The sequence below is a fragment of the Saccopteryx bilineata genome, chromosome 2 (assembly GCF_036850765.1).
Source record: "Saccopteryx bilineata isolate mSacBil1 chromosome 2, mSacBil1_pri_phased_curated, whole genome shotgun sequence".
Classification (NCBI taxonomy): domain Eukaryota; kingdom Metazoa; phylum Chordata; class Mammalia; order Chiroptera; family Emballonuridae; genus Saccopteryx; species Saccopteryx bilineata.
In genome coordinates, this window is record NC_089491.1 from 365,018,220 (window position 1) to 365,594,935 (window position 576,716).

Sequence of the window (576,716 nt, forward strand, 5' to 3'; positions counted from 1 at the left end):
CCTCCAGCTGCGTTTCTGTTTCTTGCATGTGAAAGGGCTCTGGCAAACAGAGTTTCTGCTTCCCAGACTTACCCAGCCAGATCGGAGGGAACATTGGCCGGTACAGACCAAGAAGTCTTAAGGAAGGATCCCTCTGGGATCAGGAAATATCTTAATGGAGAAGGAAACTACAAATGCCAAAAGAAAAACCACAACGGAGGCAAAGCTGCCAAAAGATAATTTAGTGAAGAAGACAAACTTAAGAAATTCACCTAGAGCTCAGAGGATAAAAATAAAAACAACAAAACCAAGAATGAGGTGGAGAACCCATCTGGGAGGTCCAGGATAGACATACAGGCCAACAGTCCTTTGTTCAAAACCCTTGGATGTGCTTCAGGATTCAGCGTTTGGGGGATTTTAGCGAGAGGCTGGGGTGCACACACTGACGTTACACACACTCTCCCGCAAGGCTGAGGTTGGCACTCTGTAATCAAACGTATTACACCGATGCAGTAAAACATTGAAGAAAATAAATAAGGATGATAAACAGTCTTACATCATGTCAGGTCAGGTTTGGCTGCCTAATAAGTGTTGCCAGCTTTGCAGAAAATTTTTGGTTTTTAGAGATTTTAGAGTTTTGGAATTGTGACTAAAGGGACATCTATTATAAAAGGAATCCCAGACGGAAAGCACAGACTGAGGAAATAAGAGTGATAATCAAAGAGGGAAAATATTCAAGAGTTTAAGATAGTAAAACTTTTAAGAAGAAAACATAGTGTCGTGTAAAATTAATTTAAACAAGACCAAATTGCAGCAGCCGGGTCACATTTTTAATTTGAAAGATAAAAGAGAAACTATAAGAATATAGAAAGTTCAGCCTGATCAGGCGGTGGTGCAGTGGATAGAGCGTCGGACTGGGATGCCAAGGACCCAGGTTCGAGACCCCGAGGTTGCCAGCTTAGTGCGGGCTCATCTGGTTTGACCAAAAGCTCACCAGCTTGGACCCAACCAAGGTTGCTGGCTCGAGCAAGGGGTAACTTGGTCTGCTGAAGGCCCGCGGTCAAGGCACATATGAGAAAGCAATCAATGAACAACTAAGGTGTCGCAATGCGCAACGAAAAACTAATAATTGATGCTTCTCATCTCTCCATTCCTGTCTGTCTGTCCCTGTCTATCCCTCTCTCTGACTCTCTCGCTGTCTCTGTAAAAAAAAAAAAAAAAAGAGTATAGAAAGTTCTAATAAATGATTTATTGCATTGATTTAATGTCTCTATACCAAAGTTTTTACCCTACACCCAGTAAATACCATTTTCTTCAGACATACAAGTTACATTTATAATATTGACCATATACTAGGCCACAAAGAAAAGCTCAATTATTTCTAAAAAATAACTTGACCAGGGTCGCCCACCTGGCAGTTAATGAAGGTGGGGATTCAATTCAGAGATCCATCTCTGTACTTTCTCAATATCTTATTCTTCTCCAAGGATAACAAGTGGATAGTGACTCACCGCCAAGTACTGATCACAGAGGTATGTACTGTAATTTGGTGAGGAAAATGACACTTTGGCAGAATGCCTAGAACAGTGTTACTATTCAATTAATGTTAGCTGAACGAATGAATGAATGAGCTAATAAAAAAATGAAACAGGCCCAGGTCAGTTGGCTCAGTGGTAGAGCGTCAGCCTGGCGTGCAGGAGTCCCAGGTTCGATTCCCGGCTAGGGCACAAAGGAGAAGCGCCCATCTGCTTCTCCACCACTCCCCCTCTCCTTCCTCTCTGTCTCTCTCTTCCCTTCCCGCAGCCAAGGCTCCATTGGAGCAAAGATGGCCCGGACGCTGAGGATGGCTCTGTGGCCTCTGCCTCAGGCGCTAGAATGGCTCTGGATGCAACAGAGCGAAGCCCCAGAGGGGCAGAACATCGCCCCCTGGTGGGCATGCCGGGTGGATCCCGGTTGGGCACATGCGGGAGTCTGTCTGACTGCCTCCCTGTTTCCAGCTTCGGAAAGATGAAAAAATTAAAATTAAAAAAAGGCTTACCAAGGAATTTTGTATTTTATACAGAATATACTCAAAACACCACTATTTTCTAGACTATGTCTGAGATGTGTTTGGAGAAGGCAGCTGTTTTTTATAAAGCAGGTGATGGAGCCAAGCTGCCATTAGGTACCATTAGAGGAAGCGTTAAGGCAAGGATGTTCATGTGTCTGAATTGCAGTAAAACTTCCCCAGGGTGACAGGGATCAACAGGAGATGAGGCCTCAAGTGCTATAATTGGTCTTCACTTATTTCCCCTCAAAACATTTTAAGCTTCCCTCACGGTGACCCACCCCAGAGTAATGCATGTTTAATTCAGCTTCTAACGCAGGGAAATCAATAGCATTGCACCACACACAGTTTATTACACATGATCTGAAGTTTAACGCACAAATAAATAAGTAATATACACAAACCATGGCACTTAAGAGTACAGTTTGGGGCTCATCTTTTCCCACAACTCAAAACACTTCTTAATATCTTCTTAAATAGTTCACATTAAAAATAATAAAATAATTTAAAGGTTTTTTTTTTAAATCGAGGTTGGAATCACTTGTAGTGTTTTTCTTTAAAATAATAATTATGATGGCTTTTATTTTAACAATACTTTGCAAGTTGTTTTCACATACCTTACCCTATTTTGAACTTCCTCCTCAAATCCTTGGGCATTAAATAGGAGCGGTAAACCCATTTAGCAGATGAAGAAGAAACAGCAGATGAGGAAAGAACTATAGAAACTGAAAGCCCTACCATTCCGTCGAGGGTACTTTTAGTCTCCAGAGGGACTTGGTTCTATTTGGAGAGAGTGGGGGTATAGAAATGAAAGCAGTCTGACCCTAAATTTTGTCTACCACTGGAATTCAGACATGTCTAGACTTGGTAAATTAGACTCACCAGAAGTCTTTGTTTTCTTTTAGTTTGTTTTGTAGTTTGTCTTCGAGAGAGAGAGAGAGACAAAGGAAGGAATAGAGAGAGATAGAAACATCAATATGTTGTTCCACTTAGTTGTGCCTTCATTGATTGCTTCTCATACGTGCCCTGGACTGGGCTTGAACCAGCGACCTCAGGGTTGAGCCAGCAACCTCAGTGCTGCGGGACAACATTCTATCCACTGTGCCAATGGCCAGGCTGTTTTATAGTTTTTCAAGAAATTTGAGTTAACCATAACCCTTATTCATGGTACATCATCATCATCACCAGCATCAGGGAACTGCTATTATTTTATTCAATCATAAGCTTTCTTTTTATACACCACCTGCTCCATTTATACAAAGTTCAAAACAGGAGGCAAAGCTATTTTTTAGTTACGAAGGTTGGGGGGACCGGTGGTACTCTTGAGGTTCTGGTCATGCTTTAGTCTTCTGTGTGTTTTATAGAATTATTCGCTTTGCAAAAATTCATTTTATTATATACTAATAATTAGCATAGTTTCCTGCATGACTGTTTCACTTTAATAAAAATTTACTTGAAAAAAATCTTGTTGAGATTTGTAATGGAATTACATAAATTTATAGGTTAATTGGGGAGAGAACTTACATTTTAGAATTGCTAAGTCATTTTATCCATATACATGTTGCTAAATTTTTTTTTTTTCCTGTATTTTTCTGAAGCCGGAAACGGGGAGAGACAGACAGACTCCCGCATGCGCCCGACCGGGATCCACCCGGCACGCCCACCAGGGGGCGATGCTCTGTTGCGACCAGAGCCACTCCAGCGCCTGGAGCAGAGGCCGAGGAGCCATCCCCAGCGCCCGGGCCATCTTTGCTCCAATGGAGCCTCGGCTGCAGCTGCGGGAGGGGAAGAGAGAGACAGAGAGGAAGGAGAGGGGGAGGGGTGGAGAAGCAGATGGGCGCTTCTCCTGTGTGCCCTGGCTGGGAATTGAACCCGGGACTTCTGCACACCAGGCCGACGCTCTACCACTGAGCCAACCGGCCAGGGCCGTTGCTAAAATTTTGTTAGGAAAGATGTTTGTCATGAGAAATGTAGGTCTGTAGTTTTGTTTTGTTTTTTTCTTTTCTTTTTTCTTTTTTGCAATGTCTGGATTTAGTATCAGGGTAATACTGGCATCTTGGAATGGGTTGGGGAGTATTCACTTCTTTTCTGGAAAAGTTTGTAAAGAGTTGGTATTACATCTTTCTTACACATGAGAGAATTCACCAGTGAAGATACTTGGGCTTGTGGTTTTCTCTGTGGGATAATTTTGAAGTTCAGTTTCTATTTCTTTAATAGACAGAGCTGTTTTGGTTATCTGCTTATTCTTGAGTGAGCTTTAGTAGTTTGTAACTTCCAGGAAATTCATCCATTTCACCTAAGTTGTCAAATTTGTTGGCATAAATTTGTTCAAAGAATTTCCTTGTTATCTGGTTAATGTCTGTCATCCCTGATATAGCTAATTTCTGTCTTCCCTTATTTGCTGATCAGGGTGGCTAAAAGTTTTTCGATTTTACTGCACTTCTCAAAGAACTGGCTTTAGTTTCATCGAATTTTTTGGGTTTAATTTGCTCTACTTTTCTTTTAGAATCATAAGATGCAGGCCAAGAACAATAATATAAAACAAAGAGATCAATGGGCTAGAACACTCTAGAAACAGACCTATCCATATTGGGACAACTAATTTTCTATAAAAGTACAAGGATAACTCAGTAGAAAAATAGTCTTTTCAACAAATGGTGCTATAACAATTGGATATCCATATACAAAAAAAAGATAAATTTTGATCCATATACAAAAATTAATGCAAATGTATCAGACTTAAATGTAAAACCCAAAACACTAAAATTTCTAGAAGAAAACATAAGAGATAATATTTGTGACCTTGTATTAGTTAGATTTTTTTAATTTATAAAAAAACTTACTAAAAATGAAAACAATTGTGTGAATTGTGGTCCTGAATCAAATGATATTGAATAATATGTGCACGACGCAACTCTGTTAAGAAAAATCTCACACATTTTCCAAATGCTTCATGGTTGCTCTTCGTATAATAAAGAAATGTGCTAAGATATAAGCTGACTAGATATGTCAATTACTCTCTCATTAGAAGATTCATGCTTTTTTTATTTAGGAGGATGAAGGATTTAAGTTGTTTAAATAATTAAATATATGATAATTATTCTGTTTAATCAAAATATAGTGTATTTTAGCTGGCCTGTGGTGGCACAGTGGATAGATCATCGACCTAGAATGCTGAGTTTGCTGGTTTGAAACCCTGGGTTTGCCGGGCCAAGGCACATATGATAAGCAACCAATGAACAGCTAGTGAAGTAACTATGAGTTGATACTTCTCGTTACCGACCCCTCCTCTCTCTGTAAAATAATAATAATAAAAAAGATACCTTGACCAGATGTAGAATTATAGAGTCAAAATTCCTTTCTTTCAACACTTTGAAAACATCTCTCTAGTGTCGTCTTGCATCCAGTTGAAGGTTGTGACATCAACCTTATTCTTGCCCCATTAGAGAGTATCTGCCTTTCTCTCTGAAGAGTTCCCTGAAAACAAGGTCTTTGCTTTGTTCATGGCTTCATTGTCAATGCTTACATCAGTGCCCAGCCTAGTCCTCCGGTCAGCATTTGCTGGATGAATGAATGTTACACCATTCTGCCTCCAGGATTAGAGCTATTGGAAGCTGTGCGCTCACCCTGATAAGCAGGGTAGACAGATGTGGTGTGATTTGACAGGAAAGTCACACAGAAGCTCCAACTAGTCTTTCTGTTTATAATGACTAACTGATAGCATGGTTCCATGGTTCAAGTTCAGGGTAATGTCATGTTCAAGGAGCAAAGGACAGTAGCCAGAAGTTAATTGTATAGGAATTCTCTTCCTCTCCGTCCCCGTTCCTCAGGAACTTGCCATTCCAGCAACTCTGTTCCTTAAGGTCTTTTTCTGTTTGTTCTCTGTATCTGCATCTAGAAAGATGCTCTGACCGAAGTGGCCTAGAGCTGGGGACATGGGCGAGAGAGGGAGAGATTAATCTGAGAGTTAGGGAATCTGAGAAAGAACTTCTGTAAAAAGTCCTGAAATTTTGCCCTAGCATTAGGTGTCTCCTGAGCATTTCCTTCTAGCTGTAACAAACCTCCTTCTCAGTCTGTTCCACATCTATTTGCCTTTCAAGATTCAGCTCAGACATTACCTCCATGGGGTCTAAGATTACAATTAGGAGTTAACCTACATGTTATATGTGTCCCTACTTGCTTGGTAATAAAAACGTTCCATTTCATCCAGGTGGTAACATGTAATGTTTGAAAAGGATCACAGGAAAGGCACAATCTAACTCCCCAACCAGTACTGATCATTCCTCTATGATTCTGCATAATAGAAGCAAACCCTGAACCCTTGTGACTGGGCTCAGGGTCAGAAGTTTATAAAAGTTGCCCAGCTGATGTTTGCGTGCAGGCAGGGTTGAACACTGCTCTCCTAGTATCCCTGCCTAGTGGATGTCCAAGAGGCAGCAGAGTGCAATGGAATATAGCACAAAGTGTGATGGCTTTGAATTTTTAGGTTCAAATAAAAACTCAGAGACCTTCCAGGTATGTGACTGTGGACAAGTTAATTACCTTCTCTGTGCTTCAGTTTCCTTATCTATAAAATGGAGATTTGAAAATATACCATCAGATCTAACTGTAGAATTTACCTGGACATCCAGACTTCCATTAAGTAAACTTTAAAATGAATACTCTGGTTTCTCTTCAGATCGTATAAATCTTTTGCCTTTTAAAATGCACGGGAACAGGCCCTGGCCGGTTGGCTCAGTGGTAGAGCGTCGGCCTGGTGTACAGGAGTCCCGGGTTCGATTCCTGGCCAGGACACACAGGAGAGGCGCCCATCTGCTTCTCCACCCCTCCCCCTCTCCTTCCTCTCTCTCTCTCTCTCTCTATCTCTCTCTCTCTCTCTCTCTCTCTCTCTCTCTTCTCCTCCCGCATCTAAGGCTTCACTGGAGCAAAGTTTGCCTGGGCACTGAGGATGGCTCTGTGGCCTCTGCCTCAGGTGTTAGAATGGCTCTGATTGCAGCAGAGCGACACCCCAGGATGGGCAGAGCATCGCCTCCTGGTGGGCATGCCGGGTGGATCCCGGTCAGTCGCATGCGGGAGTCTGTCTGACTGCCTCCCCGTTTCCAGTTTCGGAAAAATACAAAAAAAAAAAATAATAAAATTAAATAAAATAAATAAATAAAATAAAATGCACGGGAACTTGCTTTTACAATTTACAGGTGTATACTAATGCATGTATTGTTTCTGTGGTGAAGATTAACATAATTTGAAAGCAAACATTTTTTAAAATAAATAAAATGGAGATAATAAAAATACCACCTAGTTAAGAAGGTTGTGAGTATTACACGAGAGAGCCAGTGTAAAACACTTCTTATAATTCCTGGTACATTGCTTGTACTCAACGTGGTAGCTAGCTTCCAAGGTGACCACAGTGATTCTCACCACCTAGTATTCATGCCTATGTGTAGTCTCTTCCTGCACTGAGTATTATGGACATAAAAGGCTGTGCATTCTGAGGCTAGGTCATAGAAGACACCGCAGTCCCCTCCTTGTGCTCTTTTTTTTTTTTTTTTTTTTTTTTACAGAGACAGAGAGAGAGTCAGAGAGAGGGATAGATAGGGACAGACAGAACAGACAGGAATGGGGAGATGAGAAGCATCAATCATTAGTTTTTCGTTGCGTATTGCGACACCTTAGTTGTTCATTGATTAATTCCTCATATGTTCCTTGACCGCGGGCCTTCAGCAGACCGAGTAACCCCTTGCTCGAGCCAGTGACCTTGGGTCCAAGCTGGTGAGCTTTTGCTCAAACCAGATGAGCCCGTGCTCAAACTGGCAACCTCGAGGTCTTGAACCTGGGTCCTCGGCATCTCAGTCTGATGCTCTATCCACTGCTCCACCACCTGGTCAGGCTCCTTGTGCTCTTCCTTGGATCACTTACTCTGGTGGAAGCCAGCTACCATGTTGTGAGATTACCTGCATACTCTATGGAGACGTCCCCTGCCCGCCACCATGTGCATGAGCCATCTTGAAGCAATCCTCCATTCCCAAATAAGCCCTCAGGTGATGGCAGTCCTACCAGCTGGGATCTTGACTCCAACTCATGAGAGACCGCAAGCCAGAGCCACTCTTCTAAGTGGCTCCTGAATTCCTGACCCACAAAAACTCTGTACAATAACGCATATTTGTTGTTTTGGGCTGTTAAAATTTGGAGAAATGTGTTATACAGCAAGCAATGACCACAAATGCTCAACAGAGCTATTGTCATTATTATGAAGCACTTCCTAATTTTGAGCTGAAGTCCACGTTCTCATAATTTTCACCCTCCATTCCAGTTTTGTCTTTTCGAGCCACATAGAAAAAATATCATTTCTCTTCCTCATGGTCAAAATGGTTGGCGACATTTTTCATGCCAACTATTTAATTTAATCAGACGTTAGCTGGGGAACAGTCACTGTGCCAGGTACTAAGGTCACAGAGATAAGTAGGATAGAGACTCTGCTCAGCCAATGCCACTCCATGTGACAGGTGCTATAATAAAGAGACCTAACTCCCAGCTGCAAGAGGAGAAGGTCCCCATGGAGGTATGGCTGGCTGTACTTAAAGAGGTAGGGAAGGCTTCTCGGAAGAGGTGGCAGGAGCTGAGTCCCAAGGGATGAAGAGGAGCTTAGAGGCAGACAGCAGGGAAAGGCCTTCCAAGCAGAAGTAACAAGCAGCAGCCCCCTCCCATGCCTCCACCTACACCCTTTATTCTCCAAGCCACTCATCTCTTCCTTCTGTCCAACTTGACACAGTTGGAGTCTCTCTACTGCCCCACCTCCACCCCCACACTTGGTAACTCCATTCAGGTCACACCCTTTCCTCTCACAAGATGGGGCAGACAGCCAAACCTCACCCAGGGTGGTCTGACTGGCCTAGAGTCAGCCATCACCTTTCTTTTTCTGGAAGCTTCACTGGGCCCAAGCCTGCCTGAGGTTTCTTTGGAACCCACATCCTTTGGCTGACTCACACTGAGCCTACAGGCGTCTGGACAGCGAGGTCATTTGTCACACGTGCTCCTGTTAAACCACATCTCCTTCAGCTTTATACTTCTGCTGTTGTTTTGTTTTTACAGATTTTCATGGGTGTTTTGAAGTTCAATAATTTGATCTACACAAACTGCTAATCTCAGCTCCTGGTGGGCAGGAGCTATGTGGAAGCAAACTGTGCCACCAAAACCCCACTTTAGAACACGCCCTGGACACAGAGACTCTCTGTCATTCTAAGACCATTGTGGTGAGGAGTGATTCAGACTCCCTGCAGCTCCAACCAGCCTGCAAAGATCTCGGAGGCTGTCTTGGATTCGAAGACGCCTTCTAGGCAGGGACGGCCACCAGGGAAGTGTGGGCTGTGATGCTCTGCGGGAGCTGAGCACAGACCGAAGGAAATTGGAAGGGGATGTTTGTCTGGTTCCCTCATGGCTCCCACCTTCCTTGGCTGGGGAGAATCGGGCCATTGTCTAGGTAAAACGCTTGGCTTGTTTATCTTCTTAGGCCTAGCTTGGTACAAGGTTTCACTTAGTTTTTCTTCTACCCCCCAAAAAAATGACCACGGGAAGGTACTGACCTGCCTTTGGCAAGTGTCCAGTTCATGCTCTCCCTCTCCCTTTCTCTACCTCTTTCCTCTGTCACTGGCTTCTAACAGAAAATAAAAAGAGCAAGCTTCTCCTTTGGCTTCATCAAAGGTAGCATTTAGTCATTCATTCATTCATTTATTCGTTGAGCACCTACAATGTGCCAGGCATTGGTCTAGGACCTAGACTCTAGGTGCTGGTGATCCTTATGGGAAAGACACGGTCCCTGACATCAAGAGATCACAGTTTGGGGAGGAAGCTCAGCAGTGTTAGAGGCAGCACAAGGGCAGATGGGAACACAGGGAAGAGGCATTTGACCCAGCTTGGGAAAGAATTAGAAAAGTTTTCCAGGAGAGGAAACATATGGGCTGATCTTCAGAGTACAGTAAAAGTTAGCCATGGAGAATAATAGTAATTATTTTTAGTAATAATAATTATTAAATGTAATCATAACTTTTATTAAGCGTCTTCTATGTGCCAAACATCGTGTTAAAATCTTTACATCCATATTATTTAATTTGACTCTTAACAACACCACTAAGAGATATAGCTGCTGTAATTATTTCAACTTCACAAATGAGAAAAAAAGTGAAATATACAAAGATCAATTTGCTCACGGTTTTACTGGGAAGAAATGGCAGGAGGGAGATTTAGACTCAGATTTCTCAGACTCTAGAGTCCATCCTTTTGCCCAGGGCTGCTGGGGATGGTTGTGTATGTTGTACATGGCACAGCTTTCCTGTATGTTCCTGCCCTTAAGGATGCATTATACATAGGAAGGATATCCAGGCAGAAGACGCCTCTACAGAAATATGAGAAAGCAACTTATATTTGGGGAACTGGCTCTGCAATGCAGCTGTGTCGGGGCAAAGGAACTCCTTGAAGATGGGCAGGTCCTTTGCAGCTGCTGTGATTTCTTATGGAACTGGCTGCTGGTATCTTGGAACAGCTCCTGGAGCCGTGTACTTGCTGTAGAGACCCAATTCTTCTTCCTCACAGAGTTGTGGTGATCTTGGCAGGATGTGACGTGGGTGTGCACAGTTCCCTTTTCAGCTGTTGGCCACGCAAACCTTAACATGCATAGGTTGCAAGTGGACCCAGTTCTCAAACTGCTCAGTGTTCATAAGAAGACAGTCAACCAGCTTCTTATGCTTGGGCACCAGATATAACCTGACAAACAACTCAGTTTGATAGCCAAGACCCCCCTAACTCCTTTGTAGAAGCAATTCCAGTAGCAACGAGCAGTCCAAGGAACCGGGCATGTTTAGGGTGAATATCTATAGAATGCCAGGCACTCTGAAACCATGGTTCTGCCAACGCTCACGATTTATGAGGCAGGCATTGTTTTCACCTTCCAATTTGCTGATGAAGAAACAGGGGTTCAGAAATGTTGAGTAATTTACCTGAGGTTAGATGTGTAATAAGTAGTCATGATTCTCACAAAAACTCTCTGGTGTCATAGCTTATATGCTTCTGTCTTAATGTCAGCCCTCAAAAGGAATTAAGAGAAGGTCAGGAAATACTCTGAAAAGTTCCTAAAGCACCCTGAGAATATTTATTTGGTCTCTCTCTGTTTTTGTTTTTTTTTCACAGAATTTTCTAGAACCGGGTCCTCACTCTCAAAACTCAGGATCCCTCTCTGGTAGAGAGGCTATTTTTAAAAGATCTTATTTATTGATTTATAGAGAGAGGAAGAGGGAAAGAGGGGAGAGGGAAGCATCAACTCATAGCAGTCTCTTCTCCTATGTGCCTTGACTGGGCAAGCCCAGTTCTGAACTGGCAACCTCAGCTTTCCAGGCCGACGCTTTATGCTCCCCACAGGTCAGGTGAGAGGCTGTTTTTAGATATACATAATTCTGAGAAAGAGATTCCAGAAACTGCAGGCAAGCATTATAGAACAGCGCCCGTCATTTTGAAGAGCCACTTTGAAGTCAGGTTAAACCAGGGTGGTGTTGCCACATCTGATATCTTCTGACCTCTTGAGGGTCTTGTTATATGTGTCACAGAGAGCTGGGCGAGCTGTAATATAGGTGTCTTATGATAGCCATTTTCAAGTTTTTCTGAGACTTCAACACATTTTATATGTTAAAAAAGAAAAGATACAAAGGGAGTCCAATGAGGATGTTGGAGCAAGCTTTGGGAATGGGGTGGTGTCCTTTTTCATCAAGTGGTGCTGCTAGTTGGTCCCAACTTCTACTCCACGACGAGGGGGCCTGCAGCTGCCGCTGGGTCCCCTGTACCTCCCCACCTCTCAAGCCATGAAGGCTTCTATTGGATTCAAAACATGGAGAACTACCATTGTCCCCAGACACAGCTGGCCCAGCTGCACTCACATCACTCCTTTTAGCCTTCATATGGTTTAGGCAGAAGGGAAACAGATCCAGCAGATAAGCAGCAGGAAGGTCAGGTGCGCTAAAACTTCACAGACGCAGGAAGTGTCCATGCTGTGCTAGTTATGATGACAGTTTACCTAGCAACAATCACAAGGCAGTTCTTTACCACTGGATTTGGACGCCGTCCGCTCAGGTGGGGATGGTTCTCTCCAACCTGGAGCCTGGGCAGGCTCTTTCATTAGGTGCAGAAGGCTCCCAATTAGGAAGGACCTCATGTCAGTCAAACAATATCACCTTCTAGAATGATGTATTATAGACTTGTATACTGGAAACCAAAGTGAAATTGAATTATGTGCATATATTATGGTGACTTGTAAATGTGTTTCTGGGGCTTACTAATATTAACAAAAGGACTAAAATATAACATAAATTGTAATTCAAACATTATAGTAAGCCTGAATTAATTCACCCATGCTATAAAGGATATTTGTCAATGTTTGTGACTATTTAGCATCTAAGCCTTCCCTCTATTTGGGGGAACTTCCCACTGTGTGAGCCAAAGCAAGCCTTACCTCCCATTAGGAAGTAGAAAGATCTAGAGATTAACCTCTTAGGACAAGGGCAAATGTCCTTAGGACAAAGGCAAATGACTTAGGCTGGCCAATCAGATGCTCTTGCCTGGGACTTTAAATTGTGAATAAACGAGGCAAAAATGATTGAAAAGTTAGGACACATCTGCTTTGGAAGGAGCTGGCTGAGAAACCCTGACTGGGTTGTTCCTGCTTATAGATAATTATCTTGTGTTCTGCTCCTTTGGGCTCCTGTTTCTATCTTCATTTTGTTTGTTCTTCAAATTCCTGGTAGCTTTATAATCTCTTTTCTGTTTACAACAACCAGAGTTGTTTTCTGCTGCAACCAAGAATTGACTGTACACACATGTTTGGAATGCAGTTTCAAGTCCATTTCCAAGTGTTGTAGGAATACCTAGATGACTACAGTCTGAAGTACACTGCACACGGTAAATGAGAATACAGGCTCTGCAGTGAGACAGGCTTAAGTTCAAATCTTGGCTGCCACTCGCAAGCTGGGTCATCTCCCGCATGTTCCTTACCTTCTCAGGACATCATTTCCTCGTATCTAAAACGAGAATGCTACTCACCAGGTTGTTATGTGAATTAAATGAAATAATCGTTATAAATGAGTCAGCACAATGCCTGGTATAGAAAAGTACATGTTAAATGTTGGCTATGATGATGATGATAATGATTTTTTTTTTGGGGGGGGGGAGGCAGCGATGATGATGATGATTCTTAACTTCAAGGAACCTATAGTCTTTTTTGTTGTTGTTGTTGTTTGTATTTTTCCGAAGCTGGAAACGGTGAGGCAGTCAGACAGACTCCTGCATGCGCCCGACCGGGATCCACCCGGCATGCCCACCAGGGGGCGATGCTCTGCCCATCTGGGGCGTTGCTCTGTTGCGACCAGAGGCACTCTAGCACCTGGGGCAGAGGCCATGGAGCCATTCCCAGCGCCCGAGCCATCTTTTGCTCCAATGGAGCCTTGGCTGCAGGAGGGAAAGAGAGAGACAGAGAGGAAGGAGAGGGGGAGGGGTGGAGAAGCAGATGGGTGCTTTTCCTGTGTGCCCTGGCCGGGAATGGAACCCGGGACTTCCACACGCCAGGCTGACGCTCTACCACTGAGCCAACTGGCCAGGGCCAAGGAACCTATAGTTTTATGAGTTTGGCTCATAGTTATTAGTTCTCCTCAAACTTCCAAAGTAGAGATACAGGGACAGGGAATGTCATAACAGAAGGTAATTAACTACATGGGGTTTAGAAAACAGATAACCAAAACATAAATATTTTTTGCCAGTCATTTAGCCAATAAGATCCACAGGTATTTCTTCAGCTATTTATTGAGCCCGTATTGTGTGCCATGGCCTTCATTAAGGATGGCGTCAATGGATCTAATGGGAAAGAAAAAAAACTGTATCTAGAAAAAGACAAACACTCTTTAAGGGAGAAAGGCTAACTTTCAGCTTGGAAGTAAATTCCTCTGAAAACTATATTTTTTTCTTTCTTTCAAAAGTGCTTCTGAATATTAACTATTTTACTTTCCCAGAGACTTTAAGGCCAAGAAGTAGATATCCTGTAAGTGTGGTTATTGTGAATTATTTCCCAGATTTTGGGCTTCCATGAAAAATTACTTTTCTAAACTTGCAAAGATGAAAAACAGATCGAACACTGATACTTGAGCCTGCTAAGAAGCAGACAGCCTACCCTGTTCAGATACAGGCGCAACCCTTGGGGCTCATCCTCTGTGCCAGGCACTGGGCTAGGCACAGGGAGACCAACAGTGAAGCAGATAGGATGGCCCCTGCTCTTTTGGTACTTAGTCCATATAAATTACATAAATAGTCATGCAATGACAAACTGTAACATGTATTCTGTAGGGAAAATGTAGGGATCAATGAGGTCATATAATAGGAGGCACTGACTAAGTCCAGGGAGTGTAGTAAGGTTGTTGTAAGATCCCACTTGAGCTGCGATCTCAATAATGAGTAGTGGTTGACTATGTGAAGAAGAAAGGAGGGAGCAGATTAGGCAGTGAGAAAAACATAGACAAAGGCCCTGTGGTGGGAGGGACCAAGGCCTAAATACCTGTATCCTCAGGTGTGTGAGAAACATGTAACACCTGTAATCTATCTTCAGTACAAACCAGCTGATTGAACAAATAATGTTAATAAAAACTGATCTGGCCTGACCTGTGGTGGTGCAGTGGATAAAGCGTCGACCTGGAAAGCTGAGGTCGCTGCTTCAAAACCCTGGGCTTGCCTGGTCAAGGCACATATGGGAGTTGATGCTTCCTGCTCCTCCCTCCCCCTTCTCTCTCTCTCTCTCTCTCTCTCTCTCTCTCTCCCTCTCCTCTCTAAAAAATTAATAAAAGAAAAAATTTAAAAATAAAAATAAAAAAACAGATCTGAATCCTGCCCACTACACCAGATGTAATGCCAGTGGCTGAGGCCAGGCAGGTCCACATTGGATTCAGACAGATGGTAGAGAAACTGCAGAACAGAAAGCATTGGGCCATTCCTGTTTAACAGAATCTCACAATGGTAGTCGAGTAAACAGTCAGAGGAAAACTGCTTCTCCAGTAAACAAAGAACAAATGAACCCACACAGTGGTGGGCAGGATAGAGGAGTGGTCATTGTTCTCCAGCATAGGGTTCCCTGTGGCTGTTCTTTTGGGGGCTTTGAGCTGTGTGTTCTTCACAGCCCTGCGAGCAGAAACTAAAAGCTCTGTGAAAGAGACTGCCCGAGGTCAGAAGCTCCCTGATGAGCTGCAGACTGAGCGCCAACAGTGGCAGAAACCGCAACAGTTGCTGGGGAAGGAGACTGACCAGGTTTTCAAGCTGCAATTTTTCCTAGAAGCAGAATGTTGTCACTGGCAGTTGTTAGAGAAACAACTGCAAGTTCAAGAGCTTGAGTTTCAGCTTCAGGCTGAGAGCCAGCAGCCGCAGGAGCCGCATTGAAGAAGGAGCTGCATTCATGCTGGCGGAGTGGTTCTGAGTCAGCAATTGTATTGTAGTAGTTTCTGATTCCCCTGAGGAGGTTTGGGATGAAACTGCCGCCTGCAGACTCAGAGCCCAGCTGGTGGTCACCCAGAAGTTAAAAACCCAGCAGCCAAGAGTCCCTCAGGGGCAGCCACAGCCCCCTCCATAGGGAGTGAAGCACTCTGTGGTCTGGCCCTGCACCGAGGCAGAGCTGATGGAGTTGGGGGTGAAATTCAGGCAGAAACCCATCAAGCCCCTGGCAGCTTGGCTGCGGTGGTTGTGGAACATAGGGGTGAATGGCATCATGCTCTCTGGAATAGAGATGGAGAAATTGGCCGCCATTACCATGCACTCCTCCTTGAGGCAGTGTCTTCAGGATTTCCATGGCAACCCAGGAAACCATACCCTATTAGAGTGGGTGATGGCTGCTATTTGTACAGCCTGGCAGAATGCTAGAGGCTTGCTGAGGGCAGTGAGTCAGTGGCAGCCATATACAGAGCTATAACGAGTCCTCTGGGAACTAGATATGAAGAATCCTGCTTTCAACCTGAGGTCCCATGGGCCAGATGAGTAAATATTTACAGCAGGGGTGAGAAACCTTATTCTCTGTAGCACCTTGTCAGCCCTTTTTGGGTCATGAGTGACTATCTTGGGCCCCTCTGTGGGGCAGCCCATCAGTGCAGTTACAGAGATGGTAGCAGATTTGGGTGAAGTGGAGGCAGCATGAAGTCATAAAGCTGTGGGGGCTGCTGCCTGTACTGCTCCCCTAACAAGAGAAATGGGCCTGTAAAGTTTACCCAAACACAGATGTGGGCAGATTTGATTGCGGCCGAGACAAATAGGGAGAAATTAGATGGCAAGTCTAAGAAAGTCCTTTTGGAGTGTTGGCAGCAGCTTAAACCAGAACAGAGGTTCCAGCTGCTGAGACAAATGGCCCCAGCAGCTACCAATAAAACAGTCGATGTGCAGGTAGCACGATTACAAGATTTGATGAGGGAGAGGAGGATCCCCAAGACCAGTTACTCCAGTTTAAATAGGGGGAAGGCCGAGGGACCCATTCAACAGGGACAGGCGGGGAAGGGGAGCAGAAGCTCCATGTGAAAGTGGCAATCCATTGATCCCCTTCTAATGTGCAGTTGGTGTTGGCATTAGAAGGTACTAGGTGCTTCTTTTTTTTCAGCAGCAGCAGCAAAGAGAACTGTCGAGGCAGCACAGGCCTTGAATATGTTTGACTCCACCAGGACCTGTGAGCTTGCTGAGGGGTTTGGATGGGGCTTGTGGCAATGGACAGAGCGCTTATGGAAAGGCGCTGAGGTCTGTTATCAAAGAGCTGCAAGGCTAGTTGCCTGTAATAGATTTTTACCTTGGGTAATTTGCAGACAGCTGGGCTGTCTATCATGGACTGATCATTGAGTGGTGCAATGGACTCTTGGACTGCGACCAGAGGGGGGCACCAGCTCCCTTGCTGGATGGACATGCCGCTTGAGAATAGTACTACAAGAGACCTTGATAGGGGGCCATGGCACCTGTGGAGGCCCTCTTGGACCGGGAAGCTGCTCCCATCCAGTTGCAGAGACACACCAAGACGCTTTCTTCAATGGACATGGCGCTGTACTATACAGGCCCTCCCACTTACTATGTGGTAGGGGGTTAGGTGGGCCTTCCATTAACTCTTTGGGCAGAGTGCTCAGGGAGACATTGTGAAAGGCATGTTTGCAATTATTGTAATTATTGTATAACTTGTGCTGTTGCCGTAGTGTCTGTTTATGTAATGTACCTTACTACACACACGGGAACCATTGTGGAAGATACCTGTCACGTAGATTGTGAAGCAAGCAACCCTAAAGGGGTGGAATATTAGGAAAACAGCTGTGGTAGGCTTGCTCGCTTGTATTTTTCCAGATTAGTGTGTGAGCACATGGCAGTGCGACAGTGTGTATGGTCTGTGTAAGGCTATGGGTGCCTGCCCTCAGCACAGATTGTGGATTGCCTGCCCACCACTGTGAGGGTCTGTTTTTGCTGTTTGTTTGCCGTTTTGCTTGCCTGTTTGCTCATCTGCCATTGCAAGAGTCTATTAAATGGGAATGGCTCAATGCTTTCAGAAAACTGGCTCTGCAGTTTTTCTACTATCTGCCCAAATCCAATGTGGACCTGCCTGGCCTCAACCACCAGCGTTACCGGTGTGGGAGGAGATATTTATATTGTTCAAAGGGAGTTAAAAGTAGGTTGAGAAACTGAATAAAGATAAGGGAGCAATTTATAAGGGGCTGGATTTTTTTGTGGGGAAAAAATAAAGGAACAGGCACGATTCCTTCCTTTTCTTCTTCCCTCAACCTCACTACTTTTCATATTTTCTAAACTCGATGGAAACTTCCTCTTTAGACTTCGGTCTTTGGAGCAACAAGATTAGGGAAAAAGAAGATGATTTAGAGCAGGGGTCTCAAACTCGCGGCCCACGGGCTGCATGCAGCCCGCCGAACAATTTTGTGTGGCCCGCAGACTAATCCACGAAGTTCAAAATATTTTGGATAAAATTAAGTAAGCCTAGGGGATTAGTCTGCGGGCCACACAAAATTGTTCGGCAGGCTGCATGCGGCCCGCAGGCCGCGAGTTTGAGACCCCTGATTTAGAGGGAAACCAAGGAGGCTCTTAAATATGTATAATAGAAAGTTGCTTAGAACAAAAGGGAGAAAAATTCATCAGAAGCCAAATGGCATGCTTTCTGGCAGAACCCAGACTTACAATCAGGTGTTAGAAAGTGTTACTGAGAGATTAGAAAGTCTACCTAAGCACCAACAGATTCTAGAACTGACTTTCAAAGAAGGAGGAGCTCCTTAGTGGTTCAATTGTAGCACTCCAGTCCCTGGGAACTACTAGTGTCACATGGAAGAAACCTACTCAAGACACAAACTTATGTCCAGAGGAAGAGGGGGAGGTCTGCGAAGGGAGGCAAAGAAGACGTCCTGAATCTTCTTCTCCCTTAGCTTTTATTGATCAGAAGCCAAACAGAGGTAACAGGATTTCAAGGGAGGGAGGCCAGGTGCTAAGGTGAAAGAATGACTAAAGGCCATTTTGCTGACATGGAGAAAGGGCTAATTTGGGTCAGTACATTCTTTTTTTTTTTTTGCTAATTAATAAGCACAAAGGAAGGGGCAATCTAGAAGCTCTAGGCTAATTTTCTAAAGCCCGTTCACACACATTCCTTTGTGTCTGCACAAAGGTTACTCTCTCACACAGTTTCTTGGTGTTTGCACCCAAGAGACATTCTCTCAGGGCTTCTAACTGAAGTTCCCCAATCCAAGTCACAGAGGGTTCAAGGTTAGATGGGTGATTCCCTATAATGCATTTTATCTGTTTTTAATCATCGCAAGATTTCCACGGAACGTGCACCTCTGTTTGCCCCATCTGCCAGAGGGCACACTGTTGGCAAGTGCTCACACTGGGATTTGGACCCTCCTGGCCCCAGACTGAATCCAAGCTAGAATAGACATGCCTGAGCTGCATGAAGGCTTTATTAAATGCTGGTGTTTGTGCAATGGAAACACACAGCACAATCAGTTAATTATTTCCCTTCGTCCGAGCATTAAATACTTTCTCCTTCACTTTTGCTGGGCTTCTACTTGGAGAGAGAACCTTTGCCCCTTAAAAAACAATCTGCTTGTTTCCAACTGGAAAGCTTCTACTCATGGCCAAGGTGAGCCAAGTGAAAAGTTGGTTCTGTTTTCTTCAGAGAGTGACAGTTCACTTAATTCCTGCAATAAACTGCCTTCCAGGGAGAAAGGACTGTTTAAAGGTCTGTGTCAATTACATGGTAATTATGAAATTCATGATATGACTAATCCAGTGGCTGATCCTATGATTATCTGCCATAACTCAATCTATCGTGTCACAAGCTCTGCTTCCCATTGAAGAGAAGTCAGTCTGTGTCTGCGACTACGCTACATACAGATGACTGCCCTCCTTTCTGAGCTCTCAGTGCGTATTTATCGTACGGTTTGGTTTCTGAATTTAACTCAGTGTCCTGGAAGTTATATGAGCTATTTTTCATAAAGGGCTTAAGGTTTGGGAATTCTGGTGTTTTGCTTTACGTAATTCGAAGTGCCATAAAGACCTTTGACCTTGAGAACTTCCCTTCAGTGATTTGCATATCCTTGCCTGTACTTGGATTATGCAGGATTAGACTACAGTCCATCATGACAAATCTGTGACTTCCCAAAGCATTCTTTACCTTTAGACATTTTATCATTTTTTTTCTCTTAAGAATACTTTGTAGCCTGACCTGTGGTGACGCAGTGGATAAAGCGTTGACCTGAAAATGCTGAGGTCGCCAGTTCTAAACCCTAGGCTTGCCTAGTCAAGGCACATATGGGAGTTGATGCTTCCAGCTCCTGCCCCCTGTCTCTCTCTTTCTCTCTCTGTCTCTCTCTCTCCCTCCTCTCTAAAATGAATAAATAAAATAAAAATAAAAATAAAAATAAAGAATACTTTGTAAATGGTAACTAAAACCCATTTGAACAAGCACCTATAAACATGCCAGTTTTTAAAACCAGGGAGCAAAAAATTATTGTACAAACCCTGAGATCACTGACATTGTTTTTGGAGAGAAGTCTAATGACTTCTGAAACCTCTTGCCACCTCTCAGCCTCTTTCAGAGAAACACGTCTGTGATTCCTGTGTATCAGGGGCCCTGGTTTGAGTCCTGTGGCCATAGTTCCATGGCCAAAGCTGGTTGGACCAAGAATTGGTACCTGATTCAAAAGTTGTCCTCTGTTAGTAAGACAGCAGCCAACGCAACATCCTGATACAAACGCCTGGCAGAAAGAGAGTGCCTTCTGCAGGATGGTATTGGGCTGACTCAGTTGGACTGCAAAAGATAGTGAGATAATCGATCAGAAAAAAGAGGGAGTAGAGACAGTCATGCTACAGGTTGGAGTCTAGAGTTTCATGCAAAAAGCACCTGTTGCTGAGAGGCCAGCAAGATGAGCAGGTACCTGTGTTGTATCCCAAATGCCAGTTGGTTTTCTTCCTTAATTTTCTATTTTTTTCACTTACTTCTCCTCATAACCATATAGTATGCCCCCACTGGCTAAGGAAACATGGCTAGAACTGTTTCTTGCCACCTGTGGTAGTCTAAATAAGCCCTTCCCCCCGATATGTCCATATCCGAATACCCAGAGCCTGTGGATGTTACTTTATAGTGCAAAAAATTATTTGAAGATGTGATTAAAGATATTGAGATAGAGAGACTATCCCAGGTTATCCAGTGGGTCCACTCTAATCCCAAGAGTCCTCATGAGAAGGAAGCAGGAGAGTCAGAGTAGGAGGAGTTGTGACCATGAAAACAAGCAGGTGAAATGGTTTGAGGCAGGGGCCAGGAGGCAGGAAATGCAGGTGGCCTGGAACACTGAACCAGGCAAGGAAATGGATCCTACCCTGAAGCCTCTGGAAGAAGCCAGCCCTGCGGACACTTGGCTAAATCCTAGTGGAACTGACTTCAGACTTCTGACCTCCAGAGCTATAAGATATAGTAAGATAGCTCTTTTCTGGAGGAAGATGGAGACAATGAGCAACTTAAACACTTGACGCTTCTGCCTGTGAGTTTAGGGTCATGGGAAGTTCCCTGATCTTATCTGAGGAGATCATTTCATTTTGCCAGAAGGATATAAAGGGAGGGGGGGGGGGTATGGGAAATTGGGTATTAAATAAAAATAACAAGGATGTTGTCAATGAGGCCACAGTCAGAGAACATGCCATAAGAGTAGTATTTGTAGAGAGAAAGAACTTGACATTATGATTTAAAAAAACAACACAAAGATAGATGAGAGACCTGGTAAAAAACTGAAACCTTACTTCACCCAGGCCTGTAGCCATCACAGTCATTTTTCATTAATTCAAAATCTGTCTGGAGATAGAGCTCCATGCTCTTGTTAATTACTTTTTTCAAGGCATTCTCATTGTTGTAATTGAGCACACTCCTGGGTGCCATCCTACAAGTGAGTACATTAATGATCTTATACAACATACTGAGCCAACTACATACTTACACACATTAACTGGCTTTCCGCACACCTTTCAACTCTCATTATAATTTGTAGAAAACACTCTGCCAGGTAGGCTCACCTGTTTTCCTCCATAAACACCCAAGTGAGAATTCTCTTCTGTAAAACTTCAAGTTGTCTAATCAGTTCATTGTTAGCTCCTCACAAAAGGCTTTCTACTGCCAAAGAAAATTAAGCCTGAAAAATAAGTTTCCCTTCATGTTGTGTCTTTTAGAATACAAGGCAAAGACTAGGTTTTTGTACATGCTGTTCTTTATCCCTTAGTAGCCTAAATGTACTTAATAAAAGAAACATTTTGACATCGTAATTAAGATTATTCTGATAATTACTGTATCGATCATTTTGATAATTACTGTGTTCTTAGTTGCAGATAAAAGAATCCACTGTAGCTACTTTTAACAAAACAGGATTAGAGTGGGGTATTCTGTAGCTTAGAGGTTTTCCAGCAATGCCAGGCAAACAGGCTAGGATCCCACACAGCCAGAACAATCCCAGGAGAATTGCCCAACCATGAACAGTACTGTTCTCATGGAAATGCCATTGCTGCTGCTCACTACTCAACACCCATGATGCTCGAAACTGGACTCTGGAACTTCTATCAAAGCTTCCCCACCATCATGCTTGCAATAAGATAGACCCACCCATGTGCAGCTGCGACTTCATTTGAATCACTTTCACCTTTCTGGGATACATGTGCATCTACTTGGCAGATTCCCAGTCATATGCAGAGCTCTAACTATAAAAGAGTCCAGGCACTGTGGGTCTTAAGAAAGGGTTGGGCCTGACAAGGAAGTGGTGCAGTAGATATAGCATTAGCCTGGGATGCTGAGGTTCCAGATTTGAAACCCCGAGGTCGCCAGCTTGAGTGAAGGCTCGCCAGCTTGAGTGTGGGCTCACTAGCTTGAGCTTAGGGTTGCTGGCTTGAGTGTGGGATCATAGACATGACCCCATGGTCGCTGGCTTGAGCCCAAAGGTTATTGGCTTGAATTCCAAGGTTGCTGGTTTGAATCCCAAGGTTGCTGGCTTGAGCCCAAAGGTCACGGGCTTGAGTCCAAGGGTGCTGGCTTGAACAAGGGGTCACCAGCTCGGCTGGAGCCCCCTGGTCAAGGAACATATGAAAAAGCAATCAATGAACAACTAAGGTACCACAACATGAGTTGATGCTTCTCATCTCTCTCCCTGCCTGTCTGTCTGTCCCTGTCTCTCTCTCTCTCTTGCTAAAAAAATAAAATAAAATAAAATAAATAAAAGGTTTGGAGTAGATTTTGTGTGGGCTAATCTGTGGAATTTGTCACAATGACCATATCTAGTTCAGGTAATTTGTATGACAGAATGGTGGCTATCATAAAGGTCACAGCGTGAATAACAGCTAGCATTTTTTGGAAGGTTTTCTATGTGTTCAGCACTGTGCTAAATACTTCATATGCATAATCTCATTTAATACTCAAAGCACACCTATAAGGTAGGTAGTATTTGTATCCTTGCATTATAAGTGAAGACATTGAAGCACAGAACATTAATGAACTTGCCCCAAATTTCATGGTAAGTACAGTCAGAATTCAAATTCAGGTCTGTCTAAAACAAAAGTCTATGCTTTTCAACTAGAGTATTGATAATACAACTTTATTATTTTTTATTATCTTTTTAGTCTATCTGTGAGGGCCAGCTTGACCAGCTCATCTCTGTTCCCAAGTTTCTGAAAGGCTTTAGCAAACACTGGGATTCTGATACTTGCACAACTGAAAAAAAATTTAGATATTCTAAATGTGAAATGCAAAGGAAGAAGTACATCCATCTCACCTGTCCTGGATTGTTATCTTTGTGACAGATCTAAAGTGACCAGCCAATGATAGGAGATGAACCAAATGAGAGAAGTCAGCTGAAAGAATTTATCTTTGAAGAGGATGGAAAAAGCACTAAATTTCTGTCTCTTTGCTCGCTTTGGCAGCACATCTCCTAAATTTCTGTAGCTGGTACAGTCTATAGAAGTTGCTTTACCTAAAGTGGGGTGGGAATGGAAGGACCCTTAAAAATATTCATCTTAACTCTAAGCAAAACTTAAATGATTTTTTTCTCTTTCTTTTGTTGTTGTTGTTGCTGTGAGAGAGGAAGAGAGAGAGACAGGAAGGGGAAAAGATGAGAAGTATCTTGTCGTAGTTGCACCACTTTAGTTCATTGATTGCTTCTCATATGTGCCTTACTCAAACCAGTGACTCCGGGCTTCAAGCCAGCGACCTTTGGGCTCAAACCAGCGATCATGGAATCATTTCAATGATCCCACATTCAAGCCAGGAACCCCGTGCTCAAGCTGGTGAGCCTGTGCTCAAGCTGGTGAACCTGCACTCAAGCCAGATGAGCTCATGTTCAAGCTGGCGACCTTGGGGTTTGGAACCCGGGACCTCAGGTCAATGCTCTATCCACTGTGCCACCACTGGTCAGGCTCTTTTTTATTATTATTATTTTTAATTTTTTATCGAATTTATTGGGTGATATTGGCTAATAAAATGATATAGGTTTCAGGCGTACAATTCTATACTACATCATCTGTATTATGTGTTCACCACCTAAAGTTACTAAGTCTCTTTCCATCACCATTTATTGCCCTTTACCTTTTCCTCTTTCTTAATTTCTAATGCCAGAGCCAGCCAGACAAAACAGGGCTTGTCCTGTTGCACAACACAATGATCCTGCTACATTGTGAGCCTTGGGGCTGAGGAGCGAGTGCAATTAACATTCCAAGGTGCGAACCATTCCCCCACCATATGAGCCTTGCGGCATCTATGGTGACTCCAAAGGCTGGGCTGACTGCCGCTTTCTTCACGGAAAGTGTAAACATTAAAGATTTATAGAAAAGTTCTTAAAATTTCTAAATCCAGATATCACATAGAGTATGAAACACATTGAATTATAGGACGGGAGCATGTGGTTCAGTGTCTTCCACCTTTTAATTTAATTTAATTTTTTAGTTTATTTATTTTTAGAGAGAAGAGAGAGAGGAGAGAGAGAGACAGGGGGGAGGAGCTGGAAGCATCAACTCCCATATGTGCCTTGACCAGGCAAGCCCAGGGTTTCGAACCGGCAACCTCAGCATTTCCAGGTCGACGCTTTATCCACTGCGCCACCACAGGTCAGGCTCCACCTTTTGTTTAAAGTTAAAAAAAAAAAAACTGAGACAAACCTACTCCACTGTAGTCAAGCTTTAATCTCATTCTAAACTTGTGGCATCCTGTTGAATTGAGGCCCAGAGGGAGCAGGACACAGAACATCCCCAGACCTCCTGGTACTTGGTATAGACAGGGTTCCTGCCTGAAATCAGCTTCCTTAAAGCTATTTTCTCTTTTGCATACAGAGCGGTATTTTCCAAAATGAAGTATGAAAATGACTCGTGTGTGTGTGTGCGTGTGCGTGCACATGCACACGCGCGCACATATAAATGGAGTTTAAATGATACGTGAACAAATTTATTTTTTATTTTCATACTTGTTAGTTAAAAGTATAGTAAGAAAAAGATATAATCTCAAATGTGCCATTCATGAACATTTTTACTTATAACAAGGCTAAGAGTTAAAAGAGAGAGAGGATTCACTGCAAGGAACTATAATCACCAAGTAGTGGTTAAATAAATAAATCAAATGGTACTCTAGTTAGCAAAAACAAAAATTATTCAGGTGGTTCTCGAGTGATGGAAGTGTGGGAAAGGGTCAAAGGGAACAGCCCTGGATCTAGGTGCCTACTCCATTGTTGTCAAGCTAGGGAGATCTTGAACTAGTCGCCGCTCCTCATCACCCGTCTTTGCAGGAACTTCAGGCTGTAAAACTAGTGTGTTCTTATTCCAGGAGCCCAGGGCTCCCCAAGGTATCTCAGGTGCTAGCTGAGGAGGAAGGGTGAGGCCAGCTGTCCAGACTCCTGCATCCGAAGCCTCAGCCAAAGCAGATTGCCTTGGTTTACATGTCAAGCTTCTAACAGGAGTTGCTTTCAAAACAGATTTTACTGATTATTTTTAAAGTCTGAAAATGTTCCCCTCAGCCTAAAAGGATAATAATATTTTTATATTTTGCTTTTTATAAACCACAACTAACCAAAAAGCTATTGGTATATAAACAAACTCAATAAGAGTGAGGTTTGTTTCAGGAATTCGGGCCAAATAATAACAGATAACATGCTTTGATCATGTACTATATACCAGGCATGTGCTATACAGCTAGTGCTCGACTTACAACCACAATTGGTTCTGACAGACCAGTGGTAACACGATTCGGTCGTAAGTTGAGTAGGCTATATGTATAGTACTGTGAAATGATGTTATAAAAATCTTTAAGTCATATTTTATTATAATTTTATTTCATTATTGTTATATATCATAATTTTCTTTGTTCATTTTATGCCATTTGTATCATCTCTACATCATTTTGTTTCTTTCTTTCCTTCTTGGCAGGCTGAGGTGCAAACAAAGACAATTTCCTCTTGGTAGACATCTTGGGAGGGGTTTGATGAAAAATAGCCAAGATACAAAACACAAATTGCTGTACCCAATCTGGGATAACAGTTGAAATGGTGCACACGGAGATGGTAGTGCTGCCGGAAGCTGGTTCGCACTGTCCTATGCCCAGCTGGGCAACGCTTGCGCTGCCAGACGCGGAGCAGTCGTGGCTAGCGATTGTGGTCATAAAGTCGAATGGTCGTAAGTTGCATTGGACGTAAGTCGATCAATACCTGTATATCCAAATGAACCTTCAAAATACAAAAATGAGAGCAAAGGAAGTCACCACTATGAGGTAAGTTTTATAATAAACTCTATTAATGGATAAGAACACTGAGGCTCAGAGAGCTTATGCACTTGGGCTTAGGTCACCAGGTTTTTTCATGGGCAGGATACAAACCTAGGCAGTCTGATTCCAAACCCTTAACGCATATTGCTGCTGCCTCCTGGGAAGGATAGTCAGGTGCCCTAGTCCCAGGTCCCAGTATTCCGAGGTTGGAGATCTCTGGCAATACAACAACACACGCAGTCTCACTCACTTTGATTTCATACACAGCTGCTCTGCACATTTCCAGTGACCTTGCATTTGTGACCCAATTTCCAAAGACTCTACCCATTCATCTAGTTGTTTGGTAGTTGTGCCCCACGCACGCTGTTTTTAGTCAAACCAGGTTGACTTCCGTTTTGTGTTAGTCTGTGCTCTGAGGGTTCATCTGTGTGTGAGCTCATTGGCTCCTTGCAATGAAGTTACTTGTGCTCTGAAAACTCTCTGGGTTCTCAGGCTAGGTTCCTTGGTCATATTCTGGGGACCCACTTTCTGACCCACAGTGACATCCCTGCTCCTGATGTCACTTTGTTTCCTTTTTCCCAGACATGTCACTCACTGGAACATGATTTTCTTTTCTCTCTCCACTCCACTCTCATTCTACTGCTTCTGGGGTGGGGGAGGGGAGCAGAGAATCTCTGAGATTTCCAAAGTGTTTCTTTTCTACTAGTAATGATGAAAGGGACATATCAAACTTTACAATAAATTCATGGATTCCTTATAACACTCCTATGAAGTACTATCATTATTCCTATTTTACAGACGAGGAAACAGAGGCAGAGAGGGGTTAGGAAACTTGTTAAAAGATCCCTTGACTATTAGGTGACAGATCTTATATTCAAAACCAGAATTGTCTAGCTCCACTGTCCAGCCCCTTACCCACAGTGTGTTGATGCTTCCCATGAAAAGTGGATAAACAAAAAGTAACAATCTTCAAGAGGTCCGAAGTTGAAAGTTGTCTTATTTCAGTTTGTGCTGCTGGGCTGTGGATTCCTGCTTCATTGGAGTGCCTTCCACTTATTCCCCAGGGAAGGGGTTGTATAGACTATCATTAGAGAGGATACCTGTACTGGTACTCTGCCCATATCCTCCCAGATCTTCTGATAATTGGTCATTTCTCCACAGTTTCAAGTGTGCTTTTGTTTATAATGGCCTGCACCTGTGACTCTTCCCTGGGGACCTGCCCTGGGGTTGCTGGAGCCACTCTTCCCTCCAGGGCAAAGTTCTAGAAGCGCTAGTAGTTTTCATTTTCCTGAGGAGTGGCCATTAGTGAAAGCCGGCTGGTGGGGGGTGTGATTTCCTGTCTTTGGTTGAAACAGATGTGGGAGTGACTTGCATCCAGGGTCCCCTTAGCGTATGGCTGAAAAGGCAGCCTTTTTGGTTTCTTTTTTTTTTTTTTTTTTTTTTTTTGTATCTTTCTGAAGCTGGAAACGGGAAGGCAGTCAGACAGACTCCCACATGCGCCCGACCGGGATCCACCCGGCACGCCCACCAGGGGGCGATGCTCTGCCCATCCGGGAGGTCGCTCTGTCGTGACCAGAGCCACTCTAGCACCTGGGGCAGAGGCCAAGGAGCCATCCCCAGCGCCCGGGGCATCTTTGCTCCAAGGGAGCCTTGGCTGCAGGAGAGGAAGAGAGAGACAGAGAGGAAGGAGGGGGGAGGGGTGGAGAAGCAGATGGGCGCTTCTCCTGTGTGCCCTGGTCGGGAATCGAACCCGGGACTTCCGCACGCCAGGCCGACGCTCTACCACTGAGCCAACCGGCCAGGGCCACCTTTTTGGTTTCTTTTCCTTCCCACTCTCCCCACGCCTCTGCTGATTGCTCCGGGGAGCCCTTCCTTCATAAACCACGGTGGCGCACAATTCCTCACCTTTGCTTCTGGGAAACCAAACCTAGAAAAAGAGTTTAAAAAAAGAATCACGCCCTGGCTGGTTGGCTCAGCGGTAGAGCGTCGGCCTGGCGTGCAGGAGTCCCGGGTTCGATTCCCGGCCAGGGCACACAGGAGAAGCGCCCATCTGCTTCTCCACCCCTCCCCCTCTCCTTCCTCTCTGTCTCTCTCTTCCCTTCCGCAGCCGAGGCTCCATTGGAACAAGGATGGCCCGGGCGCTGGGGATGGGTCTGTGGCCTCTGCCTCAGGCACTAGACTGGCTCTGGTCACAACAGAGCGAGGCCCCGGATGGGCAGAACATCGCCCCCTGGTGGGCGAGCCGGGTGGATCCCGGTCGGGTGCATGCGGGAGTCTGTCTGACTGTGTCCCCGTTTCCAGCTTCGGAAAAACGAAAGAAAAAAAAAAACTAAAAAAAGAAACACACCTTGCAGTTTAAAAAGAATCGTTAGCCCTGTTTTCAATGTAATATTAGAGAGTCAGGGCTGTTCTTTCTTATCATCCTGAAGGATTTAATGCTCAATTTAGCATTTTATTTAATTCTCATTTATCTTTTTAAGAGTTAATGGTGTGCAGTCTTTATGTTGCTCTTTCATTTCTTTGAAGGGTTTCTGCAGTTCTTCCTCTCTCTAGGGGCTAATTGATACTGATTGTCTTCAACAGGAGTTAAGAATTTGTGTTGCACCAAACCCCCTGCCTTTCAGGAAGCAGCTTCTCATGTTGTCCTTTGCCCCCAATACATGTACTTATTATGCACATGCATGTGCATATACATGCCCATGTGCACACATAAACATCAACACACATGCACACATTATATGTGCACACACAGAGATCATGTACAGGTATGCATATACATATAGACACACATATTTACACACATAGATGCACCACAGTTAGGATATAGTCTTCTGCCTGACTGCCTGCTTGCCTAAATAGTTCTCTGAGAAATTTCTCAGTGCTTCTTTTTACTTGTATAGCTTCCCAGCAGACTATGAAGGACTCTGATGGCTGTCAACAGTGTCAAGTCTAATTCTGGACCAAATGACATAATCTTGAATATAATGAGGAAACTAGAAGACACTGAAAAAAAATGAAGGCAAGTTGTAAAATTTCTTTAGGCAGGTTTGAAACACAACTGGCCTGTTAATCATCCTAAAAGTTTTTCTAAAGTCGAAAGGGACATACAAAATTACTTTTAATTAAATGTTTAGGATAGCTTATATAATTAATGTTAGGTCACACTCATACTTATAATACAGTATATTCTGGCCCTGGCCAGTTGGCTTGGTGGTAATTGTCGGCCCGGCGTGTGGATATCCCAGGTTCAATTCCAGCTCAGGGCACACAGGAGAAGCGCCCATCTGCTTCTCCACTCCTCCCTCTCTCATTTCTCTCTTTCTCTCTCTTCTCCTCTTGCAGCCAAGGCTCCATTGGAGCGAATTGGCCCTGGGAGCTGAAGATGGCTCCATGACCTCCACCTCAGGTGCTAAGAAGAGCTCGTTTGCTCCCGAGCAATGAGCAATGGAGCCATGTCCCAGATGGGCAGAGCATCACCCTTAGGGGGCTTGCTGAGTGGATCCTAGTCAGGGCACATGTGGGAGTCTGTCTCTGCCTCCCCGCCTCTCGCTGAATAATAATAATAATAATAATAATTCAGTATATTCTGAACAGAGCTATACAGGGGGGCAAAAGTAGGTTTACAGTTATTTGTATGGAAAATACTACAATGATTAATAAATAACAATATATACAAGAATAAACTGTTTTGCACAGTCACAACTGTGAACCTATTTTTACCCCACCCTATGTTAGGTTGTCTGTACATTTTTAAGTCCTTTGAAGTCCCCTGCATGTGTATTCATTTTTATGGAGCATAATTTTACATTTTATAAGATGCAGAAGTTTATAGTTGCTATCTCTGTTTTTCTGACACATTGCTGATCATGTCAAAAATTTATTGGCTTTTGTAGTCCTGAGTTAAGAATATTACTTCCAATTATTATACTATTTAAATGATAAAATATTATCTTACCTTATGACATTTTTTAAAAAGATATTATTTATTGATTTTTAGACAGAGGAGAGAGAGAGAAAGGGGTGGGGAAGGAGTAGGAAGTACCAACTAGTAGTAGCTTCTCATATGTGCCTTTACTGGGCAAGCTCAGGGTTTCAAATGGAAAACTCAGCATTCCAGTGTGGTGCTTTATCTACTGCATCACCACAGGTCAGGCACCTTATGACATTTTGGCACAATACCTAAATGCATTTTAAGATTAGAGTGTTTTGGTTCAAATCTTTGTTCTCACTTTCTACTATGAACCTGTCTGTCTTTAAATGTTATTCTCCTAAAAGGAACCCTCATTCACTGCTGGTAGGAATGCAAATTAATACAACCATTATGGAAGAGAGTATGGTGGTTCCTCAAAAAACTAAGGCTAGAACTACCATATGACCCAGCAATCCCTCTACTGAGTATCTACCCCCAAAACTCGAAAACACTGGTATGTAAAGACACATGCACCCCCATGTTCATTGCAGCATTATTCACAGTGGCCAAGACATGGAAACAACCAAGGTGTAACTCAATAGGGAATTGGATAAAGAAGATTTGGTATATGTACAATGGAATACTACTCAACCATAAGAAATGATGACATATTGACATTTTCAACAACATGAATGGACCTTGAGAACATTATACTGAGTGAAGTAAATCAGAAAAAGCTAAGCACTGTATGATTTCACACATAGGTGGGATATAAAACTAAGACTCATGGACATAGATAAAAGTGAAGTGGTTACCAGGGGAAGAGGGACATAGCAGAGGGGGATGGGGATGAGCGTGGGGAGAAGGGTGTAAAGAAAGACAAATATAAGGTGATAGAAAATGATTTGACTTTGGGTGATAGGTATACAACATAATCAACAGTTCAAATGCTATAGGAATGTTTACCTGAAATGTATGTACTCTTATTGACCAATGTTACCCTGTTAAACTTAATTTTCTAAATAAAATTTTAAAAGAAATAAATATTACTCTCCTGACCTATGAAATAGAGATAACAATGATTAGCACAGGGTTGCTGCCATGTCCATGTTGCCTGTAGACTACTCAGCACAGTGCTTGGCAGCACTGAGCGGGGTGATGTTATTGATGATATTGATAGTGATGAGAATTTCTCGCTGCCTATTTCTCCTTTCTTTTTTAACTTCTCCATATGACTCACACCTTTCCTCCTCTCACTCTGAGCACTTATTTCATTACTCACTTTTTTAGTAAGGTATTATTTATTGATTTTTAGTTATTTTTATTTATTTATTCATTTTAGAGAAGAGAGAGTGAGAGAGAGGGAGAGAGAAGGGGGTGAGGAGCAGAAAGCTTCAACTCCCATATGTACCTTGACCAGGCAAGCCCAGGGTTTTGAACCGGCAACCTCAGCATTCCAGGTCGAGGCTTTATCCACTGCGCCACCACAGGTCAGGCCTATTTATTGATTTTTAGACAGATTTTTAGATCATTATCACTCATAGTCACTCTTTATATCATGATGGGGTATTTGATAATAATTTATTTAATAAGTTAATGATACAATGTTTCAGGCCCTATAGATTTAGACTGTCTATATAAATAAGACAGGCAAGTAAAATGAAGGGAGTAAAATAAACATTGAGTTTGATGTTCCTCAGAAGTTTACCTTGCCTGACCAGGAGGTAGCTCAGTGGAGAGACAGCATTGGTCTGGGATGCTGAGGACCCAGGTTTGAAACCCTGAGGTCTCCGGTTTTAGTGCAGGTTCACCAGCTTGAACGCAGGGTTGCTGGTTTGAGCATGGGATCATAGACATGACCCCATGGTCCCTTGCTTGAGCCCAAAGGTCACTGACTTGAGCAAGGGGTCACTGGCTTGGCTGGAGCCCCTGATAAAAGCACATGTGAGAAATCAATCAATGAACAACTAAGGTGCCACAAAAATGAGACCCTTTCTCATTTCTCTCCCTTCTTGTCTGTTTGTCCCTGCCTATCTCCCCCTTCTTTCTCTCACTAAAAAAAAAAATTACCTCAATTCAATTATTGGACCCCTCTTATGTGCCTAGTTCTGTGATGGAGAAACCTATTGTCCCGAATTTAAGAAGCTACCACTACTTTAAAATAGTCTCGTTTATTCACTTAGTATAATAGTTTCCACATCCATTATGTTATCACAAAAGGTAAGGTTTTCTTTCTTTTTTTAGCTGAGTAGTATTCCATTGTGTAAATGTACCACAGCTTTTCTATCCACTCAGCTGCTGATGGGCACCTGTGCTGTTTCCAGATCTTGACTATTATAAACAACACTGCAATGAACATAGGGGTTCATATATTCTTTTGAGTTAGTGTTTCAGGCTTCTTTGGATATATTTCCAAAAGTGGGATAGCTGGGTCATAAGGTAGTTTCATTTATAAATTTATGAGGCAACTCCATACTGCTTTCTACAGTGGCTGCACCAGTCTGCATTCCCACCAAAAAAGTGCACGAGGATTTCCTTTTCACCATATTCTCACCAACACTTGTTTGTTGTTTTATTGATGAGCGCCATTCTGGCAGGTGTGAGGTGATATTTCACTGTGGTTTTAATTTGCATTTCTCTGATGACCAGTGAAGTTTAACATTTTTTTCATATGTCTATTGGCCATCTGTATGTCCTCTTTGGAGAAGTGTCTATTCTGGTCCTTTGCCCATTTTTTATTTGAGTTGTCTTCTTGGTGTTGAGTAGTATAAATTCTTTATATATTTAGGGTTTCTTATCAGATGTATTTTTAGCAAATATGGTCTCCCATTCATTGGATTCCCTTTTCATTTTGTTAATGGTTTCTTTTTCTGCATAGAAATAAGCCAGTCAGAGAAAGACAGGACATATGTAGTGCTGTGTTAGGGTAATATTGTAACACCAGTTCTTTTTGTAGCACTTCCTAGAGTCTTTGATAAGGTGATAATATGCAATGTAATTCCCTAACAGGGGGTGGAACTGTGTTTGCTGAAGTTATTTTACCCTTTTCTGAGGAGCATCTTTTGAAGGAGAATCCCGTGGACTGTCCCCCCGGAAATGCTAACCTGCTTTCCCCTGGGACCTGCATGCTGCTAGGGACTCAGTTTACTTAGTCTGTTATGTGACACTAGCATTTTCCACAAGGGTGACTTCCTACTATAAAGATGATTTTTAAAAACCTAAAAGTTCTCATTGAAGAAAAAAATTTTTTTGCTAACTTTGAGAAATGGATGTTAACTAAACTTACTGTGGTCATCCTTTCACAAGATATATGTGTTAAGCCATTATACAGTATACATTAAACTTATACAGAGCTGTATGTCAGTTATATCTCAATAAAACTGGGGTGAGGGGGATAGCATTAAAATTTTTGTTGGTAGAATTCCAGATGAATTAAGCATTAAAGAGAGAAACGTCCATTGAACACCTAAAACCTGTATAATTATGTTAATCAGTGTTACCCCAGTAAATTCAAACAAAGAGAGGGGGAGAGACGTCCATGTGGTGAATGTTGTAGAAGGAGATGAATCTTCTTGGAGGGTGCTACTTCTCTCCTACCCCATGAGGACCAATAAGTAATAATAAGGAGGCCTCTTCTCCCCCACAAGGCACTGTGCTAAGCACTTGACACAGTTGTCTTAATTCTTACAGCTCTGCTACATGGTAGATGTCATTACTCCCATTTTGTAATTTAAAAAATCAGAGGGTTAGAGAAAGTTAAGTAACTCACTTGAGGTGACCAGCAGTTATCTGGCAGGTCTGGATTCGGTCCAGATCTCTTGCACCAAAGCCCATGGCCTTAAATAATAAAATAGGGAAAAATACAAGTATGTATAAGTGGACATCTAGATATTTCTTTACCCCTGTGTGGCTCTAGCTGCCTGGATTTAAAGAAGGCCAGGTCCCTCACGGTGTATGGACCAAAGTGACTGTGTTAATTTCTCATATCTTGGGGTGTGTCACTTAATGATAATAGCTGATAGATCCAAGCACTATTAAGATCTTTATAAGCATTACCTTGGTTGAATCTCAAAGTCCAAAGCTCTGAGGCAGGTACTCTAATGACTCCATTTTGCAGATAAATGTAGGCTGAGAGTGGCTGATTCGCTTGTTCATGGCCACACAGCTAGTATTCAACAGAACTGGCTTCATACCCTGGTCTAATGTGAGTTCAAACCTCATACGTAATCCACTTTTTATACTACCCCCCAAAGTACTAAGTAAGACAAAATGAATAGTCCACATCTTAAATATGTCCCTTAAAAACCATGTCTCCGAATTAACACTGGAAGAGTATAGAAATATTAGTCCGTTACATATATAGTGAACACACACATATATATGGTGAACATTTTCTTTCTTCCTTTTTCTTTTCTTTTTTCTTTCTTGCCTATGCAGCACCTAAATGTAATACCTATTTAGTGGGAATTCCACCCTTTTGGAGCCCTTGATGACATTGCCACTGCCTTCAGAAGCTAAAAGATGCCAGACATTCCCTGTCCTGCCGCTTGACTCGGCCAATGGGATGCCTGCTGGCAATGATAATTATGGACGGAGTGATGACGCAAAGACACAGACACCCTCAGAGAGCACTCAGCAGTGGCTGGGGAGCGGACTGGCCGGTGGCTGTGTTGTGAGTAATGTTCCTGTGTCACGTCTTGGCTGGGTTTCCTGCTGACTCACCTTTACTGGTTCCTGCCTGTTTCCTGGGGCCAGTCCCTCAGCTTCCCCACCTACACTGTGACCCACCGATATCCTTCCAACACACCCCCTATCTGTCTAGGTAAACTGGTGGTGGCTTCCGAGGTGTGCAACCAAGAACCTGACATGCACAAAATTATTCATGCATTTGGAATTTTATAGTTGAAGCCAAAGATATACCTTTGTCTTGGACTTCTAGAGTTGATAGAAAATGTATTCCTTTCTGAGATCCAAGGCCAAAGTCATAGGTGTGGCTTTGTACTTGAGTAACAACCGTCTTTTATACATCAGGGTCATGAACAGTGAGATTTATTTTTTCAGCCAGGCCTCCAGGGCTTTGACCAGAATGGCTCCATGCGTGCTCTATTTTTTTTTTTAATTTATTCATTTTGAAGAGAGAGAGAGAAACATTGATTTGTTGTTCCACTTATTTACACATTCATTGATTGATTCTTGTATATGCCCTGACCAGGGATTGAACCCACAACCTTGTGTATTGGGATGATGCTCTGACCAACTTAAAACTGGCCAGGGAGCATGCTCTATTTTCTACCCTCCTAGACAAGGCCTATACTCTAGCCAACCTGGCCTCCTGGCTGCTCTGCCGCCATGTTTTGCATTTTCCAACCCAAATATTCACTAGCCCTCTACAGGTCATCTTCTAACACAGAGAGATAAATGGAAAGTTTGATATCATATATCTTGACTTGTCCATTTGTGAGCACTTCTTACAGTCATGATTTCCCACAGCTCCCAGCTCTGCGGAGGACCACAGCTCTGTCCTCAGCAGTCCGCTAACTCCAACTCCAGGCCTGAGTTAGTCCTCTTGACAGGAGAAGAGCCGAGTCCTCTTTTCACAGGCCTCACTGGGGAATGGGAGAGGGGGCAGCTCTCCTCCTTCACCACAGCCACCCCAGACTAGGCTGATGGAAACAATTTGCCTTAATGGCACATTGGGACAATTGCAAAGAGAATTAAAATTTAGTAGAGGAAAAGTTAAAGCTCTTGGGGAATTTGATTATCCCAGAGTCACTAAGGAAGGTAGCACAGGGTTAGGCCTTCACTGGGTTGGGGTGGAGAGTCCTCCTGAGGTTTGGCCCCATGTACCCCACTCTCTCAAACATCTACCATAAGATGCTTGGGGAAACCACTTCACTTCACTTCACTGGGAACCATCCCCATTCTCCCTCCAAACAATTCCTCAGTCAGACTGGGGAAGACGCAGGACTCCCAGCCATGCTTAGCCACATCTGGAGGCCCTGGCAGAGCTGGGAGGAGTTGGGGAGGGGCTCTGGCTCCCCAAGGCCTGGGGCTGAGGATGGGTGTGGGTCATCTGTGTCAGATTATCTTCTCGCTATTCCCTTCAGTGGGAGCTGCAGCAGACGTGACTATGTCAGTAATTTTGGAGCTTGCTGGATTGGATGCAATGGAGCTTGCTAGATTGGATGCAATATCTCCCAACGTAGTCATTAATTAGAGAGGAAACTTCACTAATGGGTGCTTCGCCTTTCCCTTGAAGTCCCTAGGTTCCATTATAATGCACAGTAGGGGTTAGTCTCTTTCTTATTTTGCCTATGAGAACAAAGAGTTACTTTTTAAAAATAATTTTTGTTGAGATATAATTAATGAATGACACAAGTTGTCCATTGAGAGCATACAATTCAATGGTTTTTAGTGTATTCAGAATTATGCAACCATGGCCACAATCAATTTTAGAACATTTCATCACCTGAAAATGAAACCCCACACCTACTGGCCACTCCTCATTTCTCCCAAACCCCCCAAACTTAGACAACCACTAATCTATGGGTTTGTCTTCTACAGACATTTTATGTAAACAGAATCACACAATATGTGGTATTTTATGTCTGGCTTCCTTCACTTAATATAGTGTTTTCAGCCTGACCAGGCAGCGGCGCAGTGGATAGAGTGTAGGATTGGGATGTGGAGGATCCAGGTTTGAAACTCCGAGGTCATGGCTTGAATGCAGGCTCACCAGCTTGAGCACGGGGTTGCTAGCTTGAATATGGGATCACAGACATGACCCCATGGTTGCTGGCTTGAGCCCAAGGTCACTGGCTTGAGCAAGGGGTTACTTGCTTTGTTGTAGGTCCCTGGTCAAGGCACATATGAGAAAGCAATCAATGAACAACTAAGGAGCCACAATGAAAAACTGATGCTTCTCATCTCTCTCTTCCTGTCTATCTGTCCCTATCTGTCCAACTCTCTGACTCTCTGTTTCTGTAAAAAAAAAATTAAATAAAAAAAAATATATAGTGTTTTCAAGGTTCATCCATGCTATAGTATGTGTCAGTACTTCATCCCTTTTTATAACTGAATAATATCCCAATGTATGAATATACCATATTTTGTCTATCCTTTTATCATTTTATTTGGACTGTTTTGACTTTTTGGCCATTATGAATAATGCTGCTATAAATATTCACATACAAATCTTCTGTGCACATATTTTTTCATTTCTCTTGGGTATGTACCTAGGAGTGGAATTGCTGGATCATGTGATAAGTCTATGTTTTTGTTTTTTTGTTTGTTTCTTTTTGTTTTTTTAAGTGAGAGGAGGGAACATAGAGACATAGGCTCCCACATGCGCCCTGACTGGGACCCACCCAGCAACCCCTGTCTGGGGCCAATGCTTGAATCAATCAAGTTATCCTCAGCACCCAGGGTCGATGCTAAACCAACTGTTCCACTGGCTGAGAAAGGAAAAAAGGGAGAAACAGGGGATGGGGGTGGGGGGCAGAGAAGCAGATGGTCACTTCTCATGTGTGCCCTGACAAGGGATCAAACCTGGGATGTCTGCATGTCAGGCTGATGCTCTATCCACTGAGATAACTGGCCAGGGCCAAAGCTCTATGTTTAATCTTTCGAATAATTGTCAAAATGCTTTCTCAAGTGGCTTCACTATTTTACATTCCCACCAGCCGTGTATAAAGGTTTCAGCTTCTCTACATCCTTGCCAATGTTTTTATCTGTCTTTTGTGTGACAACCATCCTAATAGGCATGAAGTGATTCCTCATGTGGTTTTGGTTTACATTTCTCTGATGGCTCAAAAGGTGGTGAGCATCTTTTCTGGTGTTTATTGGCCATTTGTGTATCTTTGGGAAAATGTCTGTTTAGATCCTTTGCCCTTTTTTAATTGGGTTGTTTGTGCTGTTGTTGTTGAGTTGTAAGAGTTCTTTATATAGTCTGGATACAAATCTCTCATCAGATATATGATGTGCAAATATTTTCTCCCATTCTGTGAGTTGTCTTTTCACATTATTGATGGTATCTTTTGAAACATAAACAATTGAAAATTTTTTGATAAAGTCCAATTTTTCTATTTTTGTTCTTAATTGCTTTGATTTGGTGTCATATCTAAGAAATCATTGCCTAGTCCAAGGTCATGGAGACTTACTCCTTTGTTTCATTTTAGGAGTTCTAGAGTTTTAGCTCTTACCGTTAGGTCTTTGATCCATGTTTAGTTAATGTTTGTATTTGTGTGAATTAGGGTCCAGATTCACTCATTTACATGTGGATACCCAGTTGTCCCAGCACCATTTGTTAAAAAGACTATTCTTTACCCATTGAATTATCTTGGCATTCTTGTCAACAACAATCAATTGACTATAAGTAAGTGTGAAGGTTTACTATGGACTCTCAATTCTATTTCATTGCTTTATATGTTTGTCTTTATGCCAGTACCAGTAGTTACCTTTTAATCATGGTTGCTTTCTTTTCTAACCCTAGCAGAGCTTGTTAACAGTTTACTCTTAGAAAGGGGATATGGCCAGAGACAGGAGAGGCAGCCAATTCTTTATTATGTCTGTTCTTGTGCTGCTCTCACTTCTCCCAGAGGGGGATCCACAGCATAGAGGTGTTGTCAGTGATGCTTCATTCATTCTTCCATTTGTAATGTAGTGTATAGTTTATGTGTACCTAATTAAGTAGATCTATAGATTATATTATCTAGATTCAAATAAACTATATGCTGAACTTTTCTGTGAAGGCCAGAAGCTCTCAGGAATACTCTAAATATTATATTAAAACACACACACACAGAGTAAAGATATTTGACAATGATTGAGAGAGTGACTACCTTCTTTCCTACAGGAACATACTATGGAGAGAGCATTGTGAAAACAGATCTTTAAATATTTCACAATTATGTGGTTTGTTGCTAAATAATTTAAGTGTGCACTTATAAAAATTCTAATAGCTTCACACTTTTAAAACTGGAAATAAAATTTTCTAACCCATTTAAGGTTAGAAGAAAACGTCTCAGTGACTTTTGAACCCATTTGCTGGTTTAAAACAACAAATTAGGCCCTGGCCGGTTGGCTCAGTGGTAGAGCATCAGCCTGGTGTGCAGAAGTCCCGGGTTCGATTCCCGGCCAGGGCACACAGGAGAAGCGCCCATTTGCTTCTCCACCCATCTCCCTCTCCTTCCTCTCTGTCTCTCTCTTCCCCTCCCGCAGCCAAGGCTCCATTGGAGCAAAGATGGCCCGGGCACTGGGGATGGCTCCTTGGCCTCTGCCCCAGGCGCTAGAGTGGCTCTGGTCGCAACAGAGCGACGCCCCAGAGGGGCAGAGCATTGCCCCCTGGTGGGCAGAGCGTCGCCCCTGGTGGGCGTGCCAGGTGGATCCCTGTCGGGTACATGCGGGAGTCTGTCTGACTGTCTCTCCCCGTTTCCAGCTTCAGAAAAATACAATAAAATAAAATAAAAAATAAATAAAACAACAAATTATTGTCCTCAGGAAAAATGGGATATGCAATAACTGCTTTACAAAAGCAACAGCACCCTTGCAGAGTTAGTGAATACGGCTCAAAAACTAATTTTATTGCATAATAAGCTCAGCCAGTGACAAGTTCATCCATTTTTGTAAATATACATATATCTTTTAGAGGGTACTTTTCAGGCATGGTTGCCATTAAAGTAATAAAAAACTGAACTGTGGAACCAGAACTTTGCAAAACAATAAGTCAAGGTGCTGGAAAATAATAAAACAAGTCCAATCAAAAGGCTCTTAGTAAAAATGTTATTATTATAAACAACATTACTAATATTTCATGTTTTATTATATATTAAATACCACTAATAATATTATTATTAGACATTTTAGTGAGAACAAAAGCAATATATTATTAAATAAAATACAGGATATTTTAGAATATGGGTAGAATGTTTAAGCAAATAGACTTATGTACTGGGCATAGGGACTTAATTTTTTTTCTGATAGAAATTTGCCTTCAACGAGAGATTGGGTACCACTGGCCTAAACTATTACATTATAAAGCAGGATTACACAATACATTGCCAATAAGGAGTTAGGGTGAGTAGCATTTCTCAAATTAATCTGACCATTGAAACATTTGGAGGAGTGAGTGTTTCAAGAAAACTTCTTTGGACAATGCTGTATGACGGTTAAAAGCATGAACCTGCAGTCAGACAGAGTTGGACTTACCAGCCTCATCACATATAAGCTGGGTATTACTACATCTTTTTTAACTTCTGTTTCCTTACCTATATAAAAGAACTAGTAATATCCACCTCATATGCTCTTATGAACTTTAAAAATGATATTGTATATAAATGCATAGCATAGTGCCTGACAGTTCATAACCAGTTCGTGAAAGGAAGCTTCTAGTATTCTGTCACCTATGATAGTTATTTAGAGACCTGCTTTACCTTTCATAACTACACTTCTTCAGAGCAAGGATTAAAACTTTTTACTACAAGTCCCATCTGATACTTAGCTGCAATAGATATTCATGAGTGAAAAACAGAATGAATGACAGAAGGAGAATTCTCTGAAGCCAAAGAGTGGGAGACTAAGTTTATTACCAAAGACAGAAGGAAAAACATTAATTACTCAGCTGTTTGTAACTCGCTTTTTAATGACTAGACCAGAACACTCACAGAGGATGAGTCCTCATAGCAGCTTTTGTTACCAAGGCAGTTGATAACAATTAGCCAGTAATTAATTGTTTCCAGCTGCTCCTCTTTGATTAATCACTCCAAACAAATTTATCATGGTTCTCCTGTGGTTTGGTATTGCTCGGAGCTAGAAGCCTAGCCCACCTGAGCTGAAGGCAAGATGAGGCCGAGTGTTTAAAAGGTCAGGGAGGCAAGGACTGGAGTGGCCAGGGAGAGTTCAGCCATGGGAGGATAAGCTAGGCTTCTTCCCACCCTAGCTTTGAGACGTACTTGACAAACAAAACTATAATATATTTAAAGTGTACAACATGATGATTTGATTTCTATATATATTGTGAAATGACTACCGCAACCAAGTTCATCGTTAATGAACAAATCTATCAGCTTGGTTACTTTTCTCCAGTGAGAATGCTTAAGATCCACTCTCTTAGCAAGTTTCAAGTATAGAATGCAATATTATTAACTACAGTCATCAGGCTGTACATTAGCTCCTCACAACTCATTCATCTTATAACTGAAAGTTTGTTCCCTTTGATCAACATCTCCCTACTTCTCCCTCCCCCAAGCCTCCGGCAACTACCATTCTACTCTGTGCTTCCATGAGTTCAACTTTCTTTTTTTTAGATTTCACATATAAGTGATACATACTGTATTTGTGTCTTTCTGGCTAAGGTAGGCGTTAAAGGATTAGCAAAAGACAAATTATTTCAGGCCCAGATGAAAAGAGTAAAGGCATTGATAGAGTCTTATTATTTTAATTTATGCCCCTCCCTCCATGTTCCCATTGCAGGGTTTTGTTAGAATAGTCCTCACAATACTACTACTACTCCTAATGACATCATTATTTAACAGTAACCAACCCAAAGAAGTGCTAGGCCTCACGTGCCCAGTTTTGGCACAGTACCGCATTCAGAGAAAGAACATGGCGACCCAAAATGAAGGTAACTCCTGTATATAATACATTATTCAATTTACAACCCACAGGAACACTTGGGAAAGTCACCTCCCGTTCCACCCCTTCAGGTCTCCATTCAGCAGGGCTTACACACACACACACACACACACACACACACACACACACCTCGTAGTTCTTACTTGCCACTGGTATCAGGTAGGGCTGCATTCAGTGGCATAGTGGCATATAACTGAAACATGTATGCATATGCTTAACAAAATGGAGGTTTCATTTTCCTTTTGTAATTGGAACTCCAGAGATAGGCAGTTCAGGGCTCCTATCACAGCTTGAGGAAGTGTCAAAGGACCCAGCCTTTCTCTAGTTTCCATCTTTTGTAGAATGTCTGCTTTACCTCGGAGCTTTGAATCTGTCTTGTCAGCGAGAAGAAGAATGAAAAGCAAATGACAAAAGCTTTGTGCATGCCAGCTGAGTTTTTTCCTTTTAAAATCAAGAATATAATAGTTTTTTGGAAACCTGACCCAGTAGAGTTCTGTTTATATCTCCTTGGCAGAATTGGATCAATTGGCCATCTTTAGCGGAAAGAGAGTCTGGGACAGATTTGTGTTTGTTTATGGGGTTTTTGTTTGTTTGTTTTTTTTTTTCTGAAGCTGGTAACGGAGGCAGTCAGACAGACTCCCGCATGCACCTGACCAGGATCCACCCGGCACGCCCACCAGGGGGCGATGCTCTGCCCATCTGGGGCATCGCTCTGTGGCGACCAGAGCCACTCTAGCGCCTGGGGCAGAGGCCAAGGAGCCATCCCCAGCGCCCAGGCAATCTTTTTGCTCCAATGGAGCCTCGGCTGCGGGAGGAGAAGAGAGAGACAAAGAGGAAGGGGGGGGTGGAGAAGCAGATGGGCGCCTCTCCTGTGTGCCCTGGCCAGGAATCGAACCCGGGACTTCTGCACGCCAGGCCGACGCTCTACCACTGAGCCAACCGGCCAGGGCCTTTGTTTATGTTTTTAAAGTAGGCACATTTTCCCCTCAGAAGAAACCTGGAGGAGAAAAGAAAGAATGAAGGCTAGACAGCTGGCAGTGTGTGTTCTATTTCTCCCCACCAAAGTGCTCCCGGAACTTCCTCTAACATGTGTAAACCATTTCTTCTTGCCTCTCTTTTCACTGCTATTCCTCTTTTTTTTTTTCTTTCAAGGTCACACTGGATCTTTTCTCTTTCAGCTTTGAGGGTGTTCCTCTCCTCATCTGAGAAACATCTACTGTATTAAGGTGATCAACCTTTTTACAATGAAAAGGACAAAAATAAATTGAAGAAAACAATATCGTAAATAAAAGAAACATTTTATTCATTGCAATAATACACGATAATATGATAAATGCATAATGAAGACATTTGTAATATCTTATATTGTAATTATGCTTACATGCCTATTAATTTTTAATAATAATTGTAAGAAAAAAGTACCCATTTAGATACAAATATGTCACATCACATGCAATGGACTGACTCTGCATCGATTGAATATAGACATTTACAGATTAGTCTTCCAACATCAAAAAGGAGGACATGTAGGAGGACACTTTTCGAGGGAGGATGGAACTTACAAAAAAAGGACTGTCCTCCCTAAAGGAGGATGATTGGTCACCTTAACTCTATGCCAAGCACTGTGCCAAGCCCTTCATAAGTATTGTTTTATTTAACTCATGACAGCCTATAAAGCAGGTACTTTTATTATCGTCCCACTTATAGATGTGGAAAGTGAGGCGTAGAGGGGTGAGTTAACTTGCCAAGGTCACGCCATTAAGTAATTTGAACCCAGATATCGTGGGTGGAAACTGACTCTGAGATGGAGATTTGTAGACAGGAAGTTCATTGTGAAGTCCTTTCAGGATTAACACCTGTCAGGGAGCAAGTAAGCAGGATTGGCTAGAGGGAGAAGTTAAACTAAGACATAGTTACAAGAAAGGCTTCAGCCAATCACACAAAGAGCTTTGGAGCCGAGAAGGCCCTTCAGCATCAATCCCACCTGAGGCAAAGGGGCCAGGCCTTTATACCCTTGCAGAAGTAGGGGTCCCCAAGACTGGGAGTGGGCTCTCTCTGACCCTGGGTGCGGTGGTTCTCTTTACCTGATGGCAAATTCTGGAGAGGGTCACTCATACTGTCAGCTGTTCACATTCCCAGCAGCAGGGGTGGGGTGGGAAATGAGGGGTTCAGTCCTGAAGTGGACACTATGGCACCTTATACTGCTTAGATCCACACTCTTCATATAATAAGTTCTGGGAACAGTTCCTACAAGATTCTGGTTGGTCTCTTCCCTTAGGGAAATTTACAAGTGTAAGGTCAGTAGGGTGAGTTATAGCCCTTGTCACTGTCATTGGTCTTAAGACTCTAACTAATCTTCCCCCTCTTCTACCCTTTCTAGATTCCCTGACCCTGAGTTAGCATTTCTGCTGGTCTCAGTGACTTTCATGGTAGGATAACCCAAACCCACATACCTTAGAAGGTTTGAGCTCCTAGTCACCATGTTATTTTTTTTTAGATGTGGCTGATGAACTTGTTTTTCTACCATTATAATCAAACAAAGGAGAACCAAGAGATACCCCACAAATCATCAAACACATTCTTCTCTGCCCCTCATTGTATAATAGCAGCTATAATAATAGCTGTATAAAAAGTGTATAATAGATCACTTCTCAATGACCAGTGTCAGTTATTCCTGCAGAGATGATAATGTCTTTCCTTGCCTGCTGATGTCTTTCCTTATCTGCTGGTGTCTTAGTACAAGGAGCCCAAAGTGCTATAACTTAAAGTGAATGGGACTGTTGCTGTGTCCCCTGATGGAAATGTTCTCCCTTTGGGAACCAGGATTTATAGACCTGCAGAGCCCAGAGTTATGGGGATGGGAGACACAAATTCTCCAAGTGGATCACTGGAGACAGTGTTAAGCAGGGTCACACCTTCCATCCCTCATCTCCAGGATCCATGAAGTCTACCTAGTAGGGACATAGCACTACATAATCATCAGTGATTAGGGTACATTCTGTGTCCTGGAGAATGGTGTGCTTTCTTCTCAAGGCATCATCTTTTAAGCTGGTCACCTGTTGTGTCTTCAATAGGTCATTCCATCACCATCTTGGGCCAGGAGTGTCTGGCTACCATGGTATGTTTTAGGACCAACAGATACAATGGCCATGTACCCAATGCTGCACACACCTCTTTTGCTGTGAGGGGGTTTCCTTGGTCCAATGTTGTTGTATAGGATCCTGTGTCAGTAGATCAAATATCCTGTTGGCCCTTAGACAGTGGTGCTGGCTAAAAACAAACAAACAGCTCCCCCAAATAAACAACAACAAAATACAAAGCTGTGGGCATGAAAAGCAAACCCATATCTTGAATGTGTGTCTATTCAGATAAAGATGAATTATTCTTCCTTCTAGGGTAAAAGAAGACAACTTGCCATGACTGGCTGGATTGTTTCTTGAGGGATAATGGTGCTCTATCAGGGACTCCCTTTTGTTCTCTGTTGCTACTAGGTTGGGTACTTGGTGGCATCAGTAGCTAGACCAGCTGTAGTGAGTGGAAGCCCATGCTGTTGGGCCTACGTGTAGTTTGCATCACTGTGACAGTGGCTACACTGACCATGCACTCCAATCTCTGATGCTTTCCCAGGGGAATCGGATTTTTAAAAATTTAGAATCTTCAGACCTGACCTGTGGTGGCGCAGTGGATAAAGTGTTGACCTGGAACGCTGAGGTCGCCAGTTCGAAACCCTGCACTTGCCTGGTCAAGTCACATATGGGAGGTGATGCTTCCTGCTCCTCCCCCTTTCTCTCTCTCCTCTCTAAAATTAAAAATAAATAAATTAATAATAAAAAAGTTTTAGAATCTTCACCATGTTGGCAGGGGCCAATCTCAGAATCTTCCATTTGACCTTCCCCACTATGACAGCTCTCAACTCACAGGCCAAGGACACCTGCCAACTACCAAGTATGTCTCTATTCATTACATTCAGGGAGGAACAGAAAATTCATTATTATATATACTTGCTGGGAACCCAGTCTTCTTTAGTCATCAGGTTCTGGGTCTGAAAATTGGCTGCGGTCCAAAAACCTGTCAAGGGATTATGACTTTTTATTGGGGCATTTTTCTTCAGCCTCTTTCTCGTCTGTCCTTGAGTTTTAAAATGTATACACACTGTACCCTGGTTGGCTGCCCATCTCGGTTTCCTCTAGGTACACAGTGTTCTAGTAACTCTATGTGGGTCACATCCCCTTGGTTGCTGCTTAATTCTTGCCACTCAGAACAATGCCGCTTAAACTTGCTTCTGCTGGCTAAGCACTGGCACCTGTGTACCTAGGTCTATAACAACATCTTCTACCACCAGCCCCTGCCTATGGAGGAAAGCCACCACTGAGCTTCTGATTGATGCTAAGGTCCCTTTCACTAATACATTCCTTATTCCTTGTGATATATGGCAGGATGTAGTCAGCTGGTGGGATGTACATAGTAAATCCACTCTCGCATGCCCCCTTCTCTGAGTCTTTTGTTCCCCTCTTCCTTTGTCTGCCATGATGACTCTGGCCTTATTATTTTGCCTAGGGTGGGCCATTCCATTGCATTCTCCAGGTTCCCTAGAGCCATCTTAGCAACCTGTTAGCGTTGTATCCTGGGGGCATTGCCAGGATGCAAATATTGTTGTACAGGGACATGTTCATACCAATAAACGGCTTTGTCTATCTAGCATTATGCTTTCTTCCTCTGCCTTCCCTCCCCAATTCAGTACTCTGGGACCCAACCCCGTACATACATACACATGCTCCCAGCTTCTGCAGGTATATTTATGTTAGCTCGGTGTAATGCTGGTGGTTGAGGCCAGGCAGTTTCACATTGCATTTGGGAAGTTGGTAGAGGAACTGCAGAGCTGGAAAGCATCGGGCCATCGCCCATTTATTGGAGGCTCGCGGAGATGGGTGAGCGAATAAACAAAGGAAAACCGCTCGTTGCAGTGGAGGGCAAGGAAAACTGGCCCCCATGGTGGCGGCTGAGGGAATCAGGGAACTGTACCTCGCAGTGGTGGGAGAGCCATCTGGGAGAATCGCCCCCGAGGGAAAGCACCCATAGCTTTTCCTAGAGACACACACCTGGCTTTCTGCTAGGTCAGGGGTCCCCAAACTTTTTACACAGGGGGCCAGTTCACTGTCCCTCAGACCGTTGGAGGGCCGGACTATAAAAAAAAACTATGAACAAATTCCTATGCACACTGCACATATCTTATTTTAAAGTAAAAAAACGGGAACAAATACAATATTTAAAATAAAGAACAAGTAAATTTAAATCAACAAACTGACCAATATTTCAATGGGAACTATGCTCCTCTCACTGACCACTAATGAAAGAGGTACCCTTCCAGAAGTGCTGCAGGGGTGGATAAATGGCCTCCGGGGGCCGCATGTGGCCCGCAGGCCGTAGTTTAGGGACCCCTGTGCTAGGTGCTCGTGCACTAATTGTGCAAAGTGCTTGCAGCCGGGAAACAAGCAGCAAGCCTAACAGCTGTTTTCCCCACACTAGGTCCTTTAGTTTCTTCAGGATATAGTGTCTTTTTTCCTCTGGCAGGTCCAGCATTCCCTCAGTGGAATCAATCTTTGTGACTTGACTTTAGTTATTGGTCTGGTAGACAGGAGGAAAGCTGCAGGTGGAGGCAAAGGAGGGTATGAATTGCCTTGCAAAGTAGATACTTCATTTCTAAGCAAGGTGGATGGGGCATTTGAACAAACCCAGAATGTTCTGGGTGATGTAAGGTTTTAAGGTTTTTAAGTGCATCAACCCAGAGCCCTATCCAAAGTGTCAGGATCCCCCTCCTCCAATGACGACCCTGACTTTGGCACAAGCAGACTTGCCAGAGCTGAGAAGTCACCTTTTTGGAGTTCCACTACTCTTATTAAGTCCTAGGCCTGACCCTCAGTTTTTTTCTGTCCCCATTTATATATGCTAAGAAGGTTCTCTAGCTTTCATCCTTAGCCTTTAATTGGTGACTCATCACCCTTAACTTTCCATTGTCTTTCCTCAAAGCATGGATTTACTCTATCAATACCTACCCAATCCCACAGTTCTAAAATTGCTATTTTTCCCCATATTTAAAAAATGCCTGATAGATTGCACCTACCAGTGCATTCCTTTTTCTTTTTTGTGTGTGTGACAGAGACAGAGAGAGGGACAGATAGGGACAGACAGACAGGAAGAGAGATGAAAAGCATCAATTCTTTGTTGCGGCACCTTAGTTGTTCATTGGTTGCTTTTTTATATGTGGGGAGCTCCAGTAGAGCGAGTGACCCCTTGCTCAAGCCAGCGACCTTGGGCTCAAACTGGTGAGCCTTGCTCAAACCAGGTGAGCCTGCACTCGAGCTGGTGACCTCGGGGTTTCGAACCTGGGTCCTCCATGTCCTGGTTCGACGCTCTATCCACTGCGCCACTGCCTGGTGAGACTACCACTGCATTCTTGTACCAGTATTCCATCCCATCTGTTAGAAAAACAGTTGTGTTAGGCTTGCTTACTTATACTTTGTCTGATTAGTGTGTGAACACAAGGCAGCAACACGTGTGTATAGTCTGTGTAAGGCTACAGGTGCTTGCCCTCAGCGCAAATGTCAGATTGCCTGCTGGCTACTATGAGGGGCCATTTTTGCTGTTCGTTCGCTTGCTGCCGTAAGAAGCAGTTTTCCCTTGCCTGTTTGCTCTTCCACCTTTGCGAGTCTATTAAATGGGAATGGCTCAACCCTTTCTGCCTCTGCAGTTTCTCTACCATCTGCCCAAATCCAGTGTGGACCTGCCTGGCCTTGGCCACCGGGATTACATCTGGTGTAGTGGGAAGGATTAAAATCAGACTGGTATGAAGCCACCAACACCCTTGAAGGGTGGGGTGGAGGGGTGGTCATTGTTCTCTAGCATATGGTTCCCTGTGGCTGTCCTTTTGATGGCTGTGGGCTGTGTGTTTTTTACAGCCCTGTAAGCAGACACTGAAAGCTCTGTGCAAGAAACTGCCCGGATTTGAGACCTCCAGGGTGAGCTGCAGACTGAGTGCCAATAGCAGCAGGGACTGCAACAGTTGCAGGCTGACCACCCTTGAGAGCTGCAGTGTGAAATGTAGGCTGAATACCAGTGGTGCCTGGAACTGGAATGGTTGCTGAAGAAGGAATGACAGGTTCACAAGCTGCAATCTGTCCTAGAACCAGAACGTTGGCAGCAACAGTTGTTGTAGAAACACTGTGGTTTAAGAGCATGAGCTTTAGGCCTGACCGGGTGGTGGTGCAGTGAATAGAGCATCAGACTAGGATGTGGAAGACCCAGGTTCAAAACCCTGAGGTTTCCAGCTTGAGCACAGACTCACCAGCTTGATTGCAGAGTTGTTGGCTTAAGCATGGGATCATAGACATGACCTCATAGTCGCTGGCTTAAGCCCAAAGGTCACTGGCTTAAGCCCAAAGGTGGCTGGTTTGAGCAAGAGGTCACTTGCTCTGCTGTAGCCTCTGGTCAAAGCACATATAAGAAAGCAGTCAGCCGGACCAGGCAGTGGCACAGTGGATAGAGCGTCGGACTGGGATGCGGAAAGACCCAGGTTCGAGACCCTGAGGTCGCCAGCTTGAGTGCGGGTTCATCTGGTTTGAGCAAAAGCTCACCAGGGTGGACCCAAGATCGCTGGCTTGAGCAAGGGATTACTCGGTCTGCTGAAGGCCCATGGTCAAGGCACATATGAGAAAGCAACCAATGAACAACTAAGGCGTTGCAACAAAACACTGATGATTGATACTTCTCATCTCCCTCTGTTCCTGTCTGTCTGTCCCTATCTATCCCTCTCTCTGACTCTCTCTGTCTCTGTAAAAAAAAAAAAAAAAAAAAAAAGAGAAAAAAAAGAAAGCAGTCAATGAACAACTAAGGAGCTGCAATGAAGAATTGATGCTTCTCATCTCTCTCCCTTCCTGCCTGTCTGTCCCTCTCTGTCTCTTTCACTGTCTATGTCACACACACACACACACACACACACACACACACACACAAAAGAGCATGAGCTTTTGCTTCAGACCAGAAGCTAGCAGTCACAGGCGCCAAAGTGGGCACTGAAGACAGAGCAGTATCCCTGCCAGTGGAGTGGCTCTGAGTCAGCAGGAGCAAGTGTTTCTAACTCCTCTTCTGACGAGGAGGTTTGGGCTGAAACTGCCATTTGCAGACTCAGAGCCTGGCCAGTGGTCGCCCAGAAGGTAAAAAACAAACAAAACTAAAAACCCCAGCAGCCAAAAGTCCCTCAGGGGCAGACACAAACCCCTCCACAGGTGGTGGAGCACTTTGTGGTCTGGCCTGACACCCAGGCAGAGCTGATGGAGTTGGGGGTGAAATTCAGGCAGAAACCCACCGAGCCCTGGCAGCCTGGTTGCTGCAGTTGTAGGACATAGGGGGCAGATGGCATCATGCTCTCCGGAACAGAGAAAGAGAAATTGGCCAACATTACCATGCACTCCTTAAGGCAGTGTCTTCAGAACTGTATGGCAACCCAGGAAACCATGCCTGATTAGAGTGGGTGATAGCTGTCATTCATACAGTCTGGCAGAATGCTGGAGACTTGCTGGGGGCAGTGAGTCAGTGGCAGACATATACAGAGCTACAGCAAGTCCTCCAGAAACTGGGTATGAGGAATATTGCTTTTAACCTGAGGAACCGTGGGCCAGATGAGGAAGTGCTTACAGCAAGGATGAGGGACCTTATTCTCTGTAGTGCCCCGTCAGCCCTTTTTGGCTCACTATCTTGAGCCCCTATGTGAGGCAACACATCAATGTGGTTACACAAATGGTGGCAGATTTGGGGAAGCTGGAGACAGCATGGAATTGTAAAGTTGTGCAGGCTGCTGCCTGTGCTGACACCCCCCCCCCCCCCCAACTAACAAGAGAAACGGGCCTGGGCCTGTAAAGATTACCCAAACACAGATGTCGGTAGATTTGATTGTAGCTGGGCCAGATAAAGAGAAATTAGATGGTAGGTCTAATAGAGCACTGTTAGAGCTTTGGTGGCCCATTAAGACACAACAGAGGTTCCAGCCCCTGAAAAAGTGGGGGAAGCAGGTGGTCTATTAGCTGCCAAGAAAATGGTTGGTGTTCAGGTTGAACATTTGCAAGATTACTTGTTGGAGACAGCTGTGGGAGAGGAGGATCCCCAAAAGCCGTTATCTTAGTTTGAATAGGGGGAAAGCCAAGGGACCCATCTAACAGGGATGGGCAGGGGGCCGGAGGCCCCATGTGAAATTGGCGATCCACTGGTCCCCTTCTAATGTACAGCAGGTGTTGGCATTAGAAGATAATACTGTAGGTGCTTTTTGCAGCAGTAGGAGCAGCAGCAGCAGCAGCCAGAGGTGGATTAAGGTCGGTTGAGGCCCCGGCACAGAAGAAAATATTGGGCCCCTTAAAAAAAAGAGAGGGATAGGGAAATTAAGAATAGATGTTAGCCATATTTTAAAATAAATACAAAATATTATGTACTATTAATGTTAAAATTGCACATAAGAAACTAAACTTGTTGTCATTAGAAAAAAGTGTAAAGTTGGGGTTTTGTGGGGCCCTTCAAAAATCGGGGCCCAGGGCATGTGCCTGGTGTGACCACTGTTAAATCTGGCTCTGGCAGCAGCAGCTAAGAGAACTATCAAGTTGACACAGGCCCTGAATGTGTTTTACCCCACCAAGCCCTGTAAGTGTGCTGAGGGGGTTTGGATGGGGCTTATGACCGTGGACAGAGCACTTATGAAAAGGTGCTGAGGTCTGTTATCAAAAAGGTGTGTGGGATGATTTGCACAGACAGCTGGGCTGTCTATCATGGACTAATCATTGAGTGGTGCAATGGACTCTTGGACTGCGACCAGAGGGGGGACACAAGTTCCCTTGCTGGATGGACATGCGCTTATGGACAGTACTACAAGAGGCCTTAATAGGGGTGCTGCGGCACCTGTGGAGGCCCTCCTGCACTGGGAAGCTCTCCCATCCAGTTCAGAGACACACCAAGGACACTCTGCAGTTTCAATGAACACAGCCCTGGACTATACACCCCCTCCCACTTACTGTTGGGTAGTGGGCTAGAGATGGGCCTCCAGTTAACTCCCTGGGCAGAGTGCTCAGGAAGACACCATGAAGGGCACCTTTGCAATTATTGTATAACTTGTTCTGTTGCTATAGGCTCTATTTTTTTTATGGAATGTACCTCATTCCCTGCATAGGAATCATTGCGGAAGATAATGATCATGTAGATTGTGAGGCAAGCAACCCTAAAGTGGTGGAAAGTTGGGAAAACAGCTGTGGTAGGCTTGCTCGCTTGTACATTGCCTGATTAGTGCATGAGCATGTGGCAGCACCATGTGTGTATAGTCTATGCGAGACTCCAGTGCTTGCCCTCAGCGTGGATGGCGGATTGTGGATTGCCTGCCTGCTACTGTGAGGGGCCATTTTTGCTGTTCGTTCAATTGTAGCTGTGAGAGCAGTTTTCTCTTGCCTGTTTGCTCATCTGACATTGCGGGACTCTATTAAATAGGAATGGCCCAGTGCTTTCTGGTTCCACAGTTTCTCTACCATTTGTCCAAATCCAATGTGGACTTGCCTGGCCTCGGCCACCAGCAATCCCCTATCCACCCATCCATCACTGCTGCTGAAAGTTCTAACAGTTGTACCACTCCAGCATGCCAGGGCCTCTCAGGGCTTCACCTGGGGGCCTTGCTGCCATGCCAGCTGGCCAGCAGGTGACTCAGCTCTATAGGATCAGATCACACTCTTGGTCTAATTGATTTAATTCAGATTCTCTGCAAAACCAACTCTGAGATGAATATTTGTAAGCAGGACAATTTATTAGGTAACACTCTGGGGATCAACGCTGTGTGGGAGTGAAAGGAATAGGACTGAGCAGAAAGAAAAACTGAACTACATGTAGTCACAGCAAAGGCCTCAGCTGTCCCCTAGGAGCTGATCCTTTAAGGAAAAGCCCTTCAGGGTGGTTTCACCTTGAGGCTTACATCTACCAGCCATTTGTGCATGCTCTCCTGGCTCAAGGTAGCTCTCTTGCTGAGGCTGATTTTGGAAAGAGACTCATTTGAGAGCTTTTGGCCACTGCCATTCCCAGAGAAAATGGGCACTTCAGTCCTGGGGAGTTGAGTGCTCCTTGCAATGATGAAGGCATGAAGAGTGGGTAGAATGGAGGAAATGCTACCAGAAGAAGGTGAAGAAAAAACTGACAGAGATTGTTGTGTGGCCAAAAAAACAGAGGTTGGATGAACGAGATCTTTTTCAAACTACTTCAAACACTAGTAGTTTCCCTGAATATTCCTGTGTTGGACAGTGTAGAATGGGGGATGTTAGGATACAAATCTGTTCTACTCTGCACTTGATCTTAGCCAAAAGGCCAAGAAGCAATAATTCTATTCTACTCTGAAGCCTGTATCTTTCCATTAGACTAGAGGTGGTCAAACTGGTGCTCCATAGGCTAAATTCAGATAGCAAATACATCTTGTTTGATTGCACAGTGTTTCAAAAAATGTGAATTAGCTGCCACTATGTAAAAATTGGAAGAGTTTATATATAAATTCAGATCTCCAGTTTCTCTTCAGTAAGATCTAGTAACATTGTGTCAATATCCTTGCATGGCAGTAACTGACTGGAGTTGAGTGACAGCTGTCCCATCAAATAGGGGGATGTGCTCCTTGGTTCACTAGGGTCTATACATTTCCTTCTTTGGCATTTTTGGTTGAAATTGCTGCTATACTCTGCACTGCCTATCACAGTGCATGATACAGATAATAGGTGTTTGAATACTGAATATTGGTTTAGCACAATTGAATGAATTTAATTGGAGAGGAAGTTGGAATGAAGTCTTGACCTCCAAGTATAATGAGAGGGTTGACACTCAGGAGAGGCAAGAGGACAACAAATGCAGATTAGGATGAATTAATGACGTGTTGGCTACAGCCTGAATAAAGCAAGAAGAGTAGAGGGCGGAGGCCTGAAGTTAGGATGTCTTACATTAGAGTTAGGAATGGGGAATCAGTGAAGAAATCAGAAAAGAAGGAGAAGCATAGAGGGACCTTGACCATGGAATACCATTGGAGTCAAAGGAGTCAAGGGTTTAGGTAGCTGCATCCAGTCTAGTGAAGATGAAGGGAACAGACAGACAAAAAGCCATGGCAACAGGAAAGTAACTAGAGACTTTCAGAGGACGTGTGAGAAAATGAAAGAACAACTGAGGGTCTGGAGTTTAGCAGTGACCAAGAGGCACTGGGGTGCTCTCTGGAGTATGAAAAAACTTTTTCAGAGGTCCTAGTTGGGAAAGACATAGATGAACATTCACTTAATAATCACCCTTTTCTTCAGCATTGTCATCATTTCTGACATCATCTAAAAGAAATTAGTATTCATGTTTCATTTTTAAAGAACGAACTAAAGAACAATTCAGACCCTGTACTCTTGCTCTAGTGGAATGAAATATTAATATGCATTTTGGACAATTGCCAGCCATCAGAGATTGGACATTTCTCTCATGGACACATCTATGTATTCATGGGCTATTGGATTTGTGGCTTTTCTGTGATAAAATTTAAATTCTTGTTTTGCTCTGCCTTTTCGCTCAGTACTCTTCTCTGTGGCCTAACTGGCTACTAATTAGTGTGTGCTCAGAATGTGTGAACTCACTTTAACATTGGCGTAAGTAAAGAGTATAGAGGAAGATAAACTTAAAAATAACTCATTCCAAAGTTCACGTTGGATACAAATAGATCATCCATTGTCTTGAATGTAATCCTGAAAAACCATCCTGACCAATTCCACATGGAATCATTTCAATTCCGATATTAGGGGCAGAGGGAACACCTTTGTTTCAGGAGAGCCACAGTCTGTTTCTCTTGTCTTTGGTGTCAAACCACCTGGGTTTACATCCTTACTCTGCCGCGTACCAACTCTGTGACTTCTAGCAAATCACGGAAGCGCCCGTAACCTAGCCTTATCAGTTAGATGAAGTTGATACCTATTGGAAAGGCTCATTGATTTAAAAGAGATGATGAATGTGTCAACTTAATGCATGTCAAAGCCCTGAAAGGCTTTTTGAAGGTGGTGAAACTTGAATCTTTCTATTATCAACCTTGTAAAAGTTTTATTAGCTTGGGTGCCTATCAGTCCAACAGAGGAAGTCTGCACTGGGATTCCGGAGTCAGAGTTTTTTGACTACCATTGGGGATTTAAGAGACCGTTTAAATAAATAAATTAATTAATTAAAACATAATCACTGATTCTCTCTTGGCTTTGCTTCTTTCTTACTGTTCCTCTTAGTAGCTACGAAGGACCTGGAAACCTGAGGCTGTGTGTCTTATCTTTTGGGAGCTTAACACAGAGAGAAGCTCGGCACAGGCCTGCACACTGCACCAGCGACAGAGGTCTGCACACTGGGAGAAATGCTAGCCCCAGGGCGCCCTAACTTCCAACTCAGGGAGCAATCCAAACCCGGAGTCCGGCGGGGGAGGGGGAGTCTGCTGTGGCCTTGGGGATGGAAGCGGATGCCCCCGGGTCAGCTCACACTTTCGCCCGCTTAACTCGGAGTCCGAGTCTAGGTGAGTCTGGCGGCGATCAGGGACTCGCGCCTCCGGGCCGGGTGGAGTTAGATGACGTCACCTCTAGGAGGACTCGCTTTTTTCATTAATGAAACCGGCCGGCCGGCGCGGACGCATGCGCGGCAGGTCCCCTTCCCTCTCGCTTCCCCCTCCCCTTTCCCAGCCGCGCTCTTAATCTCTCTCTCTCGCTGCTTCTCCCTCTCCCCCGGCCGTGGAAAGGATCCCACTTCCGGTGGGGTGTCATGGCGGCGTCTGGGGCAGTGATGGCTGTGGGGAGACGGCGCTAGTGGGGAGAGCGATCCAGAGGCCCCCTCCCCTCCCCGGGCCCCCCTCCCCCGCCCCCCGCCCCCCAGCCTCCGCGCCAACGCCCCCTTCCCCCGTCCCCCTCCCGGCTCCGCGCAGGCCCCCCCTCCCCGCCCCCGTGGGAACGTTTGAAGCCCGCACTCCTCAGACCCTCTCCTCGCCTCTGCCCTCACCTCAGCCCGCGTTCCCCGCCCTCCACCCGGCCCGGGGCGCCGGCCGACCCGTGCCTCCGCCGCCCCCCGGCCGCGGGGAGGACATGGCCGCGCACAGGCCGGTGGAATGGGTCCAGGCCGTGGTCAGCCGCTTCGACGAGCAGGTAACGGGCCCCGCGGCGGGAGGTGGGAGCGGAGTGGGGGTGGGGACGGAGTGGGTGCGGGGAGGAAGGAGCGGCGCCTCCCCCGCGGCCGCCTCGGGCTCCGGAGGTGAGGAAGGGGGTGAGTGGGGGTGGCCGAGGGGGAAGTGCGGGCCCGGAGGGGAGCGCCGGCAGCTCGGGAGCCGGGGAGCCGGGGAGCCGGGCCTTCCCCCCGCCCACCCCCTCGGACCCTCCGTCCCTGTGATCCCGGCCCATCCGCCGGCTGAGAAGGATGAGTGACCCGGGGGCGCTCTCTGGGGCTCTCCATCTGGCTTTAATCATGCCCCCCTTACTTTGTTTTTTTTTTTTTTTTTTTTTTTTTGAACGGAGGTGGGTAACATTGGAGGTTTCCTCTCCCCTCAGTGGAACTCGGACTGAGGGCGAGTAGGGAGAGGCACCTCCAGGCCGGTCGGGTGCACCCTCAATGGGAGAGGATAACGCCCCTCCCCCCGTTCCTGCAGCTTCCTCTCCGGGAGAGGGAAGGGGAGAAGCGAGCCGGGAAAGCACAGGTTTTCTTACTTTCTGCTCCATCCTCTCAGCTTGCCCCTGGAGCGCCAAGTGCACATACACCGCACTATTTTATTATTATTATTATTATTTTTTGATGCCCACCCGGGTACCCCCCCCATATCCTCATGAGACAACGCTGGCTTTTACATTACTGTTTGAAGTGGAAACCTGGGTTCTTGATCCCTCCTACTTCTGAAATACTTGTCCCGTTTTTCCTTCCTTGATAATTGCAGTTTCTCCCTTTATTATTATTACTTTTTTTTTTTTTTTTTTTGGCCAACGGTCTGAGAATGTGAAAAAAAATTTTTTTTCTTTTTCTTTAGTGAGTTTCTTGGGGAGTAAGGAGAAGAAGGGTGAAAGGGAGGTGGGAAACTGCTGCGGAGTCACTGACAACAGAGCAAACAGTTGGGATATGGTCCTAGAGCCCAAAATTCTGCTGGTGCTTTGGTATTGTCTTTAACTCTCACCTCTTGGTTGACAAGAGAACTTTCATTGAGAATATGTGGGATGGAAAAAAAAAGGTTTCTTAGCTCTGGGAGGTGCCTTTTTATTCCCTGAGCTTCACACAGTAAATCCTAGGGCTGGTTAGAATGAATGCACACGTAGCCTAGTCAATGGGAATTAGTTTAACTTTGTGTTGGTGCAGGTAAAGTTGGGGATGGTTTGGGATGCTTTTTCTTTTTCGCTACAGTTCTACCACTGGCTTTTGTGATGAGGGAACGGTTTAAGATTGAGTCCATCTATTTTGTTTACTGGACATAATTATAAAACATTATGGGAGCTGAATGGAGGGTGAAGTGGCCCCCACTTTTATTTGATCCATAAACATTTCCTTACAGGACTCATAGTGTTTCTGACCTTACCTGAAAGATATTTGGGAATAGGCAGAGGAATTCAGAAGAAATTTAAGAAGAAGCTACATAGATAAAATAGAATTACAAAGCTGTCAGTGACTTGAAAGAATTGTTTCAACCATCCTTCTGCTTCGAGACGGAAAAGCATCTGTACTGCTAATCTATCTGAGGAAGTAGAATGTTACTGCATATATTGGATTATATTATTGACAGAGCATTCGATTTAAAATGATAGAAAAGACTTTCTCTGCAGTTTTAAAAAAGGCACAAAGAAGAACCCCAAAGCTGAACCTTGTAGACAGCATAATCTGGATGCAGCAATTTGAAGGATTCACACCACAGTTCCCAATTTTATTTTAGAGGTTTTCTTTTCTTTTTTCCCCGTTTTTTTAAATTAAAAATTTTCCCAATTTGTAAACTTTATTTCTTGTTACCTGTTGATCTTTAGGCTTATATGCCACATACAAAAAATGCAGTTTTCTAAATTTCCAGAGAGGAATGATTTTGATTATATTCTCAGTAATAGAAGAAAATGTTTTCTTCTTTTTTGTCACAAGTGTTAAAAGACCTTAGGGTTTGTTGTTTGCTTTGTTATTAATATTGTGGATCAAACTCACTACCATCTGTTAAAAATTAAGGACATGACAGTTTTAAACAAGCATTTTTTATATATTCCTTATATTGTAATTAAGAGAAAAATACATAGGACAACTTTATTCCTCATACTTTTCTCTTACAAGGGTAAAGCCCACTAACTGAGATGCAAAAGCATAAGGGTTTCAGCGTTTAACATAAAGTACATTATATACACTAATTTATTATAGAAGTAATGTTTAATTCAAATTGGAGTTTAGCCCTGGCCGGTTGGCTCAGTGGTAGAGCATCGGCCTGGCATGCAGAAGTTCCGGGTTTGATTCCAGGCCAGGGCACACAGGAGAAGCGCCCATCTGCTTCTCCACCCATCCCCCCCTCCTTCCTCTCTGTCTCTCTCTTCTCCTCCTGCAGCCAAGGCTCCATTGGAGCAAAGTTTGCCTGGGCGCTGAGGATGGCTCTGTGGCCTTTGCCTCAGGCGCTAGAATGGCTCTGATTGCGGCAGAGTGACACCCCAAGATGGGCGGAGCATTTTCCCCCGGTGGGCATGCCGACACCCCAAGATGGGCGGAGCATTTTCCCCTGGTGGGCATGCCGGGTGGATCCCTGTGGGGCGCATGCGGGAATCTGCCTCCCCGTTTCCAACTTCAACTTCAGAAAAGTACAATAAATAAATAAATAAATTGGAGTTTACCTTGAGGTGAAAAAGCAAGAAAACTGAGGCACAGAGACTTGCCAAGGTCACATAGTATAGATAATAACAAGAGCCCCAATATGACAAGTATTGAATGTGGGATAGTCAGGGATATATTTTTCTGATAAATATCCCATACGATTAAAAAGAAATAATCATTAAGTATTGATAAGAGAGAAGTATTTGTATTTTTACTGAGAGGAGGAAAAGCCTCTACATGTAGTGAGAGATAGTTTGTATAAGAGTCTTAAATGTTTCAAGTATTTCTAAAAGTTTTACATTTTGGATACATGGTATATTCTTTGTTTCCCTGGGTCCTAAAAGTTTTACATTTTGGATACATGGTATATTCTTTGTTTCCCTGGGTCCAGGGAGAGTCAGCTGCTTTCTTTTATTACAACCAAGACACTGAGTATATATTGAGCATGTGCATGTCTAAAGATGGGAACTCTGTTTATGATTGAATTGATGTTTTGGTTGGACTTGGAATATTTGTGGCGATTAAAGAAGAAATGTCACTAACCACTGTATTTTATCCTGATGGGTATTGCTCAGCAACTTGGTGCAGTAGGTCCAGTTAAAAGGAGTTGGTAGTGTTCCGTCTTGACATTTTGAGCTCAAGTCCTTGTTTCTAGATGTGTAAAATAAAATTCTCGTAACCTGCTGGGATTGTACCTGAACTTAATATTTATGACCGAAGTTGAACTAGTCTTAACCAATTTTAAAAGTAATTACCTCGTTGATTAGGGAAATGGCAGTTGTAAAGGTGGACAGGCAGAAAGCTGAATATATCAGTTCTATACTTAACCTGCCTTTATGATGCTCAACAGTAAGTTTCTGAGTTGAAATTGGCAAATTTTAGGTCTGTATTTTTAAATTGTGTTCATTAGCTGGGTTCCTTAACAAATTAGAAACATCATAGATGCCTCACCTAGTTATGCTCTCCAGTCTCTGTGGAGCTTTGATTCTGAAAGAGAGTAAAGGAAAACTGTGGTTTATGAAGAGATTTTTTTTTTCTTTTTAAGAAATTGGGCCCTGGCCGGTTGGCTCAGTGGTAGAGCATCAGCCTGGCGTGCGGAAGTCCCGGGTTCGATTCCCGGCCAGGGCACACAGGAGAAGCGCCCATCTGCTTCTCCACCCCTCCCCTCTCCTTCCTCTCTGTCTCTCTCTTCCCCTCCTGCAGCCAAGCCGAGGCTCCATTGGAGCAAAGGATGGCCCGGGCGCTGGGGATGGCTCCATGGCCTCTGCCCCAGGCGCTAGAGTGGCTCTGGTCGCAACAGAGCGACGCCCCATGGGCAGAGCATCGCCCCTGGTGGGTATGCTGTGTGGATCCTGATCGGGCGCATGCGGAAGTCTGTCTGCCTCCCCGTTTCCAGCTTCAGAAAAATACAAAAAAAACAAAGAAAAAAAAAAGAAATTGAAAAAAGGCTCCCCCAAATGATGTATTCATTTCAGCACTTATATATACTGCTCACAAAAATTAGAGGATATTTCAAAAAACGAATATAAAGTGATAAAGTATCCCCTAATTTTTGTGAGCAGTGTATTTTCCATATCTCTAAAAAGATTATATAAAAGCCCCCATTTTAGAGAATATACTCTGATTTTTGATTTGTTACATAGCATATTAATTTTTATAAATTCAAGACAAATTAGAATGTTCTTTGAATATGTGGTATAAAATTCACTGTGTAAAATGATTGACAAATGTCTTTGAAGTTACAAGCCACATGTTAATTGGCCAAATAGATAGATTTGTTAAACTTTGAGGCTGTTTTGGATTTTAAAAAGTCTGCTAGCCAGCCCTGGCCCATTGGCTCAGTGGATAAAGCGTAGGCTGCGGATGTCCTGCGTTCGATCCCTGGTTAGGGCACATATGAGAAGCCACCATCTACTTCTCTTCCCCTCTCACTCTTCTCTTTCTCTTGCCCTTCCCCTCTTGCCTCTGTTGCTTTGAGCTTTGGCCCTGGGTGCTGAGGATAGCTTGGTTCATTTGAGCATTGGGCCCAGATGAGGATTGCCAGGTTGGGGCCCATGCGGGAAGTTTATCTCCCCTACTCTCACTTAAAGAAAAAAAGTCTGTTAGCTTTGTTTTTTGTTTTGTTTTGTTTTATATTAGGATTTTATTTTATTTTATGGGATGAGAGAAGTGAGAAGTATCAACTTATAGATGTTTCACTTTAGTTGTCAATAGATTGTTTGTTGTGTGTGCCGTGACCAGCCAAGGCCAGGGTTTCAAATCCATGACCTCAGCGTTCCACGTTGACACTATATCCACTGTGCCACCACAGGCCAGGCCTGCTAGCCTTGTTCTTAAAGCCTGGTCTGCCATTTTGAACATGACTACTCTTGGCAAAGGGTATTCTATGGTGATTGAGAAAAAGTGCTTATTCTTTATTCTGGAAGTCATCTTACAAAAAAAATTCTTCCTACTAGTTCTCAATTAGTTCTCCATGCTCCCACCTACCCCCCACCTTATCTAGCATCTCATTTAGTCTCTGTGTGATCTCCTTTCTCTTCACCTTAATGCTTACTAAGATTTTTTTTTTGTCTTAAACATTTGGTTGGTCCTGTAGCTTTCTCTCAGTGGCTCAATCTTTTTCTTTTATTGCCAGATACCTGTTGCCTCTACTGTTTACCCACCCATTTCCTTTATAATGCTGAAAACTAGCTTCTGCCTCTGCTTTCCTTCTGGATTGCTGTTTTCTTGAAAGTGATTCCTTCTGGCAAAACAGTGGCTTTTTTGCTCAGTTGTAATGCCACTGTGGTGTTCCATTACCCCTGGAACCCCGTTTCCTTTAATTCCCAAGACAATGCTTTCTTGTATGTATGCTTGCAGATCTTCATTTATTGATGTTCTCATTGACTCTCGGTCAGATGTGCTTTCTTCATCATACTGTGTTGCCTATTATTGAACTGGGGCTCCTAAGCCATGGCCTGAGTTTTACTCTGCTTTTTCCCGGCCTCTGTCCTTCTGCTCGCCATTAGCTCTCTATGGATCCTAGATTTCCTCATCTGTCAGAAAAGAATTGTCTAGCAAATCATTAAGGTTCTCTTGCTAGTTTAAATATTCAACGATTTTAATATTTTAATAGGATCTTCATGAGCCACATCAGTCTGTTGGAAGCTGACCCCACTTAATTTACCAAACTATTTCTCATTATGCCTCAGCATGCACCTGTGTTCCAGGCAGGTTGGCTCAGTCTCTTCTGCTTTTTTCTGCTTCTCATCCTTCATTTATGCTAGCCCTTGAATGCTTTCATCCCTCCTTTGTGCTTTTCTAATTCCTGTCCATCCTTCAATGTGCAGTGCAAGCTTCATTTTTCCCATGAAGTCTTCCTGGGCTAAACTCACTGCAGTCTCACTTCTTGGTGTGCTTGTCACCTGGGGTTCTGCAGAACCACCTGTTAGGGTTTCTTTCTTCAGGAGGGTTCATTGAACACAGCTTAGCATTGTTTTCTTGTCTCTTATCTTTTTTATCAAATAGAGTGTAAACTTTCTGAAAAGCAAGAAGCCTCTGTTAGAATTCTCTTATAGTCACCCTAGTGCCCAGCACACTTATGAGTGTACAGTGTGTCATTGGTGGAATGTTTTTCACAGAATTCTTGGTTGAAAGGTAGACTGGCTAAAATAAGTGGCAGTTCTCCTGACCTGTGGTGGTGCAATGGATAGAACATCAACCTGGAATGCTGAAGTTGCTGGTTCGAGACCCTGGGCTCGCCCAGTCAGGGCACAGAGCAGAAGCAACTGCTATGAGTTGATGCTTCCTGCTCCTTGCTCCCCGCACCTCCGGTTTCTCTCTCTCTCTCTTTTCTCTAAAAATAAATAAAATCTTTAAAGTAAGTGGCAGTTTAGGTTTTGTTATATTTATTAAATAACCAAATTATAATTTATTTTTTATAATAGCTTAAGTGTTATAAGTGGTATTTTAACTAGGGATAGGTTTTTTATTTTTTTAAAGGCAGTCTAAGGAGGAACTTGTACATAATTTGTATGTCCTCCCTTAGAGCTAACATTCTTTTTGAATCAAGTTTCAGATCTGATTAACAATTGTGATCTTGGATTTGTCACTTATTTTTAGTGATAAATAAGTTTCTACGTAACAATTTCTTTTTATAATGGTCTGATAAGATAATGAAAATAAAATACTTTGAAAAGTTTTAAATTATTCAAATGTAAGATTTATACATTTTTTTACTATTTTGTTTTCACTAAATAAGGGAGATTGACTAGTCTCTAGAGAGTCCTGTAATATGTACTTTAGCTGATATATACCTTACTTTAGCATTCACTGACAAATATTTAGGTAACATCATGCATGGTAACAAATCCTTATGTAACATATCATGGATGTCCGTAATCTGTCTGTTTTCTTGCTTTATCATCTAGTTGTGGCATACATATCATAATATAAGTCTTCAAGTTTGGGAAGTGTAATAGAAAAAGCCATAAAGATGTGTGAATTAGTCCAGCAGCATTGTTACAGTAGATTTTTAAATATTCCTACACTTCTTTTTACTTGACTTAAAAAAAAGTTTTTTAAATTGATTTTAGTGAGAGAGGAAGGGAGGGAGAGAGATGGGAACATCAATCTGTTCCTGTATGTGCCCTGACCTGGGATCAAATTGGCAACCTCTGTGCTTTGGGACGATGCTCCATCCAGCTGAGCTATCCAGCCAGGACTTTAATTGACTTTTTGACCAATAGGAAATTAAATTCTAAAATCTGCTAAAGTGTTTAGTATGGAGAATTTTGTTCGTAAAGGAAAGGTTAGTGATATAATAGGTAATCATGCATTATTTTTACATCTTTTTCTTTAAATTACTCAGACTGCTATGGGGCATTTTTGTTTTAGCCTCTCAAATCTTTCAAATTTGTTATGGGATTCTATATACACTATATTGTTGTATTATAACAACATGCTTTGTGAGCAGTATATTAATTAAAAATGTGTTTTACACATGTTCTTCATTGGGGGTTTTGTGTGTGTCTGTATAAGACAAGGGACAGGAGGTATACAGGACGGCTCATTTTTAAAAGAAAGTTTAAGGAGAGTGTTGTATAGAAGTGAAAGGGGAGGTTTGTGGTCAGCTTAAACTGCTAAAAGGCTTAGAATCAATATTGAAGTAGAATATGGGCATCTTAAGCTCTTTCTTTGCTGAGGATTGACTTGTTTTTATAAAAGTATTGGCTATTTTATCTGTCATCTTTTAGAGTAACCTGTTTTTTTTGGGGGGGGGTGAGAGAGATAAGACAGAGTGACCTTGAAGAATAGAAAAATTAAGGCATTTTACATTATGGTGACTGTATCAAGTTTAAGGTTTCAGAAATTTTATCATACTGTGTGGTAGAGTGGTAGAACCTTTAGTAAACAAAGCACTCAGGTTGTGCTGAAGAAAAATTTTAACATCATTGTAAATAACTGGACTTGATAGTGCCCGCATTAAAGTTTCTTTAGGTGAATGCATATTTGACCACTTCAAGTGGTGTGTGCCTGTGATAAAGTTATATTCCTTTGTTCTCTGAGTGTGGGTTTTGAGCCATTGACTATATTATCAAAAGAGCTTCTGTTGAGACAAGAAAGCCCCAAGCTAATATGGAATCTCATCCAATTATAATGATAAATTGGAATTATCCTCTAAAATCTGACATATTTTTACTATAAATGGTATTAATTACTTTGCAGTAGTAGTAACTTGAGGTGCAAACTTCCAGATTGCATACTTCCTTTGAACCACAGCCTGGCACTCTTTCGGTTTGGCTTAGGGTTTGTCACTACAGCCTGCAAGCTATTGCCTGCCCCTCTTCATATTTTATAGCTTCAAGTATCTTACCCTATTGAATTTCAGGAAACATACTTTCGTGATGAAATTCTTCTCCCCTCTACTTCACATCCCCCAAGAAGGGTGTTGTATTTAGTGCAAGAGACATTTTAGCGCATAGTGGGACTTTTAGAAACTCTTTTAAAGGACATTTATTTAATTTATTAATCGTAGTTTTGTAGCCAGATAATGACCATGTAGGTAATTATGGCTCATCACAATGTTAAGTGACCCTTTTCTGTTTAATTGCTAACAGCTTTCCTTGGGTAATCTTCATAGTAATTTGGACATGAGAAAACAACTCTTACCACCCCCGGTTTGTGATGGCAACATACTACATAGTAAGAGAAAGAGCTTTTGACTGTGCATTGTTCCCTGTGGCCTTGGGCAAGCCAGTTCACCTCTCTGAACTTCAGTTTTCTATGCATTCATTGGTAAAGTGGGGATAATTCCTCCCTTACTCACATCATGGGCTTGATTAGTATCATAGGTATGAATCTTTTATATGAAAGGAAGCTGTAAAGTTAGTAATAAAAGTTTATTACCATGATTAGCCTGTGCAGTATTTTTTCAGTCAGTTATTATTATTTCTATTATTTCTATTATTATTTCTGTATGAGAAAAAATAAAACTAGAGAGGCAAAATAACTGTTTCATAGTCATATGACATGTAATTAATTGAGTTTAAACTAAAATATAGGTATCTTAATCATTAGAGCAGTAACTTTTCAATAAATAACAGCTTGACAAAAAAATTAAAATTTCTGAACAATTAGCATAAATAGGTAAAGTAAGGGATGTATTTTTGATTCTTAAAGATAAGATACTACATTTTACCTTTTATGTTCATATGAGAGTATCTAGAAATCTTTTGATTGGTCACATGAGTTAGAAATAGACATAAATTTTGAACATTATATCTTTGATTTCAGTATTTATCATTCTTTTCACCTTATCAAAGCTTCTTGGGTTGTTAGAGGAAGTTGTAACATTGTTCACCTTTTATTTAGTTTTATAACATTGCACTATACTTACTGCAGATTTTAGGTGAGGAGAGCTGAATTCTGAAGGTGAGAGAATAAAATTTGTGAGAACATAAATAGGAATTTACAATTATAAGTGTGGAATTATATATTTATTTTATTATTTCATCTTGGCATTTTACAGTCCAGTTTTGTAAAGTTGATTTTCATACGTTAAGACATTCCACTTAGGATTTGATTAAATTTGAGGCAGTCTTTCAGATTTTGGTAGTATTTGTCGGCCTCGTCCTGTTTGGTTCCTCATTGTTTGTTTTTCTTTGACTCTCAAATCATTCATCTTGTCTTTTGGCATATCTTTCTAACTCTCCTGTCTTTACCAGTGCCTTTTAATTCTATCCCAGCTCAGGGCTGGGAAAATGTTTTGCCTTTATGCTCCAGAGGTCTTCTTCCTTTTGGACTGAGAGGGGAAAAAAAGAAGCATTTGTATTTCCTGTTATGTTTCCGTTTTTGGCTTCTAATAACTGAATTTTCAGTTGGGAATAACAGAGAGATTTTGTTTTGGTCAACCATTGGCAACAAAGATCAATGAAGACCTGTGCTCTGGTTTCTGCCCTGACAAGAACTACCTTTGCAATGTTATAGAAATCCCTTACATTTTGAGCTATTTCATTATCTATAAAACAGGAGAAAAATGATCTGACAGTCTAAAACTTTTATAATTCTAAAATGGATTGATTTTTGTTTCATGTTTTAGATCAAGTCCTCTGACTGAAAAAATTTATTATAGTCACTGATTAATCAGTGATCCTTAGTTAAATGGGATCTGAGATTATTTAAATCCACTTTTGCCATAGTCCTGGCTGATGATTATCCAATCTCTACTTAGACATTTATTTTAAAATACAGTGGTAATTCATATTTAGGGTCGAAATATGGAAATGCAGCAGAGTCACAAAAAAATAAGTAAAAGCCATTTATAATACCATGACTCAGAGAGCCACAGTTAAATTTTGGTGTATATAATTAAATGTGCTCATTCTGAAATCAGACTGCCTAGGTTTGAATTCTTGGGTTCAGGCTATGCCACTGCCTACTAGCCCTTGGTTAAGACACTGCTTCTTCAAGCTGCAGTTTCTATATTTGTAAAATAGGGTCAATAATAGTATCTACACAGAGATGATTTAAATTAGGGAATATATGTAAAGTGTGTGGCACAGTTTCTGTGGCACAGAAGGAACTCAAAAATGTTAACTACTGTTACTAAGGTCAGGTTGTTGGAACTGAGTGAGAGACTTTTTTTTTTAATTAAGCGAGAGGCGGAAAGGCGGAGAGACAGACTCCCGCATGCTCCCTGACCAGGATCCATCCTGCAAGCCCCATAGTGGGTGCGCTCTGCCCATCTGGGGCTGTTGCTCCATTACTTGGCAATTGAGCTATTTTAGTGCCTGAGGCAAGGCTGTGGTGCTGTCCTCAGTGCCTGCGGCCAAGGGCCAACTTGCTGGAATGAGCCATAGCTGAGGGAGGAGAAGAGAGAGAGAGAAAGAGAGGAAAAGAGAAGGGGTAGGAGTAGAGAAGCAGATGGTTGCTTCTCCTGTGTGTCCTGACTGGGAATCGAACCCAGGACTTCCCTACACCAGGCTGATGTTCTGCTGTTGAGCCAACTTGCCAAGGCCCACATTAAAAAAAAAAGAAAAAGATTTTTATTGCTTTTAGAGTGAAGGGAGAGAGAGAGAAAGAGAGAGAGAAAGGCGGGGGTGGTGAATAGGGGGAGGTACCTTCACTGGGCTTGGAGCCAGTGACCTTAGCATTCCAGGTTGACACTGTGCCACCACAGGTCAGGCAAGACATTATTTTATAATCTCTTTTAGCGTAACAGTGTAATATGAACATTTGCCCATTTAATTAATTTTCTTTACATTAAAAAAGTTTAAGGGATTATATATAATTTTTATTTTTCCTTAATATTTTAAAAATAAATTTTGATTTTTTGTACTGAACATTCTGTTTTGCCCTCAGGGTGACCAGGGATACATCTCAAGATTACTCAGTCTATTGGTAGAATTGTAGTTGTTAGAAACTCTTCTCTTAAATAGAGCCTGATTTGTCTTATTAACACTTAAGTGTCTGCTATTTATGGTGGATGCCAAGTATTGTGGAAAATATTGGGGAAATAAAGACAAGACATGGTTCTTGATCTCAAGGAACCTAAAGTCTAGTAAGAGAAACAGACAATAAGAAAATTATGGCCTAGCCTGTGGTGGCACAGTGGATAAGTGTCAACCTGGAATACTGAGGTCGCTAGTTTGAAACCCAGGGCTTGCCTGGTCAAGGCACATATGGAAGTTGATGCTTCCTGCTCCCCCTCTTCTCTCACTCTCATTCCTTTTCTTTCTCTCCCCTTGCCTCTCTCCTCTCTAAAATGAATAAATAAAATCTTTTTTAAAAAGATAATATTATGGTAATTATATACATATGTATAGCAGTAGGTAAGTAAGATGTACACAGTATGGGTATGTAAGAGGAGCATTTAATTTAGACTGGGCATTTAGAATGAGCTTGTCAGAAAATGTGAAGCCTGGATTGAGCTGTGAATCTTGTAAGATCTTGTCTGCCGTACTAAAATGTTTAAACTCTTTTGAAGGCTTTGGGCAAATACAATTTCACTTAATGGCCCATCCTTTAGTGCAGCGGTTCTCAACTTGTGGGTTGTGACCCCAGCGGGGGTCGAACAACCAAAACACAGGGGTCGCCTAAAGGCCACAGGTTGAGAACCGCTGCTTTAGTGGAAGAGACTGAAGGATATGATAAAGGGAAATGATGGTATGAAGTACCATAGGAGGTAGAGGAAGATAGGGATCTAGATTCAGGTGGTGGAATTAGAGACTGAGATGGTAGAGAGGGAAAGAATGGGTTTGATTAATAGTAGTTGTTGGGTTGAATGAGAGAGACTAAGCAGTTTAAGGAACACATCTGGATTTGGAGATTATATATTTGGTATGGTCATAGTCACTAGAATTGAGGATATCAAGGAAGGTTGAGGACCAGAGGTGGATGGGTGCTCCACCTTGGCAGTGAAGTCATCGAGATTAGGTTTGCCAGATTTAGCAAATAGAAATATAGGATGTCCAGTTAAATGTGAATTTTAGATAAACAATGAGTAAATATTTAGTATAGGTATTTCCCCAATATTACATGGGATATACTTATACAAAAAATTACTCATGTTTATTGAGTTCAAATTTAATTGGGAGTTCTGTATTTTATCAGGCAACATTAACCTAGATCAGTGGTCAGCAAACTCATTAGTCAACAGAGCCAAATACCAACAGTACAACGATTGAAATTTCTTTTGAGAGCCAAATTTCTTAAACTTAAACTATATAGATAGGTACATTGTTATTAACTTCATTAGGGTACTCCTAAGCTGGCCTTGGCTAAAATCCTTAAATCTGATTGAACCGCATATGGCTCGGAGCCGCGGTTTGCCGACCACTGACCTAGATGATACCTAGTGGCGGTGGATGTGAGGTAGAGGAGAAACTGAGCCTGGAACTAAAATTTTTTGATGATGGGGGAAATATCTAGAAAGTTGGTAGGTAACTGTGACAGTGTTGGTTAGTGAGTAGCACATGAGTCATGAGCCTTAAGGAAGAGTGGGAAGAGTAGGAAAATGGGATTTGGCCTCCTTGAGTCTTCTATTCATTGTTTCTAATTCTGTCCTCTGTAACTCTTCAGAATAAGTTTGTCCTTTTACTTGAAGACAAATCTTAAGTACTTCCTAGGGGTTTTTTTATTTCCAGAAAAATACACATTCAACTATTTCTTATAGGACATAATTTCAAGACATCTTGCCATTCTGGTGGTTTCCCTCTTGGTGCACTCGTGGTGAATACTCAGGCGTACCATTTTTCAGTCCTTCTCTCAGTATTTTTATATAGGGTGGTGTTATGTAAGACTTGAAAAATGGCTTCAAAATGTGAGCTACAGTGCACTATATTTTTGGTGTTCATCTGATTTACTAGTACAGTATACCTATCAGACTGTTAATTGGCATATGTGTACATATCTGTTTTTAGAAGTTTTATTGTAAAAAGTTTCAAACATATACAAAAGCAAGAGATGATTGTAAGTGAATCCCCATGTACCCATTACCCGTACTACTCAGTTTTATTTCATCCATACTCCCACTCATTTCTTTTCCAGCACCCCTCCATTATTGTGAAGCAGTCCCAGTTACTATCTCATTTCAGCATGACTTTTTTTGCTGCTCATTTTCATTTTTTAATATTAAAATTTTTTTCAATTACATTTTGCATTTAGTATTATTCTATATTAGTTTCAGATGTACAGCAAAATGGTTAGAAAATCATGTACTTTACAGAGAGGTCCCCCACTGCTTCAAGTACCCACCTGACCCCATACATAGTTATCACAATATTATTGACTATATTCCTTGTACTGTAATCTACATCTCTGTGACCGTTTGGTAACTCCCAATTTGTACTGCTTAATCCATTCACCTTTTTCACACAGCCTCCAAATCCCCTCCCCTCTGACAACTGTCAGTCTGTTCTCTGTATCTGTGAGTCTGTTTCTATTTTGTTTATTGTGTTTATTAGACTCCACATATAAGTGAAATCAATGTTATTTGTCTTTCTCTGTTAACTTATTTCACTTGGCATAATACCCTCTAGGTCCATCCACAGCATGACTTATTAACTTACGTTGACTTTTAGAGCTATGTTACATGAAAACAGTACTCAATTTGGAATCAGAAGACTTGAGTTTGAGTCCTCATTTTCTGAAGGAAAAAGAAGAATGAGTTCACCTGGGCAAGTCAGGCTGTCTGAGCCTTAACTAGTATTTTGAAGAGAGTATGTATGTGTTGTGGAGGGGGTAATGACCATAAGCTACCTGCTTTTTTTCTACAAGGCCCTGTGTGAACCAGAGACATGAAGTAATATATGTGAAAATACTTTGCAAACTCAACTTAAAGCGAAAGCATTTTACACCAGTTATATAGTTCATCATTGTTAGTAGATGATCCTTCTGTAAGTGCTTAAAAGTTATCTGCATCATAATGTCTTAAAATTATTTGGATGTTGACATTAAATTAAGTACATAGTCCTGAAATCACCTTTTCCCTTTATCCACCCTTGTGTTTTGACAATTGGGGCAATATTTTGTAATTTCCTATGTGGCACGTTTCTCTTTTTCATGATTTCTCAAAGTTTACTACAGCATTTCTCTTTATCACTTGTCTAAATTTTCATCTATACCCTTGGATTAATTCATGTAGACTTGAACTCAGATAAAGCAGGTGAGATCTTTAAGCTTTAAAAGTTCTGATGGCTCTCAGAAGTGTTCTTCAAATTTGAAGATCATTTTGTTTTCTGCTATAACAGTTAGAAGTAAAATTGAATCAAGTAGTTCTGTGTTTAATCTCCTGTTGGTATTATACATGTACTCGAGTGGTTCATGTCTTTCCTCCTCCTCTTGATCTTAATATAGTTTTAAAAGTCTTTAAATATTTATTTTAACATATTATCTTTAAAGTTTTTAGTTATTCTGAACTTTTAATTATTTTTATACTATACCATCAATTTGTCCATTGTATATAGTGGAGAGAGAGAAAGAGAGAGAGAGAATATAGGAGAGAGAGAAAAAGCTTTAACTTGTGGTTGTGGCATCTTAGTTGTTCATTGATTACTTTCTCATTTGTGCCTTGACTGGGGGTGTCCAGCCAAGCCAGTGACTCCTTGCTCAAGCCACCAACCTTGGGCTCAAGCCAGTGACCTTTGGGCTCAAGCCAGCGGCCATGGGGTCATGTCTATGATCCCACACTCAAGCCGTCGACCCTACGCTCAAGCTGGATGAGCCCCCACTCAAGCCAGTGATCTCGGGGTTTCGAACTTGGGTCCTCAGTGTCCCAGGCCAATGCTCTATTCACTGCACCATCACCTTGTCAGGCTGTAGGTTCTTTCTTTTTTTCTTTTTTTGTGACAGAGACAGAGAGAGGATCAGATAGGCACAGACAGGAAGGGAGAGAGATAATTCTTTCTTGCTGTACCTTAGTTGTTCATTGATTGCTTTCTCATATGTGCCTTGATGGAGGGTGGGGGGCAGGGGCTCCTGCAGAGTGAGTGACCCCTTGCTCAAGCCAGGGACCTTGGGATTCAAGCCAGCAACCTTTGGGCTCAAGCCAACGACCATGGGGTCATGTCTGTGATCCCATGCTCAAGCCTGCGACCCTGTGCTCAAGCTGGTGAGTTCGTGCTCAAGCCAGATGAGTCTGCACTCAAGCTGGCAACCTCAGGGTTTCGAACCTGGGTCCTCCATGTCCCTGGTCAGGCTGTATGTTCATTCTTAAAAGTCCTTATAAATACTGCACTCTGGGGGTAAGGAAGAACAATTGGTACAGGCATATTAATTTCTTTAGATATGCCAGCTTTACCAGATCACTTAAAACTTTTGTTGAAAGTACAGATTTTCTAGCCCTTCTGAACATCTAGGAATTTTAGAGGTATAGATAATAAGTTGTAGTTTTAAAAATCTTCCCAGGTTATTTTGATGTAAAACTGGGTTTGTGAATCATTGTTGTATGACGTGCAGGGAGACTTTAGTTTCTGGGTAGTATTTAGTAGGTTATAGCACAGTCGCCTATACTACTGTGACAAATAGAAAAAACACTAGGTGAAGTTTTAAAACCATATTTTAAAATGGAGGGCTGTAGAAATAATGATGAATTGATGAATTTAAATTCCAGAGATAGAAGAGCCCTTTAGGTGAAAAGCAGATTGCTGGCATTTGTTGATTCTGGGCACAGACTAAAGAAAAAGGAAGAACCAGAGGTGAACCCAAGTCTTATTAATACTGCAGTATAGCTCTTACACAGCTCAATTTCTGGATGGATTGAAATGATCAGCCTCTCTCATCCCTTTTGCCTAATAGAGTACATAGGGAACTCTCACTGGGAAGACATTCTGGAGTTTTTGAGGTTCTTTCATATATAGTGTCAAGCATACAATGAACAACTTCCAAAAATTTGAAAGGGTAGGAAACTGTGACCCATAATCAAAAAGAAACATAAACTATAAAAGTAGACCCACAGGTAATTGAAACGAACAGACAAGGACTTTAATATGCTAAAGGATATATAGGAAATGATGGACAAAATGAATGAAAGATTGGAAAATTTCTATACAGAATTGAAATAAAAAACACAATCTTGGCTGCTTAAGGTCTTTCATTTCTATATTAATTTGAAAACTTTGGTGTAGGACTTTAGGATCTTATTCCACTGTTTGCACTATTCTTCATTGTTCTTAAAAAAGTGGGAAACCAGGTCAATTGAATGTATACTATTTAAGTTCCATGAAGCAAGGATTATGTCTGTCTTGTTTACTGCTTTACCCTAAGGGCTTTAGTACAATGCCTGCAATGCAGAAAACAACCCCCAACGGCAAAGAATTATCCAGTCCAAAATGTCAGTAGTGCTGAGGTTGAAAATCTTGATTTAATAGCACAGAGCCCATGTGATCATGAAACAGTTTCAACTTCCAATTCAGTGGACTGTGATGAAATCATTCTTTCCTTGGGAACCAAGACCTCAAAACCAGCAGATAACATACGAACCAGAAGCAAAAATTATGCTAATGGGTTTTTAAGGGTAATGAGAGAAACCACTTCTACCTATGCTGCTTGATTCGCAGACACATGTATTCTCGCTATGGAAAAAACAAATAATGTATATTGGTTGTTAATTCAAAGCGTATACTTGAAGATTTGGTCCAGATAGCACTGTAACTGAGTCTTCAGCAGGCCATTCTATTCTGTTAGACCAGCTGCTTCCAGATGTTGAGTATGTAGTAAGACCAGTGAATTCCAAGGTTCATAGTCCATTCCTACACTTCTTTTGCTGTAAAATGAGTTGTTTTATTTTGCTTGTAGGGGGACTATAGCTTAAATATTTAATTTTACCTTTCTTCTGCTCTTAAATTGTTGTCTACTAATGGACTGGAGAACATTTCCACATCTCCAGTTTGATTTACATATTAGTTTTCAGATAAATTGAAGACTTATGTACGCTGCTCACAAAAATTAGAGGATATTTCAAAATGAATATGAAGAGATAAATAATCCCCTAATTTTTGTGAGCAGTGTATTATATAAAGTATGTATTTTATAATACTGATTTTATTTTTTTTCTCATTGACTATATATAATGCAATCATTTTGGCATAAGTAGGAAGTAGTTAAAAGTAGACTAATCATGGCTCTGGCTGGATGGTTCAGCTGGTTGGAGTATCATCCGGATATGCAAGGGTTGCACGTTCAGTCCCAGGTCAGGGAAAATACAGGAACAGATCAATGTTTCTGTCTGCCTCTCTCTCTCCCTTTCTCTTTCTAGAATCAATAAATAAGTTAAAAAAAAAAAGGAAACTACAGTGGGTCATCTCAATATTTACCTGGAAGGTGAATTTCTGTTGGCTGTATCCTCTTTGTGATAATTTCGAGTTTAATTTGATCTGTGTCTTTTTTTAATGAATGGAATTCTTTCATTCAGCCTCCTAGTAGCAAGTGGCCATTAGTACATCACTAAATAGCTCAGGCTTATGACTTGAACTAAGTTAGGTTGTAAACTTAGCACTGTGGCAGGTGCTTGAACTGTGTTATGTGAAAATTCTCTTTCTTCCTTTGATGAATTTAGGATTGTTTTCTATGTCATGCTACAACTAACACGTAGAATCTTTGCCATTCAAAACCTGTTTTCTCAGCCTCAGGAAGGAGGTGAAGCCTTGTTTGGAATCTTCACTGACTGTACTAACTTCTGCACTTTTTAATTTGCGAATTGTGCTAGAATATTTTTTACTATGATCTTAAAATTTAAATCCCCAAGGTGAACATCATAGACATTTAGCTGTGCCTATTTGGACTCTACTATTTGGATATCTATTTTCATTTTTTACATCAATTGCATTATTTTTTCACATAACTAGGAAAGGATGATTCAGAAATTTGATTGACAGCTTTTTAAAGAATTTTGTTAGGAAAATAATTTTCACAATTGAAGATAATTCATATATTAGCTAAAATGATGACCTGGGGGCAAATTGTTTTTGTAGATAAACACTACCTTAGAGTTCTGGGGTTGCCAGTGTCACTTATGTACTTTTACTTTTTTTTTTTTTTTTTTTGTATTTTTCTGAAGCTGGAAACGGGGGGGAGACAGTCAGACAGACTCCCTCATGCTCCGGACCGGGATCCACCTGGCACGCCCACCAGGGGGCGATGCTCTGCCCCTCTGGGGCGTAGCTCTGTTGCAACCAGAGCCACTCTAGCGCCTGAGGCAGAGTCCAAGGAGCCATCCCCAGCGCCCAGGCCATCTTTGCTCCAATGGAGCCTCGGCTGCAGGAGGGGAAGAGAGAGACAGAGAGGAAGGAGAGGGGGAGGGGTGGAGAAGCAGATGGGCGCTTCTCCTATGTGCCCTGGCCGGGAATCGAACCCGGGACCCCTGCACGCCAGGCCGACGCTCTACCACTGAGCCAACCAGCCAGGGCCTGTACTTTTAATTTTTTAAATAATTTAAAACTTATAGAAAAGTTGTAACAATAGTATAAAAGCCCCTTATAGTCTTTACCAAGATTTACTATTTATATTTTACTACATGTGTTTTATGTTTTATTATTTGTTCTCTCTCTCACTCTCTCCTTCTTCCTCTCTCCCTCTATTTCCCTTTCTCCTTCCCTGTCTCCCTCTCACCTTCTCTTCTTCTCTCCAGTGTGTGTTTGTACATGGAGGAGGTTTCTGACACTAAGTTGTAGGCATTAAATTCCTTTACTCCTAAATACTTCAGTGTGTCTTAAGAATAAGGAAGGACATCTCTTACTTAACTATAGTACAATTATTGAAGTCAGGACGTCTAATATTGATAACAATATTCTCTTTAATACATGGTCTATATTCAAAGTTCATCATAGCATTGCCCAAATAATTCATATACTTTAAAAATCTTTTTTTTTTTTTTTTTGCCAATTTACTGTTTTATTTCAATAGTGATTTTTGAAGTGGCACTTTTTTTTCTTTTTTAACCTTTGGGTTTCATATGTGGGAATTAATATTCAACAGTGTAAACTGTACATAAATTACATAGCATGTTTCTTATGCTTAGGCATGTGCAGAGGCATGTTAAGGTCGGTTGAGGCCCCAGGCGCAGAAGAAAATATTGGGTCCCTTAAAAAAAAGAGAGAAGGAAAATAAAAATACATGTTAACTATATTTTTGAATAAATAAATATTATGTACTTCTAATGTTAAAATTGCACATATGAAACTAAACTTGGTGTCATTAGAAAAAAGTGTAAAGTTAGGGTTTTGTGGGGCCCAAGGTGGGCACCCCGTGTACCTGCAATTAAATCTGCCTCCGGGCATTTGTAGCTTAAGTCTTAGTGTGCTAGGCTCCAGCACTTCAGAATACTTTGGCCAGTCATTTTGGAACATGATTTTACTTAAAACATTTTTTAGAAAAAGGTTTTTTTAATTCAGACAATATGGCTGTATTATGTAATAGAATGCAAACTTGACATTTATTTTTAAGGTAAAACATAAGATTTCAAAGAAGTTATTTATCTGTCAATAATTGAGAGTCAGGATCAGGCCAGATTTCCTTAAGGTAGGGGAAGTGTCTCCTAGGTGAGGGTGAAGTGAATGAAGGTGGGGAGAATTGATTGATATCCTTTTGATATAGAGGCTTGCTTATTGTATAAGTAATTTATACAATAAATGTACATCAAGTGTCAGAATTTTTGTTGCTCTTTTTACTTGATAGTTTTTTTTTGTTTGTTTGTTTTTTTACAGAGACAGAGAGTGAGCCAGAGAGAGGGATAGACAGGGACAGACAGACAGGAACAGAGAGAGATGAGAAGCATCAATCATTAGTTTTTCATTGCGCGTTGCAACACCTTAGTTGTTCATTGATTGCTTTCTCATACGTGCCTTGACCGCGGGCCTTCAGCAGACTGAGGAACCCCTTGCTGGAGCCAGCAACCTTGGGTTCAAGCTGGTGGGCTTTTGCTTAAACCAGATGAGCCCGCACTCAAGCTGGCGACCACAGGGTCTCGAACCTGGGTCCTCTGCATCCCAATCCGATGCTCTATACACTGCGCCACCGCCTGGTCAGGCGGTACTTGATTGTTTTTAAAATTGCATTTTCTATGTGTTTTGTATAGAAATGTATTTTGTTTTTGTATCCAGCAACTCGTCACTAAGTGACTTATCTCTAGAATCTTTGGATTTTCTGTATTGATCTATTACCTGTAAATAGTTGCAGTTTTATTTCATAATTTTCAATCTTTGTAGCTTTTTTCTTTTACTCTGTGAACCACTGAGGTTTTTCAGTGTTGAATAGGAGTAAAGGTGTTGGCCATCTGTTTTTTAACTTAAAAAGGAAGATTAAATACAATGTTGATAAGTTTTTTAAGAAAATATTATATTAAGGGAGCTTCCTTGATAATTTTCTTGGTAATTTTAAAAATTCTTAAGTGGATATTGAGTATTATTAAATGTTTATTCAGCCTTCTTTGAGGTATAATTTTTTCTTTTTTAGTCTGTTTATACTTATTATTTTCTGATTTCTAGTAAATTAACCTTGCATTCTAGAGGCTGTTCTTGGTTGAAATGTATAATTAAAAAAAAATATTGCTGGATTAAATTTGCTGACACTTTTGTTTAGGATGTTTGTACCTATGTTTAGTAAGGTCTATTTGTAATTTTCCTCTCATATATATAGCCTTTGTCTAGTTTTCATATCAAGGTTATTTTAGCTCTGGCTGGATAGCTCAGTTGGTCAGAGTGTAGTCTGGATATTCAAAGATTGCTGGTTTGATCCCGGGTCAGGACACATACAGAAACAGAATGATGTTTCTCTCTCTAAAAATCAGTAAATAGAGGTGGTGGGGGCTTGAGCGTGGGTTTGCCGACTTGAGAATGGGGTCATGTCAGGGTCTCTGGCTTAAGCACAAGGTTGCTGGCTTGAGGAAGGGGTCACTGGTTCAGCTGCCCTTGTCAAGGCACATATGAGAAAGCAATCAATGAGCAACTAAGGTGCTGCAACTATGAGTTGATGCTTCTTATCTCTCTCCTTTCCTGTCTGTCCTTCTCTCATGCTCTCTCTCGCTTTAAAAAAAATCACTAAATAGTAAAAAAATAATAATAAAGGTTATCTTTTTATGTTTTCTGCATGTTTATGTAGTATTGGAATTATATGTTGATTCAAAGTTTGGCAGAACTCTCCAGTAAAACCACCTGGGTTCAGTACTGTCTTGGAGGGGAAATTTTAATGCACTGAATTTGTTTCTTAAATTATTGTGAGACTATTCTTATTCTTTTTCTTAAATCAGTTTTTAAAAAAGTTTATTTTATTTTTTATTAAGTGAGAGAAGGGGAGACAGAAAGACAGACTCCCGTATGCACCCCGACCGGATCCACATGGCAAACCCCCTACTGGGCCATGCTGCCCACCTGGGGTGTTGCTACGTTGCTTGGCAACCAAGTCATTTTTAGCGCCTGAGGCAGAGACCATGGAACCATCCTCAGCACCAGGGCCAACTAGCTTGAACCAATCAAGCCATGGTTGCAGGAGAGAGAGAGAGAGAAAGAGAGAGAGAGAGAGAGAGAGAAAGAGAGAGAGGAGGGGAGGGGAGGGGAGGGGAGGGGAGGAGGGGAGGGATAGAGAAGCAGATGGTCGCTTCTCCTGTGTGTTCTGACCAGGAATTGAACCCTGGACATCCACATGCCAGGCTGATGCTCTACCACTGAACCAAACAGCCTGGCCTATTTTATTGATTTTAGAGAGGGGGGGAGACAGGAAGAGAGAGAGACAGGAACGTTCTGTTCCTGTATATGCCCTGACTGGGAATTGAACTGACATCCTCTCTGCTTCAGGATAATGCTCTATCCAACTGAGCTATCTGGCCAGGGCTTAAATCAGTTTTGATAAATTGTATTTATTTTTAAGACTGTCCATTGCAACTCAAATTATTCGTGATACTTTTTAATGACTTGCTTAATTTTAATCTCTCTAGGAACTGAAGTTATATTCTATTTTTCACTCTTATTGTTTATTTATTCCTTTATTTTTGATTGATTTTCTGTTTGTGTATTTGATCTATATTTTCAAAGACACAGTTTTTACTTTTATTTACTTGTCTGTTTTCTATTTTGTCAATTTTGCTCTTATTTTTTTTTCCTTGGGTTATTCTGTCATCTTTTTTGAGTTTTTAATTTTATTTTTAATTGTGGTAAAATATATATCACACAGATTTTACTATCTTTTTTTTTTTTTTTTCTGAAGCTGGAAACGGGGAGGCAGTCAGACCTACTCCCGCATGCGCCCTACCGGGATCTACCCAGCACGCCCACCAGGGGGCGATGCTCTGCCCATCCGGGGCATCGCTCTGTCGCGACCAGAGCCACTTTAGCAACCAGAGCCACTCTAGTGCCTGGGGCAGAGGCCAAGGAGCCATCCTCAGCGCCCAGGCCATCTTTTGCTCCAGTGGAGCCTCGGCTGCGGGAGGGGAAGAGAGAGACAGAGAGGAAGGAGAGGGGGAGGGGTGGAGAAGCAGATGGGCGCTTCTCCTGTGTGCCCTGGCCAGGAATCGAACCTGGGACTTCCGCACGCCAGGCCGATGCTCTACCACTGAGCCAACCGGCCAGGGCCAGATTTTACTATCTTAATAACCATTTTTAAGTATAAAGCTCAATATATACTTCAGTATATAGTTCAGTATGTAAGTACATTCACATTGTCGTGCAACTAATCTGGAACTTTCTCATTTTACAACACTGAAACTGTGACCATGAAATAACTATATACTCCTCATTCCTCCTTCCTCCAGTCCATGGCAGCCAGCGTTCTACTTTGTGTGTGTCTGAATTTGACTACTCTAAGAACCTCATATAAGTGGAATCATATAGTATTTGTCTTTTTGAGGAACAACCTTACTGTTTCCCATAGCAGCTGCATCATTTTGCATTGCCATGAATAGTGCACTAGAGTTCCAATTTCTCTACATTCTCCCCAACACTTATTTTATTATTTTGCCAGTAGCCATCCTGTTGATTGTGAGTTGGTTTTTCTGACTTTTGAAGTTGGATTTTAGCTTATTAATTTTGAATGTTTATTTTTGGATTTAAGTATTCAAAGCTATAAATTTATTAAATGCTACTTTAGTTGTATCTCACAGGTTTGATGATTGGCTTTTCATTATTTCTTGATTCTAGATATTTCTGTTTTCTATTATGATTTGTCCTTTCATCCAGAGTGTTTTTTAATTTTGTTTTCCTAGTTTTTTGGTTATTAATTTCTATCTTTATACTATGACCAATGAGTATGGTTTATAAGATCCTAGTGCAGGGTTCCCCAAACTTTTTACACAGGGGCCGGTTCACTGTCCCTCAGATCATTGGAGGGCCGGACTATAAAAAAAACTATGAACAAATCCCTATGCACACTGCACATATTTTAAAGTAAAAAAACAAAATGGGAACAAATACAATATTTAAAATAAAGAACAAGTAAATTTAAATCAACAAACTGACCAGTATTTCAGTGGGAACTATGGGCCTGCTTTTGGCTAATGAGATGGTCAATGTCCGGTTCTATATTTTTCACTGCTAGCCGTAACAAGTGATATGACGTGCTTCCGGAGCCCTGACGGGTGTGTCCTGGGTCACCAGAAGTAGTACTGTACGTGAGCGACGACACGCTTTGCGTGCACATCCGCATCCTGTGCTCCTCTCACTGACCACCAATGAAAGAGGTGCCCCTTCTGGAAGTTTGGGGGTGGCCAGATAAATGGCCTCAGGGGGCCGCATGTGGCCTATGGGCCATAGTTTGGGGCCTCTGTCCTAGTGCATTCAAATTTGGAGTTAGCTTTATTGACTTGATCATTGCATTAGTTATTACTATGTAATAAATTTCCCCAAATGTAGCAATTTTGAACAACAAACATTATCTTAAAATTTCTGAATGTTGAGAATCCAGTAGTTGCTTAGCTATGTATTTCTGACTTGGACTCTTTTTTTTTTTTTTTAAGTGAAAGGAGGGGATAGGGGATCTAAAGAGTTTTGGTTTTTTTTTAAGTGAAAGGAGGGGATCTAGAGAGACAGACATCCACATGTGCACCAACTGGGATCCACCCGGCAACCCCTGTCTGGGGCCGATGTTCAAATCAACAAAACTATCCTCAGCGCCCGGGGCTGACGCTCGAACCAATTGAACTTCTGACTAAGACGGGAAGAGAGAAAAGGGGGAGAGGGAGGTGAAGAGAAGCAGCTGGCCACTTCTCATGTGTGCCCAGACCTGAGATTGAACCGTGGATGTCTGCATGCTGGGCTGATGCTCTATCCACTGAGACAACCAGCCAGGGCTGGCTCAGAATCTTTCATGATTGCAGTCAAGCTCTTGATTGGGGCTGCAGTAATTTGAAAGCTTGAGTGGGGCTTGAGGATTCACTTTTTCTATTTTTTTTTTTTTGGTAGTTTTATTTAGACAATTAATTTTAATGGGGTGACATTGGTCGACTAGAGCACATAGATTTAGAGAAAACATCTCCAGATCATTTTGACATTTGATTATGTTGTATACCCATCACCCAAAGTCAAATCGTCCTCCGTCACCCTTCATTTGGTTTTGAGGATTCACTTCTAAGCTAATCATTTGCGCAGTTCTTAGGAGGCCTCAGTTATTTGCTAGCTGTTTGCAAAAGTTCTTTCTGTTCCTTTCCACATGGTCCTCTCCACAGTGCTGCTCGTGACATGTCAGCTGGTATCTCCCCGAGTTAGTGATCTGAGAAACAGAAGCCACAGTCCTTTATGGCTCTTGGAAGTCACATGCCTTCACTTCTGCCATATTATATTGGTCATACTGAACAACCCTGGTACACAAGGTGAGAAAGGTTAATACAAGGACATGGATAATAAAACTCAGGGATCATTGGGGACCACCTTGGAATCTGATTACCACACACATACAGTCCCATTTTTATAAATATTCCATGAGTTCTTAAAAATAATGTGTAGTCCCTAGTTCTTGGGTATGAGTTTTACCAATGTCATTTTGATCAAGTTTATTAAGCAGGTCAACTCTTCTAAAATCCGATTTTATACACACACACACACACACACACACACACACACACACTGTTGGGTAAACAAATGTTTTTTTAAGTTTGCTCGCTTGTATTGGGGCAGCGCCCTGTGTGTATAGTCTATAGAAGGCCGTGGATGCTTGCCATCAGGGCGGCAGATTGCTAATTGCGAATTGCCTTCCTGCTTGGGAGGGGCGATTGTTTGCTGGAGAAGGATTTTTTCCCCAGCCTGTTTTGCTGGAGAGTGCAGAAAGAAAGAGAGAGAGAGAGAGATAGTGTGTGTGTGTGTGTCTGGAGGGTGAGTCTAGAGAATGAGTCCAGGTTGTGGAACTGGAGACCTAGTCGGGACTTGGGATCCTGATTTCCAGCTGGCCTGTTTGGCTGGGGAATGCTGAGACTGGTGGGGTCCTGAGATGGGAGAAAGGGAGGCGGTCTTCCCTGCTTGTTTGCTTGTCCGCCATTACAAGACTCTAATAAAAGGAAAGCCCACCATTTTCTGGCTCCACTGTTCCCAGATCCAATGGGAACCTGCATCTCATGGCCATGGAAACAACCACTGCCCCCCCCCACATATATATATACATATATATACATATATATATATATATATAAAACATTTTACGTGTGTGTGTGTGTGTGTGTGTGTATATATGTAAAGTTTTTGTTGTTTGCTAGATTTTATTACTGAGAGATCTATACTAAAACATCTTTCTTCTGATAGGTTGTGGTACCGTGGGTAGGATGTTGATCTGGGACCCTGAGGACCCAGGTTCAAAACCCCAAGGTCACCTTGAGCATGGGCTCATCTGGCTTCAGCATAGACTCTCTAGCTTGAGCACAGGGTCACCAGCTTGAGTGTGGGATCCCACGATTGCTGGCTTGAGCTCTAAGGTCGCTGGCTTGAAACCCAAGGTCTCTGGCCTGAGCAAGGGGTCATTGGCTCAGCTAGAGCCCCTCGGTCAAGGCACATATGAGAAAGCAATCAATGAAAAACTAAAATGATGCAACCATAAGTTGATGCTTCTCATCTCTTTCCCTTCCTGTCTCTCACTAAAAACAAAACAAAACAAAAAACACATTTCACTATGTTAGTGGATTTGTAACCTTTTGGCTTCAGTTTTAGGATGTGTTTGTGTGTTTTTAGACACATAGAGGTTTATTTATTTATTTATTTTTATTAAGTGAGAGGCAAGGAGGCAGAGAAACAGACTCCCACTTGCACCCATACTGGAATCCACCTGGCAAGCTCCCTTATCAGGTGATGATGCTCTCTCCATCTGGGGCCACTGCTTCCTTGCTCTGCCTGAGAGGAGACCATGGAGCCATCCTTAATGACCTGGGCCAACCTGCTGGAACATTTGAGTTATGGCTGCAGGAGGGGAAGAGAGAGAGAGAAGGGGGAGGGGGAAGGGTGGAGAAGCAGATGATCGCTTCGTGTGGACTGGGAATGGAACCTGGGACTTCCATGTGCCCGGCCATCGCTCTACCCCTGAGCCAATCGACCAGGCCCAGACACACACAGGTTTAAAATGACATGCTCCAGGTGATTTGATATTCTTGTGTCTTTATGTATTGATCCTTTTTATTCCTAGTGATTTTTGCCTAAGTTGGTTCCACTTTTCTTTTGTTATATATTTGCTTGGTAGATCTTTTCCCATTCTTTGACTATCAATCTTTCTCTGCCCATATATTAGTCTCTCTAATAAACAGCACACATATAACCAGTTTGAATTATTTTTTCCTCTGTGGAGAAAGTTTAGCCCATTATATTCATTGTGATTGCTGATATATTTGGATTTACCTACATTTTATTATGTGCCTTTTATTTGTCCAGCTTAACTTTTTTTACTTGAATCTCAGACTTTCTTTCTAGGTTCATTTTTCTTCTGCTTGAAGCATATTCTTTAGAGTTTCCTTTAACGAGGGTCTGTTGTGGTTATTGTTCTTATTTTCCTTTCTTGGAAAGTATCTTTACTTCCCCTTATTTTTGAATGATAGTTTTGCTAGATATATAGAGTTCTAGGGAGTGTTTATCTCTCAATATGTTAAAGATATCATTTAACTATCTTTTTGAGCTCTTTCATTGCTGTTGAGAATTTAGTTGTCAGTAATTATCATTACCTTATGGTGATATTTTCTCTCTGGCTGTTTTTTCTTTGTTGCTCTGAAGTTTCACTGAATTGTTTGCAGGTATAATGGGTTTCTTTTTATTTATTCTGCTTTGGATTTTTGGAGCTGAGGATTGTCATTGTCTAACAGTTCTAGGAAAAAAAAATTTTTTTTTTTGTAATTGACCTTGTCTTTTTAAAAATTTTATTTTTGATAGCAGTTTTAGGTTTATAATAACAAAACTAAGAGGAAGATAAGAAGAGATTTCCCATATACTTCCTTCTCCCCACATGCATTGTTATTAACAACATGCATCAGAATGATGTTAATAACATGAAGTTACATCAATACATCATACTCCATTATAATCAACCCCAAAGTCTGTAGTTTACCTAGGGTTTACTCTTAGTGTTTACTTTCTACGGGTTTGGATAAACATAATGACATATATTCATTATTATAATATCAGAGTATTTTTATGGTCCTAAAAATCTGCTTTGCCTGTTTATTACCCAACCACCAGCCCTGGCAACCACTGATTTTTTTACTGTCTTTGTAATTTTTTTTTTTTTTTTTTTTGCATTTTTCTGAAGCTGGAAACAGGGAGAGACAGTCAGACTGACTCCCGCATGCGCCCGACCGGGATCCACCCGGCATGCCCACCATGGGGCGATGCCCCGCCCATCCTGGGCGCGGCCATGCTGCGACCAGAGCCACTCTAGCGCCTGAGGCAGAGGCCACAGAGCCATCCCCAGCTCCCGGGCCATCCCCGCTCCAATGGAGCCTCAGCTGCGGGAGGGGAAGAGAGAGACAGAGAAGAAGGCGCGGCGGAGGGGTGGAGAAGCAAATGGGCGCTTCTCCTGTGTGCTCTGGCCGGGAATCGAACCCGGGTCCTCCGCACGCACTGTCTTTGTAATTTTATATAATATATTATTAAAATGTCATATAGTTGGAATCATACAATAGCTCATTTCTTTTTAGTGCTGATTAATGTTCCATTGTCTGGTGGTACTACAGTATTATTTATCCATTCACATGCTAAAGGACATTTTGTTTGTTTCCCTGTTTTGGCAGTTTTGAATAAAGCTGCTATAAACATCCGTATGCAGGTTTTTGTGTGGACATAAGTTTTCAACTCCTTTGGGTAAATACCAAAGAGCACAATTGCTGGATCAAATGGTATGCCATTACCTTTTTCAATATTGCCTCTTCCCTGTTATCTCTGTTAATCTCCTGGGACTGTAGTTAAGATGTATATAATATTATTTGACGCTTAGTCAAGTAGTGTACGGTGAATAAGTTTATTTGTACAACTTTTTGTACCTCCTAAAGTTGATAATTGCTTTTTTTTTTTTCATTTGCTTTGTTTTTTATGTAGCCGTTGTTAGTTCTTAATACCATTGACATTTTCTCCCTGTGTTTTTCACACATGGTCAAACCTGTTAGTCTATTCATTGAAACTGTTTTCCCTAAGGACTTCTTCCCATTCTCCTGTTTAGGTTAGCTGCTTGCTGGGCTAGGCGTGCAGCTGTCAGCCTGGGTCGCTTCATCATCATTTTGGAAATGCCCATTGCTTCTGTCCTGTGTAGATTTCTCTGTTTAGTGGATCCAGTTTGGAGCACATCCTCCACAGATTGCTGAGTAAAAAGATGTTGAAGAGATACATTTTGAGACCTTGTATGTTTGAGAATATCTTCATTCTACATTTTTTCTTATTTAGTGATTTGTGTAGGTATTAATTTAAGTTCTAGAATGAAAATAAATTTTTCTCAAGATCTTGAATGCATTTCACTCTTTCAGTCTGTCAATGAGATAATTGCTAAATCTAATGCTATTCTGGTTCCTATAATGTTCCTATAATGTTGTTAATGTTCTTTTCATTTTCAGAAGTCACTAGGTATTTATTTTTTTCCTTGCTATTCTTCAGTATAACATACTTGGATATCTAAAGGATCTTTTTCAGTTTGGAGACTCATGTTCCTCTGGCCTGGAAAATTTCTTTTTTTCTTTTTTGGTTGCACAATTTTAATTGTTATTTTATTATTTTAAAATTAAAGTTAATTTCTTACTGACTTTATTGAGGTGACATTGGTTAATAAAATTACATAGGTTTCAGGTGTACAGTTCTAAAATACATCATCTATATATTGTATGTGTTCACCATACAAAGTCAAGTCACCTTCTGTCACCATTTATCTCCCTTTTACCCTTCTCCACTCCCTCCACCCTTTCCCTCTGGAATTATCACCATGCTGTTGTTTGTGTCTGTGAAGTGTTCTTTTTTATTACTAAATCCCTTCACCTTTTTCACCCAGCCCCCCACCCCTCCCACCCCCACCCCCTTTAACAGCTGTCAGTCTGTTTTCTGTATCTATGAGCCTCTGGGAAATTTCTTATATTAATTATTTGGTAATTTATTTGTTCCTTGTGAATTTCTTTTTTCCCCTTTACTTTTTTACATGTTAGAATTGATTGATCACTTGATTAAGATGGTGAGACAAGCTTCTCCACTGTGAAGTTATTCTTTCTGCCTTGTGTATATACACCCCCCCCCCCACCTTGTATTCTGTGTGTGGGTTCTTAGATAGTAAGTATTGAATATCTCATTCTCATCAGGCTTTCAGTTTAAGTATTTCTATGAGTACAGACTAAGGGTTTTCTGTTATTCAATGAATGATTATCTGTTTTGTCATTATTTGTTTCCATGTTCAAATTTTTCTAGATTTGGCCAGTGAGAGCCCTTTAGTCTGGCTTCTTTGTCCTTTTGACATGTCTGTCATTCTTTGAGCATTTCCTTTCTTCCTGTAACAACAAAATATTCCAGGCTTCTTAGAACTTTCCTTGTGTCAGGTCTGGAATTAGCTATTTTTCTAAAGAGCCCTGATTTCTTTTAATGGAGAATAGTATTGAGAAACCAAGATCTGGGGGTAGGTGTACCCATTACTACTGAGCTGTCGTTGTTTCTAAGGGAAGTATGTATTCATATTCATCTGTTTGTGTGTACAAATTTATACTAGTATTTAATTTTTTATCTCTCTATATTGAAAGCTATGTTTATACCATCTCTAATTTTAGTTCAAAACCAGAGAGGTCTTTGTAAATTTCCCCCTTCTTTATTTGTAGCTTCTGTCTTTGATAGTAAGAAACCTGGCTCTTACTGTTCTTGTATATTTATTTATTTGATCAGTTCCCCTTTACATAATCAATCTGTTATTTCATTTCCCTATAACCACCTACCCCTAAGCACAAATGCCCTACTCAGGCTGCTTGGATTCCAACACGCCTAGCTATCCCTTAATCACCCCCAAACCCTGGTGGAATATCTTCTTTCTTTTCTCGGGCTTATATACCCTATTCTGTGCTGTTTCCCTGTGTGAACATCCTCTTCACCCTGCTCACACTCTGTGCTAGAACATCCTCCTTCCCACCATGCTGAAGCCCAGTACAGTCTAACACCCCTTGCAGGGCCCTACTCTTTTTTGTCCTACTTATGCTTTGACACCCAAACTGTGGCCTGTCCTCCTGATGGACACCTTCCTTTGGACTCTGACATCCTAATTGGTCTGCTCTCCCATGTAGATAAACTTTCTCACCCGGCGTGGATTCTGACATCCTGTGCCTGACTTTCCTCTATGGGAGTTTCTCATCCCATTCATATTTTGACATTCTTTGCTGGGCTGCCCTCCACACGTGGGGACCCTCTTCACGTGTCATGCTCCATTTCATCCACATGAATTCCTTACTCATCCTGCTCATATCCTACATCCCATCTCTTTGCCGAACACACACAGATATCTACCTTGCTCTGTCCTTCCTAATGGTTTTTGTATTGAATTATTACACTGAAGGGAAGGGAGAAGAGGAAGGGAAAAGGATGAGCCAGCATTTTTTTATGGGAACAGTGTTCGACAGAAACAAACCTTTCACTGCTTTGGTAGTAGATATCTGGGTTACCTGGCAAGGGCATGTGGGAATCTGCTTTTAGAGCTTCATTAGTGGTTGGGAGTACTGGTATAAATAGGTTCTTTATTTGTGAGTCATGGGCTTCTATGTATGGAAAAATTGGGGTAGTCTATAAGTTCAGAATAAAATAAAGGGAAGAAACTAAGGCAGGAACTATGATGAAATTTATTTCTTGGCAAGACTGGCTTGACTCTGTGCTAATCTCCTTGCCCCCAAATATCTTTAGAGCATTCTTATTTAAAAAACAACAACAACAACAACAACAAAAACCTAGTTAATTATTTAATTGTTTTATGAGCTCAGTATTAAATTTCAGAATATTATCACACTGTTTCCCTAACGTTAGTCATTTATGTCCTGTATTATTTACTTAGCTTTAACTTTAGATTGACCTGCCTTTTTCACTTAGCCTTGTCAAAGGAACATCTTTGTAATCATAGGTTTGATATGCTAATTTTATTTTTAAAATCACATGTTAAAATGAATGTATAACTTAAAAAGTTTAAAGTCCATTAGATGCCACTAAAGTCATATTGCATACCAATGGTGCAGAGTCCACCTTGGGAAATGTGTTAATATAACCAGTATAAATATTTGATCCATTTCCTGATTTATGTTATTTGGTATCTATAGTTGATGAGCCTTTTTTCTCTAATATGATTTTTTTTCTAGGTACTTTTTTCCTCTACTATGATTTTGTAGCGTTTTGTCTCAGTTAGATTAAAGTTTATATTAAGTGAATTTTAATGTCATCCCCACGCCCTCCATGTCTGAGGGGCCTTTTAGATACTGGTTAAAATGTACACAGAATCAAAGATTTTAGCCTGTGACCTTTGAAGAATTTTCTGAGTGCAACTAGAAACAAATTATCCATTGTTCACTGTACTTTGCTTAATGTTATGCCTTTCTTTTGCTAAATCATCTTATTTGTTGAAATCTTGTATCTGAAGTAGCTAACAGGTTGTTAATAGAGATCCTAATTAAAAGGTGATTATTTTTCTTTATGTAGTTTAGAGCCTTTACATTTTTGCCACAATATCCAAAGATTTATGTATGGTAGCATGAGATGTTTAAAAAAGAGCTTACTTTACTTTTTACCCAGTTGGTAAAGGAATGCATGCCAACTGAAACTAAGAGGAACTCATAAAAGTAAAGAAAAAGGGAAAAAAAACCCTCATTCTTTTCTAATACAATTACTCTATCATTTAAAAATTATTTTGTTTAAATTTTTTTATTTGATTAAAAAAAAATCTATTCCAGGCATGGTCATTTCCTTATAATTATTCCTAATAGTACTTAGCTTTATTTTTTTAAAAAATGTTGAGTACAAAAATGGACCAATTTTATTTTGTACTTTCAAAATTATTACTGAAATGAGCGTATTTTCATATATATATTTACAGGCCACTCATCTTCTGTGGATTGCTTTATATTTAACTGTTTTTCATTGAATAGTCTGATTAATATATAATACAACCTTATGTATTACTTATGTAAACTTTTAGCTGTTTGTTTTTGCATGTCCTTTTACATTCTGTTTGTTACTTGTCTTTTTCTTTTTTTCTTTTTTCTTTTTTTACAGAACTTAGACATTTTTATGTAGGAAGATACGTCTGTTTTTTTTTCTTTAAAGCTTCTGGATTTTGTCTTGCTTAGGAAAATTGCCTTACCTCAATATTATAAAATTATTTTTTAGTATTTTTTCTAATAATTTTATGGCTTTTTTTCATATAGATTCTCCTTCCCCTCTCTCTCTTTCTCTCTCTCTCTCTCTCTCTCTCTCACACACACACACACACACACACACACACACTTTAAAATTTGATAGAAGGTTTTTATTTTCCCAGATGGATGGAGAGTTGATCTGGTAATGTTTTATTTTTAATTTTTATTTTTTTAAGTGAGAGGAGGGGAAATGGACAGACTCACGCATGAGCCCCTACTGGGATCCAACTGGCAACCCCTGCCTGGGATCGATGTTCAAATCAACTGAGCTATCCTTAGCACCTGAGACAAACGCTCTGATCAACCAAGCTATCCTTAGTGCCTGGGGCTCATGCTCGAACCAGTCAAGCCACTGATTGGGGTGGGGGGGGAGAGACAGAAGGGGACGAGGGTAGGGAAGAGAAGCAGATGGTTGCTTCTCATGTGTTCCCTGACTGGGGATTGAACCTGGGATCTCTGCACCCCAGGCCGACTCTATTCACTGAGCCACCAGCCAGTGCTTGGTAATGTTTTGTTGACAGATCAATTAATTCTTTTACCACTAATTTAAAATGTTACCTTTATCATTAAATTTCTATGTACATACTAATATCTGCTTTCCTCTTAGTTTATGCTTAAAATATACTGGTTTTGTTATGAGAGCTCAATAGACTATTTCAGTACAGTACCTGATAATGCAAATCTCCTCTTGTTCTTGTTTTTTTTTAAATTTTTTTTATTTTTTACAGAGACAGTGAGTCAGAGAGAGGGATAGACAAGGACAGACAGACAGGAATGGAGAGAGATGAGAAGCATCAATCATTAGTTTTTCATTGCATGTTGCAACACCTTAGTTGTTCATTGATTGCTTTCTCATATGTGCCTTGACCATGGGCCTTCAGCAGACCGAGTAACCCCTTGCTTGAGCCAGTGACCTTGGGTCCAAGCTGGTGAGCTTTGCTCAAACCAGATGAGTCTGCACTCAAGCTGGCGACCTCGGGGTCTCGAACCTGGGTCCTTCCGCATCCCAGTTCGACGCTCTATCCACTGCGCCACCTCCTGGTCAGGCTCTTGTTCTTGTTTTTAAAAAATTTCTTGGGCATTCTCACATGTTTATTTCCTGTGAACTTCAGAATCAACTTGCCATTTTAAATACCACCTCCATCTTCCAAATCTATTATAATGTCTTCTCAGTATTTCTCCTCTACTCTTTTTTTTTGTTGTTGCATTTTTCCGAAGTTAGAAGTGGAGAGGCAGTCAGACAGACTCCTGCATGTGCCCTACTGGGATCCACCCGACATGCCCACCAGGGGGCGATGCTTTGCCCATCTGGGGATCTGGCTCTGCAGCCAGAGCCATTCTAGCATCTGAGGTGGAGGCCATGGAGCCGTCCTCAGAGTGCAGGTCAACTTTGCTCCAATAGAACCTTGGCTGCGGGAGGGGAAGAGAGAGATAGAGAAGAAGAGGGGGAAGGGTGGAGAAGCAGATGGGCGCTCCTCCTGTGTGTCCTGACTCCCAGTCCCTGGGAATTGAACCCAGGACTTCCACATGCCAGGCCGACGCTCTTCTCTACTCTTATTAGTCTAATTTAAGCTACTGTTTTCTCTTGCCAAAACTATCTTCTGATATACAGCAGCAGGAGGCTCTTTTTAAAAAATATAAATCAGTTCATGTTACTTTTTTGTTTGCATCCTTTCAATATTTTCTTTATTTCTTTTCGTTATCTACTGCTGTATAACAAACTACTCCAAAGTGTTTTAACTTAAAATAGCTTGTTTTGCTCACAATTTTGCAAGTCAGAATTTCATGACAAGTTCAACTGAGTAGTTCCATGCTGTTGGGTGGCATGGCTGGGGCTAGCGCATTCCTTCCAGTATGACTTCTTTTTTTTCTTTTTTGTATTTTTCTGAAGCTGGAAACGGGGAGAGACAGCCAGACAGACTCTCGCATGCGCCCGACCGGGATCCACCCGGCACGCCCACCAGGGGTGATGCTCTGCCCACCAGGGGGCGATGCTCTGCCCCTCCGGGACGTCGCTCTGCCATGACCAGAGCCACTCTAGCGCCTGGGGCAGAGGCCAAGGAGCCATCCCCAGCGCCCGGGCCATCTTTGCTCCAATGGAGCCTTGGCTGCGGGAGGGGAAGAGAGAGACAGAGGAAGGAGGGGGGGTGTGGAGAAGCAAATGGGCGCTTCTCCTATGTGTCCTGGCTGGGAATCGGACCTGGGTCCCCCGCACGCCAGGCCGACGCTCTACTGCTGAGCCAACCGGCCAGGGCCCAGTATGACTTCTTTTATCACATATTTGGTACCTTACTGCTTCTTGCTGTCCTCTCTACATCACATCTCTTTCTTCAGAATTTTCCCCTGTGAACTGGACTCTGGTTTCTACAGCCTGGTCAAAGGGTAATCACACTTTTTACATGGTAGCTGACTTCCGAGAGGAGGTAAAGAAAAACTGTCAGACCAATTAAGGGCTGTTCCTAGAACTGGCACAGTGTCCCTCCTGCCATATTTTATTGGTCAGAGCAGTCACTAGACCTGCCTAGATGCAAATGGAAACATAGACTCCACTTCTTGATGTGAGAATGGTAGGGTCTTATACAGGGGAGCATGTGGGATGAGAGATACTGTGACCATATTTGGAAAATATAACCTGCCACATCAGCAAATTCAAAATATATTCAAAGCTTTTAAAATAAGGCTTTCTATGGCCAGACCCACCCGTTTTTCTCACTCACCTTATCTCCTGTTTTCTTCTTTTATTCCCTTTGGTTTAGCCATAGTGGACTCTTTGCTAGTGACATATTTGAATATGTCACACTTACTCCAACATCAGATCTATTTTACCTGCTGCTTCTGCCATGAGTGCTTGCTCTTCTTCAGATCTTTGCATGGGTCTTCCCATTCTCTTGCTGACTTTAGGTCTCTGCTCAAATGTTACATCTTTAGAAAGCTTTCCCTGACCACTTTATATCTGATAAAATCTTGGTCACTTACTACCCCCTCTACATAGATTTTTGTGCTATTATGGGAGCCTAAATACTTGCCTGGCTTCTGAACAAGTCAAGAAATAAAAGAGTAAAGATGGATGCCAAAACACGAATGAAATAAATAAATAAAATTTTTACTGATCTGTATGATTATAGAGACCCAAATGAGATTGTTACCTACATCTCAGAGTTAAGGAGACTTGTCCATCCAGCCCCAGGCAGTGTTGGTCACTGTCCTCTGCAGTGCTGGGTCCCTAGGTCCCTGCTCAGCTCTTAGCATGTTGACATAGAGGCAAATTCTTTTAGTCTGTAGCAAGTCTGTTCCCAAGTAAAGAAGGGTAGTGCTGAGTTGTGCACGCCCAGTTATTTGTCTTTTTTTTTTTTTTTTTTCATCAGACTGACTAAAAGGGGATGAAATGAGGGAAACAAAAGAGGTGAGAAACAGCATGGATCGTGGTACTCTTTAGTAAAAGAAGAAACATGGTAGGAAGATTACAAGTAAGTTTTAGGAACACTGAGTTTGAAGTGCCTTCAAGATACCCATGTTGAGATATCAAATAGGTATTTGGATAGAAGATACAAATTTGGTAGTTGTATTAGTTTTCCATTGCCTGTAACAAATACTGTAAACACAATGGCTTAAAAAACCCCACAAAGTTATCTCACGACTTTTGTGGGTTAGGGATCTAGGTGTTGCTTAGGTGGGTTCTATGTTCAGGCTTTTACCAGGTTGAACTTGAGGTGTTGGTTGAGGCTAAGAGTTTATCTGAAGCTTGGGGTCCTCTTTCTCACTGGCTGGTAGAATTTAGGTTCTTACAGTTGTAGAACTAAGGCCCTCAGCTTGTGGAGGCCACTGGCTGTTTCTTGCCATGTGGGCTTCCCCACAGTAATGTAGTTTGCTTCTTCAAGGCCAACAGAAAGCATTTTTTTTAAATTTATTGAATTTAGAAAGAGAGGAAGGGAGACAGGCAGACACATCAATTTGTTGTTCCACTTATTTATGCATTCATTGATTGATTCTTGTATGTACCATGACTGGAGATCGAACCTGCAACCTTGGAGTATCAGGACACACTCCAACCAACTGAGCTATCCCATCAGAGAGCATTTTTGCTGCTTCAAATCTCTATGGCTCAGCTGGTTAGAATAGGTTCATTCAAGGTGATCTTTTGATCAACTCCAAGTCAACTGGTTAGGGACCTTAATTGCATCTGTAAAGTCCCTTTTGCCATTATAATAGGGAATATGTATATATATATTTGTGTGTGTGTATGTGTGTGAAGAGATTTATTATAAAGAATTGGCTCATGCAGTGGTGGGATTCTGCTGGTTCACACCAGTTCAGCAGAACTGATACCTAATTTTTTGTTGAGTTTGGCGAACTGGTTGTTAAAATGACACTTGTAATCAGGGTTCTCTAAGGTGAGCACCTGGGCAGCCGCCCAATGTGGAAATCACAATTTTACATTCCTCACTCTTTTTTAATGTTCATCTGCACAACAGCATATTTTAAGTGCTCGTAGTAATGTTCATTCTGTCCATAGGTGAAAAAAATTTCAAGTGAGGACTCCAATCAAGAAGCAATATGGAAATACCTTTTTTTTTTAATAAATTTTTATTAATGGTAATGGGATGACATTAATAAATCAGGGTACATATATTCAAAGAAAACATGTCTAGGTTATTTTGTCATTAAATTATGTTGCATACCCCTCGCTCAAAGTCAGATTGTCCTCCGCCACCCTCTATCTAGTTCTCTGTGCTCCTCCCCCTCCCCCTAACTCTCTCCATCCCTCCCTCCCATGTCCTCCCTCCCCCCACCCCTGGTAACCACCACACCCTTGTCCATGTCTCTTAGTCTCGTTTTTATGTTCCACTAATGTATGGAATCATGTAGTTCTTGTTTTTTTCTGATTTACTTATTTCACTCCGTATAATGTTATCAAGATCCCACCATTTTGCTGTAAATGATCTGATGTCATCATTTCTTATGGCTGAGTAGTATTCCATAGTGTATATGTGCCACATCTTCTTTATCCAGTCTTCTATTGAAGAGCTTTTTGGTTGTTTCCATGTCTTGGCCACTGTGAACAGTGCTGCAATGAACATGGGGCTACATGTGTCTTTACGTATCAATGTTTCTGAGGTTTTGGGGTATATACCTAGTAGAGGGATTGCTGGGTCATAAGGTAGTTCTATTTGCAGTTTTTTGAGGAACCACCATACTTTCCTCCATAATGGTTGTACTACTTTACAGTCCCACCAACAGTGGATGAGAGTTCCCTTTTCTCCGCAGCCTCTCCAACATTTGCTATTACCCGTCTTGTTGATAATAGCTAATCTAACAGGGGTGAGGTGGTATCTCATTGTAGTTTTGATTTGCATTTCTCTAATAACTAATGAAGCTGAGCATCTTTTCATATATCTGTTGGCCATTTGTATCTCTTCCTGGGAGAAGTGTCTGTTCATGTCCTCTTCCCATTTTTTTATTGGATTGTTTGTTTGTTTGTTGTTGAGTTTTATGAGTTCTTTGTAAATTTTGGATATTAGGCTCTTATCTGAGCTGTTGTTTGAAAATATCATTTCCCATTTAGTTGGCTGTCTGTTTATTTTTATATCAGTTTCTCTTGCTGAGCAAAAACTTTTTATTCTGATGTAGTCCCATTCATTTATCTTTGCCTTCACTTCTCTTGCCATTGGAGTCAAGTTCATAAAATGTTCTTTAAAACCCAGGTCCATGATTTTAGTACCTATGTCTTCTTCTATGTACTTTATTGTTTCAGGTCTTATATTTAGGTCTTTGATCCATTTTGAATTAATTTTAGTACACGGGGACAGGCTGTAGTCGAGTTTCATTCTTTTGCATGTGGCTTTCCAGTTTTCCCAACACCATTTGTTGAAGAGGCTTTCTTTTCTCCATTGTGTGTTGTTGGCCCCTTTATCAAAGATTATTTGACCATATATATGTGGTTTTATTTCTGGGCTTTCTATTCTGTTCCATTGGTCTGAGTGTCTATTTTTCTGCCAATACCATGCTGTTTTGATTATCGTGGCCCTATAATATAGTTTAAAGTCAGGTATTGTAATGCCCCCAGCTTCATTCTTTTTCCTTAGGATTGTTTTGGCTATTCGGGGTTTTTTATAGTTCCATATAAATCTGATGATTTTTTGTTCCATTTCTTTAAAAAATCTCATAGGAATTTTTATGGGAATTGCATTAAATTTATATATTGCTTTGGGTAATATGGCCATTTTAATTATATTTATTCTTCCTATCCAAGAACAAGGAATATTTTTCCATCTCATTGTGTCTTTTTCTATTTCTCTTAGCAATGCCTTGTAGTTTTCGTTATATAGGTCCTTTACATTCTTTGTTATGTTTATTCCTAGGTATTTTATTTTTTTTGTTGCAATCGTGAAGGGGATTATTTTTTTGAGTTCGTTTTCTAATATTTCATTGTTGGCATATAGAAAGGCTATGGACTTTTGTATGTTAATTTTGTATCCTGCGACCTTACTGTATTGGTTTATTGTTTCTAATAATCTTTTTGGAGTCCTTCGGGTTTTCGATGTATAGGATCATATCATCAGCAGTGATACCTTTACTTCTTCTTTTCCGATATGGATGCCTTTTATTTCTTTGTCTTGTCTGATTGCTCTGGCCAGAACTTCTAGCACCACGTTAACTAAGAGTGGAGAGAGTGGACAACCCTGTCTTGTTCCTGATTTAAGGTAGAAAGTCCTCAGTTTTATGCTGTTTAATATGATGTTGGCTGATGGTTTATCATATATGGCCTTTATCATGTTGAGATATTTTCCTTCTATACCCATTTTGTTGAGAGTCTTAAACATAAGACTGTTGTATTTTATCAAAAGCCTTTTCTGCATCTATTGATAAGATCATGTGGTTTTTGTTCTTTGTTTTGTTGATATGGTGTATTACGTTAACCGTTTTACGTATGTTGAACCATCCTTGAGATTCTGGGATGAATCCCACTTGATCATGATGTATTATTTTTTTAATATGTTGTTGTATTCGGTTTGCCAGTATTTTATTTAGTATTTTAGCATCTGTATTCATTAGAGATATTGGTCTGTAGTTTTCTTTCTTTGTGCCATCCTTGCCAGGTTTTGGTATGAGGGTTATGTTGGCCTCATAAAATGTGTTTGGAAGTATTGCTTCTTCTTCAATTTTTTGGAAGACTTTGAGTAGAATAGGAACCAAGTCTTCTTTGAATGTTTGATAGAATTCACTAGTATAACCGTCTGGGCCTGGACTTTTATTTTGGGGGAGGTTTTTAATAGCTTTTTCTATTTCCTCCCTGCTGATTGATCTGTTTAGGCTTTCTGCTTCTTCTTGACTCAGTCTAGGAAGGTTGTATTGTTCTAGGAATTTATCCATTTCTTCTAGATTGTTGTATTTGGTGGCATATAATTTTTCATAGTATTCTACAATAATTCTTTGTATATCTATGATGTCTGTGGTGATCTCTCTTCTGTCATTTTGGATTTTATTTATTTGAGTCCTGTGCCTTTTTTCCTTGGTGAGTCTTGCCAAGCGTTTGTCAGTTTTGTTGATCTTTTCAAAGAACCAGCTCCTTGTTTTATTGATTTTTTTCTATAGTTTTTCTGTTCTCTATTTCATTTATTTCTGCTCTAATTTTTATTATCTCCTTTCTTCGGCTGGTTTTGGGTTGTCTTTGTTCTTCTTTTTCTAGTTCCTTAAGGTGTGAAGTTAAGTGGTTTACTTCGGCTCTCTCTTGTTTGTTCATATAGGCCTGAAGTGATATGAACTTCCCTCTTATCACTGCTTTTGCTGCATCCCAGAGATTCTGATATGTCGTATTTTCATTTTCATTTGTCTGTATATATCTTTTGATCTCTGCGCTTATTTCTTCTTTGACCCATTCATTTTTTAGAAGTATGTTGTTTAGTTTCTACATTTTTGTGGTTATTCCCCCCTCTTTTTTGCAGTTGAATTCTAGTTTCAAGGCTTTATGATCAGAAAATATGCTTGGTACAATTTCAATTTTTCTAAATTTGCTGATATTGTCTTTGTGGCCCAACATATGGTCAATTCTTGAGAATGTTCCATGTACACTAGAGAAAAATGTATACTCTGTCGCTTTGGGATGAAGTGTCCTGTAGATGTCTATCATATCCAGGTGTTCTAGTATTTCGTTTAAGGCCACTATATCTTTATTGATTCTCTGTTTGGATGACCGATCTAGAGCCGTCAGCGGTGTATTGAGGTCTCCAAGTATGATTGTATTTTTGTTAGTTTTTGTTTTAAGGTCAATAAGTAGCTGTCTTATATATTTTGGTGCTCCTTGGTTTGGTGCATATATATTAAGGATTGTTATGTCTTCTTGATTCAACTTCCCCTTAATCATTATGAAATGACCATTTTTGTCTCTGAGTACTTTTTCTGTCTTGTAGTCAGCATTATTAGATATGAGTATTGCTACACCTGCTTTTTTTGGGGTGTTGTTTGCTTGGAGTATTGTTTTCCAGCCTTTCACTTTGAATTTGTTTTTATCCTTGTTGCTTAGATGTGTTTCTTGTAGGCAGCATATAGTTGGATTTTCTTTTTTAATCCATTCTGCTACTCTGTGTCTTTTTATTGGTAAGTTTAATCCATTTACATTTAGTGTAATTATTGACACTTGTGGGTTCCCTACTGCCATTTTATAAATTGCTTTCTGTTAGTTTTGTATCTTGTTTGATTCTTCTCTTTTGTTTTTCTATCATTTGTTTTTGTTTGTTTGTGTTCCATACTTCTTTCCTCTGTTGCTACCTTTTTTAAGTCAAGTGTTTTTGTGGTGGTTTTTTCAAGGGTGGTTACCATTAAGTAATGAAAAGGGTACCTACCATATTCATTGTAGTACCCTATCTTATGAGTATTTCTGCACATCATCGTCCTTTGCTACTGTTAATCTCCATCCTCTCCCCCCTTTTTTTCCTTTGTTGTCACAGTTTAAGTTTGGTTTTATTGTGTTCTTGGTGGAGCTGTTACTTGTGGTTTTGTTTTCTTTTGTTCTTTGAATCTGGTTGGAAAACCCCCTTTAGTATTTCCTGGAGTGGGGGCTTTCTGCTGATAAATTCTCTCATCTTTTCTGTATTTGTGAATGCTTTTATATCTCCTTCATACTTGAAGGATAGCTTTGATGGGTATAGTATTCTTGGCTGAAAGTTCCTCTCTTTCAGGGCTTTAAATATTGGGGTCCACTCTCTTCTAGCTTGTAGAGATTCTGCTGAGAAATCTGATGATAATCTAATAGGCCTTCCTTTATATGTTGTACTCTTCTTTTCCCTAGCTGCCTTGAGAATTTATTCTTTGTCATTGGTTTGTGTCATCTTTATTATGATGTGCCTTGGAGTGGGTTTGTTGGGGTTAAGAAAACTCGGTGTTCTGTTTGCTTCTTGAATTTGAGGCTTTAGTTCTTTCCAGAGGCTTGGGAAGTTCTCATCTATTATTTGTTTGAGTATATTCTCCATTCCATTTTCTTTCTCTTCTCCCTCTGATATACCTATTTTTCTTATGTTATTCTTTCTGATGGAGTCAGACAATTCCTGTAGGGCATTCTCATTTTTTATTAATTTTGAGTCTCTTTCTTCTTCTCTCTGTTGTGCCTCAAGTTGTTTGTCTTCTATTTCACTAATCCTATCTTCTATCTGGGCTGTTCTGTTAGCTAAGCTTGTTACTTCGTTTTTCAGCTCGTGAATTGAGTTTTTCATTTCTGTTTGATTTGTTTTTATAGTTTCAATTTCCTTGGTAATATATTCTTTGTGTTCATTGAGTTGTTTTCTGATCTCCCTAAATTGCCTTTCTGTGTTTTCTTGTATATCTCTGAGTATTTTTAAGATTTCTATTTTAAATTCTCTGTCATTTAGCTCCAAGGCTTCCAATATGTTAAGTCTTTTCTCCATAGATTTTTCCACATCTATTTGTGTTACCTCTCTTTCTTTTGTATCCATAATATTCGATTTCTTCTTTCTTATTGGCATCTGAGGGTGGTCTTGTTGATAGCACTAATTAGAATTACTAAAGAGTAAAAAGTAAAAAAAAAAAAAAAAAAAAAAAAAAAGGTAAAACACCCCACAAAAAAAACCAGTAATAATTTATTATTTCCCCCTTTTTTCTTTCTTCTCTTTCCCTCCTCTCCCCTCCTCAGGGAAATATCGTGATGACCTGTGAATTATATTATGCTAAATGGAACAAAAACTGCCTATAATGGAGGGCCTGATTTGGGGTGAAGAGTTCAAGGGGCAAAAAAAGGGAGTAGGGACCTACTAAATGCAAAAAAAAAAAAAAAAAAAAGAAAGAAAATCTTAGACAGGCATAAGATGATTTGCTTGTAAGTGATGGTCGACTAAGAGATATAATGAGAGGGATAAGAGGGAACCAGAAAAAAGGAGAAATAAAAAGAATAATAAAGAAGAAAAAAATAAAAATAATAAGTAAGAATCTGTTGTATTAAGTGGAGCGAAGACTAAATACAATGGAGACCTTGGGTTGGGAGGAATGCTAGTGAGTTAAAAAGCAACGTAAAAAGTACCCAAAATTCCACAAAAATAAACAAACAAACAAACAAAAAACAAAAGCGAAAAAGAAAAATAAAACCAAAAAAACCCCTTGAGTCCCAAATTAACTAATTTGTTCGTGATTGAGGATTAAATGGGAGGAAAAGTAAAACGAGAAAAGAAAAAATGAATAGAAAGGAAAAAATAAGAAAAAGAGAAAAACGGAGGAAAAAAAAAAAAGGAAGAGAAAAAAACAAAATAAAGCAAAGCAAAAAAAAAAAAAACAAAAGAGGAGAGAGTGAGAGTTAAGTGTTTTGGAGTATAACCTTAAAGGAGGGTGAGGATGAAGACAAGAAATAAAATGTAACACTCATGGATAGTGTAGTTCAAGAAAAGGGAAGCATAAGATGGGCAGAGAATAAAAGGACCGAGGTGGAGGAAATAGAAATAATAATAATAAAGGCAATAAGATAGAAGAAACAAACAACAACAACCAAAAAATTAGTGGAACAAGTTGTAAAGTCTATGGATTTTTCTTGATTTTGAGAGGTTAACTTCTTCCTTTTTCTTTTCTCTCCCTCTTCCTGGTCAGTGACTCTGTACCCCAGGCTCTGCCCCTGTGTCACACTTAGGTAGGGATTTGCAGTTGATGGGATTCTATGGCAATGTCATATAATTGGCTTTAGTCTTGCTGGTAGTCAAGGCTTGTTGGCGTTTTCAGGGTCCAACGATGAGAGAGTTTGCTTTCCTGGAGTCTCTCTCCTAGTCCCCCCTTCCTGAATTAGCAGCCTGGTGATCCAGCTATAAGGCTGCTACTGCTTCTGCCTGGGGAGTAAGAGGCTCAAAGAGCTAGGAAATCCCCACTCTATCCCCACTCAGTGCAAGGCTTTGGGAAAGGCTCTGGCAGTCAGAGCCTCCAGTGTAATCAGGCAGGGGTGGGAGTCAATTGTTGTCAAGGTGACTGTTCAGCACCTAGCATTCAGTTGGACCACTCAACCCAGGCTTTCCACACTTTGTAGCCTGTTTTGGCTGGGAAGAAGAGGCACTAGTCTCTGCTTGCGACTAGTGTAGTATAGATCTTATTATCTGCCAAGTCCCTCTTGTTAGCGTTTATCCCTGAATATGGAGGCTCTATCAATCAGAAGTTGCCCCCGCCCCTTTAGCGAGAGGCACTAAAAAATATCACGCCTCTTGTCTTGGATCGCTGAACTGAGAGAGATCTTATCAATTAGAGCCCTGTGGGTGCGCAGATTTCATGGGTTAAGCTAATTTCAGTGATTGGGTCTGCAGCTGTGCTCCCGAAGGTATTTCAGGCTGCCTGCGCGCCCCTCCCCCAACGCTAGATTGTTAGCTTGAATGGCTGGGTGAGGTGCCCCGCCCACGGAGAGAATCTCCCAAGTAGGGAAGACCGCCCTGGCGCCTCTCCCGCTCGGCCCGCCGCTGGCGGCTGGGGCGCACCGGGCGCAGGATAATGGGGCACCCTGGGAGTACGGGCCAGTAGGGCGCTCTGGGCGCGTGGGATGCCCAGGGCACCGGTGGCTGGGGACTCTCACTGGCAGTGCGCGGGCTGCTGGGAACGTTAGCAGTGCTGCTCTGCAACCGGACCGGGCGCGCGCCGCTCCCAAGTGTGGGCCGACTCACCACAGGCGCACTCCCTCCGCGGCTTGAATGAACGTCCCTGCGGTAGTTAGCTTCCTCCACACCCTAGTCTCTCAGATTCAAGTGATAACAGTCCTTTCGCTTTCAGTTTGTGTGGAACTCCGGAATGCTCCGAGGATAAATTTTTCTGTTTCTAGTTGATAAATTTGTTGTGATTTGGGGGAGATCTGTCGGACGTGCTGCTCACGGCGCCATTTCCGTGATGTCACTCTCCTGGAAATATCTTAAATAACAGTTGTATTGTTTTTTTGTCAGGTATTATTTAATATTTTTTCATTAAGATTTTAGAACTCGCCCTGGCCGGTTGGCTCAGCGGTAGAGCGTCGGCCTAGCGTGCGGAGGACCCGGGTTCGATTCCCGGCCAGGGCACACAGGAGAAGCGCCCATTTGCTTCTCCACCCCTCTGCCGCGCTTTCCTCTCTGTCTCTCTCTTCCCCTCCTGCAGCCAAGGCTCCATTGGAGCAAAGATGGCCCGGGCACTGGGGATGGCTCCTTGGCCGCTGCCCCAGGTGCTAGAGTGGCTCTGGTCGCAACATGGCGACGCCCAGGATGGGCAGAGCATCGCCCCCTGGTGGGCAGAGCGTCGCCTCATGGTGGGCGTGCCGGGTGGATCCCGGTCCGGCGCATGCGGGAGTCTGTCTGACTGTCTCTCCCTGTTTCCAGCTTCGGAAAAATAAAAAAAAAAAAAAAAAAAAAAGATTTTAGAACTCTTATAAGCTAGTTTTGTATACCTCTTTTATTCCTGTTTAAGTATTAAATGCATGAAGTAATAAACTACCCTTCGGTATATCGTTTTTTTATACTTAAAACCGTCATTAGGGCATAGAACTGGTTGTTAAGTTATTTGAATCCCACCACTGGGCTCATTTTGTTATAGAGGCTGAGAAATCCCATGATCTGCCATCTGCAGTTTGAGACGTGGGAAAGCTGTTGTTGTAATTCAGACTGAGTGCAAAGGCCTGAGAACCTGGGGAGCTGATAGTGTAGATTCTAGTCTGGGTCTGAAGATCTGAGAACCAGAATTGCCCAGGGCAGGAGAAGATCAGTGTCACAGATCAAACAGTCAGGTGGACCAAACTAATTCATTCTTCTTTCCTCTGCCTCTGCTCTGTTCAGGCCTTCAGTGGATTGGGTGATGCCCACCCACGTTGGGTGGGGATGGGGGTGCAAACTGCTTTACTGAGTGCATCTATTCAAATGCTAATTTAATTCTGGAACACCCTCAGAGACACATCTGGAAATAATGTTTAGCCAAATACCCATGTACCTTGTGATCCAATCTAGTTGACACATAAAATTAACCATCACAAAGGGATTTGGGGAGAAGAGTCACAGCTACATTACAGCCACTGCCATCTTCTCTTGATCTTTCAGATTTTTTCCCTTTGTAAACTTTATAGTTAACATTATCTAATTCTGTAGCTTCTATTCTGCCCCTCCTCCAAAGTCTAAAAATGCTTTTCCTCTTTTATTTAGTATTTCTTTACTATCAGATTAGTCACCTATTATTAACTGACTAAGCAAACTTGGGTATGCTGCTCAGCCTCTTACTGCCTTTAGTTGCACCATTTAGAAACAGAAAGCTGGACTGAGTTTTGTTTTTTCACAGAGGAACCTTACCAGTGTTCTTGGTTAGCATTAGAAGGGTCTAATATTTAAACAGTAAGTATGTTCATGGTACTTTTAACACAGTATGCTACTCTTGAACAGAGCAGACATCAATGTCTTGGTAATGTAGCTTAACTCATTCACAGATGAAGGTAAATGTGGTCCCCTTAAAGGGTATTTTTTAAATGAGATTTATCTTTGTTCCTGGTTTGTTGTACCTGAGAGTGGTTATCTTACCTGATTCAGTCTTACTCTGTTTATTCTGATTTTTGAAAAATGTGCAGGCCCTGGCTGGTTGGCTCAGCAGTAGAGCATATTGGCCTGGCATGTGGAAGTCCTAGGTTTGATTCCCTGTTAGGGTACACAGGAGTAGTAATCATCTGCTTCTCTACCTCACTCCTCCTCCCGCAGCCATGGGTCAAATGGTTCGAGCAAAGTTGGCCCTTGTCACTGAGGATGGCTCCATGTCCTCCCCTCAGGCACCAGAATAGCTCTGTTACAGAGCAATGGAGTGGTGGCCTTAGATGGGCAGAGCATCGCCCTGGTAAAGGGCTTGCTGGGTGGATCCCGGTCAGGGTGCATGCAGGAGTCTGTCTCTCTGCCTCCCTGCCTCTCACTTAATAAAAAAGAAAGAAAGAAAGAAAGAAAGAAAGAAAGAAAGAAAGAAAAATGTGCCATTATTGACTGGAGGTATGGGGCATAGATTTTTTTTTTGTTTTTGTTAATGCCTCAGTTCAATGTATAAGGAAAAGGATTGTGTGCATTTTATTGCAGACATTCTCTGAAATAATTTTTAGCTGCAAGGAATTAGCCTATTTCTGTGAGTCATTCTTTCTTATATAGAACTGGGTAGGGATTTAATTTTGTAGATAGAGATTTATGACTTCCAGAAAGAGAGCTGCAAAAATTGAAATTTCCAAAGGGTTTTAGATTTGCTATAAAAGCTATTATATATAAAAAATTGGAACTTGAGATAGTAATATAGTTAACTGTGGTTGATGAAATTTTTCTAAAATCTTATGATTTTCATTGTGGAATGGAGTTCTTTTTATTCATTTTCAAATATAAGCTAACTTTTTGTTTGTTTGTTTGTTTGTTTTTAGCTTCCAATAAAAACAGGACAGCAAAACACACATACCAAAGTCAGTACCGAACACAACAAGGAATGTCTTATCAATATTTCCAAATACAAGTTTTCTTTGGTTATTAGCGGCCTCACTACAATCTTAAAGAATGTTAACAATATGGTAAGTAACTGGGTTACTACTCTGTTGGGGAGTTTACTTTGACTTGTTTTTTATTTAAAAAATTTGGAGTAGGATATTTTGAAGTACGGAAAGGCATTTGCTATAAACATTCATCTTACGTCACGGATCAGGACAGGTAACCTTTATACTCTCATTTTTGTTTTTGATTTTTTTTCCCCTTATATACTTCTCTTATTTGTGACTTTATTTCCTTCCCATTATTTTCCTGGAATTATGATTTCATATTGATTTTGTGTCATACATGAATTGACTATAGTAATCTGTTATAATTCCTTATCTTCTTATTTGAACATTTACATACCAAATTATCCCAGTCCTAAGTAGATGATAAATAAAATATGACCTTGTCCTAAAATTTGAGATTGCTTTTGTGAAAATACTGTTTTATATCTTTCTTCCTGTAGCTTGTGACAGACTCTATAGTAGTTAGAGAACTTGTTGCTGAAGTGTCCTCAAATAGCAATTTGACAGTTACTCTACTGTCAAAAGCTTACAATTGCTTCTTTCCCCCCATTTTATAAAATCTGTTTACATTTCCTAAACTCCAAGGTACTCCTACTGTTCTCTCTTTGTACCTTTGGACATATTTCTCCTTTCTCTTTCTGGTAATTCCTTCCTTTCTGTGAATCCCTATCTAAAATTTCCTTCATATTCATTTTAAATCAACTAATCTGGATATTTCTTGACAAAACTCAAAAAGCTCTGATTATCTTTAGTATTTATAATCACAATTGGTATTGAACTATGAAACTGACTTGTTGTAGATTGTGAAAATTAATCCTATTTTTATAGTCACATCATCTTTGGTGTGTTTTCTTTTTAAAAAACTGATTAGACAATACCCAAAACTTACAAAATTGATAAATTGGAGGTGTGAACAATCATTTGCCTTACAAAGAAATTTTCTTTTTATGGAAGAAAAGATTTTCTGAAAAAAGCAGGGCTTTTTATAAATATGTAAAGTGATTTACAGAAATACATTCAAGATTTTCTGGAGCTCTTCTGTTACACAGTGTGTGGGGCACAGTGGTAGGATTTTACTTAAATAATAAGTGGCTATGTTCCCAGTTACATCGAAAATATTTTAATATTTTGACCCTTTTTAAAACAAGAACAGTATTATGATACTGACATTCATTTAGTTCTTATTGAGTAAATTGAATTGTGGAAACCATAGTCTCTTGTTGGTAAACAGTGTAGTATTCAATTTAAGAATGATGAATACTTAAAATTCACTGTAGCTGGTATTATAGTGATTTTTGCTGTAAAAATTTAGACTTTGATTATTTTGTGGCACCAAGATATAGTTAAATGCTCCATTCAAGATTCTTGGGAAAGATCTAGATGTGTATATATATCCTACATATTTTTAAAGTACAAATCTAAGTATCTTTTACTGTTATAAGGCTAATGGCAGACTTTAATGAATGCCAGCAATTTTATTTGCTTGATAATTTATTTTGTGAGCATTAGTATAAAGTCAGAAATAGTAGAATTAAAAATCATATAATCTGGAAGACAATTTTTTTGATCCTTAGTCTCTCATTTTTCAGATGTGTTCTGTTTGGTAGAAGAGAGTAGTAACCAACTTTTAGTGTTCTGAATATCTTTTCTTCTTAGAGAATATTTGGAGAAGCTGCTGAAAAAAATTTATATCTCTCTCAGTTGATTATATTGGATACACTGGAAAAATGTCTTGCTGGGGTAAGTAAATCTATTCTTAAGTGGGCAGGTCTTGTGAATTTAATTTGATCTGATGTACCAAAGTATAGGTATACTTTGAGTTAATCCAGGATCAGAACAGTTGCATGGACTTTCTGTCTAAGACATGCGTATGAAATTTAAAACAGAGTAGATTGGGTGGCATGAACGAGTTTTCAAGAGAAAATTATTTTCTCATCTTTTGTAATTAGTTTAATTATACATTGAGCCACAAATATCTCAGGTTTGTTTTTTTTTTCTTTTCATTTTTCTGAAGCTGGAAACAGGGAGAGACAGTCAGACAGACACCCGCATGCGCCCGACCGGGATCCACCCTGCACGCCCACTAGGGGCGATGCTCTGCCCATCCTGGGCGTCGCCATGTTCCGACCAGAGCCACTCTAGCGCCTGAGGCAGAGGCCACAGAGCCATGCCCAGCGCCCGGGCCACCTTTGCTCCAATGGAGCCTTGGCCGCGGGAGGGGAAGAGAGAGACAGAGAGGAAAGCCCGGTGGAGGGGTGGAGAAGCAAATGGGCGCTTCTCCTGTGTGCCCTGGCCGGGAATCGAACCCGGGTCCTCTGCACGCTAGGCCGACGCTCTACCGCTGAGCCAACCGGCCAGGGCCTCAGGTTTTTTTAAGAAAAGATTTTATGAAAAAAGGCCACTATTTGATTTTATTAATTTCTTTAGCTATTGTTAGACCTGTAGCATTGCTTAACTTTGAAAGGATGTGATGCAAAAGATCAAGAGGAGTCTTGTTTCCCATTGTGAATATAATTTTAACATTTCACTTTTCAAGCTATATAAAAGCGATCTTAAAAATTAAAACTCTATTACTGATATATCCTACCTGAAGAACTCTTGTTATTTGTAAATATGAACATATAAAATAGACATATAGAGGATTAGTTGAGTACAAAATAGTTCTTCCTCAGGTGTCTTTATTTATTTTTTTCTCTTTTTTTTTTTTTTTTTTTCATTTTTCTGAAGCTGGAAATAGGGAGAGACAGTCAGACAGACTCCCGCATGCGCCCGACCGGGATCCACCCGGCACGCCCACCAGGGGCGAGGCTCTGCCCACCAGGGGGCGGTGCTCTGCCCATCCTGGGCGTCACCATGTTGCGACCAGAGCCACTCCAGCGCCTGGGGCAGAGGCCACAGAGCCATCCCCAGCGCCCGGGCCATCTTTGCTCCAATGGAGCCTCGGCTGCGGGAGGGGAAGAGAGAGACAGAGAGGGAAAGCGCGGCAGAGGAGTGGAGAAGCAAATGGGCGCTTCTCCTGTGTGCCCTGGCCGGGAATCGAACCCGGGTCCTCCGCACGCTAGGCCGACGCTCTACCGCTGACCTCAGGTGTCTTTAAATAGTTATCTTAGTGTATTTCAATCATGAGTTAACTGGAATTTTTTTCAAGAATATTTCTATTGTATAAAGCAAAGTGTTTCTATATTTCAATAGTGTGAATTCTTCCTGGGACATGGTAGAAGTTTATATAAATAAATAAATTTATAAATACCTCCCATTTTAAAGATTTGTCTATCAGTATATATTGGAGTCAAGTTATTCCTTATATTCTGTCTTCCTTTGGCACATTACTTGCTTTTATTAAGAATTACTTCTTTTTTCCATATATGTTACAATTGTCCTCTATAGTCAACCTAGATGGAAGGGACTTTGCTAAGGGAGGGCTGATTGTGTGGTGAGAAGAGAGGGAATGATCAGAAGTGTTTGGGAGGGGATATAGTAAGGAGTTGGGAAAAATAATTACATTCACACAACACTGTATCCTTAGGGAAGAGAAGTATTTAAGATTATAGGTCACAAAATGTAAGCATAATGTTTTAAAATTCTTTTATTGACCCTTGGCTATATTCCAGAATTGTGAGATAGTGTTTTTAAGTTTTTTACTTAAATTGAGAGTGAGCTAGTTCTGTTTTAGCTTGGTGCTTTCTATTAATTTGTGATGTGCTATTGTTCCTTTGTAAAATTGAATAAAAGAGCAAAGAGGTTGTTAAATAGGATGGTGGCATTGTGAAGGTAGATAATTTTTTAACTTCTGAATCAACTCTTTGTAGTAGACATATTGCTTTGATTATATGTACCTGTATATCAGCTACTTCCATGTTTGAATGCGGGGAGGATGGTTTATGGCCTCTCTTAGTTCTACAGCTTTGCTCTGTTAACATTTATAATTGAGAGGTAATAATAAATGCTTTGGAGATATTATTGGCCTCTGTTAATTTAATACTCTTTCAAAATAGCCTAATTAAAATTCTAATAAGTGGGCATAGTGTAACTTGTATTACACATAAAATGTCACCTTGCTCTGCTCTATGATTGAAAATATGTATGTTTTTAAAAATTAAACTGACAATTTTATGATTTAAGAAATGATACAGTTCAAATTATTGAACAATTGTGTTTTATTCATAAAATCAGTGATTTTATGATTGTCTTGATTTTTGCTTTTAACTCAAAGTAAGTTGAGGGAATTTGAGATGAACTGAGCCTACAAGTACATGCTTATCATATAAGTAATTGAAATAGCTAATGAAAGGGAACAAATATTTATTATCTTATTAAAAGTAAAATTTTACAGAGTTTTGAGGAATCTTAAATATTTGTTTCTGTATATATGACCATTATTCAAAAGAATAAACATTTATACAATTTTTATTTGTTTATAGTTGGAGTCATTTTCAACATCTGTATTGTTTGGTTAGCCTATAAATGAGGAATAGGTCTTGTGACTCAAATTTTGTACTTTTTGGTATCATCTATTTATTTACTGTCCATATATTTCAGTGCACGTATTTGAATCTGAAATCACATGGGTTGTAATTACAGTATGGAGCATAGCACACAATTATGAAAATTTTGTTCTGTTATTATGCTTGGCATCATCAAAATTATCTTTGGTACATAGATACTAAAACTGTTAGGTGAAATATTGATTGGAACAGTATAGCTGCAAGATAGTTTATCCATTGATTGTTTTGTTAATTGTAAAGTAGAGATTTATATTCTAAAGTAGAGATACATTTTACAAAGTAGAGATTTCCATGTTAACACTGAAGTTACAAACAGTGTCATTTACAGTGAGGTTAACTGGCATTAAGTACTCCTGATATGATGTAATATGAATTACCTGAAGTGTTTAATACCTGAATGTAATCAGACCTAGGTTTAGGCTTCCCACCTTACAGAAAATACAGTAGCTAGAATATAACAAGTTAAGTTACACCACTAAAATAAGTCAATAATATGGAATATTTACTAAGGCAACTGGACCATTTAGAGAAACTGTCAATGTTATGGAAAATAAAGATGATATATATGAGGAGGGAAATAGTTTTAAAATAAAGAGACTAAAGGAACATAGCAATCCTGCTGTATGTAAGCTGTGAACCTTTTTTGAAGTTATGAAAGACATTTTGGGGGCAGTTGGGGAAATGTACAGAATGGGTGTTAGCTGATACAAGGGAATTGTTTATTTTTCCTTGGCGTGAAGATTGATTGAAGTTATATTGCAGAATGTCCTTATTTTAAGAGGTGCTGAAGTATGTATGGTTGAAACATTATACTTGTAACTTACTTTGAAATGGTTCAGACAAAACAAAAATTATTTCTAATAAATACTATTTATCTGTTTTGGTCAGACTGCTCAAATGCAGGTGTGATTGTCCATCCAGGAAATTATTTGTCTGTTGGAAACAGATGACACAATGCCTTCACTAAAGAATATGAGTAATGATTATTTAGAACTCGCAACAAACTGTGGATTCCCAGGAGGGGGGGGAGAGAAGGGCTTATGTAGGGATTTGATGAACAAGGACAGGCAGGAGTGGGTGTGGGGGCTGGGCTTTTATTGTGGTGAAGAAGCAAAAGGTGGAACCATTCTCTTTATTAGACTAACTGTAGATAGAGCAGACATGATGAAATATGAACTATTGAATCTAGGTGATTAGTGTATATATGGTTGTTCATTAATCTATTTCAACTCTTAGGTGTATTTGAAAATTTTTATCATAGAAATATTTATATGTAAATTTAAAAAAGTTTTAGGATTATGTGATTATTTCTATTTTAGCAACCAAAGGACACAATGAGATTAGATGAAACAATGCTGGTCAAACAGTTGCTGCCAGAAATCTGCCATTTTCTTCACACCTGTCGTGAAGGAAACCAACATGCAGCTGAACTTCGGAATTCTGCCTCTGGGGTTTTATTTTCTCTCAGCTGTAACAACTTCAATGCAGTCTTTAGTCGCATTTCTACAAGGTCAGTGTATAAATTTACATAGGACTGTTGTAAGTAATATATATTTTTGAAGTTTTTCTTTAATCTATATAAAAATTAAAGGTGACAGAAATGAGTTTGACCTGGGCTTTTGTAGAAATTTTATGCATTGATTTCTTTGAAATTGTGGTAGTGGTTTGTACAATTAAATATAAGTACTGTTATAAAATCGGAACTCTCAATTTTAGGAAATATCACCCATAAATAAGCTTTTTTTTTTTTTCCTAAATACTAGGTATAAATTTTTGACTTTTTAACATATTATTCCTTTAAATGAAATTAGCCTATCAGAGAAAATAATTGATAAGAGTAGTCAGAATTCTCAAGGGTTGTACAGCTCTGCTCCTTATCATAAGATCCTGAATTACCAAAAAAAACCTCAAAACAAAAATCCCCCGAAAAACAAAAAAATACCAGAAATATGGAAACAAAAGGAAGTGAATAATTGACAAATAGAAATCTGCAAAAAGTGGACTGTGTTTTAAGTATATGAACTGTAAAAATTCTCATTTGTTGGGCATTTTTATAGTATATACTGTGCTGTTTTATCTTCTTAGTATCTTTGAAATGTATGTGATACTTCCCCCGTTTTACAGGTAAACAAACTAGCACCCAAAGAAGTAATCAAGGTGATTTGCCAAAGTGGAGGACCCAAAATTTCTAAGACAGACTGGTTTCACTGTCTATTAGTTTTACTATACCAGGTTTGCTGCTTCCCTATACTTCTGTTTTAACCACAATTTGATGACATTTCTTCTGTATATGTACTGCTGAAGCAAGCACAATGACATTTCTTTTGTAATACATGCTGCTTTGCTTTAAAATTGTACAATAAATATAATTTAAGCTTTTACTGATAATTAAAAATCATCATGTGATCATCAGTTGTGGTATGCTACAGATGGAGAAATTGGTATAGATGGTGCTTAATGAATAGACTTATAACTGACAGCAGCCAGAAACTCTGGCACTTCCTTTCATGCATATAACTTGCCTTTCTCACGTAAGTAGAATCAAATGGGTCCTTAATTATGACCCAGTAGGAAATATAACATGAATCACTTCTTAGTGATTCAGTGAATCAAAGAATAATACTAGAGAAAACAATTCTCTTTGCTTATTGGAACCTACATCTTTTGACTTGTTTATATTGTGTGAACAGTGGACCTGTATTAGTCAGATTTGTTTATTCTTCTGTTGTTTTCCAATAGGTGTAAATGAGAACATGCATCATCATTTGAGAATTTGTGCTGTGGTATTTGGAGGAATTCGCTAACTTCAAAAACCTGCCATCTCTTAAATAAAAAGCGACATTTCAATAATCATGATGCTAGACATTACTATTCTTTAACCACTCATGCCTGGTGCAAGGAAAATTAAAATTTTATTTAATGGTACAATATGATTAATAATGTTTGGTAATGTTTATACAATATACAGAGTCTTCATGAAATCTTTTGAGTGATGACATTTTATATTGGAGGAATAATACACTGATTAAAGCAGGAAGGTAACCAACACCTAGGGAATAGGAGGCACAAAAGTTACAAAAAACAGCCCTGGGTTGGTGGGTAGCTCAGTTGGTTGGAGTGTCATCTGGATAAGCCAAGATTGTGGGTTTGATTCCTGGTCAGGGAACATAATAGAATCAAACAGTAGCTTGCCTGGTGGTGGTGCAATGGATAAAGCATCGACCTGAACACTGAGGTAACCAGTTGGAAGCCCTGAGGTCACTGCCTTGAGTCGGAGAATGGTCCACATGATCCCAAAGCTCACTTGCTTGAGCCCAAAAGTTGCTTGCATGAAAAGCTCAAGGTTGTTGGCTTAAGCAAGGAGACGTTGGCTCACCCTAATCAAGGCACATGCAAGAAGCAATCAACGTACAACTAAAGTGAAAGCAACTCCAAGCTGATGCTTCTCATCTCTCCTCTCTCTCTCTCTCAAAAAAAAAAAAAGAATCAACTAGTAGATACATAAATAAGTGGAACAACAAATCGATGTTTCTCTTTCTCCTCCCTTCCCTCTCCCCCTCTCTCCTTTCCTCTCTTTCTACAAAACAAAACAAAACCCCTTCTTTGTTTAGATGACTAAACCAGCCTTACTATTTGAAATAATCTTACACTGAAGGTAGAAGATGATCAAAAATCAAAAGAATACCATGTTTTTTAGTCTATCCAAATATGAGTTATTTATAAAACAGCAAATATGTAGATTTTAAAAACAATATAACACACAAAAAATAGATTTTTTTACACTAATGTAAAAAAAAGAAATTAAAGTTTTCTTCCTTTTTTCAGTAACAACTACAGACATCAGCTTTTCAAAAGATGGCATTTGCTAATCTTTTGAATAGTGCTTTCTAATGAGTATGCCTCATTAGAGGCATAGAATTGAATCACTGATTTTCAGAAACTATAGAGAGAGATATGGTACAAAAGTACAAATACTACATGAATTTATTCACAATATTAACTCAGATTATAACCATTTTAGTTTAAAATTGACATCACATTAAACCTTCAGTTGCTAAAAATGAAATCAATCATATTCTCAAATTCTTACACTTGCTTTGGCCTACAGGTGTATAGCTAACATTAAAATTAAGCACACTAAAGCTTAACAGGATAAGAAAAGTTTAGCAGTTTCTCACACTGGGAATAGAAAGTTCCTCAACACTTAAACAAATATGCTAAAAATTCCACAGCTGATGCAAAGAGCCTAGAAATATGAGATGTGACTCCTTAGGAAACACAACTTAATAAATCTGAAAAGCTGGTTCTTATGGTTGTGAAAAATGGAAAGTTTAACTCCTCTTATAATCAGTTATTTCCATAAGGAAAGGGGTATTTTGTGAAGTTTAAATGTCATTTCTGAAGCAGAGAAACCAAAGAGTGGTTTGAACAAAAGAAGTGAAGTAGAAAACCTGTCAATAAAACATCTAGAAAGACCAGGTAAACTGAACAACAGAAAGATATTTAAAATGTATAGTAATAAAGTGAAACAAACAGCACTCACCAATTCATGCATCCGGGTCCAGAATTGAAGAGGAAGGTGAAAACCAGAGATGGTTTTGAAGGCAACACAGGAATGGTGGGAATGGTTAGATATTTTTCTTCTCTTAAGCCAGGTGTTTAGGCTAACATCACATGGGACTGTATACAAGGTCTTGTACACTCATAATGCAGGGAGTACTGGGGCCTTGTATAAAACATGACTAGAAAGAGCTATGTACTCCCTCCAAAAAGAGAGAGTCAGAACAAGAAATAAAGGAATCAAGTGGAGTGAAGGAGGGAGGAAAAGGAGAGAGAAAAGTAGGGAAGGAGAGAATAGGGAAAGGAGAGAGGGAGGGAAGGAAAAGAAATAACTACCAGCACAAGAATTTTGTCTGCTTTGCCTAAGCTTAGGGTAGGGAAAATGTTGCCCAGGGCTATTACCTTATATTAGATTTTGTGGTCCACATTTATACTATCCATACAATCTGGGGCTCAGAAATTAAAAAATATGTCCAGAATTGGGCACCTGGCAAATGCAAATGCAGATCTATCACTAGGACACTCCTACAGCCCCAAACTATAAGAGATTCCCAAAGAAAATACAAACTGAACTAGAGATGAATTTGCAATCAGTTTACAAAAGAAGTAACTTCCAGTCAAGATGGCGGCCATAGGTAAACAGTACTCGAATCCCCCCACAACCACATCAAAATTGAAACTAAGCTACAGAACAACCATCATTTAGAACTGCCTGAAATCTGGCTGAATGGAAGTCCTACAACTAGGGATTTAAAGAAGTCACATGGAGACCGGTCAGAGGGGCAGAAACACTCCATACCCAGAGATGGTGGTTTGGTTTAAAGTCGGCAGGGATATCTTGATTTCTTGGCTGCAGAGGTTCCCCTAAGGAACAAGGGGTCCCTGCCCCACACCAGGCCTCCTAGAAGGGTTCCAGAGCCAGGAAGACAAGTCCTCATAACTTCTGGCTATAAAAACCATTGGTATTATGTCTGAGTGAGATGGAGAACTTCAGGAGTTCCAGGTGTTCCTCTTAAAGGGCCCACACACAGACTTAGTTGGACTTACTGTCTCTGCTTCAGCACTGGGGCAGCAGCTCAAAAGGAACCAGGGATATAAGGGGAGGGATTGATTGGCATCAGGGCAAGTGCTGGGGGGGGCAGTTTTCTGCTAGTTAAAAGTGCTGGCAGAGGCTCTTGTTCCTTTTCTGAGCCCTTCCCTCACAGAGCCAGCAGGTGAGCACCTTTTCTGAGTCTCCATTAACCTGGCTCACACCGTTTGCATCACGCAGTTGATTCCCTGAGATCCTGCCCCACCCAACTTATGGGCCCACCCAAGTCCTTTCTAGTGGCTTCTCCATACTAACGGCTTCTCTTGTCTCATTCTTTGGACTTCCCTAAAATCTCTCAAACAAGCAGCATTGGATCTCTTGCATACCCTGTATTTCTTCCTAAGTGACTCCTGGCCTGGCACTAGTGGCAGCTGGCCTTAGTTCACAGCTTGGCCTCTTCTGGGCACCCCCATGCCCAGAACAAGTAGCAGCCATCTGCAGATCACTCTGTAGCTCATGCTGGGTGGCCTCAAGTGGGGTATTAGGGGTGGCTGGCCTTGCACCACTGGGAAGTCTCAGAGTCAGTGCACCTGTGGTCAGCTTCAGACCATGCGCGATTACAACCCTACCACCTCCACAAGTGACACACCCAAGAGGCTGACAGTAAGCATCAGAGCCTCACTGAAGCAAGTCCTACTTTATAGGGTTGATTCTTCCTGCACAGCAGCTCCTCTGCAGTAGTTGCAGCTAGTCCTCGCAGCTGATTAGCCTTGGGGTCCGTATCTCGCTGTGACTCCAACACCAGTCAAGGCTCAGTTACAACAGGACAGTGCACATAGCCCACACAGTGACGCATCTGGAGCGCCCTGCTCAGATGACTGGGGAAACCGTGCCATGTGCCCTACAGGACACCTATTGTACAAGGCCATTCTGCCAAGCTTGGGAGACATAGCAGCTCTACTTAATACACAGAAACAAATATAAGATAGCAGAGACCAAGAAACGTCCTCAATGAAAGAACAGGAGAAATTTTTAGAAAAAGTTCTGAACAAAATGGAGGCAAGCAAATGATCAGATACAGAGTTCACAACATTGGTTATAAGGATGGATGCTCAAGGAACTTAGGACATAGAAATCATGAAAGGGAACCAGTCAAAAATGAAGGACACACTAACTGAAATGAACAATTTATAGGGAATCAGCAGTAAATGATGAAGTAAAGCAGAGAATGAAAACCGATTTGGGATATAAGGGAGCAAAAAACATCCAATCAGAACAGCAAAAAGAAAAATTATCCAAAAGGAGGAATGTGTAAAGCCTCCAGGAGGACCACTTCAAGTGTACCAGCATTCACATCATGGGGGGTGCCAAGTAGAAGAGAGAGAGCAGAAATTGAAAACCTGTTTGAAATAAATGACAGAAAACCACCCTAACCTCATGAAGGAAATAGACTATACAAATCCAGGAAGCGCACAGTCCCAAACAAAATGAACCCAAAGAGGCCCACACCAAGATACATCATAATCCAAAAGGTTAAAGATAAAATCTTAAAAGCAGCAAGAGAAAAGAGGTTAGATACCCACATGGGAGCTCCCATACAACTGTCAGCTCATTTCTGAACAGAAACTGCAGGCCAGAAGGGAGGGGCAAGAAATATTCAAAGTGATAAAAAGCAAGGACCTATAACAGATTATTCAACCAGAAAAGCTGTCATTTGGAATTAGAGTATACATAAAGAGCTTCCCAGACAAAAGCTGAAAGAGTTCATCACCATGAAATGTTAAAAGGTCTTTAAGAAGATAAAGAAGAAGAAAAGGTAAATGGGAACAATAAAATGGCAATGAATACATAGTCTATCAATAGTTGAATCTAAAAAACAAACTAAATGAACTAGCAAATCAGAAACAGACTCCTGGATGTGACGCTTGGGTTCAGGGCTCCTTTAAATCCAGAGCCCCTTTAAAACTCAAATTCCCCTCATCCAACCTCCCCCACCCCTTCTGCCACTTCCCTCACAAAGCCTTTGGTTCTGAGAAATGTCCTTGGGACAAGGCTATCAGGAGGGCCCTGAGGGTTGGAAAAGGGAGACAGTCTGTGACCAAGGCTACAACCCAGGATGTGCTAGTCTGGGCATGTCCAGGTGCAGTAAACGCCATGCCAGCAAATGCCTGCAGCAAACCCTATATCAAACACCCCCTTCCTGCAGCTTGGGCTAATGCCACTAGGGTCTCAGTCCCTCTGTTTTGCAGATGCATAAATAAACTTACAGAACTCATCAGGCCTGTAAGTGCCTCCTTCTGCCAGCCTAACAATAGATAGAACATTTTGATAGTGGCCAGATGGGAGCGGGGTTGTGGGAATGGGTGAAAAAGGTGAAGGGGTTAAGAAGTACAAATTGGTTATTACAGAATATACTCAATAATAGTCTAATAAGTATGTATGGTGCCAGGTGGGTACCTACAAATATATGAGATCATTTAACAACCTTTTTTTTCTTAGTCAAACTTAAAACTAATACATAAGTTCTAAATTTTTTAATTGAATTTATTAGGGTGACTTTGGTTAATTATACAGGTTTCGGGTGCACAATTCTATAAGACATCATCTGTATATTGTATTGTGTTTCACTATCCCAAGTTAAGTTTGAAATGATTAGAGGCATATAAGAAGAAATTAAAAATGATTAAAAAGAATGAGAAACCATAAAAATCCCAGCAAATTTCTAAACAACTTAAATAGAATTATTTATTTATTTATTTATTTTTATTTTTTTTGTATTTTTCTGAAGCTGGAAATGGGGAGAGACAGTCAGACAGACTCCCGCATGCGCCCGACCGGGATCCACCCGGCACACCCACCAGGGGCGATGCTCTGCCCCTCCGGGGCGTCGCTCTGCTGCGACCAGAGCCACTCTAGCGCCTGGGGCAGAGGTCAAGGAGCCATCCCCAGCGCCCGGGCCATCTTTGCTCCAATGGAGCCTTGGCTGCGGGAGGGGAAGAGAGAGACAGAGAGGAAGGAGGGGAGGCGGGGGGGGGGGGGCGGAGAAGCAAATGGGTGCTTCTCCTATGTGCCCTGGCCGGGAATCAAACCCGGGTCCCCCGCACGCCAGGCCGACGCTCTACCGCTGAGCCAACCGGCCAGGGCTAAATAGAATTTTTAAAGTCATTGAGCCTTATGCCCCTGTTGGTATGTAAAATTAGATATTCCACAGAGCCCTCCTATGAAAAACAATTAGATTGAGTACAGTTGTTCAGTAATTCTGTGGAGAAAGTAGCTAATCCTCTATATCAGAGAATATGCCACAGCACGTGGTATGCTTTGGCAGAATAATAGTTATCTTAAGATCTGCATCCATATTACCTTCAAGAAAAGCAGAGGACTGGAGTATCAAAAGCTAATGTTAATCCTAAAAGAGAAACATCTATACACAGGTAGTCAAACACAACAAATTTTCATAATGTTGATTCATTATTGTATATGAGATATAAAATCAATCTTTAGAAAGAACTGCTATTCTAGATACTTGCATAATTTATATCACCTAATGCTGTGACAGCAATGTCATAAGATATTTCCATCTAAATTAAACCATCATAATGGTATTTTATTTAGGTGAGTGGTCATTTAGGTGAATGGTATTTTAGGTGAATGATTTTTTATTTTATTTTTTATTCTGAAACTGGAAACGGGGAGAGACAGTCAGACAGACTCCCGCATACGCCTGACTGGGACCCACCCGGCATGCCCACCAGGGGCGATGCTCTGCCCACCAGGGGGCGATGCTCTGCCCCTCCGGGGTGTCGCTCTGTTGCGACCAGAGCCACTCTAGCGCCTGGGGCAGAGGCCAAGGAGCCATCCCCAGCGCCCGGGCCATCTTTGCTCCAATGGAGCCTTGGCTGCGGTAGGGGAAGAGAGAGACAGAGAGGAAGGAGAGGGGGAGGGGTGGAGAAGCAGATGGGCGCTTCTCCTGTGTGCCCTGGCCAGGATTCGAACCCGGGACTTCTGCACGCCAGGCCGACACTCTACCACTGAGCCAACCGGCCAGGGCCTTAGGTGAATGATATTTTAGCTTCTGTTTCTGGCACAAGCTAAATGAAATAGCTCATGTAATTGTCTGAAATATGTATCTCATAGATCCCATGCCTGAGGAGCTGTCTGTCCCTTGAAAGCTAAAGGAACTGGTTTATTCCGGAGACAGAGACACTTAACTTCTGTTCTGGAACCAGTGAACTAGATTCAGGAAATACACAAAAGTTGTCTATTTTTACATGTGCGAATGTTGCAAAATCTTGTAAGACAAAGGCCTTTGGTGACAAGAAAGCTTGAGTTTTCAAAGATGACATAGCAGATGGCACAAAATTTCATCATGCTTCACAGAGCATCATGCAATTTAAAACTTAGGAATTATTTATTTCTCGAATTTTTCATTTAATATTTTTTGGACTGTGATTGATCTTGGGTAACTAAACTGCAGAAAGTAAAATACTGGTAAGAGGGACTACTGTACCATTCATGTTTCTGAAGTCTAGTTTATGCGAATAGATGTTAATAAAATTTATCTTTATTTTACTTATAATTTGAAATTTGAATTTTAAAAACTTTAGAACAAAATTAAAGATACACATAGCAAAGAAAAGAGTATTTTAAATGCTCATGTATCTCACTGTGCTTCAGCAGTCATCAGCTGTAATGATTTTTCAAAAAAAATTATATATATTTAAAGTATACAATGTGATTTGATATACATATACCTAATGAAGTTTATTATATCATGTCTTTTTCTATCATATCCTCTAAATTATCTTTCTTTAGATTTTCACAAGAAATATTTTTTCTTTTCTTTTTATATGTGTATTTTCTCTTCTAAACTCATCATTGGGGTGAGAAGAATCTGTAGAATTTAGAATTTTTGACTGTCCTTAGACTTAAATTGATAAATTATTTTTGGTTTTTACTTTTCAGGTTACAGGAATTGACTGTTTGTTCAGAAGACAACGTTGATGTTCATGATATAGAACTGTTACAGTATATCAATGTGGATTGTGCAAAATTAAAACGACTCCTGAAGGGTAAGTTTAAATGTATGCTATATTTGAATGATCACTGTGGGTAAAGGTCAATATTTTGAACGTGTTTTTGAGATGAGCTGGAACATCAAACTGGTTTTTTTTTTTTTTTTTGTATTTTTCTGAAGCTGGAAACGGGGAGAGACAGTCAGACAGACTCCCGCATGCGCCCGACCCGGATCCACCCGGCACGCCCACCAGAGGGCGATGCTCTGCCCACCAGGGGGCGATGCTCTGCCCCTCCGGGGCGTCGCTCTGCCGCCACCAGAGCCACTCTAGCGCCTGGGGCAGAGGCCAAGGAGCCATCCCCTGCGCCGGGGCCATCTTTGCTCCAATGGAGCCTTGGCTGCGGTAGGGGAAGAGAGAGACAGAGAGGAAGGAGGGGGTGGGAGTGGAGAAGCAAATGGGCGCTTCTCCTATGTGCCCTGAGAGGAAGGAGGGGGTGGGAGTGGAGAAGCAAATGGGCGCTTCTCCTATGTGCCCTGACTGGAATCGAACCCGGGTCTCCTGCACGCCAGGTCGACGCTCTACCGCTGAGCCAACCGGCCAGGGCCTCAAACTGGTTTTATAATGCAAATATCCCTGTGAAATGGATGATAATACTTCCGGTTTAATAATTTTTGAACCTTTGAAAGCCATAGAGTAGAGAAAATTATAGCTTATATCTTGGCAATGGAAAGTTCCACTTTAACTACAATTTTTACTTTTAATAAAGAAAATAAATGGGTGTTGCTATTTAATGTATTTAGAATTTCATCTCTTAAGGATAGATAGCTATAGGTTTTGGAAATTACTGTTTAGCTTTTAGTGCTAACAGCAGATAGTTTAGCAGAATAACAGTTTTATTTCAGAAGATGAAGGAACCAGAAGATTGTGATCTTATGATGAGAGGAGTTGAATCAGAAATCTCATTTCTTTCTTTTAAAAAAAATTTACTGACTTTATTGGGGTGACATTGATTAATAAAATTATACAAGTTTCAGGTGTACAACTCCATAACACATCACCTGTACACTGTAGTGGGTGTTTATCCCCCACAATTCAAGTCCCCCTCCATCACCATCTATCTCCCATTGCCCTCCTTCACCTCCTCCTATTCCCTTTTCCCTGTTATCCCCACCCTGCTGTCAAGTTTCTATGAGTCCTTTATCCTTTGTTTAATTCCTTCACCTTTTTCAGCCAGCCCCAGATCCCCATCCCCTCTGACAACCATCAGCGAGGAATCTCATTTCTATCACTTCTGTTTTCAGCTGTTATTTACTTACTGACTTTGCAGTATTACAAAGTCTCTTATGCTTTTAGTGCCTAGTTATGCTTCCTTGTAGGACATGTCAATAGTAGTCCCACATGGGGATATTATAATTCCTCATTTGTGATGATAAATCTTTGGGCAATGCTTTTTATGATTATGTTGATTGAAATAAACTGTCAGAAAGAATTGAATCTTTGTGGTAAGTGAGGAAATGTTGATATAAATCAAATATCAATGAGCAATATTAATAATTTGAGTATAAATACCTAAATTCATTTCACACAAAAAATTTATTCTTAGTTTTATGTAATATTGGATCCTGGCTAACTCAAAAGTGAAATGTTATGAATCACCCTTTTTATTTTATTTTGTATATTGATTAAGGAATTGTCAATAATGTTTTTAATGTTTGACCTAAAAGGAGATTTAGTTATATTAATTTTGAAAACCTCAACAGTTCTTTGATGTAATTTTCAAAATATGTTGTTCAGTTTTCTTAACATTTGCTTTAAACTCAATCACTAGTTCATCAGAGATCTAAAGAGACTATGTCCATATAAATGAATATTGTAAGACTGTGTCCATCTATATTACCCTGGTTCAGAATTTATGATTTTAGGTCATTACCATTATAAAATCAAGCAACAGTTAAATCACTTTTCAGTAACTTTAATAAAGGAAAAAATGAATTTTAACTATCTCATCAAGATTTGGACAGTTGCTTAGCAATTATTTTAGATTATAATGCATCACTCAATTAATAGTTGAACTTTCCAGATTTTAGTATCTATCATTAAACATGAGAAGTTTAGGAAGTGAATGATAAAATTTAGAGATTTCTGTTTAAAATTTAAGAAATGTAAGTGGGATTTTATGATTTTTCTTAACTTCTTAGAAAAAACTTGAATATAAATCTAGGCCAGGCTGCCCATGAATAGGTATTTGTTTAAAACCTCTCTTTTCTTAGAAATGTGTAATCCATAATAATTAATTGAGATAGTTCTTCATGTCCAAGTAAGAGAAACTAAATGTGTGGATAAATGACTCTGTTTTTATTGTGGTAAGGTATTTCCATCAAATATAGCTTTCTCATGAATATAAATTTAGAGTGTATGCTGATAAATGTGTCAAGTATAAAGCCAATATTAAATTGACTAGCAAAAGATGGCTCTAGGTGACAATGGTAAAAGGAATGGAAATTTTCTGTAAAATGAATAGTAAAAAAAATAATGTGTTTTAAGTTCTGTTCAACAGCATGTTGAGAAACTATGGAAGAAACCATGCCAAGTGCTGGGTTTACAAGGATTAATATCAATAATATAGTGAATCTGTCCCCATAGAGCTCATGGCCTGGTTGATGAGGCAAAGATTTAATTATCAGATTATTTACAAAGCAATGCGGCAAACTCAAATAGGGTGAGCATAAAGTGAAGGAAGAAATATATATATTTGTTTGTGGAACAAAGAAAGGGAGATACAAGAGTATAGATCAGATTATATTAATAAAAATATAGTAATATTTGTTGCATTTTCAGTATGGTCCACATATCATGCTCTGTAGTTTACACACCTTTTCTCTTCCATCTTCACAGTAACCCTATGAAGCAGGTAGTAGTATTATCATCCCCTATACAGATGAGGAAATTGAGGTTAGGAGATATTTTTCAGGTCATAGAGTTAGTGAGTAGCAGGGTAAAAATTCAGTTCACATCTGTCCATCTCTAGAGCCAGAGTGCTTAACTCCTACACTGTTGTGTTTATGGCTTATGAGGCTTTAATTTAGTGGCTATTAGAAGTAATGAAAAGGCTTTAAGGTGGGATTAATATTTTATTTTAGATAGGCCATTTTGCTTGAAATTTGCAGGATGGCTTGGTAGAAGGTTATATGAAATTCTGGGACTTAGTTGTGTAGTAATGTGAGTGAAAAATAATGAAGATAGTGGAAGTCTGCATAGAACTTGGGAGTAGGGGGACCAATTTGATTTGATATTTAAGAAGTAGAATATATAGCATTTAATAAATACACCACATAACATCTGGTGATTAATTTAGATATCTACTATTATAGATAGAGCCATCAAATAAATTTATGAAGAATTTTTAATTCTATGAAAAAGGTTAGGATACTATGTGAAATGAAAAGAATAGGTTTGATAGCTTATATGATCTGTTATGGTAAATATATTTGTTGTTTAGGTGCATACGAAAATGGATGTAAGAAAATTCACCAAACTATTAACTGTGATTGTCTCCGAGTAGTAGAATCATGGATGATGTCTTAAATTTCCCTTAGACTATCTTATACTTTTTGATTTTTATACAATGACCACGTGTTTTATATTTCTTTCAAAAAGCAAGTTATTAAAAACAAAGGAAGAAAAAACACATCAACCTTTGAAGTGCAAGCCATATTTACTTTTTTTTTTATTAATTAAAGCTTCAGGAATATCTGAACATACACATTTACACTCAGGTTAATAACATTAATAGTTTATCCCAACTTGTGGTGGTGCAGTAGCTAAAATGTTGACCTGGAATGCTGACTGAGATCACTGGTTCGAAACCCTGAACTTGCCTGGTCAAGGCACATACTGGCAGCAACTACTATAAGTTGATGCTTCCCACTTCTCCCTCCTCTTTCTCTTTCTTTCTCTCCATCTCTCTCTCACCTCTCCTCTCTCTAAAGCCCAATAAATAAAATCTAAAAAAATAGTTTAACTTCAATACAAATTAATGTTAAAGAACTCTTACATTTCAAACATGGTCATATATACATGATGTTCGGAATTCTTTTTTATTTTCTAGATACAGATCTTGATAGTGAATCTGTTGATGGCAGGTGTGTAGCTAGCTTGTCCCAGAACTCATGAAGATAATTGTGTGTGTCGGACAGATATAGTAGGAGATAAGTGGACGGCTGCAAGACAAGATCTCCATGCTCCTCCATAACTGTATTTAGGTTTTTTGGTTATTTCTAAGGCAGATTGCAAGCTCCTCCATTATTTCACAGCAGCTGGCTATGTCAGAAGTCCCTCCATCTGAGATTGGATGATGATGATGAATGATAATTCCCTACTGCTGGTAGAGGTCCACAAGGTTTGGGACTCTATATTTTGACAGTTCCTTTCTGGTGCAGAAAATGATATGTATACCAGAGCTCTTTAGTTCTTCTGTATCTTTTTGAATATTTCTCCTATTATATTTAAATTTACAACTTAGAAGAGCACATAAACCAAGAAACTGAAAACAATTCACTTGTGACAGAGGTAGCCATGATATCTGACTAGAGTCTTTTCATAGGCTCTTCCTCTGATGAAGCAAACTCACTTGTTTGCAGTGAACTAGGCTGCCCCATATCTTGACTGTTCATGCTTACTTTTTATGGAGTTTTGTTTTTAGTGGATATAGCCAGTGAGTTTTTGGTTTAGATTGTTTTTGTCTTAAAATCGCTTACAAATAATCCTGGAACAAAAGTGTTTTCTTTGTTGTTTTTTTAACTAGTAGCTCTGAATTGTATTTATTTTAAATAATTAATCTAGAGTTAATTTTAAATCTTTTTCCCCCCTCAGAAACAGCATTTAAATTTAAAGCCCTAAAGAAGGTTGCACAGTTAGCAGTTATAAATAGCCTGGAAAAAGTAAGTTATAACATCTTTGGTACTAAAATTTTGTTAATTTTTAGCTATAAATGTTGCTTTCTTTATGATTTTGATAATTTTACATTAATTTTTTAGGAAGATGCATTGTAATATGCTTATAAAGGAAATTTGAAGTTTGTGATATAATTGGAGCTGTGTGACATTTTATTTACTATGCTAAGAAAATATCCCTGCTTTTATATAAAAATGTATGTTTTATCATTTGCAGGCATTTTGGAACTGGGTTGAAAATTATCCAGATGAATTTACAAAGCTATACCAAATTCCACAGACTGATATGGCTGGTAAGGAAAAGATTGTTTTGTTTGTTTTTGTCTTTTAAACTCTTACTTATGAGGTAAAAACTTAACACTTTTCTTTTTCCTTTTTTTATTTTTAATTTATTAAAAAAAATTTTTTAAGTGATAAGCAGGGAGGCAGATACAGACTCCCACATGCACCCCAACCAGGATCTACCCAGCAAGCCCACTAGGGCGCAGTGCTCTGCCCATCTGGGGCCATTGCTCTGTTACTAGGCAACTGAGTTATTTTTAATGCCCTAGAGCCAACTTGCTCCACCTGAGCCATAGCTGCCATAGAGAAAGAGAGATAGACAGAGAAGGGAGAAGGGGGAAGAGTGGAGAAACTGATGGCTGCTTCTCCTGTATGCCCTGACCGGGAATCAAACCTGGGCCATCCAGACACTGGGCCGACACACTACTGTTGAGCCAACTGGCAAGGGCAGCTTATCACTTTCCAGGGTTTTTTTGTTGTTGTTATTAAGGAACTTTTTCATGTTGTCAACTGATATCAGGTAGGAAATATTATCTTCTTCTTATATTTCTGCGTTAGCCTCAACACTTTCTTTTCCTTGAGCAAATAGATAAAGACATTTGAAATGAAGCGCTACTCTTCAGTTAGAGTTGTGGATGGGATGTTTGATGGCTCTTTATTGTAAAGAAGTACTTTATTGTGCTCTGAGGCTTTATTTTGTATTTAGGGAGGTGTATGTAAAGTAGTACTGTAGTTTTACCTAGAATTCTCCAAACACAACAGCAAGGCAGAGAATACAGATTCCTGAAGCAGTCCATCTTCGCATAAGAGCCTGTTCATCGAGACTAAACAAAGTTTGGCCATTCTAAAATGAGGCTTTTCTAGGATGGATCAAGACAGCTCTTCTAATACATATTGCTTGTCTGCTTTCCTGAATGAATTTGTTTAATTGTTTTAGTGAACTTCCAAGTTTATATTCTAAAAATGTAGCCTTTGGATTTTTGGAAAATGCCAGCCTTTAATTTAATGCAAGAGATTTTCTTCTCACCTAATAATATAATTTAATATTTGTATTTTTCACATAGAGTGTGCAGAAAAACTGTTTGACTTGGTGGATGGTTTTGCTGAAAGCACCAAACGTAAAGCAGCAGTTTGGCCACTACAAATCATTCTTCTTATCTTGTGTCCAGAAATAATCCAGGATATTTCCAAGGATGTAGTTGATGAAAACAACATGAATAAGGTGAGGAAGGCAAAATTATTTCATATGACCAGATGTGAAGCAGTTTATTTCACTCAAAGTGTATATTACTTCAGGCTTAGCATTCTGTAAGCATGATATTTCAGGGGACCATTTCTAATTATAATCATGTTAGGTCTCTATGTTTGCTGTCCTTATCAGAGACATACTTGTACCTAAATTTATTTGGAGGTAAAATAAATGATACCATTTATTAGTTAAAGATTTAAAACAATCCTTAGTTTATTTATTTAACTACAAAAGACTAACTGATACTCTGTCAGTGTTAAGCATAGTTTCTCTTACAGTCACTTGCGAGGGTTGCCCTACTAGCACTCATCACTTTTGTGGTGTATTTGCATCTACTTAGGTATGTGTTCACTCAGTGCTAATGAAATTGTCTAGTAACTCCTCTTAGGTATTTTAGAATAGTTTTCAAAACATTTATTTTGGTAGGACAGCAGAATACCACATATGCCACTTATAATACAAGTGGCACTATAACAACTAGTAATTCTAATGGTCACTATAATTTTTAAAGGTTAAGACCTGGATATTAATCTTACTGTTTTATTTGAATTTCTGTGTGCCATTTGTTTTGCTAATACATTTTTTTTTTCTTTTGCCGATTTGGGAGGAATACTCTTAGCTGACTAAACATGAAATGGGCTCCTGAATGACTTGCCATAGATGATGTTCAGACTCAGCTGAATGAGTCAATACTTTATAGAAATCTTGGATAGAGAATTTATGCATTGATGAGTAAATAAATGAACTCTACTCCTTGAGAGTCTGTGTTGCTGTGGTACTCCAGTTAGGTCTGCATCTCACCTTTTCTGTTGTGAGGACACCATTGTTCCTGGTAGATTGTTTTGGAGCCCTTCAAAATAGTAATTTTTGTTATTCATTGGGAAAATAAATGTAGGCAAAAAGCTAATATAAATTTAGTAATATTTCAGTGAATTTATATTTTAATAATTCTTAATAATTACAACTATATTTTTCCAGATGTTCATTGATGATTTGTATATCTTCTGTGAATTTCTCATTTTTACTTAGTTTCTCTTTGTAAACTTTGTGGGTTTTTGTTTTGTTGCTATTTAGATATTTCAAATATGTATGTATTCAACTTAGTCTTGCTTTTTTTTTTTTTTTTTTTTTTTTTGGTCTCCTAGCTTTTTTTGTCGACTTCTCCATGAGGTTTATATTTATTCATTTTATTGAGGTACAATTTATGTGCAATACAATTTACCCTTTTAAATTGTACAGTAAGGGGTTTTTAATACATTCACAAAGTTGTGCAGCCATCACCATATCTAATTACAGAACATTTTCATCGCCCCACAAAGAAAGCGCGTACCCATGAGCAGTTACTCTTTGTTCCCAGCTCACCCCAGCCTCTGGCAGCACAGATCTACTCTTTGTCTCTGGATTTGCCTCTTCTGGACATTTTGTATAAATGGAATTACATAATATGTGACTTTTGTGTCTGGAACTTCCCAAGATATTTTGAAATAGACTTTTACAATTTTCTCTAGTCCATTTTTAGGTTATAAAATTTAGATTTTTAAATCTTTCTGGATTTTAAACAGTATTATTTATTTTTTATGTATTCTCTCTTCTAGTCACATTTCTTATGAATGAGCCAGTGTTAATGGTTGATATGTACCCTTCCATTCAAAACTACTTGTTTATACAAACATTAATATGAAAATAAATATACATATATAGGGTGGTGGTTGATTTTTTTCCTCTTATTTTCTATTCTCCATTTATCTTTGCTCTGAATCTTTATTATCTTCTAGCTCTAGGTTTTGTTTGCTGTTTTTCTAGTTTTTTAAGGTATACAGTTAACTTACTGATTAGAGAGCTTTCTTTTTTTAATGTGAGAGTTTCCAAGTATAAATTCTTAGCACTGCTTTCACTATATCTCATAAGTTTTATAGTAGTTGTATTTTCATGTTAATTTATCAAGCTATTTCCTAATTTCCTTTGTGATTTTTTTCTTTAAATAATGGTGTTTAATTTTCACTTATCTGTGAATTTTCTAGTTTTCCTTCTGCCGTTAGGGTTTCTAGTTTCATTTCATTGTGGTCAGAAAAAATATTTTGTATTATTTTAATCTTTTAAAATATGTTAAGATTTGTTTTGTTGCCTAACATCTGGTCTGTTCTGGACATTGTTCCTTGTGTACTTGAGAAGAATGTATATTTTGCTGCTGTTTGGTGAGTTTAGCTTTTGACATGTTGTGCTTGCGAATACACGTAAGTGGAGATACGAACTTTTCTTTTAGGGGAAAAGCCAAAGGAAGAAATGTGTTAGTACAAGGAAGGTTTGAGATCACAAGAAAAGATACCTTTTGTGAGGAATAGAATTTATAGCAATAGATCAGCCTTAGGTATATTCTTAGAAGGCTGAAGGTTGAATATATTGTGGAGTTTTAAATAAAAATGAACAGTTTGGCATAGACCATAACCAAGACAGTATAATAATTAGAAATTAAAGATAAAAAAGGGAATATGATTAGCCAAATTCTGGGTTGAGAAGTCAACTACCTTGTTTGGAAAAGATTGTTTCTTATGTTTCTTTAATAATTCAACAAAGAACATGAAGAAAAGATTCTGCTTTTTGTTTTTTGGATTTGAGAAATATTTAAATGACAGCTACTTAAATTGAGAAATTAAAACCCACAGATATTATATATTTTTAGAGTTCTTAGAGGCTGATAATTTGCTACTCAATTAGATAAGTCTGAAATGGAGAAACTTCCTGTATTATTTTTTCCTCTATTTGAATTCTCCAGAAGCTGTTTCTGGACAGTCTGCGGAAAGCCCTCGCTGGCCACGGTGGGAGCAGGCAGCTGACCGAGAGTGCTGCGATCGCCTGTGTGAAACTGTGTAAAGCGAGCACCTACATCAACTGGGAAGACAACTCCGTTATCTTCCTACTCGTGCAGTCCATGGTGGTTGATCTTAAGGTAACATGCTTAGTATTTCTTTACTGTAAGCGTTAAGAAAATTAAATGAGAAATAAACTTCAAGTATAAGTATTAAACTAAATCATTGTCGAAGATCATAGCTAACACTCAAGTTGTGAGTCTTCTTTGATAATTGTTCACAGGACCTGTAGTGATGTAGAATAAGAAGAAAACAACTAACCAGTTTTCTTAAATTAGCCTAAGTATTCAGACTTGGTTTTAAAATAATATATAAATTAGGACCTAAAAGGAATTCTATATGGTTATAGTAAGAATTTTATCAGACCGATGAACCACAATATTTATTAGTGTTTCGTGCTTCTTTGACTACTGACTGTTCCTGCCATCTGTGTGGATGAGGTGTTGTTATTTTAAATACTAATAAAAGAAACACCGCATGACTGTTTAAGGTTTTTGTTTTCTTTTGGGATTTTCATAGAACCTGCTTTTTAATCCAAGTAAACCATTCTCAAGAGGCAGTCAGCCTGCTGATGTGGATCTCATGATCGACTGCCTTGTTTCTTGCTTTCGGATAAGCCCTCACAACAACCAACACTTTAAGGTAAGTATTGCCTTTCATTCAGTTATATTTATTGATGTTATTGATCCTTTATCAATGTGAAAAGACTAGAAAAATGAATAGATTACACTGGTACTGGTATTGCTTAATATTACATACCATTGTTAATTTCAAGACCTTACAAATTCTATTTTAAAAAAAATCTTTGTTTTTCCTTTTGTCCTTGTTTGTGTTACTGAATATTCTTCTCACAGAAATAAACTATTTTTTCCTTTCCTCTGTAGATCTGCCTAGCTCAGAATTCCCCCTCTACATTTCACTATGTGCTAGTAAACTCCCTCCATCGAATCATCACCAATGTAAGTCCAAAAGGTATTGCTAAATCACTTAAACTTTTTTCTTTTTTTCTCTATTTCTTTTTAAGAAAGATGTTCTTCATTTGCAGAAGGTTCTGAATTTAGATGTATGATATAGGAAGATTTCTCTCAAGTGGTTTTTATATCTAGTAACTTAAATACAATTGTATTTTTATATTCAATCTTGACCTGAGTGCCCTTATTGGAGAAGGAGGAGTTAATAGGGTACTTCAGTAAGATAAAGCCTAAAACATTTTACGTATTTGGATCCAAAGTCCTTGAGAACAGTGCCACTGAAAATGTAATTTAACATTTTCATCCCAAAGCATATCACATATTGTTTTAATATTCTTAGCTTTTCCAAGTAAGGTGACAAGTAAGTCACCTTACTATTTAAGTTAAAAGTAGTAGTTATTTATGTTGTAGGTCAGGATGGCACATTAAAAAAATGGTGAGACCGCCTGGCCTGTAGTGGCACAGTGGATAGCATCAACCTGGAATGCTGAGGTCGCTGGTTCAAAACCCTGGGCTTGCCGGGTCAAGGCACATATGGGAGTTGATGCTTCCTGCTCCTCCCCCACTTTTCTCTCTCTCGCCTCTAAAATGAATAAATAAAATCTTTTAAAAAATGATGAGACCATATTTGATTGTACTTTTTAATCTTCCTTAAATAAGTGAAATATTAACACTTAAAAAGAAGTGTTTACATGTTACAAAACCATATCAGACAAAATAAGCAAATTCATTGAAAGGCACTTGTGAAACCTTCTACTCTTATATGAATATATTCAATAGAAAGAGTGAAACATTAGATTTGGACCGTAGACTTACACATACAGATCAATAGAACAGAACAGAGAAACCAGAAATAAACCCATGTTGTTATGGTCAATTAATGACAGAGGAGGCAAGTATATATAATGGAGTAAAGACAGTCTCTTTAATAAATGGTGTTGGGAAAATTGGACAGGTACATGCAAAAAAATGAAACTAGACCACCAAATCCAACTAAAAAGCTTTAACACAGCAAAATACACCATTAACAAAATAAAAAGACAGCCCACTCTATGGGAGAACATATTCACTGATATGTCTGATACGAGATTAATAACCAAAATTTATAAAGAATTCATAAAACTTAACACTAGGCAGGTAAACAATCCAATTCAAAAATGGGAAAATGCCTGACCGGGTGGTGGTGTAGTGGATAAAACGTCAGATGGGGATGCTGAGGTCCCAGGTTCAAAACCCCAAGGTTGCTGGCTTGAGTGTGGGCTCATCCGGCTTGGGGTTGCTGGCTTGAGTGTGGGATCATATACATGACCCCAAGGCCACTGGCTTGAGCCCAAGGTCACTGGCTTAAGCAAGGGGTCACTGGCTCAGCTGCAGCTCTGTGGTCAAGGTACATATGAGAAAGCAATCAATGAACAACTAAGGTACTGCTTCTCATCTGTTTCTTCCTGTCTGTCTGACCCTGTCTGTCTCTCCTTTCCTCCCTCCATTTCTACTTCTCTCTCTCTCTCTCTCTCTCTCTCTCTCTCTTTCACTCTCACTTAAAAAAAAAAAATGGGCAGGCCTGACCATGGTGGCGCAGTGGATAAAGCATCGACCTGGAACGCTGAGGTCGCTGGTTCAAAACCTGGTTTGCCTGGTCTAGGCACGTGTGGGAGTTGATGTTTTCTGATCCTCCTTCTTTTTCTCTCTCTCCCCTCTCTAAAATAAATAAATAAATAGATAGATAGATAGATAGATAGATAAATTATTAAAAAGGCAAAGGACCTGAATAGACACTTCTCCAAAAAAGACATACAGATGGCCAACAGGCATATGAAAAAATGCTCAAAGTCACTAATCATTAGAGAAATGTAAATTAAAACCACAGTGAGATATCTTTTGCCAGAATGGCTATCATTAACAAATCAACAAAAAAGTGCTGGTGAGGGCTTAGAGAAAAGGGAACTCATCTGCTCTTTTGGTGGGAATGCAGACTCATGCTGCCATGGTAGAAAACAGTATGGTGGTTCCTCATAAACTTAAAAATGGGACTGCTGTATGACCCAGCTATTCCACTTCTAGGAATATATCCTAAGAATCCTAAAACACTAATTGAGAAAAAGATATGCACCCCCATGTTCATTGCAATGTTGTTTGCAATAATCAAGATCCAGAAACAGCCCAAGAGTCCATCAGTGGACAAGTGGATAGAAAGGCTGTGGTACATTTACACAATGGAGTACTACGTGGCCATAAGAAAGAAGGAAATCTTAATTAACCTTTTGCAATAGTATGGATGGACCTGGGGATTATTATGCCAAATAAAATAAGCCAGGCAGAGAAATACACATACCATATGATCTCACTTATATGTGGAATCTAATGAACACAATAGACTGAGGAACAAAATAGAAACAGAGGCAGGGTGAGAGGGAACAGATGGACACCTATCAGTGGGAAGGGGGAAGAGGGGACGGGATCAAAGAAGGTGAAGGGATTGACCAGAATCATATACATGTAACATATATACAGACAGCAGGGTAGCAATAGCTAGAGGGAGAGGGTTGTGGAGGTAGGGGAGGGGCAGAAAAGGGAGGAAAGAGACTTTGCATGAGGCACTGGGGCAGCACGATGAGGGATGTAGAGGCTGTTATGTTGAGTGGGATACTTGACACCATGTTAATACAATAAATTTTAAAAAAGAAAGGCAAGAACCCAGAGAGGAAAGCTTTGGTCATCTTTGTCCTACAGACATTTTCCCAACCCCAGGGAATTTGTACAAGGATATCTTGTCCTTATGGGGTAGACTGACAGTAGACAAAATCCAGCCTTTCATATAGAGAGACTAACAGACATAGTGTCTCAACATAAACCTGAGAAACCAAAATCAATGAAAAAATACCTTCCACATGTCTAGAGAAAAGAAGAATCATTCTAGAATTATACATCCAGAGAAAAATACCTTTCTGGTGAGTAAAATGTAAAAAAAATTAGACTAAAAATAGAAGGGGCTTGACAAACACCAGACCCTTGCCCAGAGAAATTCTCCAGGATGCACTTCAAACAAAAGAAAGTAACAGCATCTTCTGTTATAAAAAAGAACACTATGTCCAAAAAAAAAAAAATCCTGTTCTTCTGATTATGAAGTCATGTTTTGAAGGTTCTCAAGTGTTATTTACCATAGCTCCACTTTTATCTATTTATATTATAGATATAATCACATGTTTGTAAATTGGCTAACTTACCCATTTTCCTCCTTTCAAAAGGACTTTAGTCATTGATAACTTAGGTGTATTTGTCCTCTTTATTATCATCAGATTACATTTTAACAGCGAGTTAAAAATACATCTTCATCTTTATTTGCCTTGGATTGTGTTGGGTTAAAGGAAAGTCTGCCCAAATTTTCTTTTATCCATTTCTGCAGGGGTAAAATAACTATTAATAAAGCTACTTAGTGACACATTTAATTTTTTCATGGGGTACTAGTAGCATTTTGGACAGGACAATCCTTTTCAGGGCTGCTTTGTGCGAAGCAAGATGTTTAGCATCACTGGTCCGTATTTCATTAAAATGCTATTTCTGCCACTTCCCTCTTCCCACACCCAGACATTATGAACAAGAAATTGCCTGAAGGAATACTACTTCCCTCAGTTGAGTACCAGTGAGTTAAATTACAGGTAGGAGTAACATTAAATACAATTTGTCCCAAAAGGGATAGTTCAATGAATCTAATTGCAGATAAGTTATGTTTGTATTAAAAACTTGAAATTTTTTTACTTTTACCAATGTAATGAGACAGTACAGTGTACCCTCAGGGTTTGCTTTCAAGGCCATTAGGAAAAAAAAGATCATTTCCCCCTCAATTTTATGTGTAGTTCAGAAACAAAGTATTACTCCCCCTCACCCTTTGGCTTATAATACTAAAAACGTTTCATTTATTAGAGTGGATAATTTTACATACATGCTTAAAACTTGTATTTAATAAATCCAAGTGTATACTTTTTGGATATTTTATGGCTAGTTACTTTAATTGTAAAATATTTTTGTCTACAATTGAATATATAGAGCACTTTCAAGCATGGACTTGGCACTGCTGTAAGTGGCTGAGCTGCTCTTTGTGGGTTAAAGCATGCCTGGAGCGGTACTTCATGCATGCCTCGGTGTGTACGGTGAAGTGGTCGTGCATCCTCCTGTACTCTTAACGGGTACTGCATGTGTGAAGGTGGAGTGTGTCTGTATCAGAAGTCACATCAATAGGACATTTATTTTTATAAATAAAGACCTATCTTGACTCATTTTAAAAATATTAAGCATCAGTAACCTTTCAATGACTAGCTTGAAAAGGAGTATAAATTTGATGTATAGAGTATCTTTTAAAGTTATACCTTTGATAATGATACATTATAATTATAGATTGCCTGATAAATTGTTTCTTTTTGTTTTTTTTAACTCTCTGATTTGAGGCTAATAGATACTGAATCTGAAGTACACTGACCAAAAAGGACTGTTTGTAATGCAAATAGGTAAATTTGTGGAATTGATTATTATAGAATCTCACTGGAGACAGTGATGAAAATATTTTCTCTTGAAATCACTTGAAAATTTTCTTAGACATTAGACTCCTATTCTTAAATTCATTTATAGTGTGAGATTTCCTTTTAAATGGTTTTTGGTTCAATACACCTCATAAATTTTTTTCTTCCATGGTTTTTTAGCCAATTCATAGATTAAAAAAAAAGACTACTACATTCTTAAATAAAAGTTTTACTGGTGTGTTTTGAGAGTTTATTTAGGAGTAGTAATGGTGTTTGCAGTTTTGTTTTTGCTTTTGTGAAACATACTCATACTTGTTCATAAGTACAGTGTTTAGATCTAAAAGATTACACTGTTTATTCTGAAGAAATCTGAAAGTCTGTTCACTATTTGAAATTTATTATAATGTAAGCTTTCATCAGTTTCTAAAACGGTACTCATAGTACTGTCACCTTTCTTATTATGGCATGTCATAAGAGATGAATTGTAGTTACAAGATCTGTGTTAAGTTCTTACTCTTCATAAGCTTCTTTTAGGCTAAATTAGATATATTATTATAATTGGGAAATTAAGGAAATAATATATATCTATATGAACCAAATATCTTAGTCATCAATGGAACATGCTAAAGCTGGTGTAGTATTTAGTATTCTGTTTTTTTCCTTTTGGCAATTTATTGTAGTTTATTATGGATAATCCAGATATTGAGAACGAAGTGGGCTCTTTCTACTGAGAGGTTTGGTTGAAGAAATTATTTTCAAGGCATTTGAGAATTTATATAGATTATCTCTTGAAGAACTGCCACATAGTTTGGTCAGATTTTAAAAGTATTGTCATTTGTTTGGTTATAAACAGTGTTTTCAAGGAAAAAAAAGGAATGGCTACTTTAACTGACTAGTTTTAGAAAGTACACATTTAGTAACTGCTTCAAACAAAAAAATTTGCCAACTACATGATTTCTAGTTTTTAGTGCCTGTTTGAAAGTGTATCTAACATTTACTTTAAAATGAATTAATTTATAAATTATGAAATGTAGCAGTTATGAAAATCACCAAATCTTGTTAAAATTGTTTTATGGCATCACAATACAATTTCAATAGCTATCAAAATGGCTCTAATTTGAATGAATATATGTACCCCTATATTCACTGAAAAATTATTTACCATAGCCAAGATCTGGAAACCCAAGTGCCCATCAGTAGATGAGTAGATAAAAAAAGCTGTGGTATACTTATACAGTTGAATATGACTTGGCCATAAAATAAAAGGAAATCTTGCCTTAAAATTTTTTTAAAATGTTTACTTTATTAATTTTTAGAGAGAGGAAGGGAGAGGAAGAAAGAGAAGGACAGGAACATCAATCTGTTCCTGTATGTGCCCTGACTGTGAACTGGCAATCTCTGTACTTCAGGACAGTGCTCTAACAAACTGAGCTATTGGCCACGGCGAAATCTTACCTTTCATTGCAGCATAGATAGACCTGAAGAATATTATGCTAAGTGAACTAAGCCAGTCAGAGAAAGACAAATATTCTGTGATCTCGCTTTTATGTGGAATCTAATAAATGAGATAACTTAAAAAACTAAATAGAAGCAGAAGCATAGATACATAGAAGAGACTGACAGCTATCAGAGGGTAGGGGTATTGTGGGGCTGTGTGAAAAAATGATGAAGGGATTAAGCAAAAAAGAAAAATATGTGTATGTTCGAGTGTGCATGCATGCATGCAAGCGTGCGCGCGCACCCCCCACCCCAGTATGGTGATACCCAGAGGGAAAAGGGGGTGGGGGGAGGTGGAAGAGTGCAAAGGGGGATAAATGGGAGCAAGAAAATTTATTTTGAGTGATGGGCACACAATGTATTATGCAGATGATGTTTTGTTGAGGTGTACACTTGAAACCTGTATGGTTGTTAACCAGTGTCACCCCAATAAACGGTTGTTAACCAATGTCACCCCAATAAACTCAATAGAAAAAGACAATTTCAGCAGGATGTTATATGGGATGCACATCTCTTTATAATCAGTTTCTGACAAGATATTTTGGGGTCAGTAGAATGAGAAGGACCCTTATCTAAATGTATTTTATGATTGTTGAGCCTTTTTTATTTTAAATTGATTAATGCAAACTATATTATTAGTAAATATATGGAAATTATACTATATTGATGACCAAACTGATCAAAGTTTAAAGAACCCATTATAGAACAAACTAAAACTTGATCATTTGTTAAGAATTAGCTTAAATAAAGTAAGAGTTGAGGGAAAAGCAAAAAAAAACGTATTATCTCCAAAAATGTTTTTGTTTCCTTACCATTGTAGATTCCCTCCCTTCCTCAGTGTAGTTCAGTATTCAAATTGAGTATTCTAGGTTGGTTGTATAATATCCTATTGACTAAATGCAGTTTGTAATTTAGAGTTTTAGGTTAAAGTGATTATAAATTGATGCCATTGAAAACATTCTGAGAATTATGGATGAAGAAATTAAATGTTGAGAATTTAACTACCTTAGTTTTGAATAAGAAGGAGCCTGTGAATAGTATGTGAAGGTATTAAACCCCCCTTCTTTACTAGTTCAGTTCTTTCAGGTGTTTTCAATAGCAGGAGTATTACAAATTGCACGCCTATGTTTTAAGTCATCGTATTCCTTACATACTCTCCATATGTGAAATTTCATCCGGTCATTTATGTGGTAACTGATAGACTTTATAGTTTTAGTGATTTTCACAATTGTCGCTTTTTGTAATATAGTAATTAATTAATTTTAACATAAAAGTTAAAGATATACTTTCAGATAAATTAAGCATTGCAAACTAGAATCAAAACTAAACTGGCTAAATCAAAATTAAAAATACTACATAAAAAGTTGTTTTTTAAAATATTTAGCTATAATTGGTTTGTCTTTGTGGTGATCATTAATTAGTCTTTTCGTGTATTGTGCCTTCACTGCATATTAGTTTAAGATTATAGGTTTACTAATGCCTTTATCTCATTTACTGATTTTATGTTGTAATTATCATTGTTTGTAAGCATATAAGTAATTGTTTTCTACATATTTCTTCAACGTGTGTTGAACCACTAATCTTTTTAAAAGTTTTGATAATCACATTCTTACCTGGGAAAATATGTACTATATATGCATATGCTTCTGAAATGTATAAAACATTAAACTTACAAAAGAAGATTGGCTACAAATTAGCTCTGTAAAGACTTTTTCAAATTCATTAACTTATCAGTGAGAAGAGACAATTTGTATGCCATGAAGCAGATAATTTGTCTCATGTTTGTTATTATATTTTTAAATAGATGTATGGTTCAAATTAAAGATATTATTTGAAGACATTGGAAATCATGGTGTGTGTTTGCATGATCTTAGAAAGTTTCTTACAAAAGGATAAAACATAGACTGCAGTAATAACCAGAGCATATAACTCATGTAAATTTGTACTTTTTCTTTCGTTTGGTCTCTGTTTTTGTCCAGTCTGCATTGGATTGGTGGCCTAAGATTGATGCCGTATATTGTCACTCAGTGGAACTTCGAAATATGTTTGGTGAAACACTTCATAAAGCAGTGCAGGGCTGCGGAGCACATCCAGCAATGCGAATGGCGCCAGTAAGATTAATCATGAATTTTGAATCACATCTTCTTCCTATTGCATTTTCAATATCTTTGTCCCATTCCTTTATTCAATGTCTTTATCCCTGTTTTAATTATTGTAGAAAATCTACTGTTCTGTAAGTATTGTGACATGTTGTATACTGCAGTGTTGCTACAATACTAGTTTGTGATGTTGGTTTTTTACTATTTCAGTGAGTTGGACTTGTTTTTCTTACAGAAATTTTCTCACAAATGCTGTTAAAATCTTAATGTCAATTTTTTTCCTTTAATTTTTTTCTTATGAATCACAATAATTTGATTAGCTCTTCATCTTTTGGGGATAAGTAGGGGAAGCTGACTTCTGGGTTAGAGTGAATGTTCCTATTAATGCACATTTTACCATTGGATGCTGAGTATCACACATAGGAATATAGAAATAAAATTTTAAGTTTGTACTTGGAATAAAAATAATTCAGCGAATGTGCTTTGAGCATTTAAAAACTGATAGGCACTTTGATACTGAAGTTTGACTGTATTTAAACTTAATAAAAACAGACTTTTCAAATTAGGTATACTAACAAATTAGTACTTAAAAAATTTTTTTTAATGTATTGATTTTAGGAAGAGAGAGAACATTGATTTATTGTTCTCTTATTTATGCATTTATTAGTTGCCTCTCGTATATGCCCTGACCAGGGATTGAACCCGCAGCCTTGGTGTATTGGGATGACTCTCTAACCAACTGAGCTACCTGGCCAGGGAAAATTAGTACTCTTAATATGGAATTTTAAAACTCATGGGGAATCTTTTTAAACAGACATAGGTTTGTAGAAGTCATATATTGCTATTAATGTATAGCAAGAGAATTATACATGGCAACTCTTGACATTGATTGGTGGTGCTTTGTCTTCTGCTTCTTATTTTCTATTCTTATTGGCTGCTGTCGCTCACATGATCAGATGCCAACCAGTCACTGTTTTGCATGGCAGTGGGCTTCTGTGGCTGTAAGTATGATCCATTGTAACTACCTCAGAAAAGTCCTTGGTTTCTTTGACTTTTCTGTGCTTAGTTACCATCATAGTCACAACATGTCATTTCAAATGAAAATGTAGCATGTTTTGACCTGTTGATTTTATCGGGTAAACTAGCCACTTTACACTTAGAAGATAATTTAAACAGCTTCTTCCTTGGCATGTCTCTCTTTTTTCCAAGTTTCTTTAGTCAATAAATTATTTTGGTTTTGTATAGTTTTAGTTCACTCTTATCCAGTTGTCAGTAGTTGTTGAGGAGGATTGTTTATCTTAGATGTTCAAATAGAGAAGTTTGCTATGCCATATGTTTGGGGATTACTACAGCCAAAAGAACATGACAATGATGCTTTATTAAATAAAATTCAAAGTTATTTTTAGTTGACTTTTTGTAAATGCCAAGTATTTAATTTTTTAAGAAATTAAAATTTTAATCCAAGTATATGCTAAACATCAGTAATGGCTATATTATTTAACTAGATATCATTTAAAAAATTTTTAGAAAGTGATTTGCAATTTATTGTTTAAAAATTATTTACTGACCTATTTAATCATTTCAGATATCTTCTGCAAAATTATAACTTTATTTGACTTTTTAAAAAACTTTATTTGATTTTTTGTTTTAAGTTTTCTACCTTTTCTGGTAGAAAATTAATGGCCTCCAATAATAGAAATTGGTGGAAAGTTAATACTTGTAATTTAACTTCAATATCGAGTTTACCAGCTGTTCATAAATTACCTATTTTGTGCATAAGGACTGAAAGAAAATGAAACTAAATTATTCTTTTGAACAAAGACAAAATTTGATTCGTAGTCTGAAAATATTCCTTATATTTAGAAGTTATGTTATTTTTTAACCCTAGTTATTAACTGATTCTAGGAGCTACACACACACTATACTATTGATAATTATTTCTTATCCCTAACTAGATCTCCTTTGGTCCAAGGATGCCTGTAATATAAATTTAGTTTTTACTTCTAATTATTATCTAAAATTATCAGTATACATTTGATTATCAAAATCATTCTTAAGCTGTTTATATACATAGTTATGCATTTATATATGTATGAAATTTTGTATGTATATATATTTGTACATAATTGCTAAAGGACAACTTTCTGGCTATTACCAGGGAAAAGAATTAGGAAATTTGATACAAAATCATTTTTTAGAATAAGAATATTTTAGAATTTGGGTGATTCTTAAGGCAAATCTTACCTCTCTTAAACCTGGTCTGGTAAGTGAACAGTCAAACAACAGACATGGAAGTACTGAGCTCCCACTGGCTGCCAGGCTCAGTGTGAATGCCAGGGAAGCATGATGAACTAAACAGACAAAGCACTTGCCCTCATGGTGATGCCAGTCTTATAGCTTTTGTTTGAAAACTTGCGAATAAATAGATCACTACAAGGTGTCATAAAGTCTGGAAACACAGGTGAATATACATAATAAATGGTTTAGAGATAATATGATACATCAGGATGTCTCAGCCTTAGCACTATTGACATTTTTTGAATGGATAACTCTTTGTTTTAGGGGACTGTCCTGTATGAGGTGGGTGGTATTAGCACCCTACCGCCTGTCACCTCTCCAATCATGAAAACCAAAAGTATCTCCAGATATTTTCAGATATTCTCTGGGGGACAAAATAGCACCCAGTTGAAAACCACTGTATTACATGGTCTGTTCAGGGGTTGTCTTCACTTACGTGCCTCAGATGATATGTGGCTTTGATAAACTGGAGCCTTTAGCTTGCTGCAGAAGTGGCAGTCAAGGAGAAAGTCTGTAGAAAGATAAACTAATGCCTGTGTTTCTAGGCTTTACAACCACCCTATATTTTGGAGGTAGATATATTTCCTATTGGAAAGAGCTATTTGAAAACTTTTCTTTAGCCAAGGTAGACTTATATTCCTATCAATCCCAGCCATCACTGATCCCCTCTTTTTCTGCTGTTCCATAGAACTGGTTCCTGTACTCCTGAGGGTTCTTTGTATTTTTATATCATTTTAACATTGGAAGGGCTTTTATTATTTCACTTTTCTTTGAAAGTGTACATGTGTGTGTATGTTTTGGTTTTATAGCTATGGAAACTGAGGCACAAATATTGTTAAATGAATGGATAAATAGTAACATGTTTAGTGAATAGTCAACATTCACTCCAGTGTCCATCTGGTTCTTCAGCTGTCTTTCCTCACTGCTGTGTTAGCTTGATGAAAACAGGAGTTTTATTTGGCTTGTTCATCACTGGGTTAATTGGCCCCTAGACAGTATCTGGCACATAGTAGGCATTTAGTACATACATACTTGTTGAGTGAGTAAATGAATTGACCTGCTTTCAAAATCTTTCTCCATCTGGTTTTCTTCTCTTCTGGAAATAATTCAACCTAACTTTTTTTTTCCAATTAAAATGATATATTAAGATTTGATTTTATTATTTCAGATGTGGTGTAATAATTGGTGAAATCTGTTAACCTGCTATATCTCACACTATATTTCTTATAGACAGTCTAAAGTAGCATTATTATCTTAGTTTGAACTTTTAATCATTTAAACTCTTTAGCCTTTTTTGTATGAATATTGAGCCATAGCTTCCCCATTTTGTGCTTTTGTAATATTTGCCTTAGCACAAATCATTTACTGTTTTAAAACTAAGATAGCCTGTTAATATTAGATGTATGGGTTTTCACAATATGTATAATTTCTGCACATTTTATATACTTCTTAAAGTAATACTGACTCAGCAGATGCTCCTTACATGCCTGTAATTTAGTTATGGTCTTAAATAACTTAAATGGTTTGAGTCCTTAATAGACACCTATGTACTCTGATTCATGAATTTTCTTTTCTGGGCATGACAACCTCTTTTCTTTGACCAAAGCTCATGTGTTTGGATTCCTACTGATATCTGCATTATGGAAGATCAATTTAAAAAAATAATGAATGGGTTATTTTTTTTATATTTCTAGTTAAGAAATATATTTCTTCTTTAGCAAGTTGACTAAGAAGTCATTAACTAAGAAAAATTTGAATTGAAAAACATTTGAATTTTTCAAGTCTTATATATCATATTTGGCACTTATACTGGAACAAAATTTATATGCTGATACCTGCGATTAAGAGATGACATAATTAAACTATTATTTACTTTTGAGAAAGGATTAAGAGATAATTTTTATATCTGTTCATTGTTTTCGGATCTGCATTCCTGTGCAGTGGCCACATCAAGGAAGAGTACTTACACTTAGTTACATCTTAGTAATAAATTTGTTTGAAGAAAGTTTCACCTTGATCTAAGATGTTACCTCAACTTAGAATGAATTAAAAAACAGTTTCACAGGAACAAACAAAAATAGAATTTAATAAGCACATTTGGTAAGATGTTTGCAGTCAGATTATAAATACAAAAAGTAAACTGCATTTGTAAGTTTTGTTATTCTGTGTAGTGACGTTCTTGAGTATTAATATGTACTTTTCTTCCCCTCTGAAGACCAAAAACCTTCAGTATACTTGGGCATAATAACAAATATATTTCTCATACTTAAACACTGAGAATAGTGGCTGTGTGTTATATAGATATTCATCTCTACTTTTTACCTTTGAAAGACAGCCTGTTTACTTGGAGATTTTTATTACAGGTGCATAGATGCTGGATATTCCATCTATTTGTGTGCTCTCATAAAGGCATACATGTCAAAACATATTTTTGTGTCCTTTTAAAGGAGAAGAGGAAATGTTTGATAAAAATAGAGAGAAAGGTGGTATTGGATCCAGAAGAGAATTGTTGGAGTTTTGGTTGACTAACTAACATCTATAATTACTGTACCAGTACAGGATCCATCATAGTATCTCTATAATTGAAACACATTTTCCATGAATTAACCTTTCTCAAAAAGTTCTTTCTCTGTTTTCTCATTGTTCTTCAGGCAAAATATATATATTCTATAACTTGAGAGAGATGGAATGCTATTGAAGGAAAAAGCAAATTTACATTAAACTATTAAATACAGAGGTTGCCTATATAGCATATTTCATCAATTCTCAGATACACTTATTTTTAGTTTTTAACATCTCTGAAATTGAGAGTGCATCTTATCTTTCTGGTCTCTGCCATTGACAGATGTTTTTATTCCTTGTACATTCAATAATGATGCATTTACAGTTTATAATGTCATAGATTCTGTGAAATATTTGTGTCTATGTAAGATAAATGTTTGTTAAATGCATTACTCAATGTATTTTGAGAGCTGTAGACTAAATATTTTGTCCCTAATGTTTTAACATTTTGGGAATTGTTTTTTATATAGGAGTCAATCTGATATTAGAGCTTTTAGTATTTTAATGTATTTTCTCTTAAATATTATTAAATAGATTACATAAGAATAATTACAGTATTGCAAAACTGATTTTTATTTATTTTTTTAAGCGAGTAACATTAACTTTATATTTATTATAGATTGTTTCTACTAATACCACCCATTTGGTGGTATAAAATACTTGTATATTTTCAAAGCTTTTTTTTAATAACTTAAAAAGTTGGATGGCTATTATCTTGAACAATGTCTGATTATTACAAGATTATATGATGTTTTTGTTTTTAGAGTCTTACATTTAAAGAAAAAGTAACAAGCCTTAAATTTAAAGAAAAACCTACAGACCTGGAAACAAGAAGCTATAAATATCTTCTCTTGTCCATGGTGAAACTCATTCACGCAGATCCAAAGCTCTTGCTTTGTGTAAGTATTTTTATGAACCCCTTGAAATTCCTGCACTAACTTAGTTTGTTTTAACTGAAATGCCCAGACCTTGGATATAATTGTTAGCTAAAGATCACATACTAATCCTTTCTGATCATGCTCAAAGACATTCCTAAAAAAACTAACAGAGAATACTGATATAATTAGATCAGATTTTTATTTTACTTTATTTTCCTTATCATTAAATAATATACTTTGGTTTGCTCTTCTGTCCTCACCTTTTAACAGATTATATATTATTCAGGCATTATCCTAGGATGGGGGTGAAGTTAATGAAACAAACTAAATATGTACGAGTGCTTTTTCCATTTATATGGTTGGTTTTTAAAAACTCAACTGCTATTGCCAAACCATTTAGCTTTTCTATTCTCTTTTCTTCCTGTCATCAGCCTTGTGTTATTACTGGCTTTGCCTACAAATTCTGTATTGGAAGGAAAAGATGGAAATGGCTGTGGTTATTGTCAGCTTGGCTTTTAATGGATTCCAGAAGATAGCATTAGATTCCAGAAGGCACAGTACACAAAAGAAGTAGGAACTAACAGATGTGAATGAGTGATAGTTATCTGAAGTGATTAAAAGCATGGGCTCTGGAGACAGACTAGCTGTGTGATTTGGGTGAATAATCTCTCTGTGCTTTAGTTTCCTCTTGTGAAGTGTTGTGATAATAGTTTCTACCTTAGATCAAGAAGATTGAGATTGAATGTGTTATGTTTTTAGAAACAATGTATAATGCATAATAAGGACAAGTATGTCTTAGCTAGTGTTACTATTAATAAAATAGCTAACATTAACATTAATATTATTAATGCCCCATATGTAAAGATAATATATTGTGAAGTTCATAGGATAACATGTTTAAGTTTTGTGGTGTCTCTCCAGTCTCTGGAGAGCAGTGTCCAGAAAGCTAATTCTTACTGCTTTGTTCAGCAATAGGCCTTGTAAGTGCTAAGGGACTTTCAATTTTGGTGGCATATTTTTCACATTACTATTATAGGAGTTTATAACTTGATATCCATAGTTGCAAGAGTTTTCTGAACCCCCTGAATTTTAAAAGAACAAATGTATTTGTATTTTTTCTGGAGAAAAGAGAAGAAAAGGAGACAGAATTCCTCAAAGTATTAGTGATTCCAAAAGAAGGCCTGTGATGTTTTTTGAACTCTTTGAAAAGCCCATCCCAATTTGGGGATCTAATAGAATAAATTGTTAGAACTTAGGCATGGAAAAATGTCATGAAAACTCTCAATGAGACTCTATGAAAGTAACAAAATACCGTTTTCCTTATTTTTTTGTTATGTAGCACAAGTTATTTCATCATTCGTGTCGCATACAATATACTAGCACCACTTTGTTTGCATAGCTATAATTCAGGATCAGAGAAGACACCAAAGTCATTGGTGCCTTATGTGTTAAATATTTTATTGCTGAAAGAACAAGAATTTAAACAACACTTGCAGTTTTCCAAGTTCAACATTTAGCAAACACAAAAGGGCCATTTAAAACTGAAATTATTTTCTTTGCTGCCATCTAGTGGTTAGACAACTTTTCTTAGAATAACCAAAGGTAAGTTAAAATAGATTCATTGATTATTTCATATTTTATATATAAAATTTCTAAATCTTAGTAAATAATAGAAGTGTATGAATAACTGGTAAATGTTCTTAATCATGTTATTTTTAAAGTAATGCAATTTTATTATCTTTCATCTCTACCATGTCTTCCTACCTCCTTCTTATCTTTCTGCACTAAACTTATGTTGATCTCCTTTAAAAGCAAATCTTATAATGCCCCTGCCCAGCTTAAAACCTTCTACTTTAAATTGATCTTGGGATAAAGACTGAACTTCAGATAGACCTACGAGGTCATGCAGAACCTGACTCCTGCCTACCACCTCTAGCAGTGTATTTATCTTTAGTCATGATGGCCTGTTTTTCCATCCATCTTACTTACCCCATTCCTCTATACCTGCCCTTATGCTGCTGTTCCCTCTGCCTACTGTATGTTTCCCTCTCCTCTTGACCTCGTAATTCCTGCTAGTTCTGAGCTGTTATACTGCCCTCAGGAAGCCTCTCTGACTGCCGTATTTTCCTGATACAAGTGCTTATAGCAAATGTGTATCTTCATAGTTCTTATCTCACTTGTAATCTAATACTTCTTGGTCTGATTGGTAGGAAACACATCTTCTTTTTTACTTGTGTCTTTGGTATCAGGTATTAATGATTGAATATAAGTAAGTGTTATTGGGTTATTACTAATTGAATATGACATTAGAAAATAGGCTAACAGTATTTGAATTATGGATATACTAGGGTGAGGGCTTGCCTTAATTATTATGTTGGGAAAGAATCTGTAATTAGCAAAATAAAAATATGTTGCACTGGTCTCACTTAAATGAACCATATATTCTTTTTTTTTTTTTTTTTTTTTACAGAGACAGAGGGATAGACAGACAGGAACGGAGAGATGAGAATCATCAGTCATTAGTTTTTCGTTGCAACACCTTAGTTGTTCATTGATTGCTTTCTCATATGTGTCTTGGCCACGGGCCTTCAGCAGACCGAGTAATCCCTTGCTTGAGCCAGTGACCTTGGGTCCAAGCTGGTGAGCTTTTGCTCAAACTAGATGAGCCCGCGCTCAAGCTGGCGACCTCAGAGTCTTGAACCTGGGTCCTTGGCATCCCAGTCTGATGCTCTTTCCACTGCACCACCACCTGGTCAGGCGAACCCATTATATTCTTGAAGTATAAATAGATGCTTCCAAGTTTCAGGAAGCTTTTTAATCTCGTTAAGTAGATAGTCATTTGTATTTATATACACTGTGAGTTTACTTTTCCTAGTGCACAGTGTTCCACAATGAAAAGGACTGAGGTGTGGCTATCTGAAGGTATGGATTCTAGCCCTGTGTTGATCTGGGTAGGTCCTATGTGCTGGACAAGGAGCTGCACGAGATAATTATGCAGTCTTATCCAGCATGCATATCCTTTGCCTTTGATCACACTCATTTATAAGATCAAAACCATTAAGTTCCAAACCAGAGGTATATTATGTAGTCATTGTAATGTGCTAAAAAAACTATTGATACGATTTCTTATGAAAAGTTAATACTTAATTCATTTTCTTTTAGTTAAGATATTTTTCCTGGACATTATTTACATTAATGACCAAGTACAGATGTAGACTAAGAATCCTTAACAAAAGCAGTTTCGATTTATTAAAAAATTCCACAATTATTTTTGAGATATTCACATACTATAAATTCACCATTTAAAAGTGTACAGTTTGCCCTAATGGGTAATGTAGTGGGTAGAGCGTTGTTCTGGAGTGCCAGTGTCACTGTTGTGATCTCAAGAGTGCCAGCCAGACCCCAAGGTCACCAGTTTGAGCCACAGTCAGGGCACATATGAGAAGCAATCAGTGGGTATATAACTAAGTGGAACAAAGAGTTGTTGCTTCCCCCCTCCTTCCTTCCCTCTCTCCTTCCCTCTCTCCTTCCCTCTCTCCTTCCCTCCCTCTCTCCCTCTCCTTCTCTCTTTCTCTCTCTCTCTCAAAAAAAGTATACAGTTCACTGTATTTAGTATATACAAGGTTGTGCAGCCATTACTGCTATCTAGTTCTAGAACATACTCATCATCCCCAGAAGAAACCTAGTACCCATTAGCTGTCATTCTACATTCCCTACTCCTTTTAGCTTGTCCGATTATTATTTTAATTGAAATTTGCTTTTTACCTTTCAGAATCCAAGAAAACAGGGGCCTGAAACCCAAGGGAGTACAGCGGAATTAATTACAGGGCTTGTCCAACTGGTCCCTCAGTCACACATGCCGGAGATCGCTCAGGAAGCAATGGAGGTAAGGGAGACATGGTTTCTGGGCTCTTGAGGGAAGACTGGAACTGTGTACATTCTTGACGTTTCTTTGACATGTGGTTTCTGTGGGTGATAAATGTGATTTCTGCACAGCTGTAATGACAGAGATGTCATTGCTGGAAATGGTATGTTTTTGTCTACCCACTGTTTTATCAACTCCATGGAGAAAGAAGGGGTTTATTTGCTTTATATCACACATAGAAAAACATTGTACACATTTTTATGCTTAATGAAAAACTCAAAGTTTTCTAATTGTAGTTGACATTTTTGAATTTTAAATCCAGATACAATTCATGTACCATAAAGTTTACTTTTTTTTTTTGTATTTTTCTGAAGTTGGAAATGGGAGGCAGTTAGACAGACTTCCACATGCACCCGACCGGGATCCACCCGGCACGCCCACCAGGGGGTGATGCTCTGCCCATCTGGGGTGTTGCTCTGCCGCAATCAGAGCCATTCTAGTGCCTGAGGCAGAGGCCACAGAGCCATCCTCAGCGCCCGGGCCAACTTTGCTCCAGTGGAGCCTTGGCTGTGGGAGGGGAAGAGAGAGACAGAGAGGAAGGAGAGGGGGAGGGGTGGAGAAGCAGATGGACGCTTCTCCTGTGTGCCCTGGCCGGGAATCGAACCTGGGACTTCTGCACGCCAGGCCGACGCCATAAAGTTTACTATTTTAAAGTGTAAAAGCTCAGTGCTTTTTAGTATATTCATAATGTTGTACAACCATCTCCTGTATCTAATCTCCATTCTCTGTTCACCCCAGCTGTGCCAACCCCTAATCTGTCTTCTGTCTTTATAGATTTGCTCATTCTAGATATTTCATATAAGCAGGATCATAATGTGGCCTTTTGTGTCTGGCTCGTTTTATTTAACATAATGTTTTCAAGGTTCATCTGTATTTTATTATGAATCACTACTTCATTCTTCATTACCAAATTTTTCATTGTATGGATGTAATGCATTTTCTTGTCATCTACTCATCAGTTGATGGATATTTGGACTGTTTCTACTTTTTGGCTATTATGAATAATGCTGCTGTGAAAATTTGTGTGAAAGTTGTGTGGACATTTCTCTTAAGTCTATAGCTAGGAGTGTAATTGCTGGGTCCATATGGTAACTCTGTTTAACTTTTTCAGGAACTTCCAAACTCTTTTCCAAAGGAACTGCATCCTTTTATATTCCCACTAGCAATGTATAAGGCTTCCAGTAGCTTTTTCAGTACTTGTCATTGTTTGTCTTTTTGATTATAGCCATCCTAGTGGGTGTGAATACAGTCAGCTTTTAAAAAATTATTTTACATTGATTACTTGATTTACTTTTAAGAGGAGTTATCAATTCTTATTATTTGTTCCAAACAGTGTTTCATTGGAATTTTAATAAAAGGCTTCAAAGCCGAGTCAAGAATTGCCATATACGCTAAGGACTGAGAGGAATGTGCAGGGCTCAGCAGTGTCTCTGGGGGAAGTAGAATGCAGTTAGGGTAGGGCTGGTTTGAAGGAAGAGGCTAGTTTACTCTTTATACCTTTTGGAGCTGTAATTTATTTCATAATAGTGTTTTTTGTATGTTCTATATTTCAAATTAATTATTTCCTTTTTATTTTCTGTGAGCCAAATTCCAGTTTCAGTTCTGTCAATTGAAATATTTTAGAATGAAATATTTCATCCTAAATATGAAATGCAAAGTCTATTTTGCTCTCCTCTCTCTTGTTTTTGAAAAATAATTTATGTTTTCTGTGTTTGAAAAGAATTTGTGGCAAGGTAACTTTTACTTTATCTTTTGGCCTAGAACTAAAATATTGTTGTATGTATTAATTTTGCAAGCTCTTCTTACTTGGGGATTGATTTTATGTTTCACAGAGTTCTTTGATACTTATTGAAATTGTTTGTATCTGAAAGCAGCTTTTAGTTGTATATGTTGGTGTTCTGAATTCATCACTTAGCTTCATACATGTATGCCATTCTAAGTAAGAGTGATATGAATAGAATGATTTAGTTATATCCACATACATATGCGTGAAGTTAAATACATATATTTTCCCTTAGAGATTTGGGTTCTGAGTTTTTCTGTTTTTCCTTACACTGTATATATTGAGGCTACAATTAAATAGCTCGATTTGTTGTCATTTGTAAAATAAATAGTCTAGTGTCATGTTTACCAAATATTTTTTGAGTAAATCTTCTCTCTCTTTTTAAAAAATCAGGCTCTGCTGGTTCTTCATCAGTTAGATAGCATTGATTTGTGGAACCCTGATGCTCCTGTGGAAACATTTTGGGAAATTAGGTATATGGACTTTTATATTTTAATTCAATTTAAAATTTTATATTTTGCCTTTAAGTATTAACTTGGTTTTATTGTAAAACTTTATTCACTTATACCTCCAGAGGTTTTATGGTTTTGTTTTTTATTTGACTTAAAATTATCAGATTGTTTCTTGTTTTAACTGTGGAAACAATGTCAACAGTAATGTAGAAAATAAATTTTTAAATGTTATTACCCAACCATTAACACTGTTATTTGGTATATTCTCTTTTATTTCAGATTTCTATGTAGTTACAACGGTATTGCAAATTGACTTTGTGCAGTTATAAGTTTAGAGTTTTAAAATCTTGTAGCATTAATAGTTTCTGGGTGTTTTTTATTGTTTGTTTGTTTGTTTTTTGTATTTTTCTGAAGCTGTAAACGGGGAGAGACAGACTCCCGCATGCGCCCCACCGGGATCCACCCGGCTCACCCACCAGGGGGCGACGCTCTGCCCACCATGAGGCGATGCTCTGCCCATCCGGGGCGTCGCTCTTTTGCTACCAGAGCCACTCTAGCGCCTGGGGCAGAGGCCAAGGAGCCATCCCCAGCGCCGGGCCATCTTTGCTCCAATGGAGCCTTGCTGCGGGCGGGGAAGAGAGAGACAGAGAGGAAGGAGAGGGGGAGGGGTGGAGAAGCAGATGGGCACTTCTCCTGTGTGCCCTGACCGGGAATCGAACCCGGGACCTCTGCATGCCAGGCCGACGCTCTACCACTGAGCCAACTGGCCAGGGCAATAGTTTCTGGTTTTTAAAATTGTATGATCTTTCATACATTTTTAATACCAGTGTTTTTGATGACTGAATTAATAATGAACATCTGCTTAGAAGGCAAAAACGTACAGAATTTTATAATTTATTTCCTGGGCCCTATATTCCTTTTTAATGAGCACAAAGGCAATATACATTGAAGACAATTTATGCTCAGGTTTTGTCATTCTCTTATTGCATAACTGGGTGCGCTAAGCCACTCGGCGGCTGAGATAAGTCCTCTACTCTAGAGCTGTGTTCTTCAGTAGTAACGTAATGTAAACCACATGTATGCTTTAAAATATTCTAGTTGTCACATTAAATAGTAAAAAAGAAGCAGGTATAATTAATTTTAATATATTTTTAACTCAGTATAACTCTAGAATATCATTTCAACATGTAGTCAATATAAAAGATATTAATGAGATGTTTTACATTCTTTTTTTAATGGTCTTCAAAATTTAGTGTGTGTTTCACACTTACAGCACAGCTCAGTTTGGACAAGCCACATTTCCAATGTTCAGTAACCACCTGTGGTAGCTGGCTGGTAGCTACTGCGTTGGACAGCACAGCTTCAGATTAGGGATTAGTGAATTTTTTCTGTAAAGGGCCAGGTATTAAATGTTTTAGGTTTTGTAGGCTAGATAGTCTCTGTCATAACTATTCAGTTCTACTATTGAAGCATGGAAGCAGCCACAGACTATACATGTAAATGAATAGGTTTATTTGCAAGAGCAGTTGATGGACTGGTTTTGGCCTGTAGGTGGTTGTTTGAAGACCCCCGCTCTAGAGCACTGGGTTTACGTAGTCTGCTGTACACGTGGTCTGTCTTTTTTTTGAGTCCTCCACAAGGATTAGATACATGAATGAAGTAATTAGGAGTTTGGGAAATAGGGGGCTTACAAGTACTTGATTGGTTTTTTGTTTGTTTGGTTTTTTACATATTCTATAGATGTATTTCCTTTGATTGTCATGCTATTAGCATTTTGATAACCATTCTCTAAAACAAATCATACAAGGCAAAATAACCTTCTCTAAACTCAGATTATTTATTGACAATGCTGGTAATAATGAACTTTATGTTATTGCAGCTCACAAATGCTTTTTTACATCTGCAAGAAATTAACTAGCCATCAAATGCTTAGTAGCACAGAAATTCTCAAGTGGTTGCGGGAAATTTTGATCTGCAGGAATAAATTTCTTCTTAAAAATAAGGTAAGCAAAATGACATTTTTAAAAAGGGAAGAATATTTGGAATTGTCATGGGAAGAGATTATCAGCTCCTCCCTCTTACAGAATCTTCAAGGGAAATATGGGCAGAGGCCAATGACTAGCAAATCAACATTTAAAAAATTATTCTGAGGCTTTGGTATTAGAGTCGTGATCCTGATTGATTCTAATTGAGTTAAGCAGGTCTCTATGGGCCAGGCCTAGGAGGAGTGGGGGGGCTATAACCAAAGTAGACTGAGGAGCATATTCTTACTCTGCTCGCAAGTTCATACCTAAGATTTGGATCTTATGGCTGTACTAGATCAGGGGATGTTATCTATGAAGAAGCTGAAGGTGGCCTGACCTGTGGTGGCACAGTGGATAAAGTGCCGACCTGGAACACTGAGGTCACTGGTTCAAAACCCTGGGCTTGCCTGGTCAAGGCACGTATGGGAGTTGATGTTTTCTGCTCCTCCCCCTTCTCTCCCCCCCCCCGCAAAAATAAATAAATAAATAAATAAATAAATAAATAAATACATGAAATTTAAAAAGAAGCTGAAAGGGACAGGTATTTATTTATATTCCTGCCATCAAGGTTTCACCTTGAAAGTATCAGTAGCCTTCTTCCTTTGGGTCGAGTGAAAAGTTTGATTCTGAACTTTTGAAGCGTAATAACAAGGTTTTAGCCCTGGCCGGTTGGCTCAGTGGTAGAGCGTCAGCCTGGCATGCAGGAGTCCCGGGTTTGATTCCCGGCCAGGGCACACAGGAGAAGCGCCCATCAACTTCTCCACCCTTCCCCCTCTCCTTCCTATCTGTCTCTCTCTTCCCCTCCCGCAGCCAAGGCTCCACTGGAGCAAAGTTTGCCCGGGCACTGAGTATGGCTCTGTGGCCTCTGTCTCAGGCGCTAGAATGGCTCTGATTGCGGCAGAGCAACGCCCCAGATGGGCAGAGCATCGCCCCCTGGTGGGCATGCTGGGTGGATCCCGGTCGGGCACGTGCGGGAGTCTGTCTGACTGCCTCCCCGTTTCCAGCTTCGGAAAAATACAAAAACAAAAAACAAAAAACAAGGTTTTAGGGGATAGGGAAGAGCCTTGAATTTCTTTTAATATGTTTCTATAATTAGTCAATTAAATATTCTCTTATGGGTAAATATGGGAGTTGATGCTTCCAGCTCCTCCCCCCCTTCTCTCTCTCTGTCTCTCTCTCTAAAATGAATAAATAAAATTTAAAAAAAAATTAAATATTCTCTTATAGGATAGTTTTATAAGTACTTGATTCAGTGAATTTTTATTTATTTCTAGAGTCATAGCTATGAGCAATCTTAAATGTAACAAATTCATATGCTTTTCAGTTGGCCATGCAGCTTGTTAAATTTTTTTTGACTCATGGTGAATTGGGTTTATTCACATCTGGCTTATCTTACTGTGTTAATATAGTGGAATTTGGCATTATTCTAGGATGAGGAAGAACATTAGACTTCAAAGTTTTATGCCTTTGCCTGTGGTAAAATTCTCCACAGTACAGCATTAGCAGTCCAACCCAGTAATAAATCTGTACTACTTTGGTCAATCAAGTCACTCTTGTGACATACTTGGCATAAATATCAGTGTCAGTTACTGGTCCAGAGGAATTTAATCTCAGAAGAGTCAAGTACCAATTATCCTGACATGGCCGAGATAAAATCTTGTGGAAGAAAATCTTGATAAGTCATTTTTAATTGACTGAGAAGTACGTGTTGATGTTTTACTTGTGTCCATGTTATATTGAGAAATGTTAATTTACGTTTCTAGAATTTATTGTTTCTGATGATTTGAAGGGTGTAAAACAGAGGTGTTTCAGAGATATTGACCAGATGTTATTTGTGCTATGGGGTTTCTAGTGAATGCTCTTCAAAGGGAGAGCTGGGCGTTGTGAGGAGAAGTTTTCCAGGGTAGTCTCAAATAGGAAGATAACTTGTATTAAGTATTTATTTCTTTTGGTTAACAGTGCTTCAGAAAGGCTTATTTATTTCTTTCTAGCAGGCAGATAGAAGCTCCTGTCACTTTCTGTTCCTTTATGGGGGATGTGACATTCCTTCAAGTGGCAATACCAGTCAGATGTCCATAGACCACGAAGAGCTACTGCGCACTTGCACTCCTGGAGCCTCTCTCCGGAAGGGAAAAGGAAGCTCATCCATGGTAAGCAGCTGCTTTTCTAGTTTTCCTGTATTGTCGTCGGTGCTCTGTATTTTCTTCCAAATGAACTCTGGTAAATTTCAACTAGGTAGTGTAGCATGGTAGAGAACTGCTTAGAGTCTAGCTCTAGCACAGCTCTCTGTGGAAACTGATACAGGTTCCTAACATATCTGACTCAATTCCTCAAATTTTAAAATAGAGATAACGATAATTCTTGCCCCAGAATTGTTGTAAGGATTAAATGGAATCATTTGCAAAATTTGTAAACAGTAGTTGATCAAGTATTTGAGGCTTATGAGCTATAACTGACAGATGTAATTATTATTAAAGCCCACCTCATAAAAGAGACCATTTAAATCTCAGAAGTTTAAAAGTTGTACCAACTTTGAAAAGTACAGCTTAACCTGACTGATGGTAGTGCAATAGATAGAGTGTCAACTTGGGATGCTGAGATCCCATTTCCGAAACTCTGAGGACGCTGGCTTGAGCACAACTCATCCAGCCTGAGCATAGGCCTGCCAGCTTGAGCGCAGGGGTGCTGACTTGAGCACAACTCATCCAGCCTGAGCATAGCTTGCCAGCTTGAGCGCAGGGGCGCTGGCTTGAGCACAACTCATCCAGCCTGAGCATAGGCCTGCCAGCTTGAGCGTAGGGGCGCTGGCTTGAGCACAGGGTCGTCAATATGATATCCGGGTCACTGGCTTAAGCAAGGGGTCATTGCTTGGCTTGAGCCTCCCAGCAAGGCACATGTGAGAAACAATCCGAACAACTAGTAAGTGACCCAACTATGAGTTGATGATTCTCATTCCTCTCCTTTCCTCTCTCTCTCACTAAAAAAAAAAAAAAAAAAAAAAAAAAAAAAAATAGGCCAACTTTACCGGGAGAAAGAAAGCATTTTTCTTCATGTTACAGATAAACGTTTCTATGATTTGGTTGTGTGATTCATTTTAAAAACAAATCATAGTATATGCAGAACATTAAAATCAAAAAGAGTTTCTTTTTCAGACTAAAGCTTTTTTAATCCCTAATTTTCAATACAACTATAACAACTATACAGTATAGTGTTTACAGTTGTCTACCTGCAGAATTAGCATTTGTTTTCTAAATGAGGATTTTTCTATTTCATGCTTTGGGAATATGTAATCCAGAATCACGTATCTTCTACTACAGCAATATTTAATTCTTGTTTATACTCTCATTTCAGTCAGTATTTCTTCCCTCCAGTAGGTTGATAGAATTTCCTGTTACTTCCTCTTCCTTTGTCATTTCTCTTTGGGAAGTGCTTTACATTTTTATGTTGTGGGTGGTTTATTTGTGTTCATGTTAGATTTAATCTACATTTCTGGAATCTAGAATAGGATAATACTCAGTTTGAAATTGGACAGATAAACCCTGGCCGGTTGGCTCGGTGGTAGAGTGTTGGCCTGGCATGTGGGAGTCCTGGGTTTGATTCCTGGCCAGGGCACACAGGAGAAGCGCCCATCTGCTTCTCCACCTCTCCCCCTCTCCTTCCTCCTCTCCTTCCTCTCTGTCTGTCTCTTCCCCTGCCGCAGCTGAGGCTCCGCTGGAACAAAGTTGGCCCGGGCGCTGGGGACGGCTCCATGGCCTCTGCCTCAGGCGCTAGAAAGGCTCTGGTTGCAACAGAGCAATGCCCCAGATGGGCAGAGCATCGCCCCCTGGTGGGCATGTCGGGTGGATCCCGGTTGGGCACATGCGGGAGTCTGACTGCCTCCCCGTTTCCAACTTCAGAAAAATACAAAAAGGAAAGAAAAAAAAAAGAATTTGGACAGACAGTAGCATTATGTTGATCGAAATAAATAATCTCATTTCTTATTCACACAAGATATTTGGAGGTTTGAAAATTCTTATCATGTTTAAAGGGGAATGCTTATTGCATTTTTGGGTTTTATAAGTAAAATGACCTACTTGAAAATACATGCCTGTCACCTCTGACTCCCAGGATAGTGCAGCAGGGTGCAGTGGAACCCCACCGATATGCCGACAAGCACAGACCAAACTGGAAGTGGCCCTGTACATGTTTCTGTGGAGCCCTGACACTGAAGCTGTTCTGGTCGCCATGTCCTGTTTCCGCCACCTCTGTGAGGAAGCCGATATCCGGTGTGGGGTGGACGAAGTATCGGTGCATAACTTCCTGCCCAACTATAACACGTTCATGGAATTTGCCTCTGTCAGCAATATGATGTCAACAGGTAAATATGTATGTTTCTTTTCACTGCCTTGAATCACATGATACCTGATTGTGCTAGGAATGCAAGGATGCATTTCAGATGACTACTTTGCAAGTTTACAGGGCTAACTCAGAAGCTTAGCCAGATTTTTTTTCTGCACAGGTAAGGTGAAAATAAATAGCATTTGTAATAAATTGTTAACATTCACTGAATTTTAAAGATGATCTACATTTGTGTAAAAACTGGCAGTGTAAATTGCTGGCAGTTAAAGATAATATCATTTACTTGGCCTGAATTGTATGTAGGGTGGCGAAAAGTAGGCTTACAGTTGTGAGTACATGAAACTCAGTTTATTCTTATATTCTTATGTGTTATTGTGTTATTTTCCATAACTGTAAATCTACTTTTGACCTACCCCATATAATGGAGTTTTAAATACAGTGGCATGTGTTTTCAGTAAATACACGTGGGAATAACTATTTTATGCTATAGATTTCTGTGGTGTCCAAGTGAAATACTTTTCTGGTAAGAGAGATAAAAGGCAGTGTTTAGCTTTCTCATTTGAAGCATTTATTCCACTCCTCCTACTCTGCCTTTTGGATTGGGCCTGCCAGTTTCTCCATCAGCAAGCAGGACTCTAAGTGCAGTAGGTTGACTTCCTGTTGTCTTTGTTTAGGAAGAGCAGCACTTCAGAAAAGAGTGATGGCACTACTGAGGCGCATTGAGCATCCCACTGCAGGAAACACTGAGGTATGCCCTTAGCAACAGAGCATCCCTCCCAGGCCCCGCCCTCAATTTTAGAAGTCTCATGTTATGTGTATTTGACTAGGAATAGCTTTTGAAGCAAATATGCATAAAATATGTGCATATTACAAGTAGGATATTATATTTATGATATGCACCAAGTTTGAGACCTGTCAATTACTGATTGATTTTTAGCTCTAGGTTTAAAGTTGCTTTCAAGTGGTAATTGCCTTCATTTTAGGCTTGGGAAGATACACATGCAAAATGGGAACAAGCAACAAAACTAATCCTCAACTATCCAAAAGCCAAAATGGAAGATGGCCAGGTAAGTTTGAACAGTTGATTTTTGTCTACTAATTGATCTGCTAAACATACCTTTACTTCAGTAATCTTTTGTGGGTTACTCTTAGTATAATAAGCATACAGTTGCCTTAAGACTGCTGTTTAGCCTGACCAGGCGGTGGTGCAGTGGATAGAGCGTCAGACTGGGATACAGAGGATCCAGGTTCAAGACCCCGAGGTCGCCAGCTTGAGCACGGGCTCATCTGGTTTGAGCAAAAGCCCACCAGCTTGAACCCAAGGTCGCTGGCTCCAACAAGGGGTCACTCAGTCTGCTGAAGGCCCGCGGTCAAGGCACATATGAGAAAGCAATCAATAAACAACTAAGGTGTTGCAACACACAATGAAAAACTAATGATTGATGCTTCTCATCTCTCCATTCCTGTCTGTCTGTTCCTGTCTATCCCTCTCTCTGACTCACTCTCTGTCTCTGTAAAAAATAAATTAAAAATAAAAAAGACTATTGTTTAGTTGTGCTTCATCTAAATCTACACTGTCTAGTATAGTAGCCACTAGCTACATTGGCTACTTAAATTTAAATTGAAACTTAACTTACATTAATTAAAATTAAATACAATTAAAATTCAGTTTCTTGGTCACACAGTAGCCACATTTCAACCACTCAATAGCCACATGTGACAATTGGCTACTGTGTTGGAAAGCACAGATATAAAATGTTTCATCGCAGAAATGTTGAGCTTCAATGAGCTAGAGATGATTTATGGTAGAGACCATTCTTTTATCCTCTTTCTTCTCTTTCTCCATCAGAGTATTTCAAAGAATTTTCATGAAAGGTGCAACAGAGGTAGAGAGAAGTAAATTAAAATTGAAGCAATACATTTTACTAAGATATTCTAATTAAGAGATCTGGTCAGCAGATGATTTGAACCTATAGGTTAAATGAAATTTTTAAAACTTAGACATTTAAGCCTGACCAGTGGTGGCATAGTGGATAGAGCGTCAACCTGAGACACTAAGGTCCCAGGTTTGAAACCTGAGGTCACTGGCCTGAGTGCAGGCTCATCTGGCTTGAGCGCAGGCTCAACAGCTTGAGCACTGGGTCTGCGGCTTGAGCATGGGATCATAAACATGACCCCATAGCTGCTGTCTTAAGTCCAAAGATCATTGGCTTGAAGCCCGTGGTTGCTGGCTTAAGCAAGAGGTTACTGGTTCAACTGGAGCCTGCCTTCCCATCCACCCATCAAAGCACATATGAGAAAGCAATCAATGAACAACTAAAGTAATGCAACTAAGAATTGATGCTTCTCATGTCTCTCCCTTCTTCTCTTTTTTTCTCTCTAGCAAAAAAACCCCCAACCAAACAAAAAAACCTTGGACATTTAATTCATCAGCTGTTAATCTGTTACTCTGGAAATAAACAATTAATTGATATTTGTGCATATTTGATTTGTAATAAGCATATTGCTTTCATCATTAGGTGTTTTAGAAACCTGGTTAGTCTCCTATTGCTTTTTCTTATCATGCTTAATTAGAGTAACAACAAAAAAAGGTATGTTTTTGTAAAGCGAATTATGTACCTAATATCATTACTTGGAGATGGAATGTGGCTTCAGAGTGAAAGCTTTTTTTTTTCTCTTTGGTAAGTCTATTGACATCTAAGTCACATACCATGCAATTCATCCATTTAAAATGTACAATTAAAAAAATGTAAAAACCTAGTATAGTCACAGAGTGTGCAACCATCACTAATTTAAAAATGCATAACCTTTTGCTGTCATTCCCTAATTTCCATCACACCCCCTCACACACCACCCACCTTCTCCCAGCCAGGCCTGGGCAACCACTAATCTACTCTCTGTCTCTGTAGATTTGCCTCTTCTGGACATTTCATATAAATGGAATTATATGTAGTATGTGGTCTCTTGTGTTTGGTTTCTTTCACATGGCATAATGTTTACAAGGTTCATTCATGTGAATCAAGCTTTTTAAAAGAAATTTTGATATTGTAAGTTGATAATACTAGTCTAATGACAAAAATATATCAGTGACTCTTTAAAAATGTATATGGTAATCATAAGTTTGGACTTTTTTACTTTAGTTTTTCCACCTTTCATATAGTGTTTTTATTTTAAGCATAACAAGCCCCAGCCAGTGGCTCAGCAGTCAAGCGTCAGCCTGGCATTTGGATGTCCCAGGTTTAATTCCTGGTCAGTGCACACAGGAGAAGCAATCACCTGCTTCTTAAATTTTTTTTTTTGTATTTTTCCAAAGTTAGAAGTGAGGAGGCAGTCAGACCGACTCCCGCATGTGCCCGAGTGGGATCCACCCGGCATGCCCACCAGGGGCCGGTGCTCTGCCCATCTGGGGTGTTGTTCCATTGTGGCCGGAGCCATTCTAACGCCTGAGGCAGAGGCCATGGAGCCGTCCACAGCACCCAGGCCATCTTTGCTCCAATGAGGCCTTGGCTGTGGGAGGGGAAGAGAGAGATAGTAAGGAAGGAGAGGGAGAAGGGTGGAGAAGCAGATGGGCGCTTCTCCTATGTGCCCTGACTGGGAATCGAACCCAGGACTTCCACACGTCAGGCCAACGCTCTATCACTGAGCCAGCTAGAGAGGGCCAGTCTTTTGCTTCTTGACCCCATCCTCCTCTCCCTTCTCTTTCTCTCTCTCTCTCTCTTTATCTCTCTCTTCTCCTCCCACAGCCATGGCTCATCTGGAGCAAGTTGGCCCTGGGCAATGAGGATGGCTGCATGACCTCACCTCAGGTGCTAAAAATAGCTTGGTTGCTGAGCAGCAGAGCAGTAGCCCCAGATGGGCAGAGCATTGCCCCATAGGCAGCTTGCTGGGTAGATCCTGGTTGGGGAGCATGCAGGAGTCTCTTTGCTTCCTCGCTTCTCACTTAAGAAAAAAAATTTAAGTGTAACAAAATCATCTATTAATCCAAATGACAATTCAGAATATTAGGTGGTGAACATACCTGTCCAAGCAGCACCCAAATCAAGAAATGAATCATTACCATTATACCAGGAACATTCATTGTGCCTCCTTCCAGTTATTAACAATGCAAGAGAAACCATAATCCTGACTATTAAATACGATAGTTTGTTTTTAAACTTTACATAATTTTATATAAATGGCGTGATACAGATATACACTATTTGGCTTCTTTCACGCAACATTGTGTTTGTGAGTTTCATTCACACTATTCTATGTATTCATTGTTATTGCTATGTAATATTTCATTTGACAGACAGTCAATAACTTAATTTTTCTTTTGACTCATTTTTGGCATCAGATAGCTATGCAAAAAATATGTTATTTTGAATAGTGCTATTATGAACAGTGGTGGGATTCAAATAATTTAACATCTGGTTCTCTGTCCTAATGACCGTTGTAAGTATAAAAAAAGATATGCTAAAAGGTAGTTTATTATCTCATGCATTTAATACTTAAATAAGAACAATAAAAGATACACAAAACTAGATTATGTTATAAGAAAGAGTTTTAAAATATTAATGAAAAAAGTATTAAATAATGCCTGACCAAAAAACAATAAAACTGTTATTTAAGGTATTTCTTTTTTATTTTTAATAATTTTACTTTTTTAATGGGGTGACATCAATAAATCAGGATACATATATTCAAAGATAACAAGACCAGGGTATCTTGTCGTTCAATTATGAACGATGCATACCCGTCACCCAAAGTCAGATTGTCCTCTGTCACCTTCTATCTTGTTTTCTTTGTGCCCCTCCCCCTCCCCCTTTCCCTCTCTCATTCCCCCCTCCCCCCCGTAACCACCACACTCTTATCAATGTCTCTTAGTTTCACTATTATGTCCCACCTACGTATGGAATAATACAGTTCCTGTTTTTTTCTGATTTACTTATTTCGCTTCGTATCATGTTATCAAGATCCCACCATTTTGCTGTAAATGTTCCAATGTCATCATTTCTTATGGCTGAGTAGTATTCCATAGTGTATATGTGCCACATCTTCTTTATCCAGTCATCTATTGATGGGCTTTTTGGTTGTTTCCATGTCCTGGCCACTGTGAACAATGCTGCAATAAACATGGGGCTGCATGTGTCTTTACGTATCAATGTTTCTGAGTTTTTGGGATATATACCCAGTAGAGGGATTGCTGGGTCATAAGGTAGTTCTATTTTCAGTTTTTTGAGGAACCACCATACTTTCTTCCATAATGGTTGTACTACTTTACATTCCCACCAACAGTGTATGAGGGTTCCTTTTTCTCCACAGCCTCTCCAACATTTGCTATTATATTTAAGGTATTTCTAATGACAGCTTGTCACTCCCTAGTTGTTTGGCACTTATTCTCTTTACATTATATGTTTGTTTACTGAAGTAACAAATGTGAGGGAATTAAAATGTAGTATTTCATCAAAGGTATAATGAGTTTTATGAAATGGATAAATAAATATTACAAGCATAGTTCCATCAAATTTTTTTCACCTATGGATGGAATGAACATTACTATAGGCGCTTAGAATACGCTGTTGCGCAGATGAACGTTAAAAAAGAATAAGGAGTGTAAACTTGTAATTTCCACATTGGGCGGCTGCCCAGGCACCCACCTTAGAGGGAAGCCTGATTACAAGTGCCATTTTAACTGGTTTGCCAAACTCAAAGGATTAGGTATCGGTTCTGCCGAATCGGTGCAAACTGGCTGAATCCACCACTGGTTATAAACATTCTTGAATGTGTCTTTCACTGACCATCTGGATGTATTTCTGTAAGATATATACTAAGCAGTAGAATTACTAGATCTGGGGTATGCAGATGCATATATGGGGGGAATGTGAATCATTACAGCCACTTAAACAAACTGTTCATTGGCTTCACAATGACTTTAAAATTAACTGTTATTCCTATGTAAGTAATAAAATATCATCCAGCCATTAAATGCTTTCTTTTTAAAGAATATATGCCAGATGCGGCAATTGACCCACTGACCAGAGGGCTGTTCGTGGTTTCCGACACCTGCATGGAAGCAGTTTTCTATTGTGTTTGTTTAAATTATAGCCTTTTGAAGACCAAAAGTAGAAAATAAAATATTGCACATACTTTTCCTAATGCAATTAGGTAAAATATTTTGAAGCACTTAAATATTTAATAAAATTAGATGTATCAGACCTGGGCAGAGGTAACCTGAAAATAATATACGATAAAATAAATATCATATAAACTGAATTAATAACTGAATTTGCTACATCAACATTAGCAAAAGAGAGTGGAACAACATTATCAAAATAGTGTAAGACAAAGGAGACCTAAAATTGTACCAATGGAACAAAACCAAAATTAAAGAAACTTGTGGTAATCATTTGAGCCCCAATAGGAAATATATAAATATACAGCAGAATTCACACTAAAGAAAAAACATAAACCTGATTCTTTATGCACTACAGAAGTCATAGACACAAAAGATCCACCCAGTTGGAAGAACAATGGCATATCAAAATTCTTTATATTTCAGCTTAAATTTAACTTCACGTAGCTTATTTAACTTCCTTTATATATAGTTACAGTTCAACAATATTTAACTGTGATTTTAAAACAGAGTAAGCACCACTGTGTTCCCTGAGTCGAGAAGAGAATAATAATTATTATTCCTTTGTTTCTGTTGAAGGAGATCTAATCAGTAGTGCTAACAAGTGCTGAAAAAAGCAAGACTGAGGCCCTGGCCGGTTGGCTCAGTGGTAGAGCGTTGGCCTGGCATGCAAGGGGTCCCAGGTTCGATTCCCGGCCAGGGCACACAGGAGAAGCGCCCATCTGCTTCTCCACCGCTCCCCCTCTCCTTCCTCTCTGTCTCTCTCTTCCCCTCCCGCAGCGAGGCTCCATTGGAGCAAAGATGGCTCAGGCACTGGGGATGGCTCCTTGGCCTCTGCCCCAGGCGCTAGAGTGGCTCTGGTCGCAACAGAGCGATGCCCCCAGAGGGGCAGAGCATCGCCCCCTGGTGGGCAGAGCGTCGCCCCCTGGTGGGCGTGCCGGGTGGATCCTGGTCGGGCGCATGCGGGAGTCTGTCTGACTGTCTCTCCCCGTTTCCAGCTTCGGAAAAATACAAAAAAAAAAAAGCAAGACTGAGTGATAAGATATGACCTCTGTGAGAGAAAAGTCTTTAAACCTAATATGAAAACCACAATTACTAAAAAAATAAAAAAAATAGGTTGGTCATGGTACATTAAACTGATAAGAACAGATACTACACTTGATCTTAGCCAAAAGGTCGAGAAGTGATGGTCATGGTACATTAAATACTATGAATCTACCACACCTAGTCAATAAAAGTACACAAAATGAACTTTGACTAATGCAGAAAAAAATTTTAATTCCTTTTGACCTGTTGTTTCCTAAATTTTTGTGGGAACCTTCAGTGAATCTTACTAAATTCTGTCTGTACATAAACCAACATACTAAGGAACAGAAAAATTTCTCTGCTTCTTTTATTAAGCCTTCAGAAAGATTAATTACATCATCATCTTGGACAATATCCCACAACAAAGTGTTTTCTTTCTTGCAAACGTTATCCAAATTGATGTCTGTCACAGCATTACTGTTGAATTGATGTTTATGAACTGCAGACTGTAGACTAAGATGTTCATGGTAAATAGATATAAATTGGGAAGATGTTAGCTCTGCATGTGAATTAATCTGAACTAGTTCCTCTTCACACCCAGATTCTTCACCATCAAAATCAGCCATATTTTTGTTTTCCTAATTTTGCACTGACCTGGGAGCTACTGCGACTGACATCATTTGCACTTAACATATGATTATATTTGCCTATCATGGTGGTTGTGGAGGGGGTGATGCAGTGCACCAATAAACTGGTAACAATTTAGCTTAAAAATAATCTATTCCCAGGCATCTCCCCAGAAAATCCCCAGTGCATGTAATACAAGACGAGCAGCAGTCATTTCTCCTGAAATACGTTCTGGGACTTCAGAGTGTGAACAGACATCAAGCATTTGTATTAGATTATCTACCAATAGCATTGACTTAGTGTTAAAAACCAGGTCCTTTCCTGTTCCCTTGCTTGTGCCACTTCTAAGTATCCCCTAAGTAACTGCTGGACTTTCTAACTTTCTGTTTTGAAAATCTTTATCACAGCTGCTTTTAGGAGGATTTTGACTGTGATCATCACCTTCAGTTTCTTTTTTAAGATCTCAATATCTGCAGTGTCTTTTGACTATACCTCACTGCCAGGGCTCCCAGGTGACTGGCTTGCATGGTTGGGATTCACCTCATTGCTAGATCCATCACTGTGTCCTCTGCTGCTACCAGAACCACTCTTTCCATCTCCTCACTGTTGTCAGTTTCTTCAGACCTTTCCTGCATGGATTCCTGTGTCTGAAAGTTGCTCTTGTGTATGTTGGTCCTATTAATAAGTTGTTCATCCATTTCCATGTAACTGCCTCCACTTTGATGGATTTCACATATTACTGCTTTCAGAACTAGTTACAGATAACCAAGGTGATGGAGCTGTTCTTCCAAGCTCTTCTTTCTCTTTCTTATTGCAGTGGGAAGGTTAGCATTTGATAAAAGACATGAAAGAACTCTAGATAGCTGAGCTTTAACTGCTAGTTCAACATACCATAATGCTTTAATCAATACCAATGCCAAGTACTCTGTCTGTTCACTTTGAACACTTGGCTCAGGAGCTAAGACGAATTAAGGAGGGATCTAAGTGGTTCTGTATTCAAGTTGTTGATGAGTGAAGGAAATAAGTCAGATATGTACCAAGTACAGTGTTTCAACTGTGCTACAGCCCAAATGCAGTCAGTATGCTGAGTACTCAGTTTGTCCTTCCACTGCCCAAAAATACAAAATCACCTGGCACTCTGATAATCTGAATATATAAATTTGGTCCAAATGTATGTTCTACTACATTGTTGCTACTAAGCCAGTCTGCAAGTTCTTTTGCTTTGGACGTTTCTGTGTCTGATACCAATGATTCATTAATGCACAGATCATGAAAGTGTGAAGTTGATTTGTTATATGACTTAGTTCAACTAACCTCATAGTCAAAGTAGGTAACATAAAGCACTTAAGTGCAAGCTCTAAGCTTTCTTTATTAAAGCATAATGCTATACCCAGTGACTTTTTCTCTGTGTTCCAGACTAAGTCAGCCATATTGCAAGCCACACTGTTGTCTTAACTCCTGACCAAAGAGCTTGCATATCTGATCACAAAGGTCCTAAAAGGGGTAATGTGCTGCACAAAAACAGGGATATATCACCGTATTCTAACAATAGATACAATTATTTTAAAAACATGTACTAGAAGAAATGACAGGCCCTGGCCGGTTGGTTGAGCGACCATCTGCTTCTCCACCCCTTTCCTTCCCCTTCTCTCTCTCTCTCTCTCTCTCTCTCTCTTTCTCTCTCTTCTTCTCCCGCAGCCATGGCTCAGTTCAAGCAAAGTTGGCCCCAGGCACAAAGGATGGCTCTATGGCCTCACCTCAGGCACTAAAATAGCTTGGATCAATGGACCCAGATGGGCAGAGGAGGCCCCCCTAGGGGGCTTGCTGGGTAGATCCTAGTCGGGCGCATTCGGTAGGAGTCTGTGTCTCTGCCTACCTGCCTTTCACTTAAAAAAAAAAACAGCAAAGTTTTAGGAGTTCCATATTCAAAGCAATTCTTCATAAAAGGAGGGCCATTTTTCTCACAAAACATACATAAGAAAACAATACAGTGGCCCTGGCCGGTTGGCTCAGTGGTAGAGCGTCGGCCTGGCATGCAGAGGTCCTGGGTTCAATTCCCGGCCAAGGCACACAGGAGAGGTGCCCATCTGCTTGCCGAGGCTCCATTGGAGCAAAAGATGGCCTGGGTGCTGGGGATGGCTCTGTGGCCTCTGCCCCAGGCGCTAGAATGGCTCTGGTCACGACAGAGCGACGCCCCTGGTGGGCGTGCCAGGTGGATCCCGGTCAGGCGCATACGGGAGTCTGTCTGACTGCCTCCCCGTTTCCAGCTTCAGAAAAATACAAAAAAAAAAAAAAGCAAGCAATACAGTGATGCTTCTACATCATTCATATCACAGAATGCCCCAAATATATTCCTTTCTTGGGTTAATATATTCACTGTGGTAGAATGAGTATTATGCTTATAAGCAGCATTAAGGGAAATTGAATTTGAAAAAAGTTTTGCCACACATAGTAAGAGTTTTTCCTTCTCGTTTCTGCATATGTATGACATTTAGATCAGGCAGCTTCATCTCGCTGTGGCCTATTCTGCTGTGTGTTGATTCCAGATGTATTTTGTTCTTTGTATAGGTTTTTTTATTTTTGAATTTTTTTAAAAAAATTATTTTATTTTATTCATTTTTAGAGAGGAGAGAGAGGGGGAGAAAGAGAGACAGAGAGGGAGAGAGAAGAGAGAGAGAAGGGGGAGGAGCTGGAAGCATCAACTCCCATTTGTGCCTTGACCAGGCAAGCCCAGGGTTTGGAACCGGCGACCTCAGCATTTCCAGGTCGACACTTTATCCACTGCGCCACCACAGGTCAGGCCTCTTTGTATAGATTTTATTGGCTGACACCAATACTCAATTTGTAGAGCAAACCATAGCTATAATGAAGAACTTACTAGTAATCATAAACTCCATAAACTAACAGGACTAGAACTTTGAATACTTCTCCTCAGATTATAGATTCTCATAGAGTGTGATTTTTTTTTTCTATTGATTTTTGTCTTCCTGTACTTTCTCCATTACATTCTCTGTGTTAAGTGGTTCTTCCCCTTGATTACTCTCATCTTCCCACATGGACTCTGTATTAATAGTACAATGTTTACAAAGCTGGCCACAGAGCACTTGAACCTGGGCAGTCACTAAGTTGGTAAGGACATACACTTCTTGGTTTTAAGTCTCCAAATGCTTATATTCCTTGAAGCTTGAAGCATCATAGACATTGGTTCTGTGTCTAGGAATTGATATAAGCAAATACACTGCTCACAAAAATTAGGGGATCAGAGAATATGTAGATATACTCCATTACTTTCAGCCTTTTGTATAGTTCATGTTCATCAATGGAATAAAAGTTGGTTTTGCATCTCATTTGCATAATCAAACAACTTTCTTTGACTTGTTTGCTTTTCTGATGTTCTTGTTTAACAAAAAAATAAAATGCTTCTTTTTTTTCATTGCTTCATATTCATTTTGAAATATCCCCTAATTTTTGCGAGCAGTATATTTCGAGACTTTGTTTCTTTCTGAGCTGCAGTCCATCACCACCTTCTTTGTGTGTGTGTATGTGTGTGACAGAGAGAGAGGGACTATAGGGACAGACAGACAGGGAGGGGGGGAGATGAGAAGCATCAGTTCTTTGTTGTGGCACCTTAGTTGTTCATTGATTGCTTTCTCATGTGCCTTGATCAGGGGGCTACAGCAGACCTTGTAACCCCTTGCTCAAGCCAGTGACCTTTGTGCTCAAGCCAGCGACCATGGGGTTATGTCTGTGATTTCACACTTAAGCTGGTAAGCCCACACTCAAGCCGGATGAGCCCACACTCAAGCTGACGACCTCGGAGTTTTGAACCTGGGTCCTCTGTGTTCCAGTCCGACGCTTTATCCACTTTGCTACAGCCTGGTCAGGCTTACTTTCTTTATCTGATACTGTACCTGTGCTTATTGCTACCCCCAATTCTGTAAGGCTCATCCTCCTTCAAAAGTAAGAGACCCCTTGATGTGACTAGAAATGGCAGAGTGAAAACTTGGATTTTTAAAATGTAAGATACGTGTTTTTGTCATGGAAGAATTGTTGGATAAAAATAATTTGTCAGGTTTCTCAATCAATTTAGGATGAATTTATGCTTCCCATAAAAATTTTGTGTTTAGGCTGCAGAGAGCCTTCACAAGACCATTGTCAAGAGGCGAATGTCTCATGTGAGTGGAGGAGGATCCATAGACTTGTCTGACACAGACTCCCTACAGGAATGGATCAACATGACCGGCTTTCTTTGTGCCCTTGGAGGTGTGTGCCTGCAGCAGAGAAGCAATTCTGGCCTGGCAACCTATAGCCCACCCATGGGCCCAGTCAGTGAACGCAAGGGTTCCATGATTTCAGTGATGTCCTCAGAAGGAAATGCAGATACACCCGTCAGCAAATTTATGGACCGACTGCTGTCCTTAATGGTGTGTAACCATGAGAAAGTGGGACTTCAGATACGGACCAATGTGAAGGATCTGGTTGGTCTAGAATTGAGTCCTGCTCTTTACCCAATGCTGTTTAACAAATTGAAGAATACCATCAGCAAATTCTTTGACTCACAAGGACAGGTAAAGTGTGCTCTGCCTAATTTTTACACCTTTCCCTACGAAGAGATTGACTTGTTTAAAATGTTTTAGAATATTTAATAAGATATAGGTATGAACATTCACAAGTTTTAAAAGAAATACAGTAAGCAAAAATTTACAGAAAAATGAATGATCTTATGTGGGATCAGTCTGCTTTTTAGGAACTCTAGTGTATGGTGTGGGGGTTATAAGTAAGTGTATTGGGTATGGGTATGAGTGTCTCTGAGCCTGGTTGGATGGATGCCTATGGGGGCATTTCTGCATGTGTGTGACATTTAGATCAGGCAGCTTCATCTCACTGTGGTCTGTCTGCTGTGCATTGATTCCAGATGTATTTTGTTCTTCGTATAGGTTTTATTGACTGACACCAATACTCAATTTGTAGAGCAAACCATAGCTATCATGAAGAACTTACTGGATAATCACACTGAAGGCAGCTCTGAACACTTGGGGCAAGCTAGCATCGAAACGATGATGTTAAATTTGGTCAGGTAAGCATTCTACTGAAACGTAGCAGCAACACATTGGTATTAATTAGTAGTTATTAGTGAAGCAATTTGCCATCCTTTTCTTTAGTGCTCCCAAATTAGGGTGTGATAATAAGGTAACCAGAAGTTATATATGTTCTCTTTATAAGTAAAATAAAAATCTTTCAGCTTTATTTTTAGTAATTTTTCTAAGAAATTAAAGCATTTAGAAAACCTTCTCTTTTGTTTATGTCATGATTTTTTTTAATGTTTCCGTGTCCAAATAGATATGTTCGTGTGCTTGGGAATATGGTCCATGCAATTCAAATAAAAACAAAACTGTGTCAGTTAGTCGAGGTAATGATGGCAAGGAGAGATGACCTGTCATTTTGTCAAGAGATGAAATTTAGGTGAGTTCTTAAAAGAGCAAAGTAGGGTCTTTTAAATCTTAAAATGTTAAATCAAGTGCAGGATACAGTAGATACCTAGTTATTATGGGAAGCAGAGGGGGGAATGGATAGAAAAGGAGCTTTTTAAGTGCTTGTTTTTCTCTTCATGTCTTTTCACAGTTCCCAAAGCTTTGCGCCCTTGACAGCATTTAAAAAAAAATAATATTATACTATCTTTGAGCTAAGAATTTGGTTCTGTTTCCAGATTGCTGCTAGCTAAGGGCTAACAAGGAGGGACAGTATCCAGGTTGCCTGTGTTTGATCCTTTCTGTTAGATTTGTGATAGCAATATCTCTTTTATAAAATTGTCCTGTTGCCTGGGTGATTTTGACACATTGTGTGCACTATTAAAATGGTATATTTATGACTTTAAAAATTGTTATTTTCCTTTTCTCTGCCATTCTGTAGGAATAAGATGGTAGAATACTTGACAGACTGGGTGATGGGAACATCAAACCAAGCAGCAGATGATGATGTGAAATGTCTTACAAGGTAAAAAAGAGAATGGCCTGTAAGCACTAGCAGCGTTGCTCTTGGCATTAGTCTTGCTTCAGTGTAGCTGTTGAACATATATTTTACGTGTATGGAAATTGTTCTTTTGGATATCAAACTTTTGCATTTTAATTATATACTATTTTTTTAACTGAAAGACTGACAGTAAAAGTATGTGAGAGTGCTGTTTGGAAAGTTAGTGTTGTCTGTTTAAGAAGGATACTATACAGTTATTGGAAAGTAAAATATATGAAACTCTAGATTATATTTATTTTGTGAATAGATACAAATGTATTATTGAGGAATTTAATTATTTTGAGTCACTTTAAAAAGTAACTTTGCTCTAATGATAATAAATACCTATTATCATTGATATGACACCTATTATTGTGTCATATCAGAAAATAATTAAACACTATGAACTACAAAATAACCATTTACATGTATTTTTTTGGCCAGGTTTGGTTTTGTAGTGCAGTCTTTTGATTTAAGGTGATCATTTGGCCAAGATTACTCTATAGAAAGTTATTATCACCCTCTCCTCAACTTGAAATGTTTTTTATTCTGGGTCTGCATATTAACGCAAATTATTTAGGTTTTTATTAACACTTTGTTTAATGAAGTTGGTAGTTCCTAAAGTTTGTGTCTGTTAGGAAGAAGTTTATCTGAGGGATGGTGGAGTGGAAGAACCTAAAAGACTTATGGTCTTTAAATACTTTTTCTTCAGAGACTTGGACCAGGCGAGCATGGAAGCTGTAGTTTCACTCCTGGCTGGTCTCCCGCTGCAGCCTGAGGAAGGAGATGGTGTGGAATTAATGGAAGCCAAATCACAGTTATTTCTTAAGTAAATTTCAGTTACCAAAAGCACAAAGCAAAAAACCAACTCCCACACAGCAAAACAAAGAAAGTGTAATCAAAGTGCTAAATGATTCTATTTAGAACATGGACATCATTGCTTTGGTATTATGGCTATCGGCTGTTATCTCATAAAGTATCACATGTGCATGAAGCCAATATTCCCTGTGACAGGAGTGGGATAGGAAAATAGCTGTTTTGTGGTTTTCAAAGAAAACTATCTAATCAGTGAATTTTTATCGGCACTATAACCCAGATTGCCTTATTAACGCAATATAGCTCAGATTGCCTATTTGGACCACTAATTTTATAGGTTAAAGATGAAAAATGATGCGTTTATGTTGCATCTGTGTGGTGTTTGTGTGATGAACTATGTATTGGGCTTTGCCGGGATGAAATCATATTCAGCAGAGCACACTGCATGATGAACCACACTGGCTGATTACCCCAGGACTGGAGAGAAGCAGATACCCAAGGCCCACTCATTTGTAATACTCATGTGATTTCAGAATGTCTGGTTAGTTTTCTGGTTTATGTGGCTTTCGCTATATAAAAGTCAGTCTTTTTATTTCTCAGGTACTTCACTTTGTTTATGAACCTTTTGAACGACTGTAGTGAAGTTGAAGATGAAAACGCACAAACAGGTGGCAGGAAACGGGGCATGTCTCGGAGGCTGGCATCACTGAGGCACTGTACGGTCCTTGCAATGTCCAACCTACTCAATGCCAATGTGGACAGTGGCCTCATGCACTCCATAGGTGAGATAAAATGAGAACTTCATATAGAAATTTAAAACTTAGAGAATTGGCATGTAAGACCAGTAAATCTTTTCAACAAGGTCATGTTAGTAAATTTGCACCTATCTGTCCATATCAGGTTTAGGTTATCACAAAGATCTCCAGACAAGAGCTACATTTATGGAAGTTCTGACAAAAATCCTCCAACAAGGCACAGAATTTGACACACTTGCAGAAACGGTGTTGGCAGATCGGTTTGAGAGACTGGTGGAGCTGGTCACCATGATGGGTGACCAGGGAGAGCTCCCTATAGCTATGGCTCTGGCCAATGTGGTTCCTTGTTCTCAGTGGGTAAGTTGATTGAAAGTGGGAAACAAAAAGTGCCTGCCACGTAGCTGATGGGTCAAAATTCATGTGTTCAGTGAATGTTTATTGAATGAGTTACTAAAACTTCAGAGACTGAAGAAATTTCAGGTATTATTTGAGTGGTTTTCAGTGGTGGGGAAGTGGTTGGAGCTTCTGGTCGTCACTAGTATCATACCTTAAGTGTAAAATTCAAACTTCTTATATGTCCCTCTGAAAACTTTCATTTAAACACTGATGAAAAGAAACTTAAAACCATTGATCTGGGCCTGACCTGTGGTGGCGCAGTGGATAAAGCGTCGACCTGGAAATGCTGAGGTCACCGGTTCAAACCCTGGACTTGCCTGGTTAAGACACATATGGGAGTTGATGCTTCTAGCTCCTCCCTCCTTCTCTCTCTCTGTCTCTCCTCTCTCTCCTCTCTAAAAATGAATAAATTGGCCCTGGCCAGTTGGCTCAGTGGTAGAGCGTCGGCCTGGTGTGCAGAAGTCCCGGGTTTGATTCCCGGCCAGGGCACACAGGAGAAGCGCTCATCTGCTTCTCCACCCCTCCCCCTCTCCTTCCTCTCTGTCTCTCTCTTCCCCTCCCGCAGCGAGGCTCCATTGGAGCAAAGATGGCCCGGGCTCTGGGGATGGCTCCTTGGCCTCTGCCCCAGGCGCTAGAGTGGCTCTGGTCGCAACAGAGCGACGCCCCAGAGGGGCAGAGCATCGCCCCCTGGTGGGCAGAGCGTTGTCTCCTGGTGGGCGTGCCGGGTGGATCCTGGTCGGGTGTGCCGGGTGGATCCTGGTTGGGTGCATGCGGGAGTCTGTCTGACTGTCTCTCCCCGTTTCCAGCTTTGGAAAAATACAAAAAAAAATAAAAAAAATTTAAAAATAAATAAATAAAAATGAATAAATTTAAAAAAATTAAAAAAAAAAAACCCAAACCATTGATCTGGTCTAGTTTTTTCATATACTAAATTAGTGTTAAATATCATATTTAGCTGTTGGTAATGCTAGAACTAGAATTCAATGTGCCTATTTATTATCTCCAATTTATAACTTTTTTTAACGATGCATTATATAGTTTTTAAAAAATTTTAAGTACTATTTGCGTTTGAAATTCTGATGTTGCGTGTTTTAAACACTGGAGACATACTATGGCTATTTGGCCTCTTAATATAAAATTCCATAAAATCATATCTTTATTTATTTATTTATTTATTTATTCAGTGACAGTTGGGGAGGTAGAGACAGACTCCTCCTACATGCACTCCTACTGGAATCCACACAGCAAGCCCACTAGAGGCTGATGCTCTGCCCATCTGGGACGTTTCTCCATTGCTCAGCAACCGAGCTCTTGGCACCAAGGCGGAGGCCATGGAGCCATCCTTGGCACCCAGGGCCAACTTGCTCCAGTAGAGCCATGGCTGCAGGAGGGGAAGAGGAGGGTGAGGTGGAGATGCAAATGGGCGCTTCTGTGTGCCCTGACTGGGAATTGAACCCAGAACATCCACACACCAGGCCGATGTTCTACCACTGAACCAACTGGCTAGGACCCAAATCATATTATTATTAATAATATATGCTAAAAATTTAGGAAGTCATATCCCTTTCTATGTTAAAAGGCTATTTCATTTTATTGTACCAAAATGATCTCAATTTAAATTATAACTAATAAAGTAATCTATCATTACCTGTAGATTTATTTCCACTTAAAAGCTGTAGGATCTTACTCCTCATACTTAAAAGTAAAACTCAAAAGTTTGGTCTAAAGTCCCTACTCAGTCTGGGTCCTACCTCATCTCTGACATCATCTTATGCCATTTTCCTTGTTTGCCAAACTTAAACCACACTGTCCATGAAACACATTAGGGTTATTTCCACCCTTCAACTCTCTTCCAGCTGCTGCTGCCTGGAATGCTTCCTCCCTGCCCTCTTACATGGCTGACTTCTGGTTATTCAAGTTTCAGTTCTGATGTCAAAACCACACCCACAGTCATTCTGTCACATTACCTTGTTATATTTTCTTTGCAGCATTTATTCACTTTGTGAAATTAATGTGCTTACTCAATTACTTATTCTAATTCCACCAGAATGTGAGCTCCATGAGAACAGAGACTTTGTCTCCTCTTCTCTCTCTCTTCCCAGAATGTATGGTTCACCAGTGATTCCTGTCACATCATTTTTCTTGAGTGTACCCCCAAAATACTTTACTATGTAAAATTATGAGGGTTCTCATTTAGGTACTAGATAGGAATTAGCCCTCTACCCTCACTTTGTACATAAATCTTGCTAATTTCTTGGATCTGAGTGCACCAGGTCTTTTTCCTGACTTCCTGCAAGTCCTGTAGTCTTTTCATTGTTGTTGTTTTTCTGCCTTGCCCATGTTCAGATCTTACTGGGTTTCCCTGGCCATGTGAGGAGAGAGTAGAGTTCTTGTTACCAAAGTCTTACTCTTACTCACTTGTTTTCTGAGAAAATGACCTGTGCATATCAAACTAAACTTTTTGCCGTCACCTTCTATTTCTACTCTTTCATTTTTGTCATACATTTTAAGCTGAATCTGGGGGTTTTTTCTGTCGTTAAAGCTTAGTCATCACGCCTGACCTGTAGTGGCGCAGTGGATAAAGCGTCAACCTGGAAACGCTGAGCTTGCCGGTTCAAAACCCTGGGCTTGCCTGGTCAAGGCACATATGGGAGTCGATGCTTCCTGCTCCTCCCCCCTTCTCTCTCTCTCTCTCTCTGTCTGTCTCCTCTAAAATAAATAAAAAATAAAAATAATTTAAAAATTTAAAGCTTAGTCATCTCTTAGCTTTCATAATTAATCCTTAGAATTAATAGCTACTCTAAGTATGTGGGAGTAGTCATCTATTATAGACATATGTACACAAATAGTTCCCCAAGGAAAAATTATCAGTCACCATTTACCTCGATTCAGCATGTGGTTGTCAGTGTTAGATTTGCCTTTCAGTTTCCTGCTTACGAAAAAACTGGGATTGTTCACGCTAATACAATTTGTTTTGTTCTCAGGATGAATTAGCTCGAGTTCTAGTGACTCTGTTTGATTCTCGGCATTTACTGTACCAGCTGCTCTGGAACATGTTTTCTAAGGAAGTAGAATTGGCAGACTCAATGCAGACTCTTTTCCGAGGCAACAGCTTAGCTAGTAAAATAATGACCTTCTGTTTCAAGGTTTGTATCCGTTTATCTGTTTATGTGCGGAGGTATGCCAAACAGTGATTGTGTATAGCATGTACAGAGCAGAATGTCTTTAATGCAAGATACTGAGTCAGGCATAATAAAGTCCTGCTTGTGTATTTCTTTAGGTATACGGTGCTACCTACCTACAAAAACTCCTGGATCCTTTATTACGAATTGTGATCACATCCTCTGACTGGCAACATGTTAGCTTTGAAGTGGACCCTACCAGGTTTGTCATCCTTTCATCTACAACTGCTCTCTGTTTTTCACTACCACTACAATGGTAGGGTCTTGGTATAGGCACTCTATAATAGTAGACCTTTGCTTCACAATTTCTCCCCTGACTTTTTTTTTCCTTTTCCAATTGAGAAAAGGGAAGATAGACTCCCACATGCACTCCAACCGGGATCCACCTGGCAACCTCCATCTGGGGCCATGCTGACAACCTAGCCATTTTTAGCACCTGAGGCAGAGGCTCCATGGAGCCATCCTCAGTGCCCCAGGCCAATGCACTTGAACCAGTCGAGCTATGGCTGCAGGGGTGGGGTGGGTGCAGAGAGAGAGGAAAGGGGAGGGGGAAGGTAGAAAAACAGCCACTATTCCTGTGTGCCCTAACTGGGAATTCAACCCAGAAAATCCACACACTGGACCGATGCTCTGCCAATGGGCCAGGGCCTTCTCCTTGACTCTTAAAATTAGTCTTTAATTATGAAAGTTACCTGCAAATACATTTTTCTAAAAAGCAATTGCAGGTATTATTAAAGGTGTCTGAATACTACTTGTAGAACTTTAGCACTGTTGCTACTTTAGCCTGTTCTTCTGTTCTTTTTCAGTGCATTTGCATGTAGATGTAGTTATGGAAATTATTATAATGTGAGTGTATAATATAAATGGTAACATATTGTATAAGTGGTTTTGCAACTTAATATTATTTATTTATTTTGAGTGTGTGTGTGTGAGAGAGAGAGAAGACAGGAAGGGAGATGAGAAGCATCAACTTATAGTTGTGTCACATTAGTTCATTGATTGCTTTCTCATATGTGCCTTGACCAGGCGTGTCCTGCTGAGCCAGTGACCCTTTGCTCAAGCCAGTAACTTTGGGCTCAAGCCAGCAACTTTGGCTTCAAGCCAGTGACTTTTAGGCTCAAGCCAGCAACCATCGGGTCATGTCTATGATCCCACGCTCAAGCCAGCAACTCTGTGCTCAAGCCAGATGAGCCTGCACTCAAGCCAGGGGCCTCGGGGTTTTGAACCTGGGTCCTCAGCATCCCACATTGATGCTCTATCCACTGCGCCATGACCTGGTCAGGCTTAATCTTTTTAACTTAATCATGTTGTACATCTTTCTCTCTGTGTGTGTATCTTTCTTTTTAACTCTTGCATATTATTTCATAGTTTGGCTACATGATAATTTATTTTAGCAATACTATATTGATCCCATTGACTTTGGCGGTAACTCCCTAATTACTGTCCCAGATTTTTTTTTTTTTTTTCATTTTCAGGTTATTTGCTGTAGGAATTGTCCTGAAACACAAATCTTCTTGTCTCTTTTTTTCTTAGAAACCACCAGTTGTTCCTCATTGACTTCACTATGAAGTTTAGAGTTGTCTGCCTATAATCCACCATCACTTCTTCTTGTCATTCTTTCCTATGTTCTCTGTACGTTAGCTCCAGTGAAATATGTCTGTTTTATATTTTTGAAGTGGCTCAACACATGGGGTTTGTTGGGGTTGGAGATGCCTAATAAATAATTGTCCTCTTCTCTGGCCAAGTTCAAAACTGAATGAGTAGAGGGAGGAAGGATAGGGGAAGCACTCACAACTCAGCATCCCTTTATTATAAAAATGTTTGGAGAATGCAGCTTTGGATCATATGGACAAATAGGCTTTCTAAAACTTCACCTTGAATTAAACTCATCTACCCCATCCCTTATACAGGTGGATAACTTCAAACTTCCCTCAGAGTGGCTGGCAAGCTTTTTACCACACAAGGGGATAGCAGAGCAGAATACATCTTTTCTGTAGGCAAACATATTTAGTTAGAATGAAGAGGATGATACTGAGCTGGGCATACTTAATTATCTTCTCTTTTCCTCTTTCCTCATATAATGAGTGACTTAGGGAAAGGAAAAGAGGCTGAAGGATAATGCAGAGTATAATTTTAAAACCACCCTCTCTGTGAAGCTTTCTCTCTGTCACCTGGTGTCACTGTGTTCACACACTACACATGAACAAATAATCTTTGTTCTGTGTTCTATATCATCATTGTAACAATTGTGTTGATGTATTAGAAATTTATTTCCCATCTGGACTGTTGGCTCTTTTACATTTTGTACATATTCCTATGAATATTTATAGTATCTGGCTTATAGTAGACATTTCATAAATATTTGTTGATTGAGTGATTTTAAACAATTATGTTATGCTTGCTTTTTCTAAGCCACATCTGTCTGTCTTTCAGTTAGGACCTTAACGTTATTGTTTTAGAGGGATACCTGTAACAGGCTGCAATGTACCTACTACTAAGTTGACTCATTGAGAAAAGTTCCCACAAAGTAGACAAGAACTGTCAAGGTTTCTAGAAATCTCTTCTGGCCTTGTTAAGTAAATTGCTATGTTGTTGTTCATCTGTTCTTTAAGATCATAAAATTCCTGTGCCCTCAGTAGCTCAGATTTGAATTATTATTATAGCTTCTTAACTGATCTCCTTGCACACAGTCCCCATATTCAGGCCAGTCTCTTTAGTTCTCCACATATTTCAAATTCGTTTTCTGCCTTGGGCTTCCCAGCAGCCAGCAGCCAGCAGCCATGCAAATTAATCATATCTGTCTTTGGTTTGCTCTTTTGCCTTTATCCTTGAATTATTGTACTCACTACGTAATGTGTGCATGCTTTTCACCTCTTTGAGAAGATCAGAGGCCAATTATTGTTGAATTCTCTGCGCCTGGCACTAAGATGGCAAATAGTAGATGTGTGTAAATGTTTATTAGATTGAATTAAGTACCCACTCTGCCTAATTTCTCTTTCTGAGATGCCTTTACTTTTTGCCTGTGCAACTTCTGTCCCTCCTTTAGAACTCACCTATCTCATGAAATCTTTCCTGCCTGTATCCACATTAATTTGTCAGCTCTTACTGCATCCATATGCTGTACCACACAGCTGCAAGGACTCCAGAGTGATGACTTGAATGTCCCAAGCATTTATGTAATGTGTAAATTAGTATATAAATAAAAGTTACTAGTTAAGAGATTGAAATCAAGTATTTACTCAATACTTGCTTGGTAAGATGCTAGTTTTTGAAGGGATAAATATGAATCCTTCCTTCAAGGAGATTACAGTTTAGGGGAGGTAAGACATTTAACAAATAGTTAAGTAGTGAGTTTCATAGGGAATGTGTTGTAAGAGTTCAGATTATGTCATTTGGGGAGCCCTGGGTAAAGCTACATGGATTTGATAGCTATTGGATGAAATTTAAACCCCATAAAGTAGGCAGGATTATTATTCTTGTTTTATTGATAAAAAAATTTGAGGCACAGAGAAGTTAAGTATCTTGACTAAGGTCATAGTGATCAGTAGTGTTAGAGCTGAAATTTAAACCTTATAAGTTTGTCCTCCAAATTTCTTATTTTCTTAGTGAGAGAGAGAGGGACAGAGATAGACAGGAAGGGAGAGAGATGAGAAGTGTCAGCTCATAATTGTGTCACCTTAGTTGTTCATTGATTGCTTTCTGAAATGTGCCTTGACCTGGGGGCTCCAGCTGAGCCAATGACCCCCTGCTCAAGCCAGTGACCTTTGGGCTCAGCCAGTGACCATGGAGTTATGTCAGTGATCCCACACTCAAGTTGGCGACCCTGCAATCAAGCTGGTGAGCCCACACTCAAGCCAGCGACCTCGGGGTTTCAAACCTGGTTCCTCAGCATCCCAGGCGGATGCTCTATCCACTGCTTCACTGCCTGGTCAGGCTTCCTCCAAATTTCTGCCTTTAATCATAATCATTATTTTATGTGAAATGCTACTTATAAAAAAATGCTAAAACTTTAGAGGTCACATTGAATTAGCAGCCCTGATTGAATGTGGAAAGTAATGGAGTACAGCAGGCCAAGGTGACATCAGAGGTCACCAGCGTGATGTGCTTGAGACAGTGGTGGTGCCATTGGCCACATGGGGAGCTCAGGGTAAGACAGAAGAGTAGGAGGAAAAATCAATTAATTTTGGACAAACTGAATTTTAGGTACTGGTGGGAGGGACACTAGAAGTTAGAAATATCACACTGGATATAAAAGACAGTTCAAAATAAGGGAACCATGAATGGCCACAAAATGTGTGAAAGCATGTTTAACTTTACCAGAAGTCATGGAAATAAAAGATAAAGATCTCATGAGCCCCTTTATATTTAAAATTATATACTGAATTTGTAAGACTATAAATAATAAGAATTTTATACACAATTTTCAATATATATACTTTTTTTAGTTGTTCAGATCAGGTTGCCAGCAAAGTCCAAACATTGCATTTGGCTGAATATCTCTTAAAGAGGGTTTTTGTTTGCTTTTCATTTATTTCCCCCCCCCCCCTTTTTTTGTAGGTTAGAACAGTCAGAGAGCCTTGAGGAAAACCAGCGGAACCTCCTTCAGATGACTGAAAAGTTCTTCCATGCCATTATCAGTTCCTCCTCAGAATTCCCCCCTCAGCTTCGAAGTGTGTGCCACTGTTTATACCAGGTATGCTTACGGGTAGAGATTACCATTATCAATCCAAGGCTAAATTAACAAGAAGGCTTTACGAAAGAGGATTTTAGCTTCTGTTAGTGGATAATTAGTAATACTGAGCCAGTTTAAATGAATAACACATTAAAAATTGTTGTTGGAATTGGCTTTGAAAAATATTTAAATATTGCTTAGGAGACAATGTGAAGTATTTTAAGGAGGTACTTTAAAATAATAACATTTTCTTGCATTGAGAGCAGGATTAAAATGCACCGAATCTATTGGGTATAATGAATGTGGTTGAAATGAGATATATTATGCAATTTTTTTGTTATCTTTTGCCTAAATTACTCATAGGGTCTATAACATATGAGACAGATCTGTTCCCTGCTTTTTGTATTTTGAAGCTTGAATTATTTTGATTTTTTTCATTAAGATATAATGTATTTGTGTTAGGTTTCCCAGGAAAGACTAACCTGTTTATTTTATGTGAAATGCTACTTATAAAATATATTGCACTGTCATTCAGATCAAATTATTAGACTCTAATACTGGCACTGCAAATAATACCTCTGAGTTCAGCTATCCACGGTCATCTCCTACTTGTTGAGGAAATTGTTCTTTTATGACTTCCACTGTGTTTTTGAATTGCATATGCAGTTTCAGGAATGATTTATTCATTCCAAGGGAGATGAATGCAAATCCACTTAGCCTGTTTACACTGTGATTCTGGAAGAAAAATTAGTAGATCTAGAATTTGGGGCTCTAGGAGAAGGAATTTATGTATTTACCAAAACCCATGCCTTTGTATCTCTTTCTTTGCAGAGTCATCCTCAGCCATTTGTTTTTTAGCACAGGGCTTCAGCTGCCTGGAGACATTAGCAGGATTGGTGAAATTACCATTTAAAAAAAGCTGTTTTAGGCTTTATTTATGTCAAACAAATAGAGTTTAAGTCAAAATAGAAAAAAGAGACAAGAAGGTCATTATGCAATGATAAAGGGGTCAGTATACCAAGAAGATGTGTAGTAATTATATATTTATGTGCCCAACATTGGAACACCTAAATACATGAAGCAAACTAACAGATCTAAATGGAGAAATAAACAGTAATACAATAACAATTGGATACTTTAATACCCCACTCTCAACCATGGATGAATCTCATTTATAGACTCAGTAAGGAAACAGCAGATTTCAACAATACTATATGTATACCAGATAGACTTAACAGACATATACAAAACATTCTATCCAACAACAGCACAATACATATTCTTCTTAAACACATGTGAGATGTTTTCTAAGATATTTTATGCCACTAAACAAGTCTTAGCAAATATAAGAAGATTGAAATCGTACTGAGCAAGTATCTCTATTTTTTTTTTTAATGTGAGGAGGGGAGACAGATTCCCGCATGTGCCCTGACCAGGATGCACCTGGCAAGCCCCCTACCAGGTAGGGATGCTCTGCCCTAATATGGCTGTTGCTTGGCAACCAAGCTATTTTTAGCACCTGAGGTGGATGCTCCATGGAGCCATTCTCATCACCCTGGGACAACTTGCTTGAACCAATTGAGCCATGGCTGCATAGGAGGAGGAGGGGAGAGAGAGAGAGAGAGAGAGAGAGAGAGAGAGAGAGAAGAGAAGAGAGCAGGGTGGGGTAGAGAAACAGATAATTACTTTTCCTGTGTGCCCTGACCGGGAATCAAACTGGAGATATCTACACACCAGGCCAACGCTCTACCACTGAGCAAACTGGCCAGGGCCGCAGGTATCTTTTTAGGCCACAATGGCATGAATCTATAAATCAATCATAAGATGAAAACTGGAAAATTTGTGAACACATGGAAATTAATCAACACTCTCTTGAACAACCAGTAGATTAAAGAAGAAATTAAAGGGTAAATGAAAAGGTTTATTGAGATAAATGCAAACAGAAACACAGTATACCAAAACTTGTGGGATTCAGCAAAAGCAATTCTAAGAAGGAAATGCATGGCGATAAGCACCTCCATTAAAAAGCAAAGAAGGCCGTGGCCGGTTGGCTCAGTAGTATAGCATTAGCCTGGCGTGCGGCAGTCCCAGGTTCGATTCCCGGCCAGGGCACACAGGAGAAGTGCCCATCTGCTTCTCCACCCCTCCCCCTCTCCTTCCTCTCTGTCTCTCTCTTCCTCTCCCGCAGCGAGGCTCCATTGGAGAGAAGATGGCCCGGGCGCTGGGGATGGCTCCTTGGCCTCTGCCCCAGGCGCTAGAGTGGCTCTGGTCGCAACAGAGCGATGCCCCGGAGGGGCAGAGCATCGCCCCTGGTGGACGTGCCGGGTGGATCCTGGTCTCCCGGTCAGGCGCATGCGGGAGTCTGTCTGACTGTCTCTCCCCGTTTCCAGCTTCAGAAAAATACAAAAAAAAAAGCAAAGAAGATCCCAAATGAACAACTCTATACCTTAAGAAATTAGAAAAAGAACAAACTGACCCCAAAGTTAACAGAATAAAGGAAATAATAAGTATTAGAGCAGCAGTAAATGAAATAAAGGACAGAAAAACAATAAATAAGATTAAGCAAACTAAGAGTTAATGTTCTTTGTTAAAGATAAACAACATTGACAAACTCTTAGCTAGACTAAGGAAAAAAGAGAAAGGACCCAATCAACAAAAGTATAAAGGAAAAAGGAGACATAACAGATACCATAGAAATTCAAAGGATCATAAACTAACAATTTAGTAAGACTGAATCCGAGAACACTTCTATCCCAATAACCTTTCTAAAACAGAGATGCCTTGCTAACCATCTGTTGAAAACTTGTGCTGTTTCTCTCTTGTCTTCCAGATAAATCCACACTTTTTTGTATAGCATACATGACCTGGTCCTGGTAGGTTCTTTAAATAAATTAATTTAGACTGTCTAGTATGTTGTATTGAGAATTGTTAGACTGTGAGGAAGTTTATGAGAAAGGGTGCTGCTATCAACTGAATGTTTATGTCCCTCCAGAATTCATATGTTGAAATCTAACCTCCAATGTGAGAGCATTTGGAAATGTGGCCTTTGGAAGATGCTTATGTCATTAGGGTGGAACTGCATGAATGAGATTAGTGCTATTATAAAAGAGACCCCAGAGAGCCCCCTTGCCCCTTCTACCATACAAGGACACAGAGGAAAGATGGGTCTTTCTAAACCGGGGTTCTTACCAAATGTCGAATCTGCATGTACTTTCATCTTGGACTTCCCTGCTTCTAGAACTGTGAGAAATAAGTGTTTGTTGTTTAAGTTTAAAAAATAAATTAAAAAAAGACAATCAGAAGGAAATAGAAAATATGAATAGACCAATTGCTAGTGAGGAGATTGAATCAGTAATTAAAAGGCTCCCAATAAATAAATGTCCAGGACCAGGTGGCTTCACTGGTGAGTTTTACCAAACACTTAGAGAAAGAACCATTCCTTCTTGTCTTGGCCAGGTAGCTCAAATGGATGGAGCTTTGTCCCAATGTATTGAGGTTGCGAGTTCAGTCCCCACATACAAGAATCAACCAATGAATGCATCAGTAGGTTGAACAACAAATTAATGTTTCTCTTTTTCCTTGTCTCCCTTCCTCTCTCTCTAAATTCAATAAATTTAAGAAGCAGTCATTCTCAAACTCTTCCAAAAAATTGAAGAAAAGGCAATGCTCTCAAACCCATTTTAAAAGGCCAGCATTATTCTGAAAAAAAACCAAAACAAACAAACAAAAAAAACCACCCCAGAAACTAACACCAGTAGAAAAGAAAACTACAGGCCAATATTCCTGATGAATATACATGCAAACATTCTCAATACAATACTAACAAACAGAATTCAGCAGTACATTAAAAAGAAGGTGGGTGTGACCCTGAGATGCAAAGATAGTTTAACATATGCAAATCAATGATACATCACATTAATAAGAGAAGAACTATATGGTTATCTCAGTAGCTACAGAAAAAGCATTTGACAAAATTCAGCATTCAGTCATAATAAAAAAATAACCTCTTAAAAATTAGGCATAGAAGGAGCATATCTCAGCATAATAAAGTTCATTTAGGACAAGCCAAAAGCTAACATCATGCTTAGTGATGAAAGGATGAAAGCTTTCCTTCTCAGATCAGGAACAAGAAAAGGTGCCCACTCACCGCTCCTATGCAGCACAGTACTAGAAGTTCTTGCTAGAGCAGTCAGGTAAGAAGAAGAAATAAACGGCATCAAAAAAAGGAGTAAAATTGTTTCTATTTACAGATGACATCATTCTATAGATAGAAAATACTAAAGATACAACAAAAAAATTGTTCAGTCTAATCAATGAATTCAATAAAGTTGCCTGATGCACAATTAATACAGTATTCAAAAATCAGTAGTGTTGTTTCTGTATATTAAAAATGAATTTTTCTGAAAAAGAAATTTATTTCATTTACAATACCATCAAAAATAATAAAATACTTAGGAATAAATTTAACAAAGGAAGCAGAAGATCTCCATACTGGGAACTATAAGACATTAATGAAAGAAATCAAAGAAGATACAAATAAATGGTACAGGTATTCATTGTTCATGATTGGGAGAATTAATATTGTTAAACTATCAATACTACCAAAAGCTATCTGTAGATTTACTGCAATCCCTATCAAGATTCCAAGGGCATTTTTTATGGAAGTAGGAAAAACACTCCTAAAATTTATACGGAACCACAGAAGACTCCACATAGCCAAGGAAAACTTGAGAAATATAAACAAAGCTGGAGGCATCATACTTCCTGATTTTAAGCTATACAATAAAGCTGTAGTCATCAAAACAGTATGGTATTGGCATAAAAATAGACAAATAGACCAATGAAAAAGAATCAGGAGCCACGAAATAAGCTGAAGTCTATCTGGTCAATTAATATGTGAGAAGGGTAAGAATACTCAATGGAGAAAAGACAGTCTTTTCAATCAATGGTGCTGGATATTTACATGTTAAAGAATGAAACTGGACCCATAGCTTTACCACTCACAGAAATGAACTCAAAATGGATTAAAGACTTAAATATATTACCTGAAACCATGAAACTCATTGAAGAAAACATAGGAATTAAGTTTCTTAACATAGATCTTGGTAATGATTTTTTGGCTATGACATCTAAAACACAAGCAACAACATAAAAAATAAACAAGTGTGATTACATCAAACTGAAAAGCTTCTGCACAGCAAAAGAAACCATCAACAAAATGAAAAGACAATCTAGGGAATGGGAAAAAATATTTGCAAACTATTTATCTGATAAGGTGTTAATATCCAAAATGTATAAAGATCTCGTGTAACTCTTTAACCAAACAAATAACCTAACTAAAAACTGAGCAAGGCCTGACCTGTGGTGGCGCAGTGGATAAAGCATCGACCTGGAAATGCTGAGGTCGCCGGTTCAAAACCCTGGGCTTGCCTGGTCAAGGTACATATGGGAGTTGATGCTTCCAGCTCCTTCCCCCTTCTCTCTCTCTGTCTCTCTCTCCTTGCTATCTCTCTCTGTCTCTCTATCTCCTCTCTAAAAAAATGAATAAATTAAAAAAATGGGCAAACAACCTGAATAGACATTTCCCCAAGAAGATGTATGAAAGGCTAACAGGTACATGAAAAAGTGCTCAACATAGCTAGTCATTTGGGAAATACAAATTAAAATCACAGTGAGATATTACCTCATGCCTTGTTAAAAGTGGCTGTAATAAAAAAACTAAGATAAGAAACACTGGTGTGGATATGACAAAAAGGAAACTTTTGCCTTGTTGGTGGGATTGTAAATTGGTATAGCCATTATGGAAAACAGTGTTGGAGGATCCTAAAAAATTACAAATACAATTACCATATGATACAGCAATTCCACTCTGGGAATATATCCAAAGGAAACAAAAACACTAAATTGAAAAGCTATCTGCTCCCCTGTGTTTATAGCAGCATTACTTTTAATAGCCAAGAGGTGGAAACAACCTAATATTTATCAGTAGATGAATGGATGAAGAAATTGTGGCATATACAGTGGAATGTTATTTAACCATAAAAAAACAAGGAAATCCTACCATTTGTGACAATATTGGATGGACCTTGAAGGCATTATGCTAAGTAAAGTAAGCCAGATAGAATAAGACAAATACTGTATGATCTCACTTACATGTGGAATCTAAAAAACAAACTGATAAGATCAGACTTGTGGTTACCAGAGGCGATGGGGTGAGGGAATTAGAGAAAAGTGGTCAAAAGGTACAAATGTTTAGTTATAAATGTGTAAATAAGCACTAGGGATATAATGTACAACATGATGACTGAGGTTAACACTGCTATGTTATATATAAGAGAATTATTAAGAAGAGTTCTCATCCCACACAGAAACGGTTTTTTTTCTCTTTATATTGTATCTATATGAGATGGATGTTAGCTGAACATAAATCAAACCATTATGCTGTATGCCTTAAACTTATACAGTGATATATATCAATTATTTCTCAATACTGGCATGAGGGAGGTATAATATGTTTGTGGCAGATTTTCCCAGGATAGACTGAACTGTTTATTTTATGTAGACTGCTACTTATAAAACATATTGCATCATTCAGATCAAATTATTAGTCTTTCTCACACTAGTACTGTAAGTAATGCTTCTCATTCACATGTCCATAGTCATTTCTACTTGATGAAGAAATTAGGTCTGTTTTTTTATGTCTTCCACTGTGTTTTTGAATTGCATATTCAGTTTCAGGAATAATTTATTCATTCCAAAGGAGATTAATGCAAATCCAGTTAGCCTGTTTATATTATAATTCTGGAAGAAACATTAGTGGGTCTGGAGTTTGTGACAGGGGTGGGTACAGGAGAAAGAAATTATGAATTTATAAAAATCCATGCCTTTGTGTCTGTTTCTTTGCGGAATCATCCCCAACCACTTGTGTTGTTTTTTTTTTAGCACAGGGCTTCAGTTGCTTAGAGACATTAGCAAGATCAGTGAAATTACCATTTTAAAAAGCTGTTTCAGGCTGCTCTGTGTGAATTTTCTCCCATTCCTATTTATAAAGATGTATCTGTGGTATCTATAAAAAACTTTTCGCCATCATACATAGATGGTAAAGTATAATTAGCATTAAAACTCTTAATTTATCAGGACTTTTTTTGCCTTTTCAAAATAGCTCAAGGAAGCTCAGGAGAATCCTACATAATTTTTTCTGATTGTCAGATCTCAGAATAGAGGTTGTTAGTTCTAACGTGAAGCTTCCAACAGTGAATAATATCCAAAGTTTGGGCATTACTCAGGTTTCTCTTTAATTCAGTAGTTCTTCTGTTTAAAAAACAGACAAGAAATGAGCACATGTTAAAAACAGTCTGGGTCAGCTTCTTGGTTAACCTAGTGGTAACTCTTTTCAGAGAGCAGATGGATTTCTAAAGAGGCAGGGACTTTGACTTTCTCTGGTTAAAAGTGAGTGGGTACTGACTACCTGATTTCTTGGTCTAGTAGATTTCAGTAGAAATCTTTCATGTAAAGAAAAAAAAATTGTTTTTTTGTATCATCAGCAAACTTGGAATCCAGTTTAAGACCATGCTCTGATAAGGGGAAAGGAACAGGGCTTGACACTTAGTAAGTACTCAGGAAACATTTAATGAAGGAGTAAATTCCCCTATTCCTCCTGTCCAAGTAAACAGATTCTTAAGAAAATAGTGAAAATAATTCAGAAAATAGAGCCAGGTGGTACATTGGTGGCTTGTTAAACACTTTGTGTTGTGCTTTTTAAAGCAGTCCATAATAAAATATCCTGTATTATAATAGACCTAACTTAATATATTAAAATTTTACATAAATATTTTTTATAATACTCTTCAAATGTTGTGTTAGTTGTTTTGAAGCATTGGGTAAACTTATTAGAATGTAGAGTGCTATGGAGCAAAGGTATACTGTGTTATTTATAAATTATTTTTTAATAAGTGACTGATAACAGGCAATATATATTTACTAGTTAAAAGTAAAAATAGGAAAAAAAACCTTGATCTTAAAATATTCTTTCATTGAATCTTCTTCCAATTGTAGTTTTCTCTTTAGTTTGCTCTTTTATTTTTATTCATCTTCCCCCTTCTGGCTTTTTCCTACCATTTGACTTTGGCAGTAACATAATGGTACCTTTGTACTTTTATGTTCTGTTGGGAGGAATAGTAGTCAGTTGTTTTTTGTGTTTTTTTTCTTCCTGTTGTAAACATGGCTCCTACTTTGGGACCTATTGGGAAAATTTTGAAAGCTAAGTGAGAATTGCTGCTAGCTAATAAAATTCTCTGAGCTTTAGCTCGCTTTATTTGAGTTAATATTTTTGACTATTTAGTCTTTTCAAAAATCACGCTTTAACCTGATCTCTTGTTTTATATGCTTTCTTGCTTCGTGAACTGGGTTAGGGTTATATAAGAAGAGCCAGACAACTGTGAACAGTGGAGATTTATAATTAAGGCATTTTTTTGTGCATTTATTTTCACTTTTCTTCCTGGTAGTTTTGGAATAATAAGAAAATAATTCCCAGAACAGATATTCTTAAATTACTCTGAGAGAATTCTGAAAAAGAGATAAATATTATGAACCTAAACAAATACTATCTTTTCCCAGAAAATCTGCATCTCCAAACAGAAGTAGTTTATACAATTTTTTTTTTTTTGTATTTTTCTGAAGTTGAAAATGGGGAGGCAGTCAGACAGACTCCCTCATGCGCCCGACCGGGATCCACCTGGCATGCCCACCAGGGGGCAATGCTCTGCCCATCTGGGGCATTGCTCCGCTGCAACCAGAGCCATTCTAGCACCTGAGGCAGAGGCCACAGAGCCATCCTCAGCGCCTGGGCCAACTTTGCTCCAATGGAGCCTTGGCTGCGGGAGGGGAAGAGAGAGACAGAGAGGAAGGAGAGGGGGAGGGGTAGAGAAGCAGATGAGCGCTTCTCTTGTGTGCCCTGGCCGAGAATTGAACCCGGGACTCCTGCACGCCAGGCTGATGCTCTACCACTGAGCCAACCAGCCAGGCCTAGTTTATACAAATTTTTAAGGCAATAAATGATAGTTACATACCATAATTGAAAAAAGTATATAAAACGGCATTTTTGTGATATGTTTAATTACTATGCTTTTGTAGATAAAGTTTGTACCAAAGCTCCATAAGAAAAGGACTGTGTCTTGTTTTACTGTTGTCTCCCATTGCCTGGAGTAGTATCTAGCATGTAGATGCACAGTGACTACTTGGGTGGGTGAATGGACAGAGACATGAAACAAATGTCAAACTAACTTTAAGCCCAAGTTATGGTGTTGGATGCACAGAATTCTTAGAATAAAATGCCATGTATGGTGGATTAAATGATTCTAATTTGGTTTTTAAGATATTTTAAAAGTAATTTTGTGCCTAGTCTAGTCCAATGAGGAATCTTTTAGTTTTAAAATAACTCTGACCTAAAGAAACTCTGAGCAATAAACCAATGTCTCTGTGGGTTATGGGTTGTTTTTGTTTTGTTGTTTTTGGTGTTTTTAAAGACATTCTGATAAATGGTGAAATGTAAAAAATTTTAAGTCAGATAGAGAGAGGGATAGATAGGGACAGACAGGAATGGAGAGAGATGAGAAACATTAATCATTAGTTTTTTGTTGCAACACCTTAGTTGTTCATTGATTGCTCTCATATGTGCCTTGACCGTGGGACTACAGCAGACCGAGTAACCCCTTGCTCAAGCCAGTGACCTTGGGTCCAAGCTGGTGACCTTGGGGTCTCAAACCTGGGTCCTCTGCATCCCAGTCCGAAGCTGTATCCACTGCGCCACCGCCTGGTCAGGCTACAATTTTATTCTATAATTTTCTCTGCAGTTTCTTCACTTTAATATTAATTAATGCTTATTTCTAGTTGAGCCGATAACATTCTTCTCCCAAATGTTGCAGAGCTTTTAACCTCTTCTGATTAAAACTATTTCAGGAAGTAGCCTGGGAAAAGAAAATTAAAAATTTTTAAGAGTAATTTGTCTTAGAGAGAGAGAGAAAGAGAGAGATGTGCATTGGCCAGATGTTAGAACATCATCCCGAAGCGCAGAAGTTGCCAGTTTGATCCCTGGTTAGGGCACATACAAGAACAGATCAATGTCCCCCCCTCTCTCGTTCTTTCTCCCCCTCCCTCTCTCACTAAAATCAATAAAAATTAGAAGAGAGAGGCAGAAAGAGATTTTTAATTCAAAATCTCAAGTCAATTTTTCTATTGTATTTAGTCATTTAATGTTTAATTTTTTTTTTTTTCTTTTTCTGAAGCTGGAAACGGGGAGAGACAGTCAGACAGACTCCCACATGCGCTGGACCGGGATCCACCTGGCACGCCCACCAGGGGGCGATGCTCTGTCCACCAGGGGGCGACGCTCTGCCCCTCCAGGGGTGTTGCTCTGTCGCGACCAGAGCCACTCTAGCGCCTGGGGCAGAGGCCAAGGAGCCATCCCCAGCGCCCGGGCCATCTTTTGCTCCAATGGAGCCTCGCTGCGGGAGGGGAAGAGAGAGTCAGAGAGGAAGGAGAGGGGGAGGGATGGAGAAGCAGATGGGCGCTTCTCCTGTTTGCCCTGGCTGGGAATTGAACCCGGGACTTCTGCACGCCAGGCCGACGCTCTACCACGGAGCCAACCGGCCAGGGCCTAATGTTTAATTTTTAATCAGTAGACTTAAATTAAATGTCAGCTATTGAAAAAAGAACTTTAAGTCAATTGAAGGATACACAGAGAAGTATTTATGTATCAAGAAAAAATCATATAGACACATAGAAGTGTTTTTATAGTGTGATCTATTTTTATTCAACATTATATATAAAATTTATCCAAAGCTAGGAATTAACTGAAATGTAAATATTAAATATCCTCAAATACACTTGGGGAGAGCTTTTCTGTGATTTATAGCCAGAAATAGTAGATATGATTGTCTCAACATTTCTTGCTGTTTATTTAGTGCTTTGGCTTAAAAAAATGTATAAAAAATTGAAATCCAGAAATAAAATTCATCCCTCTAAATTCAATTGATTTCTAATTTTTTTTGTTGATTCCATTTGTGTTACATTTGATGGTGTAATTTTATGTACAAGCCAACATTGTTTTTGTTGCTGTATGTAGTTGGTGCTGTGACTTGTTTGTGCTCATCTCTGTTCTGTAGGCAACTTGCCACTCCCTACTGAATAAAGCTACAGTAAAAGAAAAAAAGGAAAACAAAAAATCAGTAAGTTTGGAGAACTTTTTATTAGCTGTTTTCTTTCAAAGCAAAACAAAATCTTTTGCTGTTTGTTAAGAACATCTTCACTTCAGCCTATTTGACCTTCACTGTAAAATCATTCTACTAATTCTGGCACAAAATAGCTTTCATTTCAATTAACCCTGGAATTAAGTTACATTGAAACATTCTCTGTGTTCCTTTGGTTTGATTTATCCCAAAAGCGTTTTGGGGGCATTTGTTGCATTGAATATCCCTGGTCTAATTTTACTGTTGTTAAAAGAATGCAAAAGAAACTTAATTTCAAGGCCTTAGGAAATGCTGACTCTCTTCATTCTTGCTTCTTATTTGCAAGTATTGTGAGTGGTTTCTTTTTCTGGAGATGAAAGTTTTTCTTAATTGAAAGAAGTATATGGAGGGAAAATACCACTTTCTAAATTTACCTAAAAGTTGCTGAATTTTATTTTTTAATTTCTATTTTTATAATCTAGACCATCCTAAACCAGAATTTAGATAATTGTACTTAGACTATAAAAATCATAATGGTGAAACCAGTTTCACCTTAGAGAAAAATCATTATTAAAGTATTGGGACTGAGAACTTCATTACTTTTAACATAAAGGAAAACTCAATGAGTCCATATTTGTAGAGAAATACCCCATTTTGCAAACATAATATGAATACTGTCTGTTTCCATGAACTTACCCTAATTAAAAAGGAAGAAAATTAGAGTAGTCAAGATTATTTTCTTTCCATGAATAGAATTGGTCCAAAATATAACATGAGTTCATTTTAAATTTGCCATTATCTGTCAGTATAACTTATTCTTACCCAGCAAGATAAGATGTGTATCTTTGTACATACAGTCTAAATGATTTTAGAGAAAGAGGTAAAGAAAACCTTTAGGAGTCATTTAAGTAGTTTGCTTTAAAAGGTATAATATAAAATTTAGTATACATCTGGTTTCATCTTTCATTCCTTGTCCAAGCTGTACATATAAATTTCTGTTTTAAGCTCTGAACTAAATTAAAATTTGGAGACACATGCTTTTGTGTCCATTTAAGATTTACTTTTTGAGTTTGTTAAGTAAATTTGATTAGCCATGAGCAAATGAATTGGATTGGATGGCCATCTTGCTTAATACAAACATTTCTTTCTAATGCTTCATTTTCAGCCTTTTAATTCTCAGCATTCATAGGTTTAACATAATTTACACCATCACTGTTGAAATTAACTTACTGTTTCTAACACTCTTGTTCAGTGTTTTACTAATGTCATTGTGTAATGTATCACAAATTAAACTTCAGGCTTTCTGTGTTTCTTTACAGCATGGTTTCTAGCCTTCCTAACATTGCTTTATTAAGATTTTGTCTAAAATTGTTCTTGAAATGTTTTTTTTCCTACTAGTGTTATTTTCAGATTTTTTTTTTTAAGTTTCCGAGTGACATTAAGTTTTGGAATATATTTCTCAACGCTGGTGATATGAGGTCCTCATGAAAAGAGGGGTTATAATTTGAGATAGTTTAGAATATGTTCCAAAGAATAAAAGTAGTATAGTCATTATAATTTTAAATGTTGATTTATAGAGTTATTGGCTTAACAGAACCTAATGCTCTTTGAAAAGCAAGCTAACTTTCTTATGGGGGGTGTGTATCATGGATGGGAATGTATAAAATATATGGAGAAGGTTGAAGGTTCTGGCTTCTGATATATAACTTTGTAGTCATATTATAGATAATTCTGTTTATTATACTCAAATATGTAACAAATATAATTAGATTTCCTTTGAGAAGTTAATTGTCTACCTAATCCAGGTAATTAACTATACATATATTGGAGTAGTGATCCTCTTGCTAATGTATAGTTTATGACAGCATTTATTTGTTACATGTAGTTCAGTTTTTACTAAGGAGAATAAAGCCAACATTTGACTGGTAACTGATTTCAGCATACAGACTGGCCAGTCTTTGACCTTTATACAGAATGCCTTGGATCCAAATTAGATTTTTACAGATTTAAAAAAACAACAACTAAGTATATGTATAATATGAGGTAAAATTAAATAGGTGTTAATTGGTGGTGAAAGAAAAAGTAGTATTTATTGATATTGATTCTATTTTATCAGGTTTTTGTTTTAAAATATACTGATACTATCATCAGTGAGATACATAATTGAATGATACATGAAACAATGTATGTTCCTGATGTGTGGATTCTTTGAGTTTTGATGTAAATTATTTTTGAAGATGTGGAAGATATAGTACTTTTTATAAGTTTTACAATATTCTCCCTTTGGGAAATAATTTGCTCAAATTTTCATTAAATTCGGAGACTGAGTAGTGTAAAGTGTAAGTCAGGTATAATTGTGAGTCATACTTTAAAACTTTTTGTTGTAGAGAAAACCAGTAAATAGCTACTTTCAAAATGTATTTTTAAAGAACTTTCCATATATGTATAAATTATTAATTTTTATAAGACATTTTCACAGCAGATTAGTATTTTATAAATTAACTGGGTCTTTGGAAACCAAACAGTACCTTTTAGATTTAAAAAACCATTTTAGGATTTTAATGGATTAAACTTTACTATATGCTAAGTTTTAAAAAAGTAACCTATTTGTAGTTAAATATAAAGTAGTTTATAATCTTCTTCCTTCTTGCTAACTCATTCCTGAAGGCTTTAAACCAGGTTTGTTTATATGTTTCTTGTTTTAAAATTAAATTTTGTGAGTTCTAAAAGAGCCACTCAGCAATAGTGGTCTATGAACATTCTGAAACTTTGTGAAGAATTTTGTCTGTGTGTATATATATATTCATTTTTCTGTTCCTACTCCACCAAAGGTTAAACACTGTGCTAGAGTATAAAAGCACTTGAATCTTCTTTTTAATTCTATTTCTAAAATTTTATGTCAGCTAAAAATAACTCTAGTACAATATTTAGGTTTTAAAGCCATTCTACTAAGGCTGCTATATTTAGGTGCTTTCTCCAGTTTCCCCTTATTTAAGAATAAAGTTGTTCTTCATGCAGCGGCACTCCAAGTACTGTAACACAGAGAAAGCTTTCAGAGAGTTATGTATCATAAGTGAAGGTGAGAATGTATTAGGTATATGTAACTCACCTCTGTTATCACCTCTCACAAAGGTTTTCTTTTGCTTAAAAAATCATTTTCTTAAGTCTTATTTATATTAATTCCTTATCAGATATGGTAGAAAATTTTGAGATTTTAGTGAATAAGAACACATTTAAAATGTATACCACTAAAGAAAATAGAATGAAATAAAATCAGCCTTATTCTTTCCAGAGTTAATCTGGACTCAGAGAGCCCTGTCAATTCATAAGGAGACATTACTTCATTGAGACATTGTGAAGAACATTAGTTACCATTTCTCATTTTTCCCCAGTATCCTTTGAAATGCAGGTTTATCCCTGCAATCCCAGAATACTGAGTGGAGTACTGTGGCTTTGCCATCATAGTTAACACTGCTTTAAGCAGCAGTTAGCCAAACTAAGCAAGAAAAATTGTAGAAATTAAAATGTTACCTAAGTGATCTTTTAAAATAAATGTATTTGTAAAAAAAATAGGGAAATTTCATAATAATTTTCATGTTAACTTCAAGCAGGAGGTAGTAGGAAGGGATGGGAGCTGAGCCAGTTTCATAACACTTTCCCCAATCTAATCTATTACTTTTACCTTCAAAGTAGAATGTTTTATAAAGAGAAAATAAATTCATTTTAAATATTAGGCTCACATTGTTTTTCAGTGTGGGCAACCATTTCTTGAATCCTTAACTTTTTCAATGTGTATATTTGACAGAATTATAAATTGCGGTACACATAGGGGTTCTCTTTTCTGCTGGAGGGATTTCATTTTCTTTTAGGACCCAAGAATTCTCACTCTTCCTTGGTTTAAATAATAGGTAGGTCCTTATATTATAGAGCATTCTGGTGAAGAAAGGGAACGGGCAATAATGTTACTTGTAAGTAAGTTTTTTCTTTTGATAGGAATCTAAGAAAACTAAGTTTTGTTTTGTACATGGGAAGCATTTTACTCAAGAAATTTAATTGTACCAGGTATACAATGAAATGTAAGTATTTTTACTATTAGGTATTAGATGTTTAAGGGCTGTGCTGTTGAAAACTTAGCTATGTCTTATGAGTTGACTATACTCTCATGTCTCTTAATCTTAGTGAAAAATGATTATCTTTGTGTGAAAATTTGGTCTGCTTTTGTTACTCATCAAACCAGTATAAACAATAATAAAAATTAAAATCTTTTTTTAGGTCTCTTCTACAGAACTCATTCATGAGATTTTTCTTTTTTCTTAGATATCTTTCTGGTGCTTTAAAATGATGGAAGGCAAGAACTAAGGATGAACTCTATTTACTGATGTTTTGGGAGTCAGGAAAAAATAGAAATGCATTGTTCACAAGGATTGGTCTAGTCAGAGCTTTTGTACCAAATTTGACCTTCAAGTTCTTTCTTCCCCCTTCCTTGTTTTAATTCAAACCACATATTCAATTCTCAACTCCTTGTTTTTAGGTGGTTAGCCAGCGTTTCCCTCAGAACAGCATCGGTGCCGTAGGAAGTGCCATGTTCCTCCGATTTATCAACCCTGCCATTGTCTCACCGTATGAAGCAGGGATTTTAGATAAAAAGCCACCACCTAGAATCGAAAGGGGCTTGAAGTTAATGTCAAAGGTGAAGAATTATTTTGATAATCTGTTTTAAGTTTATCTTTGAACTAAAATTTCGGAGTTTTATATTCACTGTACTTCTTCTTGAGTTTATTTTTGAAACACCCTGTAGTTTTCAGTTACATGCTTTTGTTTTATTTTTGTCTATATTATAAGAGAAGTTATTAGACTGATGCCTGGGTCTTTTTATCATGAGCAAATATTTTAGAAAATGTCTTCTTAAGATAGTTTTTTATGTAATTGTATTGGAAATTTTGAAATGGAGACCAAAATATGTACTGAATGGTTTTTTGTTTAAAAAGACATTTAAAAATTTTAATACCTATTTTATATGTGTAAATATTTGTGTGAATATATAATGCTAATATTTATATTAATGAAAGAATAGAAACAACTCCTAGTATTTATAGACTAGAATGAGGAATAACTGATTTTAACCACCAGTAGAAATTATATCAGTGAGAAAATTTATGTTTTTAACGAACATACAAATGTGCAGACTTCATTCAATAAATAATCTGATTCTTTATAACTTTGTTTTATTGTGTAGATACTTCAGAGTATTGCCAATCATGTTCTCTTCACAAAGGAAGAGCACATGCGGCCTTTTAATGATTTTGTGAAGAGCAACTTTGATGCGGCACGAAGGTAAGCAGCTGGCCACGCAGCTGATGCTCTGTTTGATTCAGATACGTTCAGTTTCACTAAAGTCCATGTGCTGGGTGTACTTGAAGCTCCCCTCTCTAGGTCAAGAGCGTAATTACTCTTATTTTGTTATAAAAGATAGTGATGACATAAATCCATATTCTTTATTATTTGATAGTGATTTCCTATTTCAAAACCCAGAGGGACCAGCCCTGGCCGATTGGCTCAGTGGTAGAGCGTCGGCCTGGCGTGCAGGAGTCCCAGGTTAGATTCCTGGCCAGGGCACACAGGAGAAGCGCCCATCTGCTTCTCTACCCCTCCCCCTCTCCTTCTTCTCTGTCTCTCTCTTCCCCTCCCGCAGCCAGGGCTCCATTGGAGCAAAGTTGGCCCTGGGCACTGAGGATGGCTCTGTGGCCTCTGCCTCAGGTGCTAGAATGGCTCTGGTTGCAACAGAGTGATGCCTCAGATGGGCAGAGCATCGCCCCTTGGTGGGCGTGCCAGGTGGATCCCGGTCGGGCGCATGCAGGAGTCTGTCTGACTGCCTCCCCATTTCCAACTTCAGAAAAATACAAAAAAATAAAAAATAAAATTTTTTTTAAAAAGTAGAGAAAAAAAGAAAAAAAAAAAACCCAGAGGGATTTTTGATGTATTACTAAAAGGATTTAAGGTTGCTACAGTATAGAGCAGAGGAAGAATGAAAGGATTCTTTTCAGTAAAAACTACAACCAAAATGGTACAGATAATATGTAACTGTAAGATCCCATTTTTTTATGTTAGAATATTTTTGACACTTCAACTTGGGAGTGTATCTGAACTAAAATGTTACTTTTTAAATCAAGAAATGCAGATGTATACAATTTTGTTTTCCTGAGTAACTGGACAACTGTTGAACTTTTATGGTTTTAGAAAATTTGAGGTCTTTTTAGGTTTCCATAACTAAAGAGTTGCTTTCCACTTATCTCTCTGAGTTGTTGGTTTATCTGTAAACTAGGGATTATACTATATTTGCCTGTCTGAGTTGATTTTAGAGAAATAAATGAGATATATTATGATATGAGATATATTATAAATGTAAGTTAATGTCCAGAATTCTATCTTTCCTACAATGTGAATCTAACTGATCTGATTTATAATCTAAACTAGATTGTATACTCTCTTCCAGTTTTTTATTATAATTTATATCAATTTCTTTCTAATTGGAGTTTAAAAGGTATATTGTTCAGCTGCAACCCAAATTGTAGAAAAAGTGAATGTCAGTATAGGATTCGTACCTAGCAGATTGGCTATTCATGGAAAGTTAAAAGAGGCAAGGCTCTGATCCTGGCTCTGACCTAACAGGTGATTTGATTTGGGAGAGGTCTTTTGTCTTGTCTGGACCTTCATTTCCTTTTCTGTAAGTTACTGACTTCTCTCCAAAGTCTCGTCCATCTAAATTTTGTTTTTGTCTGACTTCACAGCCTACTCTGAAACCTCAACCAGCTATCAGAAATGGAAAACCCAATTTTTCTTTGTCCCTTCTTTTCTTGTTTAATGAGTCACATGTGTGAATAAGCCCTCCATATTTGTCATCTGTTATTTCACAAAATCACTTTATATAAATTTAATTCAGACATAGATCTGAGTGTATCTCGTTTTGAAAATTCTAATGATTTTGTATTTTTGAAGGTTTTTCCTTGATATCGCATCTGATTGCCCTACAAGTGATGCCGTAAATCACAGTCTCTCCTTCATCAGTGACGGCAATGTGCTGGCTTTACATCGTCTGCTCTGGAACAATCAAGAGAAAATTGGCCAGTATCTTTCCAGCAACAGGTAGGATTTCCTAGTCAGGGGCATACTGAAAATTTTCAGTTTAAATTGATGTTAATAAAACTGTTGGTCACAAATAATGCTTTTTACTTTGTATCACTTTAGAATAAGAATTCTGGTTTGAAAAAGAAATGTAGAAATGTAGACTCTTTCTAAAAATAGGTAGGCAAAAAGGTTAAGTCATAAATGCTCAACAAGCCTACCTAAGTGCTGCAGAGGTTTCCATGTTAAGCCAGAAAATGACAAATTAGCCCTTTGGGTTTTGGTTTTCAAACTATACAAAATGTGCAACAGGACAGAAGTTTAAGTTTACTAGAAGATCAAATGAGTATTGGCATCTGAATCTGAAGAGCAGCTAGTTCTTAGTAGTTTAATAATGAAAACATTACCAGTGTTTAAATTTTATAATAATCCCATTTGTGATACACTTAAGTATATGCAAATAAAGCTTTATATAGAAAAGACTCAAAACTGAAAATTATTTATTTGGGAATTATTTCATTAGCTGTTTAATCTTTTATAGCCTGAATTACTTGCTGTTCTTTCTAGTTATATATGTTTATAAAGAGCCCCAATTCCTGTGTATGAAGAGTTCTTTTACAAAGGTAAAATGAGTCCAGATTGTTTTTAAGTGCCAATAAAAGTGGTTTGCTTGCTCATGGGACAGGTAGAAGACCATGAAACTAAGGCTAACTAGTAATTAATTATGAGATGGGAGTTTAAAAGAGACCATTTTAACCCTTGTGAACTGTCAATGGACTGAAGTAGGCATGGGCATGACAGACGTGTGCTCTCATATAGAAAAATGAAGATACTGAATCTCTGTGACATGAAGTAACTGTGGAGCTTTTAATGTAAACATTTGTTTCTCTTATGTAATTCTCATACATATTTATGTAGTTTGATGCTAGAGTGTAAAATATTTTTAAAAACATACATTTTAAACATACAAAAAAGTATAAAATATAAAAGAGCTCCATGTCTACCACCTACCTTTAACATTTATTTTGCTATATTACTTCAGATTTTTATGTCATTTAATTTCTTTGGGGGAAAAAGATATTCTCTTTATATAATTGACAAGATAAGGAAATTATAGGTGTCTATATCATAGGTATATAATATAGTTTTGTGTGTTCTCAAATTTCATAGAAATGATATATTGAATATAGACTCTTCACACAATATCCTGTGAGATTTCTCATTTATTTAACTTATGTTAGTATTTCATTGAATGACTATTTCACAGTTTATTTTTGCATTTCCTAATTGATGAGTACTTAGGTTCGTTTTCTGCTTTTCACTGTTTCAAATAATGGTGTAATAAATATTTCTATACTTGGCTCCTTGTGCATTACCCAGATGTGTAATTGCTGCATTGGGGGGTGTACACAGCCTCAACTTGACTGGATGCCACTGCCTTGTTTTTCAGAGTGTGTGCGGTAACTTACACTTTGACCAGCACTGCTGAAAGTATCTCTCTATATGCATTCTCACCAAAGTTTGGCAATAGCAATCTTCATATTTTTTGCCAATTTGATGTTTGTGAAATAGTATCTTGATATTCTCATACAGTTTTAAATATTTAATAGTTATTGAAAATTCATATTTACCATGGCTAAGCAGAAAATTGGTATCGGAAAATATGTCCAATTCTTAAATAGGAATTTCTCAAAACGGATTAGTTTCATCCTGAGAAAAAGTGGATCAAAATGTTATTTTTACTTACTGATTGCCCGTTAAATGGTTAAGAATTCTAGGGACGGCCCTTGCCAAATAGCTTAAGTAGTTCAGTGGTTCTCAAACTTTTTGAAGTTGGGCACATTTAAAATCTTACAAATAATTGTAGGCACACTATATACAAATTTCTGAGAAATATGTTATAATAATTAAGTCAAATATTAAATAAAAAATATAAAGTCCAAGTGTGCTTTTATGATAATTAAACAAAATAAATATGACAAAATTAAATTTATTCTGACATTAAAAAACATTTTTATGTTATATTTTTTGAGTTATGCTTTTTAGAGTTTGTACAAAAGGGGTTAAAAAATAAAAAAAATGACAAAAAAGTTATCTTTTTATATATATAGGTACATTCTTAGTAAGATTTAGTAAATTTGGCAGGTCCTGGCACAAATGTGTTAGTTTTTTCATTTTTATGTATATGAGAAACATGAGCCTGATGTGTTCTAGCAATTTCTTCAATGTTGGGGCATATATTTGAAAGACAAACTCTCATTTCCTTGTCAATACATTGAAGAATTCTTATCTTTTTACTCTTAATTGTGTTGAGTGCAGAAAACCCCCACCATACAAATCATCTTAACTTTACACCAAACAAAGGATAGAAGAAACTTGCCTCCATTCTTTCCTGGGAACATGGGGGGTAGTGTAAACAATCCAGCACCACAGCTTAACAGCCGTTTGTAACCTAATCAGGCAAGTGAGGTAGGGGGTTGGGCAGACTGTCAGCTTATAGCCAATTCCCCACACCTCTGTCCTCCAAAAATCTAAACTCCAAAAACCCTGTTGGTTTTTTTGGTCCCCAACAGGCACATATTTCTCTGGAATACCTAGGGTGCACCTGAAAATCTTCTAGGGCACACACTTTGAGAACCACTGGCTTAGTTGATTTAAGCAATGTCCCCTGAAGCACAGAGGTTGCCAGTTCAATCCCCAGACCGGACACATACAGGAACAGATCAATATTCCTGTCTCTCTCTCTCTCTTCCTTTCTCACTAAAATCAATAAGTAAAAATTAAAGACAAAAAAGAAATCTAGGGACAAAAGAATTATGTAAATTTTGTAGTTTAAAGAACAGTTATATTTCTAAGATATCTCAGTGTATAGTTACAATCACTGACCTCTTTTTGGTGCTATTCACAAATCAATAGAAACACCCAGCTGACAGTAAAAAGAAAAGCGGTGAATGACAACCTGAAGAAATGTGTACTGCTAAATGTGAACTGCTGCTTTTCCCCTAAGTCGTTTGTTCTATCTAGGGATCACAAAGCTGTTGGAAGGCGACCTTTCGATAAGATGGCAACACTTCTGGCGTACCTGGGCCCTCCAGAACACAAACCTGTGGCAGACACACACTGGTCCAGCCTTAATCTGACCAGTTCAAAGTTTGAGGAATTTATGACTAGGTAAAGAACCACAGTGATTGCTTTCTATTTGGTTAAGGTGCAAGATTTACTCCTAGGCTAGTTGTTAGATACCCTTGTATTTTTTATAGAGGATTATCAGGAAAGATGTACTTAATAACCACATTGCCATGGTTTGGGATTTAACTTTTCTCTTACCCTTTATATTGTTGAAATATGCTTTGTTTTATAATTGATTTTCCTATAAAAATAGTAGTATGTTATTGATTATACTTTGTCTTGTTGCTTTGAGGTGTTTTTGCATTAATATATATAAGGGAGGATGGATAACATTTTCATATTATAGTTAAAGGAACTATAATAATATTTTAGTAACTATTTATGGGGCCAGGTGGGTACTTGAAATATTGGGGGGACCACTCAATAAAGTATGTGATTGTCTAAGGACTACACTGTACACCTGAAACTAAAACAGAATAATATTGACTGTGAACTGTAACTGAAATATTTAAAAAATATAAATGGCTCAATATGAAGAACTAATTTTCTGAAGATTCTATATCTGATTCACATGTCCTTTGATTCTAAGTGCTGAACTCTTTATACCACACTGCAACATTTTTTAGGACCTTCTAAAGTTAATGATATTTAGATTGAGACTCAGAAAATTAGTATACTTCCATATTGCTCTAAAGTTTCTGTGGACACTTGTTTTGAATATCATTTAGGGGGATTTAGTTTGTGAGCTAAAAGATCTTATTACATGTTCACCTCCATGTCATTACAGTAAAGGTGGTGCTGAGCCTTTAGTCTATAAGGCACCTTTCATAGTCCTTTACACTAAGTTCCTTAGTATGTGCCTCATAGTGAGTGTGAGTGAAGTGTTGTGTTCATAGCATTTGCCAGAAGCAGAAAGAAAAAAGCAGAATCTGACATTCAGAAGTTAATTCACCTGAAAGATTGGCATATAATGTGCCTTGCGTTATAAGTTTCTGTTATTAATTGTATTACATATACGGTAATCCCCTCTTATCCATGGTTTAACTTTCCACAGTTTCAGTTACCTGTGGTCAAATGCAGACTGAAAATACTAAATGAAAAATTCCAGAAATGAACAATTCATAAGTTTTAAATTATGCACTGTTCTGAGTAGTGTGATGAAATCTCAAACAGTGCTGGTCTGTCCTGCCTGGGATGTGAATCATCCCTTTGTCCAGTGTATCCACACTGTATATACACTACCCACCTGTTAGTCACTTAGTAATGTCTCAGTTATCAGATCAACTGTCCTAGTAGTGCAGTGCTCCTGTTCAAGTAACCCTTATTCTACTTAATAATGAACACAAAGCCATTTTTATAACTTTTATTATAGTATATTATTATAATTGTTCTATTTTATCATTAGTTATTGTTATTAATCTCTTACTATGCCTAACTCATAAATTAAACTGTATTACAGGTATGTATGTATCAGGAAAGAACATAGTACCGATGGGATTTGGTACTACTTATGCATTCAGGCATACACTGGGGGTCTCAGCGCACATGCCCTGGAAGTGATGGGGAACTGCTGGAGGTTGCAGTTCTGTACACACGACTCCAGTTCTTTGATATTGTTAAAAAAATGTATGAGTATAGAACAATCTCCTTTCCAGCTTAATGTTTATCTTTAGTTCTATTATATTTTTCTCAGTGCAACAAATATTTATTTTTTTGCAAATATATATTTCTATTAATTAAAGGAATATTTTCCACACAAAACCTTTATATTACTTTATTGAAAACCACATAATTCAAAAATATAAAACATTTTTATTGAACATTACTGAGAATGTTCTAACGACTTTTCCATTTTTCTAAGGAAACCTCCTATTACCCCTTTTACCTATTGTGGTAAAAGGGTGACACCTTGAACATTTGGGGACCTGTTGCCACATTGCCCTTTAGAGAGGGGGTGAAGTACACACTGTCTACCTCTCAGTATTTTGTCATTTTGAGTATTTTATCATTGATCCATTTGTAGGCTTTTGTAAGTACTCAGTGGGCAACATAAAGCCTATGACTTACTCTGTTCTTTTTTTCTTGCAGGCATCAAGTACATGAAAAAGAAGAGTTCAAGGCTTTGAAAACGTTAAGTATTTTCTACCAAGCTGGGACTTCCAAAGCTGGGAATCCTATATTTTACTATGTTGCACGAAGGTAAGAAATGCTATATTATAGTTTCTGTTAACAGAATTTAAAAAATGATAGAAAATGTAGAGAGACAGCAAGTTTGGATTTCTCTACTTGACTTTGGTAGAACTGAAAACAAGTTTACCTGGAAGAACATAGCTGGGTAAATAACCATCTAGTCCCCAAATAATGCTCAGTATATTCGATATTGCTTTTCCATTATCTTCTAAAAAAAATGCTACCTATTTTCTATTGGCTTCTCTCTTCTGTCAACTTTCTTTATATTACCTACAATGAGTTAATTACCAAAGTAAAAAAAATTACAAAAGTTCTTTTGTTTTCAGATATATACTGATTAAATAATATCTACAACATGATAATCAGGAACTTTTTTTAAAGAAGAAATGGAACTTTAAGTGTCTGTTTCTGAGAACTTTTAGTAATATGCTATGTAAGACTGCAGCAGTGTGATTTAACAAATAATTCAGAGAAGCTGTGGGACATTTCTATAACGATGGCATATGTGAACTGATTGTGTTTATTCGTGGTGTCTTCAGTTAAGGCTAGTTCCTAGAAAGTTTTATTTTGGAAATGCAGTGAGCTTCTTCTGAACAGTAGGTGTGATGATTGCCTTTTATCCCCTTCCATTGTTTTTTTTCTTTGTCTGGTTTTTTTGTTTTGCTTTATTCTGCCTTTCTTTTGAGAACTTATCTGTGACATTTAGTCAGTTTTACTTCTCCAGTTTAGAGTGACATAAACTCATGGTTAATTGAACCTTAGAAATAATGTGATGTAATAGACCACTGGCTTTGGAATCTCAAGGACTATTCAGTCTTACTTTTGCTATTCACTAGCTGTAGGAATTAATCTGAGGTCCTGAATTTAACATAAATTGAGGAATTATGTCAGTAGCCTTAATAGCTATGGGTGGCAAAATGTTGGCAGTGTGTGGGAAACAAATGGAGGCTGAGAAATAATGGGAAAGGAGTAAAAAAAAAAAGCACTGCAGAAGATGGGAAACTCCCTTAGTCCGATAATTCGGGTGCCATTAAGATAGTGCAGAAACCTGCAGTTACCCGTAGCTTTAACAACTCTGAGGAACATCTCTTCACCTTCCCGTGAAAGTCTTCTCTCCAGTTGCTTCTCTCAGTTGCTGCTTCTAAATTGCTCAAGGCAAATTTTTTTAATTTTTAACAATTGAGATGAACTATATTTATATTCCATCCCTAATCTTTAATACAACCAGTGTATTTTGCCTTTCCCTAATGGCTAGGTAATGAAAAGTGAAATGTTGGTGAGAGGGAGATAGATGTGTGTACCCCTCCCTCTGAAATTCTTACTCAGTGTATCAGTAAGGAAGATTTCTCGGAGACCTCAAAGCGGGATTTTCCTTCAGGATAAGAAACTGTAAGATTGTGTTCCTTCTCTGTGGTGATCTGGAAAGGCCAGATGAAAGTAGGATGGGCTAGAAACTCCCTGGGGTTTAATCAGTGGGATTGCCAGGAAACCTGTATAATATGGTGACTTGAGGGTGTTGAGGATTCCCAGCTCTACTGCTTGTTAGCTGTGTAATTTTAGGATTTTTTTTTAAAAGAGAGACAGACAGACAGGGACAGACAGGAAGGAAGAGAGATGAGAAGCATCAGTTCTTGGTTGCGGCACCTAGTTGTTCATTGATTGATTTCTCATACGTACTCTGACCAGAGGGCTCCAGCTGAGCCAGTGACTCCTTGCTCAGACCAGCGACCATGGGGTCATGTCTATGATCCCACATTCAAGCTGGTGACCCCACGCTCAAGCCAAATGAGCCCATGCCCAAGCCAGCAACCTCGGGGTCTCGAACCTGGGTCCTCCTACTCCCAGGTCGATGCTCTATCCACTGTGCCTCCCCCTGGTCAGGCGAGACAAGTTATTCAAAATCTGTTTTTTCATATGTTTAAAAAAGGGGAGGGGTGTGCGTATAAAAACTATTCCATCTACCTCTCCCATGAAGTATTTTGTGACCTATAAAATTCTGTAGAGTATGTGTGAGGTTTTCTTTTATTATTTTTTGTTTGTTATTCGATATGACTCTGCTGCTAACTTTAGATTTTTCAGTTCTCTCAGTTTCTTCTTAGACTTAGTAGAGCTCTTCTTGGCCTTCATTTTTACCTGGTGTGAAGCCTTAGGTCTAGGACGGAAGAGCACACAGTGATTCAGAGCAGAGGGCGGCCCAGTTCCTCCACTGCAAAGTTCCAGAAGGTAGTGAGGGCCTTGCCTCCATACAGCTGACTTTGTTGGAGAATGCTTGGGTTTGACTTTTCTCTGATATTCCTGTGTTCCTGTGACTTAGACAACCATGTATTAGTGCTTACAGATAATCCACAGACATTTCAGTGTCCAAAACTTAATGCAGGCTGTATTCAGATCAACTTCTTCTCACCATATTTTCTTTCTGAATAGCATCACCATCTGTCTCTTCCCACTCTAGAAATCCTAATCATTTAAAATTCTTCCTTCTTTCTTTTATCTTCCTCATTATCAGTTACCAAGTTTTGATTTTGGGAATGAGATCTTGACAGATCAGTTAAGTTGTGTTAGTTAGGCCTTTTGAGATAATTCTCCTGAAATCATTCTCTCATGAAGTTAGGCCTCAGGAAACACGTACATTAAGGCAGATCCTGCCCAGGTGCAGCCAGAAATGGCTGTCGGTTATGCCCTTTGCTTCTCTTGGCTTCATGTGCTGCTCTGCATCATGATTTTCCTCTTTACGTGTCTTTTCAGCTTTAGCCCCAGTTAATAACTCCTGTATTACTGCAGCACTGAACACTGCGAATTCCAGAAAGAGAATGTGGTTCAGCTAGAAAATATCTCAGTTTGGCAAAACATTTAATGCTAGGTGCTGGCCAGCCAATAGATTTCTGGCTGCCTCTAAGTCAAGAACATGCTCCTAGCCCGGCAGTCTGGTGATTCATAATGACCTAGTGCTATTCCTTCATTAGGAGCTATCCTGAGGTATGTATTTCAATTTTTGCTCTTTTTAAATTGGATCCGAATGGTTTAACATTAATTTTAGGTACCTTGCAAGCGTGTTTTTTTTTTCCCCCCCAGGGACAGAGAGAGAGTCAGAGAGAGGGATAGACAGGGACAGACAGACAGGAACGGAGAGAGATGAGAAGCATCAATCATCAGTTTTTTGCTGCGACACTTTAGTTGTTCATTGATTGCTTTTCTCATATGTGCCTTGACCGCGGGCCTTCAGCAGACTCAGTAACCCCTTGCTTGAGCCAGGGACCCTGGGTCCAAGCTGACAAGCTTTTTGCTCAAGCCAGATGAGCCTGCGCTCAAACTGGCAACCTCGGGGTCTCGAACCTGGGTCCTCTGCATCCCAGTCTGACGCTCCATCCACTGAGCCACTGCCTGGTCAGGCGCAAGCGTGTTTTGAAACCATTTTTTCCCCACTGCCATCACTGAGACTCTCTTATTAACTCTTACCTGTAATAATGCAACATTATCCTCTACTCCCTAATCCCCAGAATAACTACGTCCAGTTCATCTTGACATCATTTCTGGAGGAGGTTTCCAGTACAAGACCTATCTTGTCTCTCTTAGAGTATTAATAGCACCATTGACTCCCCTTATAAAGCCCAGGTTCTGTAATCGGGCATGCAAGGGGATCCTTAATTTTGACCTTATTTTCTAATATTTTCTTGCTATTTGTTTCCATTTAGCTCCCATTTACTTATGCTCCTGGCCTGTAGTAGTTTACCACAAAGACAGGGACAATTGTTGCAGTGTTGCTCATAGTGGCAGAAAAGAAAAGAAAGAAAACACTATAATTACATTTCAGAAGGGGAATTGTTGAATAAATGATGACAGGTCTGAATTATGGAGTAATATATGATACATTGTGTTAAAGTTTATTTTACTTGTTACAAGGACAAAAACAAAATCGAAAGTTGCGTAAGCCAAAAGGAATATCAGTCGACACAGGTACCTTAGAAGATCAAGAGATAGACTGGCTTCTTACATGACCACATGCAGAGCTTAGAACAGTGCCATCTGGAGAACATCTGTCTTCTCTGACTCTTGACTCTACTTTCTTTTTGTCGACTTTACTCCTAAGCAGCTCTTCCTAAGATGTGGCCTGCAGTGGTTTGTGTTCTCCCAGCTTAACAAACCTGGTGGAAAAATACCGGCACCTGTTTCCCTGTAGTTACAGCAAAAGTACTGATCTCATTGGCCTGGCTTAAGTCATATGTTAATGCTTGAAGCAATCACTATGGCAAGGGGGTAGAATTTCATGGTTGTGTAGGCCTGAATTTATGTGCCCATTACTGGAGCTCAGTCATGAACCCAACCCTACTCAAATTTCATGAACTGAAAAGATTATGGGGCAGGGTTTCCCCGGGGAAAACTGGAATGAGGAAAAATGGATTCTGAGCTGGCGAAAGTAGAAGTCCTCTTAATGCTACTTTTTACAAGAGCCAGAAGGATGATTCTGATGCTTACTCAGGCAAGGTACAGAGGGGTGTGTGTTTGTGTACTTATATGTATAGACTGAGAAATTTGTGAAAGTATATACATGAAACTGCTCACATTGTTTGTATCAGGGAGTCTGATTAGAGAAGTGGAGGACCAATTATAATGTGTTTTCTATATCTCTGTATTGTTAGACTTGTTGCCAAGAGCACGTATCATTTTTGTAAGGCTAATTAAAAATATAAAACCTAAAAGTTACAATGAAGAGTCTTCCTCTTGAATATTGTAATACCTGGTAATTACTTTTTGGTTCTAGTAGTAGAAGTAGTTAACAATAATAGCTAATGTTTACTGATTGCCTTTTCTGCATCAGACAAACTGCATATTACATAATTTTTCATTGAACCCTCATAATAACCTTCTGAGGTATTATTAGTAACAGTAACTGGTAGGTATATAAACAAATTTAGAGAAGTTGTTACTCATTCCAAACCTAGCTATCAGAATGACTAGGAGAATTTAAACAAACAAACAAACAAACAAACCCCTCATTCTACTTTGGCTGCCAAATCCAAATCTCAGGGGTAGAGCCTAATCTATATATTTAATAGGCACCTCAAGTGATTCATTTGTAGTCAGTTTATTACCAAAGTTTGTTTGGGAATCCCGCTTGTTCATGTATACTGCTCACAAAAATTAGGGAATATTTTATAGCTTCATGATCATTTTTTAAATATCCCTTAATTTTTTGAGCAGTATATTTAACTCATGGTAGCACAACTAATGAAGAATCAGAGTTAAGTTTCAGACCTTAACAACTGCACTATTAATAGCATGGTTATTGTCACTATTGTTTTTGGGTTAGATTACCCTTTGTAGAACAGCATGAAAATCTCACCAATAGTTATAAGGTATATTTGTATAGGGAGGAATTCTGAATTCTAGGCATCTGATTTACAAATAACCTTTTGAAATACAAAACAAAGGTTTACTTAAAATGAGAATCTTTTTATTGGAGCAGCTGAATTATGCACTACAGAGGTAAGCAGAATAGATACCATTTTTACTGTAACATTGCTATATGAAATATGATACAGGTGTATTGTTTCATAGAACACTATAGTTTCTACTTATTAGATTAGTATCTGTTTGTCTATTTCATAAAAAATAAACTAATATAAAAACGTTACTCCTCATTCTCCACCCCCGTCTCTCGCTCATACACACAGAAGCATACTTTAGTTAAATACCAACATAATCTCTTCCCTCACACCTTTAATGTAAAAATCTGATTTGCAATCAATTTTGCACACATTGATATTTTGTGCCTTTTTTAAAGCATTTATTAGGAAGGAAACAATATTAAAAATTAGGCTTATACAATTAAAATTTGCAAACAATCAAATTAAGCTAAGATAATGATAATTTCCTAGAAGTTAGTTGAAATAAATTTGATTTTCCTAGTGTTCTTGTTATCACTGAGCAGATGACAAAGAACTGAGATAGGAATGCAGATAGTTTAAGTCCATTTCAGCTTCAGAGCACACAAAAGAGTAAAAATATTACATAGAAAAGAACATGAGTTCTTTGGGCTCAGTGTGGTGCCACCACTTTTCGTAGTCGCTGTAATCATGGTGGTGGCTATTTTTGAGGCCACTGCTGTTTTCAGAGTTGAGGTTGCCTTGGAACTCAGAGTTGTCTTAGAATTTGGGCTCATCTTAGAACTCAGGGTCATTTGGAGCTTTGGAGTTGTCTTAGAATTTGGGGTTGTCTCAGAATTCGGTATTTTCTCAGAATTAAAACTCATCGTGGTAGTCAAGACTGTCATAGAATTTGAGGTGGTCTGTGTCCCCAAAAAGTTAACAGCAAACAGGAGGAAAAGGCTGGTGAGGGATAGCTTCATCATTTTCCTGTTTCAAAATATTTATAGAAATTTAAGACTTGGATCACAAACAAACTTAAGAACTAGATTTGTTAAAAGTAGGGGGAAAATGAAGTAATGAAGTAACCTTCCCAGCACGGGGGAAATGCCAACCTTTTGGTCCATAGTTTTAAGATAGTAGGGAATTTAGAAGTGATCAAAGTCAACCCCTTTGTTTTACAAATGGACTTAGACAAAAGAGCATAACTTGCCTGAGGGGATATATCTAAAAAAAATGACCCAAATTAGAATCTGAGTCTTAGTCTGGTGTTTTTTAATTGTGAGCTCTGAAGACATACTATAGTTATATGCCAAAACTTTAATAGTAAACCACTTTTAAATTAAAGGCTAATTTTGTTTTATTCTATATTCAAATCTTATAGTTTGCCACATTTAAGATAATTCAGTTAAACCATGTTGAGCATGGCTAACCTTTTTTTTAACTTAAAGCTCAAATTTAATTTTAGAAATCTAATATATACTAAAAGTTACATTTGATTTTCATATGTAATTCAGAAAATTTAAGTTTCACATTACCTTTTCATGTTTTTCTTTGAAGATTAAAATTCAGGCTTTCTCCAGTGTCCTAGGTAGAATCTAATTTCTTACTGTGTGCTATTTAAACATAATTAGAGAGGAAGTCACATGGTCTCAACTTGACCTGCCATTTGCTCTTTGGAAATAGCCTATTGAGTATTGAGTATTTTTTAAACAATTGTTGTAAACGGATGGACTTTGGCAGAGATCAAGGGATTCAAGTAATCTTACTGCTATGATGATAAGTTAAAATCAAGTAAATACATTAGAGATACTGATTTTTCCCCCCAAAAGCATGTTGTGTATATATATGTTTATAGGGTAGCTTCTGGCCCTGGTTATTTTGAGTATGAATGTAGCATTCTAGCATTCCAGGAATTTTATTTCTAGTAAATAATTAACCTATTTGAAAATGTTAAGCTTTATTAATATAAAACTAACTTAATAAGAAAATGATTGCATATGAAAGTGATACTTTCATGCTGAGTTTACAAAGATTGTTTTAATACATTAAACCAAATTGAAGAACTTTAAGTAAATTCTTTAAAGAAATTTTGTCTTGTGATCATTCCCTTTTCTTGATAACTAGCCCATAGGGAAGCTGGTATTATGCTAATGGTCATTCACATTTGCCAACACTCTTTAAAAATTGCAGTCTGTGAACAATGGCTTTGACATACAAGGAAATTGCTATGTTAATGGCCCAAGCACACGTCAGTACATGTTCTTACTTGCTTTACTTTGCTATGAATTTTTTTTCTCCTGAAAGAATAGAACCAGTGCTACCTAAACCCCATGTACACAGTACATATATAGAACGTTATCTACCTGGAGGTTAGCATGATCAGACCTAAGAAGTAAACATTAAAAGACTTAGCAACCAGAGTAGATACTGAAGTCAGAGTACTAAGATAATGCACAGATAACTTTGTGTCGTTTCAAACTCAACATGTTTAAAATTCAACATTTCCTTCTTTCTATTCTGCTACCTACATATATTCTCATTATCTCTTTCTCAGTCAGTTGCATTATTACCTAGACAAACAGCTCTCCAGCCTTGGATTTCTCATTATCTTTTTCTTACTGATTTTAAGCTGCACAGACAATCTGATAGATAACCTGAGTAACATTTAAAGTTCTGAACTTTCCAGCACTCAAATGCTCTCAAACAAAAATCACTTGCCATTATTTAGACCTCTAAATACCTTCCACCTCTGTATCTTTGCACAACCTTCCCCACCTGCCCAAAGTACTTCTTCTTCATTCAAAATGCTGTTCTTCCTTTGGGGTCTAACTTCGATGGCAGTATCTTCGATATGAGCCTTCTCTAATTCTCTTCTTTCCATCAGTCATTTTAGGACTTCATACTTTTAGAGCACTTAAGCGGACTCTGATTTTTACTATAGGTGTATCCTAAATCTTTCTTCCACCATAGTCTTTCTTGTGGTCGGGTACTATCTTTTATTCTTTATATTTGCTCCACCTGCTGACACAGTGCTTGTACAGAATTGGACACTGTAAACACTGAAATTTAGACCTCCTCTTTTTTTCTTTATCTCTGAGGGTTAATATTGTGAATGATGTATAAATTAATAAAAGATATTTGCTTATTTGCAATTTTCCTTGCATCATAAGCATTAATTTACAAGTCACAGGCTGGAGTTTAAGTTCCATTTCTACTTTCTGGCTACTGTTTTGAGAGGATTTCTTCATTTGTGTAATATGAATCATAATGTACATTCATAATCCCTTACCTGCAATTCTGAAATCTAGAATTTGATGAAAACGGTAAGTTTTATCAAAAAAAGTTTGACACCAGAACTTATTTGGTGAAAACACCTAACCTGCATTTATGTGAGGCTTTTCATTATCTTTATTATTAGCATCTGTATTTGTTCCACTTAATGTGAAGAAGATTAATGTTTCACTGCAGAAATATCATTGAGATTGATTTTGGGTTGTTATCTTGCCACTACCCAATAGACTTGTATTTACATTTGAATTTTTCCTGTTCCTTCTGAGCATATCACCGTACCAGTCCTAGCGTCCTTATAGTTAGATGGTGCGATATGACTGAGTTCTCGTCAGTAAAATGTAGGTTCCAATGAGGTATGTCACTTCTAGGCCTAGTGTCTTAACTTCTCACCAGCGAGCTTGGGCTTCAAGCCAACGACCTTTGGGCTCAAGCCAGCAACCCTGCGCTCAAGCTGGTGATCCCACACTCAAGCCTGATGAGCCTATGCTCAAGCCGGCAACCTTAGGGTTTTGAACCTGGGTCTTCTGCGTCCCAGTCCGACGCTCTAGCCACTGCACCACTGCCTGGTCAGGCTGTTCCTTAACATCTTCTACAAGTCTCTTTATAATCCTTTATGCTATTCAGATTAGTGCCAATGTTACTGAACTAAAGCAAAAGATTGAGAGTCATTTTGGTAAGAGGCTAGATGCTAGCCTGTTTCAGAAATCTGATGATGCTACCATCATTGATGTTGTTCTAGCTAAGCCTTATATGCTTTCTGGGCTGTTCTCAGAAAAAATGTGCTCATGCTACATTGCTGAGGGCAGTTGTCAAGAGGACTTTTAGGGGCTGGCAAGGCCACAAAGTCTGCCCAGAAAGCTCAGAATGCCAAGTGAACATTCTGTACATCACCTCCACTAAAACCATTTGTTGCAAAAGTTTAATAATAGGAAACTAATCATCACAGCTTGTAGGACATTTTAGAAGAATGCTTTAGATTTTGTATTCTAGGCCTCACCTTTGTTTCAGCCACACTGACCATTTGACCATTGCCCATGCTGCTATCCCCTGGCGCCCTGGCATGCCTCTATGGTTTTACCATCAGCTTTGGATGCCCTTCATTGAACATAGGGCCGACTTCTACTTTTGATTCAAGATCCTTTCTAGTAATCTGATTGTGACTAGGCAAGCTAAAAACAAAATAATAAATAACAGCTTTATTGAGCTGTAATTCACATAAAATTCATCTTTTTAAAGTACATACAGTTCAGTGGTTTTTAATATAGTCACAGAATTGTACAATCATCATCACTATAATTTTAAACATTTCATTACTCCCAAAAAGAAACCCTGTAGCTATTAGCAGTTGTTTCCCATTACTCCTTCCCCTAGTCCCTGGAAACCACTAAGCTACTTTTGTTTCTATGGATTTGCCTTTTCTGGACATTTCATGTATATGGAGTTGTACAATATGTATTCTTTTATGTCTAGCTTCTTGTACTTTACATACTATTTTCAAGGTTCATAGATATTGTAGCATCAGTACTTGATGCCTTTTTATTGCTAAATATTCCATTGTGTAGATTAACCCCATTTTTTAATCCATTTATCTGTTAATGATTATTGTTTTTTTCTTTTGGGGGGATGCTGTTGTGAATCATGCTGCTATGAACATTCATGTACAGGTTTTTATGTGGATATCTGTTTTTTTAAATGCTTAGGTATATATCTTATGAGCAGAATTGCTAGGTCATATGGTAGCTTGATGTGTATTTAACCTTTTTAGGAACTGCCAAACTGGTTTCCAAAGCTGCTTTATCATTTTACAATTCCACTAGCAGTATATGAACCTTCTAATTTCTCTATATCCCAGCCCAACACTTGTTCTTATCTGTCTTTTTAGGCAAATTTTGATAAATACCTTCTTATTAAGCCATTGCAAATCTCATTACTATTTAACAATGACCATGTTGGAATATAATTTTTCCTTTTTTAAAATTGAGATATAATTGACATATAACATATTAGTTTCAGGTATACAACATAATGATTGGATATTTGTATATATTGCAAAATGATCACCACAAAGAGTCTAGTTAACATCCATCACTACATGTAGTTACAAAATTTCTTTTATGATGAAAACGTTAAAGGTTTACTCTCTTAGCAGCTTTCAAATATATAATACAGAATAATTAACTGTAATCACCATATGTATATTACATCCCTAGGACTTATTTTTTAACTAGGAATTTGTAGCTTTTGGTCACCTTCACTCATTATTCTCAACCCTCCATCCCCATCCCCCTGGCCAGCCAACAATCTATTGCCTGTATCTCTGAGTTCTGTTTTTGGGCTTTGTTTTTGTTTTAGATTCTATGTATAGTATTTATATTCTGTGACTGACTTATTTTACTTTGTATACTACCCTCAGGTTCATCCATATTGTCACAAATGGCAGGCCGTTTTCTTTTTTATGGCTGAATAATATTCCATTGTAGCTGTATACCACATTTTCTTTATTCATTCATCTATTGACAAACACTTAGGTTGTTTCTATGTCTTAGCTATTTAAAATAGTGCTGCAATGAACATGGGGGTGCACAGAATATAATTTTTTTTTATTCATGTATTTGGACATATAGCCCCTACATCTTAGATGTCTTTATGTGGATTCACAAAGAATCTATCAGAGCATGTCATAGAATATTTAATAAGTGAACCTAGCTTTTAATTATTATATATACATAATCATTTAATGATAGTATTAAAACTAATCACCAGTTTTAATTATAGACACACAACTGTAGTTTGAAGGAAGAAAATTTGATTTAAAAGAGGGATTAGAATTGGAGTTCTGGGCCCTGGCCGGTTGGCTCAGTGGTAGAGCATCGGCCTGGCATGCAGGAGTCCCAGGTTCGATTCCCGGCCAGGGCACACAGGAGAAGCGCTCATCTGCTTCTTCACTCCTCTCCCTCTCCTTCCTTTCTGTCTCTCTCTTCCCCTCCCGCAGCCAAGGCTCCATTGGAGCAAAAAGATGGCCCGGGCACTGGGGATGGCTCCTTGGCCTCTGCCCCAGGCGCTAGAGTGGCTCTGGTTGCAACAGAGCAATGCCCCAGATGGGCAGAGCATTGCCCCCTGGTGGGCGTGCCGGGTGGATCCCGGTCAGGTGCATACGGGAGTCTGTCTGACTGCCTCCCCGTTTTCAACTTCAGAAAAATACAAAAAGAAAAAGAAATTAAAAAAAAAAAAAAGAATTGGAGTTCTGAATTTAGCCAAAAGATTTCTTGGATGGTTTTATTTTCTGTGATACTTGGTTTATAGAATTGTAGTGGCCTTGAATGTTAGTTAAACAAAGGTTTGGTTTACTCATCAAAGAAAATTTAGTGGCTGATAACTACTAAATAATATGATGGTTTTGACTTGACTCATACTCCTAGAAAAGATGGTGAGTGGCTGCAGTTTATCTATTGCTATGGAAAAACAGCTGTTTTTTTAATCAATTGTGGTTCACCTCTTTTAATATATTATGTAATCTTTAAAATAATCTTGAGATATACTCATAAGGTTTGATTTCATAAACAATGTGGAATAATTCTAAAACAAGCATCTAAGATTAAATACAGCCAAATGAATATGGTTCACTTTGAAGAGCCACTATTAGAGGTGCTGTACTTCAAACCTTGCTGCCTTTGAGCTCAACATTTTAGGGAAATACATTTTTGGAAATAATTTCAGATGACACATGTTCTTTTTAAATGTGGTAGGAAAATTTTTTTCAATTAGGAAAGATTTTATTTCATGTAAGCAATGTACCAGTGGAGAAGGTGCTGTGTGCTGATCTGTTGCTCAGTTGAGCCTGTGTATTAGTTTGCTACACTGTGTACAAACACAGTAGCTTACAACAATACCCTCTTACATGCTCACAGTTCTGTAGGGAAATTTTATACTTAAAATTTTTTGACAAACAAAACAAAATTTCAAATTTAGTAATACTAATTTTTTTGTTTAAAATGAGTTTTTTCTTTGTGTGACTTATAAATTGGCCCTTAAGTAATATTTGAAAGGAGGGGGGGGAAATATTTTCAATAATGACATGTTCATTGGAATGAGTTTAATGACTCAGGCATGACTGATTTGAAGAAAAATACAGAAATTTAAATGTTTCACGTTTAAGACTAAAATCAATTTAGGCAACACATAGTTAATATACGAAGATGTTTTCCTAGTTTCAGGTGACTCCTGATCCTTTGGTTAATTTTAGTATGTTTTAAAGACACGTTAGCTTTTACAGTATATCTCTAAGTTCATATATAATGTCCTACAGCTTTAAAGAAAATTAGTGTCAGGGCAAGAGATTCATAATACTTCATCCAAGTATACTCTGTTAAAGCAAGAAAGATTTTATGTATCATAATCATTGTAGAAAAGCTGTACCATGAGAAATATTGGAGCCTATAAATAGATGAAATTATTTTTAAACGTTTATTTGCTTTCTTGAATTATCTGTCATTGGTATGAGGAAATAGAGCTGCGTTGCTGATATCTGAGGAGTAGAACTGGTGGGGCTGTGGCTGTGGCTGTGTGCCAGGTACTCTGAAATTGTCAGGTGTCTGAGATGCAGCAGTGGTCGCTGAGGCTTCAGCTGGCAAACAAAAGCCTGCCCAGTGGTTATTGTGGTGTATGGCTTTCTTGTTTTCCCCTTCTGATGCTTTCTTTTTTTCTTTCTCGATGAAAAGCCATTATATCTTTGTTTATTTTTGGTTGAGGCAAGCACTTGACAGGCATTTGAACTCCTGCAGCTTTCCAGAGTGTTCAGTTTGTTTGAACTGTATCTATGAGCAACAAAATAACACAGAGTGAAAAACTATATTTCCTAGTACGGAATATTCTGTCAGATTTATTTGATACTTGATTTTTAGATATCCATGTGAAATTTCAGATATCTAACTTTTTTATCATGGGAGGGGAAGAGAGAGATAGAGATGATAAATTATATTTCTCATGGGTTAAATAAATAACAAACCTTATAAACTAGCTATTTGAAGTATAACTAAAGAGAATAGATATGTGGGAATTATGTACCATTTGGGATTCAGTCATTTCCATTTCTGATCTTTCTAATTACCCAAGAATCCCTTAAGGAATAACAGTAATTTTTAAAATTTTTATGTAGCCCCTACAAAGTGCTTTAACATACATGATTTTTAAAAAAAGATTTTTATTTATTTTAGAGGGGAGAGAGAGAGAGGGAAAGAAAGAGAGAGATAGAAGTGTGTGGGAGGAGCAGGAAGCATCAACTCGCAGTAGTTGCTTCTCATATGTGCTTTGACCAGGCAAACCAGGGGTTTTGAACCAGTGACCTCGGCATTTCAGGTCCATGCTTTGTCCACTGCGCCACCACAGGTCACGCTTAACATACGATTTAATCTATTCTTTAAAATACTGATATAAATACTTGTTCTTAACTATGTAGATTCGTGTGTGTGTGTGTGTGTGTGTGTGTGTGTGTGTGTGTGTATTTTTCTAAAGTGAGAAGCAGGAAGGCAGAGAGATAGACTCCCGCATGCTCCTGACCAGGAACCACTCAGCATGCCCACTAGGGGGCGAAGCTCTGCCCATCTGGGGCATTGCTCCATTGTAACCACAGCTGTTCTTGCACCTGAAGTAGAGACTATGGAGCCATCCTCAGCACCTGGGCCACCTTTGCCCCAGTGGAGCCTTGGCTGCGGGAGGGGAAGAGAGAGATAGAGAGAAAGGAGAGGGAGAAGGATGGAGAACTAGAGAAGCAGATGGGCGCTTCTCCTGTGTGCCCTGGCTAGGAATTGAACCCAGGACTTCCACATACCGGGCCAGTGCTCTACCACTGAGCCAACCGGCCAGGACTTTTTATTTATATATTTATTTTAAACGAAAAGACACATATAATTACTTGCCCAAGATAATAACACAGGTTACAAAACCTTATCTTATGATCTTGCTATTATACCATAGTGTGCTTTAAATACACTTAAAATTGTTTTGATCTGAAAAGAACTATATAGTTTTGCTGTTTTTATTGTGTTTATAGATATTTAATTTCTGTGCTTTGAGCTTATTAGTAATTTCCAACAAATTCAGAGTATCAGGCCACCGTTTATAGAAAAGATAAGTGGGTGTACTGAGCATGTATCTCAACTGGTTCTTAAATATGTTGAACAAAATTGGGGCTGGCAAACCAAAATGGCATTTTTAAAAAGTTGAGCTACTTAAAAACCTCACTTTGTACCACAGATTTTCAAAGTGTGAAGCAAACTAATCTGCTTAACACATTATTAGCACATTGAGGTGGCATTTGTTTGTACTTCCCTGACTCATTTCCCTTGAGCAATCTATTTGTGCTAAATTGTTCACAGGTATTAGAATGAACCTTTCTCTGAAAATTGTTCCCCACTGCCCAGAACTAATGTCTTATATGACAAGTACCAGCCTAGCCGAATCCTCCTTCATTCTTAACTTTTCTTTGATCTCTCTTTTCTCTGGACTGTGAAGCTATGACTTCAACCTAATGGAAGAAATTTAGACTGTAGAATAAGACTTGGAGGTCTGACTTAACCTGTCTTAAGGAGATCATTCATTGTAAGCCCACCAGACACATCTTTGATCTGTATTAATTCATTCTTTTATTTATAAATTCAGGTCAAGGTGGTCAAAAAATCTAAACTCCTAAGAGAAAGTGATATCTAAACTGAAATAAAAAGGATGAATAAGGGTTTTCTAGGGAAAGAAGAGGGAGAGAAGTGAACCAAAGAGTACGTACGTGCATCATCTCTGAACGCTGGTAGCAGGGGAGAGCATGGTAGATTAGAGGGACAAAAAGACATTTAGTTTGAACTAAATAGTGATGGAGCAGGAAAATTTTAAGATGCTACTGTAAAGGAAGCAAGGCCTGGTTTTACAATAAGCCATATTAAGAGTTTAGATTTTAATTTGGGACATGGGAAATTATTGAAGATTTTTTTTTTTTTTAAAGGAGAGGAAAGAACTTCTCTGGTCAGATGGGGAAGAAGCCTGACAGCAATGAACATGTATAGCTAAAGTAAGCTAATGCAATATAGAAGTGCCTCCGAGAATTCTGGTAGTGTTTTTCTTACTCTTTTACTTCATGAGACGCTCTAGTTTCTTGACTGCCGTTACCTATGCACAGTGCATTCTGCATCTTCTCATTTTCCTGTTTTCTACTCAGCCTTAGATCTCTTGGACAGCTATTCTAGTAGTTCCTTTCTTAGATCTATTGCGTTTTCCAAGGACAAAGTAGGTAGTAAAACATATTTGATACACAGTATTAGCATTTTGTTATACATCTCTCTCTCTCTTTCTTTCTTTCTTTCTTTTTTTTTTTTTCCTTTTTCTCAATGAGAAGCAAGGAAGCAGAGAGACAGATTCCCACATGTGCCCCTACTGGGATTCACCCAGCAGGCCCCCTACTTGGGTGATGTTTTGCCCATCTGGGGCTGTTGCTTAGTTGCTCAGCAACCGAGCTATTTTAGCGCCTGAGGAGAGGCCATAGAGCCATCCTCAGCACCCGGGGCCAACTTGCTCCAGTTGAGCCATGGCTGTGGAAGGGGAAGAGAGAGAGAGAGAGAGAGAGAGAGTGAAAAAGAGAGAGAAGGGAGAGGGGAGGGCTGGAGAAACAGATGTTTGCTTCTCCTGTGTGCCCTGACCCGTAATCAACCTGGGACATCCATATGGCAGGCCGACGCTCTATCACTGAGCCAACTGGCCAGGGCCTACTTCTCTTTTTTTTTTTGTTTTTGTACATAGTTCAATAATGATACATGTTTATATCCTGTAATTTTTGCTTATCTTTATAGTATTTGCATTTTCTACATTTCAAACTTAAGAAAAGCTCTTCATACAAATTTTTATTGGACACATAATATTCTTGTCAGTGGATCATTTAATTAGCTGATTTTTTCCTAGCTAATAGAAAGAATGCTGTGGTTTACTTAAAGGTTAAGATATTTTAGGTTTTAGATGTATGAGGAGGTGTTGCTCCACCCCCCCACCCCCCACCATATGTGGTGTATTAAGTATACGCAGCAGGTAGCTCCCTCGGCACCCTCTTTCCACTTTGGGAAAGTGAAAATCCTAGAGTCTTTTGATTTGAGGGCTCAGTTTCAATATACTCACACAGAGAAAGTAAAGTTAAAAGATTTATTACTGTCTGACCAGGCAGTGGCACAGTGGATAGAGCGTTGCACTGGGACACAGAGGACCCAGGTTCAAGACCCCAAGGTCGCCAGCTTGAGTGTGAGTTGATCTGGTTTGAGCAAGGCTTATTATCAGCTTAAGCCCAAGGTCGCTGGCTCGAGCAAGGTGTCACTCTCTCTGCTGAAGCCCCCGGTCAAGCCCCCGGTCAAGGATAAGAGAAAGCAATCAGTGAACTCCCAAAGTGCTGCAACAAAGAATTGATGCTTCTCATCTCTCTCACTTCCTGTTCGTCTGTCCCTATCTGTCCCTTTCTCTGTCACAAAAAAAAAGGACTTATTACTTACAAATCATATCATATGGCAGGGACCACAGTCAGCCAGGTGAAGAGTATTCCTCCATCTCACATCACACGAGTGGGCAAGGTAGCGAGCACTTATTACTTACAAGTTGGTTCAGGTAGTGGTCACTAACTTGTTGAAAACTCTGTTTATTTTAGAAGGTATATCAGGTGAAGCAAAGTGGAAACTTGTGGTGGAAATTCTGAATTCAGGTCCTTATTTAAATATCCAGACTCACCTGGCCAGTTAGCTGGGTTGGTTAGAGCATTGTCCCATTACACAAAGATTGCTGGTTCGATCCCTGATCAGGGTATATACAGAAACAGATCAATGTTTCTCTCTCCCTACCTCTCTCTCTCTAAAATCAATAAATATATTAAAAACAGTAAGTTAATATCCAGACTCTGCATATATACAGGTTTATTATACTATGAAATGCCTAGGCAGCAACTCAGGATAGCTGTATTCTTATCACAGGAGCCGGTTGCTGTCCAGAAGAGTTATACCAATACAATGTGGCTATTCATTTTGTCTTCACCAGCATTGATTTTTATTACATTTTTAAAAAATTACTTGCTGATTTAATAATGAGAATGGTATCACATTTTATTGTATTTCTCAATTATTATATGATTGGCTATATTCCCATATATTTATAAAGCACTGTGCTTCCTATCTTTTAAATATTCTGTTTGTGTCCTTTGCCCACTTATCCATTGGGAATCTAAATATTTTTCTTATCATTTTTGAGAGTGTTTATTAACAGTCTCCTTTATTTTTTATCCATTGGGAATCTAAATATTTTTCTTATCATTTTTGAGAGTGTTTATTAACAGTCTCCTTTATTTTTTTGAATATTTTTATCAGGCTCATTGTTTCAGCATAAAGAAATTTTAACGTTTTAGATGGACAAATCTATTGATGATTTCTTTGTGGGCTTTTTTTTTCTAATCAAAAAAGCCACCCAGAGATTTATGTGTATCTTTAAATCTGGCTGTTGGTTTTAAGACTTCCTTTTTTAATGTTATCTTTCTTAGTTTGCTATGTAGGCGTAGTACAGAAGTAAATGTTAAATTGAACTGTTTTTCCAGTTTTCCCAGCATTGCTTATTCAATCTTTCCCTTCCTCTTTGATTTGTGATTCTTTTTTTCTGAAGTTAACAGCGTTTGAGAGCTCACTCTGGGGTGAGCTCCGTTGCACAGCACTAAGCACTTTACGTGTATTTCTTCATAGTCCCTCACAATGCCTCATAAGGAAGTGGAGTCACAGAGAATTCTTAGATGTACTGTGCTCTCATTGAGCTACTGTTTCTACATTGGGTTATCTTCCTTTCTATTTTATTTATTTATTTAAAAATTAATTAATTTATTTTTTTCAGAGACAGAGTCAGAGAGAGGGATAGATAGGGACAGACAGACAGGAACAGAGAGATGAGAAGCATCAGTCATTAGCTTTTTTGTTGCACATTGCGACACCTTAGTTGTTCATTGATTGCTTTCTCATATGTGCCTTGACCACAGGCCTTCAGTAGACCGAGTAACTCCTTGCTTGAGCCAGCGACCTTGGGTCCAAGCTGGCGACCTCGGGGTCTTGAACCTGGGTCCTCCGCATCCCAGTCTGACACTCTATCCACTGCGCCACCACCTGGTCAGGCTCTTCCTTTCTATTTTTATGCCACTGCCATTTTGTCTTAATTTTTTATAGCTATGTTTCCCTCTCAAGAAAGGTTAGGCACCTTTACTAATTCTTCCTTTTTCTTTTCTTGCCTGCTTATTTTTCCAGATGAACTTAAATGTTTAATGTTATGTTCCAAAAAGAATTTCATTAGAATGTTTGTTAGGGTTGGCTTAATCCATAAACTATACTGGAAATAATCGCATCTTTACAGTATCAATTTTGGTGTTTCTCTTGTACTTAGCCTTGGTGCCTAGTGTATTTCAGATGCTGAATAAATATTTCTGAGTGAAAAAGTAAATGAGTGGAGAGAACTTTGCTGTTTATTTCTATCAAGTTTATACCTCTCATTAACGTTTTTTACCTTTTCCCCATTTGGTCTTACACATTTCATATGAATGTATTTCTTGGCGTTGTTTATTTTGGTGTTTTGTTACTGTTGTGGATGGTATCTTTTTCTTGTAATTTTCTAATTATTTGTCACCAGCATATGCAAAAACCTTTAATGTTTCCATATTTATTTTGTTATTTATTTAAAGGTATTATTCTGAAGGCATTTCTGAGGAATCCTTTAATTAATTTTCTTTAAATTTATTGATTCTTAATTAATTAATTTATTTTGTCACAGTGACAGAGAGAGTCAGAGAGAGGGACAGACAGGAACGGAGAGAAATGAGAAGCATCAGTTCTTCGTTGCGGCACCTTAGTTGTTCGTTGATTGCTTTCTTATATGTGCCTTGACCGGGGTGGGGGGGGTGGGGGTGGCTACAGCAGACTGAGTGACCCCTTGCGCGAGCCAGCGACCTTGGGCTCAAGCTGGTAAGCTTTGCTCAAACCAGATGAGCCCGCGCTCAAGCTGGGGACATCGGAGTCTCAAACCTGGGTTCTCCGCATCCCAGTCTGATGCTCTATCCACTGTGCCACCGCCCGGTCAGGCCTGAGGAATCCTTTAAATGATTGTTTTCCCTGTTAATAATAGTTTGTTTCTAATTTTCCTATAATTTAATCTGTTGTTTCTGGTTTTTGTTCTGGAATTTCCCAAATAATATTAAAAAGATTGATGACAATGGGTATTGGTGCTTGATTCTGATTTTAATAGAGATATAACTTTTTACTTTTATGTGCAATGTTTGTAAATACATGGTATCATACCTTTTCTAGTTCTTAAAATGTGCTTCAAAAGGAATAATCTTATAAAAGATTTTAGGTTGACTTCTGACATTTTTGGTGTCAGTTAAAGGCATTTGCTATTGCTTCAGAGCATTGTTAAGGAAGATTATTGAATAGCACATATTAGTGACCCTTTAAGTTAGCTAGAGGAGGCCTCTTCTCATTCTTCTGTGTCTGAATGTTTCTGACTTTCTTCTGGATTCCTATTCCACAAATATCTAAATCTGAATTCTAGATGATGGAGTAGCAGGACTGAAGCAAATACACTCTTTCGTTCTTTTGCTCCACAGGTATAGATGGAGCTTGGGTATTCACTGGGCTTGGACATACACAAGTAATATCCTAAGAACAGCAGCAACATTACTGCATATGAAATGCAGGGAGCCAAGACACAGTGATTATGCTTTATGTGAATTATGTTATTTAATCCTCAGAATAAAACCACTGTGAATAAGTCCTGCTAGCCCATTGTATAGACCAGGAAGCTATGATGTAGAGAAGTGGTAACTTGTCCAGGGTTATGCAGCTGAGAAGTGGCAGAGGCAGGATTTAGGCCGAGAACCTTTGTTAACAGTGCACACACTTTCACCGTGACTTTATCCCTTATTACTCAGCTTTTGTGTTTATGTTCTTACTTGAATCCTCTTTACTGGTGAGAAACATCTTACTTGTAAAATAGAAGTCTTAGGGTTGGGTGAATGATGTATATATCTAATGAGCTTTAGAGATAGATGTTGAGGACTAATGCATTTTGAAATATTTATGGAGCCCAGTAATACAGTAGTTGTTGTCTTAGTGGCAAATAATGAGCCCACCCCCATCAATAATGCTAAGAACACAGTTTCCTTAGAAGGAAGTATTATCTAACTACTTTTAAGGCTATATAGTACTTCTTTCTATCTAAGGACTTGGCGTCTGTGTAGTTGACATGTACTGTATTTGTAAATTTACTGAGTTTTTCATCTGCATTTTGCAGATATGTCAGTAAGACTGGTATAATCCATACGTGCTGATAATACTGTGATACATAATTTTACTTTCTTGTCACTTTTCCCCGTGGTATTTCTAAGACAACATTGACTTTTTGGCACCTCCAGAATGAAAGACATTACCCCTGAAAATCTTCTGTGAAACTTGGTATATGTTTGTTTGTTTGTTTAAGTGAGATGCTGGTATGTGGTAGAGTAGAAAATACATAAGCAGTTAGCCTCTGTCATCGAGGCTGAAGATACTAGACCAGTGATTGGGAGGGAGTGGTAACAACTTGCCCCTTTGGAAAAGTGATACATTTGAAAACCTTTTAGGGGATTATTTCAAATAACTCCTTTTCTTCATGGTGAAATTCCCTGATATAGTGAGCCAAATAGGTTTGCTGGAGCAGAGAAATGTTCAAGAGCAACTGTACTAGTCAGCATAAGAGAGGAATTGCTTTATTGAAGCTAAACAGTAATTTTTCCATAAATCTGGTGCTTAAAAAGAAAACAAAAAGAGCACATTGAAAGGTTGTTATTTCTCTCTCTTTCTCTTTAAATAAAATGTTCCCAAACCTGGAAAGAAATATATCTTAATTTAAAAATTTTTTTAGGAAGGAGTATAAAAATTTCTTTCTGTACTCTCTTCTCAACTCTAGGAATGCTTGAAATAGCTTCTTCCTTATGTCTCACAAATTAAACACCTCTTTTGTGGTTCACTCATTTCAGTTGCGCTGTCTTGCATTTTAATCCAGCCTTGTTTCAGGGCTTCTCTTTCTGACTCTCGGCTATTATTTATGTTTGTCTCTAATTCATAAGGTGGCTTAATTTTATATTTGTAGGAAATTCTTGGGGGTTTTTTCTGGTTGAAGTTCCAGTGCAGTTGGATTTGGAGTGTTAAGGTTTGGCCCGTGCGCAGCCCTAGCCCTGCTGTTTTATTGGGCTCGTGATCTGGTGGTAACACCAAGCGAATCCCATCCTCTGCCCCTGACTCCCTTCCTTTTCCTCTCCCTCCCGCCGTTAGCACTGCCCATGTCTGTTAGACCCCCATGACTTTATTCTCAAACTAACCTCATTCTTAGGTAAGTCAGATTCTAATTTCTGGTGTACAAGCATTAATTTTCCTGTCCTGCACATAAAAGAATTTTAATTTTGTAAGTATTTCAATTTCCATTAATAAATGGTTTGTTAAATAAGACCTAAAACTGTTCCTTTACATGGTTTTAAACCTAAATTTTTTATTGTATTTTTAAGAGTTTTCTTAAGTACAAAAAACAAAACCATTAAACTTTCCTTATTAAAATGCAAAGCCTAGTGTCTTCTAGGTCTTTGAAGAGCTTTTGTCCATTATATAATCTGTAAAGTAGCCAAGAGTTCCTCAGAAGCAGGACATCATTTAGATTTAAAACAATTATGGCTTGTGTTTAAAATAATAGTGTGGCATAGTCATTTCTGGGGTGGCAACCACAGTTGTACTTTGGTGGCCAAATCCTTGGTTACCTCCAGCATTTTATTTACCATAAAGATTTCAGCAAGGTACCTAGGACAAAAATGATTAAGTCATTTTGAATCTACTAAGTAGATTAAGTAGATATGACTAGGAAGCCAGATGACACAGTTATAAGCATAGACCATTTATTTTTTTCCCAGATGTTTGACAGTGTAAACATACATAAAATACATGTTAAAGTTTAGATGCTTTATATTTTGTGCGATAAATTGAAGCCTTAAAAGAAAACATTTTATTTTTTAAAAAAGAAATTCATTAGTTTTACTTAAGACAGTAAAATAGCAGCAAGTACCAAGACATTGTGCACTTCGTTTATTTAAGACAAGTTACTTCGTTTACATCAGAGTCAGAAAGGTAACACTGGCTTTCTTGAATACTTAATATAGCTTGAATCACTGGTTAGATAGGGGCATATTTTCCCAACTATACATCAAGGAGGAGTTCTTTTTGTTAGTTTCAGAAAAAATGCGGACCCTCAGAGGGCCAGCAGGACCACAGCGTTGAGCATTGAGAGAAACAAAGCGTTTCCTTTCCAAGCACTTGCCACAGAATGTAAGCCAGTCTTTACATTTGTGGTGGTCTCTTCCCTCCGTAAATTAAGGGTTGTGCTTTGTTGAGGCATTTCAGAGAAATTATTTGGCATGCCACTGGTAATACTTAGGGTCATGGGTGTTGGGAATGATTTTGTTGAGCTAGTGAGGCTTGTGTTTGTAACCATTCCATCATGGAGATGAATAGTTAGAGTTGCTGCTGCTGCTTCATGTGACTTGATCATTTCTGTGGGTGTATCTTCCGGATAGGGCACAAAAGCCTTGTCAGTGCTAGTGAAGGTGGGGGCTTTGCTTCGTGTGGCACCCAACATTGTTTCCTTTGTTCGGTATTGTTTGGGTATTTTGGTCACTTTGGGTTGAGTTACCATACTCAGAGAGTTTATGGTGTCCACTGTCTGCATCCCACTTACAGTGAACAAGCTTGAGGTAAATCCAGAAGGAGTGGGATATATGTTATGTTCCTTCAAAGATGATATTTGGCTAGAACAGGGAGTCCCTATGACATGGGCTTTTGTTTGCATCATCCACTTCAATAAGTAAGTAATGTTTTGTCTGTGGTCACATGACCACCTGTTATTGTAAAGAGTTACCTCTTGCAGCTGAAAGAGTTGGTCAAAAGCTTGATCTGGAATGAATGTGAATTTGTTGTTGTGCAGGTAAAGATGTGTGAGATTTGTCAGGTTTATTAATGTTCCTGGAAGGATTTGTGTCAAGGAATTATTAGACAGGTCCACGATATGTAGTTTGGAGGGCATGTTGGTTGGAACTGTCCAAAGTTTGTTACTGCTCAGGTTGAGAACCTCAAGGCTTCTTAGTGTATTTTTAATGAGGACAACCTTTTCCAGCATATTCTTAGAAACATCCAGATATTTAAGGTTCCACTGATAAGCAGTATCAGATTTGTCAAGCAGTTTAATATTGTTGTTAGCAGCAGACATATTCCAGAGGGACCGAGGTAACTGAGCAGGGAGGCTTTCAAGCCTGTTGTTTGAAATGTCCAGGGTCCTCAGATTGGTGTATTGGGTTAACTGGTTATGCAGATCAGTAAAATGGTTATAAGACAGATTTAAATGGATAATATTCTCTTGCAGTCCAGATGGTAATGTAGTCAAGTTTCTGCCTGAACAGTCCACATGCCTGTGCCTTTCTGTGCATATACATTGGAGAGGACACATGCATAAAATACCAGGTGTGAGAAACAGAAGGACGAACAGACTGGGAGACATTTTCAGTATCTGATATTCCATCAAAGCCTAGAAACAAACAGATACACCCTTCTTTTAATATGCAAATACAATTAGGCATCTGCCTGGGTCAGTTAGCATTAGGCAAAATTTTCAATAAACCTCGTTGTTGTTGAGTCCTTTTATAATTGTTCCAGTGATTAAACTAACAAAGCTCCCCTTCATTTATAGTCCAAGTGCTTAATCCTTCAGTTGGGGCTGTGTGGTAGAGAGAGAGAGAGAGAGAGAGACTCTCTCCCCCTACTCTCCTGCGTTTTCTCCTTCATTTTCTCTCTTCCTTTACATAGTCTTTCTTATTTATCTTCCCAGAGCCTTAATACTATAAAATGGCATTCTCTGCAAATAATGAGTCAGAATCTTAAGCTATTACTGGCTTTGATAATATCCTTTTTACTCAGATGGGGAAAAAATGGCTGTCGTGTTTCTCTTTTTTAACATCTCTGCAGTAATGTAATAGTCAATGTGTGTGTGTTGGGTGAGATTTGATTTAGATATTAAAGCAATACTTTGAAATTCATATTTGTGTTTTTAGGATAAATATATCCTTGCAAAACATTTTAAAGCACTTGCAAAATCCAAACCAACACTGTACCTTCAAACCTCACATTTTATAAAGTGATTTTTTTCCCTGCATATCTCAGTGCCGATTCCAAAAAAACAAAACAAAACAATGTGTATATTTACAAAGTGAATGAATATTGAAAAGAAATTCCTCCACCGACACTGCAGCAAATTTCTGGTGCATGCACTTGCTATTGAATATATATATTCATTCCTAACGTTGACTTTTTCTTAGAGAATTAGGAAAAAAATTCCAAGATCGATTTTTTACTGATTGAAATAACATCTTACCATAGTGTCGTCTTCAGCATCAGCATCTCATTCTGTCCGGGAAACTTAAGCTTAAAGGTCGCCTTGCTCTGGAGAGTGGGAGCCGCTTCTGGCTGTGGGCTGTGCTTGCCTGCTCAGCTGCATTGTGTTGCTGTGAGCTGGGGCTCTGCAACCACCTGATCAGCACCACATAGGAGGACTGCAGAGCTGTCATTGGTGCTGACTCAAATTTATTGCAAGAGGTGCACACGCAACAAAACGAACCAAAAAAAATCTTTTCTAAATTTATAGCGTGAAGCATCCTATGTGTCTCAGATTTGCTCTAGGATGGAATGCCACATGCACTTTAGACCTGGCCCTTATACATTTCTGTGTATTTGTCTGAGCTTAGGGTCCACATTTTACTATTTACCTCATGAAGGATTTGTGGTGTTTTTTGATACCTCTTCTCTTCACTCTTTTTGCATGTTGAAATATGTTGAAAATGAATTTGACCTTCCTTGTGAATACTTTTCTATGATGTTAGTTTAAATATTTTTAACTCCTACCCTTTTGTGTTCTTTTCTTTAAAAAAAATGGTGCAACTGTTGTGTCATTTTAAAAAATAACATAACACCATCTGTTTGATTTTTATGTACTCCCCCAATATGATGGTTATTATGTATAATTCAGCTTTCCAAATTTATCAACTACTTAAATGTTTATCTTCCTTTTAGGGAAGTAAGACATACTTAAATATGATTATTTTGTCTTGATCTTTCTGATATAAAAAGGATACTTTGACCCAGCATACACACCAGCAAGGCTGTATTTTTAAATGAGCATCTTATGCTTTAATTATCAGTTCATGTAGTAAAGTAAGTATTCTAGTCTTCTATTTTGTCACCTTTGGGTTAAGGATTCTTTTTTTTTTTTTTTATGAAACGTTGTTTGGCGAGTGAGTACAAATGTTGTTTTCTCCAGAGACATCTTATTACTATATAAATGACCATTTGTTTGATTTTATGTTTTATATACAACAATATCAATTTTAGGTGATTCCTTCAGAATGTTTTGCATTTTATCTTCTGAGAAAACAATCTGTACTTTTAAAATTATGTGAAATAATATAAAAGGAAAAACTTTGGTCATGAGTTTAATAAAATAAATCACTCTTTAGTGGATGGACTGTATAATCTGTTTAAATTTGTCTAATTTTCAGACTAGTCAGTTTACTTTAGAAAAGAAAGCAAATAAAGTTATGATATGTAATTACAAATTTTTACCATTTAAAAACCAGCTATTATTAACATTTAAGGAAAATCTCTTTATGCCTAGGTACTAAATCCTTTATTTCTAAATTACATTTACTATTATTTTACCCCCAATTTACCCCGATTGGACTTTAAATTTAGTATTAAAAATTTAAATTTACTTTCTTAGAAAGCAAACTATAATCTAGGAGTCACCTTTTGTATAAAATTAATATTCCTTGAAAAGTATTTACATTTAAAAAATCTACAGTGTTAGAAATTTATTATTGGTTAGGTATTGTAATTCCACTTCACTTTAAGGATTCAGCCTTGGACTCTTAATAAGATTCCTTCTATGGATTTTAGAAACCAGTCATCAATCTTAGGGCTTAAAAGTAATGTGTTAAAAATACTCCATACAGCGAATTGTTGAGGAAATAAGGAATATTTTGACATTTAGATTTCTTCTGTTTCAGCTCTTATATACTGTTACACTTTCAAGGGATGTAACTGAGGGTCAGTTTACCAAACACTTAAATCTCACCTTTTAATTTTTAGGAAGTCTAATGTGAAAGTAGAGTTATCCAGTTCCACTATACCTACCAGTACTTTTGTTTGAAAGAAAGAACATGTTATTTCATTAACTAATACAGTGTGTCTGTAAAGTTATGGTGCACTTTTGACCAGTCACAGGAAAGCAACAAAAGATGATAGAAATGTGAAATCTGCACCAAATAAAAGGAAAACTCTCCCAGTTTCATACCTATTCAGTGCAGTTCGATGTGGGCTCATGCACAGATTTTTTAGAGCTCCTTAGGTAGCTGTCCCATATAACCTCTACAGACTCGTCACTGACTGATGGCCTACCAGAACAGGGTTTCTCCACCAAACTACCGGTTTCCTTCAACTGCTTATCCCACCGAGTAATGTTATTCCTATGTGGTGGCGCTTCATTATAAACGCGCCGATATTCACGTTGCACTTTTGTCACGGATTCGAATTTAGCAAGCCACAGAACACACTGAACTTTCCTCTGTACCATCCACATCTCGACTGGCATGGCCGTAGGCTGCTTTGCTGTATAAACGGTGTTACGTCATCATCTGCTCATGCACACATGCTGCCACATCATCCTACAGAAACTGGGAGGGTTTTCCTTTTATTTGGTGCAGATTTCACATTTCTATCGTCTTTTGTTGCTTTCCTGTGACCGGTCAAAAGTGCACCATGACTTTACGGATACACTAGATTCAGATGAATTTGGGTTTAGGCTATAGTGAGATCAGATTCTGCTGCATATAATAAAAAAGTCCAGTACAAAAGTGTTTCTCATTTCTAAGTTTGGGAATATACCAAATTGCTTCTTCTTCAAAGATTATGATAAAATTCCCAAAAAGAAAAAGGGGGAACATTTTAACATACTTGAATTGTAACAAACTGTCCTTATCTTAGACATTCTTATGAAATAAAATAATAGTATGTTACAGTTAATCCAGAAATAATTTTTATTGGCTTAAGTGTTTGTTATAACTTATTTTAAATATTATTCAGACACATTATGTTTTAAGTAAGTCTATCAAGTCGGGAATTACAGCTATTTAGGCAACTGTTATATTCTAGACTCAGTAGTAAATTCATTTACATACCTTTTGTGAAATATACTGTCCTGGGATATACTATATTACCCCAACATTGTGAAAGGTATAACAGATTACCTGCCAGGGAATGACTATCCTATGTTAATCAACAGTTTGGAAACCCAATCAGTTTCTCTCTTTTTTTTTTCATCAAAGGAGAGGGAGGGACAAACAAGATAGACAGGAAGGGAAAGAGATGAGAAGCATCAATCATAGTTGTGACACCTTAGTTGTTCACTGATTGCTTTCTTATATGTGCCTTGACCCAGGGGGGCTACATCTGAGTGAGTGACCCCTTGCTCAAACCAACCTTGGGCTTCAAACTAGTGACCTTTGACTCAAGTCTATGATTCCCCACTCAAGCCCGTGACCCCGTGCTCAGGCTGGTGAGCCCGCACTCAAGCCGGCAACCTTGGGGTTTTGAACCTTGGTCTTCAGAATCCCAGGTCAACCACTGTACCACTGCCTGGTCAGGGTATTTTTTTTCTTTTTTTTGCAAGAGAGAGACAGATAGGAAGGGAGAGAGATGAGAAGCATCAACTCGTAGTTTTGTCAATTTAGTTGTTCATTAATTGCTTCTCATACGTTCCTAGCCCAGGGGACCCCAGCTGATTCAGTGACACTTTGCTCAAGCCAGTGACCTTTGGGCTCAAGCCAGTGACCATGGGGTCATGTCTCTGATCCCATACTCAAGGCAGCGACCCCAATCTCAAGCTGGTGTGCCTGCGCTCAAGCTGAATGAGTCCTCACTCAAGCCAGCGACCTTGGGGTTCAAACTTGGGTCCTCTGCATCCCAGGCCAACACTCTATTCACTGTGCCATTGCTTGGTCACAAAGGCTTTTTTTGTTTGTTTTTTTGTTTGTTTGTGACAGAGACAGAGAGAGTCAGAGAGAAGGACAGATAGGGACAGACAGACAGGAAGGGAGAAAGATGAGAAGCATCAATTCTTCTTTGCGGCACCTTAGTTGTTCATTGATTGCTTTCTCATATGTGCCTTGATGGGGGGGGACTGTAGCAGACTTAGTGACCCCTTGCTCAAGCCAGTGAGCTTGGGATCAAGCTGGTGAGCCTTGCTCAAACCAGATGAGCCTGTGCTCCAGCTGGTGACCTCGAGGTCTCTACCCCGGGTCCTCCACGTCCCAGTCCAACGCTCTATCCACTGCCCCACCTCCTGGTCAGGCAGGAAGGCTATTACTTAAGTTGATAACATTTGTTGTTCTTAATTGAGACTGTGTTATATTCTCTACTTTTCATAATAATAGTTGGTTCTTCAAGCTAAATTTCCTACTGAAAATAGCTAAGAGTCTTGAACAAGTATTTTAAAAACATGGAAGAACTAATGAGATAGAAAGTATTAGGTCTTTTCTCCCACCTCCTTCCTCCTTTTCTCTCCATGTTGCCAAAACTCAGTGATTTGCTGTTTAGGATGTCCTTTATCTGGATTTGTCTGTTTGCTTCCTTGTAAAGATTTAATTTTGTTCTCTATCCTACATATTTCCTATAAATGGTTCCTAACAGCATTAACATAATTGCTTATTTGTATCATTCTAAAATAGTTTCAAAATAATACCAGTATTGCTGCAAACATTAGATTATAAACTACTGAATAACATTTAAGATTTCTTTGTAGTTCTGTTTGTTTTTAGAATATATTTCACCCAGGCTGTAGTCAATTCTGTATTCTAATGCTACATGAAATAATTGTTATCTCTGTTTTTATATCATCTTTACATAAAGTTAGGTTCATGTGTCTCAGTTATCAGTTTTTAGGGACTGTATACGTCACAACTATATAACAAGGTATATTCAGAGAAATCTTGCTTCTGTATTCCTCCTCCCTATTCTTTCCCTCCTCCTGTTGGTGACTATTCTTGATTGTTTCTTATTAGTATTTCTTTCTGCAAACTTACAAAAATATATATGTATTATATGTTCTTATTTCCTTATATAAAAGGTTGCATATTAAATATACTGTTACATATCTATTTTTTTCTTAATATATCTGGAAGATCACTCCTATCAGTACATAGGGATCTTTCTCATTTATTTTATGGTTAATAGTACTGCCTTTGGGAGTAAACCATGGTTTGTTCAACCAAGCTCCTATTGCTGGGCATCTGGGTTGTTCTAGACTTCTGCTATCACAAATACCACCACAGTAAATCCACTTGCATCTAAGTAACTTTATATTTTTTTCGATGAATCTTTGAAAAAATTGTCTAAAATGGGATTGCTCTGTAAAAGGGTAAATGAAGTTGGAATTTTTTCTAAGGTGCCACAACAAAGAATTGATGCTTCTCATCTCTCTCCCTTTCTGTCCCTGTCTGTTTCTCTGTGTGTCTCTCTCTGTCCCTGTCACAAAAATAAAAAATAAAAAGAGCAAACCTTTAAAAGGCCCTGGCTGGTTGGCTTAGCGGTAGAGTGTCGGCCCAGTGTGTGGAAGTCTCGGGTTCGATTCCCGGCCAGGGCACACAGGAGGCGCGCCTATCTGCTTCTCCACCCCTCCTTCTCTCCTTCTTCTTATCTCTCTCTTTCCTTCCCACAGCCAAGGCTCCATTGGAGCAAAGTTGGCCTGGGCGCTGAGGATGGCTCCATGGCCTCTGCCTCAGGTGCTAGAATGGCCCCGATTGCAGCAGAGCAACACCCCAGATAGGTCGAGCATTGCCCCCTGGTTGGTGTGCCAGGTGGATCCCAGTCCGGCTCATGCGGGAGTCTGTCTGTCTGCCTCTCCCTGCTTCTCACTTAGGAAAAATGCAAAAAAAACAACAACAGAAGTTGGAATTTTTTGGTTATTGCCAAATTCCTCCCTATAGACTGCAGCGTTTTGCAGTCCCACCAGCAGTATGTCAGGGTGTCTAGTTCTGTAGACCCTCACTGTAGACTTTGTTGTTGAACTTCTGATTTATATCAATAAAGCAATAGTTCTCTGTAATTTAAAATGGATCTCATATTATGGGAAGGTTGTATATCTTTATATATGTTTTGAAGGACTATTAAAATTTTTCTTCTGTGACTAAGTTTTATACCTATTTTTTATTGTATTGTCTATTGTCTTTCCCACCGCCTTCTATAGTTAGGAGTTTTTTGTGTGTTTTTTTACATTTTTGAGATAGTAGCTCTTTGACCTAATTTAAGTTATGATTTTATTTTTCAGTTTGCCATTTGTCTTTTGGTTTTATTATGGTGACTTTTTGTATGTTTCTTTGTTTTGGCCACTTAAAAGTTTCATGTATTTCAATTTTTTTTCTTTTTATTGCTTCTGGACTTTGAGTCTCAGCTAGAAAGGTTTTTCTCACTTCTAGATTACAAAGGAATTTACCCATATTTTTGCCTATTATTTAATATTTTATGTGTAAATCTCTAGTCTATTTGGTGTTTATTCCAATGTAGTGTGACATATAGATTCACACTACATTTTCCAAATATATATTCGATTTCCCCTCTGATTTGAGATTGGAGTCTATTTTTGGACTTTCCATTCATATCATTGATCTGTTTGTCTAATCATGTACAATATCACAGTGTTTTAATTATAGGTGCCTAGATATTTTGCTACTTTACTTACTGATCAGAACTAGGCAATAATAACAATTACAGGTCACCTCCATCTAATTCATTGTGTCCCCACTGCCAACAACAGATGGAATACATGTGTGAAGTATGTCTGTTGTAGGGCATGAAGTAGGCATGCTCTGGTCTTGTATTAGTGAGAAAGTGCTGAACCACGACTCAGGGGACAAACTCATTTTCATACCACTTATAAACAAGTCACTTACTCTCTCTGGGCCCATTTTTCTCAGCATTTAACAAATAAAAGGGGTTGAACTAGATGGTCCTCAGGGTTGTTTCTGAATCTGGTCAATGCTAATGTGGTAAGAGCACCACTCATAAGTGACATGGAGTTCAGTCTGCTTTTAATCACCCTGGGCCTTGTTCTTTTGCCATATTCATGAAATGAACTTTCTCTTCTGGATCCTTTAAATATTATTAAAGATAATTATTACTATCTTTAATAATTTCTGTAGTTTTTCTTTGTTCCAACATTTTTTTCTTTCCTATATTTCTTTTATTAGCTTGCATTTCTGCTGATTAAGCAAGAATTGCCACTGTTTGGCTGCTCAGCCTCTACTGACCTCAGTGGGGAAAAATTGCATGCAGTAAATGGGAATTATTTTTCTCCTTGGCAGAGAATTTCTTAAAAAGACAAAAGCCAGCTGCTAACAGTAGTCTGTTTTATTATACAAAGAACAGAAGGAGTAAAGCTGCCTGTAGTGTTTGAAGAAATTAGATAAGATTATGACCATATCATCAGTTCTTAATTTATGAGACTTTATATTTCCTTATATTTCCTAATACCCATCCTTCAAGAGGTTAGGAAGGAAGGTAATGGAAAGAAAAAAGTGTAGAAGAGGCTGTGGCCGAGTAGCTCAGTTGGTTAGAGCATTGTCCCAATATACTAAGTTCGTGGGTTTGATCCTGGTCAGATCAAACGTAAATAAGTGGTCAATGCATAAATAAGTGGAACAACAAACTGATGTTTCTCTCTCTCCCTCACTCCCTCTCCCTCTCTTTCCCCCTTCTTTCTCTCTCTTTCTCTCTCTCTCTCTCTCTCTCACACACACACACACACACACACACAAAACACACACTCAATGCCCCAAAGCCTGCTGGGTTTTATTAAAAGATGGAACTTAGTTTCTTGAACACCATGCTACAAATAAATGCTGTATTTTGTTCAGAAAAATCCTGGAACTAGGAGTGTTTCCAAGGTTAAGTTACCAAAAAGGCCAGCATACATCATTCTAAGTGATTGTTTGCCCAGGTGCTAGGGTGGGTAAGGAGAAAGAAGATGTGCTTGTTGGGTAAAGGAGTGCTTCTGCGGGCATGAGCTGACCTCCACAGTGGAGGCCCATGAACACTCTCCACCTTGACTTTGACAGGTTGGGTTTATGCCTACTCTGATACCTCAGATTTATCACTTATCGGGTAATGGATAAAAGATGAAATCTTCTGCATAAGAAAGGTGGTTAAAGAGTTTAAATGTATAGTGTTTAAATGCAAAGTATGAATTTAATGAAAGTTGAGAATCATCTTGTATTGTATTGTATTTCAATACAATCTGTTTTTCTTAGAAAAAATCATTCAAATTTGAAATGAAGCCATAGAAGTGTTTTATGGGGTTTTTTTCCTTTGTACGATTTTATTTCGTTTGGATTCTTAAGGTGTATAAACAGGTTGGTTTCAAAATTTGTGCTCTCCTAGTAAGACAGGAAAATGTCTACATTTTATGGTGCTTGTTCATTTTTTTTTTTTTTTTTTTGGAGTAAATGTTCCCAACCTAACTCCAAATTTGAAACTTGTTTCTTTTTTTTTTTTTTTTTTTTAATTAAGTGAGAGGTAGGGAGGCAGGGAGGCTGAGAGACAGACTCCCACATGCACCCTGACTGGGATCCACCTGGCAAGCCCCCTACAGGGCAGTGCTCTGCCCATCTGGGGATGCTGCTCCATTGTTCAGCAACTGAGCTATTTTGGCACCTGAAGAGAGGCCATGGAACCATCCTCAGCGCCTGGGGCCAACTTGCTCTAACCATTCGAGCCATGGCTACAGGAGGAAAGGAGAGAGAGAAAGGGAAGGGGTGAAGAAGCAGATGGTCACTTCTCCTGTGTGCCCTGACCTAATTTGATATTTCAATATGTTTGCTTTACTATTTCCAACAAGAGCTAAAAGGAAATTTATTCATTTTCAAAAATGCATTTTATCACTTATCCCTGTGAACTTGGAATATTTATTTAATACTGGAGGTATTAATTTAAAGCTTAGAGTTTTGTTTGAAACTTGGAGTACGTATCTAATATTTTATTTCCTCCACCTCAAACTTTGAAATGGAAAAATTAAATTTTATTTATTCAAGGTAACTTGATACACAGCTTTTTTGGGAGGGGAAAATCTATTGATTGGTACTATGTATATGTAGGTTGTTTGTTTCCAAAATGGTTAAGTTATTGATACATATACCATCCACATGTGGAAAATATTTTGTATACTAAAATTAGATGCTATAGCCAGTAAATAGAATACTGTTTCATATACATATACATATACATAGATATATATATTTAAAAATAAGTTTTACCTATGCACATGAATTTCAGTTAGTTCCTGAATAAAAATCAAAATTGGCTACCTCTTGCCATTTAATATATTCCATCTCACGAAGAAAATCAAAAGATAGCGGGTCCTTTGAAAAAGAAGGAAAATCAGCTCAAAAGCAAGCTATAATATTTATAACAGTTCTGCAGGTGGAGGTGGCAGGGATTCGTTGGGATCTTGATCCGAGTTAGGAAGCATAGAGAACTCTTGGCATTGGATCTCACTCTTGGAATCAATCTCCAGGTTTTCCATAAAATCTTCTGGGGGCAGGGGCAAGTTCAGTGAATCAGGGGGAGGTGGAAGGGACTGTTTGAACTCTGAATTATGATCTTCACAGACTTGATTGACACAGTCCAGAGATGGTGGGAGACTTGTGGCATCATTTGAAAGAGGAGATAGAGTTGTCGCTGTGGGTTTGTCAGATTGGTTACTCTCCTGTCCTTCCAAATCAAGAAGGGGAGGAGGTGGTGGAGACAGATCTGCATCATCTGATGAAGAAACAGCAGTGCCGATTGTTGATCCATCAGCACTATCCTCTGATGTACCATTTACTTGATCGTTTATTTTCTTTGTTTGGGGGTTGTTGGCATCGTCAATGTTTTCACTTGATTCAAACAATTTAACTTCTAAGTCATCTGCTAAAAGTGCGCTTTTGCTTGGTTTCCAGGCCATAAGTGAAATAATGGATGTACGTTTTGTGGATACTTCATTTTCTCTGATGTTATCCAAATATATGTCAGGGGTTTCACCATCAGCAAATGGAGACCTACCTGCCCAATTTTGATAATTTGAAACTGGTTTTCTCAAGCATTTGCATAGTATAATCAGGATGATAGCTACCAGCATAGAAACCAGAATTACACCAACTAATATGGCAGCCGTTGAATTATGATTGGTTTTATGTTCATTATTGAGATTGTCTGTAATGAATCCTGGTGTGATTCTAGGTGAACTTTTGACAGCTGATGTTGGATGTACGGGTAGATTTTGAACAGTTGGTGGTACTGGTTTTCTAGAAGAGGTGTGGACAGATGATGGTTGTTGAGTGGAAGTGTAGACAGATGATACCAGTTGTCTGGTAGAAGTATGGGCAGATGTTGGTAGCTGTCTGCCAGAGGTGAACATAGGTTGTGCTGTTTGTTGGGAGGAGGTGTTGGCTGTTGGTTGCCTGGTGGTGTTGTAGGCAAGTGCTTGTCCAGCTGGAGTCTGTGCTGCTGGTTCTCCAGAAGAGGTATAGAGAACTGCTGGTGGTGTTCCAGCAGCAGCTTGGGCAGTTGGTGTAGGCTGTCCAGAGGAAGCATTATTGACTTGTGTTGGCTGACCCAAAGGATTCCCTGTTGTGTTTTGAGAATTAGCTAAGAGATGTGGCAGTGATCTAGATAAAGTAGACTGTGGTTGCTTCTCTGTTGTAATTGCTTCTGTCTCTGAGAAAAATGTATGGTTCAGGTGTCCACAAAAGAAAATTAAGATGAAATATTTGGGATCCATTTCAGATGTTTCCTTTTTACCATTGGTTTTAAAATGAAAAAAAGAAAGATGGTTAGGTCTCATTTGGTGTCTGGCATAATGTAGGTAGGTATCTGATAAGTACTTATTATTCCTAATTTAGATTTGATACACTAAAGGCTAGTGTAGACAACTCTTGAATATGCTCTAACTTGTTTTGCAACATTTGGACCTTATAGGCAATGCTTCCTTTTAATTCTTTCATAATATCTGTTCTTGGCCCCGCTGCCCCTCCTGCTTCATTACACTGCAGTCCTTCACCTCACAGTCTACTTCTCAAATACATAGTCTCTGTGTGCCGGTTCCATGGACTCTACTTCTTCTCACTTTATGACTTGAAATACATTGGTCCTGCTGCCTTAAAAGACATCAGAAACCGTCTATTATTTTATCCAAAGATCTTTTATTTTTCTCTCTTTCTTCCCCTCTCTTGACCATATTTGACACTACTGACTATTCTTTCACTATTACTCAGAGTTCTTTGTAATAGTCTTCCTTTCGTGTTAATCTCACTAGCTCCTGTTTTTCTCTTGTCTCCTAAATATTGGTACTTCATATGCAGTCCTCATCTTACCTACTTTTCTTTGATCCCGAATCTTTTAGATTTCTGCTCTCACCTTTATGCCAAAACTCCCAAACCTGTGCATCCAGGCCAACTGTCCTTAATTCTAGTAACATTTCTCTGACCTCTTGTTGGGCATTTCCATGTATACACCCCACTATCAGAAAATTCAAATTTTTTTTTTTTTTTTGTATTTTAGTTGGAAACTGGGAGGCAGTCAGACAGACTCCCACATACGCCCGACCAGGATCCACCCGGCACGCCCACCAGGGGGCGATGCTCTGCCCATCTGGGGCGTAGCTCTGTTGCAACTAGAGCCATTCTAGTGCCTGAGGCAGAGGCCATGGAGCCATCCTCAGCGCCCAGGCAAACTTTGCTCCAATGGAGCCTCAGCTACGGGAGGGGAAGAGAGAGACAGAGAGGAAGGAGAAGGGGAGGGGTGGAGAAGCAGATGGGTGCTTCTCCTGTGTGCCCTAGCCGGGAATCGAACCCGGGACTCCTGCACGCCAGGCCGACGCTCTACCACTGAGCCAACTGGCCAGAGCTAGCAAATTCAGAATTTAAAGCAGAATTCATCTCCATTTCAAAACTGACTCTTCTTTCAAATTCTCTATTTTTAATGGTACTACCAGTGTGCATTTCTTATGCACAGAGTTTGAGTAACTTTGCAACACCATCAGTGTTTAGCACTATATCTTTATGTTAGCCCCTAATATTTTGTAAAGGATTCAATTCAACTGAGAAGTCTGTGGCTCGAAATCCTAAAGTGAGCTTTGGATCTGGATGAGTCCATCTTACCCAGTTGGCCAAGTAGTCCTGCTGCAGCTTTCATTTACTTCTGGATAAACACCATCTTTGTATCAGGTCCTGTTCAAGGCTTAGAAGATACAAAAAAAAAAAAATCTGGTTGTAGAAACAATAAATAATTATAATTTGATTAATTTTCTCATAAATGTATGCAGGAGATACACAGAGGAACTAATCTAGCCTGGGAGGGCTTTAGGGAGAGTTTCTCAAAGAAGTAAAACTTGAACTGAATCTTGAAAGGTCTATAATTAAGCAAATAAAATATTCCAGCCAGGGAATGACACACAAGCATGGGGAAAGAAGGCATGTGTAGAAGTTGGCAGCTAGAGCTTTTCCTGGGATATGGTGGATGCTCAAACTTGAAGAGTTAGTTAAGGTCTGGTTCTACTTCTGTCATCTAATATCCTACCTAACCGTGAGAACTACCCAATTAATCTAGCCCGTTCTTCAATGCATTATCCCTAAAGCGAGCAGTTACACTAAGTCAATTTTCAGCCAATTTTCTTAGGAAAAGGAAACCTCAGTGTTAGATCCTGATGCACATGATTAGAAACTTTTTTTCTGGTTTGTAGGCCAATCTGAGAGGGATTTAATGTTCTGTGCAAGGTACAAAAAAGGAGAAGAGGAACTCCCTCAACTTTTGTAAATAATAGGTTTTCCATATATATATATATATATATATATATATATTTAAGATTTTATTTATTTACTTATTTTAGAGAAGAGAGAAAGAGAAGAGGGGGAGGAGCAGGAAGCATCAATGCCTGGTTGATGCTTTATCCATATGATTTTTCCATATATATATTTGAGTAGTTTTCATTGCTTGCTCCTCTACTACTTGGTACACAATGATGGCAAATTACCCTATTTTCATAGAAAAAATACGTACTTTTCCCCCTGTACGGTCTCTTTATTTACTCTTTAATACTTCTAGCCTAAATTTAAAAATATTTCTTTTAACTCTCTAGCACTCTGCTGATGAATTAATCTTCTTAAAAGCACGTATAATCAGGTTATTTCTCCCTTGCTTGAGAGTTCCCATTGCTGTCAACATAAAAATTCTGAACTGAGTTCTTCTCTTCCTCCTGGCCTGAGGTTACCAGTGTTGACTCACATCTCTTAACTGAAACTTCTCATTCAGCCACATGCACCTCTTTTCCATCTTACAGACTTTCTAAACACACACTTTGTTTCTTAAACAGACTTTTAATTATGCTGTTTTTCACCCATTCAGAATATGTTCTTTTTTTCAAACCCAGCCTTTTCCCCGTTCTGCCTGCTTATCTGAACCTGTCTTCATCTTTCAGACCTCAGTTTATTCCCCAAGTTCTCTGACTGAACACTGCCCAGAGAGTAAATCAGTCGTTCCCGAGTCCCCTAGTTCTTGTTGTCTCTATGGGTCCTCAGATAATTCTTCATGTATGTGCTGCACTTATACTTCTAATTTCTTAAGTAATTGTGCTTATTTTTTATTACTTTTCACATTTTATTATCCTCTGTCTCTCAAACAAGACTAAAAAGAACCTTGGAGAAGACAGAAGGAAACAAAGGAAAATACTTATGTAGAACATACTATCCCAATCCCAGTTTTACAGACTTTATTTAACCTCTAAATGACTCTGTGTGGAAGATGGAAGAATCCTTGATTTACAGATAAAGAGACAAATTAAAGTGTGTTAAGCAATTTGACTAATGTTATATCACTATTAGTGACAGTCTGGTATTTGTATCTAAGATCATCTGATTTCAAAGCATATTCGCTTTCTGCTATCCTCAACTGCATTCTGTTTTGATGTGTTGATTCTTTTACAACAGGGTGCTATATATGTTAGGAGCCCAGTAAAGTTGGTTCCTGTCCATTTCACTTTTTCACTGTTTAAAAATACTTCTACCAAAATGTAAGCAGAGAAGGTGAGACCCAAGTTATTAGATTCTGCATTTCATCCACTTTACAAAAGGTTTAATAGTGAAAAAGTTATAAACTTTTGGCATAAATAGGTGTATTTGAATCATCACTGGAAGGTATCATTTATGCAGTTTCTACCTGCTGTTCTTACACATTTCCATCCCACCTGCCAAGAAAAGGCCTCATCAACAAGTGTTATTCTTCAAAGTTTCACTTTAGTTTTTAAAAAATCTGTTCAAAGCAGCAGAAATACAGGCCATGAATTGTCTTTAGCCAGAAATGTTCTCTCTTGTAACTTTGCTTAAAATTTTTTTTAAAACCCACATGGTTCCTTTTTTTTTAAGTAGCTAAAAAAAAAGTATTAGGGAAGGAAAGAGCTCAAACAGGAGCATAATTATAAAGCCAGTTTAGTTTGTAAGATCCATTCTGATAGGTTCATAGCCTCTATTGTCAATAGGGAGGTTCTAGGACTTGCAGTATATGCTAATTTTCACAAATCATTTAAGCCTTTGTGACAATATTAAACCAAACTCTAGTTTTTACCAATCCTGCCCCTTTCCCCACACTTCGATTAGTTGTCTACCCTACAAGGGCCTGTTGCTTCATCAGAATGCTTGACTCTGTGATAGAATTCTACAGCAGATCAGAATAGTCTAGAAGAGGGGAGCAGGATTTTTAATAAGAATAAATAGGGAATATAATAGTGATGACACTGATGTATTTTATAGCTCAGAGATTATAAGGCCAGAATTATTACCAATGCAGAAAGCTATTTAATATATGTATTTTAAAAATGTATAAACCACGTGTATCTAAAGTACCCACATTATTTCTGCAGGGATAGAAGTTAGAACCGTATGGGGCAGAGCAGTATAACCAAGGAGAAACTGTCAGATAAGATTAAGTGAACAGAGATGTAAAGAAATACAAAAATAACACAAAAGAGAAAAATAAGGCAAAAATTATAGTAGCAGCAAATATATGGAAAAGGGGAAGGTCACTTGACTAGAGAAGGTATTGAAAAGAAGAACAGTTAATAAAAAGCTGAAGAAAAAGTGGTGGTTATGTAGTTAGCAAGAAGTTAGGGCAAATATTAAAGTGAGCAGTTTCAGAAGGTGAGGGGCAAGATTGTAGATAAAAGAAGCAACCTCAAGCTGCCCTGTCACTGGCCTGCATTTGTACAGGGAGCCAACAGAGCACCTGTCTTCCCAAGGGGGAGGACGTGTGAACCCATCTCAGACTCACTCATCTTTGTTATAGGCTCTCCTGTCTGTTCTAAATACTCTTTAAGATTCTCCTCCCACCCCCCACCGGCACTACCCAGGATCATGCCCCATTACGCTAAGAACCTGGGCACATTCTATATAGCATTTTTCTAATGTGCTGCTCAGGCAAATCCCAAATTTGCCTATTTTCATATGGCAGTAATTTGCTCATTATTTTAGGTTGGCTCTTTGAGGTTTGAATCTGTGATTTTTGTATTTGATTTTCTTGAAAATTAAACATTTAAAAATATATATAAGCTGTTTCAACTAAGCATTTTAAAGTGCAGTTACAGCAGAGCAAGGGTCCCCATGTATTAGACATGTACTCATAAATATAACACATATGTACATAAAGGGTCCAGCATTTAAAATTAATGCTGTTAAGTTGGATATGATAAATGTTTCATTGTCTTTTAGATTTAGAGAGCATATCCTAGACAAAATGACAAATGGAGGTAGCAGTATCAAAAATATCTTGAGTTTTAGTTACTTTGATATGTTACAGTACAGATTAAAAATTAGTTGTAGTGTATCTCCAACTAATAAAGTTATGAAACCATAAAAGGAATAAATCAGCAACCCTATATCTTGAGAAAGAGGAAAAAAGGAAGTTATCCTTGAAGTATGATAGGATGTATTTGCTGACCATCTTTTATCAATAATAATATCTAGCATTTACTGAGTACCCAACAAATGCAAGGCACTATCCTCTATATTTTACTGACCAAGGTGGTGGTATCTTCATCTTACAGACAAAGATACTGAACAACAGAGAAGTTGGGTAATTTGCCAAAGTATCCCAGCTCTAAATAGTGGCATTAACACAGAAACCATGTTAATCTTGTACCAGAGAACTTTCGTTCCATGACATGTCACTATATATTGCTGCACTGCCTTTCACGGTAAAGTTATGAAATAGAAATGTTTTATGAGGAAAGGAGACGTGAACTCTCTGGGAACACGTAAGTGACTTTCAGCGGTAGCCTTGTGTAGAGGGTAGGAAAAGAACTAGAAAACCATTTTAGTCCTGTGAATCCATAGAAATAGTTATGGGGGTTTGAATGATTAGCCGTTAAGCTGTCATATTTGATGTGATTTTTAAAAATGAAAAGGCTCAGATTTAAATATTTAACAAATTCAGACTTATTCAGAACTCATAATTTCCTTCTAGACAGAATTGTTTTTGGAATTAGGTGAAAACTCTAAATTTAGGATTGACCCTTTAAAAATATATAGGCAAGTCTCATCTAAAAAAGAGATTAAAATCTTTATTTTCAAACTTCTGTAATAGTTACTTACAGCAGTCCACTTTGGATTTTTTCTAAGGGAAATCATAAGTGTTTATGAAAAGTTGATATAGGATATCACCCACTATGAATTTATTATTCCATGATATAAGTCAGTAAAATCTTTGTAATTTTTATTTTGGAGAATATTTACTTTGTAATTTCCTAATTGACTCATAGAGTTGGCACTTTTTATATATATTTGCAATTTTCTACTATTTATTTACTCTGGGTGTGTTGTTGTTGTTTTTTGTATCTTCTTTATACTGTTTACCAAAGACTCAGATAATACGTGACATAAACATATAGGTGATATGAATATATATACACACACATTTTATCATAACAGTTTTGTGTTGGTGAACTTTAAAAATAATATTTCATGTGGTCATTATTACTTAAACATAAAATTCTCTGTATAAAAAATAAAACATATAATAATGATAACCAAGTACCTCATTAAATCTCCATTGGCTTCTTTTTAAATTAAGTGAAGGCAACCATTCTCATTATGGAAACTAAAGGATTAAAAAATAAAAATAATTTAAATCTATGGATTATGTTATGTACAGGAAAAATTTATAAAAAGCAAATTAGAATTTTTAACAGTGATAGTTTGAAGTTGTAAATTCAGTCATATCCATGGATTCTAGTTTTATTTCTTTCTAGCCCTTAGCTTTATCCACCATGGCTACAGTTTATTTCTCTTAATTATGGAACTTAGGTTAGCAAACCTAGGTGAAATTTTTTTCTCCAATGCAAGCTCAGCACTAAATGATTTTTAATTCTATGCAACAGAATCACAAAACCTGTAATAGACATCTTTAGACGATCAGAATTTAAATTTAAAGCATTAATGTCATTTTAGTTTTAAAAATAAATTTGAAATAAAACAAAGATCAAACCAGATTGCCTGTGTGAAATTTTTCTTACCTCAGCTGTTAACTTCTTTTGCAGGTTGCTAAATTCTTGTTCTAGCTGGACATTTTGGTGCTTTGGCTAAGAAAACAAAAGGGGTGGTTCATTTTAGATGAAAAATGGTCCTCTAGCAAACTGAAATGGTTTCTGTAGAGAAAGAGGAAGTTTATCAATAGTTGGTTCCGGAAGTGCAATAAGCCACAAAATGACTCAGAAATGGACTACTTTAACAGAACTTATTTTAAAACACAATTTGGAGCTATTTGATGTGAGTGCTTTTAATTAATGTTTGTAAGTAAACACTTGAGTCTCTCTGGTAATGTGATTGTGTGATTACAATATTTAGAATAGGGCCTTAGAAAACAAATTGTATGTTCTAAGGAGAAACTGCTAGTTGGGTTATTGCTCATAGTGAGATTCCTTTCGTAAGAAGTGAATGGTGGTGAATGTGGGTGGGGGAAGTAAGTAGAAGAGAGTAGACGGGGACAGATGGTGATGGAGGGAGACTTGACTTGGGGTGGTGAACGCACACTACCATTTATAGATGATGTTATATTGATACATAATTGTACACCTAAAACCTATATCATTTGATTAACCAATGTCACCCCAATAAACTTAATAAATCAAAAATATTTTTAAAGAGGAAGTGAGTGATGTGCTCTGTTTACTTCTATGACCTTAGGCAAGTTGCCACACTCCTGAATCACCATCTCCTCCTCTGGAAGAATATTTCTCTTGCTGAGTTGTGGTGAGGATTAAGTAAGATAACAAAGTATGTACAAATGTCTCATACAGAGTAGGTAGCGCAAATATTAATGTTATTTCCTCAAACATAATTAAGGCAGAGACCAAGTAAAAGTACAATTAAAAATTTTTGACCAACTACTTTACTTTTTTGAGTTCAGGTCCACAACTCTTTGATTATCCGCCAAGTGGGTACATCTCAGTGGAAAAATCAATTCGGAATCATTTTTTAAATAAGTTAACTGAGCAAGGTTTATTGAAAGTTATCAGTCTGTCTGAATAAAAACTTCTTTGGCCAAGTCACCTTGTACCCTCTTCCCTCATCTGAAAAATGGAGATCGTAATTTCTAATTTATAAACTTATTATAGGATTAAATAAATGTAGAGTGCCTAGCATAGCACATGTTACAGTAGAAAAAAACAGTGAGTATTAAACCATGCCCTGCTTTCCCCTGGTCTGTTCCCCTGTGCTGCAGAGGAACACAGATTATTAAGACCCAGTTATTAACTGCAAGGGACTTAAAAGTTTGTACCCCCCCCCAAAATAGTTTTTTTTTAAAGGGGTCATACTGTAGAGCAGAATATAACCCAAATGCTATATAAACTTTTGATACATTTTAAAATCCCCAAATTAAGCATATGGATTATAATACCTATGAGTAGAAAACAAAAGTGTCATTGTTCAAAAATAACTTTAAAATTTTGAATTCAAAGCCTATCTTAACCTATTGGTTTTAAACATTGTCATGTTTGGAAAGGAACTACTTCTGTTTGCTCATGAGCTATCATTGGATGGTATCATTCTGAGGGTACAAGTTGAATAGCCAAGGTAGTCAGTGATCAACTTGAAGTAATCCTGCAGTAGAAGCTTTCTTGTGTTGAGAGAAAATATTTGACCTGTATGTTGAATATGGAAGTTGTTGCCTAGTTGATTTCTTATTTTTAAAAAGACACTAAATTATTTTAATTTTCTTCATTATTTATATATGATACTTGATCCAAGGAGTGCTTTGTGTTATCACTGCTCAGTACACAATCTCAAATTTTTAATTTATATAAAATGGGAGCTCTGCCCAGTTTTATTTCCAGTCTGGCCCCTCTTAACTCTCAAAAACTAGCCTCCTTCCTGTCACCATGCTTGGCATGAGTACTCTCTTGCTTTCCTTTGTACTTTGTTGGCATTTAGATTTATCTGAAATAATGTTGTTATGATTTATTGTTTAGGGAATGAATTTTTTTGGCAAATGGTAATAAATTGGTAATAAAAGTGATGCTCTATTATTTCCCCTCGCATTTTAAGATGTACCCTAGATCTTTGGAGCCATGGACCTTCTAAGAAAGGAATTTGATATTCAAGAGCAGTGTCACCTAAGGAGTTATGCAAAAATTGCCCATGCCTGGTGCTCACCCCATTCCAGTTGAATCAGGAGAGGGTGGGAATTAGGCACTGGTGAGTTGTAAAAACTCTTAAGGTGATTCTGATATACAACCAGGATGAGAATTGCTAACCTAGAAGGAAGAGTAAGATTGTGATCATTCTTGGAAAAAATATATAAAATATTTTCTTAAATGGCTAGCATATTGCCTGAAATAAAAGCTTAATAAGGAACGTGACTTTTAAAAAATGTTACTTTGCATTTAATTAGGATGCCATGTGTCCATTTCAGTAACTAGTTAGAAAATCTCTCAAACCAACTTTTGTAATATCTTTAATTGAAGATGAAAGCCTTGACTTAAATGTAAGTCATTATTTTACTTGAACCCACTTTCTTAAAGGGTTAAACATTTACTTGAAGTATCTTGTTTTCCAAATTAGAACCCTCACATACCCACCTGTCCTTTGCTCATAACCTGTTGATAGTAAAAAAATGAAAATGGCCATTCATTCAGCCACTTGGCATCCCTGAAGTTTAAAAATTAATCAGCTCGCCTGACCAGGCAGTGGCGCAGTGGATAGAGCGTCGGACTGGGATGCAGAGGACCCAGGTTCGAGACCCCGAGGTCGCCAGCTTGAGCGTGGGCTCATCTGGTTTGAGCAAAAAGCCCACCAACTTGAACCCAAGGTCACTGGCTCCAGCAAGGGGTCACTCGTTCTGCTGTAGCCCCATGGTCAAGGCACATATGAGAAAGCAATCATTGAACAACTAAGGTGTTGCAATGCGCAACGAAAAACTAATGATTGATGCTTCTCTTCTGTCTCCGTTCCTGTCTGTCTGTCCCTATCTATCCTTCTCTGACTCACTGTCTCTGTAAAAAAAATAAATAAATAAATAAAATTTAAAAAAAATTTAATCAGCTTTTGCATATTTGCTACAAATAATCCAAAGAGCAATATTTATGGAATGAAGGTATGTTATACTCAAGCAGTAAGATATGCTTTACATTCACACTGAGTCTTCTGTTCTACCTATAACTTGTGCTCTATTTCTCTTTGATCTTTAAATGTATTCTCTCAGATAATGAAGTCAATGCAAATATAGGTAGCCGATTTTATTCTAACAAGTCTTAATTTATTATACAAAATTAAAAGTTTTAATTAAATATTTATAGTAGAAAAACACTTTCTCATATGTATCATATGTAAAGATGGAAACATCGAACATAAAGTTAGCTGTGTTGATACAGAGCTGGTATGGATTTTGTCATGCTCAGCAAAGAAGGTACCATTAAACTAAACAGTTCAACTCTATGCATTAAGAATTTGACTTCTGTTAGGTGTGGAAGCATATACTTGCCTCTAAGGACACAGTAAAACTCTTCAAAGTTTACTTATATTCAGACAAAGATCATCTAACTACTGTTGCCAAACAAGAAATATTTAATTGTTCCTTTCTACCTCTGTTAGTTCCTTCAACTTGTCTTTAAAAAGGCCCCTACATTTTCGGTTGGGTTATTATTTGCTTTTTAAAATATTCAGTGTCAGAATAAAAGTGCACAGTTTATGTAATTCAGTAAGCAGGAATACTTCTCCCCTTCTCACCTTCTTCATTCTAAATTGCAAGGGCCTACGATGTCAAATTTCAGACCATCAGACCAACATGTTGGCATTAAATATCAAACTGACTTCGTTTTTACTCTGTAAAATTTCTTATTGCTACTTCACATTTTTCTTGACTAAAGCATCTGTTAGTTGGTGAGTTTTTCAGTTCCTTCTTCATCTTTTTTCCCCCTTGTAGCTGTGAGCACTCCAGTAGATTGCATCATTAGGTTGGGCCCTGTGAACTGTTGTGCTCTTTTCCAAGTGTCTGATTCAGCAGGCCATAGACCACTGCTTGCCAGAAAATCGCCATTGCTTCTAGGCTGACGCTTGCCTGCTTGTTTTGACCGTCTGAGAAATGAGACTTTGTTTGCCAGAACCACCGTTGATAGAAATAGAAGGGTGCAGATAAGAAAAAGCACTGCAATGATAATTAAGCAAACAAGCATAGCCATTTTGTTGTTGTTTTCCTCACAGACATCTTTTTTGAAAATTTCACTGTGACTTTTGCTTGTGTTTTCGATGCTCTGTAATGTTGGAGATTTGTTCCTAGCAACAGAAGGTGTTAAAGATGTAGGAGTTAAAGATACGAAGGGAGGTGGTGTTCCCATTTCAGGCATGTTTGTAGAATTACTTTTTTTGTCTACTTTAAGGGTTGTAGAGTTTGTGTTAATGTTTTCATTGTGGGTTCTGCCTGTCTGATTTTGAACATCTGGATCCCAGACAGTAGTATCGTCACCCCGCAGTTGGGTATAGTTTGCTTTTGTTCCAGGAGACAAAGAAAAAACAGTCGTCATCAGAAAGGCAAGGTGCAGGTACTGTCCTGTGTGTTTCATGTCCATGAGTATGCTGGTGATCTATTGGGATAGAAATATAATTTGTTAATTTGTGAAAAAGTAATGGTTCAAATTACTACAATGGTTTAGTAATTGTAGTTAAAAGACAGCTGATATGTTGCAAGCAGGCTGCCAACTCAGGCCTGACATCTGTAATCCTGTTTAAATTCCTTCTCAACCAATTTTTTTCTATTAGGCTACATATAAAGAAACAATTTCTGTTATTCTTTTAAGTGCTAGAAGTTAGCATTACAAATAACTATTAATTATTGGAAACGGAATACCATGGTTTTACATAGTTTTCTCTCATGCATGTTAGATGTAGGCTTTGAGTCAGATACTTCTGCTTTTGTTTTTTTATTCCTCCTCCAACCCTCCACTTAAGGATATGTTTTTGCAGAAACTCCCCACCTTCTAACAAATGTGTCATCAGTCTTTATAGTAAAGGAGAAATGTGGCCTTGAACACTGCTTCATGTATGAAAATAAAAAGCAAATAGCTTGTTTTATTCCCTTTCGGTCAGGAAAGGGGAAGTGTGATAGCAACCAAAAGAAAATGCACTTCAAGTAGGAATTCAAGTTGTTGTTTTTTTCTTCTTCTTGAGTATTTATCCTGAGGCTTAGAATAAAGCTGGTACTTAGAAGCAGACCCCCAGTATTTGTGAAAACAATTTTATAGTGGATGTTCTCTCTTTTCACCTTTCTGTCCCCTGACAAACTGTGGCTCTGTGAAAGCAGAGGCCAAAGGCATGCCAGGTTTCTCAACCTAAATATCTGGCATTACAAAAAAAAGACAGAATTCTTCTGAACTTCAAAAGTTCAACAAAGTTATTAACTTTTCATATTTATGTCTAGCATTTTTTTTCTCTGAATATTTTGACATAATTATTTAATATTTTTATTGGTTGGCTGTTTTCTTTTCTTTTTTAATTGGATTTATTGGGTTGACATTGGTTAATAAGATTAAATAAGTTTCGGGTGTACCATTCCATAATACATCATTGTAGACTGCTCCACACGTTCACCACCCCAAGTCAGGTCTCCTCCCATCACCATTTATCCCCTTTACCCTCCTTTCCCTCCCATAATCACCACACTGTTGTCTGTGTTTATACTTTTTTCTTCTTTGTTTAAATAAATTATACAGTAAATTGAAAGATATAGAGCATCAGGATCATGGGGTTTTAGACTGAAATAGGAAATCAAGGCAGTTGGTAAGCATCTCAACATAAAAATGAAAAAGTTAAATTTCACTTTTGGCTCTGAGCTCCCTGGAAGCCAGTACAAAACGGGGACAAGTCTGTTCTTAATTCTCATTATCTACCATAGGATTGGAGATTTAAATAGAACCGACATATCTGTTCAGGTAAACCAGGAAGTTTATCGGCGTTATTGAGCTCTCTCTTTTATTATCGTATTCCCGTTTGTTGGAACTACTTTTATAAGACCTTTTATTGTTAGCATTTATTTGAGGGAACTAGAAGAAAAAACTAGATCATTCTCTTTTTGTTAATGCAGATTTTGATTCCATAGGTCCAGAAAGGGCCTGAGAGTCTTCATTTCTGACCCACTCCCAAGCAACACAGATGCCACTGCTAGTCGTGTTCTTATGAGTTTCAAAGTTTTGTAAGAAATAGTTTATGAGAAGTACCATATAATAAATGATGCTAATTTGAAATGAACCTCTGAAATAATGTATCTTATTATTATTAGGGAGGAAAAAAGCCTTTATTATGTGTTCTGGAATTAAGATTACTTTTTGGATTATGACCTTTAATAGACAGTGAAAGATATGGTTCACCAACTTCTGTGTAATAGCGTTCAACTTTAAATTTTAAGTTGAATGACATAAATTGCTGGTTACTTCATGATTCTTCCACAAATGGAAATACTTTAAATTGGCTTAGCAGGTAATTTCCATCCTTTTAATACTGGACTGGCCTTCTGCAGATGCTAAAATAATTTAAGTGGGCAATTCTTGTCACATTGGTTCATTAACAATGTAGTACACACCACAGTATTCGTACTCATTTAACAGTGCTCACTATGGGTTAGATAATAGGCCTGCTGTTGATTGTCTTCAGCCAGATGTACTGTCATCCCCAAACAAACAAGCCGTTAACAAAATGAGGCTTTCTCTCACCCTTATAAATTCCTGAGAATAGAGAGCTGTCTCTACATCCCTAATTTATGCCATGGAAGCCAGGTTATGTTATCAAAAGTTTTTTTTTTAATCTCTGGTCATTTTTAATAAAATTTATAATGCCTAAGCGTTAGTAATAAGGGATTTATTTTTTTTAACTTTTTTCTCTAACCAAACTTTTTAATTCTCTGTGGAGTTTAAATTCAGATCTTTTCTAATCCTAATTTAAAACTCTGTGTTGATGGTAAATCTTTACCATCTCTAGCTTAAACTTTACCTAATAGGAGAGAAAAAAAACAGCATACATTTTCTATCACTTACAATTCAACTTTGTTAGTAAGATTCTTAGGTACTATTTAAAGCACTTCCTCAAACACTAATCTGTACAAAGTTATAAGTGAAACAGCATAAGAAAAGTCATATATATTACCTACCTTACAAAATGGTTGGTCAGAATCTGATTTTAACCTTATTTTAATAAGTCACTTCTTGTCTTGAAGCTCAGCTTCCAAGTAATTTAAAGCAGAACACACTTGGAGAAATATGAACGTTAAAGTAAATCTGCAGTAAAAAAAAAAAAAAAAAAGACATGAACAGCGAGCTTTCCACTTTTCAAACCAAACCACAGATGACACATTTCCTTTTCACTGCAACTAAAGCACATGTCACAGGGGAAAAAAAAAAAAGATCTCCAATTTGTCTAGTTGGCCACTGGCATGACAGGCAGCTTTGTACAACAAATCCCCGCCTCCAGGGCAGGGAGAATTTTCTGCTTAATATCTTTTGACCTAGTGCTTATTGCATATGCCTGCTATATGCTTTTGAATGATATATTAGTATCATTTAAAAAATGAAATGGTATCTTCTCTGCAGCATTAAAATCATCCCTAAAAATTTTATTTGTATGCCACAGACTGACTTGATAGCATGAGTTTGGAGACCTGGGGTCTTGGTCAGATAATAGAAACAGTGATACACATAACCCACATCTCAACATGTGGACTGCAACAATTTGAGAAAATACATAGTAAATATAGATTATATAGGACAAAATGCTTTTGTTTCTCTCTCCCCCTCTCTTTCCCTCTCTCTCCCTCTTGTTCCCTTTCTCTCTCCTTTACCCTTCTTTTTCCTCCCTTTATCTCTCTCTCCCCAAATGTCCTTTTATCACCTCATATTCAGCATATCTAAAATGGACCTAATTTTTCACCTAAAAGCCACTGCCTCTCATAACCTCTTTGTTTTGCTCATGATAGCAACAATCTTTGTAATCTCAGAGGCTTGGTATACAGCAAGTCCTTTTAATTCATGTCTTTTCTTACAGCCCTAATCAGACCTAAGATAATGTTGATTCTTTCTTTATATTCTTGGGTCAGTTTTTTTACTCTCACCATATTTCAGTATTGCACCACACAGTGACAGACCATACTTACGATAATGGAGCTGATAAATTTCAATCACCTCGTAACTATGGTAATGTCACAGTAAACATATAACTCATGTGTTGGTGCTGATGCTGGTGTAAACAAACAGCACTGCCAGTCATATAAAAGTATAGCTCATACAATTACAGTATTAGTTAGTTTCTACCGTCTAGGTTTGTGTAAGTGCACTCTGATGTTTGCACAATGACAAAATCACCTAACAGAGCATATGTCTAAACATATTCCTGCCCTGGCTGAATAGCTCAGTTGGTTAAAGCATCGTCCCAAAGTGCTAAGGTTGCTGGTTCGATACCAGGTCAGGGCACATACAGAAACAGATCAATGGTCCTGTCTCTCTCTCTCTTTCTCTTTCTCTCTCTCTCCCTTCTTCTCTCACTAAAATCAATAAAAATTAAAAAACAAAAGCAAAAAAACCATGTTCTATGTCTTTAAGTGGGGCATGACTATATTTTAGATCCTTATTAAAACATACCTAGACTACTATAATACTCTTTTTATTAGCCCTGACTTTTTATATATCTTGTATATGTTACTTCCTTTGGTTATATTATCCCTTTCTTTCAAGAAAAAAAAAGATAGCTCCTTAACACCTACAGCAATCATTCAGAAATGTTCATGAACATAAATATCAGATGAGAGGTTGTTTAACAACAGTGAAATGTGCCAGGCCCCACTGCATGGATTTATATGTCCTGATGGGTCTGGGCCGGGGCCAGGAAACTGCATTTTATCAAGCACCACAGCTGATTCTCATTCGGTGCTATACAGAACATACTCTGAGGACTAGTAGCTCCTAGGAGAAAACCTGAGCCCCTTAAGTTGAACAGTTGTTATGTATTTTTCTAGCTTTATCTCTTAAAACTTTATGTGAATCTTCCATTCTAGCTGAAGTAGCTGACTGTTGCCTCAGCACACCTAGTTACCTATTCCTTTTCCTGTTTACCTCTCTCCGTGAGGCCTGCCAACCCCATCTGTTTGTTGAATTCCTCCTACCCACTTCAGCCAGTGTCCTCTCCGCTCTCACTGCCGGCCCAGACTGTGTTAATCCCTCCTTCTTCTGAGCGTAATAGCGGTACTTTTCTCTGCACTTCCTTTGATAAGTTGATTATATTCTACCTCCTATCTTGAAATATTTTTATTTAAAAATCATTTAACTTGTCATATTTTATCTTACTTCCTACCAACAAGATGAAAACTCTGAGGGGACGATATTATCTTAGCCTAGGTTGGATTAGTACTACCAGAGTCATCGAGTGTGGGACCTTAGGCCACAGTTTATACAGGTTGTTTTGACTGCAGTTCTAGGATTGTGTTCTTCAGGGCTTTCTGATGGTCCTTATCTTGGCTACTCACATTGTTCAGCATTATTTTTAGTATAAGCAACATATGACCTAATAGGGCTAGCTTAATCAAAAAATGGAACTTATTGGCTCATACAGCTGAATAGTTTAGGGATAAATTTGATCCCAAGAGAGGTGTTATCTATGACTCAAACAAAATGGCCAGGACCCCAGTTTCTTTATTTCTCTGTGCTCATGTCTTCAGTTTTTAGACACATTTTCCTTGATATCTCAAGATAGGAGCTAACAACTCCCAGGGCTCTGTGTTCCCTTGTTTAGAAACATTAGGAAAGAAAGTATCTCAATTCCTAACAGTTTAAACTACAGTTTTTGAACTGGGCCTCTTTGCCTCTGGTTGTCCAAATTTGTGTCATATGATCAGTACCGTACCATTCTTTCTGGTCAAGGTAGGATAAATGAATTAACTAAAGCCATTTAGTTCTTTCCAGGGCTCCAAGTGGGCCATTCCCACCCATAAGTTCACCTGGGCAGTTTGATGGGCCTGGAGGCAGCTGACCAACGTCCATTGCCTTCTTCCTCAGTTGACTGTGCCAGACAAGTTTGTTGCTCCAAGTTTTTTGTTTTTTGTTTAATTTTTCCACTTAGTTGTTTCATTTTAGTTGTGCACTCATTGATTGCCTCTCATGTGACCTGACCAGGAATCAAACCTATGACCTGGGTGCATCGGGGTGGTGTCCTATCCATGGAGCCACCTGGTGAGGGCCTCAAAGTTTCTGAATTGGAGATTTGTTTCTTTTACTTCAGCCTTACTTCTCAATGTCTAAAGAACTACTGATTTAAAAAAAGGATCCAGACTTTGTATCATTGTTTTGTATTATTGTTAGTTTTCTTTAGAAAGCTAATCAGGAAATTAATAAAATATATTAGTAACATCTATATATCTGTTCAGAACTCTGTTTACAATCTGTCTCCGTATTTTTGTCATCTTTCTTAGGTTCAAAACTGGTCAAATCAACGGCGATTTGCTAATATACCACGTCTTGCTGACTTTAAAGCCATATTATGCAAAGCCATATGAAATTGTAGTGGACCTCACCCACACCGGCCCTAGCAATCGCTTTAAAACGGACTTTCTCTCTAAGTGGTTTGTTGTTTTTCCTGGCTTTGCTTATGACAATGTCTCTGCAGTTTATATCTACAACTGTAACTCCTGGGTCAGGGAGTACACCAAGTACCACGAGCGGCTGCTGACTGGCCTCAAAGGCAGCAAAAGGCTCATTTTCATAGACTGTCCTGGGAAGCTGGCTGAGCACATAGAGCACGAGCAGCAGAAGCTGCCCGCAGCCACCTTGGCTTTGGAAGAGGACCTGAAGGTGTTCCACAACGCTCTCAAGCTAGCTCACAAAGACACCAAGGTTTCCATTAAAGTACGTTTCACTCAGTGGTAGGTCATTGCCTTTCCTGACTAACCAGATTGTGTGCTGGCCTTCCTGAGTGCCCCAGTGGTAGTGGATCAAATGTAAAGTGAGTACTTAGGGAGAAAAATTAAGCCTTCTGTCTTCATGGAGGTCCCGTGGATGATATGAGTTGTTAAAATTAATTATGTTCTGGGTTGGATTGGAGGCAGGAGAGCATTGTCGAGAAGGCAGTTTGCTGTATATCAGTCAAATGGCAGAATGTGTGGAAAGTGGAAATTATCTCGTGAGAATTCTGATTATCACATGCTTTTTGCAGAGTAAGGAACATGAACCTTCAGAATAGAATCGATAATTGTCTATAGCAGGGGTCCCCAAACTACAGCCCGCGGGCCACATGCGGCCCCCTTAGGCCATTTATCCGGCCCCCGCCACACTTCTGGAAGGGTACCTCTTTCATTGGTGGTCAGTGAGAGGAGCATAGTTCCCATTGAAATATTGGTCAGTTTGTTGATTTAAATTTACTTGTTCTTTATTTTAAATATTGTATTTGTTCCCTTTTTTTTTTTTTTTTACTTTAAAATAAGATATGTGCAGTGTGCATAGGAATTTGTTCATGGTTTTTTTTATAGTCCGGCCCTCCAATGGTCTGAGGGACAGTGAACTGGCCCCCTGTGTAAAAAGTTTGGGGACCCCTGGTCTATAGGCTTGTGGACCTTTTTTAAAAACAAAGTACTTTTTTCTGATATTTTCAGCTCTTTTGAGAGCATTTATCACAATAATTATTGAACCCATTTGAATATATAATGGTAGTAATTCTTCCTTAAATGGCAAACATAGTATTTTGGTTGGTTGGTTGGTTTTAGGGGTTTCTTACAACTCAGCATAATGAAACTTAATTTTTCTTCACTTGACCCTCTTACCACCATTTTCCAGGTTGGTTCTACTGCTGTTCAAGTAACCTCAGCAGAGCGGACAAAAGTCCTGGGACAGTCAGTCTTTCTAAATGATATCTATTATGCTTCGGAAATTGAAGAAATCTGCCTAGTGGATGAGAACCAGTTCACCTTAACCATTGCAAACCAGGGCACACCACTGACCTTCATGCACCAGGAGTGTGATGCCATTGTCCAGTCTATCATTCACATCCGGACGCGCTGGGAGCTGTCACAGCCCGACTCCATCCCCCAGCACACCAAGATCCGGCCAAAAGATGTCCCTGGGACACTGCTCAATATCGCACTGCTTAATTTAGGCAGTTCAGACCCTAGTTTACGGTAAGTTTGTTAAAAATTCACTTCAACTTTATGCAGGGTTTGTTGCTTTTAAAATGAGACCATTTAATAAGCTTTTAAAGCAGCCTCTACCCTAATACTGTAAATTGGAAGGTATGCTATGTTGGTTAACCAGCATGACCTCATTGAGTGCTGGGGTATTCACATGAACACTGGAATTCAGAATGGGGTGATTCACACTAAACCAATCTATGTTCTTTGTCCAGGAAACTTTCATCTGAAACAAACAACATTGCAGATTTGAGGGTTTTCTTCTGAAATATGTTGTGTGTTTTTTAAGTCTACTCCTAAATTAAATTTCTCCTCCTCTGCATCTTCTCATTAATGTTCAAAACTACATTGCTTTTAAGCTTCCTCACAGTTAAAGTAGATTATCATTGTTTTACAAATGAAGGCTTAATGTTCAATAACTCAGACAATATCACTATTGCATACTTTCCAGCCATGTGACTTTAACAAAATTCTTGAAAGAAATCTTAACATAAATATAGCTGTCATCTGAGCAGAGACAGTGGCTCTGTTTGGCCTTAATAATCCGAACACAAAGCGGGAAAGGGTGTGGTCTGTGGAGTTAGTGGATTTGGTTAAAGCTAGATCTTGTATGTAGGACTTTAGGCAAAGTACTGAAGTTCTCTGAGCTCAAGTTTCCTTATTTTTAAAAGAAAGGTAACAATGCCATTTTTATATATGTATAAATGCTTAATAAATAGTATGTGTTTTAGTCTAGTATAGCACCTAGAAATCGTTTATTCTTAGTAAATATTACTTCCTCCCAACTTCCCCACTCTCCCCCCCACCCCCACCCCTGGTACCTCTTTGTGCTCCTTCCCTCTTTTCCACCTCTCCATTTCATGTTGGGATAATTTTTTCTCTCAGGTACCTTGAGACTGTCAAGAGTTTTACAGATATAAATTCTTAGCTTCCAAAAATTCTTCCCTAGGATATAATATAGCCCAGGTTTTATAAGTGGGCCTTTTAGGATTTCAGATCTCCCTTATTTAAAGGGGAAAAAATAATCAAGATTTTATTACCTGGATGGGTCTCATGTTATCTATGAACTCTTAGAAATTACACACAAAATTTTGTATATTCTTAGCTTTTGTTACCTCAGAGGAGTCTGACACCTATCATTAAGTTGAGGGACCCCAGTTCTTTTTTTTTTTTTTCTTTTTTTTTTTTTAATTTTTTTTTTTTTCTTTTCATTTTTCTGAAGCTGGAAACAGGGAGAGACAGTCAGACAGACTCCCGCATGCGCCCGACCGGGATCCACCCGGCACGCCCACCAGGGGCAACGCTCTGCCCACCAGGGGCGAAGCTCTGCCCACCAGGGGGCGATGCTCTGCCCATCCTGGGCGTCGCCATGTTGCGACCAGAGCCACTCCAGCGCCTGGGGCAGAGGCCACAGAGCCATCCCCAGCGCCCGGGCCATCTTTGCTCCAATGGAGCCTTGGCTGCGGGAGGGGACGAGAGAGACAGAGAGGAAAGCGCGGCGGAGGGGTGGAGAAGCAAATGGGCGCTTCTCCTGTGTGCCCTAGCCGGGAATCGAACCCGGGTCCTCCGCACGCTAGGCCGACGCGACCCCAGTTCTTTATAGCTATTGAAATACTCAGAGTAAAAGTTAATGACAAAATAGTATAACTCAGAATTCCTAGGCATTTGTAAGAGATACATGAACTTAGAAACAATATTCTCATTTTAGGACAGTGGAGCTATATGTATGCCTTTCATTTCTAATTCAAAGTTCCTTATCAACAATGTTAACAATCTTTTAAAAGTTTTAGCTTAATAAACCTGTATTCTTCCCTTGTGAAAAAAAAGGAAGCTTACAGCTTCTACTTTTGCTGAAGCATGTCATGCCAAGAAAAAGCCTTTTGGCAGACTTAGATATTAGTGGCTTTTTCTTCCCTATGTGTCTCTTGCATAAATATAGTAGCATGATAAAAAGTTTCATTTCAGGAAAACCTGAAATTTACTGAGCAGTCAAACCATTTCTTTTGCTTATGAGGGGAGAAGTTAAAATTTTTAAATGGAATCTAAGTTTTTAAAGCTGTCTTCTAAATTGTTTAAAAATATTTTCAAATATTGACAAAGGAATTTTTAGTTCTAATGGAATATGGATATATGTATATTGGGGTTTTTGTGTTTTGTGGTTATATGGAAGGAAGACTAAAGGGAGAATTAATTATGTTTAAATTTTTTTTGACCACCAGTGAAGGCCTTATACTCGCTAGTTTTAGGAGTCTCAAAGTGCTCTTCTGGTTATGTCTAGACTCTCCCTTTTAAAATTGCTAAGTGATCAAGGGGTATTTTGGTTTTACCATGGAATCACAACAACTCTAATTGATCATAAAATTTAAAAATAGTTGATTACGCTTTGTAATAGAGTCATAAGTTATATGTTATGAAAAAAGTTTGAAATTATAAAAAAAAATAAGTTTTAAAACAACTTTATTTGTGTTTTCTCCTAGGTCAGCTGCTTATAACCTTCTGTGTGCCTTAACTTGTACCTTTAATTTAAAAATCGAGGGGCAGTTACTAGAGACGTCAGGTTTATGTATCCCTGCCAACAACACCCTCTTTATTGTCTCTATTAGTAAGACACTGGCAGCCAATGAGCCTCACCTCACCTTAGAATTTTTGGAAGAGTGTATTTCTGGATTTAGCAAATCTAGTAAGTAATGATAATTTTCTTAAATATATTAACAATGATTCAAAGAAAACCCTTTCATTTCAGAATTTACCAATGAAATCTTTAATTGATTCTATTTTTACTTCTTTTCCTCTTTTAATTTTTCATCTGTGGTACTCTGTAACTGAAGGAGCTTTCTGGCATACCACATTGAGAAATCCACTAAAATTCTGCCCAATAAAAGCAAGATGGCAAGGTTTTGATACCTCACATGTCTTTGGACCACTCACAAAGTATATTTCTCACCATGTGTCAGTTTAATTAGTTTCAGCATTTCTATTCTGAGATTAGTCAAATGAGTAAAGTATCCACATTTTCTCCTTGACTTTAGGAAAATATTTTCTCTTTTCTTCAGATTGGCTTTGAACTGTGATTTGATTGTTCATGTGCAGTTCCTGAAGAACACAGGGGCACATAGTATAGGGCCGAGTCAACTCCAGACTTGGAAGTCTCATTAATTTAACATCTACTCTTCACATCTGTCTACCTTCATACCCGATAGTAGTATAAATGTTGCTCTTCTCTCAGTTTATTTCCTGACATTTTCTTCCCTTTTTCTCTCCATAATACATACAGCCTGTCTTTCTGCATTCAAACACATTTCTTATTTTTCTATATTAGATAATTGAAAGCCTTGACTATTCATCAAGATCAGGTCACTATGTATTTTTTATATAATGAGTGTAGGAATATAACCCTAAAAAGAAAATGTGTAAGATTGACAAAACAAGTAAAGTATAAAGCTTTATTGAGAAATATTAATGTATAAAAGAGATTTGCGTAAACAGGAATATTGTGTTCCTAAATGAATAATTCTTTCCAGATTATTACAAATTCAATGCAATCCAGTCAAAATTCTATGAGGCCTGAGAATTGAGAATTTGGTAGAATTTTAAATGATTATAAGTTTCACTTGAAAGTACGTACGAATAGTTAAGGAAGTATTGAAAGGAAAGAAAACAGAGATTTGTTATTACAGATATCTGAACACATTCTAAGGGTACAATAATTAAAATGGGTGTTCAAGAATCACAGTTTAAGAGAAACGGATTAATAAAAGAAGCATCACAGTGTAATGGGGAAAGAAAGATGAACTTTAGGAAATTATTCATCACAAACCAAAGATAACAAAATTTGTTCTAACTAGATATAAGAATTGAATACAAAATCTGGAACCATTAAAAGAAGAGGAGGATGATTAATATTTAATTGCTTTCTGGGTAAAGATTTATGAAGCAAAAAAGTGACAGATTTGACTACATAAAACTTCAAAGCATCTCTACTTCAAAAAATAAACAAAAGTACCTGATCTGGGGTAGTGCAGTGGATAAAGAGTTGACCTGGAATGCTGAAGTTGCCGGTTCGAAACCGTGGGCTTGCCTGGTCACGGCACATACAAGAAGCAACTACTACGAGTTGATGCTTCCTGCTCCTCCCCCACTTTTCCTCTTTCTGTCCTCTCTCTAACATCAATAAATAAAATCTTAAAAATAAAAAGTAGAAGATAAATTTAAAAACTAGGAAATACACTTGCAGCAAATATGAGAAAAGATTATCTTTAATCATGACGAGTTCTTATAGATTAATAAAAATTGATCAGCAGTAACATGCAGGTCATGCTAAAAACTATGTATTAAGAAGTTCAATAGCAAAATCAAAGAAATGTAAACAAAAAAATAGTAAGATTTCTTTCAGCTATCAAATTGGCAAATGTTCTGTGGAGTTGTGAACAGGGGCAATTTTTCTAGAAAGCATTTGGACATGTGTATCAAGATCCTTAAGATCTTTTTAGCTTCATAATTCTACTTTTTAGAATTTTTCTTAAAATATCAATGTTCAGATGTTTATCATAACATTTTTATTTATATATATTTTTAAATGAGGTATATCTTATCAAAAAAGTGTCCAGATTTTAAGTGAACAGCTTGATGACTTTTTACTTGTGAATACATCACAAAACCATCTCCCAGATCAAGCTACCAAACATTTCCAGCATCCAGAGGGCTCTTCTCAGTACCTACCATCCCCTCACCGAGAGTAACCAGTAGTATGACCTCTTTTGCTAATCTTCTCTGTATTGTTCCAATTTTAGTATATGTGCTGCCAAAGCGAGCACATGACCTCTACTGTTAATAGGTTTATTTTCCTATTTTGAAATTCACATAACATTATTTATAATAGCAAAAAATTAGAACACTCTAAAGTCAAAAAATAAAGAACTTACTAAATTGTTAGATCTCCATGTCATGGAATAATATGAAGCCATAAAAAATGTTTTTAGTACAGAATTTCAGTTTAGGAGGGTGAAAAGTTCTGGAGATGGATGGTGTGACAGTTGTACAACAATGTGAATGTACTTAATGCAACTGAACTGTGTGCAGTTAAAAATGGTAAACTTTATGTTGTATATATTTACCACAATAAAAAATGTCTGGGGGGGGTTCTAGGTGAAATATATAAAGGAATGTTTGTACTATTTTTATATCTTTTCATAAGCCCAAAGTTATTTTAAAATAAAATGTTGAAAATGTTTTTGGAGAATTTTTTATCTCATTATAATGTTTAGTGAAAAAGTAACACTATTTTCCAATAATCATTATTCCAGCTCAGGCTAGGTTGCTCAGAGGGTTAGAGCCTCGTCTCAAAGCGCAGAGGTTGCCAGTTCCATCCCTAATCAGGACACACACAGGAGGAACAGATCGATGTTCCTGTCTCTCTCTCTCTATCCCTCTTCCTCTCTCAAAAAAAAAAAAAAATTAAAAAATATGCAGAACATACTGCATATATAGCATACTGCTAATTTTTGTGGAAGAGTTGAGGTGGGTTATATGTGTTCATACACACATGGAAATGTACATTGTCTCTACATAGGTTTGAAAGCCTGAGGAAAGTGGAAGGGATACTCCAGGTGTGTTAATGCTGATTTCATTTTTGCGGTGATACTTCCTGCTTACTGAACTTGCTGTGATTACTACCTGTTCCTTCTACAATTAGAATAAAACTTCAGGTTTTTAAAACTAGAATAAGAATGATTAAAAGAGAAAAAGTGAGACAAAACTTTTCAAAATTGATTTACTGGCTTTTAAAATTATTCAAGGCTCCTTTTTTTTCTTCCCTTCTATCTACAAAAATGTATTTGCCAAGTCTCTCTACTTCAGGTCTGATTCTAGGTAATGGACTTTACCTTTTACCTCCCTGTCCCAATCCTTTATTTTTAAAATAATTTTAAATATTTAATATTATTTAAAATATTTTTTATGTACTTTTCATTGATCGTCTATGCTAATGGCATCTTTTCCCCCAGGTATTGAATTGAAACACCTTTGTTTGGAATACATGACTCCATGGCTGTCAAATCTAGTTCGTTTTTGTAAGCACAACGATGATGCCAAACGGCAAAGAGTTACTGCTATTCTGGATAAGTTGATAACAATGACCATCAATGAGAAACAGATGTACCCATCTATTCAAGCAAAAATATGGGGGAGCCTTGGGCAGGTAGTGAATTTGCTTAAATATGTATCTCGTACCTTCTTTGTGCAGATATTTGTTTGGTACCCACTTTATGCAAAGCCCTATGCTAGGCACTAGGGATAAAACTAGAAAAGCCAGTCCCCTCTGTCAAAAGCATATGAACACCCACCTAATTCCTGATCTGGTTTAAAATTATAAATGTCTAGTGCATATCTCGGAGCCAAAACAAAACTGGTTATTTTAGCACTCTTCTCCATGGCATAATTGTATAGAATTTAACTATAAAACTCTGATGTCACTTCCAGTAAATAATGCTGTATAATATATTCTAGTAGCTTACATACCATGAATGTCAGTAAATGTTTCTTGATGATGTTATTTGGGATACCAGCTTTCATTTATAGTTCTAGCATAAGAACACTCATATCAAAATATAGAATATAATGTAACATTTTATTTTTTATCATTTCTTCAAAATAATCTCTTGAAGAAGCAATACCCTCCTGATCAGGCGGTGGTACAGTGAGTGTGTCAGCCTGGGACGCTGAGCACCCAGGTTTGAAACCCTGAGGTCACCAGCTTGAGCACGGGCTCCCTTGCTTGAGCATGGGGTCACAGGCTTGAGCGTGGAATCATAGACATGACCCTGTGGTCACTGGCTTGAGTCCAAGGGTCACTGGCTTGAAGCCCAAGGTAGCTGGCTTGAGCAAAGGGTCACTGGCTCAGCTAGAACCCTCCAGGCAAGGCACATCTGGGAAAGCAATCAATGAGCAACTAAAGTGCTACAAATATGAGTTGATGCTTCTCCTCTCTCTCCCTTTCTGTCTGTTCCTCCTTTTCTCTCTCTCTCTCTCTCTCTCTCTCTCTCTCTCTCTCTCATTCTCTCTCTCTCTGTCTCATTCTCTGTCTCTTAAAAAGAAAAGAAAGCAATACCCTTACTCAAACAATGCTGTGAATCCTCCGAAGAATTTTAAATGATCTTGGAGTCAGTTTTATAGTCCTACAAAACATCTCGGTATTCCATATGATTTCCTATATTTTAAAATTGTTGTATTTTATATTGATAATATATTGTCTTAGAAGGGAAGAGATGCTTTGTAAGTGAATAAAAATAAAATAGATTTAAATTTTTTAAATTCCATTTTTATAATCTCTGAAGAAATTGAGTGAATATCTTTATCCTTTTCTGGATATTTTATGATAAATTATATTTACTGACAGGTCTCTAAATAAAACCTAATATTTTGGAGGCCTTTGGTAAGAGAATTTTTATGTTAGGACTGCTCCTTGAAGTATTTTTAATTGAAAAATTAAGTTATAGAATGGCTAAAAATTATTTTTCCCTCTTCCACTAGATTACAGATCTCCTTGATGTAGTACTAGACAGTTTCATCAAAACCAGTGCAACAGGTGGCTTGGGGTCAATAAAAGCTGAGGTGATGGCAGACACTGCTGTGGCTCTGGCCTCTGGAAACGTGAAGTTGGTTTCAAGCAAGGTACTCACTTTTCCTTTGCCTTCTGGACTTTGGTATAATGTATCTCTTTTTATCATCCAGACTTTTTTTTATTTTTAGTGATAAAACTTTTCGTAGCGCCCATGTTTTTAAAATTCTGCTTCCTGCCCTGGCTGGTTGGCTCAGCGGTAGAGCGTCGGCCTAGCGTGCGGAGGACCCGGGTTCGATTCCCGGCTAGGGCACACAGGAAAAGCGCCCATTTGCTTCTCCACCCCTCCGCCGCGCTTTCCTCTCTGTCTCTCTCGTCCCCTCCCGCAGCCAAGGCTCCATTGGAGCAAAGATGGCCCAGGCACTGGGGATGGCTCTGTGGCCTCTACCTCAGGCGCTAGAGTGGCTCTGGTCGCAACATGGCGACGCCCAGGATGGGCAGAGCATCGCCCCCTGGTGGGCAGAGCGTCGCCCCTGGTGGGCGTGCCGGGTGGATCCCGGTCGGGCGCATGCGGGAGTCTGTCTGACTGTCTCTCTCCGTTTCCAGCTTAAAAAAAATAAAAAAAAAAAAACAAAAAAAAACAAAATAAAATTCTGCTTCCTTACAGGTTATTGGAAGGATGTGCAAAATAATTGACAAGACATGCTTATCTCCAACTCCTACTTTAGAACAACATCTCATGTGGGACGATATTGCTATTCTAGCACGCTACATGCTGATGCTGTCCTTCAACAATTCCCTGGACGTAGCAGCTCATCTCCCCTACCTCTTCCATGTGGTTACTTTCCTAGTGGCCACAGGGCCACTGTCCCTAAGAGCTTCCACACATGGATTGGTCATTAATATCATTCACTCTCTGTGTACCTGTTCACAGCTTCATTTCAGTGGTGAGTTCTGGGACAGTAATTTGTGTTTCACCAGTTCCTGTCTCCATTTTTCATCACCTGATTGACATAGATTATCTTATTGTTTATTATAGTACCTTAACACCAAGCTGCTAATTCAAAAAAGTATAAATGATTTCCATACCATATCAGGCAATAGCAAAGATTTTCTGTGCCTATTTGCTATGTAGACTGTTGAAGTTGCCACGCAAGCTGAAGACTCTGCATCACTTAAAAGTGTTGTGTTGCCGTGTGAATTTGTAGTTTAAATGGTGCTGGAACCGTGAGCATTAAGATAATGTATCTAGAGGGTGTGTTGAGGGAGCATGGTTATATAATTATGACGTGATATTCGGATTTTCTAAATTCAAATTGAAGTGTGGCACTTAAGAATTAAAAAATAATATCTTTCAAGTCGTTTCTTGTTCCTTTTTCATTTTACAGAAGAGACCAAGCAAGTTTTGAGACTCAGTTTGACAGAGTTCTCATTACCCAAATTTTACTTGCTGTTTGGCATCAGCAAAGTCAAGTCAGCTGCCGTCATTGCCTTCCGCTCCAGTTACCGAGACAGATCCTTCTCTCCTGGCTCCTATGAGAGGGAGACTTTCGCGTTGACATCCCTGGAAACAGTCACAGAGGCGTTGTTGGAGATCATGGAGGTATATAAGCCAAAATGATAAGGAACTAAGGTCATTTTTTAAAATCACTAATATTGTATAGAAGAAATATTGGTTTATTCTGTTTTGCACTTAATGTTTAAATAAAAACACTTCCATGGAATATATTTATTGGTAACATATATGTTTATTTAATGACATTACAATAAACATTATTTAAATGTTTCTGAAAACACTTAGGTACAGGAATATATTCAGAGTACCTTTCTTTTAGGCATGTATGAGAGATATTCCAACATGCAAGTGGCTGGATCAGTGGACAGAACTAGCTCAAAGGTGTGTACCAAATTAAATATAAGTTGTAAAAAGATGTATTATTAAAAAGATAGATAATACTGCATAATCAATATTTTAATTATTTATTGTAGATAAACATATAACTTTTCATAAGCTCTTTGGATCTTCTAATTACAGATTTGCGTTTCAATATAATCCATCCCTTCAACCAAGAGCTCTTGTTGTCTTTGGCTGCATTAGCAAACGAGTGTCTCATGGGCAGATAAAGCAGATTATCCGTATTCTTAGCAAGGTACCTCTCCCTCCCTCTTCCCCAGTATTTGTGGTTCCTGAGTATAAAGCAAATCTTGCATTTTTTTTAAAGGACAAGTTTGAATTTAATAAGATGTGTTGTATGTTACTTTTTGAACCTTTAAACAATGGATTTTGATTATTTTCTTCATTGTAATTCTTTTAAGTGAAGAAATTTTCTCCAAAAAAGATGTCTTAAAAAGAAAATAAGTATTGTCTCTTTTGCTAAGAACGTACTCTTAATACTTTATCAGTTTTCAAAGACTATATGGTAAAACTAGTCTTATATGAAATTATCTAATTTGTAATAACTATAATAATACCTGGTTTAATATATTATAATATAATATAATATAGAAATATTAAAAAATAAAAACCATATGTGCATTGAGCTAGCTACCAAGATCACCATAGGACTGGAAATAATTCTATCACTTATTAAATAAGAAATTGTTCCTGAATTGATTCCGAGATTTGGTTTAGGAGTTAATGTTTTATTTCAATAAAAGTAAATAAAGAATTCTGTTTCCCTCAAAGGCTCTTGAGAGTTGCTTAAAAGGACCTGATACTTACAACAGTCAAGTTCTCATAGAAGCTACAGTGATAGCACTAACCAAGTTACAGCCACTTCTTAATAAGGTAATTACTGTACAGAAAATGAGTGTATTCATTTCAGGCACTGGTGTTAAATCTTATTTTCTTTCAAACAGTTTTGATTGGGAAAGATTGGGAAGAAGTTATAAAGAAAAGCTTTAGTTCGAGTAGTTATTTGAAATATTGACATTAAGCTCTGGCCAAGTAGCTCAGTTGGTTAGAGCATTGTCTTGCTATACCAAGGTTGTGGGTTCGATACCTGGCCAGGGCACATACAAGAATCAACCAGTGAATGCATAAATAAGTGGAACAACAAATCAATGTTTCTCGCTCTCAAATCAACCGATCAATAAAAATAAAAAATTAAAAAAAAAAGAAATATTGACATTAGAAGGAGAATAAGTATGGGGAAGATGTTTTCAAGTGCTTGTTTGTTTGTTTTTGTCTCATCAGTGCTAAAGGAAAAATAGGATTATATTTTTAATTCTTTTATCCAGTAAATATTAATAGAGCATCTGCTATGTTCTAAGTACTGTTTAAGTGCTAGAGATATAGTACTAAACAAGCCAATAAAGTTCCCTGCCCTCGTGGATCTTACATTCTAGGGTATGTGTGGGGGTGCACAGTAGGTAGAGAATAAACAAAGCAAGTAAGATATGTAGTATGATAGTTTGTGATTATTATTGTGGAGAAATATAAAGCCTAGTGAAGTATACCTGATCATCAAAAGAGTTTGGGATCTAGGTGAAGATGATGTTTAAAAAGAGTATTTAAAATGATGCAGCCACTGTTTTAGGATGGTCTGAGCTCATCTCAGCTTTGTGACCTCAAGCAGGTCATTTAACATATCGGTCCTTAAACTAAATAATGGCATGGCATTATCTTTCAGCTCTAACAGAGAATTCTGTGACTTAAGTACCAAGATATACTAGACTCAAAAGAGATGACAGAGAAATAAATATTTATGTGTTCCTGGTATTGAGTTATGTAAACATTCTGGTCCTGAATTGTATAAAATGGTTCACTTATCTTCATCTTACAAGTGAAAATGAAGCTCAGGACTGACTAAGTAACTTGCTCAAAGTTATATGTCTAATAAAAGAAAGAGCCATGAGCCTAATTCAATACTGTGTTTGTACTTTCCCATGTACAGTACTGCTAAACGAGGGTTCCCCAAATAAATACTTTTAATCTAGAGCAGGAGGAAACTCTTGTACTGGTAAGAGGGACAAGGAAGTTGAAAGGGCAGAGTCTGAGTAAACGTTAAAGAGACAGGTAGGATTTAGTGCCCGGCCTTTGGGGGCGCAGTGGATAAATTGTTGATCTGGAACGCTGAGGTCACAGGTTCGAAACCCCGGCCTTGCCTGGTGAAGGCACATATGGGAGTTGATGCTTCCTGCTCCTCCCCCTTCCTCTCTCTCTCTTCTCCCTCTCTCTCCCCCCTCTCTAAAATGAATAAATAAAATAAAAAGAGATAGGTAGGATTTCGTGTGGAAAAGGGGAGTATAGTATGTAGTAGGATTGTACAAGAATGCTAGGTCATTGGAGGGATGGCGGGTAGACCCTTCTAGTGGTTATGGAGAAACTGTTCAGGAGAATAGTGACAGGGAAGGTTGTAAAGATTGGATAGAACTAATCTAACATTCACCTTCTTCAGGAAGGAGTTTGGAAATGTACTCATACATTTTCAAGCAGATAGATAATGTGACAAAGGCAGGACCTAAAAGGGTCGTTTTGGTAGTAGTGTGCAGAGTGGGTTGGCGTAGGAAGAAACTGGGGGCAAAAAGAATCCCCATTTAGAATAGAGAAGTTGGGCTTGGAATAGTGTCATTAGCCATAAGCCGATACAAAAGAGACTAGTTTGAAAGAATCAACAAAATTTGGTGACTGAATTTGGAACCAAAGTATGGGAAGAAATCAAAGGAGATGCTAAGGTTCTCAGCCCAGCTAACAGTGTCTAGTTTCACACAGAGAATAGATGAACAGTTTACCCATATATTTACCTTCCTCAAAATAAAAACCACACATAATTTGAGGATAGCATGCTTCGTTTCATGCAGTAATGTGTTTTGAACGGGACTGTTTTGTGGGTCATGTTCCTAACCTGAACGTGTTTCCTTGGCCAGGACTCCCCTTTGCACAAAGCCCTCTTTTGGGTGGCTGTGGCTGTGCTGCAGCTCGATGAGGTCAACTTGTATTCAGCAGGCACCGCGCTTCTTGAGCAAAACCTGCACACCTTGGACAGTCTCCGGATATTCAATGACAAGGTAAGCAAGCTTTCTAGTGGGATTCCTAGATCATGCATATTTAGAACTATATTGTACTTTTAAAATCAGAAGAGGTCCCTAACTTAAACATGAATTTCTATAATGCAACTTATTGTGTGTATAGTTTCTTACCAGCTCTTTAAAACTATTTAAACTTTACTGCATACTTTCTGAATAAAAATAGCAGAAATTAGTTCTCGCCCAGTACTAGTACACAGAATAGAGATAATACTGAGTATTAATAACAGCTATCATGCCAGACCCTGTGCTAAGCACTGTACATTCATTATTTTTCATTTTTATAACCCTAAGGTAAAGGTTAGCATTCTCCACCCCCCATTTCACATATAAAGAAGTAATCTAAAAAATAAACTTATTTTTATTGAAAAATGGAACTTAATGAAATACTGTGTATAATTAGAAGATAAGGATAAGGAGGTTGGAGAGTCGAAAGGAAACTTTTGGGTATTTAAGTGTACTAGGTTTTTGTTTTGCCTGACCCACTTTAAAAGGGACCATAACATACCCTCTTAACATTTATCAGGCTTGATTGAGCTTAGTCTTTATAGAAGAGGGAGTATAACAGTAAGAAATTATGTTCCTTTTGTCTTTGGAGGAAAAATGGGGAGAGTCTAGGAGATAAGAAGAATTTTTTAAAAGATGGTATGTGTGTCTAATGAGAGAGTTGCTTGAAGTTAACAGAACTGTGGATACAAAGAAACAAGAGCAAGGACAGGAACGGGGGGGGGTTTGGTGTGTTTTTTTTTTTCTGAGAAGTTATGTATTTCTTTATTTGAGAAATATCTGCCGTTTGTTGTCATTCCATCACTGATTTTATTTCCAGAGGTTCTACTATAATTTAAAATGTAATTCTGGTCCCAGGCCAGTTGGCTCTGGTACAGCATCAGCCTAGCATGTGGATGTCCTGGTCAGGACACACAGGAGAAGCAACCATCTGCTTCTCCACCCCTCCCACAGCCATAGTTTGATTCGTTCAAGCACATGGATCCAGGGCGCTGAGGATTGCTCTGTGGAAGCTCCATCTCAGGCGCTGAAAGTAGCTCGGTCGGGAATATGGCCCCAGATGGGGTTGCTGCGTAGATACTGGTCGAGGCGCTCGGGAGTCTCTCTCTCTCTCCTCCTCTCGCTGTAAAATGGTATCTTGGATCAGTTCCTTCATAACAATGCCTGAGATGGGGGTTCTTGGGCAAGTGGCTTACTTATTGAGGGAGTGCTCTTAGGAATCTGGTGGAGTGATCCAAACCTTTCTTCTTGGTCCGAGTCCTCAGTCATCCTGCTTCTTCTGGTTCCTGTAGTTTTTCATTAAGCTTTAATGTTGGCATGGAAGTTTTAGGAGAAACTTTACAAAATCTCCAGATTTTAGAATCATTTGCTGGTTCAGGCAAACTTTTCTCGCCACTCAGTGGTCTGCAACTGCATCTTCTCTAACTAACCTAGGTTTCTCTAGGAACATGGTTTTAAGTGGGAAGATACCAAGTCTTAAACACTCTTTGTTCAGCCTACCAGACGTAGTGTAGACCCAGAATAGCTGAAGCTCTAGGAAGTGTGGAAACAAAATTTTAGAGGTAAAAGGTGCCTTGAAGTCTATCAGTCAGACCTCCCTTTCACAAAACAGAAAAAACAAAGAAGTAACTTGTCCATGTTAGTCCATCTGATTTGGGACTATAGCCTGTTTCCTAATTCCCATTGCTCTTTTCTGCAGTGTCTTAGGACAAAGACGGTCAGAGTGATACCTAGCTATTGGTTATTGGTATGTTAAGAATATTTACAAATGAAGTATTTGTGTCTTGGGATTATCTGCCTTGGCATTTACAAGACCAGAACAGCCCAGTAGCAGGAGCTAATCTTGCCCCAGTGCCCTAGGATACTAGAAACCAGAGTTAATAAAGCTTGTTAAGGGTCACCAGGATGTAAGATGCATAGGTCTGAAAATCTAAGGTATAACATGGTGACTGTAGTTGATAACACTGTGTTATATAATTGAAATTTGCTAAGAGAGTTGAACTTAAATGTTCTCATGAAAAGCGGAGGTGGTGGTGAGTAAGGAGATGATACGATGTTCAGTGGTGCTCTAACATCTCATTACATATATACCCATGTCTTTATTTCTCGGAGATAGAAATCTAGACAGACCTGAGCATGACCCTAAACACCTTCAGTTGTTTGCTTTCAAAAATCTTTATACATGAGGGAATCACTGGGTTTGTTTGTTTGTTTTAAGAAAAGGCAAAGTCCTGGGGCTTAACCACCTCCCATGATTCAGAGATGGGAGCCAGTACTTTTCACCTTTAAACACGCATTCTCAGTGACTTGAAAGCAGATATACCTAGAACCACACTTTCGAAAACACTATTAAAATCTTAATTATCCTGGGTAAGTTGCATAGCATCCTAGAGTTTTAGTGTCTTCCTTTTCCCATTCAAGAATGTAAAGTCCACCTCGGTGAGTAGTTTTTGTCTGTTTAGTTATCTGCAGAACCTAGAACTGTGCCTGACACATCAAAACCACACAGTAAGTCTTTGATAAGTAAAAGAATGAATAACTGTATAAATCTGTAAAAGGGGGCTAATAACCTTACTGCATAAAATTGCTTTAAGGTTTCAATGTCATAATGCATCTGAGTTCATTGTATACTGTAGGCACTTAGTAAACATGAACTGACTTCAAGCTCGTGAGTTTTCTGTCTCTGTCGTGCACAAAAAGACGACGCAATGGTGGTTTTAACTTAAAGCAATAATAATTACAATTTTTAAAAAGTCACCAGGATGTAAATGGACAGTATTTTGCATTTCATCTTTCATCATCGTATCAGTTATATGATTGCCTGTCTTGGACTAATTAATTTATAGTACCTTAAATGTTCTGTGGTTTTCAGTAGTGATTTCTTTCAACTTGAAAGATTATTATCTTGTTATTACTGTTGAACCAGTCAGTGGTCCTTTAAGGAAAGTTCCTATGTAACCACCTCATGATTATCTTTAAGAGTCCGGAGGAAGTATTTATGGCAATCCGGAATCCTTTGGAATGGCACTGCAAGCAAATGGATCATTTTGTTGGACTCAATTTCAACTCTAACTTTAACTTTGCACTGGTTGGACACCTCCTAAAAGGTAGAAGACATTTGTCAGAATATTTTTTATGAAATGGTTTCAAGACTCCAGAAGTACTTAAAATAATTGATTATGTGAAATAAATTGAAATCATTTGGCTCATGTGTCTTATTATAAATGCAAGTTTTATCTGCTTTATTGAATTATATCTTGTTTTATATATATTTTTCAATAGAGCCTAATTTCCACACCAAATAACAGATTTCTTTTAAACAGCAAGAGTTGATTTTTATAAAATTCCTAAGCACTAAACCTTCTAATAGTTATATTATTAGTTAACACTACTTATATATCTTTTTGATTATCAAAATAAGACAGACTGCAAATAATTAAATATTATTTGAGTAACTTATGTTAGAAAATGTAATCTTCGTGATCTGGTCACAAATTTTCTTCCACTTGTTTCATATTTATTGTTGATCAGTCCCATTATTACATCACCTTTTTGGTACTCCACCTGCACCTCTTCAGATTTCTGTATCACTGATAACAGTGATCTCCAGCTATGCTTCAGATCCAGCTCATTCACTCCCTACTCTGGCTTTACTCCCCATTGCTAACTTCACTGCATGTTAGCTTTGGTTTATTAGCATGGTACAGTCATGGCCAGAGATGGCAGTTAACAGGAGCAGCATGTAGTGGTGAGTCAGGCAAAAGTAGTGAAAACGCCTGGAGGAAGGAGCTGGTATGGACCAGTGCTCTTAAGCAGCATTGGATTTGGCCACAATAGAGACTCAAGGTAGAGCTTGAGTCTTTAGTTTTATATCAATTTAAGTAATTTTAGACTTGAGGGGAGGGATCCTGGAGGTTCCCTCAATTTTTATCTAATATAATGCATACGCCCACAACTGTGAATGTATATACAAGGTAGGGTAAACGTAGGTTGGCAGTTGTTTATATAGACAACTGTTTTTTGTTATGTTATTGTTATAAATAACAATACAAGAATAGACTTCCATGTATTTTTTTTTAATATATATTTTTTTAATTTACTTTTTTTTTTAGATTTTATTTATTCATTTTTATTAGAGAGAGAGAGAGAGGGAGAGATAGAGAGAGAACAGGGGGAAGAGCAGGAAGCATCAACTCCCATATGTGCCTTGACCAGGCAAGCCCAGAGTTTTGAACCGGTGACCTCAGCATTTCCAGGTCGACGCTTTATCCACTGCGCCACCACAGGTCAGGCTAGACTTCCATGTATTTATAACTATAAACCTACATTTGCTCCACCCTCTTTTATTTCATCACTGTAAAAATATTGACAGTTTGCATCTCTAAGGTGAGTAGGGATTGCTCAAAAGATACTACATTTTCTACAGGACACCAGGAAGAGGGATTACAATAGGATACAGTGCTTGCTTATTCTGCATTCTAAAAGAATATCAGATATTTTCAGTGTACAAACCCATGTTTTGAAGTCGAGGAGCATTAGTGATTAAATGCTATCTGAAAATCAAGCGTATCCTCTAATCAATCCTGTTCTTTGAGCTCTGAAAGCATATACTTGTATGTCATTGAGGTTTTTATTTAAGTTAAAAAAACTTTTAAGGCCCTGGCCGGTTGGCTCAGTGGTAGAGCGTCAGCCTGGCATGCGGGAGTCCTGGTTCGATTCCCGGCCAGGGCTCACAGGAGAAGCGCCCATCTGCTTCTCTACCCCTACCCCTTTCCTTCCTCTCTGTCTCTCTCTTCCCCTCCCACAGCCAAGGCTCCATTGGAGCAAAGTTGGCCCAGGTGCTGAGGATGGCTCTATGGCCTCTGCCTCAGGCACTAGAATGGCTCTGATTGCAACAGAGCGACACCCCAGATGGGCAGAGCATTGCCCCCTGGTGGGCGTGCTGGGTGGATCCCGATCGGGCGCATGCGGGAGTCTGTCTGACTGCCTCCTCGTTTCCAACTTCAGGGGAAAAAAAAATTTTTTTTAAGCAATAGAGCCATTTAAAAAAAATTTTAATTGAGCTTCATAGGTTTGTTAAAAATCTATGCTGCTTAGGGAGTGGAAGATATAAAACACCATCATCTTTCCTAATTTTTCTGCCCCTGAGGTACTGTAGAGTTCCAAGAAGCATTATTCTACGCAATTGGTATTGAATCCTATGTGTAATTAATTATGCTTCCTTTCTTTGAAGAGTTGCTGGTCCCAGAATAAGAACGCAACAAATACTTGTTGAAAAAACAAATTAGCCGTGGCCAGATAGCTCTGTTGGTTAGAGCATCATTCCAAAGCGCAGAGGTAGCCAATTCAATCCCCTACAGGACACATACAGGAACAGATTAATTTTCCTGTATTTTTCTCTCTCTTTCAAAATGAGTTTAAAAAAAATATTTTTTAATGAATTGCCTGACCAGGTGGTGCTGCAGTGGATAGAGCGTCAGCCTGGGAGGTTCCCTCAATTTCAAACCTGCTGAAGATACAGGTTTGAAATTCTGAGGTCACTGGCTTGAGCCCAGGCTCATCTGGCTTGAACACAGGTTTGCTGGCTTGAGTGTAGGGTCATAGACAATAGGCATGACCTCAAAGTCACTGGCTTGAGCAAGGAGTCACTAGCTCAGCTAGAGCCCCCTGGTCAAGGCACATATGAGAAAGCAATCAATGAACAACTAAGGTGTTGCAACTATGAGTTGATGCTTCTCCTCTCTCTCCCTTCCTGTGTATCTGTCTCTGTCTCTCTCTTGCTAAAAAAAAAAAAAATTAATTTCTTGTTTTTATTTTTTGTAGGGTACCGACATCCTTCACCTGCTATTGTTGCAAGAACAGTCAGAATTTTGCATACGCTACTAACTCTGGTTAACAAGCATAGAAATTGTGACAAATTTGAGGTGAATACACAGAGCGTGGCTTACTTAGCAGGTAAAAACACAAAGAGACAAAATTAATCTTGCCACACCTCCAAAGAGATATAGACACCTATGGGTCCTATAGCTGGTTGCTCAACAGGGTGAAGAGTTCACAGTCTAGTCCTGTGGTGATCGTTAAAATTTTGAAAAGTTTTGCCAAAACATTTATCCTTATAAAATAATTTGCATTAAATACAAACTGTATTCTCTTTGTCATTATTGATTCAAGACATTATGTGGCTCCCTGTTGTCTGTCATAAAATCTGAACTCTTCAGCCTATCCTCCTGGGCCCTTAAGCAGCCTTCCTGATTCTGTCCTCTTTCTCTAAATGTCAGAGGCCTCATTTTTCATTACGTCTCCAGATGGATGGACTTTTTTTTTTTGGATAGGCTATTTTAAGGTAACATATTTGCCATCTCCTAGAAGTGCCTTTCTGCCTCTTTAATATTCATTCTTGATGCCATTTGTTTTACCTAGAATGTCTTCTCATCCCCACCTTTCCATTAAACCTTATTTGCTCTTACCCGATTTCTCTACTCAGCAATACTTAGTATTCATGTATAATACAGTTCTTGAACAGTCATTTGATGGAAAGTAATGGTTCCCAGTTTAGCAGACTTCAGTTTGTGGCACCTTTTTTGTTTGAATCATTTGACCTTAGGAAAATCATATACCATCTCAGTATTTTTCCTTATCTAAGAAATGGACCTCGTAGTACCTGCTCTGCCTACATTTTGTGTTCACTGAGATCAGATGTATATTAGAGGACTTGAAATATAAGATGCTTATTAAGTTTCTTTGTATATTTCATGTTTATGTATAGTGTTCCAAAACAGACTGTAAGCCTGTCCTCTGTTTTATATCCTTAAACCTTGCATTCCCTAGGACTCCTTATATGAACAGCTATTATCCTTTACAGAAGTGTGTCCTGTTTTAAGTCAACTGCTGATTTATAAAATTTTCTAATCTGCCTACTGTTTCCTCTTAGCTTTACTCACAGTGTCTGAGGAGGTTCGAAGTCGCTGCAGCCTAAAACATAGGAAGTCTCTCCTTCTTACTGACCTTTCAATGGAAAACGTTCCTATGGATACATATCCCATTCACCACAGTGACCCAAGCTATCGGTAATTGGATGACTTCTCCCACAATCACATAATCATGATCAAGTCTCAGTTTAATATGCTAATAGAGGCATGCAGCAGAAAATCCAGCAGGGAATATAGAGCTAATCTATTGAAAGAGTGTGTAAATCAAACCTAATTTTATAAATATACAGTATTTTATGTGAGTTAGTAGTAGGAATATTAATTCTTCTAATCTCATGTGCTAATGTTAACATTAGTTTGCCTCTTTTAAGCACACACCAGTTGAATAATGAAAAGAAATTATCTTTTTTTTTTTTGTATTTTTCTGAAGCTGGAAACGGGGAGACAGTCAGACTCCTGCATGCGCCCGACCGGGATTCACCTAGCACGCTCACCAGGGGCGACGCTCTGTCCACCAGGGGGCGATGCTATGCCCCTCCGGGTTGTCGCTCTGCTGCGACCAGAGTCACTCTAGTGCCTGGGGCAGAGGCCAAGGAGCCATCCCCGGCGCCCAGGCCATCTTTGCTCCAGTGGAGCCTTGGCTGCGGGAGGGGAAGAGAGAGACAGAGAGGAAGGAGGGGAGGGGGTGGAGAAGCAAATGGGCGCTTCTTCTATGTGCCCTGGCCGGGAATCGAACCTAGGTCCCCCGCACGCCAGGCCGACGCTCTACCGCTGAGCCAACCGGCCAGGGCCAAAAAGAAATTATCTTAAAAGTATTAGGTTACAGGAAAGGGACTAGGAAAAAACTAGCATAAAATATAAGCAATATTACATGCTTAATGATTTAAAAGAAAAAGTAAGCCATACAGATTTGTAAAAGAAATATATACACCAGTGCGTTTGTTATATACCGCTCACAAAAATGAGGGGGTATTTTATTGCTTCATATTCATTTTGAAATACTCCTGATTTTTGTGAGCAGTGTATTTACTTGTATCACATTAAAATTACTTAAAAGTTTTTTTTAGGTTATAAGATAATAAAGTTATGTCCGCTGGTATATGTGGTTTTGAGATAGTATGTTTTTCTCTATAACAGAGAAATTATATGACAGTGTCATCAACTGGGGATTTTTCTATATTTCGATTAAATGAAAGTATAAGTGTTAAGTATTAAGTAGTACTGAACATAGGAAAGTCATCATATTTTATCATTCAAGGTATTAACATCCCTCTTTTTGATTAAAAGCCCCCAATAATTTCCCACTAAAATCTTAACAATATGCAGAAGCTTCCCGGGCATACTTGGTTTTCAGTGGTCTTATTCTTCAGTCATTCCTGTGATTATATTTCTTTGGAATGTGCCCTTTTTATTTTGGAAAGGAGAATGTGAGTTTGTGCATGTTCCCCTGTTCAAGTACAAATTAAGGCTGATTTTCTTGGTTTTTGAACTAAGAATACAATTGCCTTTTTAGATTTTATTTTCTCTGATTTAAAAATCAGTGTAGAACGATTTTATTGAGCATCAGTGAGTACCTACTATGGATAAAATACCATGGCAAGGGAGTGGAAAATTTCTGGAGGTACATTAAGAGTATGTACCCTGTACCCTGATTTATTGATGTCACCCCATTAAAATAAAAATTTATCTATTAAAAAAAAAAACCATTAGATATAAGGTAGTTGCAGAGGACTATCTTATAGTGCTTAAATATTCTTTTATTGCTAATTGTAAGTGTAAAATAAAACTTTTTACAATTAAAAAAAAAAGAGTACCCTAAAGCCCTTTAATTCACAATTTTAAAATTGATTGATTGCTGTCATAGAACAGCTAATTGGGAGGGGCAACCAATGTTTGTATTCCTCACCGTGTTGTTTAATTCTTCTCAATTGGTTTAATGTCTCAGGACACTGAAGGAGAATCAGCCATGGTCCTCTCCCAAAGGGTCTGAAGGGTACCTTGCAGCCACGTACCCAACTGTGGGCCAGACGAGTCCCCGAGCCAGAAAATCCATGAGCTTGGACATGGGGCAGCCTTCTCAGGCCAACACGAAGAAGTTGCTTGGTTAGTGTCTCTTAATTATGTAGAATTTTTTAGAATTATTTTTTTAAATGCTTAGATACTTTCACTCTTGGAGAATTATTTAAAGCTATTTAAAATTATCAAAATTTCCTGTGTTTGATGCCAATTATAAGGGAGTTTGATAGATCAGTTAAGATAGCGGAATGAAAATGAGATATTAACATTTTTTTTCTGACTCTTAGACCCAGTACTGTGGCATCCTTGTTTTGTTCTGCCTTGGCCTGGCAGCAGGGCAGTGGGAGTAGGAGGGACATCAGCTACTTCCGGGAGAGGAGTCTGGCTGCACTCCGATGCGGGGCCTGAACAGTGTAGTTCCTAAAGTTAGTGTCTGAGAGTAGACTACATCAGTATGGGAGGAAGCTGTAGTAATACTGCTTGCCATCTTTTCTTTAAAAAGACAGAAGGATAAGATTTTTCATTACTATAAGAGATATTCTTTTTTTTTAATTTATTTATTTTTTTAGATTTTATTTATTCATTTTTATTAGAGAGAGAGAGAGGGAGAGATAGAGAGAGAACAGAGGGAGGAGCAGGAAGCATCAATTCCCATATGTGCCTTGACCAGGCAAGCCCAGGGTTTTGAACCGGCGACCTCAGCATTCCAGGTCGATGCTTTATCCACTGCGCCACCACAGGTCAGGCAAGAAGAAACGATTCTTGACAGTTAAGATTGCTCAGCTGCATCAACATTTGTCAGTGGAAGTGGACCTAACGTGCTGGGAGACCCTTTCCCTTCTCAACAGCTGAAAGTAAATAAGGAGAGAGCTCGCCGATTCCCCTCACCACAGAGGCATTGCAGAGGGGCTCTTACACAACCTTGGCTAAAATATTCGTTATTACTGCAATACATTGGGATCCATATTTCACTCACCAGCACTAAGGATGGCTCAGTGGGTTTCAGTTATCCATGCAAGTATATATATTTTTAAGTATCTTTAGGTGCTGGGAAAATTTGTGTTCATAAGGAAATCATTAAACAAACATTGGACTGTTTGTTTAAATAAAAAGCCTGCCAGTAAACCATGAAAGAAATTGAAACTGTGAATGTTAATCACTGTTACCAGTCACCCAAGGCTGTTACCTTTTGTTTAAGTTCCTTTCTGTTTACACTTTGCCATAATACTCTTCCAAGACTTTCCTGGTTACTTTGTGTTTTATTTTATTTTTATTTTTATTTTTTTTCTTTTTCTGAAGCTGGAAACGGGGAGAGACAGCCAGACAGACTCCCGCATGCACCCGACCGGGATCCACCCGGCACGCCCACCAGGGGCGACGCTCCGCCCACCAGGGGGCGATGCTCTGCCCCTCTGGGGCGTCGCTCCGGGGCGACCAGAGCCACTCCAGCGCCTGGGGCAGAGGCCAAGGAGCCATCCCCAGCGCCCGGGCCATCCCCGCTCCAATGGAGCCTTGGCTGCGGGAGGGGAAGAGAGAGACAGAGTGGAAGGAGGGGGTGGGGGTGGAGAAGCAAATGGGCGCCTCTCCCACGTGCCCTGGCCGGGAATCGAACCCAGGTCCCCCGCACGCCAGGCCGACGGTCCACCGCTGAGCCAACCGGCCAGGGCCACTTTGTGTTTTATAATTTGGATTTTCATGCCAAGGAAGTTGTAAATGAAAAACTGATTTCAGAATATTGATTTCATTCAACCCATGTGCTGGATGAAAAAGTTATGGTCTCTGCTCTGAAGAGCTCGTAGTTTGATGGCTGAGACTTATGATCAGCCAATAATAACATCCCCAGGAACCATGGAAGTCATACATCTTGATTAGGGGAATGAGAATCTGGGGAAATTAGGAAAGGCTGCAGAAATGAGGTAATGTTTGAACTGGGTCTTAAAGATTTAATACATTCTTGCCAGGTAGACATAAGACAAGGAAGGAATGCATTTAAGAGAAGGGGAATAACATGAATAAAGAAAAGTCAGGAGAAGCAGTGGGGTAGCAGATGAGGCTAGAAGAGGATTGGAACTCAATTTTGGGAGACTGTGTGCCATGTTAAGAGATTTTAGCCTTATCATATATCTAGCAGGGATCTTGAAGTAGGGAAAGGGACATTACCAAATTTTTTTTAAAGTAGGTTTTTTGTCTACAATGTGGAGAAATAGGAAGAGACTTTTGGCAAGAGGACCATTTAAGAGGTTAATACAGCATTCCAAACAAAGACTGGTATAGGCCTGTGCCAGGTCAGGAACAACGGGAGAATGGATCAGAAGAATCAGGTTTGGGATAGATTTCTGAAGCAGAATGGACAGGTCTTAGTGCAAGTTCGAAATAATCCGGTTTCTGTACTTTTACTTTAAATGAGAGAAAGCTATTTAACATTAGTGTAATACATGATTAGAGAAACTCAAAGGCAGCTGGGAGGTGGTACTGTTTGCTGGTTTGAAGTATCTTGCAGTGAATCTATTATTTAGTACTTTCAGGCATGCAGATCTTATTTCAAAGCTTGAAGAATTAAAATCAAACTTTGAACTTGCCTACTTTTGAAAGCTCTTTATATGTTAACTCTTGGCACCAGCAGAATTTCTTAAATTGTAGAAAGGTTGTTCAGACATGTCTTTCCTACTGAACAGTGCATACGCCATATTCAGTTATTATCAAATATTGTACTTGTTGGCGGTGTTTGGTTTACGTCCAGTGTAGTGAATGTAATCTCACTTTAATTTGGATCAATAAGGTGCATCCTGTCCTGAAACAGAAAGCTGTGGGGCCAGAAATCCTTGAGAAGATGGAGAATACAGGAGAAAATCCCTGCCCCAGGGATATGTTTGAGCTTTCTTTGGGTCCTTAAGTGAAAACTTAAATACATTGTGTCCAAATATTTTCTTTTTCGTATAATCCTGATCACAGATGCTGTGGTTAATGAACTTCTATATTCTGTAACTTTTGTTTATAGGAACAAGGAAAAGTTTTGACCACTTGATATCAGACACAAAGGCTCCAAAAAGGCAAGAAATGGAATCAGGGATCACAACACCCCCCAAAATGAGGAGAGTAGCAGAAACTGATTATGAAATGGGTGAGAAACAAAGTTAATAATCAATCTAGATAATTGAAAATGAGGTGGAAGAGCATTTTAAAGCCATATTTGCTTTCTAGCCATTTCTTAGAATCTTTAGGATGAAATATAGAAACACTTGCTCTTTTTCAAAAGATAAGCTATACAGTTCTTAAAATGACTGTTATCCTGAAACCTGTATAAGAAGCAATCTATACAGCATTGAAAACAGATAGCCAAAACTTTTGTATAGACGAATAGTAATTCTGCATGATGTTTATGTTGATATTTTAAGTGTCTACTAAAAAACTAGTGAATTTTAGAAGTAATATTAAAATGTTAGGTGAAGTGGTATCTAGTGTGTCTATCTGATTAATACCACTGATCATGTTAATCCATATCTTACTGCAGAAACTCAAAGGATTTCCTCAGCACAACAGCACCCACATTTACGTAAAGTTTCAGTGTCAGAATCAAATGTCCTCTTGGATGAAGAAGTACTTACTGATCCAAAAATCCAGGCACTCCTTCTTACTGTTCTGGTAAGGTTTTTTGAGGGTCCCCCCCACTCAAGTTTTTGTTCCTGTCTCCTCTTAGGAGGTCCTTAAATATTAAACACGTAAAAGGAAGGCCATCTTCTGTTTCTCCAAACAGATAGCAGTTCAGCCACAGAGTACAATGATTTGTGCACTTTTTTTCATCTTGGCAGGCTACTCTGGTAAAATATACCACGGATGAGTTTGATCAGCGAATCCTTTATGAGTACTTAGCAGAAGCCAGTGTTGTTTTCCCCAAAGTTTTTCCTGTTGTGTAAGTATTTGCTTTTGTGTTTAATTGTTGTGTCGGTCTTGAAGCCAAATGTTTTATAAAAACTTTGGGAAAGTACCACCCAGTAAAGTTCTCTGGCTATGGAGAGGGGAACGTAAGATAGTGTGATAGTGATTTTAGCTCAGAGACAGTGGTTTCATGGGGTGAAGACTAGTTTGGGCATAACAGATATTAGGAAAAGCATTTTTTTTTAAATCTTGTTGATTTTCTGAAGTGACTCATCATGATGAGCACTGTTCATTCCCTTACTTAGGAGCAAACCATTAGAGTACTATACACCAGCATACCTGGTTTGTTTTATTTTTCAGTAGAGCTTTTGTATTTATCCACAGCTGAGTAGACACAAAATTGACCTTCTCTTTGGAAGATGAATTTTGTTCTCTCTCAAGGGCAAAAATCATATTAGACTCACAGTATTTATTCCCCCTGAAATTGGGGAAGTTCTGATCCTGATCTAGGCCTTCTATGTAGTATCAATATTTCCTTATTTTTGTTAAATCTCATTTAAATTTTTCAGAATTTTAAGTAGTTGGCCCTTGGTTATTTTTAGTGGATGGTAGTCTGGTTAGAAATAGTTCATTTCCTCTTATGTTTGAATTGGATCGTATACTCCATGACCTCCAAACTAATTTTGCTTGCCTTATTTGATCTGATTCAACATTTATTAAACACTAATTAATATTACATTTAGTTTAGCTTTCTGGATTCATATCAACAGCCTAAGGAAATGAACCTAAAGCATGCTTAGTGGCAGACAGAAGCTAACCTTGTCTTGAGCAAACAGCCCCCAGGTGCAGTTTGGCTAAGTATGGTTATATGACAGTACTAGTTGGTTGTTTTTATCATATTTTCCCTGATGACTAAAAACAACAAAGCAACACATAAATTTATTGTAGAAAACTTGGGGAAAGCACCAGAAAGTAAGACACTCCTCTCCCTTCATTTTTATAACATAGTTCTGGGGATTATATAGTATGTTTTTTAGTATATATTTTCATTTAATTTTTCTTTATAATGTTTCTTTGTTGACTTGTTTTTTTAGGCACAATTTGTTGGACTCTAAGATCAACACCCTGTTGTCATTGTGCCAAGATCCAAATTTATTAAATCCAGTTCATGGAATTGTGCAGAGTGTGGTATACCATGAAGAATCCCCACCACAATACCAAACTTCTTATCTGCAAAGTAAATAAATGTATCGGGAGGAGGCTGGTTGATGCCCTTGCTAACATGTGCGCTGTTATAGAATGCACTAACTAAAGAATTCCTTATAAGGGGTAGTCTTGTTTATATTTCTCTCTCTGACTTTTAATTTTGTGTTCAATAAATAATGGTTGACCACTTCTTAAAATGAAAATATGGTTTTATACTGAGTTTACTTTAAGTGAGTTTTACTGTACTTTGACACATTCTAAAAATATGTTTTCAGTATGGGGTATCTGTTTCCTGTATTGTCAACTATGTAACTTACTTAATTTCTATTAAGAGTAAAAGAGTCTCTGCTTGTTATAAGAGTAACATTTGATTTGTTGCAGGTTTTGGTTTTAATGGCTTGTGGCGGTTTGCAGGACCCTTTTCAAAGGTAAGAAAAATATATTTTTCTCTATTGACACAATGAAAATTTTTATTCTTGCTAGTGTGCCTGCTTTAACAATACACAGTATGCTGAAAACCAGAGTGGTGATTCACAGTAAACACAGAGTTATTTTTATAAAAGGTTTCTACCACAAGAGCTTTTCTAAGAGGCAGCACCTTTAATATATTTATATATTAGTTTTTACAGAAAACAACTCTGTTCAATTTATGCTGGACTTTTCAGAAGGGTATGATAACCCTGTAAACTTTTCTGCCCTTAGTCCCTCATATATTTGATCATCCTAATGCACACACTTAAATATCTTGTATTTAGGATGGAGCATTACCTGTGGTTATAATCTACCTCATACCCTGGAACTAATGTTATATATTGATTAAATCTCAATTTTTAAAATGTTACATAATGAAAAAAATCTACCTCATGTAAATATTTTGTCTTCCAACCAGTTGGATTAGATTTATTCTTCCCTGAAACTATCTTCATTTGCTTCTATTTAGTTTATTCTTTGATTGGCATGAGTTGTTATAGGGCTAGATAAATGTGTATTTAGTTATTTTTTCTATATATGGACTCTTTCCAAATTGACTGAGGTTCCTTGAAGGCAGGTGTCTGTTTCTTCCCCTCACGGTTCTTTCTTTTTTTTTTTTGGCAGAGACAGAGAGAGGGACAGATAGGGACAGACAGACAGGAAGGGAGAGAGATGAGAAACATCAGTTCTTCGTTGTGGTTCCTTAGTTGTTCATTGATTGATTTCTCATATGTGCCTTGACCGGGGGGCTACAGCAGACTGAGTGACCCCTTGCTCGAGCTAGCGATCTTGGGTCCAAGCTGGTGAGCCTTGCTCAAACCAGATGAGCCCACTCTCAAGCTGGCGATCTCAGGGTCTCGAACCTGGGTCCTCCACATCCCAGTCCGACGCTCTATCCACTGTGCCACCGCCTGGTCAGGCCCCCCCATGGTTCTTAGTGCAGTGTTGTCAATACAGGGATGCTAAATCAATAGGAGTTATCTAAACCTTGTTCTAAGTTTAAGAATTGGGGATTTAAATTATGTTGTTTAGTTATCATCAAATATCTCATGCTATATAAAGGCTACCATTAAAAAAATGGGCTTGAAATCACAGAAATAAGTGTGTCCTGCAGGAATTTTTGTAGTTTGCTTGCAAGCAACTCTCTGAGCCTCTCGCAGTGGGTCATTAAATGGCAGCTGGAGTGATGGGCTCTGCCTGCTTTCTCTGTTTTGGAACACTGACTAGACATCATTCCTGATAATTGTGTTGTCTCAGAATTAATTTGGACTTTGTCTCTGCCTGGCTTCCAGTAATTGCAGGTTCATCTGGAATCTGAAAGTATAACCAAATAAAATTCTCAGTCATGAGTCCCATGGTAGTCTGTAAATATTACTCCGCCCCTTATTTAAATGTTCTGTAAATACAAAGCAAGGAAAAATAGTAAATTAAGCCCAGAGCAAAAATTGAGTTAATCATTTTTGGCCTCAAAGGTGATTAAAAAGAAAAAAAAAGAATGGAGCTAAAATAATTTCCTATTTTCCATTACAGCAAACACAAATCCCAGACTATGCTGAGCTTATTGTTAAATTTCTTGATGCCTTGATTGACACGTATTTGCCTGGAATTGATGAAGAAACCAGTGAGGAGTCCCTCCTGACACCCACATCTCCTTATCCTCCTGCAGTGCAGAGCCAGCTTAGTATTACTGCTAACCTTAACCTTTCTAATTCCATGACCTCACTTGCAACTTCCCAGCATTCCCCAGGTCAGTAAATGTCGTCTTTATATCGATCTGAACAATATTATTAACAACATTAGGAATTCCCTTGTTATCAGTTTCAGCAGTTTTTGCTCCTTTTTATCATGAGTTTCATTTTACATTTCTTCCTTACCTTTAGCTGACTGAAATTTTGTTGTTCTATAAAGCTTTCTACTTTCAGATAGTTACACATAAGATAGTGAGATGTTAAGAGCGTTCACATAGTGTCCCAAGGTTGATAAATTAAGAGTGTGAGCAGGAAGGCAATCTAAGGTCCATTACCCTGTAAGTGAACAGAATTATAATCCCTTTACTAGATACACTAACTTTGCCCTAATGGCTTCTGTGTCTCTGATACAGCATTCTGTAAGCAAAAATGTACCAAGTACAGTAGTACCCCACTTCCTGCTGCCAGCAACAACTCAACCATCAAGACACCAACCTGAAAATGTAGAGGAAATGAACAACCAGACAGAAAGGCCATCTTAAAGAAATAACAGCTTAAAGCCCATAAGCAGATTCCCTACTGTGGAGTCACCCTTAGGTCCAAGTGGGAAAAGTAGGCCAATTCAGCATGCAGCTAATAGCTCATGGGGCTGAGACTGACAAGATGGCAGACACGGCATGCCTACAGAATTCCAGCTTGCTCAGTGTGGGTGAATGGCTTCATCCAACTCGGGTCAGCTCTTTTCAGACCTGATGCCATTGAGTGATATGACTGGGTACTCAAGGGAAGCTTCCATTAGGGTCATGTTTTCTATTCAGAAAAATACCTTTCTAAAATGTTTTTTAAAAGGGTTTGTGTTTTAAAGTTCCGTTATTTGAAAAGTTCACTTATGAAACACCTCATTCTGTAAGGAAAAATTACTGTACCTTTAAGTATTTAAGTATTAGCATAGATTTTATTTTAAAATGCCAAATCATGTATTGTAACTATTTTATGATATTCGTGATCCATAAATAGAATCACCAGGTTATAATACCAATTTTGCACGAACATTTAAGCATGATAGCTTTGAAGTTTCTGAAGAACTTAGCAAATACCAGTTCACACTATAAACCATTATATTAAATAACTCTATCTATGAAGCTTTAGTCAGAAAAAGAAACAAATTATTTGATCTGCATTTATTTATCAATCACCTTACTGTGCCTTGCCAGGTTCTACACCAACACTGCCCCCCCCAGCCCACCCCTGGCAAGAAATAAACCAGACTAACTTTTCTACCCTGTATAACCACATTCATTTGCCCTCTGTCGTGTATTCCCTAGGACAGAGTTTCTCCAAGTAGTCCTAGACCAGCAGCAGCAGCGTTATCTGGGAGTTTGATAGAAATGCAAATTATGATAGAGTCCCATTCCAGACCTCCTGCACAAGAAACCCCAACAAGACTGGGATCCAGCCAGCAAGCTAGGGTTTAGAGAGCGCCTCAGGTGACGGCTGTACACTCCAGTTTGAGAAGCACTGCCCGAGGATATGCCAATGGTCTTTCCTTATGATCTGCGTCCCAACTGTTAAAGTGAGGGCAAAGTTAACATCCACTTTCTTCTAAATATTATAGTCTCTGAATTCTTTAAAATCTTAGAATTTTGGAGCTGGGGCATCATAGGGGTTATTTAATTCTAGGCTCACAATGCTATGTGCAATAGGGAGGTGGAGGTTTAGAAGAACCAATTGCTTTATCATACAGTTCTTATCTAGAACCAAGGCCCTTTCTACCACAGTCATTGCTTTCTGTAGCTATGGTGTGTCCATTGTTTTCTTCCTTCCCTTCCTTTTTTTATTTCCACTTACTTGATTGTTGATTGCTGTCTCATTACTTCCATCTGCCTTACCTTAAGTCCACCACTCCTTTTCTTCTGTAGAGCTCTCTCTTTTCTGGGTTAGTTCTTGTTTATAATATTATCCACAATGAGAATATTTATAGACTCTGCCTTTATAAATTCCCTTGTTTTTAAAATTTGGTTCATTTTGAGCAAACTTTATCTCTGTGGCTACTAAAGTGCTATTAAACCTGTTAAAATGATTACTTGAGTTTTTATTTAACTTCTTTTTTTTTTTTTTTACCTAAATTAGTTGCTAGGGATATTTCTGCCCATCTTTGCCCACTAATGGAGACAATAAAATAATCAGGCTGAGAATAAAATTACAGTACAGGGTCTCCTGCTAGTTCATTAATTGCTGATGTTCTGTATTGGTTGGACATCAGCCGTATTGTTTGCTTCTTAAAAAAGTATCACTACTCTGCAACTTCTTAGTTAGAATTGTTTATAAAAATCCGAGAATAGCATGTATGGTTTTGGTTACAGTTGTAAACCAATGGTGTCGTGTGGCTCCAATGGTTCTCCAAAGATGGCTGCTTGAATAGACTCCTGCACCCTAGAAACCTCGGACTACTCTTAAAAGAAACTGAAGCTTTAAAAGTAATAGAATTAATTAAGTAGAACCATTGTATTCAGCATTTCCAGTCTCTAAATTGTAATTGTGTATCCTTTGGTTTGCCAGATTAATTTACTACAGTTTTTAGAGAAAAGATTTATCTTTTCAGTAGTGACTTTACTCTGCCATGAAATCCATTTCTATCTCTAAATTGTGAGTTCATCATCTTCCTGAAAGGATCCTGATTTATCTCTGTACCTAATTATTATGTTTTTGTTATTTCTCCCATGGAGTACCTTTTATAAGACTTAATACTTTGCAATTAGGTATACTGTTTTATATCTTTAGCTCCATGTAATCTTATATCCTTATTTTCCTAGTTTATGGAGCTGAGTTTGCTGATACCAGTGGGCTAAAAGAAGTGATGAATCTTAGTCAGATTCCTAATTCAGTCCAACATTTTAGCTTTGCTACTTAGCTGTGTAGAAACCAGACTGTTTCCCTGTCTCCATTCCATCAGCCAAGTCCCAGCATATTTAAAGAAGTTCTCTGTGGTTTGTTACCAAATCACCCAACATCAACCTGTGCCCAGTCTACTGAGCTTTAAGCAGGAGAGTGTTCCATTGCCCTGTGTGAACAAGCAAAAGTTCAGATCTGCACACGTCAGCCCTTTGCTGCAAACTTGCCATGTCGGTGCAAGACTGCCTCCTAGATCGCTGGTGCTTGGCAGGGTCTGCCTCTAAGCTGTATTTTCTTGTTTCCAACATTCTCTGCTGTCAGATCAGCTAGGTGAGAAACTCGTAACTCCCTCCTCCAAGCATTAAACCTAACTTAAATAAAAATTGGGGTGTTAATTCGTTAGTCATCAGTTTCTGAGGAAGTGGTGGGTCACTTATATAAAGCAATTGTCTCTGAAAATGCATTCTTCTTGACAAGTTATAGCCCACTTATCTATCCCCTTAGCACAAGGAGGACTGTTTTATAAATCTATATTTTAAAATGCATGAATGACTGCCCTTGGCTGATGGCTCAATTGGTTAGAGCATCATCCCGATATATAAAGGTTGCCAGTTCAATCCCTGGTCTGGGCACATACAGAAACAGATCAATGTTTCTGTCTCACCCTTTCTTTCTCCCTCCCTCTCTCTCTAAAGTCAACAAATTAAAAAAAGAAAAAATTTTAATGCATAAATAACTGTCTCCTGACTCTCTCCCTATTAGAAATTGAACTTGGTATCAGTGGACTCTAGTCAGAGTCCAGTGCATATAAATTTGTGTTAATTGTGGTCCTTTTACCCAAGTGGACATAAAACTTTGCCTCTTCAGATTTTCCCAGGTGCCTAAAAAAATCCTGAAGAGACTCCGTAACATTTACTCTATGATATATAGGAATATTTTCAATTTGACATTGTGATCTGTTATTAAGTACACTGTACCTGAGCTGGACATGAATTGAAGAACAAAGATTAAAACTAGAAAATAAATCCCACCTACCTAAAAATGCTAAATATAGGACTTTTTAAAGGCCAAACCATGAGTGGTTCTTTTAGATATGAACAATGAAGTCTTTCTTTCTTTCTTTCTTTCTTTTTCTGTCTTTCCTTCCTTCCTTCCTTCCTTCCTTCCTTCCTTCCTTCCTTCCTTCCTTCCTTCCTTCCTTCCTTCCTTCCTTCCTTCCCCCCTCCCTCCCCTTCCCTTCCCTTCCCTTTCTTCCCTTCTTTCTTTCTCTCTCTCCTCTCTCTCTCTTTCTCTCTCTTTCTTTCTTCTCTCTTCTCTTCTCTTCTCTTCTCTTCTCTTCTCTTCTCTTCTCTTCTCTTCTCTTCTCTTCTCTTCTCTTCTTTATTTATATTAAGTGAGAGACCAGGAGGCAGAGATAGACTCCTGCATGTGCCCCAACTGGGATCCACTCAGCAAGCCCCCTAAGGCCCATCTGGGTTGTTGCTCCAGTGCTCAACAAGCTATTTTAGTGCCTGAGACAAGGCCACAGAGCCATTTTCAGTGGCCTGGGCCAAGTTGCTCAAACCGAGCCATGGCTGTGGGAGGAGAAGAGAGAGAGAGGAGAGTGAAAGAGAAGGGGGAGGGGTGGAGAAGCAGATGGTTACTTCTCCTTTGTGCCCTGACCAGGAATCAAACCCAGGTCTTTCACATGCTGGGCCAATGCTCTACCACTGAGCCAACCAGCCAGAGCCAATGAGGTCTTTTTTAAAAGCTATATTTTGAGTGCATGATACCCATTTCAAGTATGCATTTCAAATACAGTCTCCCTACATCCTCTTTAGATAGTAAACAGCAAGTATATTAGTAATAAAATAAAGATGTAATTATATGGACTTAGTACTCATTAAAAAGAAATTAATAGATCCATTTCCAATGTCAAATTTAATTTATATTCTCCCAAGGTCTCCTAACATTTTTCACACTATAATTCAATTAAGTAAACATTTGAACACCTGTTTTAGGTGTATACTAGGCACCCTGATACATTCAAAGTTGAAAGAGACCCTGGTCACCAAAGACTTGACAGTTTTTTTCCTATGGATCTCAGTATTGGGTTCGTAGCTAAAGATACCTCCTTCTGATCACAAATTCTATGTGTATACAAGTTAATAGATTTTAAATACAAGAGTAACAGTACAGTACTCTGTAGAAGATAAATAAAATTCGAGATATTTATCCTACAGATATTCATTGTTTACTACATACAAGGAACTCTGTTAGACCCAAGGGAGTTGAGGGAGCTAGTAGGACATGACACCCGCCCTCAAATAGATTTTAGAAGCGTAAGAGCGATAAAGTATGCACAGGTAACTACTTTGACTTGTTCTGTGGTACTTGTCATGTTGTACCTTGTACTATAAAGTAGTCTGATAGTTCAAAGGGGTATTTGTTTAGGAAAACCAGTCAATGATTATGGCAAAAGTTTTATAATATATTTTTTACCTCAAAAAATGTAAGGTGTGTACTACAATGATTTAAAAAAAGAGAAGCCTGTGATCTATTTTAAATGTTTTTTACTAGGAAAAAGATCTTTAATTTTTTTCTCTGATCACCTTATTTTACTGTTCGTAAATGAACCCGCAGTTTTTTGGAGCAAAGCCCTGTTTGAGTTAATTTTAAATTTTACTTCTTTCACTTTATTTTGGGGCTGTGTTGGGCCTCTCAGTTACCCATTCACTTTGCTCCTGTAACACAGACTTCCATCCTGGACATGAAAACCTGGGAGTTGTCCGCACTCCTAAACCACTAGTGCTGACGGCTGTGTGCACAGTGGTAGTTCAGCAAACTGTTTCTCTGAACACACAGGCACCCTCCCTTACTGCGCTTCATGGATGTTGTGTTTTTAGCACATTAAAGGCAAGCTGCTCCACCAGCAAAAAGACCACTTGCTTTGAGATGACGGTCTGGAACCAAACCTGAAATATCTCCAGCATACGCCTGTAGACTAGTTCTCAGTCAGTAACACTCCTCAGATTTTTACCAGGTTTAAAATGTCTCGCCCTTAGGAGAAACCTATTTGAGACTACTTTAAATCTCTGAAATGGTTAAATGTTTTAGGGAACTGCTTATGGTATCCCTAGACTTTTATCTAGTATTTTCTTGTTTTATTGTATTTTCTTGTTTTTTTTTTCTTTCTCTTTGTTATTGCCCTGTATTTAAGGGAGAAAAATAACTTTAGACTGAGCAATTGCTTAGTGCTTAGTATAATTTCTGGTAATTTTTCAATCTTATTTTTAAGTTTAATTTTTAATTTAAACTAAAATACTTAATTGTAATAAAAATGGTAAAACACATCTGTCTGTAAAGTTGTAAGTTCTACTGTTTATTTGCAGAATGCAATATTTAGGAAATTAATGTTCAGAGATCAATAATTAAAACTGGATTCCTTCGAAAACCAGGGAACGAAATAATTACCCAGTATCTAATAGTATTTCACCCTTTCTAGAAATCTGTGGCCATCACTCACTTTTGTTTTTTCTTCCATTCTGTGTCTGTGAAGCTTCTCTGCCTTGCTCTAAATCCGCAGTTTTCATGCAGCTGTTTCCTCATCAAGGTACTCTCTACTTTCACCGTCTTTGCACGAAACACCGCTTTCCCTGCGCTCGTCCTGGGCACACGGCATGAGGCCTCGTCACCAATCCCTGTGAGCACAGTCTGGCTTAGCACCCGAGGAGCTCAAAAAGCCACTGCTTTAAGGTCTGGGTGCTGAGGACCACGTTTCCTGTCCACGTCAAGGAGACAGAGGATAAGGAGCTGCTTATCCTCCCCGTGAACACTTAAGATGCAGCCCCAGTCCTCGACTAACATGGGCAGGTTAACAAGAAACTCTGAGAGAGTCAACAGAGAAAAGGGTGTGTGGTTTGGGAAGAGTTTCTAGCTTAGGAAATAATTGTTTTCCCAAATGTAAAACCAACCCCAGTGTTTCTTTATAAATTAAAGCTGGCCGTGTATTCTACCACCCATGTTTTAAAAAAAGGATTGTGGTCCTTACACTAAGTATAATACTAAGAAAGAAAAAAATGTGATACACTTATGTCTAATTTATAAAAGATGTCTTTCATTTAGGCTTCTGTAATTATTATATAGAAAGATTAGACTTAATAGAAAAAGAAGTGTTAGCAATTGATAAAAATCCATTAATTTTTTAAAAATTACTATAATAGCTATTTTGTATACTTAACTCAAAATAGAAATATTTATAAATATATATTTGACATGATCTATGAATGCATTTACTATAGCATAAGCTATAGTTGCCTTTCAAGAAGACATTGCTTTTTGTGCTTACTTACATTAGCTTCAGTAATTTTACAAATTCTTGTATAAAATTCAACTTCCATGAATTTTCTTCTTCTTTTTTTTTTTTTTTTTTTTGTATTTTTCTGAAGTTGGAAACGGGAGGCAGTCAGACAGACTCCCGCATGCGCCCGACCGGGATCCACTTGGCACACCCACCAGGGGGCGATGCTCTGCCCATCTGGGCCATTCTAGTGCCTGAGGCGAAGGCCATGGAGCCATCCTCAGCGCCCCCGCCAACTTTACTCCAATGAAGCCTTGGCAGCGGGAGGGGAAGAAAGAGACAGAGAGGAAGGAGAGGGGGAGGGGTGGAGAAGCAGATGGGCACTTCTCCTGTGTGCCCTGGCTGGGAATCAAACCGGGACTCCCACACACCAGGCTGATGCTCTACCACTGAGCCAACCGGCCAGGGCCGAATTTTTTTCTAAAAACTCCTTTCAGTACATCACTTGTTCTTTTTTGTTAGGAGAATTTTAATTTGTATACTAATTGTTTTATCTGTATGCAAAAAGTTTTCTCATAAATTATCTTATCTGATTCCCCTAACAACCCTTTGAAATAACTACTGGATCCTTAATGGCCAGATTAAGAACTAGAACCAAAGAAGAGTTCTGATCCAACCCAGACTCACACCTGGGTCTTCTGACATGTTTGCCTCATTATCTATATAACAAATGAGTCTTCTGACACATGTGCCTTCTCGTGTGTAAAGACTTTTGAATGGGTTTGCCCTATTAGATATGTAATAAGCTAAGCAGGGCAGAGTCATGACCTGCCAGGATTGCTGTGCACATGGTGGGAGATTGGGTTTTATGCTTTCACTTTGGTTATAACTTCTCACAAGTCACCTAACCCATTTTCCCTCAACTTCTCAAGAACTAGAAGGGGTCCAATCCTTTTTATTATGTTATGAAAATAGTAGGTTCTAGTTTGGGAAACCCACTTTGGGGTTTTAAAAAACAAGTGAATTTTTCTTAATGAAGTGTTTTAATTATTGTCAGGCAGGATCTATGTCCCTAGTTGTCAAAATAAACCCTGATACCTGCCTTCAAGGAATTCATGTTTGAGCAGAGGAAATCAAGCTATAACTGAAACAGCTGCAATGTAACCTAATCATTTTTCCCATTTACTTGATTCTTTAAATTTTGGCCAAAAACACCTTTTATTTAGAGTTTTATCTTTATCTGTAACCGCCACAGTTGATCGAAGCATAGCGTGTGTTAATCCACCGTGGTAGAGAACTGCCCGCGTCGCCTGCCCTGCATGTTTGTAACTGGTCACAGGTTTGACCTCACCGTATCTGGGGGGGGGGGGGGGCGGGGGAGCGATTTAAACTAGGTAGTGAGGACCACAGGTGTTTTTACCTTTATTTCATTTGAATGGTGACTCCTGGGTCTCTTTTACCTCGTGGATTTTTGCTTTTGTGCCCACGGGGGGGTCAGAAGGGAGATCAGTGTGAGGAGGCAGGAGAGACCAGAACGCGAAGCCTGGGAGAGGCCTTGATGAGACGTGCCACAAGAAGGTCTGCCACTGACCTAAAGGCAGCGCGCACCAGTGCAGAGGGAGTTAGTCTCCATGTGAGCAGTCTAGCTGATGACCTGGGAGTTTTTCCTATAGAATGTTGAGTCCACATCCTTCACCAAATCTAGAGCAGTTTCTAGATTTTTAAAGGGTAAAAAGAAAGAACGCTGCCAGAATTCTCCAAAGTGAGACTAGTGCTTAAGAACCTAAATGCCATAACCAGATAGTATGATCGTTCTGTTTCATGTGACTGGGCTTTTTCAAGCTGCTGTATTTTGGTATAAGTATAATATATATATTTTTAAATGTCCCTCCAATATTTTTATGTTACCTTCTTCTCCTTTGATCCTTAGTGTAAACAGTTTTTGCTGTGAAGTTGAACTTAGGAGTCCCAGTCATGCCACATTACCTATGTGTGACTTTGAGAGCTGGGTCACTAACGAGGAAGAAAACACACAGAGAAACATGCACTGAACTGAGATGGAAACAATCTGAGGGTAGAAGTAGGACTTCAGCCTCTCACCCGGCATTGAAGCTTTGGGTTATGAGTCATGGGGCTGAGTCAGGGACACGGTAATGTTTTTAATGAAAAGGAACACATGCTCATGGGGGGGGGGGGGGGGATTCAGAAGAATACAAGGAAAAAAATCACCCATAATTCTGCCACTCTAAGACAATCATTATGAACATGTTGGTTGGTACATCTCTTCCAGTTTCTTTTCCTTACATAGTTGAAGTCATAGCATGTGTAAAATTTTATGGCTTGCTTTTTACCTTTAAATTTTAACAAGAGATAAGGCTTTAAATTTTTTGATTTAGAAGTATGAAGATAATTTGCTTAACAAAACAGAAAATGGAATATTCTTAGTATTTCTTTGAAGTCACCTTCACCCTAGTGACAGTCTATGTGTAACTACAATTTCTATCATTTTAATTCTTAAAATATCACTGAGCAGGCCCTTGTCCTCGGACAGAAGCATTGCCACCTTGCATTATGACAACTGCTTTACCCTCAGAGTGAAGTGAGCCACAGTCTTACAGTGACAAGTATGCACCAAAGAGGCCACCCAAGAGAGCCCAGGGCAGCCAGATTGCTGGCAAAATGCTGCAGGGCCACCTAATGGTCACCCATGCTGTGGCCCGCCTGATGGTCATCTAAATGTTTCAAACCCTTCTTTTTTTAAAAGTCTTACTTTTACCAGAATCTTATTTTCTATTTAAAAAATGACCCCAGAAAAGAAACTGTGCACCTTGAACTTGTAGGCCTCATGCAAGTTTAAGGAAATGGCAAATCAAATAAATATACTGATCAGTTCATGATGGAGGAGGTTCAAATGGAGGAAGCTTTAAAAAGGGCTGTCTTTTTTACTAAAATTTTGGCCTTACCCCCTGGAGATCAGAGGTTGAATGCTTTTTGATTCTGAATTACAATCAGTACATTTAAAAAGGAAGCATTCAGTTCAATCAATATTATTGAAAAGGACATCAGCTAGGTCTGATAACAAAACAAAAATGAATCTTTTTTTTTTTTTTTTTTTTTTTTTTTTAGAGAGAGACAGAGACAGGAACAGATAGACAGGAAGGGAGAGAGATAAGGGACATCAGCTCATAGTTGTGGCACCTTAGTTGTTCATTGATTGCTTTCTCATATCTGCCTTGACCTGGGCATTCCAGCTCAAGCTTGTGACCCCTTGCCAATGACTTTGGGCTTCAAGCCAGTAATCAACAGGTCGTGTCTATGAGCCCATGCTCAAGCCAGCGACCTTGGGGTTTCAAACCTGGGTCCTCAGCGTCCCAGGACAATGCTCTATCCACTGCATCACTGCCTGGTCAGGTAAAAAGGTGAATCTTTTTAAATGATCTTTTCCCTTCTGGTGCTTTTATTCTAGTTGAGAAAATAAGATATATACACAAGGTGTGATAGTAAGGGCAAAATGTGATAAATATAAATACCATATAAAATCAAGTAGGAGAAAAGGCAGAGAGGAAGTAGTTTGGGCAGTAGACAGAAGCATGCATCAGGAAGAAAACAGATGAGAAAAAATACGGCTTGAATTTTATCTTGTAGAGATAGGCAAGGCAGTGAAAAGAGCCTGCACAAGCAAGTTCACGGCACATTTAGGATTTGATGAGCATCCTTCTTTCAATTTATTTTTAAATAACTGGAGAAAATGCAAATAAATATGCAGAAGAGAATAAAAATCATCTAAAAGTCTGTTACCCAGAGGAAAGCTCTGTGATCACTGTGGTGTGTTTCCTTCCATTTATTTTTCTACACATACGATTAGATTAGACTAGAACAGATTGTAAGATGCTGGATCACTACGCTTGGCTCCTAGACAAATGTTGCTGACATTTGTCACTCATTAGCGAATGCTGACAAATGCCTAAATTTAAGACAGCAAATCTCTACTGAGCCTGTTTGTGATCCAGGCCATGTGCCTGTATCTCCAAATTGAAGTCAAGGCTGAATTCAAGTGAAGGATTTGTGGCTCCTCAAAGGTGGTCATTCTCAATTTTAATGTTTATTTATAAAATCAAATGGTACAGGTAAGAAGTAAAAATTGCCTGAACTAACACCATCCAGAGATAACATATTTGACAGATGTCTTCCCAACCTTTTTCCCCCTTACTCCTCAATTATGGGCATCTTTCTGTATCAGTAAGTATCAATCAGTACTTTACATTTTGATACCAATTGCTAACATGCTCTCCAGTTATTTGCTTTCCCACCAGTAATTATGCTCAAGGTGAGTGTAATCAGTCTAATTATTTTGTTAAGTTTTACTGAAGTGTGACAGAAAAGTACAGACAGAGATCATAAGTTTACAACCTAATGAACTTTCAAGAAATAAACACACTTAAAACTCCAGCATCCAGATCAAGAGACAACATGACCAACACCCCTAGGAAACCACCCTTATGCCCTGTCAATCACTATTTCCCCAGGGGAACCACTGTTCTGTTACCTGTCTAATGTGTCATCTTTGCTAATCTGAGGGGTAAACAGTATGTTGTTTTTGCTTCTGGTTACTGTTATGAAGTAACTACTTAGATTATTTGTAAAATTGATTGAAGGGCCCAGTTTTGGAGGTTTAATCTTCTCCGTGAGAAGAATGAATAGCATCTGTTTAAGGTTCAGAATGTGAGATGACACCATAGCGGAGAAGGTCAAAGCCAAAATTCTGCAGGGTGACCTTTGTGATAAACTGTTTTCTCAGTAAATATTTGCGTGCCTTTGGGACAGGCACTCTGATTAAAAAAATAAAAAGCATTGGCCTTACTTTGAAATGCCGAATGTCAGTATCTTGTGCAACTGGAGAGCGTAGATGTCCTGTGTGTGAACACCAGTAAGGATCTGTGGCTGGAAGTTGACCTCTGCTGAGAGCTCTGGGATGCTTTGCAGGAAGGAGTTCTTGTTCTCCCTGGTGCCTGCTAGCCTTTTCTTCAGCTCAAGCCTGCCTGCCTCGTGTTTGTTTTGTTTTGTTTTGTTTTTAATGCTATTTTTCTGCTGTGATAGCAAAATTTGCTTACCAAAATGTGAGGCTTTCTGTGTGACAAGGTCTACATAAACATTCTAGCAGTTGTTATATAAATGTAATATGCAAAAATAATTCTCCCAGGTTGTAGCTTGTATACAAGTCATAAGATCCAGTCCCAGAGCTTACCAGCAGAGAGGGGGTAACTGGCTGCTCTGTTTCCCTCCAGGAATTGACAAGGAGAACGTTGAACTGTCCCCAACCACTGGACACTGTAATAGTGGACGAACTCGCCATGGATCCGCAAGCCAGGTGCAGAAGCAAAGAAGCGCTGGCAGTTTCAAACGTAATAGCATTAAGAAGATCGTATGAAGTGTTCTTTCTTTCCTTTTTCAAACAGACTTAACGGACGTGGGCTCTTCACTAGTGGCCCCTTCGTCACTGTGCTGTGATGCTGCACTTCATGTTTATAAAGAGCTGTCCCGTCTGCCATGTTGCCAGATGATCAACTCTTGGAAGCATTGCCTAAACTTAATGCTGCTTTTCCTTTCACTTTTTTTCCCCGTCCTACTTTCCGTGTGTCTGGTTTAAGCAAATGTTCAGAACTTCAAAGAAAGTGGGAGGTCAGGACACTTGAACTACATCCCAGTTGTGAGAGAGGATGGATTACTGAATACTGCTACTACTGGCCAGCTATGAAAGCCATTTGCACAGAGCTCTGCCTTCTATGTGTTCCCCTTCATCATACAAAGTAAAATGTTAGTCTTATTTACACACTTTTCAAGGTAGAAGTTTATGGGAGAAATAACATTATAACCCCAGTATATTTAATCTGACTTTTAGCTGTGGACTTTTTTTTACCTTACAAAACTGAAGGAACCATGGAGGTCAAGCCTCTCTAACTTCACACCGTAAAGCCACAGGCGAGGTACTTGGGGGGGCGGGGGTTACTATTTTGTAGTGGGTTCTTAAGAAATACTAACACTTGAATATTAGCAATAATTACAGGAAAATAAGTGTAACCACATATATCTTAGCATTACCGAATTAAAGCGATGAGTTCTGAGGCCTTATCCAAACTCAGTCATTCAAACTAGTTTTTTTTCCAGCTGATTATCTTTTAATCTTTCAATATGCTAAAAGTTGTTGTTTTTTGTTTTTGTAAGCCAAAACTATACAAAGTATAGTAACTATACGTTCCCCCCCCCCCTTTCCTGAATAATTCTGAGCAGGGTAATCAGTGAACAAAGTGTTGAGAATTATTCCTAGAAGGTAACCTTTATAGATGTTTGCATTATCTCCATAGCAAAATGGAATGGTACGGGATTTTTTGAGTAGCTATTGCTTTTGTTTAATTTCCCCAGAAACAGGGACTATGGTGTATATTAACAAAAAATGGTTTTGATAAAATATAGTTTAAATGTTGGGCATTCTTCCTCCTCCCCTCCAAAAGAACTAAAAATCTCTTTAGCAAAACATTTGAGTTGTATATGATAGAACTGCATCTAGTCACTGTGAAAAGACTGGTCAGCCTGCAGTAGTGTGACAATAGGGGACCTTAAGAGCTGCTGCTGTACCGAATGGGATGGATTACAATGGGGTCAGGGTTTCCAGAGTAGTGCAGGTCCAGTTTCTCTGGGGAACCTGCATTATGCAAAATAACTTGACTTCAGTGAGCATATTAGTATCTAGATGTTCCGCTTTAGGACTAAACTATATTTATTACAAAAGATAGTATCTCCCTCATCGCAGGTTCCCCCATATGTTAAGATGTAATGGCTTTGGGCCGGGGAAGAGAAACCTAGGGGAGGGGGCATTTTCCTGTAGTGCTATTTTCTAAGTGGATTTCAGTAAATTAAATTCCACAGCTAAATCAATAAATAATGGTACATGTAAGTGTTCTGATTTTAATAATATAACACATTTCACATTTATCTACACAGTAACAATGTAATATGTTAATGTAAATAAAATTGCTTTTGATATTCAGAAATAACAAGAATTTAATTTTTTTAAGTTGTTTACAGTCCTGGAAAAGTAAGAACCATTTGCCAAAATAAAAGGAAAAAAGACATTAGTATTAATAGCTATTTTGACATAGAATTATTGGACAATATGGAAGACAGGTGCAATTAACTAAACTTTTGTTTTTAACTATTGTAGAAGCTGCATTAGAATAGAATGTTTATAACAACAGAGTAACTGAGACTAGGGAAGCTCAGACTAGAACTGAGTTTAGAAGTAGGTTATCGACAACCCAGTGCCAAGGACACTCGCTGTTCAGGTCGTGGTCCTCGCACAGCCCAGGGCTCCTGGGACGGGTCTCCCGGCTCCTGGTCCTAGAGTAAAGATAGGTGTGAGCCTGGAATCGTTTGAGTTCCCCTTTTTTCCCTCCTGGTTGGTAGGTTTGGTGCATAGACAGCGGGTATTATGCTATTTTGCTTTTCCCATTAAAAGAAATAAACTTCCACAGGTTTACTGTTAAAAATATTTATCTTTCCATAAACATTTTCCAAGGTATGATATTTCTTAAATTTATTCATTATTTCCCTCTAGTGTAATGAATGGAATGAATTCACTTGAAGTACCTCATGAAATGATCAGCGTTGCACAAATCAAAATTGAGCCTTCTTTGAACTGCAAAAATCCTTTTGACCAGTCCATCCTGAGAATTTGAAAATTTACAAAGGTTTAAAATTTTCCTCGTTTAAAGAACTTTTGAGGAAAATCTAGCTTTCCAAGTTATCTAAAATGAACATGACATAAATCTCTTACCAATATGCTTCCCCCCAAAAATGAAATACTGGTGTAGGCCTCATACCTGTAATCTGCATGAGAAATTCTGAAGTTCAGAGCAGGTTGCCCATTTTGTAAAATCTGCTGTAAGTTCTATAAAGAACATTACAGATCATGTGTTTTTAGTTTGTAGATGTTTCCCCTAACTTCTTAAAGAGGAAAACACTAACTCATCACATGTTATTGTGCATAATCGACCTGTTTTATCACTGCTCCAGCCCCAGGGATGTGCCCTGATTTGCCAACACAGAGACGAGGTTCACCAGCTTCAGGGAAAAGTGGGGGTGCTCTGCCCTCCCTCTGCTCAGCACCTGTTCGTGCCAGGTGCTGGCTATGCAGGTCCTGAGCCAGGTGCCGAGGACACGGGATGGTCAGCTTCCAGCCCACAGTGCGGATGCTCCGGGGGAGACAGAATGAAAGCCAGCAGTTCTCTCTGCTCAGTGGGCTTTAGGGTTTTTCCCTTTCGTTTTGGGTTTTTGTTTGCATTTTAGTTTTGTTTTCACATTTTCCCTTCATCCCGTGGCATAATGAGGCATGTCTTATTCAATGTCATACATGGACTTACACAAAAAATTCACTCTTAGTGTCAGCCACATAATTTTTTTTAATGCAGTATATTCACCTGTAAATAGTTTGTGTAAAATTTGACAAAAGTATATTTACTACCCTGTAAATACATGTGATGATATATTGTATTATTTTGCTTTTTTGTAAAGCAGTTAGTTGCTGTACATGGATAACAAACAAAAATTTGATTGTTCTTGTGTTAGTATTGTTAACTTTTTCCCGCGACTGCGTTACATCATTTAAGAAAATGCTGTGTATTGTAAACTTACATTGTATATGACAACTCCCTCTCTTCCCCATCGGACCTAAACTTTGGCAGTTCCCTGTCTCTGCCCTTGTTAATATTGTAAGCAGCTGCACGCCAGCAGAGAAATACTGCCCAACGGACAAAACCGATCGTTGTAGGGGAAATTGTAGAAATCTATTTCAGGTCATCGTTGTTCCCCACCCCGTTTTCCTCCCTGTGTATGTACTCCCCCTCACCCCCTTTTTTAAGTAAAATGTACATTCAATCTGCTCTAAGATGTGGGGAGTTACTGAATTGCTTCTCGTTCATCAGCTCTGTTGTCTCACTTCCCCCACTCCTTGCTGATTTTTTGAAACAGTAAGGCCATTTCCTTTCTTTAAAGGATGTCCCGGCTTCTCCTCAACCCAGCCCACCCTCCTACCCCCGCTGAAGGTTTCTATTTCCAGAACTTCTCTCAACTAAAGGTAAAATAAATAATAATTTTGGTGCGTAGGGGAAGAAAAAGTTTTCCTCTGGTCTCTTAGGGTTCCTGGCTGTGTCTGAAGATGACACTGACAGTAACAGGAGAAACACATACAGATTTGGTGAATGTACGTTCCACGGGACAGGGGAGCTTTCAGAGGGAATATAGACTGGAGGAAACAGCCAGATTTGAGCATTTCTATGCTAGGTCTAATGAAGAGCGGTCGTCGTCGTGGGGAAGTGTGGCAGGTCCAAGAGTATGAGGAGGTTTAGGTCCTGTGTTGGGAAAGGGCAGAGCGACCTTCCTGCCTCTGCCGTCTTCTCAGGCTCCCACTTAAAATATTCAGTATGCCGGCCCTGGCCGGTTGGCTCAGTGGTAGAGCATTGGCCTGGCGTGCAAGAGTCCTGGGTTCGATTCCCGGCCAGGGCTCACAGGAGAAGCACCCATCTGCTCCACCCCTCCCCCTCTCCTTCCTCTCTGTTTCTCTCTTCCCCTCCCACAGCCAAGGCTCCATTGGAGCAAAGTTGGCCCGGTCACTGAGGATGGCTCTGTGGCCTCTGCCTCAGGCGCTAGAATGGCTCTGGTTGCAACAGAGCAATGCCCCAGATGGGCAGAGCATTGCCCCCTGGTGGGCAGAGCGTCGCCCCTGGTGGGTATGCCGGGTAGATCCCGGTTGGGCGCATGCGGGAGTCTGTCTGACTGCCTCCCCGTTTCCAACTTCAGAAAAATACCAAAAAACAAAACAAAAACAAAATATTCAGTATGCCAAGGTGACATGTTTTGGAGGTTTGTGTCCTGAACCCCATCAAATGCTTTTTTAGGATCTGCCAAACCAAGAGGCAACTCTATTCTCTGGGATAAGCTACCTTGACTTTTTGATTTAGAAAATTAAATTAACAGGGTGATATTGATCAAGAGTGCTTAGACTTCAAGTAAACATCTTCACATCATTTGTACAGTCGATTATGTTGTATATCCATCACCCATAATCAAATCATTTTTCATCACCTTTTATTTGTCCCTCTTTACACCCTTCTCCCAACCCCCTCTCCCCCCTACCCCTGGTAACCAGTGCACTCTTACCTGTGTCCATGAGTCTCAGTTTCATGTCCCACCTATGTGTAAAATCATAGTTTTTAGCTTTTTCTGATTTCCTTATTTCACTCAGTATAATGTTCTCAAGGTCCATCCATGTTGTCGTAAATGATACTATGTCATCATTTCTTACGGCTGAGTAGTATTCCATTGCATACATGTACTGCATCTTCTTTATCCAATCCTCTATCAAGGGGCACTTTTAAAGTGAGCGGTCAGTCAGTACAGCCATGACCTTGAGACTGGTCAGTCAGGGGTATGTGTTAGGGCCCTGGTCGGCAAACTGCGGCTCGCGAGCCACATGCAGCTCCTTGGCCCCTTGAGTGTGGCTCTTCCACAAAATACCACATGCAGGCGCTACCTCGATAAGGAATGTACCTACCTATATAGTTTAAGTTTAAAAATTTTGGCTCTCAAAAGAAATTTCAATCGTTGTACTGTTGATATTTGGCTCTGTTTACTAATGAGTTTGCTGACCACTGTTTAGGGCCCCACAATTCTCCCCAACTCTTCAGCTCACCCTACAGAGTCTCCCATGGCACTGCATGTGCAAACACTAGCCACCCCTCCTGGCTGTAGCTGCTGCGAGTTTTACTATCATTTCCCCCATAACGTGGGTTACTTCCAGATGGAGAAAAAATCTGGCTTAGACCCTGTGGTCAGGACAGCTGACCCGTGGAAAGGTGACAGTGTTTATCATTAAACAAAGGGCTAAAAAGACCATGAAACAGACACCTGCAGGTCAGAGGGAAGTGCTGGTCTGTTTGCGGGAAGGCTGAGAAAGCAGGGGTACCTGACCAGGAGAGGCTCATCCCACACCTCCGAGGCAAAGGCAAACTCTAGCCTTGAGGTCCTAGGCCAGAGAGGGGTTAAAACTAGGGTGATTTCCCTGGGAGCACTGAAAACCCCAAGTACTGCCAATATCTGTTTTCTCCCCTGCAACCTGCAGCGTCATAGTCAAAAGTAGGGATGCACTTGAAGTTATGAGGACATGTGTCATATCGTTTACCTTCTGTGGGGCCCCTGTGCCCGTGTTTGCCGGCACAGAGTTTCTGCAGGGACACCCTCAGGCTAACCCGGGGATGTTGAACTACCTGGCCAGAAGAGTTCATTACCATGGGGGGTTGGGGAGAGACCGGAGGTGCTGGAGGAGAGTAAAAATTGAACCTACAACCAGGTGGCAGCAGCACACTGTTCCCCCTTTTCTAGGAAATAACCCACCACCCCCTCCACCCGCAAGGCAAGCCTCTGATGATGGCTGGTGGCTTACGGCATTTCCCGGGACCCCTTGTTCTCTCGCGGTCTCTACCACTAAAACATCTTGGCCTGCTTGCTGCAGGTCAGAACGGCCTCCAGAACCGCTGCATCCAGACTCTCGGGCAGTTCATTGCCCCCAGGGACTCGCTGGGTGGCCTATCTTCACTGGAAACTCCCTCTTCACATGGACGTCGGTTCCACTTAAGACCCTTCCAGCTGCCAAGAAGCCCTCTTGAATGTTCTATTTCTGTAACTATGAGGTCGGGTCCCTGTTGGTTCCACTCTCTCCCATTCTGTTCTTTGTAAAGTACTGGCTAGTCATAAGTGGAAATGTAATGAATTGTAGATTTGGCTTTTTTTTTTTTTTTTTTTTACAAAAGCACCTTTTAAAACATATACATTTATACACACGTTACATATATGCATGCATATTTAAAATGTCCAGAGCAGCTTCATACATTTTACTTAAATTGGGCCAAATTACCTTTCTCCTTTTTGAATTACAGGCACACCTCGTTTTATTGTGCTCACTTTATTACGCTCACAGGTGCTGCATTTGTAACACACTGAAGGCAAGAGCCTCCACCAGCAGAAAGACGGCAGCTCCCGACTGCGGTACTCCCTTGACTGTGGTGGCCTGGAACCGAACCCACACTACCTCTGAGGTATGCCTGCAAACCCAAAAGGTCATACTGCAGAATTGTTCTAGGTCCTTGACCCTATGCTGAGAGTCCAGCTCGTCATGAGAAAGACACTTAGGGGTGGGGGTATAGTGTTCTGATCTGATGCTCCACAGGGGCACTTTCTCAATTTAAAATTGGGAAGTCACACTGGAACCTTTTTTTAACTTGCATGATATAGTAAGAAACTTTTTTATTTTAATTGATTTTAGAGAAAGACGGAAACATCCGTCTGTTTCTGTATGTGCCTTGGCCAGGGATAGAACTGGCAACCTCTGTGCAGCAGGATGATGCTCTAACCCAGTGGTCACCAACCTTTTGTGGGCCACGGACCGGTTTAATGTCAGAAAATATTTTCATGGACCGGCCTTTAGGGTGGGACGGATAAATGTATCACGTGACCGAGACAAGCATCAAGAGTGAGTCTTAGATGGATGTAACAGAGAGAATCTGGTCATTTTTAAAAAATAAAACATCATTCAGACTTAAATATAAATAAGACGGAAATAATGTAAGTTATTTATTCTTTCTCTGCAGACCGGTACCAAATGGCTCACGGACCAGTACTGGTCTGCGGTCCGGGGGTTGGGGGGCCACTGTTCTAACCACTGAGCTACCCAGATAGGGCCACACTGGAATCTTACTAGGGCCCTTTCCTAGTCAGAAGTTCTGGGAGCATTGCCCAGTGTAATGCAGGTGGCTCAGGCCGGGCAGGTCCACATTGGATTCAGAGAGATGGTAGAAAAACTGTGGGGCCAGAAAGCATTGAGCTATTTCCATTTAATAGAGCCTCGCAAGGGTGGACAAGCGAACAGGCCAGGGAAAACCACTTTTTCTGGCTGCAGGCAAATGAACAGCAAAACTGCCCCTCACAATGGTGGTCAGGCAATCCGCAATCTAGCCTGAGGGCAAGCCCACGTAGTCTTACGTCGACTATACACACATGGCGCTGCCATGTGCTCATGCACTAGTAAGGCAAAGTACCAGCGAGCAAGCCTGACAGCTGTTTTCCCAACAATCCACCCCTGTAGGGTTGCTCACCTCACAATCTACGTGACAGGTATCCTCCACTCTGGTCTCTGTGTGAGGAGTGAGTTACATTATATCACAGAAACAATACAGACTACAGCAACAGAATTACAAAAGCACAAGCTATTCCAAAATGACAATAATTAACAAAGGTGCTTTTCACAGTGTCTCCCTGAGCACTCTGCCCAGGGAGTTAACTGGAGGCCCACCTCTAGTCCTTTACCCCTGTATATGCCAGGGCTGTGTCCATTAAAGCCATAAAGTGTCCTTGGTGCATCTCTGCAACTGGGTGAGAGCAGCTTCCTGGTGCAGGAGGGGTCCACGGGTGCCGTGGTGCCCCATCAAGGTCTCTCATACTGTCCACAGCAGAATGTCCATCCAGCAAGGGAGCCAGTGCCCCCTCCTTTCAAAATCCCTACCTCAAGAGTCCATTACACCACTCAATGATCAGTCCACAATAAAGCAGCTGTCTGTACAAGTCACCCAAGGTGAAAGGCCATTACAAGCAACTAGCCATATAGCTCCTTGATAACAGACCCAGCTTTCCATAAGCACCCTGTCTGTTGTCACAAGTCCCATCCAAACTCCTCAGAAGTCCAAGCTAACAAGGCCTGGCGGAGTCAAACACACTCAAGGCATGTGCCGCCTTGACAGTTCTCTTAGCTGCTGCTGCTCCTGCTGCAAAAAAAAGCACCTATTATCTTCTAAGGCCACCATCTGCTGCACACTAGAAGAGGACCAGTGGATAGTCTATTTCACTTCCCATTCTTGTTAGATGGGTCCCTCAGCCTTCCTCCTACTCAAACTGGAACAATGGGTATTGGGAATCCTCTTTTCCCACAGATGTCTGCACCATATAATCCTGCAACCATGCAACCTGAACACCAGCCATTGTCTTGGCAGCTGCCAGGGCTGCCCACTTCCCCCACTTCTTCAGCAGCTGGAACCACTGCTCTGGCTTAAGCTGCCACCAAGGATCTAACAGGATTTTATTAGACCTGCCATATAATTTCTCTTTATCTGCCCTGGCTGCAATCAGATCTACCCACATCTGTGTTTGGGGAACCTTTACAGGCCCATTTCTCTTGTTAGTGGGAGGGGGGGGCAAGCACAGGCAGTAGCCCGCATAGCCTTATGATTCTGTGCTGCCTCCACCTCCCCAAATCTGCCACCTTCCGTGTAATAGTATTGATAGGCTGCCCCACATAGGGGCTCAAGATAGCCACTTGTGACTCAAAAAAGGCTAACGGAGTTTTGCAGAGAATAAGGCCCCTCATTCCTGCTGTAAATACTTCCTCATCTGGCCCATGGGACCTTGAGTTGAAAGCAGCATTCCTTACACCCTGTTCCTGAAGGACCTGCTACAGCTCAGTATATGACTGCCACCAACTCACTGCCCCCAGCCAGACTCCAGCATTCTGCCAGACTGTCCGAGTGGCAGCCATCACTCATTCTAATGGGGTACGGTTTCCTCTGTTGTCATGGCAGTTCTGAAGATGCTTCCTCAAGGAGGAGTGTGTGATAATGGCAGCTAATTTCTCCATCTCTGTTCCAGAGAGCATGATGCCATCCACTCTCATGTCCCACAACTGCAGCAACCAGGCTGCCATGGACTTGATGGATTTCTGCCTGAACTTTATTCCTAACTCCATCAATTCTGCCTGGGTGTAGGGCCAGACCACAGAGTGCTTCACTACTTGTGGGAGGGGGTGTGCCTGCCCCTTGAGGAACTCTTGGCTACTGGGTTTTTACTTTCTGGGTGGCTGGGTGGCCACTGGCCAGGCTCTGAGTCTGAAAATGGCTGTTTCAGCCCAAACCTCCTCCTCCTCTTCAGAAGAGTCAGAAATGCCTGCTACCGCCAGCTCAGAGCCACTCTGCCGGCACGAATGCATCTTCTTCAGCACCTGCTTTGGCACATTGCGGCTTCCAGCTCTCAGCCTGAAGCTGGAACTTGAGCTCTAGAACCTGCAGTTGTTTATCTAGCAACTGTCACTGCCAGTGTTCGGCTTCTAGGGCAAACTGCAGCTCTCAAACCCTCAATTCTTTCTTAGACGACTGGTCCAGCTCTGTGTACTGTTGGTGTTCAGCCTGCATTTCACACAGACGCTCTTGAGCTCAGTCAGCCTCCTTCTCCAGCAGCTGTTGCAGTTTACGCTGCTATGGGCGCTCAGTCTGCAGCTCCTCCTGGAGCTTTTGGTCTCATGCAGCCTCGCACAGAGCTTTTGATTTCTTCTTGCAGGGCTATAAAAAACACCTAGCCCACGGCCCCCTATAGGGTAACCAAAGGGACCCGTCACTCCTCTATTCCACCCTTCTAGGGTGTCAGTGTCTCCATACCAATCTGATCCAAATCCTGCTGACTATGCCAGATGTAATGCCGGTGGCCGAGGCCAAGCAGGTCCACATTGGATTTGGGCAGAAGGTAGAGAAATTACAGAGCCAGAAAGCATTGGGCCATCCCTGTTTAATAGAGTCTCACAATGGCGGACAAGCGAACAGGCAGGGAAAAAACACTTTTCCCGGCAGCAGATGAACAAATAGTAAAACAGCCCCTTGCAGAGGTGGGCAGGCAATCTGCAGTCTGCCCCGAGGGCAAGCACGTGTAGCCTTACACAGACTCTGCACACGTGGTGCTGCTACATGCTCACACACTAATCTGCAAAGTATAAGCAAGCAAGCCTACCACAGCTGTTTCCCAACACCCAACTTAAATAGGTTTAAAAGAAGAAAATGTCAACAGATGTAACTTCAGCTTACTTATTTGTTTTAAAGAAATATTTTCAGTGGGTTGTACTTACACCAGGTACTGCAGAAGCAAAAATAGAAAAATGCTTGGCCTCTGCCCTCTGTGAACTCACAATTTAGTGAGGAAAACAGCCACATAACCAAGGACCACAGTGTCCCAAGGTGTGGACTGGGTTCTTGGATGGTTGCGGAGTGACTGGCAGGGTTTGGTGACTGAGGATCTAGGTCTTGAAAAATGACCAACAATTTTGTTTGGTGCAGGTATGTCCATTAAGCAGTTGAGAACAGGGTTGCAGAATCTTGCCTGTAACAGGAGATCCCCAAGGCTGGGAGGACCTGGCCCCGCGAGCATGCATAGCGAGCTGTGTCTGGGCAGAAGGCCACATGCCAGGAGGGAGACTGGCTCATTCTGTCCTTACTTTCCTTAATTGTTTTGTCCTACTTCGGGGACTACACCCTAATTTTCTTTATTTAAAAACTCCCATAAAGATGTGCCTTGCCCTGGCCAGTTGGCTCAGCGGTAGAGTGTCGGCCTGGCGTGTGGGGGACCTGGGTTCGATTCCCGGCCAGGGCACATAGGAGAAGTGCCCATTTGCTTCTCCACCCCCCCCCCTCCTCCTTCCTCTCTGTCTCTCTCTTCCCCTCCCGCAGCCAAGGCTCCATTGGAGCAAAGATGGCCCGGGCGCTGGGGATGGCTCCTTGGCCTCTGCCCCAGGTGCTAGAGTGGCTCTGGTCGCGGCAGAGCGACGCCCCGGAGGGGCAGAGCATCGCCCCCTGGTGGGCAGAGCTTCGCCCCTGGTGGGCGTGCCGGGTAGATCCCGGTCGGGCGCATGCGGGAGTCTGACTGTCTCTCCCCGTTTCCAGCTTCAGAAAAATACAAAAAAAAAAAAAAAGAAAAAGATGTGCCTTAATCCCAGACTGGCAAAAACCATGGGATTCTCTTTCAGTCTGGCCCAAAGTAAAAGCAGGATGAGAAATTGATGGCTCTTACCAAGTTGGTAATTCATAGATGGAAGACAGCAATAAGGTGACCTATGCCTTAATCAAAAACACTGCTACCACTGCTCATATCTAGGATTCTACAGGGGACAAAAAAAAAAAAATCTTTTTTTTATTAACAAAATACTGAGTCTTAAGTTAGCATTTATTCATTTATCCAGCAAACATTTTTTAGGTTCACAAATGAATTCCAGCATCAGCACCTCTTGGGCGTGTTTGCCGGTCACCCACAGGCTGCGTGGTGAGCCCTTCTTGTGGTCCTGCGACAGCTTCTTATTACAGTGTTGTGATCAACAGTTCCGCTCTTCCTGGTTACACTGGGTCTCCAGAAGCAGGAGCCATGCCTTTTTCAAAGTGCTCAATACAAGTTATTAGGGAACTAAATACATAGATAATAGCAACCCCAAGCAGAGTCTCCCCCAAATTGGAGATGACATATGTAAAGACCTACTGAAAATTCTCACCCAGACTTTGAGATGTCACATGGCACAATTTTCAAATTGTATTTTGTCAACTTCTGCATTTGGAAAAAAAAAAAGCAAAATAAATTAAAACGGCCATTTCTACCTCATAAGGGAAGGGAGGGAATTGCTAAAGTACAATTCTTTAAAAGGACCCCGTTTTGCTTTAGAACAGGGTTTGGGAACCTATGGCTTGTGAGCCAGATGTGGCTCTTTTGATGGCTGCATCTGGCTCGCAGACAAATCTTTAATAAAAATAATAATGTTAAGGCCCTGGCCGGTTGGCTCAGCGGTAGAGCGTCGGCCTGGCGTGTAGAGGTCTCGGGTTCGATTCTTGGCCGGGACACACAGGAGAAGCGCCCATTTGCTTCTCCACCCCTCCCCCTCTCCTTCCTCTCTGTCTCTCTCTTCCCCTCCCACAGCCGAGGCTCCATTGGAGCAAAGATGGCCTGGGCGCTGGGGATGGCTCCTTGGCCTCTGCCCCAGGCGCTAGAGTGGCTCTGGTCGCGACAGAGCGACGCCCCAGAGGGGCAGAGCATCGCCCCCTGGTGGGCAGAGCGTCGCCCCCTGGTGGGCGTGCCGGGTGGATCCTGGTCAGGCGCATGCAGGAGTCTGTCTGTCTCTCCCGATTTCTAGCTTCAGAAAAAAATAAAAAAATAAATAATAATGTTAAAAATATGTATAAAACATTCTCATGTATTACAATCTATTCATTTCCTACCGCTCATGTTCATGGTTGCGGGTGGCTGGGGTCAATCACAGCTGTCCTCCAGGACAACACCAAATTTTTATTAGATAATGCGTAACGTACACGGGTCGTTGTATGGCTCTCACAGAATTACATTTTAAAATATGTGGTGTTCATGGCTCTCTCAGCCAAAAAGGTTCCCGACCCCTGCTTTAGAAAGTCACTATGTTGTCTTTATTTTCCTCCTGTTGCTACTAATTCCACCCGCACAGCCCTCTCAGCCCAGAGGCTGGGGGAGGAGCCCAGGAGATGGAGGCCGGCCATGGTCCTGGATGGGGAACCAAATACTGTTGTGTTCCAGTTTTCCCAAGTGAGTGTGCTGATGTCATAGTTTCAGTCAGGATTCCCACTGGGAGAGAGTGTGTCCGAACTAAATGATCCAAGGGTTCACTTTATAAACTAAGAAAGAAAAACAATTAGGAGCTTAATTGTTGGAAACTTTTCTACCTTGATAAACAAAAATTGATTGATTTTAAAGAGAGAGGAAAGGGGAGAGAGAGAGATCAATTTGTCCCACTTATTTATGCATTCATTGATGATTTCTACATGTGTCCTGACCAGGGATCAAACCTGCAATCTTGACATATTGGTTTGACACTCTAACCAACTGAGCTACTCAGCCACAGCCAAAACAGAAACTTTGAAATACTTATAACTATGATAACGGTAATCAGACTAAATAAGTAGAATGGAACAGGCTAAAAGGCCCGGTTTTCATAAAAAGCAGCAGTAACCCTGAAATTTCATTGACTTAAAAGCCACAACAGCTCTGCTCTCCCTGTTCTTGTGGCCCCAGAGGGACAGAGGGGCAGAGACGGGACGATGCCACCCAGCACTGGGATGATGGGATTGTCACACCTCCACTGTCCAATATTGTGGCTACAGCCACATGGGGCTCTCGGATACTTGGGATGTGGCTTCTGAGACTGAGGAGCTGATTTTTTAAAAATTAAATGTAGGCCCTGGCCGGTTGGCTCAGCGGTAGAGTGTCAGCCTGGCGTGCAGGAGTCCCAGGTTCAATTCCTGGCCAGGGCACACAGGAGAGGTGTCCATCTGCTTCTCCACCCCTCCCCCTCTCTTTCCTCTCTGTCTCTCTCTTCCTCTCCCACAGCCAAGGCTCCATTGGAGCAAAGATGGCCTGGGCGCTGAGGATGGCTCTGTGGCCTCTGCCTCAGGTGCTAGAATGGCTCTGGATGCAACAGAGTGACACCCCAGAGGGGCAGAGCATCGCCCCCTGGTGGGCGTGCTGGGTGGATCCCAGTCGGGCGCATGCGGGAGTCTGTCTGACTGCCTCCCCGTTTCCAGCTTCGGAAAAAATGAAAAAATAAAATAAAATTAAATGTAAATAGTTACATGCAGCTAGTGGCTACCAGATTGGACAGCCTAGCATCTGGAGGGTCTTACAGTAGTAATTAAAGGCCAAGGCCAGATACGCAATCACTTCTGTCACAGTCACTGCCAGAACTTGTCACGCAACCGCACAAAATCACAAAGGTCAGGAAGAGCTCTTCTCCTCAGGCCAGGGAAGAACTGGAGATACTGGCCAAGAACATGAATGACTCCCGCGATGGGGAAGGGCTTGGAAACCTAGAGCAGTGGAGAAATCCTAAAGATTACACACTGACTACCTAATAGATTAAAATGTCCCCGTGTCAAACAAACAAGAGCTGAAATCTGAAGGACAGCAAACAGGGAAATTGCTCTCATTACAAAGAGGTCAATTTTAAAAAAAGGCCCAAGTAGAAAAAAAAAATTGGGAAAGGAAATAAACCCCACAGAAAAGGAATACTAGACCAACTGCGAATTACTATCTGATGGAAAAGGTCATCACACTCATTAGCAAACAAAAGATGCAAACCAACACAGCGGAAGGGAAGACCGTTTTGCTCTGTCAGGTTAGCAGAGGTGTACTTGACTACTGCTTGGTGAGGGTCAAGAGTGCGGTGTGGTGGGCTCACTGGTACACTTAGCCTCATCTCTCTATCACTAGCCTTAGAAACATCCACACCATGGCCCAGAAATACTGCACCTAGGACTCTAGCTGGGCGAGACAAGGGATCATAAAACTAAGATAGCAGGACCCCCCCCCCCCCCCGCCTCTGTTCCTCAGGACCCCAGTGCTAGAGGGATGATCCCAAGACCAAGGAGAGAGCTAACATCAATGGCAGGGCCATGCTCTCATCAGCTGACAACAGTGTGATCATATTCACACTTACCTTTTTAATACAGATTTTCCATTTGGGGCCCATCTTCCTGAGTGACCCAGCTGGAAGGGGGACCTTCGGTTCTTGGCAACTTCCTTTCCAGTTTCTTCTTCCTCAGGGGAGCCCCTTCCTCTGGCCCTTACTGCTAGGGACCCGTACCGAGGCCTACTGCGTGCCAGGCTCTGCACCAAGGGCTTTCCACTCGTCCGCTCTGCAGCCTCCAACAGCCCCACGAGGTGGTGCTATAATGAATTCTAGAGTGAGGGAAGTAAAGCACAGAAGTGTCCTGTAATTTGTCCATGGGAAGGGGTAAGGAGAGCATCACTGAGCATCATGAAAATACTCACTCTAGGAGAGTCCATGTGGAGTTCTGTAAGAGCATGGTGGTGAGGGCAGCCCATTCAGAGAAGGCTTCTCGGAGGAGGAGGTATTTAAAGAATGGCTGTTCCAGGCAGAGGGAACTGCATGTGCAAGGTAAGCTGGGCATTTCATTGATAAACTTGATGTGGAGTCACTGTCTTGGAACTGAGACCCATGCCACCCACGACTCCCAGAAGACAGAAAGTGCTCAATAAGTGTGTGACAGCGTGGTAGGTTGCGTTACTGGTCTACAGCAGCTCACAGAGCCGAGGGCACGGGCAGGGATCTGACTGCAAAGGGCCTGCTTGCTTGCTGCCCATGCGGAAGACGTTTTCCTTTTCGGCAGCAGGGGGCAGCAGAGAAGGCTGGAAGCATGGGAAGGCCCAGATTCAAGTAAACTTCAGGCAGGTGAGTGGGAGCAAGAGACTGATCCCAAACCGTAAGGAACCTGGAGGTAAATGCTGGTGGCCTGGCCAGAAGCCACTTTTAGGAGCCATTTCTGCATCTGATGAAAGAATTTGGACCCCAACATAAGTAAGGTGTTAGCATTCTTCTTGGAATCCTGGAAGGAACATTAGCTATCAGTTCATCCAGCTCCCTTCTGAGGGTCAGAGAAGGTTCTGGGTGGTCACCTGAGGTAAGTAAAACCTCTGGCTTCTCACGCACCCCTCCCAATGAGGAAGGTCAAGATTTCAAAATGCTCTGCTAACCCTGGGCACCCCGAGCCGCACTGCGGCGTCTGCAGGCAAGCTCTGCTGGCAAAACATTTTACAGGACAGGTGAGAAGGCAGATGGGTCCACACCATTTTCTTCCTCTCCAGAGCGATAATTATTCATGGGGGGGGGGGGGAGAGAGAGAGAGAGAGAGGGAGGGAGGGAGAGAAAGAAAGAAAAAAAGAAAAGAAAGAGGCCCTGGCCGGTTGGCTCAGCGGTAGAGCGTCGGCCTGGCGTGCGGGGGACCCAGGTTCGATTCCCGGCCAGGGCACATAGGAGAAGCGCCCATTTGCTTCTCCACCCCCCCCCCCTCCTTCCTCTCTGTCTCTCTCTTCCCCTCCCGCAGCCAAGGCTCCATTGGAGCAAAGATGGCCTGGGCGCTGGGGATGGCTCCTTGGCCTCTGCCCCAGGCGCTAGAATGGCTCTGGTCGCCGCAGAGCGACGCCCCGGAGGGGCAGAGCATCGCCCCCTGGTGGGCAGAGCGTCGCCCCCTGGTGGGCGTGCCGGGTGGATCCTGGTCGGGCGCATGCAGGAGTCTGTCTGACTGTCTCTCCCCGTTTCCAGCTTCAGAAAAATACAAAAAAGAAAAAAAAATTAAAAAAAAGAAAAGAAAAGAAAGAAAAGAAAAGAAAAAACACCAGCAGGTTGTGAGCAGCAAGAAAGTGAATCCTGGCCTGACCTGCAGTGGTGCAGTGGGTAAAAGCGTTGACCTGGAACACTGAGGTCACCAGTTCAAAACCCAGGGCTTTCCTGGTCAAGGCACATATGGGAGTTGATGCTTTCTGCTCCTCCCTCCCTTCTCTCTCTGTCTCCTCTCTCTAAAATGAATAAATAAAATCTAAAAAAAAAAAAAAGAAAGTGACTCCTGCTCCAGTTCCAGACAACATGGATAATGAAGTCAAGCCCCTTAGATGAAAATCAGAAATGCTTCCCCCTTTCTGTCTGTGCTGACACAGTAGAAACCAGCACATGCCTGGCATGTTATGTTCATTTGCTCATGAAAACCCTGTAGGACCTCTACAAGGTCAGAACTACTGTCCCCACTTTACAGATAGAAAAACTGAGGTCCAGAGATCCAGTTGTTCAGAGTCATAGGGCTAAATGGGCAGCAGACATTGGTGACCAGCTCAGCAGCTCAGTTGCGGATTTCAAAGCCTGGCGTGCTCTCTCTCTCTCTCTCTCTCTCTCTCTCTCTCTCTTTAAGATTTTACTTATTGATTTTAGAGAAACAGAAGGGGAGCAGGAAGCATCAACTCGTAGTAGTTGCTTTTCATATGTGCCTGACGGGTCAAGCCCAGGGTTTTAAACCGGCAGCCTCAGCATTCCAGGTTGACACTTTATCCACTGCTTCACCACAGGTCAGGCCAAAGTCTGACTCATAATTACCTTTTTTAACTTCCACATATTTATCCCATACATATGGGTTTTCTGTGGCCACTGTGACAAACTACCACAAACTTGCTGCCTTAAAACAACAGTCTCTCACAGTTCGAGAGCCCCCGCCACAAGGTTCCCAGCATGCAGCTGGGCCTGGTGTGGGTGTCTCAACACATGTGCTGGGGGTGCCCTACGAGCTCTCAGATCAGGGAGTTGGGAGCCGTAGGGATCTGGATCCAGGTCCAGTCTAACAACCTGGGAACCCTGGAGATTGCATCATCTCGAAGGGTCCTTCTAAGCGCTAAGAGGGCCCTTCGGTGCTCCCAGAGCCTGGGCTTCAGCACAGACCACATTATGTCGTGAGTGCACAGCTATCGGCTCAGCGGGAACACGGTCTGTGGCTGCTCTCCTCTGTCCGCCACAGAAAGAATGTGACAGCCAGAAGAGTGTCTGTGATAGAGCCTGCTGGCCCCGGAGCACATGGTGAGCAACAGAGCCAGCCCCAAGGCAACATCTTGTAGGGGAGACAGGCAGCCATCAAATCATTGCTTAACAGAGATAAAATTGCCGAGAGGAACCTGGTCACAAGGGTCAGGCAGAGCTTCCCCGAGGAAGGGACTTTTGAATTTGATGTAAGTCTGTCTTTCGGAGAACCACAAATCTGCCTTGGGCTTTGGTCTAGGTTCGCTTAGCGTCTGTTCATGCTCAGATCTGAGGCACCCACCTCTGCCAGCTCAGGGGGCTGAGGTCTTCAAGCTCCCCTGGTCCCCAGTGTTGGGGAATTTGAGAGCCAATTAACAGGAGGTAGCCCTAGCTTCTGCACATCTCCTTGCTGTGTTGAGCCTCTTGGGTGGGAGAAAATGGGCATGAGCCGACTTTGCAGGAGTGAATATGAGGCCTCTGGACAGGGCAGGCCCAGCTTCCTCTCCTTACCTCCCACCAGCTGGCTGGCTGGACACCTCCAGCCACCAGTCTCTTCCCTGTTCCCCTGCTCCCCCTAATTGCTTCCTCCACAGGACAGGTGCAAGGGGAAGGAATGCATACATTAGCTCCAAGCTCAAGTCACCCTAAGAGGGCTACTGCTATTATCCCCGTCGTGTGTGTGAGGAAACTGAGGCGAGGAAACTGGTTTCCTGCTGAGGAGCATCCAGCGAGCGGAGAAGCCTGCACTCTTCTTCCTGGATGCACGACCACCCTCTTTACTGCTTTCCCACATCTTAGACTCACCACTCCTCAGCTCACAGATCTCTCTTTGTGTGTGGGAGGTGGGGGGTGCCGCTGTAGGAATTAAAGGATCAACGAGGGAAAGGGCAGCTAACGCCCAAATTCATTCCTGGTGCTGAGGGGACCTGGCACTCCATCGGAAAAGCACATGGTGTCTGCTGTGTAGGATATACATACTGGAGTTTAGCAGACCACAGAGGTAGAAACTGTGGCCCAGAGAGGAGAGGCCACACAGCTCGTGCGCAGAACGAGGCCCCAGCATACCCTGGGGTCCCTGTCTGCGTCCCTGCATGGCTCTTGGCTCCTGAAGCTGATGAGGCAGAGCCCCATCTTCTCTCAGCAGGGTCTTCCTCTGGACCCCCTCTTGGTTGTAGATCAGGGACAAGAAGCTGATTAAGACACATCCTGCCTGGAGGGTGTCCCAGCATGGTTGAGGGCATGGGCACTCCACCAGAGAATTAGAAAACTAAATAGGTATCTGGAGGAAGGGACCAGAACTCAAGACTAATAGGTGAGATGGAGTGCCATCAAGGAAGGCTTCCCAGAGGAGGAAACCTCTGAACTAAGCTGGAAAGCATAAATGGGGGAGGCCTATTTGGGGGTTGGGGCAGCTGGTGCCACAGGGTCTGATATGCTGAGCAACAAAGGTAGAGGGAGGAGAGGAGAGCCAGGCCAGGTCCTGCAGGGCCCCCTGGCAGAGTTGGGTGTTGTCATGAGCGGCTGTGTCACGGCTCAGCTGAGCACTCCTGCGGGGAGGCTAAGATCCAGGGGTGGAGGCTGCTGCCAGCCCTTCGGACAGATTCTGTCCTGGCCTCTGAGACTGGGCCTCTCGGACTCCCAGGGAGGGGTGAGGGTGGGAACTTAAGGAAGGAAGGGAACCTCTATAAGCTGTTGGGACCTGCAAAAGCAAGCCGAGGGGAAATCCCTAGCTTTTCCCTGCTCTTGCCTGTCTCTTGTCTTCTCTCTACCTCACCTGTCTCAGGGTCTCTGCTCCTCCTCTCTGCACCCTTCCCCAGCCCAGAGCTGGCCCCAGAATGCTGGGAGGAGGACTATGTGGTGCTAGGTCTGGAGACTGTTCTTTCCAAGGCAACACAGAGAAGGTTAAGAGTAGGGAGTCTAGACTATCCAGATCTGAAATCCTGGCCCAGCCTCTCACAAGCTGTGTGGCTTAGGGTAAATAGTTCAGCCTCTCTGGGTTTCAGCTTCCTTGGAGATGGCTGTAACAACAGAACACACTACAGTATGAAGCCCTCGGGCACACTGAGAGCTCCATACCCACAGGGTGCAGAGATGGTTTGGCCATGGGTAGGGAGACTGAGTGAGGGCTGCTGAGAGGCTGTTGGGCTCTGGTGCTGGTGGTCCTGGGCTCGGGCCTCATACCTGAGTTCTCCAGAGGAAGGGCGGGGCCTTTGGGCAGCTCTGACTTTTGGGACACTTGTCCTGCCCCTACCCTCCGGGTTTTCCAGGGGAGGAGAAGAATGGTGTTCGCCGAGGGAAACTGAGTCAACAGAGGCCGTGGGGTCGGCCCGGGGCGCGAGGGGGGTCTGCCAGCCCACGCACTGCCCCCCTCTGAACAGCGCGGCTCCTTTTGTCTGCAGTCTCCGCGCCGCCGCCGCCGCCGCCTCCCGCCCCGCGCGCCCGCCCGCCCAGAGCTGCGGCGCCGCGCCTGACACGGCCGCCGCCCCCGGGCGGAGGGAGGCTGCGCGGCGCAGACCCACGCGGGCGGCCGGCGGCCCCGGCGGGCGCGCGGTGATGGCGGCGGCGGCGGCGGCGGCGGCGGCGGCGGCGCGGGGCGGGCGGCAGCGGACGCGGCGAGCGGCGCGGGGCTCGGGCTAGCTGCGGGGCCGGCCCGGATGGCGGGCGGCGCGGGCTGGGCGGGCGCCCCCGCGGCTCTGCTGCGCTCTGTGCGCCGCCTGCGCCAGGTGTTCGAGGTGTGCGGCCGCGACCCCGACGGCTTCCTGCGCGTGGAGCGCGTCGCGGCGCTCGGCCTGCGCTTCGGCCAGGGCGAGGAGGTAGGTAAGGGGGCCGCGGCCGGGCGCCTGCGCCCCGGCCCCTGGGCATCTGCGCACCCCCCACTGCTCTCCCTCCCCCACCAGCCTCGGAACCCCCTCCATTCCCCTTCCAGCTGCCCTGCCGTTTCTTCTGCCGGAGGCGGGGGCTTCCCTCCCGGGGGACTCCCGTCAGTGCCACCCCCGGACCCTGCCTGAGCTGAGGACCTCGAGCACCCCTGCCCTGTTGGAGTCTCGCTTTCCACCATTAGCGCGGTGCTGCGAGCGTCACACGTCACGCCCAGGTTGGCCTCTGCCCATCTTCCCTGCCCCGCAGTGCTGGCCCCTCTGACCGGTCGGCAGCGCACTGGATGTTTGGGGGAAGGAACTGTCAGAACCTGGCCTCAGGACCCCTGCCCCTTCCCGTCCTGTGATGACTAAGACGCAGAGGTCTGTGTGCACGGAATTCCAGGACGCGGTGGGAGGAGTGCGCCTGGCTGGGCCTAGCCAAGGGCTGGAGAGAACAGCGAGGGGCACTCAGCAGCCGCAGCTCCTGACTGCACCCCTGTGCCTAGAACACAGAAGGAGGTGTCTGCTTGTGGCCATCCTGGATTCTCAGCACTTGTGCCTGCTTGGTGACTACCCCATCCCCAATCAAACTGTGATGGGCAGGCCTGGCTGGCAGCTGGTTGTGTTGGCTGCGACAGCAGCAGCTGAGCAGTGTGTCCTGGGCTGGGCCTGCGTCTGTTTGGGGAAAGCAGAAGTTATGTTGTTATCAGGGCTGAAATCAAAGGGTGGGTGCTGCGATGGAGTGGGCTGGGAAATATCACTAACTGCCTCCTAGATCAGTGTCCTCTCGTGCCGTGGGAACTGGCACTGGTGTCTAGGTTTAAGGGGAAGGGAAGGCACCCACCTGGCAGGTGAGCATCTCTACCCTTATGCTACTGTGAACTGTAAAATGGTCAAAGGACAGAGCCTTACATAGTGAGTTTCCGAGGCCACCTAAGGTCTCAGGCTGTGCATGGGGAGATGGGGCCACAGGCCTCAAATGGGCACTGGCTGACATTCTGTTTCCTGGGACAGCCTAGGCCTAGCATTTCTGAACATGGGAGAAGCCGGGACATGGCTAGATTGGCTTCACACCTCCTGTCACCTACAAGTGGGAAATGATAGATAGTCATCTCTCCCTGGCGCCTGGACATGCTCGACCTGGTGGTCCCAGGGAGCAGTAGGTGGAAGAGAATGAGGCAGGTGTCAAGTTTGAGAACTCAGGTACCCCATCCCAGGATGATCAGTTAACTGCGGTTCCGTTGGAACCCACTATGTCGTTCTGCAGACCATAGCCCACCAAGCTGTCCTTCCGGGCTTTGCTCAGGGACATTTTCCTGTAGTCACCATGATCCTTCTCCTTCCACTAGGGTGACCAAGCCCCTGCCCTCCCCTGCAGCAGGCTGAGCAGCACCCCTGGCATGGGGTGAGCCCAGCTCCTTCGTCTCAGGACATTGGCTGCAGGGAAGAAGAGGCCACTGGCTCTGGCTGGATCCTGGAGTTCCAGAACCACAGAGCCTCAGTGGTGGGAAGGGCTTTCTAACAATCTCTGGCCAGGGCCACAGAGGGTCAGCTCTGAGGCCCCAACACCCCACCACCTTATCCCCAAGGACAGCTCCTATTATTAGAATCCTCTCCCTTATATCCTCTTGAGACAAACCTGCTTGTCACTTAGTCATCTAGGTGCCACACAGGGAATCACACGGGTCTGTCTTCTACGAGGCAGCCTTTAAATGTTTGAAAACCATGCTCCCACGCCCTTCACTCCTTCCCACCCATCTTCCCTTCTGCAGGCCCCCAAACCCCCTGCTCCTGAAGCCCCCAGACATCCCGTATGACCCAACAGAGGCCAAACTAATGGCTTCTGGCACGGGAACTGCCATTCACTAATTGCGTGACTCAGTTTTCCTAGTAATAACATGGAGGGGCTAGACTAGGAGGCCCCACAGGATCGTTTCAGCCCCAACATGCACATGCACACGCACACGCACACACACACACACACAAACACACGCAGATGGCTCAGGGTGAGGCTGCCTTTTGAATGGTGCACCATACTTTCCACTCGTATTAAGTTTCTGGCCACTAAAACCCCCAGGGAACTTCTTAGAAACCCCTGCCAAGCAGGATTCTCTCCATCCTGGAGGAGGGTCAGTGATTTTCCTTCTATTTAAAGCATAATCTTATATCCTTGCAGAAGCAGTTTATAAGCACTGTAGAAAATTAGAAACATAGACAATTCAAAATAAAAGTATTATGTTCCCATCTCCCAGGGAGCCCCACTGTGACACCTTGGTCACATGCTTCCAGAGCTGTTTCTTTGCTCACATGTAGATTTTTCTCTATAAGATGAGATCATGCTGTGCGCACTGTTTTGTAGCCTGATTTTCTTCCCTAGTAAAGGATTAGCACTTTTCTGCTTCAATAAATTCTCATGGCATTTAATATGCAGACTTTATTCAGATTTCCTGTTTGGCCCCAACATGTTTATTTTTGTTGCTTTGGTTGAACCAGTTTTCTCTCCAGAACTGTGGAACTGTGCGATGCATTCAGTTGTGACCCTAAGGTCTTCTCTTACTCAAACACAATTCTTTTTTTTTAATAACCGTGACTGTTGAAGAGATCAAGTCTGTCGTTTGTGTCAATAACTTCTTGACTCCAAACCTGTTACTTGGCCCTATTCCTACTAAATTTCATCTTACTCGTTTCGTTCCATTGAAAAAGACACAAGCAAGAGCATCAAATTCTACCTCTGTCGCTCTCACGTGCTCTGCTGCCTGCCGGTTGGGGAAGCTGCTCTTTCTGTTGGAATTCTCAAGGCTGATTATAAACACAGGGCAGGACCACGGACAGGGCCTCCTAGGGCCGCTCTGCTCACCGTGTATCATTGACTGAGACTCATAAAAACACATTTTGCATCCTTACTCACTACACACCGAATTCACTTACGTATTACCCAATAGGGTTGTCATTTCCCTGCAGGTAGGGATCCTTCCCAAATGCTATGTACTCGACAGTTCCTATTTCACTTGTTGATACCAGATAGAGACTTTGATTTCCCAACTCCAGGGCAGACAACTACCATTTGTTAGGCATGGGGTTCACTGAATGCCAGTTATCCACCTTTTACCAACTACTCTCAGAAAGCCAGGGATACCAACATCAAATGCTTTGCAAAAATCAAAACATGAAGGGAAGGATTACAAAAGGGCTTCAAGAAACTTTGGAATGTATCTTGACTGTGGTGACTTCTTGATGTAGATAAAAAGAAAAAAGAAAAAAAAATCAAAACATACCCGGTCTCAAAGTATACAATAAATATTCATGAGGCCATACTGATATACATAAGTGATTCAATGAATGAATAAATAAATACACTAACAAACTCTTGTACAGAAGAAATGAAAATAACTTCTGTACACTCCTCATCAAGGAGGTGAAGCATATACATTTCTACCCCGTGAGTGTCAGATGTGACGGTGATGTCCTTCTGGAGAGCACAGGGTAGAAAGCGGGGAAGGAGTAACTAGTGGCGAAGCCGGAAGAGCACTGCCTTGGCCAGGGGTCAAAGTCAACAACAGTCATAAGTCAGGAGCATAGGATGTGACGAGAATGGCCATTTACCTCTGTGATCTTCCTCCCCAAACCATCACCCCAGTCTAGTCATCAGAAAAACAGCAGATAAATCCCAACAGAAATATTCTGCAAAACATCTGATTTGTACTCCTCGGACGTGTCAAGGTCATCAAACCAAAGAAAGTTTTGAGAAACTCTCCCGGTCACGCAGAGCCTAAGGAGACATGGCAGCTAAATGTAGTGTGGCGTCCCGCACAGTGTCCTGGGGCAAGGAGAGAATATTCGGTAAAAACTAAGGAAGTCTGAATCAAGTATGGACATCAGTTAGTAATAATGCTATGAGGCTGGTCTTGGATAGCCCCGTAATTTATTGACTTAAGGATCCTAACAGAAAAGAAAAGGAAATTGGATGGAAACATGAGTAATGTGTGACACAGAAAGCTTGGCCTTTTAAAGAATGCACAGATGGTAGGGGGGACTGTCCTAAGCCTGGGAGCTGTGATGCAGTGAGACTGAGTCCACTGTGACATGGACATAAAATGATGGCCCAGTGCCTGGAGTCTGTGTTAACCTTGGATGTCTTTTTATTTTACCCAATCTCTCTACTCATCCATAAAATGGGGTGATAATAGCTCCTATTCCATAGGGTTCTTGTAGGGTGTGAACAAATCAAGACATGTAAAGTGCTTAGTCCAGAGTGGCTGCTGCTGTTATTATTTTCTAAACACTTGCAAGCATCTTTGAGAGGCTGTTCCGAGCAGGGCGTTTCCAGGCGTTGGAGGTGAAGATCTGGGCCCAGTCCCTGGTGTTCCCAGCCCACCCTCCTGGCCAGCCCCTCTTGCATCCTCCCAGCAGTCTGGGAGTGAAAAGCATTGAAAACAGCCAGAGATATCCTGGGCCACATTCTCCTGTTATATGTGCTCCCGTTTCCAGTTTGAAGACCATCCTTCTTGCTAGAGAAATGGGAACAGAAGTAGTGGAGTGGTATGTCTGTCATCGATTAACACAGCATCATTGTCCCTGAGCTGTGGGCATGTCCTTTCTGCTGGGAATGCAGGTCCCCTCCAACATCCCAAAGGGGTTGTGGCTTATTTGGGAAGGTAACTCGGCCAGAAGTACTGGAATACCGTACCTCCTTGTTGTTAAGCAAATGAAATGAAGGCCCCATCTGGGCTCCCTTTAGTCCCTATGTCCCCTCTGGATGAATGGGTGTCACGAGAGAGATGCTGGTCCTGTCTGGCTTCAGCCTGGGGTCTGAACTGGCGAAGGGGTTGGGGTGTCGAATGGTCTGAGGCTGATTAGGAGCCAGCCCCGAGGCAGGGGTCCACCTCTGGGATTCCTGGGCTGCCAGATAACCCTGAACTAAAAGCTGGGTTCTGCCCAGAAGGAGGGGGATTGGCTGCTGAGGATGAAGTAACCGTGTCCCTGCATCTGTGGCTGGAGCTTGGGAAGTGGGGAAGGGACGGGAGGAGAGGCTCGAAGGGAAGGCAGGGCCAGATCTGGAGAGGTTCGGCTGTTCTCTGTGGATGAAACTCAGGTCGCAAGATCATCTGTGTATGCTGGACCCGGGAGGGGACTGTGACGCATGGTCAGAGAGGAGGAGAGTCCTGACCCGGGCAGTGGCAGGGGGTGCAGAAATTGATGGGCCAGGAAGTCACTCCTGAGTTGTAGGAGTTAAGGTTCTCTTGGAGAACAGGTGGTTTCTGTGTGCCCTGCCCTAATGGGGACCTGGTACAGATGACAGAGCTGACAGAACAGAAGGAAGGCTCAGGTTCTGTGTGCCTGGCAGGAAGGGTTGGGGAGCCTATGGCCCGTGAGTGGAGAGCAGGACAGGAGTGGGCCCAAAGAGACCTTCTGCTGCCTGGGTGTCTGTCCATCTGGGTACAACCCAGAGCTCCTGAGGCTGGAGGTCCCTGACAGCGGGGTCTGAGGCTGCAGTCCTGCGGGAGTAGGGGGTGAGCAGAGGCACCACGCTCTGGACATGGGGCGGGGAGGGGCAAGCCCTGGAAGGGACACCAGCACCCTCAGGCTTCTGGTGTGCCTGCACCACAGTTTGGCTGTGCTGGGAGGAGGGGCACGTGAAGAAAGCCCACAGTCTGGTCCACATTCCTGACGCGCCTGGAATCCACGTGACAAAATGTCTCTGGGTTATAGCTTTGTTTTCAAGACACTGGGTTCTAGAGAAGGAGGAACTTCCAAGTTGGGGAGAGCTTGGGGGGCAGGTATTCTCTGTGCCTCCCTCGGTGAGTTCTGCATCAGGCCTTCCAAATAGCAGATGCCCTTGGATAGGGTTTTAGCAGGTGGAGAATCTCAAACCATCGACTGAGCTCCTTCGGTGCTGGGCGTTCACCCTTCTACAGGTGGATGCCAAAGGGCCTGGGTCGCCAGGTGGGCATCAGGCAGAGGAGCTCTTAGACCAAGGCCTGCTTCTGAAGCCCAGGAAACTTCCCCAGTTTTAGGAAGAGAACCAAAGAAGCAAAGAAGGAGAAAGGAGATGAGGTTGGTGGTGGAAGTAGGTTGGTGGTGGAAGCAGGGCAGAGGGAAGAGCCCTCAGCCCGTGGCTGGTGGCAGAAGGGGCGGAGCCAGGAGAGAGGCTGAGTGGAGAATTTCTGCATGTCCCCCAGGTCGGTGGGCAGGAGCCAGGAACCTGCGAGCCTGGTGGGTGAGGGGTCAGTGGCTGAGAAACGGCTCCTCCTTCCATGGACTGGGGCTCCCCCACCACCTGCATTGTCACCCCTGCCTCAGAGGGCAGGGGAGATTTGGAGCTGTGCAACCCCAGAATGAGTGCAACCACAGAATGATCCTGTCCAAGTGCCCCACCCCATGCGACTTGGTGCAGAAAGAAACATCGTGTTAATGGTTCCGTTTATATGGAGTTGGGAGACGGGTTCAACCCTAGCCCTGGAGTGAATGTGTATGTGGGGGCTCCTCTGCCTCCAGGCTGCAGTGGCCCCTTTGGCCCACCCAGTGGTCTTCCCCACCCCAGGCCCTTAGCAGTCTCACCAGGGGAGGCTGACATCTGGTTGGGATGGACGGTTAAAGCGGGTGAACCAGCCCCGGGCAGGATGGGGAAGAACATGCCTGCTGGCCGGGAAACAGAGAATGTCGTGCTCCCCACCCCCCACATGATTGGGTGAATGCGCCGACATTTTTATGTAGTCTTAATGGAAAATACCTTTTGCATTGGGTAGTTGTCTTAATACATGTTCCCAGGATTTAAAAATTTGTTTTTCCCCTTAACAACTTGCTTACCTATTATACGCCCAAATTCTTCCAGGTATTGGGGAACAGGAGTGGCCTGGAACTTGCATTCTGATGGGGTCGGAGGAGAGACATGCAAAGGAATCAAAATTATACTGGGTGGTGTTAGTGAAAGGCAGAAACTGGGGGCCGAACCAAAACCACGGGGCTAGTGTCTTCCAAAAGGAAAGTTTATTTTATTTAAAAAAAATTTTTAATAAAGATTTTATTTATTCATTATAGAGAGGGGAGAGAGAGAGAGAGAGAGAGAAGGGGGGAGGAGCAGAAAGCATCAACTCCCATATGTGCCTTGACCAGGCAAGCCCAGGGTTTTGAACCAGCAACCTCAGCATTTCCAGATTGACACTTTATCCACTGTGCCACCACGGGTCAAGCAAGGAAAGTTTATTTTAAAAATGCCTGGATGACCCTGGCTGGTTGGCTCAGTGGTAGAGCGTCGGCCTGGCGTGCAGAAGTCCCGGTTCGATTCCCGGCCAGGGCACACAGGAGAGGCGCCCATCAGCTTCTCCACCCCTCCCCCTCTCCTTCCTCTCTGTCTCTCTCTTCCCCTCCCGCAGCTAAGGTTCCATTGGAGCAAAGATGTCCCGGGCGCTGGGGATGGCTCTGTGGCCTCTGCCTCAGGCGCTAGAGTGGCTCTGGGCGCAACATAGCAACGCCCAGGATGGGCAGAGCATCGCCCCCTGGTGGGCAGAACGTCACCCCCTGGTGGGCGTGCCGGGTGGATCCCGGTCAGGCACATGCGGGAGTCTGACTGTCTCTCCCCGTTTCCAGCTTCAGAAAAATACAAAAAAAAAAATGCCTGGATGCAAGCGGGCTGGGACCAGCAAAGGGTGTCAGCCCTGAGGGAGGGATGGGGCAGGGGTTATATGGATTTGTCAAAGGGCCTTGGGCAAAGGCGGCTGCAAGACTGCTTCTTCTGTTTTTGCTTGGAGTGGCGCCGCAGTTGTCAAAATTGTCTGCACCCTAATCCAGTCGTCCCTTATCAGCACCCAGCTGCTATGGAGGTCTGAGCCGGCTTACTGAGTAGGCACGTCCTTCTTCCTCCTTGAGGCCTGCATTGTTCTTAAGAAAGATGGTGGCTGAGTAGCCATCTTATCTGTCAGCTGGGTACTAGGAAGAAACCTAAAGAACAGAAACCGATGGAAGATCTTTTGACTTTAGAATGACCGTGGAAGGCCTCTTCTGTCATAGATGGACATATAGGGAGCGCCTGGTATGAAGTGGGGGCTGCACCTGGCAGGTCTCTGGGGGTAGCTGATCCAGGCAGAGGCAGGAGGGGGACAGCAGACCGTGAGTGAAGGGGGAGGGGCGGGAGTGGGGAGGGGAGGCAGGGAGAGCAGTAGGGAGGTCATCACTTCATCCAGGTGAGAGGTGCTGGGGGCAGGAGCAGGGAAGCCGTGGTGGAGAAGTGGCTGGATTTAGATAATAGAGCCCGTTGGATATGGGGTGTGAGGAAAGGAGAAAAGTTGGAGGCAGGAGAAGGTTGGGTGAGGAGTCAGGAGTTTCATGTTGGCCTGTGAACCCTGAGGTGCACCTGGCATCCAAGTGGAGGTGTGGCACCAGCTGTGGGTAGATGAGTCAGCCCTGTTCCTCCTGGCAGACCCTTGGCTCCTTCCCCCCCTTTCTTTTCCTCCCGACCTTAGGTCTCACTGCCCACAACAGAGAAGTTTATATGAAGGGAAAACACAGAACCTGATTACAGTGTGATCCAGCCCACTTAAGAAGCCAGGCTTTGCCTGACCAGGTGGTGGCGCAGTGGATAGACTGTCAGACTGGGACGCAGAGGACCTAGGTTCAAAACCCTGAGGTCGCCGTCTTGAGCATGGGCTTATCCAGCGTGAGTGCGGGCTCACCAGCTTGAGCACAGGGTCACTGGCTTGAGCATGGGATCATAGACATGACCCCATGGTTGCTGGCTTGAGCCCAAAGGTTGCTGGCTTGAAGCCAAAGGTCACTGGCTTGACCCCAAGGTCTCTGACCTGAGCAAGGGATCACTTGCTCTGCTCTAGCCCCCAGGTCAAAGTACATGAGAAAGCAATCAATGAACAATTAAGATGCCTCAATGAATTGATGCTTCTCATCTCCCTTCCTGTCTGTCCCTCTCTCTGACTGTCTCTGTCTTTGTCAAAAAAAAAAAAAAAAAAAAAAAATCAGTAGAGAAAGTGCCAGCCCAGCGTCCGGATGTCCTGGGTTCGATCCCCAGTCAGTGCACACATGAGAAGTGACCATCAGCTTCTTTCCCCCTCCCTCTTCCCTTCTCTCTCCCCCTTCTTTCTCTCTTCCTATCTCATAGCCAGTGGCTTGATTGATTTGAGTGTCACTTTGGGCACTGGGAATAGCTCGGTGGATTTGAGCATTGATCCCAAGTGGGATCCAGTTGGCAACTGGATCTCAGTCGGCATGCATGCGAGCCTCTGTCTCTTTATCTCCCTTCCTCTCAAAAAAATAAAAATTTAAAAAAAAAGAGGAAGAAGAAGAAGCCAGGCTTGGGTTTGGGGGTTCAGGGACAGGGACTCAGCCGGGCTGGCTTGAGACATCTCATCCACCAGAGTGGAAGATGTCCCAAGATGCCTGCCCAACCTCCTTCTGTCTGGGAGACTGATTGCCCATCTTCCCAGCCTCTCGGTCTGCTAACTGCCTCCTTCATCCTTCCTGCACAAAGACCTGGCCAGAGCCATGATTAATTGTGTAAACATGTTGTTGACATGACTGCTGGCTCTCTCCAGGGTATCCTGGTTGGGTAACCACACCCCGGTTAGAGTTGGATTCTTTGTACTTTTCTGATCCCTGGAGGTTCCCCCAGAGCCATAGCTTATAGCACCAGTACCTTGCGGACTGCCACTCATGAGGTCATTGTTTAGGGATCTGTTGTCCATAACTGCATGCTCTTGGGGACAAAGGGAACAAAGCAGCTCAGGATCCAGAAATTTGAATTCCAGTGATCCAAGAGGAAAGTGGGCCTCCTGGCAGCCCTAGCCCGAGCTATAGCTATAAGAATTTCTGTGTTCCCTCTCATCTAAGACCTTGAGTCTAACATGCTGTTGCCCAAAACTCAGAGAAGGTTGCCAGCTTCCTCCAAAAGTATTTGTCGATCGCACCTGGGCTTATAGTGGACGTGGTCCCCAGGGAGATTCAGTCAAAGGCCAATACCTGGACAGGGTAGGCAGAGGGCAGATTTACACCAAAACAAAAACTGCCGGGAATAGAGGTCTATTCAGTGCCTATGTTGCTCTAGAACAGCCCTGCCAGGAGGTGGGGACTCACTGCCACCCAAGACAAGGCCGTTCCATCTGGACAGGGCTCTGGCTGAAATCTCTTTCACACAGTGAGCTAAGGTCTGTCTCCTAGAACGCCCATCTGCTGCTCATTCTTCCCTCTCCCCATCCATCCAACCACCCACCTGCCCATTCAATAGCATCTATTTATATATTCATTTAGCCATTACATTCATCATCCTCTCCATTCAGACATCTACCTGTCCATCCATCTATCCATCCATCCACCTGCTTGTCTGTCCATTCATTGACTCATCTACTCACCCATTCATTACCCATCCACCCATTTCTTCATCCATCTGCTCACCCACCCTTTCACCAGCCCTCCCCATTTATCCATTCACAATTATCTACCAGGCACAAGGCCTAAGTACAGATGCAGGGATGGGGCATGGCATTTTCAGGGAGTGACAGTTGCAGGAAGGGGTGGTGGAGAAGTGGCTGGATTTAGATAATAGAGCCCATTGGATGTGGGGGTGTGAGGAAAGGAGAAAAGTTGTTTTCCCTTCATGTAAATTTCTCTGTTGTGGGCAGTGAGACCTAAGGTCGGGAGGAAAAGAAAGGGGAGAAGGAGCCAAGGGTCTGCCAGGAGGAACAGGGCTGACTCATCTACCCATGGCTGGTGCCACACCTCCACTTGGATGCCAGGTGCATCTCAGGGTTCACAGGCCAACATGAAACTCCTGACTCCTCACCCAACCTTCTCCTGCCTCCAGGAGGGTGAGAGCTCAGGCTGGGGCTGGAGTCAGATGGTAGCATTATGGAGGGCTTAGCAGCTGGGACTGTGTGACTCAGATGAGTTTTGGGTGGGCAGCCAGACCCCAGCACATCCCTACCCTCACTGGAGTTAGCTGTCTGTATGATTACTCAGTTCCCCCATAGGCCATTGGGTCTGGTGAGGGCTGAGGCCTTAGTGCAGGGGTCCCCAAACTTTTTACACAGGGGGCCAGTTCATTGTCCCTCAGACCGTTGGAGGGCCGGACTATAAAAAAAAAACAACTATGAACAAATCCCTATGCACACTGCACATATCTTATTTTAAAGTAAAAAAACAAAATGGGAACAAATACAATATTTAAAATAAAGAACAAGTAAATTTAAATCAACAAACTGACCAGTATTTCTTTTTTTTTTTTTTAACTGACCAGTATTTCAATGGGAACTATGGGCCTGCTTTTGGCTAATGAGATGGTCAATGTCTGGTTCCATATTTGTCACTGCTAGCCTTTACAAGTGATATGACGTGCTTCCGGAGCCGTGATGTGTGAGTCCCCCGTCACCGGAAGTAGTACTGTATGTGAGCGATGCTGTGCTTTGTTTCCGCATCCTGTGCTCCTCTCACTGACCACCAATGAAAGAGGTGCCCCTTCCGGAAGTGCTGCAGGGGCTGCATGTGGCCCGTGGGCCATAGTTTGGGGAACTCCGCCTTAGTGGAAGAATTGAGGGCCCAGATAATTTAAAAGGTACTTATTATGATGGATGGACCTGAGTTTCCTTAGCTGTAAAATGAGGACCACAGTCCCTATTTGTGGGACTGTATGAGGACTGGAGAGAATATATGAAGACCTAGCCCAGTGCCTGTGGTCATTATTTCTTCTGCCCACCTTCTTCACGACCATGTTGGTGTCCTGCTGTTTTCAACCCTTGGAGTGCATGTTGACCCCTTCGTGCTATCTGGTACTTTTCCAGGCATGGGCCTCTTTGCTCAGTGGCCAGTTTCTCCTGCAGCCACTTGTAACTTTCTGTGGACAGAGTGGATGAGGGAATGATTTGTTCTGGCTGGGTTCTGTGGAGGACCCAGGTTCGAGACCCCGAGGTTGCCAGCTTGACCGCAGGCTCATCTGGTTTGAGCAAAAGCTCACCAGCTTGGACCCAGGGTTATATTTCTTTCTTTTTGTGTGTGTGACAGAGACAGAGAGATAGAGAGGGACAGATAGGGACAGACAGACAGACAGGAAGGGAGAGAGATGAGAAGCATCAATTCTTTGTGGCACCTTAGTTGTTCATTGATTGCTTTCTCATATGTGCCTTGACCTGGGGGGGGGAGCTACAGCAGAGCGAGTGATCCCTTGCTCAAGCCAGCGACCTTTGGGTTCAAGCCAGTGACCCAGCACTCAAGCCGAGTGAGCCTGCACTCAAGCCGGCAACCTCAGGGTTTCAAACCTGGGTCCTCTGCGTCCCAGACTGACGCTCTATCCACTGCGCCACTGCCTGGTCAGGCATTGCAACCACCCTGAGAACCGAGAGGTAGATTGAATTGTCCAGGGTCCTGCAGTAAGTGGAGGAGCTGGGATATGAACCCAGGTCAGTCTGGTTCTAAAGCTGCCTCCGTACTTGCCTACAGTTGGGGTGTCAGGTTCCTTTAGGGTCAGGAGAGGGGTAGAAAGTTCAGATCCAAGTTTCAGAAAGTTGACACTGGAGAAATGTTAAATTCAAGGCTGCATCTGACTTTCTAAATCTGGAGTGGTCTGGGTTCGAGGTGGGAGCAGCGCCTGGCAGGAACTTTAATTAGAAGCAGGTTATGCCTGACCAGGCGGTGGCGCAGTGGATAGAGCATCAGACTGGTATGTGGAGGACCCAGGTTCGAGACCCCGAGGTTGCCAGCTTGACCGCAGGCTCATCTGGTTTGAGCAAAAGCTCACCAGCTTGGACCCAGGGTTACTGGCTCCAGCAAGGGGTTACTCGGTCTGCTGAAGGCCCGCGGTCAGGCACATATGAGAAAGCAATCAATGAACAACTAAGGTGTCGCAATGAAAAACTGATGATTGATGCTTCTCATCTCTCCGTTCCTGTCTGTCTGTCCCTGTCTATCCCTCTCTCTGACTCTCTCTTGGTCTCTGTAAAAAAAAAAAAAAAAAAAAGCAGGTTGTACTCTGCAGGGTGGGCTGGCAAGGGTGGGGGGGCACTGCCAGGAGCCCTGGATGGGCCCTGAAGGCAGAGCTGTGAGGCACTGTGCCACAGGGAAGAGCAAAGGTGGCTGCTGTGGAAGGTGACAAGTGCTAGCAGGGGAGAGGTTTTAGAGCAGAGAGCCTGCCACTGCACCCTGAATTATGCACCACCACCGCTTCCTGTTCAAATGGTGATTAAAGAGCCGGTAGGCAGGTGTTTCTCTGGCTGTTCCCGTTGCCTTCCGGAGCCTCTGCAGTCCTGGGGGTGTGGAGGGCAGGGGCAGTGGCTGCATTCCCAGGCTGGATCCTTCACCCGCCCCTGTGCGGGTTCTCTAGGCTTCTCCATCTCCCTGGCCCATGATGCAAGCAAGCTCTTCCTAGCCCTGGAGACCCTCTGGCCCCAGCCAGCCTTGATCCTTTCATTCTTCCAGTCCCCTCCATCTCCCTCCAGCTACTCAGTTCAGGCCAGGCCGGCTTAAACATTCTCTGCTGTAGAGAAGTGGTTGGGAACCTGGGTCCTGGCATCAGGAGCACCTGGTTTGAGACCCAGCTCTGCCACTTTCAAGCTGCATGACCCTGAGAAGTTACCGTACTTAATCTCTCTGTACCTCAGTCTCTTCATCTCTAAAGTGAGGATAGTATCAGCAATACATGTGAAGCCTGTAACACCATGCTATAAATGTTTGTTAATGTGGCTGTTAGCCCTAACTCTAGATTCCCTCCCTCCCTTCCTTCTTTTCTCTTCCCTTCCCTTCCCTTCCCTTCCCTTCCCTTCCCTTCCCTTCCCTTCCCTTCCCTTCCCTTCCTTCCTTCCTTTCTCTCTCTCTCTTTCTTTCTCTCTTTCTCCTTCCTTCCTTCCTTCCTTCCTTCCTTCCTTCCTTCCTTCCTTCCTTCCTTCCTTCCTTTCTCTTTTTTTTTTTTGTTTGAGGAGGGGAGATAGACTTCCATATGTGTCCTATCCGGGATCCACCTAGCAGCCCCTATCTGTGGCCGATGCTCAGATCAACCCAGCTATCTTCAGCACCTGGGGCCGATGCTTAAACCAATCAAGCTACTGGCTGCAGGAGGAGAAGAGAGAGAGAAAGGGGAGAGGGAGGGGAAGAGAAGCAGATGTTGCTTCTCATTCGTGCCCTGACAGGGGATCAAACTCGTGACATCTACACGCTAGGCCGATGCTTTGTCCACTGAGCAAACTAGCCAGGGCTTCTAGGTTTTCTGGGAGGGTTATCCATTTTGTATTCTTTTACAGATCCTTTTGAGCAACTGCTCTGTGTCCTGTTTGGTGCTAGAGGACACACAGGTGAATAAGATAGGATTCCTCCCCAAGGGAGCTCCTTGAAGGGAAGAGGCTTTTAAGGTAGACAGACACCTTAGTTAACACCTGTGACAAGGGCAGGGCTGGAGGTGTGGTTGGGGTGTGAAGACAGCTGAGTCACTCTGCCCAGAACTGGGAAAACTTTCCAGAGGTGATGCTGGGCCTGGTCCTGAACAGGGTCCACCAGGGCAGAGTGAAGGACAGCTATGCCAGAGGGGACCTCAGCAGGGATGCAGGTGAGAGGGGGAGGGGCAGATGAGGCAGGTGGAGACCAGGTGGAGAGGACAGAGTGGCCTTTATCCTGAAGGTTGAAGCGGAGAGGTAACGTGGCTCCATTGCATTTCATTTATTTATTTATTTTAAGATTTTTTATTTATTCATTTTAGAGAAGAGAGAAAGAGAGGGAAGGAGGGAGGATTAGGAATCCTCAACTCCCATATGTGCACTGACAGGCAAGCCCAGGGTTTCGAACTGGCAACCGCAGCGTTCTAGGTCGACGCTCCATCCACTGCACCACCACAGGTAAGACCTCGGTTGCATTTTAGACAAACACACCTGGAAGTACTTGGGGGCTGGGAAAGAGGAGAGCAGGGCAGGAGGCCAGTTCCCCAGTCCAGGGGCAGGGAGAGGGGTGTTAGAGCTGATGGAGAGAAGGCGAGGGTCAGAGAGCGGCTGGCATCTGCAGGACTTCACAGCCACTGTGCTGGATGAACAGGGAAGAGCATCATTTCATGAGCCTCCTGTGAGCCCCACCACCACGCGCAGATAACTGGGGGTGGGGACCGCTGCACAGCTCCGGGGACTCACAGGCCTGTACGCACTCCCAGGAATTTTCTCAAAGGCAGCTACTCACACAAAAAGACACAGATGTTGTTCATTTATAAATTTGAACAACTTGATAGGACAAGAAGGGTAGCTAGTGCTAAATTGCAGTATTTCTATACCTTCAAATCCATGCCTGTTCCTGGCAGTGACCCACATGTGGTTGTAATCAGTGCGTAACAGCTGTGTCCCTTTCCACCTAATGATATTTCCTGTGTCTGATTCCCAGGCAAAGCCGTGTCACCCTTCTGCTTACTTGTAATGTCTCCACCAGGGGTCCCCACACTGTGGCCCCCTGAGGCCATTTATCCGGCCCCGCTGCACTTCCGGAAGGGGCACCTCTTTCATTGGTGGTCAGTGAGAAGAGCACAGGATGCGGATGCTGTATGTGGCGGCACCGCAGAGCGCTGACTACTTCCGGTGATGCGGGCGCACGTGTCAGGGCTCCGGAAGCGCATCATATCACTCATTACAGCTAGCAGTGACAAATATGGAACCAGACATTGACCATCTCATTAGCCAAAAGCAGGCCCATAGTTCCCATTGAAATACTGGTCCGTTTGTTGATTTAAATTTACTTGTTCTTTATTTTTAATATTTTGTATTTGTTTCCGTTTTGTATTTTTACTTTAAATAAGCTATGTGCAGTGTGCATAGGGATTTGTTCATAGTTTTTTTTTTTTTTTTTTTTTTTTTCCTGAAGCTGGAAACGGGGAGAGACAGTCAGACAGACTCCCGCATGCGCCCGACAGGGATCCATCCGGCACGCCCACCATGGGGCGACGCTCTGCCCACCAGGGGGCGATGCTCTGCCCATCCTGGGCGTTGCCATGTTGCGACCATAGCCACTCCAGCGCCTGAGGCAGAGGCCACAGAGCCATCCCCAGCGCCTGGGCCATCTTTGCTCCAATGGAGCCTTGGCTGCGGGAGGGGAAGAGAGAGACAGAGAGGAAAGCGCGGTGGAGGGGTGGAGAAGCAAATGGGCGCTTCTCCTGTGTGCCCTGGCCGGGAATCGAACCCGGGTCCTCCGCATGCTAGGCCGACGCTCTACCGCTGAGCCAACCGGACAGGGCCCATAGTTTTTTTTATAGTCCGGCCCTCCAACGGTCTGAGGGACAGTGAACTGGCCCCCTGTATAAAAAGTTTGGGGACTCCTGGTCTCCACGGTGTTCTGTTCTGCCTGGGATAGCTTGCTGAGCCTGGCCACCCACAGGAACCTGGGCTGGCTGGTCAATCCTGGCCTCCTCAGCAGCCTGAGCTGGTGTAGGCAGGACATGGCCCAAAGGGAGAATGCTTGCGGGAGGAGTTCTGGAAATCCCCAAGCCTTCCTCCTATACTCCATGCTGGGCTGGACCTCTCTCAGTGCTACTGACTGTCCCCTGGGTCCCAGCTTGCCTTGGCTCTGTTCCCAGCCCAGCTGCCAACCAGAGGAGTGGCCTCTGATGTGAGCTTTTAAAACTCCTGACCCAGAGTGGGTACTGCCAGGATGTGACACCTGCTGTCACGTCCTAGACACTGAGTGGGTCAAATAAGAGCCTGCTTGCCTACTCCTCTGGCCAGAGGCATCTGGGCTTCTGGCCACCCGTTCTGGGGCCGTCCAGTGGTTCCTTTGTTTGCCCTCTGCCTTTCTCCTCTGTCTCCCCACTGTCTCCAACCTGACTTGACCCAAGCATACCCCCCCCAAGGTTTGAGGGTGTCCATTTATGATGCCCTGTTTCCCCATCATACTCAGCATTATTTTAAATTTGTTTCTGCCAGTTTAATGGGTAAATAATTTTATTTTAAACTTGTTTAAATTTTCATTTTTTTTTAATTTTCATTTTTAATTACTAATGAGACTTGGCATTTTTTCACATTGCTGTTTGTTCTTAGTGCCTTCTGCATCAACTGTTGTATCCATCTCTTTTGAGTACTTATTAAGGGGAATTTTTATTTCAATCTTTATAGTTTTAAGTCAGTTCTTTTAGTTTTTTTCAGTAGTTTATCATTTTTTTCTTGCTCTGCTTGTTTTCCTTTTACATTTGATTACATTTATTATTCAAAATTTTCCTACATTTGAATATTTTGTTCAAGTATATCATACCTGACTTATTTCTAATTATATGTATTATTTTTTAGTAGTCAGAATCTTATTTCCCCATCTCTAGCAAGAATAAATAAGCTATTTTGTCTACAACCTCCAATCTGTAAAAATAGTTATGTTTTACCTATTTGGAATGTACTATGAGGTTCATCCAATATTCAGTTCTATTAATAATCTTAATTTGTTTCTAAACTAGAACTGAATTCCATTTGATTTATTCCTCACTTTATTTTGAAAATGTTCAAACAGAAAAGTTGGAAGAAGAATATGATGAACACCCAGAATTCTTCACCTAGATGCACTGGTAGCATTTTACCACATTTGGTTTATCTTTCATTCTATCACTGATTAGCTATCATCCATTTTTTAAATTATTTTAAGTGAGTGGAGGGGAGACAGAGAGACAGATTCCTGCATGTGCCCCAGCTGGGGGTCCACCCAGTAAGCCACTAGGGTGCAATGTTCTGCCCACCTGGGGCCATTGCTCCACTGCTCAGCAACTGAGCCCCCCCCCTTTTTTTAGCACTGAGGTGTTGGTTCCATGGAGCCATCCTCAGCAACTGAGGCCATCTCACTAGAGCCAATCAAGCCATAGGTACAGGAGGTGAGGGAGAGAGAGAGAAAAGGGGGAAGGGGGAGGAGGGGGTGGAGCAGATGGTTGATTCTCTTGTGTGCCCTGACCAGGAATTGAACCCAGGACATCCACATGCCAGGCTGACACTCTACCACTGAGCCAACCAGCCAGGGCCTATCAACCATTTTCTTTAGTGTTGTTTTATTCTCTCTCTCTCCCTCTTTTTTTTTTTTTTTTTAGCAAGAGAGAGAGAGAGACAGACAGACAGGAACAGACAATAAGGGAGAGAGATGAGAAGCATTGATTCTTCATTGTGTCACCTTAGTTGTTCATTGATGGCTCTCTCATATGTGCCTTGACTGGAGGGGCTACAGCAGAGCAAGTGACCCCTTACTTAAGCCAGCAACTTTTGGGCTCAAGCCAGTGACCATGGGGTCATGTTTATGATCCCACGCTCAAGCCAGCAACCCTGCGCTCAAGCTGGTGAGCCCGCACTCAAGTCAGTGACCTCAGGGTTTCGAACCTGGGTCCTTTGTGTCCCAGACTGATGCTCTATCCAGTGAGCCACTGCGTGGGGGTCGGCTAGTATTTCTTTTTTTTCATGAAAGCATTTTAAGTGAGTGGAGACATCTCTACATTTCCCCCACAAACACTTCGGAGTGTAAGAACAGAGACAGTCTCCAGCTTAAACAAGTGCCACCATCACATATAAGACTTAATGTTAATTTGATGACATCATCCGATATTCAGCCCACACATGTCTCCAGTTGTCCTCAAACTGTCCTTTTTCTCTCCTTATTTTGAACAGAATCCAGTCGGGGTCACATACTGCATCTGGTTTGTCATATGCCTATTTTATCTCCTTGAAATTTAAACAATCTGTTTTTTTTTTTTTTTTTGTGTTTTTTTTTTCTATTTCCATAACATTGCGATTTTCTGCCAGGTCCAAGACAGCTGTGGGCTGTCCCATCCTGTGATGTGTCTGATTGTTTCCTCCTGTGTTTGGCCAGGAGAGGTGGTGGTGGGTACTTCTGAGGGCATCGTGTAAGGAACCGTGTGACGTTGTCTGTTCGGATGCCGAGTTTGATTAGTTGGTTAAGATTGTGTCTGCTTGAGCTCTTTGATATAATGGTACTTTTTCTCCTTTATAATTAATAAGTAATCTGTGGGGTCGTACTTGAGACAGTGGGAATACTTGTTTTTCCAGTAGCTTTTCACACAATGGTTTTAGCATCCAATGATGTTCCTTGCCTGCATAAATTACCTTGGTGGCTGCAAAATGGTGATTTTTCTAATTCTGTCTTTTCTAGAGATAGAGCATTCTTCAGTAAAGATCTTTCCTTCACCCTCCTTTTTTTTCCAAGTGAGACAAGGGAAGATAGAGAGACTCCTGCATGCACCCTGACCAGGATCCACCCAGCTATCCCTGTCTGGGGCTGATGCTCTGCCCATCTGGGGCCATGCTTGCAACCATGCTGTTTTTTAGCACCTGAGGGGGAGGCTCTATGGAGCCATCCTCAGTGCCCAGGGCTGATGTGCTCAAACCAATCGAGCCATAGCTATGGGAGGAGAAGAGAGAGAGAGAGAGAGAGAGAGAAAAGAGGGAGGGGGAGGGGTGGAAAGCAGATGGTTGCTTCTCCTGTGTGCCCTGGCCAGAAATTGAAGCTGGGACATTCACACTCTAGGCCAGGGGTCCCCAAACTTTTTACACAGGGGGCCAGTTCACTGTCCCTCAGACCGTTGGAGGGCCAGACTATAAAAAAAAACTATGAACAAATCCCTATGCACACTGCACATATCTTATTTTAAAGTAAAAAAACAAAACGGGAATAAATATAATATTTAAAATAAAGAACAAGTAAATTTAAATCAACAAACTAACCAGTATTTCAATGGGAACTATGCTCCTCTCACTGACCACCAATGAAAGAGGTGCCTCTTCTGGAAGTGCAGTGGGGGCCAGATAAATGGCCTCAGGGGCCCGCATGCGGCCCGCAGGCCGTAGTTTGGGGACCCCTGCTCTAGGCCAACGCTCTATCACTGAGCCAACTGGCCAGGGCCTCCTTCACCTCTTTTTTGAGTATCACTATGGACTCATAGATTCATTTCAGTGTGTTATATAATCCATTACCATCATTATTCTTTTTTTTTTTTTTTTTTTTTTTTAATTTTCTGAAGCTGGAAACCGGGAGGCAGTCAGACAGACTCCTGCATGCGCCCGACCGGGATCCACCCGGCATGCCCACCAGGGGACAACACTCTGCCCACCAGGGGGCGATGCTCTGCCCATCCAGGGCGTCGCTCTGTCGCGACCAGAGCCACTCTAGCGCCTGGGGCAGAGGCCAAGGAGCCATCCCCAGCGCCCGGGCCATCTTTTTGCTCCAATGGAGCCTCAGCTGCGGGAGGGGAAGAAAGAGACAGAGAGGAAGGAGGGGGGGTGGAGAAGCAGATGGGCGCTTCTCCTGTGTGCCCTGGCTGGGAATCGAACCCGGGACTCCTGCACGCCAGGCCGACGCTCTACCACTGAGCCAATCGGCCAGGGCTCATTATTCTTTTTTTTTTTTTTTTTTTTTTTTTAACAGAGGCAGAGATAGACAGGGACAGACAGACAGGAACGGAGAGAGATGAGAAGCATCAATCATCAGTTTCTCGTTGCACATTGCGACTTCTTAGTTGTTCATTGATTGCTTTCTCATATGTGCCTTGACCATGGGCCTTCAGCAGACCGAGTAACCCCCTGCTGGAGCCAGGGACCTTGGGTCCAAGCTGGTGAGCTCTTTGCTCAAGCCAGATGAGCCCGCGCTCAAGCTGGTGACCTCGGGGTCTCGAACCTGGGTCCTTCCGCATCCCAGTCCAACGCTCTATCCACTGCGCCACCACCTGGTCGGGCTCATTATTCTTTTTTATGTCAAATATTTTGTTTTACTTTTAAGGCAAAATTATAGAATTTTGATTATTGTTATTTGATGTAATATATTTTATTACTTTTTAAATTTTTATTTATTGATTTGAATGTGAAAGAGACAGGAGCGCTGATCTGTTCCTGTATGTACCCTGACCAGGGGTCAACCCAGCAACTTCTACACTTTGGCACGATGCTCTAACCAACTGAGCCATCTGGCCGGGGCATTGGTGTAATATATATGTATTTTTAAAAGACTTTATTCATTTTAGAGAGGGGAGAGAAAGAGAGAGAAGGGGGAGAAGGAAGTATCAGCTCACATATGTGCCTTGACCAGGGAAGCCCAGGATTTTGAGCCAGCAACCTCAACGTTCTAGGTTGAAGCTTTATCCACCATACCACCACAGGTCAGATGGTATAATATATTTTAAAATTGAGACAGATCAACCACCATTGCCTTTTTTAAAAAGCTTTCTGATAAAAAATAATAAATAAATAAATTTTCTGATAGTTTTCACCATTTATGGATTTTTAAATATGTAACATTTTCAAGACCTTTAATTGTATTGCACTAAGTTTATTAAATTAGAGAGTATTGCTTTCTATTATATACTTAGTTCTCCTGATAGAAACAAAATATTAACATTAAAAATAAATGTCTTGCAATTAGGGTAATGTTTAATATTTAATGTGCTTTGTTACTACTGAGAATGAAATACTTTTTTCCATTGTTTTTTTTTTCTAGCTGGATGTCCTGACATGTATAATTGCAATTGGTTTTGTAAATTTATCTCATATCTCACCACTGGCAAGAACTCATTTATTACATCTAATAATTTCTGGTTGATTTCTTTGGATTTTCAAAGTGAGCAGTTGTGTCCTCTTTAAAAAGTAATAATTTTATTATGTCTTCTTGTCCTGCATTTATTAGTCTAATTACTTTTCCTTCTGAGTTGGGACTCACCAGCATTTCTAGAATTAGTTGGCACGTGGTGAGCACCGGAGACATCGCCCTTATTTAGCAGGGTTTGGGAGTGAGGTCTTCTGGGATGCTGGCCATGTGGCCCAGTTGCAAGTTAAGGAAAACAGGCTGGGGTGGGTGCCTGGCCTGCAGTTGCCCTGGGTGGTCTCACAGACAGTGTCCGAAAGGCAGTAGTGAATCCTGGAGAGGCTGAGGCTGGTGTTGCTATCGGGGGTCCGGGGGCTAATGTAGAGGGAAGGAGCTGGGAAGAGGCAGTCTGGTGTCTTGGCCTTAGATCACGGGGGAACTCCAGCCTCCAGAGGCAGAAGCAGTACAGCGGGGGGGTGGGGGGGGTGGGGGGGGTGGACGAACTGAAACTTCTGAGCACAGACAACAGAGATGGTCTCGGGCAGCGGAAGCAGCTGGTGGGCGGCAGCGGTTCCCTGCTCTCTGCTCTGGTCTGGGACCAGTTGACAGAACCAGCAGGTACAAGGCATGTTGGGGCTGGAGGAGGCAGGACTCCTTCCTTCTTTTCTTCTTTTTTTTTTTTTTTTCAAATGAAATGACTGTTGTCTATGACCATTAGTATCATATTGGTACTTGAATTTAGATTTATAATCATTAGCATGTGAATAAAGACCACCTCCTCCTTGCCCCATTCTCCTTTTGTTAAAGTTTTATTTAAGACCAGATAGTAAATTGTACCAAGTATCTACCCAACATCTTTTCTTTTTATTTTTTTTTATTTTTCTGAATTGAGAAGTGGGGAGGCAGTCAGACAGACTCCTGCATGCGCCCGACCGGGATCCACCCGGCATGCTCACCAGGGGGCGATACTCTGCCCATCTGGGGCGTTGCTCCATTGCCACTCTAGCGCCTGAGGCAGAGGCCATGGAGCCATCCTCAGCACCCGGGCCAACTTTGCTCCAATGGAGCCTTGGCTGCGTGGGAGGGGGAGAGAGAGATAGAAATGAGAAGGGGAAGGGTGGAGAAGCAGATAGGCGCTTCTGTGTGCCCTGGCTAGGAATCAAACCCAGGACTTCCACACGCTGGGCTGACGCTCTCCCACTGAGCCAACCGGCCAGAGGTCTACCTAACATCTATTAAATATTTTAATGATGTTTGCTGTTTTTCCAGTTGACACAAAGAATTATGCTGGGAGGGTTACTCTCTGATTGGCCAGGCCTGGTCAGGTGACATCCCAGAGGCTGGCCATCCAAACTACCTGGAATGAATGGAGAGGGTAGTTCCCCAAAGGAAAGTCAGGGTGCACCAGGTGAGAAGCAACCTGATTTTGGGCAGAGAGATATAATAGGTGTGGGCCAACCCATCTCTTAGCACCCAAGGACTCTCAGCCTGCCCAGGAGGAGTGGGGAGGAGTGTTCATCTCTGTGGTTCTCCCAGCAAACAGGCTGTGAGGACAGGAGCTATGTCATGCACTGCTGTGCCCCCAATGCCCAGCCAAGAGTGCTACACACAAAGGCACAGTAAATATTACTTGAACAACCGAGTGAATAAATGAGGTGCAAGGGGACCACCTCAGAACCCAGAAGTCCCACTCCTCCAGAGCTCCGCCCTGAAATCATGTGATTTTTAAGCAAGTCCCTCTCTGCTTTCTCCAGGCTGCTCAGCTGAAGGCTTGAGAGGCAGGAGGGCTTTGTGGTTCTGGGGCTGGATAGGTCTTAGGTCAACTCTCATGTTCTGAAATGCTGGCCCTGGGGCTCTGTTTCTGTGAGCCTCACGTGGGATCCAGGATGCAGTAGTGCTGTCCTCCCAGAGATATGGTGAGTGCGGAGTGGAAGAACGGGGCGGGCCGCCTAGCGCAGCGCCTGGGGCGTCCTCAGCGCTGTATACGGAGGACTCTGTATCTTTTTGGACTCTGTATCTCTAGGAACATTTTGGAGAGGAAGCACGGCACTGTTTATAGACTGCTACTAGTGTCCCTGCTGCTGCCACCCATGGGACCCCAGGTGTTGACGGAGGAGGAGCACATGCGCACCTGCTCTGGACAGGCTCCGTGTCTGCCTCTGCCCATGTGAGAGTACACTGGAAAGAGGGTGTCACACAGCAGAAGAGAGTGCGAGCTCTTCAGGTTTGAGTTCGGACTCCATCACTTCCTGCCAAGTCCTTCATCTCTCTCTGCCTCTGCGTCTTCATCTATAAAGTGGGGATAGTAAAAATAGTTCTTAGGCTTCTGAAATGTAGACAAAATAATATATGTAAAGCTCTTAGGATAACGCCCGGCTCGGAGTATCTGCTCATAGTGGTGCTGGTTATTGTTTCATTGTCATCATCATTATCATTACTATTACTCCAAGGAGCTCTCGGCCCAGCGAGGGGGCTGGTGGGGATCCATCTCACCCCTGGGGAGGTTGTCACCACTGTAGGCTGGGCCAGCCTGACACGGTGATGGTCAAACCCTCTGTTTTCACTGAAGCTGCTGCTGGAATATCCCCCCCCCACACACACACACCCCTAACCACCTAACCAGCCTCTTGCCAGCCTCAGAGGGCGTGTGCCAGGTTCAAAGCCCAAAGCCCACAGGGCCATGGGTTAGGACCAGCTCACTGTCCCTGCCTATGTGAGGTCTCCCACCGCTCTCTTGGGATTACCCTCCCGGGTCTCCTCACTCGATTCTCCAGGGGTCCCCGCTGGCTGCCAGACTCTGCAGACTCGTGCTGGGGTGACCAGGTTGGGACTCTCTGTCCCTCTGCCAGGAGGCCACAAAGGCTTGCTGGCTGTCCTCACAGAGAGACCTCCTTCAAGTCCCGGACTCCCCCAGGCCTTGACTTCCTGGTCTAGAAACTGAAGCCAGGAGCCCTCCCTTCAGGGGCTGGCATTCGGGTAAATGGGGTGCCACAGCCCTAGTTCCTCCGCTGCCAGGGACCCTCTTACAGAGAGGGCTGCCCCCTGGCCTCTAACCCCCGGTCTTGGGAGTGAGGCATCTATAAATAAGGGTGTGAGTCATGTGTGAGGTCTCTTGCTTCTGTTTTACTTTTCGGGCTTTTTTGTTGTTGTTTTTAACTGCTGTGCTGGCTGGAAAAAGAATTTGCCTTTGCAAAGAGCTCCCTCCAGTGAATGGACTAGAACCTCTTCCACTCCACATTGGCCCTGAGGAATTTCCTCGGGTGCTTGCATGGGGCCCAGCCCTGGGAGTGGAGGGCTCCTTTCCAAGGAGGAAGGACGCTGCAGCAGAGAGGAAGTGGGGACAAGGAAGCCCAGGGCCTGGCAGCCCTTCATGTTCATAATCCCGCCACCACCAGCATCGGGGCGCTCGGAAGGCCAGCCGGCTTCTCCATTCTGTAAGCTGCCTGGTTGCAGGAGGACCCAGGGGGCCCCCACGGAGAGCTCCCTCCCCAGGTGGATGCAGGCAGGGGGGTTTGTCCAGGGTTTCATGGCAAGTTTGGGGTGAGCTGCTTTTCTCCTCTCCCTAATTTATGGGTTTTTTTAAATTTATGGATTGATTTTATTGAGCGAAGAAGGAAGAAAGAGAGCAAGACAGAAACATTGTTCTGTTCCTGTATGTGCCCTGACTGGGGATCAAACCCACAACCATTGTGTATCTGGGACAACGCTCTAACCAACCGAGCTATCCCGCCAGGGCTCCTCTCCCCAATTTAGAAATAACATAATGGGGTTCCAAGAATTCCATTTACCACCGCCTGACCAGGTGGTGGCGCAGTGGATAGAGCATAGGACTGGGATGCGGAAGGACTCAGGTTCGAGACCCCAGGATAGCCAGCTTGAGCATGGGCTCATCTGGCTTGAGCAAAAAAAAAAAAAAAAAAAAAAAAAGATCACTAGCATGGACCCAAGGTCACTGGCTCGAGTGAGGGGTTGCTCAGTCTGCTGAAGGCCCGTGGTCATGGCACATATGAGAAAGCAATCAATGAACAACTACGGTGTCGCAACGAAAAACTGATGATTGATGCTTCTCATCTCTCTCCGTTCCTGTCTGTCTGTCCCTCCCTATCTATCCCTTTATCTGACTCTCTCTCTGTCCTTGTAAAAAATAAAAATAAATAAATAAATAAAGAATTCCATTTACCACCTTCTGTTCTGTTGACAGCAACAACATTGAAATTCTAGCTAGAGCCACCACATTTTGCTTCGTTTAGAGTTGCTACATCTCAGTTCACTGAAGACTGTGAGATGCTCCGGTTAACTCCATTCGTTGGGTAACTAGGGTGGGAAGGCATTTCGGTGTGAGTCTAGTTGAAGTGTCAGTGTGTGGGGGAGGGAGGTCAGCCTGGGGCTGAGGCCTGAGGTGTTAGTGGGGTGATCAGAACCAGAGCTGGGCCAGTTGAAGGACAGGGGGGTGGCATGGATAGGAGGGGTGGGGTCCAGGGGCCACAGACTGGAGGGAGCGCCAGTGAGGGGCTGTGTTCCCAACTCCCACAGGCCAGAAGTGCCCTTTGATGAGCAAACAGTCCCATTTGATATTAAATAATAAGCCCCAAACCAACTGAAGCCCTAATGTGAGTAGCACCCTTCAGACTACTCCGAGGATCACAGACGCTAACTGAGGGCCTAACGCCGGGGCCAGAGACAGTGGCAGATGCAAGATGCCCCCCTCCCATTGTGCTTTGAACACTGTGCCTCCCCTAAAAGCAGTGTGCTAGGATAGACAGGTGCCCCTCCCCTTGCAAGGTGAGCTCCCCACCCCCCATGGCCAGGACACCTCCCCCAGAGGCAGGACAGCCTTGGCTCCACCACCCACCTTTATTAGAAAGGAATAGCCCGCCTGTCCTCGGAGCCACCCCCACTTTCCTTCCAGTGCTGGCACCCCAGAGTTCCAAGTGGCATATACAGATTGGGCTTTCTCTTGGCCACTTGCTTCAAAATCCTGGAAGGCTTCTTAGAGGTCGCCCAGACCCGGCCCTCTCCCAGAGTGGCCCAGGGACCAGTGGCACCAGCCTCTCCCAGAAGCCGGTCTCCCGGCCCTTTGTTTTCTTGCGACTCCCGCAGCCAGGGTTTTGAGAGGCACCTTCTAGGGTTATGTTATGGTGGATTCTGCCTTATGTAACTCCACAATGCTATGAGTAAGTTTTTCAAGAATAAAAAAGAGCTTTATTTTTGTTTCCTGCATTTAAAAATGATCCAGTATATTTTTCCACCTGGTGCACCCCAGTGTGCAGAGATAACAGCTTCTTCACTAGCTAGCTTCCAGGCATGGGCTGCCTGCCCATTTTAGAAAAGGAAAGGAAACAAGCACTCATTTACCTAGAGTTTGCTCTGTGCCAGGTTCTAGGCTGTCTTCAGAGCTTTCTCTTTAAATCCTAGCATTCCATGAGGCAGACATTATTGCTCAGAGAGGTTGAGTTCGTCACTCATGGTCACACAGCTGGTAAAGGGAGGAGGTAGGAGTCGAGCCCCGCTCTGTCTATTCCAGAGCCTGGGAGTGACATTATACTGCCCCTGGGCATGTGGCAGTATTAACAGTCACCTACATGCTTATATGCTGTTCCCTAAGCTATTTTTATTTCACTCAGAAATATGGCAGGGCATATGTCCTTTCCCTGGGAGCTTCGTTGGACCAGTCTCCCCACAGGGCAGTGTCTGGCTGTGTTGCTGAGGAAACGTTTCCTGAAGGAATGGACAGACGCAGACAGATGCCTGGGCCAGGCTACCTCAGAGACCACCCAGGCTTCCGTCCCTTTCATTCCTATTCAGAAACCACACAAAGCCCTCTTGGGTGGCCTCAGAGGTTCTGGTGGGCAGCAGTGCAGGGGTCTCCTAAAGGAAGGCATTTTCAGCCTAGGGGTGGTGGCCTGGGTACCATGTGACTGGCCACCCTGGCCGCATGGCCCCTCCCCATTGAGCATTGAGCATCTTTGCTCATGAAGCCACCTTCCCACCACCACCTGCTACCCCTGCACTCTTTGAGGAGGGGTCCTTCATCAATTAGGGGCCCCCCAGCTTGAGAATCAGGAACCAATGCAAAATGGTTTAAATGCTGAGGAAAATGTAGTCTTTCTCACAGCATGAAGGCTCAAGGTGGGGCACCTTCAGGGTTGCTTCCTGCAGGGGCTCAGGGCATCACCCAGGACCCGGCCCTCTTCTGTTCAGCTTCCCCATGTGGGCCCAGGATGCTGACCACTTTCCAGGAGGGTAAGGAGAGTGGGGTGTACTTCCTGTGGATGCCCCCACCCCCATGATCATCAAAGAAAACCTCTTCTAGAAGCCTCCTGCAGATATTTCTTCATTTCTCATCGGTCAGAAATGTATACCATACTTTTGCCTAAACCAATCACTGACAAGGGGATGAGCCCACGTGACTGGCTTGGTCCAATCAGGACTCATGCCCTGAGGTGCCCAAAGGCACCTGCCCAAATAGGAGGGTGGGCATATCAGCCACATCGGGGCTTCTCAACACAAAAGGAGGGGAGAGGGTTCAGTGGTGACCAACAGGATCTGTGTATGCCACTTAGAGTTTCAGTTCTTGTATTTATTTCATGACTTTACAGAAGAGGGGAAATAAAAGGGTCAGAGAGGTTGAGTAACTCCCCAGGATCATACTTGAGGGTCCCCAAGCCATATATTTACCGTCTCTAGTAAAGGCATGTTGGATGGCAACATTTGCCTTCCAGCCCTTTACTTCCACCTGTTTATCTAGTCTGGTTTTCTTCTCTTCCTCCCCTAACCCCATGCCCACCCCAGACATCTCTGGAAAAAACAGTGCCTTCAATGTTAATGTCATCCAACATTCTCATTTTCCAAGTGGGTCCCAGAGAGGGGAAGGGTTTCCCTAAGACTACTCAGTAAGGTTGTTGGTGGCCTGGGACTGGACCGAGGGCCAGGGAAGTAAGTATAGCATCCCTGGACTGCAGAGGGGCTGGGTGCCCACACTACTCTATTACCTCAGCCCGTGTACGACAGCCCTGCAGCCTCCTTGCTGGCGGGTTGCCCTGTGCCTGCTCCTGCCGTTCTGGGGGCTCATGTCCCTCTTTATAAGCCTTTGCAAAGGACACTTCCATGGCACTCTCCAGTCTGTGATGCCCTTTACTCAGCCACCATCCCATCGCTCTCACAGTTGTCCTGTGAGCTGGTGACAAATGCATATAGATATGGAAGCTGGGAACCAGAGAGGTGGCATGCCTTGCCCAAAGTCACACTGTGAGTAGTACTGAAGCCCAGGCAGAGCCAGCCTTATTGGCATGTGACCTGTGCAGTAACACAGGGTTCAATGTTCTGTGGTCCCCATCCTGAAATTCTGATAGTTTTTGCACAAGAGCCTGGCATTTCCGCTTTGCACTGGGCCCCACACATTACAAAGCTGACTCTGTGCCCCTTGGCTTGTGATGCTATAATAGCATGTCACCCTTCCCCATCTCCTGGGAGTTCTAGGGGACAGCCCTTCACAGGGGAGAGCAGGCTTCTGGAGGGTGGGCCTGGGCCCCGGGTGCAGGGACCAGCGGGACCCCCTCTGGAACCCTGTTCTCTGGCTGGTTTTGCTGAAGCTCTTGCCTGACTTCCCTCGTCTCTTCTCTCCTCTCCTCCCCTCCCACAGCCACTGAGGAGGCCAGTGCCTGCCTCCCCCTCCACCGCTGTGCCCTTTGTCCCTGAGGTGGGAGTGGGGGTCCAGAAGACTGGCCCCATTGTGTATCCCGACATCAGGCAGCCCAGCTGAACAAGTGGCTGAACAAGCTGCGGAGGACCCAGGGGAGTGCAGGAGCCCCCTGAGGTGGCGGGAGGCGGGGCCCACAGGCTGGGGGTGGGGGTGGGGGTGGGGTGTGGCCAGGCGCTGGCCTCGGGTTCTTTGTGAAATGGGAAGAGCAGCTCTCGCACAGGTCAAGGGGGGTTGGCCTGGAAGGAGTGACTTGTGTGTGAAGTGCTCACAGGAATCCCGGCTCCTAGGAAGAGCTCACCACCTGTGGGCGCAGCGGCTGCGATCCTTGGAGTTGTTACCCAGTTCTGCAGTCCAGACCTTCAGGAGAGGGTGCGGTCGCCTCAGCACAGAGGCGACTCCTTCTGTAATAGAGTAGGACTTTCTCCTTCTGACCCTGTCCTCTCTCTCTGGCTTTTTTCCCTCGGCATGATGTGTCTGAGATTCATTCATCTTGTTGCATGTCAATAGATTGTTCCTTTTTATTAAAAGGACGGTTTGTTTAACCATTCACTTGTGAAGGGACATTTGGGATATTTCCAGGTTCTTGGAGATTATATCTGTAATGCTGTTATAGATGTTTGTGGACAGTATTTTTGTGTAGACCTAAGTTTTCATTTTTCTAGGGTAAAGAAGTTCTATTCTGAGTGTGCTGGAGTTTTTATCATGAATTGGTGTTGAATTCTGTCAGTGGCTTTGTCTGCATCTGTTGAGACGGTCATGTGTTGTTTCTTGTTTAGTCATCTCTAGATCGCATCAATTGATTTTCAAATGTTGACCCAGCCTCAATGGACAAATCCCACTTGGTAGTGGCCGTGTTGTATTTATTCACACATACACATATATTCTAATAGCATTATATACTGTAATATTTTCTTGAGGATCATTGTGTCTGTGCTTATGAGGGATATTGTCTTCAATTTTCTTATGAGGTTTTTGTCTGGTTGTAGGATGAGGGTGATGCTGCACTAAGTGAGCTGAGAAGTGCTCTCCCCGTTCTCTTTTCCGGGAGAGATGGTGGCGAATTAATGTGTATCTTTTTTTTTGTTGTTTTTTTTTGTTTTTTGTTTTTTTTTTTTCATTTTTCTGAAGCTGGAAACAGGGAGAGAAAGTCAGACAGACTCCCGCATGCGCCCGACCGGGATCCACCCAGCACGCCCACCAGGGGCGATGCTCTGCCCACCAGGGGGAGATGCTCTGCCCCTCCGGGGCGTCGCCATGTTGCGACCAGAGCCACTCTAGCGCCTGGGGCATAGGCCACAGAGCCATCCCCAGCGCCCGGGCCATCTTTGCTCCAATGGAGCCTTGGCTGCGGGAGGGGAAGAGAGAGACAGAGAGGAAAGCGCGGCGGAGGGGTGGAGAAGCAAATGGGCGCCTCTCCTGTGTGCCCTGGCCGGGAATCGAACCCGGGTCCTCCGCACGCTAGGCCGACGCTCTACCGCTGAGCCAACCGGCCAGGGCCTAATGTGTATCTTTTTTAAATGTTTGGTAAAACTATTCGGACCTGAAGTTTTGTGTTTTGGAAAGATTTAAACTGTGTACTTTATTTTTTTTAATTGTTATGTTACAATTCAGATTACCCCTTTTGGTGGGCTTTTTATTGACAATAAAGTCAATATTGGGATAACATTGGTTAATAAAGTTATAGGTTTTAGGTGTACAGTTCTACAATATAATACAATATCTATATGTTGTATTGTGTGTCCAGCACCCCAAGTCAAGTCTCCTCCCGTCACCATGTACCCCCTTACCCTCCTCTACCTCCCCCACCCTTCCCTCTGGTATTCACCATCCTGTTGGCTGGGTCTGAGTTTTCTTTCTTCCTTCTTTTTTTTTTTTTGGCTTAATCTTATCACCTTTTTAACCCAGCCGCCCTGACAGCTGTCAGTCTGTTCTCTATATCTATGAGTCTGTTTCTAGTTTGTTTCCTAGTTTATTTTATTAGATTCCACATGTAAGTGAACCAGGGGTCCCCAAACTTTTTACACAGGGGGCCAGTTCACTGTCCCTCAGACTGCTGGAGGGCCGCCACATACAGTGCTCCTCTCACTGACCACCAATGAAAGAGGTGCCCCTTCCGGAAGTGCAGCGGGGGCCTGGATAAATGGCCTTAGGGGGCTGCATGCGGCCCGCGGGCCATAGTTTGGGGATGCCTAAATTATACGGTATTTATCTTTCTCTGAGTGGCTTATTTGACTTAACATGCATGATACTCTCCAGGTCTATACATGCTGTCACAAAAGATAAGATTTCCTTTTTTTTTTTCTTTTTAACAGGTAGGTAGTATTCTATCATGTAAAGGTACCACAGTTTTTTTACCCACTTATATACTGACGGGCACTTGGGCTGTTTCCAGATCTTGGCTATTGTAAGTAATGCTGCAGTGCACATAGGGGGGCATATATTCTTTTGAATCAGTGTTTTGGGTTTTTCCAGATACGTTCCCAGAAGTGGACTTGCTTTTTGCAAGTTCCATTTGCAGTTCATAATGCAGTTCCATTTTAAATTTTTTGAGGTAACTCCACACCACTTTCCCCGTGGCTGCACCAGTCTGCATTCCCACCATCAGTGCATGAGGGTTTTCTCTCCACATCCTCACCAATGCTTGATGTTTGTTGATTTATTGATGATAGTCTTTCTGACAGGTGTAAGGTGATATGTTATAGTGGTTTTAATTGGCATTTCTCTGACGATTAGTGAAGTTGAGCATCTGAATTTTTGTGGTTTGTGGCTTTTAAAGAATTGGTTCATTTCATCTAAGATGTAGAAATTATGAGCACAAAGGTGTTTATGATGTTCCTTTATTAATCTTAAAAAGAAAAATAAACTTTATTCTTTTTTTAGAGCCATTTTAGGTTTATAACAAAATTGAGAGGGAAGGACAGAGATGCCTCATTCACCCCTTTCCCCCAAATGTATAGCCTCCCCCATTATCACCATCACTCACCGGTGCCGGTGTGGCACAAGACGAGCCTACACTGACACAGCATAGTCACCCGAAGTCCATAGTTGACCTTAGGGTTCACTCTTCTTGGTGGTGAATGTCCTATGGGTTTGCACAAATGTATAACGACATTGCCTATCATTATAATAATATACAGCCCATTCTCACTCCCAAGTCTCCCACCACTCTTTACAGAGGCCTCATAGAGTCACTCTATGTATCCAGAGTTTTAATTTATAACCAGTGGAAGACGTAAATGTAGTGCACTGACTCCATCTTAACCCCAGCTGGAAGCCTTCCTTGGTTTTTTATCTCAGCATCTCATTTTAAAGTTCAGCTGCTTACAAGCCACATGTGGGCTTCTCATCGGAAACCTCTGCGTTAACACATTTGAAATACTTTTTCCTTTGAAATACTTTTTCCTTTAAATACAGCAGATCCTGGCTCAAATTGCATAGTTTCATTCAGTGTCATTTTGTTATAATAATGATGAGATGCCACAGGAACTTAACTCTTGTTTATATCAATTAGCCTATGGTTTCCTTTACATCATTTCACTTAAAATCGCAGAACCTATTGATGGCTTTCAGTGAAGACTTTCTGTGTTTAAATTATTAAGTGACGTTTCTCTGTGGAAAAAACCATGCCAGGTTTTCTAGGTGAGGAGAGAGCAGAATCCAAATGTATTTTTTCTGTGGTCACAGCAAGCCCCAGACTTGTGATAATAGCTATAGTGATTATAATGATATTAGTAGAAATAATAATTATTGGTAAAGAGCATGAACCCTTGAGCTGGGCTTGCCTATGTTCAGATCCCAATTCTGCCTCCTATCAGCTGTGGGACTTTAACCCTAAATAACTTAGCCTTTCTGAGCCTCAGTTTCCTCATCTGTATAATGGGAATAAAAGTAGTACCTACATCTGAGGCAGTTGTGAGGATTCAATGAATGCATATGTATAGAGGGCTTAAAACAGGCCCGGCACAAGGGAAGAGGTACAAAGCCATTGTCTTGATTAATAATAATGGCTAATAATAATGGCTAACATTTATTAGGCACTTCACCTGCAGACGGAGCCAGCTTACCTCCCTTGTTCGGATGAGGCAGCTGAGACCTCAGAGAGGCAAATGGCTTGTTTGAGTCCATCTGGCTTGAAGGTCTCAGAATGAGGGAGGTGTGGGTGGCTGGGCACAGGCTCAGGGAGGGTCTGGCTGCTGATCAAGAGAGCGCAGCAGCAAAGAAGCCGAAAACATCGTCTGGCCTGAGCCAGGAGAGATGTGACCCAGGGGAATGAGTGGGCAAAGAATCAGCCTGGAGAGAAAGGCAACAGAAATAGAAGGGGAAGCCTGGTAATTGAGTGGCCCAAAAAAGGAAAGATCAATATTTTACTGCCAGCAAAACAACCAGTTTTCCTGGCAGCCAGCCCCGTGGCCCAGCTGTGTGTCCCTCCGTGACAGCAGCTGCCCACCCAGCTCCTGCCAGGCCTGCCCGGCCCAGTGTGCACACAGCCCCTGCCCTGGGAGCCAGTGCATCCCCCGGGGCGGCCCAGCCGTGCATGTGTATGCCCCAGGTCGGTCCCCAGCACCTGTGTCCCCGCTCACCATGAAGACCCCATGCAGGTGGTTATTTGCTGGCTTTGCTGTGTTACCTTGAGCAAGCCCTCCCCTGCTTGGGCCTGGGCCTCCCTGACTATAAAATTAAGGGCTGGGTCACCTGAAGGCAGCCCCTGGGCGCCCTGGCAAAAGGTTATATAGTGTCCAGCAAGGTTGAGGCTCTTGGTGATTGCCGTGAGGGGTTCCAGCCGTAGAGGTAAAGCTCCTTCAATACATGGGGGGTGGGGATTGGAATGACACTGTGGTGCAGACAGGCGGGTGAGAGCCTCCCTCTGCGGGAGGGGAGGGCAGGAGAGTGCAGGGCCAAGGGAGAGTCCCACTGCGGTGTCCTCTGCGTCTACCCTCTCTGAGCCCAGTCTCCTCGACCGTCTACCCTCTCTGAGCCCAGTCTCCTCGACCGTAAGATCGGAGCTCCAGTAGTAGGCTCAGAGAGGCTAGCTATGGCCAGGGTGTAGCACCACACTGTAGCCTTGTAAGGATTGTTACTACTTTCCTGTGTAAGCTATGCAATTGTTAGTTTAAAATTTCATCGAGCCTATAGTTATGGCATTTATTGATATAATTGGTAGTTATTGTTTTAATAGTTTTACAATGACCTTGCTTGTTTTCTAAAGGGCTGTGCCATGGTCTCCATGGCACTTGCACACCCGCTGCTCTTTTAAAAAAATTTTTTAATTTAATTTTATTTTTTTTATTTTTATTTTTACAGAGACAGAGAGAAGGATAGACAGGGACAGACAGACAGGAACAGAGAGATGAGAAGCATCAATCATTAGTTTTTCGTGTTGACACCTTAGTTGTTCATTGATTGCTTTCTCATATGTGCCTTGACCGCAGGCCTTCAGCAGACTGAGTAACCCCTTGCTTGAGCCAGCGACCTTGGGTCCAAGCTGGTGAGCTTTCTGCTCAAGCCAGATGAGCCCGCGCTCAAGCTGGTGACCTCGGGGTCACAAACCTGGGTCCTCCACATCCCAGTCCAACGCTCTATTCACTGTGCCACCACCTGGTCAGGCTTTTTTAAAAAATTATTGTGGGCCCTGGCTGGTTGGCTCAGCGGTAGAGCGTTGGCCTGGCGTGCGGGGGACCCGGGTTTGATTCCCGGCCAGGGCACATAGGAGAAGCGCCCATTTGCTTCTCCACCCCCACCCCCTCCTTCCTCTCTGTCTCTCTCTTTCCCTCCCGCAGCCAAGGCTCCATTGGAGCAAAGATGGCCTGGGCGCTGGGGATGGCTCCTTGGCCTCTGCTCCAGGCACTAGAGTGGCTCTGGTCTCGGCAGAGCGACGCCCCGGAGAGGCAGAGCATCGCCCCCTGGTGGGCAGAGCCTCGCCCCTGGTGGGCGTGCCAGGTGGATCCCGGTCGGGCGCATGTGGGAGTCTGTCTGTCTCTCCCCATTTCCAGCTTCAAAAAAAAAAAAAAAAAATTTATTGTGACATGGTTTCAAGTGTCCACTCAATGTAACACCCCCTACCCACCACATCGTGCCCCTGCCCCTGTGCCCCATGCCACCCGCCACACCCACTGCTCCTTGAAGAGCCCTGCGGGAGTCACCACAGCTCAGCGTGTCCCAGTGACTTGCAGTGGCCCTCAGGACCCCATCTACCTGCTGTCGTCAAACCCCTACACCTCAAGCTGGCTCACGGGGGTGGACAGCCTGGCCCTGCCAGTGTCTCCAGCCCCAGAAAGTAACCGACTGTGCAGATCACAGACTCCAACCCGCAGCCTGCTGCCCCTCAGGCAGATGCCAGGTTGGGGCTCCTCAGCAGCTATTTGGCCTTTGACTTGCATCAGAGATAATTAATGGATAGCCTTTGATCTTGGAAAGGATTGTAGAGATGAGTGCCAGTGGCTTGAGGGTACCCAGTGCCCAGCGCATCCTTCCATGCATATACTCCCTCCAGTGCTGGTAATGAGAGGACAGGAGCAGAGGAGGCAGGACGTGGCTGGGGTGGTGGATGGTCTCCAGAGCCTGGAGGGGGCACCTGGCCATTGCTCTTCTCAGAAGCCCCGTCAGCGCCTGGCCGTGTCAGAGGCGGTCTTGGCTGCAGGGAGTGAAGGGAGGGGTTGTGCAGCTGCAATGCTGAGGAGGCTCCAGTAGGACGGGGCAGGAGCTGGTCGAAAGTCATCTTCCTCACTTCTGGATTCTTCTGGCTTTTCCTGAGAGCCTGTTAGGTTCCAGGTTCAGGGGGTCACCCTCCAATTCATATCTAAGAGGACAAGCAGGGTCAGCAGGAACAGAGGTACAAGCATGGAGCCACCAAGCTCAGGGAAGGAGAAGGGATGGGTGTGCCATGTCCCTCCCTGCTCACTGATCATCTTCTAAAGCCCACTGAGCATATCCCCACAATGCTAGGCCGCTGGCCGTCACTGACACTTGGACCCTGCTGCAGCTATTATGCTGGAAGTATCCTGTGGGCACGCAGGAAACATGGTCGTTATGAATAGATGAATCCCCCACATGGCCTGGGCTTCAGAGTATGTGTGTGTGTATGGCAGAGGGGTAGTGTACCCGGAGAATGGCTGCTCTGACAGTATTAACAAGAAGAATAGTGACAGGAATCGCTTTCCTACATGCTATGCACTATGCCACAGTGCCTTTATATCCATCACCTGCTACCCAGCTCACATAGAGTCTGGGAGGGGGCTCAGGGTGCCTGGCTGTGTTTTATTTACTTGTAGTGGTTATGGTGAGGGTAGGGGAGCACCTGATGATGAGTGTGCGTGCATGTGTGTGTGCACGACTGTGTGTATGCGTGGATAGCCCTCAGCCCCAGCACGGTGCCCGGCATGCAGGAGGTGCCGGATGTTTCTGTGGGATGAGTGAATGAGTGAATGAACGCACGGATGAACACTTTTGTGTGGCTGCTATTCAGCTACAGGCTGACTTGGAAGTGGGCTTCTAGAAGTAATATCAAATTTCAGGTGCTGGAAATTGAAGGGGGTGGAAAATGGCTCCAATTAATTAGAAAGGGTAGTTCTGACAAAATTGACCATTGCCAAGAACTAGGAAAAAATACCAAAGCTTGCAGTTTGCTCTGATTAAAGACTTAATTAAGGCATTTTTACAGAGAACGATTTGGAAATTGTTATCAAAAGCCTTAAAAACTTAGATGTTTTGGAGAATCATTTGTATTAATTTATTCAGCAAATATTTATGAAGTGTCTACCATGTGCCAGTCGTGGTGCCAGCTACCAGGTACACGGTGGTGATTAAGACAGACATGATCCTTGCCCTCGAGGAACTTCTTTTCTAGAGGGGAAGATATAAATTAATAAAATCATTGTATAAACATATAATCACTCATCACAACAAGTAGTTTGAAGGAAAAAGGACAGGATGATTGGATAATAGCATAATGGGCCTAATTAGGTAGAAGCGGTCAGGACAGGCTTGTCTAAGGGAGGAACATTTAATAGAGGTACCAATGGAGACCTGAAGGATAAATAGATCTTGTCAAATGATAAATGGGGCAAATAAGCATTTAAAATCTCGGGAGCAGCATGTGCAAAAGCCCGGAGGCAGACCAGAGCTTGGTTTGCTTGCAGAGTTGACTGAAGGCCAGGGTGGTTGGCATGCAGTGAGTGACAGAAAGAGTGGGAGGAGCTAAGGGTTGGAGAGGCCAGATTAGATAGGGCCTTGTAGGCCATGTTACAGAGTTGGATTTTATCCTAAGGGTAGTGGGCAGTCACTAGGAGATTTTACGCAGAGGAGTAGATGGCACGACCCAGCTGGAGGGGAGAATGGATTGGAAGGGGCTAAACGTGGAAGAGGGTAGATGAATTAGGAGATTTGCATAGTCAGGGAGGGAGATGATGATGGCTGGGACCGGGTGGGATCGCAGGAGTGATGTGGAAGGGAAGGTAGCTTTGGGATACAGGACTTGGGTGTGGGTGACAGGGATCAGTCCCAATGATGCTGACATAATTATTTCTTCCTGTAGACACAAGGGAATTGACTAAGGGTTTCCCAGAACTATCAATGTTTTGTTTTGAATGGTTAAAACTATGTGTTGAAAAGATCAGTGGGAAATGGCAGGGTTTGGATTTATTCTCTTTTCTAGAGTGTCTGCAGTGAGTGTATATTGTTTTTGTGTGAAAGAAACCATTAAGTTAAAAAAAACAACATAGCGTTTGCTTTCCACGTGCCAGTCCTTGTGGGAGGGACTTGGAGAGAGAAGCTCGCCCAGCAGACCATGCACGAGTGACAGTTCTCACTCGTGCTATCAACCTCAGGGGACTAAAGGGGCCCCACTGCTGTCTGGGGCCGGCGCTGGCCCCAGGTTTAGGGGCTCAGTGCTAGGAGAGGACCACACGCAGACCCTTGGCTCAGTTGACGAGCCCTCCCTTCACCCCAGCCTCCTGGCCAGCCTGCCAGCCTCACCCCAGCTCCGTGAACCCCCTGGAATGTCTCTGGGGTCCTCACACCTGCCACTTCTTTCTTCTCACAGGTGGAAAAACTTGTGAAATATTTGGATCCCAACGACCTGGGGAGAATCAACTTCAAGGACTTTTGCCGAGGGGTCTTCGCCATGAAAGGTGAGGTCTTCTGGGGTGCAGGGTCCTAGGGGCTCTCGGCATCTCCTGAAAGGCTGGCATGACTTGGCTTTCAGCTCTAACTCCCCCCTCTGAGACTCTGAGGAGCCTGGATGGTTCCACGGGAGCCGAGGGCAAGGGTGTTGGGCTCCTAACTGTGGAGGGGCTGTGGGTGTCTTTGAACATCTACCATGGAGTCCCACACCCGGAGCCGGGCGTGCCTAGATGACCCAGACAGGCATTCCTACCCTTCCCATTGTCTGTCTCCTTCCTTTTTCTCTTTCTCCCTCCTTCTCCCGAAGGAGGTCATCTCTTTCTAGATGACCCAACTCCTGACAAATTTCCCAGGACATGGGACTTGTAGTTTTAAAAGCAGGGTGATTCTGGTCAAACCTGGGCAGTGCTTGGTCACCCTATTGCCCTCCATCCCTCTTAAGTTTCCTTCATTTTTTTTCTACCTTCCCTCTTTTTCTAAACTCCCCCGTTTCTTCCTTTCCTCCCTGCCCTTCCCCTTTAATGGGGCAACATAAATTTTCTTCCTTTTTCCCCCAATTCAAAGGCCAGTTGTGAGAGACCCCGGCAAAATGGTCTCAGAATGTGACAACTCCTACAACTCTTACTAGACAAAGTAGCTCAGGTCGCTGCAGGGGGTGGACCCGCCAAGGCCGCCCCCCCTGGCCGCGGAGAGAACACGGCTGGCTTCTAAGGCCTCCTGAGCCCTTCCTGTTATCTGTGAAGGAAGCCTTGTTTCCCTGTCCGTGGGGATCATGTCAGGATGAATCCTCGGTGGGGTAACCCTGAGGTCTGGGAGGGTGGGAAGGAAGCAGGAGTTACTCACATGAAGTGAGGGGCACAGGGAGGTGACCGGAAAAGTTGAGGGGACTGCGCACAGCAGTCCCCCAGTCAAGGATTCTGGATGGAGTTGTCTGACCCTGTGGGTCCACCACTAATTGCACCTGTCATGTGCCTATGCCAGTCTCTTTGCAGGTTTGACCTCCTTTGTCCGCTATGCTTTGGGGGTATTTGCTCAGGGACCGAGGAGGGAGGCCACCCGGGTAACTGAGTCAGCAGGATGGAGAGCCATCCTGAGGGTGGCCCTCTCCTAGACGTTCGTGAGTTTGCAAGGCTGCAGAGGGCCTCAGCCTCAGGGTGTGTGTGTGTTTGGAGTCCCTGTGAGCCAGGCATGGAGTACCATCTTACATCCCTTCCTCCAGGAAGGCCTCCTTGATTCCCAGCTTGCCCTCTGCACGTGGGAGTCTCCCCTCTGTGTGTTCCCGTTGGGGTTAGTCCTGTCTGGAGGGTAAGGGCCTGTCTCAGCTCCCTCCGCAGAGCCCTGGACTGGCTTCTCCACAGCCCGGTTGTCTTCTCTCTCTCTTTGAATGATCAGCTGGTCTCCTGGAGACGCAGGCTGTCTGCCTCCCCACGGCCCTTCCCGCCCAAGGGCTGTTAATCAGAAGCAGAGCTCCCATGCCAGGCTGAGGCTCTGACCCTCCACCGTCTGTCTGTCTGTCTGTCTGTCTCTCTGCAGGGTGTGAGGAGCTGCTGAAGGACGTACTGTCCATGGAGAGTGTCGGGACGCTGCCCTGCGCCCCGGAGATCACAGACTGTATGCAGCAGGTAAGAGCGGGCGGCCTCGGCCCCGCCTCGCTCAGGAGGGGTGCGGGCACCCTGGCAGGCCCCTTGTCCTGCTCCGTCTTCTTGCCTCGGCGCCACCCTTTTAGTGTCTGGGGGCTCCAGAGCCTCCTTTGAGGACCCTTTGACTTCAAAATCAAGAACTAGTTTTTGGATCCAGAGTAGTGAAGCTCCTTGGCAAGTCACCACAGAGAACGTAGGTACTGGGGACCCTCCGGGAACATAGGGGCTGGGGACCCTCATAGAGCTAGCCCCTCTACTCTCCCTCTGTGGTACAAGGAGAAACTGAGTCCGAGAGGAAAAGGGACAGGCTCAGGCTTAACAGCAGGCAGAGTGACAATTTTTCCTTTTCTCCTGGGCCATAACCCCCTGGGCCAACAGGTCCCTAATGCTTTTTCGTTTTGTTTTGTTTTTCCCAAAGAACAACCACCACTTCGATTCTGAGACTAACTACCCGGAGTTAGTATAGTACAGACCCCGGGTCAAGGACTCAGTTCCACAAGACTGCCCTGCGTGGGGGCAGCCACAGAGGGGGCACCCAGGCTCCCAGTGCCTCTGCTGGCTGACCACGATCGCAGGGGTTCCCATGACCCTCGTCAGGTGCAGTAGTTCACTAGGACAGCTCACAGAACTCAGGAAAACACTGTATTTACTGTCAAATGAACTCAAAAAGAGTCAGGAGGCTTTGGCTAGACATAAATGATACAAGATTTTTTTCAAAGGTCTTTAGGATTTGCAAACTAGAAATGTATACTACTAGGCAATGCCCAGAAGTGTTCCGAAGAAGAAAGAGAAGCTAAGAGTTCTTATAGTAAAAGTTTGCATTCTTGAAAAGAATTAGTCATGCATTCTTAGCCACTGGCTTGGTCCGAGATGCTAATCCTCTCGGTGACTGGTGTTCTAGATAAGCGATGTCAAGTGGTCTGGATACAGGAGCATTCCTTCCTTCATCCTCCAGGGGATAATCAGAGTGTTATCTGGAATGTCTGATGTATATCCAGGCATTGATGTTGGCCTGGAAAGTTCAAAAGCTTAAGTTGCCAGGTTAGTTCCAACAAGAATAGAATCATTTCCTTCTACCTCAATCTATACTTGATTTTTGTAATTGAACAGCTTGAATATAGTGACTCCATTTTATTTCTTCACTCTTTTCCTCATTGTTATTCCCTTTTATTATAAAGAACAGAACTCAGGGACAGCCAGATGGGAAATTTGCACAGGGCCAGGTATGGGAGTGGGAGGAGAGGCGGGGTGGGCTTGGGACAGAGGGCCTGTGCCTTCTCCAGGTACACCACACTCCCAGCACAGCGGTGTGCTTACCCACGGGGAAGCGCTCCAAATCTTGACTCTCGTTATGCAGAAGTGTTTGTAACCCACTCTCCAGCCAAAGGGTTGGATTGTTTTTTGTTTTTTTTTTGTTTGTTTGTTTGTTTTTTTTTAATTATTTTTATTTTTATTTATTTATTCATTTTTAGAGAGGAGAGGGAGAGAGAGAGAGAGAGAGAGAGAGAGAGAGAGAGAGAGAGAGAGGAGAGACAGGGAGAGAGAAGGGGGGGAGGAGCTGGAAGCATCAACTCCCATATGTGCCTTGACCAGGCAAGCCCAGGGTTTCGAACCGGCGACCTCAGCATTTCCAGGTCGACACTTTATCCACTGCGCCACCACAGGTCAGGCTGGATTGTTTTTAAAGCAGTATTGTCTTTTTCCAGAATAGAAAATCGGAACGTTATAGAAAAGCAAAGAGCACGTCAGTTGAATTTCAGCAGCCCCAGTACTCTCTTTTCTTCTCTCTCTCGGGACTTTGCACATGGATAGGTTTTCATTTTGGGGTATAAGCCCCTTCTGGGTGAACTCTTTTCTGCCCTCTCTATAGGTCTGGCCCTTACAGGTGGCCAGAGCCCAGCAAGATGGGGACGGATCACCGGACACAGTGGGCAGCCTTGTTCATGAGGACCCGGTAGGGCAGCTTGGTTGGCAGGGCTCTGCTCCTCACCATGGGTCCCATGTGCTGCAGGGAGATGCAGGAGGGCAGTTCAAAGGCCAGCCTGCTGGGCCAGTGGGTGCCTGTGGTGATGGATTGTGAAGGCCCAGAGGCCCCAGGTCCCCTGATATGAATGAGTCTCCTTCCTGCCTCAGGCTCCAGTAATGTTTGACTCGGGGCTCCATTTGGCTAAAGGCCAAGAGGGGCGAGACCACAGCTCCTCAGATGTGGGGAGTGGAGGGGACCAGCCTGGGACAGGTCCTAATCCTGTAAGCTAGGCCCTCAGTGCCCTGTTTGTCCCTTCTGTCCCCTAGGGGTCAGCTGAAGACTGACGATAGCCAGGTTCACTTCCCAGGCATCACTAGGGGACGAAAATATCAGGAGTGGTTTGGGGACCATGTGGAGATGACAAATGATAGGATTGCAGCATCATACCCCCTCCCGCCCTTCCTGCCCTCAGGGTGGGGCAGGGGACCTCTGATGTCAACACAGGATGAGGGTCAAAGTTAAAATAGGGATATGCATTAGTGTTGGCGGGTGGTGAATAGTTCCAATCCAGGCATTCTGGGGGCACCCCACTCACCCCTGACCCAGGCCCTTTGAACCCCCACTGCTGAACCCACACAAGGGGCTCTCAGGCTGCCACCCAGACTTGCGGGCTGAGGCGCGTCCATCCAGAGCAGGTGGCCCCTGTGACCTACCAGTTCTAGAACTTCCTGGGTGACGCCCTCTCTGCCTGTGTCCTCAGAGCCTGTGGTACCCTGGCACAAAAAGCCACTTTGAGGGCTTGGTGAGCCCCACTGCTGGGTAGGTTTTCTGAGGCAGGGGATTTGGGTTTGGTCAGAGGGGATGCCGGGTGTCTCTGGTGTCCATGGGTGGGTGTCCCGAGGCTTAGGTCTCAGGAAACACCCTGAGAGTCCCTCTTGAGGCTGGCCTGTTCAGCAGCTGCCCACTGTTTTTCCCTTCCTTATGGTGTGGAGGTCTCTGTGGGGTGAGGCCATTGTAGGTGTGGAGAGCTCACTCCCAGACTTAAAAGGCAAGGGGGCAGTGAGGTGAAACCCCACAAGTGCTGTGAGATCCTGGGCCTTGGACATCCTGGACCCCCTCCCTTGGGGGCCAATTAATTAGGGAACCCCATAAAATGAATAGGGATTCGAATAGGGCCACCTGCTTCTCCTGTGTAACCGCCATCTCAGCAAATGCTGTTCCCATTCATCCAGCCCCCAAGCCAGAAAGCCATCCCTGCCCCCCCCCCCCTCCAGCCCCCTCAGTCCTCTGGTTCCCACCCACCCCTCCTCCTGCTGCCACCTATGGGCTCTCTTCATCGCCCCTGCCTTCCTCTCGCCAGACCCGCCTTCCACGGCTGCCTCTGCCTCGCATCTTCGCATCTTCGTAAGGAGCTGCTCTGATTGTGTCGCACACCCGCTGTGGCCCCTCCTCACTGGTGGGATAAAGTCTGTCGCCTCCTACCCATCTCTCAGCACACTTCCACCCCAGACACAGCTGCTAACACCCGTCTGCTTCTCGTGTTTGAAAAGGCCGCGTTCTCTGTTGCCTCCGAGACTTTCAACAAATGGTCTTTCTCCTGGGTTATCCTTCACCCACTACTATCCCTGGGCGTAACTTCCGCCTTTCATTTAAGAGTTACATAGGCACCTCTCCTCCAGGAAGCTTCTCCTGGTTCCCTCTGCCCCAGCCTCCCCCCGCCCCCCAGCCTGGAGGAGACCCTGTGCTGAGCTTCTATGGGACCCTGTGCCCTTCATCACTGCCTTAACCTCCCCATCCAGGCTGGCTCCTTGTTCCCTGCAGACAGCGCTCTAATTCAGCTGTGCTGGTGGAGATGCGGGTGGGGTGGTGGTTGCAGGCCTGGCTGGCAGGGGGAGGTGGGGAGGGGGTGTCATTGTTCAGGGAGCGGCCTTATTTGATCTGTTCTGCTTATATATGGCCCCAGTGTTGTTCCTGTGTTCCAGAACCCCCCATCTTCCAAAAAGAAAAATAATTTCCTTATTCTGAGCCTTAGGGTTTCTGTAAGAATAAAAAGATCATTCTGTCGTATCTTTGGAAGGTAACTGAACCCTGATTAAAGTAAATGTGGTTGAAGCAAAAGCAGAACAGATGTTCAAGGTTTTTTTTTGTTTGTTTGTTCCCTAACCCTGGTTGCCCTGGGCCATCTGTCCCGCTCTGTCCCACACCTCTTTCTCCAACCGTCCCCACCCTAAGGAGACTGGGCTGAGCCAGCCGGATAACACAGCTTCCCTGGATGGCCTTGCGGTCTGCACCCTGCCCAACCCAACCCTAATGCTCACATTCACGCGGATCTCTAGAACTAAGTCAGACTCACTGAGTTAGGACTTGAGCAAATTTTGGAGAGCGACCACTTATATCCTATCTTTTTAAAGTGGAGCAGAAGGAAAAAGATTTGGTTTTTATTACCCTGTAGGATGTTAACCAATTTTGTGTCTAACTTAGAATCTTATGTGGCATTCTTTCTTTCATTGACTACATGCTTTGATCTCTCCCATTCTCCTTTGAAATAGCTAACTGAGGGAAAACACACACACACACACACACACACACACACATCAGGACAGATCTTAGTTTTCAGAAACAGCACAGTCTAAGTTACTGATTCTCACCTCTGTTGACACATTGGAATCATATAGGGTGCTTTAAAAAAAAAACACTGATGCCTGGGTCCCACCTGCTAGAGATTCTAATTTAATTAGTCTGGGGAGGGGTCCATTCATCTATTTTGAAAAATTTCCCAAGTAATTCTAACATAGACCCAAAGTTGAAAACCAAGTATCTAAACCAGGATTTCTCACACTTAGCTGCATATTAGAATTACCTGGAAGCTTTTAAAATTCTGGATACCCAGGCTACCCCTCAGACCCGCTAACCCAGAACCTCTAGGATGGGACCCAGGTATCAGCAGCTCCTCAGCTGGGAAGCCATGCCTGTCACACAATGTCCCAGAGTCTGGCCATTCCACACCACCACTTCTTTTCCTCAGATGGAATGCAGAGGCCAGGATGGAGGAAGTCTTAGCCCCTGAAGACGGCCAATGTCTGGCACACCATGTGAGCTCAACAAATGTTGGCTGCCCTTTTCACATGGCCCCGGAAGGCATCCTCTGGGGAGAGTGGTTTGGGATTGCAGGGCCCTGGCCTGAGGTGCCTGTCCCTACTGAACCTGACTCCTTGGGTGCTCAGGCGCAGACAGGGTCACTACTGGAGTCCACTGAGCCATGGCTTTGCTTTTCCAGAGAGAGGTCTGCAGAGGCCCACAGGGACTTGCGTCAGCAGGGTCAGGGGTGCTCCATGTGTCAGAGCCTAAGTGGGAATCTCATTAGGGAGATCCTCAACTGCCCCCCATTTTAGAACCTTCTGCAGGGCTCAGGATCCCGCTGTAGAAGGTGCAAGAGTGGAGAGTACATCACAATGACTTAGCAGAGAGCTAGCAAGTTTCCTTGTCCTCCAATTTTTTATTTCAGGAAAGTTGTAATAGAAGTACAATGAATACCCATACATCTGGCATTCTGGATCCACCAATTTTTAGTGTGTTGTTAATATGCTTTCTTTGCATATGTTTGTGTGTTTATGTGTACTTTTTTCTTTTTGCTGGCTCATTTGAAAATTGGTTGCAAGCATGACACTTTATTCTTAAATATGTGACCATTCCTAAGAACAGGGCTATCCTCTCACATAACCACAATACAGTTATCATTTCTGGGGATTTTAACATTAACTCTGTATTATCTAATATAAACTTCATATGCAAATTTTCCAATATTTTTATAGCATTTCTTTTTGCTCTCATATCCAATCCAAGTTGTCTCAGCCTGTCGTTCTTTCTTTCTTTCTCTTTCTTTCTTTCTTTCTTTCTTTCTTTCTTTCTTTCTTTCTTCTTTCTTTCTTTCTTTCTTTCTTTCTTTCTTTCTTTCCTTCTTTCTTTTCTTTCTCTCTCTCTCTCTTTCTCTCTTTCTCTCTTTTCCTCTTCTTTCCTTTTCTTTTCTTTTTTTGCACCCTTAGTGACATTGACCTGTTTTATTAATTCAAGCCAGTTGCTCCAGAGAATGCCTTTCTGTTTGGATTCACTCTTACCGATTGTCTAGCCCTTTGGGGTGGTACAGTTTAAATCCAAATTAAAATGCTGTGGGAGGAGGGGCTCAGGATGGGAATCCTACTGTGTCTCCTTCTCTGCCCAATGCACATTGAAAATGCCTCTCCATGGTGCCCACTCCTCAGGCCTCAGTCTTCCCAGCTGCAAAGCAGCCAGCAAACGGTGTAAAGGAGATGGGGCCCACCACTGGGCAGAAGGGCTTGTCTGTGAGGAGTAGATTGTTCACTCTTTGGTGCCAGTCCCCAGAAGTGGGAGGAGACAGCAGGCTCTGAGAATATGTGGTGGGCTCTGTGGGTTACTGTGTGATATGTGGGGCGCCCTGGCACCTGGGAACAGCGTGAGGAGATCTGAGTCCGTGCTCCATAGCTGTGGCCACACCATCTTCTCAAATCCGCACAGTTGCCCTCACCTTCAAGTTTCAGCACAAATGTCACCTCCTCAGAGAAACCTTCCCTGACCACCATCTCAAGGAACCCCTCCATACCCATCTCCGTCACTGTCATAACACCCTTAGTCATCGAGGTGTGTCTTGTCTGTCCCTCCACTGGACTGACTGTAGGCTCTGTGAGTCTTTGCCTACCTCTTTCACTGCTGTGACCTCCGCACCCAGCACAGTGCCTGGCACGGAGAAGCTGTCAGGACATATTTGTTGCACAAGCAGATGGCTGAGTCTCAGGTGTAGAAGGACAGCTCTGCAAGGAGGGATGGGCAGCTCTTCTCCCACCTGGGAGCAGTTGGAGGAACCCCATCTTCCAAAAGCTGTAAGAATCATACTCTGCCTCCTTGGTTTGGGCTCTTAGATAGGAGCTGAAAGGGAGGTGACTGGTTGCTCTGACTCTACACCCGGGTTCTCAGACTCTAACGTGTGTGTGAATCACTCCGGGTTACCAAATTGCAGACTCAGTAGGCCCAGGGTCGGCCTGATCCTGCGTTTCCTGCAGGCTTCCAGGTACTGACCGTGCAGGTCCGGGACCACACTGCGTAGAGCTGTCAGTGACTGCGGGTCCTGCCCTGAGCCTTCCCCATAAATGCCGCAGAAAGATGCAGAAAGAGCTCGAGGGTCCCTTCATGCCCTCCTCTCTCCCTCCTCCCACCCTCCGCCAGCGAGTGTTGTTTCTAGCAGTGACTGTCACCTCCCCGTGTGGTGAAGCCTGCTAGGTTTCTGTCGGCACATTTCTGCCACTGTGACAGACAGCACAGGGACTCTGCCAGGAGTTGTGCTTGCTTCTGTCACTGCTCTGTTTTCCCTCCGTGCTCCCTCCGTTAAAGCGGACTCCTTGGGGATGCTGTGTCTGCCGACGACGTCAGGCCCGCTGCCAGCCCAGTGCAGGATGGGATAGCTGCCCTGGCTGGCACCAGGTTTGTTGCCATCCAAACCTGGAGGCTGAGGGGTTTCCGAGCTTTGGTTTAGGATGTAGGTACATATAGGCATGTCTGACTGGCCCTGGAGGCAAAGGGTTAATTTAAACATGGGAAGAGCACGAGCTTTAGGGTCTGAGGGTCCTGGGTTTGCATCTAGACCCTGTCACTTACCAGTGTGGCCACCTTATGCAAATCATTTAACCTCTCTGAACTTCACTTTCTTCCCTTGCTAAGTGGAGGTCGTCACTGGTTCTTCCTCTCAGCGTATTGCAAAAATGAAAAATGAGAAGGCATGGGAAGCACTCGGTGCCTAGAAAATGCTGTAATCTCTCGAGTCACAGAGCATAGATTGTGAGACATCACGGAGACTGCCTCGTTGACAAAGTGCTGATCAGTGATCCCCGTGTCCCAAGCCTCCTTCCATACCTGTGAAGCACCTGTCGCTCCTGCACTACTAGGAAATAGAGCCCCTGGGGCACTCCCAAGAATTGGGCCCACCCCTGTGTCAGACCATTCTCCAGAGGAGGGAAGGCCTGAGGACACACCTGCTGAGCCTCAGGGAGAATGTGGAATTGTTCATTAGAGATACTGTAATCAATTGTTCCTGAGCTGATTGTCGCTGCATTCCTGACAGAATGACTGAGAGTAACATGACTCAGCAGAAACTCAGATTTTCGAGCTGGAACTGTTGGTGGGGGTCCAGGGCCCGTTGTCAGTTCTCCCCAAGCCTCTCTGATTACCAGCACCGCACTCACGGGCAGGAGGAGCACTGAGCAAGGCCCTGCCCCCGTGCCTCGCCACCCTGCTTTGTACACGCTCACTGTATCTAGTTGGACACAGAAGGGGCTCTGGGAAGCTGAGCTTCTTCTCACCTCTGATGCTGTGACTTCACATCCGGAATGCGTTTCAGGACAGCCACCTTTACCACACCCAGCCTCGTCTTCCTGTGCTGAGTGACTTGGAACGTTCTTGCTGTCCTCAAGGGAATTCTTTTTTTTTTTTTTTTTTTTTTTAATTTTATTTTTTTACAGAGACAGAGAAAGTCAGAGTGAAGGATAGACAGGGACAGACAGACAGGAACGGAGAGATGAGAAGCATCAATCATTAGTTTTTCGTTGCGCATTGCAACACCTTAGTTGTTCATTGATTGCTTTCTCATATGTGCCTTGACCATGGGCCTTCAGCAGACCGAGTAACCCCTTGCTTGAGCCAGCGACCTTGGGTCCAAGCTGGTGAATTTTTGCTCAAACCAGGTGAGCCCACGCTCAAGCTGGCGACCTTGGGGTCTCGAACCTGGGTCTTCCGCATCCCAGTCCGATGCTCTATCCACTGCACCACTGCCTGGTCAGGCAAGGGAATTCTTAATCCAGGTTAAAAAGACCCCTGAGACATGAGGGAGGGCCAGTACCCAAGTGGAGGCACAGCAGGACCTTTGCGTGTTGCGGTGACCATCAGATGCCAGAGGCAGCCGCACCCGGGTCCTGAATTTACAGGCCGGAGCTTGGATAGGTAACGATATGGGAGAAAGACATCCTGAGGACGACTGACCCGTGTCCCTCTAGATTTTCTGTCCCTGGTATCGAGTTCCGTGTCAGAAAGCGCTGTTTTGTTTTGCCTTCTTGCAAAACCCTCTTCATGGATGTATATTTTATTTCCTGGCCTCGGTATAAGCCAATCCTAAACAGAATACTTCAGCTTCCTTCAAATTGCTACTGAAAATCTTACCCGATTTGCTGTCTTCTTGTACACTTTGATCTAATACATTCTTTTTAGAATTTTTGCACCAAAAATAAGGTCCTTCCTGGTGAAATTATAGCCTTTTCTCATCAGATAAGAATTGTAGCATAACTAACTGTTCCTTGCTTCTTTTTTGTCTCAGTAATTAGAAAACTTAGTGCCAATGGTGAGTTGATAACTTTTAATTTAGTTATTTACCTCCTTTCTCTTTATGGTTTATTTTTATTTTATTAGTTCAGCTGTAGATATCTTTTTTTTTAATAGGAAGATTTTTTTAAAAGATTTTATTTATTCATTTTAGACAGGAGAGAGAGAGAGAGAGAGAATGAGAGAGAGAGAAAGAGAGAGAGAGAGACAAGGGAGGAGCAGGAAGCATCAACTCCCATATGTGCCTTGAAGGCAAGCCCAGGGTTTTGAACCTGCGACCTCAGCGTTCCAGGTCAATGCTTTATCCACTGCGCCACCACAGGTCAGGCAGCTGTAGATATCTTATTGTACATTATTTCACGGATGCTCACGACAACAAAAAAACCAAACCTGGATAGTGAGGAGGGAGCTCTTTGAAAGGGTTATTCCAAGGAGGGGAAGGAACTGTTGAAATAGGGAGAAAGCTCTGATGGGCCCTGGCCGGGTAGCTTTGTTGGTTAGAGCGTTGTCTTGATATGCCAAGGCTATGGGTTTAATCCAGTGGTTCTCAAACGTTTTGAAATTGGGGTGCATTTAAAATCCTACAGATAATTGTATACTATATACAAATTTCTGAGAAATATGTTGTAATAATTAAGTCAAATATTAAAGAAAAAGTATAAAGTCCAAGTGTGCTTTTATAGTAATTAAACGAAATAAATATGACAAATTTATTCTGACATTAAAAACATTTTTATGTTACATATTTTTTGTTATGCTTTTTAGAATTTGTAAAAAAAGAGGGGTTAAAAAATTAAAAAACAACAAAAAAGTTATCTTTTTATATATATAGATACATTCTTAGTAAGATTCAGTAAATTTGGCAGATCCGGTGCAAATGAGTTAAGTTTTTTCATTCTTGTGTTTATGAGAAACATGAGCCTGATGTGTCCTAGTGATTTCCTCAATGTTTGGGCATCTATTTGAAAGGCAAACTCTCATTTCCTCATCAAAACATTGAAGAATTCCTCTCTTTTTACACTTGTGTTGAGTGCATAAAACCCCCACCCTACATATCATCTTAACTTTACACCAAACAAAGGATAGAAGAAACTTGCCTCTAGTCTTTCCAGGGAACATGAGGGGTAGTGTAAACAATCCAGCACCACAGCTTAACAGCCTTTTGCAACCTAATTAGGCAAGTGAGGTAGGGGGTTAGGCAGACTCTCAGCTTACAGCTGATTTCCCACACCTCTGTCCCCCAAATATCTAAACTCCAAAAACCCTGTTGGTTTTTGGTCCCCAACAGGCACATATTTCTCTGGAATACCAAAGGGCGCACCTGGAAATCTTATAGGGCGCACCAGTGTGCCTTGGCACACACTTTGAGAACCACTGGTTTAATCCCTGGTCAGGACACATACAAGAATGCATAATAAATGCATCAATAAGTAGAATTGCAGATCAATGTTTATTTCTCTCTCTTCTCCCTTCCCCTCACTAAATAAATAAATAAAAATGTAATAAAGAAAGCTCTGATGGGAAGATCTTCAAACTTCTCAAGGGTTAGGCTCAAGGGGTTTTCTTTATAGGGAAGAATAAATGAGGCCAGGAAGAACCGTGTGGGGAAGAGAATGTTTTACCCTGAGGCCAGCCTCTGCTCAGGTTGCTGCTAAGAAGGGACTGAATGCTGGCTCAGGCAAGGTTCACAGACCTGATGGAAGAAGAAAAGCTTAATCAAAGTTTGGTTAACAAGCTTTTTGTTCTGGTTGATGGTAGGGACCAGCAGTTCAAGGAAAGAATGGGAATTTGGAGGGTGAAAAGTATTATTTCCCAGGTATCCCTTTATTTAGACTGTGCCCTCCCCAGGGGCAGTGACCAGCCTCATCAGTTGCTGTACCCTGGCCAAGCCTGGACCTGACAGTGTTAGGTCAGTGTTTGTTGATTGGCTGAATGAGGGCCTTCCTAAAGTTATGAGCTCACCTTCTTGGGAGGTCCAGGAACAGCAGGATGTTCTCCTACTCATCCCCTGAGGGTTCTCAGCTCCTGACTGTGACCCCTACCCCTCCTTCAGGGGCTTCTAGCTCCCCCTTCCCTAAGAGGGTCCCCAGTTCCCAACCTGCCCCCCAGCCCCTTCTCTGAGGTGTACTAGCACCCCGTATCCTCTAGAGGGCGCCCAACTCCAGGCAGTCCTACTGGTTCCTGCTCCCACTCAGTCTGTTTCCCAGGCTGAGGCAGGGTGGAAGTGAGAGTTGGCAAGGCAGAGGACAGGCCACCCTTCAGGCCCCCAGGGCTGAGGACAGACCTAGAGGGAGCGTCAGGACTGCAGCCCTGGGCGTGGGAGTGTCCAGGGCAGGGCCCTCTTCTGCCTGTTTGCCCAGCCTGACCTCCCACAAGTGACCATACCCTTCCTGCTGTGTGGACCCTCTCTCAGCTTGTCTCTTTCTCTATTTCTGTGCTTGTGCCCTCCCTCTGCTCTGTCTTTCCCTGTCTCTCGATATGTGTCTCTTTCTGACTCTCTCTTTGTCTATGGCTTTGACTCCTCCTCTCTGCCTGTCTATCCAATCTCTCCCCCTCCCTGCCCCTCCCCCTGCCTTTCTCTTGTCTCTCTCCATCCCACCTTGATAGCCCAGCCCCAGCATCAGGAGGCCTTCCGGTTGGTTCCAGGTGTCAGCAGGAACCAGACCCAAGGGCTGCGTGGTGGCAACCGACTGGATGTCAGGTGCTTTCCTTGATGAATCTCTAATCACTGCCCCACGCCCACTCCGTCTACTTAGACTAACCCCGCCACGTAGGTGCTGTTGTACCCATTTTACTGATGAGGAACCAAGCCTCGGACAGCAATTAAGGCCCAAGGTCTCAGGACTACTGTGTGCAGAGCCAGGATTTTAATCTGCACCTGTCTGACGCCAGATACCTCAGATAGCCAGCTCTGTGTCCACTTTTCCTGAGGCTTCTCGAGTTTCCCAAGCCTCTCCTCGCTTCTCTTGTCCCAGCAGCCTGGGAGAAAGGACCAGAAGGACTCACTTGCTCTGAGGGGTTTGTGTAGCTTCAGAGATGACTTCTCAGAGCACCTGCCTTGCTGGAGGACAGTCTTTTTACCCAAAGGAATGAAACTCAGTATTTCAGGAGTGGGGTGAGTCCTGGACTGGGATGAGGAAGCTGAATTCCCCAGCCCATTCCTAGGAACATTTGGAACCCTGAACATGGGCAATGACCTGGACATAGAGGGTCCTAAAACCAAAGCCTTCCGGTTGGGTGGAGGAGGCAGGTAGCCCAGAGCCCCCAGTATAGGGCTGTGTGAGTGGTTAAAAGGTGTTCTCAGAAAGGGGGTTCTCTGCAAGGGAGTCTGGGAAACGCATCACAGAAAGATGAGGCAGCTTCTCAGCTAGCTGTAAGACTTCAGGAGCCGGCGCACCTCTGGGGCCCCCGGCAGGTCGGTGGAGGCAGTGTGCCAACCTCCTCTGTCCTGGGAACCCTTCATGCACCAGCATCTTAGTGCCAGAAATGCAGAACCGGGGTGTGGAGGTATGAGACATGTTTGAGGCAGAGCTGACCCTCTTTCCCCAGAGGAAGCAGAATGTAGCCCTGTGATAACAGTGTGACCTTTAGTCAACAGCTGTTACACAAGGCCCAAAAGGATGTGGCTCCATACACAGTCATGTGTGAGTCTGGTCCCTCTATCTACCAGCCAGGGTCACTGTGCTCCACAGCTTCCGGGGCACTCTATTATCGTGACCCATAGCAGTGGCACCTCTGGGAGGTGTGCAGCGCACAGCCTGTGCAACCAAGCATGATAGTCCTTGTCTCGGCCCTTATCATTGTGGTCTCGGTCTGACTTTTCCAACAGCCTCTCTGTTGACTTTCTGTTCAGCCTGCTACCTGTGGTATCTCTTGCAGCCCTCCTGTGGGTACTCTCCCCTCAGCCAGATGCCAGAGTTCTTGACGGGTGCCCTCCAGCAGCGCAGGGCCCCTAGGAGAGAGTCCTGTCTCTAAGATGGATGGTCTTGGGCAACTCACTTAACCTCTCTGGGGCCAATGTCCTCATTTGTAAAATGGGGATAAAATACCCGTCAGATTATAGGTTTCTTAATCACCAGATACTGGGCTTCAGGAGGCCAGAGGCCGCCTCTTATTCTTCTCTGTCCCCCAGTCTCTGAGACATGCTTGGTCCTGGTGAATGTTTGTTAAATAAGCGAGTGCATGTCACTTTGAGCAAAGCCTTTCTTTTCTGTAACTTCTCTTGTGCTTGATTGCTTCATGCAGAATTTCTCCCACGCGGCTGCCCTTCCTATTTCCAGGCCTTTGCCTGTGTTCTCTCTCCTCGAGTTCCTGTCAGCTCCATCCACAGCAGGAAGCACTTGGGGGACAGCTCAGCTGCCAGCCCAGAGCCTTTCTCCGCCCTCCCCCCATTGGAAACAACCTTCTCCTTCCACACCAACCCCTCCCACATGGCCCTGACACCTCTGCCTGACTGAGGGGGGGGGGTCATTTGTGTCTCTGTGGGACAACTCTGATCTCTGGTGTTCTCTAGGCAGGGTGGGGAGTGGGGGATTGTCACCTGATGGCACCCTCTGGGGTTCCCGGAGCCTGCGTGGTGCGAGGTGCAGAGCGGAGCCCGGGCGGGAGGCCGCAGGCTGGACTGGAGATTGGTAGTGGCCACAGTGCTTCTCCCTCCTTTCCAGTCACTGCCAGCGCTCCCAGAGACCCTGACGAAGGGAAGAAATCTCAGGCGGGAGGGACAATCCAGGCCCAGGCCCAGGTGGGCTGGGACAGACTGGCTTGTTCGTGCCTGGCTTGAGGCCCATTGAAAAATTAGTCTTTGGGTCTGGTGGAGAAGTAAGCACATTGGAGACCCATGGTTGATGTCTTGGCTTACTAAACTCTCTGTTGTTTGAGAGAGAAAAAAGTGCATGTGAAATGCTTTCTTCGGGACCTAGCCGAGGTAAGCGGTCACCGTCTGCTGCTCGCTGGACGAGGCGGCACAGCTTCACACCAAGGGTGGGGACTTTGGAGTCAGGAGGGCCTGGGCCTGGGTCACAGCTCCAGCACTTCCTGGCGACTCCAGCTGTGAAATGGACGTGACCCTGGTGCCCCGCTCAGGCTCGGGTGAGGACTCAGGGAGGCAAAGTAGAAGCCCTGGGTGTTAGGAGGAGCGGGGACTGGTGAGGGACAGAGCTCTAGCAGTGGTGGCGCCTGTGAATAATACTAGTTTGCTTCTATTTTCTGGCAAAGAACCATTCATTTCTTGGACCTCTTCATTTTCTCCCAGTTTCCATGACTTGCAGTAGTAGGTGGCTTTCTCTCTGGGGCTATTTTTTCCACAGAAACGGAATTGTGGGTTTTTCTTAAAGCACTTTATAGGCGTTGTCACACATGACTAGGAAAGAATAACACTGCTGTAAACCCTGGCTCGGTCACGTACTAAGCCCCCAACCTCTCACAGCTCCCCACCCGTGACCACCTGTATCCACAGCGCTTTCACCCATGGCCCCCTACCGACACCCCCTACAAAGCCTTGCTGCCCATGCACCCCCCACTCATGGACCCCACCCCCACCCCTCATAGCTCCCCCACCAACCTCGTGGCCCCAGAGCCCTACCTGTCTGATAAATACCTCAAGGCCACTTGCCACAGAGCACCAGGCACACAGTGAGGCAGGGGAGCTCTCCCCACACAGAAGCCCAAGCCTGGGCCTGGCCTTGGACTCAGACCACGCCTCCATCCTGTTCACATCTCCGCCCTCCCCGCAGACCCTCAGCCGGTCCCTGCACAGATAAGCTTACCGCCCCCTGCTGCAAGCCCGTGGTCAAACAAAAATAAATGGGCGCAGGACCCCTCAGAGTTTAGTATGCTCATGTCCCTCGGGATGGTCAGAGCAGGTGATGAGACGTCGCTGGCGAACCCTTTTTTCCCCTTCAGCATCTGTGGGAGCCGCTATCACAAACATTCTCAGTCCTTCCTTTTAGAGGGCGGACTGTAGATATCATCACCCAGGAGCTTGTTAGAACTGCAGCATCTCAGGCTGGACCAGACCTACTGAATCCGAACCTGCATTTTTAACAAGACCTCAGGTGGCCCATTCACATGCTGCTTAAAGTCTGAGCCACATTGTTGCAACTCCCTAGGTCTCCACTTCATGGCACGTTGGAATCACCCCCGTGAATTTTTTTTTTTTTTTTAAGATTTTATTTACTGACTTTACAGAGAGAAGTGAGAGGGGAGAGGAAGAAAAATGTATCAACTCATAGTTGCTTCACTTTAGTTGTTCATTGATTGCTTATTGTATGTGCCTTGACCAGGCAAGCCCAGGGCTTCGAACCAGCAACCTTAGCGTTTCTGGTTTACACTGTACCCACTGTGCCACCAGAGATCAGGCCTCCCCCATAAACTTTAAAAACACTGATGCCTGGGTCCCATGCCCACATCCAGATTTAATTGGTCTGAAGTCTGGCCTGGACATGGGAAGTTTTAAAAGCTCCTTGGGTGATTTTCAGGGCAGAGAGGTTTGGGAATCACTGCTCTGTCTTATTACTGGGTGGATAAGGTGGCTGATGGCCAGCGCATGGATGCGTGAACATGGGTGCAGGAGTATCCACTGGGAAATGTGTGGGGACGCATTTGAGGCCTTGGGACTGCCCCAGAGAGGCACAAGGACAACAAGGCCCTGTCCCAGGGTCCCACTGGCTGATGCAAAGCCTGATCTGGGACTTACCCTATTTTTTGCTCCATTATACACGCCTGACCATAAGACATATGTAGGGTTTTAAGGAGGAAAATAAGAAAAAAAAATATTCTGAACCAAATGTGTTAAAATATTTAATAAAATACTGTATTTTTCACTCCATAAGACGCACGGGCATTTCCCCCTCCACTTTGGGTGGGGGGAGGGTGCGTCTTATGGAGTGAAAAATACAGTAGTTTCCTGACACCAATTCCCAGGCTCATAGAGTCACCCCCTCCACACCATCTCCTTGAAAATTCTCTTTTCTGGACCAACAACCATGCCTGGTCCTCAAGCCAAAACCTTGGCTGGGTCTTGATCAGGATGCATTCTCTGCTCTGCCTTTGCTGGCTGCTGGCTCCGGACTCCAGCATACTGTCCTTGAAGCCAGTCAAGATCAACCTAGCACCATGGGGAATGTTAACACATTGTAACCAGTGAGCTTCCTCCCATTCTGTGACGAACGCCAGCTGGAGGCAGCTCAGTTGAGTGGCGAGCCTGGCTGGCCCTCCAGGCAGGCTGGGTCTGGGCCTCAGTTCCCTCTTCTGTAAACTGGACCCAGCAGCACGCCCCTTCTCCAGGCTGGTGTGTGGACTGGGCGAGATAAAGAAGGTGATGGAGCCCCAAGCAGTGCCTGGCACGTGGTGGGCACTAGACCATAGTTAGTTGGGGTTGCTGAGGGCATTCATTGTCACGTAGGATGGACACAGGGGGCCCGGGGTTCTGAGCTGGCCCAGGAATCTCAGGCCCCTGCGGCAGGAACACCTCGGACCTCCCTGGCCAGCATGTCCCCTTCTCCTCTGCCAGATGCACAGGCTCCATGTAGTCCCGTGTGTGCGTTTGGTGGCTGCGAGGAGACCTGCTTGTCCCTGTGGGGACTCCTCAGCCTTCCTGGGCTGATCAAGCAGCACACGTTGGCCGTGCTGCCAGGTGGTGGCACTCTTATCTCCACGTGACCCCCCTTGTGACAGAGCAGTTGTTACTATCAGCCTATTTTATTTTTATTAAGAAATAATAAAAATATATTATTTATTTTAAAAATAAGCCTGACCTGTGGTGGCGCAGTGGATGAGGCGTCGACCTGGAATGCTGAGGTCGCTGGTTCGGAACCCTGGGCTTGCCTGGTCAGGGCACATATGGGAGTTGATGCTTCCAGCTCCTCCCCCCTTCTCTCTCTCCTCTCTCTCTAAAAATGAATAAATAAAAAAAAATTAAAAAAAAAATAATAAAAATAAAAATAAAATATATTATTAAAAAAATAAAATATATTATTATTCTGGGCTCTGGGAGCCCAGAATCCAAGGAAAACCCTAGCTCTGCTGCCTTGTTAGAGAGAGCAGAGAACTGGGCAGGCTGCTGAGTTGGATAGTTTAGCCAGGGCCCGACAGACTCGGGGTCCCACGGTCTCAAAGGACAGGGCCCAGGGAGACTGTCTAGTGCAGCGCTTTCATCTTATAGATGGGGAAACTGAGGTCTCAGAGGGTCAAGGACTTCCCCAAGAGTGAGCTGGGTCCGCTGGAACCTGCTTCTCCTGCCTCCTGTGAGTGCTGCAGTCAGGGAGGCCCTGGGGGTGGGGCTCCAGTGTTTCCGTGTGAAATGCAGATCCCTGGGCCCCAGTGACTGACTCAGCTTCCGGGGTGGGCCTGGGGGGTCTGCATCCTCAGGGGGTCTGCATCCTCAGCGGGTCCTGACCAAAGCTCCGGAATCACTGTTGCGGACTCTCCCCGTGGTCCCAAAGCCCAGGACCTGAGTTCTGGCCTCTCCTCGCCTTTCCTGCATCAAAGTCACCACTCGGGGAATCCAGCCCCTGACTTACCGACTTTCATTTAAAGTATCAGGCACACCGGATGACAGTGGGTCCCAGATGAAGGGGACAGAGGCCATGTCCTGTCACAGAGAAGCACACGCACCCCAGACCCAGGCAGTCTGGGACTGAACCTCTGCACGTTGCCTCACCTTTGTTTCCTCACCTGGAGGGTCAGTATGGTGACCGTGAGGACTACATGAATTAGTACAATAGAGTGCTTAGGTTAGTATCTAGTACGTGGAAAGAGCTGTATAAATGTTTGCCATTATTATGCCCATTTTACAGGCTGAGAAAGTTATGTTGAGAGAGACTAAAAGACTTTCCCAGGGTCACACAGCCACTAAGTAGCAAAGGTGGTCGGGATTTCTACCCCTGACCCACATAATCCTGCCGGGCTGACCCCTGCCTTCCCTCCCCTGCTGTCCGACTCTCAGCTGGGGGGCTGTGGGTTGGAGAGGAAAGACCACCCCACCCCTCCCGACCCTCCCTCTGTCCCTGCTGCGAGCGCCACCGCTCTGTCTCAAAAGCTCGATTTTTGTCATGCCAGTGTCCACTTATGCTCAAAGCTCATTTTCATTTTCTGGAAGAAATTACACTTAAAATCTCTGCCTTTTGGTCTAAGAGAATATTTTCAAGCAGCAACTCTCCTGATTCTTGTGTCAACAAGTTCACTTCCTTATCCGGGGAAGAGCGTTCAGGCCAGGCATCCTTAAACTGTCTCTCTGCAGCTATTTTTCCAGAACTCAGAAAGGTGTCTTTGTGCAGTGTCGTCCCCCCACCCCCACCCCCTTCTCACTTAATTCTCTCTCTCGGAGCGGTTCTGACAGAATTGGAAATTTTGGCCCAGCATCTGGCTGTTGCTCACCATCCAAGTGGACTCTGAGGACCGAGGAAATGAGTGAGGCCATTGGAGCCCCGGGAGGGCCCGGCAGGCACTGCCCTCCCCTCCGCCCGCTGCCTGCCCCTCTCCCGCAGCGGCCTGGGGCAAGGCAGCTCCCTTACCATGCTTTCTCTCTTCTTTCACCCCTGCTGTGATAGGATCTGCCCTGAGTGGCCAGTGCCCAGCCAGCTCCTGGGGCCCATTCTAATGAAGGTAACTAAATGCCAGGGTAGCTGAAACTGACCCTTTGCAAAACAGCCGGGGAGGGCTGCCCTTGAGGGCAGAGTGTGCCAGCTCTTGTTTGCCCTATCCTGGTATTAGAGACAGGCTGGGCCCAGCAGAGGGGCCCAGGAAGAAGAAGGGGACAGAGAGAGCAGGTTTATTTGGGGTGAGCTGGGCTGGCTCACTGCAGTTTGTATTCAGTGCTTTCAGGAGTTGGAAAAGCAAACAGTAGATTTGGGTCACAAGAGGGTGGGGTGGGGTGGGGGAGGCGATGGTCAGATTAACCGGGATTCTGACGCCAAATATCTGGGGCTCAGGGCTCAGGCAGGGCTCAGGGCTTTGGACTTGGGACCCTTCTTTTCAGAGCTTCTCTTTCCCTCTTTTCCTCCCTCCCTCCCGGACTCCCTCTCATCCTCTTCTCAGAATCCACAACTGCAAAGCTGCCCTCGGGTAGACTCATGTCATCGCTGTCCAGAGCGCCTGCCTGTCCCTAGACGTGAGAGGCTTGTGGCGGAGTAGACAGGGATTTGGCAGGTTACTTAAGGTTTTTGAGCGTCAGCTTTTTCATCTCTCCTCATCTGGGGAGGGTAGGCGCATACTCAAGTGAGACCAGAGGTTGTGAGACTCAAAGCTCTTACAAAATGTGGAGTTATGCCTGACCTGTGGTGGCGCAGTGGATAAAGTGTCAACCTGGAAATGCTGAGGTCGCCAGTTCAAAACCCTGGGCTTGCCTGGTCAAGGCACATATGGGAGTTGATGCTTCCAGCTCCTCCCCCCTTCTCTCTCTCTGTCTCTCTCTCCTCTCTCTCCCTCCCCCTCTCTCTCCCCTCTCTAAAAAATGAATAAATAAATAAATTTAAAAAAAAAACAAAATGTGGAGTTACCTTTAAGGTAAAGGACCTCAGTGTATCCTACTTTTGCACATTTTATGAACCGCACGACTATGTGAGCACTCTGGTGCAGCCCCGCCCAAGCACACGAGAGCTCTAGAAGTTTAAGCTTCATTAGCTTTACAGACAATTCAGATGTGAACACATCTACCTGGGGGGACTGTGAAGGGTTAAATGAGCTAATATTTGTAGAACTCCTAGAACAGTGCCTGGCACAGAGTAACCTTTCTTTGATTACCCCTCAGGGTTGTCGTGAATATTAGATGTATCAGTGTGGTGTGGTGCAGGCAGCACCAAGCACAGTGCTGGTAGAGGCCATGCCCTTGATACATCCATTCATTAGCTCACCTAGAAGCTAGTGCTTATGATGGGCCAGGTGCTGTGCTGGGGTCAAATAGTCCCTACTGGCCTGGCCTGTGGTGGTGTAGTGGATAAAGCATCGACCTGGAATGCTGAGGTCGCCGGTTCGAAACCCCGGACTTGCCTGGTCAAGGCACATATGGGAGTTGATGCTTCCAGCTCCTCCCTCCCTTCTCTCCCTGTCCCTCTAAAAATGAATAAATGAGGCCCTGGCCAGTTGGCTCAGCGGTAGAGCTTCGACCTAGCGTGCGGAGGACCCGGGTTTCGATTCCCGGCCAGGGCACATAGGAGAAGCGCCCATTTGCTTCTCCACCCCTCCGCCACGCTTTCCTCTCTGTCTCTCTCTTCCCCTCCCGCAGCCAAGGCTCCATTGGAGCAGAGATGGCCCGGGTGCTGGGGATGGCTCTGTGGCCTCTGCCTCAGGCGCTAGAGTGGCTCTGGTCGCAATATGGCGACGCCCAGGATGGGCAGAGCATCGCCCCCTGGTGGGCAGAGCGTCGCCCCTGGTGGGCATGCCGGGTGGATCCTGGTCGGGCGCATGTGGGAGTCTGTCTGACTGTCTCTCCCCGTTTCCAGCTTCAGAAAAATGAAAAAATGAAGAAAAATAAAAAAAAAAATAAAAAATAAAATAAAAATGAATAAATGAAATCTGAAAAAATTAAAAAAAAAATAGTCCCAACTGGAGCCTTCAGTCTCGGATGGGTTACCCCCACAGCTGTGCCATCAGCTGATCACACAAATAGGCAATTCCCAATGCAGTAGTGATGCTATGAGAAAGCTACGTGATACTGAGGGGAAATAATTTTGACATGGGCTATAAGGAAAGGCCTTTCTTAAGATATTAAAAAAAGAAAAGACCCTGTCTGAGGAAAGCATCCGGGTGGTGTGGAAAGCGGGGTTTAAGGAGCGAAATAACTGTCCAGTCTGCAGACTTCTCCAGCCCACTGCTTGGCCCCAGGTCCTGGGCGGGAGCTGCATCTGCCAGCCAAGTCACCAGCCTGGGGCTCAGCCCTGCGGTCTGCTGTCCCATTGCTGTAGCAAAGGAGGGGCTGCTAACAGCAACGTGGCCAGCACCTCGTTTTCGTTCTCAATAAAGTAGTAATTGCCTTCAGTGCACAAACCTCATTTCCTTACAGCCCTTACATTGCAGAGTTTTGGATGTGAGGAGGCCAGCAGTTCATTGTGGTTTCAGAGTATTGTAAATAAAGTTAGAATCCGGAAATGCAAAAAAAAAAAAGAAAAAGAAAAAAGATTTTTTTGTGTGTGTATGAGAGAGACAGATAGGGGCAGACAGACAAAAAGGGAGAGAGATGAGAAGCATCAGTTCTTTGTTGCAGCACCTTAATTGTTCATTGATTGCTTTCTCATATGTGCCTTGACCAGGGGGCTCCAGCTGAGCCAGTGACCCCTTGCTCGAGCCAGTGACCTTGGGCTTCAAGCCAGCGACCTTTGAGCGCAAGCCAGTGACCATTGGGTCATGTCTATGATCCCACGCTTAAGCCAGAGACCCTGTGATCAAGCTAGTGAGTCCACACTCAAGCCAGCGACCTTGAGGTTTCGAACCTGGGTCCTTTGCATCCCAGGCTGATGCTCTACCCACTGTGCCCCTGCCTGGTCAGGCAGAAAGAATATTTTTTGGAAAAAAAAAATTTAATTGATTTTTAGAGAGGGAGGAAGTGGGAGAGAGATAGAGAAACATCAATCTGTTGTTCTACTTATTTATGCACTCACTGGTTGATTCTTGTATGTGCCCTGACTGAGGATCGAACTTGCAACCTTGGCATATTGAAACAATGGTCTAACCAACTGAGCTACCTGGCCAGGGTGAAAAATTCTTATTATTCTAATTTCTGCTTTGCTTATTATTTCTGTATGGCCATCTGTAAGGCAGGCTGGCATATTAATAGCAATTACTAGGCCCAACTAACAACTGAGCAGATGTCATCTCATTTGATCCTCTCGACAACTCTGAGATGAGGATCATGGAGCCTTGGGTGGAGAAGTGGTTTTACTGAGCTGTGTACTAAATAGTAGAGCTGGGATTTAAACCTCTCCCCGCTGCCTTAAAGCCCTTTCAGCTACCCTACATGGCTGACACAGAGGCTGAGATGCCCTTGCAGGCTCATGTGGCTTCATGACCTTCTCGGGTCATACTACCACTACTACCAACAGGGTAGTGACCTCCCTGGGGCATCAGAGTCCAAGAGCAGTCCCCCAAACTTGAGAAGCCCTCCGGGCATCCTCAGGCACCTGCTGGATGAATGCAGCACGGGCTCACCAGCTTGAGTGCAGGGTCACTGGCTTGAGCATGGGATCATAGACATGACCCCATGGTCGCTGGCTTGACCTCAAGGTTGCTGGCTTGAGCAAGGGGTCACTTGCTCTGCTGTAGCCCCCGTGGTCAAGGCACATATGAGAAAGCAATCAATGAACAACTAAGGAGACAAAAGAGCCACAATAAAGAATTGATGCTTCTCATCTCTCTCCCTTCCTGTCTGTCTGTCCCTATTTGTCCCTCTCTCTGTCACACAAAAAAAGCAATATGGAAATATCTTAACAGTTTTATTGTTTTTTTGGTTAGGTATTATTTAACCCTTTGAGTAGTACGAACGTTCGTGTATGTCCTCACTCAAAGGGTTATCAAAAAACTCACTACTCAAAGGGCTAATGTTTTTTCATTAATATTTTAAAACTCTTTCTTTTTTTTTTTTTTTTTCATTTTTCTGAAGCTGGAAACAGGGAGAGACAGTCAGACAGACTCCCGCATGCGCCCGACCGGGATCCACCCGGCACGCCCACCATGGGGCGACGCTCTGCCCACCAGGGGGCGATGCTCTGCCCATCCTGGGGGTCGCCATGTTGCGACCAGAGCCACTCTAGCGCCTGAGGCAGAGGCCACAGAGCCATCCCCAGCGCCCGGGCCATCTTTGCTCCAGTGGAGCCTTGGCTGCGGGAGGGGAAGAGAGAGACAGAGAGGAAAGCGCGGCGGAGGGGTGGAGAAGCAAATGGGCGCTTCTCCTGTGTGCCCTGGCCGGGAATCGAACCCGGTCCTCCGCACGCTAGGCCGACGTTCTACCGCTGAGCCAACCGGCCAGGGCCTAAAACTCTTTCTTATAACATAATCTAGTTTTTTGTACCTCTGTTATTGCTCTTATTTAAGTATTAAATGTGTGAAATAATAAACTTTCTGTATATCGTTTTTTTATACTCAAAACGGTCATTAGGGCAGAGAACCGGTTGTTAAATTATTTGAATCCCACCACTGACTCAAACCATTAAAACAAAGGTCAGAGATCAAAAAACAAACAAGGGGAGTGACGTCACGGAAATGGTGCTGTGAGCAGCGCGTCGGACAGCTCTCCCCTAAATCACAACAAATTTATCAACTAGAAACAGAAAAATTTATCCTCGGAGCATTCCGGAGTTCCACACAAACTGATAGCGAAAGGACTGTTATCACTTGAATCTGAGAGATGAGGGTGTGGAGGAAGCTACCACAGCGACGCTCACTCAAGCCGCCAGGGAGTGCGCCCGCGGTGAGTCAGCCCATATACTTGGGAACCGCGAGCAGCCGAGCAGCCAACGCGAGCCCCTGCGAGCCGCCGCGCACGCGCCCGGTCCGGTTGAGCACCGCTGACGTTCCCAGCGGCCCAAACACTGCGAGTGGGGGTCGCCGGCCACCGGTGCCCGGAGCGCCCCATTCGCGCGCGTGCCTTGGGCATTCCACGCGCCCAGGGCGCCCTGCTGGCCCGCACACCCAGGGGGCTCCATTATCCTGCGCCTGGTGCGGTCCAGCCGCCAGCGGCGGGGCGAGCGGGAGAGGCTTGGGAGATTCTCTCCGTGGGCGGGGCACCTCACCCAGCCATTCAAGCTAACAATCAAGCATTGGGGGAGGGGCGCGCGCAGGCAGCCTAAAATACCTTCAGAAACACAGCTGCGACCCAATCACTGAAATTAGCTTAACCCATGAAATCTGCGCACCCTCGGTTCTAATTGATAAGATCTCTCTCAGTTCAGCGATCCAAGACAAGAGGCGTGATATTTTTTAGTGCCTCTCGCTAAAGGGGCGGGGGCAACTTCTGATTAATAGAGCCTCCATATTTAGGGATAAACGCTAACAAGAAGGAATTGGCAGATAATAAGGTCTATACTACACTAGTCGTAAGCAGAGACTAGTGCCTCTTCTTCCCTGCAAAAACAGGCTACAAAGCGTGGAAAGCCTGGGTTGAGAGGTCCTACTAAATGATAGGCGCTGAACAGTCACCTTGACAACAATTGACTCCCACCCCCGCCTGATTACACTGGAGGCCCTGACTGTCAGAGCCTTTCCCAAAGCCTTGCACTGAGTGGGGATAGAGTGGGGATTTCCCAGCTCTTTGAGCCTCTTACTCCCCAGGCAGAAGCAGTTGCAGCCTTATAACTGGATCACCAGGCTGCTAATTCAGAAAGGGGGGACTAGGAGAGAGAATCCAGGAAAGCAAACTCTCTCATCGTTGGACCCTGCAAACGCCAACAAGCCTTTACTTCCAGCAAGACTAAAGCCAATTATATGACATTGCCATAGAATCCCATCAACTGCAAATCCCTACCTAAGAGTGACACAGGGGCAGAGCCTGGGGTACAGAGTCACCGACCAGGAAGAGGGAGAGAAAAGAAAAAGGAAGAAGTTAACCTCTCAAAATCAAGAAAAACCCACAGACTTTACAACTTGATCCACTATTTTTTTTGTTGTTGTTGTTGTTGTTGTTTGTTTCTTCTATCTTTTTGCCTTTATTTCCTCCACCTTGGTCCTTCTATTCTCTGCCCATCTTATGCTTCCCCTTTCTTGAACTACACTACCCATGAGTGTTGCATTTTATTTTTCTTCTTCATCCTCACCCTCCTTTAAGGTTATACTCCAAAACACGTAACTCTCACTCTCTCCTCTTTTTTTTTTTTTTTTTTTTTGTCTTGCTTTATTTTGTTTTTTTCTCTTCCTATTTTATTTCTTCCTTCGTTTTTCTCTTTTTCTTATTTTTTCCTTTCTATTCGTTTTTTCTTTTCTCATTTTACTTTCCTCCCATATAATCCTCAATCACGAACAAATTAGTTAATTTGGGACTCAAGGCTTTTTTTTGGCTTTATTTCTCTTTTTTGCTTTTGTTTTTACTTTTTTTTCTTGTTTGTTTATTTTTGTGGCATTTTGGGTCCTCCCAACCCAAGGTCTCCATTGTATTTAGTCTTCGCTCCACTTAATACAACAGATTTTTACTTATTATTTTTATTTTTTCTTCTTTATTATTCTTTTTTGGTCCTTTTTTCTGGTTCCCTCTTATCCCTCTCATTATATCTCTTAGTTGACCATCACATACAAGCAAATCATCTTATGCTTGTCTAAGATTTTCTTCCTTTTTTTTTTTTTTTTTCATTTAGTAGGTCCCTACTCCCTTTTTTTTGCCCCTTGAACTCTTCACCCCAAATCAGGCCCTCCATTATAGGCACGATATTTCCCTGAGGAGGGGAGAGGAGGGAAAGAGAAGAGAGAAAAAAAGGGGGAAATAATAAATTATTACTGTTTTTTTTTGTGGGGTGTTTTACCCTTTTTTTTTTTTTTTTTTTTTTTACTCTTTATTAATTCTAATTAGTGCTATCAATAAGACCACACTCAGATGCCGATAAGAAAGAGGAAATCGAATATTATGGATACAAAAGAAAGAGAGGTAACACAAATAGATGTGGAAAAATCTATGGAGAAAAGACTTAACATATTGGAAGCCTTGGAGCTAAATGACAGAGAATTTAAAATAGAAATCTTAAAAATACTCAGAGATATACAAGAAAACACAGAAAGGCAATATAGGGAGATCAGAAAACAACTCAATGAACACAAAGAATATATTACCAAGGAAATTGAAACTATAAAAACAAATCAAACAGAAATGAAAAACTCAATTCACGAGCTGAAAAACGAGGTAACAAGCTTAGCTAACAGAACAGCCCAGATTGAAGATAGGATTAGTGAAATAGAAGACAAACAACTTGAGGCACAACAGAGAGAAGAAGAAAGAGACTCAAAAATAATAAAAAACGAGAAAGCCCTACAGGAATTGTCTGACTCCATCAGAAAGAATAACATAAGAATAATAGGTATATCAGAGGGAGAAGAGAAAGAAAATGGAATGGAGAATATACTCAAACAAATAATAGACGAGAACTTCCCAAGCCTGTGGAAGGAACTAAAGCCTCAAATTCAAGAAGCAAACAGAACACCAAGTTTTCTTAACCCCAACAAACCCACTCCAAGGCACATCATAATAAAGATGACACAAACCAATGACAAAGAAAAAATTCTCAAGGCAGCCAGGGAAAAGAAGAGTACAACATATAAAGGAAGGCCTATTAGATTATCATCAGATTTCTCAGCAGAAACTCTACAAGCTAGAAGAGAGTGGACCCCAATATTTAAAGCCCTGAAAGAGAGGAACTTTCAGCCAAGAATACTATACCCATCAAAGCTATCCTTCAAGTATGAAGGAGATATAAAAACATTCACAAATACAGAAAAGATGAGAGAATTTATCAACAGAAAGCCCCCACTCCAGGAAATACTAAAGGGGGTTTTCCAACCAGATTCAAAGAACAAAAGAAAACAACACCACAAGTAACAGCTCCACCAAGAACACAATAAAACCAAACTTAAACTGTGACAACAAAGGAAAAAAAGGGGGGAGAGGATGGAGATTAACAGTAGCAAAGGATGATGAAGTGCAGAAATACTTATAAGATAGGGTACTACAATGAATATGGTAGGTACCCTTTTCATTACTTAATGGTAACCACCCTTAAAAAAACCACCACAAAAACACTTGACTTAAAAAAGGTAGCAACAGAGGAAAGAAGTATGGAACACAAACAAACAAAAACAAATGATAGAAAAACAAAAGAGAAGAATCAAACTAGATACAAAACTAACAGAAAGCAATTTATAAAATGGCAGTAGGGAACCCACAAGTGTCAATAATTACACTAAATGTAAATGGATTAAACTTACCAATAAAAAGACACAGAGTAGCAGAATGGATTAAAAAAGAAAATCCAACTATATGCTGCCTACAAGAAACACATCTAAGCAACAAGGATAAAAACAAAGTGAAAGGCTGGAAAACAATACTCCAAGCAAACAACACCCAAAAAAAAGCAGGCGTAGCAATACTCATATCTAATAATGCTGACTACAAGACAGAAAAAGTACTCAGAGACAAAAATGGTCATTTCATAATGATTAAGGGGAAGTTGAATCAAGAAGACATAACAATCCTTAATATATATGCACCAAACCAAGGAGCACCAAAATATATAAGACAGCTACTTATTGACCTTAAAACAAAAACTAACAAAAATACAATCATACTTGGAGACCTCAATACACCGCTGACGGCTCTAGATCGGTCATCCAAACAGAGAATCAATAAAGATATAGTGGCCTTAAACGAAATACTAGAACACCTGGATATGATAGACATCTACAGGACACTTCATCCCAAAGCGACAGAGTATACATTTTTCTCTAGTGTACATGGAACATTCTCAAGAATTGACCATATGTTGGGCCACAAAGACAATATCAGCAAATTTAGAAAAATTGAAATTGTACCAAGCATATTTTCTGATCATAAAGCCTTGAAACTAGAATTCAACTGCAAAAAAGAGGGGGAAAAACCCACAAAAATGTGGAAACTAAACAACATACTTCTAAAAAATGAATGGGTCAAAGAAGAAATAAGCGCAGAAATCAAAAGATATATACAGACAAATGAAAATGAAAATACGACATATCAGAATCTCTGGGATGCCGCAAAAGCAGTAATAAGAGGAAAGTTCATATCACTTCAGGCCTATATGAACAAACAAGAGAGAGCCGAAGTAAACCACTTAACTTCACACCTTAAGGAACTAGAAAAAGAAGAACAAAGACAACCCAAAACCAGCCGAAGAAAGGAGATAATAAAAATCAGAGCAGAAATAAATGAAATAGAGAACAGAAAAACTATAGAAAAAATCAATAAAACAAGGAGCTGGTTCTTTGAAAAGATCAACAAAATTGACAAACCCTTGGCAAGACTCACCAAGGAAAAAAGACACAGGACTCAAATAAATAAAATCCAAAATGAAAGAGGAGAGATCACCACAGACATCATAGATATACAAAGAATTATTGTAGAATACTATGAAAAACTTTATGCCACCAAATACAACAATCTAAAAGAAATGGATAAATTCCTAGAACAATGCAACCTTCCTAGACTGAGTCATGAAGAAGCAGAAAGCCTAAACAGACCAATCAGCAGGGAGGAAATAGAAAAAACTATTAAAAATCTCCCCAAAAATAAAAGTCCAGGCCCAGACGGTTATACTAGTGAATTCTATCAAACATTCAAAGAAGACTTGGTTCCTATTCTACTCAAAGTCTTCCAAAAAATTGAAGAAGAAGCAATACTTCCAAACACATTTTATGAGGCCAACATAACCCTCATACCAAAACCTGGCAAGGATGGCACAAAGAAAGAAAACTACAGACCAATATCTCTAATGAATACAGATGCTAAAATACTAAACAAAATACTGGCAAACCGAATACAACAACATATTAAAAAAATAATACATCATGATCAAGTGGGATTCATCCCAGAATCTCAAGGATGGTTCAACATACGCAAAACGGTTAACGTAATACACCATATCAACAAAACAAAGAACAAAAACCACATGATCTTATCAATAGATGCAGAAAAGGCTTTTGATAAAATACAACACAATTTTATGTTTAAGACTCTCAACAAAATGGGTATAGAAGGAAAATATCTCAACATGATAAAGGCCATATATGATAAACCATCAGCCAACATCCTATTAAACGGCATAAAACTGAGGACTTTCTACCTTAAATCAGGAACAAGACAGGGTTGTCCACTCTCTCCACTCTTATTCAACGTGGTGCTAGAAGTTCTGGCCAGAGCAATCAGACAAGACAAAGAAATAAAAGGCATCCATATCGGAAAAGAAGAAGTAAAGCTATCACTTTTTGCTGATGATATGATCCTATACATCGAAAACCCGAAGGACTCCACAAAAAGATTATTAGAAACAATAAACCAATACAGTAAGGTCGCAGGATACAAAATTAACATACAAAAGTCCATAGCCTTTCTATATGCCAACAATGAAATATTAGAAAACGAACTCAAAAAAATAATCCCCTTCACGATTGCAACAAAAAAAATAAAATACCTAGGAATAAACATAACAAAGAACGTAAAGGACCTATATAATGAAAATTACAAAGCATTGTTAAGGGAAATCGAAAAAGATACAATGAGATGGAAAAATATTCCTTGTTCTTGGATAGGAAGAATAAATATAATCAAAATGGCCATATTACCCAAAGCAATATACAAATTTAATGCAATTCCCATCAAAATCCCTATGAGATTTTTTAAAGAAATGGAACAAAAAATCATCAGATTTATATGGAACTATAAAAAACCCCGAATAGCCAAAACAATCCTAAGGAAAAAGAATGAAGCTGGGGGCATTACAATACCTGACTTTAAACTATATTATAGGGCCACGATAATCAAAACAGCATGGTATTGGCAAAAAAATAGACACTCAGACCAATGGAACAGAATAGAAAGCCCAGAAATAAAACCACATATATATGGTCAAATAATCTTTGATAAAGGGGCCAACAACACACAATGGAGAAAAGAAAGCCTCTTCAACAAATGGTGTTGGGAAAACTGGAAAGCCACATGCAAAAGAATGAAACTCGACTACAGCCTGTCCCCGTGTACTAAAATTAATTCAAAATGGATCAAAGACCTAAATATAAGACCTGAAACAATAAAGTACATAGAAGAAGACATAGGTACTAAAATCATGGACCTGGGTTTTAAAGAACATTTTATGAACTTGACTCCAATGGCAAGAGAAGTGAAGGCAAAGATAAATGAATGAGGACTACATCAGAATTAAAAGTTTTTGCTCAGCAAGAGAAACTGATATCAAAATAAACAGACAGCCAACTATATGGGAACTGATATTTTCAAACGACAGCTCAGATAAGGGCCTAATATCCAAAATTTACAAAGAACTCATAAAACTCAACAACAAACAAACAAGCAATCCAATAAAAAAATGGGAAGAGGACATGAACAGACACTTCTCCCAGGAAGAGATACAAATGGCCAACAGATATATGAAAAGATGCTCAGCTTCATTAGTTATTAGAGAAATGCAAATCAAAACTACAATGAGATACCACCTCACTCCTGTTAGATTAGCTATTATCAACAAGACGGGTAATAGCAAATGTTGGAGAGGCTGTGGAGAAAAAGGAACCCTCATTCACTGTTGGTGGGACTGTAAAGTAGTACAACCATTATGGAGGAAAGTATGGTGGTTCCTCAAAAAACTGCAAATAGAACTACCTTATGACCCAGCAATCCCTCTACTGGGTATATACCCCAAAACCTCAGAAACATTGATACATAAGGACACATGTAGCCCCATGTTCATTGCAGCACTGTTCACAGTGGCCAAGACATGGAAACAACCAAAAAGCCCTTCAATAGAAGACTGGATAAAGAAGATGTGGCACATATACACTATGGAATACTACTCAGCCATAAGAAATGATGACATCAGATCATTTACAGCAAAATGGTGGGATCTTGATAACATTATAAGGAGTGAAATAAGTAAATCAGAAAAAAACAAGAACTACATGATTCCATACATTGGTGGAACATAAAAATGAGACTAAGAGACATGGACAAGAGTGTGGTGGTTACCAAGGGTGGGGGGGGAGGGAGGACATGGGAGGGAGGGAGGGAGAGAGTTAGGGGGAGGGGGAGGGGCACAGAGAACTAGATGGAGGGTGACGGAGGACAATCTGACTTTGGGCGAGGGGTTTGCAACATAATTTGATGACAAAATAACCTAGACATGTTTTCTTTGAATATATGTACCCTGATTTATTAATGTCATCCCATTACCATTAATAAAAATTTATTAAAAAAAAAACAAACAAAAAAAAACTATGAACAAATCCCTATGCACACTGCACATATCTTATTTTAAAGTAAAAAAAACAGAACAGGAACAAATACAATATTTTAAATAAAGAACAAGTAAATTTAAATCAAAACAAACAAACAAACAAACAAAGCAGAAGGAGCCCAACTATTGGGCCCAGAAACCACAGTGGGGCAATAAGCTTATCCCTGGGCTTCTAGACAGGCCTGGCAGAAGGGGGAATGGGTGACACAGAGCTTTCATGATTCAATGGAAGGAAGCAGGTTTATAGCAGATGGGCTGGGGTGGGGTAGGGTGCGGCCCAACGCTTCTCCAGCTCCTACTGCGCACCACCCACTCTGCTAGATGCTTGGAACCTGTTTTGGGGTGGTTCTTACAACAGTCTTGTGTCGTAGGTACTTTCATCTCTATTTCACAGATGTGAACACTGAGGTTCAGAGAGGTAAATGAAACTTATTAAGATTCTTATCCCTGAACCTGACAGGAGTTTTTTGGGAGGGTCATTATAGAGGAGACAGTCAGCCACATAGTACAATAGGTGAGTTTTCTGTAGACGTTTTATTTTTAATTATTTTTAATGTTTAATTTTTATTTATTCATTTTAGGGGGGGGGAGAGAGAAAGAGAGAAGGGAGAGGAGCAGAAAGCATCAACTCCCATATGTGCCTTGACCAGGCAAGCCCAGGGTTTCGAACCAGCGACCTCAGCATTCTGGGGTCGACACGCTTTATCCACGGTGCCACCACAGGTCAGGCTAAGGCATTTTATTTTTAAAATCAATTTTATTGTGTTTAAATACAGAAACTTTTCATATTTCTTTTAGCCCTTATTAAAAGCTGAAGCAAATGTTTTAAAATCATATGTGAAGAAGTATGTTTGTGGGAGATGGGGGTTTTAAAAAGTGCTCAGAACTGTAGTGTTTGCGCACATCACTCATGGCCAGGGCAGCACTAGCAGGTGCAGATAGTGAGGTCGTGGGCGCCAGACCCTTTGGAGACCTCACTCTGTCCAACCCCTCCCCAATGAGAGACACTCTAGAGAGAGATGCTGTTATTACCCCAATTTTACAGTCACTAGGACTGAGGCTCTGCTGTTACACAGGTTGACCAAGGTCACCTAGCTAAGTGGTGGAGCCCAGACCCAAAGTGAGAGGTAGCTGCGTCCCCAGTGCTGCCCTGAGAAGGTCTTGACAGGAGCCGCTGAGCCAGGCTGGAAGTGCTGGGTGACAGTCTGGTGTTGGCAGAAGCAGTTACCGAAGCTCTCAGTGCCAGGTGTGACGATGGCAGTCACCACTCTGTCACCGTCCAGCTGGCAAGCCCCTTGCCTGGAGCCTAAGTTGGCAGTGAGGTCTGCAGGCTAGGACTTGTATCCAAAACCAGGTAGTGTGGGCTAGGGGTGAGGGGCTGTGGCTGAAGCCCTCAAATGCTGAGTCAGGAGGCAGAAAAGAGTGTTTGCCTAAGGTCAGCTCCCCAACTCTGCACTGAGCGTGCCTCCCGGGGCCAGGGCGGGGATATGTCCTGGTCCTCCTGGAAGAGCTCAGCCAATGGGGGAGACGGACACCTAGGGAGCCACAGTGCAGTGCTGTGTGCTAAACGTTCCAGCTGCCGCTGGCTCCTGGGAGCCTGGTGAGGGAGCAGCTGGGTCTGGTCTGGGGATCCTGCTACGCGGGGCCCTTGACAGCTGAGTCATGGTAGTCGCTATAAAAGTGCCCATCAGTCTTCATTGCCAGTTCTCACACCCACCCCAGGACGAAGCTCAGGTCACAGAAGGGCTCTTCCACACACTCATGCAACAGTCACTTGTGGAGCACCACAGATCCAACTGCCCATAGGAGACAGGGTCAGGTTCCTCAAAGGGGTTCCTCAAAGGGGGAAGGCAAACCAGAGACAGGAAAATGAGTCAGTAATGCAAATACAGACGGAGAGAGTGGCTTTGGATGAAGTAAAGCAGTGACTCTCTTTTTTATAAATTGATTTTAGAGGGAGAGCAAGGGAGAGAGAGAGAGAGACAGACAGAGAGATTAGTCTGTCCCTGTATGCGCCCTGACTGGGAATTGAACCCGCAACCTCTGTGTACTGGGGCAACACTCTAACTAACTGAGCTATCCTGCCAGGGCTAAGCTGAGTGAATCTGAGAGCATGATAGTAAGGGTGGGGGTGGGGATAGAGGCAGGTGAGGGTGCGATGGGCCCAAAGCAGGAAAGTGTAAAGGCTCTGAGGTGTGGAAGTGTGTGGTTGGTTTGAGAGACGGCAAGAAGGCCACTGTGGCTGGTGAGGGACAGAGAGGGGGGACATGGAGGAGGACCTGGGCAGGCGTGCCTGAGAGCGCGGGGGCGGGGTCTGGGACTTCTCCTGGGAGTCAGGGACCAGGTAAAGGTTCTCAGCTGGGAAGTCACATGATCTGCTTGGTGTTTTAAAGAGATCCCTAGGCTGTGTGTGCATGTGTCTGTGTGTGAGTGTGAATCAGGATAGGCAGTTAGGTGGCTGTGCATTCATCTAGGAAAGAGTTGGTGGCAGCTTGGTCGAGGATGGTGACAGGTGGGGGAGGGGGGAGAGGAAACGTGCTTGGCTGGAGCTGACTCGGCATGCCCACGTCAGCTAGAGGACAGAGCATCATAAAGGATAGTCCAGCTTCTCATCTGAGCCCCTGGGTGAGTGTCAGTGCCATTGGCTGGGCCAGGGGGCGGGTACCAAGGAAGGTAGCGCGTTCGGAGGGAAAGTTTGCAGTTCCGTGGTGGTTGTGTTGCCTGAGAGGCCTACTGAGGTGGAGGTGAAGACACCACGTGCTGTGGGTGCACCACGTCCAGACGTGCTGTAGGTCCGAGGCCCTCATTCTCTCACCTGTAGAAAGTGCCACTGCAGCTGACCCTCCCCAGGGGACAGGGTGCTGTCTGGCCCGAGGTTACAGACCATTCCTATGGGCAGCCTTTATCCCACAACTGGTCCGTGTGGGGATACAGGGTTTGGCCCCCTTGCCTCTTTTTGGGACAACTCTGAGGGCTCTCCTGGCTCACCTGTGGGCCCCGCTGAGGCCTCGTGGCATCGCATTCCAGTTCTCTCCCAGCCCCATCCTGCTCCCCTCACGCCTCATGGGCTCGATCCCTAAAACACTCCCCAATCACCTTCCTCCACAGGCAATTGGATAAAGAAGTCTGGAGGTTAGGAGAGAGGTCCAGGCTGAGGACATTCGCATTTGATGGGATTTAAAGCCCCGAGCTAGATGAGACCCCCCATTACACCCTCCCCCAATCAATACTGGCAGCGTTTTCATAATTATTTGTGGACATGCTCAGAGTGTTGACAATTTGAGTCAGCCCGCTGAGGTTGAACAAGATGTTACTCCTCCTCCTTTCTGCTCGTACTGTAAACGTGCCTTTTTAGTTTTTTGCATTTGGGGGCTTTTTGTTGGTGATTTCATTGTGTTAATTCACCAAGTGTGGTGCTGAAGTGCTGCCTAGTGTTCCTAAGTGCAGGAGGGCTGTGCTGGGCCTTATGGAGAAAATATGTGTTGGATAAACTTTGTTTAGGCATCGTGATAGGGCTGCCAGCTAAGTTCAATGTTCACGAATCAACAACATGTATTAAATAAGGTGTCTTTAAACAAACACACATAAAGCAAAGCTTTGTATTGATTGGTTGCTAAAAATGTTGTAATCAGAGGCTTGTAGGAACATAACCCCTAGGAGCAATTGTTCAGTATTGACTGATTCTGTTGCATGGAACGAGAATTGACTATATGCAAGCTATGGGGAGTAAGTGGCAGAGCTGGCCTCAAACCTGGGCTGGCTGGGCACGGAAGCACTTCACTCCCGTGAATGTGGCCTTGTGGTCTAGTGGGACGGCTGGGGGCCTGGCCTGGAAGAAAGGTTTCTTTTTTAAGGCACCCGGAGAGCAGCTCCCCCCCCCCCACACACACACACACGCACACACTAGCCTCCTCTGGGCTTGGGGCGTCTCCAGTGTCTACCTGAACACAGCAGCTCCTTTAGTCTGCCCGGTCTGTGGCCATAGAAGCTTGCTGGTATGTGGTTTTCCCTAAGTGGGAGGAACACTGGCTCAGTGTTATGGGGCCAGGCGCCCATGGTTTCCCTTTGCCAAGCCCTGCCCTGGAAGGGGAGCCACAAAGGAGGTGTGTGTGTGCCTGAGACGGGAGGCTAGCTCCAGGCTCCCGATGAGCCCATCCAGTCTGCTGCTGTGGCTGCCTGTTTATTCATGGACAGCCTGGCCCATCCTGGGTGGGTCCAAGTGAGCTGTTGGCCCTGGGCCCTCAGGGAAACACCTTCAGGACCAGGCTGCTGTCTCCCCAAGCCTCCCTCACTGCCTTCTCACACTGCAGAGCCCACAGCCCTACTTCTGTCATTTATGGGGTGGCTAATTTGTTATGGGTTTTGTATATTTTTTAATTCCACGTCTATACGATAATTTCAGATGCAGTTGTAGGGGTGGGGTGGGAGGGGACTGTGTTTGCTTTTAAAGTAGACTTACAAGCCCTTCGGTGTATGTCCTTCTGACCTGAAATAAGATGTGAAGTTGTCTTCATCCACTACCATCCTTGTCTAAATGTTATTCTCTTCTCAGGAGGAGGGTAAATTTCTGAGATTAGTGACCACCACCCTGGAGTAACCCTTGAAATAGGTCCCAATTATAGGCTGAGAATGAGGATACAGTCACAGGACATGAGGAAGGGGCAGGAACCAGGGTGAGTGGGGCTCAGAGGGCCTCAGCCTTTCGGAGAGCTCCTGAGGGCAGGTGGTGGGCAGGGCTGCTTTCCAGGGCGGCTCTGGAGAGTGCTTGGGTGACCCAGCAGAGAGCACAGCCCAACTGCCAAGCTGCGGGGTTGAAGAAAGAGCTGGGGGGCGGTGTTAAAGTGAGAAGAGCTGGGTGCAGACCCCACAACCCTCTCTGACCCATTTACCAGTACATAGAAACTGCAGCTTGAGGATGCAGCTGATAGGGAAGCTGAGGCAGCGTTTGGACCCCAACACCTCAAGTGTGGGGTCTCATTGGTGAGTCTACATACCCAGTACATATGTGTGCACACGTGCTGATGACTGGAAGGGCACCTGCTTCCTGCATATGCCCTAGATGTTCAGTGGCGCTACGAGGAGAAGGCTTTCTGTACCTGGTAGGTCACATCTGAGTGGGATTTTGAAGGATGAATAGGAGTTTGCTTAGTGGACAGAGGAGATAAAAAGCTTGATATTGAAAGAGCATCCTCAGTCTACTCCCAACCTCTCCTCCTTTCTGGGGTCAGTGTGGATCCTCTGCCATTAACAAGCTTTGTGACTGTGGGCACATCGTCTCCGCTCTCCAGACCTCAGTTTCCCACCTGGAAAACAGGGTCTTTGCCAGCTTTAATGCACTGTGATTTCATGTCTGTGTAGGCCTAGATGATAATTTCTAAAAAGCTCTCATATTTGCAAAACACTTTCCAAAAGTCTTTGACATTTTCTCTTTTAATGCTGATTGATCCTGGTCTTATAGAGTTGGTCAGAGTTTTTCCATTTGACTGAAAAGGAAAACTGAGGCTTGGAGAAGTGAAATGACTGGCCCTTTGCCAATAAGTGACAGAGTGAGACCTGGTCCTCTGACCCTGAGTTTGGGGTTGTCTCCACTGTTCCATCTGACCTCCCATGCACCCCCCTAGACTAACATCCCTCCGTGCGGTAGGTCTAGTGATTCTTGGTAGGTCATTCACCTTGCCCAGGCCCTGGGTCCGATGTTGTTGCTGACAGAGGGGAGGAGGAGGAGTCAAAAGCGATGTGTGCAGAGGATGCCAGGCCCTGAAGAAATCTAAGGACAGGAGGTATGCAGCAGGGCCCTGTGACAGGCGGGAGGCTGTTTTAGCCAGAAAGTGGGATAAAGTCTGGGACAGTAGGGAGAGAGGCACAGCTACCCTTTCTTGGAGCAAAAATCAGTGCCTAAATCCAGGGTGAAAATAGACCTCTGCCACCAAACTTTCTCTGTCGCCTGCCCTGGTTTGGTTTTCTTCATAGCAGGTGTCATGTTTATCATTCACTTGTTTGTTCATTGTCTGATTTCTCCCATCAGAATGTAAGCTCCATGAGACTGTATTGATAACAGCTCTGTATTGATCAAGGTATCTCCAATACCTTGAACAGGGTCTGGCACATAAAAAGATCTTCATTAAATATTTGTGAATGAATGAATGAAGGAAGGATGCCTTCACCTGTAATTGCTCCAACTCCCACTATAGTCAGCAAGCCTTTAGCAAAGAATTTCCCCATATTTATTGCATTGGAATCACCTGGGAATCTTCCAAAACAGCTAACACGTGGCTGCCACCCTCAACGTTTGGGTATGACCTGCGCATTGACATTTTTTTAGTTCCCTGAGTGAGCCTAGTGTGCAGTGCAATTTAGGAACGACAGCTTTACCACCCACTCCTAAAACCCTGAGACGCAGGCTGCCTGGTGGTCTGGGAGGTGGCGAGTGTGGGGCACTGTTTGTAGGAAAGGAGAGTGGTTTATACTCTCCTGGTGTTGCAGTCACATGACTTTATGGAGAGTAAAGGAAGAAGGAGTTTTTCCTTGCCCTCACCCAGTTCAAGTCCAAAGACTGGTGCGACATCTTCCTTGCCTGCTCCCTCCTCCTCTCAGAAGATTGAATGAGTCATAGGAAATGCCAGGGTTCTCCCCATTTTCCCTCTTGTTGGGTTGGCATGAGTAAGAAAATCCATTGTTCCTGTGTGCACAAGTTGACAAAAATAGAGTGTGTCCTCTGAACATTCAGTCTGGGGCCAGAGTCGGTGAGACCCGGTACCACCCCGTCTGCATGGTGTCCCTCCAGACACCGTGAGGGCAGACTGCTGAAGGCATCCTGGCCAGAGGACAGTCAACCACCCTGAGGTGCTTGCTAATGGAAAGAGGTTCACATTTTCAGAAAGTGTACCTGAATCCAAGATCTGTTCCTGGGCTAGCGCGGGGCTTTAGACTGGAACGGGGCCTTAGCAATGTGTGGTCAGTCTCACAGCTTTCCAGAGGAAGGAGTGGTCCGGATGGCCTCCCCTTCCCAGGCCCCCTGCAGGGCCTGTGGATAAGCTCCCGCTGGAGTGGGAGGCTTCTGGGATTCAGGCGTCTCTCCCATTTTCTTCTAAGTGAGAGATTGGGAACGACTTTCCCTCGGGACCAGGAAGCCTCTGCAATCCCAGGGACCTGCCTAGGTCCTTAGCACTTATTTCCCTTTCTGAAGCCACTGCTTAAGCCATCAAAGGCTGAATCTGTCCTCTGGGGTGGGAAGCTAAGGCTTAACGTTCAGGCCTGATGCTTTGACTGTGGAGTCAGGGGTCCTCTAAATGGGAGGTGCTCAGATGGTGTTTGCAGCAGTCCGAGCCAGCTACCTGGAGGGCTCTCCCGCACCAAGAGCAGTAGCTGATGACATGGTGGCTGGGCAGAAATAATGTCCAGTGTGTGACAGCGTGTGACTGATGTGGACAGTCCTGGCTGATGACGTGTGACTGATGTGGACAGTCCCGGCTGATGACTGGTGTCTGTCTTGGAGAGCACTAGAGAGAGAGTCATGAGGCTTGGCCCTCCTGGCTCTGCCGCGAACTGACTGCCACTGTGAGGTGAGAAGCCGTTCTGGCCCCTGACGCCCCTCCCAGTTTGGGAAAGGAATGGTTATCCTAGACCAGTTATTTGAAACACCTTTAAAGCCACAGAACTTTTTATTCACATGAAATCTTACGTAAATACTTTGTTCACAGGAAGTGTACATGTAACTCAGACCAAAGTGGACCTATTGCTTACCTAGAGCGCCTCCTCCCTTTTACAGGATCCCCCACAGAACCCCCAAAACCCAGCTTGAGAACCATGGGAACTAATGCTCTTTTTAAAAATATGTCTATTTTTAAAATTTGTTGATTGATTTTTATGAGAGAGAGGAGGGGGGAGGGGAGAGAGAGAGAGAGAGAGAGAGATAGATACAGAAACATTAATCTATTCCTGTATGTGCCCTGACCAGGGATCAAACCCAACGAGCCACCCGGCCAGGCAGGGCCCTGATGCTTTTTCCTTCAGTTCTGGTATGATTTGTGCAGCTCTTTTGTGTTTGTTCAGTTGGCTAATGTTGGTTGGCATCAGTGGCTTGGCTAATGTCAATACTTCTGTAATGATCAGGGAGTACTTTTCCTGTCACTATGATGCCATATATGCTTAGCCGATCCTTCCATATGGCACATGTACAGAATGCTGCCTCTTTATTCTATCTGATGTGGAGCTAACTCCTGCATGGTGACAGCAGGAAATAAATAGACATAGGTAGGTAGCGATGGTACAGAGAGGACTTACTATTCTCTTCCTTCACCTGGATCACCCAAGTGACCACATCTTTTCTGCCCCCATCAGTTTCTAGAGGATAGTAACTCCTGCTTGTCAACATTCTATCTGCTTCTCTCTGGCATTGGCATTCAACATCATGGGAGTATTCTCATATGACAATGCAGAGTCAGTTTTATAATGTAAAAAGAATTAATCAGAGTGATTTCCACTCTGAAAATTATCCTTGGGTACATTCCCTGGGAGAGGGTTTCTGGATTTGTTGTTGTTTTAGTGAGAGGAACAAAGAGGGACAGATAGGGAAAGACAGGCAGAAAGGGAGAGAGATGAGAAGCATCAGTTTTTGGGGTTGGAGCACCTCAGTTGTTCATTGATTGCTTTCTCACATGAGCCTTGACCAGGTGCTACAGCAGAGCAAGTGACCCCCTGCTCAAGCCAGCGACCTTTGGGCTCAAGCCAGTGACCATGGAGTCATGTCTGTGATCCCACGCTCAAACAAAGGACCCTGCACTCAAGCTGGTGAGCCTGCGCTCAAGTTGGATAAGCTTGTGCTCAAGCCGGCTACCTCAGGGTTTCGAACCTGGGTCCTCTGCATCCCAGTCTGACGTTCTATCCACTGCACCACTGACTGGTCAGGCGGGTTTCTGTTTCTAATGAGATGGTTCTTTCTCCTGAAAAGGCAAGGCTCTGTGAAGGAGCCCACTCTCCACCACTCCCCCAAACCCTGCCTATCTTACCTCATCAGTAAAGCATCCCAGGCAAGTGGGAAGGAGAAGAACCTGCACTGGTAGTCAGGAGCCTGAGTTTCAGTCCCTGCTTGTCTGATCTCTTATTGTGTGGCTTTGGAAAAGTTCTCAGCCTTCTCAGATCCTGTCTTTCCATCCACAAAATGGGAAGAGTTCTTTAAATATTTGTCTAGAGAGTCCTCCTAGGATAACATGATTTGATTCCATGACATGTAAAACACATCTATGCTAAGGGACCAGGGAAGCTAACTCAAGAGCCACTTGCCCTCAGGCTCATGGGTGGGGCCGTGCTCGGGAAGCTGAACTGTATTTCCTAATAACTCCCTCCAAGCCCCCATGTGAACACAGGACAGCCCTGGCCTAGGCTGAAGCTTGCAGTTCCCACCTTCCATTTCAGACAGTCAGCCAACCCCCCAAAACACAAAGCAAAAAAATGATCACTGCTTCCCTGAATCCTGTAAAAGATGTCAGGGCTTCTCCAAAAGCCAATATCCTAAATACTCCCACAAGCCACTTCAGGTGTTAACCCTCACCTCAGTTCTTCCCAGCCTCTTGCAATATGGTGATTGATAATGGCCACTGTTTATTGAGCACCTGTTATGTGCCAGGTCCTGTGCTAAGTATTTTTTTGGGGGGGTCACTATTATTTTGATCCTCATAATATTCCTAAAATGCATACTACTGTTATCTCCAGTTTACAGGTGACAAAATTGAGACACTGGGAATTAAATTTGCCTTGGGTCATCCAGCTACACGGGGTGAAGCCTAGATAGGATCCTCAGCTCTGGCTCAGGAGCTTATGCACCTAATCACTGAGCCAGACTGGGGCTCATTCATGCTGCTGGCAATACCTAGGAGCTACTAGTTATCCAGAGCCTGCAGCATGGGAGGCATTGTACTGGACACTTACTATATCATTTCATTTCAACCTCACAACTGGAAGAGGAAAGATTGTTTTCATTTTATAGAGATGAAAACTGAGGCTTTGAAACATTAAATGACTTCCCCACTTTAAACTGTAGAACTGGGCAAGCTTCAAACTCTTTGTCATGCTGCTTTTCATAACAAATACCTGGAAATGCTCCCCCCCACCACTTTTTTGGGGGAAAAAGGGGACCACTAGTACCACCTCCTCCATAGAGCTCTTGAAAGTGTCAATCAGGCTATCTTTGGGGTGGGGCAGGGAGGGGACTTGACAAGTCTGATTTTCTCCATTGACCTTTGCTGGGACAATTGCCTGGACCCAGAGAAGCAATGATCACCTTAGGTTTCTGCTACTCTTCTTCAGTGCTGGGTGATTCTGTCATGTGACCTGCTTTCTGGAGCCTTGTAGTCCTTAGGAGCAACATGAGCCTCAAAAAGGAAGGAGGAAAACTGAGATAGAATCCCTAGACTTAGCCATACCCTTAGACCTCACAGAGGTGGCAGTGCTAAGGTCTCGGGCAGAGCTGGGACGACAGGGAGAGCAGGCCCAGAGTGCATGGGCCCATTCCTGTACCATGCCTTTGGTGAGTGCCTTAAATTAAGTGTACCCACTGTGCAGGGAGCACAACCCATGAGGCAGACTGCTGCCATTCCTATTTTTCAGATGAAGACACCAAGCCTCGGGTTACATAACTTGTCCCAGGACTCACAGCTGGCAAGTAGGTCTGTATGAGTCCAAAGCCAGTGCTCACAGTGCACCTGTGTGTTAGGGACTGTGGGGGTGGACACGAATGGTCTGTGTCCTCCACACATAGATCTCTGTACTGCAAGGTGTAAGCAGTGGCAGTGGAGTTTCCACCTTTCCCCTACAGCTCCAGCTAAGAGGTTTCCCTCGGGCCAATGCCATTCTTTTTGGAGAGTGCCCAGCAAGTCTGGGAGCCCCAGTGCAATGCTTTGCCTTAGACACAGATCCTGTCAAACAAAGAGGCAACTGGAAATTTATTTGCAGGAGAGATATTGGGGGAGAAGGAAGTTGAGAGGAAAGAGCTAGAGAGAAAGGGCTGAAAAAGCTGTGTGTGTGTGTGTGTGTGTGTGTGTGTGTGTCTGTGTGCGCGCGCTGCTGACAGCACCCACCTGGTGACAAGCCTTGGCCACACCAAAGTGCTACCTTGTTGGTCAGTGGGAGCTCAGGGAAGGCAAAGGTGGGTTCATGTCCGCCTTAGCCAGACAATTAGGAAGATAAATCTGCTTCCCCCAGTGCAGTTACACAGTGTAGTCTCAAGTCAAAGGAAACCACATTTACAATACAGGGTGGGGCAAAAGTAGGCTTACACTTGTAAGTACAAAAACCAGTTTATTCTTGTATTATTTATTAATTATTGTATTATTTTCCAAATGAACAACTGTTAACCTACATTGCCCCATCCTGTATTTACTGCTTTGCTTCTTTGCTTTCTTTTAATCCAGAGCATAGTGGAGTTATGAGAAGCGCAGGTTTTAGATTTAAATTCTATTATTAGGATTCAACAGAAAGGGTCCTTCTCTTTTTAGTTTTAGTTCTTGTTGTCTCTGTTCCTTGTATTACTGGGCTGGTTATAAACACGGCTTTGACTTTACACAACAAAATTGGGACGGTTGTGGGATTCAGGATGAGAATCAATTTAGGAGCCACCCGACTCAGGCTGGTGGCAGTGGTGGTAGGAGTGACGGCGAGGGGTTGACAGGTCTTGGTTCAGGTTAGCAAACGTGAGCCCGGAAGCTCTGGCTAATATCTCACAGAGTGAACTGGAATGGACAGAGGTGGTGACAGAGCCCGCCAGGCAGACGCATGTTTACAAAGTCCGTCTTCCGCAAAACCAGGGCCCGGGTGGCCCAAACCCAGGAGGCAGTAACCTTGCGGCGCGGGTTCCAGAAGTCCCAAGCGAGCTCCACCTACCGAGGCGTGCCCTGGGAGGGGTGTTGCCTGGGCCCGCCTCGCGGCCATTGGTCGGCGACACTCCAGCCACCTGCCCCTACCTTAGGGGGCGGGACTACCTGGGCCCGCCCCTGTGGCTCGGGTTCTCAGGCTGCGCTTCCGCCTCCTCAGGCCCCGCCCTCGGCCTCGGGCCCCGCCCCTTCGATCTCCGATCCCGGGCGCCTGGTGATGTCACGGCAGCTTTGATACAAAGAACCCTTCGGCCCACGCGGGTCTCCCGGCAACCGGCGCGGGTGGGGGCGGGGCCGGCGCCTCGGACTAGTGCCGAACCGTGAGAACTGCTGCGGCGGTGCGTGGGCTGTTCTTGCCCTCTCCGCGCTGCCCGCCACGTCCCGTCGGTGTCTGCCTGCTTTTCGCTGTTCTGCAGCGCACCGACACGCGGCTGGGCAGGGGATGCGCACCTCGCCGATCCCCGGGGGCCAGGTAAGCGGCAGCCGAGGGTGTCGGGCTCGCTGGGCTCTGGCGACGCGCACCTGACCGGGCCCGTCGGCCCTGGGGCCAGGGAAGTTGCCGGAGCGCGGAACTTCGCTCGCAGCCTGGGCTCAGCTCCTGCCCCGTGGTGTCCGCCCTCTCGGCTTTGACTGGGGAGGTCAGGTTACCTGCATCCCGGCCCGCTAGGCCACGGCAGAGAAACCGCTGCCCACTCCGGGGCCTCTGCCTGCACTCAGGTGCCAGGGTTGGCAGGACTGACTTCGGGGCGCGGAGAGAGGTGGCCGCTTCTCTTTTAGACGCAGTTTTAAAAAGTTGTTTTAGGAAGATGTAGTTGCCTGTGAAGGGAGCTTGTTTGTCCAGACGCCTCCTTTAGGACCCTCTCTACCCCCATTCCCAGCGCGCCTGCCCTCTCCAGACCGGTGTTGTCGCACCTCTGCTCCTGTCCCGGCCGAGTCTCGAAGCGGGCTGTGCGCGAGCGAAGTTTTTCCGCAGCGCTTGGCGGCTGCACCAAGACTGTTTTCCTTTCTCACCTAATTTCTCTGAAGGGTTCTGCCGCGCACTGGGGAGGGCCAGCCTAGTTATGGGTTTGGGGACAGGGCCCTACTGCTTCCCAGCGGCAATACTGCCGAAGCAGGAGGTAGCTTGACACCTACCCCTTCGCGCCCCAAGAGTGGGTCCGTCCCGGCGTTAGTTGCTGTTGCCACAGCCGCTTTTCTGCGGGCGACAGGCATCTCGGCGGAGCAGCCTCTGAAGAACCGTGTCTGTGCTGTGGGAACCTGGTCTCTATTTAGCCCCGGACTTTTTTTCCCTTTTATCCCTGTACACCCACCAGTGTACCTCTTTCCCCAGTTCCACTTCTCCCTATCCTTGCTCTTCCACAGATGGCTGGATGCGACACATCACTTGGCCCTGAGGGACATGTCAGTGTTGCTTTACTGACTTCTTTCTAGGTCACCTTCCTGCGCTCAGCCTCCGAGTCCTGGTGTGGCAAACCCCTGGGCTATTTTCTGGAGATCTACCAAATCATTGCCCACCCTTCCTGGAGGCAGCTGCTAATCGCTTGAGATCCTGGGATGGGGGTGGGGCAGGCATATCCTCTCTGGAGCATCCCCTGGTCCTCACCCTGGTGAAATATGGTTACAGTGGTGCCAGGTGTTGGGCAGATAAAATGTATTATGCTCACTTTGTTAAAGATAACACGAGGAGGCCGTCGCCCAGGTGATATTAATGTGTGTTGGGGTGGGCTAAAGGCAGGTGGAATCCTTGTAGCCTGGGGCTTGGTTTTGGGATTGAGCCTTTCCTACCCTTTTTGCTGTAGGGTGGTACAATCCAATCATGCCTCAGAAGTGACTTTGTATTAGAGACTACCCTATTTTATATATTGGATTAAAGGTTGTGAAGCTACACTATAAAATGGGGGCAGAACGGGACTTGGCTCTCTTGGTTCCTGGAATGATTAGAGGAGAGAGTAGAGCCAGCAGCAGAAGGAGGCCACGTGGAGTAGGCCAGGAGAAGCAGCCAAGATGGCGGAGTGCTGAGTGAGATGCCAGTTTGTGTAGAGTTTGTATCTGAGATAAGGAAGGAGATGGGGAACAGGTGAATAAGTCTGGTGAGCTAGAAACCTTTGATTCTAGGAAACTCGGATAAGTCAGTAGCTTTGTGAGCACTGAATGTGACTGGGTTTTGGAGCCCAGTGTGTATTTTTACTTGCCCGCCGGGTGCAAAGCTAGAATTAAAGACTATGGCCCACCAGTTTTTGGCTCCGCTGTTTCTTTGCCGACTGTCCGAATCCAATGCGAACCTGCATAGGCCAGAAGGCTGCTGTGATAGTGACCCTGGCCATGCCTCCTGGTTTTACACCAGGTTATGGAAAAAGGAATCTTAAAGTGGGCAGGGTTACCAATCTTGTGCCTCTCAGACCTCTGCAGTAGGGATCGCTGTCTCCCTCCCTCCCTGTAACCATTTTACTCAGTCTTGGAGGAGTGCTGTGAGTCACTACCAGTGACCAGGGTCTTGCCACCTCTCCAGTACCAGCTTACGCAGATAGACTGGCCCCAAGCCTTAAAATGCTAAGCTGACACCCCTGAAGTGCTAATTATGTGTCCAGGGGCTATTATACCAGCAGTTTCCCTGCCCTTCAGATGTATGTAGGCGTTGGGAGATGCAAACTTGAGTCGAATTACTCCCTGCCTTACTCCTCTGAGCAGTTGGGCAAGTTGATCTGGGTTGTCTTCTGAGGTCTCTGTGAGGTCCCCCATGTGTGGTCTGGGGGAGTGAGAGAACCCAATGAACTTGGGACTTGAGTAGCAAGTAGCACAGCTTGGGCAAATGCTTACTGGGGAACAGCTTTGTAGTTTTGGGGACCCTGGGCTTTAGTGGAGGGGGTGGGGTGGATGACTAAGGACAGCATGTGAGATAAGACTGCCTAGGGAGGGACTAAATTAGCCAGGCCAGGTGAGCAGGCTGGGAGGTGTGACCTTTGACCGGAGGAAGATCAGTAGGAGAGACTGCCTGGATTCTATTCATGGAAAGGACTTTTAGTCAAGTGGGGGAAGAAAGAGGAGAAGAAATTAGGGGACCTGGAGCAGCCTGTTCTGGGGAGGCTCCGGGCTGCAGCTTGAGAACGCCTGTCCTTTTGCTCCCACTTTCCCTCTCTTCAGAGCAGTTGTGCCCTTCCCTAAAGCAGACTTGCCCCTAATTCTCTCCCCTCCTGGTGAAACCAGCTGCCCCCACACCCAGGGCTTTCTCTTTGGCTGTTTACCAGGGACCCTCACAGCTCGTTCTGCAACCCCATACACCCCCCACCACCACCACCAAAGTCACTAGAAACTTCCTTCCCAAGGGCTGCAGTTCCTCCTCTGATGTGGCCTGTTATGCCAAGAGCTATTTCACAATTGATTCTGCTTTGAGGATTTCACCTCCCTTGATGTGTTTTAGGTGTGGGTAGGGAGGAGGTGAAGGGGGTGGGAGAGGCTCCCCATAAAGTAACAGGAGAGCAATTCTGGAAGGCAGGCATCTCAGGGACTGAAGGCCTTGGCCAGGGGAGGGATAGCCGGAATGAAGGATGCCCACCCTCTGACCCTGGGGTAGCACTCCTTGCATTTTGAAAAGGAAGCATCTTTATCTAGTCTATCTGCTGCCTGCTATTGATAGAGGGGCCTAATGCCTTGACCTGGCCAGGTGTTCAGAATCCGGGGCTGGGCTTTTGTTTTCCTCCAGGTCCACTCTGTTGGCTCTAGAGTCAGTAACTGGGCATTAAATTACTGCCCTCTCAAATGAGGAGGAATACACAGGTCTTCCGACTGCTGGTCTTCCTGCTGGATGAAAGGATGGTTCTGCCCCACTGGCAGGGCACCACGGGACAGGCACGTTGACTTGGCAGGCCCGCCTTGTATCTTACTGGACATTGTGTCATTATCTCCCCTGGATGTGCTGTGGCAGTCTTCTCCATCAGATGGCATTCCAGGGCACAGACCCTTCCCCATTTCTGTTTGCCCAGCCCCTACCCACCACATGCCCAACGCAGGCAGTTTTTTTAATCCAATAGATATTTGAGCATCTAATTTGTGCTAGATTCGATGCTGAGCACTGGAGGTGCTACGGTGAACGACAGACAGCAGTGCCTTCATGGAGCTGCCGTGATGGCAGAGGCCCAGGCAGACAGGTACACCAGCAGTGTGTGGGATGGTGGGAGAGGAAGCAGGGCGCTGAGGCGTGCTGAGCAACATACTGTGATTTTAAAGGTTTTTTATTATTATTATTATTCATTTTTTAGGAGAGAGAGAGAGAGAAAGGAGAGAGGGGGGAGGAGCAGGAAGCATCAACTCCCATATGTGTGCCTTGACTGGGCAAGCCCAGGGTTAGAACCAGTGACCTTAGCATTCCAGGTCGACACTTCATCCACTGTGCCACCACAGGCCAGGCCATATTGTGTTTTATTCAGTCTTTTTTTTTTTTTTTTTTTTTGTATTTTTCTGAAGTTGGAAACAGGGAGGCAGTTAGACAGACTCCCGCATGCGCCCGACCAGGATCCACCCGGCATGCCCACCAGGGGGCAATGCTCTGCCCATCCGGGGTGTCGCTCTGTTGAGACCAGAGCCATTCTAGCTCCTGAGGCAGAGGCCATAGAGCCATCCTCAGCGCCCGGGCCAACTTTGCTCCAATGGAGCCTTGGCTGTGGGAGGTGAAGAGAGAGACAGAGAGGAAGGAGAGAGGGGGAGGGGTGGAGAAGCAGATGGGCGCTTCTCCTGTGTGCCCTGGCCGGGAATCGAACCTGGGACTCCTGCACGCCAGGCTGACGCTCTACCACTGAGCCAACCGGCCAGGGCCCAGGCCATATTGTGTTTTTTTTTTTGTTTGTTTGTTTTTTGTTTTGTTTTTTTTTTTTCATTTTTCTGAAGCTGGAAACAGGGAGAGACAGTCAGACAGACTCCCGCATGCGCCCGACCGGGATCCACCTGGCACGCCCACCAGGGGCGACGCTCTGCCCACCAGGGGGCGATGCTCTGCCCATCCTGGGCGTCGCCATATTGCGACCAGAGCCACTCTAGCGCCTGGGGCAGAGGCCAAGGAGCCATCCCCAGCGCCCGGGCCATCTTTGCTCCAGTGGAGCCTTGGCTGTGGGAGGGGAAGAGAGAGAGAGGAAAGCGCGGCGGAGGGGTGGAGAAGCAAATGGGCGCTTCTCCTGTGTGCCCTGGCCGGGAATCGAACCCGGGTCCTCCGCACGCTAGGCCGACGCTCTACCGCTAAGCCAACCGGCCAGGGCCCATATTGTGTTTTTAAATGGAGTGGGCAGGGGAGTCCTTGCTGAGAAGGTGGTGGCACCTTGACCAAAGAGGTACAGGCAGAAGGAACAGCAAATGTAAAGGCCCTAAGGTGGGACCATGGCTGGTGAGATGTGCCCACAGAACTGCAGGCAGGCTGCTGTGATTGCAAAGGAAGGCTGTTAGAAATTGGGGGTGTGGGGAGCAGGCTCTTGATGTGGCCAAGACACAGCCCAGAATCCCAGGAGGACGTATGTATAGTTGATTCTAGAAATCCATTGGCACAAAATGCATTTCATTGCTCTGCCCACTTCAGACTGTTACTGTTGAGGGGTTTGGGCATTAAGGCATTTCTTGGGAGAGGTGTCAGTGTGTGGTCATTGCTGCTGTGGACTTCCCTGCCCTCAGCCTGGGTCAGATCAGATAAGCCTGTCCACATGAGTGTGAAAACAGTTCCTGCCAGACTGTTATTTCCACCACACAAATCAACGGCAGCGAAGCCCAGCCAGGTGCTGTGCACTAAGCTGGCGGAGCACTGCTGGCGCAAACTCCCTGCCCCACCGTCAGTGTTGCCTGGGCTGCAGCAAGTTCAGCACATGAGACCCACAGAGTAGCTGGCAGCCTCTGGCCCAGCTCCCCTAGGGCTCTGTTTCCTCATCTCCTTCTTGGGCCCCAGGGTGCCGGGCTTTTCTTCTCCCACCCTCTACTCATGGGCAGTTGGCGGGGCAGTTCTGTGTCCGGGTCTCTCTCTCCTGAGGGGTCTCTGTCCAGCCTAGACCCCGAGAGTGTGTGTGTGTAGAGGAAGGAGAAAGTAGGCACCCAGAACCGTGTGCATCCTAGGAGTGACGCGTGGAGGTCTGAGGAAGCAGCGTGGAGTCCAGGTGACCTCTGACCCCAGCGCTGTCTAGCAGACCAGTACTAGTAACACCAGTGTTTCTAACCCTACTTCTTGACTTCTTTCAAGAAATGGGAAATTTTCTGACTGTTGGGTATAATTTTAATTGATTCAACGTGCTTCATCTTCCCAGAGAAGTAGGTTCTTTTTTTTACAATGTAAACATGATTTGAAAGAAAACAAAAGCTCTGTAGCTATTATCATTAATATCTGTGGCTCTGCTCCTAGGAGCTTTCTCTTTTAGGGCATGAGAAAGAGGAAGACCTAAACAGAACTTGAGTGTAGGAGAGTGGGTGGGAGCTCTCTTATTCTTGAGTCATTTTTTGTCACCCCCACTCTCACTCTGCAAGCCTATTACCATAAAAAGGGAAGCCACGTTTCATGTGGCTCGTGCTGTCTGCAGTGGACTTGGGGTCTACTCTTTACCTCTGGACTTCCGTCTCCCTCTAAGGATAGGAGAGCTGGAGCAGATTTGTCCTTCCGATCACTGGCCTTCCTGGGAGAAATACCTACCTCAAAACGCAGGTGCCTTCATCTCATGCTCAGTGCCTGTTTAAGCAGAACAAAAATTGGAGACAGAAAATACATGGGTCTAGATCTTGGCTCTGCTGCTTGCTAGTTGTGGGCCTTGGGGCAAGCTACCTCACCTTTCTGAGCCTTAGTTTCTCCATCTTACAATGGGATTGATAACAGAATCTACCTCATTGGGTGCTGGTAAAGATAAAATGAGTCACTGTGACCTAAACTGCTAGAGTGAGTTTGACACTTGCTCTCTTGGGCCCTGATGGTTGGTCAGGTAGCTGGAGAGACAGGATAATGTAGTGCCCAAGAGCTTGCACGCAGGCATCTGGGTTCAAATCCCAGCTCCACCAATTGCTCTTTGTGGAATCTTAGAGAAATTATTTACCTTCTCAATGCCTCGATTTCCTCATCTGTGAAATGATGATGATGTTAGTTAGCACCTCCTTCCTGTGGTTGTTGTGTGGATCAAATATGTAAATGTTTGAAAAGCACTTAAAACAGTGTCTGGTGTATGTGTGAGCTATTATTTTTCGTTCTTGCAAGCTTCTACTGGTTTGATTCTTGTGACTAAATAACCTAGCACCTAACAGAACTTCTTGCAGGGAGGATGTCAACCTGAAACAGGAAGGTGGCAGGGCAAAGCCTTCTCTACCTGGGGGCCGTTACAGGAGGAGCAAAACTCCACTTCCGCAGCTGCTGTGTGCTTCAGTAAACCAGCTCCCCCTCTGCAGATGCAGAGTCGGGGGCCTGGGCGGCTGGTGCCCGTGTGGCAATGTGAATGAGATGCAGAGCACATTCCGAGGTGACAGCCATCTCCCCAGGGCTTGGTGTGGGGCTGCATCTGGTCCTTCCTCCTAGAGGCTGCCTGCCAAGCGGAGGGCGGCTGCACCTCTGTCCTGCTCCCCTTCATCGCCACCCTGCCCGTCCACCTATGCCCAGCTGGAAAGCCAGCTTGGAGCAGTGCTGCCCGTCTGCCAGCCCACACTGTCTGCCTCATTCAAGCGCTGTGGCTCTAGCTAGCCGCAGGCCCCGGGAGACATGGAGAGGAGCCGGACAGAAAGGTGACCATGGGGTGACTGCCTACCTGTTCATCTAGCCGGACTGCTTTCCTCAGTGGAGCGTGGGGGTCAGGACAGCCTCTGCCTAAGTAACCTTGGATTGATGGTCTCCTGGCAAAGGGTGGGTTCTTGTCCACAAGGCAGGTCTGGCTAACACGCTGCTGTGTGATTATCTGCAAGATCGCGTCAGTTATCAGCAAAGAAAGGTCTTGCATATAGCCCCTCTGTGTGTGTGCACTTGTGTGTATGTACATGGAGTTATTATCCACCTCTCAGTGCACACACGCCGTCTAAGGAGCTGTGACTGAGTCCCCACCCCGCATCCCCACTTATACTCACACCATATTTTATAGATTCTAAGATACAGTTTTTTCACATTTAACATCTCAAATTGGTATGTGTTGTGCATTCGCTGTCATGTTATAATTTAATTGACAGTGCCTGTTTTTTCTTGGTGTACTCGAAATAACAGTGCCTCTTAAAATCAAAGGCATCTTGGATTTAATGAAACACAAAACTAGGTAACCTCAAGAGAACTTACATAATTTGCCCAGTTTCTTCAGGGAAGGGAGTAGAGCCACCTTACAGTGGTGGTAGGATTTATGAAAGGACATTATACTGTGACTCAAGAAAATGAGCTTGAACACCAGCAGACCAGGGCTCAGATTCCAGTTTTACAATAGATCACCAGCTGTGTGACCTTGGGAAAGTAGAGTGACCTCTCTGAGCCCCAGGTTTCTTCTTCCACAGAATACGGATCATGGCTCCATAGTCGTCATGATTATACACAAAGCACCTTTCCCTGTTTCTCTCTTCCTGGGTATCATCTAAGGTCACATGGCTCCTTTCTACCTGGGTTGGGTTCAGAGGGAAGATGAAAGCAGGGGGTGGGCCACTGCCTTCCACGGCAGAGAGAAACTGGAGTTGTGTACCAGGGCTTTCTGACTCGGTTTATAACCCTTGACCATCATCTTTTCCTTCCATCTTCCATTTTGCCTTAGTTTTTATTTTCACATCTGTTTCCTTTTAGCAATTTTCTTTCAAATCTCTCTGCTCTCCCTTTTTGTAAAATCCTCCCACATGTAGCCCTTTGAAGCTCCTTGTGGTAGGAAGGGAGACAGGGCTGTGCCCCATGGCCAGGGTGGCACAGGCCCCAGGAGCCTCAGCTGCCAGTAGTCAGTGTTCTAGAGCGCTGTGGGCCCTGTAACCTTCAGCTCAGGTCCAAGTTCTGGTGCCACCAGCCTTGCTAATTCCTGTTCCCATGGCCTGCAGGGCTCAACCTGAGAGGCCACTCTAGTGCTGAATGTTGGACACTGCCATTGCCAAGAGTATTTAGTATTCCCTGCACTCTCCTTGCATTAACATCAGACCTTGTTCAGATCCCAGCCCTCCTAGCTCTGTAACCTTATTTATGCAAGTTACTTAACCTCTCTGATCCCCTGTTTTCTCATTTGAATGGGGACTGATGCACAAAATCTTCTAGCACAGGATAGCTGCTTAATAGGTGTCTTTTTTCCTGGTTGTCCTCAAATGTGTGAGACTACTTGTGTTTCTTTAGCTAGGCACAGGTACCGAGGGCTCTGGGAGCACCAGCCGACAGTGGTGCTCCACGTAGACAGATGGAGGAGTTCTGAACAGGAAACAGTGCCGGTGAAGGCACAGGGCCTATGTGAGCAAGATATGTCCTCAGGGTGGCTGGGCTGCAGGCAGGGAGTGGGGTGCGTGGTTAGTACCTCGGGACCTGTCAGGGTGAGATTGACAAGGCGGGGACTGCTCACTAAGGTAGCAGGAGGACTGGGGGGGGGCAGTGGGCTGAGTTTGAGGCCCCTGGGGACACCCACGTGGAGATGTCTGACTGAAACGTGCTGACTAAAGGGAGGCCTTCAGAGCAGGTTGTGGTCTTACACCGTGTTTTCGTCAGAGGTCCCCTTTCTGCCTCTCTCCCTTTTGAGATCCTGATGGATCTCAGAGCCAGCAGCCAAACTTCCTCAGGTTGGTGCACGGTGTCCAAGGTCGCAGTCCCCTCCTTGATGAGGTGGTGTTTGGTCTCTGGCACAGGGATGGACCACAGTCCTTCCCGTCCACGTACCAAGAGGTGTAGTGCATTAAGCCAGTACTGAGAAACAGGGTGCTGGGTGGGACGGGCTTTGCTTACAAAAGACCCCGTATAAGCTGGTGCGCCGGCTCCTCTGGGACCCCCAGGAGGTAAAGCTACCACACAGCTCCTGGCTGAGGACAGAGAACCATGGATTAGCTGTGCCAAGGCTGGATGGGAAAGTTTCCCCACTAGGTAATTCTTCTCTCCCTGAAACGGTACATACAGGCCCTGGCCAGCTAGCTTGGTTGGTTAGAGCAGTGATTTTCGACCTTTTTTGAGCCATGGCACATTTTTTACATTTACAAAATTCTGGGGCACACCACCTACCAAAATGACACTCTGACACAGTACATATTATACATATAGTTAATAATACAGTTTCTAAATGTATTTATACTCAGTGTGAAACCTGGGCCTGTTTCGATGAACACAAAAGGGATATCCTGGCAGGAATGGTAGAAAGACACACACGAAGCTCTTCCTCAACAGTTCTCAGTCTCTCTCTGTTTTTAGTTTTTATTGCAGTCAAGCTTGAGAAGCTCAGCTCATATAGATATGTGGTTGAAAACGGGAGCAATGTCAAAATAGCTTTGTTGGCCAGAATGGGGAACTCCTTGGCAACAGATAACCAAAAACTGTCCAAAGGAAGATCAGCAAACTTTAGCTTTAAAGTTAGATAACATTGTGATGCATTGTATATCACCCTCTGTGGGGCCTCTTTTAAAAAGAAAAAGGTCAAATATCTATATACACCATCAGGATAGATATAACCAGCTGAGGCTGAGGCTTCATCTAGTGGTGGCAACATTTACCTCCAGTCCTTACCAGGATTAGAAATCGGGACCATGGTGAGGAGTAGCAGCTTCAACTACTCGCCAGGGCCACACAATGACAAGTGCGCAGCAGCCTGAGCGGGGACCTTCCTGGGTGTGGATGAGAGGTGGCCTACTATTGGTTCGTCGCTAGTGGTCGGGATGAATCCTAGAATGTGATTGGTCAGTGAGCGTTCCCTGTGCCTCCACTCTTCCTGTCGCTGATAGCTGGAGGGATTGTGAGGGGAATGTTTATGTTCGGATGGAGGCAGCTGGCGGCGGGCCGGATAAATAGCCTCCTCGGGCCGTGTCGGGCACGCGGGCCATAGTTTGGGGACCCATGTTTAATTTCCCCACGGCACACCTGACCATGTTTCACGGCACACTGGTTGAAAAACACTGGGTTAGAGCACTGTCTCGAAGCACAGAGGTTGCCGGTTCAATCCCCGGTCAGGTCACATACAGGAACAGATTGGTATTCCTGTCTCTCTCTCTCTCCCTCCCTTTCTCTCTCACTAAAATTAATAAATTTAAAAACAAAACAACAATAACAAAAAATGGTACATAAGGGGTGGGGGAAGTGAGCATGAGGTCCCAGCCTGAAGTGTGCCACCTCTCCCAGTGTCCCAGGAACAGTCCCAGGAGAAAGAGAGGCCTGACCAGGGGAGTGTGCCCAGAGATGGCTGTAGGGCTCAGGGCCTCCGTTCTGGGCTGTGGGGGGTGGGGTTGGGAGGGGGAGTGTGCCCAGAGATGGCTGTGGGGCTCAGGGGCTCCGTTCTGGGCTGTGGGGGGTGGGGTTGGGAGGGGGAGTGTGCCCAGAGATGGCTGTAGGGCTCAGGGGCTCCGTTCTGGGCTGTGGGGGTTGGGGTTGGGAGGGGGAGTGTGCCCAGAGATGGTTGTGGGGCTCAGGGGCTCCGTTCTGGGCTGCGGGGGTGGGGTTGGGAGGGGGAGTGTGCCCAGAGATGGCTGTAGGGCTCAAGGGCTCAGTTCTGGGCTGCGGGGGTGGGGTTGGGAGGGGGAGTGTGCCCAGAGATGGCTGTGGGGCTCAGGGGCTCAGTTCTGGGCTGCGGGGGTGGGGTTGGGAGGGGGAGTGTGCCCAGAGATGGTTGTAGGGCTCAGGGGCTCAGTTCTGGGCTGCGGGGGTGGGGTTGGGAGGGGGAGTGTGCCCAGAGATGGTTGTAGGGCTCAGGGGCTCAGTTCTGGGCTGCGGGGGTGGGGTTGGGAGGGGGAGTGTGCCCAGAGATGGTTGTAGGGCTCAGGGGCTCAGTTCTGGGCTGCGGGGGTGGGGTTGGGAGGGGGAGTGTGCCCAGAGATGGTTGTAGGGCTCAGGGGCTCAGTTCTGGGCTGTGGGGGGTGGGGTTGGGAGGGGGAGTGTGCCCAGAGATGGTTGTAGGGCTCAGGGGCTCAGTTCTGGGCTGCGGGGGTGGGGTTGGGAGGGGGAGTGTGCCCAGAGATGGTTGTAGGGTTCAGGGGCTCAGTACTGGGCTGCGGGGGTGGGGTTGGGAGGGGGAGTGTGCAGTGTCTACAGGGGGCTTGTTTGGGGGCAGGCGTTTGTGGCAAAGGGAGGAATTGTGTTTCAGACGTGAGGAACAGCATGTGCCAAGGCAAGGCGGTGGTGGTAACAGTGGACAGGAGCGTGGGTTCTGAGGGGAGGGGGCGTGGCACTGTCATGTCCCAAGGCTAACACTGACTGGACAGGGCTTTGTGCACTGGTCTGAGGAGTCAGGGCCTGGCTCTGTGACCCTTTGAGGGGGTCTAGATGGACTTTAAACAGCCTTAGACTCCCTGGGGGCCTCTTACCTTCTGAGCCCCGAGCTACGGCTTGTGGTCACCGTGCTCTCTCACCTGTCCCCACTGCAGCAGAGCCTGGGAAGGGACCTGAGCCAGTTCAGCCCGCCCTGGCCTGCAGCCCCAAAGCTGAGCTCCGGCCAGCTGGGCTCCGGCCAGCCCCGGTGCGAGGCAGCGGCCCCTGGAACATGCAGCCTGGGTAGCTGGACATGGCGAAGGCTGAAGGACGAAGAGGGCCACCTGAGCTGAGGCTGTGGGAGCATGCTGGGGTGCTGGGCTGATGGGAGGTGCTGGGAGGTTATAAAAGCAGAGGGCTCCAGGAGGGGTGTGCTAGGCCTCCTGATCCTAGGAGGAGCGTCGCCCTGCCCTGCGCTGCCACGGGCTCTCCTGATCCTGTTCTGTCTGCTCCAGGAGGGCGGGTCACGCGGAGCGTGGCCTTTAGCTGCAGGTGAGCGTTGACACTCTGCTTGACCTTCCAAGGCTGGAAGGTTTCTGTAGCAAAGAAGGGGTGGGGTGGGTGCCTGCCCTGGCTTTAGATGGTCGGACAGGGTCCGTCTGTCCAGGTGTGCGCTCCCTGAGGCAGATAGTAGTGGCCTCTTTCTGGGAAGTTCATGTCGCCCCGTTTGAGTCTGTCCCACGGAAGAGTGCTACTCCATCCACCTGGTGGATGGTTGAGAGTGGGGGAGCTGGCCTGGGACACGCTTTCTTATCGTGATGATAAACCATGGAGCCCCCAAAGCAACCCCCGCAGGCTCTCAACTGTGTGAGTAATTAAGCCCTCACTTCAAACAGCCACGTCTTAAAAAGCTATAATTTGTAACCCACAATAGCTGCCAGGAGATGTTCAGAGAGCCAGGAGAGAGCCCTTGATGTGTGCCCCTTTCAACTCAGAAGCCTGGTAATTGGCTTTTTGACATTTGAGTTGTTTCATACCTGGGTGGGAGCTGGAGCTTCCTGGCAGGTACTTGGGAAGGCTCTTTTGAGAATTTAGATGGAGTGATTGAGGTTAGGAGTTCTTGACTCAGGTCCAGGCATGGCTCTACCTTTTTGTGTGATGACAAAGGGGCTTAGAGAGAAAAGCCACAATGTAACTTCAGGGAAAAGTAGACTAAACTCTGGACACCATGTCCTTGACTGTCAGGAGGAGACAGTGTTTACTTGCGGGGACTTAGGGGAGGAAAACCAGACCACCCCAGTAAAGCACGGAGCGGGCCTGGCCCTATGGCCGGGGCTCCCGAGTGTTACCTTCCCTGCTCTCAGGTGTGGCTCCACCGGCCACCGATGGAGACAGAAGGTCTTGTGTGTGGATTTGGGTAGGTGGATACAGGGAACACAGCCAACAGGAAACACCTCCCTGACCTGTAGCGTCTGTTGGCTGACATGCCTGGAATTCTTGGGGCTGGCTGCTGGGTTTGGTTTCCAGATGTGGAAGCAATTTAAGTTCTGTTTTCATAATCCCCACAGTTTCTCTCCAAAGTCCACGTTCTCATTTGAAAGTCAAGACCGTTGGCTCTATGTAGGGGGAAGGGAGTGGACTGCTGCGGTGTATGTGGGGGGTAGGGGTGTGGGGGGCCCTCTGAATCCTTTTTGTTCAAGAAGTAGGCTCACTGGGGCACTCAGGTCTGGGACCCAGGGCTTTGTTGGAATGGTCACCTCTATCAAGGGCTTGGTCCCTATGGGAGCACAAGTTGATTCTGGGGCCGCCTCCTGTGTGTTTTTCTTGGACATGGGTCACTGAGCTGAATTTAGTTGTAGTATCTGCCTGGCCCCTCAGTCACTATCACTGACCCTGGAAGGACACCCTGGGGTAGGGAGGAGGAGGGGCTGGTGCGACAGCCGAGCAAGGTGCCCACGTGTCCCGGGAGTGGTAAGGGCCCTTCTTTCCAAAGTGACCACAACAGAGGGAAGAAATCTGCTCTGGATTTTAAGTAGCCAGAAATACTGCCTGGCAGGGAGAGACTGGTAATCTCTGCTCAATTACTGGGCACTGCTGGCCACAGAGGTGGCCCAGCCCAGGATTGGAGGGTCTGTGGTGCCAGCCTGTGGTTCCAGGGCGCTGCTGGTCTCTTCTCTTGTAAACCAATCGCCGTTTCGGTAAAATGACTTGTACATTTGTATTATAGCTACACGAAACACAGTTTTGAGCAAACAGAAATTGCCTTTGCAGTTTTCAACGTCTCTGGCTGAACTGCACATACACTTCTTTTAAAAGTAAAACACACCTGGATTATTGAGAGAACACAAGAAATGGTAATAATTTACTGAGACTCATATATAAATAGTGTTTTTGAACATCATCCTGAAAATCATCAATTCATCAGGCCTCAGTTTCAGCAAAATAGAGTCACTTTAGCAGCAGCAGTATCTCAGACTGACCGTGAAAGAGAAGTCAGTATTTCTGCTCAGGAGAGACCACAACAAACAGAAGCCCACATCTCCTGACGAGGTTCTGGAGATCCAGGAGTTCTCCCTGGGGGTCGAAGTGAATGGACAGAAAATGATTTGACTTCCGGTAATGGGCACACGATGCAATCAATAGTTCTATTGCTGTAGAGATGTTCACCTGAAACTGATGTACTACTACTCATTGATCAATGTTACCCCATCAAATTTAATTTCTAAATTAAAAAAAAAAGAATGGATCTTAAGAAATTTGCTTTATTTTCATGGTGGGAAGGGGTGACAAGTCCAGCCCGAGCTGAGGGGTTTGCAGGCTCCTTAGGAGAGGAGGGAAGAGGGCCCTTGTTTTCTAGGGCTCTGTAGCACAATACCGCAGTCTGGGTCCCTTCAGTGACTGAAATCATTTTTTTTCGCTATTCTGAAGTATAATGTCTGAGAGCAAGGTATCGGCAGGATTGGCTTCCTCTGAGGCCTCTCCTCTTGGCTTGCAGGTAGCCGTCTTCTCCGGTGTCTTCACATGGTCTTGTGTGTGTGTGTGTATGTGTCTGTTCATCCCCTTATTTTCTTGCTAGTCATATTGGATTAGAGCCCACCCTAGTAACTTCATTTTAATTTAATTACTTTTTTGGGGGGGTATTTTTCTGAAGTGATAAGTGGGGAGATAGACCCGCATGCGCCCAGCTGAGATCCACCCAGAAAGCCCACCAGGAGGTGATGCTCAGCCCCTCTGGGGTGTTGCTTCATTGCAACTGGAGCCATTCTAGCGCCTGAGGAGGAGGGTATGGAGCCATCCTCAGCGCCTGGGCCAACTGTGCTCCAATGGAGCCTTGGCTGCAGGAGGGGAAGAGAGAGACAGAGATAAAAGAGAGGGAAGGATGGAGAAGCAGATGGGTGCCTCTCCTGTGTGCCCTGGCCGGGAATCGAACTTGGGACTTCCACACACTGGGCTGACGCTCTACCACTTAGCCAACTGGCCAGGCCTAATCACTTCTTTAAAGATCCTATCTCCAAATACAGTCATATTCTAAGGCACTGGGGGTTGGGACTTCAACAAATGCATTTGAGGGGAACAGAAAGCTTCTCTGGAACTGTTGTCCAAGGGGAGGAGGGTGAGCAGAGCGTGGCATCCCAGGAAACCTGGGTGAGGGGAGGCGGCTCTGCCTTTGGGGTGAGGGCCCATTGGGGAAGGCTCTTGGCCACATACTGTATTGGGGAAAGTTTCTAGTAATGTTATGACTTGTGTTTCCCTTTCTAGAGATGATCATTCTAGGACTTGAGCCACATGGCCCCCTGCATCCAAATGAACTTGAACAGATTATTTGGAACCTGCACTGCTCATCATTCAGTTCTTCCTGTAGGCTTGTTGACCCTGGGCGGTTGTGTTGGGCTTCCAGCCTCCCTGCTTGGGTAGCGTTAAGGATGGCTTCACTTCTTCATATTCCTTTTTAATTGAACTAAACGTATTGGGGATTTTATACTTTTTCCTTAACCAGATCAGTGAGTTTGGGGAAATTGTCTTACGCGTTTTATGTACATAAGGTTTACTTCTAACATACCAAAAAAATAAGACCTGTAAGAACTGAGAATGGGAAGCCATGGAGGGTGGGGCCCAGCCACAAACCTGTGTAGCTCACCAAGGTTTTGCCTAAAGCAGTGCTCTACAGTGGCTAACAACACCCCTCCCCAGGCCTCATGCCTCCAGAGCCCCCCATACATCCCCTCCAGTAGCCGTGACTCCACCAGCCCCCCAGGAGTACCCCAGAGCTTCACCCAAACCAGTCCCTGCAACCAAGACAGACCGTCACGAAGTGGTCGAGGAGGAAAGCGCACCGTGGAGGCTCTGAATGCCCCTGGCGCTCTTTAGTGGGGCGACCACATCTGCTTTATCTCTGTGCATAACTTTTCTTTTGAGCCATTTGAAAGAACATTAGGCAAGGTGTTATCAAAATTAAGGCCATTTCTCCTTTATAACTATATATGTACTATTAATAAACGGACAAAATTAAGCGTAATTTCCTAGTATCACCTAATCTGTACTCCAGCCTCCCTGTCTCTAGAATGCCTTCTGCAGGTCGGTGGTGGTTCGCTTGTTTGTTTGAATGGGGATCTAATCAAGGATGACATGCACTTTTTATGTGTCTTAATTAATCTAGAACGGTGGTTTTTACACTATGGTCCGGGGACCAGCAGTGTGTGAGATTTTGCTGGAAATGCTCTAGAAAAGAAAAAAGGCAGCCTGACGTGTGGTGGTGCAGAGGATAGCGCATGGACCTGAGACGTGGAGGTTGTGGGTTCGAAACCTTGGGCTTGCCCGGTCAAGGCACACATGACAAGCAATCAGTGAAGTAACTGCGAGTCGATACTTCTGCTTCACCGCCCCCCTCCCATAAAATCAGTAAATAAAATCTTTTTTAAAAAGTAGTATTTCAACTTATAGAAGCACACATTTTCAGACCTCACCCCAGAACTACTGAATCAGAAACTGATTCGATCTGAGTTTTAACAATCCCCCCACCCCCATGTGCACATAAAAATTTGAGAGCAGCTGGCCTAGAAAAGTCCCCCTCCCTCTTTTCTATGACATTCTCTTTTTGAAAAGACCAGGCCAGTTGTCTTGTAGAGGGTCTCCCAAACTTTGTCTTACTCTTTTACCTGTGGTGATGTTATAACTTGTTTCTTTGTCTCCTGTTTTAACGCTTTAGTAGAAGTTAGATCCTCGGGCTTGATGAGAATTAAGTGTTGTTAAAATGACATGATAGGTAATATTGTGTCCTTCATATTATATCATGTCAGTAGTCTAATGTCTGGTTGTTCCCAGTTAGTGGTGTTTTCTCCATGGTAGAATTATGGAGCAGGGCGGCTGGTAGGGTGATGCTTTGGTACTGTGTAAGTATCCAGTTCCCCGTCAACCGTGATCTAATGGTTTTAATCCTCCATTTGCCCAATGTAGTGTTCTCTGGTGTCAGGTCAAGCTTATGGTGTTTTTCTGTCTCCCTTCTAATTCTCTTCAGTGCTTGCTCCATCGAATACTAAAAGAGGTGAATTAAAATCTCCAACTTTTAGTTCTGATTTTTGCTTTATATATTTTGAAATGATGCTATTAGATGCCTAAATGTTTACAAGTGTCTTGTTAAATTAACTTTTATCATTCCTTAATGTTTCTCTATCACTTGGACACTCTTACAAGTGTACTTCGTCTGATATTAATACAGCTCCGCTAACTTTTGGTTGGTGTTTTCATGGTATCTCTTTTCATTCTTTTACTTTGCAGCTGTGTCCTTATGCTTAAATTATGTCTCTTGTAATTGGCATGTAGCTTTTTTTTTTCTTTTTTTTTTTTTTTTGGTCTAAGCTGACAATATTTACCTTTTAATAGGGCAGTATATTCCGTTTTCATTTAATGCAGTACTGGTGTGGTTGAGTTGTTATGTATTTGATCCAATCTGATCATTCTGCTTTTTCTCCTTTTCTCCTATATTCTTTTGGATGACTTAAGCATTTTTTAAATTCTTTTTTTCTCCATTAGATTTTTAGTAAGACATTTTAATTTTTTCACCGCTAACTTTTGATGCACTTGAACATGTTATTGAAATAGAAATGGTGTGGTGGGCTTGAGTGTCTCCTGGTGAGGGGTATTTTTAGTGGGTCCAGGGTCTGGGCCGTAGCCTAATAGACTTGAAAGTCAATGATGTTGGCTCTCCCCACACCCCTGGGACTCACGTCGCTCATGCCCACAGATTGTCCCTAGCTGGACGCACAGAGCCAGGGGTCGGCTGATTCGTTTACAGCGAGAACTGCTCTCCGGCAGCGAGGTTGGCCAGCCCTCCTCACCCAGCCGCCAGCAGGCTCCAGGGAAGTCTGCCCTGATCAGAAGGGTGGTGGGTGCACTTGGACACGGGAGCTGATTAGAAGGTTTGAATGGACCTTGTGTGGTCTCATGCCCTGGTGCCAGCTAAGCTTTGGATCAGGCTGGACATGTTAGCTGGACAGAGCACCGCTGGTCTGCGCCTGCTTTAGACCCTCCCTCCCAGCCCCTTCCTAAGGACACGTTAGATCCCTGGACACTTCCAGCTCCTCTGCTCTGCCACCCTTCAGGGTGTTTGCCCAGCTCTGCTCTCAGTTGAGCTGCCAAGAGGCTATATGACATCCCTTGTTTCTGAGTTTTCTGGGAGCTGCACGGTGCCCCCCGCCCTTGTACTCCTGTGACACTGCCTATCAGCAGCACGTGTGGGGGAGGATGTGAGAGTGGGACAGAGACAGCTCAAGAGTTGCCACTAAAACATTAAATTCAAGGCAGCGTGGGCTTCCACACCCTTCTCTGGCGGTGTTGGAGTAGCAGAGCACGTCACCTCACTGCCTTCGCTTTGTGCCAGTGGCCTGGGACTTCTCGAGAGACACCAGATTGGCTTTCTCTTTCTCTCTGCTTCACGCTGGCCTGAGGCTCCGCAGCCAGTGGGGACAGAGCCGGGACTGAGCCAGGTCTGCCTGAGAGCCTCCTTCTCCATTCTGTAGAAATGGGGTGACTCAGTACCTCCCTCCAGGGGGTGATATGAAAACCAACCCCTCTTCATATCTCTGACTGAGGCTAATGAGCTCCTGAGGAAACGCTGGTTGTCACTGCTGTCCCCTCTCCTGGGATCTGCAGATCCGCTCTGTGACAAAAGTAGAGGGCAGGCCTGACCTGTGGTGGCGCAGTGGATAAAGCGTCGACCTGGAAAAATGCTGAGGTCACCGGTTCGAAACTCTGGGCTTGCCTGGTCAAGGCACATATGTGAGTTGATGCTTCCAGCTCCTCCCTCCTTCTCTCTCTGTCTCTCCTCTCTCTCTCTCTATCTCTCCCTCTCCTCTCTAAAAATAAATAAATTAAAAAAAGAAAAGTAGAGGGCAGCCCTTGGCCGTCCACCCCAAGATCTGCTGGCAGACGCTGCGGGAGCAGGAGTGGCGGGCCCAGTGAAGGGGTGGTCATGGGCCACCAGTGGTCCTCTCCCTGCTGTGAGGGTTCAGGAGGTGGACCCACAGCCCCTGGCTGGAGGAGAGCGCCTGAAAGTTGCCTTGGCTGCCACCCGCCCCCCCCCCCCCCCGAAGGAGGCTGGCTAGAGGGGGTAGTTCCTGGCCACTCTGTGATCTGGCCCTGGCGACAGGAACATGGCAGTCTCTCCTGTCTTTCTGGCCTCAGCCTCCCCATAACAGCGGGAAGCGTGGGCTGCGGAGCTCTGCTCTCACAGTATGAGGTCAGTCCCCGTGGCTGGCCGAGACGGGCAATAAACTCTAAGGGCTTGGGAGGTAACCTGGCCCTCCCATGTTTGCCCTTGCCCTTGTGTCTGAGCCAAGGTTACTTCTGTTCAAAAGGCACGCCTGAGGCACCAGTCTGCTTGTGCAGATGCTTAAATACCCCTTAGTTCCCACCCTTGTCCCTGGATTGGCACCTGGGAACCCTCTGTTGAGTCAGGATCTCTTTATCAGGCGCTGATGAGCACCTACACCCAGCAGCAGAGCATGGCCTGGCTTCAGGGCAAGGGTTGGCAGCCACAGACAGGAGTCGGGCACAGTCTGGCTTACTTGCTAATCTCTGCTGCCACCATCTTTGCATGATGATAGTGGCCAAGCCACAGTGGCATGTAGAGGATCCCACCCCGTCTCCTCCCTATGGACCTGGGGACATTGGCATCCTCAAGTTCCTTAAATTGGATCTTCTGCTTAGCCATGAGAAAGACACAGTGAGACCCTGACCAGGCCTGTCGCTGTTCCTGGGCTGTCTCCTGGCTGGGAGCGTGATGAGGGATTTCACCCCAGCCCAGCACCCGAGCCTGCTCCTCCTCCCGCAGGCAGCCGGCTGGCCTCTTCCCCCACCGGCTCGGTTAGTGTTTATCACCCCCACACCGCCCCTGCAGTGGGCTTCCACGTGTGCCTGCTGGTGCCTGGCTGCGAGGGAAGCTGGGATGTGCCTGCCCGAGCTATTTTTACCCAGCCCTGTCCCCACGGAGCTGTTCTTTGGCTCTGAGTTATTACTTGGGGAGCAGAGCTGTTGCCAGGGTTGGGGGTGGATGAGCTGGAACCTCGGAGCCTCCTGATTCCCTTGCCCAAGCAGCAGCTCATCCTAACACTTATTGAAGGTGATAATTAACATGCAAAGAGACCTTCCAAAAGAGTGGGCAGAAGACCCTAGTGGGGAGAAAAGAGGCACCTGGCATGTTTGGAGGGCAAACTTTGCGGCTTGTGAAAGTCTGGAAGTGAAGTGAACCCAACCTGTCTTCTTCCAGTGTGCCACCAGGTTAGAGGGACAGGGTCCTGGGGGCTGGATGGTGGCCGTTAGGCCCGAAGACACCCCTGGTTGTCTTTCCTACTTACAGTGAAGACAGTAGCTCAGATTTACTGAGCACTTAATGTGTGTGCTTAGAACACATATCAATTCATTCTGTCCTAATATGTAGTTCACTCCATTTCACAGCTAGGGAAACTGAGGCACTGGGAAGTTCAGTAAACCTAAGATCTCGGAGCTTGTAAGTGGTGGAGCTGGGATTTGATCCCAGTCAGTTCCCCTCCAGAGTTGGCTCTTAACACTGCTATGCCCTCTTTTGGCCATTTTCCACCCTCTGTGAGATGCACAGCATTGCTCTAGATTCTCTGGCAGTTCTGCCAGGTAGGTACCCCCATCCCTGTTTTTATATGAGGCTCAGAAATAAACAAATTATGCAGGGTCACACAGCTCCCCAGTGACCAGGCAGGGGTGGGCATCCAGGCCTCAGGGGTGCCACGTTGGGCTCTTCCCAGTTCACCAGTCTTTAGTAGTGCAGTGTAGTTCCGCCACTGCCGGCTCATCGCCTGCTGTACGCTCCCTGCGGCAGTGACCCCTGGGGCTCCGATGTAGAAATTCCCATGGTTACCCTTCAGGGCAGGGTTTTTCAACCATCGGTCCAGGAGAAGTTTCATGCCAGTCCGGGAAAAAGTTAACCACACCTATGTTGTATGAAGACTATAGATCGTAGTCAAATATACTTATGCTCAGGGTGATTTTTGCCATAGCAGTCCCCAAATTGATTTTTCTATTTTCATGGATCCCTACATGTAAAAAGGTTGAAAAGCACTGCTTTAGGGTCTCTTCTCCCCCAGAGAACATGGAAATGGGATCACCTGGAGTCAGTGCCCTCCATACATTAGCTTCCAGGAACATTCAGATATTTGTGTGTGTGACTTGGGGGTGGGATTCCACTGAGGCCAGGCAGGTAAAGGGAGGACCAAGTGACGTCATCGAGTCTGCGCCCCCACACCGAGAACATGGACAGCAGGGCATTGTTGGCCACTCTGAGGCTCGGGTGGTCCCCCTGGGCATTAATACTTGGCCTTTCACCAGCCGTTGAATTCAACCCATGCCAGCTTCCAACAGAGGAAGGGGTGTTTTGGGGGCCTGCTGGCTGGTGAGCACTGGAGCGGTGACCCACAGGCCAGCTGTGTGCCTCCCGGCTCCCACTTTTAGCGGGGCCAGCTTCGTCCAGCCCCAGCTGGACACGGTGCAATGTGGAGGGGAAACAGGTGGGAAGACCTCCCCTGCCAGAGCAGCCTGTTTCCCCAACCTGGAGCCTTAGAGCTCTCCACAAACTGCTGATCTTGGATAATTCCCCAGGTCTGTCCTCTTGAGGAGGGCATAGCTACTGGCCTGCGGCCTGACCAGGACCTCGCTGGCTGACCAGCTGGGGCAGCTGTGTCTCTACAGCCCACATCCCCTAACAAGGCTGAATCAGGGTTTAATATTCCCCTGGCTGCTTGCTGTCTCTCTGGTGCTTGTGATAATGATCATGTGTGGCCCTGACTCTGAGGTTCAGGTGACTGTCCTCATTCTATAGGTAAGGAGTCAGGGGCTCACAGGTCACTTGTCCCAGGTCTCTTATGAGTGGCCAGGCCAGCCAGGACTAAAATCCAGGCTGCCAGGGTCCAGAGCCTTGCCCTCACTCAGCCTTATTCGTAAGGATGTTCCCTGGGGAGATTGTGGAGGAATACTGCATCTGTTTTACCTTCCTTTACTTCTGGGATCCCTCAGCAGGGTGGGAGGAAGTGACCTGGAGTGGACTGGACATGTCACCCGCAGCTGTGTGGCCCACAGTGGCTGGCTGTGGGTCTAGAGGGAGGGTGCTAGGACTAGGGATCACCCACAGATGTTGCCTGCCGAGAAGACAGTCTTTTCCCTAAAGCCCCCTCCCCCAGAGACTTATCCTTTTTATGAAAATCCATTCCTCACTCTCCTGTGCCTGCTACCCTTCCAGAGAGGGCCTCAGGTGCAGGGCCCTGCCCGGACATCCTCTCGTACCCCGAGGAGCGCAGCGCTGCGGAGGCAGTCTGGACACAAGATCGTACGGCCTGGAGAGCAGGCAGCTCTCTGGGCCTCACAGTTCTCAGCATAGAAAGGCCAGTGAGCATGAGGTCCCCTGTGGAGTGATGTCCTTTTCTACCCACTCCTCCCACTGGCGTGGGGATGACACCCCTGCCCTCCCAGGGGCGTCGGCAGCCCGGGTTCCCTCTGCCTGGGTCAGCCCTGGGTCTGTCTGGGAACTCGCTGGGACCTTGCAGTTTCCGTAGAATTTGCCTCACCACTCCCACAAGTTAATCTTTAGCTCGTGCACATTCCCCAAAGATCTCCCTCTTCCTGGAAGCACACGCGGCCTGGGGGCTCCGTGCTGGGCGCCACCTGCCCAGGAGGCCTGGCGGGAGGGTAACTTAGCTCTCTGGAAGCCCCAGCGGTCTTCCCAGTCCTCCTAGAACCCTGTGAGGAAAACATCTTCATTACGGAGAGTTGTTCCTTTTTCTCTATAACTTCACCTAAAGAAAAAGTAAAAGGAAGAAACGGACCTGGCCTGTGGTGGCGCAGTGGATAAAGCGCTGACCTGGATCGCTGAGGTCGTCTGTTTAAAACCCTGGGCTTGCCCGGTCAAGGCACATAGGACAAGCAAACAATAAACTGCTCGAGTGAAGCAACTAGGAACTGCTGTTTCTCGTCCCCGCTCCCATAAAAATCAATACGTAGAATCTTTTTTAAAAAAAGAAATGAGCTTAGAAGGGTTTGTGATGTGACTTTGGTCCCCCGGCCAGTGAGGAGTGTCTCAGGGGTCTGGCTGAGAGGTTGCCTTCTGCAGCCGCCGGGCTTTGCCTCCCAGTCTGAGGGGTCTGACATCGGAGCCGGCTGTCCCCAGCCCCAGCGGCATCCCTTGCAGGCCCAGTACTGCACCCAAACCGTCCCCCAGAGAGCCCGGGGGAATGGGAGCCAGGCTGGGACCAGGCCCTCAGGGAGGAGCACGGGCAGCAGGGACGCTTTTGTCCAGGACAGCTGCCAAAGCGCTACTGTCCCAGACTAACGAAGGTGCAGTTAATTTTCTTGTAGCTGTTGTTTTGTTGTGTGAATTGAGGGTGAAACTAGAAATGGTTTTGAAGTTGCAATTAAAATTTCCACTTGCCTTGGGCAAATACTTGTGGGTTGCATGAAAATGTGTTAAGGTAGGGAGCAGCTAACTGGAGGAGAAAAAGCTGGTGTGGGAGGGGGGAGGGGAGGAGGGGAGGAAGGAGGGAGCTAGTGGAGGGGGGGGAACCAGAAGGGGGAGAGTGCCTGGCCTTGGCCGCAGGAGCCTGGCTTTAGGTCTCTGTAGCTCAAGTTCAGAGCAGCCCCTGCCCACTCGAGCCTCATCTTCCTGTGTGTCCAGTGGTGATGATGAATCCTTACTGTGCTCCGTGCACCTCCCAGAGCTCTCCCGGGCTGTCGTGAGAGGTGTGAACGGGAAGCTTGGGAGAGAGAAACAGGATGCTTTGTCAAGTGTGCAGGGCCAGTGTAGACTCTGCTCAGTCAGAGGGTAAGAGTACACCTCAGGAGGGGGCAGTCTTGTTGGGGGGGCGTGGGGGCACCTGATCCTTTCTACTGCCCCACCTATGGCTGAGGCAGGCCACTCGAGGCCACCCTGGTTGGGACCTTGGGGAGCTGCCAGGAGTTGGGTTTGTTGCTGTGGAACGTCAGATGAGAGGGGCCCTCTGGTCCCCACCTGCATGCCCTGAGTTGGGTGTCTTCCGGCAGAGTGCCCAGCAGAAACTCGGCCTCCGTGACTTGGTGTCCAGTGAGGCAAACATGAGTTGTCTGGAGTCCAAGCCGGACACTTTAGCTCAGATGCTGGTCTCCCTTGGTGCCCTGCCAGCCTTCTGGGGAGGGGAGAGCAACAGTCTCTTTAGGACCCCCACTGACACGGGGCTGTGGGGAGAGAGTGGTTGATGGTGACTCACAGTCCAGTCCCAGCCCTGCCACTAGCTCCCGCGAGGCTCCAGGCAAGTCACTTCACCTACACAGAGGCGGAGAGGAGACCCAGCTCACAGGGTTGTGAAGGCCGGAACAAAAGGCCAATTTGCAAAGTGGCTGAGCACTCCTGTAAGCCACAAAGCTGGGGTTTCTAGCAGCACAGACTTCCCTGCTGTGGGTCAGGGAAGGTGAAAAGCTTTTAGGCAAATAGAGTACACAGGGTGCCCCTCCAGGACCCCAGCCTTCTAGGAAGGCTGTCTCCCTCCTGCCTTTCTCTTCGGTGGCTGCTGGGAGTAGGAAGTGGGAAGTTCCAGTATCAGATGTGGTGCCTGGGCTTCACAGTTAGTAACATGCCCCTGTAATGTGTGCTCTGCTCATTGTCACCATGAGGTTTGAAAATTCATGAAGGGTGCGTTGCCTCAGTGATAAAGAGAAACAAGCATGTGTCCAGAGGCAGGTGGGGACTTCAGGGGCAGGCTGCAGGACTTCTGGCAGGTGACTCTCTGAGCCTTGATGTCCTCATTAGTAAAATGGGGATAGGAATCGCTGTCCTGAAGAGCTGTCACAAAGCCCAAGTGGGATAATATATCAACTCTCGGCATGGTCTCCAAGACTTGGCGACTGCTCCATAAATGTAGTTTCCCTTTTTCTCCTGCAACGCAGCTTCAGGCTTGCAGACGAAGAGCTCGCTTAGGATACAAGACCTGATCAAGTTGAGAGCCATGTGGGATCGGATTAGTGCCCACAGGTGGAAAGGACTATGTGAACACTAGGGGTGATTTTAATTACATTGCCCCCCGGCCGCCAGTCAGGAGGGCCTGGCCGCCTGACCCCGACTTTATTGGTCCATCTGGCGCTCAGCTGGAGTCATGGCACCAGCAGCAGGCAAGCTGATTAATTAACATCTCCTCTTAACCCAGGTGCCTTGGTGGGTATAGACCCCCAGGGGGGCTGCCTCCTCACCACTGGCTGCCCATGTCTGATCTTGTTTGAGACACTTGGAGGCTTTCGTAGCCCTTGTTACTGTTACCCTTCTTGCAGTTCTAGGGTGGCACTTTTAACAGCGGCCCCTGCCAGCCCTCTCTAAGGAGCCCATTCAAGAACCTTGGGAACAGGTTGGCTTTTGGATGGGAGCAGATAGAAGCAGTGCTACCTGGGAGGTCCCTACCTCCTCAGAGAGCAAGCGGCCCCAAGAAGTGGTTTGCAGAGAGCTATCTGCCCCTCAGACTGGGGTCAACTCTGAATAAAGCCAGACCTCCTCTTCTGGAAGATGATTTTAATAAAAGATTCAGGCAAATCTTCATCATGCACCATCATCGTGCCGGGCAGTGTGCTAGGTACTGAGGACCAGCCCAGAGCTCAGAGGTGAAACTCCTGGTATTGCTCCACTGCGTGCTGGGACAGGGCCAGGGCAGACTGTCCTTCCCAGGTTGGCATCATGCCCTGTGGCCGGGATTTATTCACTGAGGTCCTACTGTGACACAGCGATCCTGATCCTGTAAGATTTCCTTGCCATTCCCAGTTTACAGAGAGAACCGAGGTTCTGAGAGGTCATTGGATGTGGCTGGAGTTGTGGAGGGTGGATCCGTGTCACATTGTTCACACGTCCCTGTACTGTGCTACAGCAAACTCTGCGAGGTCAGGGCCATTGTTCTCAGTGGCCATTCGTTGTGGCTGTGCCCTGAGCTCCATCACCAAGAAGCCTTCTCCCCAGTCCTTTGGCCTCCTGTGCAGACTTTGTGCTGGAGACCCTGACAGGCAGCCCGGGGGCCCTGAGCCCTAGAGCTGGCCTGGCTGTGCCGAGCTCCGTCACCAAGAAGCCTTCTCCCCAGTCCTTTGGCTTCCTGTGCAGACTTTGTGATGGAGACCCTGACAGGCAGCCCGGGGGCCCTGAGCCCTCTAGCTGGCCTGGCTGTGCCCTGAGCTCCATCACCAAGAACCCTTCTCCCCAGTCCTTTGGCTTCCTGTGCAGACTTTGTGATGGAGACCCTGACAGGCAGCCCGGGAGCCCTGAGCCCTCTAGCTGGCCTGGCTGTGCCCTGAGCTCCATCACCAAGAAGCCTTCTTTCTCCCCAGTCCTTTGGCTTCCTGTGCAGACTTTGTGATGGAGACCCTGACAGGCAGCCCGGGGGCCCTGAGCCCTAGAGCTGGCCTGGCTGTGCCGAGCTCCGTCACCAAGAAGCCTTCTCCCCAGTCCTTTGGCCTCCTGTGCAGACTTTGTGATGGAGACCCTGACAGGCAGCCCGGTGGCCCTGAGCCCTCTAGCTGGCCTGGCTGTGCCCTGGGTCTGTGGGTGGCTGTCCCCAGGGGGTTCTGACTCCTCATTGGGCTCTCAGGAAGCGAGCAGTGTGAGAGGCCCTGAGAGAAATCACCTGGTAGGTTTTCTCACACCCCATTCCCCGTTGTCATTAGGTGGTGTGCCTGGGCCTCATAATTAGTGGCCTGTCCTTGCCAGCATCCTTATCATCTGATGACGAATGCTGAGCTCTAGGGAGCCAGCCTCACTCATCCTGTGTCCCTCTGTCTTTCCCAGGGCAGTGAGGTGCCAGGCCCCACCTTTGCTGATGGCGAGCTCCTCCCCAGAGAGACCGGCTTCTTTCCTGAGGACGAAGAGGAGGCTATGACCCTGGCCCCGCCTGAGGGCCTCCCGGAACCAGACGTGGACAGCCCCATGGAGAGCACCCAGAGCCTGGAGGGCTCCGTCGGGAGTCCCGCCGAGGAGAAGGACGGGGGCCTCGGGGGCCTGTTCCTGCCAGAGGACAAGTGAGTTAAAGCGGTCAGGAGCTCCACGTGTGGCCCCTGGGCCCAGAGGTGCCGTTCTCAGAAGGGATCTCCCGGAAGTAAACGTGAGACACACTCAGGACTTGCATCATGGGCATAAGTTGTGTGGGTGTTCTAGATAGTAAAAGGGTCTGAGCCACCTACATGCTTAGGGCTAGTCCTGGAGTTTTATGCAGCCGTATAGTGTCAAGTTTAATTGACTAATGATGTGGGATATTTATCTCAGTTTTTAAAAGGAAGCTTACAAAGATGTCAATGAGGTATGATCTTAGTTTTGTTAAAAAAATTATATACAGATAAATGCCTAGGAAAAATTATTCTAGAAAAGTATCAGTTCTTTCAGGATGGTGAGATTTTTAATCATTTTAATGATCTCCCATCTACTGTGCTATATATTCTCTATTTTATTGCTCATGTGTTCTCATAATCAGAAATGTCATTTAAAAACAATGTTAGGACCTAGTGACTTCCCAGTGGGACACTGTCGTCTTTCAGTTGGTGTCAGCAGAGGGAGTCCCTCTCCTTCCAGCCAGCACTCCACCTCTGGAGGGGATGACAGTGTTTGTGGGGTGCTGGGCAGCAGCCGCTGTGACAGCTGGGAGTTGACAGCCCACGTGTCTGGAGAAGCTGACGGTCACGGCTGACCCAGAGGTTTGGGGAGGCAGGGGAGGGGTTCCCGTGTCTCATTGAACCATATGAAACTGCCAATCTCTAATCATTTTCAGCCTTTAAGAAAAGACGATTTCACGTGGCTCAACCTACTATTATTTTCTCAGTGCAGGCGTTCTCACCTCGGGGTCTCTAGGAGTTCTCGGCGGGCCCTGTGGAGTTGTTTATCCAGGTGCCTCCTGGGAGAGGCCCATGTCTGTCCCTGTGACCGACCAGCCCAAGGACAGATGGTCCCCGACTACAGACTCATTGGTCTTTTGGCTAATCACTTGCCACTTGATTATTCCCATTGATTTCTGGGACCAGCCATCACTCGGAGGCAGCCGGCAGCCGGTGCCAAGAGTTTACGTAAAATTTATAGGAGTAAGGAGGGAGGAGTATGATGAGCTCGTCTTGAGGTGCTAAGGAACCTAGGGAAGATAGGTGAGTAAATCAAGACAGTGGGTGGAGAGGCTGGGAGACTGGACCTTTAGCGCTCTGTCATGAACACTGTGGTTCTTAGAGAGAACCTGGCGTTCCTCAGGGACACGCGTTGAGAATCACCGCCTTAACCCATCACACACTTCCTTCGGGTCTCCGAGTGTGGAGGCTTAGGAGGAACAATCCCAGGGAGTGCTGCACGGCGAGCAGTGGGAAGATGTGTCTTGTCAGGCGAGGAGCTGTGCTGGTCTGCTCTTGTTTTATAGCCAGGCCGCAGCCAACGCTGATGCTGCCACAGGCCACACCGTGGGTCGCTTGCGAGGCGCAGGGTCCGTGCCACCTGCTCTTTGGAGTTAGGCTTCTTTGGATTAGAAATTCCCTTTGTAAACTGGGAGAAGCATCTCACCTAGTAGGTCATTGTTATTTATTTCAAAACAGTTTTATTAAGGAAGTACAAGCCAATTAAATTGAACTTGGAAAAGTTGGGGAAGTGAAAGTGGAGGGGAAATAACTAATTTTACTCACAGTCCCAGCACCCAAAGCCAAGCTCTGTTACCACTGAAGTATTTTTATTTCCAACCGCTCCTCATTCTGTACAGACCTTTATCATGCTCCCTCTGACTGGATCTAGAGTGGTATAGCCAACTTTAATATCTAATATTAACTTTTCCACATGATTGCCAATATTCTTCTAACTCTTTCAACAATGGTTTGATAGTCCATAATTTAATTTACTCATATGTATTATAATTTAATTAGTGTAACTTCAGGTAGCTGGAGGTGAACCGTTCGGTCATAAGCATTGCCCGCTGCCCGCCCTGGAGCGGCAGTGGTTTGACTCTCTGGCCGAAACAGTTTCTTTTTTTTTTTTTTTTTTACAGAGACAGAGAGAGAGTAAGAGAGAGGGATAGATAGGGACAGACAGGAACAGAGAGATGAGAAGCACCAATCATATCATTAGTTTGTCGTTGTGCATTGTGACACCTTAGTTGTTCATTGATTGCTTTCCCATATGTGCCTTGACCGCGGACCTTCAGCAGACCAAGTAATCCCTTGCTGGAGCCAGCAACCTTGGGTTCAAGCTGGTGGGCTTTTGCTCAAACCAGATGAGCCCGCACTCAAGCTGGCGACCTTGGGGTCTCGAACCTGGGTCCTTGGCATCCCAGTCCTACGCTCTATCCACTGCGCCACCGCCTGGTCAGGCCAGAAACAGTTTCTATAGTGAGATTTTTCCCTTAGGATAAGATCTCAAAAGAGGACTTACCAGGTCACAGGGTCCAAACTTAATCAGGCTCCCGGCATCTGGAGCACCAGTCAACCTCCTGGGAGGACTGGTAGGTTTGCCCAGCCCAGGCTGTGGCCTCATTAATGGGCAGCCCTTCTCCAATACTAGGTCCCTGGGCCACACTCCGTCCATGACGACATCAGACCTCTCCACACACTCCACCACCTCGCTCATCAGCAATGAGGAGCAGTTTGAAGACTACGGGGAGGGGGACGATGTGGACTGTGCCCCCAGCAGCCCCTGCCCCGACGACGAGACCAGGACCAACATCTACTCGGACCTAGGCTCTTCAGTGTCTTCCAGGTGGCCCCTTGGTCTGGAGTGGCGTTTGGGGTCCAGGAAAAGTGGCAGAACCAATCTTGCCTCATCTCCAAGGGGTTCAGTGGGCAGAGTCCTGAGCTATGTGGGTTCTGCTCCCGGGGCTTGGGGGTGCTGCATTGCCCCTCAGTTGGGAGTCTAGAATTCATCCTTCCTCCTCCCATCTTGGGGAGGAAATAGAATTCGCCAGTTTGGGAGGCTGCAGACTCAGGGCGGCAGGGGGTGGGGGCGAGTTGTCTTGTTGCCTTGTTTTCTAGAACCTCAGGGTTGAAAGGTTCTTCCAGGTGGCATACTTACACCTTCCCACATACCTGAGTCCTTACTTAACTCTGACACCAGCTCTCAGTTGCCTTATCTGTGTAGTGGGTACAACTCATTGGCTTCTCTTTGAGAGTTTTAGAGGACGGGAGATCTGGTGCTGTCCTTCCACTCTCCACCCCCCAACCACACACACACTGGTCCCCAGCTATAGGGGGTGCAGTAAAGTAAGCTCGGCAGCATAGGGTGGGCACCGGATTGGATGGCAGTTAAGAAGGGCTTGCCTTCTGTTTCCTGAATCAGCGCGGGGCAGACCCCCAGGAAAACGCGGCATGCATACAACAGCGAACTGCTGGATGTGTACTGCTCCCAGTGCTGCAAGAAAATCAACCTGCTGAATGACTTGGAAGCCCGGCTGAAAAACCTGAAGGCCAACAGGTGAGGCCTCCGGCCCAGCATGGGGGCGGGCGGTCTGGGTGGGGGCCAGGGGGGGCAGCAGACCAGATGGCCCCATGCCCTTTTGGCCGGTCAGGGCACTCAGAACAGGTTGATCCTAAGGGGCCTGCATTTGTTTGCAACGGGAAAATCAGGGTGCTGCTCCTCAGGCCGAAGGCTGACTAGTGGGACCCCTTCAGCGGGCAGGGAAAAGGCCCGCCCTGCACTTCGGTGTCGTGCAGCCGGGGCATAGTAAGGGGTAGACTAGAGTCCCGTTGTTCAATGACCGTTTCTCCCCCTTCTCTCTCTTTGTAGCCCCAACCGGAAGATCTCTAGCACGGCCTTTGGACGGTAAGGCCCCCCTCAGGGAAGGACAGGTTGAATGCTGTCCCGTTTAACTGCTCCTGCTGCCAGGATGGCGAGCTCTGTGCCAGCCGCCCAGGCGGTGCCCTGACCCTGCCTGTGGCCGAGTGAGCATGAGCAGAGGGGGACGAGGTGGCGGGCAGTGCAGGTGAAGCAGCCCAAGGGGAGAGGCCGGCCTGCTCTCGGGTCGACCCCCTCTCCCCTCTGCAGTCACTGGCATCTCCAAACCCTCAGCTGCCTCAGCCTCAGGCTGGCACAGCAGGGACCCGGGAGACACACCCCACCTCCACTGTCAGTGCCCGGCCCTGGGCTCTGGAGCTGGCAGCTGTGCTAACAGAGCCCCTGGGCTTCCTGCTGGCAGAGGTAGGGGCGTGGTGGCTTTGCATAGCGGACTTCCTGTGACTGCAGGGCCCTGCCCTGGTTCTGCAGACTGGCCCAGGTTCATACTCAGGTCTCTGGGGGCTGCTAGCAAGTGCCCAGGCTCTGGCCCAGGAGCAGGGGCGAGACAGCCTCTTGGCAGAGACCCTGGCTGCTGCCCGTCAGGGAGTGGGAACTGGGAGCCCCTGGGGAGTGGCAGCAGGGTTTGCCTCAGGCAAGAGCTAGCCCCTCTGCCTGTTTCCATGTTTCCAGTGTCACCCACCACCCTCTGCCCAGCACGATCTGGGTGGGTCTTCTTCCCTTGGCCCTCCTCTGAGTCCCCAGAGATGCCGCAGGAGCTGGCTTGGTGGAGGGCACTGGGGCCCAGACTTCCTGCTGGGATGGATGAGATGGAGGGGCCTGGCTGTCCTCACTGGGCGGTTTTCTAGCGGAAGGAGTGGGGGACTTAGCCACCAGCTCCAGTCACTTGTAGCTGCGGGCCAGGGCACCTGTGCGGAGAGGGTTCTGAAGCCTCAGGCCAGAGCGGTGATGGATGAGCCTTGTCTGCCAGGGGCGCAGAGGGGCGTAGCAGCCCATCTGCTGTTCTCTGAGCCGATATCTCCTCAGTTCAGAGGTCAGCCAACTCTTCTCCCCTGGGTGAGGGCAGCATCCTTAGGGGGGGTTCTGGCACCCCGACCCCAGGGCGCTGGGTGCCCGCCCAGCTCAAGGCCTGCGTGTGGCCCCTGCAGGCAGCTCATGCACAGCAGCAACTTCAGCAGCAGTAACGGCAGCACCGAGGACCTGTTCCGGGACAGCATTGACTCCTGTGACAATGACATCACGGAGAAGGTGGGCCCTGTGTGGAGGAGGGGCTTGCTGTGTGTGTGCTCCCTGGGGGAGGCAGGGAGCACTTCGGGATGCTTTTCTGGGGCCTGGGGAGACCCCGTCCAAGATCACACGGGCACATCTATCCCCATCGTTTCTGCCACCAAACATGACTGTGCTCTTCATCCGCAGTTTTGGAGGACCTGGCCATCAGTCCCACAGTTTCTAGGTTCTCAGTTCTGGGGACTCAGAGATTTTATCCACCCCTACCTCTGTATCCCTACTGTAGGTGAGCTTCCTGGAAAAGAAGGTGACAGAACTGGAGAATGACAGCCTGACCAATGGGGACCTGAAGAGCAAGCTGAAGCAGGAGAACACCCAGCTGGTGCACAGGTCAGGGGCCTTCCCCTCGGCTCTGGGGGCATTGGCTGCGACTAGGGAACAGAGCTGTCTGTGGCTGAGGCCCCGAGAGAAACTAGCAGAGGTAACCTGCACATCCTCAGCGTTTTTGACGCTTCAGTCCCTTGCTTCATGGCTCTGCCCGTGCAGGATGCCTGGGACAGGGAGATGGGGGGAGGGGGGCCTGGCCTTGACCCTCCCGGTCTACAGCCCCAGGGCACTTCTAAGGCAGGAGTCAGGGTCCACTGGCCTGTCTCTCTGCCCCACAGTGATGAGAGCTTGTCCTCCCTTCCTGGAGACGAGCTCTGCAGAGAGAGAGGTTGGTGTGGGTCGGGGGCCACACCTCCTACCGATGGGAAAAGCCCCAGCGTTGCTGTTCCCCCTGCCAGTGGAGGCCCACTGAGTAAGACATTCCCCAGCGCTGACTGTAACATGTTAGTGGATATAACATTCGGTTGTCCTCATGGGATACCCAGAAACTTGTTGCCCCCTCCCAGGTACTGACCCTCAACCTTGTAGGCCCAAAGGGGGGCCTTTTTGTACCCTGTACCCCCCAGAAGGTGAGCCTCCTGAAGGGACTGTTGCCAATGAAACGTGCCCCAGACTGATGTACCATCTAGACCAGCTGCAGTGGGTTATGGCATCCATTATGGGGCCTGCCCTTTCCCGGGTGTGACATGCCCAGGGCCACTAGCCAGGAGTCAAGGTGCCCAAAAGCAGAATTACTGATTAAGGGGGTGCCGGCCTGGAAGGGACAGGGCAAAAAGGAGTGGGACCTGAGGGCTGTTTCATTCAGCTCTGGTGAGGCCTGTCATCCCTCTCTGTGCCGCCCAGGAGGCCCCTCTCAGGCACAGCCCGGACTCCCTCTGGACCCTCCGCAAGGCCTGCCCCTCTGTGGCGTGTGTGGCTGACCCACCTTTCCTGAGGTGCCCTAGTCTCCCAAACTCACCTGTCAGCAAAGCTGCTGGCTCCCAGGCCTGACAAACACGCTGCCACCTTCACAGCAGGGCAGTGACTTGGGGTCCCGGATTCCCCCTGGCTACAGTCTGGGTCGGGGTGGGAAGACAGGCCATGAGAGCTTGCCCCGGACTGGCATCCATCCCCTCTCCTCAGAGTGCACGAGCTGGAGGAGATGGTGAAGGACCAGGAGACCATGGCTGAGCAGACCCTGGAGGAGGAAGTGCGGCGACACCGGGAGGCCTATGGCAAGCTAGAGAGGGAGAAGAGCACGGAGATCGAGCTGCTCCACACCAGGTGGGTCCCGCAGGGATGCTGGGGCTGGGGCAGGGCCTTTCTACGTGGATCCCGCAGGGATGCTGGTGCAGGGATGCTGGGGCTGGGGCAGGGCCTTTCCATGTGGATCCCGCAGGGATGCTGGTGCAGGGATGCTGGGGCTGGGGCAGGGCCTTTCTACGTGGATCCCGCAGGGATGCTGGTGCAGGGATGCTGGGGCTGGGGCAGGGCCTTTCTACGTGGATCCTGCAGGGATGCTGGTGCAGGGATGCTGGGGCTGGGGCGGGGCCTTTCTACGTGGATCCCGCAGGGATGCTAGGGCTGGGGTGGGGCCTTTCTACGTGGATCCCGCAGGGATGCTGGGGCAGGGATGCTGGGGCTGGGGCGGGGCCTTCCCATGTGGATCCCGCAGGGATGCTGGTGCAGGGATGCTGGGGCTGGGGCGGGGCCTTTCCATGTGGATCCTGCAGGGATGCTGGTGCAGGGATGCTGGGGCTGGGGCAGGGCCTTTCCATGTGGATCCCGCAGGGATGCTGGTGCAGGGATGCTGGGGCTGGGGCAGGGCTTTTCCATGTGGATCCTGCAGGGATGCTGGTGCAGGGATGCTGGGGCTGGGGCGGGGCCTTTCTACGTGGATCCCGCAGGGATGCTGGTGCAGGGGTGGGGCAGGGCCTTTCCATGTGGATCCTGCAGGGATACTGGTGCAGGGATGCTGGGGCTGGGGCGGGGTCTTTCCATGTGGATCCTGCAGGGATGCTGGTGCAGGGATGCTGGGGCTGGGACAGGGCCTTCCCATGTGGATCCCGCAGGGATGCTGGGGCTGGTGCAGGGATGCTGGGGCTGGGGCGGGGCCTTTCCACGTGGATCCTGCAGGGATGCTGGGGCTGGGGCAGGGCCTTTCCACGTGGAATCGCAGGGATGCTGGGGCTGGGTGGGGTCTTTCCATGTGGATCCCGCAGGGTTACTGGTGCAGGGATGCTGGGGCTGGGGCAGGGCCTTTCCATGTGGATCCCGCAGGGATGCTGGTGCAGGGATGCTAGTGCTGGGGCGGGGCCTTTCCACGTGGATCCCTCAGGGATGCTGGTGTAGGGGTGGGGCCTTTCCACGTGGATCCCGCAGGGATGCTGGGGCTGGGGCAGGGCCTTTCCACTTGGATCCTGCAGGGATGCTGGGGCTGGGGTGGGGTCTTTCCATGTGGATCCCGCAGGGATGCTGGTGCAGGGATGCTGGGGCTGGGACAGGGCCTTTCCACGTGGACCCCACAGGGTTGCTGGCGCTGGGGCGGGGCCTTTCCACGTGGACCCCACAGGGTTGCTGGCGCTGGGGCGGGGCCTTTTCAGGGAGCCTGTGTCTTCTAGCACACCTCTATGCTCCATGGGCAGCCCTGTGGGGCAGGTGCTGCCATCTGCACTTTATAGATGGGAAAACTGAGCCAGAGGGAAAACCTTGGGTCCCAACAATTCTACTTTTGCTACCTGAACACATGGGCATGTGGAAGCATGTTGTAAAAGAATATTCACAGTAGCATTGTTCAGATCAGGTAAAACTGGAAACAACATACATGTCTATCAAGAGAATGGATTAAAAACCCAAAAAACTAGTGGTGTTGCCCTGATGCCTGGGCTGGGACTCATGTCTGGGCTTGGAGCTCCCCCTGCTGTCAGGTTCTTCGCTGGCCCTGGGTCCCCCGGGCCAAGGTAAAGGGAAAAGCTGGGCCATTTAAAGAACTCCTGGGTCTTGGGTATAGACGTTAGAACCCGAGGCCCTCCGGGAGAGGAGTACTGACCTGGGATTCTGGGGTGGTCACCCGTCAGTTCCATGAGCTTAAACATACTGTGTCACTTCCCTAAGCCTCAGTTTCCCCATCTGGCTTCCCTCCCTGTGAGGTTGAGCGAGCTGATGCGCATTAGAACATGGCTGACAGGTGAGGGCTGTGATGATGTCCCAGGACTGCCTTCACCACCCACCCAGGCCAGGGAGGCCACCAGGGCCCCGGCAGAGGGGCAGCTGCCCCCCATACTTCTCGTCCTCCCTCAGGTCCCAGCGTCGGAGCTGAGCCCTGTTGGTGTCTGCTGGACCCAGCCTAGGTGGAGGGTGGGCTGGGAGGTAGCTCCCACCTTGCACCTCATGGCTGCAGCAGGTGCTTCCCCGCCAGCCGAGGTCAGGCGGGACCAAAGGGAACTGGTTCCCTGGGTGCCCCTCTCCAGTCGGTAAGGAGCCCTCCTAACTCCACTCCCTTGTTCCTGAGACCCGTTTTGTTAATTGTATCAACCAGGGCTTCACCTAAGTTCCCACTCATGTTCTAGAAGCTGCTGTTTTGCATCTCTTTTGGAGGCTGATACTCAGTAAGCATCCCTGTTCTGTCTCCTGACAGCTGGCCGTGTTGGCTGGCCTGAGTGAGGTGTCCGGGAACAGGTGGTGGAAGAGGACAGTGAGTGTGGGAAGACAGCCCTCTTGGGGACTGTCTCCTAACCCATGCCCCTTGCACAACTCCAGGGGACAGTGCTCCAGGGGACAGTGCCCCCAGAGTCTCGCGGTCTGCTTTGTTCCTCGCATCCTCCACCATCTCCAGTTCCCCCGGAGGGGGCTCATCAGAGCGTGTGTGAATTCCTCTCTGGCCTGGCCTGGGGGCCCCTCCTGGGCAGCCCGGAGGGCAGTGGAGGCCAGGAAGCCCTCTCTACAGGAACGAGGAAGTGACTGTGGGAAGGGAAAGGAATGCTCTGCCGTAATCGGTGTCAGAAGTGACCCTGCACAGTTCCGGTGCCACTGACTCCCAGCTCATCTGCCCTTCTTCTCAGGACATTTAAAACATCCCTGGGCACCCAGGCTGTCTTCGTGGCGTCATAGGAGGACAGTCCCTGGTGAATGCTAACGTAGAGGATTACGGCTAGTCCTGTGGGTGTCAGAGGGCAGAGCCCAGAGCCCAGGAGACGCTGGGGGAAGGATGGAAAACGAATGGGGTCGCTGCATTCAAATTGCAGATCTGAGCAGCAGGGCCCTGTCAGAGAACCACGGAAAGACTCTCTCCCCCTCAGAGAAAAACATGCCCCCTCTTTCATTTCAGGCCCTTTAGGTTGCATGCAAAAAGAATCTCATGTTGTTCTTCAGAAATGAGTGTTTCCTTTTATTAGAAAAAATAAGAATGATAAATCAGTGTCTACCATTTTGCCCTGGATGACAGGAAGCTCAGGGCTGGGTTTTCATTTGAAATAATTATATTCGCTCTCTTCCTTGCTGGTATCTTTCCCCCTCCAGGGAGCAGAGGAGCGCTGCAAACTGTCAAATTGTAAGGTGATCTCCAGTTCTGATGTTTCTGTCCTCCTGCTTTCCTAGGGTGCAGCAACTGGAGGAAGAAAATACAGAGCTTAGAACGACGGTGACTCGACTCAAGTCGCAGACGGAGAAACTGGATGAGGTGAGCAGAGGTGCAGGCTTCTCCCAGGCTTGGATCTGGGCCGAACCCACAGAAAGGCAGTGGGCCAGCAGAGGCCTTTAGTTCTGGTTTCTAAAGTTCTAGTAAAATTGTCCTAGACAAAAAAGGCAACAAAATATGAATAATAATTGGTCTTTCTATATTTCTGATTTTCCAAATTTTCTGCAGTGAATATGTCTCCTTATATAATGGGAGAAAATAAAAAAGAGACAAAGGTTAGCTTCTGTTTGGGCTGTCGCTTTATAGCCAAGTTTCATCTGGCATTTGAGGATTTCAGAGGCCTGAGATTTTTCTAGTTGTGTTTCTAGAATCCTAGGGGATCTGGACTTTTTCCTTTTTTTTTTTTAAGTGAGAGGTGGGCAGGCAGAGACAGACTCCCGCATGTGCCCGGAATGGGATCCACCCAGCAAGCCCCTACCAGGTGATGACCTGCCTGGCTGAGGCCGCAGCTCCGTTGCTTGGCAACCGAGATATTTTAGCACCTGACATGAGGTCATGGATCCATCCTCAGTGCCTGGGGCCAACTTTTTTTGAACCATTCGAGCCATGGCTGCTGGAGGAGAAGAGAGAGAAAGAAAGGAAGGAGGAGAGGAAGATAGGGAGAAGCAGATGGTTGCTCTCCTCCGTGCCCTGACCGGGAATTAAACATGGAACATTCACACGCCGGGTGGGTGCTCTACCACTGAGCCAACCGGCCAGGGCCTGGATGTTTCTTTAAGCTGTGACTAGAAGGGTCTGTCTAGGGAGCTGGTCTGATTGCCCGTGTGTTAAGGTGGCAGACACAGACCCTCAGGGAAGTCTGTGGGGCACAGTGGGCCCCTCTGGACCCACTCCTCCACTGACCTGGTCTTCCCGAGTCAGGAGCGGCAGCGCATGTCTGACCGGCTGGAGGACACCAGCCTGCGGCTCAAGGATGAGATGGACCTGTACAAGCGCATGATGGACAAGCTGCGGCAGAACCGCCTGGAGTTCCAGAAGGAGCGGGAGGCGACACAGGAGGTGGGTCCCAGGCCAGAGGGCTCCGGTGTTCCCTCCTGCGCCCCTCGTCCCACCAACCGGCCTCTCTCCCACGCAGCTCATCGAGGACTTGCGGAAGGAGCTGGAGCACCTGCAGATGTACAAGCTGGACTGCGAGCGGCCAGGCAGGGGCCGCAGCTCATCCTCCAGCCTGGGCGAGTTCAATGCCAGGGCCCGCGAGGTGGAGCTGGAGCACGAGATCAAACGGCTCAAGCAGGTGGGGCCTGGGAGCCTCTGTCTGGCAGGATCAGGTGTCCAGGCCCCCCCGGGTGGGTTTCCCACCAGGGGGCCAAGAGCTGTAGCACCCCCTCTCACACACGCTCCTGTCTGCTCCACTCACAGCCTGGTTGTCGGGCAGGAGCAGGCATACCTCAGTGCTCCGCCTGATGGAGATTTCTGGGTCTTTCCTTGGCACCCATAGTAAAAAGTAGACACCGCTCTTCTGTCCTGGGCGCGTGAAGAGAAGAATGAGACTGTGTTATGGTCTCTCAGTGAACCCTGAGCCCAAGGCGCCATGTCAGATGGTCTCTCCTACATAGGTCTCTCCTATATAATTGGAGACCAGTCAGGGTGGGGGTGGCGGGTGGCGGGCCCAGGAGGGGCAATGACCAAGTGAGGGAGTGATGGTTGCTGAAGCCCCACGCTTAGCCAGTTCTGGGGCGGGAAACCGCTGTATAAATCACACCCCTCAGTTGGCTGCACCCAGATGTTCTCGTTCCCACAACAATCCTAAGACCCAGCTCCTTTCATCCACTAGGGGGAGCCCGAGGTCACAGGTGTGAGCCAGTAGGTACCTTTAGGCAAAAGCTAGGCTAGAGCCTGGGGCGGGTAGACGGGTCTGTTCCGGGCACTGTGGGCACCGGGCACCGTGGGCACCGGGCACCGTGGGCGGTGTGCTGGGGAGTGACGAGGCACCTGGAAAGCGAGCTCCCACGAGCAGGATTCCTGAGCCCGCTGCGGGAGGAACCGAGGAGATGAGCCAGTCTGCCAGCCCAGCGGGCCAGTGTGTCAGAGGAGCCACTGGGTGGGCAGTGTCCCCACACAGGGCCTTGGGGCTCCACTTCTGGTCCATTCAGCCCCAGGGAAGAAGGGGGGGCCAGAAACCATGCTCCTGCCTGGACACTTGGCTCCCCTGAGCAGGGCTGTGACTAAGAACCCCTGGACCTCCCAGGACCCAGCTCTGCCCCCACCCCAAGCCTGGCAGAGACCACATCATCTGGGGGTGTCCCGGCAAGACACACACCTGCGGGGAGGGTACTGGTGGGAATCAGGAGACAGTGGATGCAGGCAGTGGGTTCCAGTGGGTTCTGGATGCTTCTTACTCACAGGAGAATCATAAACTACGGGATCAGAATGACGACCTGAATGGACAGATCTTGAGCCTTAGCCTCTACGAAGCAAAGAACCTCTTTGCCACCCAGACCAAAGCCCAGTCTCTGGCTGCGGAAATAGATACAGCCTCGCGCGATGAGGTAACGTGCCCATTTGCTCGCGCTTTCACTTTGGGGGCCTGGCCCTCCTCTGAGTCCTGCCACAGTGTGGAGTCCAGCTGCCCAGAGCAGGAAAAGAGAACCAGGGTCTGGCCCCCGAGAGTCCCCACCTGCAGCTACCCTGAGTGACATGGCAGAGCTGCCGGAGGAATTATGTCAGCTCTGATTTCCTGCTCGTGGTGGGAGGAGCTCTCAGATTTGGGAGCAGGGTAGAGTTTAAGTCTTAGCTAGAAATGTGCTAAAATGGCCAGTGGATGTCATTAACTTTAGTCCAGGGGAGTCTATAACTCCCCTCCTCCAAGCCAAGTGGGCAGGGGTCCTAGCATTTCCTGAGTACCTGCTGGCAGTATGTCTTCACCTAATCTTCTAACAGCTCGGAGGCAGTCTGAACAGATTGAGACCAGGACCCAGGATCCCTGAGCCTGTGGAGGGAGAGGAGCCCAGGCCTCTAGCAGCAAAGTCCTGTCTTTCTGCCCCACTGGGGTGTGGTTATGAAAGTTCAGGTCTCCAAAAATACTTCGGTTACATTTCACATGAGTCTAAGACAGTCACTGGCCCCTTACACAGAGCTAAGCTGAGCCCTGGTCTCTGGGAGTTCTCAGATGAGCCAGGGGCAGATGCAGCATTTCAGTGTCATCCTAAAGGACTGGTCAGGAGCTGATCTGGGGAGGGGCACTGGCAGGGCCAGGGGCTAGGGGGCCATTCCAGGCAGAGGACACAGCCTTACCAGTCTTAGGGCCCTGGGACTTTGGATGTCAGTCTTGGTTATAAATGCCGTTGGCCAGTGTTCTCAGCTTTTACCAAAAACTTACCCACACCTGGGCCCTTCCACAAACCAGTTAAGTCAGAATCTCGGGGTGGGGCCTAGGCATCTGCATAGGTCACCTCCTCAGATATGAGCTGAGCTGAAAACTTTAGACTCATGTCCTGGCATCCAAGTGCTGAGGCTGGTTTGGGGGCCGCCTTGCCCAGGGTCTCCCGATCTCTGTCCTCGGGCACTGGCTCTGACCGTGCCTCCCATCACCCTCAGCTCATGGAAGCCCTCAAGGAGCAGGAGGAGATCAACTTCCGGCTGCGGCAGTACATGGACAAGATCATCCTCGCCATCCTGGACCACAACCCCTCCATCCTCGAAATCAAACACTGAGACACGGGTGCTGGCTGCAGAGCGGCCTTGGGACTCCAGGACAGAGGGCAGAGCCTGCCTGCGGACGTGGCCCACACGGGCCTCACATGCACACTGTAAATGTATCTCTGGCTACCACATGACGTGTGCTGGTGTGGATGTGGGGAGGTGCACAGCAAGGGGCGGCCATGCGGCCGTGGCTGGGGTGACACCTGCAGTTAGCTGTCCATGCACCTCGTGGTCCTTTTGCGGGGGCAGAGGGTCCTAGAGGTTGCGGGGGGCAAGGTCAATCAGGAGTTACTGTAGTAACAAGAACTGGAAGCTCATGTTTCAGATACTGGATAAAATGATTCTACCTCTGGGGGTGAGAAATCTGAAATACCCGAGGGAGATAGGCTTTGTCGCCCCACCCCATTTCCCCTGGGGGTAGGAGCAAAATCATCTTTTCTGGGAGGTCAAATGCCCAACAGCTGCGTCCTCGCCCATCTCTTTGGCCACCTTTGCAGCCCAGGTGCTCGCGCTCAGAGAGGAAGAAGGGGCGTTTAGGGAAACACGAGGATCGGCCCTGGCCAGCCCCCTCCCCGGCTGGCAGCCCGTGATGCTTGTGCACAGTGTCTCAAGGACTCGGGCCTGCCGACGAGCCACCTTCATTCCGAGAGTTCTCGAGTTCTCGGCAGTTTGAGAGTCCTCCGTACACTCCCCACCCCTGCTCACCTACCTCTCCCTGTGTTTTGTTTTTAAGACAATGTTTTGAAAAAAGCAGCATTCACTTGGCCGTGAAGCAAAGGGACTGAAAGAACGCAGAGGAGGCTGAGGGACAGGGCGGTGGGCGGGTGTTAAGGTGGTGTTGACATGGGCAACCCAAAGACGCGATTTTCAGGGAGGACCACGCTCACCTCCCCATCGGCCCCCTTCCCCTGGCTGCATTTTAAAGAAGCCAGGATGGACCGTCTAGCTGCCTGTGCGGACTGGGAGTGGGCCTTGCTCACCAGTCCGGGTTCTGGGCCCAGCCTGGTGACAGCAGGCCTCGGGTTTGGATGTTCAGAACCAGGGCTCTGGGTTAGGCTCAGCTCATATGAGGCCCCTGCGTTCCAACTTGGAGAAATGCACCTGTGGTCCGATTGTCAGCCCCGGGGGACGCAGATGTGGTGGGAGACACAGGCCGGGAAGTTTCAGGGGAACCCCGTCTTTCAGCCTCGTGCCGCGTGTGGGAATTCACCTTCACTCCGGACTTGCAGTGCAATCTTTTCGTTCCAGGCAGCTGGGAGCAGACACGGTACTTGCCTTTGAGTTTGTCCAGTGTTTCTCCATTTCCCATGGCTGTGATTCGTCTTTGTCACCCAAACATATGTGAACACGGATGGTCTTTCTTCCCCCCCTGCAGTGTGCTTTCATTAGCACTTCTAGGGAGTGTAAAAGGGAAGGTGTGGGCACGTGGGGCCGGACAGAGGGGAGTCTGCGGAGAGGACAGGCGGTGGAGGGTGGCGAGGGCACCTGGGGTCCTGGGTGTGCGCCCTGCGCACAAAGGCAGGGCGCTGGCGCTGTGGCCAGGACACAACCTTCATTCCGTTCCAATCAGCTTTTGTTTTTGTTGGCTCTTGTGATTTCTTTTTAAGCAATACGTACAGGATTTGTTTCTTGCTGCAAATAATAGGGCTGCGATGGTCTGAGCCAGGAGTTTGGGGCCACCCACACCAGCAAGACTGGGACAGGGGTCAGACTTTAGGGGAGTTTCTCAATCCTTCAGGACACGTGTGTCCCTGGCCTCCCCTGAGGGTCTGAGCAGTGGCGGTGGAAAGAAGGCATGAGGAGTAGGTCTCCTGAGAATTTGTGAATAGGAAGGCGTGGCCATGAATTATTGAAGAGGACAGAGGAATCGTGACATGGTCTTGGTCTGGGTTTGACTTGGGAAGGAGTGCTGTAGAGAGGCCAGCCAGGTCAGGTCCTGGGCTGCTGGGGGCTGGCCCCGGGGAGGAGCAGTTTACCCGTAAAACTCTAAAACTCTACAAGCTCTTCAGTGGCACTGACGTGGATAGCGGGCCACCTTCGAGGGCCTGAGTTGCATCCGATCACCAGAGGAAAAGGAATTTCTGTGGGGTAAGAGGGCGGGAAGCGCTGTTTCCCGAGGAAGCACCTCATCTGAAAGGCCCCCCGGGACCTGGTGCAGCGCTTGGGGTCTCTGAAGGAGGGCGTCTTTAAAATGGGACTGAGTTCCCTGTCATACACCTCAAGTTAAACCAACCTTCTGACTTCATCCGGAATATCTCAACCGAGTCTGTCAAATTGGCTTTTTAAGTTAACTTTTTAAACATACTCTCCTGTGCTTGAAAGCTAGCCCGAGGGGGGCAGCCGCTCTGGGAGTCCCAGGCCTCCAGCCTCTGGGCGGTTCCGGGGACTCTGGGTGGGGGAGGGGCGCTGGGGCAGGCCCTGCTTTCTCCCTGCGTTTTCTCCTCCCTCGTTTGTTTCAGAGAGTTCTGCTCTTACTTCCCAGTACCCAGCTGGTTACATAGAAAACAGGATGTGAAGTACCCTTGCCCTTCCCCCTTCTCCTCCCCTATCCCTTCTTCCCCCACTAGATGGGTTTTCCTTGCTTCTCTTGCTTCTCAGCTTTAAGGCAGTGGTTTTCAACCTTTTTACACTTGGGGGCAGGTGAAATTAGAATTATTTTGGGAGCCACTAAGGCAGAAATAACAAGATCATACAACATCAGGATGGTTGACTCGTTAGCACACCAGCACCCTGGTGGTTGAAAAAACACTGCTCTAAAGGACCCGGCAAGACTTGCAACCCAGGGAGCCGTGGGCAGCAGCAGCTTGTCCTGGGCGAACCCCCTGGACCTGTCTCCAAGGCCCCTTTTCTTTACACTCTCAGTCTCTTCTGAGTGTGTATTCCTGCACCACCGATAAATTATTCCTTTACTCGTTTTAAAAAAAAAGAAAAGAAAACAAGATGCCCAGTTGTAATGCCGGTGGCCGAGGCCATCAGGTTCACACTGCGTTCAGGCAGACGGTAGAGGAACTGCGGAGCCGGAAGCGTCGGGCCATTGCCCAGTTATTGGAGTTCCGCAGAGACTGGCGAGCACATACACAGGGAAACTGCTTTTTGCAGTGGAGGACAAGGGATGAGGAAAATGGCCTCTCACAGTGGTGACTGGGGGAATCGGGGAACCGCACCTCGCAGTGGCCATGACAGGAGAGCTATCTGGGAGAATCGCCCCCAAGGGGAAGCACCGGTAGCTTTTCCTAAAGACACACACCTGGCTTTCTGCCGCGTGTTCCTGCACTAATTGTGCGAAGTGCTTGCAGCCAGGAAACCAGTGAGCAAGTGGAACACAGCTGTTTTCCCCACACCAGTTAAATTTGAATTTTAGGTAAACGACAATAATTTTTTAGTAGAAGTAGGTGCCGTGCAATGCCTGGCACGTTTTTAAAACAGCGAGATTTTTGAAATTCTGATACCTGGGCCCAATCCCTAGAGGTTCTGGTTTCATTGGCCTCGGTGACTGATGTAACTGGGGGTCGCTGTGGGTGTTGGTTTTGTTGCTGTTTCCGCTAAACCCCAGTCGGGATTCGCACAGCCTTGTGTGAAGCCGGGAAGTGTTGGGGAAGGGGCTTCTGCATCCGACTCACACTTTGTGTGACACAGGGCTGACCTCGCACTCAACTCAGAGCCAAACAGAATTCGCGGAACCAGCACGTCAGTTTTATAAACAGTTGCTGATAGAAAAGGAAACACTTGCAGCTCTAGCCAGGCCCTGTTCCGTGGGAAGGTGTAAGAAACAAAGTTCCAGTAAAAAAAAAAAGTTTTTTTTTTTTTTTTGTTTTTTTTTTTTTAATTTTTTATTTATTTATTTATTTTTTCATTTTTTCTGAAGCTGGAAATGGGGAGAGACAGTCAGACAGACTCCCGCATGCGCCCGACCGGGATCCACCCGGCACCCACCAGGGGCGACGCTCTGCCCACCAGGGGGCGATAATCTGCCCATCCTGGGCGTCGCCATGTTGCGACCAGAGCCACTCTAGCGCCTGGGGCAGAGGCCACAGAGCCATCCCCAGCGCCCGGGCCATCTTTGCTCCAATGGAGCCTTGGCTGCGGGAGGGGAAGAGAGAGACAGAGAGGAAAGCGCGGCGGAGGGGTGGAGAAGCAAATGGGCGCTTCTCCTGTGTGCCCTGGCCGGGAATCGAACCCGGGTCCTCCGCACGCTAGGCCGACGCTCTACCACTGAGCCAACCGGCCAGGGCCAAAAAAAAATGTTTTTAAACTTAGACTTGGCCAGAGTTGGACAAGGTATTTTATTTTAAATGTGTTAGATTATTTGCAAATTTTAAGAGGGAAATTTCCTTTAGCTTGACTATTTCTGACCTATTCGAAACACAAAGCTCGAGAACCTTCCAAAGGTTTCACCTGGACCTGAAACAGTGGTTCTCAGCCCTGGCTGTGTATTGGAATCACCTGGAGGTATTTTTAAAATTCTGCTGGCTGGCCTGACAGCTCCCTCCATACACACACACACACACACACACACATACCACAACACCCCCCTCCCCAGGTTGGAATTTAATAGCGTGGGTGTGGCCCAGGCATCTAGATGTTTAAAGAGCTCCCTAGGTGATGCTGATGTGTAGACAAGCTTTTGAGGCCCTGGCCATGAAGGTCCCTGGTCTGAGATAGAGAAAGGGGTGGTTGTTAATCCAGGTGCTGGGTAATAGTAAGTTCTGCTGGGTTGTTGGTGGCTTTTCCTGATAGGAGGTCGGATGGTAAGTTAGCAGATCCCTTGCCCAGAATGGGAGGCCAGATGCCTTCAGGAGCAGGTGGATCCAGCTGTTCTTACCAGCCTGGGGGTTAGCAAGCTTGAGTGGGCAGGCCTGCCTGGTGCCCACGCAGTCCATGGGTGGCACGTGGTGGGAGGTAAGAGGGGGCGGGGTAGAATGGTGGGGTAGGGAGCTGACAAACAGCCTCAGAAGCAGCAGTTGCTTACTCCCACAGCTGGGCAGGAGGGGACACTGGCTTTGTGGGCGTTGCCTCTGATCTGTTTTCATCTGGGTGGATGAGGGTCGTCCCAGCTCCTCCCCTTAGTAGTCAAACCACAACCAGGCTCCAGGCGCTACTACACTGGTGAGTCTGATTGATTCCTGGGCGGTCAGGAGGGCACAGCGTGGACGCGTTTGTTGCAATGAGGGACTTAATAACTGACAAAAGTCTGCAGGGACAAATGGGGCCTGTGGATCAGGGAGAAATTAGTCCTCTTTTTGTGCTCTGTGGGTTTGTGTATTTAATGCATTAGCAAACTTAAAGCCAAAAGCTAATTTTAGATGTGATTGGAACAGGAGAGGTTGTTGGATGGTCACTACTCAAGGCAGTGACGTTGTTGCCTGCACAGATCTGCAGTGACTCTTTTAAAGGGCTGAGGGGGGTTTTAGATTGAGGAGGGGCCACTCAGTGGTGTCAGCCTCCCAGCCTTCCTTCCTTTGGGCCTCAGGCAGCCCCTCTAGGGTTATGATACAAGCTGGTGAGACTGAGCCATGCCTGCTGATAGGCCGCACACTAGGGGCCACCCTGTTCATGGTCACTTTAAGCAAGCCCCTTCCTTTCACTGATCTTAGGGGTCTCCAGGTCCTGCCCTCCTGCTCTGAGTGTGTGCATGAAAGGGCAAGAGCAGGAGAGGCCCGGACCACAGGCCTGCCCTAGCTGCATGGCAGGACCTTCTGCCACACTCGGCTGCCCACCTGGAAAATCAGACTGCTATCTAGATAAGGTTTGTTTCTAAAAACGTAAACCCTGGTGAAGCATGATGCAACGTGATTCTGATGCTCCTGCCTTGTACTTCTCTTTCCATTGTGACTGTAACAGGGATGTCTGCCCCGAGCCACCAGGAGGGGCTGGCAGGGAGTGGCATCCCACGGCCACCCCTGCGGGATCTCAGTGCTGCTGTCCCAGGAACCAGGCCTCCTCCCGGGGCCTCTGTTCTGCTGTGCTGCACAGGCTGTGTATTGTCTGCATGGTTTGGGGTCATTGTCCTTGTGCCTTTTTCTTCCCTGTCACCACTGTACAGGATTTTCCATGTTCCCACTGCCCCTTTTTCTACATCCTCTCATGGCCCTTCCCGAGCCCTGTAAATGTGTACATAGTGTTCTACTGTGTGTCTGCGTGCCTCCGCCACGTCGGTCTGCTCCCTGCCGGGTCTCCTGGCCGCTCACCCACAAGGATCAGGCTCTGCCGCCCCTTCGCTCAGTCAGCTGTGCCGACACAGTCACTTTGTACAGCATTTTTCTTTATAGTCTTAAGCTTCGGGGGCTCAGACCCACTTAGTCCCTCATTGGCCTGCTGCTCGTTTAGAAGCCTTGCGCACTAGAAGAGGGTGGCTGTGTAAAGCGACTTCTCCCACAAACCTCTCCCTGTGTTGGTGTCGGTATTTATAGAAAGCAGAGCGCACCGTCCTAACCTAGGGCTCCAGCCCGGCAGGGATGTCATAGGTCTGCAGCAGCTCCCGAGGCCACTGGAGGGCGTGCCCCTGGCCCCAGAGGAAGCGCCGGCTGTGTGACTCCCAGCACCTGGCATCGGGCTTGGGTTCAGGGTTCAGGTCGCTGCCCTCCGGTGTCTCAGACAGCTTCAGACCAGTGGGCAGAAGGAAGAGGCTTCTTGCTGCTGCCCGTCTGCCGTTAACAACTGCCAAGCTCTTCCTCATCTGCTGAAGGTGCTCAGACCAGGGTGCCATTAAATACCTGACCGATGTCGGGACCGCCGTCCAGCCGTGCATTGCTGCGACTCGCAGCCTGTTGGCTCCCTCCGTTCCGGCTCTTCCTGCTTCCTCGGCTGGTTCTCCTGGGGGCCCGTGTGGAATAAGCTGTATGTGTGGCCTCCTGTGCAAGGGTTAGATGGCTTTGTCTCTCTGGGGTTCCGCCTGAGTCTTCCCCGGGAGCCTCCGCCTGGAAACAGGCTCAGCTTTCGGGACAGGCGAGACCTCCACCTCCAGGCCCCCGGGTGGAGAGAGTGGGGTGAGGCCCCGAGGCTGTGTCCCAGGGTCCCGAGCAATCAGCCTGCTTCTTAGCCAAAAAGGAGCAGGCTCTCAGAGGCGGGCTCCTTCAGGAACTAGTGTACAGACCAAGGTGTAAATAAACAGTTTGCTTTTCTTGCCTGACTTGATGGTGAGTTTCTGTGGTGGGGGAGGGAGGGCGGGAGCGGTGAGGCCTGAGTCCAGGGCTCCTGGGGAAGAACGGGCCTCACCCAGTGTGTCAGGGTGTCTGGTGCTGTCCCCCACGGCTGGGCGTCACCCTGAAGACTTTTAGCCTGCTGTCCCTAGTACAGGGTTCAGGAACCTTTTTGGCTGAGAGAGCCATGAACACCACATATTTTAAAATGTAATTCCGTGAGAGCCATACAAAGACCCGTGTACCTTATGCATTATCCAATAAAAATTTGGTGTTGTCCCGGAGGACAGCTGTGATTGGCTCCAGCCACCCGCAACCATGAACATGAGTGGTAGGAAATGAATGGATTGTAATACATGAGAATGTTTTATATTTTTAATGTTATTTTTTTATTAAAGATTTGTCTGCGAGCCAGATGCAGCCATCAAAAGAGCCACACCTGGCTCACGAGCCATAGGTTCCCAACCCCTGCCCTAGTAGGCGCAGGGCCGACCCCAGAAGCTCCAGTAACTCCACCATCCGGCCACGGGGCTGTGAGGTGCGAAAAGTTTGTCCTCACTGCAACCATGTCCTCTTTCCCAGCAAGGGCCTCCGCTTACTCTGGTCATTCTTGGGTTCCAGTGCCATCCACTGTGACTCCCCTGGGTCACAGGCCCAAGTCCTTCACTCGAGCCTGGGTTCGTACTGACCCGCTGGCACGGCCACGCCCTGGAGTATGAGGGGGGCTCCGGGTCAGGTGGCCCAGGCCCCAAATTTCTATGCCCTCCTTGTTTACCCCTTCCTCTTGGAATGGGATTCCAGGTGTCAAAGGGGTTCACAGGTCACCCAGGCCCAGCTTCTGAAGGTGAATCTGCGCTCCCTATTGGCCAGACCCTTGTGCTTTCCCCAAAAGGCCTGTGCCACCGGTCTGCGGGGGCTCCCTGCCCACTGGATTCACGTGGCCGCCTGGGCTCCAGGGGAGGGGTCTTCCAACACTGGGCGTGGCATGTTCTCCCGGATCTTTACTCCCTCCCACCTCTTAACGTGAAATCTTTCCTTTCCAATGAGGGTTGCCAGATTTTGCAAATAAAAATACAGGAGAACCAATTAAATTTGAATTTCAGAAATTACTTTTTTTAGTTTATGTCCCATGCAATTCTTAAAAATTACTCATTGTATGCTGGGAAGACAGCTGTGTTAGGCTTACTCGCTTGTACTTTGATTAGTGCACGAGCACATGGCAGTGCCGCATCTGAGTAGTCTGCGTAGGCTGTGGGTGTTTGCCCTCGGTGCGGATGGCGGATTGCCCACCCACCACTGTGAGGGGCCCCCCGTTTTTCCTGCTGCCATGAGAAGCGGCTTTCCCTGCCTGCTGCTCGTCTGCCATCGCCGATGCTCTATTAAAACGGGAACGGCCCACCACTTTCTCTGCCTTCTCAGTTTCTCCACCATCTGCCTGAATCCAATGTGGACCTGCCTGGCCTCGGCCACCGGCAGTACATTTTATAATTGAAATTCAAATTTAACTGGGCGCTTTTTTATTTTTTTGCTTTAGCAATTCTATTCCCAACCCTTGCCTGGGCCCCTCGACTGCCAGTCAGGCATTTCCAGTTCCTGGGTGCTTGCCTCGCCCCCATTTCAGAAGCACGCTCCTTCTCCACCACAACTTTCTTTGAGGCTGGTCTGCCTTCCCCACCCCAGCCATCCGGAAGCAACCGCTGGCGTTTCCAGAAGCTGTGGCCCCCTTGCGCCCTGTCTTGGGATATGTGTAGAGATCTGGTGCCCTGGAAAGGACTTGACATGGAGGTGAACACAAGTATAGTCAAGGAAGTAGAAGGGAGCACCATGGTGTCCTGGGGACCGGGGTCGGGACGGGGGCGTTGCTAAAGAATCCCACTGTTAGCTCCCAACTTGCTCCTGTTTCACAGTAAGCCATTAACCATTTCCTGAGCACCAACTCTGTTCCTGGACTTGAAATCAGAGGCCTAGGTTTGGACCCCCACTCCCTGCTTCCTGTGTGATGGAGCGAGGTACCCGCCTCTGTGAGTTTCACTTACCTTGACTATAATGCGAAGCAGCTGACAGTTCCTTCCGTGAAGCTGCATCGAGGAGTAACTGAGTAGCACGTGTGCAGGCCCCAGATGGGGATCTAGTCAGTGCTTGCAGAACCTGAATCCAGATTTTAGGAGCTAAGACCCACCTTCTCCCCACAGGCTCTTTTCCAAGTGTCTCCGCTATTGTATTTCTTTTCTGGAGTGGTCATAAAAAGGTAGCACAAACTAGGCAGCTTAAAACAACAGAAATTGATTCCCTCACAGCTCTGAAGGCCAGCAGCCCAAACTCAAGCAGAGTTGGTTTCTTCTGGAGGCGCTGAGGGAGAAGCAGTCCCAGGACCCTCCCAGCTCCTGCTGTCGCCAGCAGTCCTTGGTGTTCCTTCGCTATAGTTGCATCCTCACATGGCCATCTTCTATCTGTGTCCAAATTGCCCCTTCCTTAGAAGGACACCAGACAATGGATCAGGACACATCCTGATTCAGTACAACCTCAACTTGATTACATTGGCAAACACACTATATTTTCAAATAAGGCTATATTCACAGGCACCGTGACTCAGGACTTCAGCGTGTTTTATTGGGGGACACAACTCAGCCAAATTTACTGTTCTGGACAGCCGTGGGAGCACACACTGCCATGTGTGCGGGTTGTGCCCTCTGCACAGGTACGTTCCCACTCACCAGTCCTAGAGAACGTTTCCTGACCATAACATGTCATCCTCATGGCCCCTAGGGGTCACGGTTACTGCGAAGTATTTTGTCAGATCCCACCAACTCACTGGGCCCTCAAGTTGAGGGACTTTTAGAGTCATCTGTGACCAGGTCAAAGTCTCCTGAATTGGTCAAGAATACCTGGGCACGAAATCCCTCAACCAAGAAGAGAATTTAATCAGCTGAGCAGTGCTGTGTGTGCCAAGCCCTGCGCCCGTCACTGGGAGTCGGTACAGAAGAGACAGCAGAGGCTTCGGTCCTGGGGGAAGGGAAGAGGCAGCAAGGGAAAAGTCCAGAGGGCTGTGGGAGCTGAGGGCAAGGGACTGCAGCCAGCTGGGGACCAGAGACAGCTTCTCGAAGGAAGGGGCGTTTCAGCAGAGCCCTGCAGGGTTGCAGGACTTCGGAACCACACAGTGGAGAGGCTCGCGGGGAAGGGCAGCCCCTTTGGGGCACTGTGGCTGGGAGGTGGGGCTGGGGAGGCAGCATGGAGCCTGGTGCACTAAACGTGGCTTTCATTCATCCATTAAGCAAATGTTTCATCAGCACCTAATGGATGCCCGGTGTAAGGCTCAATGCTGGGCTTGTGGGAGCGAGCAAATCAGACCCACTTCCCTCACTCATGACACAGGTTGCTTCTAGAATGCTGGACGGAAGATTCTCAATGCTGGCTGCACATTGAACCACCTGGGGGAATTTCAAACCACGCAGTCTGAGGCAGACCTCAGGGCCATCATAGATTTGGCTCCAGACCACAGCAGTGCAGTTTAACCAACATCACAGCCAAGGGCATTGTCATCTTTCTGGCGGTGGAGAGCCTTGCCTTCAATTTGTAAAAGCGCAATGAAACAAGGTCTGCCTGTTTGAGTGGGGCCCCGCCCACCAGTCTGGATTCAGGTGGTAGGGTGGGGCTGGACACTATGTTTTGGTTTTGGGGGTCTTTTTTTTCTCCAAAGTTCCCCAGGTTATTCCAGCATGCAGCCAGGAGTGAGAATCACTGGTGCATAATCACTCCTGAAACCATTTGAGGGGTCAGGGGAGACTTCAACTGCTGACCGAAGGAGGAGAAGGAGGTGCTGGTGAGGGCAGGTGGGGAGGGACAGGAGGCGTGGAGGCCCGAGGAGAGCCTGCCGGAGTGGAGCGCAGGGCCAGCACCTGCTGAAGGACGGAGCCCGCGGCTCACACCCCGGCGTCGCACCCGCTGGGCTGCTGCGAGACGAGTGAGTGACGGAGGCAGCCTGGACTCAGGTGAGACCTGGTTGTTGTTGTTTTCTGAGATGAGGGGTTGGATCATGAGGTTTTTGTGGTCACTTGGAAGGGGACCCAGGCTTCTCACAGCCCTGTGGAGAGAGCCTTGCCCAGACAGCCCCTCTCCAGAAAATGACTAAACTACAGCCCAGAGTGGGGAAGGCTCGTCTTGCAGCTCCTCACTGTACGGCCCCAGCTGCAGGCGTGGCACCTCTAGCCCTTGCTGGGTCCAGAGGCCCGTGGTCAGCAGGGGCGTGGCTGGTGGTCTGCAGGGGTGCCCGGTGGTCAGCGGGTGTGCCCGGTGCTCAGCAGGGGGTGCCCAGTGCTCAGCAGGAGTGCTCAGTTCTCAGCAGGGGGATGCCCGGTAAACGTCAAGGCAGGTTCCCTTCCAGTCAGTCCACCTGGACGTCTGCGTTTTGATTTTCTAGCTGTGGACCTGTGGGAATTGGCGTCATGCCTCCCTCTCTTCACCCCTCTCCTGTTTGGCCTACAGGAGGCTACGATGAGGCGGTTCATGCTAGCTTACTTAGTTAGGGTTTGCTGCATGCCGGGCAGTGTTCTAAGTGCTTGGCACGTTTTATTTATTTTTTTATTTTTTCTTTTTTTGGTATTTTTCTGAAGCTGGAAACGGGGAGGCAGTCAGACAGACTCCCGCATGTGCTCGACCGGGATCCACCTGGCATGCCCACCAGGGGGCGATGCTCTGCCCCTCTGGGGTGTCGCTCTGTTGCAACCAGAGCCACTCCAGCGCCTGAGGCAGAGGCCACAGAGCCATCCTCAGTGCCCGGGCCATCTTTTGCTCCAATGGAGCCTCGGCTGCGGGAGGGGAAGAGAGAGACAGAGAAGAAGGAGAGGGGGAGGGGTGGAGAAGCAGATGGGCGCTTCTCCTGTGTGCCCTGGCCAGGAATCAAACCTGGGACTTCCGCACGCCAGGCTGACGCTCTACCACTGAGCCAGGGCGCTTGCCATGTTTTAAATCATTTAATCCTCATAACAACCTCAAGGTGGGTGGTGGGAGCATCCACATTTCACAGACAAGGAAACTCAGCCATATGGTCAACCTAACTAGCTTACAAGTCACCCAGATTCACACTCAGGTGTCTGGTGTGGAGAAGAATTGTTCCAGAGCAGGACTCAACTGACTCACCCAAGGAGTGGGTTGCTAGGGGGTGGGGTGGGGTCCCCTGCAGGCTGGGAAGACTTCAGAGAGAAGGCAGCCATGTGCTGAGCCCTGGAGCCTGGGTCGTCTCTCTGTGAGCAGAGGGGCTGGAAAGAGGACCTGGCAGGGGGCAGCTTGTGCATCCTGTTTGCATGGAGCAGGAGCAGAGGCCCAGGAAGGATGGTGCTTCCGCTGCGGGTCAGCCAGCTGACTGGGCTGCACTTTAAGGTGGACTAAGGGGTCCCCAGTGCTCAAAGCCCGTGGGGCAAGGATGTGGGCCTGCTAGGGCCCAGGAAGTTCAGAGCCAGCCTCAAGCCAGTCCTGCCTGGAACTAACCAGGTGGCTGGGTTGGGGCTGCAGGAAGTTCCTCTCTGTCTCCTGTTACCCCTGGTTTGTCCCTGGCTTTCACTCTAAACCTAGACTTTGATATTGGGTTCATGACATTGGTGTGACCTCTGGGTTTAAAAAAACATTAGTGCTTCTGAAAGGGCTAAATGAGCAAAGGTGCTGAAACGGATGAGACTGCTCTCTCCAGCCCGTCTGATGGATAGCAGTAAGCCCCAGGTTGCCGTGAGAACCCCAGCCCCTGTGTTCTGCCCAGCAGCCCCCCTCTGCTCCCACTAGGCTTTCCCGGGGTCTCCAGGCCAGCATGCTGCCCAGAGCAACAGCGAGCTCTGCTGGTGGCTGGCAGTGTGTTTGCCTACAGTTGCGGAAGGGGGTGTTGTGAATGTCGACTCTGGAGGCAGTCAGGGCTGGGAGAAGGCCTGTCTCACTAGAGAGCCCTCAAAATGAGTCTATTTTTTGAGGTGGTGGTGAAGACAAAGGAGACTCACCTCATCTGTAGGATCCAGCCCCAGAGCTGAGCATCGGTCAGTGTCCGCACTCACAGTATCCAGGACATATAAAGAACTCCTACAACTCAGAATTGGAAAATAAGCCAATGACTGATCGCTATGGGAGAGCGTCTCCAAAAATAGTCACACTGACTTATTCTCTTCCTACGTGCAGGCCACTACCTATTGAGAGGTGGAGTTTAATTCCCCTCTCCCTGAATTTGTCTGGCCCTGTGACTATTTTGATCAATAGATACAAAAATGCATCAGTTGTGACAGAATGGACATTCTGAGATTTCTCAACTCTGGCCTTAAGTAGCTTGAAGGGAGCTTCTGCCTGCTTCCTCCTGAAAGGCCCCTTCTTGGAGGCCAGCTGCCATGCTCAGGAAGCCCCAGCAGCCACACGGGGAACCAAGGTCCCGAGCAAACAGCCCTCACTGAGCTCCCAGCCGGTGTCGGCCATGGGAGCAAGGCCTTCCAGCCATCCCAATGCCCCAGCCAACACCAGGTGGAGCAGAACTGCCTGTGCAACCCAGAGAAACAGGTAAAACAATGAAGTTCTCATTTGAGGCTTCTGTGTTTTGAGATGGTTGGTTACACAGCAATAGATGGACGAAACAGCAGGCCGTGAGCACCTTCTCCTCTACTAGGCTTCCTGCCAGACGTTCCAAAAGGGATCTTTCCCAAAAGGAATCCAGCCAAGCAGGACCCATCTTCGGGGGGATGACTTGGTCCATAAGTTCTCTGACCTCAACCAGGTAAATCTCTTCTAACTGTCCAGGACCGTGGAGAACTCTGCCCGCCCACAACAGCAGGTCATGTTCAGGGAGAGTCCAGGGGGCTGCAGCTGCTTAGCAGGGGGCTCGCTGGGGCTGCAGCCTTGTTTGCAGGCTTCTGAGGAGCCTGGTTTTATTCTAGCCCATGAGGCACTTGTGAGCTCTCTCAGCCCCTTTCAAGTACACAGCCACCTGTAAGCTTTGTGTTAAGAGTGATTATCTACAAGTGGAGGAGTCAGGAAAAGGTAATTGAACTAAACACTGAGGAGGGGAAGAAAGAGAGAAAAGCGAAACTGTACTAACCCGCAGCATGAAGAGCGGGCTTAATTTAAATGTGAACAAACCTGGCCATATGCCCTCCACAAAGGGTTCCAAGTCATGTTTACTTTTTTCTCCTATTAACAGCAGCCTTAATTTAGAGCTTTTGTGCCCGCAAAGGGACTGTGAAACTTGACCAAAGGGATGAGTGTCATGTTGCCACTACACCCAAGGAAAAAGAGTTTGGCCAGCATTTCAGTCCCCTGCTAACTTTAACAGAGAATAATGAAGGTGGCTCAATGCTTAACTAACTCGCCCATTTTGTGGATGAGGGAACAGATTAAATGGTCACTGGAGGGCATTGGGCATGCCCCCCCGCCACACTCAGCATCTCTAAAGTTTTAACTATTCCATGCAAATAATACCACCTGCAAACCTAGAACCCCAAAGTGTGTTAAGTGTATGTAACCTCCTATATCAGTGGACTATTATTGCAATGTAACAAACCACTCTCAAATTGTAGTGGCTTGCAACAAGAACATTTTATTATTTTCATAGTTTTGTGAGTTGGCTGGCAGTTCCTCTGCTGGGTACACATGTACCCAGCCTTCAGCTGAAGGGTCAGCTAGACAGGAAAGCCCACGATGGCCACATTTGCATGTCCAGCAGGTGGTACTGGCTTTCAGCTGGGAAACTTCTCATGGCCTCTCATCCTCCAATAGCTAGACTGTCTTCCTTACACAGTGGCCTCAGGATGGGGTGCTAAGACAGTGAAGGCAGAAGCTGTAAGGTCTCTTGGGACCTAGGCTTTAGCATGAACACAGTATCACTTCTACCACATCCTATCAGTAAAGGCCAGCCAGATATCCACAGTGGGAGGAAAAAGACTCTGCCTTTAAAAGGGAAAAGCAGCAAACAATTTCTGACCTCATTTACTCTATACCTCCAGAACTTTCTATCCTTCTTTCCTGCTCTGTTTTTCTCCTCAGTACTTACCACTACTGATATACTGTGTTTTGATTATTTAAAGATGGAAGTGCCAGGAGAGCAGGGATCTGTGCTACTTAGTCACTGCTATAGTCCCAGCACCAAGAACAGGGGCTGGCCAGTAGTAGGTGCTCAAGGAGGATTTGTTGAAGGAATGAATGACTAGCTCTTACAACCGCACTACATGGAGGTGGGTATGGCCTGATTTTTGCCCAGTAGGAGCTCTGTGTTCTGGAACCAGCTCTCACTTTTTGGCCAAGTGTCAGAGAATCTTTGCCAATGCAAAAGCTCTATATTAAAAATGGTATACATAAGTTTAGAGAACAGAAATTAGACCACACACTTACAACTGCTTACTCCTAGAATAAGGACAAACCCAGCCTCGTGGGCCTTCCCACCTAAGAAATAGACCTGGACAGACCCTCATCAAGGAGCAACCCAAGCGCAGCCCAGGGTGGCCATCATTCATATCAGGTGGGTCAGAAAACAAAGGAATCTAGCCTGACCAGGTGGTTGTACAGTGGATACAGCATCAAACTGGGATGCAGAGGACCCAGGTTTGAAACCCCGGGGTTGCTGGCTTGAGCACAGACTCATCCAGCTTCAGCATGGGCTCACCAGCTTGAGCATGGGGGCACTGGCTTGACCGTGGGATCATAGACATGATCCCATGGTTGTTGGCTTGAGCCTAAAGGTCGCTGGCTTGAGCAAGGGGTCACTTGCTCTGCTGTATCCCCCCCCCCCCTGTGGTCAAGGCACATATGAGAAATCAATCAATGAACAAGTAAGGAGCCGCAAAGAAGAATTGATGTGTCTCATCTCTCTTCCCTCCTGTCTGTCTGTCCCTATCTGTCTCTGAATCTGTCACCAAAAAAGAAAAGGAAATAAAGGAGTCAAGAATTATCTACTTTTTTTAGTGGTTTTTTAAAGGTGTTTTTGTTAATAATTTGACTTTATGTTTTAGAGAAGTTTTTGGGCTGTAAAAAAATTGAATAGAGAGCATAGAGTATTCCCACATTATACTCCACCCACCCCAGGTGCAGCTTCTCCCACTGGCAACGTCCTGTACCAGAGCAGTACTGTCCATCTGTTACAGTCGGGGAAATGATCCACTGTTAGGGACATGAGAAATGCTCATCCTACAACAGGAAGAAAACTCAGGATGTCATGAAATATGCAAATGTGAAAATGGGTCTGATTCTCCAAACTCACTGATTTTAAAAAGCTATTATGTGCCACTGAAAATGAAAATAATATGGCCCATTAATTGTGAGACTCCAACTCCTGTAATCAGTTGTCACCCTGACTTCTACTTTAAAATGCAACAAGAACATGTATCTCAGAATAAATTAGTGTGGGTTTTTTTTTTTTTTCTGCATTTTTCTGAAGCTGGAAATGGGGGAGAGACAGTCAGACAGACTCCCGCATGCGCCCGACCGGGATCCACCCGGCACGCGATGTTCTGCCCCTCCGGGGCGTCGCTCTGTCGCGACCAGAGCCACTCCAGCACCTGAGGCAGAGGCCAAGGAGCCATCCCCAGCGCCCGGAGCCTCAGCTGCGGGAGGAGAAGAGAGAGACAGAGAGGAAGGAGAGGGGGAGGGGTGGAGAAGCAAATGGGCACTTCTCCTGTGTGCCCTGGCCGGGAATCGAACCTGGGTCCTCTGCATGCCAGGCCGACGCTCTACCGCTGAGCCAACCGGCCAGGGCCTAAATTAGTGTGTTTTATACACACAAGAATACAGGCACTGTGCTTCTCTCTGGTGGTAAGACTGCAGATCCATTGAATTCTCCTCTTTAAAGTGCTGTTAAAAACTTTCCTGTCTCTTGAACAAATGGTGCAGGGAAAACTGGATATCTGCGTGCAAAAGAATGAAGTTGGATGCTTATTAACACCATATATAAAAATTACCTCAAAATGGATTAAAGACCAAAGCCTAAGACCTGAACTGATATCTCTTAGAAGAAAAAAAGGGGGGAAAGTTTCATAACACTGGATTTGACAATGATTTCTTGGATATGACACCAAAAGTGCAAGCAACGAAGGTAAAAATAGACAAATGAGACTACATCAACTTTAAAACTTGCAGAGTAAAGGAAACAATCAACAGAGTGAAAAATCAACCTACAGAGTGAGAGAAAATATTTGCAAACTATTATCATAAGAGGCTAATATCCAGGACATATAAAGAAGTCCTACAACTCAAAACTGGAAAATAAAAAACAAACCTGGATTAAAAAAAATTGGCAAAGAACTTGAATAGACATTTCTCCAAAGAAGATATACAAATGGCCTAGAAGCATATGAAAAATGCTCTATATCACTAATTAGGGAAATGCAAACCCAACTACAATGAGGTACTATCTCATACCCACGAGGATGGCCATTATGTAACAACAGAAACAAGTATTGGCATGAATATGGGGAAATTGGAACTCTCATGCAATGTTGGTGGGAATGTAAATTGGTGCAGCCACAAAAAGCAGTATAGAGGTTCCTCAAGAAATTAGAACTACCATATGATCCAGCAATCCCACTTCTGGGTATATACCCAGAATAATTGAAGACAGGTACTCAAGATATTTGCACACCCATGTTCATTGCAGCATTATTCACGACAGCCAAGAGGTATAAGGGAACTAAATGTCCATTGTAGGATGTATGGACAAAGAAGCATGCAATGGAATATCATTGGACCTTAAAAAAGGAAATCATGTCATGTGACAGCATGGATGAACCTTGAAGACTTTATGCTAAGTGACATTACACAAGTCACCAAAAGACAAATACTGTGTGATTCCACTTATATGGAGTACTCTGAGTAGCAAAACCCCTAAAAACAGAAAGTAGATTGGGAGTTGCCAGGGACTGGAGGTAGGGGAAAGGAGTTGTTGAATGAGTACAGAGTTTCAGTTTTGCAGGATGAAAAGTTCCAGAGATCTGCTTCATAACATTGTGCATATAGTTAGCACTACTACACTGACACTTAAAAATGGTTAAGGTGGTAAGTTTTGTGTGTGTGTGTTTACCACACACAAAAATAACTTTCCGGGGTTTTCCCCAAATCGCCACAACCTATAATTTTTTTAAAAGTTCAACAAATAAGCAAGAATAGCTGTGGCAGCGGCAGTGGCAGCGTGGGCAATGGTCTGATTGGTCTGGTTTGTGTCCGCTCCCTGGTTACATACAGAGGAGGCGGGGCCTAGAGGGAGTTTGACAGTTACCCCGCCCACCCTGAAACGAGGGCTCCGCCCCTCCATCCCCACGCGACTCTCCTAGAAAAGACGCTGAGACCAAAGCACAAACACAGAGGGACCCAGTTTCTCTTTCTCTCTCTTTTTTAAATTTAAAATACAAAATCTACAGTATCATAATAAGCACTCCTATTTTCACTATTTCAGCTTTTTGTCACTTTCATAGAATGAAAGTATTACCAATAAAGTCCCCTATCCAGTCTCCTTTATATGCTTTTACTGCTTTGTCTTTCTTTCACTTTAATAAATGATATGCATTGTCCTATATGTTGCTTTTTAAAATTACCTGTGCTTCCCGTGCTCTATCTGTGCCTATAAACATTCCTTTGACTCTAGCTCGTTCCTTTGATTAGTGACCCACCATGGTACAGGCAGACTTAGGTTGCCTCCCACTAGTACTGTCACCAGGAACATCTCTGAGGCATCTCCTTATGTTCCCACATGTGCCCCTCCTGGGCAAGGCCATCGCATCTAAAATTATATTTATTCGGAGTCCCGTGCACAAGGCCAGGGCCAGGGGTTGAAGGGCAAGGCGGGGAAGGTTTTGTTTACAGAGAGCAGTTCCTGCGGGGTAAGGGAAGGTCACCTCCCCTGACTCATGCAGCCTGGCTCCCATCCCTCCCCTCCCGGCTCCCTGCATCTTTCTCCGATGCTTGCATTCATGCTTGCATCGTCCTTCCTGTCCCCTCGGCTGTCCCTCTACTTGGCCTTAGCTTGCACTGTTCGTGTAACTTGCCAACTGGACGGAAATGACCCGGCGAAGGTCACATGGCGGCTCGCAGAACGGGCAGAGACGCCAGTGCGAATGCCCGGCCGTGGCTCTGTGGCGGCCGCGGTCTCAACTTCCGCTCCGGTGGTAACAGGCACCGGTCGTGGTTTTTCTCCTCCTGGGCTCTCGGCTTCATCCCGGGCTCTCTGCGGGCGCGTGCCCCGGGGGCGCTGGCGACAGGGTGAGGCCGGGCTGGCAGTAGGATGCGGGCGCTTGGCTTTGGCCATAATGGGCAGGAGAGCCGGGTCCCGGCTGGCGGGTCTGAAGGAGCCCGTCGCTGGGGCGGGGTCAGAGGCGGGGCGTTGCCCCTCCAGCGCCTGCGCCACCTCCCCTCCACTGAGAGCTTCTAGCGCTTGCTAGGCTGTCAGGCGCGGTGGCCAAGTGGTAAGGCGTCGGTCTCGTAAACCGAAGATCGCGGGTTCGAACCCCGTCCGTGCCTGTTCCTTGATATTGGGGTTTGGCAATGGGGCTCGTCTGTGCCGCTTCTCCCCCTTTCTGCAACTTGGCATTTTTGTTTTTTCGCTTTCTGGATTCTGTTCAGGCGTCCTCCTGTCCCTCCTCTACCCAGCCTACGTGGTCTTAGAGAGCTTTGCTGGAGGGTCCCTGAAGCTCCAATCCCCCAACCTCACTGCACAGGACAGACTTGTTTGGAATCCCTGTGCCACATGCCAGAGGTTAACAGCTCACTGGGGTAGACAGCTGCGCGCAGGAGGGTTGGGTTATGCTGGTTTTGCATGTCTTAAGGTGGGAGGACTTTCCAGAAAGGGCGTTTAAGTTTCTGGAGATGTGTTTTGTGGTTTCTGTTTGTTCCTTGAAAGGTGAATTATCAACATTGTGCTTGCAACCCCTGCCTTTTCGTGTAGGTCAGGAAGCCAACCACTTCGTTCAGCTGGTAGGTGATTATTCCTTTCCCAGCCGTTGTGAACCGAACCTTTGAATGGTCCCTAGCCATGGCACTCCTCATCTCTAGGATAAGCTGCTCACTTTAAAAAAAAATTTATTGATTGATTTTAGTGAGAAAGGAAGAGAGAGAGAAACAGGGTCATCTATCTGTTCCTGTGTGTGCCCTGACCAGGGATCAAACTGGCAATTTCTGTGCTTTGGACTGATGGTCTAACCCAGTGGTCCCCAACCTTTTTTGGGCCACGAACTGGCTTAATGTCAGAAAATATTTTCACAGACCGGCCTTTAGGGTGGGATGGATAAATGTATCACGTGACTGAGACAAGCATCAAGAGTGAGTCTTAGACGGATGTAACAGAGGGAATCTGGTCATTTAAAAAAAATAAAACATTGTTAAGACTTAAATATAAATAAAACAAAAATAATGTAAGTTATTTTATTTTTTTTGTATTTTTCTGAAGCTGGAAACGGGGAGAGACAGTCAGACAGACTCCCGCATGCGCCCGACCGGGGATCCACCTGGCATGCCCACGCCCACCAGGGGCCATGTTCTGCCCACCAGGGGGCCATCCCCACTCCAATGGAGCCTTGGCTGCGGGAGGGGAAGAGAGAAACAGAGAGGAAGGAGGGGGCGGGGGTGGAGAAGCAAATGGGTGCTTCTCCTATGTGCCCTGGCCGGGAATCGAACCCGGGTCCCCCGCACGCCAGGCCGACGCTCTACCGCTGAGCCAACCGGCCAGGGCCAATAATGTAAGTTATTTATTCTTTCTCTGCGGACCAGTACCAAATGGCTCATGGACTGGTACGAGTCTGCGGCCTGGGGGTTGGGGACCACTGGTCTAACCAACTGAGCTATCCCACCAGGGCTAAGCCACCCAATTTAATATGATATTATGTGAGTACCTCCCATTCCTGATACAGTCCAGTCTGTCCCCTTCTTCAACTGTGACACCCAGCACTGAAAATACTACTCCAGATATAGTATCACTGATGGAACTTAATCTCCCTCATTCTATATTCCATACTTCTGTTAATATAACCCTGTTGCACAGTTCACAACAGGAAGCTTTGGGTGGACTGAAAGTCTGCAGAGTCTCTTTGGAATGTTGTCTAGGGTTATTAGAAGATAGGATGTGGGGCTCAGACAGCAGGGAAATATATTAATCATTTCCCTAAGATTCCAGTAAATGAAAGAGATGCTCTTGGCTTTTGAAAGGAATGCTGAGCTATGGTGTCAGTGTCATCATAGAATTGCTACTGAATGCAAATAAAGGCAGATTCCAAATATCCAGAGATGGGAAGGGGAAATGTTCTGAACTATTAGAAATTGCCGTAAACCCTCTCCCTTCATTTGGAGTACTGATCATTGAAACCCTGAGGGTGGACATTGGGTTTCCTGCAGTAGTAGCTGGAGGAGAGAATTTCACCCTAATAGAGGGGCCTGGATAATCCAAGCCAAAGTTAATGAAAGAGGGTCAAGGTACAGAAGTAATCAACATACAGATGTTGGGGAAACGGGCCCCCAAAAGTGAAGGGCCAGAGGTACAGGTCAAGGTTGGTTAGACAGAAGCACCAGGATGAACATGGGAGCAGAGAGATTTTGTAGTTACCTTGAAAGCCTTTGGGTATCTATACTCACCTTTGTGGGGCTGAAGACAGGTTATTGGCTTAAAAAGGGTAAAAGCAGAGACAGAGGAGACACCTATGTTGAGTTACTTTCACGACCTCTATTAAACCACTTATATACACCCTGGACTTCAACTTCCTTAGTTGCAAAATTTGAAAGTTGAAAAAGATGGTTCCTAAATGCCTTGTAGACTCAAATTCTACATTTCTACCTCAAAGCCTGGGCCTTGGACAAGCAAGGGGACTTCAAGCTGCCCCACCCATATCGCTCATGGCTGCCAAAGGTGGCAAATCATAGTAGCCCCTTTCACAGTGGGGCTTGGTCATTGCAATTCCACGATGGGATGTATTGTATGTGACTCTGCCTCCCCATCGAGAGAGTTACGACCAATGCTCCCCGAAGGGCAGGACTAGAGCTATGAAGGCCCTGTCCTCTGCCAGTTTCCCCTTGCTCAGACCTGCCCCACCTGCTCCCCACAGGGTCTAGAACAGAACACGGGGCCTCTGGTACTGTAGTTTGAGAGCCACGCAAGCAGACACAGCCGTTGTGGGCAGCTGAAATCTCCAGGATATTTTTTAAAAGATCAACTACTTTAGGTGAGACCTCTTCCTTCCTGTGAGTGAATATCATTTAACTTAAAAGCAGAATTTTGCAAGTATATATTTTTTGTCTCATGCTATCAGTTTTAGTCCAGTATTCTGCCCTGGAGAAATATATATATATATATATATATTTTTAAATAATTTTATTTTTTTAATGGGGCGACATCAATAAATCAGGATACATATATTCAAAGATAACAAGTCCAGGTTATCTTGTCATTCAATTATGTTGCATACTCATCACCCAAAGTCAGATTGTCCTCTGTCACCTTCGATCTAGTTTTTCTTTGTGCCCCTTCCCCTCCCCCTCCCCCTTTCCCTCTCCCTTTCCCTTCTCCCCCTGTAACCATCACAGTCTTATCAATGTCTCTTAGTTTCACTTTTATGTCCCACCTATGTATGGAATAATGCAGTTCCTGTTTTTTTCTGATTTACTTATTTCACTTCGTATAATGTTATCAAGATCCCACCATTTTGCTGTAAATAATCCGATGTCATCATTTCTTTTTTTTTTTTTTTTTTGAAGCTGGAAACGGGGAGAGACAGTCAGACAGACTCCCGCATGCGCCCCACCGGGATCCACCCGGCACGCCCACCAGGGGCGATGCTCTGCCCACCAGGGGGCGATGTTCTGCCCCTCCGGGGCATCGCTCTGCCGTGACCAGAGCCACTCTAGCGCCTGGGGCAGAGGCCAAGGAGCTATCCCCAGTGCCGGGGCCATCTTGGAGCCTTGGCTGCGGGAGGGGAAGAGAGAGACAGAGAGGAAGGAGGGGGGGTGGAGAAGCAGATGGGCGCTTCTCCTATGTGCCCTGGCCGGGAATTGAACCCTGGTCCCCTGCACGCCAGGCCAACGCTCTACCGCTGAGCCAACTGGCCAGGGCCCGATGTCATCATTTCTTATGGCTGAGTAGTATTCCATAGTGTATATGTGCCACATCTTCTTTATCCAGTCATCTATTGACGGGCTTTTTGGTTGTTTCCATGGCCTGGCCACTGTGAACAATGCTGCAATGAACATGGGGCTGCATGTGTCTTTACATATCAATGTTTCTGAGTTTTGGGGGTATATACCCAGTAGAGGGATTGCTGGGTCATAAGGTAGTTCTATTTTCAGTTTTTTGAGGAACCACTATACTATCTTCCATAATGGTTGTACTACTTTACATTCCCACCAACAGTGGATGAGGGTTCCTTTTTCCCCACAGCCTCTCCAACATTTGCTATTACCTGTCTTGTTAATAATAGCTAATCTAACAGGTGTGAGGTGGTATCTCAGAGAAATATATTTTTAAATCTTTTATTTTGCAATAAAATACATTCAAAAGCCACACAAATCAAAGGAATGTCTTAATGAATGATAAGAATACCACCCAGGTCAGAGACTTTGCCAGACATCCGAGAAACCTCATTCACTTACCCCTTCCCAATCACAGTCCTTCACAGCCAGAAGTAGCTATACCCCTACTGTTATAGTAATCACTTCCTCACGTTTTTACTTATCACCTAATTGAGCATTTTTGCATCTTTATATCTATAGTTTAACTTTGGACATTTTAGAAATCAATATATCTTTTAAGATTTTTATTTCACTCACTGGGATACTCTTCTTCCCTTTCCTGTCCTTGCAGCGTGTCGTATTAAGGAACCTGGTAGAGTTTCCCACAGATCAGTGGTTTTCAACCTTTTTACACCAGTGAAAATAGAATTATTTCAGGGAATGTTAAGGCAGAAATCACGCTGAGCATAAATGAATTCAGTTAAGATCATTGGGTCTATAATCTTCATACAACATCAGGGTGGTTAACTCTTTCGTGGACCGGCACAAAATTTCTGGTGGACAGGTCCACAGACTGGCAGTTGAAAAACACTGGTCTAGACTTTGCTGCCTGCAAGCCCTTGGTGCAGTTTAACATGTTCCTCTGTTCTCCCCTGTATTTCCTATAAATTAGCAGCTGGATCAGACGTTGGATCGGAGTCAGGTTCAATTGCTTTGACAAGACTCAGGTATCATCTCAGAGAGCCCTCTCATTCCTGCAGGTAATAGGGCAGCTTCTTGTCTGGACCCTCTGTGTGTCTCACAGCATTGCTGGGAGGCACCAAGGGCAGGGCAGTGTCTCACTTAGGACTGTGTTCCTAGCACCTAGTATACAGACAGAGCTCTGGCACAAGAGATGGCCCTAGTTGAAGGGTGGAGGAAGCCTTCCCTGAGGACGTGACATTGTGGCTGGGCTCTGGAGAATGCACAGGGACTTGCCTGAACACCACAAGATCTTGGGTATTTCTACCCTCATTCAATCATCTTGTTCTTTTTTGTTTGTGGGTCTTTTTTGTATTTTTCTGAAGTTAGAAGTGGGGAGACAGTCAGACAGATTCCCGCATGCACTCGACCGGGATCCACCCGGCATGCCCACCAGGGAGCGATGCTCTGCCCATTTGGGGCGTTACTCTGTTGTGGCAGGAGCCATTCTAGCCACTGAGGTGGAGGCCATGGAGCCATCCTCAGCGCCCAGGCCAACTTTGCTCCAATGGAGCCTTGGCTGTAGGAGGGGAAGAGAGAGACAGAGAGGAAGGATAGGGGGAAGGGTAGAGAAGCAGATGGTCGCTTCTCCTGTGTGCCCTGGCCAGGAATTGAACCCAGGATTTCCACACGCCTGGCCGATGCTCTACCACTGAGCCAACTGGCCAGGGACCCTCATTCAATCATCTTTGACACTCAAATATCATGACCTAGGTTGCAACTAAGTAGGAAAGGGTACTTTTCTTTCTTCTGTGGACTTTCTTTCTTTTTCTTTTTATTTATTGATTTTAGAGAGGAAGGGATAGAAAGAGGGAGACAGGAAAATCGATCTGTTTCTGTACATACCCTGACCAGGGATCAAACCCCAAACCTCAGTACTTTGGGACAAAGCTCTAACCAGCTGAGCTTTCCAGTCAGGACTCTCCCATGGACTTCAAACCTTGCACATAAAATGGAATTTCAAATTAAGAAACAAATGTTCATTCTATGTAAATAGTTTTATTAGCAAACACTAAAGTTCCAAGCCCCATCCTTCTGGATAAAAGTTACCAATTAGTAATGACAGCAACCATCCAACTCTCATTTTGTAGCCACAGAAACAGGCAAATAGAAAGGAAGTGGTTTGTTCAGGTCATCCAGAAAGATCTACCTTCATCACATGAACTAAGCTCTTCTGTAGGATGAGCACAGATGTGTTTGGGAAAGTCATTTTCATTACAACTTGACACATGCCCGGGAGATGGCCCATCTCTTTACCAGCCTGTGAGCCAAGCAGCCACTTCCCTTGTCTAATGTTCACCTTGACCAACAGAAGGAGCACAGAGTGACCAAAGCCAGCAGGCCTGACCACAGTACGCAGGCTGTGGAGGCAGGGGAGGGGCACAGGTGGGTTTCCCCTGGAGACAGACTCCTACTTTTTCTGGAACAAGTGCTCTAACATTTTCCATGGAACTTACTCCGCCCATTGAAAGCCTTTCGGAGAACCCTGAGTGAGATGGCAGGAACTATGACCCAGGGAAGCTTCCTTGTATGATCTTTTTTCCAAGGAGTGGCCCTCCACCCTCTCAGGCTCACTCCTTAGGTCATGTTCAGAGGCCGCAGCTCAGGCAGCAAGTGTCAGACCGCCTGCCTCCTCCCCACCTCCCATCATGCAGTAGAACTGAATCCAGCTCTGCCCTAGCCTTACACCTGGGGAGAATTGACTTCTTTCTGAGGAATTAACCTCACTGTTGCTTCTTACATGCAAGGGATGTGGCTTCTCAAGTGGCCTAGATAGATAAAGGGGCTTTTTACATGTTGGTGAATGAATGAAGGTCATCAACAACAAAGTCAGGAACTTCAAAAAACGTCTCTTCCTACAGCGATCAAACAGTCAGGCTGGGAGAAATCACAGAGAAAAACTACATTCCAGTTTCGCCAGTGATGAAACAAAGGCCCAGAGCCAGAGATAACTTATCAAAGGTTGCACAGGAGTCAGGAACCCAAACAGGCCTCAAACATTGATAAGATACCCCAGGGATACCAATGGGGCTTTCCTGAAATAAAGAGGTCATGCCCAGCCTGTCTTTCCCTTGAGTTCTGGGGCACTCCCTCTATCCTAGCCATCTGGACCCAGAGAAACAAAATCTATATAAATTACCATTTGAACAAAATAGGCTGAGAAAATAAGGCCCATGAATTCCATATAGAAAATACTTCAGGTTATTTGCAGCCCTTTTCTCCCTATATCAGAGCTCTTTCTAACAGCAGGAAGTTGACAAGAACCCAGCATAACCATGACCATAGAAGTGGTTGGTTAGAGTGTCCTCCCCATACGCCAAGGTTGAAGTTTGATCGCGGGTCAGGTCACATACAAGAACCAACCAATGAATACATAAATAAATGGAACAAATTCTCTCTCTCTCTCTCTCTCTCTCTCTCTATATATATATATATATATATATATATATATATATCTTTTCCTCTCCTTCCATTTTCTCTTTAAAAAAATCAATAGACCCTGGCCAGTTGGCTCAGCAGTAGAGCATTGACCCAGCACGTGGAAGTCCCCAATTCGATTCCCAGTCAGGGCACATAGGAGAAGCACTCATCTGCTTCCCCCTCTCCTTCCCCCTCTCCTTCCTCTCTTTCTCTCTCTTCCCCTCCCACAGCCAAGGCTCCATTGGAGCAAAGTTGGCCCGGGCACTGAGGATGGCTCTGTGGCATCTGCCTCAGGTACTAGAATGACTCCAGCCACAGTGGAGCAATGCCCCAGATGGGCAGAGCATCGCCCCCTAGTGGGCGTGTGTGTGTGTGAGTGAGAGAGAGATTTAAAAACAAACAAACACATGGCATCTAATAGGCTGGATGGCCCCTGGGAGGGAGTTCAGTGGCAAGGGCATAGCACTGAGTGTCCTCGGATAAATCATTTCATCTCCTCAAGCCCAGCTTGCATATCAGTAAAACAGGGGTTCTCCTCCCACTTCATAGCACTTTCTTGTGTTGCTAGAGATTTGGCAGGTGTTCATTATGAGCAGAAAATCGATACTGTGCCGTGGTACTGATATTAAATACCTGGAACAGTTTGGGCATTGTAGGCCACTGTGAATGTTGGCACTCCTGCCCTTGGGGGATGTGGACACCCTCTGAGAGGAAAGTAGTGAAATGAACAGGTGTTGGATGGAGTGCCTCTGGCTGTGTGGCTCAGGCCTGGAGTGGGGGCTGTGGGGAGGCTCTGGGGTAGCCAATGCCACCCAGTTATGGCAAAGCTGGATTCTCAGCAAATATTTGTTGAGTATGTGTGATATGCCATGGGTGGGATACAGTAATGTACTTTAGGGACAAAAACCCCCAATCCCCATGGAGCTTACAATCTGGGAGTTGGAGGCAGAGATCAGTAGCCAGGAGACAGAATATATTCAAATGAGTAAAATATATGGCATATTAGAGGGGACAGGGCTATGGAAAGAGGAAAAACCTGGGTTGGAGAATAAAACATAATGGAGAAAGGAGCTTCAATTTAAAATAGGGCAACTAGCCTGACCAGGTGGTGGCGCAGTGGATAGAGTGTCAGACTGGGATGCCAAGGACCCAGGTTCGAGACCCCAAAGTCGCCAGCTTGAGCGCAGGCTCATCTGGTTTGAGCAAAAGCTCACCAGGTTGGATCCAAGGTCACTGGCTCGAGCAAGGGGTTACTCGGTCTGCTGAAGGCCCGTGGTCAAGGCACATATGAGAAAGCAATCAATGAACAATTAAGGTGTTGCAATGCACAACGAAAAACTAATGATTGATGCTTCTCATCTCTCTGTCCTGTCTATCCCTCTTTCTGACTCTCTCTCTGTCCCTGTAAAAAATTAAAAAAAATAAAATAAAATAGGGCAACTAGGGACAGTTGATCCCTCCTAGCCAAAGTGATAGATGTGTGTGGCACTCTGGCGGGGTGACTGGGACCTTAAGATTGTCCACGTCACACTACAACTCCACCTCAGGGGCTCTGAAGCCAGCTTGCTAAGGAGCCTGACTCCTGGAGGTTTTTGTGGAGGGCAAAAAGGACAGAAGCCATGTGGCAGATTTGGAGAGCTATACTACGTTGTGGAGACGGGGCCTTTCTGAAATATTTACTAGACAAGAGAGTAGAAGGGCTGGTCTCAAGCCTGAATTTAACTAAGTAACCCTGGCAAGTAATTTCACTTGTAAAATGTGGGTTATAATGATACCTACATCCTAGGGTCATTATAAGAGTATAAGAAGAAGCTCTTAGCACACAGTCTTGGCACCTAGGAAGTTTTCACTAATTAAAAGCCATCATCATCATGGCATGTTCTCTATAGCACTATTTTTCAAATTTCAGGAGGTAACCCATTAGTGGATCATGAAATAAATTCAACAGCTTGCAAACAGCATTTTTTTTAATGGAACAGAATAAGATAACACATATATACTTGTGTGTATTAGAATTGTTTCAGAAAACACTTTATATATTCTCACAAAAATTAGGGGATGTTTCACTGCTTCATATTCAGTTTGAAATATCCCCTAATTTTTGTGAGCAGTATACATATATATCGTAGTTTCCCATGTATAAGATGCCCCCCCCATGTATAAGATGCACCTTAATTTTGGGGCCCAAAATTTGAAAAAAATGTATTACATAAAGTTATTGAACTCAAGTTTTATTCATCATAAAATTCATACAACCCCTCATCACTGTCAAAACTCCCATCCGTTAGCTTGTCCTCACCTGTGTCTGATGATGAATCACTGTCTTCAACAATGAGTGCAAGAACAAGTGCGAAAAAGTGGGAAATGAAAGTAAAAAATCTACAACCACTGTATAAGACGCACCCAGTTTTTAGACCCAAATTTTTCAAAAAAGGGTGCATCTTATACATGGGGAAACACGGTAGATGTTTCCTACCATGGAGCATAACTGAAAGTTTGAAAGCCACTGTTATAAGGCAGTGTTTCTCTAAACATGGTCATAGGGAGTGGATTTTCACCTTTAGTAATTAGCATCAGACTGTCACCATTTTTGCCATATCTAAATACCACTTGTATTATTTGCTAAATACTTGCCTTTCAGTTGGTTCACACTTTGATCATTTTAGCCACGTTGTAGCCACATTTTAGCCACAATAACACTCGTAAAATTTACATTTGAAATATATATATGTTTATTTTAACATATTGCATCTGAACACTGACTGCACTTTGGGAAACACTAGTGGTAAGAAGTGTGATTGTGAAAGCACTTTGTCCAAGTACAGCTGGGGGCCAATAGCGCTGTGAGACATGGACAAGTCCCAAACCCTCGGGTCCCTTTCTGCCCCTGGAGGTAGGCCCAGGCCCGCTGCCCAGCTTTGTGAGTTCTTGTAATTGACTTTTCCACAGTGATCACCTCAAGAAGCAAGGGACGGGGCCCCATCTACTTGTGGACTGGCTTAGGATCTTTCTTGGGATGTGACCCCCAGGAGAGGAGGCCAGGGCTCTAGAATCTACCCTTCTCTTGTGAGCTGTGTCCTGCCGCTGCACCAAGTTTGCAAAATTTCCTTTCTTGTTCAGTTTTGATTCCATTGATGGGATTAGGTGCCCCCCATGGCTATGTCCTTTGATGTGGTCAGGGGGTAGCAGGGAGATTTCAAGCTTAGGGAGCAAATCTTAATCTTCTGCAGACTTCTCTGGGATCAGCGCTAGGGTAAACCCATTACATCCCAGCCCTTTCATCCCCCCAGGACACCCGCTCCTCCAGGCTCCTAGAGTCTCAGAGATCCAAAGCATTTGTCAGATATAGAAACAGCAATAAAAGAGGAAGAGAAAGCAGAGCTTGAACCCCAGGGCCCCTTCAGCACCGGCAGCATCACCAGCAATGTCAGGACATCACCTTCTTTCTTCTTTTCTAATCCTGGACTCCCACAAAATGGGGATTACAGAGGTTTGGAACCAGCAGCCCACCCTGCCCCCAGCACTGAGCACCTCTGTCCCCCATCCTTCCTGGAGCCGCTCTGTGCTGGGGGCATCTGATCCTGCACATCTGTCTGTCCTCCTGCCCTGAGCTCTCCCTATGGGGGTATAGGGGGAACTGGCAAATTAAGCGGAGAAACTACTCAGCCCCCATAGCAGTGTGGCTGTAAGGCATGATTTGGATTGGTGAGGCCAGAAACAGAGCCAATATCTATGTCAAGCCACAAACTTGTATGTCTCATTATTTAAATTAAATCGAACCCAAGGGCTCCATCTGAAGAGAGGCAGGGGGAGCTCTATCTCAGTCGTTATTCAAGCTTCCCCTTCACTCCCTCTTTCATGGTCCCTGTAGTGCTGGCCAACTTGAGGATAGGGATGTTGGCAGAGGCCTATGGATGCTCTAGACTTCTCTCGGACTCAGAGACCACGACCCGGTCTCTAGAGAGTGGGGGCAGCAGGTCCTCACAATTCCACTCGCCGCTGACCCCTCTCCAGTCTTGGGAAAGCTCCCCTCTGCCTCGCAGTTCTTCTGTCCCGCCTTACTCCCCGGAGTCCCGCTAAAGGAACAATGGTTTTCAGAAAGCCATTCAGAGAGGTTGAAGGCAGGCAACTGGAACGGGGAAATAGAAAACACAAAATTAACATCTTAAGAAAACATGCTCCTGGATACTCGGCGTTTTACACTTATCTCCTTGGTTTGCCACCAAAGCGCCGCTGAAGGGCCTGGCCAGCTCCGGGTTCCAGATGGGGAGGTTGAGACCAGCTGCAGGAGCGCTCCGCTGGGGTGGGACAAGGCCCAGGAGTGGAGCGGCCGGCAGGGGGCTCTCGGCTCCGGCCTTCGAGGGAGGAAGCGCTGGCAGCGGCTGGGACCGGTCAGTAGAGGAAAGGGGAAAATTACTGGAGCTCGGGGGCGGGAAAGGCTGCGTGACTGGGAGGAAGGCACCGGAGACTGTCGAGTCGGACTGCCTGTGTCTGGACTCGATACCAGGGACGGTTAGAGCAGCTGGGGAGAAGGCGCCGAGGCCATCTCCCACCCCCAGCCTGGGTGTCCTCCCGCTGGTGCCGCAGGCTGGAGCGGGAGTGGGCGCCGCAGGCTGGTGCAGGCGCCGCAGGCAGGAGCGGGTGGCGCCACCGAGGGGCGGGCGGAGGGCGGGCCGGGGCGGAGCGCCGTCCGCTTGGCTCCCGGAGGCAGTGCAGGCGGGCGCTGGCCGCGTCCGTCCTCCAGGAGCCGCGGGGCGCGGAGCTTTCCTGATGTGTCACCAGCACGTGGAGCCAGCTCCGGCAGCTGGAGCGAGCGGGCGGGCGGGCGGAACTCCCCGAACTTTCGAGGGGTCTCGACACCTCGCTCCTCTCCCTGCTGCGCGGAGCTCGTGCTTCTTGGGGCAAGGGCGGCGACCGCCCCAGGTCCCGCGCAGGTTGAGCGGGGAGCTCCCCGGCGGGCGCAGAGCGCCCGGGACGTCGGGGCACAGGGCCCAGCTAGCAGCGACTTCCCCGACCCCCGCGAAGGCTCGGCCCCGGCCCTGGCCCTGCGCCTCGCGGATCTGAGCGCAGGTAACTGAGGCGGCGTGCAGTCGGGCCTCGCGGTCGCGGCGTGGGATCTTGGCGAAGTTTTTAGTGTAACTCTGGCGCTCGGCTGGGCGTGGGACAAGGCTAGGTCCCCACACCTCCCTTATCCCGATCCCTTCGGCCTGCGCCGGGGTGACCTGGAAGCCGCCGCACGCCGACGTCGTGTAACCCTTCCAGGGCCAGTTTCGGAGCCCGGCAGGCCGAGGTCGGGCGGGGCGGGTGCCTTCTTTGGAGGACGCCGACCGGAGGAAACCCGGAGTCCCCGCCGAGCAGCGGAAAGCGGGCGGCCGGCCCTAACCCAAGGGAGACCGTCCGAGGCGCGTCTGCACCCCGAACTCCGAGACGGGCGGGAGCTGAGGGCTGGGTCTTTGCGGGCGAGATGAGGATGTCGGTTCAACTGGCCTACAAAGTCCCAGTCCTCGGCTCCCGGGACCGGCGGCTCCTCCGAGCTCCCGGCCCGCGCAAGCTCAGCGCCGGGGCGAGGATGTGGACCCTGGCCGCGCCGCCACCTCCCAGGTCCACGCTGGAGAGGGGGTGGCAAGGCACATTTGCCGTGAGCTCGGTGCGGAGATTCGAGGGACCCCTGCGCTTACCAGAAGCAAAGGGAATGCGCTGGGAAATTTGAGTCGGTCACTGTGTGCGGTCTGTGTCCTCCGGGTGGAGGGGGATCCCCGCCAGGGCAGACCAGGAGCGAGGGCAGAGAGACGCCTCCCTTCTCCCCAGTGGGCCAAGCCCATTCGCCTACCAGGGCCTACCCTGCAGCGGATTCCAGGGTGGCAACCTTGAACTTTGGGGGTGAGGAGGACCTCCGATTTCTAGAGTTGCTCCTGGGCAGATGGGACGGGATGCGGAGGTTTAGCCCCTATGGACCCGGAAGCTCCTGTCCCTCCCGCCCCCCACCGTTTTGTTTTTTTTTTTTTAAAGATGCGTTTTTTTGTGGGTATGTTCCTAATGGCTGGTCTTTTGTTCCCTGGCATATGCCACACAGTGCTGACCCGCCCTAAATCTTCTTCAAGGTTTATGCTGAGACTCCTTTCTTAAACCTTCTTCTATCCAATAACTTTTTCTATAACCCCCCTCCAAAGAGAAACCGCAGCAATCACTGAAACCTTGGGTTTGCTTGGTGCTGGAACTTGTATTTATTTTGTATTGTGTTTTGGCTGTCTTGGCAGTGGGGGCCTTGGAAAAACATCTGGGAACATGCAGTGAGGTGACCTGAACTGAGTGAGGGCAAGTTGACAAAGCAGTGCTTCTTGCTTCCCCTTCTTCCTGGCTTTGGAAAACAGGAGAGGTTTCTCGATGCAGGGAGGAGGGAGAGGGAAAAACCAGCCCCGCCAGGTTGGCCCACCTCCCTCCAAGTTGTGCAAAGGCCCATCCTGGAATGTTTTTCTACAGGCTTCCCTGACTCTGTGGGCTAGTGTAGAGTACACCTTGCAGGAACCCTTTGATGCCTCTGTCCCCATTTTGGGGGCCATGTGAGGGCTTGAGCCGAGGGGAGCCCTGTGGGCTATGGAGTCACTGAAGCAGAATTGGACCTGTGAGCCCAGGAGAGAACAACACAGCGCTGTACACAGCAGTCGGCCCACGTTTTTTCAGTGTGAGCTTTGTCCCAAAGGCTCTAGTCAGTGAACGGTGGGGACGCCAGGATCACGGGAGAAAGGAATTTCTTTGGCCATGTACATAAATGTACATGCAACTTGACCAATTCTCAGTCTTAAGAGTGGACTGAGGGTGGGGGTGGGGTGGGGGGAGCTTCAAAGGGGAGGCCTTGCTGTATTTAAGAAAAATGCTTTCTTCGGAGTACTGAATCATGTTGAGAAAACAAAGTTCTCCCTTTGAACCCATGCTTCTCCCAGGCTGGTGGATCAGCATTGTACAGTAAATGAAGTGGAAATCTCCAGAATATTGTGTGGTCATAAAAACACGATTGGGCTGGAGCAATGTGATGCAGATAAGCAGGCAGAGGTGGCTGCTTTGTACCTACCCTGGAGGGGACAGGCTGTGGGGACAAAGGACATAAATCTCTGGAAATACCACACCAGGAGCCTGGCAGCTCTGCGCCCCTGTCCTGGTCCAGGAGGCAGGCAGCTTTCCCTCAGGCTGTGCCCCGTCTTCTGGAGCTGATCAGGGTTTCAGAGATTTTTAGGGAATGGCTTGGCATTTCATTTCTTTGCGGGGAGGGAGCCATTAGTTTTTTTCTACTTGGGATTTTTCCTTTGCAAAAGGTGGCTGTATCAGTTACCCAGAGGGCTGGCCTGACCTGGCCTCCAGCAGTGGATTTGTACTTTGAAGCCATCAGATTTAGGAATTTGTATTTTAGTAGAGCTTTTTGAATTTGCTCTCCCTCTTGAATTCTCCTAGTGTCCTGAAGCAGATGCCTCCTTCCTCCCCACCCCTGTTCATTCCTCTAAACTGGGCACCTCAGGGCTCTGTGAAGGAAGACTTGTTTGCCCTGGAGCCGGCTTCGGGAAGCAGCTAAATGCAAGGTGGAAAGCTGGTGGGAAGGAAGGATTTTAGCCAGACCCGCAGAGACTCGGTGGAAGACCCGAAATCCAGCTGCACTCCCTGTCTTGCCTACTTGCATTCCCTCAACTCTTAAGTAAATTGCAACCTGGTGAATAATTAACCTCACCCCTGTAGCTGTTTTTTTTTTTTTTCTTTCTTTCTTTTTTAAAGAAAAATAAAATCCCAACCTATGAAAGATCAACTTCTGTCCAGGAGGATTGGATTGACAAAGGAAGTGTTGGGAGAAACAGACTCTCCATCTCCACCCCTAAGTCTGAGCAACTCCAGAAATTCTGATGCTTAAAAATCCCTCCAGAGTTTCGCTGGTGGCCCTTGAGGGTGGTGGGGAGGAGGAGGTGCTCTGAGCTGTGTCCCCAGATCTTCAATGTCTCTTTGCCCAAAGCCAGGTTGTCAGCCCTCCGTGATGGGCAGGGTTTGATTCTGTCCTCTCCGTTGGTGTAGCGACAGCTTGGCCTTCATTCCTGCACAGAGCCGATCCTGCTGCCAGGCCAGTTTGCTGCTCTCTGCGCGGGATGGTAAATATTTGGCCTGTCTCAGTTCTTTTACACAAAAGAGCAGCGCTCCTAATGGGTGACAAGTATGAAAGAGCTGTCAGAAGGGAGGGATCAGTTGGGTTCCATGAAGAGTTTTTCTCGAAGCAGCCGAGGGTGAGGGCCGTGAAGGTGGAGTTTGGGTCTTGATGTGCTGGAGTTGGGAGTCCTAACTGCCACTTACCAGCTGGGTGGCCTTTGACAAGTAACTTCTCTGTGCCCATTTCTTCCCTTGTGAACGAGGGTTATGATACCTACGTTGTGAGCTTGTGGTGAGGCTTATATGAAAAATGTAGGCACAGTGCCTGGCGCCCAACAGTAGACCTTTGACTGGTAGTCTTCATCTCTTCAGTTCTCTTACTTTGAACGTGCTGGTTGAGAAGGGTGCGGTGTGATTGACACCTAGGGCTGTGAGTCTCTGTTGCTTGCTAGCGCATGGCCATGGGCAGGTTACCTGACCCACTGGCAACAGCCACTTTGTGATCATAAGGCTGGGATGATGTCTGGAACTGCCTTCCCCTGCCTGAATCTCAGTCTCTCAGTCTTTATTTTCCACCAGCCACATTCCAGGGACTGGGCCAGGCTGGATGGGGCTGTAAGCATGGGTAAGGTAGGCATGGCCTCTCACTGCGCAGTCGCATTTGTACCCCAGCTCTGAGAGCAGCCGAGGGGTGCTGTGAGTCCTCTTGTGATAGCTGAGGCTGACCCTCGAGGGAGAGAAGCTCCCTGGGGGGACCTCACAGCTGCCTTCGGTGCTGTGGGAGCCTGACGCCCAGCCTAGTGTGTATAGCAGGGCCTCCCAGCTTGGGAACAAGCAAGCTTGAGCTGTGGAAGAGGAGGTGAACAAGCCAGGATTAGCCGGGGGGCACAGATGTGGCCCCTCGCACATCTGCTCTGCAGTGCAGCCAGCTGAAAGGCCCAGACTCCAGTCTGACACTGAGCTCATTGCACGGAAGGGCCCCAGCAGAGGTGAATTGCCACGTCTGCTCTTGGCTTGCTCGCTCATTGACCCAGTGGGCAAGCTAGGAGCTCTCCAGTGGGACCAGTCAAGCAAGGTACGAAATTGAAGTGGGGGGTGGGGGTGGAGAAAACAATTAGATATTCCAAAAAAATACTGAAGAGTGATCGTCATGGAAAAAAAAAATCAGAATTTCGTTGCCCTTCTGTATACTTTTTATGGCTCAAGGATGTTTTGATTTTGGATTTCAAACAAGAGGTGGAGATAGACCATAATCTTTTCAGTGCTTTAGAGACTTTAAGACTTCTAACTGGCCTCAAGCTGTGGACAGGACGCAGAGACAGGGAGCAGGTGACTTCTCACCCACTGAGTGGCTCCCTTCTACCTCCCTTTGGCAGAGTCTGGGGAATTTTGAAATCGCCCTGTAGCCAGACCCCTTGTGTTTTCGGCCCAGGAGAACCCGGGAGAGAGGTGCGTCTGTGGAAGGAACCATCATCTGATTACATTCAAAGCTCTGTTGCTTTGGGCCTGAGAGCCCCGTTCTCTGTTCACTGGAGGGTTGGCCTGAATATGGTGTGCACCCCTGTAGACTCTTCAAAGGTTCTGAGCGTGGAGAAGGGCACGAGGCTGGAACCTGGGGCTGTGGTTTGGAGGAGTGGGAGGGGAGGGGAAGAACTCAGAGAAGTGCAGCTGGGAAATTTGGATCCCTCTGTGAAGACTGCGGTTCATTCTCATGAAACTCACTTCCTCTTACTGGATTTCTGCCCTGGGGTGTGCGGGGGTCAAGGGAAAACACGGGCTTCTCCTTCTTGGTGACAGGCGTAAGTCCTGGTCTTCCCAAGCAGACACTGAAGAAATAACCTTCTCCAGCCCCATTTCCACTGTCAGGGAGCCCTCTTCCCCCACCCTTACATGCCAGTGGCACCTGGCTTTCTAGGGGTGACTGGTGGCAGACAGAACGCTTTCCTGCTCAAGGCGGGCATTAGGGAAAGAGGGTTGGCTTTGTATTCAAAAACCTGGCTCTCCCATGGACTAGCTAGGTGACCTTGGGCCAGTGACACGCCTTCCTGAGACCCGGTTTCCTCGTGTGTGTGAATCCACACCCACTCTGTAGGGCTTTGAGAGAACTGGGTGAGAATGCTGTGTGAAGCGCCGGGTGTGCGGTGGCCGGGAGTCCATGGGAGCTGTTCTCAGAGGACACCGCTGCCCGTGAGTCTGTCAATGCGGAAGTGATTTTCCAGCACCCCGGCACTGCCTCCCTCTACCCCCATCTAGATAGAAAAGGCCTATAGTGAAAATGCAAGATAGTGCATCCCAGAGTCCGTGGGGCCAAGGAAGAAACTCCAGTGAGGTCAAGGGAGGACAGCCCGGGCCTGGCGAGCCTGTTTGTTGGCTTAATATTTGGGGAGAAAATATGGGAAGAAAAGCAAGTCCTTGCTGTGTATGCTGGGGAGTGGGCGGAGTTTCTGCTTCAGAGACGCACAGCCTGGTACGGGGCGGGAGGGGTCCAGGCCATCTCTGTGCCCCAGCCTACCTGAGGGGACGCGTTAAGATGAGAGTCAGGGAACATTCTCTTGAATTACTAACTCCCGTGCTCACTGTTGTCAAGCTTAAGAACGTGAAAAAAATTTAGAAAGAAAGTGTGTCTTTGCTCTTGAAACTTTGAGGGCAATTAAACAGATACTTGGAACCAGGACGTGTATATAAGCAAAATGTTGGTCTTCAGCTTGCCTGGCCAGACCATGTATGTATATCTGGGAAAAGTCAACCACTTGCTCCCAGCTGGTGAGTGTGGAGGGTTCATCCTCTCCCGGCCTAAGCCTTTCTCCCTCCCCCTCCTCCTGTGTCTGGTGATAGCAAGCGTTATTGTCACTCAGGTCTGGGCGCACGCTAATATTGGCTAGATTGCTGAATGTTAAACCATCTGGCAAAATATCACATTTCGACAATGGGCCTTTTCTATATAGATAGGAGTAGAAGGGGGCAGTGCCGGGGTGCTGGAAAACCACTTACGCATTGACAGTAGACAGGGGCAGGGTCCAGGACCCTGACTTTAAACGTAAGGGGTGAGGATGGAGCAGGGCGCCTGCTCCTGAAAACGGAAGTTGGCCAGAGAACCAGCACCCCTGCCCGTTTTCCGGAGCCCGAGTGGGGGAGGGGGCTGCTGGCAACCTTGGCATCTTCTCATCCTTTTGGTGGATTTTGTTGTAATTAGACAAGTTGTGACAAATATCCCATTGCCCTTTGGGCTGGGGAGTTGTGAGGAGCCCTGCCTGGAAACCCAGCCTCCTTCACTTGGGAGCCATAATTAGGCAACAGAACAGTTCATGGGCCCTTGATTCAATAAAGACCCTTTTATGATGTTGGTTTTTCCCAGAAAAATAATACCACTTTGCCCCGTTTATTGCATTTAAATGTGTAATCATATTAGACTAAGTAGCCCCAGGGACCGAAGTTACGTAGTTAGGGTTTTCACCAAAGCCTGTTTGTTACCCATCTTCAGAAGAAAACAGTGTCCTCAGAAAAAAGGAAAACAACAAGGAACATTTTTGAGGAGTTTCTCTCTTGGCATTTAAAGAACATTTTCTTCCATCAGTGTGAGAAGCGACTGGGGGGGGGAGGACACACTAGAAAGTGAAACTCACTGGACTGGCCGGAGTGGGAGCAGCCCCGCCCCGGCCCGGGAGGGCACTGTGCGCCAAGGTCTGCTGCGGCCAGTGCTGTTGTCTGTCAGGCGGGCAGCACGTGTCCTGCAGCGAGCTGGAGGACACGCCAGGGCGATGCCGGTGTGTCTCCACAGGGAGCTGTGATGTCCTCGCACGTGTTCCTGTCCACGGTGGTGGCAGGACTGTAGATGGCAGTTCTCTGCCTCCCCCAGGCCCTTCCCCATTAGGGCAGGCAGTCCTGGAGCACGTGGGCAGCTTTCAGGGGTGAGGAAGGTTTACCTGGCCCTGCCCCCTTTCACCAGACACACTGTCCAGGCATTTGGTATTGGGAGGAATGCAGGCCTTCCAACCCACCCGTCCCGTCTGAACTTTTACCCCCAGAGGAGGCCGTTGGGTCAGGCAGGCGAATCAGCGTTTCCCAATCACAGTCAAATCCCTCCTCGAAATCTTCCCGGTGCCGGGGTGAGGTGGAGATCACCAGTGGCACCCAGAACCTCTTTCCCAATGTGGGGTGTAGAAATCTTAGGCACTGAGGAGATTTCTGGGAGTCATTCATAGGAGTACTCTCTTATGAAATAGAGGTTATGACATTGTAGACTCCTAAAAACGTGGTGCATCGTGAAGGGGGAAAATGTATTCTAGGACGGTTGATGAGTGTTATTGCCGAAATACTTTTCAGACACCATCCTTTTACACAGAGGAGCAGCATTTTATGGGAGGTGGTTTGTTTATTAATGCATGGAGTGCATTAAGATATTTTTTCAGTATCACTTAAAGTTTGAGTTGATATTTTTAAACTTTTTAAAAAATATTTTTTTTAATTACAGTTGACATTCAATGTTATATTAGTTTCAGATGAAACCTTTATATTAGACTTTCTGGATATTTGACACTTTTTGGAAGAAGTGCTATTATATCATATATATGTATGCATGTGTGTGTGTGTGTATAAACAATACATAATTTTTTTGATTTTCCACCCCAAGGAGTATAATTAGAGCATATGAAACCTGATTATACAGTCTGTACATTTTTATAATTAGCTGTTAGGAATTTGCAATGAAGTAAATTATTTTAAATTTCCAAATGAAACTTTGGCCACAGGGAGGCTCAGAGAGTACACAAGGGGGAAAAAGTCACAGGTTTTCAGCTTCGGCTGCCCCTCACTCACCTGCTCCCCAGAAACACCTATCTGCCGCTCATCAGGCAGCAACTGTAACCGGAAAACAATCTTATTGTCCTTGTCCCGAGTAAATGGAGTTGGAAAAAACGGCTTTTGTTGGCTCTTCCCTGGCCCTGACAGCGGAGCCGGCAGATGCTGTGCCACGTTTTTCAGCAATAATGTGAGCTGTTATCTGGAGGAGAACTTCTGGTTCACTCCGCTCCTGCTTTCTGCGCGCCTTGCCTGTGTGCTTTCTTTGTGTGCGGTGGCCAGCGGGGCGGTCTGTAGGGGTGGGGCCGTCCAGCTAAGGCCAGGGACAAAGTCAGGACCAGCTTTCGCACGTTGCTGGTGCAGACACACCATCCTTGATCTGAAATTCTGAACTCGAAACAACTCTGAAAGACAAAAATCGTTTCTGTAACTAATTTTGTGGGGAACCCTGACCCAAACTGACTTGAGACTCAGTGTTGCATAGTCTATATTTATCTTGGGGAGTGTGAATATTTCTGGGTTTCACTGCAGAGGCATTAATGTATTTGATTATGGTGCTGCCCTGTTGGGTGGGGTGTTGTGTACTATGTGGTATAATGTGCCGCATTACTTTCTAAAACCTGAAAATGCGGAAAGGCTTGGGGCACGGACAGCAGCCCTGCCGTAGGGGCATCAGTTTAGTGACCATGGCAGCTCTGCGCCCGCAGGTGGGGCAGAGTCCCAGCCTGTCCAGGGCTTCACCCTCCAGCTGCAGGAGCAGCCTGTGGGCTGAATGGAGGATGCCCAGATGGCAGGCCCTGTGGCCCGAGAGCCCGGCCCTCACCAGGCCTTGAACTCCATGAAGATTCAGTGAGTCTTGCTCACTGTTGTACCCTCAGTGCCCGCCACGTGCTAGGCGCTGGGTGAATGCTGTGCTGGTCAGAAGCAGGGTCAACAAATGTTATCCGCTTAGGGCCAAACAGGAAATAGCCTAGGCTTTGAGGGCCACAGGGTCTCTATTGCAACTCTTCTGCTCTGCTGTTGTGGCATGAAAAGGCAGCCATAGATAATTCATAAATGAGTACACTTGTGTGGTAATAAAACTTTATAAAAACAGGTGGTGGGCCAGGTTTGGCCTGTGGGTCCACAGTTTGCTGACTCCTCGTGAGATGGATAAAGGTGTCCTTAAACATAGACACTTTTCTTCCCCGTTAGTCCTGCTGTCTGCGTGCCTCCCTGTCTGTCCTTGTCCTTCCTCCAGTGGAGTTGCCTTTAGGGAGATAAAAATTGCAGCTACAACAGCAGCAACTCACCTCTGGCTTTGGCTCCTGGACAGTCTAGAAATGTGGGCCAGAGGAAGGCACTGCCCTCCCTGGCCTCATTAGTGAGAGTGTGTATTTGTGTGGACAGATGCATTCGGGCTCCCATCCAGCCTTGCCAAGGGGCACTCAGACCTCTACCCACTGATGAGTTTTGGGGGCTGAGCCAAACCTAAGGATCATTGGCCACCAGCATTAGACCAGGAAGGGCTGGAGAGTTTGCAGAGGATGGTGGGAGTGAGTGTTTAAGAGCCAAGATATTCTTAGCAAAAGAATTTCTGGCAGAGAGATTGGCTATCATAAATTCAGGGGCTCTGATGGGTGAGATTCAGGTCTCCCGGCTTTGTTCATCCCAGGTCCGGGTCAGCCCGCGAGTCCATGAAGGCTTTCCACTGCCACAGAGGCCCCAGGCCAGTGAGCCCCTGGCTCCCGCCTCCACAGCGGGCTGGCCTGGGGCGGACTGGGTCTGGGGCGGCAGGAAGGGGGCAGGCGGCTGTAGGGCCCAGTCCCCTAAGCTAAGTGCTGGGAGTATCAGCATCCCTCCACCTCGCCTGGCCCAGCTCTCTGTTCCAGGGAAGTGTGGCCCCTGACCGGAAGTGGGTTTGGCCTCTCAGGCCCTGGGGCCAGACCTCAGCCAGCCCCTGCCCAGGCCTTGTGTGTGCCCAGCGGCATCTCTGTAGGAGGGTCCCCCCAAGACATTTTGGGACTACTACCCTTTGCCCAACCCCCTCCTGCCCTAGTCAGGGTGGGACTGGTACATAGTTTCCTTTCTAGAGCAAATTCCAAACAAGGGTGATAGCTCTGCTTGGCTTTCTTCTCCCTCCAGTGTGGTTTTGCGGGTTGTTGGCTATTTTAGGGACTCTGTGTTCAGAGTGGAGCCTTCTCACTCTGCAGCTCCTCTGGAGACCCCGATGGCTTTTCAGCCCCCAGCTGAAGGGGCAGCCCCTTCCTTGGTCATCACTACGTGTTCAGGAGAGGCCAGGCAGGGCAAGGCTGGCTGAGGGAGGCCTGAGGAACTGGATTGGGGGGCCGGTGGTTTGGTGACGGGTTAGCTCTGCTGTCAGAGCCAAGCCCAGGTGGGTCCTTTTACCCACCTAGCACGGCATGGGGGGGTCCTCTGACTGCAGGTTAGGACGGCCCCCCTGGCCTCACCTCATTACTGAGCACCAGGCCAGGTACTACCGCTACCATGGTGATAAGATGCCCAGAGCAGTGGTTCTCAAGTGGGGGTGTCTCTGAGAACCCTGGACCCCCAGCCGACCTCAGGGGCTCTGGACTCAGCACTGTTAGTAAGGGATGTGATGCAGGTGGTCCCGGGACCATGCTGCCTCTGGGCTTACAGGTACAGCAGTGTGCTGGTGACGGGGTGGGAGTGCTCAGGAATGTACCTAAAGCTGGGGATGGTCATGATAGCTAACCCGATCCGATGCTTTGTGCCAAGCACAGTTCTTAGCCCTTGATGGGAATGAATGCATTTAATCCTCCCAACAACGCCATTGATCTCAGAGAGGACTGGACTAAAGCACAGGGGGGTGAGGCTGCTTGCCCAAGGTCCTGTGGCTAGGACATGGTGAACTGGGTCTCACCATCTTACTCCCTCGCACTGCCCCGGGACCAGGGCACCTCAGCTCCAGCCCACTTAGAGGCTGTGCAGACCTGGGGCTGTGTAGTAGGCGAAGCATGATGCGGTGATGTCGTGAATGGCTCAGATGGCTCTGATCCTAGTATGTGTGGGTAGCTTGGGTTTTGCTGGTGGCGTGTATGGCTGTGATCTTGGCAGAAAACTTCAAGTGAGGTGACAGTTGCCATAATGTCATTTTGAAAGGGCTGTGGCTATAGTTGGGAAGCTAGGGTTCAGGTTCCTAGCTTGTTTTCTCTCGGTCTGAACAAGACAGGACCTGGGGTGTGGGGTGAAGGCGCAGCATTGGTGCTCAGGGCGCAGTGAGGCAGGAAGAATTCTCCATGGCCCAAGTCCTTTGAGACCCCAGGGAGCCTGGCCCAGCCGCTGCCCTTGGGGTCTGAGGGGCCGAGAGAAAGGTCCTGGGAGGGAACACACTATTGTTAAGGAGCCAGCTAAGGGTTCTGTATAGTCTTCCCTTCAGTCCTCACGTCACCCTGCAGAGTGGGCTTCTCTCTTTCTATTCACAGGTGTGTAGGCTGAGGGAAGTACAGAGAAGCAAGGTGACTTATACACAGTCAGCCTGAGTAAGCGGATAGTAGCACCAGGTCTGTCTGCTCTGGATTTTGCTTTTCACCACAGTGGGGCCACCTCAGGTCCTGCACCCACAGCCCGACTGTTGACCAGGCCCCCAGGAGTGGGTACAGTGCCAGGCAGGGTGGGCTAGGCTCCTGGTGGTCAGTTGGGCAGGTTCCAGCTGAACCGGAGCCCTAGGTAGAATGGCCTCGCTTCAGGGGACAGGTTACCTGTGAATGGGTGGCATTCCTCGTGGAGTTCAGAGGAGTCAAAGACCCGGGTCTGTGCATAGTCAGCGTCCCTGAGCCTCTGCTGCCCTGGAGGCCTGTGGGCGGAGGGATTTGCCATAGAGGAGGCCTCTAAGCCAGGCTCTGATTCCAGAAGCCCTTTGCATCCTCTCAGAAGAAAAGCAGTTCGGTCACCAGCCCCCTCCCTCCCTTTGTAGTTGGCCACTCTGACCATCCCCCTCACTCCGTGTCTTCCAGCCCGCACTTCCCAGACGGGGCTGCCAGCTCATTGGCTTGCACCTGAAAACCATGGGGACACGCAGAAGTCTTTGCTCGTCACAGGCTGTTTAGGTGGAGGAGGGGGAGGACCCACCTTCCTACTCAGGCCCACGGGTAGATGTTGCCTTTTCTGATGAGGGTGGGCTTGGACTGAGGGGGGCTCAAACTGCAGCTCCCCCAGGGCGGCTGTTTCTCAGGTTGCAGCCTCTTGCGTCCCACCAGGGACAGAGGATCCGTGACTACAAGCTTTTCAGGAACAGGTCCTTTGGCTAGGATAGGTGAAATTCTTTTATTTCTTCTGCTGCTTTTCCTTTGAAATGGGAGAGACGGTGGTGGGAGCTCAGCCCCACCTGGGCCCGTTTTATAGGCCGGGAAACCAGACCACGGGAGCTGGAGGGAGACTGACCCGCGCTCAGGGCCGGTCCCGCTCGCTGGGAATCTTGTCTTGAAGCTGTTGTTTCGGAGGGGCTGGGGGTGCAGCTCCTCCCCGGGTCTTCTGGGGCACCTCCCAGGGTTTTCTTCTCCACCCGAACCAGGCCTGCTGTCAGAGGACATTAAAGCTGGCTCTCTTCTGTTCAAGCATCAGTGTCGAGCCTGCGACCATCGTTTAGGTGCTCAGTCTCTGCAAGGTGGGTCCACACCCCACCTTGGAAGACAGAGGCCTGATGCCCCTTTTCCTAGTCTTACTGCATTTCCTGGTTCCTGGGCTGCGCTTGTCCACTTGGGGTTCAGCCGGGATGTGTGTCCCTGTGGGCAGAAGGCATGGGCTCCGAGTTGTCTCTGGGTGGAGCAAAGGCTGGTCATTCTGGGGGCAGTGAGGCCAGCCACTGGCCAGACCAACCCCTGGAGAAAACTGCCACTGTGGAGACCCCACAGCCGCCGACCCACCACAGAGCTTTCCCTGGGCTGTGGGGAGGTGGGCCTGTGTAAAGTGAGGGGACACTATCTTCACTCACCTGGGCCAGCCAGTCAACTGCTGACTCACCTGGAGTATTTAGACAGCAAGAAAAATAAGGGACTTTCAGGGGCAGCTGTGTTTTCTGACTCAAGTCATAATGCCCCTAAAAATCCTTATTGCTCTTGCGGTGGGCATCGGGCAGTGGCTGCCAACCCAGCCCTCACCTATCTGGCCACTAAGGGATGGGAAGGGCTTCCTGGGGGTCCAGCTGGGACTTGCAGATCATTAAAAGTTTCACTGGGCTGACGTATTGCTTTGCTTATGTTTACCAGTTTCTGGTGGAAGATTGGGTATTAAGGTATTCCCGCGTGGATCGGAGGGTCTCCCTGGTTTGTGGGGGTGAAGGTACAGGGTACGAGGAAGGGCGGCTTTGGGGCCAGTTATGTCAGGGGCCACAGTGTTGGGCTGGCCAGGGTGCCCCACCTTTTCTGAGAAGCTGGAACTGTTCAGGGGCGCCTGGGCGGGAACTTGCACTGTGTTTTAATGCAGAAGGAGCCTCAGTCCACTTTCTGAGACCCAGTGCGCTGGCCATGTTGCAGATACTCTTGCAGTGGGTACAGGTACTCCCTCCCCGCACTGTGACCCTGGAGCTTGCTGGGGGTTCTATCCCTGTCGTACTTCTTGAGTCTCCTCCATTATCAACAGGTGCCCCCACCCCACCTTTTCTACCTCCACCCCATAGATATTTTGGCGAAGCCAAGGCCTTACCTTGGGTGGATTTGGAGTTTTGGGGGGATTATTAAGTAGCCAATACATCAATTTGTGACATGCTCCACCCCCACCTTCACCCGAGAACACCAATGTCACGAGCATGTCATCAGCTCTCACAGCAACAGAATCTTCCTCTCCCGCTGAGGCGGAGCAGGTGCCTGTGGACAGACAGATGAGGCAGAGGACAGGCAGCAAAACCCACCTCCTGTCTCGTTGACCTCCCAGGTCAGCAGGGGAAATTCATCCTCCAGGTATCTCTCAGGTTTCCTCCCAGGTGCTGACTCGAAAGCTCTCGTCACTCAAGAAGATGATCGTGTGTGGAACCCTGACCGCCATCATCTCATTCCTGGCCAGCCGGCCCTGGCTGTCCGCGCCTGCCTCCCACCTGCTCCCCCGGGACAGTGTCTGAGGGGCTGGCTTTGCTCTGGAGCCTCGGTGTCTTCCTGCCCAGGGATGGGGGCAGCTCCCAGGTAAAGGTTATCAAGGGTGTGGGGGAGTGATTGTCCCTCCTCGGTAAGAGGTGGGTGGAGCTCGTGGAATGAGATCCTCACAGCGTACAGTGGACACAGGGCGAGACAGCGTGTTCCATACTCATCGGCTAAGCCTGTGCTAACTTCAGCTGTCTCTGAGGCCCCTTCTCTCTCCCTCAAAAACTCCTTGTTCCTGAGTATGTTTCTCCGTCTTTACCCCAAAACATTTACAAAAGACACTGTATCAATTTTTTTGCAAGGCAGTAAATCAATATATAAAACAATACTGTTTCCCCCATGTATAAAACAACTGCCTTGCACTGTAGAGCATTTCGAAAATAGAAAAGGTTTATAAATGCCCATAGCCGGGGATAATGTCGGCTAATGAAATCTATCCTTCCAGCATTTTTCCCCGTGCCAGTTCACCCCCATCCAGTCAGCAGGATTGAGGCTTTTAAAACAGGCGAGGCTCCTGACCCCTTTGAGTGATGGTTCTGTGCCCTGTCCAGGTGGGATGCACTGTGGGCTGAAGCTCACCTCCGGACAGGGAGCTTGGAGACCTTGTTGGAGGGGTTTGGAGCCGCCCTGGGTCTCTCTGAACTAACTGATGGATGAAGTTGTTGGGCCGGATGCTGGAAGTGTGGGCTACATCCCAGCTGATTTCTAAGTGAGCTGTTGCATTGCTTCTCAATCCTGTCACCTAATACTTGGAGAGTGTTAACAAAACGACAGTGCCTGCCACCCCCACCCCCACCCCCTGCACCAGACCAGTTGGCTCTGAGTTGTTGGGGAACCCGGGTTTGGTATCTTCTTGTTTTTCTGGTGCTCCTCAGCTGATTCCGTGAAGCAGCCAGGGAGGGAACTGTCCACTACGTGCCCGCAGGTTAGAGAGGGGAGCGGCTTCCCCCAGCTCTGCCCTCCGAGTCTGCCCAGGTGATGTGACCATTTGCAGCTGGCAGATTTTCACTTCCGTGATTGTCTCTGCTGCTCAGAGTCATCTTTTGATCCTCATTTTACAGGAGGAGGGCTGAAGGCGAGGAGGTCAGGAGACTTGCCGGAGAGTACACGGTTAGGACGTGGCTGAGCTGGGCCTTCCTCCGCAGCTTCTGACTCCCAAGGTCAGTGCTCTTTCAGTAATAATTCTTATTTGTAATTAACTTATATAACTCTAACAAGCGTACATGCTTCCTAGTACTTAGGTTACTGTGCTGATGGAACCCTTGAAGTGGGTAGGTGGGTGCTGCTATCTGCCGGCGGAGGAATCAGCCCCACACCGAGACTGGGTTGCTGTCCCTTCGTTTCCCCGCAGCGGATGTGCACGTGGCCGGCCTGGACCTACAGTCTGCCCCGCTCAGCCTGCGGTACTGCCTAGGGTCCCAGCTCCGGGGAGGGCAGCATGCAGCCCCATTTTGAGAGCATGCAGGAGGCCTGTGGCCCAGGTCCCCCAGCTGTGGGTGGCAGATGACCACTGCTTCCCTTCTTGCTGCCTGGACTGCCTTGGCTTACCTAGGTCAGAAATACCCTTAGCTCAACTAGCAGAGGCACCTGAGAAGGGGCATAGCCTGTGTGGGGCTTGCTTATCTGGGCCCTGCTCCAAGTTGGTGGCCTTTAGGATCAGGACCCCTGCTGGGGTGCCTAGACATACAGGGGGCTGTCCGTGCCCCTCCATCTTTCCTACAGAGCTGGACCCTGAGGGCCTGGCCTGAGGGTCAGCTGGAACCGGGCGCACCGGCAGCTCCAGGAAGGGCTGGCTCTGTCCCGGGCTAGTCTGAAGAGCCAGAGGGCCAGCCTGCCTCGGACATGGTGGGCAGAGACGGAGTTAGAAGCTGGGAACACCACTTTCCCAGAGCCCAGCGGCTCCGGGCCAGGCCCATGGACTTCCTTTGGCAGGGAGGGCCCGCCCGCCTGCGCCTTGGCCACACCTCCCCTCGCTGAGCCTTGGCTCTCCTTCCTCTGTCTGGCTCTCGCCCTGCTCCCCGCCCAGCTCTTTGCTGCAGAGCTCACACTCTTGGCAGTGACATCCATTTAACCTGCTTCCCAGAAAGCAGGATGGCTAGGCAGGCCGACTCGGCCAGCACCGTGATGGGAAACGGGGTGATGGGCCTCTGCTCAAGCTTGTCTTGCCTGTATTCCTTGGGGAGCTGGATTGGGAGATAGTCCTAAACTGCCTTGGCTTACCTAGGTCAGAAATACCCTTAGCTCAACTAGCAGCCATGAGGGGAGACAAGCCTTTGCCCAGGAGTCTGATCGAGCACAGCCACTTAGCTGGGGCCTTAAGCTCCCAGCGCTTGGGGCATGAGCACCTTTAGGAAGGTGTCTGCTTTGTAGGTTTATTCTGAATATAGATATGACATTGTCAATCCCTTTCCCTCCCCTCTGGGAGGACACTTCACAGAGAATTCTGAGTATGTCTGGCTTAGAGAAGATGCTCATTTAATGCTAGCTGCACTTCACTGCTTAGGAAGTGAGCTGTGAGTTTCAGTGTGGGATGGGACTTCACTGTTCTTGATTTCTGCAGGGACCCTCTACGTCAGTTTTCCATCTGACTCTCCTGCTCTGGCCAGACGCTGCTTGGTGGTGGTTCTGGTTTGAGAAGCTACAGCTCTCACCCCTTTGCCCTGCATTCCTTCCTTGTTCTGGCCCAGCCTGGCCCATGGAGGCGTCCTTCACCCCCTTAAGGTTCATCTTACAAGTCCTGACACCATCAGTTGCAAGGCATTCCCTCTGGCCCTGGGCCAGAGTAGCTGCTACAGAGCTCCACCTACCTCCTTGGGGTGCAGCAGCCCAGCACAGGCAGGAAGGGCTTTCTGTTTGGCTTGGCTGGTGGGGAAGAGATTAGCACTTGCTTTCTGTTTTGATTTTTGTATCTAACAGGCAGAGCCCTGTGGCATTGCAGGAAAGCAACCTTGGACCTCGAGTGAGTCTGGGGCCTGTCCCTGATGACCTGGCCACTGCAGAGGTGTCTGGAGGTAGGACTAGGTGATAACATTGCCCACGGGTAGGTGGAGGGAGGTGCTAGCTACTTGTTGGCTTTGTCTGCCCAACATCCATGGCCCTTCGGATCACACCTATCTTTTCCTTCAGGGGTCCACACCTCCCCTACCTTGTACCCTTGGGGTTCAGGTTGGGCTAATCCAACTCCCTAGCTTCAGAGGCAGGCACGTTTCCCAGGCTGGACACTGAGGCTCCTCTTGGGACTTCTGCAGCAACTATGAGGAAAGAGGCATTTGCTTTTTGTGGGAGTTGCCAAGTTGACAGAAGTTTCCAGGCTTGGAACTGCTGGTGGCCATCCCGTTCTCTACTTGAAGATAAAGCCACTGAGGAGGAAAGAGAGCTAAGAGAAGGCGAATGTGTTCTGTCCAGACCCCAGTAAGCCCCTGGATCAAGCCATGCCTGAAGCCAGCTGCATCCCTGGACTTACCTGATTATATGAGCCAATGCAGTTTTTGCCCTAACACTATCTGGAATTGGGCTTCTGTCATAGAAAGAGCCCTAATAAAGGCAATGTTTTTCTTTGATCTCATTTTTAGAAAATCAGCTTTGAGGTATACTTTACATGCAATAGAAACCACCCATTTTTCATGTCCAATTCATAAGTGTTTTCAACACATGCACCCTCATAACTACCATCCTCATCAAGAACATTTCAAGTTCCCTCACTTCCCCAACCCCAGACAACCACTGACCTACCTCTAGAGATTCATTTTGCCTTCTAGAATTCCGTGTAAATATCCCATAGTGTGTGCTCTTTTGTGTCAGCATGGTTTTGAGATTTATGCATGTTGTTGTGTGCACCAGTAGTTCATTCCTATTGCTAAGTGGTGTTCTGTTGTATGGCTGTACTACAGTTTATCCATTCACCAGATGATGGACATTTGGGCTACTTGTTGGCCAGATTTTGGCTACTGTGAATAAAGCTGTGAATGTTCACATACAAGTCTTTTGTGTGGGCATGTGTTTTAATTTTTGTGTCTAGACACAAGTCTCATTTTACAGTTGAGGAAACTGAGGTCAGAAAGGTAGAATGACTTGTCCAAGGTCACACAGCTGATGGGCCCTGTGCCTTACACTGGGAACACAGTAGGGGTGGTTATGTGACTGAAGAAATGGAGCATGGTGTTTGGGTGTTCCTTAATCAAGGGCCCCTGGTGACTGCTTGGTGAGGGAGCTCCTGGAATCTGAGTGTCCAAGTATGTGGTTGCTGGGAAGGACCGTCAAGATGACCTCTAGTCACGGTCCTCACCTTGTCACCCCCCCCCCCCCCCCCGGGACCAATGTCAGTTGCTTTTCCCTATGGATACCATGGTTTGAAAGATTACATCTATGAAACTCACTGCATTTATGAAGTCACAGTCCACCTTCCCAAGCATATATCTCAAACCTGCAAAGACAAACTGTGTGTCTGAGCTGACAATCACTGTGAGCAAGCTCATATGAAGTCATGGGGTTGAGATCCAGCCAAAAAAAAAAAGGTGATCTGCTTTGGGTTTTTGTTTTTGTTTTTTGGCTTGGGACCAACAAACCATAGGCCCATCCCAGAGGTTCAGAGGATGTTAAGTCGGTAACCCCCAATTTAGTCCAGCCTCTCACTGTTTCACAGATGCTTCAGCCAGATCTTCTCTCTGCTCGGGTCAGCCCTTGGAGGTCAAGGAGAATGTTTTCCCAGTGCTCTTGTAGTGAAGTCACCACATCCCTTGGGACTCAGTCACCCCTGAGTGCAGAAGCCAACACCTCCAGGCCTTCCAGTTTTGTGAGCCAATACATCCTTTCCTTCATGTGAGCAGGCTTGCAATGGAAAAAGTCTAGGCTAACATAGCTTAACCAGGACAGCACCCCCGAGCTTCTCCAGGAAAGATCAAGACTGCCAGTCCAGTTGACCTCATAGGGGCCAGACACTACCAAGTGCTTTGCATGCATTATCTCAAATCTTCTCAACTCCAGAGGAAGTACTGCAGTTCCCATTTTCTGAGGGAAACAGGCATGAAGAAGTCAAGTCACAGAGCTGGAATGTGGGTGTATCACATGCATCTTGCGTTCCTCTAGAGATTCGCTCAGCTCCCCTGTCCACCTGACTGCCGCTTGCTCTGCCTCTGGCTGGAGGACTCCACGGGGTCCTCACAGATCCACAACTGCCGCTGGCCAGCCTTCCCAGAGGCTGACCCTCCCCAGACCACATCCGGGGTAAGGGTCTGACTGCTGAACTGCTGCCAAAGGGGCTGGAGAACTCAACCCAGAGCGTGGAGGGAGGGAGTTCTTGGGACAAACGTTGTGCAGCAGGAGACGAGGTGGGAGGAAGAATTCCTTCTCTCTCCCTTCGACCCTTCGAGGGACTCTTCATGTGCAGTTTGTAGTGTAGTAGCGGCGGTGTGGCTATACGTCATCTCACGTTGCTTCCCATCCCTCCCTGCCCTCGTACTGCCCTGGAATTCCACCTCCAAGTTCAAGTATCAGCACTTAATCCATGCCGAAAGCTCCGTTTTCAGGGAACCCAGGCAGTCTGGCTCCTCGGTCTGCACTACCTGCTCCAGTGAACATTGAACAAGATGTTACTGCCATGAGATTGGGGAAGTGGATAGGAGACAAGGATAGTGCCACATTCAACAGATTATTCCATTTGTCTCTCTCTCTCCATTCACTGGATCAAATCAATAAAATCCACTCGGACTTCCCGCCATATTTCAGAGACTATGACCTCTCCCACTAACTTTTCTGGTACAAAAGAATCCATGCTCCTTGATCCTCCACTTGCTAGGTGTGCGATACTAGCAAGGTACTCAGCCTCTTTGAGCCTCTTTCTGCATCTGCAATGGGGATCAGAATGGCCTCACAACAAAGGACTGTTGGGAGGCTTCACTGACACTTAGTTTTGTAGCTGGAGCCTAGTAGTTATAGGGCGTTGCAGAGGTGGCCTCTTTTGGAAACCACCTTCCTTCATTCTCCATCCCTTCTGAGTAAACGGGGCCATCCTCTATCCCACCCCATTCTCACACCTGCCACCAGCCCCCCACCAGTACATTCAGTACTTCCCAAGCATTGGCTCAGGCCTGGGCGGCAGACCTAAGTTGGACGGGTCCCTCTAACACTGCCGTAAAGTTTCCAGAACAATAAGGAAAGAGGTGCTTCCTCTTTGCTGAGATCGTTAGCCTGGAACGACAAGAGGCCTTTTTTACTGTGTGGCTGTTTGAGAATGAAGTCAGTCGTGTGAAGCGAGAAGCAGAGCCAGGAGATGGAGCAGGGCACAGGGCAGAGAGTCCTGATGAGATCTTTGCAGCTCTTGGATCCAGTCATGCCAGAAGCTAGTTAATCCCTGGTATTTTTAGACATGAACACATAAACCAAATATTTCCTTTTTATTTGCTTAGGCCAGTTTGCGTTGAGTTTCTATTACTTCAGGCTGAAATGGTGTTGACTGATATAATTGGTTCTCTATAAAGGATTGCTGCTGTATTGCAATTAATACTCTTAGTATAAGCACATTAGCAGGAAGATGCAGCCATGCGGTGGCATGTCCAGGTTCCCCCAGGGGTTACTGCTGCTCTCACACATGATACCCTGGGTATCAGCTCCTGGAGGGCAGGAGGACCCATGTTTCCTCCTGATAGATCCCATGCCTGGCGCCTGCCACAGTGCAGGCCGTTAAAACCACCTGCTGAATGAACAGATGAAGTAGGCCTATTGCCTGCTGTCTCCTCCAATGTGCTCTGTCGTCTAGCACCCCTGCCGGGTACACATATTGCCTTCTCTGCTTGTCCTTGGCTGACACCTGAACCCACTGGGGTGTCTGCCAGGAATCCATGTTAGCAAACTGATCTTTTATTTTTCAGTGTTTTTTCTAGGGCCTCATTTATCCCCTTCTCTGTTCATATATTCAGTTTAAAAATCTGTTAAAAACTCTTGTAGATTCCTACTTTTCACCACTCACAAATATTAACTCAAAATAGATTAACAACTGAAATGTAAGATCGGAAACTATAAAACTTCTAGAAGAAAACATAGGGGAAAAAAGCTTCTTTATATGGGTCTTGATGGTGATTTTTTGGATATGACACCTAAAACAAGCAACATAAGTGGGTGACGTCACACTAAAAAGCTTCTGCAGAGTAAAGAAATGGTCAACAAAATGAAAAGGCAGCCTACAGAATGGGAAAAAATACTTGCAAATCATATATCTGGTAAGAAATAAATATCCAAAATATATAAAGAACTCTTACAACTAATAGCAAAATAATAATAATAATAATAATAATGATAATATAATCAAAAAGGACCTGAATAGGCATTTCTCCAAAGAAGATAAACAAATGACTAACAGGTACATGAAGAGATGATCAACATCACTAATAATTAGGGAAATGCCAATCAAATTACAATGAGATAACACCTCACAGAATGACTGTCATAAAAAATACTAGAGATAAATGCTGGAGAAGATATAGACAAGGGGAGCCCTTTTGTACTGTTGATGGGATTGTAAATTGGTATAGCTACTATGGAAACAATATAGAGGCTCCTCAAAAGAAAAATATAACTACCATGTGATCCAGCAATTCCACTTCTTGGAATCTATCCAAAGGAAACAAAAACTGTGTCAAAGAGATATCTGAACCCCCATGTTCATAGCAGCATTATTTACAATAGCCAAGACATGGAAATACCTTAAGTATCCATCAAGGAATAAAGAAGTTGTACCTCAACATAATAAAAGTTGTATATGACAAACCCACAGCCAATATCACACTCAGTGGGCAAAAACTAAAAGTGTTTCCCTTAAGACCAGTAACAAGACAGGGATGTTCACTTTTATCACTTTTATTCAACATAGTACTGGAAGTTCTAGCCATGGTAATCAGACAAGAAGAAAAAAATAAAAGTCATCCAAACTGGAAAGGAGGAAGTAAAACTGTCATTTGCAATGACATAATATTGTACATAGAAAACCCTAAAGACTCCACCAAAAAACTACTATATCTAAGAAATGAATTTTGCAAAGTAGCAGGATACAAAATTAATATTCAGAATTGGTGACATTCTTATACACCAATAATTATCAGAAAGATAAATTAAGAAAACAATTCTATTCATGGCCCTGGCCAGTTGGTTCAGTGGTAGAGCATCAGCCTGGCATGTGGATGTCCTGGGTTCAATTCCTAGTCAGGGCACCCAGGAGAAGTGACCATCTGCTTCTCTACCCCTTCTCCTCCCCTTTCTCTCTCTTCTTCTCCCTCAGCCATGACTTGATTGGTTCGAGCACATTGGCCACAGGGGCTGAGGATGGCTCTGTGGAGCCTCTGCCTCAGGTGCTAAAATAAGCTTGGTTGCGAGCATGGCCTCAGATGGGCAGAGCATCAACCCCAGACAGAGGTTGCTGGGTGGATCCTGGTCAGGGTGCATGCGGGAGTCTGTCTCTCTCTCCCCTCCTCTCACTTGGAAAGGAAGAAAAAAGAAAAAAAGAAAATGATCCCATTCGCTACTATAACAAAAAATAAAGTACCTAGGAATAAATTTAAGCAAGTAGGTAATACTTGCACTTGGAAAATTATAAGATACTATAGAAAGAAATTGAGGAAGATACAAATAAGTAGGAGCATATACCATGTTCATGGATTGGAAAAAAAAAACCCATCATTAAAATGTCCATACTACCCAAAGCAATCTATAGATTCAATGCAATTCTTTTAAAATACCAATTATATATTTCACAGATCTGGAACAAATATTCCAAAATTATACATGGAACCAAAAAAAAAAAAATATCCTGAATTAGCCTCAGTAATCTTAAGAAAGAAGAACAAAGTTGGAGGTATCTCACTACCCGATATCAAACTATACTATGAGGCCACTGTCATTAAAACAGCCTGGTGTTGGCATAAGAACAGGCATACAGATCAGTGGAACGGAACAGAGCCCAGAAATAAACCCATGGCTTTATGGTCAATTAATTGACAAAGGAGGCAAGAGCATACAATGGAGTTTGTCTCGAGAGACAAGATGGCGCTGGAGTAGGCGGACGTACCAACATCTACCTCCCAGAACCAAAGTGGATTACAAACTAATTTTAAGAACTATCATCTGGAAAAACCAACTTTGGACTAAACTAAGGAGTTTGCCTCTTCAATAAATAGTGCTGGGAAAACTGGACAGGTACATGCAAAAAAATTAAACTAGACCACCAACTTACACCATTCACAAAAATAAACTCAAGATGTATAAAAGACTTAAATGTAAGTTGCAAAACCATAAAAATCCTAGAAGAAAACATAGGCAGTAAAATCTCAGACCTCTCTTAACAATATTTTTGCCAATAATCTCCTTGGGCAAGTGAAATAAAGGAAAATAATGAACAAATGGGACTACATCAAACTAAAATCTTTTTTATAGCAAGAGAAACCACCAACAAAATGAAAAGAGAACCCCTTGGATGGGAGAAGATATTTTCCAATGATACAGCTGGTAAGGGGTTAATTTCCAAATATATAATAAAGAACTTACACAACGCAACACCAGAAAGACAAACAACCCAATTAAAAAGTAGGCAAAGGACCTGAACAGACACTTCTCCAAAGACATACCGATGGCCAATAGACATATGAAAAAACGCTCAACTTCACTGATCATCAGAGAAATGAGAATTAAAACCAATCAGAGGCTTACAGTAAGTGTGCAGATGATGTTTTTTGAGGTGCGCACTTGAAACCTGTACCCCAATAATTTAATAATAAAAAAGGAGATGTGTGTGTACACAAAGTGGGCAAAAGTAGGTTTACAGTTGTTTGTATGGAAAATAATGCAATAATAATAAATAATACAAGAAAAACCTATTTTTGTTCACCCCTTGTGCATATTCAGCCATTTAAAAAAATAAATTCTGCCATTTGTGACAGCATGGATGGACCTTGAGGACATTATCCTAAGTGAAATAAGTCAGAAAGAGTAAGATAAATACTGTGTAATTTCACGTGTGAAATCTAAAAACAAAATACAAACATAGAGCTTGGCCTTTGGTGACATAGTGGATAAAGTGTTGACTTGGAATGCTAACGTCACTGGTTCGAAATTCTGGGCTGCCTGGTCAAGGCACATCTGACAGGCAACCAACGAGTAACTGAAATGAAGCAACTCTGAGTTGATACTTCTTGTCCCCCCCACTCTCTGTAAGAACTAATCAATAAAGTTGTTTTATTTTTAAGTGAAAAATCTTAAAAAAAAAAATAGAAAAAGAGATCAGATTTGTGGTTTCCAGAGGTGGGGGGGGTGTTGGATGAAGGTGTTCAAAAGGTAGACTTCCAGTTTTAAGACGAGTAAGTACTGGGGACTTAATGTACATCATGATGACTAGGAAATACTGCTCTATGGTACACTTGAAAGTTGCTAAGAGTAAATCCTAAATTCCCATCACAAGTAAAAACTTGTTCTTTTTTTGATGTTTATATCAATATGCAGTGCTGTATGTTAATTATATTGCACTAAAATGGAGGGGGGCGAGTGTCCATTATTCTAGGTATACGAGGGAGAGATGCAAAAATGAATAATGCTTTGCCTGCCTTCAGGGAGCTTCTGTTCTAGTGGGGATATATGTTCACAATTTTTGTACAATTAAGTTATTTTAGGCATTTGGATAATTTTCTGGTATTCTTCTACAGACTGGATAATGAAACAACTCTAAGGACTGTCTTGGTTTTAAGCTAAATTAGAACTAATCAATTTATCTATATATCTTCAAAGAAAAATTGACAATGTGGGTGGGTGGCCCTGGGACCCTGGGAGGGTAAGCAAGCGCTTACTATGTGCCAATCTCTGTACTCATGAGCTTCCCAAATCAATCTAATTGCTAAATTGAAATCTTTGTCCCAGTCCTCTGGAGGAACAGGCTTAAAGAGGTGAAGTAACTGCCTGAGAAGAAACGGGACCCGGACCCAAGTCCCTGTGCTATAGCTGGGAGCCTCTGGGAGGCCTTTGGAACTGATACAACTTCTCCATGCCCCAGCTGGCAATGTGTCATCGTCTGCAGCTCCTGTAGAATCTTGTGTGAAGATCTCCCTTGGATAACACCAATTCATTTCCTTGTGTCCACCTCCCATAACAATTCCCAATAAGAGCTCCATGTTGCAGTCATCTGTTTGTCTTCTATACCTTGTACCAAAGTCTGGCCTATGGGAGTCTCAGGGTCATGGACATCTGTTGGTTTGGTCCTTCAGCATCCCTTCTCCCTTTCTTCCCATAACACCTCTGGCCTTCTGTCCAGAACTGCTCCTCTACCACTCTGTCTGGTTCTGGAGTATTTCAATCTTCCTGACAACCACATGATTCTGGTAAGGCCAATCACAGTCCAGTACATCCTTGATTGGTCCAAAGGGTGAGCATGTGATCCAATCAGAGCTGTTCCCTGGAATATTCTGAAATTTCCCCTTGGATCATGAGCTGTAAATATCTTACTCCAGAGCTATCAGTGGCCTGGGAGAAAGAGGCCCTAAAGCTGAGATCAGCCACTCTGCTTTTCTGGGTCTGGCAATTGATTCTCACCTGTTTTTTATTTTATTTTATTTTACTTTACTTTATCTTATTCTATTTTATTTTATTTTTTTTAGCGAGAGAAGGAGAGAGAGAGAAAAAGAAAGGGAGAGAGATGAGAGCCTCAACTCAATTGCAGCACCTTAGATGTTCATTGATTATTTTCTCATATGTGCCTTGACTGGGGGGGGCTCCAGCCAAGACAGTGACCCCTTGCTCAAGCCAGGGACCTTAGGCTTCAAGCCAGCAACCTTTGAGCTCAAGCCAGCAACCATGGGGGTCATGTCAATGATCCCACACTCAAGCCAGGGACCCTGCACTCAATCTGGTGAACCCACACTCAAGCCAAATGAGCCTATGTTCAAGCCAGATGAGCCCACACTCAAGCCTGCAACCTTTGGGTTTCGAATCTGGGTCCTCAGCATCCCAGGCTGATGCTCTATCTACTGCCTGGTCAGGCTGCTTTTTAATTATTATCAAAATAATATAGGAATACAGTAACAAAAATACAGTACAAAAGAGCTTATAAAGGAGAGCAGTAGGCTACACCCTATACTTCCCTCTCCATTCAGACACAAACTATTGACACATTTCCATTTGTATTTTTTCTGATAGTTACCTCCATAACTCTAAAAAGTAAGCTTATACATTTATTTCTTGATTTATAACTTCTGGCCAAATCCATTGATTTCTCTGTAAGGTATGAGAGTAGTTAGCTCCCTTACAGTCCTACCCCCTTCTCAACTTTGAAATTTATAGTCCATCTAGTATTATATGTACTGATTACCTGTATATAAATAACAGGCCTCTCCTCTACCTGTTAACATGCCAACTTGGTCAGCAGTACTTTCTTTACACTGTGTTATTGACATTCATGTTTCCTTCTGCTCCACACTCAAGTTTTGCTGTGTTGCTCCCATGTTGACTCAAAAAATTAAAAGCCACGAAACAGCATTTGCATGACTCTAATTGTTAAGTACTGTTTACTGTCTTTTAACCAAAGCTAGTCGGATTGGGGTTTGTGTTGGCTATGGCTAATGTGTCACCATTTACACACTCAACATTTTGTTGAATTGGATGAGATATTCCCACAGGCCATTGGGACAGAGCTCCACCAGGGCTGGCTTCAGGGGCCGATGACCTGTGCCATCCCACAGGGCTTGTCCCATAAGGGCCCTTTGCTTGGTTTGATACTTTGCTGTCACTGTCTTGAAATTCATAATCATTTTAAAACAAAAGCCACCATCATTATGTGGCCAGTGCTGTGCTCACCACCTTGCTGATAGAGGCCTGAGCTTTCTGAGGGCCACTGTCCATGGGCGCCCGCTGGGCACCTGGGAGGAAAGGCAGGGTCCTTAGGCAGGGTCCTTAGGCAGGGTCCTTAGGCAGGTCCGGAAGCAGCCATGAGAAATTAAAGTGAGAGGCCATGGACCTTACTTAGCATTGGCTGGTGAGTGTATCCACGTTGGGAGGGGAGGCTGGGCTTCTCCAAGTCCCTTCTTACAAAAGGAAAAGTTGCTGACCTTGGGCTGTACAAAAGAGGTTGAATCCTCCTCATATTACAGAGAGCATCAAGGCTGAATGATCTGCCCAAGGTGCCATTGGTTCTAAATGGCAGGTCCTAGACTCAAGTCTGGGCCTCTGATTCCCAGACCAAGCCCCCTCCGCGCCACCCACTGCCTCCAGACCAGTGCTGCGCACAAGCCTGGGTTTGAGTCCTAGGTCTGCTCCCAACGTGCTGTGTGGTCGTCAGTGAGGGACTTGGCCTCTCTAGACCACTAACCCCAGGATCCACTGGCGGAGTGGGTAAGCTTGAAAAGTTCTTCAAACAGAATCACTGCATAATCAAATTATAGACAGATTCTAGTTAATAAATGCAGAAAGGATGAAATATAACACTGTTTTGCAGCCCTTCACAAATTAATTGCTTGAATAGCTATTATTATCACAAAAGAATCAGACACTGTATACAACCCAATAGAACTCAACACTACCTAACAACATAGTCTTGCCAAAAAAAAAAAAAAAAAAAAAAATCAAACTTGAATGTGTTCAAGCCTCTGCTTCTGACGGGAACGTGCTCAACTTCACAACAGGGCAGCAGTCAGCAGAGTCTGGCAGGAGCAAAATGCCAAAAGACAAACAACTGTTTTCTTCCAATTAATAAATAAAAATAAACAAACTCTAGACCTAACAGAGAGTCAAAAGACATACTGACCAATTGCAGTGTGTAAACCTTATTTGTATCGAAATATAAACAAATTATAAAGAAGCAATTATGTGACAATTGAAAATTTGAACATTTATTGGCTCTTTGACATAAAAATTATTTTTTGTGTGATAATGATGTAATTATGCTTCAGTTTTTTTGTAAGGAAGAGTCCTTTCAGAGATATACCACTGACATATTTATGAATGAAATGATGTCATGTCTGGAATCTGCTTCAGAATGATACAGGAGGAGGGGTGGGGATGGGGTGTGGGGCTGGGTGAGGCAGGATGGGCCGTGGGTTGATGACTGTCACAGCTGAGTGATAGTGGTGTGGGCATTTGTTATATTATTGTCTCTAGTTTTGTGTGTAATTCGCAGTTTTTAAAAAGTTTATTCTGAAAGTTCCTCCAGGGGTCCATGGTGGCCCAGGCTGACGGTGGGAGATTAGGGGAAGGATCAGAGCAGGGCTAGGGGGCTGATTTAGGGGATATCAGGTCTTGCCCCTCCCTCTCCACCTCTCATGTCTAGGCCCTAAGGTGTTGTGGTCACTAGTGTCCAGGCTCAGATCTCAAGGGTGACTTTCTTGATGTATAGATGAGCTCACAGAGCTGGACACTGTAATTGTAGAGCTCTGGGCCCATCCCACAAGCCCAGCTCGCCCTTCCCCAGGGGACTCTGGCTCCACATTCCAGGCATGTCCTTGGCTGCAGCCACGTCAGGTGGCCAGCGTGGGCGGGAGAAGGTGTGGCAGCCGATGGGAGCTTTGGGCATTCCTCATCACATTTCCCATGACATCCCTGGCACTGGCAGTGGCCAGGCCAGGCCTGAGGACCTAGAAGTCAGAGCACTCCCCCACGGGAGTGGGAAGCAACCACCTTGGTGCCCAGTTAGCTGCGTGACCACAAGATACTACCCACCCTGGGCCCTGGGTTCCCCTTCTGACAGGAGGCAGCTCAGTGTTTCCCAGTGGGCTGCTGTTGACCTTTGAGACAGACGGTTCTTCCTAGTCAGCATTCCTGTCCACAGCCCATTAAATGCCAGCATCAGTCCCTGTCACTCTGGCACAAAAAATGCCCAACACATTTCTAAGCACTCCGGGGATGCAAACTATTATGGGTTTCTAAGGACATCACCAAGCCCATGGTTCTGGGCATCTGTGTTTCTAGAAAATTCAGGACAAGCTGGGGAAGGAAGGGGCAAAAACTGTTAATGTTGCTCACAGTCTAGCAAGGAGATGATATCTGGATGGGCGTGGAAGTATATATAACTAGTACTGGGGGCTTGCAAGGTGAGCAGAGTATGGGGACTGGGCGAGGGGAACAGAGCACATTCCGGGTGGAAGGGTCAGCCTGGGGCCTGGGGTGAAAGCGTGTGACAGAGGGGAACACAGCTTGTAAACGACAGGGAACCAGCAAGGATTTTCAGGTGGGGCAGGAACAGGTGTTCTTCAGCCTGGTCCCCCCGGGCTGAGAAATCACTGCCTCCCAGTGACAGTGGACTCTCCTCTGGAGAGTGTGTCACTGCTCCTCGGAAGGACTCAGGCAACGCTGCAGAGCACGCAATGCCACAGCTGGGATTTCTTGCCCCCCGGGCACCCAGGTGGGAAAGACGTGTGTGTGTGTGTGTGTGTGTGTGTGTGTGTGAGAGAGAGAGAGAGAGAGAGAGAGAGGGTATGAGTGTATGTATGTGAGAAGTACAAGTGTGTGTGTGAGTCTGCATATGAGATTATGTAAGTGTAAGTGAATGAGTGTGGGAGTGTGTGTGTGCCCCCAAGCACACAGGCTGTTATTCATAAATTCATTCATCTAACGAGTACGTGCTTGGCACACAGTGGTAAACGGACACTGACCTGGCCCTTGCTCAGGGAGCATATAATCTAATGGGTCCAGTAGGAGAGAGAAGTAGGTAGGAAAAACCCAAGCACATTCTCTAAGTTAGATTGTGACCTGGACTAGAACGAAGTCAGCGGGAGCGAGGGGCAGAGAATATTGAGGTGTGAATGGGGTTCCCCTGGGGGTGGGGGTGGGAAGACCTCAGAGAGGGACAGAGAATATTGGGGTGTGAATGGGGGTCCCCCTGGGGGTGTGAGTGGGGTGGGAAGACCTCAGAGAGGGCAATGCTCTGAGAACTGACCTTGGACAGTTGCTGGGAATTGGTGTGGGCCACCAAAAGCTCTCTCCTTCCTAACAGGCCTTGGATTCCTTGGGGTGTTACCTCTTCCTCACTGACAGAGCCTAGCACGCTCCCTCCACCCTCCTCTAACCACAGGGTAGACGTGGGATCCCAGCATGGCCAGCTAGAAACGCCTTGTCTCTGACTCTTGGAAAGAGTGACAAGAGCGTAGGAGACCCCCACTGTCTCCCACTACATGCTCCTGCTCCGGTCGATGCCTGCCCTCCCTGCCACTTGGCCCTCTGAGCTGTCTGGGTTCCTACCCATGCCCAGGCCTGTTTCTTAGCCTTCCCATTGATTTTCTGAGCTGGGTGGGTGTGTCTCTCTCCGTGTGGGTTTGGTTTTGGCTTTAGAATTAGCAAAGCCAGAGCAAGATTGCTTGGAGGACAGACGAGGCTCCTGGGGAGTCCCTCCTCCCATCCCACTCAGGAGAGGGGCGCTGTGCTTCCTAGAGCCTGGCACCTCTACCTGGCACATCCCCGTGCACACTCAGTCCCGAGCCAGCCACAGGGCATAGCCCTGGCAGGCCTCCCAGCGAGGAAATGCCAGCTGCATTTCTGCCAGCCTCCCCAGGGACTCCCCACCGCCCCAGTGCTTCCTCCAAGGCCATGTCAGCGGTGCAGGCCTGGTCCGCCCGGGTGGCGGGCCTCCTGCGGGGGCTGTGACTCAGGGCTCAGTCAGACGGAGGCAGGATGTCAGCGCCATTCACTGGGCCACGAGGAATCTCACTCTTCTATTTATAGGCAGTGCAACTGCTGGCCCAGCCTGGCGGGGAGGAAGTGGCCACCGCTGCCCGAGGGTCGGGGGAATGGGAGCAGCGGGCCTGGGGCCCGGATGGAGTGAGTCCTCACCAGCCCCGCCGCCCGCCTCGGGGGTATCCGGTTCGCTACCTGGATTAGCTCTCCCATTTCAGAATGGTCAAGGCTAGGACAGGCAGGACAATGACCCTTGAGCCCACGTGGTCCATGAACTGAGCCACAGGAGGTGGTGGACACACCAGGTGGTTGGCCTGCTATGGGCCTGGATGGGTGGGCAGAGGTCAGGTGAGCGTAGTACCTGCAGGCCTGGCATCCTGAAGTTTGGCCCCAGAGAACTCCCCCTACTTGTCCCGCACTGGGTCCTAACTTGCTCCCTCGGTCAAAAATGCTGGCTCCCACCAACAATCTTGCCCTATGGCCAGGATGCTTCTATTCTTAGGAAGCTAAGATTTGGTACCTACTATGAACCAAGCCATGTCACATATTCATTCAGTCTCACAGAGCTTTGTAACATATCAATAAGTATCAATAAGCCCATTGAACAGAAGTCAAGGGTGTGACTTGGGAGCTCAGTACCCTGTCAGGGCTCTGTGTGGGAGTGAACGTTACTGCATTGGCCGTTGGTATTTATCACCATCTCCTTGGAGAGCACCTGTCCACCTGTCCACCCATCCATCCATCCTCAGCTGAGCTCCCATCTCTGATTGAACAGAAGGATTCCTGGGCTTGAGTTTGTCTCTGTACTGGGCAAGGTTGCGAGGGTGTCCTGTTCTCCCTGTGGCTCCAGGCCCAGCGTGGAGCCGGGCACAGGGCAGTGCTCAGTAGAGCCTGCTGCTTCTCGGCCTCTTTGCCCTGTGGGCCCCACCTTAGACTCTGCCTCCAACGCAACAGCCTCCTCCCAGGCCCTCTATGGGATTCACACACAGAGCACATACTCAAGAAGGGACACTGCTTCCAGAGGGGCTGTGAGCTCCAGGCCCTCAGGCCTCGTGTCCTATGGTGGGAACCAACTTTCTGAAGATCCTTCCAGCTGAGCCTAGTGGGGCCGCTTGACAGGAAACCAGACAAGGGCCGCAGTGAACACTGCAGATCTGTCCTCTCCACCAGACAGTGTGCAGGGAGCCCTCACTCCTCCCTTCACGTTCCAGGGGGCCACCTCCTGTCCTTGGCTCCCTCCAGAGGTCCAGATCTGACCGTTCTCTAGAGCTGCTATGACCACCCACTAGTCCACCATGCCCATGTCCCGACCAAGGGGTAGGTTACACCTTCCCCGCTCTGCCAGTCCTCCCTGATCCAACCCATGCCGAACCCTGAGGACACCTGAAGCAGCTTTAGAACTTCGTCAAAGAGCTCAGGCCCCTGTCCCGAAGCCAGGCAGTGTGGACAGAGGGAGGGAGAGATGGAATGGGTAGAAGTTATTACGGTCACCATGAGGTGGGTTCTTACTGCCTTGACCCCCCAGAGGGGGTCACTGCAAGATCTCTTGCAGTCCCTGGCTCAGCCTCCGCACCCCTCCTCCTGGGAGCCTCGCCTACCACCCCAACAAAGTTCTCACCCTTCTTCCCACCCCATGCGGTCTTTTCCTAAGGAGACCGACATGCCTTGGGGCCTCTTCTGAGCCTCACAGAGGTTACCCCTCTGACAGTCTCTGAATGTCACTGGCCTTTACAAGCAGGACGCAGTGAGGGTACACAGGGGAGAACAGGGGAGGAGAAGAGGGAGGGGCAGTTTGAGAGGCTCCCTGAGGCTGAGGAGGAGTGGGTCTCAAGGAGAGAAGAGTCCGAAGGGGTAAAGGTCTTGGGGAGGGAAGGTCAGCCCCGAGCCTGTGGAATAAGCTCTGTGGGTTTCAGGGTTGAGACGTGGAGCCCCGGGGCGTGGTCGGGAGGCTGGCGGGGCAGGGGCCGGTGGGCGGGTCTCCCGGGCCTGGGGTCAGGCTAAGCTTTCTTCGGAGCACAGAGCTGTAGCCAATCAAGGGTTTCAGGCAGGATGCTGTTTAGAAAGCTCGCTCTAGCCAAGGGGATCAAGGGGTTGGAGGAGACAGGCTGGTGGCAGGAGGGCCAGTTAAACAACCACTGCAGCTTTCCTGGTGAGAAATGCCATGGGTGAACTGGGGAGAGGAAGAGGGAGAAAACGGGGGCTGTGAGACGGCTGTTATGTGGCATTGACTGGCTTTGGTGCCTTCCCTGAGGCCCACACACACTGGTGAGGGTTGGGGTGACCAGAGTGGGGAGGGGAGGAGCCCCTGGTGGGGCCCAGAGAGACCCCGTCAATGGTATCAGCTGGCTGGGTACAGGAATGACATCATTTTTGTGTACTTAACACAAGGTAAACAGAGGAGAGAAACCCAAATACTCATTATCTAACTTGGTAGCTCCTTAACAACCAGTTTCCTGGGATTCTCCAGGGCTCACGCAGAGCAGAGCCAGACAAAGGGCTTGCCCTCCCCGTGCGCAGCGAGTGTGGCACTGGCCCCTCGGCCTAGGCCTCTTCCTTCAAGTCACTTCCTATATACTGGCCTGCTGAGGGCCGGGACCAAGCAAGCCACTGTGGAGGGCAAATGCCAGTGAGGTCAGGGGGTTGTATTCTAGCGACCTGTGTGCTGAGACCCCAGGAGCACAGGAAGGAAGTGAGGTGACCAGTGGGAGGTTGTCATAGCACTCAAACATGAGCTGGACGAATCCTAGAAGGCACCTTGGAGAACATCCAGTTCAACCCCTGATTCTACGGATGGGGAAACTGAGGCCCAGAGCATCATATACTGAGGGGGCAGGGGCAGGACTAAAACCCAGGTGTTCTGATGTCAGTGGTTTTTTCTGACAAATACACTGAGAAACAGACTCAAGAAGAGAAAGAAAAAAGCATAAAATCCAGCCTTCCCCTTCTATTCACCACTCAGATCACACCCATGCGGCTCCCCAGCGGGTCAAAGAGAGAAGGAAAAATCTTCTTGTTGGGTGAGGGGTCCCACATGCTTTCCCTTCACCCCCAGAACCGACCCTACAATCCAAATTCCAGGCAGGAGCAAGAGCTTTCTTTTAGTAGAAATAGCTGAAGGATGACCAAGAGCGGCCAGGTGGCCTCGTTGAAACCCACCATTAGCCACCGCTCCCTGGGGCAGCCCTGGAAGCAGCCCCCTCCCACATCCCCCCTGTAGAAAGCCCCAGTGAGGGGAGACCCTTCCAAAGAGCGCAGAGATACAGCAAGTCTCTGCAGGATACTCGCACTCGGGGGACTGGGCTTTCCCTTGCGAAGCAATCCCCACCCAAAACAAATGCTGGTAGATTTTATTCTCTGCTTTATACAACGGCAACAACAAACATTACCACCATTTTCTTTCTTGCTTTTTTAAAAATAGATTTGACGGGGGAAGGCGGGAGAGAAAGGAAGAGAGAGAGAGAGAGAGAGAGAGAGAGAGACAGAAACATCAATCTGTTCCTATAAGTGCCCTGACCAGGGATGGAACTCGCAACCTTTGCGTAGCAGGATGATGCTCTAACCAACTGAACCATCTGACCAGGGCCCACCACCACCTTTTTCTAATGTCAGTTGAGTAAGACAAGTGTTGGGAAAAGCTGGAGAGCCAGCTCTGCGACTTCGGACAGATTCTTAGTTCCTCCGGGGCCTCAGTTTCCCCAATTGTATTGAGCCCTGTGCCCCTGAGCTTCACTAAGCTGTGAGGCCGAATGACCACTTAACATTATTGCCCAAAGCCTACTGGCTCCAAGCTCCTATTCTACCCCCTGCAATGCCAATCCTTCCAATCTTTTGAGAGCCCTCAGGAGATTTCCTGTCGCCTTTAGTTAGGTAGTTGGCTTAATAATGGCCCCCATAAGAGGCCCACATCCTAATCCCTAGAACCAAGAAATATACTAAACTTATATGGCAAAAGAGAATTCACAGATACGATGAAGGATCCTGAGATGGGGAGATGATCCCATCTCAGGATCTCCAGATTATCCTGGTGGAGATTATCCAGGTGGGCTCGCATTCTTATAAGAGGAGGTAGAGCAGGAGTCGGGAAGCTTTTTGGCTGAGGGAGCCATGAACGCTACATATTTTAAAATGTAATTCCGTGACAACCATACAATGACCCGTGTATGTTATGCATTATCCAATAAAAATTTGGTGTTGTCCCGGAGGACAGCTGTGATTGGCTCCAGCCACCCGCAACCATGAACATGAGCGGTAGGAAATGAATGGATTGTAATACATAAGAATGTTTTATTTATTTTTTTTAATTTTTTTTTTTTAACAGAGAGAGAGAGTCAGAGAGAGGGATAGACAGGGACAGACAGACAGGAATGGAGAGATGAGAATCATCAATCATTAGTTTTTTGTTGCGCATTGTGACACATAGTTGTTCATTGATTGCTTTCTCATATGTGCCGTGACTGTGGGTCTTCAGCAGACCGAGTAACCCCTTGCTCGAGCCAGCAACCTTGGGTCCAAGTTGGTGAGCTTTTGCTCAAACCAGATGAGCCCACTTTCAAACTGACACCTTGGGGTCTTGAACCTGGGTCCTCAGCATCCCAGTTCGACGCTCTATCCACTGTGCCACCGCCTGGTCAGGCGAGAATGTTTTATATTTTTAACATTTTTTTTTTTTTATTAAAGATTTGTCTGCGAGCCATATGCAGCCATTTAAAGAGCCACATCTGGCTCGCGAGCCATAGGTTCCCGACCCCTGAGGTAGAGGGTCAGAGTTAGAGAAGACCACATACTGACAGGAGCAGAGGAGAGAAGGCAGAGAAAGGTCAGAGTGATTTGAGGAAGGGGCCATGAGCCAAGGCAAGCAGGTAGCCTCTAGAAACTGATAAAAGACAAGCAAATAGATTCTTCCCCCAAAGCCTACAGAAGAAACACAGCCCTGGCAACACCCTGATTTGGGGACTTCTGACCTTCAGAACTGTAAGAGAATAAACTTGTATGAGAATAAACTGTGAGAATAAATTTCTGCTGTAACAAACTAATATGGTAGTTTGTTACAGCAGCAACAGGATACTAATACTGCTATAGCAGACCAGCATGGACAGATGGCCACTCAGTGCATCCCAGACCACTCTGTCTATCCTCTTCTGCCCCTTCTAAGCCACTGCCACTTCCTTGGTGACTCCAAGACAACTGTCTCTGTTGGCTGCAGTCTCCACATGGGCTTCCCCAAGGAGCCTAAGTCTGGAGGTCTCTGCTCATTCAATCCAGCAATGAACATTTGCAATCTTTAAGAGCAGCACAGGGGTCCTTGGGTTACGACAGTCTTTTTTTTTTTTTTTTACAGAGACAGAGACAGAGAGAGAGTCAGAGAGAGGGATAGATAGGGATAGACAGACAGGAACAGAGAGAGATGAGAAGCATCAATCATCAGTTTTTTTCATTGTGGCACTTTAGTTGTCCATCGATTGCTTTCTCATATGTGCCTTGACCGTGGGGCTACAGCAGACCGGGTAACTCCTTGCTCAAGCCAGCGACCTTGGGTCCAAGCTGGTGAGCTTTGCTCAAACCAGATGAGCCCGCGCTCAAGCTGGCAACCCCGGGGTCTTGAACCTGGGTCCTCTGCATCCCAGTCTGATGCTCTATCTACTGTGCCACCACCCGGTCAGGCGGGTTACAACAGTCTTGACATGACATTTCGAGTTTACTACGCTCACTCCCATAAAAACTTTAAAAAATTGAAATGTGTTTCAGCTGTTATGAATGCCTTGCAATGCTATATGCAAGTTTTGGAAGAGAGATCATCAACCTCCCAGACTAGCCTGGAACAATTATTTTAAAAGGTAGAGAGGCCTGCAACAGATGCTGTGCCCTCTACATCAGCTGCTTCTCGAGATGAAACCCCTGTAGTACAGATAGAATCATCTCCAGTGTCTCCTGCATGTTCCTAGGCAATCCTGATTCACCTGAACCCGTATCTCCAGCACCTTCTGCAGGTTCTCCTGCCTCCCCAGCTTCCTCCTCCCAGTAGGTCACTCTCTCCCACCTTGCAATGCTCCCTCCAGTGTGCAAGGCAACCACAGGAATAAAGGTAAAGAATTTCTTTACACTCATTTTTTTCTGTTACTACAGTACAGTGTACAGTACAGTATATTTATGTCCTTTTCCTTTTTCTGTAGCTTAGTTGTGTTTTTATGTTCTAGATTCTGATTTTACAACTGTGTTAGGATAGGTAAGTGACTTAGGCTAGGGTGTGTTTCGACTTACACCAAAATTCGGGTATTTCACTGTCGTAGGAAAAGAACTGTGTCATAACCCGAGAACCCCTTGTATTGTTCCTTCCTGTCCTGAGTGTCACACACATGCACATGCTCTTACCCCAGAGCACAGACCCACCCCCAGGCAAGAGCAGCTGCCACGTGTTGTACAGGATTATCCTCGCCAACAACCAAGGCCTGTTTCTACATGGTGCCCCCAGTGCTGGAGGCCCCTCACTTCTTCATGAGTTCTTCTCAGAGACCCCCACTCTCTACCCAGCCCATCATGTCCAGTATGAATGACCCTGGATGTGTATGTGGTTCAAGGTCTGTGTGTTTCTTCCAAAGAGTCTTCTCAGCCCCTACAGAAATCAGCTGATCCACATAGATACGTAGTTGGGGCCAGGGGGTGTGGCAGGCATGCCATAAACCAGCCAGCGACCAGCTTAAAGGGCATGATGTAACATGCCCATGTAGCTTCTCGGATGGGTTATCTGTGAGTTGGGCTCCTGGTTGTGTGCGAGCCTTCCCCGCCACCCTATTCGTGTTCTGGCCCAGCCCTGATTGATGTTGACGTCCCCCAGCCCTTCTCTCCTCCAGGTCCCATTTACTGGTGGCATTAACCAGCCCTTTCTCCAAGACCCAGTTCAGCACTTTCTTTTTGGGGAAAAACACTGACAAGCGTCAGTTATGCAGGATCTGGGGAGCTCTTTTTCTTTGAAAGACTTTTGTTTATTTTTATTTCTAAATTTTTGCATTTTTCTGAAAGACTTTTAAAACTTTCATTTAATTATGCAAGTGACATATGTTCCCTGAAGAAAAAAATAATTAGGGGAAAAAAAACAATTAAGAAAATAAAAAGAATAAAAAGGAGAAAGAAATAGAGAAAGAGAGAAAAGCAGGAAATACTTAAGTACCCACTGACAGATGAATGACCAAAGTTGTAGTGTATATATACAGGAGATATTATTCAGCCACAAAAAAGAAGGAAATCCTGCCATTTGTGACAACATGGTTGGACCTTGAGGGCATTATGCTAAGTCAAACAAATCAGATGGAAAAAGAAAAAAACTGTATGATCTTATGTATATGTGGAAAAAATATCCAAACAAACCAAACTCATAGAAAAAGAGATCATATTTGTAGTTACTTGAAGTAGGAGGTTGGGGGAGTGAGTGAGGAGGAATTGGAGAAGGTGTTCAATAGGTTATAATATGATAGTTATGAGTACTGGGGACATAATGTATAACTTGATGACTATAGTTAACACTGCTGTTTGGGACATTTGAAAGGTGAGTGAAAGTAGATCCTAAGAGTTCTTATCACAAGGGAAAAGAACTTTTTTTTTTTCTAAAGTGAGAAGCAGGGAGGCAGAAGGACAGACTCCTGCATGTGTGCTGACCAGGATCCACCGGCAAGCCCACTAGGGGGCGGAGCTCTGCCCATCTGGGGCTGTTGCTCCATTGCTTGGCAACCAAGCTATTTTAGCGCCCAGGCAAGGCCATGGAATTATCCTCAACACCCAGGGCCAGCTTGCTCCAACTGAGCCATGGCTGCAGGAGGGGAAGAGATAGAGATAGATAGATAGATAGAGAGAGAGAGAGAGAGAGAGAGAGAGAAAGAGAGAGAGAGAGAAGGGAGAGGGGGAAGGGTGGAGAAGCAGATGGTCACTTCTCCTATATGTCCTGATCAGAAATTGAACCTGAAATATCCACACACCAGGCCTACACTCTACCACTGAGCCAAACATCTAGGGACAGAAAAAAAAAAAAACTTAAAAAAAAAATCTATGAGATGAGAAATGTTAACTAAATTTGCTGTGGTAATCATTTCACAATATATGCAAGTCAAGTCATTATGCTGTACACCTTAGACTTATGCAGTGCTATATGTCAATTCTATCCCAATAAAACTAAAAAAAAAAATAGAGTGAGGTATAAATAGTCAGCCTAGTTAGATAAATGGAGAAAAGAGAAGCAAATCAAAATGTTCTCTGATCCCACTATATGAGATAATGATTCAATAATCCATTGTCAATGTTTTGGTGGGCATGTGATATACAGGGGTAGGCAAACGTAGGTTTACAGTTGCATGTGAAACAGTTTATTCTTGTATTATTTATACTAATTATTGTATTATTTTCCATATGAACATCTGTAAACTTTTGCCTACCCCTGTATATATCTCTTATCACTGCTGGAATATTATTTGTTTGTTTAACACACTGCAATCATATCATACATGCTATTCCAACACAGGCTTTTTCATCACTCAGCAAATGAGTGATGAAGTGTTTCCTATCAGCAGACACACATCTACATCCCTATTTTTCATGGTTACATGGTATTTGCCTATATGAATGTGCTATATTGTATTAGGTCTATTGTTGAACAACTATGTTATTTCTAGTTTTTCAAAATGTTAACGATATTGCCTTGCAAACACTTCTTGGCTCATTTACTCAGCTATTTTGGGAGGATAACTTCCTAGAGGTGAAATTACTGGGTCAGAGGGTGTGTGCATTTTTAAGGCTTTTGGTGCATATTTGTAGCCTGTTCTTAATTCCAGACCTTTTTTTTTTTTCATTGATTGATTTTTTAGAGAGAGAGAGAGGCAGGGAGAGAGAAAAAGAGGGGGAGAGAAAGGAGGGGGAAGGAAAAGGATAGAGGGAGGGAAAGAGGGAGGGGGAAGGGAGAGGGAGGAGGAAGGGGGAAGGGAGGGAGAGTGAGAGGGGTTGTCCCACCTAGTTGTGTATTCATGGGCTGTTCCCCATATGTGCTCTGATCAGGGATTGAACCCACAAACTTGTTGTTTTGGGATGATGCTCTTAACCACTGAGCAACTGGCTGAGGCCAGACCTATTTCTTTCATGCTGTGGATTTGCCACCCACTTTAGCCTTAGCTCAAGGACAAATACATTTAGGTGGTGAATCTGCTATTTTTAATTCTTTATATTAATATGTATGATTGGGGAGAAAAAAAAAAGGACTATAGTTTACATTTTAAAAATGCTAAGACTAGTCTCACCCTAATGTTCTAGCATGCCCAGCTCTTCCTGATAATACTGGGAATTGGGTTAATTACTGTCTTTCCCTTCTAGAGTGAGAAAAGAAGTGCCTAAATGAAGCCAAAGATGGTATAATTTTCCTGAACCTCAGTTTACTCAGTCTGTAAACTGGAAATATTAACAGTACTTTGCAGAATACTCATGTGGGAGAAAGGAATCCAGCTCAATGTCTGCCACACGATGATACTTTAGTTTCGTCCCACCCCACCAGGGGCCAGGTGGTGTGCGATGGGCTCTCTAGGCCCAGGTGTCCCATTGAACACTTGTTTCCCCTGGGCCCTGCTCCCAGTCATCTCTACCCACAAGTCCAGCCACCCAAGGCTAACTGTCTCCCTCAAAACCACCCCTAGATTTGCTCCGCCTTAAAAGGCCCTTGAGCTCTCAGAAGGACAACCAAGCAAGAGAACAGAACATTAGAGAAAATTGCTTGTCTATTTTAGACAAATAATTTTCATTTCATCTGTCCCTCTGCGCAGTACTTTATCTATCTCCTTGCTGGCTTTCTTTCTACATAAGCCAGGCATGAGGACGATATTATTCTTATAAATTCTCAAGATGGATTATGTAATAACTTAGACTGGAAACTTAAAAAAGAAAGGCAACCACTTGGTAAATGGACAAAAGGCTTTGCAACTGTTTAAAGAGACAACGCACAGATCATTCCTTGCCTTCTGACAGTAAAGAGCTGACTGGCCTCATTCCTGAGTATTCCAAAGAAAAGTCTCAGCTCAGGCTGTTCAGAGCTATATCACCCAGCTTCTCAGATGATCAGAACCATCAGGATGCTTGTGGAAATGCAGGTTCCTGGGCCCCAGGGCAGATCTCCTGAACCATAATTCCCAGGAGAAGACTTATATATTTACAAATGTGCATTACATGTAACAGGTAATTTCTCACATCAGGAAAATATGGTCAACACTATTTTAGGGAAAACATCAGTAATTTCCAACCTTTGCTGCAAGGTAGAGTCTCCTGGGTCAAGTTAAACTGAACCCTGATCGTCGCGAACCATATGCAGGAGCATCAGGCAAGCATCTGGCTATACGTGGACCAAGAGTCCAGGGCGCTAGCACTGGCATCTCACGTCCCCAGTCTCCACTTGCGCAAAAGGAGGGACACGGGCTAACGCAGCGGGAAAATGCCTTCTGTTATGTGTGTCAATCTGATGGATTGAGAGTGGCTACCTGAGTCACAATACTGGGGTTGAGGCCGGGCTAATCCGGCAGAAGTGCCTTTCCAGATGATCAGGGATGTCTGCCGTGCAGAGGAGAGGGTGTTAGCTCACGTGCCCAGGACTTGCTATCCCTGGACTAGGTCATCTTTTTAAGGTCTCCTCTGAACCTCAGTGACGTAATAATGGTAATGCCACCAGATTTATTGTGATGGATAACTGAGATAATCTATACCAATAACATCTTGAAACCGGTAAGGTGCTGTGTTGATATGAGGTATTACAGTAGTAGTTATTATTTTTAGTTCTAGGGTGCTATTTTTTCAATACTGTTTAAGGCACAGTCATGAACAGCGAGTGGTCTGCCTGAGCCAGGGCAGGGTGAAGTGTCTGTGTCAGAATACAGCAGACATCACATGGGATTATAGGAATAAAGCATTGAAATTACTAGGGGTTTCAAAGTTAGAATTTTTTTTCAACCTAACTGAGAACTAAAATAGTAGAAGGAAAGCAATAATGAGGTTCTGGGTTCTAGAGAACATTTCTGCCCCAAGCAGAGCTTCCTGGACATACAGTCTTTCTACTCAGTCAGTATTACACTTCCATCTGCCCCATTCGCCCATCCACCCACCCATCCCTCTACTCATCCACCTGGACATCTATCCATTTATTTATCTATATTTATTGAGCAATTACCCTGTACCAGGCATAGTCTAGGTTCTAGAATATAGTTGGGGCTTCTAGATAGCACAACTCTCGGGAGCAGCGTTCACATAGATGTTTGCATAGACTCACTGGACACAGAAGTGAACAGGACAGACAGGTCTTTGACATGGATCTTTCATTCTAGAAGGAGGACGGGCAAGAAGCAGGCAAACAAAATGAATGAACAAGTTCATTTTACATAGCATAAGTTCTAAGAAGAAACCAAAACAGGGTGGTGTGATAGTGAGATAGGGGACCAGGTAGGTACCCAGAAAATGTGATATTTGAATCAAGGCCTGAACGCCAAGAAGCTTGCCATGTGAAATTCTGAGTCTAGTGCAAATCAGATAGAAGGGACAGCAAGTGCAAAAGTCCTGAGGTGGGAAATTTCTAGAAACCAAAAGAATACCAGTGTGGCTAGAGCCTTGTGTATGAAGGAGAAAGTGGTAAAAGATTAATGAACTTTTGGCTGAAGCAGCTGGGTGAATGGTTGATGCCAGCTACTGAGATGGAGAAGGCTGAGGGATGAACAGATGGACAGGGAAGGTAATCAAGAGATCTACTGGAGTCATGTCACCCTTGAGGCACACATTAGAGATTGAAGTGGAGATACTGGGTAGGCTATTGGATTTAGTAGTTTGGAATTGAGAGGTCATGATGGAGGTATGAATTTGGGAGTTGTCGTAGACATAAGGATTGCTGTCCAATGACCCTTTTCATGATAATTGCCCTAATTTATGTTTCTGTGTCCATGTTGCCACGTGCTTGGGGGGAATAAGTCTGCACTAGGAGTGGGACAGAGCTCAAACTTAAGCCAACAATACATTCCATCCTCTGGCCATGGAACAGGTCTGAAGTGAACACTTGACCGTATTTAAGGCACTGAAACCAAAGAAAACAAGTGTTAGGTTTTCTGGCTTTTTCAAGAGCACTGTGAAAGAAACCCTCTCTCTCCCTGAACATGAAGAATCTGGAAGTCATTGGCAGCCACCTTGCAAACATGAGGGGCAGCCAGGATGACAATAAGATTGACACAATGGAAGGTAGATCAGAAAGACAAAGGGACCTGACCAGGTGGTGGCACAGTGGATAGAGCATCAGACTGGGATGTGGAAGACCCAGGTTCGAGACCCCAAGGTCGCCAGCTTGAGCACGGGCTCATCTGGTTTGAGCCCAAGGTCGCTGGCTTGAGCAAGGGGTCACTTGGTCTGCTGTAGCCTCCTGGTCAAGGCACATATGAGAAAGCTGTCAGTGAACAACAAAGGAGCCGCAACGAAGAATTGATGTTTCTCATCTCTCTCCCTTCCTGTCTGTCCCTCTTTCTGACTTTCTCTGTCTTTCCCACAAAAAAAAAAGAAAAGAAAAAAAAAAAGACAAAGGGGAAAAGGGGAAGGGGGAGGCCAAAGTTCTGACATTAAGTCACAGTTGCCCACCCTACCTCAGTTTTGTGAAACAAGAAATCCACCCCATCATCTAAACCAGACTGGGTGAGATCTGGTTCCTTGCAGCTGTACACAACCCAAATGATAATGGCCGTGTGCCTTGGTGCCATCTTGTAGGAAGAGAGTGTAGCTCTTTTCCACCCACAGGAAGCGGGTGGAGCCAGGAGAAGACTACTGAAAGTTTTTCCATAAAAGGGAGCTGCGATCCCTGAATGCAGCGATCCCGGAAGTGTTCCTGGGTAGAGTCTGGGTCTCTTGGCTAGAGAGGAAGTGAATGCACTGGGAAAAGCGGCAGAGAAGCTAAATTTGGCAATGGCTGCCACCTGCCAGATGTGTGTGTTTTGGCAACTCTCTGAGCCTCGGATCCCTCCCCTGTGAAGAGTCCATAATAATATCCATATAAAGGGATTGTGTGAAGGTGACTGGTGTGAAGAATGTGTTGGGTTCTGGCATGAGATGTTTTCTGCCCCTCCCTTTTGTCTTCTCCTTGGTGGCATAAGCTGCTCTCTCTCTCTCTCTCCATGCATTATGAGAGGCTCTGAGTCATTTTATTATAAAACTAAAATTTTTAAGTGCTCCCTCAAATCACTGTCTCCAGAGAAGCAGTTGATAACCAGGCACATTTGTTCCTCCTTTTCATGCATCTACCACATCTTAGCATGGAAATTGATGCTCTAATTAGGAGAGGAAGAAGCATCAACTCCAGTCTGGTGGCTGCTAAGTGATGACTCATGTGGGACAGGGAAGAAAGGCTGTTTCTAACAGGAATCACCCTGATGAGACCACACATCATCATGAGAGGTCCCAGAGGGGCATTTCTGAAGATGGGAGACACAGAGCCTCTTCGGAACTGAGTGTGACTACCACAGGCTGAGGCAGTACCAGGAGTCCGATGCTGCTTGTGGAGGGGCTGAGTATCCTCCCCCAACCCATCTCTTAAAAGAATAAGTAGAGAAGTCCTCCCATGTCATTGCCAGGCATCTTATTACCTACCAGAAAAGTATTTCTTACTGGGAACAAGCTCCGGCTCTGCTACTTAACAGCTCCATGACTAGAAACCCTATTTTTACCTGGGAATAATGTTGCCTGGAAAAAAGGACTATTTTCCATCCTTCATTGCAGCCAACATGGTCACATGACTACATCTCAGCCAGTCAGAAGGAAATAAAAATGTTGTATGTGACTTCTGGTAAGTTTTATTGAAAGGAAGGGGAATTTCCCTCTTCTCCCTCACCTTCATGCTGCTTCCTGAAACACAGAAACAGTGGCAGGAGTTCTAGCAGCCATACTGGAGTGTAAGGAGAAGGCTCCACATCCTTGGAATGGCAGAGCAAAGAACTGGAGGGAATCTACATCTCTGAAATCGGTGACATCATCACACCAGCTCTAGGCTGGCTACTTCCGAACTTTGTAAAAGAAGTAAAAATATAAGTAAAGTAAACTTCTATCTTCTTTAAGCTAGTGTTATTTTGTGATTTAAAAAAAATAATCAGTTTAATCTAATCCTAATTGATACATCTTCACACACACCCCAGCCCAACGCTGCCCACAACAGCAGCTCAGAAGTGCCTCTGCAGGGCCCCAGACTATAGGATACCACCACTCTGGTGAAGGGAAAAGAAGCTGGTCATTGTGAGGTGCACTGGCTCTTAAAACTAACTCAGCCCAGAACTAATACAAGTCAATTCTGCTCATTTCATTGACCAAGGCAAGGCATGTGGCCAAATCGGATGGCAATGGGCAGGGATATATACTCCTCTGAGAAAGGAGCAGGAAATGTTTAGAAATAAGACCTAGAGAAGCAAAGTGGCTTGCGTAAGGTTGCCCAGGCCAATGGGAAGTAGAGCTGAAACCCAGATGGGGCAATTTTAAGTCTAATGCACTTCCATTACACTTTACGGGGTCTCAAAAAGAAACATGTCAGTTTGGAACTTATTACGGCCCCAAAGGAGGCAGTGCATGGCAGTCAGGCTCACACTCTAGACCTCTGTGTCCGTGGACTTATTTCTTTCCTGCACTCTTCTTGGGAGTAGCACTTATAACTTGGTTTCTTATCCTATCTCTCCCCTCTTCTTCTCTACTTTTGAGGTCCAAAGTGTTAAACTGTATTCCTACAGTAAAGACTAAGAAGTATAGCCCTGCCCTTTGGTTAGGAAGCATTACAAAACATGTGGAAGAAATAGCTTCTAGGTCAGGGGTCGGGAAACTTTTTGGCTGAGAGAGCCATGAACGCCACATATTTTAAAATGTAATTCCGTGAGAGCCATACAATGACCCGTGTACGTTACGCATTATCCAATAAAAATTTGGTGTTGTCCCAGAGGACAGCTGTGATTAGCTCCAGCCACCCACAACCATGAACATGAGCAGTAGAAAATGAATGGATTGTAACACACGAGAATGTTTTATATTTTTAACATTATTTTTTTTATTAAAGATTTGTCTGCGAGCCAGATGCGACCATCAAAAGAGCCACATCTGGCTCGCGAGCCATAGATTCCCGACTCCTGTTCTAGGTACAAGCATGGATACTCCCAAGGGATATGCAAGAAAGAACTGCAGGAGAGTGTATGTCTTTACATTTTTCTGCAGTAGTGTGAGCTGTTTCTACTCCTTGAACTTCCAAGCCACTAATTTGATTTTCCACAGTGACCAATCCACCTTTCAATAGTCAATATATTTTTAATATTTAAATTTGTATTTTTTTAAGTTTCAGAATTTTTTTTTTTTTTTTTGTATTTTTTTCTGAAGCTGGAAATGGGGAGAGATAGTCAGACAGACTCCCGCATGCGCCCGACCGGGATCCACCCGGCACGCCCACCAGGGGCAACGCTCTGCCCACCAGGGGGTGATGCTCTGCCCTTCCGGGGCGTCGCTCTGCCGCCACCAGAGCCACTCTAGCGCCTGGGGCAGAGGCCAAGGAGCCATCCCCAGCGCCCGGGCCATCTTTGCTCCAGTGGAGCCTTGGCTGCGGGAGGGGAAGAGAGAGACAGAGAGGAAGGGGGGGATGGAGAAGCAAATGGGTGCTTCTCCTATGTGCCCTGGCCGGGAATTGAACCTGGGTCCCCCGCACACCAGGCCGACGCTCTACCGCTGAGCCAACCGGCCAGGGCCGTTTCAGAAATTTTTAATGCTCTAATTGTATCTTCTTAAGAGTTCCTTTCACTCTTCTACTAGTTTTCTCATATAATTCTTTCACCAGTTCAAAAGAAAGGAAAATAAATAGTAAAAAGTAAAATTAATAGCGGACATGAAATAGGGTTGATAGGAATTAAATCAATAATAACAGTTATAATATCAAGAGGCAAAGACAGACAGAGTAAATTTACAAAATAAAATACCATACATACAAGAGTATGGTAAAGTAAAATGGTCCCCAAAAAGGGTAGAAAATAAAGGAATGAAAGAACAATAAAGTAAGAGTGGTAAGGTGAATAAACAGGTGAAGTGGAATCAAGAACATTATCAAGAACATTAAATTGGTCAGAGAGAAACATTAAGTAATGGTAAGAAAAGTATTTACAAAGAAGAGTCGTAAGCATAAATCTTTATGTAACTATATTTAGCAGGTAAACATGGAAAGCAAGTATTCCCAATAATACTGAGAAAATTAGATAAAAATTACATGTGGTAGAAGATTTTTAAATATGCCTTTAAGAATTTGACAAGTGTAAAAATTAAAATATAAGGAAGGACTTATAGAATATGAATATTATAATTGATCGGCTTGGTTTAATAGATGAGCTATAATTTTGTAGTCTATTATTTTTGTGAAACAACTCTCGAAATCCATTCTGAACAAATAAGAATAGGATGAGAAGACCTGATAGCAATCTCCCAAAATTACTTTATAAATTTAATGCAATTCCAAAGATATCTTCAACAGTTTTTGAAGGGGGAAGTAGAAAGTGACCTCAAAGTAAATATAAAGAATAACTCTTTCGGAATAGCCACCCAAATGATGCAGATGAAGAGCACTCAGAGGAGATTTGCCTTAACATATATTTAAAAATACAGAAATAAAAAGAGATCAGTGGAAGAGGCTAGAGTCTAGAACAAATTCAAATAAATAGGAATATAATGTATGTCAAAGGTGGTTTTTCAATTTTGCTAGGAAATAATCGTTTATTTAATAAATGGGGCTGGCACAATTGCCTATCCACCTGAAAGGAAGCTAAAAAGGACTCCTTTGCATTATACTAAGTTCTGCTGGATTAAAATTTTAATGTAAATATAATATTTTAAATTACCAGAAAGTTAAGATATTTTGTATAATTTTAACAAGATAAGACATCTGAATGCTATAAAGAAAAAGATAGGTTATATTTGACTATGCAAATTTAAATTCGCATGTGTTTAAAAAGCCATAAAATCAATGATAACACTCTGGGGAAACTACTTTCAATACATATAATGGATAAAAGATTAAATCTGTAAAATTAAGAGCTCCAAAAATTGATAAGAGAAATACTGGTAAAAATAAATGGATGTAAATAGGCAATTCTTAAAAGAGAAACTTCAAATGTCCAATGAATATATTGAAAATGACGTCCATGTTCTCCAAGTCAAGAAATGGAAATGAAGACAACAGAGAAATATCATCAGATTGGCAAAACAAACCCCAGAATGATAATGTTTGATCTTGGTAAGGATGAGGGAAATTGGGCACTGATCCATTTGCTGGTGGAAATGTCAATTGCTAGAGACTTTTTGGAAGGTGATATGGAAATATCTATTAAAGTACAAAACACATTCTACATACCATGCTTTTGTATATCTGAGAAATTGGCAACACTGGTAAGTCATCTATGGGAAAGAAAACCATGTTCTGGAAAACAGGGCTGGATGAACAACTTTTATACAATTAGTAGACTTGTGTACCTTTTGAATTTTATATCATATATATATTATATATCTATACATGTATATAAGCAGTTTAGTCAACAAGTATCTTTTGTAATATTTTTGATTGAAGAGCCTTCTTCTTTTCAAAATATAGGTGTTTACAGCTATAAATTTCCCTCAAAGAACTATTTTCACTGCATTCCATAAGTTTTGGTGTGTTGTAATTTCATTTTTATACATTTCAAAGTATTTTCTAATTTTCCTTGAGATTTCTTCTTTGATTCATTAGTTATTTAGGATGGTATTCATTTCCACATATTTGTGAAGTTCCCCAATGTTTTTCCTATTACTGATTTATAATTTCAATCCAATGTGATTGAAGAACATACTTTGTATGATTTCAATTCTTCTTCTAAATTTATTGAGACTTATTTTATGGCCTAACATAAGACCTATTCTGGAAAACGTTTCAAATGCACTTGAGAAGAATGTGTATCCAGCCATTGTTGGGTGGATTATTCTATAGCTCTAGAGCTATATGTTAGATCTACTTGGTTTAGAGTGTTCAAGTCTTCAATTTTCTTGTTGAAGGTCTGTCTAGTTCTATTCATTATTGAAAGTAGGGAAGTGAAGTCTTCAAATATTGTTGAATTCTGTCTTTCTTCAATTTTGTCACTTTTTTGCTTTGTGTATTTTGGAACTCTATTGTTTTTTGTTTTGTTTTTTTTCAGTTGGAATCATTTTTATTTAAATACAAAAGAGAGCACTGACTTTTCTCCCCCTCTTTTAGACATACACACAGGTCTAACAGCCAAAAAGTGCAGTGAAAGTGAGTTTCTGCTCTGCCCTCCACAGTCCCCATCCTGTGGTTGAAGCTGCTGCAAGCCCCTGGCCCCTCCCTTTTCCAACAAACATAGAAGTTCACAGTGGCTGCTTTTACACTACAACTATAATGCATTTTGTATTTCATATAGTGTGCATATCAAAACAAAATAGTCATTTACAGTCAGGGGTACATCCTTCCCAATGGCGTCAGTTCCTACCCCACAAAAGATACAAGATCTGGGCCCTGGCCAGTTGGCTCAGTGGTAGAGCGTTGGCCTGGCGTGCAGTAGTCCCGGGTTCGATTCCCAGCCAGGGCACACAGGAGAAGCGCCCATCTGCTTCTCCACCCCTCCCCCTCTCCTTCCTCTCTGTCTCTCTCTTTCCCTCCTGCAGCCAAGGCTCCATTGGAGCAAAATTGGCCCGGGCACTTAGGATGGCTCCATGGCCTCTGCCTCAGGCGCTAGAATGGCTCTGGTCACAACAGAGCGACGCCCCAGATGGGCAGAACATCACCCCCTGGTGGGCGTGCCAGGGTGGATCCCGGTCGAGCGCATGAGGGAGTCTGTCTGACTGTCTCCGTTTCCAACTTCAGAAAAATACAAAAAAAAATAATAAAAAGATACAAGATCTGGTCAGGAGTAATTTAGTGAAAGAGGCAAGATGGCCAGGGCAGAGTAACCATCTGCATTGCTGCACTCTGGTATCCAAGTGAGGACAGAAGTCAGGATAGTGTGGAGGGCACAGCTGCAAGTTGGGAGTCTCTCCATGAGACAATGTGGGGGAAATTCTCTCAACCAGGTTTAGATAGGTCAATGCCAAAGTTTAAAAAAAAAAAAATCAGCAGTTCAAACACTATTTTCAAACTTCATCCACCAAGACAGGTTAAAGATAGTAGTAACAATCTAGATCTTCCCAGGAAGTGAAGGTAGAGCCCCTGGCATTCCTCCTGACAGCCCTGTGTGAGGCCCCAGAAGTATCTGCCGCTGCTGCAGTGGCTGCTGTTGTTCCATTTGCAACTTCTCAGTCTCAAAGACAACAGGAAGACCGGAATCATGAAGGAAGTTGTCCCAATCCACAAGGCTGCCCTGGAAAACCTGTACATTTTTGAGCCACAAAGAGGGAGAGATCAAAAGTGGCTCCGGCTGCGGACCGGATCCTCTCTGGTAACATCTCCGTCAGATCCCACAGTCTCTCCGACAGGGTCTCATCTAACTCATTCTCTTTGTCTTCTTCCAGCTCCTCCTCAGTTTTCTCAGCATTGCCTTTCGCCTTTCGGAAGCAATTCCTCCGGGGACAGGGGAGCTCCAGGAACAGCAATGGCAGAGGCAGTGGCCATGACTGGGGTTGGGGGGGGGCGGGGAGGAGCCCTGGAACTCTATTGTTAAATGCATGTTTCTGTTATATTTTCTTGATAATTTGGACATTTTATTCTCATAAAATATCCTTCTTTGTATCAAGTAAAATATTTTGTCTTAAAGTCTTTTTTCTGACATTAGTATAGCCACTCTAGTTCTTTTTTGTTACAGTTTGCTATCCTTTTACTTCAAATACCTTTCTGAGTCTTTGAATAAAGATGTTTCTTTTCTTTAAAGCTGTTTCTTACAGACAGCATATAGTTGGATGTTTTTTGTTGTTGTTTGTTTTTTTACACATGCTTTTGATTTATGTTTAATGCATTGATATTTAATGTAATTACTGGCAAGGTAAGATTTATAGCTACCATTTTGTTATTTGTCATCTATATATTTTATGCCTTTTCTATTAATCTATTTTTATGTTATTGCTTTTTTGTGTTAAATATATTTTTTCTACCATTTTAATTCCCTGTCATTTCTTTTACTATATTTCTTGAGTTATTTTCTCAAAGGTGGTTACCCTAAAGACCACAATATCCTAACTTATCATAATCTAGTTTAAATTAATTCCAACTTAGTTTTAATAGTATACAGAAACTTTGCTTCTGTATGGCTTCATTTCCTTTCTGTCTTTGTACTGTATTGTCATACAGGTGACATCTTGACATCCTTATACATTGTTTGCCCATTACCACAAGTCTGTAATTACTGTTTTATGCTATCTTTTAAATAAGATAGAAGGAAAAAAGTTACAATAAATTTATATTGCCTTTTACCTATGTAGTTACTCAAATAAATATTCCTTATTTCTTCATGCAGATTTAAGTTATTGTCCAGTAACCTGTTATTTTAGCCTGAAGGACTCCTTTTTGTATTTATTGAAGGGAGGGTCTGCTAGTGATGAATCTTTCATTTTTGTTTATCTGGGAATGTCTTTATTTCTGCTTTATTTTTATTTATTTTTTTAATAAATAAATTTTTATTAAATTTAATGAGGTGACATCAATAAATCAGGGTACATATATTCAAAGAAAACATGTCCAGGTTATCTTGTCATTCAATTATGTTGCATACCCATCACCCAAAGTCAGATTGTCCTCCGTCACCTTCTATCTAGTTTTCTTTGTGCCCCTCCCCCACCCCCTCCCCCTCTTCCTTCTTCCCTCCCCCCACCCCCCGTAACCACCACACTCTTGTCCATGGCCCTTAGTCTCATTTTTATATCCCACTAATGTATGGAATCCTGCAGTTCTTGTTTTTTTCTGATTTACTTATTTCACTCCATATAATGTTATCAAGATCCCACCATTTTGTTGTAAGTGATCCGATGTCATCATTTCTTATGGCTGAATAGTATACCATGGTGTATATGTACCACATCTTCTTTATCCAGTCTTCTAATTTTTTTTTTTTACAGTGATTAAAGCCTTTAAGCAAACTCTTGGCCAATACAGCAAGAATCCACAAAAGAGTAGTGTCCTCAACATGTTCACCAAGTCCAAGTTGGCCCCAACACCATGCCAAATCCCTGAAAAATGCAACCCAAACCCAGTTCAGTCTGTTAGAAGCTGTCACAAGGAGCAGGAGTCCAGGAAAAGTCCACATCCAGGAAAAGTCCGCATGGCACTGGAATCATTGTCACAATTCTATACTTTGCAGCTCACGTCCAAGTCCCAATGACTGCTGCTTCTAGCTGGTAATGATTCAGGTAGACTGGAAAAGCCATCTGCAGCATGTGTGGAGATGGAGCTTCTGTTCTCCTCTGCCTGGAGAGATGAGACCAGGTTGCTTTTCCCTGGAGCTCTGCGACTGTGGCTTGGTAAAGCAAACCTTGGGATACACTAAGCAGTCTCAGTGTGGCTTCTTCAGTGTTCCTTGGTTGAAGAGTCCTCTTAGTTTAGTCCAAAGTTGGTTTTTCCAGATGATAGTTCTTAAAATTATTTTGTAATCCACTTTGGTTCTGGGAGGTGGATGTTGGTACGTCTGCCTACTCCAGCGCCATCTTGTCTTCCCTCTGCTTTATTTTTGAAGGATAGTTTTGCTGGATATAGAATTCCCAATTGACTTTTATTTCAATACTTTGACTATGTCATTCTTTCCACTGCCTTCTGGTTTCCATAGTTTCTGATGAGAAATTAGCTGTCAATTTTATTGAAGATTCTTGTATGTAATAAATCATTTCTTTCTTGCTGCTTTCAGGATGTTTTTGTCTTTTAACAATTTAATTATGTTTTATGTGAATCTCTGCATTTATTCTACTTGCAGTTCATTGAGCTTCTTAAATGTGTAAGTTAATATTTTTCATCAGATTCAGAAAGTTTTTAATTTATATATATATATATTTTTCCCCCTCTTTTCTCCTCTCTGGGATTTCCACAGGTCTCTGAGGTTCCAGTTTCTTTTTCTTATTTATTTTTATTTTTCTTCCTTAAACTGTATAATTTAAATAGACATGCACTCTCTGCCTGCTCAAGTCTGATGTTGAGTGTATCTAGTGATATTTTAAAAATTTTCAATTATTGCAATTTTAACTCCATAATTTTCACTTGATTATTCCTTATATATAATTTATATTTCTTTATTGGAAAAAAATCTATTTGGAAAATTATTGTATTCATATTTTATGTTAGTTTTAAGAAATAATTTCCTTTTGTCTTTAATATATTTTAAATGCCTGATTTAAAGTCTTTGTCTAGTAAGTCCAATGTCTGGGTTTCCCAGGGATCATTTCTATATGGTACTTTTTTCCTATGTATAGGTCATCCTTTTTTTCTTTTGCATGTCTCTTGATTTTTTTGTTGAAAATTGACATTTTCAAAAACATAATATGGCAATTATGGAAACCAGATTCTCTTCCCCAGTTTTTGTTGTTGTTACTATTTGTTTAATGACTTTCCTGAACTAATTTCATATTTCTCCTATGGCTTCTGAACTTTGAGTTATAATTGCACATGCTTTCTCCATTTCAAGGGAATAAAGAAGTTTTCCTATATTTTCTTGTATTACTTTTATGGATTAAAAGACATCTTTTTGGTAAGATTTCAACTTTGGTTTGTTTAGGCATTAGCCCAACAAAAAGTATGAGATGCCTGAGTAGGTGGTGGTATAGTGAATAGAGCATCAGCCTGGGATGCAGAGGACCCAGGTTTGAAACCCTGAGGTTGCCAGCTTGAGCATGGGCTCATCTAGCTTGAACATGAGCACACTAGCTTGAGCAAGGAATCAAAGACATGACTCTATAGTCACTGGCTTGAGCCCAAAGATCACTGACTTGAAACCCAAGGTCTCTGGCTTGAGCCCAAGTTCACTGGCTTGAGCAAAGGGTCACTAGCTTGGCTGGAGCCCCTAGTTAAGGCACATATGAGAAAGCAATCAGTGAACAACTAAGGTGCCAAAACAAAAAATTGAGATGCTTCTAATCTCTCTCTCCTTCCTATCTGTCCCCCTCTCTCTCTTTCATAAAAAAAGTATGAGATATATATCCAGCTTTATTTCTAGATGGCTATTTATTGTCCCAATATGATCGCAAAGTCCATCTATCCCTCAATAATTTGCAATGCCTTCTTTATTATAAACTAAATTTCCATATGAATGATGGGTTTTTGGACGTTGTTTTGTTCTCTAGATGGGTATGTATGTTCACAGAATAGTATCACATTGTTTTCATTATTAAGACTCTGAGCCTGATAAGGTATTGGCACAGTGGATAAAGTACTGGCCTGGGGTGCTTTAGCATGGGATCATAGATATGACCCCCTGGTTGCTGGTTTCAGCCCAAAGGTTACTGGCTTGAAGCTCAAGGCTGCTGGCTTGATCAAGAGGTCACTGGCTCAGCTAAAGGCCCCCAGCCAAGGCACATATGAGAAAGCAATCAATGAACAACTAAGGTGCCACAACTATGAGTTGATGCTTCTCATTTCTCTGCCTTCCTGTCTGTCTGTTCCTGTCTATCCCTCTTTCTCTAGGAAAAAAAAAAAGACTGAATTATATTAGTCAGTAAAAATACTACGCTCGCATTGTTCTGCTTTTTCATAGTTTTTTGAAATCTCCTTGCTTGTCCATTATTTTTATATAAATTTTTAGGATCGATATGTCTGGTTAAAAAAACCTTTCCAGTATTTTTATTTAATTTTCTTTGAATTTACAAATTAATTATATAATTATATTAATATTATATATTGAAATGAAATTGCATATAAATAAGTTGGGAAGAATTGTCATCTTTAGAGATGTGAGCCTTTGAGTCTTTTTTAAAAATATTTTATTTATTGATTTTTAGAGAGAGGAAAGAGAGCGAAAGATGGAGACGGGAGGAGCAGGAAGCATCAACTTGTAGTTGCTTCTTATATGTGCCCTAACCAAGCAAGCCTGAGGTTTCAAACCAGCGACTTCAGCATTCCAGATCAACAATTTATCCCTGCACCACCACAGGTCAGCGAGATGTGAGTCTTCTTATTTAAGATTATAATATGTCCTTGTCATTGCTATTGTCCTTCAATACTGTGTAAGATTTTTTTTTAATTTCCTTATATGGGTCAAGGTTAGTCCCAGGTGTTTCATTTTGCTATTATGTTAAAAGGGGCCTTTTATTTCTGATGTACTTTTTAAAAGGAAAGAAGGAAGGAAGGAAGGAAGGAAGGAAGGAAGGAAGGAAGGAAGGAAGGAAGGAAGGAAGGGAAGGAGGGAGGGATGAAGGGAGGGAGGGAGAAAGGAAGGAGAAAGAGGAAGGAAGGAAGGAAGGAAGGAAGGAAGGAAGGAAGGAAGGAAGGGAGGAAGGCAGGCAGGCATACACTCAACCTTTGACCCAAAAATCTCATACTTAGGTATCTGTCTTTTGGAAATAAAAACACAAATATATCAACAGCTGTAGAAAGTCATTTGTTATAGCAATGCTTATAGTAATAAAGACTAAAAATAACTTTATATAATACGGGAGTGATTGGCTAAAGTATGGAAAATCCATAGTGTGGTATAATATAAAGCTATATAAAAGCTGAATTAGAGCTGTATCTTTTAACCTTAAAAAGCAGTGATGGTATTTATAAGTATAAAGTAGGTTTCAGCAAAAAATGTACCTGATAGCCTGACCAGACGGTGGCATAGTGGATAGAGTGTCAGACTGGGGATATGGAGGACCCAGGTTCGAGACCCTGAGGTCACCAGCTTGAGCGCGGGCTCATCTAGTTTGAGCAAGGCTCACCAGCTTAAGTCCAAGGTCGCTGGCTTGAGCAAGGGGTCACTTGGTCTGCTGTAGACCCCTGGTCAAGGCACATATGAGAAATCAATCAATGAACAACTAAGGAGTCGCAACAAAGAATTGATGTTTCTCATCTCTCTCCCTTCCTGTCTGTCTGTCCCTCTCTCTGACACTCTTTGTCTTTGCAAAAAAAAAAAAAAAAATGTACCTGATATAATCAGTGGTGGGGTTCAGCCGGTTCACATCAGTTTGGTAGAATAATACCTAATTTTTTGATAAGCTTGGCGAACTGGTTGTTAAAATGGCACTTTTTAAAAATTTTTTTAATTTATTTTATTTATTCATTTTTTTAGAGAGGAGAGAGAGACAGAGAGGGAGAGAGAGGAAAGAGAGACAGAGAGAGAGAAGGGGGGAGGAGCTGGAAGCCTCAACTCCCATATGTGCCTTGACCAGGCAAGCCCAGGGTTTTGAACCGACAACCTCAGCATTTCCAGGTTGACGCTTTATCCACTGCGCCACCACAAGTCAGGCTAAAATGGCACTTGTAATCAAGGTTCTCTCTAAGGTGAGCACCTGGGCAGCTGCCCAATGTGGAAATCACAAATTTACATTTCTTACTCTTTTTTGACATTCATCTGCACAACAGCATATTCTAAGCGCCTGTAGTAATGTTCATTCCGTCCATAGGTGAAAAAAATTTGATGGAACTATGCTTGTAATATTTATTTATTCATTTCATAAAACTCATTATACCTTTGGTGAAATACTGCATTTTAATTCCCTCACATTTGTTACTTCAGTAAACAAACATATAATGTAAAGAGAAAAAGTGCCAAACAACCAGGGAGTGACTTGTATTGTTTTTTTGTCAGGTATTATTTAATATTTTTTCATCAATCTTTTAAAACTTTTTTATAACATAACCTAGTTTTGTGTACCTCTTATTGTTCTTATTTAAGTATTAAATGCATGAAATAATAAACTACTTTTCAGTATATAATTTTTTTTATATTTCCAATGATCATTAGAGCAGAGAACCAGTTGTTAAATTATTTGTATCCCACCACTGGATATAACCTCAGTTTTATAAAAACAAAACAAAGATACAATTCCTGTATAAATGTGTATGTGTTTGTATGAACAGGGGGAAAGATGAAAAAGGATCCACAGTAAACCATTAATATCAGTTATCTAGGGTGGGATGTAAATATAGAGAGGAAATTAAAATATATGCCAACAATTAGCATATAAAAAAGAGCAGAATAAATAGAGCAAAGGAGTTCTAAGGTCCTTGCATTGCTCAGGAAGTGAATACAAGTGTCAATTAACATTTAATTTTGATAAATCAATGCTACATATTGTTTACCTTTAGCATAACCTTTAAAGTAATTGTAAAAGAGTTTATAAGTTCTGAGCTAACAGGGAGATGGAAAATAAAAAGTTCTCAATCAATCTAAAAGAAGTTAATGAAGGAGAGGCAAAAACACATGAAACAGTAGAAATAAGTACTAAACACTTAGCAAGATGGTAGCTTAAAAGCAATATATAGTCATTATAAAAATATAAATATAGAAAATACTCCAATTATTGTAAATTAGATAAAAAGTAAACAATTGTAAACAATTGTTCTAAACAACTCTAAACAAGAAGCATATTGAGCAGACAAAATACAGAAAGGTTGAAGGTAAAAATATAGTGAGGGACAGAGTCCTATAAAATACTAATCAAAAGAAAGCTGGTGTTGCTATACTGGTTTTGTCAAAGTAGACTTTAAGGCAAAAATAATTAGTAGAGATAAATGGAGATAAATTAGTAGTTTATAAATATAAAAATTTCAATTCACCAAGAAGCTAATTCCAAATGTGTATTCAACTAGTAATACAGCCTTAAGTATATGAAAGCAAACATTAAAGATATAAGTAGAAATAGAAAGTTCCACAAAGAGATTTTAAAATGCAACTCCCAATTACTGATGTTTTTAACAAGATCTGAATCAAGATTTGAATCTAGATCAAGATTTGAATACTACTGCCAGTAAAATTGACCTAGTCAAAATATATGAAACACTGCACCCAATGACTTTGTAAAAAATATATTTCTAAGGCGTCCACTAAATCTTTTACGAAATTATCTATTTGCTGGACCATAAAGCAAATCTTATGAACTTTGAAAACTTTAATATTGCCTGACCTGTGGTGGAGCAGTGGATAAAGCATTGACCTGGAACACTGAGGTTGCCAGCTTGAAACCCTGGGCTTGCCTGGTCAAGGCACATATGGGAGTTGATGCTTCCTGCTCCTCCCCCCCTTTTCTCTCATATCTCTCTAACAATGAATAAAATCTTTAAAAATAAGAAAGAAAGAAAAGAAGCCTTTTAAAAAGAACTTTAGCCTGACCTGTGGTGGCGCAGTGGGATAAAGCGTCGACCTGGAACACTGAGGTTGCCGGTTCGAAACCCTGGGCTTGCCTGGTCAAGGCACATATGGGAGTTGATGCTTCCTGCTCCTCCCCCTTCTCTCTCTCTCCCCTCTCTCTAAAAATCAATTAAAAAATCAATAAAAAAAAAAATAAAAAAAAAAATAAAAAGAACTTTAATATTATACAGGGAATATTTGTTCTGTAATCATAATACAATTAAACTGAAATCAATCTTGAAAAGATAACATAAAATCCTAAAATATTTGGAAAGTAAGACATATAACCCAACCAACTACTAAAAGAAAATACAAAACATGTATAATAAATTTTTTTAAATATTTTGAACTGAAAAATATAAGAACACTACATATCAGAAGTTGTCAATGCAACTAAAGATATACTTAAAGGGAAATTGAGAACTCTAAATGCATATATTAGAAAAGAAGAAAGACCAAAAGTTAAGCTTTCATCTCAAGATGTCAAACAAAAAACAACAAATTAAACTCAAAGAAAATAATAAGGGGCAGAAAATAGATAAAATTTAGAAAACAGACAGACTAAAGAATATCAACAAAGATAAAAGCTGTGTGTGAAAGTATGAAGGCAACTGATAACCCCAGGACTGAGAGAGAGCGCAGGATGTAAAAGACATGAACAATGAAAGTCAGCAATGAAAATGGGAATCTCACCATAAATGCCCCAGATATTGAAAAGGACAAAATAGTGTGAACAACTTATGCCCATAAATTTGAAAATATACATGAAATGGACAAAGTTCTTGTAAAACATTAGTTACAAAAAACAACACAAGAAACAGAAAACCTGGATATTCATGTAACTATAAGACACACTTGATTCATAATTTAAAATGTTTTGACAAAGAAAACTACAGATGGTTTTACTGGCAAATTCTGCCAAACATTTAAGGAAGAAATAATTCCAATCTTGCATACTCTTCTAGAGGATAAGAAGTATTATCCCTCACTTACTTTGTGAAACTAGAAAGATTTTGACAACTAAATCTAGCTGGAACATTTGGAGAAAGAAAAATGATAAGGCAATCTCATTCATAAGCATAGGTGTAGAAATTCTAAACAAAATAATTCCAAGCCTATTTATAAATGACCAAATTGGGCTTATACTAGGAATGCAAAATTGGATTAACATTTGAAAATCAATTCATGTAACACACTGAATAACCAATAAAGGATAAAAACCATATTATTATCTCAGTAGATGCAGGAAAATATTTTGATAAAATTTATCATTCATTCATGATTCATAGCAAATTAACATGCACTAGAGCTTCCTTAAGTTGAGAAGGGCATCTTGAAAAAAACCTACAGGCCCTGGCCGGTTAGCTCAGTGGTAGAGCATCGGCCTGGCGTGCAGAAGTCCCGGGTTCGATTCCCGGCCAGGACACACAGGAGAAGCGCCCATCTGCTTCTCCACCCCCTTCCCCCCTCCTTCCTTTCTGTCTCTCTCTTCCCCTCCTGCAGCCAAGGCTCCATTGGAGCAAAGATGGCCCGGGCGCTGGGGATGGCTCCTTGGCCTCTGCCCCAGGCGCTAAAGTGGCTCTGGTCGCGGCAGAGCGACGCCCCAGAGGGGCAGAGCATCGCCCCCTGGTGGGCAGAGCGTTGCCCCCTGGTGGGCGTGCTGGGTGGATCCCAGTCGGGTGCATGCGGGAGTCTGTCTGACTGTCTCTCCCCGTTTCCAGCTTCAGAAAAATACAAAAAAAAAAAAAAAAAGTGGGCAAAGGAACTAAATAGACACTTCTCTAAAGAGGACATACGGATGGCCAATAGGCATATGAAAAAATGTTCAATGTCACTAATCATCAGAGAAATGCAAATTAAAACCACAATGAGGGGGATGTTGAGGGGAACACGGAGGTGGGGGGGTATGCATTCAGTAGGACACTTGAATCTATGTAAACACAATAAATTAAAATCAATAAAGTATACAATTCAAAACCACAATGAGAAACCACCTGACATCTGTCAGAATCACGTTCATTAACAAATCAACACAAAGTAAGTGCTGGTGAGGACATGGAGAACGCACTGCTGGTGGGAATGCAGACTGGTGCAGCCACTGTGAAAAAAAGTATGGAGTTTCCTCAAAAAATTAAAAATGGAACTGCCTTTTGACCCAGCTATCCTACTTTTAGGACAATATCCTAAGAATAATAAATCACTGATTCAAGAGAAGATATGCACCCCCATGTTTATTGCAACATTGTTTACAATAGCCAAGATCTGGAAACAGCCCAAGTGTCTGTCAGTTGACGAGTGGATTAAAAAGCTGTGGTACATAGACACAATGGAATACTACGCAGCCTTAAAAAAGAAGGAAATCTTACCTTTTGCAATGGCATGGATGGACCTGGAGATCGTTATGCTAAGTGAAATAAGCCAGGCAGAGAAAGAAAAATATCATATGATCTCACATATATGTGGAATCTAATGAACAAAGTGAACTGAGGAACAGAATAGAGGCAGAGGCGGGGTCACAGGGAGCAGAGGGACAGATGTCAGAGGGAAGCGGGATGAGGAGATGGGATTAGAGAAGGTGAAAATAGTAGTGAAACTATATATACATAACATATAGATACAGATAACAGGACAGGAATCCAAAGAGGTAAGAGGGGAAGGGAGTTAGAGGGAGAGGGCAAAAGGGGTGTCATGGGGGACACAGGAGAGGGGGTGAGGGAGTTATATTGAGTGGGACACTTGAATCCATGTTAATATAACAAATTAAAATTAATAAAAATTTAGCCCTGGCCGGTTGGCTCAGCGGTAGAGCGTCGGCCTGGCGTGCGGGGAACCCGGGTTCGATTCCCAGCCAGGGCACATAGGAGAAGCGCCCATTTGCTTCTCCACCCCCTCCCCCTCCTTCCTCTCTGTCTCTCTCTTCCCCTCCCGCAGCCAAGGCTCCATTGGAGCAAAGATGGCCCGGGCGCTGGGGATGGCTCCTTGGCCTCTGCCCCAGGCGCTAGAGAGGCTCTGGTCGCGGCAGAGCGATGCCCAGGATGGGCAGAGCATCGCCCCCTGGTGGGCAGAGCGTCGCCCCTCGTGGGTGTGCCAGGTGGATCCCGGTCAGGAGCATGCGGGAGTCTGTCTGACTGTCTCTCCCCGTTTCCAGCTTTAGAAAAATACAAAAAAAAAAAAAAAATAAAAAAAAAATTAATAAAAATTTAAAAAGAAAAAAAAAGAAGGCAGAGTGGGGAACTGGAGACTTTCCCTAAAGGGTGAAGGGCAGTGGGACAAGGGACCTTCCACGGAGTGCACTAACGTGAAAGCACAGGGATCCATTTATGAATGGGCAAGGAAAGGGGACAGGCAACTAAGAAAGGGGGCAGAGCAGAAGAAACAGGAGACCCTGAAAGGGTGCAAAGTGGGGGGTGCACGTGGGAATTGGGAAAAATAAAGGTTAAGATGCCAGGCAGAAAGTCAGAGGACCCTGAAAAATTCATGGTAAAGGAAACAAGAAAGCAAGCTTACAAAACGAAAGAGGATGTGAAAGAAAAGTCAGGAGTAGAGTGCATTATGAGGAGGTTCCGGTCAGGGTGGCATGGGACCACAGGAATGTGGGGCGGGGACAGTGAAATGCTCATGGCTGTGGGAACACTGTATTTTGAAAAAGGGGCAAAGCTGTAGAGACACAAAAACACAGGTGGGGGTTAGTCAGGGGGACAGAAGTCTCTGGGAAAGGTCAGGGCAAGAGGGACAGGACACCCTCCATAGAAAGGGCGGGGCAGAGTAGATAAGATACCCTTTAGGAAGGGAACACAGCAGAAGAGACAGAAGAACATCCATGAAGGAAATAGGGCTGAAGAAAGGAAAAACTTTATTGAGTGTTTTCCCCAAGGTGGCAGGGGACCTTATAGAGTAGGGACACTGCGGTGGTTCCCTGCATGAACACTGCCCTGTTTGCTCCATTAGAGTTTATGTTGTTGTTGTTTGTTTTTATTTTTGCCCTGCCTTTTTTGCGGGGCCACTGTCCCCTTTGCCCAGCCCCAATTTAAAATGACCTGTTTTTTTCCCCTGGACTGCTGTCTGATGCCTGTTGCCATCAGATAAGATCCTTTTTTTCTGCTTTGAGAAATGCAGTTCAGAGCAGCATGTCACGATAGGTGGTGGTCACTGCGGAGTACTAAGAACATTGAGAGTGGGCAGGGCAGGCCGACCAGGAGACCAGAGACGGAAGACAGCAGGAAGTGCACATTCTGAGTACACTTTCCTCTGACTCACCATTTATCTTATCTCACAGCCTCAGTTTTCTAATCATGTAATATTTTTAGGGGTGTCCTAAAGAGGATTAAGAAATTATACATCAATGAAACAGTTTTATTATGAAAATTAAATTTTACTAAGTTAGAAAAGAAAAAATGAGGGTGAGATTAATAGCAAGATTATGGTCAGTTATATGGAGAGGGAGAGGCTGTGGTTGGGAGGGGGTATGAGGGAGGCTTCTGGGTGCTGGAAATTATCTATTTCTTCTCTTGATCTGGGAGAGGGAATCTGGTATATTGGCGTTTGTTATGGTAATCCACTGAGATATATGTGTTTGGTTTTTTTCACTTTATGTATCCACTATGTTACATTTCAAAGTTTTTAAGTGTTTGTTACAGATAATATGGGTGCCAATATTTTAAAACACAATATGCAAAAAGGTAAGAATAGAAAACATGGGAAAATCTTTGGTTTAATAAGGTTATACATTATAAGCAATTTTTATCTTGGATATCTGTTGTTATTTTAGCATTGCTTTTATTTAATAAAATAACTTCTAAATGAATATTCGGGAACAAATAGTATTAGGCAAAATGAATCCCGAATGAACTGAGGCCTGTGAAATGTGCTAAAGAAAAGGAGTTTTTTAAAGGTCTATTCAGAGAAAGAAGAAAAAGTCAAGGCTAGGCCAGGACTTGGGGATTTGGATATAATGTAAACAGATGATGGAGAGAAAGCAGAACCACTCAGTTTTCTTACTTGGCTTCTGTCTTTATCCGGAAGAATAATATCCCAAATGGTAAAGAGAAAACAGACAGAGGAAAGAGGGAATTAAAGGCCAGGGTGAATGAAAAAGCTGTAAAAACTCATAGTTGTGATCACAGACTAGTCAATGTGGTTTGTGAGCAATCAGTCCACTGGAGAGGAGACAGAGGAGACAAGGCAAAGAAATAGAATCATAGTGTCATACAGGGAGGGTCCAGTCAATGTGTGTCCCGGCTGACAACCCAAAGCAAGGTATAAAGGGATTGTGGACATTTCTGAAGGCAGGGTGTACACTTGGGGCCTCTAGTGAATGAGCAAGGATAAGTCTCACCAAATGGTGTTTTTTTTTTTGTTTTGTTTTTTTGTATTTTTCTGAAGCTGGAAACGGGGAGAGACAGTCAGACAGACTCCTGCATGCGCCCGACCGGGATCCACCCGGCACGCCCACCAGGGGCGACGCTCTGCCCACCAGGGGGCGATGCTCTGCCCATCCTGGGCGTTGCTCTGCCACGACCAGAGCCACTCTAGCGCCTGGGGCAGAGGCCAAGGAGCCATCCCCAGCGCCCGGGCCATCTTTGCTCCAATGGAGCCTTGGCTGCGGGAGGGGAAGAGAGAGACAGAGAGGAAGGAGGGGGTGGGGTGGGGAGTGGAGAAGCAAATGGGCGCTTCTCCTATGTGCCCTGGCCGGGAATCGAACCCGGGTCCCCCCGCACGCCAGGCCGACGCTCTACCGCTGAGCCAACCGGCCAGGGCCCAAATGGTTTTATTTTATACATTTACATCAGTTTGGACATGTCAGACATAGTTTATGTGGAGTAAATTTTAGGAGTTTTAGAAATTTTATATGGTTCAGTATTTTCTAAAAAAGTAGGGAGCCTATCACAAATGGGAAATTACCCTGTTTGGGGGAACCTAGAATTTGATTGGGATGACGCAGTGTGAGAGGGTAGGTCATGGCTCAATAACAATATAACCCCAAGTCTCAGCAGCTTTAGCGATGAGGTTCATTCTAACTCGTGTCAAGGCCACAGCGTGTCACCCAGATCTCTGTCTTGCCTTCCCCTCATTCTGAGACCCAGGCGGAGGGAGCAGCCCCATCTGGAGCATTGCTGGCTGCCGCGGCAGGAGAAGAGAGAGTGTGGTGAGCCAGTATTGGCTGTGAAAGCTGTCACCTTGGAGTGACAAAGCAAATCTTATAGCCAAGCTTAACTGCAAAGGCAGTGAGAAGCACAATCGTACTGTGCTTTGAAATTGGAGAGCCAGGAATATGTAGTGACTAGCACTCCTGACCTCCGCAGACAGTCCTTTTGACTGGCAATGTAACCTAATCCAAGCAGGCTCTGGACAAGGAGGAGTACCAGCAGCCAGGCAGGGATCCAGCACTTTGGATTCTGAAAGCCTACAGGTTTCTCTCTCCTCCTCATCAGGATCCCAGGAGTAGGAGCAAGTCAGAGGCATGGACCAGACTAGCCCCTGGCTGGGGATAAAGAGAGAGGAAAGCAAAAGCTAGGAATTTCCTGGTTCCACCCATCCTTCACACCTGTCCTTCCTCATCTCCAGCACCCCCTGCTCCTTCTCACTTCTAGTTCTTCTCTTTCCCAGCCCTCAGGACATAAGGCCCTGAAATGATGCATCCTTGTCTTTACAACCTCTATGCCTCAAAAACCACCATGAACAGAAACAACCTAAAAATTCAGCAGTAGAGAGGTATTTAAATATTTGCCAGTTTAACTATATGAATGTATCGTTATAGCTATTTATTTTTCAATTTATTTTTTTATTTTCTTCTTTTTTTTTTTTTACAGGGACAGAGAGAGAGTCAGAGAGAGGGATAGATAGGGACAGACAGACAGGAATGGAGAGATATGAGAAGCAGCAATCATCAGTTTTTCGTTGCAACACCTTAGTTGTTCATTGATTGCTTTCTCATATGTGCCTTGACCGGGAGCCTTCAGCAGACTGAGTAACCCCTTGCTCAAGCCAGCGACATTGGCTCCAAGCTGGTGAGCTTTTTGCTCAAGCCAGATGAGCCTGCGCTCAAGCTGGCCACCTCGAGGTCTCAAACCTGGGTCCTTCCGCATCCCAGTCCGATGCTCTATCCACTGCGCCACTGCCTGGTCAGGCAGATTTTATTCTTTTTTAAAATTTTATTTATTTATTTATTTATTTATTTATTTATTTATTTATTTATGAGAGAGGGAGAGAGAGAGAGAGAAGGGGGAAAAGGGGAGGAGCAGGAACCATCAACTTCCATATGTGCCTTAACCAGGCAAGCCCAGGGATTTGAACTGGAGACCTCAGCATTCCAGGTCAATGCTGTATCTACTGTGCCACCAAAGGCCAGGCCTCATTATAGCTATTTAAAATGACATAATAAATGAACATTTATTTTAAAATACACTATGATAGTAAATTGTGACAAAATCCAATACTTGTCCATGATAAAAACTATCAGTAAACTAGAAATAGAGTGGAACTGCCTCAACCGGATAAAAGAGTATCTACAAAAATCCTACAGCTAACACATTTGATGGTGAGAAATTCCAAACTTTCCCTCAAGAGCAGATACAAGTCAAGGATTTCCATTCTCCCCACTCTTTCTCTGTAAGGTATTTTCCGCCGAGGAAGAAAGAAGGACATAGCCACCAAGTGTGGACAAGCAAAAGCTTTATTTAGAGAGCTCTCGGGCGAGGTTCACTGGTCCGCAAGACAGGGGCCAGGGGACTCGCACAGCTTCTCCTGCCCGAGGGTAATTTATAGCGTTGGTAGGGTGGTGGTGGGTGGCGAAATTTCATTGGCTGACAAACATTGTTCTTTTTCAAAATGCTCCTGGGCCATTTCTTTTGGTGGTCATGGGTGTGGGTGGTTCCATCCAAAGTCCCCAGACCTGGTTCTCCAGGTGACTTTCCCCTATTGCCAATTGACCTCACATTCTCAACCAATGGAAGTTCTAACCAATGCAATAAGATAAGAAAAGGAAATAAAAGGTATACAGTTTGGGAAGGAAAATATATAAAGCAGGTTGTAAGGTGGTAAAGCAACGCTATGCACAGAACAGGGTATTTGCGGATGTGCTCCGGACAGACAGGGACTGTTCAGGGTGAATGCTGGTTCAGAAGTTAGAAAGCAGAAGGGTTACCATCAAGACAAGGGGATGGTATCAAGGCCTGTGGTCAATGAAACTTGTTTGTAGCTTAGAGCTGCAGGTGAAACACTGTGTGTATTAACGTCTATGAGTAAGTCACCTCGGGTTGCTCTGTGGCTGACAAGACAGAAGGCTTCTTCTTTCACAGAGCCCCCCTGGTTAGAGACCAACTAAGCAGGCTTTTTGTCATCCGTGTCTAGCAAAGAACTTGGAAGTAAGAAGTACTGACCAAGTATGACTGAATATATGAATATGAGCATTTTCTTGACATGACCATCTGGTTTTCCAATTCGTCAAACCTTCACTCCTGCAGTGAGGCCATACATTGTGATTAATGGCACAGACCACTGGGGTTCAAATCTAGACTCAGTGTCACATTGTGGGACCTTGAGTTAGCTACTTGATCTTTCTGGCCTCAGTTTCTCCAACTGTAAAATAATATTTCAGAGACTTGTGTTGAGATTTTAAGTGTTAAAAAATAAAGGACGCAGAAAAGAGCCTGGTATGGAGAAACCACCCAATAAATATTAAACATGGGAAGCTTCAAGTGTATCTGTGAGGTTAATGATGTTCTCTCTCTCTCTTTTTTCTTATCTGAAGCAAATATGGTAAAATATAAAAAGATTGGCAGAACTGGAAAGTGAACAAGGGTGTTTGTTATTCTGATACTAAAAATACTTCATTTAGAAATGCTAAAAAATAAAAGGAAGGGAAGCAGGAAGAAAGGGGAAAAAAATGAATAAAACACCATTCTCCCTTGGTTTCAGAGAGGTTAAACAGTCTGCCTAAGGTCACACAGCCTATAACAGAAGAGCCAGGTGGCATCTCTGCAACCCAGTATTGAGTCCATTGTGTTCTGCAGTTCGATCCGCCCTACCAGGAGGCAGCTCCACTGAGGACACACCCCTAGGTTTGACTGGGTACAGTCTGCGGGTTTGACCAAGTTTAAGATTTAAACCTAAGAACTTTTACAAGTTGTTCCCACTTAGGCTCCTGGGGTAACCAGGATGCCCAAGAGGAGCTAGTGTCTGAAAGATACTAAGGAACATTCTCCCAGGACAGGGCAGCTCAGTGGTGGAGGCTTGGGGCAGGTGGGGGTCCTTTCTCCCTCCCTATCTTTACTGCATACCCTCCTATCACCTGACATCCTGGAACTGAGAAATAGCAGGCTGTGATTCTCCAAGCCCCCCACAGAGGGGGAGTCAATTAGAAACCGATTCTGATTCCTTCTCTGCTCTTTCAGAGATGGGCTCATCGTGGGGTGGGTGATCACTAGGACTTCCATCAGCCCCAGCCAGCCTCCATCAAGACTCTGGGAGCTGCTGCTTTAAGAAACATGAAAAATGCCCAAAGAGACCCATTTTTCTCCTTTCTTCCCTCCCTCTACGCTCGCTTCCAGCTACACCCAGCATGACCTGCCCCTCCCAGACTCCTTCCAAAGTCTCCCTAAGTTCTCCAAGGCCACTGACAATTCCTCCGGCTTGCTGGGGATTGGTGCTTTGGGGTGTGTCCACCCGAGAGCCCAGTGACCTCCTGAAGAGCTCAGCACAGTCATTGGCCCATTTTACCCAGAGGCTTGGGAGAGGCGGCTTTGAAGGCCTTGGAAAGAACTTGGAGTCTGGAGCCTGGTCTGACCAGATTCCAGTCTAGTGCCTTCACCTCCCTGAGCCTCAGGGTCCACATCTGAAAATGGGGGGAAATGCTAGGCTTCTCTGAGGGGGATCAGGAGGCCCAAATTGATCTCCTGCCAGTGTTTCTCAACAAGGGTGCTGGTGGCTGCTTAGGGTAGGCTGTGTCCTTATTATCCAGGATTGTCCTCTTTATTATGGGGCATTTGATATTCCTGCCCCCCCCCTGTCAGTGCCCCCAGGCACTGGCACAACCTAGAAGCCCGGGGCATTTTTAAGTCATCCCTAAGCAAGGACTTCTGTTTGAGGCTCTAAAGTCCCCCAAGGTAAAGACCATGTCTTTGTGTCACCAAACCTGGTTGCTCAGTAGGGGCTCAACATGACTTTGTCTCTCTTGTGTATTTTTAATTTTAAAATCCCAGTTGGGGCCACCATGTGACTAGGATGCAAACATAGGCAAGGTGCCTGTGGTTCTTACCCAGGCTGCTGCCACACTGAGGGCCAAGGGGACAGGCTGGGCGCACCAGCAGCCAGGGGAAAGGGGGGACAGACTGCCACCACCTTGTACGTCCTGGAGCTCAGCTCAGTGGGACTTGGTAGGATGAGGTTTCAGGGAGAGGGTGCCAGGGCCCAGAGCAACGCCACAGAACCTTCAGGGCAGAGTGACGTGACACATGCAGTCAGACTGGCCTGACTCCAGGCCTGAGTAGCCTGACCCCACCCTGCCACCCAGCCTGTGTGCCCTAGGTTAGTGGGCTCTGCCTGGAGAGGGCTGATGGTCACATCCACCCCATGGACCAGGTTCTCAAGGCGTATACCAGCTTCTGAAAACGCACTTAGCTCAGGCCCCTGGGGCACAACGCCTCGCCCTCTGGGCCTGAGTCCTCGTCTGTAAATAGGAATCCTGGTGCCCGCACTGACATCACATAGTGCATCCAGAGACCTGGGGGTGCCACGCTGTCCATCCCCCCCCCCCCCTGCCAAGAGGCAGCTGGTGCATCAGAAAACCTTGACAGATGAGTCCTGGCTCAGGTATTTTATTAACGGAGTTGCTTCTCCTATTTGAGCATCCATTTACTTATCAGATAAACAGAATAATTCTTGACCTTCCTACCTCCCAGGAGCTGTTGTGACAATCAAAGGAGCTAATGTCAAGAAATATTTTTGCAGACTCCGCAGCCAGCACACCCTCCCCTCTAGCTGCTCTCCACCCGCCTGGCTGGGACACTAATACAGGGCCCAGGAGGTGAGCGGTGCCTTCTGATCCATTCCTCCCCTCTAGCTGCTCTCCACCTGCCTGGCTGGGACACTAATACATGGCCCAGGAGGTGAGCGGTGCCTTCTGATCCATTCCTCCCCTCTAACTGCTCTCCACCAGCCTGGCTGGGACACTAATACATGGCCCAGGAGGAGAGCAGTGCCTTCTGATCCATTCCTCCCCTCTAGCTGCTCTCCACCCGCCTGGCTGGGACACTAATACATGGCCCAGGAGGTGAGCGGTGCCTTCTGATCCATTCCTCCCCTCTAGCTGCTCTCCACCCGCCTGGCTGGGACACTAATACATGGCCCAGGAGGTGAGCGGTGCCTTCTGATCCATTCCTCCCCTCTAGCTGCTCTCCACCCACCTGGCTGGGACACTAATACATGGCCCAGGAGGTGAGCGGTGCCTTCTGATCCACTCCTCCCCTCTAGCTGCTCTCCACCCACCTGGCTGGGACACTAATACAGGGCCCAGGAGGTGAGCGGTGCCTTCTGATCCATTCCTCCCCTCTAACTGCTCTCCACCAGCCTGGCTGGGACACTAATACAGGGCCCAGGAGGAGAGCGGTGCCTTCTGATCCATTCCTCCCCTCTAACTGCTCTCCACCTGCCTGGCTGGGACACTAATACGATGGCCCAGGAGGTGAGCGGTGCCTTCTGATCCATTCCTCCTCAGTTCCCCTGCAGAGACCACTCTCTGGCTTCAAGTGACTCTCAAGGACTTTGGAATTGGACATTTTTTCAATGATTTTATTTCCTTCAACAAGATGGTTTTGTTTTGTTTTTCTCAGCTAGGCAAAAATTCAGTTTTCTTTTCTTTCACTTTGTCATTTTGGGCATTTTCTCCCCTTTTTGTGTGTTTTCTGTTCCTAGAAGAACCCTTGGCATGGCCAGAATCTGTTTCAGACACTTCATCTTCCCTCCACCCCTCCTCCTGCCCTGCATGGGGTGTGGGCAGGGCGGATGGCTTGTTTGGGCCCACAGTACAGTTCAGAGACCAGTGGGCTGACAGGAGCAAATGGTATTGGTAAGGGAGGGCCCATACCTCTGCAAGTAGGAAAGAGGAATTTGTTTCAATTCACTTAGTTAGGAACAAATCTCTAAGCCAAATGGCTAACAGTCCCATGGAAAACAGAGCATAGCCCTGCTGAACTGGTGGCCCAATGGTCCTATCCCCTCAGCCTGCCAGCTCTGAGTACCCTTCTTGCCAGAGGCCGCGGTGGGTACTCTCCCAGATAAAAAAATCACACCTTCCAAAGCGGGTGCACAACCAAGTACCTGTGCCTCCTTCTCTTTTAAAAAAATAAAAAAGAGAGCAGGCGAGACTGCAGCCAAAAGTAGGACAGCTTTAACTGATGTAACTTCATCCTACCATGCTTGGCACATAGTAGGTGCTCAAACATCCAAACGTTTGCTGGACTCGTGTAGCAGAACGGCACGTGAATACATTCAGATTTCCGCAGAAAATGGCACTTCTTTCTTTATAAACTGGTCTGCATTTCTGATGAGCCCTCTGGGAAGCCAGGCCAGCTCCAGCTTACCAACGAAAACAGTCCATCCTACAGATAGAATTGCTGGATAAATGGCCACCTGCTTGGGGTCTTCAGGGTCCCCATACCTATTTATACATTTCTTATCGCAAACAGGGGACCCTGCATACTTAATAAAACCCCAGGGACTGCAAGGGGTAATATATATATGCTCTTTACTTCCTCTGTATTAGGGCCACCATCTGGCCCAGAGCAGTGAGCCCTGGCACCCACCCACCCATAGAGAAAGCGATGCCAGGGTCCTCTATGCTAGGTGCTTCCTACGCCAGAGAGATTGAGAAGAACTCCTTGCTCTCAATCTTATTGTCTTCCTAAGGGTTCAATGAAAAATCTACCTGGACAACGTGGCACAGTGACTGTTGTCCTGGTAGATGTCACCTGTCCCCTGAAACCAAGACAACCTCAAGGGGTAGGAGACCTCACCACAGCAAGAAGTATAAGTATGGGCACACATATGGAAAAAATATTATATACAGTAAAATTGTACTTACAAATAGATGTATATTACATATTTAGCCAGCCCTCATAGTTCACAGATTTTGTATTTTCCAATTTGCCTACTTGATAAAATTTATAACCCCCAAACGGACAGTTGTGGTGCTTTCACAGTCTTTCACGGACATCCCGAGAGAGGCAAAAACGCCGAGCTGCCCAACGCCAATTCCCAGTGAGGCTACACAAGGTAATGCTCCGCCTTCTTCTTTCAACTCTTCTGCTGTAAACAAAGTGTCCTTTTCATGGTCTATTTAGGGACATGCTTTCTGCATTTTTGTGCTTTTGGGGGGTGATTTCATCACTTAAAATGGTCCCCAAATGTGGTGCTGAAGTGCCGGCTGGTATTCCTTAGTGCAAGATGGCTGTGATGTGTGCGCCTTTCAGAGAAAACACGTGTGCTAGAGGGGCTTTTTTCAGGCATCAGTTACGGTGCCGTTGGCTGTGAGTTCGATGCTAGTGAATGAACAGTATATAGTAAATAAGGTGTCTTTAAATGGAAACACACATAAAACAAGATAACATTTGGTGCGCTAACAAAAATGCTGTGACGGAGCCAGAGGCTTGCAGGCACTCTCTGTGCTTCCCGCGGAGCAGTGGTTCAGCGTTTGTTAGAGCGCTGCTCACAACGACTTCTAGGACGTAAATGCCGTGAGTAATGAGAATTTTAAAAACCCAAGATTACACACCACACTACACCTAGCAGATATTTGTTATGATTTTTGCCTACTCAGCATCTGAATCCCTTGGTATAATTTGGGGGATTATCCACCTGACGGGTTTTGGTGAGGCCAGGAGCCCACTTCCCACTCCAAAGCCAGGACACCAGTATGTAACCCAGGCTTGGTCAACTGGACCCACTGGCCCAGAGTCTAAACTAGAGCTAGTGCCACAAGGATGAGGTAAGGAGCTTGAGGCCTGATCTGAAGTGTCTCTGGCTGTGGGTAGCAGCAGAAGGGGCATCGTCCAAGGGCCTGTGTGGCAGGGTTGGCAGTACAGGTTCAGTACCCACGGTGTCCCGCACCTGCTTCCAAAGGCACCATAGAGCACCATTGGCAGCTGCAAAGCTTGGGGCCTAGTTTCCCAACTCTGGTCATTCTAGACGTGACCCAATATCCAATGTCCTTTTAATAAAGTCCTTTTCTATTTAAATTAACCAGAGTTGGTTTCTATTTTTTGGAACCAAGAAGCTAGTGTGTGTGTATTTAGTTGTAGCGTTTACAAATGAATGAATGAATGCGGGTCCAGGAGTGCTGATAAAAGTGGGCTTCGTGGAGGAGGAGGTCCCTGGGCTGGGTCCTGGAGGATGGCTGAGGGTTTACCAGAGGAACCAAGAAGCAAAGAGCATCCGAGACAGTGTGACAGCACGTGTGAAGGGCTGGAGAGCATGGCATACTCGGACATGAGGCACTCAGTGAGGCTGGAGCGAGGGGTTTGTGGGAGGCGAGGGTGGAAGTGGAGTGGTTATGACTGAGGCTCCCATCCCTCCCCCTGTTCTCTGAGAGTCTAACCCACACCTCCTCCACACCAGCATCACCTGCCTTCACCAGCCCGATGCAACCCAACACAGTCAGTCCAAACCAATTCATTCTTGAGGGTGGAAAACTCCAATTAATTCACTTTCTATGGGGCCAGGGAGAAGAGGTGTTTTTCTATGACAAGTTCGTAAAACACCATGTGAGGACATCTGGGTTCCTCCATGGATGCTGGATGACATCCAAGAATGTCTTGTCTGCTTAGGCTGCTATAACAAAGTATCACAGGCTGGGTGGCTTTAAAAAACAGAAATTTATTTCTCAGTCCTGAAAGCTGAGAGTCCAAGATCAAGGTGGATGGTCAGGTTCTGGTGAGAGCTCTCTTCCTGGCTTGTAGGCCACTGTTATGTTCTCAGATGGCAAGGGAGAGCTCTCTCTCTCTCTCTCTCTCTCTCTCTTTCTCTCTCCTTTTAAGGCCACAGTCCTGCGAGATTAGGGCCCTACCCTAAACGGGACCTTATTTATCCCTAATTACCTCCTAAAGACCCCAACCATCTCCAGATACAATCACATTGGAGGTTAGGACTTCCACGTACGGCAAAAGACAATTCAGTCCATAGCACGGGCCTGTAAGGAGCTTCCTTCAGTGGACTGGAGCCTGTCCTGGGAGCCCTGAGACCGGGATTCTCACCCCAGCCTGCTCTTAACTGGCAGTGTGCCTTTGGGCAACTTATGTGCCCTCTTGGCATTATCTGGAAACATGAGCAGCACAGGTTGAGCCTTAAAATCCCTCCTCTCACTAAGGTTTTATGAGAGTGGCTGGGCGCTTTGCTTGGGGTTGGCATGGAGAGGCTCTCTCCCAGTCCGCAGAGTCCCTCCAGAAAAGGTCGGGTCAGGAAGAGCTTGGCTCTTTTCTTTCCAGCTCTTCTAATGAATGCACTTGGCGCAGGGACTGTCTGTTGCCATGGTGAGAGCTTCCTGTGGTGCTGGGCCTGGGAGACCCACTGCAAGGACTGTACTGTGCTATTGGGGGGGGGGGGATGTTGGGAGCAGCGGGTTGGGAGGGGTGTCTGTGGAAGAGAACTAGAATGAACAGATTTTCTAGCAGCACTGGCTGAAAGTGGAATTTGGGGAAACAAAGGGATTTTGTAGTTCATCAAACCTCACCAGCTCCACTGCTTTCTACTCATGGCTTTGGTTGTGACTTGACCATTTCTTTTCTGCAAGAGTTGGCTCTCCTGGGCTGGAAGTTTATCAAGAATCAACTGGGCGGACAAATGAGTGTGAACAGTGTGGTTAGAACCTCACTACTCAAAGTGTGTTCCGGGACCAGCAGCACTTCAGCAGCTGGGAGCCTGTTGAGAATGCAGAGTCATGTGAGCTGTGGTGGCCCAATGCATAGAGCGTCACTTCAGCAGCTGGGAGCCTGTTGAGAATGCAGAGTCATGTGAGCTGTGGTGGCCCAATGCATAGAGCGTCACTTCAGCAGCTGGGAGCCTGTTGAGAATGCAGAGTCATGTGAGCTGTGGTGGCCCAATGCATAGAGCGTCAACTTGGAATGCTGAGGTTGCCAGTTTGAAACCCTGGGCTTGTCTGGTCAAGGCACATACAAGAAGCAATGAGTTGATGCTTCCTACTCCTCCCTCTAACATTTCTCTCTCTCTCAAACCAATAAATAAAATATTTTAAAAAATACAAAGAATGTAAAGTCTTGGGCCCCATCTCAGTCCCACTGAATCAGAACCTGCATTTTAGCAAGCCCCCAGGGATATATGTATACATGAAAATTCCAGAAGCCCTGGTATAGTGGGAAGATTGCCAGCCCAGAGCTAGCAGACCTGGTCCTAGGGCCAGCTTTGCACTCTGCTGTATGACTTTGGGCAGGACACTGTCACACACCCTCCTTCCCCCGCCCCCTACTCCCAACTTTAGATGCCAATTGCAAGCCCAGTTTATCACCTGTGCTTCTGACAACTGGCTATGCACTGGAGGTTCCAACAGAATCAGTCTTTCTGACTCCTTCTTGCTGGAGCCTGCCCAGTTCTGTAACCTGTGGTTAGTAACTCCTCTCTAGTCCTGCAATGAGATACGCTAATCTTTAAAGGAATCTAACCAGCCCTGGCCAGTTGGCTCAGTGGTGGAGCGTCAGTCTGGCGTGCAGGAGTCCCGGGTTCAATTCCCGGCCAGGGCACACAGGAGAGGCGCCTGTCTGCTTCTCCACCCCTCCCCCTATCCTTCCTCTCTGTCTCTCTCTTCCCCTCCCGCAGCCAAGGCTCCATTGGAGCAAAGATGGCCCGGGCACTGAGGATGGCTCTGTGGCCTCTGCCTCAGGTGCTAGAATGGCTCTGGATGCAACAGAGCGATGCCCCAGATGGGCGGAGCATCGCCCCCTGGTGGGCATGCCAGATGGATTCCGGTCGGTGCATGCGGAAGTCTGTCTGACTGCCTCCCCATTTCCAGCTTCGGAAAAATGAAAAAAAAAAAAGGAATCTAACCTTCAGCCTAGGAGAACTGAAACAACCCCCATGCCCACAACTACCTCCCCATGGATATAAGAAAGGTATGTACAAAAAAATCTTTATCAAAAGATTTATAGGGGCCCTGGCCGGTTGGCTCAGTGGTAGAGCATCAGCCTGGCAAGTTCAATTCCGGTCAGGGCACACAGGACAAACGACCATCTTCTTCTCCATCTCTCCCCCCCCCACACACCCTTCTCTCTCTCTCTCTTCTCCTCCCGCAGCCATAGCTCAATTGGTTTGAGCGCATCAGCCTGGGTGCTGAGGATGGCTCCATGGAGCCTCTACCTCAGATGCTAAGAATAGCTCAGTTGCGAGCATGGCCCCAGATAGGCAGAGCATCAGCCCCAGAGAGGGTTTGCCGATGGATTCCAGTCGGGGTATATGCAGGAGTCTGTCTATCTTCTCTCCTCTTACTTAGAAAAGAAGGGGAAAAAAGATTTACAGAAATATCGTGACTGGGAGCACAGTAAATGGAGTTGCTAACCAAAAGCAAAGAAGATTCTGGCATCTAGATGTCTGTGCTCATCAATCACCTCCTGACCTCAAACCCCTCCCGTCTCCTTCCTCTGACATGAAAGAAGCCGGAATTCTGTACTTTGTCAAGGTGGTTCTCTAGGACTCTGGTCTGCCATCTTCTCAGCTCATGAGCTTTCCAGATAAAGTCACTGTTCTTGCCTCAGCTCCTTGTCACTCAACTTACTGGCTGTCGCGCAGCCAGCAGTACGTGCTTTCACTCAGCTACACCTGAATTTGATTAATCTGCTTGAGTGGCTCACAGAACTCAGAGAAAGATTTTACTTGCTAGATTACCTGTTGACTCTAAAGGAAGACAACTCAGAAACAGTCAGGTGGAGGGGACACACTGGGCAATGGGAAAGGATGTAGAGTCTCCATGTCATTCTCCCCCAAATTTCCACGTGTTCACCAAACCAGAAGCTCTCCAAACCCCATGCTTTTGGGGTTTTTGTGGAGGTTTCATTACATAGACATGATGGATTAAATCATTGGTCACTAAAGTTGATTTAACCACCATCCTCATTCCCCTCCCCATTCCCTCCTCAGGTCAGGTGGGTGTGATTAAAAATTTCACCCCTTGGCCCTGGCAGGTTGGCTCAGTGGTAGAGCGTCGGCCTGGCGTGCAGGAGTCCCAGGTTTAATTCCCGGCCAGGGCACACAGAAGAAGCACCCATCTGCTTCTCCACCCCCCCCCCTCCTTCCTCTCTGTCTCTCTCTTCCCCTCCCACAGCCAAGGCTCCATTGGAGCAAAGATGGCCCAGGCGCTGAGGATGGCTCTATGGCCTCTGCCTCAGGCACTAGAATGTCTCTGGTTGCAACAGAGCTACGCTCAGATGGGCAGAGCATCGCACCCTGGTGGGAATGCCGGGTGGATCCAGTCAGGCGCATGCGGGAGTCTGTCTGACTGCCTCCCTGTTCCAGCTTCAGAAAAATACAAAAAAAAAAATTTTTACCCCTTTAATCACCTGGTTGGTGCTCCTGGCAACCATCCCCCCTTTTTCAATTCAGTCCAAGAGCCACTTCATTAACATAACAAAATACCTTTATCACTCTTATCACTTCAAAGATTTAAAGTGTTTTAGAAGCTCTATGCTAGAAAAAGGACCAAAACCAAATAGTTCTTATTGTAAATAACATCACAGAAGGGAAAGGCAGAAGAAACATGGCAGATGTTGGTACACTAGGTTGGGCTGCTGTTCTTATTCAGAAATAATAAGAAGGAGCAGCCAGGGATGGAGCAGGTATTGGGCTAGGACAGCACCCAGGCAAGGAAAATGGGAGTGCCCAGGGGCTCAGGCCCAGGAAAAAGGAAGATGCTAAGACATGGGATCTGGCAGCAAGGCTGAACAGGTGCTAAGACTCCCATAAATCTTCTGACTGGGCGGAGACTGCTGAGAAGCCAGGAAGCCCATGTCTTCAAGTCTCTGGGACCCAGGAGCAAGGTGTGGGATGGGAACTCAGACATGATAAATCCCAGCTGTGCTCAGCACAAGTTTGGGCTGATGTTACCCCCAGGCTCAGACACTGGGAAAGCCACAAGTTAGCTCTCCCTTTCAGGAACAGGCTTTCCCTTCATTGTCCTTCCAAGGGCAGAAGTCAGTGAATTCCAGTAAGCTGAGAACTGGGATTACTCACCTGCAAAGGTCAGAAACCTGTGCTGTGCCAGGCCTATGTGGAGGTGGGGCGGGGAGGCATTTCTCAGTGTCTGGGTTCCAAAGAAGATCCACACAGCGGACAGCTTTCTGACCCTCAGTCCTTTTCTTTACAGATAGAAGCGAGCCCCAAACCTTTGAGAGCTAAAGGACCCTTACAGACCACCTTGCTGACATCTCATTTTTAAATATATAATCAGTATGTTTGGGAGTGCAGCTCTGTTGCAAACTCTTTTTTAGGAATTGCCCTTCTTTCCCTTAGCTTCTGCTGGAAGGGCAGCCCCAGGCAGCCATCTTCCTATCATGTGATTCACCAATCCGATCCACTCATATCTGACTGGATGAGAGCCTGTCACCGGACCCAAAGGGAACCATCTATTGACTGGCCAATGACCAATCAGATTCAATCTTTCTCAAAAATTTGAATTTAGAGAGTCAGTCATTGTTGTGTACTGGAACGGGAAAGGCACTGAAGTGGCCGTGTTGGGCCATTTCTGAGCAAAGTAAAGCGATTGAGGGCAGGGGGAAGGAAAAAACTCAACACCTCCTCCTGGATGTCTCACAGGTATCCCAATGCTATTATGTCAAGAACCAAACTCTTTCTCCACCAGTCTAGTTCTCTTCCCACTATCATTAGGCTTTGTGAAAACCTCTACCACCCATCCAGTTCAGCAAGCCAGAAACCTTAAAGTCAAAATTGTCACCTCCTTCCCCGTGTTCACGACATCCAGTCAACCACTGCACCTTGTTTTATTTGCTTAATCTCTCCCAAGCCCGGCTTCTCTTCCTACCCCTTGGCGCCCCCAAACCCAGCCACTACTGTCCTCTGCCTGGAGCTCTGCACTTGCACTGTCCTCCCTAATCCACTTTTGAGTCTGTCCACTTTTTACTCTCTCTACAGCCTCTGATCTTTTAAACAGGCAGGTCTGATCATGTCATTCCCCTGCCACAGGGGGCACAAGCCCATGTGACCCACCCTGCCTAGCTCCACTTCTTATGCCTCTCACCACCCTATTCTCTGCACTCTGGACACACTTAAGACCTCTCATCAGGAATGTTCTTCCCTCTCTACTCCAACTACTGTCTGAAAATGGACCCCATACAGAATAAGCAAGCAGAGACAGAGGGAGGACTTGAGCCCACATCACACTGTACCTGCAGCTAGCCCTAAGCCTGCAGGGCCCCTTTGCTTCAATCCGCTGTGAATGGGGTTTGCTCTCATTCTCCATGCAAAGAGCTCTGACTTAGTCTGCCTCCTCTACTCAGAGCTCCTATAATCGAGGCTTCTGCCTTATTCTTATTCTTTTCCATATCCCCAGCGTTTTAAAGAAGACCCGGCATTTAGCCCTCAAATGTTTATTGAACATTGAACCTAAGTAGTGGTGCTGGAGGTTGTACTGTAGAAAGAAGAACCTGGCAGAAGCAGAGGGATGCAGAGAAAGAGGAGCCCTCTGCCTGCCCTAGGAGAGCACCCAAGAACTGTCCCAGAACTGAAGTCCCCACACTCCTCCAGGGACTGAGCTTGACTTTTTCACAGTTATCATATCTTCAAGGTCACCCAGTCCCTTCCCTGCCTCCAGAAGAACCATACCTCAACCACCCATCTCCTTACACACTGCCAGACTAATGACCAAACAGACAGAGTGAAAGCATCTTGATTGAATGGATTCCAAAGACACCCCACTGAAGTCGGAATAAGAGAATCAGGGTCCAAGCCCTGACTCTAACTCTTCCCAGCTGAGGGTCCTTGGGCAAGTCACCAAAGCTGTCTGTTCTCAGCTTCCCCGTCTGTAAATTCAGAGTAATGAGGTCTGACCTGACCTCTGCCCAGGGTTGACTTAAGATGTTGTATGTGAATGTGAGTTCTAAATGCTATGCTATTATTACTGTTATCATGTCCTCCTATGGTAATAGTGGTAGTTAAAAAACACTAAAAAGTAGAGACCTGTGCTGCTTATAATAATGAAAAATATATACATGTCAAAAAAGAAAGAAAAATATGTATATGTTAATTTATAACATTTAAAATGAACAGATAACATAATGAGCTTGAATGCATAGTAGAGTCTTTCCCATTAAAATCACTTAAGTAGCTACAGTAATTATTCATCAGGAGTATTCCTATCTCATGTTGTAAAACTTGAGGACCTTTAACTAGATTGCCTGAAAGTTCCTGCTACGGTTTAACCTAAACCTCTTCTCGTTAAATAGTTCTTCTCTCTACTGACTTGTACCTATAATACAGATAGAAAAATCAAGCAAAAATCAGAAAAGGGCAACAACAACAACAAAAAAACAACCATAAAAAAATAAAATTCTGCAAGCTGTTCAGTGCCTTCTTCCTCTTCTTCATCGGCACGCTGGTCACCACCTTGAACAATGCCAGGAGAGCAAAGGTGAAGATTGCAGGGATGCCCACCCTGCCCAGGCACCAGGAGACAAACATTACCAAGACACAGGTCTCCCCTGGAGGACTTCCCTGGCTGTCATTAGGGTCAATGCTACTCACAGTCACCTGGTGAATGGGTTGAGTGTACAATCAAATCAGGAGGACGATGAAGATTTACTAGGATGAGGCCCTGGCCTGTTGGCTCAGCGATAGAGCGTCGGCCTGGCGTGCGGGGGACCCGGGTTCGATTCCCGGCCAGAGCACATAAGAGAAGCGCCCATTTGCTTCTCCCCCCCCTTCCTCTCTGTCTCTCTCTTCCCCTCCCGCAGCCAAGGCTCCATTGGAGCAAAGATGGCCCGGGCGCTGGGGATGGCTCCTTGGCCTCTGCCCCAGGAGCTAGAGTGGCTCTGGTCGTGGCAGAGCGACGCCCCGGAGGGGCAGAGCGTCGTCCCTGGTGGGCGTGCCGGGTGGATCCCGGTAGGGCGCATGCGGGAGTCTGTCTGACTGTCTCTCCCCATTTCCAGCTTCAGAAAAATATAAATAAATAAATAAATAAATAAATAAATAAATAAATGATTTACTAGGATGATTATATAAATGAGAAGGGGATGCCCCTTTCATCTATTAAAGTTACAAAAATTGAAAAAGTCCTAATGCTTTATAGTGGTGATGAGGTGGTTAGATGCCACACCCCCACATTGCTCATAGGAGTATAAACTGCACAGGATTGGGGGGAGAGCAGTTATGTGATATCTACTAAAATCCTAAAAATGTTCATAATTTTGACCCAGTAATCCCACACTTCAGGATCCCTATATTAAGGAAAAAATATAAAATTAAGAGAAATTTGTGAACACAAAGATATTCACGGCAGTGTTATACATAACGATTTTCCTATAGATCAAGGTTTTCAGGGCTTCTTTTCATGTTTATGTGTTTTATACACATGTGACCCATGCCTGTGTCAGGCTTGTCACTGGCTGTGTCACTGCTCCTCCTCCTTCTAGTGGCATGTGGTCCCAGCGCCAGTCAGGGCTGTGCTCCTGCTGCAGTGCAGACCTGCCTGGGCATATTTGATAGACAGGTGGGACCAAACCCCAGGGGTCAGAGGTCAGAGGGGAGGGGTGAGTCTGAGTCCTGCATGAATCCCAGGAAAAAGACAAGGCTATAGGTAAAAATTGAAAGAGCTATTTCACCAAAATCTTTGAATGACACTGGTGCAAAAGGCTAGTCCACTTAGACCTAGATCTTAAAGTGTTCCACAAAATATGGAATGAGGCCTTCCTCTCACTTCTACGTAGGGCTCCGTGTGCTTCCGCCCTAGCAAGGGGCTCAAGAGTGGGTTCCAGGCCCCTCCACATCCACCCTGGAGGCCTCAAGTGTCTGATATTGATGCTGATGATGTCAATGAGATTGAGTGATGCCATTGAGATTTCCAGAAAGAAAAGAGGAGAGCTGGAGGCCCTGCAGGTGTACATGAAAACCAGAGAAATACTGCCTATTACTCACAGAGTGACAGTCACTCGGGGAAAGCACTAGTAATACAACTGAAACTCCAGAAGTTTTACTCTCTGCAAAGCACTTTTATGACCATCTTTTTATTTGATCCTCAAAACAAGTTCTTCCTCTTAGTTAGGAAAACTGAGGCCCAGAGGCCACCATCCTTGCCCAAGACCCTCCTTGGGGCCATTGGCACAGCCTAGCATCTCTGGCTCATTTTGATACACACCCGGGGGAGGGACTTTATCCTGGGCTTAACTGTAAGGCAGAGACTCATACAGATGTTGCAACCCTCAGCATAGGGCTGGCTGTGGAGAGAAAGGAACTCTTTTTGAGCCCCTGTGTTCAAAGATCTGGGCCTTATCTTCTTTAAATCTCACAACAGACCCTTATATAGCACTCACTGTGTATCAGACACTGCTGGGAGTGCTTCGCAAACACACACTCCTCCAACCCTCCGGCATTCCTAGGGGGTGACTACTGCAAACACAATCACCGAGTTACCAAAGAGGAAACAGAGGCTTGGGGGAGGTTAGGTAAGTGGCACTGACTTCGCAGCTCACAAGAGCTGAAGCCAGGACTGAACCGGGCAGTCCACCTCCAGAGTCCATGATCTGAAATGTTATGATTTTAGTTTTAAAGATGAGGAAACTGAGGCTCAGAGAACTTGCTATTCTAGGTCTCAGAGCCATGAGTCAAATTCAGAATGTTCTGCTTCTCAGCCATGGTGCTTCATAGGTCCTTTCTCAGGGGACCAATGGGTATGGCCACCTGCTTTCTCTTCTGTCCACCTTGCCTTCTCTTCTCCCCCCTTGCCTCAGCCCACCCCCCATATACCTGCTTATCTGCACAACAATCATCCTTCCCTGCTTTACCCTTCAGCAGGAACAAAAGGCAGGAAAAGCCCCTGGACCAGACCTTCCAGGGACCATCCAGGTGTATTTTTAGGGCTTGATGAGAAAGGAGTCCAACAAGGCCTGGAATGTGCTCACCAAACAGGCCCTTCGGTGCTCCTCTCTTGCCCTCAAAGAGCCTCAGATATCCTCTGAGTTATCCTCAGCCCAGGAATGGGGGTGAGATGAGGGGTGGACCTGCTGTGTGTCAAATGCTACAGATATAACCCATGAGGTCGGTTTTGCCACTTCTACCTTCTAGATCAGGAAACTGGAGCTCAGGAGTAACTTTCCCAGGGTCCTGTGTCCAGGTAAGCAGCGAAGCTCCTACTGGACCATAAGCAACAACTGTGAACTCTGGAGAAAGATTTTTTTTTTTTTAATCTGCCTAAAGGCACTAGAAAGCAACCAGAAACAGACAAAAACTAGAAAGGGTCTACTTACAAGCAGATTAGAGACAACAGAAAGAAGAGTCAATGAACTGGAAAACAGATCAATAGAAGATATTTAATATAAAGAACAATAATAACAACAACAAAAATGAAGAAAAAGAAGAATAGAGCCTCAGTGACTTGTGAGATAATGTGGAAAGGTCTCACATACGTGTAATTGTAGTCTGAGAAGGAAAGAGAGAATGGGGCAGAAAAATTTGCCTGAAGAAATAATGGCTGATTTCTTCTTGGCCTTTTGGCTAAGATCAAGTATAGAAATAATGGCTGAAATTTCCCCAAATTTAGTAAAAGTCATAAATTTATATATCCAAGAATCTTCATGAACACTCCAAGCAAAGTAAGTACAAATTACACAGCTAGAGATATAATCAAACTACTAAAAACCAAACACAAAGAGAACATTTTGAAAACAGCCAGAGAAAAAACAGAACATATTACACACAGGAAAACGACATAAATATCACTGGCTTATCCATAAGAAAGAAACGGAGGCCAAAAGACAGTGTAACAATATCTTTAAATTACACCTGCTTCACAGGGATGTATTCCGAGAAATGTGTTGTTAGGCAATTCTGTTATTATGTGAACTTCGGAGGGTGTACTCACACAAACCTGGATGGTATCGCCCACTACACAGCCAGGCTATGGGGTACGGCCGATTGCTCCTAGGCTGCAAGCCTGTACGATATGTTACTGTACAAAACTGTACGAGATTAACTCAAGCACAAGAGAAAATGACGTAATCAGAGACTTGGTAAACACCAGATGTATGAAGCTGCTGCTGGCATAACATGTCATGCTGTTTACGGCAAACCTTTTTAATAAATAGAAAAAGTACACTCTAAAATAATAATAAAAAGTATAGTAAACGCATAAACTAGTAACATAGTTGTTTCTTACCACTGTCAAGTGCTATGCACTGTATGTAATTGTGCGTGCTATACTTTTCCAGAACGGACAGTGCTGTAGGTTTGCTCATACCAGATCACCACAAACACATGAGTAACACGTGTGCTATGGCATGAGGGAATTTTCCAGCTCTATTATACTCTTATGGGACCGTCATCATCTATATAGTCCACTATTGATCGAAATATCATTATGTGGCACATAACTGTACTGGGGGGAAAAACCCTGTGAACTCAGAATTTTATATCTAGTGAAAATATCTTTCAAAAATGAAAGTGAAACAAAGACATTTTCAGATAAATAAAAACTAAGGGAATTACTCACTAGTAGACCCACCCAAAGGAAATGTTAAAGGAAGCTCTTCAGACGAAAGGGAAATGATACCAAATGGAAACTCAGATTAGCAGGAAGGAACAAAGAACATGAGACATGACAAATTAGGGGCAAATATAAAAAGACTGTTTCCCTTTTAATTTTTTAAAAATGCATGTGACTATTTAATGTAATAATTGTAGCAATGCATGTTAGGGTTTGTAGTGTATGCAGATGTGACATATATGACAAAATATATCACATAAAGAATGGGAGGGTGGTCATAGTTACAGGCCTATAAAGCTGCAAGGTTTTTATATTTTATAAGAAGTGCAGTAGCTCACCAGTGTGTGGGAAGCGGCAGAACAAAGTGTGACTTATGTCTAGATCCCATTCTCTTTCTTCTACTTTAGACAAGAAAAGTGAGTGATCGGAGGAGAAAGCAAGACAGGGAAGAGAGTATGACAGCTTCAAGTAGCCTCGGGCCCAGCAGCTGCTGAACCCAGACACTTCCCAGGCTTCAGAGTCTGGCCCAGGAATGACAGGCCTGATGTGCCAGGGCAGGGCTGGGGCCTCAGTGAGGGATGGAAGCAAAGCCCCACCCTCTCATCAAAGCTTGACGTCAGTCCTTGTGTCAGAGCAGCCAAGCCTGTGGAAACGTGACCTCCAGAGAGTTCAGAAGGTGCCTATTGCCACAATGAATCCTGTCCCTGCCCCTGCCCCTGCCCCCTGGCCAGAGAGTAGCCAGTTCTCTGTGGAAACCACCTTGCCAGCTGTCCACACTCACCAAGACACTTGGAGAAGAGCGGGACAAAGCGGGTGGGAATTTGCATGGGAGGGAGCTGGAGCAGGGCCAGGGTGTTCCTCCGGCACCCAGAGCCTGCCTCTGAGCCTGGGGAGTCTACTCCCGTACTTCGTGCACGCAGTGTACCTAGATGGAGCCCAAAACCTGGATTCTGAGCCCAAGGCCCCAGAAGCAACCTTCCGACCACTGCTCGGCAGCACCTGCAGAGCTGAGCGATACCCCTTCTCCACATCGGAGCTCCAGGGGCCCCTCTGAACTCTTAGATTCCGGTACCCCAACTTCTTCCCTTGGTTCCCCCACCACCAGCCTAGAGAGGAGAGCTACTATCTATAGTTATTTTCTCTGGGTTTCCTCAGGAGTCCCTTGTTTCTTTTTCTGCCCTGTGTAACCAAATCCCCATATTATGTTTCCTCTGTTGAAATCCTGGCATGATTTCTGTTTTCCCAACAGGCTCCTGCTTATATGGAAAGAAACAGAGGGGCTTCTCCCAGGAGCCTGCCATGGCTTCCAAGGGACAGTATGAACAGAGGAAGGGCACGGGCTTCGAGCTACGGTAGTCCTAAGTCCAAACCCCCGCTCTGCTTCTATTCCCCTAGGGACTTCGGTAAGCCTCAGTTTCCCCACTTGAAAATAAGGTTAATAACACAAACCTGATTAGTCAGTCTCTTGGTCACAAGAGACAAAAACAGGATTTGAACTAAATTAGGCAAAAGGGTGAAGACTATTCTGGAAAGTTTCCAGAATAATAATTATTAAGTACAAAGGGTAAGAAGGTAGGAGTAGAACTTGTCTCACATGGAACTGGAGCCAGACCTCAAATCCATTCGAGATCTTGATCTGCCGCTCAGTCTGTGGACTGAATTCTTACCAAAGACCCATCTTCCCATGTGATAGAGGGAAATGGCTTCTAGTAGCTTCCAGACTCTTGCCTTTAGAGCAGATTAGAAAGAAAACTTTTTTCATGGGCCGGACGAAAAATTAAAATTAAAAAATGTTAAATACAAAAATGATTCGTTTAAGTAAACAAAACTTTATTATGTAATTTGTTTATGAATAACTGTGAGCGAAAAAAATTTTAATGTACAATATTATTTTAATAAAAATATATTTTAATAAAAATATAATTATATACCATATAAATATCCAAACTGTATCGCAATCAATTGAAACAATATTTAATTAATAGAATGAGCTTGAAGGGGTTATATTGCAAATAAAACAATTATTTTATTGACTAAACCAGTATTACAAGAAATGTTAAAGGGTCTTCTTTAAGGAGAAGAATTGAAATAAAGCTCTAAATTGGAATAATAATAAAAAAACAAAAAAAACAATTATTTTATTTTACAAACAGCCTGGACAAGTTTTCAGTTATCAACTGCAGCTATTGTCTATGCTACAATGCCACTTGATTCAGCACACTTGACCACAAAAATAACAAACTGTTTGACCTTGGGTGCGCACTGGCAAACTCCATCTAAAAGATTGTGAGTTTCACATCATCGCTAAACATCAAACAGTTCATATCGAGTACAGACGAGTACAAAAGTTGTAAATCTTTATAATGGAATTTTTTAAAAAATAAAGAAGTATTGCAAATTCATTTGACCAATTATTGGAAGTTAATCCTAGATTAGTCACACGTTGAATTCTTTTCCATGTATCACTATCTTCTTAAATATCTCGATTTCCAATAATCAAAGATACTTCCGCTTCTGAGTAGCTGAGATTTTAAAGTAGCGGAGAATATTAAAAATTTAATCGCGGGCCACATAAACTCATTATGCGAGCCGTATGTTGGCCATGCCTGCTTTAGAGCCTTGCGCACAGACAAAAAAGGTTCTTCCTGGATAGACCCAGCTCAGTAGCTGTCAGGAAAGGGCTCTGACTGGCCAGGATGGGTCACTGTGACCTGGAAGCAGAGTCACATGAGGGAATGACAGCCATCATTCAGCTATCTTATAACCACGTCTTACAAAAACTCAGCCATTTCTGGGAGGACTGGGTAGATAAATGTGGGAGAGCCCTGCTCCCTCCAGGGGAGTGGGTTGTGAGGTTGACTCCATTTGAAAACAAGAAGAAAATGAGGGCTCAGAGAAGTTCTGTAGTCAATCCCAGGTTCCGCAGCTTAGCAGCAGAGCTGGGATTCCAACCCGAGCCTGTGTGATCTCTGCATTACCCAGCCCAGTGTCAGCGTGCCCGGTACCCTCAGGAAATGTCTTGCTGTTGGATGGGCTCAGGGTCGGATCACCTCCCCTGGCTCCTCTTGCTCTTGGATGCCAGCAGAGTACAAGGTCCCTTCGGGGTCATGGCATTTGAAAAAATGTTGGGAGAAGTACAGAGAAACTAAAAATGATGGTGAGGGGACAAAAAGGGTCCTCTGAGGATGGGTGCAGACAAAGAGGGTTGCTGAGCCGCCAGGAGAGAAGGCGCTGAGAGACCCTGGCTGAGGGCAAAGGGTGGGCCCGTGAGCCATTGGGGCTCCCGGGGGCCAGCCCGCTGCCCCTGGTAGGCCACACCCCGACTTGCTGGGCCTCCACATACATGACAGAGCCATTGTTTCATGTTCAAAGAGGCACGACCCTGAATGAGGTGGGCCCTAGGTGAGAGTCAATGCTTCTACCCACTGCCCACTGTCCAAGAAGTCAGTCACATTCAGTCTGAGATGCAGGGGAGGCGAAAGGCCCCATCTGTCCCATTCATCTCTCAAATACCTGAAGTTGCTTCCCGGTTCATTCCTTTGGCATAGACATAGAAGGCCAGTTTTCTTGTTCCTGTTTTTGGTTTTTTGTTGTTGGGGTTTTTTTTGTTTTGTTTTGTTTTGTTTTGAGAGAGAGGGAGAGAGAGAAAGATAGACAAACATCAAGTTGTTGTTCTATTTATTCATGCATTCATTGGCTGATTCTTGTATATGCCCTGAGCAGGGATTGAACCCACAACCTTGGCATGTGAGGACGATGCTCTAACCAACTGACCTACTCGGCCAAACTAGAACATATGTATTAAAATGCAAGAACATAAGGTCATTATCAGCCTACAGTAAGCAGCGCGGCTCCAGCCTGGGCTTCACACCAGGTTTTCTGAGGGACCCTGGTTAGTCACTTTCCCTTTCTGAGCCTCTCCCTCATCTGTCAAGTGAGGAAACCAGCAACGTGACTGTGAGAATAAATGGTGGAAATGAAGACAGACTTTAAAATCCAGGTGACATTGTGCAAATAAAAGAAATGAAGGGCTCACATTTGTCCCAGGTGGAGAAACGAGTGCTGCCAACAGAGGGTGGGAGCTAAGGAAATGACAGAAATCACAGGAACACAAAGTTTCAGGGTTTATAAAGCGGGCAGACCACACTGGCCCAGAGAAGAGAATCTCAGTCTAGACACCTCACCTCTGCGGGATCAAGTCCAGATCTTCCTTCTGACCTAGTGTCCTGGAGCTGGTATTACTTTAGCCCTACCTCTCTGCCTGACCCTTCTGCCACACTAAATTGTTTTCCTGAATACATCTCTGTTTCCTGCCTCCATACCTATGCAAAAACTGTTTCCTTTACCCCAAACCTCTAACTGTCCTAATCTCATCCAAACCATGTCCTCCCGGAAAACTCCTACACATCCCTCAAAATCTGTTTCAGTCATCTTCTCTGTGAAGCCCTGTTTTTCAGCAGTGGCCCCTCCCTGCTCCGTTCACCAGGGTTGATCGCTCCCTTTTGTTTGTACACCAAGCCACCCAACACTTCCTCCAAGTGAACTGCGGTTGTCAGCCCCCTCATCTCTAACTCTGTCGCATCAGAATCACCTCAGGAATGACTTTAAAATGTTCAAGCCCAGCCTCCACCCCGAGCCCAGAGTTGGACTTAGGGAGTCTGGGCTGGGTCCAAATGTCAGAAACTGAAGTAGATGCCCCAGATGTTTGTGATTGTCAACCACGTGTCACTGAGGAGTATCCCTTAAAAGCAGGGCCTTCTCCTCTCTACCAGAGCCTGGCTCAGAGGGGTGCTCAGTGGATACGGAAGTAAGTAGAAATGAAAGGAAAGGAAGGGGGGAGGGAAAGGGGGCAGGTGAGTAGAGGTAGGAGTAGGGGATGAAAATGAGCATCATCCAGTGACAGGCAGGAAGTGGCCCTGTACGGAGCATTGTGTGTGTCCGGCACCATGCTGAGCCCTCTGCACGCCACCTCACTAAGCAGAGGGAGGCCTCTCCTTTGCCAAACTTGAGCCGCAACGACACACATTGCTTAGACCACACTGTATGAGTTTCCTGCAGCTGCTGTAACAGATGACCACACACAGTGAATTAAAACAACACAAATGAGCCTGGCCTGTGCTGGCACAGTGGGAAGAGTGTCAACCTGGAACGCTGAGGTTGCTGGTTCAAAACCCTGGGCTTGCTCAGTCAAGGTACATATGACAAGCAAGCAGTGATCAACTAAAGTGAAGCAGCTATGAGTTGATACTTCTTGATCCTCCCACTCCTCTCTCTGTAAAATCAATAAAATCTTAAACACACACACACACACAAGCTTACAGTTCTGGACGTCAGGAGTATAAAATGAGTGTTAGTGGGCTTAAGTCGAGGTATTGGACAGAGTCGGTTCCTTCTGTGGGCTCTGGGGGAGGATATGGTCCTTGAGTCTCCCAGCTTCTAGAGCAGTGGTTCTCAACCTGTGGGTCGCGACCCTGGCGGGGGTCGAACGACCAAAACACAGGGGTCGCCTAAAGCCATCGGAAATACATATTTTATTTAAAAATGTATTGTATAATAAATATGTATTTTCCGAAAAATGTATTGTATAATAAATATGTATTTTCCGAAAAATGTATTGTATAATAAATATGTATTTTCCGATGGCTTTAGGTGACCCTGTGTTTTGGTCGTTCGACCCCCGCCAGGGTCGTGACCCACAGGTTGAGAACCACTGTTCTAGAGGTTGCCAGCATTCCTAGACTGGTTTCCAGTGTTACCTCACCTTTTCCTCTCTCTGACCGCTTTTCTCCTTCTTATAAGAATGCTGGTGATTGCATCGAGCCCACCCAGATAATCCAGGATAAACTCACATGTCAAGATCCTCAACTTTATCCAACCTGCAAAGTCCATTTACCATGGAAGGTAACACTCACAGGTTCTGGGGACAAGGAGGTGGACCTCATAGGGGCCATTACTCTGCCCACCACCACAACTGGCAGACCTCCTGAGTCAGACCCCCACAGCAGCTCCGAGGTTTCTCAGCATCTCCAGACACCAAACCTCCCATTGCAGTCCTTTCACAGTCTAGGCTCTGACCTGCCAGCAATGGCCGGTAAGGGTGACTTCTTCTACTGGCCATTCCTTAGCATGACCCTCAATGCTCCCTGCATGAATCTTCCCAGTGTCTGAGGCCGAAGGAACAGGGCCAAGGTCATGCTGCTCCCTTGAGCCCCAAGCACATGCTCACCATAAAACACACTGCTCATAAACATCAGGCCAGAGGTGACCTCTTGGTGGCAAGAGAAAACTGGTGGATGTTGGGGGGCAGACAGAAGAGGACAGAGTACTGGCCAAGCAGGCAGAGTAGACAGTCATTGACAAAGAAAAGAAAGCTGAGAACAACAATAACAATCTAGCCCACTCTCTCCTCAAACAGTTATTGCCTTAGCCCCATGGACCCTGCCACATTGCTGCCGACTAAGCCCAACTCAACAGATGGTCACAGGTTCTGAGCCTATTAATGGCTTGTTGGAGCAAACTCTCTGACAGGTACCTATTCCTGCCAAGAGTCCAGCTCAGAGGGTGGGCCCACAGAGCCAATGGAGCTACCCCTTGGCCTGACCACTATCTCTATCAATGTAAAGATTGTGCTTGAACTTGCAGATAGGGGGACTAACCATCCAGATTTTCCTGGGAAAAGGCATTCCTAGTAACACTAGGATAAATTGGTCACCTACCTACAGGCAGCCATACACACCCCAGCAGTGGGCTTGGCTGCCGTCTACCCTCCGGCCCTGGCCAAGTTGGCAGGCTTCCTAACCTCATCAGCTGACAGGGTTCATAGTTATTAAGAAAGACTATCTATGTGAAGCAATGTCCGTGGGTGACAGTTGGTGCTAAGGGGCCCTCTCTATCAGGGCTGCTGAGTCACACTGACTCAAGGTCTGAGGGATTCAGGAGCTTGATTGTTTTCAAGTCACAGGGGTTGAGGTAGAGGTAGGGCTCTCAGGCTTGAAGGAGGGAAGGAAGGAACAACTCCCCAGAGTCAAGACTCCACTGCTCAGTCAGATGCCTACAATGGGGCGTGTCTTTCCAGGATCAAGTATACACCTCTGAGAGCCCAGGTCATGCTGCTGGGAGGACGTGTGGTGTGGCAGACATAGGATGTTGGGGTCAGACAGAGCCTGGAGTCCCCACTTCCCAGCATAGTGGCCTTGAACAAACCCTCTAATGTCTCTGAGGTTCTGTTTTCTTATTGACAAAAAGAGGCTAACGAAACCTTCATGCAGAGTTAAAATCAACACTAAACAACCAACATGTGAACTTGCCTAATACCCACGAGGTAGCTCCTGTCCCCTGGCTCAGACCAAGGTCAATAGGGAAACAAGGCCTGGTGAACCTTGAATTAGAACAAAAAGAGCAGCACAAACCTAGAGTTTTCACCCCAGCTCGGGCCTGGGGCCCTTCCCTCCCTTAGCCAAGTTCTCCCTTCCCCTTCTTCAGTCCTCTCCCCAGTCCTCTGGCTCCCATCCTTCCAGCATTACCTCACTCTGGCTGTGTTACAGATGAATTAGTTGCTAGTTCCATTATATGACACTCAGACACTCTGCTAGGGTTTTGTTTTTTGTTTTTAACACGTGATCTCTTTCGACCATCCTAACAACCCTTTAGAAAGAGTAGGTGTTACTCTCCCCATTTTACAGATGTGGAAACTGAGGTTTGGAGAGGTTGAGGAAGTTACTTAGACTCCCACAGATTCCCACCCACATCTCCAGACTCAGTGCTTTCCCCACTGAAGCAGACCTGTGACATTGGTCACGTTAGTGGGCAGCCCACCCTAGCTGACACTGTATTCACATAATACCTAGAAGCACTCCCATTCTTTGAGCAACTTCGTGACTGACCATCCTAATTACTTGACTGGTAGAAGGTTCTTTTCAGAGGAATACAGGCCTCCGTCCCAGCCTCCCTCAGCTGCTGAGAGCCAGCGTGGCCGATCTCCTGTCTGGCTCACCCTCCCCATCCCTCTCCACGGGCCCTGAGGGTCGACACTCCTCTGCCTCTAAATATGGAAATGACAAGTTCAGCTTCCTTTTATGAGAGAAAGGAAATTTATTAGACTGGGCAGAAGAGGATCTGCTCTGGTAGGAGTATGATGCATGTCAGCTGTGGACGGGGAGGAGTCCCCAGTCACGTGTCTGGCTGTAGGGGCCTGAATCACGTAGCCCAGCTCTGGACTACAGTACCTCCCACTAAGGCCAGGGATCCTGGGGGGTCTAGCCAGAGGACAGGTCATGGTCAGGCTCTGGACTATATATATATTGACTCCAGGCTCCAGAACTATATATATTGACTTCTGCAAAGTGGGAATTCTGAAGCCCAGAATTGACCAGCACTTTGATCTATGAAGGAAGTGTCCAAGCATTTTGTCACTAGATGTGGTTGCACATCTTGATCAGCCTCACAGCAGGGGAAGGAAGGGGGCAAGAGGGGAAGGCAGGAGAATAAAGCAAAGCAGGGGTAGAAGGTAATCTCCCAAACTCAAAGAGGTGTGTCAGTGGTGCTCACTGCACATCCTGGTAGGCTCTGGGACAGCCTACCTGCCCATCAATAAAGGAACCATTAGGTGGACTATTAACACCACACCCTTCTCATAGAATCCTCTGCAGTATTAAAAAAAAAATGAGGACTATATAGAGGTTCCTCAAAAAATTAAAAATAGAACTATATGGTTCAGCAATTTCACTTCTAGGAATTTATCTTAAAAATAAATGAAAACACGCCTGACCAGGTGGTGGCGCAGTGGATAGAGCGTCGGACTGGGATGCGGAAGGACCCAGGTTCGAGACCCCGAGGTCGCCAGCTTGAGCGCGGGCTCATCTGGCTTGAGCAAAGAGCTCACCAGCTTGGACCCAAGGTCGCTGGCTCCAGCAGGGGGTTACTTGGTCTGCTGAAGGCCCACGGTCAAGGCACATGTGAGAAAGCAATCAATGAACAACTAAGAAGTCGCAACGAGAAACTGATGATTGATGCTTCTCATCTCTCTCCCTTCCTGTCTGTCTGTCCCTGTCTATCTCTGCCTCTGTAAAAAAAAAAAAAAAAAAAATGAAAACACTAACTCAAAAAGAGATCTGCACCCCCCTGTTCATGGCAGCATTATTCACAATAGCCATATTATGGAAACAACCTAAGTGTCCACTGATGGATGAATGGATAAAGAAGATGTGTACATTCATACAACAGTATATTGCTCAGCCATAAAAAAAAAAAAAAGAAAATCTTGCCATTTGTGACAGCATGGGACTTGGGGGTATTACACTAAGTGAAATAAGTCTGACCGAGAAAGACAAACATCATTTGAACTCACTTACATGTGGAATCAAAAACCACAAGAACCACCACCCAGAAAACAAGCTCAGCAACCCAGAAAACAGACCGGTGGTTGCCAGTGGCAGTGGGTGTGGGGTGGGTGAAATGGGTTGAAGGTGGTCAAAAGGCACAAACTTCTATTTATAAACTAAGCCCTGGGGATATAATGTGTACATGGTGACTATACATTATATATATATAAATATATGCGATAATACGGTATTGTATATTTGAAAGTTGCTAAGAGAGTAAGTAGGTTTTAAAAGTTCTCATCACAAGAAAAAATTCTGTAGTTACATACGGTCATAAATGTTACCTAGATTTATCATGGTGATCATTTTAATATACAAATATTGATTATGTTGTACACCTGAAACTAATATAATGTTATATGTCAATTATAATTCAATTAACAAAAAGAATGAAGATGATTACATGAATGGGAATGATCTCTAAAACTGACTTATTTTTTAAAGCAGATTGCAAACCAAAATGTAAAGTGTATACTTTATATCTAACAACTTAGACAAAGCAATTATATATAATTAATGTATATAAAGTCATTAAAAAGAGACTTGAGAGGATACATCAAATTGATGATAAAATCCCTGTTATCTCTTGAGAGGGAAGTGAAATTGGAGTGGTGGTCAAGGGGGAATTTATCTTTAATATTTGGATTTGTATTCATGTATTAGGCAATTAAAATAAATGACTTTTAATAAAATAAAAGATTTAACTTTGGATGGTGGGCACAAAATGCAATATACAGATCATGTATCATACAAATGTAACTTCAATCCTATATGATCTTATTAACAAATGTCACCCCAATAAATATAATTTTAAAAATAAATAAATAAAATAAATGCTTTAAAAAGAAATCAAGTATGGTCTCCTACTGGCTAAGGTCATTCCAAGCAGCAAAATTATGGGATGGGATTAGGGGAAGAGCCTCAGGGTGGATCTCAAAAACCTGGCTTCGTTCTGTCCTGGGTACTAGACTAAACACAGCTCCCAGAGCCCTGAGGTCTTGCCTACCCGCTGGGTCAAGTGGCAAGTGCCTCACACCATGGTGAGCCTAAAAGGAGAGTTCTCCTCTACTAATACACTCCTCTTGGCCCCATTTGATTCCAGTAAACGAAGGGTCGTCTAAACTGTCACCCCCACCTGGGGCAATGGCGTCTGTGAGTATAAACTGAGCTGCTTTGAGTTCTCAAATGATGTGAATTCCTATATGTAGCAGGTAAAGGTTGACTTGTCCGTTCTCTGCTGAATCCAGCTTAGCCTCTGCCTGTTAGTGCTACTCTAGGAACAGGACAAAGGAAGGGGAACATGGAGAAGAGAAAGGAGAATTGAAGAGCTATCCTGCTTTGCAGCTTTGCAATTGTAGCAAAATAAGAGACAGAGAAAGGGACAATTACCTGGAGTCATCATTTCTCCAACTAAGGAATGAAGAACCTTAGCAGTGTGTGTGTGTGGCGGGGCTGGGCAAGGGGCTGAAACTGTGAGGTCTGAGTGCTGGCATTGGAAACAAGCAGTAGGGACCGGATTTCAACTTCACAAGAGAATAGGGCCCCGCTGATCCCCCCCTCATGGTGGGGAGGGGACCCAAGGCCAGACTTCCTATGTGACATGGAGAACTAGAACAGAGGTCTCCCACTAAGGAATAGAGATGGAAAATGATCTACCTATGATGTCTGGTGTCCAGCATTGACAAGCTAAGTTTTTGGACCATCACTTAAAGCAGTGGTCCCCAATCCCTGGGCTGCAGACCGGTACCGGTTCGTGGGCCATTTGGTACTGATCCGCAGAGAAAGAATAAATAACTTACATTATTTCTGTTTTACTTATATTTAAGTCTGAATGATGTTTTATTTTTTTAAAAATGAGGAGATTCCCTCTGTTGCATCCATCTAAGACTCACTCTTGATGCTTGTCTCGGTCACGTGATACATTTATCTGTCCCACCCTAAAGGCCGGTCGTGAAAATATTTCCTGACATTAAACCAGTCCGTGGCCCAAAAAAGATTGGGGACCACTGACTTAAAGCATGACAGGAAGGAACCTGTGGATCCCAACCACAAAATAACCACGAATGGCAAGAGAAGAAGACATCAAAGCTGGCCACGGGTCTCTGCTGAGCTACAGAGACTGTGACCTTCCAAACTCTGACACCTGCATGGGCACGAGGGACAAAAGATAAAGCCTAGGGCCCACCAAGGTAAGGAATTTAATAGGACGCCCCACGTAAAGCTAGCCCCCAACAAGAAGGATGAACAAGAAAAAGTTCTGTTGGTTGGTGGCTTGTAACTAGGTAGAGGCAATGAAGGGAAATTTCTCTGCAGATTCATAACAACAAGTGGGACTGCACACAGGCTGACAGTCTGAATTCATGTCCTTTTGAGATTCAAGCAAACAAACAAAACAGCAACCTTAAGTAGAGACTTTTATTTAAACGGTCCTAGTTTAGTAGCATCTCCTTTCTGTAGAACAAAGCGCCTCTGGAGAGACACTTGACTCAGGCCTCAAAAATTGCCGTGGATAAAATTCTCGGGAAAATGAGCAACTTGGAGGAAACATACACAACCCAGGGAAACCAGCCACAAACAAGTCCCCAGAGGGAACACATCCCTGCTGACACCTGGTCTCAACCCTAATTTCTGACCTCCAGAAATGAGAGAAAAAAATTCTGTTGTTTTAAGTCACCGAGTTTGTGGTCATTTGTTATGGCAGCCTCAGGAAACTAATGCAGGGGATGAGGAAATATTATAAGAAATAATGTCTGGGAAATTTCCAGAACTATTGTAAATCATCAATATTCAGATCCAGTGAGCTCAGTTAATCCCAAGCACAGTAGTTAAAAGGAAATCCACACCTAGACACATTTAGGGAAACTTCAGAACACCAGAAATAAAAAGAAGATCTTAAAAGCAGCCAAGGCCCTGGCCAGTTAGCTCAGTGGTAGAGCATCAGCCCAGCATGAGATGCCCCTGGTTTGATTCCCAGTCAGGGCACAAAGGAGAAGCACCCATCTGCTTCTCCACCCCTCCCCTCCCCCTCTCGCCTCTCTCTCTCTCTCCTTCCTGCAGCCATGGCTCAACTGGAGTAAGTTGGCCCTGGGTGCCAAGGATAGCTCCATGGCCTCTACCTCAGGCGCTAAGAAGAGCTTGGTTGCTGGGCATCAAAGCAATGCATCAGATGGGCAGAACATCACCCACTAGAGGGCTTGCCAGCAAATCCTGGTAGGGGCACATGCAGGAGTCTGTCTCTCTGACTCCCCTCCTCTCACTAAATAAAAAAAAAGTAGCCAAAGAAAAGACATACCATCTGAGAGTGGGTTTCTCAACAGCTGCAATGGAAATAGAAGGCAGTAGAATAGTATCTTCAATGCACTGAAAGAAAGAAACTGACAGTCTAGAATGCTATATCCAGCAAAACTGTCATTCCAGAATGAGAATATAAGAAAGCATTCTCAGATAGATAAAATTACTACCAGCAGATTCTAAAGGAAATTCTGTGATCTATAGCAACAGAAGAAAATTATTCTGACTGGAAGGTTTGAGAAAAGAATAAAGAGCAAATAAAGTAGTAAATATGGGATAATTCTAAATGAACATGGATTATACAAAACACTAATTATAATAATGCCTTGAGATGTGCTAGACAGTGCCAGTATTAGCTTTTTCAGTCTTGTAATATAGAGTTAGAAGACTAGCAGTTACACCATTCAGACTCCCATGCCAGCAGAATTCTAACTTAGGTCTGACAGTGAGAAGCATCCACAAGAGGTTTGAAGGTGACGGAGATATAGAAGCCATTCTGTCTCTAGCAGTGTTGGTAGAAACAAACTACAATACTGAGGTGGCAGGTCCAAGGAGTCTGGCTCCGTAGTGGCAGCATCACTGTCCTGCAGTTTCTTATTCTGGGTAATAAAACCCTCCAGTTTTACTCCTCTAAGGCCTTCCACAAATTTTCTAACCAAATTTTCTGATTAAAGCTTCTGCTTGACATACCTAGAGTAATTTGTTTTATTGACTAGACCCTTACTGTTACATCAGATCAAATACACACAGAGAAACACAAATAATATAGAATTAAAATACATGGCAACAATAGCGTCTCTGCCGGGAGGGGATTAAGTGAAGTCAAACTGATTTAAGAATTTTGTATTGTTTGGAGGAAGGCAAAGGTTTTGATTAACTTTGGGGTTTCATAGGTTAAGAATGCATGCTGTACTTTCTGGGGTAATCACTAAAATAATAGAAAGAGATGTTTTTAAAAAGTGGAATTAAGTTTTGTTATAGATACACTTACTCTAAAAGAAGGCAAGAAAGGAAAGAAAAATATGGAACAGGCAGGGCAAATAGAAAACAAAAGTAAAGTAGTAAATTTAAACCCAAAGTTATATTTTATATTGATTGTATAATTAATCCAAATAAATAAGGATTGTCAACATGCATTTAAAGGAATCCAGCTATGTTCAATTTATAAAAGATGCATAGATTTACATAAAGGCTGAGTGTGGGATAGACAAAGGTAAACCATGTAAACACTAACTAAAAGAAAGTTTCTGTATATTGTGCTAATTATTATACTCATTCTATTAATATCAAACAAAACAGATATTAACAGAAAATATTACAAAAGACAAAGAGGGTCACATCAGAATGATAAAAGGTTCAATTCACCTAGATAATAGAACAATTATAATTTTATGCAAAAAAGAAAAACAAAAAGATTGTAGAGGTAAAACAAAACCATCAATTTCTTGCAAATAATATAAATTTTGCACATAAAATGTCCAAAAGAGGAGAAGGAGATCAGGGAGCTGGGTGAAAAAGGTGAAGAGATTGAGAAGTACAGATTGGTAAGAACAAAATAGCCACAGGGCTGTCAAGTACAGCATAGGAAACATAGTAACATTGTAATAACTATGTATGGCGCCAGTTGGGTACTGGAAACATCAGGGGGAACACTTTATATGATACATGATTGTCTAACCATTATGCTGTATACTTAAAACTAATACAAAATAATATAAAATTTAAACTGTATTTGAAAAAAAATTTTAAATAAAAGAACATGTAAAAAAGGACATTCCAAAGGATCTATAATAAATTAAAATTAATAAGAAAGTTTGACAGTATTGCTAGATACAAAATTAATATATTATTCATGTTTAAAGTAAACATGAGTACAGTTACTCATGTCATATACTAGCCACCAAAAGTATAGAAAAATATTTTTTAAAACATACTACTTACAAGATCATCAAATAGGAAATTACTGAGAGTTAAAAAAAAAAAAGGTGTGTAGTCTCTTTGGGATATAATTCTAAATCTGTACTGAGAGACATTTAAAAAGACTTCAATGAAAGCAGAACTATATATAAGTTTTATTTTATTCCTACCTAGCATCACATACAAAAGTTAACTCAAACTGGATTATAGACCTAAATGCCAATTTTAAAACCATAAGAAAAAAACATTGGTGAAAACCTTTGTGACCTTGGGTTAGGGCAGCAAAGTTTAAAGATATGACAACAAAAGCACAATCCAGAAAAGAACTAATTGATAAATTGAACTTCACCAAAATTAAAAGTTTTGCTCTTCAAAAGATACTGTTAAGAGAATGAAAAGACAAACCGTGGTCTAGGGTTGGGGGACAGGAATCTTTGCAAAGCAAATACAGCAGGTCCTCAAATAATGCTGTTCCATTCAACACTGTTTTGTTATAACACTGAAGGGGGGCGGGTAATGGGTTCCTGGCTGGGGCTACTGTCTGTGTGGGCCCTCAGGTGTCCTCCCACATCCCACAGATGTGCATGTTCGGTGAACTGGTGTGTCTGCGTTGTCCTGGTCTGAGTGGGTGTGGGTGTGTGTGAGTGTGAACCATGACAGAACAGTGTCCTGTCAAGGACTGTGTCCTGTCTTGTGCCTTAAGATGCTGGATAAGATCTGGCCACCCTGAACTGCAACCCTGAACTGGAATAAGTGGGTTAGAAAATAATTCTCTTCCTTTTATTAATCTTTCTTAAATATATGTAAGTCACATTTATTTCAATGTTCAATATTGGAAGTTTTCTGGGTCTCTATTCAGAAGTCTGGTGATGTGTTTATGACCAGAGATAAGCTATAGGAACTTGACTCTTAGTTTATATCAATTAGCCTATGTTAACATTGGTTTCATTATATAAGTTGTTTCACTTAAAGTTGCAGTTTCCAAGAACCTATGGATGACTTTAAGTGAGGACTTACTGTATCTGATAAAGAAAATGTATTCAGCAAAGTCATGAGCTACATAGCGATATTTCAGTCAACAACAGAATGTGGTCCCATAAGTTTATAAAAGAGCTGGAAATTTCTTATCGCTTAGTGACATTGTAGCCATCATAATGTCAGAGCACAACACTTGTTAGAGCACAAACTCCTTTGTTTGTGGTGATACTGGTTTAAACAAACCTACTTCCAGTTGGATAAAAGTATAGCACATACCATTTCGTACAGTGCATAATACTTAAAAACGATAATAAACAACTGTGTCATTGGTTTATGTATTTACTACATTATACTTTCTTATTGACATTTTAGCATCTACTCTTTCTACTTATAAAAAAAAGTTTGCTGTAAAACAGTAAGCTGTTACACCTCCAGCAGCCTCATATGTCCTGTGTTCACCTCCTCTCTTTATTGCATCATTTTCTTTTTTGCTAATCTCATGCTGTTTTGTACCATAACCTGCTGTCCAGGCTTGTAGCCTAGGAGCAATAGGCTGTGCCATATAGCCTAGGTACAGTAAGCTACACCATCTGGGTTTGTGTAAGTACACTCTATGCTGTATGTACAAGGACAAAATTGCCTAACGACGCATTTCTCAGAATGTATTCCTGTCGATATAAATAATTCTCAAAACTCAATAATAAGAACTCAGTTAAAAAAGAAGCAAAGGATTGGAACAGACACTTCACTAAACAAGATATACAGATGGAAAATAAACACATGAAAAGAAGCTCAACATCCCTGTGAGGGGAAGCTGGGAAGGACTGGGGAATGAGGAAAACTTTGGGGGCTGATGAATTTGCTCATTATCTTGTTTGCAGTGTTAGTTTCATGGGTGTTAAAGATGTCAAAACTTATCAAAGTGTACACTTTAAATATGTACAGTTTACTGCATGTCAATCATATTTTAAAATAATGCTGGGTTGTTTTTTTTTAAAGGCTTCAATTAAAGCAGAAATATATCATGTTTGTGGGCTGGCTCACTCAGCAG

The 576,716-nt window shown here is 43.7% G+C and overlaps 6 protein-coding genes, 1 long non-coding RNA gene, 1 other non-coding gene and 4 pseudogenes across 15 annotated transcripts; 4 read left to right on the forward strand and 8 right to left on the reverse strand.

Moving 5' to 3' along the window:
- The first annotated feature begins 55,835 nt into the window (after nucleotides 1-55,835).
- Nucleotides 55,836-301,871, forward strand: NF1 (neurofibromin 1). 5 transcript variants are annotated; one of them, XM_066263280.1, is made up of 59 exons: nucleotides 55,836-56,060; nucleotides 81,353-81,496; nucleotides 104,358-104,501; nucleotides 106,143-106,226; nucleotides 110,311-110,501; nucleotides 119,544-119,650; nucleotides 124,469-124,536; nucleotides 124,766-124,841; nucleotides 125,895-126,052; nucleotides 128,853-129,026; nucleotides 129,466-129,588; nucleotides 129,831-129,905; nucleotides 137,908-138,039; nucleotides 143,652-143,786; nucleotides 147,538-147,651; nucleotides 149,867-149,946; nucleotides 151,805-151,928; nucleotides 153,941-154,099; nucleotides 156,057-156,306; nucleotides 156,962-157,035; nucleotides 157,271-157,354; nucleotides 168,183-168,623; nucleotides 168,993-169,132; nucleotides 169,396-169,518; nucleotides 169,966-170,049; nucleotides 170,777-170,893; nucleotides 171,481-171,662; nucleotides 171,781-171,992; nucleotides 175,016-175,177; nucleotides 175,312-175,415; nucleotides 179,771-179,906; nucleotides 191,048-191,110; nucleotides 195,642-195,800; nucleotides 196,347-196,444; nucleotides 198,107-198,253; nucleotides 201,257-201,403; nucleotides 203,450-203,560; nucleotides 256,383-256,815; nucleotides 257,740-258,080; nucleotides 260,567-260,769; nucleotides 264,092-264,285; nucleotides 265,617-265,757; nucleotides 266,312-266,591; nucleotides 267,033-267,247; nucleotides 267,480-267,541; nucleotides 267,680-267,794; nucleotides 268,331-268,432; nucleotides 270,514-270,654; nucleotides 273,659-273,785; nucleotides 276,502-276,633; nucleotides 277,610-277,745; nucleotides 279,553-279,710; nucleotides 282,622-282,744; nucleotides 283,135-283,265; nucleotides 283,433-283,533; nucleotides 284,594-284,736; nucleotides 285,087-285,133; nucleotides 286,707-286,923; nucleotides 299,321-301,871. In XM_066263280.1, exons 3-59 carry the CDS (start codon nucleotides 104,499-104,501, stop codon nucleotides 299,461-299,463), a joined length of 8,322 nt encoding a protein of 2,773 aa, XP_066119377.1. In that variant the 5' UTR covers nucleotides 55,836-56,060; nucleotides 81,353-81,496; nucleotides 104,358-104,498; the 3' UTR covers nucleotides 299,464-301,871. The 5 variants fall into 5 exon arrangements, with proteins under 5 accessions (XP_066119377.1, XP_066119373.1, XP_066119374.1 ...); XM_066263276.1 differs by lacking the exon at nucleotides 81,353-81,496; XM_066263277.1 differs by lacking the exon at nucleotides 81,353-81,496 and having other exon boundaries at nucleotides 153,944-154,099.
- LOC136324909 (cyclin-dependent kinase inhibitor 3-like) lies at nucleotides 123,694-124,254 on the reverse strand (annotated as a pseudogene).
- On the reverse strand, nucleotides 163,490-163,590 carry LOC136327704 (U2 spliceosomal RNA; annotated as a pseudogene).
- LOC136323524 (uncharacterized) lies at nucleotides 209,655-210,517 on the reverse strand. Its single transcript, XR_010728982.1, has 2 exons — nucleotides 210,453-210,517; nucleotides 209,655-209,904 (listed from the first exon to the last, which is right to left on the reverse strand). It is a non-coding gene; the product is annotated as an uncharacterized lncRNA (long non-coding RNA).
- OMG (oligodendrocyte myelin glycoprotein) lies at nucleotides 226,196-229,091 on the reverse strand. Its single transcript, XM_066255367.1, has 2 exons — nucleotides 228,691-229,091; nucleotides 226,196-227,847 (listed from the first exon to the last, which is right to left on the reverse strand). Exons 1-2 carry the CDS (start codon nucleotides 228,691-228,693, stop codon nucleotides 226,519-226,521), a joined length of 1,332 nt encoding a protein of 443 aa, XP_066111464.1. The 5' UTR covers nucleotides 228,694-229,091; the 3' UTR covers nucleotides 226,196-226,518.
- On the reverse strand, nucleotides 236,822-246,084 carry EVI2B (ecotropic viral integration site 2B). Of its 2 annotated transcripts, XM_066263281.1 has the most exons (4): nucleotides 245,956-246,084; nucleotides 245,478-245,540; nucleotides 240,557-240,635; nucleotides 236,822-239,190 (listed from the first exon to the last, which is right to left on the reverse strand). In XM_066263281.1, exon 4 carries the CDS (start codon nucleotides 239,176-239,178, stop codon nucleotides 237,823-237,825), a length of 1,356 nt encoding a protein of 451 aa, XP_066119378.1. In that variant the 5' UTR covers nucleotides 239,179-239,190; nucleotides 240,557-240,635; nucleotides 245,478-245,540; nucleotides 245,956-246,084; the 3' UTR covers nucleotides 236,822-237,822. The 2 variants fall into 2 exon arrangements, with proteins under 2 accessions (XP_066119378.1, XP_066119380.1); XM_066263283.1 differs by lacking the exon at nucleotides 245,478-245,540 and having other exon boundaries at nucleotides 245,956-246,063.
- Nucleotides 249,176-253,310, reverse strand: EVI2A (ecotropic viral integration site 2A). The gene is made up of 2 exons (XM_066255368.1): nucleotides 253,077-253,310; nucleotides 249,176-250,521 (listed from the first exon to the last, which is right to left on the reverse strand). The coding sequence occupies exon 2, from the start codon at nucleotides 250,504-250,506 to the stop codon at nucleotides 249,814-249,816; it is 693 nt and encodes a 230-aa protein (XP_066111465.1). The 5' UTR covers nucleotides 250,507-250,521; nucleotides 253,077-253,310; the 3' UTR covers nucleotides 249,176-249,813.
- LOC136327391 (U6 spliceosomal RNA) lies at nucleotides 262,848-262,903 on the reverse strand (annotated as a pseudogene).
- A 17,994-nt stretch (nucleotides 301,872-319,865) lies between the features above and the next one.
- On the forward strand, nucleotides 319,866-451,883 carry RAB11FIP4 (RAB11 family interacting protein 4). Of its 3 annotated transcripts, XM_066263284.1 has the most exons (15): nucleotides 319,866-320,069; nucleotides 358,358-358,445; nucleotides 359,971-360,059; nucleotides 430,870-431,099; nucleotides 433,600-433,794; nucleotides 434,371-434,505; nucleotides 434,818-434,853; nucleotides 435,972-436,071; nucleotides 436,337-436,440; nucleotides 437,560-437,700; nucleotides 441,013-441,094; nucleotides 441,974-442,111; nucleotides 442,188-442,346; nucleotides 443,458-443,601; nucleotides 444,650-451,883. In XM_066263284.1, the coding sequence occupies exons 1-15, from the start codon at nucleotides 319,911-319,913 to the stop codon at nucleotides 444,764-444,766; spliced, it is 1,917 nt and encodes a 638-aa protein (XP_066119381.1). In that variant the 5' UTR covers nucleotides 319,866-319,910; the 3' UTR covers nucleotides 444,767-451,883. The 3 variants fall into 3 exon arrangements, with proteins under 3 accessions (XP_066119381.1, XP_066119382.1, XP_066119383.1); XM_066263285.1 differs by lacking the exons at nucleotides 319,866-320,069; nucleotides 358,358-358,445; nucleotides 359,971-360,059 and adding an exon at nucleotides 403,457-403,724; XM_066263286.1 differs by lacking the exons at nucleotides 319,866-320,069; nucleotides 358,358-358,445; nucleotides 359,971-360,059 and adding an exon at nucleotides 415,994-416,117.
- A 12,032-nt stretch (nucleotides 451,884-463,915) lies between these two features.
- On the forward strand, nucleotides 463,916-494,375 carry LOC136322658 (uncharacterized). The gene is made up of 6 exons (XM_066254561.1): nucleotides 463,916-464,097; nucleotides 475,715-475,998; nucleotides 476,074-476,556; nucleotides 490,334-490,541; nucleotides 491,561-491,659; nucleotides 493,416-494,375. Exons 1-5 carry the CDS (start codon nucleotides 463,916-463,918, stop codon nucleotides 491,649-491,651), a joined length of 1,248 nt encoding a protein of 415 aa, XP_066110658.1. The 3' UTR covers nucleotides 491,652-491,659; nucleotides 493,416-494,375.
- TRNAT-CGU (transfer RNA threonine (anticodon CGU)) lies at nucleotides 464,284-464,355 on the forward strand. Its single transcript has one exon. It is a non-coding gene; the product is annotated as a tRNA-Thr (tRNA).
- A 31,676-nt stretch (nucleotides 494,376-526,051) lies between the features above and the next one.
- Nucleotides 526,052-526,767, reverse strand: LOC136323527 (mitochondrial import receptor subunit TOM22 homolog; annotated as a pseudogene).
- Between the last annotated feature and the right edge of the window lie 49,949 nt (nucleotides 526,768-576,716).

Coding starts and splice junctions, on each gene's coding strand:
- NF1 (XM_066263276.1), top strand. CDS start 56,001: ATGGCCGCGCACAGGCCGGTGGAATGGGTCCAGGCCGTGGTCAGCCGC. Junction 151,929..153,940: donor AATTTCTTCTTAAAAATAAG/GTAAGCAAAATG, acceptor ATTTCTTTCTAG/CAGGCAGATAGAAGCTCCTG. Junction 156,307..156,961: donor CAGCAATATGATGTCAACAG/GTAAATATGTAT, acceptor GTCTTTGTTTAG/GAAGAGCAGCACTTCAGAAA.
- EVI2B (XM_066263281.1), bottom strand. CDS start 239,178: ATGGATCCCAAATATTTCATCTTAATTTTCTTTTGTGGACACCTGAAC.
- EVI2A (XM_066255368.1), bottom strand. CDS start 250,506: ATGGACATGAAACACACAGGACAGTACCTGCACCTTGCCTTTCTGATG.
- RAB11FIP4 (XM_066263284.1), top strand. CDS start 319,911: ATGGCGGGCGGCGCGGGCTGGGCGGGCGCCCCCGCGGCTCTGCTGCGC. Junction 320,070..358,357: donor GCTTCGGCCAGGGCGAGGAG/GTAGGTAAGGGG, acceptor TTCTTCTCACAG/GTGGAAAAACTTGTGAAATA. Junction 441,095..441,973: donor AGACGGAGAAACTGGATGAG/GTGAGCAGAGGT, acceptor TTCCCGAGTCAG/GAGCGGCAGCGCATGTCTGA.
- LOC136322658 (XM_066254561.1), top strand. CDS start 463,916: ATGGCGGCTCGCAGAACGGGCAGAGACGCCAGTGCGAATGCCCGGCCG. Junction 464,098..475,714: donor CCGGGGGCGCTGGCGACAGG/GTGAGGCCGGGC, acceptor TTGCCACCAAAG/CGCCGCTGAAGGGCCTGGCC. Junction 476,557..490,333: donor CCTCGCGGATCTGAGCGCAG/GTAACTGAGGCG, acceptor GGTATCTCTCAG/GTTTCCTCCCAGGTGCTGAC.